Source organism: Lagenorhynchus albirostris, chromosome 11 (assembly GCF_949774975.1).
Source record: "Lagenorhynchus albirostris chromosome 11, mLagAlb1.1, whole genome shotgun sequence".
Lineage (NCBI taxonomy): Eukaryota > Metazoa > Chordata > Mammalia > Artiodactyla > Delphinidae > Lagenorhynchus > Lagenorhynchus albirostris.
Window position 1 is genome coordinate 51,107,175 of NC_083105.1, and position 460,841 is coordinate 51,568,015.

The following is a 460,841-nucleotide window of genomic DNA, read 5'->3' on the forward strand; positions in this document are numbered from 1 at the left end:
CCAAATCATGGAAAACCTTGAAAGCCAGGTTAAAAGATTAACTTTAGGGCTTCCCTGGTGGCGCAGTGGTTGAGAGTCCGCTTGCCGATGCAGGGCACACGGGTTCGTGCCCCGGTCCGGGAAGATCCCACATGCCGCGGAGCGGCTGGGCCCGTGAGCCATGGCCGCTGAGCCTGCGCATCCGGAGCCTGTGCTCCGCAGCAGGAGAGGCCACGGCAGTGAGAGGCCTGCGTACCGCAAAAAAAAAAAAGATAGACTTTAGCCTTTAGGCAGTAGTAACAAAATGTTCCACCATGTCAGTCAAAGGAAAGGCAAGCATCCTCTTCTCCACAGATACTTCACCATTATTAGCCAAGTGCTTACCAGTCATTCATTATAAAGAAAAATCCTGGAAAAGGAAAAACATAGAAAATACCTTCTCTGATTTTCAGCGTCTTGATTTCTGTGTTCCACAGTTTCCGGAAAGTTAGGTGAGTGGTTAACTAAATATGCTGCACTTAATTCCTCCTCTCTCTTTTATTGGAAAAGATTGAGTCTGGTGGTCTCCATGAGATTTCTGAGCAGCTGTGTTCCACCCAAGATTTGGACAGGGCTGAAATGGCTGATGATATTACTCGTGACTGAACTGAAAAAGCAGCTATCCAGAAGCATTTGGAAGAAATTGACAAAAGAATAAAAAATCAAGTATTGCACTTATAGAATCTTACGTTTAATGAGCTCTTCTCTTGATAGGCAAAAATTTCATTAAGAACTTAATTAAAAAGAAATTTTAGCAACTTTGAAAGTAAATGTCTTTGGAAAACTCCTCTTCTACATGGAACAATGCAATAAACCAAGAGTTGCATCTTTGGACTCAGAGAACTTAAATAAGCAAAAACTAAAAGAATGTATTTAGCAAGTATTTTGTTCTTTTCATTCAAACATTTAGACTGAAAGAGCAACGTTTCATTTTTCTGCTGAAATGTAGGATTTCTTTGCCTGGACTAGCTTAATAACTACATCAGGAAGGAGTCAATCCACATTATTCATGGATTTTGTAATTACAGATTTGCCAACTTGCTACAATTTATTTGTAACCCTAAAACCAATATTCAGAGCACTTTTGCAGTTATTCACCAACATTATGGCGAAAAATTTGAGTTGCTCCATATACACATTCCCAGCTGAGGTTAAACAAGATGATACCCTGCACCTTCTGTTTCAGCTCCGATACAATAAAAAAATTGTCCTTTTTGTGGTATAGTTAGTGTCATGTTTTTGCATATTTGTGCTTTTCATTGGAAATTTTGCTTTTTAAAATGCCCCTCCCCCAAATGTAATGCTGTCTAACGTTCCTAAGTACAAGAAGGCTGTGAAGCGTCTTACGGAGAAAACATGTATGTTAGATAAGCTTTGTTCAGGAATAAGTTATAGTGCTTCTAGGCCTGGAGTTCAATGTTAATGAATCAATAACATATAATAAATAAGGTATCTTTAAACAGAAACACATAAAGAAAAAGACTACATATTGATTGGTTGACAGAAAGCTTGTGATCAGAGACTCACAGGAACCTAACCCTAAATTTCCTCTGGAAGCAGTGATTCAGGATTTGCTAATTCAGTGTTTGTGGTAACTTTATAGCACATGACTATGGTGAATAACAAGAATTAACTGCACATGGATTGAAAAGCTCCATAATTCTTGATTCCCCACAATGAGGACTAAGCGTTTGACAAGCCATTAGTCCACACAAGAGGTAATGTAGCAGCTGCTTTGATGTCAGATGGATTTGGGCTTGAAACTCTGTCTACCCATTAACTTGGTGACGATGCAAATCGCTTTACCTTTTTAAGGCTACATTTCAAGGTTGTTAAGAGAATCCAATGGGATGTTTTGCACAGAGCCCAGCAGAGTTAGCATATGGTAAGCCCCTCATACATTGTTACTGTCAATTGTTCCACTTTCTCTCGCAAGTAATTCAATCACCATTTTAATGGCTTATGAAATTATAAAGATGAAAATGACCTTCTGTGGACAGTATTCTTCACCCTGCAGAGGGGCTCATAACCTCCTACTTACATAGAATTGCAAGTTAAGAGCCAGATAGGAGGCTGGAAAACCAAGTTCCAAATGATCTGCTTATGGTTTTGACCTATTTCCGGGCAATTTTCTGTCCAAAATGTGGCCTTATAGTTACCATGTGCCAGGCACTGTCTTAAACTCTACATGCCTTCAGCTCATTTAAATATAGGCAGCAACAAAATGGTCCCGCAGTCAACACACAATCACAAGCTGAGAGTCCTGAAAATTGTTCAATCTGTCCTTCAGTTCAAATTTAAACATTATCTCCCCAATCTATCCAGAGTTCACAGTGTTGGAGACTTAGGAGGGATTCTTCCGGATTATTCAGCTCACCTGTGTGCTCACTCCTTTAAGCGGGGAGCATTAGTCCTCGGCTCTAGGGAAACACCATCTAGCTGTGTCTTTGAATATTAGCAAGGAATCCTCTCTGAGACCTGGTCTCTCAGATGGCCTCAGGCATGACCACGGACAGTCACGCTCAGACAAGTCCAAATCCACTGTTGGGTGGAGAGGTAGAAATGGACTTCAGTTCTGCTGAGGAAGGGGAGAAGGGGCAGAAACACTTATATGTATTGGCCTTACAGGGAAGCATCTACAAATTAATCACACCTTTTTCACTGAGAAAATTAGTCTCCAGTTAGCATTTCTCCTTTCCCTCTTTATTCTAAAAGAGTGGATGAGTCCTTCGCAGCCTTGAGTGATATTTCCGAAGCGCTTCCTCTCTCATCTTACCTTCAGTGTGAGGAGTTGCCAGGAAAGGGTGGGAAAACCCATTCCACCTTACTTGCTTTTCAGAAAGTTGCCATATCTTCATTTTTTAAAACCTTGCTTTCTTCTCCCTTGCCTGGTATTACAATGAAGTCTTGCCTCTTATTTGAAGAGAAAAGAGAGAGATTAAGTAGACCCTGAAAACAAGGAGAAATAGCACTTACAATCCCAGAATCTCTACTGATTGAACACTGCTGGGGCTATTAATCATGAGGGCTTATTTTCCAAAAAAACATCAGAGCACATCTGGAAATTAAATAAAAATAATAAGAGGGTTCAAATCAACTGACATTTTCCAGAGATTTCCTCAAGACAATAAGATGCTGCCCACAGAGGCACACAGAAACTTTGATTCTGCTCTGCCTGAACAAGGCTTTAAAAAAAAAAAGTATCAAAATTCACCCCCAATAGTTTGGTTTTCATTAACTGCCCTCTCTTGAGGGGCTCCACGTAGAGAACTGGAATCTGCCGTCTTTGTATTTGTTTCATTTGATTTGTTTTTGTCCAAACTGAGTGAATGGGTGGCTGTTTCTAAGTGGTCTTTTTGACGCTGCATAATTCGGACAGCACGAGTTACTCTGAGCCCTGAAGGAGGCTATTTGCTGTGGGAGGCAAGGCTGTGGGGAACACATCTCTCCTGAGAAATACTCTGATTGGGTGACTCTCTCCAAAGAGCCAAGGTCAAAATTAACTCTGGATTAGGCTTCCCCATGACAAGAGGGAGGCATTCATTTGGAGAAGATCTTCTTTGTTAGCAAGATGGTCCGTTAGACAGTGCAAAGGAAGAGAAGGGAAGTGACTTCAACCTTTTCCTTATCTATGAAATTCAATGATTACTCCCTGTGGTTTGGTACAGCCAGCTTGTCAGGAATCATGGAGTTGGGCCAATTGGAGACAAGTGTAGGGAAAGAGCCAGATCTGGTCTTTGCAGCCCCCTCCCCTCCCCTCCTCTTCCTGGCTGTCTCTCTCCATTCTCCTGTCCCTTCAGGTACCCCGGAACCTCTCGCAAGTTGCCAAATGCTCTGGGTCCCCCAACTCGCTTTGAGTACTCTAATCTGAGTGTTATGAATTGAATGGTGTCCCCCCCCACCAAATTCATGCGATGAAATCTAACACCCAGTACCTCAGAATATGACCATATTTTGGAGACAGGGTCTTTATAGAGGTAATCAAGTTAAAATGAGGTCATTAGGGTGACCAAATCCAATATGACTAGTGTCCTTATAAAAAGGGGAAATTTGAAGACAGATCTGTATAGAGAGAGAACATCACGTAAACATGAAGACAGTTGTCAACAAGCCAAGGAGAGAAGCCTAGAACACATCTCTGCCTCACATCCCTCAGAAGGAACCAATCCTGCTGACACCTTGGTTCAAACTTCCAGCCTCTGGAACTGTTAGACAATGCATTTCTGTTGTTTAAGCCACTCAATTTGTAGTACTTTGTTATGGCAGCCCTGGCAAGCTAATATACTGGACTGCACAGTTCCACTTGCTGTAGTACATTTGGTTCCCAAAGTGTGAGCCTTGTCAGAAGCTCTAAGATTTATACAGTCATTTTGTTCTTAATTTAAAGCCAAGTAAATATGCTGTGTGAATAACACATGTAGATTGCCCAGTGATTGTCCTTTGCATTCCTTTCTAGATTTAACTCATCACTTTCTCTCTCTCCTCACTCTATTCTAGCTGGACTGATCTGGACTGATCTCCTGGAGAGAAACCTGTTCTCTCACCTCAGAACCTTTGCACATGCTGTTCTCTTTTCCTTAAAGTACCCCACGTATGCCAAGTTCTGGCCACCTGCCACTAATACATTAGTCTTGGCTGAGTTGCCATCTCTTTGGGGAAGTCTTCCCTGACCTTTGCCAAAACTGGGTTCGATACCTTCCTATGTGACCCTGTAGCACCACATGCTCACATCTCTTCTATCAGTAAACAGTCTTTGGTGATCACCTCTTGACTTGGTCACCTAGCCCACGAGACTGTGGGAGAGGCTACTTCATGTTCGATTTCATATTCACAGCCTCAGACTCAGTGGGTATCACAAAACTCATTTTTATATATTATAATCATGCATCAAAATGTTTTGTTTTTGTGAATTTTCTTAATAGATATGAAACTATAATATTGGGAAAACTCACTTTTTTTTTTACATTGAAAAGTGCTCCTCATTCTCAGTTTGGAAACTATTGCTCTAATCCAGACATCCCACAACTGCAGCCCTAGGGCCTAATCCAGCCATCAGACGGGATGGTTTGGCCAGCCCAGTGCTCCAAATGTCTCTGGATGTGGACACCCTTCCTTGGTGCTGTGCTTTCTGCAAGCACCACAAACACCCCGTTTCCACTCTCTGGCATTCACTGCTTTCCTTGTTAATGTTACTTCTCTGCCCCCTGAGGCACTGGTTCCTAGAAAACACTGCCCCCAGATTCTTCATCAAAATTTACTCTTCTGATATCCCCCTTCCTCAAATGTATTATCTAAGCCAAAACAAAGATCTAATAGGTTGTCTCCCTCTGGGAAAACCTATTTATCCAGAACCAGTGAGGGAGATTATTTCGGGCAAATGTGGGCAGGGGATTTTTTTTTTGGAGCAGAGAAAGGTTTATTGCAGGACAAGGCAAGGAGAACAGGCGGCTCATGTTCCAACCCTGAACTCCCCAAAGGGTTTCCGCAAAGTATTTAAAAATTTTTTAAATCTTAAATTGGAGTATAGTTGATTAACAATGTGTTATTTTCAGGTGTACAGCAAAGTGATTCAGTTATACATATACACGTATCTATTCTGTTTCAAATTCTTTTCCCATTTAGGTGATTACAGAATACTGAGCAGAGTTCCCTGTGCTCTACAGTAGGTCCTTGTTGGTTGTCTATTTTAAATAGTAGTGTGTACATGTCAATCCCAAACTCCCAGTCTATCCCCCCACCCCAGCAAAGCATTTCTTTTTTTACATCTTTATTGGAGTATAATTGCTTTACAATGGTGTGTTAGTTTCTGCTTTATAACAAAGTGAATCAGCTATACATATACATATATCCCCTTATCTCCTCCCTCTTGCATCTCCCTCCCACTCTCCCTATCCCACCCCTCTAGGTGGTCACAAAGCACCGAGCTGATCTCCCTGTGCTATGCAGCTGCTTCCCACTAGCTATCTATTTTACATTTGGTAGTGTATATATGTCGGTGCTAATTTCTTACTTCGTCCCAGCTTACCCTTCCACTTCCCTGTGTCCTCAAGTCCATTCTCTACGTGGGCAGGGGATTTTCTTCCCATAATCCTGCAAAACAAAACACTCAAAGGAAGGTTAACGACTATTCCCCGAGAGTTTCACCTTGTCTTGTAGAAAGTATACAAGGCCTAGAAACAAATTAATTTTGATCAACCTTGGTTTTCCTTTCTGGACTCTGCCAAAGACACTAACGAGCAGAGAAACAGCCACATCAGGGGAAAGTTTGGAGGTGGATGGAGTGGAAAGGGCCACATAATCCCTAGTCAGAATTGTGGCTCTGTAGGAAACAGAATATTAAATCACTGAAAGTGAGGTATAAAATGTTGTTTTATGAATTCTCATATCTCTTTAAACAACTTCAGAAAGGGGAAAAGGTAGTTTCATCTTAGAATATATCTAGATTGCTCTGGGTTCATGCTATGGTAGGTTTTAAATCAAAGAGAATTGCTTAGTATATTTGTTTTGGAGACTCTCCAAAAAAAAAAAAAAAAAAGAAGAAGAAGAAAGAAAGAAATGTGCTATGTAGCTCAGGCTGACAACCAGGACATGATAATGCAGAGTCCTTCCAACTGGAGGTAAAGTCCCCACAAAAAAGAGTCTGTCTGCTTGTGGCCCAGTTCTTCCAAGAGTTCCCACCCACCACCCCAACTCCCTTTTATATAAACTTCCCAGAGGGACACCTTTGGTGTCCTGGGAAAGCCCCATTCGTCTGCCAAATGCAGCTTCTCTGATCCCTCTTATGATACTGTGTTCAAGGCTGACACATTTCTGTTCATAGTTACCATTTCTTTCCTCCCCTTTTGCCAGTTTTTAGTCCAATATGCCAATTGTCCTGCATTTGTATGACTTCAGACCTTAAACATTTTCACCAACAGTGGAGAATTCTGTAGAGCACTTTCTGAAAAACTCAGTCTATAATCTCCTCCCTTCCCCCAGCCAGCTCACTGGGGCAGTGATTTCCTCAAAGAATTCCAACAAATTAGTTCAGCACGACTCCCCTTCCTGAAATGATGTTAGCTGTCTTTAATCAAGCTTGCTATTCCAACTGTTCCTGATTTGATACCTTCAAGTAGTTACAGAGTCCTTCCCTCTAACTGAAGTTAAACTGACAGGCTTATCTTCTTATTCCCAGCATACCCACAAATACTGATAATATTTCAGGGAGCGGGTGTGGGTGATGAAGAGGAGAAAGGATTCATTAAATCTTTTAACTTATCCTACTTTTTTCATAGACAGACTTTTTTTTTTTTTTTTTTTTTTTGGTTAAGTCCCAAAATAAGTGTTTAAAATCAGAATCCCAGAGAGAGGCATCTCAAAATCAGTCCTGGTGCTTTAAAAATGCTAGTACTCCCTTTACACGTTCGAACAAATGTTTAAAGTAAGGCCACCTTAATTATCTGGTGCCAATGGAATGAATTTCCTACACTAATCATGGCTGGTATTTACTTGGTGTTTGTAGTGCCAAATCTCAACTTCTGAAGTCAAGAGGTTAAGTTATAAATACCCGCTATTAGATAGCTGTAAAATATTTGCCTGAAGCCTTTGATAGCTTAAAGCTTTCCATTATAGGTATATACAGACATGTATATTCTTGTAGCTATGTATATTTTAAGATACATATGTATCTCCACAACACCTCATGTGTGGTCATGAAATCCATCACATAAACTTCTGCATTTTCCAAACCCTGGGATACAATTTCAAGCCATATATAAACTGACTTTATACTGCCCATATGCACTGCACTGGGCCCTACCACGCAGATGGCATCATCATTTCCACAGTCTGATTCACAGTCCAAACCCAGGAGACGGTCTCAAGGAAAAGACGTTTTAGGACCAGGTTTCTAACTTGAAACTCTCCATGGGAATTTCCAGAATAACTCTGATACATCAAGGGGGAAAAAAAAAAGTGAAGAAGGACTGAAAACCAGAACCAAAACCAAACAAAAGGAGAAGCATTAAAAAGTTATGTGATGAAGTGGGATGCTATAAAGTTTTTATTATGACTTGTTTGGAAAGAGCTTGCTTAACAAAAGCAGTCATCCTCTATTCAAATGCAAAGCAATAAAACATTTTATAGTCCACTATTATACGCCGTAATGCGTATGGAATGGTTAAGCCCAATCAGATCTTAGAAAAGAACATTTTGTTTGCTCTTCTAGGAAAGTTTGCCCTTTAAAAGAGAGGGAAAAAAAAAAAGTGAAGGAAGAAAGAAACTACTACAGTGTTATGGGGATGGAGAATTATCTGGAAATTATACAACTGAGGAATGGATGCAGAAAGGGGAGCTATCTCTTTACCTGGAAAAGAGAAAATTAGTGGGGGAAATGAGAGCTGTCTTCACATATTTTCAGGGCAATTTTGTAGAAGAGTTATTAATTTTAGAGTTATGATGTGAAGTTACACAGGACAAAACTAGATCCAATTGGTAAACATTGGGGTGAAGGGAGGGGGGTAGATTTGACTCAATACAGAATCTTCTGACATGATAGCTTCTCACAAAGGGATGATCTGCCTTGGGAACCATTGAGTTCTCCATGTATAGAAGCAGAGGCTCATTTAGCATCTAATAGGGACGATCAGCTTGGTGCTTTGTGACCGCCTGGAGGGGTGGGATAGGGAAGGTGGGAGGGAGGGAGACGCAGGAGGGAAGAGATATGGGAACATATGTATATGTATAACTGATTCACTTTGTTATAAAGCAGAAACTAACACACCATTGTAAAGCAATTATACCCCAATAAAGATGTTAAAAAAAAACCAGGGATGTTATACAGGTAGGAGGCTGTCCTGCGGCAGGTGGACTCCAGATGAGTTGACTTACATGGTACCTCCCATATCTAGATGTCTATGATTCTAAGATTTGCATAAAATTCCAAATTGGCATTTGGAGACATTTCATATCCCCTGTAAATCTGAGCATGCATCTGAAAGGGGTTTTCATGAGAAAAATTTAGAAAGTATAAATTTGTTCTCATTGTTTAGTGCTCCCTATGAAAAAAGGGGTTTCTTTTTTAAAGTAGGAAATGTCAGAAATAAAGTCTTTTTTGATCTCAGGTTTGGAGCACGGAGTTTTTCCATTGTTCATTCATAACCCTTTTGTCAAATGTCTTCAAGTTGGGAACCACAATATGTTGAAAGGCTGTAGGGAAATTCCAAAAGGTTTAAAGAAATCAGAGCTGTCAAATTCTGAACAGAAATTTGTGGTAAAGTATATTAGTTCTTTTCCTTCCACATTATCACCCGATTCCTGTTTTTTTTTTTTCCAAATCACACATCTGCCAAAGGCCCCCTTTCCTTTTGACTCCCCCTCCCTCATTTTCACCTCCTGTGTCCTCTCAGGTCCTGTTCTTGCCTCTCATAGCATATTTTCTTTCTGAGGTAAAACAAAGGAAACCTATTCCTATAGCTCTCTCCTTAACAGGAGAAACCAGACGGGCTCTCTGAAGGGGTAGGAAATAAGAGAGTTGGAGAACTGCTGAGCTAGTCTCATTACCTCACTCCTTGTTTATCCTCAAACTTGCCAAAAATTGCCCAGGAACAGACTTCCTGCTCCATCATTTAAAATGACTCTCTCTCTCTCTCCTACTTTCTTGCCAAACTTACTTCATGATACAAGAGACTCTGAGACGGAAGAGGGCAAGGTAATAATAAGCCCAGGATGAATTCTATCCTTGTTAAGTACCTTTCATTCCTCAGAATCCCCAAAGGCCTGACAATCTATATTTCATGCCCTTCTACCTCACCACAGAAAGTTGGACTCTATGCTGTGAAGGGAATACACAATAAAAGCAGAGGTAAACTCTCTTCAAGTCCGATCATTACTTCCATTATGCATTAGCATTTCTATGACACCCTATATTGGTCATTGTTATATTACTCAGTCTAGACAAGAGGGTAAGGGGTCTTCCTGTAAATGGTATTTCCACACATTTTCCTTCTCTTTACTTGCCTTCCTTCTCGGGTTCCCTTTCTGGGTACTATATTTTCCCTCTCACATGGAATTCTTCTATTTAAATCCATCAGAATTCATTTCAGGAAGTTTATGAGGAAAGCATCTACCTCGCAAAGCACAAAGCAAGAGGCACAGAGTGAAAGTTTTCTTTTTAAGTTTTTCATTAAATAGAAACATGTTATGAAATAGAATATTAAATGTGAATAGCACATGACACTACCTTAAAGGAAAAGATATCTATGTCATTCACCAAGCAGGGGAAAAAGGGCTGTCTTAACCACACTAGTCTACCACTAGCCATGAAAACATTAAAATAGCTGATCCATAAAGTGTGTGCTTAGTAGGTAACACCTGTTTTATATTTACTATCTCATTTATCTCCCACAACAACCTTATGAGATGACACGATACTATTTTCATCGTGAAAGAGAAAAATGAAGCTTAGAGAGATTAAGCAAGACACGTGCAAGGTCATGCCGACTCTTTAAGGAATTCGGACCCACGTATTTCTGACTTCAACATCTTTCCTCTGAACCACCATTTTCCATCCTGCCTTGGGCGTTTCTTCCTGGACAAACGTGAAGATAGAGACCATTTTCATTTTGACTGGATCTTCCTAACTGCTTCCATCTTGACTTAGGGTTCATGCAGTCTTTATTTCGTTGTGACTTTGGGGTGAACCCTCAAGCACTTGCAGTTCTCCATTATTGAGTAACTCCTGGCCGGCGGAATCTTCATTCAGATGTTCTTCCATTTTCACTGTTCTTTCCCGTTCATCCCTCTCTCACGAATCTATGCTTGAACTTGGGGGGCGGGGTGGGCAGAGTGCAGTGCAAGCCTCTGCTTCTCACTGAAAAGGCAGCTGTCCACTGAGTTCACACAGTAACTTGAGTAGGTGTGTTACTTAATACGCCACAAGAAAATGCCCACCCCGAGAGTCTACAATTGTGGATTTAACAGGCCTCCTGCTGCTGCTCGGCTGCCTTCCAGAGGCCGGCCGAATTGCTTCCTCTGCAAGCAGGACCTTCTGCCAGAGACTCTGGGGGACTGCGGTTGTTGATCTGTGGTGAGAGGTGACAGGTGGTCACTCTGCAATCGTGGGATGTTAAAATTGATATTAAAATATTTTTTCCAAAGGGTGAACGGAGACTGGGTAAAGAAAGAAAGGCTGTTTGATAATGCACCCTAATGTTTCTGTGCCTTTGGAGAAGGTGTGCTGGCTCCCAACCAGCTTTCCACACTCAGAGACCTAAATCCTCAGAAGACTCCTTCCGGGAAGATCTTGGCATGAGGATACAGTGGGTATGCCCGAGCCGGGCCTTCACAGAGGTTTGTTTAACTGAGACCCCTCACCCAAACATACCTCCTCACCAGCGTCAACGAGGGGGCTCCATGTAGAGCATAACTACTACTTTATAGAGGCTGTCGTCCCCCCCTCCTTTTTTTTCTCAAGAATACTGAGGAACTACTACAGATGCTCTAAGAGATGACAATTCCAGAGGCAACAGGCCTTCTTATTTGACCTATGGCATAGCAAACTTCATGGAAGGACCAGGAGCTTTCTACAACTCACCGAATGAATTTGTCACCGTAGTGGAACAGCGGAAGGCAGGAAGTGCTCGTTTCGTGAACTTGAAGAAACCGAATTGCCTTTGGATAAAAGTCATCTCCTTCTGGAGACAGTAGATGGGTCATTTCTAAAACATTGTTTTTTGGAAAAAAAGTGAGAGATGTTTTGATAGTTCAGCTGAAACGTATCATATGTTTTATATCAATGGTTCTGCTTTTGTTCTTTATTCGGGTTTCTGTTGTTTAAACCTTCATGGAAATAGCTGCTTCTTAGGCATGTGCTGTATTGCTTTCTTCCTGTTGTGATATATCAGGGTATTCCTGGGAGACTGCAACTCTTCCTGAGACCAGGAATTCAGTGTGTAGATTCCTTTCTCAAAGAGTTTCTTCGGGAAGGAAGCCAGGCTCGACCCTCTGAATTTGGAGTTGGCAGTTGTTAGCACTACTCTGTCACAGTGGACATTTGTCATTCTTTTTTGGTTGCCCAGAAAGTATCTGAACTCCTTACCCATATTTGCAAACTTCTCTGCCTTGGGATTCTTGGTGGAAGGCCAGGTTATTAAGCAGCAGAGAAGCTGAAAATGCTGTATATTCATTGTTTTCCAAATTTCTCTACAGTGAGGGCCCAAACATGTGACCCAGGCTCCCACAATCAGATGCATCCGTCACAGACTTAGAATCTGGAGTTTGCGATACAAGGAGCTTGGATGGTGAGGAAGACTCTGGCCGTGGTGGTAGCTACAGGGTAATCAAGGTCCTGGGCCAGCGGAGCTGGTAATGCCAGAGGCAGTGTCCAGTTCTCAGAGCTGGCAGCCCAAGACGCATCAGCTGCAGGGCCTCGGGGTCACTGTGACATCCTCCCCAGAGCAGTTCCACAGTTGGATTCTGGGTACTGTTCCTGGTAGTGGAGCTGAGAATCAGGCTAAGTTATCTGACAAATCCGTGAGCTACTCAAAAGCCTTTTAATAAATTCTCCTCCTAGAATGGCTTTCTGTCTGCTGCTTACAACTAAAACTCCTGACTTAAAACAGTAGAAATAAATTTAGAATAGCTAAAAGTTCCAATTTCTTAAAATAACAGAAAAATCATCTCAAAGCATAAAACTGTACACCAGTGCAGTTCAGAACCCATTGAACTCTATAAGGGGTGCGTTATGAATATAAATACACGTGTTTACATATCTGTACAGAGACATAAGCATGTATATGTGTGTATGCACGTGTGCGCGTGCGTGTGTGTGTGCGTCTGTGTGTATACATCCAAGACACACAGTTCAATAAGTCCCATTTAGGACTGGAAGCCAGTGGCATCCAATGCCAAACTTTAAATTCCCTTCTGAAGTTGTAAGACCACCCTCCTGCTCCCCAGTCGATTGCTTGCTTTCTGTTCACTTCCTCTATTGAAAGAATGTATTTTATTTTTATCAAGCAGAACAGCATTCTCCTCCTTTTCCAACCAATTTCAGCTGTGTTAATCACTAACACAAAATGAACTAAGACCAGCCAACACCAGCTGCAGGGTGGCATTCATTTTGAAGCAGAAACGCTGAGCTTAAGTGAAATGCAAAGTTGTTAAAAGGGGAGTGTGTACCGTATACCCTCGGGGACGTATGCTGTGCTTCTTAAGGAAGTCTGGGGCTCCGAAATCCTGGTTCACAAAGCACACACTTTTTTTTTTTTTTTTTTTTGCAACAAGAAATCCAATAATGCAGAGGAAACTGAAGCAAACTTCCCTGGAATCTCCACTGAACTAGCATTTTCCAAAGCTCCTAGCCAGAACATGGAAATGTTTACAAAGCTTGTTCCCCTCTGTAGGTTATATCATTGAATCCTTGCAGTGCCTGTGGGGACTAAACCAAGGCGGGTACATCTCTGTCTTACAGACATGAAACCAAGGGCCAGGGTCACCCAGATTGTTAATGGCGGAGCCAGTACTAGAATCATGAACTTCTGGCCCCTAGTTCATTTTTCTCTATCATGACATTTCTTAACATTTCAGGGTTGGTTTTCTGGTTTCCTGCTTTTGGATAGAGCTACACACATGCACACACACACATACACACGCATGCATGTGTGTATGCACATATATCTCTATTCATCTATATATTTGTATATACATTTATTTTAGTATGTATTTTTATATATTTGTTAAACTATTTAAATATACAAAATATATTAAATACTATATAATAAAATTACTTCCAGTCAAGGGAAAATATCAGGAAATTGCTTACGTGTTCCTCTTCCAAAAATAGTGAGTGACTAACCTTTTTATGAGCCAGCCATGAGCTGGGGGCTCATCTTTGACATCTGCTTTCCTCCATAATGACTGTTCTTGCTCCTTTTCCCCAAGGTAACTCCTATCCACCCTCCACTGTCCAGCATAAATAGCCCTTCTTCTGGGAAGCCTCATCGATTAGGTCGAGGTCCTTTTATTATGTGCGTTCCCAGTCTTGTATTCCTTTCTCACATCATTGTCATTCATTACATATGAGTTAATGTGTCTACTTCTTTAATACCTATTTTTGTGTACTATTCTATCCCCAGGACCTAGCCCAGTGCCTGGCACGGAGTGGACACTCAATCATCTTTCCAGAAGGATGACATGAGAGCAGAGCGCGAGGCATTAATCAACAGCAGGTGGGTCTCCTCATTCCGGACAGTGTGGTAGATAAGACGGGGTCTGCAGTCACAACACTTGTGTTTGAAGCCTGGCTCTGCAACCTCCCAGCTGTGTGACTAAACAAGTTGCTGGGACTCTGCCCTCGAGTGGCCTCACCAACATTTTGTTGACCATACAGTTGCCTATCTCACAGAGCTGCTTGGGAATTAATTGAGTTTATATCAGGAAAGTATTCAAGACACTGCCTGGTACATAATTGCTTAATAAATATTGGCAGTGCTTATTTTTTATAACAAGGTGAGAAGAATGAGTGTGAATAAAAACAGGTTTACAGGTTCAGTGGTGGGAAATTTAAGAAGATCCTGTATGAAGACTTCTATTTTCTGGGCAAGTGAGAAAATGAGAAAAAGAGGAAGTTTGAGTGTCAGAGATCAGAGGAAAGTGCTACAAACTAAACTGCACAGAAACCCTGCCTGCATCCGTCCCATCATGGAGCCTGCCTCTCCCCACTCTCCCAGGTCTTCTATGTGGGCAGGCAAAGCCAGCTTGCCTCCCCACAGGGCGAGCAATCAGAGTCATTTTGCTAATTCTACTTCAGGAATGGAAAACTCAAAAGTCCAACACATCAAGGACCCCAGAGCGCCCACCCAGTCAGCAATACCAAGGCCTGAGAGTTTCATGTGAATGTGGAATGCACCAAATATACAATTAGCAAATAGCTTTTGCGTTCTGGAAGAATCTGGCCCCTTTGCAGTAGTCCTTAATTGCTTGAAGTTCTGAGATTTTATTGTATCCTTAGGGTGATCAACTCTGTTTCCTTAATGTGTGCAATTGCAGACATCCGTTCATTGGGGCAGACGAGCTAACCTGTCACTGCGTGATGGATGTTTTCCTATTGCTCTGCTGAAGAGCATTAAGTTAAGCCTTCACTCCAGCTCCACAGATAGTTGAGACAACAGATGGCCTTTTTTTTGCAATTCTAAGGAACTGCTGCCACAGGAGGTTCAGAAGAGTGGCTTCTATATGTTGATGGCTTAAAATAGACTTGGCAAATAAAGAACTGTTATCAATACGTATGCCAGTGAGTACAGTGGCCGATGAAGGTGGGGTTGGCGGTAAGGAGGGAAAACTTGGTCTAATTGTCTTCCTGACCTTGCAGGATGCAGTAAATTTAGGCTACAGGGTGGATGGAGGGAGCCAGAGGAGTTTTGAAGAAGTCAAGTTCTACCTGTAATACTTGCAGATGTTGAATATCTTTTCTGAGGACACAAATGTCATCTTAAGCACAACTAGAAGACCGACAATGCAAATCCATTTTCAAGAATGATTGGTAATGCTTCAATGAATATTAATTCCATTCATTAAAAATACTTATAATCAAACCCTGGAACTGGTGAATTTTTTTTAAATGACAGTTTGGAGGCATATGAACAAGCTTGATATCATTTCTCCTGTTTTCTGGGATTTCTATGACAAAGGGAGGCATTTAAACTCTCTTGAAGCAAACAAAATTAGTGCCCCTTCAATATATGTGTACTGCATTTCTGACCATTTATGGGACTCCAGCAATTTATCACAGTAAGAAGTATTCTGCTTCACATAAGACTAGACTATTTGATGAGCTCATGGGATTATTAGCAGTGTACTGACTACCTGAAAATCATCATTGTTCAGAGCTATCAACTTCACCAAAAAGGAATCAAAAGCCTGGTTGGCAGGCTGCTATTTATATTCATGGTAGAAAGCTTGTTGCCATCTGAACACTGCACTTTAGGGGCTTCTTGGATGGAATGCCACATTTGGCCTGAAGCAAAATGCACCTACTGATTGAATGGGATTTCATATTTGTAATGGTCTCACAAAAGACAGTGAAACTACATTGTTACATGTATTAGACATTAAAGAGACCACTTCTACTAGAAATGCTCTCTTTCACATACAGGTAGAGCATTTGCTAATTCTAAGGGCAAGAAATGCAGATTCTATAATACCTGCAGAGCGTCCAGACACACCGCCCCTACTCAGGTGGCAGAGGATTATTCTACAGTCTGCTCGCAGATCAAGGATGCAAAGTGTAAATGCTTTCAGCAGATGCTTTGAATCTTGAAGGCATATGTTGTTCATGCTTCTTTAAAAGAAATTGCCAAAACTGCTGTACTAGTTCAAATCATCTGGCATTTGGGAACCTCGGTTATTATTTTCATATGAAAGTAAAACCAAGAGTTGGGTCATAAAACGACAGTCCAGTGCAAGGTCGTTGGCAGTCCATGCAATAGAACTTTAATTTACTTAACAAGAATGCAAGGTAAGGATAATGATTTGTGGGTGATATGGAGGAACAAAACCTCCCTGTAATTGGCAAAATAACTTCCGAGTATTTTCCAATGAAGAATTTAGCCTTCAAATTGTGGCACCCTCACAGCAGTGATGCTGCTGGAAGGATATGGTGAGTGTGCTCTTTGACTTTATGCCTAGAATGTGGTAGGCACACTGATAGGCACTGGGGATACACAAAACCTCATAGTCAGAACCCCCTCCCCCCAAATTATTCCCATTAATACAGCCTGGGTGTACGGAATTGCAGTATATCTCCCCCCCCACCACCTGTTTCCTCTTGAGTTTCATAAGAGGAAACCATGGTCATTTTATCTAGATTTAGTTATTGTATTCATTCAACTGAAATCTAAAGATACACCTTTTGCTCTAACCAGGGAAATGGAAAGATTTGAATATCTAATTTAACAAGACATTATCAGTTAAGGGTTTTTGGTTGCAATCAACAGAAAGAGATTCTGAGCAGAGAAAGGAACTTAATGGAAAGATTTGGGGATGTTCAATGGATTGAAGAAACATGTAAACCAGGACTCAGAAAGGACATGAACCAGGGCAGCTTCAGGGACCCAAACAGCAGGAAGGAATGGAGCACATGGGCAGGACACCTTCCATAGGATGGATTTTTTTTGTCCAACACTTTAATACTTACTTGTAAAGCTAAGTAAACAGCACAAGTCTTTAATGTTGAAGGTTTTGCTGAATCATCACTACCTTTTTTTTCTTTTATAGATCATGTATGTAATGTATCTACCTAAAATATCTTTGTCTATGTTTTTTTTGTTTTTTGTTTTTTGGTGTTTTTTTTTGCGGTATGCGGGCCTCTCACCGTTGTGGCCTCTCCCGCTGCCGAGCACAGCCTCCAGACACGCAGGCCCAGCGGCCATGGCTCACAGGCCCAGCCGCTCCGCGGCACGCAGGATCCTCCCAGACCGGGGCACGAACCCGTGTCCCCTGCATCGGCAGGTGGACTCCAAACCACTGCGCCACCAGGGAAGCCCTGTCTATGTTTTTATACTTTTATAGTTTTAGGTTTACATTTAAATCTATGATCTATTTTGAGTTAATGAATTTAAGTCATGTTTTAATATGGCTTTAGGTGTGGATCCAAGTTTTGTTTTCGTGGGTTTATTTTAATGTTTTCCAGCATCATTTGTTGAAAAGACTATTTTTCCTCCACTGAATTGCCTTTGCACCTATGTTGAATATTACTTGTCCACATGTGTTTTGTCCATAATCCATCAGTTGTTATATGTGGATCTATTTCTGCATTCTCTGATCTGTTTCACTGACCTATTTGTCTATATGTGAACCAATGCCACAGTGCCCTCATTACTTTAACTTTATAGTAAGTCTATATAGACTTTACAGTAAGTCTTTATAATAAGGTCGTATAAGACATCTAACATTCTTTTTCTTTTTCAAAGATGTTTTGGGTTTTCTATGTTCTTTGCATTTCTATATGAATTTTAGCATCATTTTCCCAATTTCTATCAAAAGAAAAGAGCTTGCTAAGATTTTTATTGGTGTTGCATTGAATCTACGATTTAGGGAGAATTATCATCTTAATAATATTGAACCTTAAGTCCCATTAATAAGGTATATCTCTCCAATTATTTAAGTCATAGTTCATTTCCCTTAGACATATTTTATAGGTTTTAGTGTACAAGGCTTACCATATTTTTCAGATTTATCCCTAGGTATTTTATATTTTTAATGCTATTCCAAATAGTATTTTTTAATTTTAGTTTCCAGTTGTTAATATAGAAATTCAGAAATACAAATGATTTTGGTACTGGTCTTTTATCCTTCAAACTTGCTAAACTTACTTGTTAGTTCTAAGAGTGTTTTTGTAGATTTTTATCAGATTTTCTACATGGACAATCATGCATTCTGAATTAAAAACAATTTTCCTTTTTCCCTTCCAAAATAAATGCATTTTTTCTTGCCTTATTGCTCTGACCAGACCTCTAGTACAGTGTTGAATTGGAGTATGAGAAGGCACATCTTTTTATTCTTCCTGAATGTAGTGGGAAAGCATTCAGTCTTTCATCATTAAGTATTGTGCTGGCTGTAGGTTTTCTTTGATGTCTTTTATCAGAGTAAGCAGAAATTCTCTCTATTACTGGTTTGCTTAGAGTTTTCATCAGGAATGGATGCTGGATTTTGTCAAATGCTATTTCTGCATATATTCAGATGATGATATGGTTTTTCTTTTTTTGTGTTAATATGATGAATTACACTGATTGATTTTTAACGTTAAGCCAAATTTGCATTCTTGGAATAAACCTCCCTTGGTCATGATGTACTACGCCTTTCATATATGCTTGGATTTGATTTTCTAAAATTTAGTTCCAAATTTTTTATCTATGTTCATGAGGAATCTTGATCTGTAGTTTTCTTATTCTGTAATGTCTTTGGTTGGTTTTGGTAGTGGGCTCACAGAATAAGATAGGAAGTATTTCCTTCTCTTCAGTTTTCTGGAAGAGTTTATGTAGAATTAGTATTATTTATTCCCTAAATATTTGGTAGTGATGCCACTTAAACTTGGAATTTCTTTATGAGAAGGTTTTTAACTACAAATTCAATTTTTAAAATACATATAATGCTAAGGAGGTTATATATTTCTTCTTTTGTGAACTTTGGTAGTTTGTGTCTTTCAAGGAATTTATCTATTTCATCTACATTGTTGAAGTTATTGACATAGAATTGTTCAACATATTCCCATATTATCCATTTATATAGTATGCTTCCATTTCTCCCTTCCTAGCCTTTATGATATTGCTTTTATCCATTTTACTTATACATATGCCCCATAGCACATAGCTGTAATTTTTGTTTAAATAATCAAATATTTTAAAGGAGTTTAAATAATAATAAAATAATCTATTTCCCCAGAGTTTCCATGTACGGTTCTCCTCATTCTTTTGAGTAAATCCAAATTTTCATCTGGTAACATTTTCCTTCTGCTTGAAGGACTTCCTTTAACATTTCTTATACTGAGATGCTGCTGGTGATAAATTCTTTCAGCTCTTAGGTGACTGAAAAAGTCTTTTTTCCTCTCCTCCTCCCCCACCACCCCCCTTGGCAATTACAAATCTGTTCTCTATATTTGTGAGTCTGTTTTTGTTTTGTAGATACACTCATTTGTGTCATATTTTAGATTCCACATATAAGTGGTATCATATGGTATTTGTCTTTCTCTTCTGACTTACTTTGCTCAGTATGATAATCTCTAGGTCCATCCATGTTCCTGCAAATGGCATTGTTTCATTCTTCTTCATGACTGAGTAGTATTCCACTGTATATATATACCACATCTTCTTTATCCATTCATCTGTTGATGGACATTTAGGTTGTTTCCATGTCTTGACTATTGTAAATAGTGCTGGTATGAACATAGAGGTGCATGTATCTTTTTGAATGATAGCTTTGTCTGGATATATGCCTAGGAGTGGGATTGCTGTATCATATGGCAACTCTATTTTTAGTTTTTTGAGGAACCACCCTACTGTTTTCCATAATGGTTGCACCAATTTACATTCCCATCAACAGTGTAAGAGGGTTCCCTTTGAAAAAGTCTTTATTTCACTGGGTATAAACTTCTAGGTTGATAGTTATTTTTCCTTCAGTATTTTAAAGGTGTTTCTCCACTGTCATCTTGCTGGTATTGTGTCAGATGAGGAGTTTGTGATGTTCCCTATCTTTGTTCTTCTGTATGTGATGTAGTTTTTCTAGAGCTGTTTTTTAAGATTTTCTATTTATCACTACTTTTGAGAAATTTGATTGCCATATGTCTTGGTGTAGTTTTCTTTATGTTTCTTGTGCTGAAGTTCATTAGGAGTCTCAGATATGTAGTTTTTAGATGCCATCAAATTTGGAACTTTCCAGTCATTTCTTCAACTATTTTTTTTTTCTCTCTCACCAACCTCTCATTTGGGGACTCTGATTAGAGGTATTCGGATGTTAAAAGTTGTCTCAAAGCTACTGAAGCTCATCATCTTCATTTTGCATTTCATCTTGGATTGCTTCTATTGCTATGTTTTCAAATTCACTAATTTTTTCTTCTGTAATGTCTAATTTGCTATTAATTCCATCCAGTGTATTTTTTTTAAATCTCAGACATTGTAGTTTTTAGCTCTAGTTGTTCAATTTTTTGTATTTGTTTTTCATATGTTCTGTATCTCTATTTGGGGGGCTTTCAGAATATAGTTATAATAACTTAATGTCTGTGCCTGCTAATTCTAACATCTGTGTCAGTTCTGTGTAGGTTTTAATTGATTGATTATTCTCCTCATTATAGGTCACATTTTTCTGCTTCTTAGAATGCCTATTACTCTTTTGTTGGATACCAGACATTGTGAATTTTACCTTGTTGGCTCCTAAATATTTTTGTATACCCATAAATAGTCTTAAGCTTTGTTGTGGTATGCAGTTAAGTTTCTTGGAAACATTTTGATCATTTTGTGTCTTGCTTTTTAAGACTTGTTAGCCTGGACCAGAGCAGCATTTAATCTTGGTAATGTGTCCCTTAGTACTGAGGCAAGACCCTTCTAACTACTCTACCCAATATCCCATGAATTATGAGGTTTTTCAGTCTGGCTGGTGGGAACAGACACTGTAACTGGTCCTTTATGAGCGTTGAATACATTTTTGTTAATGTTTTCTCCAATCTTGGACAGTTTTCTCATATACATAAGCTGATCAGTACCCTGCTAAATGCTCAAAGTTAGGGTTAGGGTTAGGGTTAGGGTCTCTGCAGATCTCCAGAGTTCGCTATGCAGCTCTCTCCTCTGACCCAGGTACTCTATCTTACAAATTCAAGTTGCCTTGGCAGTTGTTTGAGGCAAGAAGGTAAATTTGATCCCTGTCATTCTATCTCAGCCACAAGAGGAAGCCAATAATTTATTCTGAAATTATTTCAAAAATACAGAAAAATTTTAAGACATGTGCAGAGAACTCCCATATTCTCTTTACCCAGATTTCTCAATTATTAACATTTTACCATATTTGTTCTACCTCTCTCTCTCCATGTATATATATAGATAGATAGATAGATACACATATATATTATCATTATTCTTTTTTAAACCATTTAAGCAGTAACTGCAGGCCCAATGATTCATCACTCTCACTTCCTCCAGTGTCTATCTTTCCAAAACAAAGACAGTCTCCTACACAACCACAGTACAACCAAAATCAGAAAACAATATCAATACAACTCTACCATCCAGTTCACAGAACACTCTCAAGTTTTTCCAACTATCCCAACAATGTCTCTTTTTTTCTGGTCCAGTAGCCAATCCAAGATCATGCATTGCATTTAATTGTAATGGATTTCCAATATCACTCAATCTGGAATCATTTTTTAGTCTTTCCACCTTTTCAGTCTGTAGATATTCCTTTACCTGAGTTTGTCTCATGTCCAGAATCAGGCCATATTTTCTTTGCAGCGAAAGGCTATGATATGCTTTTCTTGGGATATCACATCAAGAGACACACAAGGTTAATCTGTCCCACAACAAGTGAGGTTATTGTTCACTGGCTCAAGTTGATATCCACCAAGTTTCTCCACTATAAAGTCACCATTTTCCCTCTTGTGACTGATAAGCATTTTGTGGGAAGATATTTTGAGACAGCACCAATGTTTAGCTCCTAATCGAACCTCCACCCACCAGCCTGACATCTATGGATGACTCACGCTGAATCCATAGAACGCGGTCTTAACATGTAGTTCATTTTGTTTTCCAAAGGCATCAGCTACCCTGACAGAAGATCAGCTGTTCCAGCAGCAACAGTTCTAACCTCTGTTGAAGACCAATATCAAAAGAGAAACCATACCTTAGAGAAGCAGTTCTTTTCATTTAACAATCCATCTATCAATCCATCTATCATCCATTCACTGAGTAAGTATTGAAAGTACTTTTACATGGTGCCAGGCTGTGGAGATTAAAAAAAAAAAAAAAAAGACATAAGACAGTGCTTATATCTAATACGCTCCTGCTTTTTATAGGGAAAATAATGTCAACAAGTAATTACAATTCAAGGTGATTATAATACAACAATGTATTATAATGCAGGTAAGTATTAAATATGTGGAGTATCAAAGGAACATAAACTTTATTTGCATATAAGAGAAGGTTTCCTAGAGAGGTAATATTGGAGCTGGGTCCTTTAAGGTGAATGGAAGCTTGGGAGATATTTGATGAGAGGATAAGTAGAATGTTCCAGTTAGAAGAAACAGCATGTGATAATGTAGGTATAAAAGCATAAAGTACAAAGGACACAGAAGTAGTTCACTGTCCGCAAGAAGGGAGGGTGCAGGAGGGAAGGGGGATTGGTGGCAAGGCAGGAAAAATTGAGGCGGGACCAGCGTGGTACGGGACCAAACATGCTAAGGAGTCTGGATTTTTTATTCACTAGGGGTTCCTACTAATAGTGCAGTTTCCCGGACCCCATCACAATGTTATTTAAATTAGAATCTCTGAGGAAAATCTGGGAGTCTGTATTTTAACAAACACCTCAAGTTTGGAGATCACTGCTATAAGTCAGAGGGTGCTACTGAATACTTTGAAACAGAGTGAAATAATCAGATTTGTGTTTCAGAAAGATCACTTTGGGATTCGCAGAGGATGTCTTGAAAAGGGGGGCAGGTAGACACAAACACCTGTGGCAGTAGTCATAGCACTCTCCCAGTTCTTTCCAACACACAGATTGCCAAGATCATCTCTTTTCTGGAGATGATCTTAGCTGAAGTTAAGGAATCTGTGGAGGGGACTTGATCCAAGCTGCCAGCATTGCCTCATGCCTCTGAATTGGTCAGGCTAAAAGGGTAATCCAGACACAAAGATGCTCCAGAGTGGATTGTTAGATTACACTGGCCAGCAAGACTTGCCAAGTGTCTCATTATTGAACACATTTATTACATCCATGTTCAACAGTTAGGAGTGTGGTGGTTATGGTTGATTGGCACTTAGCATCTATTCCACTCCCCTTCCAGTGTAGCGGCTTTCAAACTTTTTTTTAAAGAAAAACATATTACATTGCAGTGCAGTACATGCGTATGTGTGTGTTGCACAAAACATAACTTACCCTTACTACGCTGATGCCCTCTGAAATTTTTATTCTATTTTATTTCTTTCAGTGCTTTCATGATTCACTAATGATGACTCCTGATCCCCAGAGTGAAAGCCATTGCCGTAATGTGCTTTCCTGTATAACAGAGGCTAGAAAGCTAAAGACTGCATTTTCCACCCACTTCAGCTAACGTTCCAGGTGTTTTTGGCTCTGCACACCCAATGCCCTTGTATTGCTTTTGCTATTTCTGCTGGCAAGTGTGTCATGGAAGTGTTTGGTCTTTCTTGGCAATGACAACAGAGGTTTAGTCATTAGCATAGGTGCTTTTCACAGGTATCAAGAAGAAAAGTAAGGGGTGTCCATTTTTGCTGGTGAAGTTTGTATCACAGAAAGGTCTGGAATCTGCAGCATTCGTGGCTTTGTAAGCATGGTACCTTCTTACTCATGTAAGCTTCTGATTGCAGTGGCTTCAAGGTCAAGGCGGTGACCAAGTTCTGAGTGGCAGGAGATGTGTGGGTGCCCAGTACTGTGGTGGGACTGGGGAGAGGGGAGGAAGGTTACCAAAAGGTCCCCCTAGAGACTGTCTGCCCTTTCAACGATCTACATGCCACTTAAAAACCTGCAGTAAATCTCTACCTAGAGAGGATTCTGTTCTCTGCAACAGAACCCTGGACACAAGTAACCAGTCCCGCTGAAGTACTAAGTCACGGGGGCTCAGGACTTGCCTAAGCCTTCACCTGTCAAACTTAATCTGAATCCGGCCACAAAAATGAATGAAGGACAACTATATCTAACAGCATGGGCCAATCAGAAACAGAAAACTGAATAAAAATAGCAAAACACACAAGTATTTAGTTCTGCTTATATAAAGTTTAGAAAACAAACAAATTAAACCATATTGCTTAGAGATCCATATTTAAGGAATAGATCTATTAAAAGAAAGAGGGGTTTACCATAAAAGTCAGAATGGTGGGCATGTGATCACTAAGGGTCATGGAGAGACTTTTGAGGTGCTGGCTATGTTCTGTTTTTTACCTAAATGGTGATTTTGCAGGGGTTTGATTTATGTACTTTTCTGTATGTGCATTATATTTTACATTCTCTCCCATACACAAAGGATGAAAAATTGCAACAATAAACAAAAATTTTAATTGGAATTCATACAACTTACGATCATCCAGTCTATCTACTCATCTGATGCTTGAATCTCCCCACAACATTTTCTGTCCTCTGCTTGACCCCTTCTGAAGAGCTGGAGTTGCGTAGCTGTCGCTCATGAGAGCAGTAACACACCCAGGCAAATAACAGTTGAGTCTCCAAGCATTATTGTCATGTACCTGTGACTGTCCACCCTCTTCCCTCAATTCCCAACTGCCAGGTCACTGAAGACCATATTTAAAGCCCTCAAAAGGATCCTCAAACCTAACATCAAAACTTAGCATCCTCAGGACATAACTTCCTTCCCTCTGACCCTTGGGTAACATAGCTTCTTTTATTCAGCAGGGAGATATCTATTTGTTATTTGTTGTTATTATTATAAGAGCCAAGACAGCAGTGATCAGTACCAAAGCAGAAAAAGAGATACATAACATATGGGTTACCTTGGAGTATGAGTTGCTTTCTTTTTCAAATGGTCTGCTGAGTTTGGGAAGGGGAATTGGGAGAGCGGAAATGAGAGGTGAGACGGAAAGAAAACTCCACCTTCCCTGTAGCCTTATTTCATATTTTCTGACTTTACAGGATGACCTGGTGAGTTGAGTAGGTCAGAGACAAGTGTCCTGGATCTAAATGATCATCCAGTGAAGGAAAAGTCACAATATAAAGGTTTCCACTTCTCCAGTCTTCAAGGAGAGACCGTGTATCTGGGGTGTGGGGACTAAAGTCAGGATTAAATGTTAATACCTGAAATCTTTTCAAGCAAAAGGTGCCAAGTCAGCTTCAAAGTATACATGCGCCTTATGAGGTGAATTTTTTGTTTTTAAAAAAACATAGCCTCTGCAGGAAAACTTTTCCAAAATTTTTTCACCTTTTCCTGGTGCTTCATAATCCTTAAGAGATTTTTCAGCTGGTAGGAGATTTCTGAAACAATGGGCATGATACGTAAGGATAGTATGTCTTTTGTTTGTCCAGTAAATATTTGCTGAATGAATCACAATGAACAAATAAAAAAAATTATAAAAGCATAAATCACTATTATAAATTAGGTGGCTCTTTTTGATATATACAAAAGTTACCCATTTTCATGAGAATGACTTCTGAGAATTACAGGTAATAATTCTATTACAACAAAAGACAAAAAAGTAGCGTTGCCTTTCTACTCCATGCAGGCAAAAGAAAGCTGAAAAGTAAAGCCATTATCTGGATAATTCAGACAAAAAACCAACTATTGAGGGAAAGGAGGCCCTTTTTTTCCTGGCCCAAATTCATTTGAGCCATCCAATAACTTGACCCACTAGCGTGGAATTTGGCATTCAAGAGGCTTGTCTTGGCTCATTTCCAGTGGGTTTTAGTTACTGAATTCTTTAAAGGACATTGTTCAAACATGGTCTCCCATGTAACTGGGTTCTAAGGCATGAGCTGCAAGAACCTTGACATCACCACGTGACGCCAGAGTATTCTTCCATTGGATCAAATTAAGCAGAAAATCACTCTCATTCCAGTTTACGTTTCTGGGTTAGACAAAAGCAAAGTGGATTGCCCAAGATTTGCTCCGCAATAATTACATGCGAATACTTGAAAGCTCTGCCTGAAAAGTGTGTTAATAAATACGATCCCCGTTCCTAGATGGTGTAGATAGAAGCAAATGGGCCAAAGGTGACAGTTATTTGGCAGTTCCTCACTCAATACCCCTGCCTGCCACATTCTTGGTTCCTCTGAACGCACCTTTGATTACTGAAAGAATTGTGTTGATTTCATGAATGGTAGAAATCACGACACTTGAACTGCCCGCCATTCCAACCTTCTTTCATGACTCTAATGTGCTCCCTGAACGTTTATTTAACAACTGGGGAAAAAAAAAAAAAAAAAAACCACCACCACAAGGATGTCTTGCAGAGAGTAACCATGTTGCAGAAATAGCAACGGTGGCCTTTTGCTTGCTTTCCTTTGCTGGCCATGCCTGAGCAAGGTTTTTTGTAAGATGACCTGGAGTTGGGCATTCTGCCCACGTGCACACCTGGCAGCTCGAATCTTCCTATCCTTGGGAACTCGGATACATGCTGAGTTCCCATTTTCTTTGACTGCAAAAGAGACAAGGACCAGCTGGTTAGTGCTGACACGGCTCGCACTACTGGCGGGAACACTACTTAAGTGTTCTGCGTTTGCTCATTATTTATCAATGGGGAGATATTTCTCCGGAGAAAAGCATGTCCTTTGTCTCCTGATGGAAAGTCCGTTCTTCCAATGGGGGATTGTCCTAGAAAGCAAAAAAATTGGTAATTCATTTCCCATGTGTGAGTCCCAAGTGTAATTCTCCATGTGTAAGTTTTCATTTTAAAGGTTCGAATTCAAATATAGGAAATGAATTGTGGCCCTAGAAATATCAGATACTTAACTTTTTCCCATAGCAATATGATTTTTAATAGCTGAATATGCCATCTCTCCTTGAACAGGCTGCTTTTATCACCAGTTTGAAGCATAGATTATTGTTGTAAGTACTATTAATTATTTGAAGATAACTTCACACTGGAAATAATTTTTAACATCCCCTGCCTCAAGGCATCAAATAATGCAATGCTGGGTTTAGTGTGTTCATGTAGGCAAAGCGCTTTCCTATGTGGCTATGTGGACCTCACATGAACCTGCAGGCTCTGGGAGATAGAAAAGTGGAAAATCAGACACTAATGAAGTGTAGCAAAGGCTCTTCTGATTTTCCAACCTTATGTGGGATAACATAAAAAATGTAATAAAGGAATTTTTTATCCCTTTACCTGAAGTTAAAAGCTCCCAAGCTCTCCTTCTTTTCCTCCTCTTCTTTTTCTTCTCTCCCTTCCCTTCTCTGTCTCCTTCTCTTTTCTTATTCTTTTTGGTCTTGTTAGATCGAATATCAGGGTCTCTTTGCTCTTTGAATTATTCATGCTACTCCGATTAACGCTGGATTCATATTCATCCAAAGAAACTTATTTTTCCTTAAGTTTTCCAACCATGAAACTAATAGAGCATGATGGAAATGTAACTGATACTTAGCTATTGTCCTGGAAATAGATCCCATTACAATTATATGTAAGAGATATTTTAAAATAACTGTAAAACAGGAGGGATATTTATGCTCTTCTGAAGATGAATAGACTTATTTATAGGTAGAGAGACATTCCAGAAGATAAGCTAAAATTAATCATATTGCTGAAGTTTTCAAAGAGGTCAGAGTCCAAATTAAATATAGAAGGGCAAACCAGTTTCTTCCTCTTGTGTATTTTAATGAAGACTAGAGAGGCTAGAGAAATATTTATATTCTTTTATTCATATTTTCAGGATTGCCTCATGTCTCGATTTTTTTCCCAAATCTCTCATTTAAGTGAGGGTACTTCAAAGTGAATATGGGTATTCTCAACTCCTCATATCTTAAAAAAGAAAAAAAGGAAGAATTAATAGGGACTGGAAATTTAAAAACAACAGATGTACTAAAAGTGTGATTACTGCCATGAGTAAGACATACGGGGGAGTGCCACCACTTTATGTAGCCTTGGTTGAGGGCTGATTGTATAGTAGGGAAACTGGAGCCCCAGAGCCATGCTAAGACCATCTCTAGGAAATGACTGCTGATTTGCCTTGGAGTGAAAGAGATAAGCCGTTTCTCTCTAAACATAGACCTCTGACTGCTTTGTGGTTAACAAGATGCCCTGCTAAGAACTCTGGGTAATTCATTTAAGGCTGAATATTGAACTGTGATGTGTGATGAGGGAGGAAACTGTGCTCCCAAACACTGGCTACATTACTCTGAAGGAACTGAAACGTAGAGAGGGACCAGCTCTTTGCATCCTCCACAAAGGGGTGGACACACGTGAGCTGAACTCCAGAATCCAAGGTCAGAAAGAGACTCCCAACAGTACCACATGGGCTGAAGTGACATCGCTTCCATTCTGGACCCAGAATTTTTTTTTTTTTCCTTCACAGAGCTACACACTTCAATTGTGATGCCTTACGCAAGAAAGCAATGTCTTCAGACAGTGGCTGAGATAAGAAAGACTAGGTGAAGCTGAGTCCCAGGCACAATGGTGTGCATGTTGATATCACTGAGTTATGAACTATTTCCTTTTAATCCAGTTTCAAAAGATGACTTCCTCCATATGCAGTTAATTCCACATATAACTACAAGGAACTGCATATTTTCGAACGGTTGTGTCATCAGTATGAATGTTTAAACAATCTCTGTGGTCTTTTTCCCACAAACTGATTTAACATGTATATAAAAAGGCTTTTGGAATGAGCACTTTACATTTGCTTCTCAAACTTCAGCGTCTGTTTTTAGTAAATATTGAAGATGAAACTTCCCCCATTCATGCCTGGAGCACTGGCCAATTGCAACTGAGGAATGCAGCTCTTGGGCTTTTCATGAATAAAATTCTCTGGTTGTGAACCTAGTCTTTCTCAGGCCATGTCAACAGGACCACAACTGAATGGATGTGAGATAAAGCACTCACGGCAGTTGGTTGAACTGGCTACAGATTATTCTAATTAATATCAAATTAGAATATTATTCTAATTAATATCAAATAACTGTGGACAGTGGGCTCCACACAGACTTGTTCAAATCCTGACTCTGTACAGGGGGCACAATGTATCCCTGTGTGTCCACAGTGGCCCCAGTTCACTCTTAATGCTCCTGTGTAACCATTAATAGTGTCCCTTTGAAAAATGTCCCAGTTTAAGCTAGAATGTATATGATCGCTCTACTAATAGCGAAACCCATTTTAGACCTCTGTGCCCTTGCTTTTTATGGGTGCAGCAATATGTGTTGGGGCTCTGGTCCTAGAGACCCATTTTATAGGCCAAAATCATCAAAATTGATCATGAAAATAACTTAGGGTTAACTAAAACACAACTATACATGTGACATAATAAGTTATTGACAAATTAAAGTATTGTTTTTCTCCCCACATACTTGTTTTGTCTTCTTTTCTCATTTCAAGTAGGAACCAGTCCTTTGTGTGCTTCCTTGCCTCAGGGATTTTTGCAGGACGGAAGGCAGACGCCCCTGAAAAGTCTGTAGTTCTTCTTGTGTTGTTGCAAAGGCCTATGGCCACTGAAGAAATAACAAGTACTCCAGACTCTAAGGAAGAGGGATGAGGCTTTGGAGGACAGAGAGTTAGAGAGAGAAGCTCTTCATCTTAAGGAGGTAGAGGAACAAGACTGCAGGCTCTGCAGAGAAGGTGAGCAGAGGAGGCGGTGACTTAAACCTGGAGCTGGATCAGCTATGCAATTTGGGGGACTCGGTGCAAAATGAAACCATGGTGGCCCTTGTTCAAATTTCAAGATGGCCACAGCAGAGCACTAGAACAAGTTCAGGGCTCTGCTGAGCATGGAGCCCTGTGAAACTACACAGTCGCATGGCCATGCAGCTACCCCTGCCCAGAGGAGATGGCTTCTTGATGCGCCTAGAGGGGGGCACCCTCTGCAACCCCAAATGGCGCCGCCAAAATCCAGGGCCCCACTGTGGGCTCCACAGAGCAACAACAATGGTACCTTAAAAGACTGGAGAGTAGAGGCCCTTCCTCAATTGTCTTCATTCCAAGTAAACCTTCTGGGTTCTGGTGTGAGTCTCGGAAGGAGAGGGGTTCCCAACAAGGAGGACATAGCAATTCTTGCCATCTCAGAGGAAGGATGGTGCCTGAGAGTCAGAAAACTAAGCTGATTTAAAGAAAGAAAGAAATTGATATGTTTTGCACACTTCAGTTTGTGGACTAAAATTTATTCCACATATGCTTTTACAAATATTTAAGTTTATAAAACCAAATGTTTAATATAAGATCCACATTGTAAATATTCCTCTGAGAGTATTTTTCTGCATGGACTGGAATGGCTGAGCTTCTTAAAATGTAAGTCCATAAAGTGGAGGGGAAGATGCCTGCTTTCTTGGTAAACCTCCCTGAAATACCCACAGGCTTTCTTCACCACTGCAAGGATTTTTGGTCTGCATTTAAAATTCAGATTGTTTGTCTCAAACATTTTCCTTATCCATTTCATGTGCAAAAATGCTCTGAGAGTCACTGAACGGTAGGTTCTGTGGGATGAGAAGTTCCATGGTTTGGGTTCACTGATAGTATATGTGAACATCTTATTTATGACAGTAAATGTTTTTAAAAAAAGTTGTTATTCTCTGTAATAGTGTGTGATATTTGAGCAAGTTACTTAACCTGCTCTTCTTATCTGTAAAATGAGTATCATACCTACCTCTTGGGGTGCTATCAGGACTCAATCAGATGACAGAGAGAGTACCCAGCATATATGAAATGCTAAATGGTTGCTGAGTCTTGGACATGACTCTGCCATGTTAATCACACAATGGTGACCCAGTTTTTAGTTCATGGGTTACCTCAAGCTTTTTTTCCCCTGGTTGTAAATGGGGGAACTTCTACCCATCATGAAGTTCCGGGAATTTTTTTGTTTTAACAGTAAGATAATTGTCTTCTCCCCCAAAACACAAGTTAGCACCAAACTCCTCAGATGCCCGTGGACCACAGAACAGATTATTTCATGCTGCTGCCAGCTACTTCTGGCCTTGGGCAGATATTGGATCATTGAGGATTAGAATCAAAAAGGACCAGAGATCATAGTCTTCAGTAGTGACTTAGAAACTCCTGGGGGCGCCCAAGGGGCTCCCCATAACATGTGGTCCCAGACACCACCTCCCCACTTGCCAGAGCAAACTCCAACTGTATCTGTTTTACACATTGTCCATCTAAGTAAAAGGGCACAGCTAAAAAAATAAATAAATAAAAAGACCCTTTGAAAATCATGGATCTGCTCCAACCCCTGCATTTTTAGAGTTGATGAAATTTAGAACTAGAAGATTGTTTTAACCAATATCAGCCAGCTAGTTTGTGGCAGAGCTAGGACTACACTGAGGTCAGCTCCCAGTCCCATGCAGTTTTCATTCTAGCAGGCTGCTTCCTGAAGAACGATGGAGATGACACCGCAAATGTTGTAGGGTCAAGATTTACATCTTACAGATCAGATGTACCAAAACAGTAGCTTATGTATTTGTTTTCTATAACTGATTTAATCTCACTCTGAAGCTCTCATTCCTACAGACGGCAGAAATAAATTTGCTAAACAGCCTCTTTCAGGGTGAAAAAGGCGGGGGGGCCGTATTCATGCAGTGCAACCATTGAAGTTCCCTATCAGAGACAATTCTCTACCTTCTGAGGCTCTCCCTTCTCCCTTCTTCTCAGGGTGGCATCTGGATGATGGAGAAGTTTATGGATCCTCATGGAGCAGGGGGAGGAACGTGTAACTCGCAGGTTGTCTTCCTCTGCAGGCTCCTGCTGTTCTGCAGCTGAGGTATGAGTCCTCTCAGTCTCTGGGCATCAGATTCTCTGGGCATCAGATTCTCTGGGCATGTATCCTCCCTACATGTGCTATGTAAGTGTTTGCAGCTGGTGTAATTTGTGGTCTGCTCTCTCCGCATGGGCAATCTATGGTGATAGCTCTCAGGGAGCTAGGCCATCTCTCCCTGGGAAAATTCTAACCAGGGTACCAGTGCCATGGGAAGGCCATCTTCAGAAAGGAACTGACTGCAGTTCAGGGAAGCTCCTCTTTATCAGCCGCCTAAACAACTGAAAATTAACTGGAGTTTTGAATACCTTCTTCTCGTAACGTTTTTTTGAAGTAAAAAAATTAAAAGCAGACACATAATTACTTTAAAACCTTGGTCTTCTTATTAAAGACAGCAGAGTAAAAACACTTATGCCATTCCTCTTCCTAAAAGTCCAATGAAAACAATACATGGAACAAAAATAGAAGGAAAAAATCTCCGTATCACGAATGAAGCAAGGAAACAGCTACAATCCCAAACCACAAACTATGAAGAACACCTGCTAAATATTGGGGGCATAGGTGGAGGTAAGGGAGGCCCTTAATGCTGACAAATGCCTCCTTGGATCTCAAACAGGATCTATATTTCTCTAAAATTAAGTGAGGCAGCCCTAAAAAGTCAAGCCAATGATCCTTTGCTTAGAGAGGGGAGGTTGAAAGCTATGAATGAGACATGGGAGAAATGGGGACTGTCCTTAAGAGATACTGAGTTTTAGAGGCTACAAATTTTTCACTTATTTGTACTTTTCAGAGTTTTTGGACAAATTTTTATGAGTACTATTTACCAAAACAATAGCCATTCTAACAATAAGTAAAAGCTAAAATCAAAACAACAACAACCCTTTTAACTGGGTTAAAGGATAATTAACAGCTACCTCAGAATTCTTCTTAGGGAGGAATAGTCTTTATTATAATTTCTTAATAGCTTATTGAGTGTAAAAAGATAAATCAGACCCAGAGTCTGGAAGAAGAGGGGAGAATAGAGTGAAGGCTGAATTGTTCTGCGTTCAAATATGGGCACAATTAGTAGGGTGAGATGATTACTCTTGAGAGGTAGGCAGGAAGAGAAGGATCGAGGGACCGAAGAAACAATAGGAGGGGAGGGGGGAAGGTAGTGTTAGAACCTGAGTTAGCAGAAATGGCCAAGTCTCTCTAGCCTTGAGAATTCTGAGGTTTTTAAGTTATTTGCATTACTTTGAAAAAGACCTTGGCTTCCCTCTGCCTTCTGCTACACCCACAAAGATCTTGGTTTTGACTGATTGATCGATTGATTTGATTGATTTGGTTGGTTGGTTGGATGAGTAGGTATTAAGGGAACCAAAGGGATGAGACAGCACTTCTGGGTTGGAGATGATCGGCAGAAGTATGAGCTCTGAATCGGAGCTCATTAGGGAAGCCACAAGCTCCTCTCACCTCCACCTCCAGCCCATCCACTGCCTAATCCAAACTCCTTCCCCACACCTGCAAAGGGGTTTGAGCCACTTTCATTTGCACCTTAACTGTCCTCTGGATTAACTATGCCGTAGATTTGGGTTGAGAAGAAGGATGGGGCCACTTTGATAGAGTCAAAGTAGGAGGGCATGATAAGGAGCAGTGAAGAGGGGCAAACAGAACAGAGAGATCAACATGGTTTCTGTTCACAGGTGACCATTCGCCATCTTGAATGGCCACCTGTATCCTATCTACACACCCACCCTAATTCTCTCTAGACCACTTCCCTTCTCCCAGTTCATCAACCACATGTTCAAAAAGAAAAACATCCAACAGATGAGAAAGAGGATAACACAATGATTCTTACTAGTATCTGGAGCCCCTTTAAGACCTCAGTCCTTGCTAATATAGCTGAATAATATTTTGAGTCCAGAACACGTTTCTTCTCATTCTAGGGTCTTCCTTCTTCAGAATAATCTTCTGTTTTAAATAGTAAGGACTTTAAAAAACACTTAGTTTTTAAACTGTTATTTACTGAAAGCCCAAACCTCAAAGATGAGTCATTTCCGAACACACTCATTATACAGCAGTGGAGAAGAGACAGGATAACCAAGATTTATAAACTTTCAGGTTAAAAAGTAGAAGACTAAGAAACACTCAGCAGTCATTAAGCAATAGCAAATAACAAATCCAGCTGAATAGAGACAGCAATGACTCCCAGTCCACTTACTTGGTTGGTGATTCTAGAAACTGCCCTCTGGGGTAATCTCCTTGTAAATTATCCCATATGAATTCATCCTGGGTAAGTAATAAAGAACGTAGCTTTAGCGGGGGATATACAGATTTCATAGACTTCTTCCTGCTGGTGTGGACCTAGAGGCCTGAGACTTGTTTTCAGGATAAAATCATAGGTGTTTACCAGGCAGACTTGAGGTATCTTTGACAATGTGGTTTCCTAAAAATCTCAGTTGGCTTCTCTTCTCCTTGCTACCTGTCAACGGCAAGTACATGTAGACAATGGCCAAAGATCCTGTGTGAACAGCCTTTAAACCCGAAGATTTCCTCCTGTTCCTTCTGACATTAGTCATCTGTCCTTTCCTAGTCCTTCCTCAATGCCCACTTCGAAACAATTTGAAGTCATAGCTTCTTATAGTGAGACATCCACTGAACTTGAAGTTTTCCAGTGGGTCTGAACAAGATGTCTTACAGAGAGCTGTTAATTAATGGGAGAAAAGCATGGGGTCTCACTAGCTAAGGTGACTACTTTGAAGTCATGGTTTCTAACTACTTCTTTGGGGGACAAAGAAGCAGTTGTCTTTGTCAGCCTTTCAAAGCTCCACACCATGGGGCTTCCCTCTAGCTTAGGTTGTGGCCACAGTTAGAGGGTCCCTACAGAATTGGCTACTTTTAGTACTTGGTGCATAACAAAAGACACCTTGCCTCCTTTGCTGAACTGTGCCCCCCATCCCCAAGCCCAATTCCACATTTTCGAGTCTGATAGATCCTAGATTTACCCTGCTTTCATGGACCAATTTTTAAAATTAGTTTCTTTTCTCTTCCTTTCTTTATTTCCTTCTTTTTTCAGTTGCAAACTAGAGAATCCATCCACACTGGTTTAGGCGGCATTTATTAAGAGTTATTCATAGCTCCGTGACTCAGCGGGAGGTCTGGAGAAAAAGCAGCACAAGGCTAGGCTCCTAGGCACACAGAAATGACCCGATGTGGACGCTGCTGCCACCACTGCTCTTTGCCGCCGCTTTCGCCTGCAACGTGGATGCGCAGTGGTCAGAACCCAGTCTGTTTCCTCGGGTCGCCGACATCCAAACCAGAGTTTCACGTGGATGTGCTTGATTGGTGGACCTTAGGTCACATGCCTGCTCCCTAGCTGCGTGAGATGCTGGGAATTTCCTCCCTGGGAAAGTAAGACTAACAATGTGGGAAACTATGAACATGTAGAGCAGGGGGTTAATAGAATGACAGGTACCTGCTAAAGAAGATTTTTTTCTAATGAGCAATTTGCTCCTAAGAGCCCCTGAAAGATTCAGGCCTTAGAGACACGACATACTATAGAAAGTGAGGGTGGAGCAGGGAGCTGAAACATGATTTGGTTGAAGACCTGTGGAAGGCAGACCTTTAGGTTCCCTCATCCACACCCATGCAGCCAGGCATTTATACTTCCGCTTGTCCCTTCCTCCCTCCTCTCCCCTTAGAGGACTAGAAGTTTCTTCTCTGTTGAAGTTCCAGACTGGGGATACCAGGCCTAGAGGAGCTCAGGGCCAAGGTGCTGGCCTGAAAACAAGAGATTAAGTTAAATTCTCTTTGCTAAGTGTGGGAATAACCTACTTTCAAAACCCCAAGTGATGCTTTCAACCATCTCCAACTATACCCCAGCAGCAGGCATTCTAGGAAACTCCACTCTGGTCCCAGGCATCTTTGTTGGGCTGGGAAAGGAGAATGGAGGGGGTTGTGATGCACATCTGCTTCCAGGCTCAGAACATGTTTGGGAAGGTGTTCTCGTTCTCTTCTTTTCTCTTTTCTTCTCCCCAGAATCTATTGTTTGCTACTCCTGCTATTTCATTCCTCAGCATCTTATCAGGCTCCCAAGAATGTCCTGGACAAGTCAAGGAACAGGGCGAGCCTTATTCATTTCTAGCTTAAGAAATGACTGAGATGGTGTCTGAGTTATATCTGGTTCTGTTTCTACCACGGGTGAACTGGACATCATAGAAAGACACAGCTAGATGATCAAGCACAGTATCTTTTTTTAAATTAATTTTTATTGGAGTATGGTTGCTTTACAATGTTGTGTTAGTTTCTACTGTACAGCAAAATGAATCAGCCATATATGTACACATATCTCCTCCCCTTTGGACTTCCCATTCAGGTCACTGCAGTGCATTGAGTAGAGTTCTCATTCGTTATCTATTTTATACACAGTATCAGTAATGTATATGCAAGCACAATATCTAATAGCTAAAACAATCATATTTTTATTCATAACTAAAATTTAGAATCTTACGGTGGAGAAAAGATGGCTTTCCCAGGTTCAAGTGCCCAGGAGCCTGACGCCACATGCCATCTGCTGGTGTTAAGCTGTATCGCTCGGCAGTGACTCCAGAGGGAACAAAGGGAACTCTGCTCTCCTTGGGAGGGGGAGGCTCCCACAGGCCCTCTGCTACAGGTTGTAGACCTGAACAAGTCCAGACCACGACCTTGAGAGGAATGAGGAAAATAAGGACTATTTTATTTTGGCATGTATCTCAAAATTGTCATCATTCACATAAAGTTCATAACCACAAAGACATTCCTACTTATTTTCTCAGGTGTTATGAAGCTTTGACATGGGAAGAAAATATCACTTCTAGAGGCATAAATTAGGCTGATTCAGAGTGCCCTGATGTATCCAACAATCCTCCTCTCAAAGAATATGGCATCTTCTTAAGGAACCCTGTCTCAGACTCTGTACCAGCCCAAGTGTACGCAATCTTGTGTCCTACCCGATGATTTTCCCTAGGCTCCAATCCTTGTTCACTGCCGGGGCGGGGGAGTTCAACAGCTGCCAGATAGCAGATAACACAACTCACACCCTTTTCCATAGAAAATATCACTAAATAGCCTTAATTAATGGGTGCCAATTTTACTTTCTTCCCTCTTCCTTGTATTAAATTGCCTTTGTTCAAAGTTAGTTTATTTGAGCAACAAGGACTTGGCCATCTCACGGTGTGCATGGTACGGAGGCCCCTGGAATGACCTTGTATGGTGACAGGTTTACTCTCAGGGTTTACTCCCCACCTTTTATGAACCAAAACACACACACACACACACACACACACACACACACACACGTTTCCCTCACAGGGCACACATTCTTTTTTTTTTTTTTTTTCTTTTTTTTTTTTTCGGTACGCGGGCCTCTCGCTGTTGTGGGCTCTCCCGTTGCGGAGCACAGGGTCCGCGGCCACGGCTCACGGGCCCAGCCTCTCCGCGGCATGTGGGATCTTCCCGGACCGGGGCACGAACCTGTGTCCCCTGCATCGGCAGGCGGACTCTCAACCACTGCGCCACCAGGGAAGCCCACACATTCATATCTGAGGCAATAATCCAGTCAAATGAGTGGCAGAAAAATAACACCATTATCCTTATATATTAAAAATATTCTTAAGTCCAACCATGGTTTGCAAGTTGTAGCACCAAATACTCTACAGATGCAAAAAAAAAAAAAAAGTAAATATAGTATTGTCATAGACCCTGTGATTCCAGATGCCAAGCCCATCAGCCTAGAAGTGGAAGAGATTTCTGAGTCGTGCTCAGCCAGGGCACTTTGACAGCACACATTCACCGGCAGGTATCAAACTAAAATATCCAATGGATCCTTTCCCTTACATTTTGCACAGTGAATACAATGAGCTGTTAGTTGGCTTGGCACCTGCCCTGTTTCCTGCAAGGACAGACAGGTCTAGAAAACACGACCAGGAGGATTGGGAGTTAGCGGAGAGGGCGGTGGGGGGCAGGTGGTAGTATAGGGGTCTTTTCTAATCCCCCACAAGTCATTGGGGGAAACTTCGACTGGCCAGCGTCTTTGTTCCGCTCTGAATCTATGGCCACCCTAATGGCCAAGGTGCAGATTCCAAATTCTTGGGTCAGGTTTTACAGTTTGGCCTCCAGGTATAGACAGAAATTGGTAGGTGGGGTGGAGAGGTATTGGAACAAGTCTGGATATCCTGAAAGCTGAGTTCTAGACCCGGGGTTGCCTGCAGTTAGCTGAGACCTTCACAAGTCGATTTATCTTCCCAAGCTTCCATTTTCTCATCTTCCAATTCCGACTCTTACTTTCTTGTCGCTCCCCCCTGCCCACCCGTTTCCCCTTTACGAACTGGGGAAGGGGATGGAGAGCAGTAGCAGTTCTGCAAGCCCCCTCCTCAGGGTGCTAGAGGAGTGAGCTCAAGTTCCATGCGGCAACTTTGAAATACACAAGCCTGGTCCTCCCCACCCCTGCATTCTGGCCAGCCCTTCATTTGTCCTCTCCTTTCTCACTCTTTTCCTTTTTCCCTCCCTTGTTTTCTTGCCTGTCCCTCTCTGTCCTCATTGGTAACCTCCTTTTCCTGGTATCTAATCAATGCTCCAATTCTGTTTCACTTCACTGGCCTAAGAGGCTATGTTCCCCTGGCTATGTGTTATTTCTTTTCTTTTTTTTTGGCTATGCCACACAGCTTGTGGGATCTTAGTTCCCCGACCAGGGATTGAACCTGGGCTCTCGGCAATGAAAGCACAGAGTCTTAACCACTGGACCGCCAAGGAATTCCATATGTGTTATTTCTTTTAAAAAATATTGTATGTATGGGTAGCTGGACTCACTGCAGAAATTTTATAAGATGTAGAAAAGCACGTAATCATAATAACGATGATGATGAGGAGAAGGACAGCTAAGGTTCATGAGAGCTTGCTGATTGCCGGGCACTGTTGAAAGCACTTCACGGGTATTCATTCATTCAACACCCCAAGAACCCTATGAGATAGGTACCGTTATTGTCCCCTTTTGGCAGGAAAGGAAATCGAGGCACAGAGAAGTTAATTAACATAAAAGAGAATGCTAAAAATTACCCATAAGATCGTGCTGAGAATAACTATGGATAACCAATACGGAATCCTTATATCTGAATGAATGGAAGGCCACTTGCCTCATGCATGCATTTATTCTTTCAAAAACCATTTTGCCACAACCGTCCTGGAGCCAGTTGTGGATTGAAGGACCTCTTCTGATAACTGATTTTGAGGCGTGGCCTTTTGTCATGGAGTGCAGAGGGAACTTCTGGCCAGTGGAAAAAGTAGGCTGAAATCCACTGCCATCCTATATCCCTATTCCCAGATCCAGTCGTACCAGAGACAAAAATCCAAGCAAGAACCCAGGGTCTTGCCAAGAGCCAGCTTTGGAATTGAGGGTATTAAAAATTATAACCCCAAAGCAGCCACTACTGCTTGGAAGCAGTCATTTCAATGACTGACATATGTACTAGAGGAACAAGTGTCATCTTACTAACAGGCTCTCATTAGTGATGGCAGCAACTATAAAACACATACACACCATGCACTTTTAATGACATGGGAAAGTGCTCATGATGTGTCAGAGGAGAAAAGAAAACCACAAAACAGAATGTGTGTGTGGTATGATGGCAAACATTCTTCAAAAAAAAGGGGGGGGCCATATGCATTGAAAAAATACTGGAAATTTTTTTGAAAAACAAACAACTTAGTTATCCCGCCTAAAGAAAGGTTATATGGGATTTTCTTTTCTTTTAGTTCCCCAAATTTCCACAAAGAGTGTGTATTATTTATATACTCAGGAAAAAAGTGAAAAATATATTTTTAAGGCTGTACAAGTTGATTAACAGTTGAAAGTCAACATATTATATTCAGAAGAAATTCAGAGTTCCTAATTATCTTTTAAAAGGGAAAAAAACTAATATTTACTTGCTAATCATTTTGTCCTACATTGCCTGACGCAAGCTTCATAAGGCTTTGTAAGGTCAGTAGTCTATTGCTGCAGAGGCATTAAGTGATGTGAGCAATATCACTTGATTGTTATAGGGCGGAACGCCCCATTCCAGCTGACTCCCAAACTCACATTGTTCTCCTGGCCAATGGAGTTCCACCATTTTATTTTCTAACACAAGCCTAATAACCTACTTTCGTCTGTAGCTCTTTGAAGCAATGATGGAGAGTAAGAATGGGAAGGGAGGCAGGGGGTACATCTCAGAATCTGCTGAAGGCTGCCAGGTGATCCAGATCTGCTCTTACTCTATCCTCTGTCCCCCAAGGGTGCAAGGGTGTGGTATTATGGGGGGGGACACTGAGTCAGCAGCATGATTTCCAGGACAGTGAGAAGGCCCATCACATCAGCAGACTACCTCTCTAGAGACATCCTTTGGCTTAAGATTCTTTGTGCCTTTAGCTAAAATGCAAACGTCTCTGAGCGTAAGATTGCCTTAAACGGTATCACTCCTGAGTATAAATAAGTTTGTCAGCTTGACTCCCAAGTCGTCGAGAGGCTGATTATGAACACCCAGAGAAAGACAGATACACAGAAGACAAGAAGGGCATCGAAAAACCACTAGAATCTCCGTGCCCTTCTGCATAGCCCTGCCTGCCAATGGCTGGCCTTGATTATAATATTTAGGTTTCTGTGTTTATATCCTGTCAAGGGAAAGCAGAATATCACATTCTATCAAGTCACTTGAAAAGAACCACTGATTTACAACTCCAAGGCACTAACAGAGTGTTTGATTTAAAGGAGTGTATCTTTGTAACTGTAATAAACACACCACACTCCAGGAAGTCTGCAGATAGCTTCTCTGTGAGTAAATGGCGAAGAAGAACTAGGACTTGTTTATATTTCTTCCCTTTCCTAAGGGTTATCAGGGCCATTTTCATCACCTTGGAGGGAAAACAAATGATCAAAAGATGGATGACCCCTCGTCCCTTCCATATCTCCTTCTTGGTATGTCAAAAAGCTTTCCAGCAAGTCAGGGCAGGCTAATTATTTTCTTCTAATCAATCAGCTATTTTAATGATGTATGACACTCCCGATCTATCAGTACCATTAAGATAACGTCTGCTGTGTTGGTCTGCAGCTAGTTTACAGACACTTCACTAGCCAACGTGGACCCTCCAAAAATCCAAACTCATGTTTGTCTGGGCCTCAAGAAGGAAAAAAACTCAGACCTGGAATCAGTGCCTAGGTGGAACTGATTTGAGGAATTATTGAAATGCAAGGCTGCCCGCCAAAGCCTACCACAGAACCTGAAATTTCCTCTTGTTCCTCTGAGTTTTTTCTTGGTCTTCAGAAGTCACTGTTAAAATTAAAAAACAAAAAAACCTTCCCTGAACATAGCTAGGTGCTGCCATCAGAAATCTTTGTCAGAACAGCTGCCTTTAGCAGAGAGCAAAGACGCAGAAAGAAAGATCCAGAATAGAGTCTAAGTGTCCCAGCTCTACCATCGAAGGGAGGCATGAATAGAAGGGAGAACGTGAGGGTCCTTGGGAAAGGCATGGAAGAGACAGCATTCGGAGTTAGGAAATCCTGACGGGGCATGGACCTGAGTTAATGAGAACAAAATCAGTTTTGCTGCCTAGGTGGCGTCTAGCCGGCCCTTCAGCCCCTCGGGTCCTAAGCAGAGGCTCTCATCCTTCTCAAGGGCCTGAGTTCACAGCTGTGGGCCAAGCAGAAGACTCCTGGTGGCCAGCAGGGAAAGCAAGCGTGGGAAGAAGGAGGTTGGCCTCCGCCTTCCTAACGGCCTCACCCCAGGACTGGCCTCTCCTTCTCCTCACTTGCTCTGCGGTTCAGAGGCACCTCCAACAATCTCAAGAAATCAGATTGGGAAGTCGCTGGGCTCGGTCTCCCCAGCTGACAGCGGCCCTGGCCAGATGTTGCACCGGAAGCCTTCACACACCTCTCCCATTAGGCGGTAATGGCACCCAGGCTGCAGGGGGAGGGGCACCAGGCTGCTGGGCCCCAGCTGGCAAGCAGCTTTTGTTCTGGATGACTTCAGCTTGAAAATCTGCCTTAAGAATGGTCTCCTCTCAAAGGAAGGGAAAACCCTAGTGAGGCATGGACACAGGCTGCTTTCACTCCTGAATGGGGCCTGCAGGGAGGGGAGGGGGCCATCCCATCCTCTCTGTTCATAGACAGCTCTTTGTTCAACAGGAGAAACAGATTTTGGACACCACCACCAGCCCTGCCACTTGGCAGGAGCCACCGGGACTGGCCGGCTTTCCCCGCACTCTGTCTTTTTCTGTGGAATGTATAAAAATCTGTAGGCTCCTCGCAAATGTGTATCATGTGACTATGGCATTCCAGACGCTGGCGCTGGAGATGCAAAGAGGAATAAGTCGTGCTTCCTGTCCTTAGACAGTTCACTATGGGGGGAGAGGGGTCCAGAAATATAAACATGCAATCACAATATGGTGTCGTAAACACTAATAAAGATCTATATGGGTAGTGAGAAGACACAAAAGAGAGACAAGAAACAGCTTCACAGAAGAAGAAAGGGTGGTGTTGGGTCTTGAAGCAGAATGCGCAGTGAGTTTAAAGATCAGGCAAAGGGGAAAAATACAGTCCTGATAGAAGGACCTGCATGTGCAAAGGCAAGGAGGCACTGGGAAATTGTGCCCCATATCATTGCCTGTGTTCTCGGTAAGAATTAAGAGGAAAGACGGGACTTCCCTGGTGGTCCAGTGGTTAAGAATCTGCCTTCCAATGCAAGGGACACGGGTTCGATCCCTGGTCAGGGAACTAAGATCCCACACGCTGCAGGGCAACTAAACCCAGGTGCCGCAACTTCTGAGCCTGTGTGCTCTGGAGCCCGTGGGCCACAACTAGAGAGTCCACGTGCTGCAACTACTGAACCCGTGCACTCTGTTGCCCATGCACTGCAACTAGAGAGCCCATGTGCCACAACTAGAGAGAAGCCCACACACCACAACGAAAGATCCGGCTTGCCGCAATGAAGATCCTGCATGCCGCAACTAAAACCTGATGCAGCCAAATAAATAAATATTTTTTTAAAAAAAGAATTAAGGGGAAAGAAATTCAAACATTTATTTATCCCTTCGATAGATATTTGTCGGATGCCATCATATGTTTCAAGCACTAGGGTATGGTGAGTAAACATAAGTGGATTTGGCTCTCCTGGAGCTTATAGTTTAGTCATGGAGATAGCAAATAAGCACGCACGTAAATTACAAACGAGAGCAGCTCTTTGAAGGAAGCAACCAGAGTTCTATAGTAGAGAAAAAGAAAGGTGGGTAGGTTTGCTTTAAATGGGGTGCCAGGGAGGAGTCTTGGAGTTGTGAGGGAGAATCATCTAGAGAAGAGCCTTCGAGGTTGAGGACACAGCCTATGCAAAGGTCCTGAGGCAGGAAGAAGCTTGAAAATTTGGGGACGTCAACAAGGCCAGTGTGAATGGAAGGTAGGGACAGAAGGGAAGGGTAGGAGATAACTGTTAAGATCTGAGGGGCCAGATCATGCAGGGTCTTTTAGGTCAAAGCAAAGGGTTTGAGGTTTCTTCCAGGTACAAGAAGACACAGAATAGTTTTAAACAGGAAAGAGAGACATAATCTGAATTTAGCTGGAAAAAAAAAACAAAGTCAAAAGTAAAATTTAGGGGGTCAATAAGGGAGCCTTTGTCCATGGCCCCATAAGATGGCAGCTCTGTCAGTGGCGGTAGCAGTGCATATGGAAGGAATGGTGGATTTATGATATTAATTTGTCATTCCAGTTCCCTTTCCTGTCTCACAATACTTTCTCTTTTTTTGGAAGTCATAGTTTAAGCCCTCTGAGAATAGTATACCACTTGCCTTTACCCTTCCACTGTAACAAGTACTTGACACATGTCATCCTTGATCTAGAAAAGAAGCAAGACTCCAGTCCAATGGTCTTTCATCCCACGAGGCTCTGGGAGCTTCTCTGGCCTTCTTTGTTTATCTTCTCTGTCCAACCCTGTCCAGAGCACCCACCTCAGGCTGGTTTTAGAGAACTGGGCATAGAGAAGAGAAGCTGAGGCCAATCTCCCTCCTCCCAAACACAAAGTATCCATTAAAACCTGTTCTTCCATAGTGTTTTCTTGCTTCCTAGGGTCTGGGGAGAAGATGCTCACAAGACCAGCCTGCGGCAAGTATTTCTGCAGGTGGCACCCTTGGCACCTTTCTGACCTGTGTTACATTGCCTTGTCTCCATCCGTGACTTTGAGGTCTGTCAGTTCATCCACCTACTGCCGCTCCAGGAGTCGAAGAGCATGCACACGGAAGAAGATAAAAAATGCTCAGATTGGCTTGTAATTTATAACCTGCCTCCTTCCAAAAACTCTTGAGAGAAGCCTCAGTCATACTCAGGGTCCTAATCAGCTTTAAGAAAGTCTCCGCACAGCCTCCCCTTTTTAGAAATATGAAGATTTATGTCATAATCTCTTTTACCAAACTTCATCGGGCCTTCACTATGCTTTGCAGGGACTGGAAGATGATTGTGCCGTGAGTGTGTGTGTGTGTGTGTGTGTGTGTGTGTGTGTGTGTGTGTAATCTCCAATGTGAAACAGTAGAATTTATAAAGCACTTTCCCATATATTTCTCCTTTAGTACTTACTACAACCCCATTTTACAGGTGAAAAAAATGAGTCTCGGAGAGGTAAAGTTATTTGGTGATGGGCATCCAACTTATAAGCTCCAAGAAAGTAGAGTCTATGTCTGCATTATTCTCCATTAAATCTCCAGAGCCTAGCACAGTGCCTGACACAGACTAGATTTCTGATAAGTATTTTTTGAATTAATTAATAAGTGAGTTAATTGTAACTTAATGAAATTGAGATTAAAATTCTGAATTCCAACCTTTCTATCCACTATGAATTGATTCCCTCTGATAGCACAGTGCATTTATCTACAGAAATCTGAACAAATGAAAGCACTTACTCAACTCAGTCTTGTAGCTTAGAAACATTTTTGTGTAACACATATCAAAGTCGTGCCCCATATGAATGAGTCTATCCATTTGGTGTATTGTGGGCAGAATAAGGCTGTGCAGCAAGGAATTCTCAGATTAGGGTTTCTCACTGTGCTTTGACTCTACGACCCTTTGTGGTGCTACACACCCCTCCCCCACCCCAGCCCCCAAAATATACATAAACATTTTGCACACCATTTCATGGAGTGCACAAACTCCCTACTCAAGTTCAAGACTATCTTCGGGGGCTTCTTTGCCAAAATGGATGTTTAATGTATAGTAAGTTCCTCTGATAAGCTGTATGCCCCCACAGGGTACATGGCTACTGCTGGGCTTCCAAGGGTAAGAAAGGAAGGAAGGAGAAACAGAAGGTCACGAAAAGTGGTGCTCTTTATTGCATCTGCAGCAGAACAGCAAGCAGCTCACTAGAATTTCTAACTGGCTTGGAATGCGAAAGGATAGGAATAGGAAAGGTTGGTCAAATAATTCTTTCAGATGCTTCTACTCAAGAAATCTCAGAGCAGTCTGCTGGTTAGCTGACTAGTTTTTCATTTATTTCTGAGGAATGAGAGAAGGTTGATTGTACATCTGAATCCTTGCTGACCTGTGGCTGGGAGCTGTCTGACACATTGCATCAAGTCTTGGCTATTTGTATATATATGACTGAATAAATGACTGATTTATCCTCAGAGAATTCTGAGTCCCAGGCCATCTTTTTGCTCCTTTCCCCCACTAATATTCTTGGTAAATACAAATAGAGTGGTTTTATAAACACTCTTTTAATAAACCCCAGAAATTGAGCCAAGACTAGCAGCTACAATTCCGCTTTCAGGAACAGGTTCCCTTGCCTCAGATCATTATTCTTTGTGAAAATACCACATTCAGTTAAACAGACTTGCTGGTGTGGTCAAATAAAAAGGTAAAATGCAAGATAAAAGACCTTTTGTAGGGGCTTCCCTGGTGGTACAGTGGTTGAGAGCTCACCTGCCGAGGCAGGGGACATGGGTTCGTGCCCTGGTCCGGGAAGATCCCACATGCTGCTGAGCGGCTGGGCCCATGAGCCATGGCCACTGAGCCTGCGCGTCTGGAGCCTGTGCTCCGCAACGGGAGAGGCTACAACAGTGAGAGGCGCGCGTACCGCAAAAAAACAAAAAACCTTTTGTAGGGAGGAATAAATGAAGTAAAAGAATTCTTCTGCCAGCTCAAATACATCTAAATATCTCTAGAGTTCCATGACCTTCAAAATAAAGATGAATTTGTGAAGATTAGCAGTGACAGCCATGGGAAGTAGAGAAAGATAGCAGAGCCCAGCCGAGCTTTCAATGAGGAAAAAAGAATTCAACCATTGAGAATTCAGGGGCCCCAAATCCTGTATATAGCAACTGAGCATAATGTAAGCTTCCCATATTCTGCTTGCTACCACTGTGCCCTCACTTTAGAAAGGCAAGTTTCTCCAACAGAATGAAAATCATATGCTATCTATGTACAATATATTTTTTTAATTATGAAAGAAAATGTATAAAACAAATACACATGTAACAAACCAAAATATACTTAACAATATATAATAAAAATGTGTTAATATATACCTATATGTATAATGCATTAATAGTTAAGCAAGCTTGAAAGCAAGAAATAATGATGGTAAATGTACATTTAATGCTTACCATGTGCCAGGCACTGTTCTCAGGATTTCATATATATTAACTCATTTGACCTTCACGGCAACTCCATGAGGATACAATTATAATCCCCATTTCACAGTTGAGGAAACTGAGGCACAAAGAAGTTAAGTAACTTGCCCAAAGTTACTTACAAAGTAAATGGCAGAGCTATTTTAATTCTAAGTTGTCAGAATCTAGACTATTCTAAAAAAAAAGAACTCAGTGTAGAAGCTGAAGATGGAATTTCCCATGGGCGTGTTGGAGCTGAAATACACTGGGGCCGGGGTAGTATCAGCTCTGAAGGGCAAGTGTTGAAATCACATACCCCTGTGTGCTGTAAAACTGAACCCCAAATCATGCCTAAAGCCAAACACTGGGACATTCTGTCTTGATGTAGCACTAGGAAAACTCTGCCTGCTGGTTGGGGATGTGGCTCTGAAGAGGGGGAAAGTCACTTGAAAGAAACAGAGATCCCAGGACCACTCTGTCCAGGAGTGGGTTCTGAATTCACACTCCCTTCATGAAATGGGAATGAGAAGTTAACATAAAAACTGGTCTGCAAGCAAACTTTGGGCCTCCCCCAAAAGATGTCTCCCATGAGAAACAACTCTCCCTGAACATGAACTCAGAAGCACATAGGAAACAAACTCCCATGAAAGACTGTGAGCAGATATACAAGAACAGAGACAACTGAGCAATCTGAAAGAGGTTTTCAACTAGAATTTTTTTCTAAAAAATTCAAGAGAACAAGAAAGAAACATGCAAAAAGAAATATTTTGGATAAATAATAAGAGAATTTCTAAAAAGAGGCAAATTTATACTCTAGTTATGAAAAACAAAGTGCTTTAAAAACCTTAATACCCGAGTAAAACAGCAAAGTAAAGCTGAGGAGAAAATTAATAAATTACAGATAGATGTGAGGAAATCACTCAGAACACAGTTCAAAGAGATAAAGAGATGGGGCTCATAAAAGAGAAAATAAAAGATATGGAGATAGAATGAGAAGCCCAACATGTGGAAGAGAGGTATTACTTGAGGAGATGATGGCAATATGTTTTTATACATAAAGAAAATTATGAATCCTCATATTGAAAAAGAACATGGAATCCAAAGATGATAATTAAATAAAAATCCATACTTAAACATATTACTGAAATGACTTCACATAAAAATAGTCTCCTGAGGAAAAGGCATATTACCTTAAAAGAAATGATCATCAGTTTAACTGCTGACTTCTCGTCATCAATGATGGATTCCAGAAGACAATGGATTAATATCTTCTAAGTACTGATGGGACACAACCGTTAGCTTTTTACAACCAGTTAAGGTAACACTCTTAAATGACAGCAAAATAAATACCTTTTTAGACTTCCACGAACTAAGGGTTTACTACTAAGACTTCACTGAAAGAATTACCAAAGGACATACCTCAGTAGGAACAAAATGTAAGAGTAAGATTCAAGAAGCATTGGTGAACAAAGAAACAAACAAAACATATAAGGAAATTTAAATAAGTATTGTCAGTGGGAATACATTTCTCTGGTCAGCAATAATACAGAGAAAGAGGGTCACTTTGGAATTAGGGAGTTCTGAGGTCTAATTCAGGAGAAAAATTGACATTGATAACCTTCACACTTTGAAAAGTACATCATAAATGTAGCAGTATAAAGTATGCTAATTGAGTAAGATGGTATTTTCTAGTCTGTTAACTAGTCATTATTAAAGCCCTTGAGATGTTTTCTAAAAGTACAGATTCTCAAGCCCCGTTGTTTATTTTTGCACAGCACATCTGGAGGGGACCTTTGCTTCTGTATTTTTTCAAAGTCCCAGCTAATTTTGCTGGGAAATCATAGTTGGTACTAACTAGCTCAGTAGGACACATCCTCTAGGTTCTTGCCCCTTGGATCTCCGAGATGGAGTGACAAGCTATGAGCCAGATCCCACTGGAAAAACTGATGCACCATAAGAAGAAGCACTTGAAAAGTGTCCTGGAATTATAATGGGAAAAGTCTCTTTATCCTCCCTGGCATGTAATGTTTTTCCAGGTGATTGGTTTAAGGAGGTAATTTAGTAGATCCTGATAATTGGAAACAAATTATTTTGAAGTGATTTAAATTGTTATATTGGCAGGAATTGACTATTTAGGCATAATGAGTTTAATTGAGTGTCAGGAAGTGTTTTTTACAATGATGTAATAACTGTTCACATTCTGTTTGAAATAGCAGGGAGCTTTAAATGTTTGAAGTGACTGAACAGTGCTGCTTGTGAGAAAGTGCTTTTTAAAAATATGTAAACATTATTAGCACCTTCTTTAGCCTGGTGACTTCTTACCATGACTAAAATAGGATATCACTTACCAAAATCCTTGATTTGAGGTCCCATGATCTATTTCTGAAGAATATTTATCAGTGGGGCCCAATTCCCCAAACTTAGCAATAGATGCTCTACATATGAAAAGCCAAAGTCTAGGGAAGTATAAATTTACTTCTTTTTCTAACACTTGCTACACTGAATTTGGGGGATTAAAAAAAAGTGTGTAGTGTGTTATATTAAAGCCCTCTCCCTTTGTCTGAAGTCCTTGGGGTATGGGAATGGTGGAATTTAGAAATCATGACCTTCACCTATAGAGTTAAGCATATCCAAGGTTGAGTTACGGGAGAATTATCCCTCAGTTTTTCCCATTTACAGCAACCCCAAAAGAGCACGATTCTGTCCCCTCAGTCACAGTGGATTGCTACTACTCCTCCGAGCCTCTTCCCTCTGTTAGCCTGTGAATGCCTCAAGAGCAGGGTCTTGTTAATCAGGCAGTCTCCAGGTCTAGACTTGTGCTTGGCACAAAATGGGTACCCAGTATATTTTTGTTTCTGATTGACTGAGTGAATAAATGAAGTCCCTGAGGTCAATGCACTTATCATCATCTCAGAAAAACATTTCATCCCCTTTACATGAACCTCTGCCCCATGTAACCTGGGCTAGTTCAGGATTTGGTTCACACAGGTCTGTACTTTCCAATATGGTAGCCACATGTGGCTATTTACATTTACACTGATTTAAATTAGATTAGATTTCAGTTCCTCAGTCACACTAGCCACAGATTAAGTGTTCAATAGCTTCATATGGCTAAAGGCTACTGTCTTGGACAGCACAGCTATAGGGCTGTCTGTCACTGTAGAAAGTTCAGTTGGATAGGGTTGCTATAGATAGACCCTTAGCTGGGACTCCTGGAGCTCTATACCCATCTCAGATTTAACCAGTTAACAGTGTGACTGGGCAAATCACTCACGTTCACACGAGCATGCTATTCCCTTTGCCCGAAGCATTTTTCCGTCATGGGGTAGTCTAGTTAATTGCTTCTCATCTTCCAGGTCTAATAGCCCCAGCTAGGTCAAGGCCTCTCATGCAACCTTGTGCAATTTCTTACCAAGGTTAATGTTTTACATATATTTTTTTTCTAATTTTTAATTCTTTTTTTACCATTTTTAAAGTTGAAGACACTTTCTACATTTTTATGATTACTCGATTAATATCTCTCACAACAAACTGTCAGCTCTAGGACAGGAACAAGTCTGGATGTGTTCAGCATTGTACCCCCAGCGACCAGCAAAGTGAGAGACACACAGTAAGCACACAGTGCTCTTTGAACAAATCAATGAATGAACCATCGGTTTCAGTGTCTCTGCCACTGCAAGTGGTCGGTGCTCTGCTGGGCTGATATTCGGCTAAGAAACACAGACATGGCCATATCTGTTGTTCACAGCCATCATCCCTTTGGTCGCTAAGGATGTGCATTCTGCTTCTTTGTTGTCTGGGGTAAATATTTTCAACATCACCCCTGGTGATTGACCAGCACAATTTAGACCTGTGAGGTAAATAGCCTGCCTGTGCCAGTTGAACATCCGCAAGCAGGAGAAGAACATAACATCCATCTAGGATTTGAGGCCGGCACTGTTAACCTTCCTTATAGAGCAGCCGCGCATCCCAACTCTCCATCAAGTCAAAAACCTGACCCTGAACCCCTGGACTGTTCTCTGGACAGTAGCTCTTCTCTAAAACCCACCACCTCCGGGGTTTAACATCCAGCCCAACTCTCAAGATTACATATAGGAAGTTAGAAGACATACAGGTCAATGCTCCAAAATTCTAGCCACATTTCTCCCAAGTGCCCCTGAGGTTTGCAACTGTCCAGGCTCTCCTGAGCATCATCCCAGAACTCTTGTTTCCGTGGAAACTTGAGGCAGTGGGGGCAGTTCCAGCCGAGTCTCCTGAAGTGGTTCAGATCTGCACATATCACAACCATCGAGTACAGGCAGACCAAAACAGCAACAAAAAGAGCTGCCCACTCGGGCTCCTGCGAGCCTTCAAGGCTGAGTTCATGCGGCTCTCACTCAGAAACGGAAGTGGAAAACCAAATAAAGTCAACTCCATGGAGGTCCTGGGGACTTAACACTGAGCAGCCACACAAATACCAGAGTGATGCATCATGATTCATGTTCTTACAATAAATGCCTAAGAAAGTCATAAGGATTTGGCACTTAGTATAAAGAATTGGCAAGACGGCTCAGAGTTTTCTGCCAGTTGTAAAGTGTGGCCTGGGACATTTTCTCCCATTGAGCAATATGCATTAGCAATGTTATCTATAGTAGCAAAGGAGTTACTCATAAAACTTTATTAAGTGACATCAAGACTTTTTTTTTTTTCATGTTCTTTTCTGTTCTGGGAGAGGCTTTAGAAAAGACACTAAGTTGTTGTTTTTCCCAGTAAGTCCATACAAGCCCAATATTAGAAGATGAAACACATACCTAGAGGATTAGCAATCCAGGAATCATTGACTTAATACTGTTTATACTTATAGAATAGACTCTGCAGAAGAAGCAAGTTAAAGCAAAGAGCATTCCTATAGAGAAAATTCCTCTATTATCATTTAGGGAATCATGAAAAGGAAGGAAGGAAGAAAGGAAGAAAAAAAAAAGACCAAATGGTTCTCTGGGCCCTCACAAGTATGGGAAAGGGTATGATGCCTCACCAGGAGAGGGGCTTTTCCATTTAGAAAAACAAAATTAACAAAATTGCATCCCCATGGTGGCTCAGAAGGCTAGTGGCCCAGCCAACACATCCATTCTGGCCAACTTTAAAGTGGACACATCCTTGCTGGCAAACCAATTAAGTGATGATCTGTGTGGCTCCCTGAGGCAGCTAAAATAGATAGGGAAGGTGCAGGCCACTTATCTTGTACACTGAATGGATACCTCGCTGGCCAATGGCCTGATAGTGTGAATTCTTGGTTTAGGATAGAAGAGTTGGAAGAGACCTTGGGAAGAATTACTCTTCTCTGCCCTCCTGTTTGATATGAGGGGTGCCTGGACAGCATCTCCAATAATTTTCTATATCGACAGTCTCAAGCAACATGAGTCAGAGAGGAGATCCAGGGGATGAGGGGCACATTTGCAGGGCATCATCTGTCCACGGCCGTGGAAGGCCTTGCAGCATCTCTCCTCAGGCCCCCCTACTTCCTTGTGGTCTCTCTTGCATCTAGGTCTTTGCACATGTGGTTCCTTCTGCTTGGGACCCTTTCCACTCCCCACTCGTCATCAACCTGCCTGGCTAACTCTCCCTTATCCTTGCAGGCCTTCCTTCTGACAAGAAGCCTTCCCTGACTTGGGAAGTTTAGGTTTGGTGCTGCTTCTCTGGCTTGTCCCACTAGGGTGAACAACCATCCTGGTTTTCCTGGGACTGAGGGACTTCCTGGGATGTGAGGATTTTAGCGCTGAAATCAGGACAGTCACCCTGTCTCCCAGGCTCCTTGTGCTTACCTTCCCCAGACTTGGGGTCTTCTACTGTAACTGCCTGCTTACTTGTAGCCCTAGAACAGCCAGTTCTCTGAAAGCAGGGATAGGGTCATTCATCTCTGGAATCCTGCTGCATGCCTAGCACAGCTGTGGCACACGGCAAATAAGCAAAAACCAAAACTGGAATAGGTACTTAGTGCTGAATGAATGAATGAATGAATGTAAAATTGACATTCTTTTTCATATGGGTCTCTCATTCCTGTCTCCTGCAGCCTCTCCCGCCATTCCTTGAATCCGGGTGTGGATCCTGAGACTTGCTCCCAGCACCCAGAGCAACTAACACATGCCCGGCAGAGGCTCCTGCATACAGATCACTGCACTCTTCCTTCCCACTCTGGGCCACCATTTACCGGCATAAAGAACCTAAGGCCTGGGAAATATATTTTTGTTATTGTTGATTTCTTTGGCTACCATTCATTGAGAGTTTACATGTCAAGCACTACGCTACGCCCTTTCATTCATTTTCAGATTTAATACTCAAAATAGCCCTACAAGTTTGTAGCCCTACAAGCCCTACAGTTGCCACCACTTCCCAAATGAGGACCCTGAGGCTCAGAGGAGTTAAGTAAATTGCCTGAAGTCCCACAGTTGGTTACAGGTGACTTGAAGCTAGAACCCAAGTCAGAAGTTTTTTGCTTTTAACCACTACCCTCTAGTGCCAGAAGCCGTCTGTGGTGTTGGACGGAGGCAAGCTGAGGGACTTTGCTGTCAAGTTCATAGCACAGTAAACTGGGGCCAGAGACACACAGGGCTGTTTTGTCCCTTACCCATCACCCATCCTGAGCCTGGCCACCTCTTGGGGGAAGGAAGCATGGTTCAGAAGCACGTGTCCCTGAATTTCAGGGAAGACTGACCCAGTGGTTTTATGAGAGAGCTGAAAATAGCTGATAAAACAGGAAGGCTCTCAAACCCTTTATGTAATAAATGAGAAGCCAAGATCAAGAGGGGTAGAACTTTTATTCAAGGTAACACGGCCAGACAGTGGCAACACCAGGCCCGAAACTCTAATTTCTGACTTCCTGTCCATGTCAGCTCCCCACTTTCTTCCCCCATTCTATGACTATTAAAAACACACAAAGCTCTCTTTACCACATTCCTTGGGTTTTAAAGCCACTGCTCCTGCTGTCGTCCCTGCCCAATCCTAATATTTTTTTCTTTCTTTTTAACATTTGAGGAAGAAAGTGTTATTTTTTTGAATTCCACAATGTCACTGTAACATGTAATAAATACTTTTTATTATTTATTACCAAATGCTTAGGGGCCATGAAAGACTGAAAGCTCTTCTATTCCTTCTGATGCAGCTCTAACAAGTTTGCTCCAGTCACTGGTTGGGGTGGGGGTGGTGTGGCTAGACTTGGTGATTTAATCTTCTCAATGCCATTTGCTGTATCTGTAAGATTATGCTAGAATTGTAGGTGACTGGAAGATTTATTTGAGCTCAATCATTGTGGCCCTGAGAATGGTACGTTCTCAGAAACATCTATCCAGCCACCCAAGAACACCTGAATGAGCTAATGGGGAAACCAGTCCAAGAGGCTGGGTCACACCAGAGTCCACAGTAGTCAGAAAGTTCTGTCCCAGGGTAAGGGCGGAAGAAAGCACTGCACATTCAAAGCCAGTTGGGCAAACTAACTTTGGGGATATTTTTGGTACTTTTAAAAACAGTGTCCAAAAAACCAAGATGGTGGAGGAGTGGGAGGATGCAGAGTTCATCTCTCTCCACAAATGCCTCAAGAATACATCTACAGGGGCTTCCCTGGTGGCGCAGTGGTTGAGAGTCCGCCTGCTGATGCAGGGAACGCGGGTTCGTGCCCTGGTCTGGGAAGATCCCACATGCCGCGGAGCGGCTGGGCCCGTGAGCCATGTCCGCTGAGCCTGCACGTCCAGAGCCTGTGCTCCACAACGGGAGAGGCCACAACAGTAAGAGGCCCGCGTACCTCAAAAAAAAAAAAAAAAAAAAAAGAATACATCTACTGACGGAACAATTCTCACAGAACACCAGCTGAACACTAGCAGAAGACCTTGGACACCGGAAAGGACAAGAAAGATCCCCACATAACTAGGTAGGACGAAAGAAGGAAGGGAAAAAGAAGCTCCCTGGTGGGGAGCTGAAGGAGAGGAGAGGTTCCTGCATCCGGGGAAGCCCCATCACCAAAGGGGAAATCAGTTCGGACACAAAGGGAGCATCTGAGGCTGTCAGAGGACTGTGAAACGGCTGGTCTGTGGCAGACAGGACAGAGTGAGACCTACACAGATGGTCCGTGCCACAGCCCTGCATGCCCCAGACTGGACGTGTGTCCACCAGTCCACACAGGGGCTGAGAGCTGGAACGTGGGGATTGGAGAGTAAAACCGGGGGGGAGGACTGCTGTGGGCTGTGAGGAGACAGCCTGAGGGGACGAGAGGGAGGAAATCCACAACCAGGAATGCTTGTGGAGGAAACCCAGACTGCCATAGAAGCAAAGTGCCACAGTTGAGTGGCACGCAGGGGGTGGAGCTGCCATTGCAGCCTCTCTCTCCCCACACACTGGCTCCCTGCCCTGCCAGGCACTAGGAAAAGCCCCCTCCAGGGCTGACCTTCTCATACCAGCCACCAGGTGCTAGGAAAGGCTCCCACTGGGGCTGGATCTCTCCGTGCCTGTGGCTGCCAGCTTTCCCGGACACCTGTGGCCATCAGGGCCCCTTCGACCCAGGCAGTCATGCCACCTCCACGCCCTGTCCTCACCGGGGCAGACGCGAGTGCTCCAGGGCATCCTTGGAAGCAGACTCCTGTGGGTGGCTGAATGACAGAGGGGGGGCTAAAACCACAGCTGAGCCCTAGGGGCAGAGAGACTAAGGAAGAGGAACAAAAATCTTTCCATGCAGCTGCACAAACCACAGATTAAATCCGTGCAATCGGCTTGGTAAACCCTGCATCTATGGAATATCTGAATGGACAGCGAGTGTTCCCAACACTGAAAACGGTCTAGCTCTAGCAGCTGTGGACTTTGGGGACTATTATATGTGGGAGTTGGGCTAGGTCAGACTCTGAACTGCCCGCACAGTGCCCACAGAGGGACCAGAGAGCTTCCTAGAGGTTTTACAGGGCCTGCTGGGGAGGCAGGGGTTGGCTATGACTCACTGTGGGGGCAAGGACACTGACAGCTGAGACCCCAGGAAAACATACTTATTACTATTTTTTTAATGTTTTACTTTGTTCTGTTTTTATTATTATTTGTTTTTATTTTTATTTATTTTTTAAATATATTTTTTTATATTTCTATTTCTGTGTTACTGTTTTGTTTTTTCCTTTTTTTCTTTCCTTTGTTCTATTTGTTTTTATCTTTTTTCTTCTTTTTCAATTGTTTTTGTGGGTTTGGTTTGTTTTCTTTGCTTTTTCCTTCAGTTTGCATTCTGCTTTTGTTTTCTTTTTTCCTTTTTGTTTTGTTTTTAATTGTTTGATTTCATTTTCGGATTCTTTTGTTTGGTTGTTCTCTTGCTTTTTGTTTTCTCTGTTTTTGTTTCTTATTTTGCATGTGTGTGGTTTCTTTGGGTTTCTTTTTTTTTGGTTTGTTTTTGTTTCGTTGGTTTTGCTTTTATCATTTCTCTGGGGTTTTGTTTGTTTTTAATTATTGCTGTTGTTGTTTGCTTGTTTTTATCTTTGCTATTTGTCTTGGGTGTTGTATGTCTGTTTGTTTTCATTTGTTTTCTTCCTGCCCTTCTTTTTTCTTTTCTTTTTTTTCCCTTTTTTGCTGAGCCGTGGGGGCGGGGGTTGGTCTTTGTTCCCAGGCCGGGGGTTGGGCCTGAGCCTCTGAGGTGGTAGCATCGAATCCAGGAATGCCAGAGAATTCCCAGCCTCAGGGAATACTAATCAGCAAGAGCTCTCCCAGAGGTCTCCATCTCAACTCCAAGACCCGGCTCCACCCAGCTGCCTGAAGGCTCCAGTGCTGAATGCCACATGCCAAACAACAGGAAAGACAGGAACACAAATCTACCTATAAGCAGACAGGCTGCCTAAAGTCATACTAAGCCCAGAGACACCCCAAAACACACCACCTGACACGGCCCTGTCCATCAGAGGGAAAAGATCCAGATCCACCCACCAGAACGCAGGCACCAGTCCCTCCCACCAAGAAGCCTACACAAGCCACTGGACAAACCTCACCCACTGGGGGCAGATACCAGAAGCAAGAGGAACTACAACCCTGCAGCCTGTGGAAAGGAGACTTCAAACACAGTAGACATTTTACAAAATGAGAGGACAGAGAAATATGTTGCAGATGAAGGAGCAAGGTAAAAACCCACAAGAACAAATAAATGAGGAGGAAATAGGCAATCTACCTGAAAAAGAATTTAGAGTAATGATAGTAAAGATGATCCAAAATCACAGAAATAGAATGGAGAAAATACGAAAAATGTTTAACAAGAACCTAGAAGAACTAAAGAACAAACAAACATTTATTGTGATGAACAACACATAAATGAAATTTTAAATACATTAGAAGTGAATCAATAGCAGAATAACTGAGGCAGAAGATGGATAAGTGAGCTGGAAGATAGAATGGTGGAAATAACTGCCGTTGAGCAGAACACAGAAAAAAGTATGAAAAGAATTGAGGACAGTCTCAGAGACCTCTGGGACAGCATTAAACTCACCAACATTCGAATTATAGGGGTCCCAGAAGAAGAAGAGAAAGAGAAATGGTCTGAGAAAACATCTGAAGAGATTATAGTCGAAAACTTCCCTAACATGGGAAAGGAAATAGTCAAGCCCAGGAAGCACAGAGAGTCCCATACAGGATAAACCCAAGGAGAAACACACCAAAACACATACTAATCCAACTATCAAAAATTAAATACAAAGAAAAAATATTAAAAGCAGCAAGGGAAAAGCAACAAATAACATACAAGGGAATCCCCATAAGGTTATCAGCTGATCTCTCAAGCAGAAACTCTACAAGCCAGAAGGGAGTGGTAGGATATATTTAAAGTGATGAAAGGGAAAAACTGACAACCAAGATTACTCTACCCAGCAAGACTCTCATTCAGAATTGATGGAGAAATCAAAAGCTTTACAGACAAACAAAAGCTAAGAGAATTCAGCACTACCAGACCAGCTTTGCAACAAATGCTAAAAGAACTTCTCCAGGCAGGAAACACAAGAGAATAAAAAGATCTGCAAAAACAAACCCAAAACAATTAAGAAAATGATAATAGGAACATACATATCAATAATTACCTTGAATGTAAATGGATTAAATGCTCCAACCAAAAGACACAGACTGGCTGAATGGATATAAAAACAAGACCCATAATATACTGCCTACAAGAGACCCACTTCAGACCTAGGGACACATACAGACTGAAAGTGAGGGTATAGAAAAAGATATTCCATGCAAGTGGAAATCAAAAGAAAGCTGGAGTAGCAGTACTCATATCAGAAAAAATAGACTTTAAAATAAAGACTGTCCCAATAGACAAGGAAGGACACTATATAATGATCAAGGGATCAATCCAAGAAGAAGATATAACAATTGTAAATATTTATGCACCCAACATAGGAGCACCTCAATATTTAAGGCAAATGGTAACAACCAAAAAAGGGGAAATCGACAGTAACACAATAATAGTGGAGAACTTTTAACGCTTCACTTATACCAATGGATAGATCATCCAGACAGAAAATTAATAAGGAAACACAAGCCTTAAATTACACATTAGACCAGCTAGACTTAATTGATGTTTATAGGACATTCCATCTGAAAGCAGCAGAATACATTTTCTTCTCAAGTGTACACAGAACATTCTCCAGGATACATCACATCTTGGATCACAAATCAAGCCTCAGTAAATTTAAGAAAATTGAAGTCGTATCAAGCACCTTTTCCGACCACAATGCTATAAGATTAGAAGTCAATTACAGGAAAAAAACTGTAAGAAACACAAACACATGGAGGCTAAACAATATGCTACTAAATAACCAAGAGATCACTGAAGAAATCCAAGAAGAAATTTAAAAAAATACATAGAAACAAATGACAACGAAAACACCATGACCCAAAATCTATGGGATGCAGCAAAAGCAGGTCTAAGAAGGAAGTTTATAGCAATACAAGCCTACCTCAAGAAACAAGAAAAACCTCAAATAAACAACTTAAACTTACAGCCAAAGCAATGACAGAAAGAAGAACAAAGAAAACTTAAAGTTAATAGAGGAAAGAAATCATAAATATCAGAGCAGAAGTAAATGAAATAGAAACAAAGAAAACAATAGCAAAGATCAATAAAACTAAAAGCTGGTTCTTTGAGAAGATAAACAAAATTGATAAACCTTTAGCCAAACTCATCAAGAAAAAAGGGAGAGGACTCAAATCAATAAAATTAGAAATGAAAAAGGAGAAGTTATAACTGACACCACAGAAATACAAAGGATCATAAGAGACTGCTACAAGCAACTATATGCCAATAAAATGGACCACCTGGAAGAAATGGACAAATTCTTAGAAAGGTACAAACTTCCAAGAATGAACAAGGAAGAAATAGAAAATATGAACAGACCAATCACAAGTAATGAAATTGAAACCATAACTAAAAATCTTCCAACAAACAAACGTCCAGGACCAGATGGATTCACAGGCGAATTCTATCAAATATTTAGAGAACAGCTAACACCTATCCGTCTCAAACTCTTCTAAAAATTTGCATAGGGAGGAACACCCCCAAACTCATTCTACGAGGCCACCAACACCATGATACCAAAACCAGACAAAAATATCACAAAAAAAGAAAATTACAGGCCAACAACACTGATGAACAGAGACACAAAAATCCTCAACAAAATACCTGCAAACAGAATTCAACAACACATTAAAAGGATCATACACCATGATCAAGTGGGACTTATTCCAGGGATGCAAGGGTTCTTCAATATACACAAATCAATCCATGTGACACACCATATTAACAAATTGAAGAATAAAAACTGTATGATCATCTCCATAGATGCAGAAAAAGCTTTCGACAAAATTCAACACCCATTTATGATAAAAACTCTCCACAGTGGGCATAGAGGGAACCTACCTCAACATAATAAAGGCTGTATATGACAAACCCAGAGCAAACATTATTATCAGTGATGAAAACCTGAAAGCATTTCCTCTAAAATCAGGAAGACAAGGGTGCACACTCTCACCACTATAATTCAACGTAGTTTTGGAAGTCCCAGCCATGGCAATCAGAGAAGAAAAAGAAATAAAAGGAATTCAAATTGGCAAAGAAGAAGTAAAACTGTCACTGTCTGCAGATGCCACCAGAAAACTACTAGAGCTAATCAATGAATTTAGTAAAGTCACAGGATACAAAATTAATACACAGGGCTTCCCTGGTGGCGCAGTGGTTGAGAGTCCGCCTGCTGATGCAAGGGACACGGGTTCATGCCCTGGTCCAGGAAGATCCCACATGCCACAGAGCGGCTGGGCCCGTGAGCCATGGCCGCTGAGCCTGCGTGTCCGGAGGCCACAACAGTGAGGGGCCCGCGTACTGCAAAAAAAAAAAAAAGATGAATACACAGAAATCTCTTGTGTTCCTATACACTAACAATAAAAGATCAGAAAGAGAAATTAAGGAAACAATCTCATTTACCATTGCAACAAAAAAGAATAAAATACCCTGGAATAAATCTACCTAAGGGGGCAAAATACCTGTATGCAGAAAACTATAAGATACTGATGAAAGAAATCAAAGATGACATAAACAGATGGAGAGATATACCATGTTCTTGGATTGGAAGAATCAATATTGTGAAAATGACAATACACCCAAAGCAATCTACAGATTCAGTGCAATCTCTATCAAATTACTAATGGCATTTTTCACAGAACTAGAACAAAAAATTTTACAATTTGTATCAAAACACAAAAGACCTCAAATAGCAAAAGCAATCTTGAGGAAAAAAACCCAGAGCTTCAGGAATCAGGCTCCCTGACTTCAGACTATACTACAGGGCTACAGGAATCAAGACAGTATAGTATTGGCAAAAAACAGAAATATAGATCAATGGAACAGGATAGAAAGCCCAGAGATACACCCACGCACCTATGGTCACCGAATCTATGACAAAGGAGGCCAGAATATACAATGGAGCAAAGACAGCCTATTCAGTAAGTGGTGTGGGGAAAACTGGACAGCTACATGTAAAAGAATGAAATTAAAACACTCCCTCACACCATTAAAAAAAAAAACTCAAAATGAATTAAAGACCTAAATGTAAGGCCAGACACTATAAAACTCTTGGAGGGAAGCATAGGCAGAACACTTGCAGCAAGATCTTTACTGACCCACCTTCTAGAGTAATGAAAATAAAAACAAAAATAAACAAATGGGACCTAATGAAACTTAAAAGCTTTTGCACAGCAAGGGAAACCATAAACAAGACGAAAAGACAACCCTCAGAATGGAAGAAAATATTCGCAAATGAAGCAACTGACAAAGGATTAATCTCCAAAATACACAAACAGCTCATGCAGCTCAGTATCAATAAAACAAACAACCCAATCAAAAAATGGGAGGAAGACCTAAATAGATATTTCTCCAAAGAAGACATACAGATGGCCAATGAACACATGAAAAAATGCTCAACATCACTAATTATTAAAGAAATGCAAATCAAAACTACAATGAGATATCACCTCACACCGGTCAGAATGGCCATCATTACAAAATCTACATACAGGAAATGTTGGAGAGGGTGTGGAGAAAAGGGAACCCTCTTACACTGTTGGTGGGAATGTAAATTGATACAGCCACTATGGAGAACAGTACAGAGGTTCCTTAAAAAACTAAAAATAAAACTACCATGTGACCCAACAATCCCACTACTGGGCATATACCCAGAGAAAACCATAATTCAAAAAGACACATGCACCCCAATGCTCATTGCAGCACTATTTACAATAGCCAGGGCATGGAAACAACCTAAATGTCCATCAACAGAGGAATGGATGGAGAAGATGTGGTACACATATACAATGGAATATTACTGAGCCATAAAAAGGAATGAAATTGGGTCATTTGTGGAGACATGGATGGACCCAGAGACTGTCATACAGGGTGAAGTAAGTTGGAAAGAGGGAAACAAATATTGTATACTAACTCATATATGGGGAATCTGAAAAAATGGATATAGACGATCTTATTTACAAAGCAGAAATACAGACACAGACATAGAGAACAAACGTATGGATACCAAGGGGGAAAGGAGGTGGGGGTGGGATGAACTGGGAGATTGGGATTGACACATATACTCTATTGATACTATGTATAAAATAGATAACTAATGAGAACCTACTGTATAGCACAGGGAACTCTACTCAGTGCTCTGTGGTGACCTAAATGGGAAGGAAATCCAAAAAAGAGAGGATACATGTATACATATAGCTGATTCACTTTGCTGTACAGTAGAAACTAACACAAAATTGTAAAGCAACTATACTCCAATAAAAATTAAAATAAAATAAAATAAACTCATTTCCAATAAATAAATAAATAAAAACCATGTCCAGAGTTTTTAAAAAAAACAGAGACTGTAAGCCCTTCACACACCACCCCCACTGTCTAACATACACGCAACCCAGGAATTTTGCTTGCACTAAAAATGCATCTTCCAAGAGGACCTATGAACTTTAAACAAATGCTGTCTAATTTGCTATTCATTAGAGGTGTATCTGGATTGATTTATTGTGCCCTTCTGACCCCACGTCTTTGGAACAGCATTCCTTCACGATTAAACAGGGAAAGGATTCAGGCAGGACTTTCAGGGATCAGTGTAGAAGGCTACAAGGATACTTCAAATAGCTCCGTATCAGGTAACCCAAAGGAAACACTTTTGATCCAATTCAGCATTGAATGCACATGAGCCAGACAAGAGTTTGCAAGCTTTTTGACCCAGGTTTCCCGAGCCTTTCCTAAGGGATGTGGCCAGCACAGACCACTATTATCCAGATTATGGGCTTTTGAGTACTTCCACATTCAGGATATTCTGAGAATGCCTAACCACATACAATTGATCACAGAAGTAGCAATCCTTTTTGATCCCAAGGAAGTCAGCTCTTCCTGGTAACTACCCAGCAGAAGCAAAAGAAAAAAAAAAAAGAGAGAGAGAGAGAGAGAAAGAAAAGAGAGAAAAAGAAAGAGAGAAAGAAAAAGAAAACATAAAGGGGGGTAAAGGAGGGAGGGTGTCGTGCATCAGGAGAATAAATTTCTACTGGCAGCTCAATAGGCCAGTGGTAATCAGAAAATGAGAAAAACCTTGTAAAGTGCTAAGAAGAGTGAGGCGACAGCAATTGCCCTTTAGAAATGAGATCAACAGCCTCTCTTGTGGGTGGCACAAGTATAATTACAGTAATTAAGAGGAAAGACTACAGTCATTTTTTGCTCTTAATGTGTAAACGAACAATTTAGGAACTTGTAAGCTGGAGAGAGTTGGTACATAGCTTAATTTTACCTACTACTGTGGCTCTCCTTTCTTTCATTGGCTTCCAGGGAAATTTCAAGGGCCGAGGCCTTTGTGGTTGTGGTTTTGGTTAAATGCACTCATTTACCTGGAGCTGGGGTGGAGGAGGGGGAGAGGAGGGCTTTCACTGGCTACTTAACCCCGACCAGCCCGTGAGCCCCCAGGCTACCCAGAGTGTCCAGAATGCATGAGGCCCTGGAGAGAAAGGGATCCAGGCTGAGGGCACCCTGTGCTCAGGACTTCTTGTGAGGCCTTGAATACTGTGTGCTCCTCCTGGAGCCACAGTGGCATGTGTTGGGGCGTCTAGCAAGCATCCTGATTCTGTTTTGTTTTCCTGTTGAAGCCCAATGGCCATAGAAGAAATAAAGAGTCTGGAGCAGGGGGTTGGGCTGGGAAGTTGCTCATTATCTGTGGTTTGGGGGCAACCAAGATGCCTCAGAACCAGCCTCCTCAAGCAGGGGCTGACATCCTACCATCTGCGAGTGGCTGGCTTCCCTAAGGATGGCTTAGGATGGATTAATGCAGCTAAATAAATGAATCCCTGGCTATTGACCGTGGAACTCAGCTACATGGAATCACTGCTGTGAAAAGCAACTTGATTGCAAATCAAGTCCCGACAATTCTCTGGATGATGACTGCCACCTCTCGCTAAAGAATCTGGTGCATGCTTCACAGGCTAGCTGTAAGTCAGACAATCCTAAACAGCCTCTGAACACAGTGACAATCCATCCAGCTATTTTCTCATGATGTAATGACAGGCCAGCAGGCAGAGAGTTAATTTTATTGATAGAGATTTATTTCTTTGGTTTAAGAATTGCTCTTTTGAAATACAAATGGTTTTTCTCCAATATTTAGTATACATGCAAAATGAGAGGATTTTTATCAAGATAAGGCTGATAGGGGAAATGTTGGGAATTAGGAGACCTGAGCCTCTCTGCCAACTCTTATGGCTATGTGGCTGGAGAACCAAGAAGCTGCCGGCCTAGGCTCTCTCACTCTCTTTTACACCTAGCTCAGAGTTCTCTTGCTGTTCCAGGCTGCCTTCCATACTAAATCTCTGCAGGAAGCTCTCACCACTGCTTCATAACCTGACAAAGCCCACCTGAAGCTACTTTTTTTTTTTTTTTTTTTTTTTTTGCAGTACGCAGGCCTCTCACTGCTGTAGCCTCTCCTGTTGCGGAGCACAGGCTCCGGACGCGCAGGTTCAGCGGCCATGGCTCACGGGCCCAGCCGCTCCGCGGCACGTGGTATCTTCCCGGACCGGGGCACGGACCCGCGTCCCCTGCATCGGCAGGCGGACTCTCAACCACTGCGCCACCAGGGAAGCCCCTGAAGCTCCTCTTGATGATTTGAAGGGGGCTAGAGCCAACCAGGAGAGCTGGAAGACAGCTTTCTGGATTGAATTTAGGGCCAAGTCAATACAGCCTACCAGAAGGTTCAGCAGGGTGGGTGTTTGTGAAAGCCTTTGTCTCCACCCTGGGACCATTTTTCAATGATTCTGAAAGTTTGGGCCCAGGGTGAGGGCCAGAAGCTCAGAGGAAAAAGAAACCAGACACCCTACAGGAATTAGGAGTCACCCATAACAAGAGAATTATGTCTGTGGTGGTTTTTCGCTCCATACCATTCATGAATGCTCAGGTGTCACTAGGGCCCATCAGCTCATTATCACACACAGTGGTCCCTCTCCTCCAACAATGACTCAATATGGTTGTGGATGGGGTGGGGGAAGTTGGAGGGTATGGGCTCTGCATGCCCCATCCTAAGTCCCCATCAGTATTCCTTCCTTCTTTCCTGGCTGGCATTACCCTCAAACTCTTCTGCCATTTAAGCCTTCTTGTCTTTATATGTTTTGCCTTATTTGTTCTACATCAATCAACTGAGAAATCTTAACATCTTTGGATGCTCAGTGTCCTATCTCCATCGAAGCTGCCTAGCTCTATGACCTTGGAAATGTCCTTAACTTCTCTCCACATTTGTAAATGGTGCTAATTTACACCATGAGGATGCTAACAACCCTTGTTGGGTTATTGAGAGTTAAACTGAGGGTGTTAAATGAAATAATGTATACAAAACACAAGTAAATACAAGCTTAACACAAGTAAACACTCAATACACGTTAGCTACTAGAACTAATATTAATTCATACACTACTATGCCTTTTTGTTTATTTCCTCTGAAAATAACACATTTGTGGGAAGATGCTGGGATTATGATTGTTCTAAAAAGACACCATCCTTTTCCTTAAAAGTTATTGAGCAGATCTGCCTTTATTTCTGTCAGGCACTTCCTCCAACTGTCCTCTACATTTCTAACTGACTAATGACATTCACCTTGCACAAAGTGTAACAAAGAAACAGAGCAGGCAGAGGGGAGCATATTTGTGAAAGTTCTCCACCAAATGTTAGGAAGAAAAAGAGGTGGAAATAATAGAAGAAAAGCGGCAGAAAATTGCAGACGAGGCTTAGAATATGTGTGGAGCCAAAGGGATCTTGAGTGTAGAGCATGTTTAGGGGTTGGGGATCTTGAAAACTATCTACACAACTATTCTGTAGGATTGACCCTAAAGGTCCCTGTCCAAGGCGTGCTCCTTGCCCAGGAACGGAGAGACCTGTGGAAGGACTCTGTCTGGTGCAAAGCCGAGTTCAGTGACCTCTGGAGCACATGATAAGCTTTTGGCTTTAACTCGACCTGCATTTCATCAAGCAGAGGAATACTTAATACAAAGTGAAGGGACAAAGCTATTTAGTGTCACACTTTTGCCAGATCTTTCCATTCTGAAGCATGGGTTTGAGCCAGGGCCAGAAAGAAAGAAGAGTTGTTGGGCAGGGATCATGGGATGAGGGAGTAGGAGCTGGGGCTGCAATTCTTAGTTCTACCACCAACTCTTTGTGGGATAGTGAACCTCTCAGAGTCTCTATTTCTGGTAGCAAAGCTAGAGCGAAAACTTTTTAGCGCCCATTAAAAGCCTGACCATTCCAAATGTTTTATGATGATTTTTCTGGGAAAATAATGTACAATCGAAATAACACGAGAGAATCAATGGGAAAATGCATAAGTACACAAGACTCTTCACATCCCCAACACTGTATAATGTCACATCACATCACATCACATCACAGAGGAGAAAATAGAAAGAAAAATATGTCTCTAGAGAGTTTAACCACATCTCAAGCCTTTTTGTCCCATGAATACAAATGTTTATATTGTATAGCTGAAGTGCCATATTAGGAAACTGCTTTTCTGCAAGGTTTTCTCAACTGGGTAATTGGCAGATGGGTCCAAAATGACAAGAAAAAAATTATTTTCTTGGTTCTTTGAAGTTTCCTTATGTCTCTGGGTTCCCATCTCCTCAATGTTCAGGCAGAATAGGGTGTCTGAATAATGCTTGTCCTTTATGGGAAAACAGAGGCAGGAATAGCCATGGGACTCTAGCAACATCTATGGCAGGTCTGGGCATCACAGCTTCCAACCCTCTGATGGAATGATCAAGCCCCCCAACTGGGGAACACACAGAAAAAAGAGGCCTCTTGACACAGGCTTAAACAAGTCATCCAGCATTGAATTGGCCAATGCCCTGGGTCCCACTCAGGGAAGGCTCTATCTACACAGCATGCAGACTTTTCCAGTGAACACCTCAGTGACCAGAAATTAAAGAGATGGTTCAGAGTCAATTAAGGGAAACCCTCTGCTGGGTTTGAACTTTCTCCATCATACATCAGCTGCATTATCTCTGGCAAGTTACTAGGCCTTGGTTTCCCTGTATGTAAAATGGAGATAATGGTACCTACCTCATCAAGTCACTTTAAAGATTAAATGAGTTAATAAATGTAAAGCACTGATAACAGTGACTAGCACTTGTAATAGTGACTTGCCCATAATAAGCACTCCATAAATGGTAAGTATTGTTACTATTATTATTTTTACTATTAAGATTAGTATTATTCTTACAAGAGTACACTGGCTTGTCTTCTAAAATGTCTAAAAGTATATGTTTAAGAACCTTGGATTGGGTGGAGTCCAGTGCAAAACTGTGAAATAGGGGAAGGGGTCCCTGGGTCCCCTTCCTTGGGGCCAAGTTCTATTAACCATCAGAGACCCTTGACCAGACTCTCAAATATCTTTAACCCTCTAAGAGCCCAGAGTTCTCCCTTCACCCTAACTGCACACACCACCACCAACCACTACCACACAAACACACACACACTTATTGACAAAGCCCCTGAGGCACTGGGTTTCTTCCCACCTGACCTGATCAACTTTGAGATACAATGAATCAGGGAACTGGTCTTTATGGGACAGCCTTCATCACTGTAACTGAAGGCTTCTGCATGTACAAACATCTCCCACCTTTCTGACCTCAAGGAGACAGAGGGGATGGATCAGCCTGCAGTCTATCTCATGGCTCAGTCTACAGCTGCTTTCCCTGGGACATGCCACGTTCTCCTCTGCTAACAGAGAATGCAACTGGAGGAGGGTCAGGGCCACACTCCTCAACATCACAAGATCCCTACTTAATCTTTCCAGTTCATGCCCCAGAAGTCCTCCCACTGACATGTCTTGCTCCTTCATACTCATGAGGCTTTGTACATGATACTTCTTATACTCAGAATTGCTCTTCCCGAACTCCTCTTTCTGGCAAACTCTACTCAAAAGCCACATTGATTCATGCACTTCCTTAGACTTCCTTGGGTAGAATTAGACATCTGCTTTGCTCCCATAGCACTTATTATTCATCTGTGTGTCTGTTTTCCCAACCAGACCACTTCTCGATGCTGTTTTCAAAACCCCATATACCTACCAAGAATATAGTAGATACTTGCCAGGGGTTAAACCCTTTTTTGTTTTGTTTTGTTTTAAAACAGTTGTTGGGAATTCAGAAGTCAGATCCTCATTTATTGGCAGGATTATGATGTGTTCTAACCAATCTCCCAGCTTCCAGTCCATTCTTGCCACCCAGTTGTGTTACCTCCATGTATAAAAACCAGCAATGGCTCCACATTGTCTATAGATTAAAGTCTGAACTTTGTAATTTAATGTTCAGAGCTTCACTCTGTCTATCCTCCCTCCCACCATTTCCCATGGGGCATCCTAAGCTCATGGCATCTGAAATACTCAGCAGTTCTTTCCCCTCTGTGGATGGGTTTGTTCTACTGACTATAATTCCCTTGTCTCTTTTCTCTAGGCCAGCTCCTATTCAGCCTTCAAAGCCCCAGTGAAATGTCATCTTCTATAAGAAACCTTCTCTGATCCTCCCTCAGCAGCATCAGCTGCTTCCTTCTCTGGGTTTTTATGACACTTTCTACACACCTCAATTATATGTGGTTGTGTCAGTTATTTATGTGCCCCAGCTTCTTCAGGCTGGAGACCATGGAGCCCCATTTGATTAGTTTTCAATTAATCCCTTTTAATTAGTTTTTCAATTTTTGAGAAGCTCCTGGTCTCTACAGATGGTGTGCACTGGAGCTGTGTGGTGCCCAGTCTGTGTGATCATTTGCAGAAGCTCCTGGTGGTGGGGGACCCAAACACATCATGCAGGAGGCATCTCTGCTTTCTGTAAGAGAGATCTTCTCTGCAGACAACATGCAACCTGCACATAATGTCATTCTGACATTCTGACTCTCACATTCAAGCGACATTACATTTTAGTGACTATAGACTGGAAATTAACTCAACCAGATTAAACTTCTTCTCTTCTCTGTTAAATATTTCATTTAAAAATTCTTCTACTAGGGACTTCCCTGGTGGTCCAGTGGTTAAGACTTTGCCTTCGGGCTTCCCTGGTGGCGCAGTGGTTGAGAGTCCGCCTGCCGATGCAGGGGACGTGGGTTCGTGCCCCGGTCCGGGAAGATCCCACATGCCGCGGAGCGGCTGGGCCCGTGAGCCATGGACGCTGAGCCTGCGTGTCCGGAGCCTGTGCTCCGCAATGGGAGAGGCCACAGCAGTGAGAGGCCCGCGTACCGCAAAAAAAAAAAAAAAGACTTTGCCTTCCAATGCAGGGGGCGCAGGTTCAATCCCTGGTGGGGGAGCTAAGATCCCACATGCCTCGGGACCAAAAAACCAAAACATAAAACAGAAGCAATATTGTAACAAATTCAATAAAGACTTTAAAAAATGGTCCATATAAAAAAATCTTAAAAAAATAAAATAAGGACTTCCCTGGTGGCACAGTGGTTAAGAATCTGACTGCCAATGAAGGGGACACAGGTTCGAGCCCTGGTCCGGGAAGATCCCACATGCCGTGGAGCAACTAAGCCCGTACGCCACAACTACTGAGCCTGCACTCTAAAGCCCATGTGCTGCAACTACTGAAGCCTGCGTGCCTAGGGCCCGTGCTCCACAACAAGAGAAGCCATCACAATAAGAAGCCGGCGCATCTCAACAAAGAGTAGCCCCCGCTCACCGCAAATAGAGAAAGCCCAAGCAGCAACGAAGACCCAATACAGACAAAAAAAATTAAACAAAACAAAACAAACACTCTCTGAAGGACAGGGAAACAGAGTGAAGAAGTTCAGGGGAAAAAAAATTTTTTTTAATAAAATAAAATTAAAGTTTTACATAAATAAATAATAAAAATTCTACTATTCACTCACTGTCTTACCCCTAACTCCAAATGACTTTGTTTCCTTCCATCCCACACTTCTTGGGCAGAGAGGATTTTTCCTTTATAAAAGGGTATGTGCATTGATGACTCATTCACAGGCCAGTGAAACCAGTCAGATCAGGTGAACTACTGCTACTTTGAGTTCATTCATTCATTCGGAAAACCCAAATCCATCTAGGCAGACACTGTGCTGGGGGCTGTGGCCAGAGATGCAGACATCTTCTCCCTGCCTTGAAGATGCTCACTGCTTGTGGCTTTCTTTCTGGCTGCCATAAGTCCTCCCATTCCTTCAGGGCAGCTGGCTTACTGGTTCCTAGATCTGGGAGGGAAGCCCTTTCAGCATGACCAAAAGGAGACATCTCATCAGGAGGAACCCTAAGGAGCATGGCGTTTTTACCCTAGACTGAGCTGATTCCCTATTTGCAGAAGCAGCATGGAGCTGGGCTCCAAAGCACACTATTTTCTGATGGAAAAGAAAAAGAAAACATATGAGTCAAAGGACCAGAGATGTTAGGGGCAGTCATGACTTCTGGTCTCAGAGAGTCAACCCAGAAGTTGCCAGCACAGTGCTGAGCATGAGGCCTCTCAGGAGAAACGCAGATGGAGCTCCCCCATGTGAGGTGCTCCACTAGCATCCTAGCCACTGTTGCTGCTCAACAAATCACCTCGAAACTTAGTAGTTTAGAAAGTGTTTTGTTATTATCTCCCAAGGTTCTGGACTCAGCCAGATGGTTCTCACGCAGCCTCTCTAGTGTGGTTGCAGTTCAGTGGCTGCCAGGGCTGGCGTTGTCTTTTCAAAGTCTTTCTCACTCAAGTCTGTGATTCATCCTGGCTGTGGGCTGAGGGCATCAGCTGAGCACTTACGCATGGCCTCTCCATGTGGCTTGGGCTTGTGCACAGCATGGTGGCTGGGTTCCAAGAGGGAGCATCCCATGAGAACCAGGTGGAAGTCGTATCACCTTTTAATATCTAGCCTCGGAAGTCACATAGAGTCACTTCACATAGAGTCACTTCTATCACACACCATGGTCAACCAGACTCAAGAGGAGGGCACATAAACCTCCTTGATGGGAACAAAGAATTTTGCAGACATTTTTTTGAATTTTATTCTATTTTTTTATACAGCAGGTTCTTATTAGTTATCCATTTTATACATATTAGTGTATATATGTCAATACCAATCTCCCAATTCATCACACCACCACCACCCCCGGCACTTTCCCCTCTTGGTGTCCATACGTTTGTTCTCTACATCTGTGTCTCAATTTCTGCCCTTGCAGACATTTTAAAACCACCACAGCTCAGCAGAGGAAATTGTCAAGCCATCATGGGATGACTATGACCAAATGAGGAATTGTTGTGTAATTGGTAAAACAAAACCAAAACACATGCCTGAAACAGGGGTTGCAGACTTTAAAGGGTTGTATCTGTTGCCATAAATTCTAGCAGGTTGGGACCATTAGACACACATTAGACTGGGAATCAGAATGTTTTCCTTTCAACTCCATTATTTACACTGACTATTAGTTGAACCTGGGCAAGTTAATTAACAGTTACAAACCTCAATTTCTTCATCTTTATGAAAAAGATAATGATACTACCTACCTTTCATGGTTCATGGATACTTACAAGAAAGTAATAAGAAAAAGAATGCAAAAGGCCCTTGAAAACTATAATCACTGATTAATATAAAGTACTGTAAATAGTGTAGAAATTTTATTTTTACCCTTCCTAGGCTTTGGTTTTCTTACCTGTAATAGAGAGGTGGTGGAATAGATTAGTTTCTCAAACTTGGTGACCTAAGGACAAATTTTAACGAAAAAAAATTTCTCATAGATTCCTGAAAATATATCTGTGGGCCCTCAAGTCTCCATGGATCCGAGTTTGACAAACATTGATTCGAGGAACTAAAGTTTTACTCCATGAAATTTTCTTCAATTATAAATCATTGTGAACCCAAAAGGACTTTTTCACTAGTAAAATACGTTTTAGATTATAATCAAAATGAAAACCACAAAATTAAAAAACAAATATATAGAGCTCTCTGACCCTGGAGAATACATCTGTGAACCTGGACCAGATGATCTTTAAGATGCTGTCCATTTCTCTGCATGAGTCTGTGGTTTTGTGGAGTGATTCACAGAGCCAGCTCCTCTACTGAGTTGTAAACTCCTGGAGAGAAGGGATGTGTCTCAGACCTCTTTGAAGCTGTCAAGGCATTTTGCATATAGGAGGTACTCAGTAATTTTTGATTGAATGGAAGTATAAATGGACAGTGATGGAGAAAACAATACACAGGATAATAAATTCACATTTGAATTTCATCTTTTTGCCAAGCTATTGCTTTAATATTGACCGTCCCACTCAACTCTTACAGTGGAGGATGCCAGCAACCTTGGCAGTGACAGGCTGACTCCTAATTGGCTATTTCAGGATCTAATTAGCTGAATGCCTGAGAGGTCCTTACTTCCAATCAAGCTGACACTGGTAGAAAGTGGTTTAAACAAAACTGATTGGAGGGTGAATTCAAAACACAAAATCCTGCTCTTGGCCTTCAGGTTCTGCATGACGTGGGCTGTCCCTGTCTCTCAAGCCCCGTCTGAGCCACTTTCCCTCATCCTTGCCATTCCCTCTGTCTGGAACGCTGTTCCCCCAGCTCTCTGCCTAGACATCTCCTCTCTATCCTCCAAGTCTCTGTTTCAGTGTCTCTTCATTGGCACTTACTTGAGCCCTTCATTCTAAGTCAAGCCCCCTGTTATGTCCCCTCTTAGCACCTGTATCTTTCATATACAGCACTTATTCATATTACTTTTTGAGTTTGTTCAATTTCTGTCTTTCCCACTAGACTATAATCTTCATGAGGGCAAGAACCACATTGATTTTGTACCAGATTATCTCTCTAACATCTAGTACAATACCTGGAATAAAGCAGGCCTCTAAATGAATATTTGGTGAACACATAAATGAAACAAGCAAACAGGGATTATTATTATTTTTTAAAGCATTTCATGTGTGTCCAGCATTGTGTTAGCCACAAGAGATTGGTAAGTTTCTCAGGCCATTGAAGGAAAAAAAAATCTTCCTCTGAAACTAGAATTTCTCTTTTAAAACCAGCAGCCAAGCCCCTACTGCCTGTCAAACATGGCTGCATAAGCCAGATTGACTAAAACCAGATGTACTCCAGGGCCCTGTTTCACACCGTTTCCAATAGGATATGAATCAGACAAGATACCATCAACCGAGCATTCAGTCAGGAAACAGGACGCTGGTAAACCTTTCAGGGTGACCCACATTATTCTGCCAGGATCCAGCCCTACTGACAGCATCTATTATAACACTGAGGAATGGAACTCACTAAACCCCACAAAATGTGCTTTGGAGCCAGGCGGCGGGCAGCCACGGGAAGTGTGCTAAGTGTGGAAATTCCCTTCAAGCTTTTCAAGCAGCTCGAAACCATGAGCTAAGGAGGGACTTCAAAATGCCAAAGAGAAATTCCACTTTCCTTTTCCTTGGCCCCGGGTCTTTCCATTCCAAACACAGTCCCGCTGGTTTGAGCCACTTCATGAATGTGGGATTGTTAGGCTCGGTCCAGAGCCTCACCACTATTTTTCTTAGGTTAAAACACACACACACACACACACACACACACACACACACAATTTGGCATACATATTCTCTTTCACTTGCCCTGAAGAAATCAATATCCTGGTCTGGGGTTACCAGCTGTGGTTCACATACACCCTTAGGCATAGCTGCTTTATGTTATAGCTACCCACATTCTTCTCTGGAGCCCCAAACCTCTCTCGTCCAAGCTCGAGGATGGGCTTATGTCTGATGCTTTGATGAGGTCCTTCCTTATCTGCAGTTACAAGGACTTATCATAGGAACCAAGGTTCCACCTCCACTCCCTTTTTCCTGTGTGTCTTGAAGCAATTTCTAAGTAGGCAGAATGCTATCTGTTTGTTTTATAAATTCAAGGAAATAGAATTTTTATTTGTTACTGGCTCCATGACTAGCTATGGGCTCAAGGGGAAGTTACTTCCCCTCAAAGCCTCAATTTCTTTCACTGTGAAATGGAAACAATAACTGTACGTACTGCATAGGACTGTCATAGGATTAAAAAGAAGCTACAAGTAAGGCACTAACACATTGCCTACCTCTAGTATGATAGATTAAAGATGGTCACAATTATTTTTGCTATTCCTTCCATTGAGAGCTGGAGTGTAATTCCTCTCTTTTCGGATATGGGCTGGTTTTAGAAACTTGCTTGATGAATAGAATGTGGTGGAATTGATTTTCTAAGACTTCCAAGGTTGGGTCATAAGAAACCTTCCAGCTTCTGTCTAGCCTCTTGGAAAACTCATTCTGGGGGAAACCATGTAAGAGATCCAACTACCCTAAGACCACCATGCTGTAAGGAAGCCCAAGCTAGCCTCATGAAGAGGCTATGGAGAGAGAAAGAGAAAGATGCCTGGCTTCTTCCCAGCTCTTCCAGCTAGTCCAGACCAAGCACCTGCCTTGTAACTGAAAAACATTTCAGGCCCAGAAGATATAACTTGGAGAAGAACCAAGGAACCCAGGCAACTTCCAGAACAAATTTCCAGACACATGGCCCTAAGCAAGCCAACCATTCTCCAGCCATTCAAGCCACCCAGCTGAGGCCCCAGTCTACATGGAGTAGAAACAAAAGCTGTGCAGCTGCCCCCACAGAGCTCTGCCCAAATTCCTAACTTGCAAAATTGTGGTGTTTCACACCACTAAGTTTTGGGGTGATTTATTATGCAACAGTAGAAAATCAAGAAGAATGTCCCCAAATTGCTCCATAAAATTCTGAATTTTGCAGGACACGTGCTTCTTGAGGGCATACGGTGCTGGAAGGATTACAAAGCAATAGAAGAGAGGATGCACCCCAGAGAGACAGAGACAGCCCCAAGTGCCCTGCAAGTACTTGGCATTTCAAAGGTGCTCAATCAATATCTCCTTCATGAATGAATTACAGACATCATACATCTTTTTAGAACATCTACTTCCCCCCAAGATTTTTTTTCTAACACATTTTGTTATGGAACAGAATACAAAAGTCTCTCAAAATTTTAAGATAATACATGAGACTCTACCCCCAAATTAAACCTTGGGTTGGCGATTCAAGTACTGAAGCCATTCCTGTGGTTATGAATTCCCTCTCCTCTTCCATTGGGGGTAACTAATTAAGTCATTCATTTAACTACTACATGAGTGCTTACTTTGTGCCAGACACAGTTGCAGATGCTGGAAATACCGTAGTGAGCAAACAAAAATTACCTGTCTCTTGGAGATAACATTGTATCTTTTTTTAATTTTTATTTTTATTGGAGTATAGTTGTTTTACAATGTTGTGGTGGTTTAGACTGTAAAGTCAATCAGCTATATGTATACATATATCCCCTCTTTTTTGGATTTCCTTCCCATTTAGGTCACCACAGAACACTGAGTAGAGCTCCCCGTGCTATACAGTAGGTTCTCATTAGTTACCTATTTTATACGTAGCAGTGTATATATGTCAATCCCAATCTGTATGGACACCAAGTGGGGGAATGGGCGTTTGGGGTGAATTGGGAACTAACATTCTAGTTGGGGGAGACAGTGAACAAAAAAGTCATGTGGGGTGTCCCTGGTGGCGCAGGGGTTGAGAATCTGCCTGCCAGTGCAGGGGACACGGGTTCGAGCCCTGGTCTGGGAGGATCCCACATGCCGTGGAGCAACTAGGCCCGTGAGCCACAACTACTGAGCCTGCGCGTCTGGAGCCTGTGCTCCACAACAAGAGAGACCGCGACAGTGAGAGGCCCGCACACCGCAATGAAGAGTGGCCCCCGCTCGCCGCAACTAGAGAAAGTCCACGCACAGAAACGAAGACCCAACACAGCCAAAAATAAATGAATAAATAAATAAATAATGAAAAAAAAAAAGTCATGTGTGTGCTTCTGAGTGCCAGGGAGAAAAATGGGGCAAAGTGAGGAGGATAGGAAGTGCTAAGAAGAGCTAAGAGCTGCTCTTGTTAAAAGAATGGAGATTGAAAACCTCACACAGATAAGGTGACATTTCAGCAGAGACTAAAGGCAGTGAGGGAGTGAGTCATGTGGCTACTTGAGGGGAGAGGGTACCAGGCAGAGGGAAGAGCACGTGTAAAGGCTTGTTTAAGAAATGGTCAGGGGCTTCCCTGGTGGCGCAGTGGTTGAGAGTCCGCCTGCCGATGCAGGGGACACGGGTTCGTGCCCCGGTCCGGGAAGATCCCACATGCCGCGGAGCGGCTAGGCCCGTGAGCCATGGCTGCTGGGCCTGCGCGTCCGGAGCCTGTGCTCCGCAATGGGAGAGGCCACAACAGTGAGAGGCCCAGGTACCACAAAAAAAAAAAAGAAAAAAGAAATGGTCAGGTGAGCAATGTGCCCAAAGTGCTGAGCATCTCAGGGAGAGGGCTAGGGGACGAGGTCAGAGAGGTGGCTGGGAATTGCGGCTGACCCTAAAGCACTTTATGGACCATTACAAAGGCTTGGGCTTTTATTCTGAGATATGGGGAACCACGAGAAGGTTCTGGGCAGAGAAACTTTAATATTTGAGTTTTCATTTTAAGGGAATCCCAATGGCTGCTGGGTGGAGAACAAGCTAGTGGGAGGTGGGCAAGTACAGAAGCAAGACGACCAGCTGGGAAACTACTGCTATGATCTAGGTGAGAGCTGATGGTGACTTGGCGGTGGGAGAATTGAGGGGCAGAGCTCTGGACAGTAAGCACTCTGACTCTGACTCAGCTGAGCTGAAACCAAGGGGAGAATCTCTGTCTCTGAAACATTCGCTTCCTTAGAGTCTTAAAGATGGAGATGGAGAAGAAACAACACTGTAGACACCTCTGCTTCCTTTGCTGAACTGGGCAAAACTACATAACACACTCATACATCTCCCATCTTTGAAGCAGTTACTGATGTGATTGATTTTTTTCTTTAACAGCTCCACAAGCACTGCTCACATGCCAGTGAGGACAGTCCCATTCAAAGTCACCCTAGGAGGCTACACTATTTCCAGTTATGTCACTGTTGCTCAAAACATGTTGGACATGCATACTATTTTGAAATCGCCTTCAGGATTGATATATGAGCCTCAAAAGAAGTCAGTCTCATTACTGTATAAATGACAACTTTATTTTAACTGAAAACAGAATTCCATAGTTTCATCACTCATCTCCCTTTTGAGTCTTAGCTCTTTTTTTTTTTTTCTGGTTTCCATATCTTGCAAAGCTTTCTTCCTCTCCTCTTTTCCCCACTCCAGCATACCCATATTATTTTTTTAAGTTTTGAAAAGTTTTGAAAAATTGAGCTTATTTTCTCCCTAATACCTAGTATAGTACCTGGAATGAAATAAGCATCTAAATGAATACTTTGTGAATGAATAAATGAAACAGCAAATGGATTTTTTTTTTTTTTAGCATTTCATGAATGTGCAGCACTGTGCTAGTTTTTAAAAATTAAGTTGAGGAGCTTCCCTGGTGGTGCAGTGGTTGAGAATCCACCTGCCAATGCAGGGGACATGGGTTCGATCCCTGGTCCGGGAAGATCCCACATGCCATGGAGCAACTAAGCCCGTGTGCCACAACTACTGAGCCCGCGTGCCGCAACTACTGAAGCCCACGCACCTAGAGCCTATGCTCCGCAATGGGAGAAGCCACCACAATGAGAAGCCCGCACACTGCAGTGAAGAGTAGCCCCAACTCGCTGCAACTAGAGAAAGCCCACGTGCAGCAACGAAGACCCAACACAGCCAAAAATAAATAAATAAAATAAATAAATTTATTTTTTAAAAAAGAAGTTAAGTTGAATCATCTGGACAAATTCTAGGGTAAGTGGCTAGCTAGAAGGTGAGGAGAGAAAATAGTGGGAAGTGGGGTATACATGGGTGAAAAAGTTGAGGACTTGAATTTTCTGTCCTCTTAGGCCCAGGGTCTGAAGCAAGGGAATTACCACCTAGATGGCCAAGGTTCTGGCAAAATATAGCCCCACCTCATACCAAAAACAAATTCTTTTACTTCCTCCCACTGGTTAGGTTTTAGCTATAGAATAAGGAAAGAATAGGGAAATGGTCGTTTCTGGCTGGTAGTTGAGATGGACACGCTATTCCAGGGACTCAGCTTCACATGCTCAGCTTCAATGCCTAATAGAGGTTACTTACCAAAGGTACTAATTGTGGGTGGGCTGCTTGGAGGAATGTCATGGACAGCAGTGCCAGTGAGTCAGCCACGTTGGCACAGGGCTGGTATAATAGGGTATGGGACATTCTGCTTCTCTATTGCTTCATAACAAACTATCTCAAAATTCAACTTGCTTAAAACAACAATAGATTATTTCTCATGGTTTTGTGTGCCTGCTAGCCTCATTTGGGCGGTTCTCACTTGGAGTATCTCATGCTGGAGTTATTTGAAGCCTCAATGGACTGGACGTCCAATAAGGTCCACTCACACCACTGCAGTCGACACAGGCTATTTGCTGGATGCTCAGCTGGGGACTGTCAACTAGAGTGCCTACATCTGACCTCCACATGGCTTACACTTTTTTTTTTTTTTTTTCCTGTACGTGGGCCTCTCACTGTTGGGGCCTCTCACTGTTGTGGCCTCTCCCGTTGTGGAGCACAGGCTCCAGACGCGCAGGCTCAGCGGCCATGGCTCACAGGCCCAGCCGCTCCGCGGCATGTGGGATCTTCCCGGACCGGGGCACGAACCCGTGTCCCCTGCATCGGCAGGCGGACTCTCAACCACTGCGCCACCAGGGAAGCCCCTGGCTTACACTTTTCATAGCGTGGTGGCGGGGTTCCTAGGAGAAACATCCCAAGAGCGAGTAATGCAAGATGCAGAAAGTAGAAGTTGCCAATCTTCTCAAAGTCTAGGCACAGAATTAGTACAATGTCACCTTTGCTATATTCTATTGGCCAAAGCAACCACAAGTCAGCCCAGATTTTAGCAGATGGAGGACAGACTTCATTTCTTAACGGTGGGTTGAAAGAGCATATGAGGAGAGAAGGAATTGATAGTATCGATCTTTGAACAAGCTACCACATGGGGTATCTCCAGAAAGTATCTTCTAGATTCAGTGGGACCCACTGGGCTCCCACTGAGTGGATTGGAATTGGTTGCCAGACAATTGATGAGTTATGGAGAAAAAGACAGATGAATAAATTAAAATAAGCCTATTTGTAAAAACTCATCCCCACCCCACCGCGGTGTTGGTCTTCACTTGCCACATGTACACCTAGAGGCAGAATGCAGTGGTTCAGAATTCTAGCAAACCAGCTGGTGGGGCTAGGCTATGGAGTAATGGGCTTATGTCACTGACTTATCATTAAGCTATTCCCCCAGGCTGGTATGGTCTGGAAAACTACCTGTTACACCTAAGTAAAAATTTAGACTCAAAGGACTGGGGTTTACCTGTCATCAGGGCAATTCAAAAGAATATGTTGTAGGTTTGAAGACAATTTCCAGAAAGACATACATTCTCAGAATGTTTTCAGTAATGGCAAAATCACTGGAATAAGCAGTTGACCTCCTCCCTGGGGGACCATGCTCATTAAGTTGTATGCGTCCAGGACTGTTAAAATTCCAACTCATTACCTAATAGTTGCACCTTATGCACTTGGATACCTCTGAAAATGCTTCCAGCCCTTCCACTTCAGTCATAATAACCAACTGACAGTCTCATACCTTTGAGAGGCTTTAAGAGAATGTTGCTGTAGTAAAGTTTAAAATGAAAGGAGAAAACTCAACAAGGAAGAACTATTGATAATCCTCTCTATTCATTTTCTTTGAATTAATCTAAGATGCATGAGGAATGAATTCTCCCCAGCTTTGAGGTCAGTGTTCAAGTCTTCATTCATTCTTTTCTCTGATTTCTACATTCGCCAGGGTAAACAACAATCCAACCTCAAGAACAACTCCAGAGCCCAAGCTAACAGTGCCTTGGAGGCAACGTCAACCAACATTCCTTGACTGCTAACACTTGTCCTTCAGAATCATATTCTAGCGTCCTTTCCATTGAAACCTTCCTCTAATCCTTCTTTCCCTGTGGTAGAGTCAAATCATTCCCACCATCAACCTCTCTTTACTCTTCCATTAGAGGCTTTGCCTCTTTCTTTCCCCTATATTTAACTCTTTGATTTTCCTCTTTTTCTCTTACTAAATTTTGAGCATCTTGATGTCAGGGAGCATCTTGATATTGCATTCATCTTTGATCTTTGGATACCTGGTACCTAGTGCAGTGCCTGACCTATTCAGCAAAGTCGGTCAATGTTTGCTGAATAAATAAATGTGGTGGGTGGTTCTACAATCAATTTGCCAAGGCTGTGCACTGAGAAGCACCTTAAACGGAAAGGTCAGTTTAATTATAACCAGAATAAAAGAGGCCTGACTTTAAGGAGTCAAGAATGAAAAGACAAGATTTGTATGCAAATAATTATCATCCTAGGCAGGATGGAATATGGTATAGAGAAAGCATACTGGCTTATGAGATTTGGGTTCCAGGGCCAGCTCAGGTTCTGAGGAACAATAGGATCTTTTGTTGTCTATTCAGCTCTTCATTGATTGCCTTCTGTAAACCATGTACACCCGTCCCTTCCCTCACTTAAGAACTTTAATTTGTTCCTGAAAACCCTTCCTTCCACTAAATGAAAAACTGTTAAATACCAAAATAGTTCCATTAATATTAAAGGGAAAAATTATGATGTCTTCCACTTCTAAGATACCAAATAATTTTCACAGATATAAAAACATGCATTTGAACAATGAAAAGAAGTATTTGTAAGTAATAAAGGAATAAATAGAGGACATGTGAATTTGAGGTGCCTGTAAGTTATCCAAGTGGAGAAGTCAAGTAAAATGTTGACTAGGCTCATATGGGGCACAGAGGGAATCACACAGAACCTGTTATGAAGAAAAGAAGCCTGGGAGGCATCTTCATGTACGCAAGCAAAGATAAATTTGGCTGTGTGATTTTGGAAGAGGAAGAGCCCATAGCTCACTGCGCATATTATGGCGAATTCATGGAGGAAATGGTGGCATTTGGGCTGCCAATTCAAAGGGACTTCCATCAGTGAGGATAATGGAGGAAGGACAGAGGTAGATTTTGAAGGAAGACAAAAAGATACCTTAGGAGAACGCTGCAGCGATGCATGTGAAGGATGATGATGACGGAAGGGACAGTGGTGCTGAAGGCTGGGTTGGGAAGGAAGGTGCATCTTCCATACGCTTTGTATAGGTAGTCGAAAATAACATGGTAGTTGACTGGACTGGGAGGAAGAGGAAGGAGTCAAAGGAAATTGAAGCTTTGATCCCACAAATGAAGAAGTGTGTTAAGAGCTGCTTTGGGCTTTTGTCTGTTCATGGAGGGGAGGGCAGAAGAGTTGGGGAAGTTGATGAGTATAAAATGCCAACAAGATACCCAAATAGAAATGCCCATTTCTGCCACTCTAGAAAGAGGACTGGAAATACAGAATAGGGCTTCTGCTGCCTAAGCATATTCCTAATGGTGATAGGAAAAGACATGGTTAGGAGAAGGGAGAGAAGAAAAAGAACAGGGCTTCCCCAGACTAGTGCTGGTGCGGCGGGGGGCAGGGGCAGTCAATCAGATCCACGGACCACAATGCACATCTCAAGGTGGACCCCTGTGGCTCTCCATTCCCTGGACCTCATTCTCCTAGTGCCTATTAGGGGCTCAGTAAATGAATGAATTCCCCTGAAAGGCGACTCTCTCTTATGCAGCTGCCGCTGTCACCCAGAGTCCTCTCTCCTCAGCTGTGGTTTCTGCTGTTGTCCCCCCTCTAGATCCCAGGGTTGCCCTCTGCCCTTCTAACGTCGCTGCCCCTCACAGTGGCTGTGGATTCTCTCTGAGCTGCTTCCCTCAGCATGGGTGGGGGTGAGGACACGTATAATTTAGACCCTAATTCTCTGCTGTCTTTCATTGTTGGCTATTTGTTCTACTCCTGTAGGCACTGGGCATACTGGAGTCAGGTGGAGGGGACTCCATAAATTATGTTGGAAGAGAGACAGGCCTAAAGTCATGTTAGGTGCACTGAGCACCTTGGTCTCACCTCCGGGACACTAAAAAGAGGCACATACGTTAAGTGTGTATGTTTGGGTGGGGAGACTTATGCTTAGTAACCCCACACATTTCTGTTGTTTACATAAAGATGAAAAAGAAAATGCTTTAGCAGGAAACTTCCCCCCAGTAGGTCAAAAAACGCCAGGGTGAACAAAGCAATTCCAAGAAATGTTTTACTCCAGGGAGATGGTTTGGGCAGTAAGATATCGCAGGCCCTGCAGTGGCCACTGGTTAGCTCCCAGCAGACATGGTTTGGTATAATGTAGTATCTGTCACAGTCCGACTTGATCTGTCCCCAGGAAAGTGACCGGATTGTCACATCACACCCTGCAAGTTAAAATTACTCATGTTTCTTGGTTCTGACTCAGGGCCAATGAAGCCTTCCTTTCCAGCAATGTCAAGATGTGAGTTTGAGGTATCACTCAGCCTTCTCACGAATTCCCATTTCAGGCTTCTCAGGGGGCAAAAGGAAGGCTTCATGCGAGTTGCTGTTTAGGTTGCAGTCCCTAAGCATGTCCCTCTTTTCACCTCATTTTTCTTCCTTTTTGGACTGCAGTGCAACTGATCTACCCTGATCCTTATCAGGCAGCCTATCTCCAATTTTAGTCCTGCAAAATAACTTGCCTCACTCTCCACTAGCATCTGTGCATTAAAATCAAAGGTGCAAAAGTGTATCTTCCCCAATTTTTGCCTTTGAGGCTCTGGGACCTGTGTTCTTTGGACAATTCTTCCTCATCTTACATGACCATGTTGCATTGTGGTAAGTCCAGCTTTCTGTTTTTCTTCAGGCTACACTTCCCCTGCTCTCTCTCCCGTGGTTAGAGATTAATTCCCAGTTCTGTGGGAAAGAAAAACACCATCTTTCCTGGCTCACCACTCTGTGCTAAGGTTGGGAGCAGAATGGGGCTTGATCCTCTCCCCAAATAAGGAGAAAAGGAGGAGTCATATTATTCTGCTCAGGCTGCCATACGAAGTACCACAGGTTGGGGGCCTCAAACAAGAGAAAGTTATTGTCTCACAGTTCTGAAGGCTAGATGTCCAAGATCAAGGTCAGGGGTGTTTCCTTCTGAGGGTCTTGAAGGAAGGATCTGTTCCAGGCCTCTCTCCTTAGTGTATAGATGGTCATCTTCTCCCCGGGACTCTTCACGTTGTCTTTTCTCTCCCTGTGTCTTTACACCCAATTTCTTCTTCTTATAAGGAAGCCAGTCAAATTGGGTTAGGGCCCACCCAGATGACCTCCCTTTAACCTCATTACTCCTATAAACACCCTCACTCCAAATATTGTCACATTCCGAGGTACTAGGGTTTAGGACTTCAACGTATGAAATTGGGCTGTTGGGGAACACCATTCAGCCCATCACAGATCCCCGTTTGACCATGGAGGCTGGATCTGGGGTCAGGCTGAGCTCTGGGTGTGCAACTGAAGTGTGGGCTGCTGGTCCCCGGTGGTCTCTCAGACTGGCTCACCTGTCTGACAGTTGCCTTCCAATGTGGACAAGCTCAGGACATTTGTGCCTCTTTCAACTTGACAAGGTGGAATATGTCTCAAATCTGTGGATAATTACTGCTACTTTACAGCCACTGTAAGAGGCACTGAAAGAGGAGGGAGAAAGCCCATCGAAGGATGTTTTGTTACACCTCTTATGGGCTCCTCTTCTTCCTTCTTGTTTGCTCCTTGGGTCACACTGCAGATGGGGTGACGGTGTGGAGTGTGCGTCTTTCACCTGAGTTCAAATATCCTTTAACGAAGGCTTCCTTGTTGATCCCTACCTACTTCCACAGCCCTGGCAAAATAAGGACTTCCTCCTGTGGATTCTTGCCTTTTTTTACTTGAATATTAACCATATTACTATGATTATTTGTGTATGTGCGCACTCCAGCTTGTCAGCCCATAGATGAGAGTCTCTTAGTCCATTCATGATTCTGTAACGAAAATTCCATAGACTGGATTGGATGACTACAGAGATTTATTTCTCACAGTTCTGTTCTGGAAATTGGCAAATTCGAGATCAAGGTGCCAGCAGATCCAGTGTCTCGTGAGGACCCGCTTCTTGGTTTGTAGATGGCCTTCTTGTCACTGTGTCCTCACGTGCAAAAGAGGCAAGGGAGCTCCCTGGGGTCTCTTTTACAAGGGCATTAATTCTAGTCATGAGGGCTCCACCTTCATGACCTAATCACCTTCCAAAGGCCCCTCCTCCAAATACCATCACACTGGAGATTAAGTTTCAACAGAGAAATTAGGGGAGATAGAAACATTCGGTCTACAGCACTCTTTGCATATTTATTCAATGCTTTTAAGGTTAAGTGACTAAGTAAAAGAGTGAACAAATATCCATATATCAGAGAAGTTGATTTACTAGCAATTTCTGTACTAGTACTGTGCTGTACTAGTAATGATAGTACTGAAATGATAGAGAGGCTGATTAGTATGTGTCAGTTCAGTCTCCCAAGAAGCAGACACCAAGACAGAGATTTAGACACATAACAGATTACTCTTGTTATTGGAGAAACTGTCTGTGGGAGAAAACAGGTTTGAGGGTGAGCAGAAAATGCAGGGAGAGCCTTCAAACCCAACGTTGGTCTGACCCCTGTGAGGGAGATGGGGTGGAAGCGTCTCAGGGAGCAGCCCAATTCCCAGATTGAGCCAGGCTCAACTTCTGGGGAGTCCTTGAGCTAAAGTTGCTGCCAGAGGAGTCCCAGGTCTCTCAAGAATGAGCCTGTACCGGTATCCCTGCCACGCCCCATCAATGGCTTGGAGCACCTGTGAGAAGTGTGGCCTTGGGGCAATCATGGTGCCAACATGATCTAGAGCTCACCAGCTAGGACCATCCATTGTATATACTTTTTATTTTCTATAGATGTTCTGACATCTTGAAAAACCTTTTCTGGCTGGAGTCTGCTCCTCCAGGGGCTAGCCAATTCTAAGAGACAGTAAAGAACTAGGTGTTCCCCTCCATCTTGTCTTTGGCCACTTGACTGGAAGCTAGCTCTTCCCCTGGGACCCTTCGTGGCATGCAGTGACTCCCTTTCTAGGACCTGTGAATATAATGAACTTTGTTTTCTTGTGCCTCTTCTGTGTCCTGTCTGGGAGCCACACCTGACTGCCCATCACATGAGAGAACACAGGACAGTCCATTAGTCAATCACTGTCGCTGCTGCAGGAGGTCTGAGAGGCACCATTTCATGGCAGCCACAATATAGAAGAATAATAATAAGTAGCATGTATGTGGCATTGTGTTCTGCCTTCTGTGCTCGATCCCGTTGCTGTTCACAACAACACTGTGAGGTAACCTCAGTTCAAAGAGGAGAAGGTAGAGGCATTAGAGTTTACATCTTCCCTCCAGCACTTTCTCCACAGAGCTGGCCAGAACCCAACGGGTATCCATGAGTCACTCAACTCGATGCCAGGAACAAATGGGGGACCCTAAATACCCTGCAGCCAGTTTCAGGGTCCCCCACAGCAGCAGCCCCGCGGTCCTGGTGGGCTCTCAACCTTCAGCGCGGCTCGGCCTAGGCCTGAGGGTGAGCGCATATACCCTTCCGTGTCTGGTGCCATTTGCACTTTCCTGGGGAACGTGCCTTCAGAGGTCCACCAATAGAGTGTGCGCCACTGCCAGGGCTAACAGGATTTAGCTTTATGTGACAGGAAGACTAATAACGGTCCTGTGCCTTGTGCTGCTGGCGACAGAGTGTGGATGCTCTTTGTTAAGCTCCTGGGTTCTGGAAGGAAGCAGCTATGCTCTTGTTTAATTCCATATGAGCAGCTTTTTTATTTTTACAAATAGTTCTCTTGCTGTTAGGGAGTGAGTGAGCGACATAAATCATCAACATATCTTTGGCAGCCAGGATTTCTTGGGCATGGTCCTCATTAAAGTCTTTAGTTGCAGGGTTCCTGGAGACCTTCCTTTGATACCTAAAAACATCAAACTGAAAAAGCCACGGTGAGGCAGAGGAGGAAACGGGGGTGAGGGGAGGATGGGGTGAAGCTCATGAGGACCCCAGAATTACTGGTGGGAAATGGCAAAGCCAAACTAGAATGATTATTATTCACAGCTACAAAAAAAAAAAGGCATGAGCACGAGCAGCAGAAGCAATAAAACTTCCCTGCTGAACAGGACCCAATATGCCCGTACAAAGAAGAGAGACAGCTACACAGGCGGGAAGGGTGGCTTCTCCAAGGTGATTCATGAAAAAAGGAAAGTTCTCTGAGTCTTTTCCTCCCCAGACCTCAGCCCAGCAGGCTGTGGCAATCAATGAACTAACCTTTTCCTAAGGCCTTGTCTCCCTGCTGGGCGAGAATCCAGTCCCTGGGCAAAGGTCACTGGGAATACCATCCTGCTGTTGGCAGTGGCTGCTCATTCACAAAATGAGCTCCTTTGTGGTAAAAGGAGGGAGAGCAGACCCGGGGTTTGTGTGCATTTAGAGCTGGTGGAGGAGAGCTGCCAACACGCCTGGTCAGTGGGAACCCAGCAGCACAAGCATCTCAGTTTACACGACTGATGTGGCCCTGCAGAACCATGTACGTGGAATTCCCATAAATCAAGTCGCATTTTAAATGCGCTAGGGGAGCTGGCCGTTAAAAGGAACCCTGCAGTGAGCCTTTGGGAAAGGTGAAAAATCACTGCTGAATGGATCGATTTTGCCATGAAGTAACAAATACTTACTGAGTGCTTATCATGTGCCAGGCCTAGTGCTAGGTGCTATAAGCATTTCTCAAAATGGGGGTGGGGGCATCCCCTGAGTCTGAGAAAAACCTTTGGGAGGGTGGTTATTGGTTTTGGTTAAACCAGGGTGAGTATAGAAGAAGGGAGACCAGAGATTGCAGCTGGAGCCATATCCTGTCACTGCCAAAGCACATCCACCAGGCAGTTTCCCTCTGAGTGACCAGGCAATATTTCTCATTCACGAAGACAAGCAATGCTCAGTGTCTTCTTAAAGCCTGAAACAGGAGGCTATGGCCAGGGGCTCAAGGAAAAGACCAGGGTCTCCTATCAGAAAATATAACCAGAGTCAAGTTTCCCAATCAATATCTACCCGTAGTAGAGGCAATAATCATCTCTTTCCAGGAAACTTAATGTCAGGCTTATTCATCCTAGGATTTTGTATATAGTTTGGTGTTATACAGGTTTACATACAACTTGAGTCAAATCATGTCTCCAAGACATATATGTAAGTTCTAGACTCTAACATTTGGGCAATTTACTGCACTTGCAAACAGAACCTAAAATAAATGAGGCTGTGGAGAAAAAACAAAAAACAAAACCACATTTGCACAAATGCAGATTTAACCTGGAGGTTAAAAGAGCACAAACTCAGGTGTTAGATAGCTTGCACTGGAATCCTAGTTTTACAATGCTGTTATATGATCTTGGGAAAGTAATTTATCAGCTCTATGTTTTGGTTTGCTTCTCTGTAAAATGGGGATAAACAATAGAATCTACCTCATAGGGACATCCCTGGTGGCGCAGTGGCTAAGAATCCGCCTGCCAATGCAGGGGACACAGGTTCGAGCCCTGGTCCAGGAAGATCCCACATGCCACGGAGCAACTACGCCCGTGAGCCACAACTACTGAGCCTACGCTCTAGAGCCTGCGAGCCACAACTACTGAGCCCACGTGCCACAACTACTGAGCCCACATGCCACAACTACTGAAGCCCGTGCGCCTAGAGCCCATGCCCCTTAACAAGAGAAGCCACCGCAATGAAAAGCCCATCGGCCGCAATGAAAAGCCCACCTGCCACAATGAAAAGCCCACCTGCCACAATGAAAAGCCCACCTGCCACAATGAAAAGCCCACCTGCCGCAATGAAAAGCCCGCCTGCTGCAACGAAGAGTAGCCCCCACTCGCTGCAACTAGAGAAAGCCCGCGCACAGCAATGAAGACCCAACGCAGCCAAAAATAATTAAATAAAATAAATAAATTAAAAAAAAAGAAATGAATCTACCTCATAGGATATCAAAAGTGACTTTACATGTAAAGGCTTGGAAGAATACCCTATATATAGTACATGCTCAATAAAGTTAGTTATTATGATGTCAGAGTTCATTTAAAAAAGAAAACCCTGGACATATATTGCATGGTTTAAAAGGTTCAACTGCCTGGTAGTAGCTGGTTATCAATTGGATGGGGCATCATAAAGAAAGGACAATACATGCTCTAAAGTCTTACCGCTATTAGAAGCACATTGCGTGCCTCCAAAGGGAAAGGGAAAGGGAAAGGAACTCTGAGCAAGCCAGGTATGACCTTTGCAGACATTATTCTGAGAAGCACCCTTGGCATTTAGAATGGAAAAGGGATCTTGTAAAGGGGGTCATCGGGTCTAATCTCTTAATTTCTAATGAGGAAACGTAAAAAACTCAGATGAAGCAAGAGGATATATACATCTTGTTGTTTTTTAAAAAATAAAGGACAAAAATTTGAGTCTCTGACCTTCCAATCTAGGATGCATACTTCCCAGTGTCAGTTTGAAACCTCTTAGAGAGCTTCCCAGGTATAATCTACCAGCTCCTAGACTCACAGAGGGCAGGTAGAAACCAAAGAAAGAGGCAGACCACTCCAGATTGGTATGTGGCAGGTTTAATAAGAAAAGGAACTTCCTTATGAGGCTTGTCTCATGTGGCTGCAAAATGAGTAGATTTCTGCATCCGCCCACCATAATCTTAAAAGTTTATATAGAGGCCTTAACTGGGTTCAGTCACGTATACCATCCAGATGGTCTCAACACCACATTTCTATGTCAAGGCTGTATCCTTGGGGCAGCTTCTGGGAACAGGGAAGGTAAAAAGTACATATATTCCAAGGACAGATGAGGGGGTGGGGAGCCTCCAGTTGCCCATGTCCAGCTCGTGGGTCAATCAATGGTCATGTCTTCTCAATATCCTCCACCAATACCCAGTAAGAAAGGAATATTCTCCACAGCTAGAATGAGATACAATGTGCTTCATTAAACAAAGAAGATGGTTATCCCCTTTCTTGTGGTACGTAGCATGGGGGAGGTGGGAAGAGAATCATAATATACCTTATCCAAGTAGAAAAAAAGGTAGATAGTCAACAAAGAGGATTAGTGATAGAGTTCTTGTTTTTAGGGGGTAAAAGGCTGTTTCAAAGTTCTGAGGAGACGACTGGCAGTTACCATGTCCTCATCTGACAACAGCTGTAAAGAGTACAGTGAGAAGTGTAGGTGCTGCTGACACGGTGTTGGAACCTCTCACGTCTGGAGGAAACCTGTCACTGGACAACTCTAGATGACACTCGTGGCACTGCCACACGGGGATGGCGATCAGCATGGATAAGAAATCCTCTGTGGGACATGCCTGCTACAACACACCAGTTCTGCCCGTGTGAACCATTACAGAAGTGGGATTGTTACAACTCAGCTTGAGCCTCTTACCATGAGCAGGGAAGATTTAGTGGCAATAAATCCACATTGGCCAAGCAGTTGTGGATTTACCACAAGCAAAAAGAATTCTTTTTACCTATAGTAGCTCTGTAGGCTACACATGCTCCCCAGATGCCATCTCCTTAAATGTTTTTTATTAAAACGGAATGTACTGAGATAATGTCTCTTGGAAACCTCTCAGGCAGAGCACAGATCCCAGGGAATTCCCGGAGACCTCCCCTTCCATCTGGGTAGAATCCACGCTGCCTTGAGGAATCTCCCTTCCCCTCAGGTCTTCTAAAACATGTCTTCCTCAGCTCTGAAGCAGGAACTTGAACTCATTCATAACCAATGACAAGGTCATCTCTGTCCCCCAGCATTTCTTCCGGAGCATGCCCTCCCTTAATGTCTTCCCCAACCAATGGTCTGGGAGAACCACTAGCAAAGGACCCCAGCTACATTTAGCCATGTTTGAAAGTGAAAGCCACAGCATTCAAGGTACACACTGACTTGAACAATAACCAAAAAGCTGTCTCAAATCAAAACAGAAAAAAATAAGGCTTGGGAAACCTGGGTAAAGAGTAAGTTGAAATCAGAGTCCAGATGACAACATCAAGCACTGGACAGACGAAAGGACAGTGCAATTCAAAATTATAAGGGAGGGCTTCCCTGGTGGCGCAGTGGTTGAGAGTCCGCCTGCCAATGCAGGGGACACGGGTTCGTGCCCCGGTCTGGGAAGATCCCACATGCCGTGGAGCGGCTGGGCCCGTGAGCCATGGCCGCTGAGCCTGCGCGTCCGGAGCCTGTGCTCCGCAACGGGAGAGGCCACGACAGTGAGAGGCCCGTGTACCGCAAAAAAAAAAAAAAAAAAAACTATAAGGGATAAAACTTCAAAGACAGCTAAAAATGTCACAGAAGGCAAGCAAGAAAGCAGTGAGCCTCCCCTCGGGGGGCTGCTAGGAGATGGCCAGCATGACAGTTGAGACAGAGAGATGGCAAACCACGTCGATTTCCCTCCCTCTGCAGAATGATCCATGCAGGGAAGCTTAAAAGGTGGAGAAGTACAGCTACATATCAGAAAGATGCACCGTGTCAGGGAAGGAGTTTGGCAGTGAAATGTGGCTTTGAAATTCTTCGGGTTGATATGCAAAGAATGAAAGTCAAAGGCCAAGCCGCAGGGGGATGTCAGTCCTGACCTCGGTGTTGGCCGGATACAGGAGGGCAAAACTTGCCAAAGTGCCCAGAGGGACCCTAACCTTCTGCAGAAGCATGGACATCCATGGATTGAATTCAAGGCTCTAAATTCCCAGAAAACCAGACCGAGTCCTGCACTGGAAGGTACACGGCCGTTCTCTGGATTCTTGCCTTTCTCTTCACTCTGCCTTCAGGAAAGGCAATGTGCCCACTGGCCAGGTGACCAGGGACTCAGTGCCTGCTTGGAGAAGAAATCCTAAGAAGGGGTTAGGGTGTCAAATGGGGTGGACTCAATGCAAGGAAGAAATACAAGTGAGGTCTGGAAATATCACTGGACTGCAAACTTTTGAAAAATAAGGGTGATGTCATTCTCATTTTTTATGCCCCTGCTGTGCTGGGCTTACAGTCCATAGTCTGTGGGGAGCTACTGAATTGAATGCAGCAGTAGGAAACATTGTGCATGGGTCTTAGAGGTAGTCCCTCTAAGGCTGGAATTTCTCTTGCATTTACTAGGTCCTGGCTTAGGCAAGCTTGTTTGTATCTCTGAGCCTCAACTTTCTCCTCTTCAGAGTAGTAGTAGTGCCCGCTGCACAGAGCTGCGATGAGGGTGATATAGAAAGACTTTTCTTTATAGGGCTGCTACTTTGCCTGGCACACAGAAAGCTCAGCAAAAGGCAGCCTTCATCATCTTTATCTTCATCATTGTCATCCCCTCCTAGATCCCACTCAAGTCTGTCATGGATACGTCTGTAGGCGGTGCCAGGTATTTTTCTCCACCTATCCCTCATGTAGTAACAGCAATCATCATCAAGCCCCCACCCCATCACCCCTGCTGAGTTCCAGAAAGGATTTCCTCCTCTCCCAGGTTGCTGATGTCTGAAATTTCCAAGCCTTGTCCCTGCTCTTGCCTTGCCTTCTCTCTCCACTGTGGACTGTGCAGCTGCCTGGGAGTCCTGCCCCTTCAGCCCACACCCACTAGGGGGCAGGACAGGCCGCAAAGGGGAAGGGAGAGAGGAAAAGTGCCGGGAAGGGTAACCCCTAACACCAGTCCAAGTCTCTCTTCCAGAGTCTCCCAAGCCTCTGTGCTGGCTTCTCTCCCCTTGGCTCCCACATGCCCATCCACTCCATTGAGGAAAGGCCCAGAAGACAAGCAGGTCTGGGTTTTCTCTTCCCCAGCTCTGCATGCCACTGCAAGACTTCACGTCTCCAGAACCCACTATTATTCCCCAGATAGTTGTTCTCCTTCCGGAGGGAATCTAAGTGAAAAAAAAAAAGTGAATGGGGTTGAGGAGGAAGGCTTCTTAAGCCTTGTCTGCTTCCTGTTTTTGTTAGAGGTACAAACCCTTACAACAGCTCATCAGTGAGTAGAATCGGCCTCGTCAGGGAGGAGAGAGTGAGAGAAAATATGACGCGGGCTTCTGTTTCTCTTCATGGCAGAGTGGGGTGAGCGATGTCAAGGACATCTGTCTGGAGCAACAGATGGGGACAAAACTAAGAGGAGCAGGAGGTTCATTCCTTGTGAATTTGAGGAGAAAGGAAAGCAGAAGACAAGGGCTGAGTAGAGTGTTCACTCCGGCAGAATCCTCACCCCTCCCTGCCACTGTCTTTGTCCCACTGGAGTTCCGCCAACTGAAGCCCTTAGATTCACCGCTTGTGGCCTCTGAACTGACAGTGCCCAGTCTCACTGTCCAGAGAGATGCATCAAGAAAGGAGAGAGAGGAAGCTGCCCACCTCACTGCCTGGGCCAAGGTTGGGAGGCCGTTAAGGGCAAAATATACGCTCCTATTGCCCAGTTTGAACTCAAGAACACATCTGCCAAGGAGATACTGGGAGTCATGGTAATTAGGCTCAATGGTCAGGATCCCAAGAGCCTAGAAACCCAAGCATGCTTGAAACAGTGTGTACTCTTGAAAACAAAGAAAGCCCAGAAATCTGTGAGATACCATATTTTCTATCTGTTGATTATAGTAACAATCACATGGAGAATAGGACCAATCTACCAAGTTTTGGGAAAACAAAGACTGGAAGGAGGAATGCCTTTTATGAAAGAACCTAGCACCGCCGCAATTATGCTTCTAGGAATCTGTACCAAGCAAATAATCAGAAATGCCCAAAGGTTGCTATAAAAGAAGACTTAACAGAGCATGATTTGCAGAGGAGAAAACCTGGATGCAAACTAAAAATTTATCAGTGAGGGCATGATCAAGCAAGTCTTGGTATATCCAAACAGTGGGATATTAATCAGTACGTGGAAAAATGTTTAATAGCACGAAGAAATGCTCAGAAAGTATTGATAAAGTATACAAAGCTACAAAATTAGCATGATCCCAATTATGTAAATATATACACATAAAGATTGGAAAGAAATACAGAAAAATGTTAATAGTGATTATCTCTAGGGTATGAGATCTATTTTTTCATCTTTATATTCTTTTGCATTTTAAAACTTTCCTATGATTAGCACATTTATTTTTTCCAATTATAAATGTGTTTTCATCTTTAATAAAATAAATGATTAGAAGATAAAGATTTCTCAAAAGAGAGAAAAAAGTCTCCTTATTGATGACCAAACAGGGCTTGATCGCTTGTTTCCCTCAACCACTAACCTAGCCAAGAAAATAGGGGCAAGTCATTTAGCCCCCTCTGTAAAAAATAAACAGCTTTGGCTTTACAATTTTTGTACCTTAATTATTTTTAAGGTCTGTATTTGAATTCTGCTACCATGAAGAAAACTCATGATTTCCTCCACAGAGGGAGGGTTAGCACCCAGGTCATTTCTAAACACCCTTCATCCCACCCATTCTTAGATGGAAAACCCCACAGCCATGCCACTGAGCAGATCGCTGTAGCATCTCTGCCCTTCTCCATGTGTTGCCCTTAGGGAAGATGAAAGGAACTCTCCATCTTCACCTGCCCTCTGTGGATCTGAATCCATTTGCAGATTCTGAACCTCACAAGGCTGAAATCCAGAGACTGGACCTTGACAAGTAATCAAGATCAGGCAACTCAGGAGAGCCCATGTAGACATCTCCTGGGACCCCTCCACATCTCCTCTGCTGAGGGTCTGCCTTTCTTCCATCCTCCCAACTCCCTTACATGGTCAGAACTATGGTTCCCATCTTACCAATGAGGAAACTGAGGCTCAAAGATTTTTAAGGTCACCCAGCTAGAAATTACAGAGCTCTCTTTAATCACAGGTCTGTCAGATGCCAAGGACTGGAGGTTTACCCAAGGCCTCAGCCCAGCTCTCTCTGACAGGAAGGCGAAACCTACTACCCTGTGGATTATGGGAAGATTTTGCCATGGGATAAAAAACAAGGAAGAAACCAAAGATCCAAAGATTCCCAGCTTGACTACTTTTTTTTTTTTTTGCAGTACGCAGGCCTCTCACTGTTGTGGCCTCTCCCGTTGCAGAGCACAGGCTCCGGGCGCAAAGGCTCAGCAGCCATGGCTCACGGGCCTAGCCGCTCCACAGCATGTGGTATCCTCCCAGACCAGGGCACAAACCCGTGTCCCCTGCATTGGCAGGCGGACTCTCAACCACTGCGCCACCAGGGAAGCCCTTTGACTACTTCTTTAATTTGCTCTCACACTCTATTTCTTTATCAGTTATCAAATTAGGCTGAATCAATTACAATAATTTTCAAATAGCCACACACTGAGCTAAACACTTATTTAATTTTCACAACCATCCTAGGTAGTAGGTATTATCATCGTGTCCATTTTGCAGATGAGGAAAATGTATACAGTAGTCTTTTGCAAAATGCATAGGGGTGCAATGATGGTAAAGAATGCGCTGGGAGGGTTTGTCCTCCAGGGTGGGAGGCGACGTGTGTACTGAGAATGTCAGAGAGAGAGAGAGAGCCCTATGTACGTGCAGGTGCTAAACAAGCCGGGGATAGACCTGAGACCTGGCCCAGCTCCAGGCTCTTCTCACCATGGACTCAGCAGGAGGGTTGCCAAAGGCCAAATCCAATTCAGTAAACACAGACTTCTGGTAAGCAAGTGCTCTTGCTTTCGTTCAGTGTCAGCCGGAGGTTGCATTTGCCTTGAGTACTAAAACGTTTTGCAGAGACGCCAAGTGCAGAAATCTGTGCCTGAGATTTTCTCCTTTTACAAGAAGAATGACCATGTGGAGCACTCAGCCAAGGTCAACCTGGAATTGGAAGGCTGAGCCCAGGCTCAGCAGACCCAGAGCCAAGGTGGAAAGCTCCAGGCGCTGGGAGGGCAGGGACGGGGCGGCTAGAGTAAAGGGCCAAGTGTGGGAATGTTTATTGAAAAGAACGTGCTGGGGAGAACCCAGCCCTCACACCTCGGGGATCTGGGAACTGGCCGTCTGCAGTGGAGAGCCCTGCCAGATGAGTTCAGCCATTTCCACTTCATAAAGTTCGTGGTACAAAAATGAATGGCAAACCCAGCCGCGAATGTGATTTCTGAAAGGAGATTATTGAAAAGATGGTTCCACTTTTTCAAATTTCTCTTCTGGTGGTCAGGAGCAGGGAAGCAGGGAGAAAAGTTCCAGGACACTTGCAAACATCCCCGTCCCATTCCAGAAACCACTATCCCCTCACTGCAGGACAAGGGGGCGCCACATCTTCCAAGGTTTCTCGAGAAGGAGAGGGCTAAAGCCTGGGCCAAAATGAACCCAAGAGTCTGGATCTGGCTGCCAGAAGACAGTGGGAGAATGGCAGGGGTGACCCTGAAATTACATGACCGCAGATTGCCCTCTGAGTGACGGAACTGCAAGGCATACATGAGACAGGCAGCTCAAGGAAGAGACACACTGATTACATATCTAATTTGCTGTCACTATCTTCATGACATCACATATGTCACTGTGGTTTTCTGGATTACTCTCGACTCTGAATACCCGAATCTATTTTCCCTGATGAGTTGGTCTGAATTCTTTTCTTGGCACTTGTTTCATTTTCTCACTTCTGTCGGCCTCACTTCTTAGACTGTTGCTGGTGTTTTTGTTGTCTCCCAAACTCCCAAATGTACAGGAGCTTTTTCTAGACTGCAGAGTCTCTGGCCTTTCTCTCTCCCGATCACTCAAATGATACCAAATTGTCTGGCATTGCTGCTTCTGGATATACATAGCCCAGCCTTTCCCCCCTTGATCTTTTTCACTGTGTTCAGGGCTAGGGCAACGTGAAGTCATCACAATTGTTCTTTCAAGCTTAAGGAATTTGATAAATGAAGTTGTGTGGGGTCCTGGCAGGCAATATGCTTAAACAAACTACAATGACCATCTGTGGACCAGTCTCCTTATCCCTTTATTATAGGCACATACTGAAGCTCAGATTGCTTTGTTAAACTTTTTTGGTGTCTCACTCTTTTTATATTTCAGCTTTATACAATTATTCCCAAATCTTCCAAACTGACAATGAGGGAGAGTAATTTGTAAGGACGGCTCAACTTAAGTCTTTTGAAGATCTGCACCATAGCTGCATTTTTCTAATTTCCTGACATCTACTCTATTCTCCTGGACTTTTCAGAAACAACTGTAAGAGGATGAATAAATATTATAACTGATTCCATCAATACTCTTGAACCATCCTTTGGATTTTCTATTTTTTAACATTTTAGATTTTAAAAATTCATATAGCATCTATCAATATTTCCAAAAGAAAGACACATAGTGCATGCTCTCAAAGATCTCATGATCTAATTAAGAACAAAGAACAGGTACAGATTCATATGTTGTTTCTAAATATACAGGCTAATGTCTGGAGGAAAAAAGGAATTTAGTAAATTAATTAATTATCCTTATGTTTATAATTACACGATTGATTTTTTCCACTTTATCAGCTTGGGAAACAAAATAAAGTCATATATTTAAATTTTTTTCAAATAAAATGTCCTGTCTTGCTATCTAGAGAGCACCTTCTTTTTTTTTCCTCCTCGAGATCCTTTTCCCTCTTGTGATAAATATAAGAACTGAGGGTTGGTCCTGACCCTAACTGCTCCAATGAAATTTGGTTTAATCAGCAGAGGAGATTTGGGCTCTAGAGCTGCTGAAGGTATCTTACTGCCTCGTGGCATAACTGGTTGCCAGCGGAGTTTGCTGCAGTGAATGACTAAGACATGCATTGTCATCCCTGTGGAACTACAGCTGAAGTGTGCTCCTTTGAAGTGGCAGTTCTGCCACTACCCACAAAAGCTTTGTGGGCTCAAGTGCTGCTTTTATAAGCCAAAGCGTTTTTCCCTCTGCCAGGGAAAGCCAGAACTGCTCTTTGTTTTGACTGGAATTTCACTGAATTAAAAAGTTAATCTGGGGAAAATTAACATCTTTTAATATTGAATCTTCCCATTGAAGAATATAATATGGCTCTCAAGTTATTTCAGGTTTCTAGTATGTCCTTTAGTAAAGTATTATAAGTTTCTTCACGTAGGTTTTACCCATTTATTGTTAGATTTGTTCCTATGTACTTTGCAATTTTTGTTGCTTTTGTGAATAGGGTCTTTCTTTCCTTCACATTTTCTAATCGAGCATCACTATACACCAGATCATTTATATTTGACTACCTTGCTGGACTACCTTGCTGTTACTCCTAATGGTTTTCACTTGAGCTTCTCAGATATTCTAGATAGTGTTCTCTTTATTTCCAATCTTTAGACATTTCTTTTTCTTATCTTATTGCAATTGCTAGGACCTTCACCCCTGTGTTGCATACTTGCAGTGATAGCTGGCATCACTGCCTTACCTTTGCATTTAGGGATCTGCTTTAGTATTTCACCAGCAAACATACTATTTGTTGTAGTTTTATAGTAGAAATTCTATACGGGGTTTTTAAAAAGAGGGAGAGAGATTTTCTATCCTAAGTTTGTTAAGATTTCTTACCAGGAAAGATGTTGAGTTTTAGTAAATACAAAATCTCATGAAACACACGGTTTTCATAATAATTGTTGATAATTCAGAATAAAGCTTATCTTACCACAGCTTTTATGCTTTTACAACCTTTCCAAATCAATCAGTATTGAAGCAAAATATAAATTAATGTCTTTCTTGGGGAAAGTGGTCCTTTTTATTTGTTATCCTGGTGGGATACCATTTTTAATAGAGCTGTTAGCAGAGCATAATGTATAATGTGAATCATTGTTCTATATGAAGTCCAATATAACAGAATACTATTTTTAAAATAGTTTAAATTGTGAGTACTAAAATCCAAATTATAGGTGTCATTTCATGTTCTGATGAAGAGAAAACAATCTCAAATCCTACATTTATAAATCTAACCAGTTTCTTCATTCTGAGTCTTAAAATACTTCCTCCTTTCACAATATATCTTGTCTCTCTCAAACTCCTAGCTCCCCAGTCCCAAAAAAGGACCAACCAGAAAGAAAATTATAGTTCTCCTTCATACCTAAGAATCATACTTCACTTAAAACAAACAACTGGTAAAAATCCAGACCCAACAGGGATGGAACATTCAACAGCTTTGCCTTTCATGTGGAGAAGAGGGAAATAGGCTGTTACAGAATAGGGACCAATATTAGCCAACGTCTGGAAATGTCAAAATTATTAATATGAAATACTAAACTCATGTGAAATCAGTGCTCTAATGGTGTAACTCCTGAATGCTCTCTGTACCATACTGCACACCAGGTTAAGAAAACAGTCCCTCAAGTGTTTCACAATAGTGCCCTCTTCACAGCTGACCCCACGTGCTTTCCAAAGTCCTTAATTCTGCCACTTTCAGTATCCTTGTCTCTGAGGATTTATGATGTGTTGCCAATATTATTACTTTCCCTGCTTCCGTCCCTTCCACCCTAAATATTTTAAGCATTGTGAGTAACACATTTCCACATAAGGGCGCTGAAAAGTCAAGAAGCAGAATTTTTCAGCAAGAGGAGCTATAGGTAAAGGGGCTCCCCCTTTGCATTCTAAGCTGGCAGGCAGGAGGCTCTGTAAACCATTGAGAAAGACGGAAGAGAGGAAACAAATATATCCCAAGGGAAGATAAGGATGCTTAAGGGAGGAAACTGGCTCTCGTTTCCCAATATGGTGAGCACCAGACCTGCTCTGGGAGCAAGAGAGCTCCTCTACCTTTGCAGGGCACACTTGATTCCCTTAGAAAGAACTGAATGCCCACACCTCTAGGCCTGTGGGATACTTGGTACCATGAAAGTTTTACTCACAGACATCATCACTGTGAGAACCTGTACATTGGAGACCAGCCAGTCCTAGTCTCCCATCATTTTGTAAGAAGTGAAACACTGACATTACGACATGGCTTTTCTTGACAAATTCCCTCTGACTCTACTGGAATAGAATTGCTATTGTCACTCTTGTTTCTCTCTGAATATATATATATATATATATATATATGTGCTTATATGTATATATATTTCTTTCTCTCTATACACACACACACACACACACGCACACACACACACACACACACACACACACACACATTGGGCCTTTTGTACCCTCTCTGTATTAAATAAATGCTTATTGGCTGACTGACTTGTTGATAATGCAAAGCAAAAGTAGATCAAATAATGACTTCTGGGTAATACTCTGCACTCACCTGTTAGATAATTTTAGCCAGAAACCATCCCAATCCCTGCATCAGACTGTGGCCTTTGTAGTGGATACTATGCTGCCCTACCCGGACTACCACCCATCCCCTTTAGGACCAAGTCTCTCAATCCCCCAGCTGCCAGGAGTGTTGGCTACTGAGAGCTCATAGCTGAGTCTCTCTCCAGGACTTGCATTCATCTAAAGGGAGCTGCCTCACCCAAGGTTACAGTGTATCTCTGAGGCCAGCACATATCTAATGCTTGGTCAATGGGGTGGATACAAAGGTCTGGCTCCCTTGCCTCCACGGGACAAGTCTGAGGGGCCAGCCCAGCTCCAGGCCTTCCCATGGAACCCGCTGAGGTCTTTGTTGCAAGATGCATTGCAATTCAACTTCTTCCTTTGCCCTATTCTGCTTCTCTTACTTCCTCACAGGTTTTGGTCCTACAAACACTCCTCTGCACATAAATCTCCATTCCAGAATCTGTGTCCCAAGGAACTAACTATAAGCCCCTCCTCCTCCTGTTGTTTGGTTTCTAATTTTTTATCTGCTTTTTGCTACTTTATATAAATAGATATCTCTATAATATGTGTATATATTGTGTGTATTTGTATTGTAAGGGCATATAGGTCCTCTTAACATTTAGTCTATACCTAGTCCAATCAGGACCCTATTCCAATGACAAAAGTCTGATCTGAGATGGCTTAAGCTAAATGGGTTCTATTGGCTCACAGAATGGGAAAGTTAAAGAAGTCATCTGAATCTAGGAACAGCTTGATCAGGGGTTCAAATGATGTCACCAGGACCCATTGTCTTTCTCTCACTCTATCTCTTAGCCCTGTCACTGCCATGTTGGCCTCTCTCTGAAAATGCTGTATTGGTTAGCTGTTATCACAGTGAAGCTGCTGAACCAGCAACAAAATATCAGAAGCGTTCAACAATGAGCACTTCCATCTCGCACATCTGTGGGTCACCCCTCTGCATGTCCATTGAATTAGATTCTGGTGGCTCTGCTTCACATGGGGTCCAGCTAAGCTTGGCTCCTCAATGCAGGCTGGGGTTCATCATGAGGCTGGGCTGAGGGGGCAGCAGCTACCCTGGGAGATTCTTCTCATGGTCACGGTAGACGTACAAAGAGCCAGCACAACTGCACAAGCACATTTCAAGCCTCTGCTTGTGTTACATCTACTAACATCTCATTGGCCAAAGCAAGCCACGTGGCTGAGCCCAAATTTAAGGGCTGCCCACCATAAGGCAAGTCATCTGGCCAAGCCTGACATCACTGCTCTGAAGGCATATACTCCTCTCATGGAAGCGGGTGGGGGAGGAGGGTAAATGTTAGAACCAGAATCAAACTTAAACAGTCTTTCCTCCACCACAGTCCTAATATAAATGCAAGCTATTCAGTATCTACTTCCTAACTTCAAATCCAATGAGAAGAATGCCTTCCTCAAGTTCCAACAAAAGTCTCACTTTCTCACTGGTCCTGGTGCATCCTCATCCATCCCTGCACAGTTACTGCGACAAACCTGCCTTGACTAGAGCTAGAAAGTGAATCACCTTGTTCAAACAGCATGGGGTAAATTCTACAGAAAGAAACCAGGACACAGTTACAAGAATGAGCATCAAAGGATCCTGGTCTGCAAGAAACCATATGTCCACTGTGGGGACCCCACTCCTCCCAACCCCCCAACCCCCCAATTCTCTCTTCTCCTGCTCTTACTCTTAATGCTGGAGCTATTTCTCATGAGCTTGTATCCATGACACTTCCTGTTCCTCTCTCAAGTTTGCTTTGTCTCTGGAGTGCTGAGCTCAGTCTCCCTCAAGCTTGCCTCTCGGGCTGCCCTCTATAAATGCATTCAAAATTACCCTTTCTCCTAGGCTTCCTCCCCCAGAGGATCAGTCTCAGAACACCTATTTCTCTATGGGTGCCCGCTCTGGCTGCTGGCCCCTGGGGTCAAAGACTTCACTAGCATCACCCTTCTCTTCCCTGGGTCATGTTGACAACCCCCCCACCCTCCCGCCTTGGCCAGGGGCTGCAACCTGCCAGGTCACACACTGACCACCCTGACCGCCAAGTCACTGGACCTGATGGATCTCATGTGCTGCCCTGGGGCCTCTCTCAGGTCTGTTCTACAGGGGAGAGATTTATTTCCATGAAGTTTCAGGGCAGGAAAATACTCACTTCCTGGAGGCATGCCAAGAAGGAGGCAATCCACCCAGGAAACCAACAAGACCCTTTTCTCTATAGTCTTTCCCGCTTCCCCATGTCAAACCCTCCCTGCTCCCCCTGAGTGAAAGGAGAGCTGTCAGGATCAAAGCCCTGTCTTTGTGATGAACTGCTGCTGGCTAGACCCGCACAGGAAGGACTGTCAGCGCTTTAACTCCTTCTTGCCCACTGTGTGCTGGCTGCAATCATAAGACTTCTGGAGTCACATTTCAGTCTATGAAACATCTTCTTATGAGCAGACAGCCATGCCAACGGAAAGTATGAAAGAATAATTAAGGACTCAAAAGGCAACAAAATCTGCCTTGGAGTATTTCTCCATCTCTTCAATTGCTTGGTGAGAGATGATCTAATGTATTTGCCCCAGGAGAGCGTAAAGACTAAGCACATGGGTTCTGGAGGCAGGCTAGTTGTGTTCATTCTCTCTTCCATCTCTCTCTAGCTGGAAGATCTTGAACAAGCTATTGAGCCTTTCTGCACCTCAGTGTCCTCATCTGTAAAATGGAGATAAGAATTACATGGATCTCACGAGGTGGCTGGAAGGAATAAATAAGGTAATGCATGTGATGCACTTAACCCAGTGTCTAGTATATAGACACAAGCATCATTAACTTTCATTGTGGTCATCAGTATTACTATTATTATTATTCCAAAGGAGGAGAGGGGGCCATACCCAGACTTGCAGAGAATCAAGTGTCTTAAGTTACAAGACATACTCTGCAAAATTAAAACTCACACAGCCTCAGAATCTCTGGGCCTCGGGTTCTGTTAAATAAGTATGTGACAGAATCTTTGCCACTCCTCCCAAGACAACAAAATGTGATCATTTTCCAAAGGAAAACGAGTTACAGACTACAATTACTAAGGGATCTTAAGGGCAGAACTGGGAGGAAGATTACATCGTGGGCCAGCCCCAGACCTTTTATTCTCTAAATATCTTCTAAGGACTCTGGCTTCATAATACAACAGTGAACAATAGAGATTTGCAAACCCATGAGAGAAACATTATCTATATGTCTAACTACATGTCTGTGGAAAGTGCTAAAAAATGTAACTAAAACACTCTGGAGGATTTTGCAACCCTGACCTTGCTAGACTCCACACTTCCTTAGGGGCACTTTAAAGTCTTCATTATGGAACCCATCATAGGTTACTTCTAATGCATGGTGGAGTTAAGTTGTTGAGAAAGCACCCAGTACTTTTGAAATTCTAGATTATTCCAATGAATTATAAATAAGAACGGGCCTGATGGATGTCATGCAGCTGCCCTGGGAACTCTGGTAGTTTGGTCCTGGCAATTTCTAAGACATTTCACTTCTGGTCAAATAAATTTTTATTATCCTCAACTGGGGTTATGGCCATGAAAACTTTCTGATACCTACCACTATCACACAACCTGGACCTGGAGCCATTGTAAACCCTAACACCCCAACTGAGGATGGTCACAGTGTCTAAGGAACCCACAATGAAAAATGTGTCACTTGTGGTTTATTTTTTCTAGAGCCATAATAAGGAGAAACAGGATGGCTTCAAGAAATAAACTGTTAAATTTATAGAGTGAAGAAAGATCTTAGTTTTAATTATAGTCTAGACTGCCTATCTTGGCAACCAACTTGCCCAACACAGAGTAATCTGTGGAACTGTGGGGTCAGTAAGACGGCAACAAATGAGAGGTAGCTTGTCTTAGTGCTGTGTAGGAAACCCAGTTCCTCTCCATCTGCTGTGCAAGCCAAGTACACAGAAAATTAATTAAGAGTAAAATACTGAGATAAGAGTCTTATCTAAAAATCCAGTAGAAATGGCAATAATAGTACTTCCATATTCTTTATTTATCCCTATGATATTTATATGAAAGGGAGAACTTCCATCGTTACTGGACTTAAAATGTTATCAACTGGAATAACAATCTTTGTTGGTTGTGAGGAACCACCAGACAACTATACTCTAAGTCCTTCTAATTCTCTTTTGTGCAAATGAGTTTTAAGATGTTAGAGAATGAAGGGGGTTGATCTGTTTAAAGAATTCTGGCAGAAAGTTGGATTCAAAAAAATTTGTGACACTTCAGGTTTGAGCAAAATCAGCATTGACGAAGAGGGAGGTGAGAAAAGTGAATGACACAGTATTACGGATACCAAGAGAAGTCTTTCCTCACTAAAATGAAGGAGGAGGGGGAGGGAAAGGGGGAGGGGAGGAAGAAATGGAGTACAAGAAGAAGAAAAAGAGAAGGGAGGGGGGCAGAGGAGATGAGTAGTTTTCTTTCTCTGTCTAACATCTCATTTGGCATAACTTCTTAAGGAACATCCATGTTGCCACAATGGCAGGATTTTCTTCTTTCTTGTGGCTGAATTATACATCTATATCTATCTATGTCTATCAATCTTTCCCTATCTCTTTCTATATATCAAAGCACTTCCAAGAGATCAAAGGGCATAGTTATTTGTGACATGTGAGGGATTTTCTAAATCCCAAAGCAGAACCGTCTCACCTGGGTATAAGAAAAGTTCAGTTCAAAAAGATACATGCACCCCAGTGTTCATAGCAGCATTATTCACAATAGCCAAGGCACGGAAGCAACCTAAATGTCCACTGACAGATGAATGGATAAAGAAGATGTGGTACATATATACAAGGTATACATAAACACAATACTCAGCCATAAAAAAGAATGAAATAATGCCATTTGCGGCAACATGGGCAGACCTGGAGATTATCATACTAAGTGAAGTAAGCCAGAGAGCGACAAATATCATATGACATCATTTATATGTGGAATCTAAAAAAAAAAATGATACAAGTGAACTTATATACAAAACGCAAATAGACCCACATAGAAAACAAACTTATTGTTACCAAAAGGGAAAGGGGGGAGGGATAAATTAGGAGTTTAGGATTAACATATATGCATTACTATATATAAAACAGACAACCAACAAGGACCTATTGTATAGCACAGGGATCTATACTCAATATTTTGTAATAACCTCTAAGGGAAAAGAATCTGAAAAAGAATATATATATATAAACTGAATCACTTTGCTGTACATCTGATACTAACACAACACTGTAAATCAACTATATTTAAATAAAAATTAAATTAAAATTTTAAAAAAGCTTAGTTGTGGTTCATCCTCAAGGCTAAACAGAAGAAATTTGGGTTAGATTGTAAAATTGTAATGAGTAGTACCAAAGCAACATGCTGGGTCTATTCTTCTGCAGTTCTTTAAACTTTGTTCTTACTTGTGTATTTTTTTCCTTAATGTTTCCTACAGTGAATAGTTAATATATGAAATGGTGGCCACCAGCATGGGACCTTGGACCAGTCATTTCCCCTCTGTTTTCTCATCTGTAAACAGAGGCAGATGGGCTATATAATTTCTCCCTTAATGTGATGTGTCAATAGTTCTCAAGTTGCTATCTTTTTGCTTAAGGAGAAAGAGGCTTTAGTATAGAGGAAAGAGCAAGGGGTCTGGAATCAGTGAGACCTGGTTAGCTCTGTGACTTGGGGCAAGCTACATAATCTCTCTGGACCTCAGTTTCTTCATCTGTGAAGTGGAGACAATTATGACAGCCTTATAGGATAGGGTTTAAGTCCCCAGCAGAGTGCCTTATGCACCAGAAATGTATATTACATAGACCTAAACTCACATTTGGAAGAGAAAGCAAAAGGGAAGGTGTGTCCATGCACATGTGCAAATGTATGTGCCTTTACGCTCACACTTGCCGGAAAAATCTAGGATGTATAGCACGGGATCTGGGGTGGGAATGATGAAGAGTGGATTGGAACTCATGGAGCCAGAAAAGAAATTGCTGATTTCTGAATTGCATTTGGTAACTGGAGAAAATTAATTTCTCTAGATTTTAAAAAAATGGGGGGAGGGGCACCTATATTTGAGAGTAAACTTTTTATTGACGTGTAACACACACATATAGAAAAGCTAACGATTCACAAGTGCCTGGTTCAAAGAATTTTCACAGACTGGGCACAACCATGCATGCAGCATGTAATCGAGAAACAGAACATTATCTGCACCCACACAAGCCCCCTTGTGACCCCTCCCATCTGCTCACTAACCATCGCCACGCCCCCCTGCCAAAGGGAACCTCTTATGTGATTTCTAGCACAGAGATTACTTGGCCCGTTTCTGAACTTTATATAAATGGAATTGTGTAGTATGAACGCTGGTGTCTGGTTTGTTACTCTGAATACTGTATTTGTAAGGTTCATGTGTGCGTCCGTGTGCAGTTACGGTTTCTTCACGATCAGTACTGTCTAATGTTTCAGTGGATGAATATGCTCCAGTTTCTCTTTTTTTTAATCATTCCACTCCTGCTGCTAGGAACATGCTAGGCTTTTGGTGAACACTTCTGCTGGGGGTACAACTAAGAGTACAATAGCTGGGCCACAGGGTATGCCTGTGTTCAGTTCTTGTAGATACTGCTAAACAGTTTCCCAAGGTGGCCGTACTGACTCACACTGCCACCCGCAACACAGGAAAGTTCTGGCATCTAATTTTTTCTTTCAACACCTTTATTGGAGTATAATTGCTCCACAACGGTGTGTTAGTTTCTGCTGTATAACAAAGTGAATCAGCAATACGTATACATATATCCCCATATCTCCTCCCTCTTGCGTCTCCCTCCCACCCTCCCTATCCCACGACTCTAGGTGGTCACAAAGCACCAAGCTGATCTCCCTGTGCTACTGGCATCTAATTTTTAAGATAGCGACTGAGAAAGGACCTGATACCTTGGCTTCTTGTGGTGGTGGGTTTTGGTGAGGAATTACAAACAACTTCTCTTCCCGTTCTCCACTTTGGCTCGTTATGCAATGTGACAACACACAAAGACCTTCACTACAGATCTCCCCACACCCTCTGGTGCACTGTCTGCCTTTGGGTGTTTTTGGTGAGTCCCTCTCCACTTTCCTAAAATTGAAAGCCCTTTTAGGCAACTGATGCAAGCTGATGGTCCACACTGACGATTAGGATTAAAACATGTTATACACACACAGAGTGGAAATGACCTTGCACCAAGGAAATATTTAAGAAATATTTGTGGAATAAAGGCTTTTAAAGGACAATTTCATACCAAGTACAATGGAGAGTGAAGTTCTGGCTCAAAGTATCCCCTCCCTCAGCCACAAATTCTCTGTTAACATACAGAATCAGGGACTTTACCATTACTGTAGCTCCCACTGGGCTCAAGCATGACCCCAAATCTGCTCCTTGTTGCTGTGTGGGAAATGCTGAAACAACCATCCATTCCTCCCCCATCAGGTTCTAGCTCCTGGAGAAATGGTGACGCCAAAGGGTGAAGCTGACACTGTCGAATTGTCTCTGAGCAGGAAAGTCTGAATGGCCCCATTTGACTCTTTCACTTTCATGTGGCAATGGGAAAAGCTGGCCGTTTGCACATGACGAATAGAGTGCAAGACTTGCTGTAAATGTTGTTTATACTGCCTGGGGCAGATCAAATGACTTGAAGGATTAACATATCAGAATAAAAAGACTCAGATGCATGAGGAAAAGCCAGAAAACCCCACTCTCCTCAACATTGAGTCATTTTTCGACAGATTCAACTTGGCAAAAAAATTATGTTGGGATATAGTCCCTGTTCTGTTATAGGAGACTTTGTTTGAAAGCAAAATGTAAAAAGGTCTGTTGCATGAAACCAGTAGACCCCAGATCCGATTCTCTTCCTATGTCCACTCTTTCAGGGATCTCCAAGCCAGAGAGACTTTGCAGACAGAGCTGTGCCCACAGGCATGACCTTCTCCCAGCCTGGTTCTTTTCTTCTTACGCTTTCAAGGAGGTAGACAGCCAGAGCTAATACTAAGTGCTTCTAATAATCAGCAGCACATGCAGTGATGAGTTCATTACTGAGCCACTTATACATTCCTGCCATTTAAACATCTACAGATAACTACTGGGAGAACTGGAGGATCACCTGGGTGGATCATTTCCGGAAAGCCAGGCTTGCTTTATATACTACACTTGTCTGCCACACCCCAGCGGTCAGACCCAAGCCTAGTATTTGTGTTCCCTTTCACATCCCTGTGTCATATTACAAGTAGCACTAAATTCCTATTGCTGCCTTTTGGGGTGGGAGTTATAGTATTTTTCCAGCACTGTTTATTTTAAGTTTCAAGTTATTATTGTTATTTCTTCTTGGTGGTTGAAAGTCCAGTTGTAAAGCTTTTCCACAAGCCTGAGAATTCCTGAGAAACCCTGACAATATTCAGCATTCATGATTACCTAGACAGACATATTTTATGAAAACTGCATTGCCTTCGAATGCCTTCCTATGAATGAGCTCGAACATTGGGATTCTGTTAGATTGGATTTCAGAACATATTTAACATATTTCCATCTGGCAACCCTGGGATGTCTCTCAATAACAGTGATTATGGAAGGATTGTTATTTGGTATAAAAACATTTGCTCAGGATGGACTAGGTTTCCTAAAAATGTTGTACATCTTTATGGCTGACATTTTTGTTGTTTTGAATTAGGTGGATTTTTTTTTCACCACCACTTTGAAGTATTTCACTATAAAACTCCTCCTAACCTACCTCAAATAAAGCTGGCAATTTCCCCTCAGAATTGTAAGAACTCAAATTAAGTCACATCTACAAAAATATTTTTATTAGTGGGAAGCCCAAGTTTCCCATACTTATATAAATATAACAATGCTTGTATAGTTTATCATTTCTTAGGCTGGTAATCTGAGGAGCCAAAACAGGGAATACTCCTTAAAATTTAATTTTTTAATGATGGACATCGTGTTTAAAGGAAATTAAGATTATTTTCTTTCAAGTTCCCGAAACATTTCTTAAATAACTGTTGAGAGTAGCAGCACTTAGGAATAGGCAAATGAAAAAACACTAAGGATCCAATCTTTTGGGCATGGGGAGAAGCATTAACATGAAGAAGCAAAGTCAAATTCAAGGACGAGACAAGGATAAATGGCACAAATCCTGGAAAGATAGGAACTTATAGAAGGCATCAATCTTCATTCAAGGCAAATGTGAAAAGTCTTTATCCACAGGTCTCTTTAGAGATTAAAACAAAAAACAAAACAAAACAAAAACCCCCAAAGGTTGAGATGACAGTAATTATAGAATAATTCCATGAAGGACAGATGTTTACTCTGGCTTCCTTTCTGAAGGTGCTGTCTCCATGGGTCATTTAGAGGTGTCTGGTTTTGACTGCCAATCCAAATGTCTAAAATCTCATCTATGAAACCCAAAGCGTCTCTTCTTATTTGACCAGCTATCCACCTCTTATTGGAAAGGATCCCAAAGTTGAAGATACTACTCTTTGGAAATATGAACTATGTGGAAGCTACAATAATTCTTCCAAGCTATGTGAGCAATCAATTTTGAGGGACTTCTAAGTTAAAGCAGAGTCTTGAAGATGGCAGAATAATGAACTTTCCATCTCTTATTCATCTTAAAAACTACCCTAAAAGGAAAAGGAGAACAAGAAACAGGAAAACAGAGATTCCATCTTTGATTAAACTAGAAGACATATGCAACCACAAACTACAATATATGAAGACTGAAAGTAGATGGAGAAAAGTTAAATGACAGAGCAGAGTGAAGGTAAATCAAACCTAAAGATCCTCAGAAGGAGATATTGATTAAAGTTGTCCTAAAAGAAAAGACACAGGAATTGAAAGCTCCAGGTACTCCAGATGGGATTATTCTTACTCACAGAGGAGAATGGAGTGACAGGGAAATTGGTTAAAAGGCTAAGTAGGAGGAGACTTCTGCTTCTAGCGGTATGGCAGATTTGATTATACAATAAAGTTCCCTCCTGCCAAAATGCAATTAGAGCCTGGATAAACTACAGCAAAGATCATTTTAATGCATTTTGGGATTACTAAAAAGTAAGACAAATCTCCAGCTTCCTTCACTACACCTTTCTCTGAGGGGGAAATATAAAAGCTAGCTGAAATCTGAGTACAGAACCATGATAGTAAGTAAATTCCAGTAAGTTCCTGAGTTGCCTGCCTGGGATCATGGGAGCAAAAGTGTCAACACCTGAGTTGGGGCTGGGAGACTCATCATGGTCCCATGTGAGGGAGATGAAGGTGAAGCTCTCAGCTGATCCAGGACTGGGGAAAGTACATACATGGCTCCAACTGAGTACATGTAAATTCTCTCTGGAGGAAAGCATCCTACAACTCCCAAAGGTTAAGTTCTATAAAGTATGAATGCACAATCCAAAATTAACCAAACAAAAATGGAAAGAAGCCACTTATAAGAGATTACTGAAGCGATAAACTCAGACCCTAAAAATCTCAGATTTTGGAATTATCAGATATAGAATATGAAATAACCAAGTAGACAAAATTTAAAAGACTGAATTTTTTTGAAAGAAGCTAAGAACAGGAGACTACCAAATACTGCTAACCATGTTTGAAGAGTGAGCAAAAGAACTCCTAGAATTGAAATATATAATCATTGACATTTTAAGCTAAGTGAATGAGTTTACCAACAGATGAGACTCAACTAAGGAAAGAATTAGAGAAAGATAAAGCTGAAGATATTACCTATAATGCAGCATAAAGTGGCAAGGAATTAGAAAATATAAAAAGGTAATTAAGAAATATAGAGAGTCAGAAATACTTATATAGGTACAATTGGAATCTGAGGTTAAAAAGGAACAGAGAAAATGAGAAGAGAGGGAACATCTGAAGAGATAAAGGCTGAGAATGTTCCAGAATTGATGGAAGAGATAAATCCACAAATATAAGAAAAATAGTGTATAAGCAGGATTTGAAAACAAAATGTAGTGGAATTGAAGAATTCTGAGGAAAAAAGAGACAATATTAAAAGCACCCATAAGACTTAGAGATCATCATACTAAGTGAAGTAAGTCAGCAAGAGAAAGACAAATACCATAGGATATCACTTATATGTGGAATCTAAAATATGACACAAATGAACATATGTAGAAAACAGAAATAGACTCACAGACATAGAGAACAGACTTGTGGTTGCCAAGGGGGAGGGGGTGGGGGAGGGATGGATTGGGAGTTTGGGGTTAGCAGATGCAAACTATTACATGTAGAATGGATAAACAACAAAATCCTACTGTATAGCACAGGGAACTATATTCAATATCCTGTGATAAAATGGAAAAGAATATATACATATGTATAACTGAATCACTTTGCTGTATAACAGAAACTAACACAACACTATAAATCAACTATACTTCAATTTAAAATAAAAGAAAAAGGAAAAAAAAAGCACTCAGAGAGAAGAGAGTCCATCTACAAGAGATTAAGAATTAGGACTAGAAAAGGGTAAATAATATGTTCAAAGTGCTGAGAGAAAATAACTGTTAAATTTAAAAATTGTGTATCAAGAGAAAAAACTTTTGAGAATGAGAACAAAAGTTTTTGTCCAGATAAACAAAAAAAAAGATATAGGATTTACCTTCAAAAGAGGCTGACCAAAGACACTTCTAAAGGATGAACTTCAGGAATAAGAAAAATAACCTTGGAAGAAGGGTTGAGGAAGCAAGAGAGAGCTGTGAACAAAGAAATCAGTAAACATGTAGGCAAGCCATCATTATCTCCAGGTACAATCAGTGAGTCAGTATAAATAATAATAATATTTACTTTGTGAGATGAACGAAGTGACAGAACTAAAATTATGTATCAATAATATCTAACTTGGGAGGTGAATGATCAATGTCAAAGTTAACTAAATTTGAGTTATTCAGATACTGAAAAACTTAGATGCTGTTAAGTTAACCATGCATGGTAAATGTCAAGGGTAACGTTTTAAAAAGAGAGGCTATGACTTCCAAACGAATAGAAAAAGGAGGTGAAAAAAACAAAAATCAATTTAAAGAGAAAAATAAAAGCATAGAATAAGCAGGAAAAATAGAAAGCATAAAGAAAGATGGCATATCATCAAAAAATCCACAAACAATAAATGCTGGAGAGGGTGTGGAGAAAAGGGAACCCTCTTGCACTGTTGGTGGGAATGTAAATTGATACAGCCACTATGGAGAACAGTATGGAGGTTCCTTAAAAAACTAAAAATAGAACTACCATACAACCCAGCAATCCCACTACTGGGCATATATCCTGAGAAAACCATAATTCAAAAAAAGTCATGTACTACAATGTTCACTGCAGCTCTATTTACAATAGCCAGGACATGGAAGCAACCTAAGTGTCCACTGACAGATGAATGGATAAAGAAGATGTGGCACATATATACAATGGAATAGTACTCAGCCATAGAAAGAAATGAAACTGAGTTACTTGTAGTAAGGTGGATGGACCTACAGTCTGTCATCCAGAGTGAAGTAAGTCAGAAAAACAAATACCATATGCTAACACATATATATGGAATCTAAAAAAAAAAAAAATGGTTCTTAAGAACCTTGGGGCAGGACAGGAATAAAGATGCAGATGTAGAGAATGGACTTGAGGACCCGGGGAGGGGGAAGGGTAAGCTGGGACGAAGTGAGAGAGTGGCATGGACATATATACACTACCAAATGTAAAATAGATAGCTAGTGGGAAGCAGCTGCATAGCACAGGGAGATCAGCTCAGTGCTTTGTGACCACCTTAGAGGGCTGGGATAGGGAGGGTGGGAGGGAAACACAAGAGGGAGGAGATATGGGGATATATGCATATGTATAGCTGATTCACCTTGTTATAAAGCAGAAAGTAACACACCATTGTAAAGCAATTATACTTCAATAAAGATGTTAAAGAAAAAAGAAAGATGGCATAAACAAATCCAAATATAGCAATAATTTTAATCTTTGTGTGCATATATATATATAACCTCACCAGTTCAAAGAGATTATGAGTGTTATTTTAAAAAAGAAAAATTCCATTATATATTATCTGAAAAATAACCACTGAAATATAAGGTAACGACAAGGTTGAATGTAAAAAGGCACATTCAAAAATATATATACCAACAATAAAAGCTCAAGATGCTATTTTTTTACCAAACAAAATAGATGTTAATCAAAACCATTGTTTGGGACAAAGAGGATCACTACATATTGATAACATTTAATTCACCTGGCAGAAATAATTATTCTAAACTTGCATCACCAAAAATTACCAAAATATACAAAATTCAAAAAGATAGAAGTAGAGGGAATACTGTCAAATCTGCAATTGTACTGGGAGATTTCAAACTATCTTTGTCAATTACTGTAGGTCAAGCAGACAAAAAAAATTAGTGAAAATATAGAAGAATTGAACGATGCAATTAATAACTATCACACAACAGAACTAACAATCAGAAAGCACATCCTTTTCTCAAGCACACAGGGAACATTTATAAAAATTGGCCACATTGTAGGCTATAAGACACACCTCAGCAAATTTTAAAGAATAGCTATCATACAGGCTTTGTTTTCTGACCACAATATAATTAAAATAAAAATCAATAATAAAAATATAAATGAAAAATTACACTCCTAAATAATTCATAAATCAAGAGGCAAACGTAATAGACATTTTTAAAAATAGAAGTGAATGATAATGAACTTATTACATATTAAAAAAAACTTGTAGGATTCAAATAAAATACTATTTTGAGGGAAAGTTATAGTGTTAAACTCTTATAGTAAAAAAGAAGAAAGAAAATTAATAAGTTAAGCATCCAACTGAAGAAGTTAGGAAAAAGCACCCATATAAAGTAGAATGAAAGAGATAATACAAAATAAGAGTAGGAATGTAGTAAATAGAAAAAAAAAGATACAATACAGAGGATCACCAAAACCAAAATTTGGTTGTTTCAAAAAATAAAATAAAATAGACAAATCTTTGGTTACCTTAGTCAAGAAAAAAAGAAGGCACAATTAAAATGTAATAGGAGTTAAAAGGAGTACTCAAATACAGACATGGCAGACACTAAAAAGTGTTAGTGAATATTATGAACAACTTGATATCTATACATTTTAAAACACAGTCACAATGAACAAATTCTTAGAAAAATTAAGCTTAATAAATATGAAATCAAGAAGAAGCAGAAAGTCTGAAGAGTGTTGTAACCACTGAAGAAATAACATCAGTAGTGAAAATAATTCTACAAAGAAAACATTAGGCCCAAATGTTATTACAGGTGAACTCTACCAAACTATCAAAGAACAAATCATTCCAATCTAACACACACTCTTCTGGAAAATTGAAAAGAAGGGAAAATACCCTAACTAACTATATAAGATCCGTATATTGTAATGCCCAAACCAGCTACGAACAGAATAAAAAGGAAAAATTACAGGGTACTCTCACTCATGAACCCAGAGGCCAAAATCTTACCCAAAATACTGAGGAACCAATTCTGCGAAGTTGAGTTTATCTTAGAAACAAAAGAATAGTTTAACACTGGAAAACCTATACATGTAAATTGCCAAAATAGTATATTTAAAACTAAAAACGACACCATAATTTTAATAGATGCAGACAAAGCATTGAATAAATTTCAACACCAATTCATGATAAAAACTGGTAACAAACAGAATAGAAAGGGATATGCTTAACTTGATAAAGATAATTACCAAAAATACAACAACAGCATTTTTAGAGGTGAGAAGTAAGAATCATTTTCTTTTAAATCAGGACCAAGACAAAGATTTCTCTGACACTATGAAGTTCAAGTATATACTGGGCATTCTTACCAATACAGTAAAGTAAGAAAAAAACAAAAGTGGTAACCATGAAGTGAGATAGGCTAGGACCTTGGACCCTTTACTGCAGTGCTCACACCTGAACGATGTCTCCTCCCAGCCTCAGAATACATCAGAATACAAAGAAACTATAAGGAACTAAATATAACTGCCTGCACTGCAGTTGGGGCAAATTATGAACAACAAGATACAAAAAGTCCAAAACCCAACTGCCACTTCTGAGGAGCCAGGAGCAAAAGCAGGGTACTGCGCATGACCCCTGCAGTACCAGAAACGGGGTGGGCAGAGCACCTAAGCTACCCCTCCTCTGGCCCAACCCACAATGCATCCCTACCCTCACCCCATTTAAGGGACCAGCCTGCCCCCCTCGCAGAGGGAGCAAGGGAACCTGTTACTTGTTTTCACTCCCTCATGCCTTGCCTGAATTTCTCATCTGGACTCTTATCAATTTCTGCTAATTAAAGAGTCCAAGAACCTGGGTGGGTAACTGAGGAAACGACTGATAAATCTGACTACATTCAAATTTATAATAATTGTCCACCAGAGACAAATTATAAAAAAACACCATGAAGAAAGTGGAAAGATCAGCCACAAACTGGGAGAAAGACTGCCACACATATAAGAGAAAGAAGACTAATATTCAAACTGCGGAAAAATAACTACAAGTAAATTTTTTAAAAAGATAGCCAAGGGAAAAATGGCCAAAACTCATGGATAACATTTTTCCCAGCAAAAGGAACCCATGGCCACCACATAGGAAACAATGCTCTGCATCATCAGTAATGAGGAAACTTCAAATTAAACCTGTGATGATTTACACACACTAGATTGGCAAAAAGGAAGAAGTTCAGTCACACAAAGCATTGACAAGGGTACGGAAATTTCTATATATTGCCAGTGGAAGTATAAATTGGCACAACTACTTTGGAAAAGTATTTTGTCATTTTCTTGTAAAACTGAAAATGCACGTACACTATGACCCAGCAATTTCATTCCTAAGGATATGCCCTAGAGAAATTCTTGCACATTGTGGTAGACAAAATAATGGTCCCTCCCCAAATATGTCCACGTGCTAATTTCCAGGACCTGTGAATATACTACCTTACATGGCAAAAAGGATTTTGAAGATGTGATTAGGGTTAAGGACCTTGAGATGGAGAGATTATCCTGGATTATCTGGATGAACCTGGTGTAATCACACGAGTCCTTAGGAGCTGAGAACCTTTCCCAGAATCTGTGGTCAGAGAAATGGCAGTGTAAGAAATACATACAGAGTGGAGAAGTAAAATATTTTAAAATTATCATTGATTTTCTTAGAGAAATGAGAATATATTGCTTTTTTAACAAGAAGAGTATGCTATAAAAACAGAGCAACCAGAGAATAAGAGCTCTTGGAAATGAAATATATAGATACAGATATAGATATATATGAAAAGTAAAAAAACTTTAGTAAAGTGGTTGTAAAGAAATGTAAGAAAATTTCCTAGAAAGGAGAACAAAAGTGATGGAAAGTAGAAGAAAAATAAATTAAATCAATCCAAGAAGTGCAACATCTAATAGAAGTTACAAAAAAAAAAAATAGAACAGACAAAACAAAGGATACAAGCAAAGGAATGATGAGGAAATCTCTTAGAGTGGAAGGGCCCACACTTCTAGACAGAAAAGACCCCCCAAGTGCCCAGCAAGACAGATGGGAGAAGACCCTCCCTGGGGCGTTTCATCTTTTTCAAACTCTAGTGGCAAAGCTCGCAACCAAAGTATTAGAATCTCCATGGGATATCTCAACAGCAACCTTAGAAAATAGAAGTCAATAGAGCAATGCCTCCAAATTTGAAGGGTAAGTGATTTTCACCCTGGAAGTCTAGACTCTGCCAAAATAATAATAAAGTGTGAGAGCAGAAGAGAGTTATTTTCAAAACATACCATGTCTCAAAAGTTTAACCTTGAGGGCACCTTTTCATAGGAAACCAGAGAAGATCTGCTCTACCGAAATGAGGACATAAATGAAGGGATCCAGAGACAAAGGAAGAGGCACAAGAAAAGGGTGACAGGAATCCTCAGGATTATGACAGAGTAAGGATCCAGGGCATCAGCAGTGCAGAAGATCTGGAGAGCGAGCAGTCCAAACTGGAACAGGGAATTGTAGAGGCGTGTGTTCATGCGTGCGTGTGTATGAGTGCTCGCGCGTATGACATACTCTGGTATGGGTATTTCTAGTAATAAAATGTAACACATATTATCTGACATACTTGAGAAAGAGAAACATTATTTTACAAAACAGTTGGAAGATGTAGGAAGGCTTAACTGGAGACTCAATGAAAAAAGTAAATAAATGAACAGGTGAACACATGAGACAATGATTAACTCCAAGGAAAACCAGAAGTCATACAGAAAAAGAAATGTGATAATATTATACACTACTTGGCTCAACACTAAAAATTTCTTTTTATTATTATAATAATGAAGACCCTAAACGGAGCTATAACCAAAAATCATGATGAAACTATGTTGGATGGATGGGGTGAGAGAAAAGAGGGAGGTAAGAGAGTTAAAATAATAAATCAATAGATGATGCCTATAATTAATTAACAGAGGGCAACATGGAATATTTCAAAACATTGATACAATGTCAGACAAAACAGCAAACTGGGAAGAGGAAAAGGACGTTTGTGGGCATAGATGTTTTTGCTGTGATAGTTTGGGAGAGAGAAAAAACTAAGGCAAAAAAAAGAAACAGCGAGCAGGATTAAAAGTGACTGTGTCTGGGCAACAGGATTGAATGCGAGGAAGGGCCAAGGGCTCCTTTAGCTGTGTCTTTTAGCACTGTTTCACTTTTTAAATTTGTGCGTATTATTTCTTTAATTTAAAAAATATTTTAGGGCTTCCCTGGTGGCGCAGTGGTTAAGAACCTGCCTGCCAATGCAGGGGACACAGGTTCAAGCCCTGGTCTGGGAAGATCCCACATGCCGCAGAGCAACTAAGCCTGTGAGCCACAACTACTGAGCCTGTGCTCTAGAGCCTGAGAGCCACAACTACTGAGTCTGCGTGCCACAACTACTGAAGCCCACGCGCCTAGAGCCCGTGCTCCGCAACAAGAGCAGCCACTGCAATGAGAAGCCCATGCACTGAAAGGAAGAGCAGCCCCTGCTCGACGCAACTAAAGAAAGCCGCGTGCAGCAACGAAGACCCAACACAGCCAAAAATAAATAAATTTTTAAAAAATATATATATATATTTTAAAAAATATATCATATATAGGCTAAATCACAATACAGTACAGACATACCTTGGAGATATTGTGAGTTTGGTTCCAGACTATCACAATAAAATGAATATGACAATAAAGCAAATCTCATGAATTTTTTGGTTTCCCAGTGCATATAAAACTTATGTTTATACTACACTGTAGTCTATTAAGTGTGCAATAGCATTATGTCTAAAAAACCAATGTACATATCTTAATTTAAAAATACCTCATCGCTAAAAAACACGAACCAGCATCTGAGCCTTCAGTGAGTCATGATATTTCTTCTGGTGGAGGGTTTGAAATGCTGTGAGAACTACCAAAATGTGACACATTCACACAAAATGAGCAAATGGTGCCCACAGACTTGCTGGACGCAGCGTTGCCACAACCTTCAGTTTGTAAAAAACGCAGTATCTGCACAGTGTGATAAAGCAAAGCAAGGTAGAATGAAGTATGCCTGTAATTGAGGTTCAGGGGTGTTAAGGAACTTTCTTAAGATGATGGCCAGGAAACAGCATGGCCAAGACCTACTGTATCTTCTACTGGACCTGACTGACTCCATTATGGCTGCAGTTTTTCATGTTTTCTTATACCCATCCCTTTTGGTAAGGCCTGCCCACACTGGTTTTAGCTATAATGTGCTAATATATAATTAGCTGTAATGTGCTTTTGCCAAAGGGACAGTAACAAATGACACAAGCAGAAGTCTGAAAATCCACTTGCACATTTCTACTTTCTGTCTTAAAGCCCTGTCATTGCCATGAGAACATGCCCCGGCCAGCCAACTGGAGGGACATGAGAGATGCATGCAGGACAGCCAAGCTGCCCCAGGAGTGGCCATGTTAGAACAGCCAGCCCTTAGCCAGCACTCCAGCTGACCATGGATGCATGGCATAAGACATGTCACCACGGTACAGAAAGGATGCTCTCTGAGTCTTAAGTTAAACAATGAGAAGGCAAGTGCTAACCGAACTACTCAATTTTTTTACAAAGAAATAAAACACTTTCATTCCCAATATTTGTAATGTGTTAAATTACAGCATACTAAATAAGTATTTGTTCTACTTTTTTCCCTTTCCCTCTACACTTACAACAGACTGTAAAAGAGCTTTCAACACTTTAACCAAATTTTTTGAGTCGTGGAAAAGTTGGAATTTTCCAATTGATTATTAAGATCGATTTGCATGGTTTCAGCTTGCATGGTAATTTTTGTGGTCTCACATTACCACGAAAAGTAAGGACAACCTGTGTCTTATGTAGGGATGCTTGTGCCCTCACTAGGTTCACAGGAACAGTGATCACATGTCACACACAGTGTCAGGGAAACGTGGGGGGTCTTCACCTCCAGTGTTACTAGAGGCACATGCATGTGTTACTGAAAGATTTGTGGATAATCTATAGTTAAAGACATGAACCCTCAGAGTATTGACAAGTGCCTTCAGATAATTTCCACAACTAAAGTGCAGACTGAAAATAATAAAAATGAAAGCCCAAACGAGCACAAGTAAATGACAGAGAATGCCGCTTCTGATTAGAGCTCTGTGTCAGCCACATTCTGAGGTATAAGCAACGATCAGATCCATCAAGAAGACAGCAAAAAATGTGAGGTGATTAGGCTGAGTATACGAAATATCAATTTACACCCACTGTGATTAACAGTGAACTTGCTCTAAAGTACATATGGTGCCTTCAGTTACTAGCAGCTGATAATATGAGACCATAACTGTGAGCTCAACATTTAGTTACCAAATGCTCAGAACAGGAAAACAAACTTTACAATTATTTTCAGCGATGTTTAGCAGCACATAATACTCAATACACTATCAACTTTCCATAAATGTAATGATTCATGTTTAGTAAACTATGAAAGGCCACACACCAATTGTTTTCCCTGCCCTGATCAAAGTATACAAAGTAATATGAAAAGAAGATGGTAACAAACCAAAATATGTTTACAGAAAGGAAAGTGCCATTGGAAGGTGCAGAGAAAACATGCTGAAGATGTGAAGAAATGAGTCATTGGACAAACTACCTAGTTTTTGCAGAAGTTTGCTTTGCAGTGCTTTAAATATAGATGTCTCTGTCACATCTCAGCTTATGGTATTTGCTAGATTTTGTTTCAGTAATGAAGAACTACTTTTTTTGTGAGCCAGTAAAGGAAAAATGGAAATAACTGATTTAATTAACATAATGTGTAATGGCAAACTCTGTAAATGTGACCACCAGTGCCATGCCTGCTTTGACTAGAGTACTGGGGAAAAGAATGGATTCCACAAGAAGGCTCCAGAAAGAGCACTGCACCTGAACATCTTCCCCTTCACTATTTATGTACCAACAAGACTTCTCACTAAGGGACTGAAGCCAGAAGTGCTACAGTATGTCATTGCTGTGGTTAATTTTATAAAAATAAATCCTGGGAATACGGGCAACCTTTAAAATACCTTGCAGTGAGATAGGTAACAGCTATGAATATATTTTACACTTGCTGGCCATTTCATGGAAGGGTTATCAATCTTAAAGATGAGTTTGGTTTTTTTTTTAAGTTCCAAATTTTCCAACATTTTCTGTGATGACAAGTGCCTGTTAGTACTATGCTATCTAACAATAATCTTTGAAAAATACACTCAATCCATTCCTTTCAGGTGAAAGTGACACCTCAACAATGAATAACTGCTTTTCAAAAGAAATTCAGGTTCTGGAGGGACCATTATGAAAATGGGTATCTGGAGCTGTTTCCACTTCTGTGTGATTTTTATTGCCAAAAAAGATGTATGTGTCTTACCTTAAATAATCTTTCACATCTGAATGCCTATAAAACTCAGGATCAGAATTTTAAAATCTGCTTTTCAATACTGTACAATGGATTTTCACATTTGCTGAATGTTTTTTTTAAATATATGAATAATTTACAATAATACCTTATTGATATCTGGGAATATGAAGATCCAATAACCAAAAGACCAGAGACACCTTTGTACACTAGTGGTTGGGATTAAAAAATGAGTGTCATGATCCATAAGTGAGCCCACGATGTAACTTTCTGTTGGGATGTCATGGAATGTAGTTTTCAGTTATATCAACCACTTAAGCAAGTATTAAAATAAATTGAATTTAGATCCAGACCTTCAAACATTGTTTCAAAAACTGTTAAATCCAGATTTTGAAAAATAATGGCTTATTCAAATCACACTGCTTTCACTAAAAATTTTACCCAAAATTTTAGTATTTTAGTAAAGGCAAAAATATTTTTGGTACCCTTAAAATAACATTTAAATTACTTTTAAACTTGAGTTTAACATTTTTTAACTCATCTTTTAAATTTTTCCACCTTTGTATATATTTCAGAATGTGCATACTATACTACTAGAGTGATGGATGTACATAATTTAAAAGTAAATGTAGGGCTTCCCTCGTGGCACAGTGGTTGAGTGTCCACGGGTTCGTGCCCCGGTCCGGGAAGATCCCACATGCCGCGGAGCGGCTAGGCCCGTGAGCCATGGCCGCTGAGCCTGCGCGTCCAGAGCCTGCGCATCCGGAGCCTGTGCTCCGCAATGGGAGAGGCCACAACAGTGAGAGGCCCGCGTACCGCAAAAAAATAAAAAAAGTGTCAGCAAAGAAAACACACTTTCAGCCTCTAGTCTGTGACTTCTATCTTACCCAGAAGATCAGATGAGATAGTGAATTTTAACACTGAGTCCACCTCTAATAAACTCAGGGGGTAGGCAGTAGCTGTTATCTATCAGATTAAGCTCCTAAAAGGATCATGATGAAAGAGGCTTGGGGACATGTGCAGTGCCAAGAGGACAGAGCTAGGTGGAGTGTTAGAAGAAAAGATGGGGGAAGGCAAAGAAACTGAGAGAGAAGGGAAATGGAAAAGGAACTCCACCATCTGTTTCACTTAGAGTGAGTCTAACTCTAAGTGAAACAAAAATTCTTAAGTCTTTGTTCCAGGCATCCGTACTACTAAGATGATTTATTCAAAGTGTCTGTCCTCAAGTAGAGCTCCAAATCTAGTGAGGGAGACAATTATTCAATGTGTTGAACTCGAGAATCAAGGCACAGACAAATGATAATGGGAATCCATTTGTGCTAGGGGAGGAGAGGAAATTGGGAATGTACTTCATAAAAGAGATGCTATGCTTGGAGTTGAAGGATGACTCAAGTCTACCACTCAGAAAAGGTAAGAAGGATATTTCAGGCGAAACTATTTGCCCCGGTGGCAAGAAGTCTTATCTACAGAGGCTGCGGGTAGGGGTGAGGGAGGGGAGGGGAGAGATGAGTCTGGAAGGGGCAGGTTGTAGCCAGATTGTGAAGGGCCTTTGTAGGCTCTGTTACAGTGTGTTCGTGCTACAGCCTAGAGTGGATGCAGCCAGATGACCAGATTTATACTTTCAAAAGATCACTGGCTGCACTGTGGCATCTGGAAGGAAGGAGGGAGCCTGGAGACAGGAAGCCAATTTGGCAACTGCTACAGTGGTCCAGATGAGCTCATGATGGCCCGCCCTTGAGCACAGGGAGTAGAACAGAGGTGGAAGCAGATATGAAAGACTTGCAGAGGCTCTTTCTCTTTGGAAGCACTGGGCATGGAGAAGGCAGAAATGAGGAGTGAGTCCTCTTTCTAAGATCCTCCTCTTCTTCTACCTTATGGTTCTCTCTCTCTCTCTCTCTCTCTCTCTCTATATATATATATATATGTATGTATGTATATACATATGTATATATGTATGTATAAGTATATATGATACATGATATATGATATATACATATATAACAAATGTATCACATATCATATATATTATATATCATATAATAGTATTTGTATATATGAATTTTTACTGAGGCTAAATGTTTTTAAAAGGAGAGGGGAGGCAAATGAAAAAGTATCGTATCACAGGACGATCTTGGAAAACCACTACTTAACAAAGGAAACAGAAGCATATATGAAAAAGTCACAGCGCCCCTAAGTTCCTTACTCACTACTCCATTCCCTCTTGTTTCTCTGGATGACCTTGTTTTATTCTCGTCTATGTGAAATGCCACATATTTTTCAACACTCAGCTTATGTTTCATCTCTAAATGAAGCCTTCCTTGACTGCCACCCACTCTGCTACATCCCTTTCCTTCGGCACAATTCACTCTTCTCTCAACTGAGTTCTCACAATGTTTTGTTCACACTTCCATGCAACCTTATGCAACATTCCAGTATGACGTGTAATTAGCTGCGTGTCTGTTTTTCCAACTAACCGCAAGCATTGAGTCTTACTCAGTTTTAGGTTTCCTGTGCCCGGCACAGGGCTTGGTACCCAGGCAAGTGCTCAGCCAACGTGTGTTGAGTGGATAAATCCTGTACAAGGGGAACAAGCAGTAAACGGTAAAATAGAAAGTTTTTTTGGGATGCTGTTACTTGGTAAGATAGTTTGTGACAGGACCTAGTGGGGAAAAGACTTGACATTCGTAAAATTTTGACATGACCTGCAGTGCATATTAGAATTCTGGGATTTGGTACTAAGAAAAAAAGTCAGTGGGAGATTTGAGGAGATCTCTAAGTTTTTTCCCTAAAATTTCCTTGCCTTTTCCCTAAGGGCATAAATAGAAGCCTTGGGTGTAGAGCACCAGGAAACCCACTGGCCATGTGTGAGGAAAGGCTCCTCCTATGTAATTAGATGTTAAAAAAAAGAAAACTTCTTTTCGACAGGCACAGGATTTCGGCTGAAGTTCAGCCACAAACCTATTTTAAGCTGAATTTGGGTATAGCCCTAATAATTACAGTTACTCTTTAGAAAAAGAGCCCAAGAGGTTTACCTGGAGATTTTTTCCAGATGTAAGCAGGTATGTGAGAAGCGCAGTAATGAAGATATAAACCGGATGAGGCCATTTTGTGCCCCATAGTCTTCTCTCCAATCGTACCAATGCTGGGAGATGTTCCCCAGCAATCAAAGGATGATGCAACGCAGCCATCTAACAAACACCAGATGCCTGACTCGCCTTACAAGCTGTAGTGTTAAAGAGAAGGGGGGCGAAACACCAAGTTTGAATGCCTTTGCAGTTATCAATCTGTCATGAATTGCAATCAAACAAACAAACCTCTTGATTCCGTCACTTCTTGGGATAGGTCCATCATATGCCCTGCAGACCTGCTCTGGGTGTGGTTAGAGCCCTCTGGAATCTGTCCCCCTCCTTCAGTCTCCAACTGCAGAGTCTCACTGACTTAGTGACATCGGTAAGGACATCCCATCTCCATCCCCCCTGCTCCAGGCTCTACACCTTTCTAGATGAGGAGAGATTAACTAGATCAGCAATGTCAGAAATGAAATAGTTTGATCAAATGCATCTTTAGTGTCACCTCTATTCTTCCTTTTTTCCATATGGATCCAGAAAGTGGCTTATTTTTTTCTGTGGTAGTTAGACATTACTTGGAGTATTAAGAGAAAAAAAAGAAATTCTCCATCAGTGAAGTGTAAAAAAATTAAGGTGTACAATGCTATTTAGCCCTCTCTGAGATAAAGCAGTCACGCAGCAGAATATATTTTGGAAGGGCAAATTACAATTAATTTGAAATAAATAAGAAATGATATAACCACATTTTCCCCCTCATGTAACTAACACCTGCCTTATTGCACTGAACACTACCCGCACGGCCAGGGTCTACAGCAGAGGCAGTTCAGTGCTGAGTAGGGAGCACGGCCTTAGAAGCCTTGAACAAACTTGGATTTCAATTTGAACTTGACTATGTACTAGCTCTGTAACTTACCTTAACTGCTCTGAGCATCAGCTCCACCATCTGTAAAATGGGGATAAGACTACCTACCTCATACTAGAGATAACGGATCAAGTGCCTAACTTACAGAGGTTGCTCAATATACAGTATCATTAAGGTAAAAAGAAGTCCCATGGTGAGATCAAAGGCCTTGGGAATAAAGCTTCAGGCAACCTCATCTTAACTCTTAGGACTCTCTCCTGTGCTAACGTATACAACCTCTCTGTAGTTTATACCCTGACAATTGGCTCTTCTTTTTCTAATGCAAGTGCTTGACATAAGCTTCAATTGCCAAGGCATCCACTGCACTGGAAGGAAGTCTATCTCGAACAAACACAGTGCAGCCAAAAGACAAGATAAGGAGTCAGGCACATGCACCTCCTCGACCCCCATCAGGAAGATGCTTTGTTTTAGGGATCTTGGTTGATTTAGATAACTGGCCACTTGGGCCACTTTTTCTTTTTCTCTTTTCCCACGCTTTAAATTCCAGCTCTTATGTTTTAAACTCACCAATAAAGAGTGAGCCCATGAAGCCCCAGGGTTCCACCCTCAACCCCAATAAAAGCAGAACCCCAGGCCCATGCTCACTCTCTCTCTCTCTATCTGAAACCCCCCTGTGTGTCCTGGGGTGTGCCTGGTACGCTCCAGGGCTTGTCAGTAATACACTGTTTTTCTTCCAAGCGTCTGGGTGGTTATTGCTGAGGGCGTCTTGCAACCATAATAAGAACCACAAGGGTCTGGCCAGCGGTAACGTTGGTTCGGAAAAGGGAGATGTCTGTGGGAAGCTCACTGGGGCCCGGGTGAGTGGCTCCAGGCGTTTCCAGCCAATAGCATTACTCTCTTACTGTCAACAGTCTGAGACTGGCACACAACAACTGTCACAGTGGGCAGGACTGCAAGACTGCCCTTGTTAATTAACCAAGGGAAATGCCCTTTACCTGCAACTTGCTTACTAACCACCTAGCCCAGGTGAGTAACACCATCTGGGAAAGGACCACCACTCGGTGGGGGTCTGTCGTGCTGCCATGTGCTTTTGCATATTACCTCTGTCAAGCGTTGCCTGTGGTATCCAACCCCAAAGATCACGGCTGCCATAATAATCCAACAACCTGCCCAGACTAGCGTGATCAAGGCCATAAGGTCCGACAAGATGATTAGACTAGTAATTATAAAGGCCTTAATTGACTATTAATGTCCATAAGTGTTCTCCATGCCTCAAGGCCAAGAGGGCTAAGGAGGGTGGATCACAAGACTATTGTCACGGACCAAGGAGACACTCTGGGCTAAAGGCTTGAGGAAAGGATTTCATTAAGTAAGGAGGACAGGAGATCTCTACCTGCAACCACTGAGTCAGTTGGTTGTTCCCAGACTGTTCTAACCCAGAAGACAAATAGTCTTGCAAGTGGAAACTAGTGGCACCACCAGAGGGAAAACACAAGAGGCCTGTGGTCTCTGTGCCACTGCTTTATTCACTGCTGTAATTCTCCGTCTCCTGGCCCAGTGGGATATCACGGTCCTTGGCACCATGTTGCTAAAAAATTAATGGACAAATGCAAATGTTCTGAATATCTAGAGCCAGTGCCTCCTGAGAACCCTGAGGAGGTACACCAGCTCCTTGATAAATGCAAAAACCCCATGGAAGCCTCCTGAGTGTTGCCTGGTGCGGGGGCACACAAACGTGCCAAGGCTCTGGTATTACACTCCAGAGGTCTAGAAGCTTTTCCCACAGACCCTGTGCATATTGCACTAGTGGATACAGATCCCCATCCTGGAGACATCCATTGGAACACCCTGGAGGAGAGCAGCCACCGACTAGAGGGCTAGCAGGAATGTCATCCATCAATATTTCCAGTAACACGTAAGATTAAGGTGGTGGGAGAAAATCAAAGTGGAAGCTGGGATCAGAAACTCTACCTGACTGAAATTCAAACCTTTCTTTATGCAGCTAATTGGCTATTGCGGGTTTCTTATTTGTTTGCCATGGGCTCTGAATTGTTTGTTACTCATAGCTGTCAAAATGCATCAGCTGGCCAGTATCTCTAAAGACCCTAAAATCCATAACTATATTAAAGATCCATCCAGGCTACGTGCTCGTTTCCTCCAAAATACCACATATCCTGAGCCCCCTGTGCCCTGACCTCCAGCCCCCTGCACCCTGACCTCTTAGCTCCCTCCGGCTCTTCTGCGCTTTCGTGATTTTCAAGGTGGGCTTGTCTTTCCCCTGTGCACTCCCCCACTCCCTTCCCCAACAGTGCAAGGTCAAAAGGCTCTTCTATCTGCAGCACCTCTTAGGAAAAGTATGCAAGGCCCAGCCAACCTGCGTGAGGTGCTGCCTGCTTGCTCAAACAAAGCCAAACAGCGCTGGGGCGTGGCACAGCCCTGTCACCTCCCGTCCCCTCAACCCTAGTAGGAGGGAGGATAGAAGCTGACTGTGGGATCCAGAGCCGGCGAGGGCCGCTCGGGCATAAACAGACATCGAAGCTGTGTTTGTCCCCCTGGGGCTCTGGGGAACCCTGACTTCCACCCGGAGAGGGGTTCGGCTCGGCAAGGTGTCTTTCGAGCAACGATTTCTTTATGCGAGTGAAGGCACCTGAGTTCCAGTACTGGGTTAAAAGTGTCCTCCAGACCCGGCCAGAAGCCATGTCACAAAGGTCTGCCTTCTGCCAGTCCAGAGGGGCTCTCGGCATTCGAACGTTCTCTAAGGAGACCAGCGGTGCAACTGCCTGGGACTCTGGTTCTGACCCAGTTCACAGGCGGCTCGGTTATCCTCGCAACTAGCGTTTCTGGTGGGTCTGCGCCTCAGTTCCCCCACCAGCCAGCTGCTTATGGACAGGGACACGCACTCACCCCCGATGCCCCCTAGCTTCACTCACAGCAAGGGCTGCCTGCTGTGCTTCCTGCTCTGTGACCAGCTTCTGGCTGTGGCCACCGTCGGACGTCACCGTGAAGAGCAGGCCAGGGGCATGTCCTCACCTTTCAACGTGTCCCAGTTCCCACGAGGATGAGTGGACACTCTTCAACGCGGCACTTTCGGGGACAGACTGAGAAGAGTGGAAAACCGTTATCACCTCACACCATTCAGAATGGCCATCATCAAAAAGTCTACAAACAATAAATGCTGGAGAGGGTGTGGAGGAAAGGGAACCTTCCTGCGCTGTTGGGGGGAATGTCAACTGATACAGCCACCATGGAGAACAGTATGGAGGTTCCTTAAAAAACTAAAAATAGGGCTTCCCTAGTGGCGCAGTGGTTGAGAGTCCGCCTGCCGATGCAGGGGACACGGGTTCGTGCCCCGGTCTGGGAGGATCCCACATGCCGCGGAGCGGCTGGTCCCGTGAGCCATGGCCCCTGAGCCTGCGCGTCCGGAGCCTGTGCTCCGCAACGGGAGATGCCACAACAGTGAGAGACCCGCGTACAGCAAAAAAAAAAAAAAAAAAATAGAACTACCTTACGACCCAGCAATCCCACTACTGGGCATATACCCTGAGAAAACCATAATTCAAAAAGAGTCATGTGCCACAGTGTTTCACTGCAGCTCTATTTACAATAGCCAGGACATGGAAGCAACCTAAGTGTCCACGGACAGATGAATGGATAAAGAAGGTGTGGCACATATATACAATGGAATATTACTCAGCCATAAAAAGAAACAAATCTGAACTATTTGTAGTGAGGTGGATGGACCTAGAGTCTGTAATCCACAGTGAAGTAAGTCAGAAAGAGAAAAACAAATACCATATGCTAACACATATATATGGAATCTAAAAAAAAAAAAATGGTTCTTAAGAACCTTGGGGCAGGACAGGAATAAAGACGCAGGTGTACAGAATGGACTTGAGGACCCGGCGAGGGGGAAGGGTAAGCTGGGACGAAGTGAGAGAGTGGCATGGATATATATACACTACCAAATGTAAAACAGATAGCTAGTGGGAAGCAGCTGCATAGCACAGGGAGATCAGCTCGGTGCTTTGTGACCACCTAGAGGGGTGGGAGGGAGATGCAAGAGGGAGGAGAGGGCTTCCCTGGTGGTGCAGTGGTTGAGAGTCTGCCTGTCGATGCAGGGGACACGGGTTCGTGCCCCAGTCCGGGAAGATCCCACATGCCGCGGAGCGGCTGGGCCCGTGAGCCATGGCCGCTGAGCCTGCGCGTCCGGAGCCTGTGCTCCGCAACGGGAGAGGCCACAACAGTGAGAGGCCCACGTACCGCAAAAAAAAAAAAAAAGAGGGAGGAGATATGGGGATATATGTATACGTATAGCTGATTCACTTTGTTATACAGCATAAGCTAACCCACCATTGCAGAGCAATTATACTCCAATAAAGATGTTGAAAAAAAAAAAAAGAGGTACCCAAAGCACCTGTGCTACAGCAGCAGAACGGGCTGTGGAGCCGCTGGGCCGGGGCAGCCGAGGTCGGAAGAAGGGCGTCCTGGAAATCTCCGCGGAAAGCAGGGAAGCCTTCACTCTAGCTCATCATACGCGGCGGCCACCACACCGTGTCACAGTGAAACTGGAGACGCGCGCGCTGCCACCTTGTAGCGTGTGACTTTTCTAAGGAGGCCGGAACTAGACAGGCACCCGCTGATGGCGTCAGCTCCCGGCTCCTTCTCAGATAAACATACCTGCAGGAGCTATCGCGAGGCTCCAGAGCTCAGTCAGGCGCGCACTCGCAAAGGCCACGCGAGTTTGCAAAGGGCTCTGGAGCTCCCGCGCTCCTTCCCAGGGCGCCTTGCGAGACCGGGGGAGGAGGTCCAGCTAGAAGCCACGCCGCACGAGGGGTCTGTGCTGCCTGCGGAAAAGCTGACAGGTCTAGCGAGGCCTCTAGGGAGGAGAAAGAGAGAAATGGGAAGGCAAAGGCCCTAGAGCCGATGATGTCTGTATCAAGGTCTGTCCTCTCCTCACTTGGATATTTATTGCCTGGTGCTGGGCCCATCCTCCCATAAGTGATCATTGCTGAGGCTCACGGTTAATAAAAACGTTAAGATGCTGTGCAAAACTGGCATGGGCCGATGTGTTTATCATTTTCATGACCATAGTGACCTAAATGAGCCCCTCTTTGCTTCCAACCCTGAGGAGGTCCCACTTGACCTTGAGTCCAGAGAATTATATTCACAGAGGACTCTCCCTCATTACAGGACAGCTTTACTACATTTTATTGGAACTGCCATAACCATCCAAAAGGCACTAAAACTCCTAGGATAAAATTTACATTCTTTGTCTCTTGAAGATCTTACCATGTCTTTGAAATGTAAACACCTCAGGAGGTGACTAAAACTCTTGCCCACAAACTCCTGAGACTGAAGCAAAGTGGACAAGCTTTGGGACAAGTAGAAGGAGGCCTTTTAAAATACAAAATGCTATAAAAACTCTCTTGCCCAAAGTCTAGTCCACAGCCTCCTTAAGCTTACTTGTCAAGGACAAATATAAATCTTAAAGGTCTTCGCCACAAATGTTAGTATAAAGCTTTAGCCACTGCAGCAGGTAACCTTAAATTGTTCCATCTGCCAATTTGTATTCAACTATTATTTATAAACTAGTGAGTTTTATATCGTGCCTGATTCATGGCTAAAATCTTGGAACAGAAGTTATAGTGTCTCGTATCTGCCTGCATGTTTATGTATGTCTATGGATGTATATTTATGTGATTTTTTTTCTTTCTACCTGCAGATGACGTTGCTAAAATTACTTTGTAAAAGAGCTCTGCTTAATTGGCTTAAAAACAAGCACTATGAATTGAGTATTCCTAAAACTCAGAAATATAGAGACTAACCCAAATGTTTTTCAAGTTCACATGATCTGGAATAATCTTTGATAAATCTAATTTATGTTTGGTTTAATTAAAATAGGTATTTCTTTAGAGTTGTCAGCATTAAATATAATTCAGATAAACAACTTTTATTCTACCTGGGTTTACTTGTCAAACAAATTTATGTTGACACAAAATTTGTCAGCAAGAAAAGTAGCTTGGCATGATGGCTGACTTTGGCTGCTGTCTAATGAAAGTTCCTTGATAGTCTAAACATCATTGTTGGGAGAAAATAATTTAGATATATGTAATTGGAATACGAGTGTCGGTCAACTTTTTAGCAATAATTATGTGTTATGGGATTTCTACTTAAAAATAGTTTCCCAGAGGAACTTCTCTGGTGGCACGGTGGTTAAGAATCCACCTGCCAATACAGGGGACATGGGTTCGAGCCCCGGTCTGGGATGATCCCACGTACCGTGGAGCAACTACTAAGCCCGCATGCCACAACTACTGAAGCCCGCGCACCTAGGGCCCATGCTCAGCAGCAAGAGAAGCCACGGCAATGAGAAGCCCGCGCACCACAACGAAGAGTAGCACCCGCTCGCTGCAACTAGAGAAACCCCGTGTGGCAACAAAGACCCAACGCCGCCAAAAATTAATTAATTAATTAATTTTTAAAAAATACTTTAAAAAGAAAATAGTTTCCCAAATCTCTTTGATAACTTGAAACTGCAGAATTTTGCTAAGTTTAATGATGGGAATTCACTGAATGTCTAGATCATTTCCAAATAAGAGAAAATACTGAAACATTAATTGCTAACCAAGTCTAAGTTTATTTACTCTTGACCTCTTATTACAGAGGAACCAAAGATATTTGGGTCTGTTAGTAAACTTGGCTTCTGCCACATTGAAAAATGTGCTATGAGGTAATGTGTGTTACTAGAAATTATGAAATGCATTCATAAGTTTACCAATGTAAAGAACGCTGGTGTAACAGTCAGTTCACAATTGCTTCCTTCTTAGTTTTAGCTAGAAATTAAAGTTTCCAAGGGTTAAGAATTCTAATTAACATATGTAATTAAAGCTGCTAGAAATAATGAGAGATACAACCCTGTATGCAAGGAAAGTAGGATGTGTTTTTGGCAAGAAAAGGTATGAAGTATGGAGATATATTTTTTTAAGGAAAAAGAAAGTAAATTTGTCTTAAAAGTAAAACTGTTTATTTTAGAATGAGAAAGAGGAAAACAAAGGAAAAAATGGTATAGAAAGTTGGGAAAAAAGAAAGAGAGAGAATTTTACTTTGTGTAGTCAGGATGGCTAAAATGGAACGAATTTATTTTAAGGGTTTTAAAAAATAAGCTTTGGTATCAATAGTGCACTTATGTAAAACTAAAACATTTTTCTTTCATCTGCTAAAAGCAGAAAGCTTTCTTGAACTATTGCACTTAATAAGATATTGTGAAATGTTTTTCTTTACCTTTTAAGTAATCTGGCTAGAAAGCAAAGATTTTGTGTTTTATGAAAAATTTCCTGTCTTCATGTTATCTTAATCAGGTCTTCGATTACTTAAGAAAACTGAATCTTCTCAATATTAAAAGAACTTAGTTTTGCTCACAACTATGTAACCTGCTGTAACTGTAATATTGTCTTTAATATTTTTTGTCCTTTTGGTTAAGTAGATAATTAAGTATTGTTTCATAATGACTGTGATCCTGTTTAGTCAAGTGTCCACAACCTTTTGATATTTTTGACAAACTTCCCAAAATCAAATTTTAAGTGACTTTTTTTGACCTGGAAGTAACTTCGGGATTTTACAGAGGACCCCTGGAACATCTCAAAAGATTTATTCTCTCTCCTTATCAAAAGTGAGACATTATAATGATTGGGCTTATTTGATATGTTAAATTACATGGGAAACATTGTCAAATAGGAGACAAAGCTAAACCATCTTTATGGATATCCTTGTATAGATATATGTTATTAATATAAGTGTTCCAGAAATTATATGAAATTCCTAAAAATGTGATAGGTAATGGTATCAGTAATAATTCCAATTATCATCTTAAAATGTTGTTTGTTACAGAAATAATCAGATTTCCTTGACAACTGTATTATAATGAACTCTCAGATCTTTAACGAAGGGCTTGTCAATAAGAATCTGTTTTCCTTGTAACAGGACACAATTGGAACCATTGATTATATTACCAAGGCTTTGACTAGAATGTCATATTTGAAAGAGAAATGCATAGACTCACATATGACCAGACAGCTTTAAGGAATGAAGGTTGACTTTATGGAGCCAATAAAGCCCCTTGGAAAAATTGGCCTGGTACCTTGTTTACATGGCTCCCAGTAGGGGCTACCAGGTGAGTAAGGAAGGTTACTTCCTGGCAGGTACAGGAACTTCAAAATATTTGGGGGAAACTCAAGAGGAGAGGAATTCATCCAAATCTCTAGATACTGCAGGCAAAGTTGATGGCAAGTTTTGGACTTTGTTTCCTAGCCTAGAGAGGATTTTAAAAGTTCAGTCTCAGATTTCTTATATATGATTCTAACAAAACAAACTTAAAAGAGCCTATATGGTCAATCACTATTCTTGCTGTACTTATGTAAATAATCAGGCCAAGTTTATTGAAACTAGACTGAATTTGCAAACAAATTAGTCTTACTATGGTTATCTTTGATAGAAATGGAGATGATTGTAGAGAGAAAAATTATGTTTCAATAGAAACATAATACACACTTGTGGATATTAGATTCTAGTTCTGTTAATTGTCTTTCAGGTTTTTTCTTTCTACCTATAAACTGGACTGGATAATGAATTCTTCTTGTTTCTTCAAATATCTGGCTGTAACTCTCCAAACTAATGTTTCCAATTTTTCTCCGCCCTACTGACTTGGAATCATTGAGAACTAAAATTGGCTGTTTAGCTTGCATGGCTCCTTTACCCAGAGCCATACAAGCTAAAGTGGGACAACTTTATATCAACTTCAGAGAAGTCACCTCACTCATGTGTGGACAGTCTTCATGTCTATTGTTATGTGGGACACTCAAAAAACCACCAGAGACATTCAAACTGCAAGACAGGAAGATCTATCAGATTGCCACTGTCTCCCCTCACATCCTCTGAAGATGCTTCGAGCTCACCATCTGGAAGTCTTCTTGACCAGCTGCTTTCAGAACTCAGTAACTGGGATTATAATCTGCTCCAATCATTAACTTTTGTGTTTTTTGTTTGTTTGTTTGTTTCCATAGAAATGCCTCTTATTAAATACCTGATCCAAATACCTGCACCACATGGGCCTCACTTGGGGAACCCACCTGCCTCACTGCTTTCTGAAATAAGACACAGCCCTTTAACTGAGCTGACCTATTCTCAGGACTCAGAGACTGGTTCAATGAGATATGGAGCAATCTACCAACTCAGGACAGGTTCAAACCTATTTACACCAGATGGCCCAAGTTGTTTAAATATTCCACATTCTTACTAAATCTTTGAACAGATTCCCAGGGTCCCTGAAATCACTGACCTATTTTCATGGCTGGGCCTTTCAAGTTTAGGACAATGTGTGCCTACAGGATTTCAGACTGCTGCCTGTATAATTGTTATATTTTTTGCTACTATAATCCTATTTACACGTGCAATTTCTGTTTACAACATGCCCTATACCTGACTTTTAGCATATCAGCTATCTAGGCCATTAGTGTCCTCATCACTGACTATGATGCCTTGGCATCACAGGGTGGATTGTAATATAAGCCCTGACAGTTGGCTTTTATTTTGTGATGCAAATGCCTAATTTAAGCTTCCATTGCCAAGGCATCCACTTCAAAGAGGGCTGTCTTGAATAAACACATTGCCAGTCACTCACGTGACTGAAAAGCCAGGACACATGCACTCTCCCTCCCCACCCCTACCCCCATGAGGCTCCTTTGCTTTAGAGATCCTGGTTGATTTAGATAACTGGCCGGCCACTTGGGCCACTTGTTTTTTCTTTCTTCTTCCAGCTTTGAATTCCAGCTCTTATGTTTTAAAGGTGCCAATAAAGAGTGAGCCCATGAAGCCCTCGGGTTCTACCCTCAACCCCAATAAAGGCAGAACCCCAGGCCCATGCTCGCTCTCTCTCTACCTACAGCCCCACTGTGTGTCCTGGGGTGTGCCTGATATGCTCCAGGGCTTGTAAGTAATACACTTTTTAAAGTTTCCAGGTGATTATTGCTGACGGCGTCTTGCAACCATAATAATAACCACAAGGGTCTGGCCAGTGGTAACGTTGGTTTGGAAAAGGGAGATGTCTGTGGGAAGCACACCAGGGCCCAGGTAAGTGGCTCCAGGCATTTCCAGCCAATAACATTACCACTGATAGGCTGAGACCTGCACAAAACACTCTTACTTTGCTTTCTAGTTGTTTCTATACCTTTCTACTCCCTTAACTTGTCAATACAGTGCTGCGGTTAAGTACTTAGAAGTTACTAATTGGCTTGTCCTGCTCTTTATTCCTGAAAATCTGTTGGGGTCCTGCCCAGTCCAGATGATAAGGGTGAGTGTATGTTTGCTGGGAGACACTGCAGGGAGGGGAATTGAAAACCTTGAAATAAGAATGAGGTTCTCCGGCATCCATAATCTGACAATATAGTGTGATTCTGTAACCAACCTAAAAGTTGGCAAAAATCTCAGGTAGGCCTGAGGATCTGATTTGGTTCCTAAATCTCCAGTCACTATGGCCTTATCCTATCATGGTTCCATAAAAGCCCCTTACTGGCGTGACAGATTTATAGAGCTGCTTGGTTTAGAACCTATAATCATCTTTGGCCAATCCCTTTCCAGGTTGGTCCAGGACAAGGCTAGCCTCTGGGAGATATTGGATGGGAAGAGTTCTTTCTAGACTATTCTTTTATGGCATGTGGCATTTTTTTCAGGTCCTGCATCAAAATGGTTAAATTTCTATCAGTTATGTAATACACAATAAACACTGGTAAGAAGTCAGTACAGGATGGTTGTAAGCCTGTCCCAAGGCTTTTTTTGATACTAGCATCTTCAAGAAGTCATTTCATTGTTACGATCTGGGTAACGATGGCAGTTTTCTGACAAAAAAGAGTCATGATTTGGATACATGGCACCTTTGTAAAAATCTCCTAATAGGTTAAAAAAATTGATGATGATGCATAAGGAAATGAAAGAAATGGGGAAGGTCATTATGTAAATGTATGCAGTGAGATGTTCTCTAGTTCTTGGAATTGCTGGGATGAACTCTGCCTTGGACATCCTGCAGTTCTAGAAAGGTATGGCGAGCACCACGGGGCAGCCCAAGGTCAACCCATAAATGCAAACAGGAGCTAAGGTGGTACTGCTTGATGAGAACCAGTTAGTCTTCTAGAACAAGGCAAATGGGCAATGAAAGACAGGAATAGCTGAAAGGCATGAAGCTTTGGGAAAACGGACCCACTTCTACAGAAGGACAACCAGTGATGACAAAATAAACCATTTTGGAGGGTCAGATAGAAATGCTTTTAGAATTAATGCTAACTGAAATTTTCTCACAGAAAGTTCCAAGACAGTGGTTCTCAAAGTTGAACAAACACCAGAATCACAAAGAGGGCTGCTAAAACATAAATCGATAAGGCCCTACCCCAGAATTTCTGATGCATTAAGTTTAAGAAAACTTATATTTGTAGCAAGTTTGCAGGTGATGCTGATGCCGCCGTCTGGGGACCACACTTTGAGAAGCACTGTTCTAAGGTACACTACATGAAATTGCTGGCCTGTGAATTTTAGGATCCCAGGAATATGACTTAAAGAAGTGGCTGAAAAACAAAAGTCCTCATCACCTCATTTCTCCTCCCAAAGTAAACAAATCAACAAAATGAACCAAAAAATTAAACTAAAAAATTTCAATAACAAATAATACTATACCGAAACTCTTCTGTTAGAGATATTTAAAGGTGAATCATCTGTGAGCAATGGCGAACCCATACCGTGTTTCCCTAGAGACGAGTCCTTGACAACAGTATGTCTCCTGTCAAATTATTTAACAGAAGCCTAGGCATCAGCATGGTATCATTCCTGCATTTTCACCTATAGCGTTATCATGATGCAACTTGCCAAAGTCCATGTCTTAAGCACAAAAACATACACAAGCTGCTGAAGATTCTGCTGAGATGAGGTGAAAGTGGAGTAATTCTGTAAATGTTTCCCTTCCCTCCAACCTTTCATATCCCAGGAGGCCTCTCCTGGGGCCTGGGGTATGGGGAGTCGGACTAGACCCACTGTCAGAGCTCCAGCTTATAAAGTCCACACCAGATAAAAGGCCCTCTGTACAAACTACAGACACGTCAGCTGGGTAAGGAGGTAAACAGAGCAGCCTATGGCCAACTCCAGTGGATGGGCTCTGCATCTGTGCTAAAAATAAGAGAAGTCTTTAGGAGTCAGAGAGGAAAACATTTTTATAAAGAGATTTTATTACATAATTTCTGTATACAATAGACATAGGAAAAGGGTTTATAGTGAAAATTCCATGTCATTTTTCAAAAGTTTTGAATTGCTTGGAGAAAAATTCTTACAAAGCTATCTAAGGCAAAAGTAGTATTTGACCTTTAGAACAAATGCTAATCCCTTTCATCATATTCCATATTTAAAGCAAGGCATTTTCAATTCAATTAACATGGAGAGACTTTCAAATCGCTATGTCATTTACATTAAGAGTTTAAATTCATCTATAAAGTGAAAAGTTTAAACACATAGAAATGTTCTCTAATACAATACGTACTGTTGCTTTCTTCAGATCCATTCCACGTGAGTGTACGGACGTACTTTTTTACACACCAGCAAAGAAACCTGCGTCTCCTAACGGCACAGTGAGGGCTGGAGTGCAGAGAGGGAAAATCCCATGCGTTTCCCATGTTAAATGGCATAACTCCCACAGATCACATACACCTCGCCATATTGACTCAGTTCATTGCACTCCATATCCTGCAAAAATAAATCTAGTGCTCGACAGCTGACATTATTGCTCACTTACGTTTTAGTAATATATTTCTTTAACATAAGACAGAAATATACTGAAATTCGATACCACTTAAACTCAAAAGCAATCTGAAATTCAACCACATGATGCATACACCCACTTGCTTTCTGCCATGGATGTTGCATTTTTCTTAAAGTTGATGCTGGAAAATGTGGTAGAAGAAAAACTGGCTTTCCTTGAACGAAGACTAAGCATTAGAAGAGGAGCTTTTTGAGGGGAATGTTAAGCCCCACAATAAAACTGGAGGAACAGTGAGAATCCAGAGTCTCTGGGGAGAGGGAGAAGCCCCCGCTTATCTTCCTTGTCTACCCCAACACGGCAGCTCGTGTCCAGCAGGCCCCGCAGCAGGCCACCGCCCAGAGCAGGAGCCACGTGAGCCCCCAGAGGGTGGACCGCACACTGGGACAGGAATGTCCTGGGAGACCACTTCTTTAGGGGTCCTTGGGCCGCTGGGAAATGTTGGGACTCCTTTGGTGAGGTCGGGAAAGACTTCTAGGATAGTCTGGACACCGAGGCTGCAAGGGTCTTAAATTCAACGTCTCACCTCTAGAGGGGAGTGAAACTTGCGAATTCCAGAGTGACCCCAGGGCCTGAGGTGACACATCTGGGAGCCGAGGGAAGAAGCGCATAGTGCATCTGGAATCTCAAAGTTGTGGCCCACATGACAATGACGAGCCTCACCAGGAGGTGTTTTGAGAGACACAGAAGGATGTGGACGTGACCGCGCTGACATCGATTGATCACAACTTTTCATTTTAGTTTCTCATTATTTCTTTAAGATTGTCAGGTGTTCCTCTTTCTTATTTTGGTCTTGGTGCTTATAAGGAAAGATGTCAGTATTCATAAGCTATCGAAGATTTACAAAAAAATTATTTTTTAAAAATTACACTTCAGGATTAGCATTCAAGGCTACAAACACAATATATATCAGTCGTAAACCATACTCTCACGCCTGGTGGCCGCAGTACCCATATATATCACTACTGCTCAGAGCTGTAGAAACCTTATGGTGCACGATCCCACCGTATGGATGGTGGGACATCCATCCCACCAGACTAAATGTTATACGGCAACTGAGCGGAGCTTCTTAGAGTAAAACCAGCCATACTGCTACAGAGAAAAATTTCTGGCTCTTGGCCCAACTGTTTCCATACCAATCAGCTAAGTCACCCTCCTCTCTGCTTCTTTCCATTTCAAATGCCTGGGCTTCGGCCTTTGAGGCAATTAGAACCAGATCAGTTTAATTTTACAACACTGATCTTCATTGTATAGCAATATAGTAATTTTCCCCTGAGAGTGTCAATTATTTTGCAAATATTCTAAGTCGTGTTTATACATAAAGAATAGGCATGGAGAGGCTAGACAGCTTGTCCCTCGATTAGTGTCAAGGGTGGGATGTGAGCTCCTGGCTGTTTCTATTTTAAGCCCCAATGTCCTTCCAGAGGTCACCTTGCCCTGTGCACAGGTCCCCCGCCCTCCCCTCTGGGCTCCGTTCCTTACTTGCTCTTCAGAGCACTGGACATCTAGTACCCAGGCTTCCTCCTCAACCTTCTCTGCTCTCTCTTACTTCTGCTGCCTTGATGAAGTGTGCTGTCCCCAGTATTTTACTTTACACAGGGAATTCACCAAAATGCCCTTCCAGCCACAGCTGGTATGAGGTGTGGAGGGACAGACTTACAGAAGGCAATGGCAGGTGCTCTTCTTTGTGAATTTTGGACAAAACAGGGATCAACATTTTACGGTTATCTTACATTCCAATGTTTTCAACAAAAAATAAAAATAAAATAAAGGCCTAACCATGAGGTAACGTTTGCTTCTCTGCCACAACACTCAGTGTGCCCCTCAGATCTGGCAACAATTTAACATAAGGAAAGACTTTAGACATTCACACCCTTTTCGGGAGAATAAAGGACCTTAGCCCAAACTTGCCACAAAGCTGAGAAGTCTCACAAGACATCGCTCCACCCTTATCTTAGGTGGATCTGCACACATGCCTCCAGGCCGTGTGTCTCGCAGGTCTCAACACCCTGCCCCACCGAGCCCTGGTCTCCGCACTGCAGAGGAGATCTTGATTTTCATGTCTGAAGACCAAGCACCTTCTGCCTATTAAGCAAGGAGAAAAAAAAATCGAAAGAAGCTATGTAGGCGAAGAAAGTAATGCCGAAAGCTATGTAAGTGGCTCGTGAAGAAGTCTCACAAAGCTACCTCCGAGGTTCACTAAAGTTACAAACAGTTCCCGATCTAGTCAATAGCAAAATGCATTGATGGCCAGGGCCTCTGTTTAAGCAAAGGAAGAAAAATATCAATAGCATAAAATTGCTCTTCTATTTTTGAAAAAATATATCTGAGATAGACGCTCTCGAATTAGTTTTAATAAGCTGTGCATGAAGTACACTTGTTTCCATCAACTCCTCTACAGCTCTGTCTTGTCGCCCTGGGCCGGGCTGCCCCCTGCGCTGTCCCCACTGGCGTCGCTGATCTCTGCAGGTGTGAAAGACAAGGACGCAGAGTTTATGCAGTATCTTTTGCCAGTTGGACGAGGTCCGTCGTCAAAAATGTGCCCGAGGTGAGCACCGCACTGCAAGAGAAGGGCAAAATGTTAAGTCAACAGCATCTACAAAGCCGGCTTTGAGGGGAACAGCAGTTTAAATGGATGACCGGCCTAGAGAGAAATGATGGAAGCCATCATGGATGATTTCTGACCTGCCTGTCAATAGCTGCAAAGATGGTTTCTGGCAGCTTTTGCACCACATGCTGAGAATAAAAAGCACTGGAATTGTGCGTATCAGAAACCATTTAGGAGCCACTGTATATTCTGATCTGTGAAGCCACTCAGCCCGCTGAAAAATGACTGCTGTAGTTTTATGAATTGAGTTGACCCTTGATCTGGACCTCTGGCACTGCTTTTGGCTTTGGATGGGTGGCTTTCAGATATGCAGAAGTCCACTGTAAAAGATACTGTTTAACTGGCCATGACGGAGGTGACGTTTGCTTTCATGGGCAGTAAAACTTAACATCAGACGAGCATTGGATGTGCTTGGAACCCAGCAAAGCAATAGCAAGACTCAACAGATTTATGTCACGGTCACCAAGACTGCAGTGGGGCAAATTGGAAACGTCACTAGTCCACGCAATCGGTTTTTCTGGCCTCCAACAGGTGGAGTGCCATGCGGTCTGCCTTACCTGCACAAACTGGGTCACGTGGAGAAGGAATAAGCTGTCGAGCTCATTCCATGCTACTGACTATCCAAAAAGCTGGGGAAGGAGGAGAGGCAGAGAGTCCAGACAGAGGCAGAAGGAGGGATGGTTGGTTATGACGGTGTTAAGAGAAATCCAGCCCAGAGAAAGTGTCTCCAAAAAGCCTGGCTCACTGAACAGAGCCTGCACTAACTAGTCTGCTGCTGGATTCGGCTCCAGGAGATAAGAGCACAGGCCACACTTACCTGTCCCCCACCCTCCTCAGCAGGGACAGGGCTGAAGGGTATGGGGACGTTAGTGCTCCACATTCAAACAGGCTGCAAAAACACATCGTTCGTCGTGTAACAAAGAAACCAAAGCCTGGGGCAAATGACCCCCGTTCATTCATTTCACAAATATTTAGGGAGCGCCTGCTACATGCCAGGCACTGTCCCAGACTCTGGAGGTACAGGCAGTAGCCTCATGGAGCTTACATTCCAGTGGGGGAGACGGAAAATACAAAGGAAATTAGGGACCATAAAGCACAGTAGGTGGAAGTAAATGCTAAGGAGCAAAACAAAAACGAAAATGAAAACCAGAAAGTGCCACAGGTTGGGGGCTGACATTTTAGGTAAGGTGGCCAGGGGTGGTTTTTCTGGGCTGGCTTTGGGATAAGAACCTGGAGGAAGTGAAGGAGCGGATATCCAGGGGAGAGCATCTCAAGCAGATGGAGGAGTCAAGACTTAGGCAAGAACGTGAGAGAAGAGACATACAGATGGTTCATTAATTCTTCTCATCGAGCTCGTTTGGTGTATAAAACACTCATACATTGCAAGGAAGGAAAATAGGAGAGGATGAGAGAGAAGTGAGGGATGGTGCTCATTACAGTGGAAAGAACCAGAATCTCAGTTTCCCCATAGAAAGTACTAAATTCAATTTTCGAGGGTCCTCTAGTTATTAACGAATAGCACAAATAGCAGCTTCAACTAGAGGGCACTTCCACGGGAAAAGTGCATTCTTATTTTACTGCCAACATACTGTGTCAGCTTATTAAAGAACTAAAAATGAACCCTGAACTGATTTGATCTGTTGCCTGGAAAATATGAAACAGGCCTAAAAAACAAACCTTGCATTATTTTACCACATTTTATGCAGGTTTAGGTAATATCAAGGCTGACAGCTCAGATTGCTTTCCCTTTCTATAAACAATGGAGACCAAATTTTCAGGCATCAGCAGCTAAGATGCACCAGTAAAAATACACATGCTTACCCAGTGGACACAGGAAAGCACCTACTTCTGCCTGCCAAAAGAGTCAGCGTGCAGGCCAACAGGAACTGGTGCTCTCGGTGACCAGCACGTGTGCACATTTATTGATCTCATGTGCAGCTCCGGCTCTTCAATCACCTGGCATCTGAGAGGTGGCGTTTTCACATAAAAGCCTCAGATAGTTTTTTTGGTTTTTCTTTTTTTTTAATGAGAGAATACAGCTATCTGGGCAAAAATAAATGATATTGCCTTTATTAATCATCTTGAGCATATTTAGAGAACAGTTCTCTTTACCTTACTACAAAGATAAAGCATAGCAATGGTATACTTGAAGCCATTTTGTAGTATGTATTTTCCAAATCATTCGTTTCCCAAATCATTCAAAAAAAAAATCCAAATTAGAGTAATTTAATCTGTTGGACTGAGTTGGTTATCGGCCTGCAGTTTCATTTGAATCAATGAAACAAGTCATTTCAATAAGAAAAACACAGATTCTAGACCCAGGCAACAGAAAAAGGGAGCGGGATGAGGAAGAAGAATTATAGTGGGGAAAAGGCAACAAAGATCATTGGTAAATAAGTATCTGCGTTGGTGATGGGGTAGGGAAACCCTCAGAAATGGTAATGGTCCCCTAAAAACAATAGTGATAGCTTCATCATGCTTGCACAAGGTGATCTGGAAGATTCACTCCAGGCTCACATAACTGAGGGAGGAGCAAGGTGTTCATTTAGATCTGTGCCACCACATACATGCCCATCCGGTTGCCTGCAAAGTTGTAAGGCCGTTTGTCTGAAGGAAGCCTAACCACACAGTACCATTTCTGCTTCCTCCCAGGAGCACCTAGCCTCCCATAAAAGAACAGTACCTGGTTTCTTTTAAAAGTGCACAAGCCCTGAAGGCTCCTCCCTGAGGGGAACACCCATGGAGCCCATTCTTTCCAGCTTCTAACCCTGGTGGAAGGCTACGGTGATGAACGAAAGTTGTCACAGATGCACTGTTTCTTTAGCCACCTGGGAGCTCCGCGTCCCGGCCCCAGCCAGCTGGCAGTGTGCTGGGATCCCTCAGCACACCTGGTTGTAACTGAAACAAACTGGCTGCCCAATGAAGAAATCTCTGAAACCTGCTGTTAATGATTTATTTCAGGGTACGATCTTTGGTGTGCATTTTGAAAGTTGTTTTAAAATGGTTATGTATTTCTTTCTTTTACAGGTAAAATACAAACTATGACTGAATCTTCCAGCTCTTATTCTGAGGAAGCATGAGATAAGCATTGTTCAAAAGAAATAATTTAAATTCCCACGGGAATCCTTTATCACCTAAGCCTTTCACTCAGAAAAACTGGCAACTAAAGAACCTGTAGAGAACCAAGGGAAAGGACCCCCCTCAAAAAAAAGAAAAGTGATTGAGCATCAAATTTAACATAATTCCTTAAAATCTGACTGCAATTCTTAATTGTGTGCATGAGAAACACAAATAGTGCATTCAACACAGTTACATATTTCTGCACTGATATATTTCCAACTGTCCTGGAAGGTTTTCTCCCAGCTACTCCTAGGATGTTTGGGGTTTTATTATTATCATTTTCTCTTAAGTGTTTGATCTACAAAATGAAGCAGTTTCAAAGCAGGGCTTTTACACTTGGGCACATGGGGCAGGATGGGAAGGAGAAAAGAGTTTTAAGAAGGAAAGCAATTTACTTTGCCAGTAGTATCCTGTTTTCTCCCATCGTTATCAAAGACACTTGTGTGTAAGTAGGGCTCTTTTCCTCTGTGCTTGTGATATTAATCTTTTGCCAAGGAAATGATTGTGAAGTCACCAGTTTAGCATTATGATTTTACTGAAAGATCAAGAAAAAGAGGGGCTGTGAGTCTGAAATCCTATTGTAACACATGGGTGTCTTTAATCATCAGCAATATATGAGTTGTCATCTGCAAAAGATTAATAAGGTTTGGGGTTTTACCAAAAACTGCTTAACTCTTTTTTAAATTTTATTTACTTATTATTTATTTTGGGCTGCATTGGGTCTTTGTTGCTGCGCGCGGCTTTCTCTAGTTGTGGTGAGCAGGGGCTACTCTTCGTTGCAGTGAGCAGGCTTCTTATTCAGTGGCTTCTCTTGTTGTGGAGCACGGGTTCTAGGCATGCAAGCTTCAGTAGTTGTGGCACACGGGCTCAGTAGTTGTGGCACACGGGCTCTCGTGGGCTCTAGAGCGCAGGCTCAGTAGTTGTGGCACACGGGCTTAGTTGCTCCGCGGCATGTAGGATCTTCCTGGACCAGGGCTCAAACCAGTGTCCGCTGAACTGGCAGGCGGATTCTTAACCACTCCGCCACCAGGGAAGCCCAAAAACTGCTTAACTCTTGAAAAATACTTTGTATTGGTGGATATTTACCTTTCTGTTGATTTGGCTGACTTAGAACAAATTAATAAGGATCTAAAACAAACTTAAGGGACTCTACCATAGATTCAAGCAGTAATAGCTGCAGTCATAAATAGAGTCCAACTTGGGTAAACTCAGGGTTCTTCCTCAAAGATTATTACAAAAAGTTAAGTGATTTATTGGTCTCCCATTTGCTGCAGATGTAGAATTTTGATCTAAAGAAGGAAGAATCCCCCAATTATTTCCAGGAGAGACTTACTTCACTGAACTACAGCTTAAACCATGCAAATCTTACCTCTTTGCACTGAATTTAAATTCCTGACAGTGTTGCCTAACAGGCTGGGGTTGGAGGCTTAGGAAGAAGCTGTCAAGCAATTACTCATAGTAGTCAGTGAAAGTGGAATAGAAGCAATATATTTTATCGCTAACTAAAAATGTGAATTAAACGAAATTAAGAAAAATTCTTTATAACTGGAAATTGTTAGGAAATTGCTACAGCCAGGGGGAAGATACATACGCCCACCAAAGTGGAGAGCCACTGCAATGAGAAGCCTGCGCACCACAACGAAGAGTAGCCCCCATTCCCGCAACTAGAGAGAGCCCGTGCGCAGCAACGAAGACCCAACTCAGCCAAAGATAAATTTAAAAAATTAAAAAAAAAAAAAAAGGAAGAAGAAGTCACTGGACACATGGAAAAACTACAGTGTAGTATAATGAGGTGGTAGGTACGGCTCCCAATGTGTTTATAATTCTTACCCAAACATGAGGCCTAATTCACTGCATGGTGTGATCCATATCACAATGAAGAAGAAGGGGCAGGGGAGGAGGAGAAGGGAGGATGGGGGAGGGGAGAAGGAGAAGGAGAGGAATCCTAAGTACTAAGGCAAGAATTAGAGACCCATACACCAAAAAAAAAAAATCGCCATATTGCCAGGCAAGCAGGTTGAGTCTACTGGTTCCATCCACAGAAGCTCAGTTTATTTGTGTAAGTTGGCAGTAAAAGGGTCTACGTGTTTAGATGCTCCATCTTTACCATAAGAAAGAAGCATTCCACATACCATGTCCAACTGAGAATGTCTCTAAGATACTGAAAACATCTAATGGATTCTTTATAACACAAACCCCTTTCATGCAATGTAGTCCAGAAACAGGACAAACCATGTGAATTCAAAATACAACAAGAATTTTAGAAAGAGGAGAAGCAAACCAGACAATTTTGCCATAGCATGTCACCATCCAAAAGTTTAAAAGAAAAAAAAAAAAAAGATGGGAGAAGTTGCATGTAGGAGAAGAGACTTCCTAAACTGAAAGAATAGAAGGTAAAAGAAGATAAACTGATAATGAAAAATAGTGTTAAGGGTGAGAAACTAGGAAATAAGATACAATTGGTTACTCTAGTATGGAAACCATTAAATCAGTTTTTTCCCTCGAGTCAAGATAAAAAGGATGAATGAGAAAATGGACAAGAGAAAACTAAAGAAAAATGTAATACAAGAGGAAAATAAATGTCTGTGTCAAACACAAATTAGAAGACAAAGAAACTGAAAGGAAAGACACCCAGAACACTTTAGCTTAGTGAGCTCTTAGTGCACTGTGGGGCAGACATGTCCACTCTGTCCACACAGGAAAGAGTCCAGCAAACATATTCTTTGGGGCTGGAACCCAATTATTTTCTACGTGGTACTTACTTCTCAAAGCATGCCTGTTTACACATGCGTTCATGGAACAAATTTCCCTCTCTCTTCTCTTTAAATTTAAGAAAGAAGTGGAACAAATATCCCTCCCTCTTCTCTTTAAATTTAAGAGTTTTATTTAAGAAAGGGTCACTTTCTAATGTGAGAAATAAAAGTGGTGGAAAAAGAAGCTGAAATGGAGTAGGTCAGTCGGTGTTAGTTCTTCACGCAACTGTCAGGAAAGGACCAAAGAATAGTTAACAGTCACCTAGGCCTATAACCAAAGGGCTGAGAGCTATGCTTGGGTTAGCTTGGTATCTGCTATGAGTGTTGCCTAATTTGGGCACAGTCTGTGGGTTTCATTCCTCTGGTCACTGTAGGACATCTTCCTAATGGTCTTGTCTTGACTCCTACTGGTGTTACCTCAGTGGCTGGCACAGAGAAAGGAGGAAGTATATTCTAACTGTGAATTATAACAATTAGTCACAAAGACATCAGAGTAGGGCCTGAATGAAAGGTATTATCTTATGCCCCACCTTTTCTGTCCCTTTTTTATCTGATTTTCATAGAACTCAATGTTTGAAAGTGGGTTCTGAGTGAAGAGGAAAGTAGCAGTCATATAACAGCCCTTAAGGCAGGTTAAACAAAGAAAGAAAAAAACAACCATTAGCCTTAAGAGAGGTTTACTAAGTACTATGTACCTAAGTTACAAATTACTGTGTACCATCCAACCTCACTTTTTTGTCAAGTATTTTAGATTCCCGGGTAGATATTCACAATTTGCTTCTGTGGCAGTTATAACAAAAATCAATAAAAATTCAGTTGAATGCAAAACTGAATTGAATTTAACTGCTGAGGGATCAGAGGATTTGGGTTTGTTTTTTTTTTTTCTTATTTCAATATGACTCTTTGTGGTACATGTATCTATCTATCTACCTACCTACCTCCCCTCTATCTACTTATTTATCCACCTGAGCACCGTAAAGAGCTCTGGAGCTAACTGCCCAAATTCAAGTCTCAGATCAATCTATGAATATCTACACAAGTGTAATTGCACTCCTTGTGCCTCCGTTTTCTCAAGTGTAAAATGAGAGAGAATAACATTATCTAGTCATAAGGTTATTGTGAACATTTACCAGGGGAGTTTTTAAGAATGTTGACGTTCAGGCCTCACCCAAACCAATTAAATTAGAATCTCTGGGGGTGAGACCCAGGATCAAAAAGTACCACCATCTTGCTCAGACTCAGATCTGAGAAGCAAGAGTGAACTGAAAATGTGACTTGGATAAAATATAAAGCCTGCTTTTCAAGGGAGAGAGCGGTCCTCATACTCAGAAGACAGTTAACTTGTCAACCTTATTTTAAAAAAATAAAACAGGAATTCATCAGGTGGTTAGGTTCAAACCAATCTCCTTCCCTACTTGGTAGTAAATATGCTACCTACTCCCTAAAACTCATGTGCCTGATGAAGGGGGTTAATGGTCAGGTGGAAGAATGCTGAGGGAGGCCCACGTGGCAATCCCTTTGCTATCACAGCTGCCTGATTGTGCCCCCTCTGCCTCTGATAGGTACTGTACAAGAGACAGCCCCCAACAAAACACTCTGTAGTATCAATGAGTTCCAGTGCCACAATACTCAGACTTTATATTTCACTTATTTAAAGCAAGTTAGGGCAGGACTACCTACTCTAGAATAAAATGTGCAGTTGCCCTAGTTCTAGAGAACTAGAAGAGACTATCTAATGTGCAGTTGCTCTAGAACTAGAAGGTTCTGGCTATGTCTCTGGGCTTAAGCACAAAACCCCCAAAAGTTCAAATTTCTTGATTGGGATGACAGATTAACTATATTTTTGCCTTCTGCTCAACACACGTTCATTTTCCCCCTTAGATCCAGCACTAATTCAGTCAGAGCAGGGTGGAAGGAACTAACTAGAACATCCTTGTAAATGAGGATAGGCCTATTCCTAGGAGAAGGAGAGAAGGAATTACCTTATCACACATTCCCTCTCTGCTCCCATACAGCCCACCACTGAACTTCCTCTTCCTTCTGCCGCTCTCCAACCTCCCTCCTCACATCCACCCAAGGAGAGCTGTTTCTGGGGTCTTTGTTGACCATGTTGGGATCATTACCATTAGAGGTATTATAACTGAACAGTGAGTGCACAGAACTGCAGGGAGAGGGGGATTATGTGAACAGATTATGTGAGGCCATGTGATGAAATCTTCACATGCCCTAAGAATGACCCATTCCCCACTGTATTAAGTCAATTGAAGATGATTTTTCCTACCAATGATTTTGTTTAATAGTGTTGAAGCCAATGACTGACATTTAAGTTGACTTGCTAAACTCCTCAAGACTAAGATGTCATTAGGACTTGATAGAGACTTCATTGTGTTTGTCCCTTTTGTGATGGGTCACTTGACCTTAGTTGCTATATTTAGTACAACCAGGAGTCTTGAAAGTGCTTGCAATGCAGAGTGAGCAACATTTTGGATTTTCAGGTGGGATTAACTCACCTGAGAGCAGCTGGTTTCCACCCTGTGCATCCCATAGGAAAAGTCATCTGTGAATGTGACTGCATCAGAACTGATCACATCGTGGAATGAAGGCCAACCTGGGACAGAGCAAGCACAAGAACCAAAACAGAGGAGAGAGAGACACATCCTTGGGTTAGAAGGCAATTTTAAAAGAAATACTAAGCATAGAATGGAAATCTTTAGTATATGAATCATGCTTAACTTTTTCAACCTGAAAAAAAAAGGTCGAAGACTCAATGTTAATATATTTTGCAAGAATGCAACTATTTTTTTTAAGAATAACCTTTTCCTCACATTCAGATTACAGTTGTATTGGGATTTTATGTTTCATGAGACTCTCTTAGACCTTCCAATAGTTTTTTTAGCGCATCCCTGAACTTATAAAGCTCTCTATCACCATTTCTTCTTCTCTCTCTTATCTTCAGAGTCACTGGGCACGGTCCTGAAGCACTGTGAGTTTTACAGTGTGATGTTTTCCAAAACACAATCCAACTGGTCTGGCTGTTAATTTTTCAACTATTCCATGCTTCTTTAGGAACCATGTTTTTTTAGTACTCAGTTTGGATAGTTAAAATATATTTTTTTAATTCTGTTTTTTCCATCTTAATCTAATTTCTCAGGATAGGGGTTATCTGGAAAGCATAGGTTCTATCTATTGATGGGCAAGAGGCTTGCTTACTTCATAGGAGAGTCACAGAGCAGTGTTCCTCAGGCATCTCTGGGTAGCGCCTTCTCTCAAATAGCATCTTGTTCCAATTTTCATTTAGTCTAGTGATTTTTTAAATATGCACATGGCTTTAAGAAACCCAGTGGTAAGTAGACCATAAGACTGTACACATGTTTATGGGTATACAGTCAGGTTTTATGTTCAGTACTTATGGGCATGTTTTTACATGTTTCCAGAAAATATGTCTGGAGTAACTGAGTTGAAGCCTGTATCCTCAAAATGATGAAAGAGGTGCAATGTTGCTGAATTGCTTGTGCAATTTTTTTCCTTTTTCAGAAGCCAAATTTTTCCTATAGAAAGGAGGAAGCCCTTTAAAAACTGAATGCCTTGTGTTAATACACCTTTTGAAAGAAAACGGAATGCAAATTTCCACAATACGATTTCCAGTTTCAAACAAAACAAATTAGCTCAGGCCAAGTTTTTACACTAAACTCCCCCAAGCTCCCCTTCCCCCCCTTATGCAACAACATAGCTTTGGTAGTGCTAGATTTAACACCCAGAGTTTAAACACTTTCCAATTCTTTGATTTGACTTCGAGATTGCTACAAATCACCAGGAAAACCTTAACTCTGTCTATATAAGATAATATTCCACAAAACTTAATTATGCTAAGAAACATCAGTATCCTTAAGAAAACCTGTTTCTCCCCATTTTCTAAATTCCAAAGAGAATCTGAATATAGTCTGGCTTATAGTATTTGGTTTTTAATGATTACTTGACACATTGAGGTGCTCTTCTTTGTTCAATGACAGAAGTACCCATTGATAAAGAGAAATTTAGTGGTGATGCTTCAAGACGTTGAAAAATAATTTATCCATGAAAAGAAAGAGAACATTCTGTTTCTGTTTTTGTTTTTTAAAGCTCCCATGTCTTAACTCATTTGACTACAGTTTATAGCAACTAATATTATGACGGGACATATTTGATTCAGTAGTAAACAGGTAAAGAGTTAGGAGTTTTTGTTTTTATTTTAAGTTTACCCTAAAGCTACCTCCCTCCCTCCACCACATCCACATTTTCCTATTTCTAGAATTTAAAATAGGTACGGAGAAATATATATGTATTTCCCATGCTACCTCTACATCTTAGGTATACTTATCTTGTTCTATTCATCACAGTAGATTTGTGATTTGTTTTCATGCTTTCTCCCTGCTTAGCTGGTGAACATTTTGAAACCGCTGACCTGAGTATACTCACAGCCTACCATGGTGTACAGCACAAAGGCACAGCTGAAATGTTTATTAAACGGATTTTCCACTAACCTTAAATAAGAAAGTGGGATGAATAATTACAGTACACCACAGAGTCCCATAGAAGAAGGAAAGAATATAATCATACTCCTTCTTTACAAGACCAGATTAAGGAATATCAATGCTACTTTCTCACTGGACTTTCCATTTTGGCTCATTTACTATAATTAAGCCTCTCTATGTAGGTGAAATAACCTTATTATTTATTTGAGGTAGTAAAAACACATTGACGATCATCTAGGTCACTCACTTTACCGGGTTTTTGGGGGAGAGGGATGGGGGAGCAGAAGGACAAGTTACTTGCCAATGTTACTCAGGCAGGAAGTGGCAGAGCCAAAAATAGAATCTGAGTATTCTGACTTAGTCTAGGGCTCTCTTCTTATGTTCCACTTTTTTCCTCAGTGAAAGGCTGAGAGGTCAATCATTTGAACACTCTGGCAGGAAGGAAGCTGAAGGTTTTAAGAAATATGTTTACAGGCCAGTCTGGATTAGTTGATAGATACACTGTTGCACTTAAGAGCTTCTAGGTGGAAACCGATAATGAATGTACCGGACAATACCTATTCTCTCACTTTCTAAAGACCAAACTGTTCAAAGGAAAGTCCAAGAGTAATGATATAAATCATGTAATGTAGCTTGGGATATAGATAAGTTTTTTATTCATTTATCTAAAACAGCCAGGAAGACTTAGAAGCACACCCTTAGGCAATAATATTGAGAAAACTGTCAATTCTATTTGGGGTTTCTTAATTCTAATTCTTTCCTAATAATTGTGAATCACTGCCTACTAAAGATTTTGGGGAGGGAAAGGAACTGCTTTCAAATGAGCTATGAAGCCATACAGCTATACATTTTGCATCCATGAATTAAATATTTATAAAATTTTCCAGAAGACCACATTCAAGAGTTGAGCAGGGTGATGTGGGGTGACATGGAGTAAAGGTTCTCAAAAGATTTCAATGATTCTGAGAAAACTGTTTTGACACTTGAATAGTTTACTTGTTGTTTACCCTGGTGCTATTTAAACACTAGAAGAGGGCTTCCTTGGTGGCGCAGTGGTTGAGAGTCCGCCTGCCGATGCTAGGGGACACGGGTTCGTGCCCCTGTCCAGGAAGATCCCACATGTCGCGGAGCGGCTGGGCCCGTAAGCCATGGCCGCTGAGCCTGCGCGTCCTGAGCCTGTGCTCCGCAACGGGAGAGGCCACAACAGTGAGAGGCCCGCGTATCGCAAAAAAAAAAAAAAAAAAAAAAAAAAGCACTGGAAGAGACACCAAACATCCCAAAATTCATAGCATCCCTTTGCACTGTAGAAGGAATACAGTTTTCAAGATGGAATATTGGATATGTCACCCACGTCTTAATTGGTGGGAAATTGACAAGGAGAGCCATGTTGAAGTCTATAACCTCCTGTATGGAACACATTTCAAAAGAGAATCACGGTCAACTTCATCAATAAGGTTAACAAAGGAGAATGTTGAGTTCTTTTGCTACATCTCTCAGAAAAAGAGAAGCTCTATAGAAAGAGAATCCAACGGAAAGGTAAGTCCTATTGACAAACTAAGAAGGACCTTTACCCAAGAATAAATTGTCTTATGACAGAGAAGCCATAGTGATGACAGCACTTTGAGAGCGGAATTCCCTCATCATGTGAAAGTATTTAAAGGAGGAACTCTTCACTGCTGTAAAAATCCTCAAAGGAAACCCTGCCCCCACTCCTAATAATAAGGAAAGTGCTTCAAAGGGTGATAGGCAAAGACTTGAAGCAATCTGGGTCTTGTTGAGAAAATTATCTTGAGCAAAGTGCGGGGGAGGGGATGTGTTTTTGTCAGTTTTGACATTAAAGAAAGATCATCCATCCTCCTTTCTCTAGGATTTCCCTTTTGGTCTTCTCATCTAACAAAACAGTATTTGTTTTGGATGTATTCCATACACTTTTTAAAAGAAAAGTCATGTGAAAACCTGTATAAACAGCGTTGACTCACCCTACCCCCAGTACATCCCTTTGCTTCTATTTGAAAAGGCTGGATATGGGCTGATTATCATTTTATTTCCAAGAACATAAACTGTACCTTTTAGATTTTAGTCTATTATTATCAAGAATATCTTATATTCTATGTTTTTGTTATTTCACATGCAGAACTATAACAACACAAACTAGAGAAGATGACACAACGTACAAGAAAGCAAGTAAATTACTATCTAATTAAAACATTTAATTCTAATATTAGCAGAGTTCTCTAGAAAATGTTATCTTTCTCAATGCTTTTTTGAGAAAAAAAGCATCCTTTTTCCAAAAACTCCCCTCAACTCTGGAGGGTGGTTGTTAAAGAATATTTCTGATTTTAAGAGCTTAGTTTAAGAGCTTAGCTTAGTTTAAAAACAAATAAAATATTATCTTTTTTCCAACCAGAACTTGCAATCTGAATCTAATACTTCTTGATACTATTACGATCCCCTTGGCACCACTGGACAATATTCTGTTTAGGGACCTTGGCTACAACTACTACATAAACATAGTGATATATAATTTATCTATTTTAATACTAAGTTTCTCTTTTTCTATTAATTTAAAGGCACACAATTGAAGAACCATTTTTACGGGTTAATACATCTTGTCTCTGCTTTAAATTTTAAATTCATTTTTTCACCTTATAAAGATGGAAGGAATAGATGAGTTATTGTGTAGATAGACTGTAATATTGGCTTGTTATACATAGTTTTCTTTGCCACATTTCCTTGACTTTCAGGTAAGCAATGAATGAGTTTATTTGTTTATTGCACACCTGATTTCGATAAGAGTTTTGTATTTTTAGCTCTTAGGCTGGGATTAGTCATCGCATATATATATATGCAGAAATATGATCTGAACTAAACTTTTAACAACTCTTAAATTTGAAAAAAATATAATTGTGTGAGATTTTATTTACTCAGACCAGTTTTTGTATACATTGTATTAAACCACCAAATGTATTTGAATGCTTGACAATGGAGAAATAGGCTTCCAGTATCGTCTGGAAGTGTTATAATGATTATACCTCTTACTGAGCTCATGAACCTAAAATTAGAGAACCTTAAGAATCCTAGGAGTTGGAAGGGAAGGTAGAAATCATCTGGCCTGATGTAAAGCCCCCTTCAACATCTCTGGCACAAAATCATCTGTGATCTGCTTGAATATGTCCAAACAGAAGCAAACTCACTAATTCACAAGAAGGCTATTCCATTTTTGAAGAGTTCAAATTGTTAGAAATCTGTCTCCCTCTAATTTTTGCCCTTTGGACTTACCCTCTAAAAATGATATGGAATAAATTTAAAGTATCTTTCAAAAAACAACTTATATTCAATAAACACGTTCTCCTCTCTAAGAATTCTCATCTTTAAATAGCAAATAACCATAGGTACTACACCTAATGCCGACAAGTTGGAATACGACAGTTCTGCTTCAATTTTATCCAACCATCAGGCCAAATTAATCTGCAGACATAACTTGGTATATGTGGTATATGCTGGTATAATGTGAAGCAAATCTGAACATAAGAGTAAGAGAGTAATAGTAGATGCTTGGTGCTTGCTACCACCTACACTAGAATGGATTTTTTTAGATTGCAGTAGAAGGAATTATTCCTTCTCACTCATAATGTAGCTTAATAAAGCTGCTCTGAGTCTACTTGAACCCAGAATTTTATAGTGACACAGCTCTCCAAAAGTAGCGTTGTGTTCATAAATTTAAAATGTTCCACTCCAACTGCCTCTTGAGAAAAACTTTCTCAGCTCTCTATACCAGGCTTTTCCTCCTTCCTCTCAAAAATCTTCAAAACAAGTTGTTAAAACTAACAACAGATTATAAACAAGTTGAAGCCAATTCCATCTGTACCACGTCTAGAAAAAGTGGCCCTCATTCCCTTACTCTTAATTTAACAAGGACTGCTATACAGCTTCCCCTTCCCCTATACCCTCCCTCAACCCCCAGATAAAAATACCCCCAGTAAATTGGCTACATGACCCATCAGTAAAACATAGCAGAAACTACGCATGACCAAGAATTCATTTAATTGAAATGTAATTACAAATATTTTGTTGTCTTCAAATGCAAAATAAGTTTGAGCACAACAAATGCCACCTGGGCTTGAGTGATGGTTTAATAATGATGATATATGTTTGAGCACCGTTTTGGTGAGACAAGCTGGAGACTTACACATCTATAATTTTGTGTGGATAGCAATTCTCACAGCTCTATAATTCTAGGACCATACATCAAAATTTGTAGCTTTTAGTTTCTCTGAAGCCAGAATATGTTAACCTCACCGACCGATATTTACTTTATTAGCTATCTCAAGCCAAATAATAAAACTCTCTGTGAAGACCCCCTGCTAACAAGAATTGTTTGAAGCTTAGAGCTCTGATTCTTGCCCAGTTATTCACTTCAGTTGACACTTCAAGTATAACTTTTATCTCATTTTTAAAAGGATGATTCTGTATTCCCCCTCAAAGACCCAAAAGTTTAAGTAATAACCAAATACATGCATGTAGTAGAAAATCAAACAGTGCAAGATGACTCAGTGAAATGTTCCCTTTCAATTCTCCCCACCTTGTAGACAACCATTTTTAATAGTTTTCCATTTATTTCTAAAAAATATGCATATGCTGCTATCTCTTGATTCCTTCATTTAAATCTGTGCTGTCCAATACAGTAGCTACCAGCCACATGTCACAATTTAAATTTAAATTAATTAAAATTAAATAAAATTTAAATTTCAGTGTCTTAGTCACACTCACCACAGTCCAAGTTCTCAACAGTTACATGTAGTTAATAGGGACGATATTGGACAACACAGATAACAGATGTAGAATATTTCCACCATTATTTTCCCCAGATATAAAACATTTCCACCATTGGATAGTGCTGTTTATAAACTATAAAATGATTCTTTCTTGTGAATGATGAAGATTTATACTTATACTGTCTCCCCTCCCTTCCCCTTTCCAATTTCTGAATAGTAATATTCTTTTAAAACCTTGCTTGGTAACATCTGCCTCTTGAACTAGAATGTAAATTCAGTAAGAGCAGGGAGTTTGTTTTGTTCATCACTGTATTGCCAATCATTTAAAATAGTGCCTTCGGGGGGCTAACGACAGACTCTGGGAGGGCTCACGCCAAGGAGCACTTCCCAGAACTTCTGCTGCCAGTGTCCTTGTCCCCACCGTGAGTCACAGCCACCCCCCGTCTCTGCAGGAGACCCCCCAACACCAGCAGGAGGAGCCATTAATGAATTAATGTACCAAGTGAATCTCAGATATGTGGAGTGAAAAATATCTGTTCTCACACCCTCCGGTGACCTACACACAAAGGCGGGGCCAAATCCAAAGCTGGGCCCTGGGAGCTGTGCGAACAAAGAAGAGAAAGGGAAATCTCTCCCAGGAGCCTCAGAAGCAGCAGATTAAAGCTCCACAATCAACTTGATGTACCCTGCATCTGTGGAATACCTGAAAAGACAACGAATCATCCCAAATTGAGGAGGTGGACTTTGAGAGCAAGATTTATTATTTTTTGCCCTTTTCCTCTTTTTGTGAGTGTGCATGTGTACGCTTCTGTGTGAGATTTTGTCTGTATAGCTTTGCTTCCACCATTTGTCCTAGGGTTCTATCCGTCCGTTTTCTTTGTTTTGTTTTCTTTCTTTAAAACAATTTTTTTTCTTAATAATTATTTTTTATTTTAATAACTTTATTTTATTTTATCTTACTTTATTTTATTTTATTTTATCTTCTCTTTCTTTCTTTCCTTCCTTCCTTCCCTCCTTCCTTCCTTCCTTCCTCTCTCCCTCCCTCCCCTCCCTCCCTCCTTCCCTCCATTCTTTCTTTCTCTCTCTCTCTCTCTCTCTCTCTCTTTCTTTCTTTCTTTCTTTTCACTTTTTCTCCCTTTTATTCTGAGCCGTGTGGATGAAAGCCTCCTGGTGCTGCAGCCAGGAGTCAGTGCTGTACCTCTGAGGTGGGAGAGCCAACTTCAGGACACTGGACCTCCCAGCTCCACATAATATCAAACGGCGAAAATCTCCCAGAGATCTCCATCTCACCACCAGCACCCAGCTTCACTCAACGACCAGCAAGCTACAGTGCTGGACACCCTATGCCAAACAACTAGCAAGAAAGGAACACAACCCCACCCATTAGCAGAGAGGCTGCCCAAAATCATAATAAGTCCACAGACACACCAAAACACACCACCAGACGTGGACCTGCCCACCAGAAAGACAAGATTCAGCCTCATACACCGGAACACAGGAACTAGTCCCCTCCACCAGGAAGCCTACACAACCCACTGAGCCAACCTTAGCTACTGGGGACAGACACCAAAAACAACGGGAACTACGAACCTGCAGCCTGTGAAAAGAAGACCACAAACACAGTAAGATAAGCAAAATGAGAAGACAGAAAAACACACAGCAGAGGAAGGAGCAAGATAAAAACCCACCAGACCTAACAAATGAAGAGGAAATAGGCAGTCTACCTGAAAAAGAATTCAGAAAAATGATAGTAAAGATGATCCAAAATCTTGGAAATAGAATAGACAAAATGCAAGAAACATTTAACAAGGATCTAGAAAAACTAAAGATGAAACAAACAATGATGAACAACACAATAAATGAAATTAAAAATACTCTAGATGGGATCAATAGCAGCATAACTGAGGCAGAAGAACGGATAAGTGACCTGGAAGATAAAATAGTGGAAATAACTATTGCAGAGCAGAATAAAGAAAAAAGAATGAAAAGAACTGAGGACAGTCTCAGAGACCTCTGGGACAACATTAAATGCACCAACATTCGAATTATAGGGGTTCCAGAAGAAGAAGAGAAAAAGAAAGGGACTGAGAAAATATTTGAAGAGATTATAGTTGAAAACTTCCCTAATATGGGAAAGGAAATAGTTAATCAAGTCCAGGAAGCACAGAGAGTCCCATACAGGATAAATTCAAGGAGAAACACGCCAAGACACATATTAATCAAACTGTCAAAAATTAAATACAAAGAAAACATATTAAAAGCAGCAAGGGAAAAACAACAAATAACACACAAGGGAATCCCCGTAAGGTTAACAGCTGATCTTTCAGCAGAAACTCTGCAAGCCAGAAGGGACTGGCAGGACATATTTAAAGTGATGAAGGAGAAAAACCTGCAACCAAGATTACTCTACCCAGCAAGGATCTCATTCAGATTTGATGGAGAAATTAAAACCTTTACAGACAAGCAAAAGCTGAGAGAGTTCAGCACCACCAAACCAGCTTTACAGCAAATGCTAAAGGAACTTGTCCAGGCAAGAAACACAAGAGAAGGAAAAGACCTACAATAACAAACCCAAAACAATTAAGAAAATGGGAATAGGAACATACGTATCGATAATTACCTTAAATGTAAATGGACTAAATGCTCCCACCAAAAGACACAGATTGCCTGAATGGATACAAAAACAAGACCCATATATATGCTTTCTACAAGAGACCCACTTCAGACCTAGAGACACGTACAGACTGAAAGTGAGAGGATGGAAAAAGATATTCCATGCAAATGCAAATCAAAAGAAAGCTGGAGTAGCAATTCTCATATCAGACAAAATAGACTTTGAAATAAAGACTATTAGAAGAGACAAAGAAGGACACTACATAATGATCAAGGGATCGATCCAAGAAGAAGATATAACAATTGTAAATATTTATGCACCCAACATAGGAGCACCTCAATACATAAGGCAAATACTAACAGCCATAAAAGGGGAAATCGACAGTAACACATTCATAGTAGGGGACTTTAACACCCCACTTTCACCAATGGACAGATCATCCAAAATGAAAATAAATAAGGAAACACAAGCTTTAAATGATACATTAAACAAGATGGACTTAATTGATATTTATAGGACATTCCATCCAAAAACAACAGAATACACATTTTTCTCAAGTGCTCATGGAACATTCTCCAGGATAGATCATATCTTGGGTCACAAGTCAAGCCTTGGTAAATTTAAGAAAATTGAAATTGCATCAAGTATCTTTTCCGACCACAATGCTATGAGCCTAGATATCAATTACAGGAAAAGATCTGTAAAAAATACAAACACATGGAGGCTAAACAATACACTACTGAATAACGAAGTGATCACTGAAGAAATCAAAGAGGAAATAACAAAATTCCTAGAAACAAATGACAATGGAGACACGATGACCCAAAACCTATGGGATGCAGCAAAAGCAGTTCTAAGAGGGAAGTTTATAGCAATACAATCCTATGTTAAGAAACAGGAAACATCTCGAATAAACAACCTTACCTTGCACCTAAAGCAATTAGAGAAAGAAGAACAAAAAACCCCCAAAGTTAGCAGAAGAAAAGAAATCATAAAAATCACATCAGAAATAAATGAAAAAGAAATGAAGGAAACGATAGCAAAGATCAATAAAACTAAAAGCTGGTTCTTTGAGAAGATGAACAAAATTGATAAACCATTAGCCAGACTCATCAAGAAAAAAAGGGGGAAGACTCAAATCAATAGAATTAGAAATGAAAAAGGAGAAGTAACAACTGACACTGCAGAAATACAAAAGATCATGAGAGATTACTACAAGCATCTCTATGCCAATAAAATGGACAACCTGGAAGAAATGGACAAATTCTTAGAAATGCACAACCTGCCAAGACTGAATCAGGAACAAATAGAAAATATGAACAGACCAATCACAAGCACTGATATTGAAACTGTGATTAAAAATCTTCCAACAAACAAAAGCCCAGGACCAGATGGCTTCACAGGCGAATTCTATCAAACACTTAGAGAAAAGCTAACACCTATCCTTCTCAAACTCTTCCAAAATATAGCAGAGGGAGGAACACTCCCAAACTCATTCTACATGGCCACCATCACCTTGATACCAAAACCAGACAAGGATGTCACAAAGAAAGAAAACTACAGGCCAATATCACTGATGAATATAGATGCAAAAATCCTCAACAAAATACTAGCAAACAGAATCCAACAGCACATTAAAAGGATCACACACCATGATCAAGTGGGGTTCATTCCAGGAATGCAAGGATTCTTCAATATACGCAAATCAATCAACGTGATACACCATATTAACAAACTGAAGGAGAAAAACCATATGATCATCTCAATAGATGCAGAGAAAGCTTTTGACAAAATTCAACACCCATTTATGATAAAAACCCTGCAGAAAGTAGACATAGAGGGACCTTTCCTCAACATATTAGAGGCCATAAATGACAAACCCACAGCCAACATCATCGTCAATGGTGAAAAACTGAAAGCATTTCCACTAAGATCAGGAACAAGACAAGGTTGCCAACTCTCACCACTACTATTCAACATAGTTTTGGAAGTTTTAGCCAGAGCAATCAGAGAAGAAAAGGAAATAAAAGGAATCCAAATCATAAAAGAAGAAGTAAAGCTGTCACTGTTTGCAGATGACATGATACTATACATAGAGAATCCTAAAGATGCTACCAGAAAACTACTAGAGCTAATCAATGAATTTGGTAAAGTAGCAGGATACTAAATTGATGCACAGAAATCTCTGGCATTCCTATACACTAATGATAAAAAATCTGAAAGTGAAATCAAGAAAACACTCCCATTTACCATTGCAACAAAAAGAATAAAATATCTAAGTATAAACCTACCTAAGGAGACAAAAGACCTATATGCAGAAAATTATAAGACACTGATGAAAGAAATTAAAGATGATACAAATAGAAGGAGAGATATACCATGTTCTTGGATTGGAAGAATCAACATTGTGAAAATGACTCTACTACCCAAAGCAATCTACAGATTCAATGCAATCCCTATCAAACTGCCAGTGGCATTTTTCACAGACCTAGAACAAAAAATTGCACAATTTGTATGGAAACACAAAAGACCCCGAATAGCCAAAGCAATCTTGAGAACGAAAAACGGAGCTGGAGGAATCAGGCTCCCTGACTTCAGACTATACTACAAAGCTACAGTAATCAAGACAGTATGGTACTGGCACAATAACAGAAAGACAGATCAATGGAACAGGATAGAAAGCCGAGAGATAAACCCATGCACATATGGTCACCTTATCTTTGATAAAGGAGGCAGGAATGTACAGTGGAGAAAGGACAGCCTCTTCAATAAGTGGTGCTGGGAAAATTGGACAAGTACATTTAAAAGTATGAGATTAGACCACTCCCTAACACCATACACAAAAATAAGCTCAAACTGGATTGAAGACCTAAATGTAAGGCCAGACACTATCAAACTCTTAGAGGAAAACATAGGCAGAACACTCTATGACATAAATCACAGCGAGATCCTTTTTGACCCACCTCCTAGAGAAATGGAAATAAAAACAAAAATAAACAAATGGGACCTAATAAAACTTCAAAGCTTTTGCACAGCAAAGGAAACCATAAACAAGACCAAAAGACAACCCTCAGAATGGGAGAAAATATTTGCAAATGAAGCAACGGACAAAGGATTAATCTCCAAAATTTACAAGCAGCTCATGCAGCTCAATAACAAAAAAACAAACCACCCAATCCAAAAATGGGCAGAAGACCTAAATAGACATTTCTGCAAAAAAGATATACAGACTGCCAACAAACACATGAAAGAATGCTCAACATCATTAAATCATTAGAGAAATGCAAATCAAAACTACAATGAGATATCATCTCACACCAGTCAGAATGGCCATCAACAAAAAATCTAGAAACAATAAATGCTGGAGAGGGTGTGGAGAAAAGGGAACACTCTTGCACTGCTGGTGGGAATGTGAATTGGTACAGCCTCTATGGAGAACAGTATGGAGGTTCCTTAAACTACAAATAGAACTACCATATGACTCAGTAATCCCACTACTGGGCATATACCCTGAGAAAACCATAATTCAAAAAGAGTCATGTACCAAAATGTTCATTGCAGCTCTATTTACAATAGCCAGGAGATGGAGACAACCTAAGTGGCCATCATCAGATGAATGGATAAAGAAGACGTGGCACATATATACAATGGAATATTACTCAGCCATAAAAAGAAACGAAATTGAGCTATTTGTAATGAGGTGGATGGACCTGTATGAAGTCTGTCATACAGAGTGAAGTAAGTCAGAAAGAGAAAGACAAATACCGTATGCTAACACATATATATGGAATTTAAGAAAAAGAATGTCATAAAGAACCTGGGGGTAAGACAGGAATAAAGACACAGACCTACTAGAGCATGGACTTGAGGATATGGGGAGGGGGAAGGGTAAGCTGTGACAAAGCGAGAGAGTGGCATGGACATATATACAGTACCAAATGTAAAATAGATAGCTAGTGGGAAGTGGCCACATAGCACAGGGAGATCAGCTCGGTGCTTTGTGACCACCTTAGAGGGCTGGGATAGGGCGGGTGGGAGGGAGACGGAAGAGGGAAGAGATATAGGAACATATGTATATGTATAACTGATTCACTTTGTTATAAAGCAGAAACTAACACACCATCGTAAAGCAACTATACTCCAATAAAGATGTAAAAAAATAAAATAAATAAAATAAAATAGTGCCTTTGACATAAGAGATGTCGTAAAGAACTGTCTAATGATTGAACGAATGCATGACTATCCTATAACTTAATATCGTTTGACTCTCCTTAGTGCCCTGATCCTCCCTCCACCTACTCTTTCCCACCATTCCAATGCCTAATCTTAATTAAGTCTTCTATGCTTTCCTAGAGATTGATTCTCAGAGTTGAAAACTAGTGAACAGCCTTTATATTATTACGGCTATATATATGTTGTTTACTGCAGAGCTAAAGAGTGCTGGGATTATATCTCCTTCTCCAACGGTCCAATTATTAGAATCTCAGGCTGCCTAAAATCAAACATTTTCCTATTTATGACAAATATAAAACCATTGGTTTTGTCAAACATTCTCCCTGTGCTTCATTCAGCTTTCATAAGCAGTACCTCAAATAAAAATGATAGTTAAGGCAAGGAGTTTAGAATATATATAAAAATTAGCATAAATCTATAGACCCTAAAAATCCATGAAGATAATAAATGCTGGGCTTCCCTGGTGGCGCAGTGGTTGAGAGTCCGCCTGCCGATGCAGGGGACACGGGTTCGTGCCCTGGTCCGGGAAGATCCCACGTGCCGCGGAGCGGCTGGGCCCGTGAGCCATGACCGCTGAGCCTGCGCGTCCCGAGCCTGTGCTCCGCAACGGGAGAGGGCCCAACAGTGAGAGGCCCGCGTACCGCAAAAAAAAAAAAAAAAAAAAGATAATAAATGCTAATAAAATTTAAGCACAATGTACTAGTCAAGCATTGATTTTATTTTGGTTACTAGTCACCTTGCTTTTGTATCTTGTTGTCAAGTAACCCAGTAGCTCTAAATGGCAGTGGCACTGTTGCCAGGGATATTTTGAATGGCATGATGATGGGGGAATCACCTAAAGGCTTTTAAGCAGACTAGTAACATGATCAGATTTGTGTTTTAGGAAGATGGCTCTGGAAGCAGGCTGGAGGGTGAGGGATAAGAGGGCGGATGAAAGCAGGTCTATCAGATGAAGCCTATGTACAGGAACAGAAGTTTCAAAGCTGTAAATGAAGACGATTGCAGTGGGATTGGGGAGCAGGGGAAAGACTGTAGAGAGATTAAGAGAGCATCATTCAGGTTGTGGTGACTGTGGTACCTGTGGGGGAGCAAAGGGGAAGGGCAGGGTGAGACTATGACTAGGTGTCCAGCTTGTATGACCAGCTGGATCATGCTCGTCATACGTGTTTTCAGGGAAAATAACAAAATCAGTCTAGTGTGGAACGATCTAGGAGGCAGAGAGCTATGTGGGCTCAGAAGTGAGACCCTGGCTAGAGATACAGATGTGAAAGTCAGCAGGACACAGAAGGCAGTAAGGTTATGGACGAGCATCGGTAGAAGGCAGTGGAGAATCAGACGGGCATTTAAAAGGTGAGCTGAAGAATGAGGCGCCAAAGGAAAATAGAAGAGGGCGTTCCAAGAAGTAGGAAGAGGACAAGGGAACCAGGACAGGGTCAGATAATAGAGAGAAAACTCTTTAAGTTTGGCAGGCAGACAGCAGTGACATAATCTACGGAAAGAACAAGTCAAGTAAAATCTGAGAAGAGATTGCTGAATTCAACAATTAGGAGGTCTGAGGAACTTTATAGGAAGAGCCTTTTCAATGTGATGATGACAGAAGCGGAACTCTGTTGGGTTGAAGAGCATATGTGAAGTGGAGAGAGTGAACAAAGAGTTGCTCTTTACAAAGCCTGGCAGGGAAGGAAGGTAAACCAGGTTGATGGCTAGTGGACAGCATAATGATGTTTATGTTAAAATATTTGGGTTCTGCGGGGGATCCCTCCTACCGATCCCACCTTTCTGTTTTCTAAAGTGTTTAAAATGTTACACTATTACTTTTCTAATGGAGTTTTTGCAATAAAATGAGTGATATGAAAAATACTTAGACATGCTAAAAAATCTTAAGCATTACTCAAATGCTCCTTAGCTTACCGTATAGAAGCTATATTTGAAGAAAGACCAGAAGACTAAAATAAGATTCCATCCCTAGAATCTTTTTTATCTTTAGTTTACTTTTAAGTTGTTTGTTGTTGTTTTGTTCCTAATATCTTTTGGTCTACCAAACGGAAAGTGATGAGTTTAAGTTTTGAATGACCATGGCCATCTGGCCTGCTTTTTGGCACAAAGTAGGTGCTCACTAAACATGGATGAATAAATGGATCCAGAGCTTTAATTCTAGGTCAGGTTCTACTGTCAAACATGTTCACAGCACCCAGTACTTTTTCTTCAAAGCATGTATCATGGTTTGTGATTATTTATTTATGTGGGTAGTTTTTGATTAATGTCTGCTTCTTTTACTAAGTTCCATGTGACCATGATTGCTTTCTTTACTATTACATCCTCAACACCTAGCTCATGGAAATATTTGTTGAATGAATTAATAAAAGAAAATATCATAACATAATTCATTATTTAACAACAAAATTGGACTGAATTAAAAGATGATCACTTAGTTTGGACCTGCCTATCACTAGGCTGATCAAAAAAAAAAAAAAAAGTAGATGAAGAATTTCTACTATTTTGCTTTAGGCAATTTTTTACAAATATCAAATTTAATATGATTATTTTCCTGCCTATCAAAAATAGCACAGTTATTCAAACTGATTGTTAATAATTTCATAAGTAGAAGCCACATAGCCTTGTCACCCATAAGGATTTCAGGCATTTGCATTTGTGAAAGGACAACATGACTAAAAACTGTCAAGAACACTGAGGTGTCCTTTGGGCAGTGTGAACATCTGGTATCTATTCTCTTTGGAGATTAATAATGTAGCTGCACTGCAGCAGGCTTTACTAATTCCTTTGAGCCCTGCACAGCATTTTTAAATGGTTCCAAACACACAAGATCTCTAATTGGTGTGGATTTCATCCGCAGTTTTCTTACAGTCTCAAAATATCTCATAAACTCCTAAGCAGGAATTGACAGAGGAAAGCTTCCCTGTTTCCCTTTGTGGAGGCAGCTGTTAATTTTTTTCAGGTTCAATAAAATTACTGAACTCAAACTGCTTCAACCAAAAAACCGGGGAGAGGGACTTTATTTTCCCTGGCCTGAACAGTCTCTTGCTACTTTAAATCACAGTTAATATTTTAAAAAATATATCTTACACATAAGTCAGTTGTAGACCTTTAGCATCAAAGGATCTGAACAATATCACATGTAGCAGCCTGACCTTTAGCCATAATTTCTAAGTGCCATTAAAGAATGTCTCTCAAACTGGTTTTAAACTTAGTGTTGACCTGGTAACCTTGATCCAAAAACATTCAACTTTAGATAATTATTTTATTTTGCTTCCAATAGCTCTTCAGTCCAGTGAGGCATCCATTAGGAAGCCTCACAAAGAGTTTAGAGTTTGCTTAGAATTTACTGGCTGCATCGAACAGGAAGATAGTGATTTGGGTTGCTTGCTGAGTGAAGATTATTTACTGTGCTTAACTGACCTTAAGAATTCCAGGAGGGATACAGAATGGGGAAATTCAAAGAAATACAGATTTTATTCTCAGTGACATGCAATCCAGACTAAAAGTGACATAATGTTCCATTCAACTACAGTCCTGAATTGGGTCTATTCACTACATAGCATCTTTTGGGACTGTCAACCTATCACTCACAGTCTTTAGTTGGGCACCTATCAAAAATTTCAGAATATTTCCTCTCAAATATATATGTGCCTGATAAAAATGGAAGATTATTTCTAAGAGGGAGTTAAGTCTTGAAATTCTTTTTTTTTTTCTAAATTTTCTCCTGATATTTTTCTCTAACTAAACTCTCTCTAAACTTCTGAATAGGCTGTAGATCTTTATTCTATTATAAACTTTTAGTAACCACAATATGAAATAAAATATTTCCTTGTTTTCATAAATCTATGATCCTTTACTGCATCACCTTTTTATGACATGTCAAAACTTAGTTCACCTACTACAATTTAAATTTCTGACAACCCATCTTGAAAAAGTATTTTGAAACAGATTGCTCGAGAAAGCTATTAAGCACAAATTATCTAGAACAAAATGATTACTTAGAGTTGTTTACATGACAAAAGATGTTTTTCCCTTTGTAGCAGACACATGGCAAAATTGAAGCAACTTATCAAACACTGTACATTCCCTAATATATTAAAATTTTAAAATAAACTACATCAGAAAGACATGAAGCAAACTACATCAAATCAAGGCATACTCTGATAACTATTCATTCTTTTAAAAATCCTTTAAGGAACCGGCTTGCAGGGCAGAAATAGAGACACAGATGTAGAGAACAAACATATGGACACCAAGGAGGGAAAGCGGCGAGGGATGGGGGTGGTGGTAGTGTGATGAATTGGGAGATTGGGATTGACATATATACACTAATATGTATAAAACAGATAACTAATAAGAACCTGCTGTATAAAATAATAAAATACAATTCAAAACTTCAAAAAAAATCCTTTAAGGAAATATTTTGCCAACACCCAATCCCCATTACTTAGCTCTTCCTTTTCATATATTTAATTATGCTCCAATATGCTATAACTGACTGTTTATAATGTTTTTTGGGTTTGTTTGTTTCTTGTCTGTATTCCGCCAACTAAAATGTAAGCTCCCTGTGGGTGGAGATAACTGTTTTGTTCCCAGTGCATTCAAAGCTCCTAGAAGGATGCCTGGCATGCTTTGAATGAACCTTCTATATATATTCTTGTTACTCTGGAAATCTGGAATTTAAAAATATTGCTTTGGTTTTAAAATACACAGTTACAAAAATCTTTATTATAGATTTAGTTATAGAATCTCTAGGTCACTTACTAATGTTTACTGAAGATTTTGGCACCTGGCTGACAGTTTTCTCCCCATTCCAAACTGCTACCTACATTCTAGGGACCTCTATGAAGGTGACCCACCTAACATCCCTCATATCAACAGCACTTTGAGTACCTCAGAAAGCTGAAACTCATACAGTCCATGGAGCCAAGGTCCTGTATCAAGCAAGAGCTATGGGTACAAGTGGCCTTGCAACTCGAAAGCTTCAGTGGCTTTGATTCTGACCACTGACAGGCTTAAGGCATTAAAAAGTTAGATGTCATCACATGAAGAAAGCTGAACTTCAGACAAATGAATTCGACTGAAGAGGATATGGTACCGCACACGTATTTTAATTTGGAACTGGACCATCATAACCAAAAAACAAATGAGTAAAATTCCATAAAGATCCAAGCACATCCATAGTATATATTGCATGAGCTATAGGGTGATGTATCATTCTGCCAGTTGTGCAGTGATATTTAAGTCCTACCTCACTAAACCAGTCGTAAATGATGCAAGGTGCAGGTGCAAGAGTTGGCTACTTAGTACGGAGCAGGCATTACGTAAATATTTGTTGAATAAGTGAACCAAATTGAAGATGAAGAAAGTATTAACAGAAATTGTGAAAACGATATCACAATAAATCAATGTATATATTTCAGACATTTTTGACAAAGATCACCTCTCAAGCGTTTATTATTTCTTATGTCACTGTACCAGAGTACCTACATAATTTCTTTGATTTTTTGCCCATTTGGGTAACATAAAATATTTTAGAAGGTGTAGTAAGCATCCTTACACATAAAGCACTCAACCATGTACTATTAAAGTCTAAACCATGTATTATTAAATAACCGCCAAAATCATGGTCTTAAAGGCTAGGTAAAAATAAATTTGAACTACACTTCCCGTATTAGAAAACTCCCTTGGGAAATTTCACCAAGGTCTGGTGCTACACAAAAGATTTTAAAAATTCATCTACTTTGACTTGAGGTGTAAATCAAGAGCCAGTATAATAGCTCTCTGATAATTAATAGTTCTTATTTTTGTGCATTTTTATTTGTAATGGCTCTCGACACAAATAATTTTTACCTCTCAATCTCAACTCTTTGCTCAGTTCCAGGTATTGCTCTGGGTTTCTGGCCTCCAAGATACCTTAATGTTATTACTCTTTTAATGCCTTGTTGCTTAGCTCCTATTACTTTTAAATATATCATACACATATTTATTAACCATATACAAATGCATAAATGTGAATATACCCTACATACTTTGAGTGCAACCTTTTTTCCCCTATTTTCTTGGCCCCCTTCCTCATCCTACAAGGAAACCTACATTAACAATCTAATAAGGGTTCTTCTACATTTTTGTCCATGTTCTTATAGCCTTACAAAATTATAAGTATCTACATACACATAAACATAAGTGTTCTAGCAGCTGCATAATATTCCACTTTGCAACCATCTGCCAAATGACAAGAATGACTTTGTTTCCAATTGTTTTTCCTCTATGAAATATACCACAATAACAACCTTGCACATATGCTACTACATCTGGTAGACTTTTTCTTCTAATGGGATAGATTCTTAGGGATAAGACTGCTAGGTCAAAGGGTAAATGTATTTTTGTGTTTAGAAGGTAGTTCTAGATGGCTTTCCATAATAAAGACAGTTGAATACTCTTTTCTCCTAAACCTCCATCAACAACAGGTGTTGCAGCTTTTAAAAATTTCCAATAAATTATTGCCAGTAGCTCATTTAAGCAAAATTTGTACTTCACTGACTATCTGCAAGATAGACAGCTCTTAATGTTTGTTGGCTATCTGCTTTTCTGGGACTTGTATCTTCATATTTTTTGCCCTTTTTTTCTATAGGGTTATTTGTTGCTGTTGTTTTTCTTCACAATTGGTAACAGTTCTTTGTATATTGCAGATATTAATTCAGGCCTTTGCATCGTAATTATTCTTCCATATCTATTGCTTCTGTATTGACTTTGTTTATGATTTTGTCAGTCAAATATGTCTAATCCTTTCTTTTGCACTTTCTGGGATCCTGGCCTTGGTTAACAAGAGCTCTCTGCCTCTAGACTATACACATGGCATCCTATACTTCCTGTAGGATTATTTTTTTGTTTTGTATTTAGATCTTAATCAGTCTGTAATTTCTTTCAGAATATGGGATAATATTTCAATTTTATTTTCTTCCAAATAGAAGAGCAACTGGGCCATCAACAATTTTTAAATTGTCCATTCTTGACTAAGTTGAAATACCATGTTTAACTGATATCTATTTATAGATTCTCAAGTCTGTTCCACTGATGTACTTGTCTATTTATATGCAAATATAATTTTATTATGGTGGCTTTAGAGCATGTTCTTATATCAGGAAAGGCAAGTATCACTTAAGGTTTTCTTTTTCATAAACATTACTGCTTGGGCTTTTTTTCCTTAAACAGGTTCATTATAGATTATAAACTAATCTTATTTTTTTGTCTTTCAAAAAAATGAACTTTGAATTTGTTTATTTTTTCTATAATTGTTTAATTTTTTCTATTGCATTAATTTCAGCTTTTATCTTTGTTCTGTCTTCCTAGGATTTTTATTGTTCCTTTTATAAACTTCCTTTATTTTTCATCCTTTTTTCCTTTAATAGTGAAGGCATTCAAGGTTATAAATTTTCCCCTAAGTATAATGTTCATGGTATCACATAGAGTTAGATATTTATTTCTAATTTCACTGGATTATCTTAAACATATGGCCGTAAAAGTCACTGCTTTCTAAAATTTATTAATATTTTCTTTATGGTCAAGTAAATGATCTATTTAATGTTCCATGAAAATACAAAATTATATTTTTTATTTGAGGGATTTTTAAAATTTAAAAGATACTTTACATATCTACTAAATAGTTTATTGATTGCATTATTTGGTTAATCTATCTCCTTACTTAGCTTTGACTACTCACATGTCTCAATCTGAAAGAGACATAGTGAAGTTATCCACTATAGCTCTGTATTTTTAAATTGTTTTCTTTCATTTCTAAGATTCTTGTTTATATATTTAGCTACGTTATTTTATACCTACAGGTTTACGATTGCCCTATACTCTTTTATTATCATATAATTTGCCTCTTTATCCTTTTGTGATTTTTAGTTTAAATTCTTACTTTGATAGTAATATGGCCATCTCTACTTTCCTTTTTGTTTGCTTTGATCTAGTATCTTCTTGACAATCTTTTTATGGTCAAGCTTTTCTTTTTTTGGCCGCCCCATGCGGCTTGAAGGATCTTAGTTCCCAGGCCAGGAACTGAACCCAAGCCCAGCAACGAAAGCGCCAAGTCCTAACCACTGGACCGCCAGGGAATTCCCTGTCAAGCTTTCTTTACACTTTGTTTTTCTAAGTAGCAAGTAGCTAGATTTTAACTCAGACTCTGATAATCTCTGTCTTTTAATGGGGGGAATTCAGTCTATGCATATTTGATTTAACAAGTAACATAACTATCTAGTTTCATCTTTCTTTGCATTTACTATTTATTTTTTGTTGTGTTTTCCCCCTTGTTTCTGCTGTTTAGATCAAATTCCTATTTAGCCATTTTTTCCCCTTATTAAGTCACTCTCTCTGTGTTCACAGACAGAATTATCTACTATCAACAATATACTATATACAAGATACAATTTCCTCCACAAAGACCCATTATTTTCCTTATCAAGATGCTATAGCCTCCCTTTCCTGCTTCCCCTTCCTCCCACTCACGTGACATAAAGCCTTTAGAAAACTTTCACTTTCCTTCTCTCCGCCTTCCCTGCTCTTCTAAACAGGTTATCCTACCATCTTCTAGGTTCCAGGGTTGAGGAATCTAAGGCTAATCTGACACTTCTATTGTAAATTGGGAAGCTTATAAAATTTTCCCTTTATCCCTGAAGCATCAAGCAAGGCTTTCGGTGCCTATGCTTTCTCATTAGTCCTACGTGCAATTTGGTAAGCCTGTCTAATCTGCAGGTGATGGAGTACAGGGTGTGCTGCGTCAAAATGTGGCACCTTGGCGTATTGAATATTTTAAGCTGAAGGAATTTGAGAAATGCTATGACCTTCTCCTGAAGCAGGTCACAACGTTGCAGGGAAAAGTGGGGTGCAAGAGGATGGTCACGTCCCAGGCCTCAGGCAAGTCCCTGGGACAGGCTGACAAGTGTGGGTTCTTGGCTTCGTGCAGGAAGGAATTCAAGAGTGAGCCACAGTAAAGTGACAGCAGGTTTATTTAGAGAGATACACATTCCATAGACAGAATGAGGTCTGTCTCAGAAAGAGAGAGCGGCTTTGGGAGAAAGGCACTCCACAGAGTGTGGGCCATCTCAGAAGGTGAAAGACCCCGAAATATGGGATGGTTGGTTTTTATGGGCTGGGTAATTTCATAGGCTAATGAGTGAGAGGATTATTCCAACTATTTTGTTGAAGGGGTGGGGATTTCCAGGAATTGGGTCAACACCCACTTTTTGGCCTTTTATGGTTGGCCTCGGAACGGTCATGGTGCCTGTGGGTGTGTCATTTAGATGCTGATGTATTACAATGAGAGTATAAGAGGCTCAAGGTCTACTGGAAGTCAACTTGTCCACCATCTTGGACGTAGTTGGTTCTAACCAGTTTATGTTGTGTCCTCAAAGGCTATGTCATTCTTTTAAAGGTTGTGCCCTGCCCCCTTCCTGTCTGAATAAAACCTTCACATGAGAAGTGCCCACCCTAAACCTAGAAAAAAAGGAATATCCTTATCTCCAAGACCCGGAAAAGAATGAAAGGAATCAAAATGAACAGGCCTTGCTGTTTCCCCCAATTTACTACACTGGACTCATATCCTTTTTTTGTCCTATCACATTTTTCCAAGACTCTCCACTCTTCATCAAACCTGGCGTGAAAACATTCAAGTTGAACTGCTTTTCTGGGTCTTTGTCTCCTTATGAATGATGCCGAGCAGGGCACCTGTGACCTCCTGGGCACAAAGGCCTTTTTTTTTTTTGCTGTACGTGGGCCTTTCACTGCTGCGGCCTCTCCCGTTGCGGAGCACAGGCTCTGGACGCGCAGGCTCAGCGGCCATGGCTCACGGGCCCAGCTGCTCCACGGCATATGGGATCTTCCCGGACCGGGGCACGAACCCGTGTCCCCTGCATCGGCAGGCGGACTCCCAACCACTGCGCCACCAGGGAAGCCCACGGAGACCTTCTTGTTCCCCCATTTCTGCAGGCAAGACTGCAGCCTCCGTGACCTTCCCTGAGTTCCAAAGGGCAGATTCAAACAGTTGCTAATCAAGGGAGGAGCAGCCTTGAAACCACCTGAGGCAAGATTAAAGGGACAAGAGAATCTTATCAAGATTAGAAGAGCCTGCAAGATTAAAGGGACAGAGAAGCTCATCAAGATTAGGAGACCCAGACCACCTGAGAACCTGCACACACCCTAATCTTGTCAGCAACACCCTTTTGAAACTGTGCAGAAGAAAGAAGGATGCAAGACTGTTGCTGCCCTGATCCTTATCTCATACCTCTGACCACTACCCCTGACTATATAACCTCTCCCTATTCCCCTGTGCAGGGGGGAGGGGGGCAGTTCTTGAGGCACCAGCCTACTGTGTTCCCTCTTTGCCTGGCAAAGAAATAAAGCCACTCTTTCTTTTTCCTCCATAACTCTGTCTCCATATTTCTATTTGGCATTGGTGCACAGACAGCCAAGATTTTGGCAACGTGAAGCCTTCTGTGTCACGTAAAACACATTAAATAAATTTGTTTTTCTCTTGTTAATCTGTCTTTTGTTATAGGAGTCTCAGCTGAGAACTTAGAAGAATAGAGGAAAAAGACATTTTCCTTCCCCTCACAGAATTGAATCTTTCTTTAAATGAGAAAAAAAAAAATTTTTTTAAACATTATTTACATGTTAAGCCTCCTGGAGCTATCATCCAAGTCTCTTAATTTTTCCTTCATGATAGAGACCTCTTTATGTTTTTACTATGTGCTTTTAGATATTTCTTCCAGTTTGGGTCTCAGCAGTGGCTTCCTTCAATTCACTTTTTACTGAACTGTTTAGTTGGTACATCATGATATATTCAAATCTCCACTTTTTGAGGGGCCGGACATGAACTTCTTCAATTGTATCAAATAGGATATTTCAACTGCAAGAAAGAAATGACACAAATAAAAGTGGCTTTAAAAATAAGGGAATTATTAATTCTCATGGCAAGAGTTTATATTTAGGTGGTTCCTTGTTGGTCAAATAAGTGGCACAACTACCTCATAAAGGCCAAGGTGTTTTCCTCTCTACCCTCCTTTACGATGTCAGTGATGTTTCCCCTCACGGTCACACAATGGCTGCAGCAATTCCAGACACCACAGGCAGATATGATAGCATTAGTGAAAATGGGAGCACTTCAACCAGTGTCTCTCTTTTTATCAGTGAGGAAAACTTTTACCAGGAGCCTCCAATCAGATTTCCCCTGAGATGCAAGAGATCAGGAACGGTACCTGTCCAAGCTGAAATCAATCACTGACAAGGGGAATTCAATTTTATGATTAGCTTAGATCAATTACTATTCACCTGGGGAGGGAGTCACTCTGTCCTAAATAAAAAGTATGAAGATATTAGGCAACAAATGTCATCACAGTTGTTTTTTATTGTTGTTTGGTTTAGTTGTCATCTGTTTCCTCCAGAAGTTCTATTTCATCAGATATGTGTCTATTTGTTTTGATTGATCCTGTCTGGGTGCTGAATTCCCTTTCATGTGTTGTTATTATTCTTTGTTGGCTCACTTGGGCTCTGGACTTGTTATTAAAGTAACCCAGAAGCTGGCAGTCCTGCAGATGGTGTAAGTACAGACGCAGATGAGTTGCCAGATGTTGCTAAGGGAATAAGAGGATAAGAATAAGAGAAATCCTCCATGTACCCAAGATTCCCATCACTATTTAGCTCAGGAGATTCAGACAGGCTAGAATGGAGAGTATAAGGGTAGCAAGCCATATTCAGGACCATCTTCAATGAATTTAATTGCTATTACTTGTCAGATGCTGTGTTAAGTGATTTACATTTCTTGTCTTATATATACCCCACAGCAACCCTATTTATTCCCATTTTACAGGTAGAGAGACTGAGGTTTAAAAATTATTATGTATCTTCCACAAGGTCACTTTACCATGCACTATTACATGGTGAAGCTGGCATGTGAATCTAAGTTTGTCTCCAAGTCCTTGCTCTTAAATACTACACCAAACTGTTAGGGGAACCACTGACTGAAACCGCCCACCCTGGCCCAGAACCATAGTAACCATTTGCACGAGTTATCTTGCAACAGGAGGTCCTGGTAAGGAACACGGAACTAACAAGGCACCACCAACCAGAATAATTTGGGAAAGGTCAAAAGGAGAGAGGAGAAGCCAGTCCATATGTCCTACCAACCCCCCAGAATCCTTCTCACTGGAATGCATCTTGGCTGAGCAATGCGTGTGCCACCAGGAAGGACCCTGAGTCAGAACGACTGGCCAGGGACAACCCAGAAACTAATCCCATCACCATAAAACCTGAGACTGCGAGCCACATGGCAGAGCAGTCCTCCTGGGTTCCCTTACCCTGCTGCTCTCTGCCTGTGTGCACCTTCCCGATAAAGTCTCTTGCTTTGTCAGCACGTGTGTGCCTCAGACAATTCACTTCCAAGTGTTAGACAAGAGCCAACTCTCAGGTCCTGGAAGATGTTCCCCTTCCTGCAACAAAACTCTCTGAGGCAGCCCAGAGAGTTGTCAAGTTGAGAGTCTACGACAGAATATAACTAGTGATGAAAAGAAAGAAAATAGTAAGAAGTTACAAACATTTCCTGAAAGCCAAAAGTCCACATTCACCAGATGATTTATGATTTTTGTAAATGTTCTTTTCAATAACTAATATTATATGTATGAAATCCTGAGCTTCATGTCCCATGCTCAGTGCACTAAAAAAAGAAAACCTTTGGAAATGATGAAATGATGATATAATACCCAAAGCAAGAGTTCTTAAACTTTTTTTGTTCCATGGGCTTTTTGGAGGTCTGGTGAAGCCTACGGACCACTCAGGATAATGTTTTTAAATGCATGAGAGGAAATACATGGAAAGAAGAAATAAATAGTGTTATCCAAACACTGAAAAAAAAAGCCCCAAATTTATGATATAGTAATAAATGTCTCTTTTTATTAACACATTAAATAACAAGCTCTAATCGTGGCTCTAGTAATTGCCATAATTTTAAAGAATTTATGAGTATAAATGTTATTTTGAGGTATCTGTTGACAACTTAATATGATATGAAAATATCTATGATTTCTATTGGTGATAAAGTCACAAATACTACTGTGGGTTGTTACCTACATTTATAATTGATAGAAATTGTGGTTAGTGAAAATAAATATGGAATTTTTTTCCCATCCAAATTCATGGACCCTCTAAATTCAATCCAACGACCCCAAGCTAAGAACTCCTTATCTAAAACCTATGCCTGAGTATTCCATGGACACTGTTTTGAAAATTCTCAATCCTCTCTGGGTTGACTGTCATGACTTTTCCTAGAACAGAATCTTTTTATTTCACTTGAACTATAGTTGATTTACAATATGGTATTAGTTTCAGGTGTACAGCAAAGTGATAGAATAGAATCATTTTGACTAAGTAGGATGTATTAAGTGGGAAAAGCATGGAATTTGAAGTTTAGTTTACACACACACACACACAAAACTAGGTTCAAATCCCAGCTCTGCAATTTGCTATCTCTGAAATCTCTGACAAGTAATATAACTTCACTGAGCCTCATTTTCTTATTCTGTAATTTGAAATAAAAAAAAAATCTACTTCCTGAGGTTATTGGGAATTATTGAAAAATGGATGAAATATCTGGACCCCCTCCAGAAAACTATTAATCCAAATGCATATACTAAAACTTCAGGACTTCACAGACTTTGGGTTACTAACCCTGCCTTATCTTTTACTGCCACCTTGATAAACTGCTTTCTTATCAGAAACCTTTGCCTTTCAGAGGAGGAGGAATGTTGCCTGGAAGTCCATCAACACTTTCCTAGAAACTTTCACAAAATGTTACCAAAATCTTTCAAAGTGCTTTCCAGGAAACATGACGACCTGAACCTGGCTCATCAGTGTAGTGTAACACTATACCGCTATGAATAAACAGGTATACACACTTTAGGAAACTTGGTGTACTATTCTTTACTCAAAATCAATATTGCTCAGCCTGTAACTATAATGAAGTATTATGACCAAATCTGAATTTAACATCCAGAGAGATATGTGGATAAATGAAAAAGATTCAGAAGATAATCACAGATACAATAAAAAGGTTTTTTTAAAATGGCCTATACAAATGGTTAAAGAAATGAGTACCTAGGATTATGTAGTCTGGCAAAGAGAAAGCGAAGGAGTAAACTCAAAATAGTCCCGAAATATATAAAAAACAGTTTAAAATATAGATTTGGTCTTGGCCAAAAGATGAAGAAGAAACAACTAAAATTTTAAACAGGAAACTGCAAAGAGTCAGAAAGAGTTATCTTATAACTCTTATAAAACAAAAGTAACTGGATTGAAATAACAAATCAGAATGTTGACTTACATACATTTTCCTGCCTCTGATGATGGCATCACCATTGTTTTATTTACCGATTTTCAAAACTCATCTGTTGTACTCCCCACATCTACTTGGTCATTAAGTACTATGACTACTACTATCTCTAATTTCCATCCCTTCTTCATTCCTCAGCCACCATCAAAATTTGGTGGTGAAATTTTGACAGAAACTAGTGAGTTTTCTATTTTCTATCTAGAAATTTTTCTATCTAGATAATATTTAATTGGTCTCCCAGAGAGAAGGCTCTCCCTGCCCAAATCACTTCCCAGTTCTCTTTGTTGTCCCATAGCCCCCTGTTTGCAATCTCATTTATCAAAAAGATGGAGTATGCTAAGGAGTATTTTTATGGTTGCATCAATATGCCCAGGCTCATTACCACATTCTTCCTTCCTTCATGCTCTTTCACCTGACTGGAATTTTGCCATCTCCAAATCTCAACCATTTGTTAATACCTTGTTGAAGCCCTGTATGTTCCGTGAAGCGTTCTATAATTATTCTCCACTATTTCTGAATGTTTATGGCACTTAACAACTCTATTATACAACCTGAAACCTACTCAATGACACTTTAAATTACTGTCTGTTGTTTTATTATGTTAGGCTTATCTTCCCAACCAGACATTAAACTATTTTTATAGTGGGCTAGATTTTAAGCTATCTGCATACTGGGCAGAGATCGTTCTAAAGAATATACCAGAACAGAGTGAGAAGAGCAGATCAAGGCCAAATCCTAGAGATGGTACCAGAGTCAGGATAGAAAGATCACAGTAGGAATGCCAATTCCAAAGAAGCAGGACCAAAGTCAGAGGATGGAGCCAAGAGCTTGAAGTCAGATGTTGACATGGATGTGTAGGTACAGCTCACAGGTGTGGGTACACAGTAGACAGTAAGAATCCATTTGCCTAATTTTCAAAAAAGGAGAAAGAGTGGACTCCACACACTGTAAATAAGTAGACTTTAAATCAAAGAAGATTCCATGTATGACTGCTACAAGGTTAATTTGACCATACTTAGAAAAAGTAAGCACCTCAAAGAGCAAAGATTCTTCACTACTGAAGATTTTCAAAAGAATATGCCAGTCTCTGAAAAGAATCTAGGGAAATGATCAAGTTTCTCCCTGCAGATAAGGTAACCCAAAAAGCCTGAGATGCTGCATCTAGCTAGGCACCAGGGCGATACAAGCGGAGTGTATCTGTTGTTAGGCTGCGGTGTATGGATCCAAGAGAATATCTTTTCGAGAAACAAAAGCAAAGGCCAAAAAGCAGACTCTGGTCAAGGAAGCAGCATAGATGCAGAGAAAGATTTCCTTCAGCAGAAATCAAATGAAATAAAATAAGCTTTTGAAAAAAGCAAAGAATATTTTTTCAGTGAGGAAAACTATCAACCTCATACAACAACCTTTGAGAAGTGTTATCAGTAAAGCAGAAGTGTGACGACATTTAGAAATGCCCCAAAACACCCCAGTGACAGTGCCCAGGTCTGCAGGCTGTGTGAGGGCACGGCAGTGTGCAGCCAAGGTCTTGTTCGGCATGTGATGGGTAAAGAGAAGACCGACTTCAGAACTACTGAAATTTGACCTTCAAGGTTTCTGGTGAGGGTAACTGGGACTTGGAGGACACTTCTATTACAAGGCCAGCAATCCAGTCCACTGAGAGAAACAGGAGGGAGCAGGTGTTACCAGTTGTCCTCATTGGGGACATTTGTCCCTGTATACCTTTCACTGTGTTTGGCAAATCTTTTAGGCCAAGGAACATTTCTTCCACATGTAATTTACTCTTTGGTCTGACCTCCTTTCCATGTACACGATGGGACTACGTATGTCTGGTGTCCATCTGGTTGCTAGCTACTGTCTGGCCCTGAAAGGACAGGACTAAATCCTTACCTATGTTGTGTGATAATTGCCTTTAGACCTCTGCACTCAATTGCTTCTCAATATAGTTGTTCCACGGTGGTGAAAGGATTTCCAAAATGGAAAGCTCCCCACCTGTCCCCAGCACTAACCTGGCCTCTAAGCTCTCAACTCTCCAACTTCAGAAGTATTATTCGGGTTCTGACAGGATCACCCTAACTTACAACTATACCACTTTCTCATGGTGGTATATAAATCTTCCCTTAATATCATCCATTAATTTCATCCTAATCTTCCTTATCTGGCAGTAATTCTCAAAGTTAAAAAAATTATTTTACGTTGCTTTGGTTATTTTAATTGGAATTTGGTAGAGTATGGGAGGCACAGATGTCTTTTCATCTTGCCATTGTACCTCAAAGTCTTTCTCCTCTTTAATCTCTAGTTAATGATGGTTTGAAGAAATTCTTGTATAGGACTTTTAAAAATAACTACTATTAAATAAAAGTGATGGTAAATAGCATTAGATAATGTATATTTATATATTGTGGTACTGTGATTTATAATAAGAAATATGTCTTCATTCCTGTTCCTGACAAGATCTCCAATGGAAGTATGCCAACCTATGTGGCCTCTCCCTGGAACACATTTACCTATGCTATAGTGATGGACTGGATAATTTTTAATGACACAATGGGATTCTAGTAATATGTCAGTACCTTTTGACTTTTAAAATTGTTTTGCTGTAAGGGATCAATGTTTGAAGACCAGGAGGTAGACTGTGATATCGTGATTTATAATAAGAAATATAATATTTGGTCTTTGTCCCCCTCCTGGCAGACTCCTAAAACCCTTGGAATTTCCTAAGTGATCAGAGCAAGGAAGGTGTCTTGTTATTCACAACAAGCCCCTTTCAACCAACCACACCTGAGTTTATGTTAATACGGTGACTTTTTAAGGATGTGGGCTGGTTGCCAGGGGAATCAACCACTTGATTAGAGGATTAGACCTCCTCAACCTCCTGGGTGAAAAGAGGCGCTGGACATTGAGTTCCATAAAAACTCAAAGGATGGGTTCGGAGAGCTTCCCGTTGATTAACATGTGGAAGTGCTGGGAGAATGGTGCTTGAGGGGAGGGCACTGGAAACTCTTCACCAACTTCCCACGTAAATGCCCTATGCAACTCTTCCATCTGGCTGGGCCTGAGTTAGATACTTTTATAACAAACCGGTAATCTAGTAAGTAAACTGTTTTCCTGAATTCAGTGAGCCGCTCCAGCAAATTAATCGAACCTGAGGACGGGGTCTTGGAAACCTTCAATTTATATCCATAGGTCGGTCAGAAGTACAAGTGACAACCTGGCCTTGCAACTAGTGTCTGAAGTAGGGAGCAGAGGCCGTCTTGTGGGACTGAGCCCTTAACCAGCCTCTGACACTTAGAATTAAGTTGCAGGACACCCAGCTGGTGTTTCAGAATTGCTTGATGTATGGAAAACCCACATGCCTGGTATCAGAATTGAAGTAGTGGTAAGAGTATTAAGAGGACACACACAAGAGTGTGTTTTTTCCTCTATATTTATACACACACAATTATTGTGGTAAAATATATATAACATAAAATCTACCATTTTAATCATTTTTAGGTGTACACGTCAGTGCCACTAAGTATCTTCACATTTTGGGACAGCCATCACCACCATCCATCTCCCAGAACTTTTTCCTCTTCTCAAGCTGAGACTCTGTACCCATTAAGCAACCCCCCCCCCGACACACACACCCTAGTCCCTGTTAACCACCATTCGACTTCTGTCTCTATGACTCGAGGTCTTTATGAATTTGACTATTCTAGGTACCTCACGTAGCATAACCATATAGTATTTGTCCTTTTGTGTCTGCTTATTTCACTCAGTATAATGTACTCAAGATTCATCCATATTGTGGCATGTATCAGAATTTCATTCCTGAAAGGCTGAATGAGATTCCATATTAGGTATACACCACATTTTGTTTATCTATTCATCCTTCGATGGACATTTGAGTTGTTTCCACCTTTTGGCTATTGTGAATAGTGCTGCTATGAACGTTGGTATACAAACATCTGTTCGATTCTCTGCTTTCAGTTCTTTTGAGTATATACCGAGAAGTGGAATTGCTATGTTCAATTTTTTTGAAGAACTTCCATACAGTTTTCTACACTGGCTGCACCATTTTACATTCTCACCAATGATGTACAAGGACTCTAACTTCTGCACATCCTCTCCAACACTCATTATTTTCTGTTTTGTTTTAATAATGGCCATCTTAATGGCTCAGAATATATTTTTACTGAGTCATTCTCATATTCACAAATCTCCTTATCTCAAACTTACATAAGAAGAGGTGAGGGGAGCAATATATGTTTGGACAAAGGCCTTTTTCACTGCATGAAAATACTCACATTGGCAATCAAACATGTAGCCCTGACATCATTAGCAAAATACAGCAACTAAGCTAACAAGCTCCAACCAAGGCATCACTGACTGGTACAGATCTGCCCCTAACTGTTAGGGAAAACAACTATTAAAGAAAAGCCACACAAGGGGATGGGGGAAGAAGCTGGGGAGAGGTTACAGTGCCAGACATCTTTGTTCCTATCTTTACCTGCTAAGAAGGTATGAGTCAATTCACTTACCTAAGTCAGGATCAGAAGAGCTGAAGGAGAATACAGATGAAGAAAGGAATTAAATGTTTTAAATGTCAGTGTGTGCTAACATACATCTCTAAACCCCCATTTCAGCGCTCTTATTTTATTGTGGAACCATCAAGCTTCTAACAATTTTTTTTTTTGGAATCCATTCATCTTTCCTTACCACAAAACTGTCCTGTGCCAGAATCTGGATCTTTTCTCATGGGTCTAACATTTCAGCTTGTTATAAACAGCATATGGACACAGATTATGCAATGATAATGTGTGCTACATTCCAAGGACTTACATTTTCTGTATATATGTGAACAGCAAGTAATCACTGCATTGATTTTTCTCTACTCTAAAAATAAATAATATATTAATCAACCAAGTAAAACATTAATCTGGTACATATATTCTTTTATCTTCTTTTATTGATTAAAATTTTTTTTAAGTCCTATGCTAAAAAATGAGAAAGTAGCCATAAAACAAATATAAGGACCTAGCTTTGGGGATAAAATTCTAGATTTGTCCTTAAAGACACCAATCATACTGAAGTCTAGTAAAAGATTTCCTAGTAATCAACTTCTGAATAATGTATTTGTTAGTGTCGATGTACTACTAGCCTTCCATTTTTCGTTTGTTCCATGCTAGATGAATCTTGCCAAATAGCATATCCAGACAGACCTCAGTCTCCTCTGTGCTTGTTCAGCTGCCATTTATTATCAGAACACAGTTAGGCATTATCTTTTAAAACACACAAAGACATGCACAAGCAGATGAAGCTCTTCACATAAGCGAAGTGTGTATTAACAATAATCACTAAGAATTTCTGAAACTCACATGTCAAAAAGTATCATCTTCGCTTCCCTGGACCTTTCAAACAGGAACATACACAGGTTCTGGCTTTCCACTATAACCTGACTTTCACCTTCTTCAAAAAGAGCTAAGAAAAAAACAAAAAGAGGAGGAAAAAGGATATCCAAAGGCATTTCTATTCAATTGCTAAATGGTCCAATATATTTGTAACTCTATCTCCTTTTCCTTTACACCAAGTGAGTGATGAAAACCTGATGGGACAGGCAAGCAACACACTAACATCCAGTCACTGGAGGATATTCACAGAAAGAGACAAAAACAGGCCTAAGTGGGCAAAAAATGTTAATGCTGGGAACTGCATAAGCAGCAAGTGAAAATATCTCCATCATGAGAGGAAGAGGTTAAAAAGTTTAAGGGAATTTCTGAATAAAATCACTAGGAGTAAGTCAGTGAAAGGGATTCATTTTTCAATTTTCTGGAAAAACAGGACTCAGTCTGTGACCCGGCCTCCCAGGTATTACATACAGACCTCAAGAATACAGTCATTTAGAAAGTAACTGCTTCAAGGAGTCCTGCTAAAACTACAAAGACGTGAAATTCCAGGCAGACACAGGAAATTCTTTGGGGAATAAAAGAATTTTATGACTCATAAGATTAAAATCTCCTGAATACTCACTGAAGTAATCTAATGATGTACTGTCACCAGGAAAGGAGTTTGATAAATTTCTGTGCTGTGCACAGAAATCTTAAGCAAAATAGGAAAGTGAACAAATTTGAAACTATATCCATTTACAATTTTTCCTTTCAGGATAAAACTAACTTCAAGGACACCAGAATTTCTTATAGGGTCTAATATTAACATTTTATAGAATGCCACATTTTTAACTACTGAGATTTTAAGCAAAATTTCATATCCCTTTTTTTTTTTTTAAATCCGTATCTTACTCAAGTCAGCCCAGGAGTAGGCCCAGGATTCAAATGTGGGTCATTTGGAAGGTTCTTAGTTTTCAGATTTAATACAACTTGAAAAAAGTTGTGAGTTGAAGGTAAAGGCCTGGGCCAGATGCCAACGGGAAGAGAAAGAAGGAGGTCGAGTTTTTCCTAGGGAGATCAACAACAACAAAAACCAGACATGGCATTACTTTCTTGATTCTAGACAATGCTCAAGCATAGAAGGGAGTCCACATCAAGGAGTCTACCCTTACCTTAAAACATTTTCCATTTTTTTCTAACTTTATTCTACTTGAAAATTTTGCCTGTTCTATATGAAATTCCCTTCTAGTAACAGGTTGTAAAAATAAAGCAAGCAATGAAAGCTCTCTGTTTAATCTTTCCCAGGGACAAACACAGTGTAATGTACGATATGTAACTATGAGTTAGATTGCAAATTACTTTTATTTAATTTAGTCTAGTGTTTAGCTTCACCTCTGAAATATCAGTCTGTATCCTTCTATTTTGGTTTGATTCTATAGTCCACTTTAAACAGTAAATGTTTACATTAAAAGGACAAGAGAATGTGTGATATATTTTAACTGTCAAGAGTGTTGTGAACAGTGGCAGCTGGAAGAATGTGTAGTCCACTTCACTGCTATCCTGAAGCCTTTTAGAGTCTTCAGATCAGCAGTTACTTCCTTCATTGCTCATATTAGAAACAAAAACAATTCAGTTGCTTTCTCTGAGAAACGTAGTAAGATTTCTAGAATTCATTCGTGGTCTTTGCCCTGGGTTCTACATTAACTTTCTGCTGGGCTGGGCAGTGAAATGGTTATGGAATTTTTCTTTCATTTTTCAGGTTGCTGGTTCAGATGAAGACAAAAGGCAGGAGCAGATGAAAGGATTCCCATCTCAGTATTACTTAGAAGTCTCTGAACTGTGCTTGGTCCTGTTCCTCTGCAGTCATTGTTCACATCATCCTGAATTCATTGTGATATGGCTCCTGTCAAAGACCTGCTCAGAAGACCAAACACTGAAGCCAAGTTGATTCCTTTAATGTTTCCAGATCTGGTGAAATTCCACAAATAAAACCGAAGAGAGAAATGTTTAACACTCTTACTCTTATTGCAGTGATTTCAGGCCCCGTGGGAACAGCACTGGGGAGAAGTGGATCCTAAGGCTATGTTGGAGGGTGAAGACAGCCAATACAGTGTACATGCATACTTAGACCAGACCTGACACATCCAATTAAAGAAATATTTGAAGGTGGACAAAAGTGTACATTATCCAACTCCTACCTACCTCTCCAAACACATCCCTTTTTTTTGGGGGGGCTGTGCCGCGCGGCTTGCGGGATGGCATCGGAAGCCCGGATTCCTAACCACTAGGCCACTAGGGAACTCCAAACACATCTTGAACCTGTCTCCACATTGTGCTCTACCCACACTGGTCTCCTTTCAGTTCCCCTAACATATCAAATTCATCGCTTATCAGGGTCTGTTATATTTGTTTTTTCCTCTGCTTAGAACATTCCCCCAAACTGTTTGGATTCTCATACTTCAGACCTTAGCTCAAATACCTCCTCCTCAGTGAGGTTTTCCTAGAAATCCTGTCTAAATTAGGATTGCCCCCCCCACCCCCGCCATCACCATTCCCTATCTGATCCTTTCTATTTCCTCTCCACCTCTTATCAGATGTCATCATGTTTATTGGTTTACTGGTTTAGTGCCAGACACACACACACTATAATGTAAACTCCTTACCATCAGGAGCCCTGCCTGCTTGTTTGCCACTCTTTCTACTGTTCCTAAAGCAGTAAATATTTAATGAATGGATGTGTTTACCACTCTCCTAGAGGCTGAGGGTAAAACAACACGAAAAGATGCAGATTCATCCTCAAAAACCTTATAAAGAGAATGGAGACTGGCACATAATCATAATATAATAATTGTTTTACAGGAGCACAGAAGCCTAGTAGAAAGAACTTTATATGCCTATTTTACTGGTAAAAGTAAGTCTGTTCCAAGGGAATGGACTGGGTGTGCAAAGGCACAGAAACAGCCATAACAGCATGCAATTCCATTCTGTGGGAATCAGTTCAGGTTTTATAAAATATAAATTGCTAGGGGTGAGGGGGTTGCGGGGGAGAGGAGGCCTTAAACTTTGACAGAGAGGGATCCAGTTCATGAAAGACCTCCCCTGTTATGCAAAAGGAAAGAGATTTCTTTCCATAGCCAGTGGGAAGCCATTGAAACACTCTGGGCAGAGGGCTGACATGACATTTACATTTTAGAAAAAAAACCTCTGATAACAGATTTAGGTGATTTAGAAAATCAAATTATGGACAGGTAACAGAGGGACAGCCAACAGTGTTTCACAATAAATAGGTATTGTAGAGAGGAAGAGGGATTCAATGGCAGGAAAATTTTGCTGAATATTTATCTTGTCTCTGAGTGGTTTTATTTGGCCATATGCTGTGGCAATCACCCACGGAGCAGCCCTAACCAGAGGTTCTAGATACTAATGTCTATTTTAAGAAGGGCTATAGGGACTGAGCTAGACATTGGATAGGAAGCGCTTCTTTCACTTGTAGGTATTTAATGGTCCCAGACATTCTCTCTCCTGAATACAAGCAGAATTTAGAGGTAATAGAATGCCGCCACTAAGCAAGGGCTTCTGCTTCATGGGTGTGTAGACATTTCTCATCCTTTAGACCCAAATTCTCTAGCTCCAGCGCCAGTGGGGATAGTGTGGCCTACACAATGTATTCAGGTAAACTGCAAGACATCATGATGCAGGGCCAAAATGTAGAGGCAAGAGGACTGGAAGTACTACTAGGCCAAGCACAGGAAAACCAGTAAAGCACGGGGTAGGGCAGTAGCTTCAGGCACTTGAGTTTGCAAAAATATAATAGGTTAAAAGAACCAGGCACCTGTCACTAAATTTCTAAGACTGCCAAGCAGACTGGAGATAAAATGAGATGATTTAATCTCCAACTCAGAGGAGAGTCTTAAGGATTTGTGACCTGTCAGTGGTGATCTTCCATACTCATAGCCTCTCTCAACCAGAGTTCCCAGAGAGAATTAAGCTTGAAAACCCTGATGTAGGGCCTAACCCGAGGCATCCACTGCATGTAATTAACCTCTCTCCTAAGCATCTAACGTGGTTCTCATTATGTATCATCCTTGGGAAAACTGAAAAAATAGTTACTCAAATCTTTTTCTGTAGCCTATGGTTCAGATCAGCAATCCATGGTAAGGAAGGCAACAGGGGAGTTGCTACGTTCCGTCTTACCTCAAGACCTTCACTTAGTCTCATTCCATTGCTTGGGAACATTCCCATTCAACCCTCCCCACTTCCTTGCCTACCTCTCTCCTACTCATCCTCCAGGTTTCAGTTTAAAGCCAGAGACCTTCCTTGACCTCTTACACTAAGTGAGTATGCCTTAAACTTAGATAGAGAGGAGGCCAGGTCTTGAAAGCCTTTCCATTTTACGCAAAGGGAAAGTGATTTCACCCTGTAGCCAAAGGGAAGTAAGCCACTGAAAACCTCTGGGCAAAAGGGTGATGTGATCAGATTTGCTAGTTCCAAAAATCTCGTACCTCGTCTCTGTAATCATATTTTAAAAACCCATCAAATTAGGGCAGGGCCTGAGTCTATGCTGCACCATACATACTCAGGGCCCAGAACATTAGAACATTTATTGTATTGGTGTTTAAAAGAATGAAAGAATGCATAAATAAAGCATGATCTGATATTTGAATAAATGTGCCTTGATTGGAAGGTAGGAAAGAGGGCATTTTAGCAATTTAAAGAAACATTATTAATATATGGGAAACTGTCAAGTACTACTTAGCAAAAGCAGCACTAAATACCTCACAAGGAGTGGGTACCACAACCAACAGAATTCAACAAAGCTAGCTGTACTTTTAATAATGTTGTTTAATGAAAAGGCACAGCTACTGAAACATCATTTTCAGTCCTATTAAACCTATCCAGTTAATTATGGTGGTCTTGGGCTACTTAGAAACCTTTGAACATGGCATACAATTTCAAAGCCCACAGTAAGCAGAATGAAGGGCACAGGTGAAGGCAAAATAAGGTAACCACTTATTCTTCTACTGCAGCTGCAAGATGGGAATATACATAACATGTTGCAGGTACTGGGGTGTCTATTCTTGAACACTTTCAGTGAGAGCAACCTTGTTAATTTTTTTTTTCTTGATAGCTTTAGTGGTATCTCATAAGCCTGCTGCCTAAATTGATGACTCTTACTGGACAGGAATAACTAGAAAGGGCTTAGCCAAACACACACACACACATGAACACGAACACACACACACAAATAATAATAGTAACTGTGATATTAAAATTAAAAGGCTTTGGAATTGAGTGAAAATATGACTGTAGTAGTGATATGATGAACACAGCCCGGAATTCTTGACTAGGTTCTCCCACATGAGACCTTGGGGAATCCATGTGCTGCCTTTCTAAGCTTGTATCATTTTTAAATGAGAGTGTTGGATTACATCATCTTTAATGTTCTTTTTTCAAATGCTAACATTCTGTTCCTATAAAATCAAATCATGACAGATTACATCCTCTGTTTATATATATGTATATACATACATGTATTATATATTACATATATATTTAGTATATATTAAATATAAATAATCTAGTTTACAATGACATAATCAACAGATTATGGTATAGCAATACAACAATAATTCTTTCTTCCCTTTCATCAATAACCATATATATATACTTTGTCTTTCTAAAAGGCATGTAGGATTGAATATTTGAAAACTAAAACCAGCTAAACATCTTTTAAGGGCAATTTTGTGAGAATTTAAGCACTTGCCAATCTAATGATCAAAAAGATATGACGATCATTACAAATTTTTCAAAGGTAAAAGAGTACAAAGTTTGCATTCATTTGCACATGTGGGGTTTTAAGAAGGAGATCCGAGTATAACGGATAGCATGTGTACAAAGGTTACACTGGTGACCATAGAGAGGACATATTTTATTCAACCACAGAATAGACAGATACATAAAACTTACATAAAAAGAAACAACACACGTAAGACTTCCCCACGGAAAGCTCACATTCCCATTGCTCCACGCGTTTGGGAGAGAAAAAAATGTCACTAATCAAAAAAGGAATTAAAGTCTCCATGGCATATTCAGAGCTAGGAACACCCTTTTGTTCACTGGATACATCTTTTATTTGTACAAATGCCATTATTAGGTAAGTGGGAAAAACAGACTTAATGCAGTATATACTGTATCTGAAAACAGTACTCTACCCTGTTGCTGAACTTTATTTATTTGAAAAGCAAACTTAATTGAAAACCTACACAATGAGTACCTAACAAATTCCCAAGTTGTTGAAACAAAATAAGAATGAGATTGAATATCAAATATGCTACCCCACAAAAGGGAGGGGAGTTTTCACTGGCAGTAGTTCTAATAAACAGGACCCAAATGCTGCAGTGTAAAAAGGTCTCCAGCAAGTTCACCTGTGGGAAAGGTTAATGGGAAGAAACCAGACAGGGCAGCAAATACAACTCCTACACTCATTCATTCCACATCATTCTCTTTATCTCTACTTAGCTCATCTGTTAAAAAGAACACAAATAGTAACAGCAAGAAATGATCAATTGTTTGCTAAATTATGACAAGTATTATGCTAAGCTCTAATTTAGGTCATTTAATCCTCTCAACAATCCCATGAAGTTGACACTATTGTTTTACATCAGTTTTAGCAGGAGTTAAGAAACATTAAGACTTTCCCAAGATTACACAATGAACAAGAACCTGAGCTAGGATGTGATGCTCTTAACCATCTTCCTAATGAAATGCCAACAACTTTGGATCTGGTCCCAACCATAAAACAGCATAAATATACTAAATAAAATATCAACTGTGTGAATGATTTGTAACATACATATATGGTGATATCCTTAATATACAAAGAGAACTTACAGAGCAATAAAAATATAAAATACCCCAATAAAAAATAGGCAAATGACAAAACCCAGCAATACATAAAAGAAAAAAATAAATAAATGTTCAGTAATTATATTTAAAAATCTAAACACAAAATCTAAACGCAAATTAAAACATTAATGAGATACTAGGTCTCAAATATGACATACATTATCAGGTATTAATTAAATAGGATGAAAACATTCAGTACTGAAGAAAGAGAGCATAGAGAAATGGCAACACCCACAGAATCCACATGGAAGTTAAATCAGCACAAGTTTTCTGGAAAGCAATTTGGCAATAACTACCAAGATCCTTCAAAGTGCTCATAACAATACAAGGAAACACTCAGAAAGTATAACACTCCTGTTGTGGTTCTAAACAAACTGTTCTTCAAAAATTAGAAAATAAAGTTCAAGACAGGGGAAGACTTACTACATAAGAAATAGTTATGATAAACAAAACTTACAAAACTTATTTTAATGCTGAACCAATATACATTGATAATATGATTTAAAGTATAATGTAACATACAAAAAGGATCTTATAAATGGATGAGGCATTTTGTAAGAAAAAAAATTACTAACAATCTGAAACCCAAATCCCCAATTATTTCAATGAACCTATAAAGGTGTAAGAGGAAAAAGGAAAAATTATACACACACACACACACACACACACACACACACACACACACACGTACACACACATACTTGTACCCATTAGCAGTCACTCTATTTCCTCCTAGATCCTCTAGCCCTAGGCAACCACTAATCTATAGTCTGCCTCTATAGATTTGACTATTCTGGACATTTCATATCAATGTAATCATACAATATGTCCTCTTGCATTGCTGACTTTTTTTCACATAATGTTTCCAACGTTCATCATGTTATAGCATGCATCAGTACTTCATTTGTTTTTATGGCTGAGCAATATTCCATTATATGGATTTACCACATTTTATTTATCCATTCATTAGTTGATGGACATTTGAATTGTTTCCATATTTTGGCTGTTATGAAAAATGCTGCTATGAATATTTGTGTACAAGTTTTTATGTGGACGTATGTTTTCAATTCTCTTAGCTATATTCTAGGAGTGGTATATGCCAGAAGGTTCATATGCTAACTCTGTTTAACATTTGAAGAACTGCCAAACTCTTTTCCAAAGAGGTTATACCATTTACATTCCCTCCAGCAATGCAAGAGGGTTTCAATTTTTCTACATCCTTGCCAACATTTGTTATTGTATGTCTTTTTTATTATAACCATCCTATTGGGTGAGAAGTGGTGTCTCATTGTGGTTTTCACTTGCATTTTCTAAATGGCTTATGTTTTGCATTTTTTCAAAAGTGCATATGGGCCATTTGTATATCTCCCTTGGAGAAATGTTTATTCAGATTCCTTCACCTTATTTTTTCTTCTGGTCAATGAATGAAGTTTATTTTTCTAAACTCATGAAAATCAAGCTAAGTTTGTACAGTTCTTGAAGTTTTGTTTAAGTCTAAATTATTTTGTAAAGCAGAATGATATGCAAAGCAAAGAGCTAAAAGAAATTCTTTTTGATACATTTTCTGTATCATCCTTTTTAAAAAGTAATAATGATTTAATAAACCAGTAAGTTCAGTAACACCGTAAATGAGTACTAACAAGCAATTTCTGAGCTATCACTATTTACAGTAATAGACACAAATCTGTTTTTTTGGCAAATAAAATAGTATTTACTTAAAGTATACAGTCTAATGATTTGACACACATATACTTTGTGAAATGATTACCATGATCAGGTTAATTAACACATTCATCACCTTTCACAGTTAACCTTTTTTTTCCTGGTGAGAACACTTAAGGTCTACACTCTTAGCACATTTCAAGTACAAATGCAGTGTTATTACATATAGCGCCACCACATTGTACATGAGATCCCCAGAGCTTATTCATCTTATAACTGAAGGCTTGTACCCTTTGACCAGCACCTTCCCATATCTGCCACCTCCTAGCCCCTGATAACCACCATTCTACTTTCTGTGCCTAAGAGTTAGACTTTTCTTTTTTTTTTTTTTTTTTGATTACACATATAAGTGAGATCATATAGTTTTTGTTTTCCTCTGTCTGGCTAATTTCACTTAGGATAATGTTTGCCCATGTTGTTGCAAATGGCACGATTTCCTGCTTTCTCATGGATGAATAATATTCCATTCCATATATACACCACATCTTCCTTATCCATTCATCCATCAACAGGTTGTTTCCATATCCTGGCTCTTGTGGATGATGCCGCAATGAACATGGAAGTGCAGATATCTCATTTCCTTCAGATATATATGCCAGAAGTGTGACTGCTGGGTCATATGGTAGTTCTATATTGAAATTTTTGAGAAACCTCCATACTGTTTTCCATAGTGGCTATACTAATTCACATTCCCACCAATAGTGCACCAGCATTCCCTTTTCTTCACATCCTCATCAACAGTTGTTGTCTCTTGTCTTTTTTTTAAATTAATTAATTAATTTTTATTTTTGGCTGCACTGGGTCTTCATTGCTGCGTGCAGGCTTTCTCTAGCTGCGGCGAGCGGGGGCTACTCTTCGTTGTGGTGTGTGGGCTTCTCACTGTGGTGGCTTCTCTTGTTGTGGAGCATGGGATCTAGGTGTGCAGGCTTCAGTAGTTGTGGCACGTGGGCTCAGTAGCTGTGGCTCACAGGCTCTAGAGTGCAGGCTCAGTAGCTGTGGTGCACAGGCTTAGTTACTCTGCAGCATGTGGGATCTTCCTGGACGGGGGCTCGAACCCGTGTCCACTGCATTGGCAGGCAGATTCTTAACCACTGTGCCACCAGGGAAGTCCCTGTTGCCTTTTTGATAAAAGCCATTTTAACAGATGTGAGTCAATATCTCATTGTGGTTTTGATATGCATTTCCTTAATGATTAGTGATGATGAGCATCTTTTCATGTACCTGTTGGCCACTTGTATGTCTTCTTTTGAAAAATATCTATTCAAGTCCTTTGCCCATTTATAATCAGATTGTTTGGTTTTTTGGCTATTGAGTTGTTTGAGTTCCTTATATATTTTGGATATTAACCCCTTATCAGACATATGGTTTGCAAATATTTTCTCTCATTCTGCAGGTTGGCTTTTAATTTTCCTGATTGTTTCTTTTGCTGTGCAGAAGCTTTTTAGTTTGGTGTAGCCCCACTTGTTTAGTTTTGTTTTTGTTGCTTGTGCTTTTGGTGTCATTTCCAAAATATCATTGCCGAGAATCACGCCAAGGAGCTTTTTCCCAATATTTTCTTACAGTAGTTTTACAGTTTCAGGTCTTGCATTTTAATCTTTAATTCATTTTAAGTTAATTTTTGTGAATGGTATAAGATAGGAGTCCAAGTTCATTATTTTTCATGTGAATATCTGAATATCCAGTTTTCCCAATACTGTTTATTGAAGGGACCATCTTGTTGCCATTGTCTGTTCTTGGCACCCTTATCAAATATTAGTTGACCGTATATGTGTGGGTTTATATATGGGCTTGCCATTCTGTTCCATTAGTCTGTATGTCTATTTTTAATGCCAGTACCACACTGTTTTGATTACTACAGCTTTGTAATACAGTTTGAGATCAGAAAGTGTGATGCCTCAGCTTTGCTCTTCTCTCTCAGGATTGCTTTCACTATTTGGGGTCTTCTGTGGTTCCATACAATTTTTAGAATTGTTTTTTCTACGTCTGTGAAAAATGCCATTGGAATTTTGACAAGGATTGCATTGAATCAGCAGATAACTGTGGGCAGTACGAACATTTTAACGATATTAATTCTTCCAATCCATGAACACAGAATATCTTTCCATTCATTTGTGTCTTCTTCAACATCTTTTTATCAATGTCTTATAGTTTTCAGTATACAGATCTTTCACCTCCTGGGTTAAATTTACTCCTAAGTATTTTATTATTTTAATCCTATTGTAAATGGGATTGTTTTATTTTTTTTTTAGATAGTTCATTGCTAGTGTATAGAAATACAACTGATTTTTGTATGTTGATTGTGTATCCTGCAACTTTACTGAATTTATTAGTTTTAACAGTTATTTTAGTGGAGTCTTTAGAGTTTTCTCTATATATGATCGTGTCATCTGCAAACTCAGACACAAGTTTACCTCTTCCTTTCTGACTTGGATACCTTTTATTTCTTTTTCTTGCCTAATTGCTCTATGACTTCCAGCATATGTTGAATAAGAGTGATGCGAGTGGGCACCCCTGTCTTGTTCCTTATATTAGCAGGAAAGCTTTCAACCTTTTACCATTGAGTCTGATGTTAGTTGTCAGTTTGTCATATACGGCCTTCCTTATGTTGAGGTATATTCCTTCAATACCCAATTTAGAGAGTTTTTATCATGAAGGGATGTTGAATTTTGTCAAATGATTTTTATGTATCTATTGAGATGATCATATGATTTTTATCCTTCATTCTGTTAATGTGCTATATCATTTATTGATTTTCCTATCTTGAAACGTTCTAGCACCCCAGGGATAAATGGAAATGTATCATTGTATATGATGCTTTTAATGTGCTGTTGAATTCAGTTTGATAGTATTGAAACTGTGGGTTAAATACATTTCACCTGGCTTCAAAAATCAAGGTCATTTAAAGACCTGTACACGCAGCATGCAGCCTAAACAATAAGATACTTGACCGAATTGTTTTCTAGGAACTTGGAGTCAGCTATGTCTAGTGTGATCTAAGCTGGTTAAGACTGGATAGACCAACCCTTCAACTGGGCATGCATGAGGGTCCACTTGGTGACCTTTTGAATGTGCTGAGATCTGTACCTTATTTATGCTCTGAGCAGAACAACACTTTTTTCCAATTACTTTTTCCCATGCTCCCGATGCCTCGGACCACCTGTTTCTTTATTTGTTATCCCATGAAATTAAACTAGAACCCAATACCAGAAAGTGAGCTGGAAATCCCCAAAATACTTGTTGATTAAACAACATACTATTAAGTAACACATGGGTCAAGTAAGAAGTGTCAAGAGAAATTTTAAAATATTTTTAAATAAATGAGAGTGCAAATACAACTTATCAAAGTTTGTGGGATACAGTAAAAGCAGTGCTTAGAAGGAATTTATAGCATTGAATGCTATTACTAGCACTGGAAATGAAAGTTCACTACTGAAACTGTGGACATTAACAGGATAATAAAAGAATATTACAAACAACTCCATGTCCACAAATTTGATAAACTAGATGAAACAGACCAATTCCTTGAAAGACACAATCTACCAAAACTCACATAAGGAGAAATCGATAATCTGAATAGGCCTATATCTTTTGAAGAAATTGAATCAATAATTAACAATCTTCCAAAACAGAAAACACCAGGCCTAGATGTGTTTGCTGGTTAGTTCTACCAAACACTTAAGGAAGAAATGATAACTAAGCTTTACAATCTCTTTCAGAAATACAGTTGATTTTGTACATTGGTGTTACACCCTGCAACCTTGATGAACTTGTTTATTAGTTCTAAAAGATTTTTACTGGATTCCTTAGTATTTTCCATATACAAGATCATATCCTTTGCAAACAGAGAAAGTTTTACTTATTCCTTTTCAATCTGGATGCCTGTCCTCCTTCCCTTTCTCCCTCCCTCCTTTCTTCCTATGCTGGATGCAGAGGTATAATGGGGAATAAAACAGACACCCACTGTTTCTACCCTGTGTAACTTACTTCTGACTCTAACCAGCAGTTCTCCACCTTAGATCCACATTAGAATCACCTGTGAAGCTTTTACAACAATGCCAGCGTCTGGGCCCCAACTGCAGAGACTTTGAATTAATTGGTCTAGGATGGGTCCAGGCACATATATTTTTTAAAAGTTCTTCAGATAACTCATGAGTGGCTAGGATTGAGAAAAACTCCTCTAACTGAAATTGAATCTGGTATCCAAAGCTAGGGTTGGGCTTAAAGTCAGTGTAAATAATTCCAGGTGTAGGTAACTGGATTACTTTGGCTGGAAAATCAGACAGGCTCTTTACAGCTTCATCGCTCAAGAAATTCTACCTTTTTTTTTTTTTCTAATTGAGGTTACTTTAAAAAAAAATTTAGGTAAAATTGGTATATAATGTTATGTTAGTTTCAGGTGTACAACACAACAATTCAATATTTGTATAGACTACAAAGTAATCATCACAATAAGTCTAGTTACCATCCACCACCATACAACTGACCCCCTTCACCCATTTTTCCCAACCCCCAACCCCTCCCCTCTGGTAACTACTAATCTGTTCTCAGTATCTATGAGTTTTACTTTGTTTTGTTTGTTTTTCAGATTCCACACATAAGTGAAATCATAGAGTATTCATCTTTGTCTGACTTATTTCACTTAGCATAATACCCTCTAGATCCACCCACGTTGCAAATGGCAAGATTTCCTACTTTTTTATGGTGGGGTAATATTCCATGGTATATCTATACCACATCTTCTTTATTCATTTATCCATAGATGGACACTTAAATTGTTTCCATATAATTGGCTATTGTAAATAATGCTGCAGTGAACACGGTGGTGCATAAATGCTTTTGAATTATTGTTTTCATATTCTTCAGATAAATACCCAGAAGTGGAATTGCTGGATTATATTGAGGTTCTATTTTTAATTTTTTGAGGAACCTCCATATTGTTTTCCATAGTGACTGCACCAATTTACTTTCCTACCAACAGTGGAGGAGGGTTCCCTTTTCTCCACACCCTCTCCAACACTTGTTATTTCTTGGCTTTTTGAAAACAGCCATTCTAACAGGTTTGAGGTGATTATCTCGTTGTGGTTTTGATTTGCATTTCCCTGATAATTAGTGATGTTAAACATCTTTTCGTGTATCTGTTGGCCATCTGTATGTCTTCTTTGAAAAAATGTCTATTTAGATCCTCTGCGCATTTTTAATCAGATTATTTTTTTTCTATTGAACTGAGTTATTTATATATTTTAGATATTAACCCCTTACTAGATAGAATGATTTGCAAACGTTTTCTCCCATTCAGTAGGTTGCATTTTCAACCTACTGTGCAGAACCTTTTTTGATGTAGTCCTACTTGTTTACTTTTGCTTTGTTGCCTTTGCTTTTGGAATCAGATCCAAAAATTCAATGCCAAGATCAATGTCAAGGAGATTACCGCCTATGTTTTCTTCTAGGAGTTTTATGGTTTCAGGCCTAAGAAACTCTACTTTTGCAGTCTTCAATTAGCCTCTTCTTCCCTCCATCTATAGATTCCTGGGATAGCCTCCCATTTCCTTTTAGCACCTGGTTCAAATTTTCTCTCTCCAATCCAAGTTTTCATGATCCTATATAACTTCCACAATCATGTTGACAACTATTCCAGCACCCTGGCTTCATGCTTCCTCAATCTCCACAACTCCAAAAGCATTCATTTTAATTCCTCTGTTGTTACTCACTAGCTTAGGCTAACCTTGTACTGAATCATCTATAAAAACTGCTGGAAACTCCTGTAGGAGCTTAATGCTGAATCATTTTTTTTTTTAATGCCATAAAATAGAGGAATGGGAAGTTGATTCTTGGCATCCCAACCTAAAATTGTGAATAAATTTTTTACTGAAACTGTTATGTATTCTCAAGTACATTACAGGTTAAACATGTTTGGTGAACTGGCCTTTAAATCTAATTTTTCTATTAGGTTCTTTCTATAGTAAAAGGCATTCTATGCTCAAAACAACCAACCTGCAAATGAACTTTTAACACACAACCTATCCATCTCTTTGAGAACGTTCTCTGTATCATATTCTGACCAGTGTTTGATACGATAGTATCACTTATATGAATATGAATTATGAGCAAAGGACAGAGCCAGGGGACCCACACAGTAAGTTTAACCTATATATGTAAAGTCACAAATTAAAAGGCTCTAGCTAGAAGCATATATCCTAGACATTTCTACTTAACTAACAGTTGCTTCTACCCCCTGAAGAGGAACACACTACCATTACTAATCACATTTTCTGGGAAAGAAGCCAACCCATTCTTATTTTCAGCTAAACAATATTTTGGCTGTCAGTATTAATATTCAGTAAAATTATTATGGGACAACCTACTGAACACTGATGTGCACCTACCACCTATGAGCTTGAGATCAGTTGGTTCCTTTGTTTCTAGTTGGCTCTCTTTCTTCTCCTTTAATGTTCCCACACATCTTGCATTGGTGAGTTCCTCTCTTTCCTCATCTAACATTCTAACTCAAGCTTTGTAGCCTCAAATTTCTCTATGAAATAGGAAGCAAGATTATTGCTGAGACCAAAAAAATGGGTGTAGAAAAGGGGATTTGAGAAAAGTGATAAAGATGTAGAAGGACTGCAGAATAGTGTCAAGAGGTGATCTGAAATTAAAGACCATAAATCTCTAGTGGCAACTATCCAATAATTATACTCTTTCCTTTAGCAGGGCCATGCATCCTGGTGAAGGAACTATTCAATATAAGGGAAACAAATCCAGAACCCAGAGGGTACTGGCAAAAATGACAGCATGGTCACTATAGAGTCTAGGATGGATGGAGAAGAAAGTAAAACAATGAGGGGCATAATAGACTGGGACGAAAAGGAAGGGGCCAGAACACTGAGGTTGAAGAAGCCCGACTCTTGGTTGGACTGTCCACATGGTCACTGAAATGGCCCATGAGGATGGCAAGAATTAGAGTGGAAAGCCAAAATCCTCAATAAATGAAGGGTATTACCAACGCTGATAGATCACAGCAATGATGAAAGGCAGTAAGTGGTTGAATAAGATGACAAACCTCAAAAGGGGAGTTCTTCACACGAGAAAGGAAAACTGAGGCTTTGAAGGAGGTAAGGAGGAGCTATTACCGACACTGCCTCTAGGGGTGGGGGGAAATTGCAGTTGCAGGAAGGACCTTGTGACAGAGACAAATCTCAAAGCAAGAAAATGAAGAAAACATTGTGTGAAGAGATTTGAGGATAAAAAAGAATGTATTTACAATGGAATGAGAGTGCCAAAGAACAAAGCAGAAATGGCTGCAAGGCTAGCAAGAAAGAATCATGAATAACGGGTTACAGAAGAATACAGGGTTAAGAGAAAGGAGCACCATGGGATGGTTAAGCAGTGTTAGAGGGTGAGACTTCTGCAAAGCACATTTTGCTGGAGACACAACATAATACCTATCGATTTTCCCATAACAAGAAAAACATTCAAAAAGACATGGCCTCAGATGGGTCATTAACATCATTATTTATTGGGAGGAAGAAATCAACCCTTAAGAACACATGAATTAATACCCAGGGTAGAAGAATAGAGGGCTGTATGCTTTGTGTCAGCGTTCTCTTATTTTTTGCCCACAATATTCAAACAAAAAGGCTTTTCTTTTCTTTTTTTTTTTAATAAAACTACTGGTATAAAAGGTTACTCAATTCAGTTGAATTATGCAGGTGGCTCTAGATAAATCAGTCATTAATTCCTCAAAATTAATCTGACTTCAGGAGCCATTTTATGATAACACTGAAACATGGGGCCATCTGGGCAGTACAAAAGGAACCTGGTGGAAGAGTCATGTGGAAGCTAAACTCTAGCTCATGCTCCCCTCACTCCCAAGCCTGTGTACTCACCTTGACTCAGAGAAGTCATTCATCTGCAGTAGGGTGGCAGGGCGGAGAAGGGGACTTTTTCTAATTCAGTGACCTAAGCACAGCACTATTTTCTAACGGACACAAAGGTATTGTATAAAATAGCTTAGGCCCTTCTTAAATATACAAATAATCTAGGGGAATGTATTGTCAAAATCTTTTAGAAAATAAAAATTAATAATAACTTGTTAAATATGTGAATTAATGTTTTCTGAATTTTTTCGACAAGAGTAAAAGCTAATATTTTCCCAAAGAAATAAAAAATCATATAATCAGTCTACTTTCTTAGTCTGAGTCACTAAAATTAATGATTCCATTTACAACTCAGTCACATTCAAAAATATTTCCATCATATTTTTATAATATTGGGTGTGAAGAACAATTTTCTTAACGTAATCCCAAAGCAAATATTACAAAAGAAAGAACTGACATATGCTACTAATAAAAATTTTTTAATTTGTGTAGAGAAAAAAGATCTTAAAGTTAAACATCAAGCAATCTATTCAGAAAAATATTTAATGCACTATCCTTTTTTTAATCAGCAGCAGCAGAATCACTAATGTGTATCAAACAATTGATACGGGCTTTAACTATATATTATTTTATTTAGTCCTCATAACATTGACGTAGGTATTATAAGTATTCTTGTTTTACAAATGAAGAAAGTAGGCTCAGAGAGATTACATTACTTGCCCCAAAATACACAATGCTTAAAAGAAAGAGCCAGGAATTAAATGATGGTCTGTCTGACTCAAGCCCGGCTCTTACACCCAGCCACAAACACACACACACACACACACACACACACACACACACACACACACACACAAAGTTAACAAACAATTCACAAGAGAAGAATTACAAATGATAAATAATACATAAGAAGAATGTTCACTCTCTAGTTATTAAAAATGCAAGTTAAAACAATGAGATCCTACTTTTCAACTATAGATGGGTAAAGAAAATAGGAAGGTAGTAATAATACTCAGAGTTGGTCAGTGTAAGAAAAAATAATACTTTATACAACTGGTGAGAGTATAAATTGGTACATTTTTTTCTGGAGGGCTATTTCACAGTAAAACTAAAAGCATGCAGACTATTTACTCTTCATTTTCATTTATTTTATTTTTTATTTATTCACATTTCCAAATTTCCCCCTAATTTCCCTTTGTTCATTGCCCTTCATTTTCAAACTATATCCTTAGTTGTGTCAAACTAACTCACTGAATGCTTTTAAAATGAGATACTAATGTTGTACTATAATCCTGTCATCCATTAGCTCTACAATAGCCTTACATAAATAAACCCAAAAGTTCAAATAATGAGATAAGACTGAAAAATATCAGAAAATATAGTCTATATTAAAGGCACATATATCTGCATAACAGATAATTCTATTCCTTCTCTTACAACAAAAGTGACATGAAAGGTCTTTGCCACATTAATCTTTGTGAACTAAAAAAAACAAAGTGAAATCCTCTCATCCCTTGAATTGCTCTAACATGTTAATTTAGCTAAGTATCCAAAAATAGATAATGGTATTTAAAAAGTGGTGCAACTTGTCCTCCAATTTGATCAAAGATGATAATAATATATCTTTCAATTTTACTTTACATATATTTAATTTTAAAATATTCTTAAAACAAAACACAAGAATTATAAAGGCCAAATTTAAGCTATAACATGAAAAATGCATATTTTAATACATTTTACCAAGTCTTGTATTTAATATGTTCCTCCTCAATACTCCGTATTTGTTACATTGAAAGGATGCTTATTAAGCATTTGATACATAACAAATTCCTTTTTTTCTCTAAGAAGAAATTTTTAGCAAATGAGTTGTAAACTAAATTTAAATCACACCTGTAAAAACATTTACCATATAAAAGAAAAATAAAAAGTCCACCCTTAATGGAAGCACACGCAAAGATCTTACAACCACATACGTTCTCTTCACCAGCTTCCACACTTGAAAAAATGCTCAACATGTCCTCTGCCTTGAATCCTTTTTGATATCAGGAGATGTGAGATTAAATAATCTACATATAAAGTAACTCGCATAATTTGCTATCTAGAACCATTTCTGAAAGTATACCTAAAGAAGTACTACAGCAAAATGAAAAATAGATCTAAGGAAGATCAGGACACAAGAAACAGTGATGAGTAAATATATAGGTAAAATTAAATAGTTAATTCTAAATAGCAGTTACCAACAAGGCTGTAACACTTAATAACATGCTTAAGAAATGATTTTTAAGAAAGTAGAGGCATAATGAAAACTATTACAAAAATTCCAGATTGGAGGCAGCCTAAGGGCATGGGGATCAGAGACAAATTAAAAGTACTAAAGTTCTTGACTTCCCTGGTGGAGCAGTGGTTAAGAATCCGTCTGCCAATTCAGAGGACACAAGTTTGATTCCTGGTCCAGGAAGATTCCACATGCCACGGAGCAACTAAGCCCGTGCGCCACAACTACTGAAGCCCAGGCACTGAAACTACTGAGCCCACGTGCCACAACTACTGAAGCCCACGTGCTCTACGGCCCGTGCTCCACAACAAGAGAAGCCACCACAATGAGAAGCCCACGCACCGCAACAAAGAGTAGCCCCTGCTAGCCACAACTAGAGAAAGCCCGTGCACAGCAATGAAGACCCAAAACAGACAGACAAAAAAAAAATACTAAAGTTCTTATATTGGGAGAAACGGAAGGAGGTTATAGATTTTAATTAATTCCCAACATTAACAAAAATACATTCTTAAAATTAACAGACAAATAGAAACCTATGTTTAACTTATAACTAGAAGTTTTTTAAAAAGAGTAAAAATTTCATTGATGCAACCAATGGAAAAAAAGGAAAGAAAAGGACAAAGACAGCAAGCATAATAAAAAAGAAGACAAGATACGTCAGGAACAATACCAAATATACTGGTTTTCAAAATAAGTGTAATTAACCGAATATAAGCAATTAAAGATTAATTCATCTGGCATTAGCTTAGTAAACATTTATTCAGTCATCACTTGTGACCTAATTGTGCCTAGTGCTGGGGATAAATATAACAGAGGAATTAAAAAGAGCCTCTGACCCCAAAGAGTTTATAGGAATGGAAGTTAAATAAAGCTATTTTATTCCATTTTGTGGAGTTCCAAATTAGAAATAATTAAAATAAAGTAACATATTCCTTTCCTTATATGGAAGTATAAATTCATATACATGGTTTTCCAGAAAATTGTGCTATATCTGATTAAAAGTTAGCTTCAGATTTTTATCAGAAATCAATGCATGTTTTAAAAAAAAATGGTACACCAGTGGTGATAGAAATTAAGAAGCACAGGAACAGTGTAGGGATGCGGGTGAGATGATTCCCTTAATTAGACACAATCAGAAAAATTTATCCAATTTTTAAGGGGATTTAATAACACTTCATATAATTTGCAACATATTTTTGCTTTGGTCTTATCCATCCTCCTCCTTCTCCCACCAAAAAAACTCGTATCACTATGCTTTCAAAAGACAGACTGATGTGTTTATTTAAGATGAATGGTATCTTTAGACAAAACAGACTTTTTTCCATTTGCCATTTTATGTAGTATTTACACATAACCTCACTGAAGGAGCAAAATGAGGGATTAAAAAGACTTCCTCTAGGTAAATATTACAGAGGCTGAATACACATCATTATCTCTGGATAAAAAAGACAGAACAATTAGAATCAATTGGCAAAACTCCAAAATTAATAGTTATATTTGCCACCTATTTATACATATAGAAAACATTTGTAGTTAAACTCTCTAAAATGACTTACTTCCAAATGATGAGGATCTGCCTAGTTGTAAAGGTAAATTTTAAAATTACATATTGACTGAAATGCTACCTTGCCTAACTGAAAACAATAATTTTAGCTCTTTTATGCTGAACCTAACCTAATAAATATTAATGGATATATTCAAGAATATAATGGATATATTCAAGAATAGCACAAAATCTATATTTTAGTTAAAATTTGTTTTTAATTTATGCTCTTTTGGTTAAAAAGCAGGCACAATTTGATAAGGTAAAACAACTTACAGTGGATTATGAAGGATATATTTTTTTCTGTAATATTTTAGTAGTTATAAATTTTAGAGTAGAAACTTAAGATAGTGGTCATCAAAAACAGAATGTGAAAATATTTTAATCTTCTTCAGTCATTAATCATGTCATTTTTACCAGATTGCCCTGCTGTTATTTGAAACAGATTAAAACATTTTCTAAACCATAGCTTTCCTGTTTCTGATCATCTCATATACAACCATTCTGTTGACTCCTAGTGAGAAATGCAGGTAACAGATAAATATAGATGCTTTCATCTTTCTGTTATGTAGACCCATGACTTGTGTGGTGACATATCATATATATCAAAATTCATATGAATTGGAAAAACACCTTCTTGAAAAATCATGCCAACAAAGAAAGATTATTAAATCTAGCAGTAAGAAGAATAAAGTAGAAAAGTAAGTTCCTACCAACCATTTTATAAAAGTAAGACATGGTGTCTTTTAGATTTCTAATGGATAAATTTGAAGTATTTTGAAAGAATATAAAAAATTACTTTTTTATAAACTGGTTACAAGACAGAGATGAGAATTAGTCTAATTACTTTTCAAACTGGGGAATTTCTAAAAGGCAGTTAAAAAAATAATTGCTAAGACATGATATACTTTGGATTTCTACAAAACAGTCTTTTGAAAAACCATAAAAATATATTTTTTAAATTGGTTATAAGAAAGATTAGAATTAACCATGTGTAAAAATATAATTTAACTGTCTTTAAACATTTTCCTCAAATCTATAGTCATGTCTATTAAGTAATAAAGTTGGTTATTATTAAGCTGCATATCTTTACATTTAAAATAATCCCACTAACAAAGCATCATTGTTCACTTACATAATTTCCTACTTTAGGAAAACATATTCATTTATCATTACTCTATTGTCACCCATGCCACCAAGTTTACAAATACTAAAATATTATGAACAGTAACTAGCTGTTGAATCAACAGTTAAATCAACTGCATAATTAAACTGATACTGGGATCTGTGATTATTTTTTCCTTAGGTATGTGTAGGCACACAAGCACAAAATCATCAAAAGCTTCCCTCCCTTGGCCTCGTTAACTACAAAACAAACAAGTAGCAGAGAGAGGTGACTCTTCCCTGCTTATCACAGTCATGTAAGAATACCCTAACGGTAGTTTATTCCTACGCTGCAAGTTATTTCTGTTAGATACTAAATTATTTTAAAATAATTAACAAAGAGCTTGCTTAGGGCAACATGCAAAGCTTTACCTGAGTGTATAATCAACAAACAACTGTGGAATTGAGCATGGTTACATTAAACTTCCAAATTGATGAAATGGTATTCATTTGGCACTAAAATTTCCCTTTTTATTAATTTATTCATTTATAAAAATTTATGTCATTTTAACAAAACATCATGATGTGTAGTTCTACAAAGCTGTTTCTACATCTGACATGACTGTATTTTCATAAAATTTTATAAAATTCTCAGGTTACATAAAATGCATACTAATTTTACACAGAAAACTTTTGGGGAAAAATTGTATTTCATCATGAATGAATTTAAAATGATTTTAAAACTAGATTTTGGGGGGAAATTTTAGTTCTCTTATATATTAACACATATACTTGAAACCAAAGGCAATTTTAAGTTGTAGATATGCAGTATTCTTCTACAATCCCCCCCAAAATAAAATCATACAGCTAGAAAAATAAATATGTTATTAGTACATTGCTTAGAATTTAAAAACCAACAAATGTCTCAATAAATAAATCAGCAAAAGTCACATATCTAAACAATTATGGAGTATACTAGCTAAGAAACAAGTCACGATAAAAAATAAATCGAATAAATTTCCATACAGTATAATTTAAAAGGCAAATATGTAGATCAAAATTAATATAAAGCAAGCCACAAAATGCAATAAATTTGAATAAATGCCTAAAAAGATAACGCTAATGTATTGATATTACATTTGAATGAGTTTCAATGCAATTTTCATTCGTACAATAAAAGTATATTTTACTTTAGTATATAACCACACGGGAATAAATGAATTTGCTTTAATAGAATATTATAGCATAGAAATGAATTTAAATCTAATACGTTAGAATAGTACCTCAAACTATTTTTGATTGGCTGGGCAGCCTGAGACTTACTAATTTGATAGGCTACAAAACTTACATCTTTGCATTGGTGTTTTGTGTTGCCATGTTCTGCTGTAAAACGTATTCATTGTTATCTAATTTTCTTTTTGTCATTTACATATCTCACCTTCTATACAATGGTGTTCCATCAATAGCGTGAATGATTTGGATGCAAGGTAATTTATAGGTACATTTTTGGAAGAAAAATATTTTCTTAAGCGATAAATATGCTGTATTATTTTGGAAATGGCAAAATACTTTTCTTTGCAAAACTCAGCATCATTCCATTTATCACGCATTCACTCATCACTTATTCAACAAACATTACCACATGCTACTGTGTGAAAATATAATGTTAACTAAATATGTCTTTAATAGGGACTTCCCTGGTGGTCCAGTGGTTGGGACTCCACGCTCCCAAGGCAGAGGGGACTAGTCCGATCCCTGGTCAGGGAACTAGAGCCCGCATGCCACAACTAAGAGCCTGCATGCTGCAACTAAGTGCCCGCACTTCGCAACTAAGACCTGGCACAGCCAAATGAATGAATGAATGAATAAATAAATATTTTTTACAAAATTTAAAAAAAGGGAGAAAGAGAAAATGAAGACTGAGCAAAAGAAGCAAACATGATAACTAGGAAGGAAGGCAGATTACAAAAAAAGAAAAAAATATGTCTTTAATATATATCAGTTAAATGTCTTTAATTTCAACAAAAACAAAAAAAACAGTAGAGCTATGATGGAAGATTATTAATTTGCAACATTTGATCACCACATAGGCCAGATATCTGACCATTTAAGTTCCTAATTAAGGAACAGGGTTTGACTCTCCAAAACACATGTATTGAAAATTCACTAAAAGACTAGTGGTCATCAAGCAAAAATTTACTTTTAATTTGTTCATCTTTGATTCCTATCCAGGAAAAATTAATTTAAAAATCAAAAGAGGGACTTCCCCGGTGGCGCAGTGGTAAAGAATCCGCCTGCCAATGCATGGGACATGGGTTCGAGCCCTGGTCAGGGAAGATCCCACATGCCGCAGAGCAACTAAGCCCATGTGCCACAACTACTGAGCCTGCACTCTAGAGCCCGCGAGCCACAACTACTGAAGCCCATGTGCCTAGAGCCTGTGGTCCACAGCAGGAGAAGCCACCACAATGAGAAGCCCACGCACCACAACAAAGAGTAGTCCCCACTCGCCGCAGCTAGAGAAAGCCTGTGAGCAGCAACGAAGACCCAACACAGCCAAAAATAAATAAATAAAAATTTATAAAAAGAAAAATCAAAAGAAACTCTTGTAAAATGTTCTTTCCTATAAAATAGTTCTACAATACAAAAGACAGTACTAAAAAAATTTTTAAGACATAAAAATAACTAAAAAGTCATTGTCGTTTTATTTTTTTATAAAGTATAGATATCTTTTTTAAAATTAATTAATTTATTTATTATTTATTTTTGGCTGAGTTGGGGCTTTGTTGCCGTGCACGGGCTTTCTTTAGTTGCGGCGAGCGGGGGCTACTCTTCGTTGCGGTACGCGGGCTTCTCATTGCAGTGGCTTCTCTTGTTGCGGAGCACAGGCTCTAGGCGAGCGGGCTCAGTAGTCGTGGCTCACAGGCTCTAAAGTGCAGGCTCAGTAGTTGTGGTGCACGGGCTTAGCCGCTCTGCAGCATATGGGATCTTCCCAGACCAGGGCTCGAACCCGTGTCCCCTGCACTGGCAGGCGGATTCTTAATCTCTGTGCCACCAGGGAAGTCCAGCATTGTCATTTTAGATTACAGTATTTTAATATCAATTTTGATATAATAAGTAAATGATTGCTAGCGTGCTTACTACTTCGTTTATACTTATTCCTTAAAATAGTTCATACTGCTGCAAAATGTTAAAAACTTTATGCCTGTAACCAAGTAATGTGTTTATACCAAAATTTTCTACACTTTGTAGTTGAATGTATCTTATTTCTGCCCAGGAATGAGGAAGATATGTCAATCAACGTGAATTGACAAATAATCCGTTACTGCCTCAAAGAAGGTGATGAAGGCCACCAGTTCTTCCACTTGATGGATATCTATCAATATAAAGCAAGCACTTTCACTTCCTATTGAAACTATAGTAAGCTGTATGAATTGAATTATATTAATTTTGAACTATATTAAAAATAAGGGGTTGGTCCACCAACAAAACAATGACCAATTCTCTAGAGCCAGTTAATTCTTCATCTATCATGTTTTTACAACAAATTCCACGTAAATATCTTTTTCAGCAGGTGATTTAGTGCTGGTGGGGGGATGACCTGCATTTAGAAATCAAAACTATACATCACTAGCAAAATCCATTTCTCAACAGACTACGGAATCTACTTTCCGGGGGAGAAAATTTCTACAAACATGTGGCTGTGTGGATGTGTGTGTCATGTGTATGAGAAAAAGGATGTATGAGTAAAAATTCATAATTTTTGCATCATATCAACTTATATTCTAGGTTTTTAAAAATTGCATAATGGTTCAGACTATGGGTTCTAGAATCAGGCTACTTAGAATCATATCCCAGTTCTGTCACTTACTAGCTACCTGAATCTCAGCAAAATATCCAACTTTTCTGTGCCTTAGTCTACTCATTTATAAAATGGAAATAATTATGTATAGGTCTTATAGATTAAATAAGTTAGTAAATATAAAGCACTTAGTACAATGCCTGTCACATAGTAATATACAATCAATGTTAGCAATTGTTACTATTATTATTGTCCACAGAATTAGGTCCAAATTCTCTAACCTGTGGTCTGTAATAGATTCCCAACTATACCATTAGTCCCAAGCAAAAATCCTCCAGTTCTGGCAAGTTGGTTTACTTACTGTTCTTCAAATATATTTTGCACCTTTGCCTCTGTGTCTGCCTTCAACTGACTCTTTATTTAAAATGATCTCCGTCTTTATATCTACCTAAACTCTACCCTTGAAGATCCAAGTTCTACCTCCAACAAGGAATCAATCACCCTCATCAATCACCGGAGCCTAAAGTAATCCCCCTTCTTCTAAATTCTACTAGGACTCTGTTACTGGAACCACTCATATTGTCCTGCACCCAAAGATATCTTACTGTGTGTGTATATATCTCACCTCTCCAATTAGATTATAAGCTCCATGAGGGCAGGAACTGTGTCATACTCATATATCCTTCACCGTGTCTTAAGCAGAGTAAGTGCTCTACATGCACAGGCAATTGACTGACCACGCAGAATCAAAGTATTAAAAACGTCTACATACTGGCTCAGTGCATTAACAACAGTATTCTGGGCCTTAGAATGTTAGAAACAGAGACTACTCACAGTAAACACAACTGCATGAATGGTAGCCGGAACTGGACCAAAATATGCATCCCAACTTATACTACTCAGCAATAACTCCAGGTACTTACAAATAACATAGCTAAGTCTCAGAAACATTACAGAGAGCAAAAGATATCACGTGCAAAAGAGTACATCCTGTATGATTTTATTTTATTTATTTACTTTAAAAAATAAGTTGTACTATACATCCATACCCTGGATATTAAACAACTAGTTTTTATTTTTTATTTACTTAACTTTTTTAACTTTCTTTCTTTTTTTTTAAAATTATTTTTGGCCGTGTTGGGTCTTCGTTGCTGTGCACGGGCTTTCTCTAGTTGCGGCGAGCGGGGGGCTTCTCTTGTTGAGAAGCACAGGCTCTAGGTGCACGGGCTTCAGTAGTTGCAGCACGTAGGCTCAGTAGTTGTAGCACATGGGCTTAGTTGCTCTGTGGCATGTGGGATCTTCCCGGACCAGGGGTCAAACCCATGTCCCCTGCATTGGCAGGCGGATTCTTAACCACTGAGCCACCAGGGAAGTCCCAGTATGATTCTATTTAATCTGATCAATGGTGATTGAAGTCAGAATAGTGGTTGCCTCTGGGGAGTGGGGAGTGACTGAAGGAAAATATGAGGGAACATTCTAGGGTAATGGAAATGTCCTCTACCTTGATCTATATATTGACCTTGGTCTACATCTTAATTTTAGTATGCTGAAGTGGTGTGTTAAACCATTAAAATTTTAATATACGCTTCAATAGCTAAGAAACATTTAAATTATAAATTTTAAGTTCTAAAGTTACTACACATGATCTCCTGCTCCAAGAACTTGGAAACAAAGTCTTAAGTAATGGACTTGTACTATGTTTTCCAGGTCCAGTGGCAAAACTATCTTTTATACGGATGGATGAAGCTGAAGCCAATGAATATCAAGTTAAATAGGGTCTCAATGGCCAGGACCGTCCCTATTTTGAGATAGACAATTCATGTTAACTTTAACTCATAAAGCTAAACATTCAACCTGTCTGTTTCCCTTTGTTCTTTTTCTGTGCTCAACAGGGCCACTTTCTGGATATGATCTGACTCCCTACGTAGGTCTGCCTTTAGGATGATAATATACAATAGTAAGGAAATTTCAGCCCCAACACAAATGATTTATTTTGACAAATTGATAAAATGAGTTCTTATGGTGATTTTGTGAGTCATATAGCTTGACCGGAGAAAGAAGACACTGATCACGCAGATGTAAGTATTCTGAGCCATGTGAAAATTATATTTCTCATTGTAAACAAATACATTGGCATTTTAGCTTCATCCATCCGTCTTTTGGGTTTGTCAACATGAGTCCACCCCTGAGAGATATTGAAACATCTAGGTTTCTGAGCCTGAAAGTTTGACTAGATACTAGAACATGGAAAGTTCACCAAGGCAATTGATACTATCTTTTCAGGCCTCTTGGGAAACTGTCAGCAACATTTTCAACGGCCTACAAACTGGCCACATTGTAATCATTTATAAATCTGTACTACACTTTGTATTATTAAGGTGTGTTTATAATCACATTGTTATATTTGATAAAAGATTAAATTTTATAATTTATAATGCATAATAGTTACTAAACATAGTAATTATCCAAAATAAAAAGCTAATAATAGAAAAGTTAAAAACAAAAGTTGCTCATTAAAATAACTATCTCATGATCTAATAAAAAGGACACAGTCCTTGAAACTTGGAGACCTGAAGTCCAATCCTAGATTGGCCATTTACTATTTATGTGGCAAATCACTTAACCTTTCCGTATCTCAAGTCCTTCGCTGGTAAAAATGTCCCTGTGTATCTTACAAAGATTTTTGTGAGTCTCAAATTTGATTAATTAAAATACTTTTTAAATGGTAAAGCATTATACAAATATTTTCATCATATATCCATTAATATCACATCTGAACTTAGGTTACCAAAAAATGCAATTATATAGAAAGAATCGGATCCACTTAAAAATATAATCATTCTAACTTTATACATATTTTTACTAAATAACTGATCTGAGGACATAATGTTCTAATGCGGTAGATTCAAGTTTTGGCTCCTATTCCTCTCCCCTCCCTATCTCCACACCCATTACCATGTGACTCGGCAGTTCTGCCCACTAGAGGGAAGACAGGATACTTACACCTGCCTGACAAGTGGGAAGGAAATAGCTCTTTCTACTCCTTTACTTCTGGCTTGGACATGCAACTTGCTTGGCCAATGGGATGCTAGCAGATCTAGCTATGGTGCAGATCTGCTAGCAGAGGATGATGCAGAGGCTTGAAATATGCTTGCATAGTTGGGCTTGCCTTGTTAACTTTTATCATCAATGACAAGACTTGTGGCGCAGACCTGAAGCCCACCTATGACTAGCTTATGTCAACCAACTCCCACCCAAGCCCACTCCCACTCATGGACATGTGAGCACAAATACTGTTGTTTTAAGTCACTGCTTTTTAAGGTGTCCTTTTACACCTTGTTATTGTGACAATCACTAACTGATAGGCCCAGTGATTATACAGAACATAATATACTATATTATGAACCTACTATATTTGTATGATCATTAGTTTAGAGGATCGTCTTTAGGTTAGATAATGTAATCCCTAGCCATTAATTTTATCATTTGTCCAACAGTAATCAATGAGTACCAACTATTGCCAGGGAGTATTCTAGGCACTGAGCTAGTCAGGCTATGTAACATTAGCTGCCCTCGTAAACAATGGCAAAATCTCAGTGGCCTATTAAATAAAAGTTTATTTCCCTCTACATAAAGGCCAATGAAGATGTTCTTGGATGAAGAGCTCTCCTGAGTGCATCTCTTCCAAGTATGACTCAGGAACCAAGACCCCTTCCGTATTGTGATGCCATCATGTTCAACATGTACCTCTGATGTAACCTCAAAAGGGGAAGTGAGATGTGGGAAGGCATACTGGATACTTAACCCGCTTAGCCCAGAAATGACACATACTCCACTGGGAGAATTAGTCATATGTCCCCACACAGATGTAAAGGGGCTGGAAATTGTAATCTCTGGCCGAGTAGCCACTTCCCAGCAACAACTCTACACTAAGGGAGGGGAGAATAATTCTTTGGTCATTAGTTAAGCATTTCAATCACAATTGGAGAACAGAACAAAGACTCCCAACCTCACTGAATTTTTGTTTATTGACTATTTCGCACTGGATACAAAAGTTATAAAGGTGAATAAGACATGATTCTTGCCTTCAAGAAACTCACAGACTTGAAGAGGAAGAGGGATCCACACAAATAATTATAGCAGATAATAAATGTTATAGTAAATGTAAATACAAGATCCAATGTTTGCACAGAGGAAGGGATGATTAACTCTTGGGAGAGTGTTAAGGAAGACTATATTTAATTGAGGGGGCAATGCTTGATCTGAGCCTTAAGACATAAACAGAATCTTGCCAGACAGATGAAGGAGTAGGGGAGGATGCTAAGTGGAGAAAACAAAGGTTTGCATCATATGATGGCTCAGGGCTTTTTTCCTTATAAACCTATGGAGTGGTGTTGAGGGCAAGAGGGAAGGGGCAAGCACGTGTGTTTACAAGTGGTAAAACAACCTCTTGCTTCACATATAAATTTGGAATAACATAAGTTTTCTAATTAGAGCAGCCTTCATTTCCATGGGCACTGCTTTGGAATAATGTTCTCTACAAGAGAACAAGTACAATTCATGACCTAAGCAAGATGGCTAGCACCAGAATACATAGAGCACGTGGAGCTGACAACTCAGGGATGGTGATATCTAAAGAGGCAGAATTCAGGTAAAAAAACACTGAATGACAAATTGTCTCTCCTCTCAAAGTCCTTGTCAGATAAAACAGAAACCAAATAAATAATGATAAAAATAATGAATCAGGTTGATCCAATAACTACGCATCAAACCCTTTATGTTGCAGAGAATATAGTTTTCAAATCACCCACAGAAGAGTAACAAGAATTAAATACCCACTAGGCCCCCAAATAAAATTCTAATAAGTAATGAACAACAGACTTACTAAAAAGTGGTAAAGTCACATTCTTTGACCACCAAGCAATGAAACTGAAAATTACTAACAAAAGTAGCAAGCAGAAAGTTTGGAAATTTAAAAACTTTCCTAATCAATATGTGCAAAAGAAAATCAAAACTGCAATTATTCAAAATACAATATTTAAAAATCTCTGGGGTTCAGTTAAAGCTTTAGTAAAGGAAAATTATAGTTATAAATGCTTTAATGCTAAATAAGAAAGAAAGAAAATACAGTTTTAAGTCTATGACATAATGGTATACATGAAAACCAATTGAAAATTATTGGAAGTAAACAGAAACTTCATTCAGATTTATCTGCTCCAGCACCTCAGTGCTTAGCCAACATGCCTTGCTGCTTCCTGGTCTTTAATTTAGTTTATAAAAGGAGATGAAGGGCTATGTCCCCTCCACTTGCTTCTACACAATCCCATAAGATTGTTATAGAGGAGAGACTGCCTGATTTTCCAGGCCAAGCTTGAATAGGATCCAGTAAAAGAATGAATTAAAAAATAAATAAAAGTGAAGAGAATAGTATCCACAAACATTTGTCATTGTTCTCTTCTAAGTTAATCTCTCTTAATGATAATCAAATGTGAAATGTCACTCCTTATTAAAAGCTATAGAAAAACTAAACACCAGCCATTAGCATTATTAGGCTGTTCTCTTAAAAGTGTTCTCTTTAAAGTAGAAAACAGTGATGTGGTTTGAATAAAGAAAGGAAAGGTGAATTTGTCAAAACTTAAAATATATTAGCTTATATTTAAATATCAAGAGTTCTTTAACTCACCATCTGGATACAAATTTAACCTTGTTAGCCCTTCTCAGCTAAATATGCAAAGAAATCCATGTGAATTTGTATAACAGACCAACCAGCTGTAAGATTCTATGAGAGAAGGAATTGTATCCCCCCCAGTTCATAGCTATAGCCTCAGCATCTGGCATAGAGTACGCCTGATAAATGTATGCTGAATGAATGAATAGATGAATAGTCAATATTTTCTTTTTTTAAAAATTTATTTATTTAATTAATTTATTTTTGGCTGCATTGGGTCTTCGTTGCTGGGCTCAGGCTTTAGTTGTGGTGAGCGGGGGCTACTCCTGGTTGCGGTGCGCGGGCCTCTCATTGCAGTGGCTCCTCTTGTTGTGGAGCACGGGCTCTAGGCACGTGGGCTTCAGTATTTGTGGCACACGGGCTCAGTAGTTGTGGCGCACAGGCTTAGCTGCTCTGCGGCATGTGGGATCTTCTCAGAGCAGGGCTTGAACCCGTTTCCCCTGCACTGGCAGGCGGATTCTTAACTACTGCGCCACCAGGGGAGCCCAGTATTTTCTTATTAATGAAGGATGCCCAAAGACAGATTTCAATACACTTATAGAGATTTATATTTTATTTCCTGGTTCTTCATTGTTATGAGAACTTTAAAAATAAGAAATTTTAAAATAACAAAATTGATTTGTAGGAGCTAAAAAGTATTGTCAACATATTCTCACATTTCTAATATCTGAAAATGTTTTCCTTATTAATATTTCTTGAGAAAGGCTTACTATGTTAGGCAGATGGTCTCATTTGCTAATAAGCTTTCGAAACTCTAGTTCTACTATGTTCAAATTCCCCATTTCCCTTCAACTTAGTGACCACCATTAACAGCCCACTCTGTTTTTCACCACCCATATGTTTTTGCCTCAAGCTTTAACTGATTATATTCTTTTAGTTCCTTACCCTGGTGTAGATTCCTTTTTAACTACAGATCTTAAAAGCGACACTAGCTGCTTTTTGTTCCTTGGAGTTTTTGAGTTTTTTTTTTTTTTTTTTTCCTTTCAGGATAATTATATTCTGTTGTGCCTTTTATTATCGTGTCTTTTAGGATCTCCTAACCTTGTACACTCTTGGGCTTTATTTAATAGTGAGCTCTCTCCTCCACTCTCCACACTAAACCATGCTCATTAGGTTTCTTAATCCTCCATAATTTGCTTTCATGAAATCTTATACCTTTGAGTTGCTGTGTTCTATGAGCCCATTTCCTTAGTACTGCTATTCCAAGCAGCCCAGAATCAACAAGCACTAAACATAAGCTTATTCACTTTCTCAGCCAACATGACTCTACAGAAAAAAAAAAAAAAAAAAATCTTTGTTTTGAATGTTTATGGACCATGAAACTATACCATTTAACTTGGTATTTCATGTTCTCACCCAAACATTGCCTGAGAAGGTTAGGACCACAGAATTAGACTCTGGGCAGTCCTTAACATACAGTTTTTAACTTATAGGCTTCATGTTCTTCTTGGTCAGAAAACTATTCTATTTTAATAGAACAGAAATAACAATATCCTGATGTTATATAGTGACTAGTAAATTCCAACTATATCTTTTCCTTATACCCAGAATTCAGGATATGAGAAAAACATCTTTTTTCAGTTATTCTGCGAGAGCTCTGTTTTTCCAAATGGGTTGTTTTTAAAAGACATGTACACTTCCTTGAAATTTGACTACACAGCGAACTCTGGTCTTTTCAGCAATTCATTCTTTGCTTTGTCTTCCATTCTACTCTTCACTAGCACCTTTGCTGACAGGTATGTACAGAAGGGCCAAGAGAGCATATATTCTGGGTTTTGTTTTAACTTTCGAAGGAAAACCAACAACAACACACAAAACAAAACCCAACCAACCTCAGTAGTGAGTTGAAAGAGTTAATGAAGTTTCCAAAGGTGCCCAGCTTATTCAAGCAAAGTTTACACTTCAACCGTATGCATGTTAACTTGTGATCCTCCCCATCCAGATGATAGAAAGCAAAGCCAGTAAGTTCTTTATTTAATTGGTTTGCATCCACACACTGACCTCCAGGGCTCTGTTTACATAGCCTATCATGCAATATGTTCCACAGTTCTCTCCCTCTTTCAAAAGCATGTTTCTCCTGAGATTTGATATATGGCTTTCATGTTTAATCACTACATTAAACTCAATGCTCTGCTTCCTCCAGCATCAACTAACTTCCCTTCTTGGGAGGTGGGGAGAAGAGCACAGCTTCTTGCTACTTCTGAACATAAAAGGAAGTCTGTTTTACTCTATTAGTAAAATCACCAACTACACAGGCTCATAGGCAAGCAACATTAGTACATCAGCTAGGAAACAGTATTAAAGTGGAACCCTTAAAACTCCTTTGGAAAGAAGGTAGGCTGATTGCTCTCAATTGACAAAGCTGAAACCTTTGGGTGATTAAGTTATAAACCAACAGAAACGGAACTTAATCAGGCTACGACTCAGTACATAGAGGACACAGCTAGAAGGCAGCTAAAATTTTTCATCAAATTAATCTTGAGGATAGGACGATTCTGGGGTTCTCAGATTGGCATTAATTCAGCACCTTCTGATTAAAGTTTTTCTTAACCTTCATCACATGAATAGAACATTCAACATCTCTAACTGAATGTGGACATGGTAATGTCAAGATCCTTTCCATAAGAATTTGTATGTGACTCAAATTTCTGAGAGAAATAAAAACCTCAAAAAAAATGATCTGTTTCAATAAATCAACACAATCTATAATTTTCAGGTTTTAAAAATCACATGAAATGTATGTATTTCACTTTAAGATAATTAAAGCAGAAAAAGAAAACTGAAACAAATGGCAAATTATCAAGAACGGTAAAATCTAGATAATGAATGTGTGGGTGCTCATTTACTACACACTGTACTTTTATGTATAGTTGAAATTTTTCATTATAAATTTTTTTGAAACTTTAAAAAAATGCAAAGAAGTTGTTTGTGAATTTGCTTTTGTAGAAAAAAATCAATACAATTTTGATAAGAAAAAAATTAAATCACTATCTAGGTTGATCATTTTGGTATATATTCAATAGCTGACATTTTTTTACCATGTGCTGACAATGAAAACTTTCCTTCCTTCCTCCTGAATCTCACTCCACAGCCTGAAACTCATTTACACAAACTGTGAATTGCAAATATGCAGTAAGCTCTGCATAAGTTGGGTTCTTTACTTGAAAAAAATATATATATATACACATATATATTTACTTTGAAATTCTTTCCTTTATGGCTAGTCATTGACCATAGTATTTATTTTTTTAAGGCTTTTTTTTTTCTTTCTTAGTAAGATCAGCATCTTCCTTCATTTAAAAATTTTACTTTGTCAGGAACAATGTTACAGTTGTATACAACATTAAACAGAGCTAGTTTACTTTCTGTATTTGATGAACAATAGAGAACCTGAACCTATTAAAGTCATACATTTAATTGTTCCAATATGCTACCTCATTTCTAACCAAAATTTGCATGATATAGAATGCCAAAGAATACATTTCTAACTTCCTTTGTCATGATTCCCTCATTTGATATTAAGCTAAAAGAATTTATAAGAAAAAAGAATTACCTGATTCTTGATTTGAAACCATCTGAATTATTTCCACAACATATTTAGATTCAAAATTAAAAGAATAAATAAACTTTTAGTCAGTATTCCCCATAAGATTTTTCAGAGCACAAAACTTTGTAGTTTTCAAAGACATGCAGATGTTGTCCATGAAAGACGTTTTAAAAAATTAGGACTTGGAAAAAATAAGAATCATGAACAAAACCTTTGGTCACAAGAGTGAAAGATGTGTGCCTATACAGATGTTATAACTATTTTCATGATAAATACTAACTCTCACTACGGGAATTTAGCAGCACACTTTAATTTGCTTTTGAAAATTTAACATAAATTTTCTAACTTTGACAACAGCTGCCTAATATTTCAGTTTCATACACTATTTCCAGGTTTTACCTCCGAAATGAACCTGGTAGACTTTTTCATTTTTAAAAGCTATATTCCAGATCCTGTAGGCTAAAACCAGTTTTTGACTTGATGCTTAAGGAATTTGATCATAACAAAGTGGATTTTTAAATAAATATTTGATGACTGACTGGCAATGGTAAAAAGATATGCAATTTTATATAAAAATTCATTCTCAATTTTTTCATTTATCTCTTATTATATTTAAATATTTTAACTATTAAAAAATGACAAAGACTTTTTACACCATTTTGAGTCGCCTCCTATGAGTCAATAAAAAAGTCAAATAGTGGATACAATGCCATTATGCCTTTAGTCTCCATATCGTCAACATTGTAAACCAAATGTTTATCTTATGCTACCACTGTCACATGTGATTCAGAAGCCCAAGAGCACACAGAATGGAAAGATTTCTGGAATCACAGTTCTCAAATTAGGTAAAATTGTTAACTCAAATGTACAGACTTCATATTTAAAGGGTCTCATCAAGTTGGAGAAATTCAAAAGAAAGATACAGGTTTTGAAGAAGAAAAGCATGTTGGCTCCTTAACACCACTATCAAAAAGAATACATAGTCTTTGGTCCCTTTGTGAAATAATAAACGAAAACTTTTAAGTTAAAACATAGTGGAACTCAAACCAGAGTAAGAATGTTACTTTTAAATTCAATAAGTTGTATATTTTCTGCAAACTATTTTCTCCTGAAATTGAAAATTAATGTTTATTTATCTATAACAGTTCACTAAAGGGCGTAATTCCTTCGTACTGAACATGAGGTAGTTTTTGTGCTTTAATTGCAAACACCGTCAGAAACTATGAAGCACGTACATCTCAGCGAGTGACACAAAGACACAGTCAAATGTAAGGATTATATAGCTATATTCATGCTTAATGAGAAGAAAACATCTAATGAGGCTGATACGCCACTGTTTGTGAGACTGTCTTGATAGATACAAAATAATGGCTTAAGGTGACCTTCATTTTCCATCACCCACCTCCCCAACAAAACAAATTTTTAAAAATTAGCAAGTCATAGACAAATATCTATTTCTATTGGCTAAAACCGTCTGCAGTTTGCTGGATTAAATGTATCTGTTACCCATATGTGATGACAAGTCACTTGCAGAGAATTTTTAAATTACCCAGGATGCTTTGTCCAGTGAGAGCATAATATTCTATTTTTAGCAATGAGTAGGTACAACCCCCTCCTTTACTTTTAAAATGAAGCTCTGCAGATACAGAGCATTTAATACTTATTTCAGAGCTATCGAGAATCCCAACGTGAACACCACCTCAAGTTATGATTCCAAGCAGCCACAAGCAGCCAACAGCCCTGCTTTGAGGTGGGGTTCATGTTTTGAAAAGAGACTGCCTAGTCTGTTTAAAATCAAAATGGTTCTTGATCTGATGCATTACTCCTCAGAGAATAATGTAAATAAAATATACTCAAAATAACATTATTAATGTAAACATACCTGAACCAGAGTCAAATTTCGTTTCTGACCTGCAAAGAGAAAGAAATTTTTTATGATATAAAAATTGCTTGTTAGACAATAACTGATTTTATGAGGGGGAAAAAAGATGCAATAGTTTTAAATTTCAGTACATGCATCAACAAGTAAGACAGCTTTTTAAGATGTAAATACGTATTTATTTTAACCATTTTAAATGCATGCATAACCCTTGGTCCTCTAAACATGTACATGTCCACAGAGATAGCGCAGTATGGAAAAGATATTAACTTTTTAGCTTGTTTTTGAAAGAGAATAAATTATGTTAAAAAAAAGCACCCAATCTTTACTGATTAACTTGTTTCAGTAATATAATAAAGCAATAAAAACTCAAATTTAAAATTATCTTCTTATTATTCAAGATTTTCAATTATTCAACAGCAAGTAATTTTTCACTAAGTTCTTCACAGAGTAAATGAACCTAGTAACCCCATACATTTAATAAGAAGGAGAAAAAAATGTGAGCCCTTGTGGGAACATTATGTTTCAGATATAGGTTAATACTGGTTGTAAATTCAGAAGCCTTTGAAGCTCTCAGTCCGGCTGTGGGAAAACTGCTGTTGGGTAATTACTCTCAAGATGCTGCTGATGTGCTGTCAAGCAGAATTAACCCTATGACTAGGCCTATCTACACAAGCTACTATAAGACAGCATTGTCTATACCTAGCTCTCAAACCAATTAGTGGGCATGCTCCAGTCGGATTTATATCACACATTAACAATCAATAGTATATATGTTCACAGCTGCCACAGCAAGAGACAAGAACCAACCAGCAGGAGTCCTGTTAAAGGATGTTACATTGACAGAGAAGATTTTTTTTTTTTCCCTGGGGAAATGTAGTTAAATGGGAAATGTAGTTAAATGTAGTTGAGTGGGAAAGGAGATTTCTTTGAAATTATGCCAGGGTACCAAAGCACCTTTGGAAGCGGTGGCTTTCTTTACCTAAATTAGCTTCAAGAGAAGTCATCAAAGGAGGAAGAGGCAAAGGATAAGCAAGAGACAGCTTCCTTTGACATAAAATTTTATTTTCTCAAGTATTCCCAAATAAAGTTTCAGCTGATGCTCAAACCAAGTCAATAATCATAAAAACAGAAAACTTACTATTACAACCACGGTTATCAACAACCACCACTGTAATCCAGGTTCATATTTGTCTCAGACCCTGGTCCCACCATATTCCTCATCTCAGTCCTTAGGTGTCCCTGACTCCTATTTCAGGTGTAAACCCATTTTCGCTTTTTGTCCTCTCCTGTTCTGGAAAGCCTGGCCTCATGCCCTCTTCTTTGTTTCCAGCATCCCTGAGCATAACTCTAAACGACACTTACCACGCGTTGTCCTGCTGGTTTCCTAGCCTATCTTCCCCACTGGACTCTGCCTTACTAACGTCTGTAGCCAGGGCGCCTACACAGTGCCTGGTGCTTGTACTCAACACATGTCTATAAAGGGAAACCCCTGCCTCCACAGACATCCTTATCTCCCTTTCAGCTGTATAAGAGGTGCTCTTCCTTCTGCCTGAGGTTCCCTGCATTTACATCCTAAAGTGCACTCTCTCATCTCCCCTGAAACCAGGTTGGATTAGTTACCCCTTCCTCCGGTTGTATCTTCAATATCTGCGTCTCCCCAAGTTCCTCCTCCCTTCTGCACAGAAGTGCTCCAGAATTAATTAAAACCCTCCTTCAAATCTGTGTCCTACTCTTTTCATCCCTCTTTCTTCCTGGCTTTACAAGCAAGTTTATTGAAAGGAAAGACTATATTCTATATTGCACGTCTTCCTTTCCTGACCTCCCAACATATTCACTCTTTGAACCACTAAGATCTGTGCTAAGTGTTCTCAGTGGCTTCCTAATGCTCAAGCCAACGGCCCTGTTACAGTCCCTAATTTACTAACCCTTTCTCCAACTAAAATCCTACCTGAATGTCACACTGTGACCTCAAATGCCACAAGTACTGAACTGCATTCATTTTCCTTTCCCTCAAATATAATTCTCCTGCTATAGACTCCCTATTGTCAGAAATTATGATGTTATTCTAGTTTTCTTTTGCACCCTCGATATCTAAGCTGTCACCCAGACCTGCTGACTCTACCACCTTCCCCTCCTCTCTATCCTCAGTCTTACCATCTTAGGCCTATCTTTGGCTCAATAATCTCATAACCCGTATCCCCCACTCCCTTCCGACCCCCCCTCTAATCAGCTGCCAGACATTTCCAAAACACTAATACGATCACATTGTCACCACCCCAACAACTAGAGCAGAGTTTTTCCAAACTTGGGTCACAAGTTGACCCATCAGAGGATTATAAAATTAATTTAGTGGATTGCAACTAGTATTTTTTTCAAAAAATGAAACAGAACAGAAAGGAAGACCGATGCATCCCATATTGAGAGTACATGCAGTTTAGAGGTGGATTAGAGGCAGGATTGGGGGGGGGCAGAGAGCCAGATCACCGTAGGCCCCTCATATGCCACGCAGAGGACTGTGAACTTGGTGTCCCTAGGTCAGTGGCTTTTAAACGTTTTTGTCTGTGACCCATAGTAAGACATACCTTTTTACATGGTGACTTATTACCAGGCTTGGCCCTAATATTTGCAGGGCCTTGGCAAGAGGACAAATAGGGATACAATACAGCTAATTATTTAAAAGTTACAAGCCAAGGCAATAAACTGTTAGAAAAGTATACTAACCTACCTTGACAGATACACCTGATAACAAAAACAATGAAAACTGTGTGTGAAACTATTGATACCAAGTAACTGAGAATAGTGCAAATTTTAAATTAATTTCGTCTTCCACTGAAAGACTTATTCAGCCTGGGGAAATTCAGGGGCAATGGCAACTAGGCCAAGTGTGAGAAGAGGAGAAGCCTCCCTCAGCCTTCTCTTCCAGTGGCTATGGAGTCTGTAAGAGAAACACCTCCTTTCTTTTCTTCTTTATTGGGGGAGGGGCTCTTTCATTTCTGTCAGAGGCTCTGTACTCCTACCCAACCCCCATTGCCTGTCCCCACCAGCCAGGCCCCTGAGCTCCAAGTCCATCTAGACTATAACAGTCGGGCCCAAGGGCCAACCTCTGGCTTCTAGGTGCTCCCAGCTCCCCACTCTCATAGGAAGGTTTGAATTAAGAATTCTCTGACCAGGAATGTGGAAGAATAGGAAAAGCATTTTGCCCTTCCCTCTTTGTTTCCGCTTCTTTCTGCACTCTAAACTGTAGCCTTCACTCTCACCAAATCAAACTACTGCCATGTTATTTTGTAACCAAGCAGGACCCTATGGGGCCTTCCCAGGACAGGCCTTCCCCCATATCCTCTGCTTTAGCTCCACTCTGAAGTACCTAGATAATAGTATATGAGGCAAATTTCCACCAAATGGAAGAACTACTTGATGACCATGAGCACACAGCCCCAGGCCTCCTGGAGCCTAAGGACTGATAATGTTAACCCCTGTGACACCACGCTGCTGCCTCACCATCAGCTAATCAGAGAACTGTGTACAAGCTGATCACATACTCCTCCTCTCCTGGCCTTTAAAACCTAGAGGGGTGGGATAGGGAGGGTGGGAGGGAGATGTAAGAGGGAAGGGATATGGGGATATATGCATATGTATAGCTGATTCACTTTGTTATACAGCAGAAACTAACACAACATTGTAAAGCAATAATATTCCAATAAAGATGTTAAAAAAAAAAGAATGCTTTGCCAAAACCCTTTGGGGAGCTGGAGGCTTTTCAGGGCATGAGCCACCTTGTCTCTTTGCATGGCCTTGCAATAAACCTTTCTCTGCTCCAAGCTCTGACGTTTCAGTTCGTTTGGCCTCACTGTGTGTCCGGCACATGAACTTGTGTTAACAATTTCACAGCCTTCATCCAGTATCCTCAGCTTAGACACTTAGACACCCAGCTCATCACTGACAAACTTTGACTCCACAGACTTGCCTCAATCCTGGCAGCAACTTGCCTGGCCCCCTCACCTCCTAGAGCTCCTTGCTCGCCTTCAGTTACTCCACAGTGTGGGCCTGGCACGGCAATCCCCACACCATGTGGCACTGACACTAAGCCCAGCAGGGTGCATGCAAGGTCTCGCCCATCTTCATGTTCCCAGCACTAGGCACAGCACCTGGTATTTAAGAGTTATTAAAGATGTGTAGCAGAAGTTAACACATGAACAAATGGATCTGTAAATTAACAGAGGGCCAAAAACCAGATATAATGACCAAAAGCTCTATAAAATGCCTCTTTTGAGAGATGAAAAATCATATCAGAAAACTGTTAATCCCCAGACCATCTTATCTCCTCCAGAGATAGCTGGTCAGTATGTAAAATATACACATAATGTGCAGAGAAAACATCTTCACAAACTAATTAATGACATTAGGTACCAGTTTTCAAAAAAGAATATTTTCAGAATTCTTAGACACAGTACTGAATTTTCAAAAGCCACAACTAGTCTAATAATAATTAAAACGTAATAAGAGAAGTTAATACTGTCAGTTTTAGGGGTTGAGAAAACTGGTCCTATGGTATAAGTTAATTTAGATTTCTATTAAATTTTACATACACGCATACATACACAGAGACACAAAGTACTCCTCTATTATACTATGGACTCTGATCATCTCTACTCATAAATCCTCTGTAAGAAAGTAAGTAAATTATAGATAGGACAAAGAAATGGCAAGTATGAAAAAAGAATTCACACAATACATATTATACAAGGAAGACAAAGAGGGATGGTTCATTCATTCATTCCAAACACATTTCTTATGTGCTTATTTTTATTCATATACCATGCTGGATGGTAGGAATACAAAGATGCATAAAGTAAGGTTGTACGGGGTATAAGGTTGATAAATATATTTGTGTCTCCACAGACACCCATTTTACTCCTTATTATATACTTAACATCTAAGCTTAAAGCTATTCAACCAGTTCTTTTGGCAATCGCCAAAAGATGGTGAATATAGCCCAGACTGTTACTATTTTCCAATATCCATTCTCCCCTTTTTTATTTTGGAAATAGAATCTCTGAGTTTTAGATGGGCACATGCCTGCTGAGGTAAGACAATTTTTTCACAATATTTCCCACTTCTCTTGTTTTGACCATGTGACTAAGTTCTTGCCAAAAGGATGCAAGGAGAAGCATTATGAGTTATGCCCTTGAAGCAAATGTCTGCACCCCTCCCCTTCTTCCCACTGGCTGGAATGCAGATGTGATTCCAGGAGCTGAAGCAGCCATTCTTAGATCATGAGAGAGAAGCTGATAGTAGAGCACCAGCCTTTGGCTGATGGTACACACACACAAGTAGCACCATATCAATCCCAAACTGCTACTATGTTTAAGCCATTATTATTTTGGAGTCTTGTGAGAACAGTTGTAACAGTAATGCCACATTAAAAAAAGGCTTAAACTAAAACTTAAAAATTTTTAAACCTGAAAAGTTTTTATGAATTTTAAAACCATAAAGCGTAGATGCTAGGAAAATTTAAGTATCATTATTATTTTTTAAATAATTAAAATATATAACATATGTATTCTTTTGATAATAAAGTTTCAGATTTTCAAAAGAGGGCAGTGTTAGTCATTGGTTAGAGCTCTATAGTCCTGAACAAGCTTATAAAACTGCTGTTCTCTATTTATAGGAAATAACCTAGTGTTTATGAAAGTTCTATGTATATTGAAGTCAAGTTTTTAAAAATTTTATTATTTTTAAAATTTTATTATTTTTAAAATTTTCTCTTGTGAGGAATCCACAAAGTCTCAGAGAACATTGCTTTTTTGCTTACTTTCAACTGTATTGAAAAAATTCAAATGGGACCCATGTAAGTATGAACTACAGGTTAATGAAGTCAATGTTCCAAAAGGTTTCAGACAACATGTGGCACAGTGAGGATGCTGTTCTTATTATTTTTAATTGATGTCAACTAAAGATTGTAGCTGCAAAAAATTATTAGAGGGAAGGAGTAGGAGGGGCAGACTGATTTTTGCCTATTAGTGTATTATATATGGCAACTCCATACCAAGGATTTTCTAGGACAATCCAAGTCAAATAACCTGTCCTGTTGTCGCCCCTAAAGTATGGAAATTTTTCAGAAATTCCAATATTTCAGGATCCTACTTATAAGTCTAAGAATTTCTTCTTACCCCTACAAGTAATTCAAAGGCTTTCATCAGACCAAAGGCTAGTAATAATGGCAGTGAATATTTATGCACCTTCTTTCAGTTACATAAACATAATACACTTCCTCTCCTCGGAATGCTCTCTTCCTCCCCCTCACCCACTCCAGTATCCCTTAACCCCTTTGCCTACTTAACTTCTAAAACTTTCTCCATTATTAGCTTAATTATCAGTTCTTTGAAGAAGAGTAGCCAGACTAGATTAAATCCCTTGAGTTTATACTTTTATAGCACCAGTCACTCCTTTGCACTCATCAGAGTTGTAACTCTACGTTTGTTCACGTAGTTATTTGATCATACTAAAAGAGTTCACTAATTGTGGCAGACACTATCTGTTGTGTATGTAATGGCCAGTCTCCGTTTTCTCTGATAACAGAATTGCAATTTTTGAAGGGTGCGGAAAAATGTTTCCACCCTAGGAATGAATCATTATTAGGCTAAGCCGTCTGTGGCAATCCTAATCTCCTTTGTCAGTGACTGGTTTAAGGACAGGGATGGAACCCCTCTCTGAGCAGTGAGAGGTACAGGGAAGTCTGCTGGGGGTACTTTTTGGGAAGGTTTTTCCTCATGAAAAGGACAGGGGTGATTTAGGGAGAAGGCCCTTTTCCTACACTCTCCCTGTTTCCTGCCTTTAAAGTTATTACGTAAGAATACTTAGAACTGTTGTAGCAATCTTGTAACCATGAGGAGAAGGCCGAGAAAATAGCAGAAATGCCAACCCGGAACCCTAATTTCATTCCAATTCCAGAACAGCCTTTCTCTAGAATTCCCGCTGAGTTAGAAAGTCAAGTCTAGCATTGTTAGGCCACACTCAACTTGGGTATTTCTGTTACTTTTAAACCAACATATTCTAACTGATATTGTTACCATAGCAGTACTAGGTTATGAACTATCTACTTATTGTGTTTAAAACTTAGGCCTCTATGTTATATTTTGATAATAATGATGCTATAAATACAAAAGACAGAAAAATATGCAGAAAGAAAACAAAATGAATTTAAATGTTTAAAGACATGTTAGCTACCACAACTAAAAATGAAGAAAAGATACAAATAAAAGATACCCATTAACTGCATGCTTAATTTTTTTAACTGAAAAATATAAATTAAAAAACCAGAAATTTAGAAGTCAAGATGATAATCATTAGCAGAACAGCAGCAAAGTCCCTCCTAAGTTGCTTGAAGATCTCTTACGTGAGCCTGTCAATGAGAACCTTCAAGTTCAGTTACCAGGACACAGCTACAATTCTTCTTCATTTATCGACAGTGTCTGTCACTGAGCACCGTAATGTACTGCAGATAACATGCCTGTATAAATTCCTGCTCCCCGTGACACAGTTCTGCTTCCACTGGTACTGTTTTTATTTCTCCTTTTAACCAGGCCCTAGCACTTTCACTGGGATCACTGCCACCCTGATAAGTTAGAGACTTTATGCAGCAGTGATGTAGTCTATGAAGCACTTAAGACTGAGGTTGCAATCGTGGAAAAGGCAGCCGATAGAGACGGACAGACTAGAGCCCAGTCCCAGGTCTTCCACTTTCTACCCTGTGTGATTTTACAGAAGTTCATTACACTCTACATCTTAGTTTCACTATCTACAGAATGGGAGTAATGTTTACCTTTTAAAAGTTTTGTGTAGGTTAAGTGAGATGATACTGTAAAATGTGTAGGTCAGGTCCTGGCATATATTAGAAGCTGAATAAAAGGTAGGTTTTATCTAAGCAATAATATTAAATAAAGTTTACGGCTACAAGTACACGTAGCAATATTTTAGCAAGTAAAAAAAATACTACTATATTATAAAAAGAAAGAATGTATTACTCTGATACCTTACTTGGGGTGCAATTTTAATATGAGTATCAAAAACCATGCAGGAAAAAAATGAGGGAACAGCAATAAAAATAACTGAAGAAACTGGAAATATTTAAGAGGGAATGCTAATGGAAAATAATATAAATGACCCAATTACACAATACAGAAAAGCAGTCTTATTTGTCCTTAAAACACAAAACAGTCTCTAACTAAAATAGTTGCACAGTGCACTTGAGAGCTTACTGGAATAAGAATCAGGAGACCTGGATTCTAGTTCAGCAACCAGGACAAGTCATTTAACTTGTGAGCTGCATTTTTCTCATGAGTAAAATTAGACATTAGAAATAAATCAGTGCTGCTCCATACAGCCTACCCCACGGAGAGGTAAGCTATCTAAATTTTTCTACAGTTCCCAAGAGTAAAGAAAAGGAAAAGGGGAAAGGAGAGAGCAGAGGAAAAGTGAATATGAGATGATAAAAATTGGCATCTGTAGAACTTGAACCTACAGATAAATAAGACTGAAAAAATAGGTCATTGTTAAGACCACTTTTGGCTCTCCAGGTTCTACAGTTTTCTCTAGGCCATATTGATAACTGCCTTCTTTGAATTTCAATATCATTTCCTGTCTGTATGATTTATAGTACTTAATCTTATGTTTCCTTTAAAATAATTTAATTGTTTCTTATGTATATAACTCTTACAGAGAATAAAGCTTTTAAAGTAAAGATTCTTTAGCTATTGAGAATAAATTCAAAACACTAAAGAAAACGGGGTTAAGGAGAATAGAGTATACTTTCATGTTAGGAGTTGAACTGTGTCCTCCCAAACTTCATATGCTGAAGTTGTAACCCCTAGTAACTCAGAATGTGACTGTATTTGGGAATAAGGTTTTTAAAGAAGTAATTAAGTTAAAATGAAGTCATTCAAGTGGGCCCTAATCCAATATGACTGGCGCTCTTTTGAGAAAAGGAAATTAGGACACAGACATACACAGAGGGAAGACCGTGTGAGGACACAGAGAGAGGACAGCCATCCACAAGTCAAGGAGAGAGGCCTCAGAAGAACCCAACCCTCTGACACCTTGATCTCAGACTTCCAGCCTCCAGAACTGTGAGACAATAAATTTCTGTTGTTTAAGACACTGTCTATGGTACTTTGTTATGGCAGCCCTAGCAAACTACTACATATCATTTCTTCTTCAGTCAGATATTTAGCAACCTCAGACCTCCAATAAAAGCCAAAAACCTAGAAATTAGCTGGAAATAAAAATGTCTACAGCTTTCATACACTTTAACCCATTTTAGGTACAAAATATGTTTGATTTCTCTATCCTCCCTTAATATTTTCAACCATATTCTGCCAAAGTGCTTTACCTGCATTTTGACCATTGGGCAGCTGCTTCTGCAAATTAGTAGAGACCACCAGCTGGCACAGCATAAGACTGTGATCAATGGGCTCTTTGTATCTTCATACTGCTGTGGGAAAATGTTTTGAATGGTTTTGCTTGGTCCTTTAACACTGATGTTATATACATACTTGTCACGTGCTCTCTGGGGGATGAGGCAGACTTGGGAGGTAGTAACATTTACTGCTCTACATCAGTTTGACATATAATATTTCTTTACTTATTTTGCCTGGAAATTTTCATTTCTACTCTAGGTTGTAATCAGAAAAAGAATGAGGAATGCAAGGATTCTTCAATATACTCAAATCAATCAATGTGAAAAAACATATTAACAAATTGAAGGAGAAAAACCATATGATCATCTCAATAGATGCAGAAAAAGCTTTCGACAAAATTCAACACCCATTTGTGGTAAAAACCCTCCAGGAAGTAGGCATTGAGGGAACTTACTCAACATAATAAAGGCCATATAGGACAAACTCACAGCCCACATCATTCTCAATGGTGAAAAACTGAAAGCATTTCCTCTAAGATCAGGAACAAGACAAGGTTGTCCACTCTCACCACTATTATTCAACATAGTTTTGGAAGTTTTAGCCACAGGAATCAGAGAAGAAAAAGAAATAAAAGGAATCCAAATCGGAAAAGAAGAAGTAAAGCTGTCACTGTTTGCAGATGACATGATACTATACATAGAGAATCCTAAAGATGCTACCAGAAAACTACTAGAGCTAATCAATGAATTTGGTAAAGTAGCAGGATACATAATTAATGCACAGAAATCTCTGGCATTCCTATACACTTATGATGAAAAATCTGAAAGAGAAATTAAGGAAACACTCCCGTTTATCACTGCAACAAAAAGAATAAAATACCTAGGAATAAACCGACCCAAGGAGACAAAAGACCTGTATACAGAAAACTATAAGACACTGATGAAAGAAATTAAAGATGATACAAACAGATGGAGAGATATACCATGTTTTTGGATTGGAAGAATCAACATTGTGAAAATGACTCTACTACCCAAAGCAATCTACAGATTCAATGCAATCCTTATCAAACTACCACTGGCATTTTTCACAGAACTAGAACAAAAAATTTCACAATTTTTATGGAAACACAAAAGACCCCGAATAGCCAAAGCAATCTTGAGAAAGAAAACCGGAGCTGGAGGAATCAGGCTCCCTGACTTCAGGCTATACTACAAAGCTACAGTAACCAAGACAGTATGGTACTGGCACAGAAACAGAAATATAGGTCAATGGAACAGGATAGAAAGCCCAGAGATAAACCCACGCACAAATGGCTACCTTATTTTTGATAAAGGAGGTAAGAATATACAATGGAGCAAAGACAGCCTTCTTCAATAAGTGGTGCTGGAAAGCTGGACAGCTACATTTAAAAGAATGAAATTAGAACACTCCCTAACACCATACACAAAAATAAACTCAAAGTGGATTAAAGACCTAAATGTAAGGCCAGACACTATCAAACTCTTAGAGGAAAACAGGCAGAACACTCTATGACAAAAATCACAGCAAGATCCTTTTTGACCCACCTCCTAGAGAAATGGAAATAAAAACAAAAATAAACAAATGGGACCTAATGAAACTTAAAAGCTTTTGCACAGCGAAGGAAACCATAAACAAGATGAAAAGACAACCCTCAGAATGGGAGAAAATATTTGCAAATGAAGCAACTGACAAAGGATTAATCTCCAAAATATACAAGCAGTTCATGCAGCTCAATATAAAAAAAACAAACAACCCAATCCAAAAATGGGCAGAAGACCTAAATAGACATTTCTCCAAAGAAGATATACAGATTGCCAACAAACACGTGAAAGAATGCTACTCTTCACTGCAGCACGTGGGCTTCTCATTGCGGTGGCTTCTCTTGTTGCGGAGCACGGGCTCTAGGCACACGGGCTTCAGCAGTCGTGGTATGCGGGCTCAGTAGTTGTGGCGCACTGGTTTAGTTGCTCTGCGGCATGTGGGATCTTCCCGGACCAGGGCTCAAAACCCGTGTTCCCTGCACTGGCAGGCAGATTCTTAACCACTGTGCCACCAGGGAAGCCCCGGGGGAGCTATTTTAAATAATGTGGTCAGGGATATGCTTTAGAAGGAGATGACATTTCAGCTGACACCTAAAGAATGACAAGGAGCCCACATACAATGGGGGTGCAAAATGGAATTTTTGGTGGAGATTCCAAAGGAAAGGACCAATGCAAAAACCCAAGCTTGAGGGCTTCCCTGGTGGTGCAGTGGTTGAGAGTCCGACTGCCGATGCAGGGGACGTGGGTTCGTGCTCCGGACTGGGAAGATCCCACATGCCGCGGAGCGGCTGGGCCCGTGAGCCATGGCCGCTGAGCCTGCGCGTCCGGAGCCTGTGCTCCGCAACGGGAGAGGCCACAACAATGAGAGGCCCGCGTACCACAAAAAGAAAAAAAAAAACAATTAAGCTTGGCATGACGAAGAAGAAGGAGAAGGAGGGGGAGAGAAAGAGGAAGGGGAGAAGAAGACTGGATCTAGAAAGAAGTGAATAAAAGAGAGAACAGTAAGACAGAAAGAGAAGTAGACAAGGGCCAGATCACAACTTTAAAAGCCATTGTAGGGCTTCCCTGGTGGTGCAGTGGTTAAGAATCTGCCTGCCAGTGCAGGGGACATGGGTTTGATCCCTGGTCCGGGAAGATCCCACGTAGCATGGAGCAACTAAGCCTGTGCGCCACAACTACTGAGCCTGCACTCTAGAGCCCACGAGCCACAACTACTGAAGCCCGAGTGCCACAACTAATGAAGCCTGTGCGCCTAGAGCCCGTGCTCTGCAACAAGAGAAGCCACTGCTATGAGAAGCCCGCGCACCACAAAGAAGAGTAGCCACTGCTCGCCGCAACTAGAGAAAGTCTGCGCACAGCAACAAAGACCCAATGCAGCCAAAAAATTAATTAATTAATTTTTTAAAAATAGTACCTTTACTAAGTATATGGGGGGAAATGAGAGAAGGTAGATTTTGCTGCTTCTGAGTCATTCTGCTACCACTATTTCTTGCTAATTCCTGATTTATTCTTGTGAGCTGCTAGGATCAATAAGAAAGTTTCAAGCTGTATGGTCCCACACAGGATCTCAGATTAGTATAATTTTATTGTATTTTTTTAATCTTGAAGATACTAAAAGCATGATTTATAATAGAAAAGTATATAACTGCCATAAAAAGAGATGACACAAAATGTCTCTTGACCTAATTTGGGGACAAAAATTCATATTAAATCACTGGTTCCGTAGGCCCAAATCAATGAGTCTGGAAGATGTATGATTATATCAAGCTTTTCAAAAGCACAGATTAGTCTGTAAATCTGTACTCTTAAATTCTCCAGATGATCTTGAGAACTACTGACCTGGATGGCATCCCTTAAAACAAAGAATATTTCTCCTATTTAAAATAACAAGGCATCCCACCTTTCTAATGATTTAAATTTGTATCTATTCGTTATTTCCAAAATAAGTTTCTGCCCAATAAAGAAGTAAAAAAATTCCCGTCACAGATTGTTGTGCAACACTACTATAAAGTTGTTTGTGGGAAGCACTGAACTAAGTACAAAACAAGTGAAAAATTTGTCAGAAAGGATCCAGTCCCAGAGCAAAAAATGATACATTTGCCACTTTCTTGGTGAACTTATTAAAAACATTCGATTACACAGCTATTGTTTCTGGCCACATGAATCAAATGATAAAACCATAGATTTCATGGTTTACTCAGACTAGGCTAGCAAATTAAAAAGATTCATCACTAAAAAGATGTGTCTTGTGTGGTCAGTAAATTTACACTCCACTAAACCTCCAAGCAAAAATAATATGAAAGACAAAGATTCAATATCAAGACGCTTTCCTTCAAATCTGGAAACCATGAACAGTGCACTAGAAGATCTGAACTTGCATTAAGTCATAGTCAAGAGCATTTATGGAGAGCTCACTACCTGCAAAGCACTCTATTTTAAGGAAGAGGTCTTGTTTAAAGTAGCCATAATTCGGCCCATAAAGCCCTTTATAGTTAAAGATCAACAGTTTGAACCTCAATCAGGAGCAAATGGGTAGCTGGTTCATACTGAGGGATGCGGGTGTAATTTGGTCAGTGCCGCTCAGTTTAAGTTGAATGGGCCTTTGCAGTTTGTGTAAATTCTACCTTCTGGGTGGTCTTCCAGAGCAATCTCAAAAAGGGCACATCACAGAGGTACTGGAGTTAACTTATGCTTATGTAGACTATGAGTCATGCAACAGCCATTAACACTAGATACTTAAGTGAGCACATAGAAGTAAAACGTGCAATCTCCATCAGCATAGGGCCAACTTTCCTTACAGTAAAAAAATTGCAACTAGAATGAAGGCTAAAAAACAAATCAAGGGCTTCCCTGGTGGCGCAGTGGTTGGGAGTCCGCCTGCCGATGCAGGGGACGCGGGTTCGTGCCCTGGTCTGGGAGGATCCCACATGCCGCAGAGCGGCTGGGCCCATGGGCCATGGCCACTGAGCCTGCGCGTCTGGAGTCTGTGCTCCGCAGTGGGAGAGGCCACGGCAGTGAGAGGCCCGCATACAGCAAAAAAAAAAAAAAAAAAAAAAAAAAAAAATCAAGACACAAATGAACAAAAGTATAGTTTGTTCCAAGTACAATGCAAGATAATAAAGACAAAATATAAAGAGCAGGGACTTCCTTGGTGGTCCAGAGGTTAAGAATCTGCCTTCCAACGCAGGGGACGCAGGTTTGATCCCCGGTCAGGGAACTAAGATCCCACATGCTGCAGAGCAACTAAGGCTGCAAGCTGCAACTATGGAGCCCACACACCACAACTAGAGAAGCCAATGCACTGCAACGAAGATCCCACGTACAGCAACTAAGACCCGAGGCAGCCAAATTAATTAATTAATTAATTTATATATATATATATATATATATAAATAGCAGAAGGAATCATAGGTTACAGCCAGTTAATCCATGATCATGAAATATAGGAATGATAAGTCAAATATAGTTACCTGTTTTGACTTAGACTCTCCTTTCCTTTGTCTACTCACTGGTAGTGGCACAATGCATTAAGTGTTCAAAGAGTGGAAACAACAGCAACAAATAAGAGCTGCCATGTATGGAACTCCTACTTCACAGCAAGCATCCTTAACACTTACACACAAGCAAAGAGCCTAGCTGATCAAAAAACTGCACATTAAAAACATATCTCGTAGATGGACAATTATTAATCTGAAGAAATTTATTTTACCTATCGCCCAGAAAGGTAAGGAGAAAAGTTAATCTTCTTTTCTACAGTTTATTCTACCTGTTCTTTAAATCTCTTTCCCTCATTTCTAATACCTTAAATATATCCCACTTTACAACTTTCTTCAATTTGTCAAAAAAAAAAAATTTTCCTTGAGTTTGTTTTCCGTCCAGTCATAAGGGGTTAGCCTCAAATTCCTGTTTTAACTATAATGACACAACTATGATGACTGTGTTTTCTGGGATTATTCCAACTTCAAATATTTTATCACATTATCTCCACTTCAGCTTGTGGTTTGAAAACATGAGATTGTATCCTAAAATCTCCACAATCTTGTTTTCACTACTACTTCCACCAAACTTATTCTCTAACATTGCCAAACCCAATGACTGGTTCTTATTCTTCTGAGTCTCGGCATCACTTCATAGCCCAGTTCATCCTATCCATGATATCTATACATCCAACCTTGGCCTTCATACTAAATTTAAATATCTTCTTGCCTACTTTGGCATTTCCCGATGTGTGTTATCAGTAACGTTAGCCTCACAGTATGTTCCTCAGTTAAGAAAAGATATTGTGGTCAAAAACTTTCGGAAATGCTACCTACAACATTCTACTCCTGAAGCTCTCCAATGAACATTAGTGAATTGTGCACTCCTTGATTTTTATGATGAAGCAACCATTTGACTCATTTTTACTCAGTGTTTCCCAATAAGCAATCTTGTTTCATTCATCAATAGAACTCTTATTTTATTTTTTCATGGAAGACATATTAACACGTTGTGGAGCTACTATAATGTAGGAGTAGTATTCTGATGAAACAAATACTCCATAGCACATACTTTGGGGAATACTGATGTACCTGAAATTTTAGGTTAAAACCTGAAATCTATCAGGCTTCCAAAACTGAATTCATCACCTTTCCTCCCAAGCCAGGTGTTAAACATCAAATTAATCTCTAGTAACAGCTTTTTCACCAATCTCGTATTCTGACAGTTGATAAATCTTTTCAGCTCTTACTGTCTGTTGTCTGTAGTTTTTTTTCCCCTCCCTTACATCATCCTATTGACATCACCCTAAGGCAAATCTTCCTTAAGCCTCATCTAGACTCATGGTAACCAATCATAAGAATTAGAGGAGAGCTTTTTTAAAAAAAAAAAAAAATTCTGGGCTCCACCACAGCCTTGCTATATCAGAATTCTGAGGGGGAGAGGCTTGGGGTCTGTGATTCTAACAGACAGCCAGATTTGCAAACTGCTAAAGTAGACCATGAAGGTTCCATGACTCCTTTCTGCCTAAACTAAGCATTTTCAGTTCTCTTCCCTCATCTCTTCAAGTGACATCATTTTGAGTCTCCTAACCATCAGCTGCTCTTTGTTGAATGTGGTCCGTTTTGTCTGTAAACCTTTTAAAGCAAGAGTTTTATACTGAACCGCAGAGCACTCAGGATATAGTCGAGCCAACTTGTCAGAGAGTAGGACTGTCAATTATCTATTGTCTCCTGGGTTTCTCTAGATCTGCCTTTATGCTGGACAAGCAAAATCATCTCCTCCCTCTTCCATCCCCTGCAGCAAATTGCTACTTGTTATGATCAACACCAATCTGCAATAACCGCTAGAATGTGAATCACCCAGCAAACAGATATAACTTCCAGAATTTCAAAGTGTTACTTACCTAAAAGACCTCTGGTCTCTGTTCTAAGTAAGTGGCATGCCTCCCTTTCTCTACTGAACTTTAGCTCTGAAAACTGCAATTTATGCCAATCCTTACACTGTTTTAGAATCAATGTTCCACATTTACAGAGTGTTTTTTCCACTTACAAAACATTTCGACATTATCTGGTTAATCCCCTCAAAAGTTCTTGTGACATGGGTATTATCCTCATCTTACAAATGAGGAAATTAAAGCTCATAGAGGTTAAGTAGCTTATTCAAAATCACACACAGTAAGTGGGGAAAGTGGTGACTTTAACCTCATGTCCTGCACCTTAATCATAGCTTTCTCCACTTTAAAATCCAAGTATAGTCACTTGGCCATCATCAGAAAATTAGCACCAATTAACACCAGCGTGTGATGGCTACCAGATGGTGAATTACTAAGCAAAAAGAACAATCAACTAGAATCGGGGAGGAATTATAACATAATACAGGAGCTAAGGAGGGGTGCCTTTGGGGTCAGGCAGCCCTGAATTTGGGTCCTAGTCCATCTCTGACTGCCATTGTTACCTTGACTAAATTACATGTCCTTTGTGAACTTTGATTTTCTATTTAGGTTACAAAGAATAAAGGAGATAATTTTCTTTAAAGTGCTTAGCATAATGCTTGGTACATGGTAAGTCTTCATTCAATGCTTTTTTTTAAATCCCTAATTCAAACATGATAAACAGTTTATTAAAATAAGTCTGTTTGGAAATAAATAAAAACCTTCTGGCTTTGGGGTCCCATCCTTCATCAATTACCTCCAGATGTCTGGGAATAGGGCTATGTGAGGACTATAGGAAGACAGAAGACAGTCACGAGGAGGAATATAATTTGAAATGATGCTTGAACTGGAGGCCAAGAGAAGGTAGGTGAATAGAAGGTTAGAGCTAAGTCTAAGCTCTCAGTGGCTGCCTTCCCTGGGTTATCATCACCATTACCGGTCACTTAGGGATAAAATAGAAAAAAAAAAAAAAAAAGAAGCAACAACTTAGAAGGCAGTGGGTAAAGTAGCTACTTGAGGTGTGAATAGATTATTAAATGGACAGAATTACATAATGTGGAATTACATTCCATTTCATTCTTTCAAATTATCACTGGGAAAAGGTAAATTTGGTGGTAAAAAGATAATTAATAGGGCCCTACTGTATAGCACAGGGAACTCTACTCAATACTCAGTAATGACTTATATGGGAAAAGAATCTAAAAAGAGCGGATATATATGCATAACTGATTCTCTTTGCTGTACAGCAGAAATGAACACAACATTGTAAATCAACTATACTCCAATAAAAATTTTAAAAAAGAAAAAGAAAGATTAAAAAAAAGAACAAAAATCACCAAACCCATGTTCAAGAGATAGAAATAAATAAATAAATAGTTTAGTGTTTGTAACATTGAGTAAAGGTAATTCTAATATTAAATATTTTTCTTATTACCCCCCAAAATATATGTTCATCTTTTAAAAAAAAATTAGAAGGATAGATAAGAAAAAAAAATCACCTACAATCCAACCACCCAGAGATAACTACTGTTAACATATGGTACATAACCTTCTAAACTGTTTTCATATATGTAGAAATACATGTATTTTACAAATACAGGGTCATATATAATTATTGTTTTGTAAACTTTTAAATTTGTTTTAAATTTCTTTCCAGATCACTAAATATTCTTTTGCAATATTATTTGAAATGCCATGTATATTTTCACTAGTTTATTTAACTAGACCTCTATTTTGGATATTTAAATTATTTTTTTGCTATCATAAAAAGAGTGATTAAAAGCATTCTTGTGGCTTTATCCTTATGCATAAACATGACTTTTTAGCATAAATTCCTAGAAGTGTATTTGCTAGATTAATGGCATACAGATTTCTAAGACTTTTGACATAGCTTATTAAACTGTCCAGAAGGTTACTACCAATTCACCCTCTACCCAGCAGTGCTAATTTCCCAGACCTTGACCAACACTGGATTTGATGATATTGGAAATGTTCGCTAATTTGATACATAAAGAACTATTCCTCCTTTTACTTCAGTTTTTTATTACTAACTGGTGGATAATTTTCCCCTATGCTTATTATCTACATTTCTTATTTTGAAAAGTATCTGTTTATATCTTCTGCCCATTTTTCCAATGTTTGTCTTTCTCAGTTGATTTGAATATTGTCTGTCTGTCACATGAATTGCATATATATTTTGCCAGTTCGTTTGTTTACCAGTTTTTAAAATAGTGTTTTGTTCTATAGAAATGTAAAATATTTAGGTGGTCCAACCTAATATATCTTTTTTTTTTGATTTCTTCCTTGGGAATCTTGTTTAGAAAGGCTTACCTCACCCCAATGTTATACAAAGTTCCCACTTATAGTTTCCTCTAGGACTTGTATGATCTTAATGTTAATATTTAAATTTTTTATTTAACCTAGACTTTACTGGAGTATAAGGCACTGGGTTGTAAGATATTGAGGGTGGGATCTAAATTTAGTTTTTAAATACTTTGCTGGTTCCCCCACACTATTTATAGTATGTATTTCATTGATTCTATTGGGCACTTTTTATTTCAAACATGTTAACATCTCTGAAACCTGGATGCATCTGTGATAAACATTTTGCAATTTACTTCGCAGGTTTTTTTCTTTTCTTAGTGTTACTTGAAGTAATAAATCCTTTGATTAAGGGCTTCTTAGATTTGATAAAACATAGTATTTCCTTCTAATCGTATTTCACTACGAGTTTTCTTTTTTTAATTAAAGAATGTACTTTGAATTTTTATAAAATCTCTTCTGGGAATATACTAAAATGATCATATTTTTCCAAAGATGTCCCAGTACTGAACTATTTGTACATTCCTGAAATAAACCCTACTTTACCATGGCATATTACTTATTCAACACAGTGTCACGTTACTTTTTTTTAATTTTAGAATTTTATTTATTTTTTTATACAGCAGGTTCTTATTAGTTATCCATTTTATACATATCAGTGTATATATGTCAATGTTATATTACTTTTGCTAATACTTTATTTATGATCCTTACATCTACTTTCATAAATCAGATTGGTCTATAGTTTTCCTTCATTTGTAATGTCTTTGTCACATCTTGGTTTTAGAGGTATGTTACATTTGTCAAAAAAGTTGGTAAACTTTCTTCTATTTTCTGTGATTGATACAGTTTGTAATAGCACAGGAATAATGATTTTTTTTTTCTGTAAAAGTCTAAGCCGGTTTGTGATAACTCTCAATTTCTTCTAGAGTTACTGATCAATTCAATTATAATTCTTCTTTAGTCAGATTTTGTATTTTATTTTTAGAAAATTATGCTGAGATTTTAAATTTGTGAGAATAGGGTTATACACGATATTCTCTTACATTAAAATATTTTTTTCCATATCTTTGGTTTTATCCCATTTTCATTCCTAGTTTTGAACCTATGTTCTTTTTTTCTCCCTTTCTTTCTTGACTAGACTTGATAGAAATGGTCCACTTTATTGATAGAAATGGCCTTTTCTAAGATCAACATTTTGGATTTACTTAATTCTAATTTTTTATTTTTCAAGTTAATTTATTCAAGTGCTTTTAATATTTTCTCTTTGCCTTTGATTTTCATCAGATTGCCTGTGATGTGCCTAGATGTGGTTTTATTTGTATTCATCCTGTTTCAGATTTGTAGCACTTTTTGAATCTGTGACTTGAGTTTTTTCCTCAGTTTGGGAAAATTCTATCTTCAAATGTTGCTTCTTTCCTATTCTTTTTCTTCCTTTTTGTGACTCTAATATGTTAAACCTGAAACTGTGTATCTTGTATTATCTTTTCAATAACCTTACATTTTTTTGGCTCTCTTAACTTCAGCCTGAATCTATTCTTCTGACCTGTTTTCTGTTCATTAATCCTGCATTCTTCTATGTCTAATATGCTATTAAATTCATCTCATGTGTTTATATTTCAGTTATTGCATTTTCAGCCCTAGAACTATTTTATTCTTTACAATAGATTCCTGTTCTGTGGTGAAATTCTCCATCTTGCCATCTATTTTCTTGAATATATTAATCACTGTTTTTGGGGTTTTTAAAAATAAATTTATTTATTTATTTTATTTTTGGCTGCGTTGAGTCTTTGTTGTTGCATGCGGGCTCTCTCTAGTTGTGGTGAGCAGGCGCTACTCTTCATTGCGGTGCACAGGCTTCTCTTGTTGCAGAGCACGGGCTCTAGGCAAGTGGGCTTCAGTAGTTGTGGCACTCGGGCTCAGCAGTTGTGGCTCCCAGGCTTGAGAGCGCAGGCTCAGTAGTTGAGGCGCACGGGCTTAGTTGCTCTACAGCATGTGGGATCTTCCCAGACCAGCGCTTGAACCCATGTCCCCTGCATTGGCAGGCGGATTCTCAAACACTGCACCACCAGGGAAGCCCTCATGGTTATTTTTAAAGTCTGTGCCTGATGACTTAAATATCTGGATATCTGGGCCATCTATAGACCTGTTTCTTTTGTCAATTTATTTCCCTTGGTCCTTTACTTTGGTACGCCTGGTAATTTTTAATGAATGCCAGACATTGTCTATGAAAAATTGGACTCTGAATGATGATGATGTAATCTTTTTCTACAGAGGGTTTATCCTATCCTCTGATAGGCAGCTGGAGTGGGGAGGGGAACGAGGGAAAGATTACCTTAATCTAATCAGGGACTGAGCTCACTTGGGGTTGGGTTGCAGTTTTTGATAAATTTGGTCTACCCTTGATTTGTCTCCATTATGTTGGTGTGCAAAGCTCAAGAGAGCCTACTGTTAAAATTTTGGGAACTTTGGGATCCAGTTGCTAAACACAGACATTATTAAAAACAAATTATGTAAACTTATAATTAAATAAGTTATATTAAAAACAAAGGTAATAAATACTCAAAATTCACGTCTAAATTTTTAACTGTTGTTATTTATATCTGCTGTATTTGAATTACAGAAATGCTATATAATGGTGTCACTACACGTCTCTTCCCAATTCCATGTTAAGTAATGTCACAGTTGTATCTTGAAATAGGCTATGGTGGAAGTATTTGTACCATAGAAATCAGTAAACCCTACAAATCAGAGCTTGATTATTGTTTTGTAGACTGTCTAGATCAATTGTGATTTTGGCCCCCCTCTACCCCCTCCCTGGGGTATTTGATAATACCTGGAAATATTTCTGTTTGTCACAATGGTGGGGGACAGGGCAGGGGAGATCTATCTAGTGGACAGAGCTATCTAATGGACAGAGGTTAGGGATGCTACTAAACATCCTACAATGTATAGGGCAGCCCCTTACAACCAAGTATTATCCAGCCCAAATGTCAATAGTGCTGGAGCTGAGAAATCCTAGTCTGCTGGCACTTCTGCTTCTGATCGACTGGAATCTTTACCTTTCTTCCCTTGCCTAGAATTGGCAAATGCCTTGAGAAAAAAGGAGGCCATTTTATCCCAGTTTATTTTGTTGTTCTTGCTGTAATTTTTCTAGCATTTTGAGTCACTATTTAGTTCAGTTATTTTTAATCTTTCTTATATTTAATAAACATGTTTGACTATGAACTTTTCTTCTGATACACCTTTCGGTAGCTGACACTGTTTATTTTCACTTTTTTGCTCTTTTCAATGTTTCCTTGTAAAAGATCCCAGCCATAGACATTTCCATCTCTCCCTTAGTTGAAATCAGTGTATCTTTGCAGTTGCAAGCAGTGCTATTGCTGAAATAAGCATCCACTAAAATTAAATTCCATGGGTGGTCTATAGAAGCTACTTTGGAAAGTGTGGTAGGGGATAATAATTTAGAGACTCCATAACCAAGTATTTATTTATACTTCCACCATTCCAGTATCAACTTGAATCATTCAACTCTGCGGTTACTCTTGATTTACTGGAATTAAACCATTTATTTAACAAATAATTCAGTAGCCTGGATATGCAAAGGTTTACTCCCCTGCACGGGGTGCAGATGTGGGTTACAAAAATTCTGCCATGATGTGTTCTCTCAAGAAGTTTCTAGCTTCTAATATATTAAAACTATCAGTTACTCATCTAAGTTCCATTATTTGGGGAATTTAGAATCCAGACTAAACTTTTTAAAAAATTATTGGACAGAAACTAACTTAATTTTAGATTTGCGGCTGCTTATACTTTACCATGTAAATTTATTTAAAGCTGCACAGTTTTCACAAACCTTACTTTATACTTATATCTTTTTAAACTATTTTTTAATTGAAGTAGAGTTAATTTACAATGTTGTGTTAGTTTCAGGTGTACGGCAAAGTGATTCAGTTATACATATATATATATTATATATATACATCTGTTCTTTTTCAGAGTCTTTTCCATTGTAGGTTATTAATACAAGATATTGACAATAATTTTTAATGTGCTATATTGTAGGTCCTTGTTGTTTATCTATTTTATATATAGTAGTGTGAATATGTTAATCCCAAACTCCTAATTTATCTCCCCCCACCACTATCCCCTTTGGTTAAGCATGAGTTTGTTTTCTATGTCTGTGAATCTGTTTCTGTTTTGTAAATAAGTTCATTTGTATCATTTGTTTAGATTCCACATATAAGTGATATCATATCATACTCATCTTTGTCTGACTTATTTCACTTAATATAATAATCTCTAGGTCCATCCATGTTGCTGCAAATGGCATTATTTCATTCTTTTTTATGGTTGACTAATATTCCATTGTATATATGTGCCACATCTTCTTTATCCATTCATCTCTCAGTGGACATTTAGGTTGCTTCCATGTCTTGGCTATCATAAATAGTGTTTCTGTGAACATTGGGGTGCATGTATCTTTTCTAATTATAGTTCTGTCCAGATATATGCCCAGGAGTGGGATAGCAGGATTATGCGGTAACTCTATTATTAGTTTTTTGAGGAACCTCCATACTGTTTTCCATAGTGGTTGCGCCAATTTACATTCCCACCAGCAGTGTAGGAGGGTTCCCTTTTCTCCACACCCTCTCCAGCATTTATTGTTCGTAGATTTTATGACGATGGCCATTCTGACAGGTGTGAGGTGATACCTCATTGAAGTTTTGATTTGCGTTTCTCTAATAATTAATGATATTGAGCATCTTTTCATGTGCCTGTTGGACGTCTGTATGTCTTCTTTGGAGAAATGTCTAGATCTTATGCCCATTTTTTTATTGGGTTGTTTGTTTTCTTTTTGTATTAAGCTGTATGAGCTGTTTGTTCTTTATATCTTTAATAGCATCTTAGTGTGATTATTTCATTTGGTACAGTAATGCTATGAGCTAGAAAAGGTTGATGTTATTCTCACCATTTTACAGATGAGAAAAATGAGATGGAATGTTTAAGTAACTTGCTTATGGTTATACAGCAAGTCCATGCTGGAACTTTACAAAACTTTATTTCCACTTGGTACTCTGGATGGCTTCTGCACTTTTCTTTGATAATGTAATGTGTTAGGTCACTTATCCATGTATAAAACCCATTGAAGACATGTCTCTGAGTGAAAATTTATGCAATTCTTATTGCATTGATGACCATGTTTCGAAAAAAGTATTATTCATTTATAAGAAGAGCAGCTTTGTGGACTGCCTCAGAAGTACAGGATAAAACTTGTACATTATTTTTTATAAGCTGTCTTTAAATAATTTCAAAGTCTGTGAACTTGAATAACATGTTCATTGATTTTCTGATGCATGTTTATACAAACAAGATAAATTTACATGAATTATATTTTAAAAAAATTTGCCTATTTTGTTTCCTAATTTATTCTATCCATTCTAATTCACTAAGAAAAATCTAAGTTATTTCTTTCTACATCTGAAAAATTAACTAAAGAACTAGGATTGTAGTTTAGGAAATACAAGGCAAGATTGCTCTGTCCCCACTTTTCTTCCCCCAAAACACACACATATATATATACAAATACTCATATACCCAGTTTCAACTATCCAGGGATTTTATGTGTAGTTATTGCTTCAATTTTTCTATATGTGGGTATATAGTTTTTATTTAGGGAAATGCAGTTATAATTATCTTTGCATACTGTTAAACTTTGAATCATGCCTTACTATAGTTTTCCAGTTTCTCAAAATGGAGTTGTAGCTTCCTTTATTTTATGCCATGTTTTTATACTATTTATGTTTTTCTTTTTTTTCTTTTCTCTGATGGTTTAATGAGTCAGGCACTAACAATGTTTTTCGCTCCCTATCTTTGCCAGTAGCTCCAGGAAGTACTTTTCTTTCAATCTAGCTGTTGTCTCGCCCTGAGCTTTCAGATGAAATGAAGACAGAAATGTACCTCCCTACGTTACAGATTCTTTTCCTATAAATCACTGTATGTGGGGACAAGACAGGAAGGTCAATAGAATGAGAGAAGTCAATTTTGTACACTCTTCAAAATAATATATGAGTTATTTAGATACAACAAAAGCTTAAGTCACTATTCAGAAATCTAGTTCATTTCATAATGGTTTCATTATACTGGAAAGCTTACTTTTTTATGGATTTAAAATGAGGTGAAGGGCAATTCAGCTCTTTTAAATTCAAGTTAAATGTACTTTGTTAAAGGTTAAGAAACATTTGCTAGAATTATGAGCAATTTCCAGCTAGTGTTCCATAAAAAGAAAACTTGAAGTTAAGTTCATGTTACTCTCCCTAGTAGAATTCCATAGTGACTGGAATGGTTTATGAGTAACTATCATATGGATAGGGAAAGGGTTGGAAAAATAGGATTTGAATAGAAAGTAAGGATGGAAAACTCCATCTCTCCCTCCCCCTTCTCCTCACCCTCCCTGCTTTCACATCTGCCCACCTCCAACACACACACACACACACACACACACACACAAACAAAACAAAACAAAACAAAACCCACTATACCAGAAGGGGAAAAGCTTATGTTGAAAGTCTCCTTTAGTGGTAAATGGAACAGTATAGTTGAGTAAATTGTGTGTGGCATTGAACTGGAATTTCTTCAGTGAAAGGGCTTATGTTCTTAAAGAGCTGAAAAAGGGCTTAAATTTTCTAGTAGCCTGGAATAAAACTGCACAGGAGGCGCATGTGAAATGCAGCATGTGTTAATAGTTTTGCAGCAGAGTCCCATTTGAAATGTAGCAACACAGCTGGAGCAGTGACTCATCACACTAACATCTACTGTTAACAGTCAGACTCTCTCTAGTAAAGGCTGCACTTTCTCACATTATAAGGAGCTTCTTAGGCTGTTGTGATAGTATGATACGTTCCCCAAACTTGGTCAGGCCCACTTGAACTTAACATTGTTGAATACCTGCCATATACTAGGCATTTTTCTGCATTTAGTTCTTACACCTGTTTGGTTTTATTTTCCCCATTTTATAGGTGATGAATTTGAGGTCACACATCTGGGCTAATATTCAACTGGTTCCACCAGTTGCTTTTAGCCTGTGCTTGTTTTGATTGTTTGATAAAAATGAAGATACAAAGAAATTTCAAGGTAGAAGGAAAGACATTTAAGATAGCTCATGTCAGGTGGCCTCAATTTTCTCAGAAAAGTAGGGAGAGAATTCAAAAAAAAAGTGGTAAAAATTTGGAACACAGCTACTTGAGAAAATGTAATGGGGGGTTAATAGTGAAAATAAAGTGACATTCCAATTTTAATAACCAGAATCCAGCCCATGAATCCAGCTGCTGCCCTACTTTGCAGATGGCCTGATGGTTTCCTGAATACTGGCTACATCTTCCTGTCAGGATTCCAAGGGACTTCCCCAAGGATAACAACCAGCCTGGAGCTGAGTTCTTCTTAATGATCTACCATGATGGATCTATTTACTTTTGGTTCAGCCCTCCCTAGACTGGAATGGTCTTCAATTGTCAACTTAAATATTTACTATGACAAAGGCAAATTTTTTAAGGAATTGAGGTGTGTGTGTCTGTGTGTCTGTGTGTTCCATTTGTTCCAATTATGCTGAGTAAAATAACCAGATTCGAGTGACCAAAACAAAATATTAAAATTTTATTTTCTTATAATTATTTAACTTTATTCTTTCCTAAAAGTTTGACTATTGCCATTTTAAATCCATCTGTATACTGTCTGTTTTTCACAAGGCAATTATCCTCTCAGTTTCTTCATCTATAAAATGTGTTGTTGTGAAGATTAAAGGAGTTCATATATATAAAGCACTTAGAACCATGCCTGGCAAGAGGTAAGTGCTATGTAAGTATTAGCTCTTGATTATTATTATTATTACCATTATTATTATCATCACCCTCATTAGTGAACCTGTGTAAAATGAGCTATTAATTCAGTGCAAGGCCTTATTAGTAAATGTATAGAAAATAAAAACGATCCTATGTGGTTCTTGAAAGTCTTAAAATTATCAGGAGCTGATCACACATGGATAACATTGAGGTTTATCAGCTAACAAGGAAAAAAGTTCCCACTGAAGCTGTAAAAGCCCTATTTCCTTCTCTTTTCAGCTCCAGAAATCTATCTTGTGAACTGTTACAGCTTAATTCCCATTTTCATCATGCTTTTGTCTTATTCAAAGTCTCTCCACAACCTGTCTCACAAAGTTCAGACATGCATCTGATCAACAAACAAATATTTAGTGATTATTACATGCCAGGGACTAGAGGTATAAATACGACTAAGGCATGGCCTTGCAATTGTGGAGTTTACTTGCTAGTGGACAAACAGGCACATAAACAGATAATTATAGAACACAGCAGAAAATGCAATGATGGAAGTGCATACAAGGTGCTACGGGAACAGAGATGAAGGACACTAGAGTTCAACCCGGAAGTTTCAGATAGGGCTTCCTGGAGGAAAGGATGCCAAGGCTTAAAGAATTTCAAGCAGAAACTTAAGTGTCTTCTCTGGGATCCCAGGGCTTCCTTATTTGGTCCTTTTTAACCCTCCAGCCATTTCTCCATTCCTCCCAACATACCTTACCTCCCCACTCCTATTGGACCAGTCTCATAATTATGTCCTTGAAAAATCCAGTTTTGATCCTATCTCTAATTCCTCGTCTCATATGGCATTCTCTATCAGATATTCTCTGCCTGGTAAAGTGTGTTCTCCTCTCCTCCATGAAAACAGGCCCTACTTTGATGCAGTCATATACATTCCTATTACTTATGAAAGCATATCAAACAGTCATATTCAGATAGACTTTAATGTTATTTTTCCACACTTTGTAACTGTTTATTGTGTTTTTCTTATCACCCCAACAAAACTATAAGCACCTTAAGGAAAAAAATAGTTCATAAGTTTATTTTGTTTCACAACACCTGGCAAAGGGTCAGCCAGAGCAAAGTACAAGATGTCAAAAATACTTACTGAATTAAATTGTTTCACCAATGACTTTTCTGGTTTATCTGATGTTCAACAAATTCATTTCATGAAAGTTTAGAAGTTCAAATAACCAGAGGAGAGAACATTCTTACTTCTGTCAGTTAATTTACTAACTGAAAGTCAGTAGTATTACATGAGAAATAAACTAGCTTGGTAGAATTTGTGAATGTAAAGAAAATGTGAACCATGGAATAAATTACACATTTGGTTTATAAAGCAGCCTGTGAATAAGGTTCTTGTACTTGGTAAGCAGTAAAAAAGCAGTATATTGTTGAGAGGGAGTGTATTTAGGGTAGAGTACAAGTTTGAATGGTCTTTTTTGTAAGGAAGTATTATATATACATATATATATCAGTCAAGTAAATGATGAGAATTATACATATATGTGAATGCTGCACGCATGCACACACACACACAGAGTGTCAATAAGATAACAGAAATAGCAGTTGGGAAAACCTTTTCATAGCGCTAATGATGGGCATTTTTAAACTCAGCACTTCCTTCTTATTTCTTTTTATTTCTTATCTGTTTCCCTCCCACTGTTATTTCTCACATTGTTCCTCTATGTAGTCTTTTCCACCTCACTCCCTCCTCTCTAACAAAGAAACACTCCACACACTTTCTCATTCACACTCACACACACACACACACACACACACACGCACCTCAATTGTTTCCTACACTTTGTGTTCAAAGTACAAAACCAGCTATCTCCAGAGGGTGTCTGATAGTGCCGCCATTAATACACTAGACTACTGAGTGGTTTTCAAACTTTTGCTCACGAACCCATAAAAGAATTTTGAAAACAAAACAGAGAGACTCTGTGCCAGTTACCAATTTATTTATTGCCTCTCACCTCTAAATCCATCTTCCTTGCCTGCTCTGCTAAAATGGATCTGGGACCATTAAATATTTTTTTCTTTGTCAGCTAACATGATATTAAACCTTGTCAGTAGAGGGCACAGGAGAAGGATTGCAGGAGAAAGAGGTTCTTCCTTCCTGGTTTCAGTATGCTTTCTCAACAGGCTCCTGCAGAGCCCGTGGCTTTTCTAGCATCTGGCTCACGCAGTGCATACAGATTCTCTATTTGCAGGCCCTTGCAACGTGGGCGGCTTCCCCAGCACCCAACTCCTTAGCCTGCGCAGCCTCTCCAGCCCCCAGCCCTTTTCACTGCTTCTCAGGTGACAGGCTCCTGGCTTCTCTGGAGCGAGGTGCAGCCTTCAGGGCACAGGAGTGAGCAGCACCTGGTGGCCAGCAGCCTCCCCTAGCACTTCCCTCAGGTAGTTTTGTAGTGGAGCACTCCCAGGGAGACACTTCCCAGCAAAGAGCTTTCCCCAGCACCCCAGAGGGGAGGTTTCTAGCAAAGTCCAGAAGGCAGATTTCCAGAAATTTACAACATCATGGCCCCAGTGACTCCTGTGCCATCAGCCCCAGAAAGGCTGGGCGGGGGGCGGGTTGCAGGGAAAGCTCTTCCTTGGGCTCTATCTCAGCCCTAGGGTCCACGATAGCTTCCTATATTTGCTATCTTTGTATTCTTTAGAATTTCTATTTACTTCTTACTAGCCAATCCCTCATCACCATAATCCTCTGTCACACACAGTAATTCTCTACATTAAACTTTCCTGTTCAAATTACTGTGTGGCTTCTGTATCCATACTGGGTGCTGACTGATACACCCTTCCTCATACATTTTAAAGTGACAGCTAAAATTTCTTATCAAAAATTTAAATAATTGAAAAAAGATAAATTACCTGGTGTTCTGTATATAGACATGCTTAAAATATATTTCTGTCAAAATCTTAGAGTGACATATCTAGATCAGTTAATGAACGGGAGAAGTCCACCATATAACCTAATTTGCAAAGGCAGTCCTCACCGTCCTGTCTATCAAGTAAATCAGACTTATTTCCTGTACACACACACACAAAGACTTTCATTTAAAAATTTTGAATAAATATGTTGATACATGTTTTCATGACACACATCTCACTTAAGACTGGTAGAAAATGGATAGACGGACAACAGATGGAGAGACAGATAAGCAGACAGCTGGCAGGCAGACTGAGCCTTTCCAAGATGAAATACTGTTTCAAATACTTTTTTACCAGTTCAATATTTCTCAGTTTTTTTTTTTTTTTTTGGCCTTGCTTTCATGGGTCTCTCCTTCAGAAGTAATGCCTTCCTGAACTGTCCTTTTGCTTGATGCCTTCAAGATTTTATCCTGTGACAACAAGTCATAGTAATATTTGGGATGGGTGGAAGGTATGATATCTTTTGTGAAGTGGGAGAAGGGTGACTATGACAGAGGAGATTGGAAGGAAGAGGTGGCCGACTACAGACTCTCTCAGACACAGACAGCAGTTTCAGGAAAGTATATTGTATAGCGGTTGAGGACCAGAAAATTGCTTCCCTCAAAACTGTCCATGCCCTGTGGCCCCATGCCCTGTGGCCACCCAGGGTACAAGTTCTCCAGTACGAAGAAAGTGGCACCAGGACAAAGAATACTGTATTCTACAATTAAGGCCAAAGCAGGGATACTGTTCCCCCTAGAAATGACAAGAAACCAAGTATGGAGAAGCACACTTTTTTTTTTTAAATATAGAATAAAAAATATTAAACTATATTCCTTAAAAACTTAGAAAACAAAAGCTTTCCTTACAAGAATGCTAAAGTTTCCTTTAGAGTCAATATCACATCAAATATGAAATCCTGAACCCCAGCAGCACCTATGTTTGCATAAGGGTCTTGCTTTTACTATTTGTGACTCAAGATGTCACATGGGTTAAATCCTTCATTTACAGTGGTTCTGTTTCTTATTTAAAACAGTAAGTTTTCCTTAGATCCACTACTTTACTGAATCACATAATAGGGAAAGAAATGAAGAATCTTAAACAAAAAGCAAAGGAGATGTGGCCAATTTTTACCATTTGGGATATTAACAAGTTTAACATGGCTCAGCAACTATCTTAAGTGTTATATCAACTATTATGACACAAACTAAAGGTGTTGAAATATAAAGACGTGTGTTTTCTGAGAGGAAATGGGTGACAATTTGAAGGGCTGGTTTTTTTAACAGAAAGAATAAATACGTAAGAATTCAGAACAGATTCTCAACCAACACTAATGTGCAATAAGGTTTATGCAAGTTAAGAAAGGTTTTAAACTTAAAAAATTTTTTTTTCAAGGAAACTACTGTTTCCTGTTATTTCTGGGAAATCTGTAAATGCTAGTGTTTTCAAAAGGAAACATTTGTGGAGAGATGTTAAGTATGTTTTACTTGCTACATATATCAGATTCTTGTTTGTTCATTTCCCCTAAGAAGTCTGTAATTCTGTTTTAAATAAATGACATTTACTCTCAATTAAGGTTTCTTTCTTTTTATTCCCCCAAATCAGCATCCCTATGGGAAGTACAGGGCTTCTAGGATTTTCTCCACCTACATAAATAAATTTTTAGTAAAGAGCTTTCTTTCTTGATTAAGATCCATAAGCTCCAGAATACACTGTCTGAATTAACTATTCTGTTGAAAAAGTCTATGTACTGGCCTGTTTTATAGTAAACTATTGGGATCTTTCAAACAAAGATTCTGGATTAATGCAAAACTCAGAGTATGTAATTTACTTATATATGCACAAATATCTATTATATTTCCCACTTTATTTTCAATACAGCTATTGCCCTTCATTCCTCAAGTATGAATAATCAACTTGGTGGATACTATTCAATCTGAAAGACGCACACAGAGAACTTCCATCATGGTCAAATAAATAAATTTAGGGCCATCACTCGATGACAGAAAAATCAATAAATACATAGACATTTCTACGTTCACCAAAATCTCTTTTATAGCTCTGCTAAGCACCATGGTTACTAAGATGAACAAGTTAACGTTAGGTATTTTAAAGATCCAAACAATGAGAAATCAGCCAGTCTATCAAACTGGTAGTTTATCGTCAAAGTCAATAATTACTTTTGTTTTGGTGGGGGGGGGGGAAATAGAAAAATTAGAAAAAAGAAAATTTAGTAATGGAAAGATTGTAATGTGAACAGACAATACCAAGTTTGTTGCCATCTGTGATTTGTCCATATCCATAGGTTTTTAACATACTTACTTGAACAATGGAGTTCCACAAACAACACATTTATATATTCCAGGATCTTTGTGATGTGTATATTCTCCTTCGAAGGCACTGATACACAATAAACAGAGCATAAAAAAATTTAATTAAACAAGTTAGCATTATTTCTTATAGAACTTATTTGCTTAGAATACATTTTTCTAAGAAAACTTTCAAGGGCTTTTTGTCCTAAAATGAGAACAGACCAAACATATGGAAATCTGAACATTACTAATACATTTCAAATCTGTATAATAAAATGTGCATATAACAACTCCAAACTAGTGTGGGTTAAATTTTTTAAAAAATCAGGCCATCTAGTTATGTAATGCTTAGAAAACTTTTTTTCCTATTAAAAAAAAAAAGAAGCCTGTAGTACAGATTCACAGAAAAAAAACATTATTACATAAGATTTCTGCTACTCTACAGTGTCCAAGAGTATATACCAGAAAATGCAGAAGGGTCCAACACTTCCAGTGGAAGGAGTCTTATTTTTTGGTTTGAAAAGGAATATTGCAGCTTTAAGGGAATATTTTTCTAAGTTAACAATCTTAAAGGCTAGGAGGTCATTCAGCTAATACAAATCAGCTGTGCTAGCCCAACAAAAAGTCTGTGCTCTGCAGCTTGTTTTTATTATCCTTTCACCCTCTTTATGAGGTCCAATTTTTTTATAAACAGAATTTTTAAGAATGACCTAATCTCTAGTTGTTTGTGTGCATTAAATCATTTTGCTAGTCATGTACACAACAGGACGGGTAGATGACTTGGACCAAGACCGAAGTCCATCGCTAACTCATTGTGCAGTAAAGGTGTACGTTGTCAGAGATTCAGCATTTGGTGAATTCAGTAAACAGTATATACTGTGACAGGAAGACAGTGTTGCCTATTAACAAAGACCCCACGTGTGGTAAAGAGCTCTTTCAGTTCATGAATGAAAACAAGAAGTTACATCATTAATAAATTTGGATCAGAGGTAAGTTACAGCCTTATGCCAAGCTCCATGGTATAAATTAGACAACAAAATGGTTGGACTTTGGCAAGTTACCTTTGAGCTGGAATCAGCTGAGAGAGACTTTATTCACTACAAACAGTCTTGGAAGTGAACAAACTCTTTTTTCGGGACTTAGGGCAAACTTCCAAGGACCCAAGCCATGTGAGGGCAGTTATTGAAAATTTTTGACATTCCAACCACAAATGAGCCAATAAATACTTTCTCCACATGTGCTTCAAAAAGAAATTGGAGTGGGGTAGAAAGAAACTAAATTATGCTACCTTCTTTTTGCAGCCAAAACGTCTATACTTACAATGGCCACCTTCAAATTTTCAGTATCCTGGCAAAGTGCCATGTCCCTCATGGTTTTGCTTACTCTGATGTCTTCCCAAAAAATGTACCTAAATCGCTATTACTTCCACACATTTTGTAGTAAACTAGAAACAGGCCCTTAACAAAAGCCTTGTGACTTTACAAAAGATAGAGTGTTCATTAAATGGGGGAAAGAATAAATAAAACTTAGTCTTAATCTAAGCAATACCATTTTCAACCTTTTCAAGGATACTAATTTGTAGACTTTAGCAAATAAGTATAGAATCCTTTAAATTAAGTGGCAAGGAAGAGGATTCAAAGGTGGGGCGGGGGGATAAGGAGGATGAAGAAAACTAGCTCTTGCTTAATGGCGTTTTCGTAAGCTCGCCTTACCTTTCGGTCCCTTTCTCCTGAGTGACATGGTACTGCTGGGGTGTCAGCCGCTTCCTCAGTTCCTGCTGGGAAAAGACCACCTTACAGCTCTTTTTATCCCTACATGACCCTGGAAAGAGAGAGGATGTGGGAGAAGGAGGACTTTTAGCTTGAATCCTAAATAACTGCTTTGGCTGGCCATCACAGCACAGCTTCTGCAGTCACTTGTCAATGACCAGGTCAGTCCCTAACACACTAGACAAACTTACCTGAACTGCAGCTGGCTATTTCTCTCAGTTTAAAAAGAATGGTACTCAAGATTCAGGTGATTCCACTGGAGCACTGACAATGTGCTATAGCCAAAGCTGCTGGCAGGCAACAGTAAAAACCCATTGAACATTCACGAGGTGGGAATACATCCTTTACGTCTCCCAGTACCTTGAATTTCTTTTTTTCCAAATGAATTCAAAAAGCATAACTCTATTTATAAGCATTTATGCTGTATATATAAGAGGATGGGCATATTATATTAAACAATAACTCTCCATTCGTTTTAGTAGAATAGCCCAAAACCTTCCTCATTCAATTTCCAACCTGGGTGATTTAAATACTATCCTATTTGTTTACTGAACCCTAAAGATGTATCTTTCCACAGCTAGGAATTCTCTGTGATTCTGTCAGAGGCTTCACTAGGTTCTGAAGAGTCCTTAAAAACAAATATCTCTTGCAAGACTGTATCTTACCGCGCTTAAACGGGCAGCAAGAAACATTTAATAGACTGCAGGAGAAGGCATTTACACTAATGCAGATTCAAGAAGTTCCAAAGAAAGAGTGAGAAAAATAGGGAGGGAGGAAAGACAAAGAAAAGCAAAAGTGAATGTGATTTTATTTAGAGACCTACATTTTTCTTTTTATAAAGTATACTTAGAAAGACTTCACTGGCTAAATATATTTGAATGGTAAAATAATTTTAATTAGATTCTAATAACAATGTTAGCTTTTACTTCAACTTATACAGACCGCAATAAAATGTCCAGACAATACCCGCTTATATGGGGTATTTTGTCTTACCTGAACAAATGACTGAAAAGAAATACAGTCGGCCCTCTGTATCCACAGATTCCACATCTATGGATTCAACCAAACACGATGGAAAATATTCCCCCCCCCAAATTCCAGAAAGTTCCAAAAAGCAAACCTTGAATTTGCCATGCTAAGGCAACTATTTACATAGCATTTACATTGTGTTAGGTATTATAAGTAATCTAGAGATGATTTAAAGTATAAGGGAGGATGTGCATAGGTTATATGTAAATACTACGCCATTTTATATAAGGGCCCTGAGCATCCTCAGATTTTGGTATCTGCAGGGGGTCAGGAACCAATCCCCCATGAGTACCACGGGATGATCAATAACTCCAGACACGGCAACCCTTACTCACTGCAGTACAATTGCTTTTCTTTGCTTTTCCATCACAGTGCGAAAGAGGCACGCAGATGTCACCACATGCAAAAATTTCCTACCATGTTACGAAATTACTGAAAGAAAGCTTGCTTAGTTCCCCAAATATTAAACTCAATTTGTTTTGAAACATAAAAGAAATATGATTTAGGAATAGAAATGCTTTCTACTTCTTTTACTTTTAAGGCACCTAATGTCATAGTATACGAGATCACTGAAATTAAAACAGGAGAAACTTAGCTAACCACTGACTCTGATTGTGGGATTGAAGAAGGATATCAGCTTCCAGAATCAGGGCCACCAAGATAGAGTGGTTGATTCTCTATGAGAAAATATGGAGGCAGCAAAAGAGCAAACCAGAGCCGAACAGCAAAACACACCTTTGAGTAGGCCTGTGGGTTGTCAAATAGCGCCTCTTCTGACCTTCCACAAAGGATGTTGGCCCTGCTCTGGCCTGAAAAGATCCACAGGAACAGCTGGCAAATCACACTAATGGCATGTTGGTCTCTCATCTCACTGAACCCCATATTACACTAGGCTTTATGCAAATACCTACTACTTACACTTTTAATATTTTCTAAGAGATAGAAATGATTCCCTGAGAAATGTTTGTCCTGTCAGAACAAGCCTCTCCACAACTTGAATGAAGAACTGGCTGTGATAGGTGAGTCTCTGCTCAATTTGCTATAGACGTCTTAAAAAGTAACTTTTTGTTTTTATTGCTTTGTATGTTGAAAGGGTTGTATCTTTGTGGATTTTATCCCCCAAAATTCATTAATTGTAAATCTAACATGACAAAATAACTTGGTTAAAATTATTCTTTCCAATGGCATAGATAATTAAAATCTATACAATTAGAATTAAACAATTCTGTCTAAAATATTTTTGTTAATATACGTTCATTCATACAAAAAGGCCAATTGTGTTCCCAAAGTTGAGAGAACTAAGCTACCCATCTGTATGTCATTTAGTACAAGAGAAGCAACTGCAGGTTTAAATTACATGGTATTGGATTGCAATTTCCTAACATTGGATGCTTTTCTGCTTTTTTACCTTGAGTCATTTACTAAGGAGTGTTCATAAAAAGTAGCTTAAAGCACAGATGCTTGCAAATCGTTTAGGCAAAGATGTTTCTCTCTTTTTCATTCTCCCTCTCTCAAAAATCTCTCTTTTCTGAAGAAAAAGAATAAAACTGTTGGTCAGTATTGACGAACCATGTCAAGGATTTGTACAAGGAAAAAAGGTAAAATTGAAAACATCTGATTGAAGTAAATAAGACAAACATAAAAGCTTCACTGGTGAATGAAGGGTATTGAAAAAACTTTATTTCATAGATTAGAAATTACTTTTGATCTAAACATTCTTAAAAACAGATTGTTTTCTACTATGAACCATCTCATTAGCTGTGCTACAGAGACCTCGTTTTAATGGCAAGCTTTGAAAGAGTGCTGCTGTACTCTTTTGTTAGTCTCCGTCTTATTTGTAAGGGGGATAAAGATTTCATTCCAGCTTTCTTTGTTTGTCTTTCAAGAACCACTAAAGCAGTATTCACACAAATTTTGTAGGAATGTGCCCTATGTCATAGCCTACAAATTATTTGGGTTTGGTGCACTTAAAGGTCATCTTCCAAATTAGCAAAATTTTCCTACATCCTGGCTTTTCAACCTTAAATATAAATATTGTTTCCTAACTGTAAGTGAGGTTTGTTCTTTGAGAAATGCTAGTGTTTATTTAAAGTTGTCAAACTTTGTACATTTTTATTCTTTGGTCATACTATGTTCTCAAAATAATTAGGCTTTTAAAGTGTACCTAATAGCAAAAGGAAGTATATGTGGACTAGAAACAACCATTGTGATTTAATACTAAACAATGAAAAGTTAGTCAGATTTTAATAAATTTCTTGCCACATAGTTTAATAATAATACACTTCCTGGACAATTGAAAGCTGTACTATTACATTAGCTCTCCTAGCATCATAACCAAAAGCTGGCATATATAAACACAGAAAGGCTTCACTTTTGTCTCTAATTTCCCTTTTCCCTATCAGACTCACTTTTCTAAAGTCATGTGGTGCCACTGTTAATTTCAAAGAAATCATTTCATTTTGAAATTCTAGAATAATTCATTGGATGGTTTCCCTTTACTATCTTCACTTAGGTACTGTAATTTTCTTATTATACAGGGTAATTTAACATTAGTATTATATGACATCTGTTCAATGACCCCTAAATTGGCTTAGAAGTATGTTAGGGAAAGATTTTTTCCTTTATTTAAATGGTTAATAGAGTACTTCGAAGCCACAAGTGAGCATATGTGTATACACATGCAACACAAAGCATATTTGAGAGGGTAATATTGCCACTTTGGTATCTAATCATAACACCATTCCATACAGAGTAACTTTGGTATATATCAGACCCACCTTGAACCCTATCCAAGGGCATTTATTTGCTAAAATATGCCCAAAGTCTCTTTTTATATCAAAGCTTGTTCCATATTGTTGCCTCAAAGCCAGTATTGTCTTGAATTAGAGTTCACTTTCTGCCTTGCCTCCTTCCTAGTCACGTGACCTTAGACAAATGGGTCTCTCTATGTGCTACCACCCTCAGAGGTCTGCTATAAGGATCATAGCAATTAGCACTTAACAAACACTGTCTAAACAAATGCAGTATTATATTATCATTTTGATTACAGTGAATTCTGAAGTTAAAACTGTATTTTAAAAGGTAACCAGATCAGGTATTTCAGTGTGCTGCAGTATTTTATTGGTAATTATTTTTCCATAATAATTCTCTTAGAACAGTATTTTCCTCACAAGTTATCTTTAAAAATGATTAAAATGAGAATTGAAAGAAGAGAAGAAAATTAAAATTTGAGTGCCTACTACGTGCCAGGCACATTTCTAGGCACTTTCACGTAACTACATTTAATCCTCTCAATAATTCTAGGAGGTAAATGTCACACCCATTTTACAGATACAGAAACTGAGGCTCAGAGAGGTTATAACATAACTTACTAAGGACAAACAGCAAATAGATATACTGACTCAAATCCCAGGCTATCTGACTGCAATGCCCATGGAAAAATTATGCTACAAATTTCTTCTTTCTTCTTAAATTATGCAATAACTTTCAGCTTGAAAACTATCACTAACAACTTAAGATAATAAGAGAGAAAAGTAATAATCACTACAGTACATCCAGAAAAGTAAAAACATTTGTCTATTAGCCAATGTCTGTATTCTCTGTGTTCATTCCTTCAGCATAGGGTCAGTGACAAGGTTCAAACGGGATTCTCACAAAGTCTATAAAACGTTGAAAGGCTTTTTAAAGTCCTGTTTAGAAGTAAATCAAATCTGTTAACTAAATCTTAGAGCACTTTTAAGTCATAAATCTTATATTTCAGTGCGAAAAAGCAAAACAAAACAAAATCCAAAGATCCCATAACTTTAATTTTGGTCCTAGGATCAGAAAAAATGAAACTATTAAATATCTTCCCAAAATAATAAGTGAATAAGAGATAAGACTATCTTGTTTTGCTTTGAATTAACTAGGTTAAAACAGTAAAGTTCATGTTGAAATATCTTGCTACTATATTTAAAAATGGTGTATTTTAATTTTCACTATAAATTATAATTTTCAGTTGGTTATTAGTCTGTCATACTGGGAAATTAAAGAAACTTTTATCCCAGATGTAGCAGTGTTAGGAATTTCTAAATAAGTGGGCATTTATAAAAACCAAATCTAGTCCATTTTTATAATAGAATATAAAATTATATGCCATGAACCATTTTTCTCTTGTGTTTTGTTTTGCACTCTAGTAATTTAATAAAGGCTTTAAGAAAAAAATGCAAAGCACAAGAAAGAAAAGCTCCATGCTTGTAGAAGCATGCTCAATTTTTCTGATTTTTTCTTTCAACGTAGACCTATACAGGAAAAACATTCCTGAGATTAACATACAATCTAAGATGCCATGCCACTCTGGCTTCAGTCCTCTGGTTTCCATGCAACTAGGGCTGTAGGACTTTCTTTGAGGACCACTGATCTGACATTTTTCTTACTGGTTTTTTAAGTCATCAAAAATGTTGAGTGTTTACAGAGTGCCAGGCACTGTACTAAAAAATACTCATTCGTTCATTCAATATTACTTACTGAGCACCTACTATACGCTGGCATTATTCTAAGTACTTAAGATATATCTGTGAACGAAATAAAGATCCTACATTCATGGAGCTCCCATTCCAGCAGGGGTAGGGGAAGACAGATAAAACACAGTGAAAATAAGTAAGAAAACTATATAGCCTCTTAGAAGGTGTTAAGTATACAGGATGGAAAAAAAGCAAAACTGAGCAGGGCAAAGAAGACTGGGATTGCTAGAAGTAAGGGCTGTAACCTTAAATAGAGTGGTCAAGGTAAGACTCAGGGAGGTGACTTTTGAGCACCGCCCTGCCTTAAGGAGGAGAGGAAGTTGACTATGCTGCTATCAGAAAGGAGAGCTTTCTGAACACCCAGTGGAAATGGCCAATGCAAGAGATGAATACACGGAAAAGTTCATACTCCAGTGGTAGAGATGGAGACAAGTAATTGCAACGCAAATACTAAAACCTGAATATGAATGGAGTAGGTAAACAACAAAAAAAGAATATGCTTTTACATCTGGAAATTTACAATTGCATATCTTGGTACAGACATTGTCTGGCATTACCTTCCTTCCTTCCAAGTGAAATCCTTTAAGCCAAGTGGTGTACTCAAAATAGCTCTCAGAGAGTGCTTGGCTGGACGTTGAACACAGAATTAGACATGCGGTCTCTGCTAATTTGCTCTATGTATTTAATGTCATCCCTTTCAGACTATAGATCATCATTCCCAACCTGGAGCCATGTGTAAGATACTCAACAGACATTCTTTGGTGATGAATTTTTGATAGGCCTAGAGAGCAAAATCCTTTGGCCAAACAATGTTTTTACCCTTCGGAGATAGTTCAGTAACTCTCCGCTTCAGGTGGTAGCAGGGAACATCCATAACTAAAGAAAGTATAAAATTAGTACCTCAACTTAGTTTCCATTTTTTAAAAACATTCTTGATTTTTACATTTAGGTTCAGTTTAATTTCATCTGTCCTCTAAGTCCTAAATATAACACAAAAGAAAAACAAAAACTCTAGATCTTAGGAATCAGAAAGCAGACAATTGTTTCTTTTTAAGGTAAGGATTTGTTTTCCTTTCTATATGTGAGAAAAATCGTATCTTTATTTCTCATAGTAATAATCACATTTAATGCCTTCTTGCTGTTTTTCTATTACTTCATATAAGACAGTTCTACAGAGCAGTTTCAGTTATATTCTATTGATGCATGCACAGAGTTCTAATTAACATTAATGGACGTATAAGCATGCCACGGCAACACACCATTTTAAACTTCTAGAATTAAACAAGACCATATGGTTTAGTGGTGCATAGTTGAATGATAAAATTGGCCTTCTGGTTTCCATACTGAAGGTTTGAATAGATAAACTAAGAAAATATTTTCAAGGAAATTTTCCTTCCAAGTCTACATATCCTGATAAATTCACCCCTACTCTGATCTTCCATCTGAATATCCTTAGTACTAGTGTATTTACCCTGCAGGGTACTATTTACATGAGCTAATATAATATATTGCAATTATTCTCAAATGTCGTCAGTTGTTTCTGCTTTATTTTCCCAGATTATAAATTCTTTGAAGACATAAACTGTTGAGCCTAATATTAATTCATACCTTCTACAACTATTTATTAAACATCTACAGTGAATTAAGAACTGTGATGTGTACTGGAAAGTTAAAAATGAATAAGTCAAGGTTTCTGCCTTAGGGGAGCACATACCGTAGCAGAAAAGATAAGAAAAACAATCAATACAATGTGCAGTCTTATACTAAAAATATATGCAAAGTTTTGTGTAAAGAGAGTTAACAAAGAAGACATTAACACTCTTAAACTTTGCCCACCTACATTGACTAGGTCCAATTATAATTGGGATACGGAAAACTCACATTATTTGCAGAAACAGCATCTACAGGGTCACAGGGCCAGAGAAGATTCAAATAGGGGAGAGAACTCCATCCAGACAAGCTGATAGATGTAGTGTGGTCAAATATGAACAATGTCAAGGTGGTAATCAAAGAGTCTTTCGTGTAAGTGGGATTAGCTAATTTAACAAAGCAAAATAGCCAAGGTAAAATGTAGATTCTGATTTGGAAGAGGGAAAATTGGGCAGCTGAGAAATAAGGGAGTTTTAAAATTAAAGGGGAAATATGCCAATGTTTTCTCACTGTAAGTCAATGGGAGTAAATGTATTTGCCACAGTATCTAAAGTCTATTAATATGATTTTAAATTCTAGCCTTTGATATTAAGTAATCTGTAAGGCTGCATGATTTTCTTGAGAGGTGACAACAGAGAGCTTTACCACTACATTCATCCGATGATACACTCATCTGAATGAACTCTGTAAGACAGAAACCACATTTTACATTTCTTTTACTTGTGGGTTACAAATTTTTTAATTGTTGAATACAGGCGTGATAGTCATTTTATCAGCATTCTCTAAGGGTAGCAAATAAAACTAAAGAGTACTCATCAGTACTTCAAAATGTAATGCAAATACAAGAGCAACGACTTTTGTATTAATGTGGACCATAAAGACTAGAGTTTAGGGAAATATTTAAAACATGTCTTGATCCAAAAAAGCATTTTCTTACTTGCAAAGCATATGAGTAAAAAGAGAAGTTTTAAAGGCACTGCCATCATCAAGTGACAACAGTGGAAGAGAAAGTTACTTAACTTCAAGTCTATCTGATTGCATGTGAAATGTCTGATGAAGTTAGAGTTCCCTGTTTTTAATTTTTTTTCCAGTATGGGTCTTCACTAGAACATCATAGCCAGTACAGAAAAAAAAAATTTAAAAACAGACAGGCTCATTTCCATTCTACATTTCACATGCAATCAAAAAGACTTGCAAAAAATAGTTCTCTCTCCCATCCTCCCTCACCGCCTTGGGAGCACAGACTGAGGAGATGAGAGGTAACCACCCACAAAAAGGAAGGAAAGGAGCCCCCTCTTAGATTACCATGCAGAATTTTATTTCCATGTAACATCAAGTATGCTTTTGTTAGAAAGAAAATAAAACTTATGTTGTCTAAGAGCTCAGCTTTGTAAATTTCTAAAATTACATTATCACCCAAATCCAATTTAAAATCTAAATTAACTAAGCTCGATGGGCAGAAAATACGTCTGCAATTGCCACTCAGTGGACAGCTAAATCTGAGTCTAGCTATACATTCCAGAAAATCTAAGAGATTCTGGAGAAAAAAAAATTCAAAAAATGTACAGCTTTCTTTATCAGCCAGATAACTAAAGAAAAGGCATAAGACTTCTGAATTATTCAATATATCCTTGAGGGACTGGGGGATAATTTCGGTCATCTTTGCATCCCCAGCACCTCACACTGTGCCCTAAGAAGAGTAAGCCCTAAATAAGCGTATGTTGTATTTAAATATTTATTCAACTCTCCATTTTAATTATTACTATTTAAATTTTCTTCCTAAAAGATGTTTTCTAAATGATGGCTCTGGCTATGTTTCTTAGAATTTAGTTTAAAAACTGCAACAGTAATATTTGCTTAATAAACCAGTGAAATTTAAAAAAATAAATGATGGATTAAATTTTTTTCTTTATTACTACTCTGAATCCTTTATTACCTCTCTAGAGTTCCACTTTCAAATATTTTATTATGACTAATTTTCCATTAATTCTCTGGATTTAAGACTATGAGATTACCTAATCCAGCATTCCCCAAAACATATCCTGTGAAACACTGGCTCTGAAAACAATGTTCACAAGTAGTTCCTCTTGAGGGTTGAGGAGAAGTTTCTATAGTCAAACCAGATCAGGAAAATCTAGGTTACATGGGTTCCCTAATAAAGACTTCTTACAGACTTTCTTATGCTGATGTGCATTATTGAACATGTGGTATTTTGACGCACCATTATTTTATGCTCCACCAGAAAAGTAAAAAAGAGTTGTCAATCAAACCATGACACAATACTTTCTTATCAAAATAATTTTTAAGCTGCATCCTCATTACCAAGATGATGAAATGTAAAAACAGCTCATCTTAGAATTTATAAAACATGGTAGTATGCAAAGTTTCTCCATTTGATGACGGGATCAGTTTTACAGGGTATTAGTAGAATGAGTGTTCATACTTTGGGAACTGATGATCTTCTAGTCCAAAGCCCTCATGAGGAAACCAAGCCTCAAAGAAGTTATGTGACCTGGTCACACACCTGGTTAATGAGAGCAAGCTCCTCGTTTGCAGCTTTCCTCATTTAATTCTCTCATTCAATATATTTCTCTCTTGAACCAATGCTTTGTTGTACATTAACATGCCCATCTTTCACTAACCCATGTGCCCACAGCCTGTTCTCACCCCTACACCACCATCCTCCCCTCCTGCTACCTCCTGCTAATTATAATTACATCTACGCGTTCCTTCAATATCCTCCAGGAGGACTGTCATTACTTCAAATCCTAATCCAAGAAGCTAGTCAGCCATTCTGGGCAGAAAGAAGCACGATGCTTCTTACTTCTTCTACTCCTTCCTCCAATAGTAAAGCAAGGGAGGAAATGTGTAAATAGAATCATAAAAACACGAAGTATGTAACTCCCTCCATTCTATAGATAACAAAATTTGGACCCAGAGTGGCCATCTTTCTCAGAATGTGCATTCCTTAAGAACAGAGATCACATTACTTACTACGTGGCATTATTCTGATACATAAGATGCTGCTACTTGTTCATCACCATTCATTCATTCAACGAATACTTATTGAACACCTATTATGTGATAGACATAATTCTAGTTGCTAAGACGGAGTAGTCAACTAAACAGACAAAAAAATCTCTACCTTTCTGTAGCTCACTTTGCAGGAACCAAGGGTTTTCCTGTAATAGAAATAGATTTTGATGATCAAACCTATCAGCATTCCCAGACTTATTTGATGTTCCACCCCTGACTTTTTATATTTTTCCAGTTTATTCTCCCTTACAGACAGGGATTAAAGTTGCACAGAATAAATTTCTGGGAAATGTCAGATAATGTTAACACTTGAGGGTAATATCTATCTGTGAACGATTTGACAAGAGTGTATTTCATTCTAAGTTTACAGATGAGGAATAGGAATAAAAGGTACAAAACAGATTCTGGGGCCAGAAAGCAAGTTGGTGGTAAAAACAAACTAGTAAATGCAGATTATGCTTCCAGTCTCTTTCTTCATCAATACCAGTAACAGGACAGCAAGCTCTGAAACTTGCTGTGATGTTATTTAAAATTTGCACAAGAAATATTAAACTATTAATCAAAACGGAATATGCCACGAAGAGCATATTCTGTAAGCGAACATGCATTTCTGTAACAAAACAAAATCTTAAAAACTATAGCTATAGAATTTTAGATTATCTTTGCTTGCTTAAAATTTAAGTAATCTAGCGAGTTAGATTACCAGTCCATTCTTCACTTGCAATTACGTGGTTGAATACAATAAATATATCTAGTGTTGAAGGAAATGCTTACCATAGTAGTAACTGAGTAAATTTAAATTCTATAAATGTGTAGCTCTTAAAAATCACCTAAATAACGGATATCTTTGTCATCACATGGTATGTGTGTGTGTGTGTGTGTGTATATATATATATACATATATATATATGTATATATACATACACACACACACATGTATTTTGGCTGTGCACACAGCATACAGGATCTTAGTTTTCCGACCAGGGATTGAACCTGCACCCCCTACAGTGGAAGCATGGAGTCTTAACCACTGGACCCCCAGGGAAGTCCCCATGTTATATTTTTATAACATGCATTTTTAAGTGACTAATACAAGAGCAAATATACTAAATGTAAAAAAGAGAGAAAAACGAGGTAATTAAAATAAATAAAATGGGGATTTTAAATTTTCAGATGGTTGATTTCAAATGCAAAGACACAAAAATAATTAGAGATAATTTGCCACTGCATCTCGGTAAAATCTATTCAAAGCATTTTAAATTAAAATGTATCTAGCAAAAGCGGCCATAAGAAATTCAGTCTCTAAATAAAATGTTTGGGATGAAGCTATAAGCTAGAAAAGACTGACAATGAATATTCATCAAGTATTTAGCCTCAATATTAGCGACTCTTTGTGAACTCTCATTCACGTTCCACTCCTTCATTAAACACGTGTTTGTTAAGAGCAAAAGATGGCTCGTTTTAATAAATCCTTCTATGATCTGTCAGGTAAATTACTGTGAACATGTTTAGATAAATAAACTTCTAATAATTCTACCTATATGATTCCCCAAAAGTGCATATTGTCTAGATAAACTAACTCTGTAGAATTATCATTTGTTTTCAGAACTGATAATATTTTATATTCTTTAGTCGTTAATTAGAGAATTTCTCAAACAAAATTAAAATTTACTTTTTGTTCATGCCCATTTTATCTCTGTTGCTACTAGATTTTGCTATGTATTTTATAATTATTAATGTATGTGAAGAATTTATTCTATATTTAAGAAAAAATTAACAAAATCCACATTTAACAAACCATATGCCCAACACCTTATTCATACAGATGTATTTATCATTCTATAGCAATTTAGCCTTGTGCACAAACGACTTTTAAAACTCATCTAATAATCATATGCTGTACAGCAACTTTTCAGCGTTAACTAATACTTTGTTATATCACGGAGCTACTAAAACATTTTGTTTTAGAAAAGAATATAGCTGCATTAGAGTACTCATTAATCAACATTTTAAATATAATTTTTCTTAGCTTCCAAAAATATTTTTATTCATGCAGAAAAGGATTCATGCTTAACAGTCAACACGTTAAACTCATAACATTTTCAAGATTCTATAAAAATTCAAAACATAGCAAAACAAAATGTGAAATTTTCTTTAATTCTTGGGTGGTCTGCTGAAGAAAATTTAGCTACATATAAAACTATAAATTACTGTTAAATCAGCTATTTGGATACAAGATAAGTTAATTTATGAAAACGTGTTTTAGTTTATAGAAAGTCTACACATGATAGACAATTTCGATGAGACGTCCAAGCACAAGGGAGTTGGAAGCCTGTTGAAAATGGAAAAAGGTTTTGCACTCTACAAATACTGTTTGAACATCATATAAGCAGAAAAATTTGTGGTTGTAAATCCATGTGTTCTTAACTGAATATTCTTTACATACTTTTAAGTTTTCACAATGCACCTATGTGCTAATGATATCAATAACCTTTCATGCGGTGAAAGAATGTAAATCTAGTGCCATCTACTGGGAAAAGTAGATACCGTTCAATCAATTAATTGCAAATTATTTTGTGAATTAGGGGAGTTGAAATTTGAATGTCTATTGTCTTAAAAAAACATTTGTTTCTTAAAAAAAAACTCCCCCAAAGCACTTTCAATACAAATAAATAAGTTAGGTAAGATGAACATGTAAGAATGGTGAAGTTGGAGAATAGAAGGCATTAAACTGAACTCATGGGAGAGAATTTCATTGGTGATATCAATACAGAAATAGGAAATTATACATTCTGACTAGAGTTTTTATATTGTTTTGTGTTTAGAAGGCAGGCTCTGAATCTGTGGTCAAAGAGACCTCTCTTATGAGTATCAGAATATCTAATAAAAAATCTTGAAATTGTATGAAAAATTGTATAGGTGCACATATGTATTTTCTGGAGGAGAAAAGCCATAACTTTTATCAAAAAAACCCACAAAAAAACATGGAAATGGTTCGTGTTTTCAGGACGCAAAATGGTTAAAAATTAAAACTAATATAGAAAACCAATCTATTCAGTAAGTGAACAACACACCAATGACTTCAATTTTTTTAAGGTAAATACAATGTCAGATGCTATTAATGAAATATTGCCAGCTCAAACTTGAATAGTAGTATTCCTTGTTTATGGATATTGCTCTGGTGCTTATCTGTATTTCCTCTTTACAAATGCAGAACTTAAAGCACAGCAAACAATATTAATTTGCTCCAGAGAAAAGCAATCAAAAGAACCAGAGTTCTTAGTTCTCATGGTAAGTGTAATATGTACTTATTCCCTTCCTCAAACAGTTTATCACCAAAACTCAAATTGTTTGAGAGAAGAAGTAAAAGCAAGTTTGGATAATATACTTTGAATCTGTGTTACCATTTTTTTTGTGTGTGCTGTTGTTGTTTTTTGTTTAGCTACAATGTGATTTATACCTGAGAAATCTACCATATTGTATTAATGCAATAAAGTGAGAAAAGAGAAAGTTTTTTTACAATATATTCAAAAGGCAACCAAACGCTGAACTTTAATTTAACGTCCTCATTAGATTTATTTGAGACCCAAAAAAGCCTCAAATAAATTTGTACTGTCTGTTATAGCTATCACTTCACCTACATGTAAACTTTCCAAATGTTTATTCATTCATTTAACAAATATTTATTAAGTGCCAGGCACTGTGCTAAGCTCTGGAGCCACAAGCCCCTGATTCTTAGAGAGCTGTACTTACACAGATGATAGTCCATGACTTGCAAACACCATTTGCAAAATTTCTGTCTTTAAGACTTCTAATTTCTGCATTGGAATATTATGACATAATATCTTTACAAGCTGCATAAACTGCCAAGTGGCTCTTCAATTCATGGAGACTGTTAAATATGCCACTAAAGTCAAGAGTAACAACCACATATTATGTGTATGATGTTAGAGAAAAGCACAATTTATCACTGTAATTAGTACTATTTAGACAAATACTCTCACTTGGCTGAAAGCTACCATGATATCTAGTCTAACCTACAATTAGACTTCATTTCTATCAAGCAGTGAAACTATGTATAAAATTGTGCTTCCTAATCCCTCCTAAGATAATGCTTCAGTCTTGATTTAGATGCAAGGAATTCTAATGTTCAAACATGGAAAATATTTCTGTCCTCCCACCACAACCAAGCAGATTTTTCTATAAATTCCCAGCCATTAATTAGTACTGAGTTTTAAGATTTGACTAACCCAAAGCCAAAGTAAAAACAATGACAGTTCATAAAATCACAGAATTTCAGAACTGAATAGATTATCTAATTTAAATTCCTCATTTGAAAAATAAAGAGACTGAGATCTGGAGAGGTTTACTGATACGTTCAAGGTCTCACAAGTTAATGACAAAGCTGTGGTTAGTTTTCTGACTCCTATTCCAGTGCTCTTTTTAATACATAAAAGAAACTGCTATAGGAAATTAAGAAGAGCTCTGAGAGAAAAAAAAATTACCTTTAATTACAAACATGAGCAAACCATAACTCAGATGCACTTAATAAGCTCTAAATTGAAATTATGCCTTATTTAAAAATAAGAAGAAAAGGAAGTCGAAGCTGAAAAATGATAGGTCAGCCTTCTGGAATATGGCCTTCATATAGGTCAATCCAGTTATAATCAACTTTAAGAGCCTGTTCCAATTATTTTTCAGTTCTGGAATTATTTCATATTGAATAAAAACTAAAATTAGTAGGGTACTGGCTAGGGAGCAGAAATCTTTTTGATTTACAGAGATTTTTGTTGCGATGGGTTTTGACCAGGGAACAGTAAATTAAAGCAAGACGTCAAACTTTTACCTTAATTTCCTATATCTCCAATTTTGACCTCTTCCCTTTCTACTTGTATAAAGTGATAAAGACCAGAATTTCCATTTCAATTTCATTTTTATTTTTCAAAATTTAAATAGTTTGTTTCACATTATTGTTAAACTTAGCAATTTCTTCAACATATTTATGTTTCTAAGAGTAAAATTCTGTCAGAGAAATGGATGGTAACAAAGATTTTGCTAACATCAAAGTTATAAAATACGTGGACACTGGAAGACTGAGTCTCATAACACTTTAAAAAATACCGGGTGCTTGAATGGCTAAGAAATTATGGAATACTATTTTAGTCAAATCATTTATCAAAATAAAATGGGTTTACAAGCCCTAAGTAAGAAAGACCGAGTCTCTCTGAGCTTCCATCAGTACTGGATAGTAAGAATAAAAGAAATGTGTTGTATGTTTATAGGACTTGAATCTGGTTCAGCAGGATGTATAAGTAAAATAAAGAGATCAAAACAACAGATTGAGATGGTTATTTCTCAAACATAAAGTGCATTTGTGGTTCCGATTAAAGTAAAAATAGTTAAATGAAAGATGGGACATATTTAAATGTTTTTAAAAGTCTATTGTACTAGAAAAATACAAAATATATATGTATGTATATTGATACAGATGTCTACAGTGAACTAGTGAACATTTATATATAGTGCTTACTACATGCCAGCCACTGTTCTAAGCACTTTCCACATCCTAACCTATTTCATTTTCACAGCAGCCCTTTCAGGTAAGTACTATTATTATCCCCATTTTACGAACAAGGAAGCCAAGGCACACAGCCAGTTAAGTGGCAAAGCCGGAATTCAGATCCAGTCAGATTCCAGAATTTGTGTGCTCAAGCATTGTACTATAATGGTTACTTCTTAAACATTACCAGCTTTGTTGAATTTATCTTTGAATCATTTGATATCAAAATTTAAAGACACATATTTTGATTAAACAATTTCATTATGAAACACTTTAATCCCACAGTTGTCATATATCGAGGGATACCATGTTAATTAATAAGCTTCTGTAAATACTTAGCCTCCTTGGTGTATGACAAACTCATGTTACAAGAACTATGCTAGTGCTCTCATATCTTGGGTTGTTTTTTTTTTTCCAGTGGAAAACATGGTTATGTATCAGTTAAATAACTTTCATACTACAATTATTATATGTAGTATATCATTATGGAAAAGTTCCACATGGCACAGGAACTACATTGGTTGATGCTCTCCCTCAAGCTTACATACAATTCAACAAATAAACCTTGTCAGTCCTACAACTTGAATTTCCCTCTTATCTATCCCCTTCTTCCCAAACCTACTGTAATGATCATTGTTAAGGCTCTCAGTACCTCATGAGTCCCTCCAGCCTCAAGCTCCTCCAACATACTCAATGGTGGCATGCAGGGGCATGGCGGGGTAGGGGAAGCGAAAGTGTCAGGAAGAGTGGTTGTGGACCCCATTCATTAAGCTTCATTGGCCTCTCAAGTCACCACAACTAGACATAAAATCTATTTTTTTTTAAAAAATAGTGCATTTACTATTCAAGTACAGCTTCAAGACAAAAGCCTTATCCTTCTAATTAAGCCTTTTAATTAAGTTGCCATCTCCACCTTCTCATAGAAATATCTGGAACTAGCACTGAACCTTCCATCATACTAAATCAATAATCCTTATAAAATGCAAATCAAGTCATTTTACTCCCCCTTCCTCCCTTCCCCAAGATTTAAATTTTTTAAAACATCATATAAGGCACTACATGATTTGGCTACCTTCCTTACCTCTTCTACTTGCCCTCACCTACCCAAGCTAGCCATATTAAGTAACCTGCATTTCTCTGAACATACCTTGCTCTTTCAGGTCTTCATGTTTTTCCCACACTACTTCATATATTAGAAATGTCCTTCCCTCTCCTTGGACATCTGGCTAACTCTTGCTCATAGTTTGAAATTCAACTCAAGCACTATATCCTCCATGAAGCCCTCCTTAAACTTCAGAGACCTTCCCTCCCTTCCAAAATCTCTTCCCCTAAGCAAAGAGCTAGAAGCATCTTCTGGATTCCCCTAACATCCCAGGCATAAATACTTTTAGTCTAGTCTTATCACCATATGGTTCAATGGTCTTCACACAGTTCCAGCTCCATCTTGTGCTTGTTAAAGAAATTGGCTTGATCTTGTTTATCATTGTATCCTCACTGCTTCACACAATGTCTGGCACTCATAGTTAATATTCAATGAATATTTAATGAGTTGGAATTAAATTCTTTATACAGTATAGTAATAGAGATATGTATACTAAAAGAAAATATAAATAATATTGACAATAATGTTCACAGACTATATCTGGCCATAGTGATTTTCATAATAAAATTAAAATATTAAACATGAAATAAGCACATAATAAAATTTTGGACTTTTATGTCTCAGTTGTTTAAATGCTTAAACTCCCATTTTTAAAAAGGGTGGTGGCTCTAATTTAAGAACCAGTGAACACATGCTATATTAGTTCTCTTTATTTGGTCATTGTTAAATAGAACATGTTTTCTTTATAATAACTAACTTTATTACACTAAAGTTGCTCGTTTTAATTTTTTCTTTCTAAAGGAATGACCACATGTGGAATGAAAAGCATTTTCATTATCCTTTAACGAGATGAATGTCCTATTTTGTGTGATTTGGAGCAGTTTCTTATCAAGGCTGCCAGCCTCTTATGAACATTACGATTTTCAGATTGTAGTGTGCGTTAAAGAACAAGAAGATATCATGAAATATTAGTGACAATTATATACTGAGCGAGGAAACTGGACAATGTTTCCAGGGGTTGTAAGGACTGTGGAAATGAATGGTACTCAAAGTAGAGTGGTGATTTATAACCAATTTCCGTCTTCAAATTAGGGCCCAAGTAAAAGAAAACGAAATTCAGCAAAGGATTATGGTGTATCATTTCCTGCAGCAGAAACACTCCCCCACCCGGACCAGTGCCCTTACTAAGTATAGTACAAGAAGCAGCAACCTGAGGGAAGCCCACAGGCTCGCAGGGCTACTGGCTGGTTCTTTGTCACCAAATGCAGCAGGTTGAATGCAGACATCACTGTGATATCTTCACCAACAAAACGAGAGGCAAAGAACAGGGGCAAGAGCTGAGTAAGACAAAAAAAGAAAACAAAAACAAATTAAAACATCACAAATGTTAAACACATTCACTGCACGATTGATGGTTACGGTTTTATCTGGAACTGAACACACACACAGTGCTAATAAATTTCAAATGCCTATTTTTCATATGGTGGGCTTACTTTCAACCCAGGCTTATTTATATCTTATGAATAAAATACACACTATATAATAGCAGTGTAATCTGTGAACACATTTTGCAAGAGGTTGAGAAAAGAGACGAAGTTTAAAACAGTTGAAAGGAATTAACATTTACTGAGTTCCTAACAAGTGACAGGAACTGTCTAGGGCCAAATATAAATATATTACGTCATTTAATTCTTACAATAAAGCTAGAAGGTAGGTTTTATCACCCAATACACATGTGAGGAAGCCAAGGCTCAAAGGTCCAAGGGCACAAAGCAAATAGCCAGTGGAAAAAAAATTAGAAAACCTTGTTCTACACAACTACAAAGTCCCGCTCTCTCCTCATACCACGCTGCCTTCTTCCAGCAATTATTTGCAAATCTCCCTCCCTGGAGAAGACTGCAAAATACTGTAAGATTAAGAGATTTCTTTTGTTAGAGTTTCATATTTTTAAAAAAATAGAGTCAAATAACCTAAGGACAACTAGGAGGCTTCACTTTATAAATAGTGTTAAGTTTGAAGAAGGCATATCAACCATGAATTTTCATTTGATTTTATGATTTATAATTTCTAGATCAATTCTGTAAATAATGTTCAAAATCTAGCCTTAAAAAGGGTAAAAATATTTTTTAAAGCTTTTGAAAATGAATCATGTGGAAGGATCTCAAAACTGGGTGAATGTTAAACTTTAAAGAAAAGTTCAGCTAGGATTTTCCTTAAAGTTTTGTACAATCTTTCAGTTGGTAAAGATTAACTTCTAATGAAGGTGGAAGATACTAAATTAACAGTAACTTCTAATATTTTATTTTAAATTAGCATTATAAGTGACCTTAACTACTAAATGTCCAAAAATGGATATAAATTTAACGTCTCGTTCATTTCCTGACCCTCATCCCTCACCCCACCCCCCCAAAATAAAAGTCTGCTCCTGGTCTCTTCTGACCTCCTCGAAGAACAAACACATAATAAACAGTAATATATTTTACCAAATCATTCTGGAGTATATCTGACACAAATCTGCTTGTATTAACATGCCTGAACTCTGATTTCTCCAAACTAAACTCACTACAAAACTAAAACATTTTTGTGTTACTAACTGGAGACAAAAGGGAGGAAGAGGGAAGGTAAGTATCACAATGCACAGCCTGAAAGAACCATTAAACATAAATAAACATGTCATTTTTCACGAGTGACTGCAGAGCAGGGAAAAGAGAGCATTCCTTTGGAGCAGACTACTGACTAATAAAAGATCAAAGGTCTATACCTCACAACACTATAAATAAAAATGTATTTTTTTCCTGTGACCTTCTCTGTGAGGAATAAAGTACGCACGGTAAATGTAATTACTTAGCAAAGCTGCAGCCTCATTGTGCTCCTGCAGCTGACTATAAAACGTCTTCCTATCCTGTTTCATCAACTGCTGTACCAGGCGGCCTGCGCGCCTACCGATGGCCACGGCCATCTGGCTTGTGTCAAAGCCAGCGCACAGGAAGAAAGGGAGTGATGTCACTCTGCAGGTCAGGCAAAGAACAAAGATGCATTCTACAATGAAAAGCTGAGGGCCTCAAATACCAGGGGGCCCTCCAGCATGATATGACGGAGTGATTTAATGTTCTGCCGGTTGCATTTATTTCTACCCAAATAGCCAGGGCTCCATCTAGTGGCAAATTAGTTTTGCCCAGTTTTCTTTAAAAGTGAACCCAGCTACATTAGCACCAACAAAGTAGAGCAACAATGTGATTACTTTTAGAACTATCTAACCTTTTTTACACTGAAGAATGCAAAAGTACAATTTATCACAGTGCTCTCCATTGTCAAATCCTACAAAGCATGCATTTCATAGGTTAGGATTTGATATAACCCTAATTATTTTAATGTTTGCAAGGATAACTGAAAAAGTAGCTAATTTTGCAAAAATGCATATAAAGTGACATTACGTACACACTACCCTGAAAAAATGTAGCTGAGGTGGAAAGTGAAAAACAGTTCTAAAGAATGGATACATGCATCTGGATGCCTTGGTGAAATCAAACTCATAGTTATATTCCACAAAAGAATCATAGTTAATATGGCTCTAACATGTGACACCAGGAGCAACTGTTCTTTAGAACAGAAAAATGAATATTTTTATGCTGAAATGATTTAACAAATTTAATTTTTTTAACAAATTTAATTTTTAACTAATGTTCTTCCACTTAGTTTTTCTTTCTTTTTTTTTTTTTTAAATATTTATTTTTTTTTTATTTTATTTTTGGCTGCATAGGGTCTTAGTTGCGGCTCACAGGATCTTTGTTGAGGCATGCGGGATCCTTTGTTGTGGTGCACCAGCTTCAGGGCACATGGGCTCTGTAGCTATGGCACGCAGGCTTTCTAGTTGAGGCACACGAGCTCAACAGCTGTGGCACACGGGCTCAGTTGCCCCACGGCATTGTGGGATCTTAGTTCCCTGACCAGGGATCGAACCTGCATCCCCTGCGTTGCAAGGCGGATTCTTTACCACTGGCCACCAGGGAAGTCCCCACTTAGTTTTTCTTAGTTTATGTTTGCAATAAATGAAATCAAACACTGACAAACCAATCTAAAATGCAGAATACATTTAGATGAAAGATATATCACAATGGATGGGTGTGATCTATGAGATCAGACTACCTGAGTTTGAATCCTTGTCCGGCTCCTAAGGAATTGTGTTACCTTGGAAAAGTTGCTTACCCTCTCAGTGCCTTAGCTTCCTCAACTCAAAAATAACAATTAAATAAGTTAATTGGTAAAAAGTGCTTGAAATAACTCCTGGCACATAGTATATGCTCACAAACATTAGCTCTTATTATTATTTAAATATACAAATATTTGCTTTATTTCAGAATTATATGAATTGGAAATTTCTAACAGTCCATTTATACCCAATCCTACTTAGGGTTAGCAGGCCATTCTGCAAACATAGAATCCTATTTAGGCCAGAAGATGTACTACTCTTGGATTGATTTCCATGGTAGGATAAAGATCTCCTCAGGATAATAGTCGATGAAACCCTTGCCATATGGCAGGCACCGTTCTAAGCACTTTATATTTATTAGCTCTTTTAATCATCAGGAACTTATAAGGTACATATTATCATTTTCCCATTTTTAGATGTAGAGATTGAGGCGTAGGGAGGTTAAGTAATCTACATAAGATTTTAACGGCTGGTAAGAAGCACAGCCCTTAAGTAACTGGACGGAAAGATTTAACAGATTTGAACCCAAGCCATCTGTTATAGTTCCAGGGCCAGTGCTCTTGACCACTGCACAACTGGCAATGAAAAGCCTGAGGTTGTTACCAATCCACTCTAGACACTCTGATTCTATGTTCTCCTAATAGACAATGTGGCTGATAGATTTAATCTTTCTGTCCCACCACATGCAGCTCCTCTTTCCCTTTCACCTTCAAATCGTTTCTCTAAATGCCTTGGATACATCTTTAGGATATATAACCTAAAGATGCCTAGAATTGAGTCCACTTGCACCTACCAAAGCTTCAATATGTTGATAATACGGTACTTTTGAGAGTCAAACAAACCAACAGCTACTCCTCCCACTCCCCCCGCAAAAATATCTGAGTTTCAATTAGGCAGCTTTTTTCCCATTGTGCTCCCTGAGCTGCTTGGATGAGGACCCTAGCCAGAAACAATCCTAAGTCCAAAAAGAGGCAAAAGAAGCACATTCTTCTAAGTGGTGACAATCTTTGGGAAAAGAATTAGCATTAAACACCCCCTAGAAATCAGCACTGAGCAAAAACCACCCAGAAAATCTATAATTCCTCAAGCTTATCCTCAACTTCTTCACTTTTGTATTGCTTTTGACTCAAATAATTGCACCGATGAATAACATTTATAGATAACCAATATTTTTTTTAATGCCAGTCACAATTTACACATCTTTCTAATCTCCCAGAATATCTAGCACATCACTTTGAAATTATTTGGTGTTAAAAAATATGGGTTGAACAATACCTAATGAGCAGTATCACACTATGTGTTGAGAACAGAATTAGATTACATAATTGTCTATAATTTTCTGCTTAAATTTTTTAATGATTCCCCATTGCATATTGCAGGGTTTCCCAAACCATGTTCTGTGAAACAGGCAATACCCCTTCAAACAAATTTAGTAATGGAAATGCTACTCAATATAAAGGGTCTGAGAGGCTTTACAATAAAATGCACCTGCTTAACTTTCTCTCAACTGGTGCCTCTCAAATGGTTTTGACCTTACAAAACCCCTTCCTTTCCTATCGCCATCCCACAGAACACATTCTGGTAAATCCTTTGGATAACATCCAAATTCCTGAACAAAGCAACTAAAGTTCTACATCTAGCTGCTGCCTAACTCTTCACCCCTTTCTCTTGCCATACCTCCACATTCCAACCCACCCCATGCTCCTGCTATACCAATATACTCATAACTTCCCCCAAATAGGTCTGCTGTTTCCTATTTCCACCTCCACACCTTTCTTCATTCCATATCCTTACTGTCCTTTCACCACTCCCAACTCCCACCACTCCTAACTTCTCCCATTTGGGTCCCCAGTGAGGCACAAAGCATGATGTCATATCCCCTACAACAATTTTCAAGGCACTGATTTGCCTACATCTCTGTCTCCCTCTTCTAGATTATAAACCTCTTAAGCATAGGGACAGTGTCTTTCTCATCTTTGTATCCCAATACCTGGCACCTAACAGCCATTCATTTGTTGAGTGAAAGAATGACTATATAAATAACTGATTCTATGGAAATGAGTTTTCTGGATCATCATTTCCCACCCTGCTATCTCTGCCATCTCAACTGTTAATGGTGCTTAAATGTAAGAATCTAAATTAAAACCACTTGGTTCCTTCATAGGAATCAGCAGTTTCTGTGAAGAGGTGGGAAGTTGAAAGTGCAATCTGACTTGAGATCTAGATAATTCAAATGCCCTATTTTGGTCAAAAACTTTTACTTCTCCATCTTTTTTAACCCCTAGAACTCTGACATCCAAAATTTGACTAACGTTAGTTTGTTAGCTTTTGGGTTTGGGTTTATTTTTATTTCCTTTCACTTCTTTCCTTGCAGTTGAACAATCAACTGCCAAAGAGATGATATAAACAGGGAAGCGGGGAACTTACAAAGTTGGTAATTAGCTCAAGAATAAATGAGCTGATTGTGCTAGTGGATTTAAAGCGTCAAACCACCTAAAGGTCAAATCCCTTTCCAATAAATGCCAAAAGAATGTCTACATCAGTGGTTTTCCACAAGCTAGTAAAATGTCCCCCCCAAACTGCAAGGGCCAGCCAACAGTTGACAAATTTGAATTTTGTCAGGTAAGGACAAAATAAAAACAAAAAGCGCCAAACCCTAATCTCACCATAATATCAGAAAAGAAAATTATATTAACACCAAGAACTCAGAAAGCAATCTCAAGATAAAGAACATACTTTTGAATAATATATTTAAGTTTTGTGGGAAAACATTTCATTGTTGCTATTTTTCTCATTTCTTTACGAAAAGAAGGCACTTCATCATGGACTAGCATTTGGAAACCACTAATTTAAATGTCTACAATAAAGTTCTATACCTGGCACCCAGTTTATGCTCAACTAATGTTTGCTGAATGAATGATCAATCAGTCATTTACTTCTCAAAATCAATTGGCCAAATTGCAGAATCGGGCATCTCTTTTATTAAGCAGAGATCTTTCTGTATTTGTTATAAGAAACAATAGAACCCTGGCTACTCAGAATCCTCAATCTTCCAAACCATTTAGAGATAACACTTTTTTTTAAATAGACACATTTTATTTTATTTATTCTTTGATGTGGACAATTTTTAAAGTCTTTATTGAATTTGTTACAATATTGTTTCTGTTTTATGTTTTGGTTTTTTGGCCTCAAGGCATGGGATCTTAGCTCCCCAACCAGGGATCGAACCTGCACCCCCTGCACTGGAAGGCAAAGTCTTAACCACTCCACTGCCAGGGAAGTCCCTAGAGATAACAATTTTAAGATACCAAATTTTACTCAGCTCACCTGTATAAATTCTTACTACATGGAAAACAATGTTTTAGGAGCTGATAAATATGCAAAGATGTAAGATATAGTCTGTGCTGTCAAAAAGCATATTAGCTTAGATGGAAACATAAAATATGTACTCAATGCCTTTACAGAGGTAGAAGTAAAGTACATGGAATTTCAGGGGAAGGAGAATTGCCTCCAGCTTTGGGAGAGGGAGTGGCAGGGATATGGGGGGTTGGGAACTGAAGAAAAGTTGCATAAAGAAGAACATTTTCTTCAATATCTCCAGGGTTAGCCATTTTTTAAACTTTTTGATCTTAGGATCTCTTTACACTCCTAAAAAAGTTATCAAGGACCCCAAATGCTTTTCGTTTATGTGGTTATACCCATCAATATTTACTATATTAGAATTAAAGCTGAGTAATTTTTAAAACATTTGCTTATTCCATTAAGAATAACAAAAATAAAAATAACAATACATATTACAAAAATGACATTTTCAGTGAAAAATAACTATTATTCAAAACAAACAAAATATATATTTAATGAGAAGAGTTTTATACTTTTTTTGCAAATCAAGTCTCTTTAATATCTGGCTTAACAGAAAACAGCTGGATTCTCATCTCTGCTTCTGCATTCAATCTGTTGTGATATGTTGTTTTGGTTGAAGTATATTCATGAATGAAATCTCGCCTCACTCAGATAAGTAGTTGGAAAAGGGACGAATATTTTAATAGCTTTTTCAGATAACTGTAGACATTCTTCTTTGATATTACACCAAAATTCAACAATGATAATCTAAAACTATGTATTGTCAATGAACTTTTCATACTATTACATTAAATTTCATTGGTCTATCTTACATTTTGACTGGATCTTTTAACTTTGCATGATTTTGTAACATCACGCACTGTTCATTTGGAAAACATTGGTTCAATGGGTTATGCAGATCTTTCACATGCTGACACATTACATTATCAATATCAAAAATATTCATTAATGTCACCACTGATTTCATCAGATAAATCTTTAAATGTTGAGAAGCTGTCAAGCTCACAGTGGCAGATACAAGCCTTCCAAAATTTTATTTTTTAACTTGAAATCTCGAATTTTATCATTGCCGACAATACAGTCAGTTGTTTTCCTTAAAGTGACAGAATCACTTCATTCATTTTTGAGAAAATACTTGCCAAATACCCAAGTTTAAATAACCATCATTTGTCTGTCGGTCATTCTGTCAAGTGAAATGGTGTTTCAAACAAGCGCACCAGTGCTTTTTCCTGGAGACGGCCACTGTACTTCGCAATGTGGAAGCTCTTTATAAAAGTGTATTTCTTGGGCTTCCCTGGTGGCGCAGTGGTTGAGAGTCTGCCTGCCGATGTAGGGGACACGGGTTCGTGCCCTGGTCCAGGAAGATCTCACATGCCGCGGAGCGGCTGGGCCCGTGAGCCATGGCCTCTGAGCCTGTGCGTCCGGAGCCTGTGCTCCACAATGGGAGAGGCCACAACAGTGAGAGGCCCGCGTACCACAAAAAAAAAAAAAAAAAAGTGTATTTCTTGTTTCTTCACACAGAATAATAAAAGATATGCACTTAAGATCTAGAGTTAATAAAATTAATATAAATCTTACTTCATCAAGGACATTCTTAAGTAAAAATGGCCTTTTCTCCTGTTTGGATGTTAGTGAAGAATGGAATGACTGCTAAAAAGGTTTGCTACACCTGCCTAGCTTCACACTAAGACAACAGCAGTTTCACCTGCTTTGGCTTTTGCAACATCAACGCAAATGTCAACACAGTGAAAAAGGAAAATAAGGTCGTAGCATTAGTCTGAAAATAGTTTTGCCTTTGTGAATCCCTTGCAAAGCTCTCAGATGCCAGGGGTCCTTAGTCCACGCTTTGCAAACTGCTGGTCTGGCCCTCCGGTTGGTCCGTAACAAGCACAGTAAATGTTTCATAAGCACTCATTGAGTAAGTGAACGGTGGACAGAGGAATACATTTATAACTTACCCCATGCTGTCTAGCAAAAAACAAATGGTTAGAAAATAATACCAGTAGTATGTAGACCTCTTACTACTTCTAGAGCTAATTAGTACATTTCTTACTTCATCTAGTCTGTGGACAAATGCAAATGCAAAATTTTGAGCTATTTTATCAAAGTGAGTAGAATAGTTATGGCAGATTTCTGAAAGTAACAGTCAGAGTGCTACAACCCAATTTTCTCAGCACCACTCCTTGAAATTCACAAAAGTATATGTCTGCTAGGGGATAAGAAAACAAATTGTGAATTAGTGCTATCTCCAGAAAAGGAAAATTAATTTGTTGATAAATTCTCACATTTATTGAACCCATATCATGTACATGGTATATTAATTCATATACTGCTAGTAGAATAATCAAGGAATACAAACTTTTGGAAATGATTGAGAATAATAGAAGTTGTATCATTAAATAAGTTTAGAACCAGAAAAAAATCTTGATTAACACCTAATACATAGATTTTTGAACATGAAGTGACCACCCAGCAAAGATAAAATAATTAGTTGAAAGGTGTTTCACAAGTAATTTGTTTAAAATTGTCTTTAGATGCTGAAGTTTGAGGATAAAGTTTTTAACGAAACAACTAGGATGAAATTAGAGTTATCTCTTTAATAATGTCACATTTCCTTCTGAAACGTCTTCTTGAGTGGGAGAAAGCCTGCGCGCAGCAACAAAGACCCAACGCAGCCAAAAATTAAAATGGTGGAGGTAGAAGTAGCACCAGGAATGCACAGCTTGGACCATCTGTTCCTCAGTCTATGATCATCATCTGTGTATGACTATGTGAGGATGTTGCTCATGAAATATCATCCATCATGTGTATTTCAGTGGAAAAAAAGTGGGAGAAACGATGAACTGATCCAAACCACTTGTTTTGTCAATAGCAAAACTGAGATAAAGAGACCTATTGAAGGTCATACAGCCATTTGGAGAAAACATTAGGCTAAAACTCCTTTTTATATACATGTTGTGGCATCTGTGTTTTCTTTATTATTCAGTTCACATAAAAAGTAAGAAAAGGACATAAAGAATTGTACCTAATATTGACAATGCTAGGGTTACAGTGTGTCCATTAAGAAGGTACACCAATGGTATAATTAAAATAGAATTATGGGGCTTCCCTGGTGGCGCAGTGGTTGAGAATCTGCCTGCCAATGCAGGGGACACAGGTTCAAACCCCAGTCCAGGAAGATCCCACATGACGCGAAGCAGCTAAGCCCGTGTGCCACAACTACTGAGCCTGCGCTCTAGAGCCTGCAAGCCACAGCTACCGAAGCCTGCAAGCCACAATTACTGAAGCCGGCGCGCCTAGAGCCCGCGCACCACAACAAGAGAAGCCACCGCAATGAGAGCCCGCGCACCACAACGAAGAGTAGACCCTGCTCACCGCAACTAGAGAAAGCCCGCATGCAGCAACAAAGACCCAACGCAGCCATAAATAAATAAATAAATAAATTTAAATAAAATAGAATTATGGACATTAAGTCCATCTTCTGATGTTAATTATAACTCTATTAAACGCTATCTTTTTTTCAGGATTCCTGTTTTGTAAAGCATCTAGTCAAATTCAGGGATTTATTCATTCTCACATTAATGTTTTAAAACTTCTATCACCAATATAGAATACAAATCTTTTTCTTTTAAAATATATATATTGGGCTTCCCTGGTGGTGCAGTGGTTGAGAGTCCGCCTGCTGATGCAGGGTGCCCCGGTCTGGGAGGATCCCACGTGCCGCTGAGCGGCTGGGCCCGTGAGCCATGGCCGCTGAGCCTGTGCGTCTGGAGCCTGTGCTCCGCAGCGGCAGAGGCCACAACAGTGAGAGGCCCGCGTAACGCAAAAAAAAAAAAAATATATATATATATATATATATATAGATTTCACAGTCCATTGATTACACAATGTAGTTTCAGTGTCTACATTACATGTGTTTCATCTAAAAAGTTTTTCTTAATATTTAAAAAGTGCCAACAGGAAAGCAAAACCCACACAAATCACTTTTGATTACTATTAAAAAATGCCTTCAGAATTTTTCAGTCTTTTTAACTGTTTCGTTTTGTTGTGTTTGTACAATACAGTTTTGCTTTTCTAGTACTTGAGTTCAAATTTAAACCTTCTCACTGACTAGTTATGTTTCATTTGACAAGGTTTACTCTGAGCTTTGAAAGTCTCATCTGGATGTCTGGAGCTTGTAATAGTTTCCTTGCAAGATTGTTACTAGAGGAGCACCTGGCACACACATACCTCTAAATTAATACTACGATTCCTTCCTTAAGTAACATTCCCTGTTGATAATTTGTTCCCCGTGGAACTCACAGAACTGAAGCTCAATGCCTTTTAGTGACATTTTATATGGTTGATTTTTCTTACTGAAAACATTCTTCACTTGACTTCTCTATTCTACACAGTATTGTTTTCTTCCTCCCTTTCTGGAAATTCCTTCTCTATCTCTTGGGATATTTCCTTCTGATTTCCAAACTGTGACTAAACTCCAGAGATATCCCTTTAGTACCCTCTGTATTTCTCACTATTTAATCTCTTTCTTACAGATCTCACCTATTCTAACAACTTCAACCATCGTTTATTGACAGATAACTATACAGATCTAGCTCTAATGCTCTATCTTCTAATATCTACTGGATAATAATAACATCAACTTGCACTTGCATGGTATAGTCTTATATGGCTTATAAGAATCTTTAGTCCCACCTTATATTGTTATTCAAATATCTTGCATGTGTGCATCTTATTATTGATATTGTTACTAATAATCATTTTTGAGTACCTGCACGAGGTGATCATGTATATGTGTATCTAATATCATTTAATCCTCATGTCAACCCTGAGGTAGGAACTGCTATATGTGGTAGTCATTAGTGCTATTTGCCCCACATTTCTGGCTCTCCATTTTCCAGGCACATGGTAGAAATGCACTTTCTGGCCCCCTGTGGTTCTTGAGACTGTGTCACTAGTTCTGGGCAATAAGTTGTGAACAGTGATACTGTGTGCCACTTCTAAGACAGATCACTTAATTGTTGGCGTGAGACTCTCCAGAACTCTCTTTCTCTCTCCAACAGTGATCAGCAATGTTCTATAATTAGATGATGACTGCTCCATTAACCATGATCCTGGAATAGGAGACATGGAGCAGAGTTCCCATCTGACAGACAATGAACATGCAATACAAGCAAGAAATAAAACTTCAGTGGTTTAAGTCACTGGAATTTGGGGATTATGTGTTCCAGCAGAAACTAAGGTTCAGAGAATAACTTGCGTGAGGTCATACGGCCAGTACTGGAGCCAGAATTTGAACTTAAGTCTATTTTAATCTCCTGTAGTACATTAAAAAATTTCTCAATGGGCTTCCCTGGTGGTGCAGTGGTTGAGAGTCCGCCTGCTGATGCAGGGGAAACGGATTCGTGCCCCGGTCCGGGAGGATCCCACATGCCGCGGAGCGGCTGGGCCCGTGAGCCATGGCCGCTGAGCCTGCGCGTCCGGAGCCTGCGCTCCACAACGGGAGAGGCCACAACAGCGAGAGGCCCGCGTACCGCAAAAAAAAAAAAATTCTTCAATGGCAGGGACTCTTATGCCCCAGATTGCGGTCCTTGTTTAGGAAAACAACAGGGTCTGGAAGGTTGAGAAGTCCAATGTTAAAAACAATGAGACCACTTTGAAAAGCCCAGGGTCTTTCTCTCATTAGTCATCCCTTCTATTCCTAAGTATCCCAAAGAGATTCTTACCATGGTCAGAAGATACGGCTCTCCTCTCATATCCAGACATAAAGGTTAGGAGAGAGTTACTTCATCTTGGATCGTCTGTAGCTAACAAATTAGTCCCAACCCTTCAAGAACTAAATGTTTCACTCAGCTGCAAAACTGATTGAGTAGCTCCTGGTGACAATAAAATGACTGATTACGAAGATTTCATTTCCTGAAGTGACTGAAAGCTCCCTGGGCACTAACCAGATCCTCTGTACCTTCTTACTGATCTAATAAGTCAGTGCCCAGGTGCAGACCTTAGAAACAGAGTGCCCTGATTTTAATCAATCTATAAATGTAAGAAAAAAAATTCGTTGCCATGATGCTAAAAAAAAAAAGTTTGTCCTTCCCAGTGGCTCAGGGATCATGACCCTGGCCCTAAGGAAAAGGAACTGTAACGGTTCATTTTTTGACCTGTAAGTAAACAATATATAAAACAATAAGATTTTGGAGACAACCTATAGACAAAGATTTGGCTGTGGTTGCAGAACAGAACGTAAACATTAGTAACTTCACATTTTAAAACAAAAGGTACTCCCCTGGTGGCTCAGTGGTTAAGAATCCACCTGCCAATGCAGGGGACACGGGTTTGGGCCCTGGTCCAGGAAGAACGCACACGCCGCGGAGCAACTGAGCCCGTGCGTCACAACTACTGAACCCGTGCTCTAGAGCCTATGCTCTGCAACAAGAGAAGCCACTGCAATGAGAAGCCCATGCACCACAACGAAGAGTAATCCCCACTCGCTGCAACTAGAGAAAGCCCACGCAGCAATGAAGACCCAACGCAGCCAATAAATAAAACAAAAAGAAAATGTACATAGCTAACAAAATGTAAAGAATGCCTGGAAAGAAAGGCAGAATAAAGGGTGAGAGTATCAGGACCCCCATCTTATAAACTAGAGAATTAGGAGTTATTAACTAGACTGCAAAATGCTAACTGGACCCTTAGAATCCATTCTTCCTTCTCCATATTAGTAATACAACGCTCTGAAATTTTAGCTGAACATAGAGCTACATTTCTCTGCCTCCTTTGCAGCTAATTGTGAATATGATACTACGTTCTAGCCAGTGGAATGATGTGTGATCTTTCAAGTCACCTCCTTTAAAGACAAAGTTATTTGCTTTAGACTTCCTCTTTCCCCTGGGAAATGGCAAAAACTTGGACACTGGGATGGAAACTACTTCAGAAAGGCAGACTTAACAGATCATGAAGCAAAGCTACTTACTCACCAACTCAACCTTAGGCTATTACCTACCTTAGGCTATCATGGAGGAGAAAAATAAACTTCTACTTATGTCAGTCACTCTACTTGGAATCTTTTTGTCACAACAGCTTGTCATGTAGCCTATCAAAAGTTCATGAGCAAATATATTATTTAATGTTACAAAAGTGAACAATAAGGGAATTTAAAAAATCAACAAAACAATAAACAAGGGTAGACAAAATGGAGAAGAAAGAGCAGATAAATCCTTATTTTTCGTAACTGGATATTATCTGAAATTGATGAATCAAGAAATACTACCAGAAGAATGATTTTCACAGGAGTGAGGTGAAGATAAGAAGGGATAGAGTTGGAGGCTGTTGCTTTTCACCTTAAGTTCCCTTGTATCAAGAACCATGTGCCAAAAAAAAAAAAAGCTTAGACGTGCTAAAAAAGATGCAGTGCCTCAATGGACCATTTCATCTAAAGAAAAACTTGCTAATGCAGGCTGAACAAATCCTGCCCTATGCCTGCGACTATAAACTACAGTTATCTATATCGATCACTAAAAAACTGTTTTTAATGAGTTGAATATAAGCCCTAAAAATAGGTATCTGTAAGTCATGCTTCAAATATTTTAAGTTAGAACTCTGCCACCATTCCAGGAATAGAAAGCTTTAGCACTGGAAACTGCAAATAAATATTTGCTTTTGTATCAGAATTTCAGCATCCTTCCCCTCCAAGTTTACTTTCTATTGCAGAAAGTAAGAATTTTCTCATGAAAATTGAGAAATGCCTCGTAGCTTGTATCTGATAAAGCAGATAAAGGAGAAGTTTTATGAAAATGTAGTCCTTCTATTCCACTGAAAAGTAAATCTTAATGGCCTCTATCAACTATCTTTTAACACCATGTTGAACTTGGGAGAAAGGAGAAGCCCTGAATGAGATCATAAAGTGAAAGAAATAAATTACTTTGCCTAATGTTGTTTCTACTTTGTCCTCAATGGTTTTCTTCATTAATTTTAGATGATTAAATCATGTTTTAAAAAGAATTTAGGTACTTCATGTGCACCTCAAACTATTTATCACATCCAAAACTCAATTTTTTTCTTTCTTCACCAATTTATTATTCTTTCTGTATTCCTGATCCTGTTAGAAAGTACTTCCATTCTACACAACCACTAAACCCCGAATCTGGGAGTCATCCTCAATTATTTTCTATTTTAATCTTTCATACTTAATTAACACCAAGTGCTGTCAATCTTATTTCCAAGATATTGCTCAAATACATTCTTTTCTTTTCATCTCTCATCTAGAATATAGTAATGGCCTCTTACTGGTCTTCCTGCCTCTACTCTGACTCCCCTCACAGCCAGTCTCCATACTGCTACAGAAGTGATGTATACTCGCTCTGACCATGTCAGAACACTGCTTCATGTACTTCCATGGCTCATTAACACCTATGGGGAAAGAACCTATCAGATTCATTTCTTTTCCTATCTTAACTTCAGTCCCCAACACTCCCTGGTACACAGTGGTACAATCCATTAACTCTCTTGTCCTTTACTTTATCTCTAGTACCTCACCAGGTGCCTAACCTCTAATAAGTATTCAATATGTGTTTGTTGAATGAATGAATGAAGATTCTCTTCTGATAACAGTCAACTATTGTTTCCCACACACCTTTTCCACCCTTACCATATCACCCATATTTTTCATACCACATAAAGAATGAAATCTTCATTTTTAAACTTCAAGACCCAGTTTAGATATCATCTCCTCTGGGAAAATTTTTTTCACAGCTATTCTTCTCACCCTTCTCCCCAACCCTTCCATTAGAAAATGAATCAATTCTACCTCTATACTACTTCCTACTTCAGTACCTCTATTATTTATCTATTACTGCACGTTAGAATTTTAGATATAGATAGATAGATAGATAGATAGATAGATATGCTTCTCCTAAAAACTCCTTGAGAGCAGCCAGAGGTATTCACTTCTGTAAAATAAAGCCTCAATAAATGCTTTCATAGAACTGAACTCAAATGTCACTTCCGGGCTTCCCTGGTAGCGCAGTGGTTGGGAGTCCGCCTGCCAATGCAGGGGACACGGGTTCGTGCCCTGGTCCAGGAGGATCCCACGTGCCGCGGAGCGGCTGGGCCCGTGAGCCATGGCCGTTGGGCCTGCGCGTCCAGAGCCTGTGCTCTGCAGCAGGAGAGGCCACAACGGTGAGAGGCCCGCGTACCAAACATGTCACTTCCTCTGTTTTCCCCCATCTCTGTTCATAATGTCCTAGTTTGCCCAGGACTAGAGTCCTATCCTATACCCAGGAAGTGCAGTATACAGGAAAGAGTCAGAACTGGGTTTAACTTCTGACTCTATCACTTAACCAGCTGATAAATCCTGAGCAAATTAGTTTCTTGTCTCTGATTCCTAACCTGCATAATGTAGACCATAGCACTTATTTCAGTAAGTTTTGGAAGGATTAAGTGAGATAACTAGCAGGCTGCTCAGTGAATTTTACTTCCCTTACTGAGAAGGAAAAGCAGAGGAGGTCTGAGATACCATGTAGAGATACAGATAGAGAATGAGAGTGTATGCATGTGTGCATGTTTGCATGAGTGTGCATGCGTTCGTGTGTGTGCATGTGTGTGTGTCTGGGTTGGAGGGTTTAATTAGTTCCATTTGGGGCAGGGTAAGAATGAGGTGATTGTACAACAGACAACTCAGGTAAGATTAATTTAAGATTGATTTTTCTATTTCAGTAATTATGTTTTAGTGATTGTCAAAAAATCATTATCTTTGGCAAAAAGGAACAATTTCAAGTTTTGCAACCAACTGTTTCAGTCAATTATATAGAGTGATATAAATTTATGCATGCATGAGGCAAATGTACTAATAAAACAGGAATCTGACAAAGTAAACTTTGGTCAACTCTAATTTGAACATATCAATAGCAGTTATAAAATACTGTTGTAATTCAATTAAAACTGCCAATATCATTCACTCTTACTCAAAGATAAAACTATTCTAGGACTTATAACTAATTTTGCATCATGATCCTGAGAATTATCTAGAACTTTAGAGGTACCGAATTCCCAGTAGTAACCTTGTAACTGATATTGATTTGTCATCTGGGAGGCAAGAATTCTACCACTGAACCACCAATGCCTTTGATTTGTCATCTGAGTGTCGGTAACTTCCATTGTTCCCAGGTACTTCTTCCATAGGGAATGCTAGCAACATTTTATATTCTATAATTACAGTACTATTTACATTCAGATTATTCTATAAACATTTTCTAGCCTCCTAATTATGCTTTTTTGGATTCAATTAAATATTTTTTTGCAAGGGAAAGGTAACATGTTATACAACATTCTGTATTTCCCTCAGGTAACAGGAGAGCTCAAGAACGACATCAACTCTTGGATAGACTCTAGCCAAATGGCACATGAATCAAAATATCCTTAAGAATGATGAAGTTAAGGTATCAAAGGTATGGTCATAATCGCTGAATGCAGTAGATGTTATTACATAATTAAATGAAAAAGATAAAAACAGTCCTTAAAAGAGTGAACATATAATATAAAAATAACAATTCAGCAACAGTCATGTAGATCTACAGGTCCCACTTTAGTTAACAAAAGCAGAGTGGGAAAAAAATAAAATAAAAGAATCCAAAATTCTTCCTGCAGAGAAGGGCAAAACGCTGTTGAATCTTACTTTTTTTAATTTGATGACTAGATTAGTTCAGGTTTAATGATATTTTTAAACACTTGTTCAAGGCCGTGGAACCTAAAATATGATGTCACTGTTTCAATCCCTATGAAAGATAAAAGTAAATAAAACATGGAAACCATATGCCAAAGATTGAAAACCAAGGGGAAAAGATCATAAAAAAGGGATAAAACAGCAGGACAAAGAGTGTCATCAAATATGTCCATGATCGGGACTTCCCTGGTAGCGCAGTGGTTAAGAATCTGCCTGCCAATGCTGGGGACATGGGTTCGATTCCTGTTCTGGGACGATCCCACATGCCGCGGAGCAACTAATAAGCCCGTGCACCACAACTACTGAGCCCGCGTGCCACAACTACTGAAGCCCGCGCACCTAGAGCCCGTGCTCTGCAACAAGAGAAGCCACTGCAATGAGAAGCCCTTGCACCTCAATGAAGAGCAGCCCCCACTCGCCACAACTAGAGAAAGCCCGTGCGCAGCAACAAAGACCCAACACGGCCAAAAATTTAAAAATAAATTAAAAAATATATATGTCCCTGGTAACATAAAATATAAATGATTTAAATGCACCTACTGAAAAATGACTCTCATATAGTTACAAAACAAATAAATGGTATAGTGGGATCAAAAAGAAAAGAAGCAGAAAGAAAAAGAGAGACTGCATACATGCATACATACATGTGCATGCGCAAGTGCACACACACACACACACAGACAAAAGTGGCAACACGAATAAATATCTTTTAAGAGAGAACACACTCATGTTCTCCCTTAATCAGATTCCTACCAGTTCCCACTGAAATGGTAAATAGAATATAAAAATAGAGGAAATCTATATATATATATATATCAGCCCTGGGAACTAAAATAGGATAAACTTGTGCAAGATAAAGTACAGAGGATGTGTTGAAGAAAAGGCCGACTCCCAACTCGTCCATGTGCAAACACTGTTCCTGCAAGTTAGTGAAAGAGAATCCAGGATTCTAAATAGGAGGAGCCAAGTCAAGAGAACAGGTAGGTCAAAGGTATGGAGAGCTTGGTAACGGGCACAGGGTATGTATGTCTAGATCCCATAGGTCACTGCAGCAAGCACTTCTGACACTGAAAGCGACACTAAGCAGGGGTACTGTGGCGAGGCTCAAGCCTAGCGCACCAAGGATTTGGGAAGCACTGTCAAGGTTGACTTTTGAAAAAGACAGTCAAAACTGGGCAATACTCGGGGCACTGCCTGGAATTTCTGATGTCACCCTAATTAGAGAAAAGAAACTTCAACCCTAAGGCAATACTTCTTGCTAGAGCCACCTCCAGTTCTGATGCTGCTTCCCTCCTCTCTACCTGAGGCCCCTGAAGTCTGAAAGTTAAACTATGGTAAACCAAAACTTTTCTCTTCTCCCCTTTTATCACCTTGAAAGATTAAGAAAAACACAACAAACTCAGCTAGAAGCCTCTCACTCCCGAAACTGGGCAAGCCCACGCTGTATCCATCTCTTACTCTACTTAACAAACAGATGCTGGGAACAAAGTGAGAAATAAGATGCCATGGTCCCTGCCACCATGAAGCTGACATTTTTGTAAGAATGATAGTATTAGCTAGTACGGAGAAGCAGAAAGGGAATAAAGATCCTATATAACAGAGGGAAGTAGTCTAGTTTGGGAGGCATAAGAAAGCCTTCCTGCAGGTAGTAATATTTAAACTAAGAATAAAGGATAAGAATGTGTTGCTCAGATTAAGAATGAGGAAAGAAGTGTACCAGACAAAGAAAAAGATGAGCAGTAGCCCTGAGATAAGAGTGTGTGTAACCCACTGAAGGTTATGAAAGAAGAGCAGTGTGGCTGGAAGGTGTAAGTGAGGAACAGATGGGGGAGATGACGAGGCTGACGAGGTAGGCAGAAGCAAATCTTGAAGCTATTATAAGAATTTGGAACTTCATCCTAAAAAGAAAGAGAAGTAATCGAAGGAGAGTAACATGATCAGATCTTTGAATTTAAAAGACTGCCATGACTAAAAGGTGGAAAATGGATGGGGGTGGCATCAGAACAGAGGTAGTGAGACTAACTGGGAAGCTACTGTAGAAATCTAGGCAAACGATTCATACAGGGCATGAGACAGGGAAAAAAAATTAAGAGGACTCCAGTTCTGGCTCAAGGAACTGGGCACTTAGCAATACCATTTACTAAGCTAGGGAACAAGGTGGGAGACTTAAGCGTGGGCAAAAAAAATAATAATAAGTTTTGAACATGCTGAAGGTACACACAAGCAACCAAATGGAGATGCTATAGAAGAAAGTGGATATATAGGACTGTAGCTTAGGTACAGAACTAGGTTGCCGGTAAATTTGGGGGGAGTTAATTTATCAAATGGAACTGAAGCCATGGAGTAAATAAGATTGCCTAAGAAAATGTGTAAAATGAGAAAAGAAAATGTCAGAGCCCTGAGGAACCTCCACATTTGGAGGTGAGCTAGAAGAGAAAGAACTAGTAAAGAAGATGAAGGAGCAGTGGCCAAAGAAGGCAGAGGTCAAGGAGAGTGTTGTTCCAGAACGACAATGATAATGATGAGACTAGGATGGTGATGATGAAGTTGCTAGCTAACGTTTACTGTGAATTAACTCTGTGGAAGACTCTGTGCTAAGTGACTCACATATGCTATCTCATCTAACGATTACAACAGTCCATGTGGTAGGAACACTACTATCCCCATTCTGCAAGTGAAGAAACTGAGGCACAGATGACTTAATTAATTTGCCTAAGATCATATATCTAACTCAATACATATTTTTGGATGGATGACAGAAAAAGAGTGACAGCAAGGATGTGAACAACTTGTAAAACAACTTTATCACAGAGGATGACAGGCTGAGTAGGCTTTTTGTTTGTTTTTTAAGATGAGAGAAATTTGAGCATATTTAAATGAGGGATATTAGGAGATTATCCAAGAGTTTAGGAAAACCTTAAAAAATTGTGAAGTAACTGAATGTAAGAGAAAATTTAATTAATTAGGAAATTAATCAATTTAGGAAAAGATTACAGCTATACCAAGAAAGTAAGGATACAAAGGGATTTTCTCTCTCTATGCCAAAGTTTTTTGCTCTGTAATTTAAGGAGTTGGGGAAAATCAGCAATTTCTAATCACTGTCAAGAACTTCCCTTTAATTATTTTCCTACATGATCTCTCTTGGTTATTTCACATTTGGTTATATCACACACACAGGAAGTCACATATGTCTGATTACTAAAATAATCATACCTAACAAAACAGCTTAGTTGGGAAATCCAAGGCTCAGGAAGATTAAGTGATTCATATAAGGTCACTCACGTATTTTTTAAAAGAGGATGTCATTGTCTAAATATGAAGAAACTGGCCTAAATTAGCATAGGGAATCAATGGAATCAATACCAAACCACACACCAAAAGTAAAAAACTGAAAGATTTTAGAAGGATAATGAAGAAGGCATACTTTGTTTCTTCTAATTAGAAAAAAGAAAAAAAAAAGCAATAATAAATCCCAGAAAATGGGGGGAAAAAACCACACCTGTATAAAAATGTCATGGTCTAACCATGACACAAATTAAACTGGCATGACTTTAAACAACTGGTATTGTACAGGAGAACCAATCTGAACATCACACTATGGTCACTCTTTTTGAAATGTCACAGAAACATTTTAACACCTTAAAAAGTTAAATGGGAAAAAATGTAATCAAAAGAAACGGCTATATAAGGAGTGAGTCAGAAGAGTGTAATGATGAAGAGCACGGACTCTGGAGCCAGACTGCCTGGATTCAAATGATGGAATGCCTCAGGTACTAATCTTTATATATGAACTATCATAATAATATTGTACATCCTTGATAAAGCTACCACGAGCATTAAATGAGTTAATATATGTAAACAGTAAATACTTAAACTAGTGCCTGGCACATAGTAACATTTGTTTGTATTTATTATCGTTATTATTATTATTTGATATATGGATAATGAAGCATAAAACCAATGGGAGAAAATACAAAGATTTGATCCACTGGAAAATACAAGAACCCTAACAGATAAATGTGCAAGGAACAGAAATAAATAAAAAGTAGAAAAACATACAGATAACAAAAGAAATGCTAATCTCTAAAAAAAATTGAGTTATATACACCAATATGGATAATACAAATGTAATGTCACGGGGGGAAAAAGCAAGAGCTTATCAGCAAGAGCTTATGGAAGTTATACAGCAGATAATACCATTTATGTAGTGTTCCAAAACATGCAAAACTAAACAATAAAATATGTAGGGCTACATCTATGGTAAACCTATAAAGAAAGCAAGAGCTTATCAGTTATCATTTGTGTTAAGTGATAATCACAAAATGCATGACTGTGAGTACTTCTAAGTAAAGGGAAGATAGGACTGGTGAAGGTCACAGCTTCAACATGCCATTCCTGAAGCTGAGTGGGGGTACCCAGACTTTTGGAAATTATTCTTCATACCTTGCATAGGCGTTATGTATTCTTTTTGTGTGGGTGAAATATTTTATAATAAAAAGGGAAAAACTTACTAATACATTTTAAAGGCAAGAGAAAACTTTTTTTAACCTCTCAAATTAGTAAAGTTTTTTTTCTTTAAAGCTAAAGGGAAGAGATTTTCTTCTTTAATGATAAGACCAAATTAACTAGTTTTAAGAGTTAAATATATTTCTAGGATGGTCAAAGGCAAATTCCACTGGCAGTGTACCCTGATAAAAGAGGACTTTTCCCATCTGAGATATATCACCACGCCTAATTAAGCAATTCTTAGCTGTACATTTAGAACAACCAACATAATTTCCCCTGCTTAATGCCATTACTTTAGATGGGATAGCTAATATGATGCTTCTAATACATTGTAACCTATCCTCTAAATCAATACTAAATCTTTAAAAGGGTTATGTAACTTTGCTTATGGATCAAATTACACTAGGCTACAAGGTTCAAATATAGGATCTTAGTCTCAGAATAACCTTTATATTTAGTTCCACAAAATAAACAGCTTGAACCAAACATAACAAGAGAACACAATTTTGCATAATTTATTAATCATGTCACTTCCATTAAAAATTATGAAAGGTACTTGAAGACTTTTAGACAACCCAGAGATTATAGAATCATTCTATAGAATTATAGAATCATTCTATAGAATTATAGAATGCAAAAGGAACATCAGGTATTGCCCATCTGAATTCGTTCAATTTGCAGATGTGAGAACTGAGGCACAGAGTTAAAATACCTTAGGCAAGAGCAGGACTAGGAAACCCAGTCTTCCAAGTCGCTATCCAGTGACTATGCTGACTCCCCTGTGACATGAACATATACACAAGAATGCAGATATGCTAATGAGTCTGCAATTTTTCAACTGATTCTGCACATAGGTAAACACCCTCTGCCTCCACCCCCCCCATCCTCTTCCCGGCCCTTTAGGGTGATCTGACTAGAAGGCATATTCACACACAAGAAATCAGGAACAAGGACAACGATGCATGCACTTTTTCTTTTTCACGCTTAACAACTGTCAGCCTAGAGCTCCAAGACCACTTGTGGCCCCTCACCCACTGTCCTATCTATTCTCTTGTACTGTGTACTGGGAGACATGGCCCTACCTTTCCTAACTTCACACTAGTAATCTAAGATAAAAGAAGTATCTACCTACAATAGTCACTATAGATGTCTCCCAACAGCAACCAAGCCCAGATTCTCTCTCTGACAACTAAACACAATAGAAGCAAGAGAAATGAAAGAATAATGTAAAATTCAGGGCTCTAGGATTTATACAAGGGCTGTCCTGATACTTTTTAAGGACTCTAACATGCAGCATGGGCTTATTTTCAATGTTGCCTTAACATATGTTCTGAAGGACTGGCTGGTTTTGTTTTGTTTGGATTTTTGTTTTTGCCTTTAAATAAAATAACTGACCCAACAAACCATAAAAATTCACTGTGTAATTTATAGTAATAGAAGATAGTTATTCCATGGTCATAACAGAGACTGCAGAAGATATGTACTTGCATGCAAATCATCTACTAATTTTCACCTTTATAATAGCACGATAGCCCTAAAAATGATGCTTATATACCTGAAAATATAATTTTTGAAAAGTGTTCATGTACTAATCCCTGAGACTACATAATAGCCAGGCCTTAGCATAAAGTACATTGCCTGGCATAAAACAGGCAATTGCTGTTGAAAGAAGATGTTGAGAAGTTTTCCTGTCATTGCAAAAGTTCAGCTACAGCTCAAATTTTCAAACAAAAGTCTCCCCCACGCTCTAAAGGGAGACGACAAGGAGTTGCAGAAGGTTGAGACCAGAACCTCCCTGAGAGGATCCACAAAGCAAGAAATCAATTGTTGTCTATAGACTCTGTGAGTCATAATTTCCACATGTGTACTTTCCAAACATATGATAATGCTTTTATATTAAAAAAAAAACTCAAATTTTTACAATGGATTTTTGCTAGTATTTTCTCAGTCAACAGCTACTAAAAGCACAACTACTAGCACATGGGAGGGTCCCCTTTTTTGAAATGAGTTAGAAATTACTCTTAATCCTGTATATTGAACATAAACATGTCACTTTAGACGAGCATTAGGAACAATGTACTATTTTTAGAAACTTAGAACCAGGATAGACCGTTGGTCAGGAAGCTAGGCCCTGAGAACACATTTCCTCTACCAGAAGTGTTTCTCTATTTCACCTGCAGTCATCTCCATAATTTACAAACCTTTATTTACAGTCGGTGCAAATAAGTCCTCTCAATGAAGTATTGGGTTGACCAAAAAGTGCCTTCGGTTTTTAAGTAAAAATAAGAGCCTCATTTTTCATTTTCACCAAGAACTTTATTGAACAATGTATTCATCCTTTTGTTCCACTACCTTCTGCCATTTTTCAGGCAACTTCGTAATCCATCTTCCTAAAACTTTTTATCTTTTTGAGCAAAGAACTGTTCCAGGTGCCTTTTACAGTACTCCAGGGAATTGAAATTTTTTCCATTAAGAGAATTTTGTAAAGACCGAAATAAATGGAAATCCGAAGGTGCAATGTCTGGTGAATAGGCGGATGAGTCAGAACTTCCCAGCTAAGCTGTAACAGTTTTTGCTTAGTCATCAAAGAAACATGTGGTCTTGTGTTATCCTGATGGAAGATTATGCATTTTCTGTTGACTAATTCTGGCCACTTTTCACTGAGTGCTGCTTTCAGTTGGTCTAACTGGGAGCAGTTGGAATTAATCGTTTGGTTTTCTGGAAGGAGCTCATGATAGAGGACTCCCTTCCAATCCCACCATATACACAATATCATATTCTTTGGATGAAGACTGGCCTTTGGTGTGGTTGGTGGTGGTTCATTTCGCCTGCCCCACGATCTCTTCCATTCCACATTATTGTACAGTATCCACTTTTCATTGCCCGTCACAATTTGTTTTAAAAAGGGAACATTTTCATTATGTTTAAGTGGAGACTCATGTGAAAATATGGTCAAGAAGGGTTTTTTTCACTTAACTTATGTGGAACACAAACATCAAAGCGATTAACATAACCAAGCTGGTGCAAATGATTTTCAGTGCTTGATTTGGGTATTTTGAGTATGTCAACTATCTCTTGCATGGTATAACATTGATTGTTCTCACTTATTGTTTCGATCTGCTCGCTATCAATTTCAGCTGGCCTACCTGACGGTGGAGTATCGTCCAGAGAGAAATCTCCAGCACAAAACTTTGCAAACCACTTTTGATGTGTTCCATCAGTCACAGCACCTTCTCCATACACTGCACAAATCTTTTCCTGCATTTCAGTTGCGTTTTTACCTTTCTTGAAATAATAAACCATAATATGCCAAAAATGTTGTTTTTCCATTTTCAATATTAAAATGGCTACACAAAAAATTCACCAATTTTGATGTCTTTTTTAAAATGCACGCTGATATGACAGCTGTCACATACACTCTAACAAAATTGTTTCGAATGAAGTTGAAGACAACTAAGTGCTACTAGAGCCATCTTACAGAAAAAAACGAATGAACCTTTTGGCCAACCCAATAAATTCCCTCCACTTTCCTTCAGAAAGTCAGGTACAAGAAATCGTCTCGCTGCTTCCAAATCAGCACACAGCTGGGCAACCCGATTATACAAATGCCAGGTCACAATGCTGCTCCAGGCTACCACAGCCAAGCATCAGAGTCAGGGTACTGTGGCCAGGGTGGCCAATCAAGTGCAAGAACCTTGCAGGTGACACTTGAAGAGATAAGAGAAGCAAAGCATTCTGTAAGAAAGGGGGAGGGATGTGATTTATTATAAATTATTTTATTATAGATTAGGAAATGGTCAATAATTATTGTATGGATAAGAACCTGACCATGGCAATAAAAACTGCCCATAAAGGACAAAAAAAGCCAAAGAGTCCTCCTCCTGGTGGGAATCCTATCTGCTTCACATTCTTGGGGAACGTAAAGGGAGGAACGGGGAGGAGACTGAGCAGAATGTGTGTTCAAGGCCAACTGAACAACTTGTAGGAGGCCCAGAGCACAGAGGAGCTTGGTGATGATGAAGACTTTTAAGGAGTTAGTCCCTTACCTTAAGAAGCCACGGGAGGGGGTTAAACAAAGAAGTAGTAGCAACAATTCTGCAGGTTAGGAAGGTCATTCTGGCTGCAGCACCCTTTGTCCAGTGTTTCCCAGGCACTAACTGTGGAGGGAGTAAATGCGGTGTCCCCTAAACAAGGAAAGATCATGGACAGAACGCCATGTACTACCTGGGCATCTTTCAAAGCCAGACCAAACTGTATCTTCTTTATGATACTTTTCCTGTGCCCTTGCTCTTACTCCAGTTGACAAATTCTTCTCCTCCCCTTTATTTTTAACCTCCCTTACTCACACACGTTTTATCTCCAGCTCCAATCTCTCCAGTTACAGCCTCACATTTCTAATTCCACCACACATCTCCACATGCATATTCTTCCAGTGCCTCAAATGCAGTAGATCTAAAACACAACTTACTTTTTACCCCCACCTATAAACCTGCTCTGAGTTCACTTCTCCTAATCACCCAGGCTTAACATCTTACCATCACCTTTTATTCATCCCTCTCTTTCCCCACATCCAATTAACTGTTTCTCTCTGCCTAATTTGCTTCAGCAATACTTCTCCAATCCTATTGTCACTACCCTAGTTTACGTCTTCATTCTCTAACAAAAACCCTTATAACTTTTCTTTATTAGTCCAATTGTTTCTTTCCCAATTCAATTCATCCTCTGAATTATTAGATAATATATCCCATAATTCAACTCTGATTATGACATTTCCAGCATCAAGAAAACTTCAATCTCATAGCTTACTAACCCAGTCCAAATTTCCTAGCCCAGCATTAAAAGCCTTCCATGTTCTAGGCCAAACCTAATTTTCCATCTTTATACTTTATTTTCCCACTATTCCCCCTCATATACGCTCCAATTATTTTCTACACCTGCCCAATCTGATCTGGTAAATATTGGGTACTCGACAAAAGTTGATTTCCTTCCACATGAGTTTGCTATATTCTCCTTCCCCACGCCATCTCAATTTATAGGAAAACATCCTATCATTCTATATAGTTGATTCTCACACAGGAGATTAGCATATTCATGGAAAAGCCTGTAAAATCTAGAAAACAGACAAGAACCCCAACAAAGAAGAGCCGTGTGACTGAGCTCCAGTGTCAAAAGAAAAAGGTAGTGACAAGCAGGACACCATAAACGCTTCAGAACATTTGAAAGGTTGAAAGCATTTTACCTGGGACAATGGATGCTAACAGTCTACCAGAGTTCTTCGAGATGATTCATCGGTCTCATAGAACTTACAGTCCAGTGAAGAATATGAACACATATGGACTTTATAATGCAAGATGGTAAAACCGTGCTCCAATAGAGGTAAAAATGTCTTAGAAGCATAAGGAAATGAGAAATTCTAAGAGATGCAGAAAGCTTCACAAAATACCAAGCAACAGAGACCATAAGGACTTCAACAGGTTATGACAGAAAGGTATTCCAGGCAGCAGATAAAGGAAAGGCAGAGGTGGAAAATGCTAGAAGTGTGAGAAATAGGGGAAAAAAAAAAACCTGATGAACTCTGGGTGCCTAAACTATTACTATTTTGAAAGTCTCTAATGATCACTTACATAGTTTTAATGAATTAAAACTATGTTTTGGGCTTCCCTGGTGGCGCAGTGGTTGAGAGTCCGCCTGCCGATGCAGGGAAGATCCCAGCAGTGAAAGGCCCGTGTACCGCAAAAAAAAAAAAAACCCTATGTTTTACTTCAATTAATTCCTGAAAATATGCAGATGATTATCTGCAGGATGGATCAGTTGTTATTAAACAGGATATTCACAACTCAGTTGGATCCTGAGATGCGTTGAATCCTGAATGTGGTGCTACACTCAATTTACTCCCCAGAGCCTGGCTCTTCAGCATTCCTGCAGCAGTATGAATGAACAGCTCTACATCTTAGGATCCACTGAAGGTGACACACTCTTCTATGCACACATTGCAACCAAGAGAAAATTATACACACATTTTAAGAACTAATAACCCCATAACATAAAATTGAAAAATGCAAAGTCAAACCATGTAAATGTTTGCACTTTGTACTACGCACCTTGCGTAGTCTCTAGACAAAGAAGTCTAGAATTAGACGAGACCATAGAGAAAATCTAGATCATCCATGTGACCCAAGCTATGTCTATCAGGTTCTTTCTCTCAGGAATTCAGGGTCAAGGCTTATTGATTTAGTCTCTCCCTGTGCTTGGAACTGAGGGACACCTAAATACCCAGCAGCTGCTGAGCAGCCACATACAACAGTGAACACAGGAAAAAAAGGAAAAAAAAAAAAAGGTCAGCAAAGAGAGAACAATGAGGCAAAGAAATGCAAAGACTAGAGACAGAGAAAATTCCAGGTTTTCCAGTCCCTGGTCCCTAATAAGGTCTGCGTGCATTTGGCTTCCATCAAATCCCTGTCTTTCTTTCTTTTTCCTAAAACTAGTTCAAGTTCATTTGTGTTACTTGGAACAGAAGCTTAAATGCGGCAATAACCAAAATCCTTCATAAGGTCAACTGGTTGATTTATTACTGATCTACCTTTCCTATACTTTCTTTTCATTTGTATTTCCTTAAAAGCCATAAATATGACTTTGGTATGCTATACAGACAAATATGTGAACAGAGATACAGGATTATGCTGAGCACTTTTTTGTGTGTGTGTGCTGTACGCGGGCCTCTCACTGCTGCGTCCTCTCCCATTGCGGAGCACAGGCTCCGGACGCGCAGGCTCAGCGGCCATGGCTCACGGGCCCAGCCGCTCCGCGGCATGTGGGATCTTCGCCGACCGGGGCACGAACCTGTGTCCCCTGCATCGGCAGGCGGACTCTCAACCACAGCGCCACCAGGGAAGCCCTATGCTGAGCATTTTTAAAGGGAAAACCCATCATCCCCAGGAAGGAGAAAATATAGGAATATTCAAGGTAAGGCCTTGAGATAATTGTACAGCAACCAGAGATGCTTAACAACTAGTAAATTAAATAGCTATCTGATTACCCTCCTACCCAAAGCCGATTTAATTCTGAATAAACCCGATGGGTAGGTCCAATTCAGTCTCCTCTAAGGCATGAGAAAAAGGTCATAACTGAATATAGGGCATTTCGTCTGGAATGCCCCAAGTAATTAGCACCCAACCACACAAAGTTTGGGTGCTCTCCAGTGGTATCCCTAGCCCAGACCCAAATCCAAAACTGAATATCAAACCATCTTAGGGCTTGGCTTAACTATTTACCCTATGACATAACCAGCCCTTCCTGCTATTAGATAAGGGGAAAAAAGTTAACAGAAGCTTAATATCATGGAACTCTGTCCAGGTGTGTGCATCTGTGTGATATGCCAGGTATCAAGACTTTCCTGAGACAGATCCAGTCTCTCCAAAGCTGGATCCGCACCCATCAGATCTGACTACAAGTAAAGCAGTTAAACAAGTATAGCAAGTCAGAGTTGACAATCAGAAGTTTGAACCAATGTAGTGGGTGGCTCTGCAGGATTATATAAACAAAAACAATATTACAGGATCCTAGAGGTGGAAGGGACATGGAGACTCTGTCCAACTTCATCATTTTACAGAGAAGGAAGCTAAATATCAAAACCAAATTTATCAACCAAATCCCTAACTATAGTAACACAGGTGAGATAAAAATCAAAGGGACAAAAAAAAAAATCAAAGGGACTGTGACCAGATTATGACAGAATCAAAAAGCATTATTTCCTAAAGCTGCTCTAATGGTTGAAAATTTATTTTTAATTATAAAAGAAAAATTGTATTAGAAAAATCTATGAAAACTACTGTTGAGATATTTTTTGGATATTCTTGTTACTTAAGTTTAGCAAAAGGGTAAAGATTTCTGACCAAATGGGTTAACATTTCAGTTAAGATATTAGACCAAGCACCTTGAAAAGCCAAAATACTGTGTGTTGATTCAGAACCTACATGGTTGTATGCTTGCAACCTTGGCAGACAGGCAGTTTAGGCACTGTGACAAAATTCTCAATGGCAGAGAGATGCTTATTTTAATATAAAAAAATCCAGACATTTACATAGGGCCCTAATAAAAGTCACCAGAAATTAGACTAATATGTCAGTTGGGACCAAAATTAAAAGAATAAATCTTTAAATGGTCCAAATATAAACTTGGTTTTCAAAACTTCTGGCAAGGGGCCATAGTACTATGGATTTGGGTCTTCAAGGGCTGCTTGACCACAAGTATTAGGTAAGTCAACACATCACTGAGGGAGGGCAAAAAGAAAAAACAACAGATAATCTCTGGCAGTTACAATCTACCCTTCATCGTTCAGCACAGAATATTTTAGAAGACTGCTGAAAAAATGTTAAGACAGAACCTGTTGTGTTCCCCAAGAAGTGCTACTAAAGTAACTCCTAAAATATAAATCCATTAAAAAGTAGGTCTTCTTGAAAAACAATATTAATTAGAAGCAAACATGAAATTGGTATTATTACTTAAATTAACATCGATAAATACTAAATATTTTAAAAATCTCCCATCAATCTGAATTGACAATTTTATAAATTACATGAATCCTGAAGATTATTTTACAGACAAAACTATTTTTTAAAAATCTATTTGCCACCAGCAATGCAAATGGAAACGTGAAGCGATAGACCAGAGGGTGTTGAATATAATCTATGCTTAGTAGAGTCAGCTTTCAACTAATTTAAAGTCCTAGTTGTTAGCCATATCATATTTTGACAGTTTACTCTATTGGTGGCAAAAGCAAACTAAAATTTCCTAAGAAATCTCAACTCTGAGGAATTATATTTTCTGTTCTTCCATTCCAGATAAAATTAAGAAGTGAGATGACTAGATACTCATCACAAATATAGAAGTTCGTGCAATTTCACATTTACCTTAAACTCTACATTTGTACTTTGAAATAATTACTTTTTATAGTAATCTTATGTTAAAAAAAATTCCACACTGATATTTTCCACATGATTTAAAGAAAACTATCTTTAAAAATCATCCTGTTAAGACTGCAAAATTACCCCCATTTGACAGCTTATATCAAACGAGCATATAAACCAAATAAGGCAGGAATGGCACCTTTCGATCATATACTTGTAAATAGTCCAGGGTGAAACTTAACAAACCAGACTCGGATGCATTTTTTTCCGCTCAAAAACAAAACAAAACTGGTACCTGTAAAATTCGGGGTTTTGCTCGGTTTTGGCCTATTAGACACCTACCGGGCCCGCGGGAGCCTGACCCCGCGGCGCGGGCTGCGGTGCGCCTCTGGGTGCACCCCCAGTCTCCGCGCGCCCGCCGCTGCCCCCCCAGCCGCCGGACGCCCCACTCCCCTCCCGGACGCGCGGCGGGAGGCGCGGGCCTGGCTGGCCGTTCCCACGCGTCCAGGCCCGTTATGTGAGCGGCCGCGGCGGCGGGGCCGCCCCGCGCGGGGAAGGGGACTCCGGGATGGCCCCTGCCGCGGGCCCCGCGCCCTCTCCAGGTGGGGGCGGCGTCCCTGCCCCGGCCGCCCCTCCCTCGGGCGCCCGCGTCGCTCGAGAGCCTCCCTCGGGCTCAGGTTCGCTCCCGGGACGGGATAAGGTGTCAGCCACGCTGCCAGACGCCTCCCGTCGGCGGGGGCGAAGCCAGCCCTGCCCTCCTTCCATCCGCCCCTCACCGCCCGCGCCCCTCCTCGGCTCAGGAGACGAGGTGGTGGGGGGGGGGGTTCCCCGCAGGAGGCTGAAAGGGGCGCTGCCTGCGCTCTCAGGGGAGCGGAGGTCGGGGTCACACCTCAACTTGGCAGGGTCCGGGCGTTGAGGGCAGAGGCGGGGCGGGGAGGGAGCCCCAAACTCACCCGACTGAGCGGCTTCCCGGGCCGCGACCGCGGCCAGGCAGAGGCTGAGGCAAACACAGAGCGAGAGGGGGCGCGGGAGGGTCCGCCGCGGGCTCATGAAAGTGCCAGGGAGCCGCCGCCGCCGCCGCCGCTGTCCGAGCCTCCCTCCCTTCCTCTCCGGCTCCGGGCGACGGACGGGGCGGCGGGAGGCATGACGGGAAATTCCTGGGCACTGGCAGCCGAGTCCAAATATGAGCATAGGAGACGAGCGAGGGAGGATCGCGGATCGCGCCCGCCGCGGACGCGGCCCGCTGCCCGGGCCTCGGCGGCCGCCAACTCCCTCCTCCTCCAAATCCTCCTCCTCCTCAGCTGCCAACCCTAAGGCCGCCGGCTGCCGAGTGCAACCGGGAGGTGGAATCCCTCTGACAGAGGGCATCCCTTTCCAGTGTTGGGGCCCAAGAGCAGAGCGGCGCATCCCACCCACGGGTCCCGCCTAAGACCCCTGAAGGGGTAGAAAAGAGAGGAACCACCACGAGGAGAACCGACAGCGAGCCAGGGACCCGCGGGAAGGCATTTAAGGAGTTTGAGAAGACTCTTGCGATGCCCCTAATCAACTGGGAGCTTTGTGAGTAAGTGGATAAAAATATCTGGCAAGTGCTTCTCTTGAGTGTGGTCAGGTGAGGCTGGAGCGGCACTGCCAGTTATGCACACACTCAGGTGAGCCATCCTATACAAAACGAACAGGCATTATAATATATAAAACACCCCCCTGCATTCCAGGTGAGTGGGCCCTTTACACCAGGTGTGTGTGTAGGGTGAGTGTGTGTGTGTGTTTAGCCAGAGTTACAAACGGGCTCTCCCCAAACTTATATCTGAACACCATATATGGAGTTGAGGCAGACTGGCTGATAATAGTTTTTCATACTAGCTAAATGCTGATATTTATTTAGATTAGTCATTCTTTTCACCTCCAGCCTCTCTTCATCTCCCTTACATTAGTTTTGTATTTCTTGTAGCTTATCTGAAGGGCAGTGGTGAAATTTATTCAAAAGGTACTACCTCTGACGACAAGAAATGTCAGTCCCCGATGTTTAATTACAGGCCTAAACCAATAGTTGCCTGACTTTTCTTTGGCACTGATAACCCCTCCAGTAATCAAGGCCAAATGACCCTTAGCTTTTCAAGAGGACATAATTATGTCTAATTACTACTTTTTCTTTTTTACTGGCACTAATGGAACAGGCCCTGGAGATGTAGGATGTTATATAATTACTTATGACCATTTTAAGATGCTACAGAAATGATTCACTGATGCAAAATACTTATGGGGTAAAAGTCAAACAGATTTAGAGTGTGGATTATTCTAACATGACCTAAAGTACGGCAATTTGTACATCACACTATTTGTTTGAAAATGCTATATTTGAAAATTAGAAACTTTGTTTCAAAACGAATTCAATTCTGGCAAAGTATTAAGGCCCATATGCCAAAAACCAGTCCTTTTGCAAGTGGTTCCCCTTAAATCATCTGGTACTGAGAAACACCACATCCCATGAATTATTCCTGGCAAATGGGCAGATTTCACCCTCAATGTACTAGCAGTGATAATGAGACAAAGGGCAGATGACCTAAGTAAACTAACAGTAAATAAAATGTAATACAGTAAATTAGGGATTTAAAAGACACAGGCGTTATTACTCAACTTAAGTATCTAGAAGCTGGTTATCTTAAAGGGGATATTCAGGAAACTCTTTATGCATTCTCTCCCTTTCCTCTTTTTTGTATATTTTGTATTACATAAGCACTTTTCTTATTCATTTCCCCCACAACGTGTAGTATAATTCTTTGCCCATAGTATTTTTTTTCTTTTTTTTTACTTTTATTTTCGGCTGCCGTGGGTGGGAGGAACGCAGGATCTTTTGTTGCAGGGTGCTTCATTGCCCCGCGCCGGCTTCTCTCCAGTTGTGGCGCGCGCGGGCTTAGTTGCCCCGTGGCATGTGGGATCTTAGTTCCCCAACCAGGGATCGAACCCGTGTCCCTTGTACTGGAGGGTGGATTCTTAACCAATGGACCACCAAGGAAGTCCCGCCCATAGCTCAAATGTTTGTTTAAAAACAAAAGTAAAATGAGCACAGTCATTTGTAGACTGACGTATAGGAGCTCCCTAAGTGTAGAGAAAAGCTTGTTTCAAAGGGCTGTAATAATTTTGGCTATATTTAAAATATTTTAGTTGACCTTAAGTACAAAAACATAAAATTACAAAGAACGCAGTATACCACTGCATGTTAATATACGTGGAGGGTTAATTAATTCTATCAACTGCTTACTTGACAGCAATACCAGCAGCTGTTCTAAAGGCTTGAATAAATATGCTACAGAAGGGAGAAAAGAACAAAAGTTACTGAGTACACAGTAAGTGCCAGACACTGTGCTAGTTGTTTTACACATGGTATTTCATTTAATTCTTCCAAATATCTTTGAGCTTTTTATTTTGTATCCCTATTTTACAGCTAAGGAGAGGCATAGGTAAGTAAATTATGCTACTAAGAAGGGGTAAAGTAGTATTGGAATTCAAATCTCATTTCAAAGTCCACATATATTTTTACTGTACTAATCTGCCCCATTTTCTTTACATTAAAAACAAAACAAAAACCAGGGTATTCAAAAACTGTATTCATTGGGCTCTTGTGGTTTTAAGTAACTGGTGTGCACTTAGGTTACCTCAAGTAATAGGGGTAAAGAGTAAATGTGGAAATAAGACCAGAGACTTAACCGGCTTGTCAGGTCATCCTTGGTGGGCCTGGGGGTGGGGGCCTGTGCCTTTGATGGGTACCAGAAACAGGAAAGCTACTACCCTCTGACCACATTCCTATGAGTTTTGTAGTTTAAATCATATATTTCACGTTTTCTCTTTGTTATTATAATCTTAATGACAATCATGTTAACATATTATCTTAAACAATGTTTGTTTTTAAGACAAAGGACCCAGAGGAGGTAACTGTTTCCTTTGCTTCCTATATACCATCCCTCCCCAACCCAGTGGTGTGCTAGTAAATATTTAACAACCAGATCTGGAGGAAGGAGGCCTGAAGTGTAACAAAACCCAATTTATGTGGGTGTAACGCTCCCACCAGCCCAAGTCTCTGGAGGCAAAGCTGGGGAGAGATGCCCTCAACCAGCTCTTGGGCCCCTGTGAGCCAGTCCCATCACACCACTGCCCCAACCCCTCAGAAATGTCCTCAGAACGCAGCAAAATTCAAGTTGCACAACCACAGCTTTTCTACTCTGGCTCCCACTACCAGCTGCCAGTTCTCCTCTATAGCTCATAATCAAATGCCTCAGCGGAGAGAGTTTGATTCTATCACCACAGTCCCTCTTGGAGAAAGTTCTGGTATGAGGTTATCTCATAAGCCACTGAGCAGCCTGTGGATTGGCTACCTCTGAGCCAGGTGTCCTCTCCTACTTCTGCAGCTGTAGCTAGGGTGGAAGGCTCACGTGCTAGACAACATGGTCACCTGTACTAAAGAAACAGACTGTGCTGCTGCCTTTCTAGGGCATTGCAGTTGGGGCAGCCTCTTTCAAAGGGAGTCTGTAAGCATGGCAGGCATTCAAGCTACAGTCTCTCTGACATACTATTCTCAGCTCTTTCAGTAAATCCCCTCAGCCGTTATGCAAAGCTTTGAGACAGTCCCCATTCCGCATACCCAAAGGAACATCTTGGGTGGATGCCAGCGATTGCAAACAGGAGAAAGGACACGTTTGGACTAGATATTATTCAAAAGCCCTCAGGCAGGGTGAGAAACCCTAAGTTAGTACTTCAAATAAATGAACAGTTATCAAGTGCCATTGTTCTAAACCAGTAATGATCAATTGGAAAGTAAGGGAATTAATTACCTCCTAGGAGGATGTAACAGATTCTCCAGAAGGAAGTTTTTCTAACTACACTCAATCCAAACTCCCAAAATTCTGCTTTCCTATCCTGCGAGGTAGAATGTTGTCACTCTCACCCCTGCTGAGAACACTGTTTTATACTGACAGAAGCATGCCCCCTGTGCCTCAAGGAGCTAGAGTGGGAAGAGAGTTAAGGATAACTCTTCTCAGCATGAGGGACACAGAGTCAATGCTGACTGGCTAAGAGAGACACAGAACATCTTCTCTCATTCTGAAAAAGGATTTCCTCTTCCATGACAACCCTCCAGCCCCTAGTCACCAAACACACTAAAATGACAAGGACTCTCAAAGGCGGAAGACTGAATTAAAGTGAGCATTTTCCTTGTCTTGGTAAAATGGTTTGCCTGCATCTCAAACGGTATTTTTTAATTTTACAGTTGAGGCCATCCCTTTTGTTGATTAATTCTGAAGAGATTTGAAGAAAGTATTCCCATGACTGACGTGCTGCCTGATCCTACCAGCTTTGGCTGTGGATATGCTACAAGAAGTAATAAATATTTAACAAGATGACTTTCAATATTGTAGAGAATTAAATAATCCTCTAGACCAGCAAAGCTGCTTGGCTTTTGGCACGACTGTATCACATGAAGTGGCATACCCAAAATCAACTACACACACAGAATAAGGGGGCTGGGAGAGAGGGACAAGAATGAACTTTTAAGTTGGTACAGGAAGATACTTTTTTTTTTTGAATTTTATTTATTTTTTAATACAGCAGGTTCTTATTAGTCATGTATTTTATACATGTTAGTGTATTAGTATCAATCCCAATCTCCCAACATCCCTCCACCACCCCCCGCCAACCCTGCCACTTCCCCCCCTTGGTGTCCGTAGGTACAGGAAGATTCTGATGGGAGACTTGATTCTACTCTTTCACTCAGTCTGTTCCTGAATGCTTCTTATATTGAGAGCATCTCACACCATGGTGTGCGTGTCCAGTGTTTAAAGGTGTGTTTTTTTCACACAACTTATCCCTAACTGCAAACCAGCTCCTTCATGTGTTGTTCATCCAAAGAGGCTCCAATAGGAGGTAGAGGAAACCCTGGCTGTGTTGCGCTTCCTGGGAAATGGTATGTTGCCCTCCAAAATGGTGCTTCATTACAGGATTTTTTGCAGTAGTTTTACCGTTGCCATTAAAGCTTCTGGGACAATGGGTAAGTTACTTAATTACGCTAAGCCTTGATATTCTTTTTTCTCTGTATAATGGGAAAATAAAGGTACCTACCACTCATGATGCTTAACCCTAGCCCCATGCCAGCAAATGGTAAATCCTTAATAAATATCAATATAGTACTAATGTGATTAACTTTTATCACAACTTACTTTCAATCACCACAAAGCCACTCTTAGCCTTTAAGCCTTATCTGATAGGAGTTCCTCTGTCTGAAATGACTCATAATTTCTCTTCACAGCTCAGAGTCCTACACTTGTATTCATAATCCCCTCTTAAGGAAGTCTGTCCAGATTTAGTAATCCTGTCAACACATATTTTCTTCAAATTTACTTTTTATATTTATACCCAAGGTTACTAATAGTAACTATGTTTTCAAATATATTTTTAACTTCCTCAAAGTAATCAGAAGGCTACACACTTATATGATTATTCAAATTATTTTTGTGAAAACCAGTTTTAGAATTGCAATCAAAATAAATGATACATTTTGAAAAATATCTTCAGCACAGGAAAATCATCTTTGCATTCTTTCATTCATTCAACAAATATTTACTGAATGCTTTCTATATGCTGGATAGACAATGAACAAGATAAACCAGTAAAATATTTAGTGATAGAGAAATAAGGCAGGGAAGGTTGCGAAAGTGTTGGGGAAGTAACATTAAAGACATGGAAGAAAGAAGGAAGCCATGCAGTATCTAGGAAAGGAGGAACAGCAAGTGAAAAGGCCATGCCCAAGGCAGAGGCAGGCCTGCCCTGTAGGAGGACCATCCAGGAGGTCGGATGAGAAGAGGGTGGAAAGGGGCCATGGTGGGGAGCACTAGAAGACGTGGCCTGAGTAATTATAAGGACTTTGGCTTTTATTGTGAGTGAGATGGGAAGCTACTGCAGGGTTTTGAGCAGAAGAGCGACATGATCCTACATTGGCTGTTCTGTTAGGCATGCAGAGACAGAAAGGGAGACCAATTAGAGGGTCTTGAAGTAATCCAGGTGAGAGGTAATGGTGATTTTGGAGTAGGAAGGAGGAAGTGGAGGTGGTGAAAAGTGATCAAATTGCAGAGAAATTTGGAAGAAGCGGCCCAGAAGATTTGTAGATTTGTAGGGTGTGAAAGAAAGGTTAAAATGTCTCTATACTTTTTTTTCCTCTTTTTTTTTCTGAGCATTACAGAATTGCCATTTCCTGAGCTCTGGATGACTTAGAAGTAGGTGGTGGGGTAGTATATTAGAAGCTCAGTTTTGGACATGTTAAGTTTGATTCAGACTTTTAAACATACAAGATAATGTTCATCTAGACCATTAAATATGAAAATTGCACATATAGGGGAATGTCTGGGCTGCAGATAGTATATATGATATCTAAATCCTGAGAAGTCCCTGGATTGATTAAAAAGAAAGAAAAAAAAAATGCCAGCAGGGCCACTGAGAAGGTGAGGCTAAAAAGGTAGTAGGAAAATCAGTCAAGTATGGAGGCCTAGTAAGCAAATGAAGCTTTTTTTTCTTTCTTTCTTCAACTTATATACTTAGAATATATTCTTTGTGGATAACGACAGAAATTATTTAGAATCAAAATAGGATAGATGAATAACCAAATAAAGTTATATCCTTTTTATGCTTTAAATGAGTAAACATAAAATATTAAAAATGATTTTATTTTGTGACTTATAAATCGTCTCTGAAACTTACCCTAAAAGATAGTCTCTAGGTATCTGAGGAATAGCAGCACTGGAATACAGGTATATTCTACCATTGTAACCACAGTGAAAAGCTATCCCTATAGGTCAAATGACCAAATACCAAATATCTGTGGTGTGTAAATGACAAGGTCTATCAGACAGGTGGGAATAAAGACATCTCTTCAGAGAGGAACTTTTGTGAGGCTCAAATATATACAAAGTGGTTTTAAAACTGTTGTTTAAAGTATTGTACAGATGTTGCTTTTATAGTTTTTAAAGCTGGTGGTCATAAAAGCAGAGAGAGAAATAATCTTGCAGTTGACAGATTTCTCTTCAAATTCTGGCTATGCCATGTGATTGTTGTGCATGATTTTACAGTTCACATCTCTGGGATTTAGTTACCTTATCTTTAAAATGAAATAATACCTGCTCTGCCTGTTCTGCAAGATGTTGGTGGAAGTCGAATGATATAATGAGGGAGCTTTCAAACTACTGATATCGAAAGCAAAAGTCATGATTGAGGCGAGGTACATTTTTCTAAATTCACCTACTTTTGTTTCTTTGTATAAGCCACAGTTCTCTATGTATCTTGAAGATACCTCCTTGAGATCCCAATTAAAAAAAAAAAAAGTTCCTCTAAGGAAAATGCATACATACACACAAGCCCACAAAATTTGGTATACAATTGCACACTGATCGAAAATCACTTTGGAAAGCAATAGGAGTCGTAATTTCTTATGTGGAAAAGAAACCTAATGAAAGTATCACCAAAAAAACAATTAGTGTGTAGTAGGCTATGGGGCAGATCAGAAGAGGATAGCAGTGTTGGGAAGGCAACCCAGGCAGATACAGAAACACAAGCTTGAGGTAATGAGAGCCCCTAGTCTAAGATGGTAGCCATGAGACTAGAGATGAACAAGGAGATGTGATAAGAATAGTTGCCAGATAAAATACAGTATGCCCAGATAAATCTGAATTCTAGATAAACACCAAATAATTGTTTAGTATATCCTAAATATTGCATGGGGCATACTTACACTAAAACATTATTCATGGTTTATCTGAAATTCCATTTTAACTGGGCATCCTGTATTTTTATTTGCTAAGTCTGGCAACCCTAGAGAGAAACCGGTGAACTTATTCCTACCCTCATCCCCATGTTTCTGAGGCAGATTCTGAAACAACAAACAAAACAATGTGTACAACGTGACCACTGTGAAAAGGACAGAGTCATTAAGAGCTAGTCCAGCTCTTTTGTGGATCCTGAAGAGATCAATAAAGATGTCAAACAGTTCTTCACAGACCTATTTATTTCCCAGACAGGGCATGAGAGCTACTAATATTGTGGTTATATTCTATTCTCCATATATGAGTTTCGTACTGTCCAGTACAATCTACCTGAATGTGTGTGTGCACATGTGTGTTTAATGTATGGGCTAATTAGCAAAAGAACCACTGGCTCACGGTTGCCCTGGAAACATGAATTGGAGGACCCACAGTCTGTCCATCATCCGCCACCTACACACACACACACACACACACACACACACACACACACACGTGCACATGAGACTGGGCAGGGAAGTTTCTTCCCTATGCAGCCCAAGCCTGTGGTCTTACTTGATTGGACAGTGTATGGTATGAGTGGGGAGGAAGAAGTTTAAACAACGAGGTCCCTTTCAGTGGAGAAGTAGGAACAGTTGAAATATTCAAAGAAGGAAATCCATTTGAGGTGATATTACAAACCCGAAGGCAGGACAGGCAGGAGTATTCAGGTGACTTTCTCCATCTAAAAGCTTAAGGCCTTTAAGGTCTTCTCATCTCCTGGGTAATACAGGTGAAAATCCAAACTAGAACTGCAAAATTTAACCCTTATCTCTTCTACTTTGTAATTCTGTTCTGAAATTACCTTCACCGTGTCCTAGTGTCTCACTCTGTGGAGGCGGAAAAGTCATGAGAGCAAGGAGAAAGGGGTCTGGTTTCACTTCTCTTGTAGGTATAGCGGCAGACTAGGATTCACAACCGATGATCAGCAGTACCCAAGAACAGCCCACAGTGAAGCTGGAGACCACAAAAGGCCCACAGCCCACACCTCTGCAGAGCATTTTGGAGAAGACAGGTGGAAGATAAAGTAAGGCCAAACCTCATGACTGGCCGGTGACTTGGTGAAGGCTGTCCCTGAGCAAAAGTGAGTTTTGCAAATTTGGGGGTAGTAGAGATATGGAGCAAGACGTTGCAGGACTTGGATACTGACTGAACTCTCAACAGTAATAGAGAACTTTGAGAAGGAGCCTATATTCTTCTTTTGTGACTCCCCATAGTGTGATGAGTGCTCAATAAATGCTGTTGGCCGACTCTTTTAAACTGGGGATGGGGGAGAGGGGCACAAGGTTTGAAGGGGAAGGTGGGAGATGGTTAAGGAAGAATTTATGTATGTTCAACGGTCATAGAGAAAACAAATACACCAAATGAAACTATTAGGGTTTTAACTTTCCACAGTTGTGTAAAATGAAATAAAAATAGTTAGTTCCTTCTAAAAACCATTATATTCTGTTCCCAGTGGTAACAATTATGACTAGAACTGAAATGAAAACATATAACTATATCACAACCAAAGCTCTGAAAACTCAAGATATTTAGTGGAAAGAAATCCTGAAGAAACACTTAGTAGAGTGTTTGAAGTAAAAGCAAAACATTAAAACAATAAAAACATTTTCCAAAGGAAACAAATGAGGCTCAGCTAATTTCATGTCACTTCACAGCAATAAGGAAAAAAACGTTGGAAAATCTATACATTATGTAAGCAATGATGTTATAAACATGAAGGAAATAGCTCTGAACTGTTTCCAGCTTTGCCTCTAAAATTCCTTTGGTGAGATGGCTGGACATATTATTTCCTGTTCTTGTACTCTGTGGGAAGTAACACACCCATTTTAATCTTTGTCACTTTTTCCTATATCAACATTCATGGGAGGAACTAGCACTGATAATTCTCCCAAGGTTGATATCTCATATTCAGAAGTCTTGTGGCAGTGGGTCTCAAACTTAAATATCAGAATACCTGGAGAACTTATTACTATCCTGGGATCTCTCCCAGATACAGTGATTCAGCAGGTCTGGTGAGGGATTCAGGAATCTGCGTTTCTAACAAGTACCCCAAATGATTCTAAGACAGGTGTTCCACAGACCTTTCTCTGGTTTAGAATAACAAGGGTAATTTTCATGTCTACCTTCCAACTGAGGAGGATAAGTTTCGAGCTCTTTTTTCTATAACGCCCATAAGAATGGTGGAAAGGATTACAGGAAAATACATGAGAGTATACATAACACAGCTTTCATGACCTTCACAGGAAACTCAAATAACTACAATTTTTGATTTATAATAAGCCTTGAAATGAGGCACTGAAAGATTCTGAGTTGCATCCTGAGCCATCAGTCATTAATCTCCCCATAGTTTTAATGCTGTGAATATTTTATTGTATTCCTTGAAAACTGGTTAGTTTTAAATCAGGTTATAACTCCTAGGTAAGTGGAATATTAATTTTTTTAAAAATTACTCCAGGTAAATGGGAATTTTCTGTACCAATCTAATACTAGAATATGATACACTTTATGAAATACAGTTGATCCTTGAATAATACAGGAGTTATGGGTGGCGATCCTCTGCGCAGTCAAAAATTCAAGTATAACTTATAGTCAGCCCTACCTATACTCGGTTCCTCAGTATCTGCGGTTCTGCATCCGCCAGTTCAACCAATCTCGAATTGTGTAGTATTTACTGTTGAAAAAAATCCGAATATAAGTGGACCCATGCAATTCAAACCCATATTAAAGGTCAACTGTACTTTATTATAGTACATATTTTTTTCTGAACATAATGAAAATAGCATTCTTCTCCAGACATTTAAATTACATAAGGCAATATTTATTCCACCAATGTCCATATATAAGGTTCTGTTCGATAACTAAGTAGTGTTTTAAGTATATTCAGCTGTTCTTGGGGAAAACCAAGAAAAGTGATTTTGATTTTTCCATGTTATTTAAGCATAGTGGAAAATGAAAATTTATATAATTAGGCAGTTTTACTTAGATATGATACATTGTAACTTTTGAAAATGTGGTTTTATTTAAATGGGATATATTGAAATGTGGTTTATTTAAATGTGAAACAATGTATAATTCATAACGATGAATAGCAGAATGAGTGGCCAATCAACAAGGCTCATGGCTAGCTCTCCGAATGTGCGAACAGGATTCAACAACCCACATTACTGTTCATAACCAGTCTCTCTTCTTTACTGTCTGCTTCTTTCTCATCCCTATTGCTCCTGTTATCTTCCAGGGATCTACACCACACAACAGAGCCTCAATGATACCAGATATATACCACAAAAAATTAATTTGTAAGACTCCTACTGTTAAAAGATTATACCAGCCTATATATTTAGAGTCACATTAAGGAACATTGCAATAACACAGGACTGATTTTGGACTATCATTTTCAAGATTTAATGTCTTCTGTTGGTGAATCACAGCTGGTCCTTTCCAGTCAGGCTGACATCACTCTAATCACTGACACTACCCTAGTTCCACGGATGATAATTCTTGAATGCTGTCATAATCAGGATCTTAATCTCAATGTTACTCACATTGAGAAAAAGAAATTTACATTTAGATTTTCTGCCTCTTTGAAGTAGAAGTACTGAGCATAAAAATAATTTTTGGACACAATAGTTGGGCAAAACTAATAATAAAATGAGTAATTTAGGAGAGATGAAAAACTAACAAGGTATACTGTTTCAAAGTCAAATAAAAAGGGAGAATACATTAGTTTCAAAAGAACAAAAGTAGTTAATGGTGAAGAAGAACAACCAGTTATAGAAATAAAGATGTCAAAACTTCTGGACTTTCAAAACTGCACCCAGTCAGGATATACCAGAGCATTCACCATTAATATGATGTTTACTTTAGATTTTTGGTAAATATCTTTTATCAGATTTAGGAAGTTCCCTTCTCCTATTTTTCTAAGAATTACTTTTCTATGAAAGGATATATGCATTTGGAATTTTATCAGATGGTTTTACTGCATCTATCTGAGATGATCATATTAAATTCACTTATTTTGTTAGTGGGACAAGTTACATTGGTTTTCTAATGTCAAACTAATCTTGCATTCCTGGAATAAATCCAACTTGGTCATGATATGTAATTCTTACTCAGATGCTGCAGTTTGGCTTGCTGACCATTTTGGTTTGTTTGGGATTTTTGCATTTATTCAGGGGGCTTGCCCTATAAATTTTCCCTTTCTGTTTGGTTTCTGCATCAAAGTTATGTTAATCAGTCCACTCCCTTTCTCTATTTGCTGGAATGGGAAATATATCATTTCAAAAAGGAGGCACTGAAGAGATTATAGATTTTCCAAGGTCTCTCTTATGCGTGAGCATTGTTAAGGGTAACTACAATGAAAAACAAAGGGATGTTAAAAATAAATCACATTATCAAGTAGTTGGTTTCATACAGCCTGATTTAGAGATGGTGACAGGGATATATGACAGCATTTTACATTATTTCACTTAATTCTCTCAACTGCATCATAATCAGTTTTAAAAATGAGGAAATTGAGTCTTAGACTACATGACTTGCCTAAGGTCACACAACCAGGATGTGTTAAAGTCGAAATGTGAACATGGTTCTCTCACTCCAGAGACTGTGCTCTTAAACCACGCCTCCTTTTTTCCCCCTCTCTCAATACAGGAATCCAGTGTTTGTAAGACCTTTCATATACCTGCTAACTGTAACAACCCACAGATCTGCCACCAAAATAAACATAGCCTTTTCCAAAGTGCTGTAAAAAGTCTAAAATGTCTGAGCTTCATTACTAAAGGTTGGTAGTGATTCAAAATATACTAGCAGGGCTTCCCTGGTGGCGCAGTGGTTGAGAGTCCGCCTGCCGATGCAGGGGACACGCGTTCGTGCCCCGGTCCAGGAGGATCCCACATGCCGCGGAACGGCTGGGCCCGTGAGCCATGGCCGCTGAGCCTGCGCGTCCGGAGCCTGTGCTCCGCAACGGGAGAGGCCCGCGTACCAAAAATAAAAAAAGAAAGAAAAAATATATATACTAGCAGAGGAGATCAAATTAAGAAGATGAAGTAAAGACAATTATGGAAATTCTAATTAAGGTAAGCATTCAAATATATGTAATAAATGTTTGTGGAGAAATTTTGTAAAATACATATACAATATAACAGATTGGAATTCACTGCTAAATCTTGGAGTATTTCCCTCCAATAGTACGTATATGATATATTCCTTTCACTCTAGATACATAATTTTTCACTTTTAACAACTCTGGTATAGAAATTCATTTTAGAATAAATGGTGTCTTAAAAAAATCACTGTCAAAGTTAGAAAAAAAATTGCGGTCTAACCTGCATTACTTCCCATTTCTTCCAGGGAATTGATGTTTGCTTTTATCTGGGGGAACTACTAACTGTAAACACTTTAACTTCTCTCTTTGCTTGCAGATTTTTGCACCATGCTGGTGGAAGGAACCGAAACCAGTCTGAATGAAGATCAGCTGGTCTTTTGCGGTCCCGTTCCAGATGGGACATTTACCCTGACTCTGAGGTTGTTCTAGCTTTATGGTAGGGTCTCCTATCAGAATCCACATCTTCGGTGTTACTTTTATTGTTGTTTTCCTTTCTTACTTAGTGCCAGAGAAAATGCTGCCTCTTCCGACTAACAGTATCTTAGATGAAATACAGTATATTTGAAATAATGATTATGCAACTTAAGAAACACATAGACAATATTTTCCACACCTTAAGTATTCCTCAAAGACATTATTTTAATGATTGCCCATGATTCATATAATCCATAATTCATTATTTATTCTCATTTTTGTAGATTTCTATTGCTTCTAATTTTTATTACAGAATAAAGCTGTAATGAACATCATTTTCATATCTTCATGTCATCCTGATAATTTCTTCAGAATAAATTCCTAAAAATTTATTGGACTTCAAAATTTATTGGCAAAACTATGTATAGCAAAATTGACCTATAGAAATGAGCATCACTTTACATAACTACCACCATTAATATAAGGGGCCTACTTTCCCTAAACTTAAGAAAAATTGTGAAGTTTCATATGTAAAAAAACTTTCTCAATTGTTGATTAATTTGCATTTATATCTGTGGCTGACTGTTTCATGTTTTTGTTGGCCATTTGCAGCTCTTCACTTGTGGGTCATTTCCTGATGTCATTTGACTATTTTTCTATTGGGATGTTAGTCTTTTTATGTTAGAATAATTTTTACTTGTAGAATATTACTGCAAATCATATATAGTGCTAACATCTTTCAATTTCCTTGTCTTTTCATTTGTTCTTAGACGTTTTGGATGTACTGATCATTTTAATATAACCAAACATGTTTCTTTATGGTTTCTTTCTTTGTTTCTGTGCTTAACCCTCTATCAAATGTTTTCCTCTGATTTTTTTATTAGTTATTTTGTGACTATTTTTCAATTCTTTATTCCTCCTGGAATTTATCTGGGTATGTGTAGAAGACTCTTTACAAGTGAAAACACAGAAGACTGAAACTACTGTAGATACCACATTGATGATATAAAATCTAACGTGAAAACAGAACTGAAGGGGCTTTCCTGGTGGCGCAGTGGTTGAGAGTCCGCCTGCCGATGCAGGGGACACGAGTTCGTGCCCTGGTCCGGGAGGATCCCATATGCTGCGGAGCGGCTGGGCCCGTGAGCCATGGCCGCTGGGCCTGCGCGTCCGGAGCCTGTGCTCTGCAATGGGAGAGGCCACAACAGTGAGAGGCCCGCATACCACAAAAAAAAAAAAAAGAACTGAAGTGAATTCAAAAAGAAAATGTCTACTCTGCCCCCTTATCCATTCTCTCCCCTAAACCAAATGACTCTATGTTTGCATATTATTCTCGTTCTCATTGTTTCCAGCTAATTGCTTAGAACAGTGTTCTCCAAACTTTTTTTACTTCATGGCGCTGAAAGAAAAGGATAATCATTGTACAGCGCCCTGGTTAAATGGAGGAAGCTACTTAACAGCCTGCCAGAGGTCACTAGGCCTTGAGCTCCACCACTCCAAGTCCTAGTGCTACTCTAAAGGCTACATCTAAATGATACATCTGTAACCATTTGTGGCACATCAGTTGGGAAGTCCATAATATTTCTGTCAGTTACCATGTTCCTCTGAAAGGAACCCTTCCCCAAAATGTTACTAGGGTCTATAAATCAGATGCTGGTAGTAAGGTAGAGAAGCCCGACTGTGACTGTCAAATAAAAAGAGAGCACTGAACAAAGTAAACTGAACATTTGTTGTGTTATTGGGACATACGAAATTTTTGTGAAAGAATCCTCTCAGTCAAGTTAGTATGAGGAAATTGAGTGACTTCCACGGTGTGGAAGTATCTGGTCATTAAAATATTCTAAGTTACTACAAGCCAAAGGGTCTGTGCCTCTTCTAAGGAAACACAAGTTGCAGGAAACATAGGCTTCTGGCCCTGGTATATTAGGGCTCTAACTTTTGTGCTTAATTTTTTAAAACTTTCATTGAATGATCCACTTTTTCAACTAATTTTTAAAGCCAATCTTTATCATATACTAAATTCTTACATATCAGAGTATCTTCGGAATTCAAGTATCCATTACCCACATACTGTTATGATAATGGATCATAAAATACTCTTACAAAAAGTGCTCTTTAAAAAGTCAATCCCAGGAATTCTCTGGTGGTCCAGTGGTTAAGACTCCATGCTTTCACTGCTGAGGGCGTGGGTTCAATCCCTGGTCGGGGAACTAAGATCCCACAAGCCGCATGGTGCAGCCAAAAAAGAAAAAGAAAAATCAATCCCTCCTCAAACATTCTTCCCCACTTCACAACACCTCCTACATTAATGTCTGTCTTTGACAGTGTCTTGCAGATTGTCATTCAAAACACAATGCAAGTGCAATGAAAATTCACTACAAAGTGAACTTGCAAGTCTCACAAATATGTAGTATTTCATGAAATTGATAAAGATGATGGAAGACTATTCAAATCATGAGTATAGCCATAGAATGTGTCAATAAGTCCAGTGAGCAATTAAAGGAAAGTTGCCAAGAACAAAAAAACAATGATACATGAAGCACATAAGGGAATGATTTGACTAGAAGATACCCTTACAAAAATGGATGAAGTCTGGGATCTTTTGTAAAATGATTTGATTATGGAACAGCCAACATGAAGTAAAAATTATCATTCCATGTTTCAAATAATTTTGTCAAAAAATATTTCTAAGAGTTAAAATATTTATAAGTTAACTATGTTATACAGAAAGTTTTTTTTGTAATCTTAGCAAAAAATTTTAAGTTAAAGTTCTAGTGAAACTATTTATGAAAATTTGGTCCCAAATTTAAATAGATTTAAGTGACCTTCTGGTATCAGTTATGCTCAGGTAAGAATCTGTTTCAAGGTATTAGTTATCTGACTATATATTTGTGCAACAGTGTTGACACAGATTTAATTTGCTTTAACATCTGATAGGGCCAGTCTCTCTTTATTAATCATAATTTATTAAGAATTTAATATCTTTCTTGTTTATCCTACCAGCTGATATTCTATAAATTAATTTAAAATACCAAGACATTAATTTTAATCTATGGAAAACTTTACTGGAATTGCATTAAACTTCTTTACTAATTTAGGAAGAATTAGGGAGCCTATTTGCTATATTCAGTCTTTTTATCAAGGAAAAATTATTGTCTCCATTTATTTGTTTTCTTTGATCTCTTTTAGAAAAGTTTTCCTCACATACATCTTATATATTACTTGTTGAATTTATTCATAGGTGATAACAGTGTACCTATCTATCAAATCACCATCTAAAACAGAATATCCCTATTCAACATGCAGGCACCAATCCCAAGCCAGGAATTGTTTTTGGTAAAGAGCATGAATGATTTTCAAAGACGGGGACAATAATGAATAGCATAACAGAACTTATTTCCAGCAATATGATGGAATAAGACATCCTGAATAAACCTCCCAAAATAAAACATCTTTTTTACTGGATTAAACATGAAAAACATCTTTCAAAGTGAATTACTGATCTGGCAGTAAAGTAAGAGGAATCCTTAGAGGCCAAAAATGAAACAAAAGCAGAAAATCAAAGATATAATCAGATGTGGGAGCCAGTGGTGACCCAAAGAGCACCAGCTGAACCCCCGTGACTTAGAGGTTTTAACAGCAGAATATATATTCTTCTCAAGTTCACATGGAACATTCTTCAGGATAGACCATATGCTAGGCCATAAAACAAGCTTCAAAGGTTAAAAAAAATTGAAATCAAACAAGTATGTTATCCAACCACATGGAATGAAATTAGAAATTAATAACAGAGAGAAATACGGGAAATTCACAAATATGTGGAAATGAAACAAACTTCTAAATAACCAATGGGTCAAAAAAGAAACTACAGGGAAATTAGAATACTTTAAGATGAATGAAAATGAGGACACAATATATATATCAAAATGTATGGGACACAGCTAAGGCAGTGCTTAGAAGGAAATGTATAGCTGTAAATGCCCATATTAAAGAAAGAAAGGTCTCAAATCAATAACTTAAACTTCCACCTAAAGACACTGGAAAAAGAAGAGCAAAATAAACCCAAAGCAAGTAGAAGTAAGGAAATAATAGACTAGAGTGGAAATTCATGACATGGAGCATAGAAAAACAATAGGCAACATCAACAAAGCAAAAGATGATTCTTTGAAAATATCAAAATTGGTAAACTTGTAACTAGACTGACCAAGAAAAAAAGAAAACTCAAATTATTAAAATCAGTAACAAAAGAAGGGACATTACTACTGACATTACAGAAATAAAGAGGATTATAAGGGAATACTATGACTAACTATATACCAACAAATTACACAACAAATGAAATGTAAAAATTCCTAGGACACAAACTACTGAAATTGACTCAAGAAGAAATGGAAAATCTGAATAGACCTATCACAAGTGAAAGGACTGATTTAGTAATCAAAAAACTGCCTATAAGGCCTAGGCCTGATGACTTCAATGGTGAATTCTACCAAATATTTAAAAAATAATTAATACAAGTTCTTCACTAACTCTCCCCAAAAACAGGAGGGACCACTTCCCAATTTATTCTGAGACCAGTATTACCATGATGCCAAAATCAGACAAAGACCTCACAAAAAAAGAAAACTACAGACCAAATGTCTCTTTTGAATATAGATACAAAAATCCTCAACAAAATACCAGCAAACTAAATTCACCAACATATTAAAAGGTTTATACACCATGATTATGGCTTGAGTGTTATCCCAGGAATGGAAGGTTGGTTTAGCATTTGAAAATTAATCCCTGTTATCAGTAGAATAAAGGACAAAAATCATATGATCATCTCAACAGAGACAGCATTTGACAAAATCCAACACCCTTTCATGATAAAAACAATCAACAAACTAGAAATAGAAGGGAACTTCCTCAACTTGAAAAAAGAAAATGAGTAAATACTTTGAGGTCAGTGAAATGAAGACACAACACACCAAAAGCTAACGACATACCTAATGGTGAAAGACTGAATGCTTTCCCTCTAATTTCAGGAACACGGCAGGGATATCTGCTCTCCCCACATCTGTTCAACACCATATGGGAAGTTCTGGCCAGGGCAAGTAAGTCAAAAACAAAAGAAAAAGCATCTAGAAAAATTAAAACTACCTTTTATGCAGATGACATGATCTTATATATAGAAAGTTCTAAAGAATTCACTAAAACCTATTAGAACTAATAAATAAGTTCAACAAGGTGGCAGGACCCAAGATCAATAAGCAAAAACCAACTGTATTCTATATACTTGCAATGAACAATCTAAAAAAGCAATTTTTTAAAAATTCCATTTATAATAGCATCAAAAAGAATAAAACACCTAAGAATAAATTTAACAAAAGAAGTATAAAACTTATACCCTGAAAACTATAAAACACTGCTGAAAGAAATTAAAGAAGACTGTTTTTGAATTTTATTTTTTATACAGAAGTTTCTTATTAACTAATTTTATACATATTAGTATATATATGTCAATCCCAATCTCCCAATTCATCCCACCATGCCCCCACCACCCCCACTTTCCTGCCTTGGTGTCCATACGTTAGTTCTCTACATCTGTGTCTCTATTTCTGCCTTGCAAACCGGTTCAACTGTACCATTTTTCTAGATTCCACATATATGCATTAATACATGATATTTGTTTTTCACTTTCTGACTTAATTCACTTTGTATGACAGTCTCTAGGTCCATCCACGTTTCTAAATATGACCCAATTTCATTCCTTCATATGGCTGAGTAATATTCCATTGTATATATGTACCGCATCTTCTTTATCCATTTGTCTGTTGATGGACACTTAGGTTGTTTCCATGACCTGGCTATTGTAAATAGTGCTGCAACGAACATTGGGGTGCATGTGTCTTTTTGAATTATGGTTTTCTCTGGGCATATGCCCAGTAGTGGGATTGCTGGGTCATACAGGAATTCTATTTTTACTTTTTAAAGGAACCTCCATACTGCTCTCCATACTGGCTGTACCAATTTACCTTCCCACCAACAGTGCAAGAGGGTTCTCTTTTCTCCACACCCTCCCCAGCACTTGTTGTCTGTGGATTTTCTGATGATGCCCATTCTAACCGGTGTGAGGTGATACCTCATTGTAGTTTTGATTTGCATTTCTCTAATAATTAGTGATGTTGATAAGCTTTTCATGTGCCTATTGGCCATCTGTATGTCTTCTTTGGAGAAATGTCTATTTAGGTCTTCCACCCACTTTTTGATTGGGTTCTTTGTTTTTTTGATATTGAGCTGCATGAGCCATTTGTATATTTTGGAGATTATTCCTTTGTCCACTGATTTGTTTGCAAATATTTTCTCCCATTCTGAGGATTGTCTTTTCGTCTTGTTTATAGTTTCCTTTGCTGTGCAAAAGCTTTGAAGTTTCATTATGTCAAATTTGTTTATTTTTATTTCCATTACTCTAGGAGGTGTGTCAAAAAAGATCTTGCTGTGATTTATGTCAAAGAGTGTTCTGCCTATGTTTTCCTCTAAGAGTTTTATAGTGTCTGGCCTTACATCTAGGTCTTTAATGCATTTTGAGTTTATTTTTGTGTACGGTGTTCGTGAGTGTTCTAATTTCATTCTTTTATATGTAGCTGTCCAGTTTTCCCAGCACCACTTATTGAAGACACTGTCTTTTCTCCCTTGTATATCCTTGCCTCCTTTGTCATAGATTAGTTGACCATAGGTGCCTGGGTTTATCTCTGGGCTTTCTATCCAGTTCCATTGATCTATATTTCTGTTTTCGTGCCAGTACCATATTGTCTTGATTACTGTAGCTTTGTAGTATAGTCTGAAGTCAGGGAGTCTGATTCCTCCAGCTCCGTTATTTTCCCTCAAGATTGCTTTGGCTATCCAGGGTCTTTTGTGTCTCCATACAAATTTTAAGATTTTTTGTCCTACTTCTGTAAAAATGCCCTTGGTAATGTGATAGGGATTGCACTAAATCTGTAGATTGCTTTCGGTAGTATAGTCGTTTTCACAACGTTGATTCTTCCAATCCAAGAACATGGTATATCTCTCCAACTGTTTGTGTCATCTTTGATTTCTTTCATCAGTGTCTTATAGTTTTCTGAGTACAGGTCTTTTACCTCCTTAGGTAGGTTTATTCCTAGGTATTTAATTTTTTTTTCTTTAATAAATTTATTTATTTTTATTTATTTATTTTTGGCTGTGTTGGGTCTTCATTGCTGCACGTGGGCTTTCTCCAGTTGTGGCGAGCAGGGGTGACTCTTCGTTGTGGTGCATGGGCTTCTCCTTGCAGTGGCTTATGTTTTGCAGAGCACAGGCTCTAGGCACGTGGGTTTCAGCAGTTGTGGCACATGGGCTCAGTAGCTGTGGCTCGTGGGCTCCAGAGCGCAGGCTCAGTAGTTGTGGCACACGGGCTTAGTTGCTCTGCGGCATGTGGGATCTTCCTGAACCAGGGCTCGAACCGATGTCCCCTGCATTGGCAGGCAGATTCTTAACTACTGCACCACCAGGGAAGTCCTATATTTTATTCTTTTTGTTGCAATGGTGAATGGGATTGTTTCTTTAATTTCTCTTTCTGACCTTTTGTTGTTAGTGTATAGGAATGCAAGAGATTTCTATGCTTTAATTTTGTATCCTGCAACTTCACCAAGTTCATTGAAGAGCTCTAGTCGTTTTCTGGTGGCATCTTTAGGATTATCTATGTATACTATCATGTCATCTGCAAACAGTTAGTTTTACTTCTTTTCCAGTTTGTATTCTTTTATTTCTTTTTCTTCTCTGATTGCCGAGGCTAGGACTTCCAAAACTATGTTGCATAATAGTGGTGAGAGTGGACATCCTTGTCTTGTTCCTGATCTTAGAGGAAATGCTTTCAGTTTTTCACCATTGAGAATGATGTTGGCTGTGGGTTTGTCATATATGGCCTTTATTATATTGAGGTAGGTTTCCTCTATCCCCACTTTCTGGAGTTTTCGTCATAAACGGGTGTTGAGTTTTGTCAAAAGCTTTTTCTGCATCTATTGAGATGATCATATGGTTTTTATTCTTCAATTTGTTAATATGGTACATCACATTGATTGATTTGTGTATACTGAAGAATCCTTGCATCCCTCGGATAAATCTCACTTGATCATGGTGTATGATCCTTTTAACGTGTTGCTGGATTCTGTTTGCTAGTATTTTGTTGAGGATTTTTGCATCTATATTCATCTGTGATATTGGTCTGTAATTTTCTTTTTTTGTAGTATCTCTGTCTGGTTTTGGTATCAGGGTGATGGTGGCCTTGTAGAATGAGTTTGGAAGTGTTCCCTCCTGTGCAATTTTTTGGAGGAGTTTGAGAAGGTTTGCTGTTAGCTCTTCTCTCAATGTTTGACAGAATTCACCTGTGAAGCCATCTGGTCCTGGCTTTTTGTTTGTTGGAAGATTTTTAATCACAGTTTCAATTTTATCATTTGTGATTAGTCTGTTCATATTTTCTATTTCTTCCTGGTTCAGTCTTGGAAGTTTATACCTAAGAATTTGTCCATTTCTTCCACGTTGTCCATTTTATTGGCATCGAGTTGCTTGTAGTATTCTCTTATGATGCTTTGTATTTCTGCAGTGTCTGTTGTAACTTTTCCTTTTTCATTTCTAATTTTGAGTCCTCTCCCTTTTTTTCTTTTGCAGTACGCAGGCCTCTCACTGTTGTGGCCTCTCCCGTTGCAGAGCACAGGCTCCGGACGCACAGGCTCAGCGGCCATGGCTCATAGGCCCAGCCACTCCGCGGCATGTGGGATCTTCCCAGACCGGGGCACGAATCCGTGGCCCCTGCATCAGCAGGCGGACTCTCAACCTCTGAGCCACCAGGGAAGCCCTCTCCCTCTTTTTTGTGATGAGTCTGGCTAAAGGTTTATCCATTTTGTTTATCTTCTCAAAGAACCAACTTTTAGTTTTATTGATCTTTGCTATTGTTTTGTTTCTATTTCATTTATTTCTGCTCTGATTTTATGATTTCTTTCCTTCTATTAACTTTGGGTTTTGTTTGTTCTTCTTTCTCTAGTTACTTTAGGTGTAAGGCTAGATTGTTTGAGATTTTTCTTGTTTCTAGAGGTAGGATTCTATTGCTACAAAATTCCCTCTTAGAACTGCTTTTGCTGCATCCCATAGGTTTGGATCAGCATGTTTTCATTTTCATTTGTCTCTAGGTATTTTTTGATTTCCTCTTTGATTTCTTCTGTGATATATCTCCTGGTTATTTAGTAACGTATTGTTTAGCCTCCACGTGCTTGTTTTTTACATTTTTTTCCCTGTAATTTATTTCTAATCTCATAGCGTTGTGATCAGAAAAGATGCTTGATATGATTTCAATTTTCTTAAATTTACTGAGGCTTGATTTGTGACTCAAGATGTGATCTGTCCTGGAGAATGTTCCGTGTACACAGAAGAAAATGTAGTCTGCTGTTTTTGGATGGAATGCCCTATAAATATCAATTAAATCTGTCTGGTGTTTTGTGTCATTTAAAGATTGTGTTTCGTTATTAATTTTCTGTCTGGATTATCTGTCCATTGGTGTAAATGAGGTGTTAAAGTTCCCCACTATTATTGTGTTACTGTCCATTTCCTCTTTTATAGTTGTCAGCATTCGCCTTATGTGCTGAGGTGCTCCTATGTTGGGTGCATATATAATTGTTGTATCTTCTTCTTGGATTAATACCTTGATCATTATGTAGTGTCCTTCCTTGTCTCTTGTAACATTCTTTAAAGTCTGTTATCTTATATGAGTATCGCTACTCCAGCTTTCTTTTGATTTCCATTTGCATGGAATATCTTTTTCCATCCCTTCACTTTCAGTGTGTATGTGTCCCTAGGTTTGAAGTGGGTCTCTTGTAGACAGCATATATATGGGTCTTGTTTTTGTATACATTCAGTGAGCCTGTGTCTTTTGGTCGGAGCATTTAGTCCATTCACATTTGCTGGAGTGGGGCCCAAAATCTGCTTGGACTAACACGTTCCCAGGTGATGTTCATACTGCTGATTTAAGAACCATACTTTTTGAGTATCACTGACCTAGAGAAATTTGAATATGTGCAGCTGGAATCACATTCAAGAAGGAATGTTCATAACTACCTTGTTTATAATAGTAAAAAAGTGAAAATAATCTAAATGTCCGTAGTTGAATGGATAAATACCAACATTAATATGTGGTAAAACTATAATGAAAAATAAAGAATTATTAATACAAAATTCAGGATAGTGGTCATCTGGGAGTTAGGAAAGAGAGACAAGTATCAAGGACACACAGAGGTGCCTCAAAGTTAATGTTCTATATTTTAAACGATGTCGTACTTCAAAATGTAAGTAAAATACATACTTCATATATATTCTAATATGTGTGAATCATTTCATAATAAAAATTTTTAAGTAAAGTGGGAGATAATGATCAGCTATGTCAGATGGTGCTGAGAGTTCAAAGAAAGGTGAGGACACATAAAAGAGTATTGAATTTGGCAAAAGGAAATTTGTGGTGATCTCTAGAAGTGATTTCAGAGGAGCAATGAGGACAGAAGCCAAACTAGAATGGATTGAGAACACCATAATACAAGATAGAAACTGCCAAAATCATGAGAAGTGAAAATTAATATCAATATTTCAGTAGTGTACATGATAGGAATTACTTCCAACCAGGGTTCATCAATACCACTTCCTGGAAGAGGCATTTGTATAGGATTCTAGAGGATGGGCAACATTTGGGTATACAGAAGCAGGACATGAAGGATGTTTCAGGCAAAAAGAACAATAGGAACAATGCCAGTAAAGGCAGAATCAAGCAAAAGTTAGATATGAAGGGGAAGGGCAAGCAGTGCAGTCTAGCTGGAGCACAGTGGCTGCGTGAAGACTAGGACTTAGCTAGAAAGGTACAGGTTGTTCAAGACTGGCACTGTCAACATGGTAGTCACTGGCTACATGTGGCTACTGAGCACTTAAAATGTGGCTAGTACAACTGAAGAACTGAAGGTTTAATTTGAATTAATGTAAATTTAACTGATACCTGATTCAGTTATAGGAACACTTTTAAGTATATTTGGAAGAACATGCATATATGAATAAACTTTTTCAAACAGTAGATTTTATGTAACCTAAATATAGACCAAGTATTTTCAATAAAAATGCAGCATCTGAATTAAGATGGGCTGTAAATAAGGTGACCATCTGTACAAGTTTTAGCACTGTAAGTCACACAACACAGGGTCACCCTAGCTGTAAGAGTAATCTATATTCTAGATGTCAAAGCATGTAAAATAGCTCATTAATAAAAGCTTTTATTATATGTTGAGATAATAATATCCTGTATATATAAGGCTAAATTAAATGTACTAAGGTTAATCTCACCTGTTTTTTACTTTTTTTAATGTGGCCATCAGAAATTTTAAAATTATACATGCCTGGACTTCCCTGGTGGTGCAATGGTTAAGAATCCGCCTGCCAATGCAGGGGACACGGGTTCAAGCCCTGGTCCAGGAAGATCCCACATGCCACGCCATAACTACTGAGCCCGCGTGCCACAACTACTGAAGCCTGGGCGCCTAGAGCCCGCGCTCCGCAATAAGAGAAGCCACCACAATGAGAAGCCGGTGCACCACAACGAAGAGTAGCCCCCACTCGCCGCAACGAAGACCCAACGCAGCCAAAAATAAATAAATAAATTTATTATAAATAAATAAATAAAATTACACATGCCTGACATTATATTAAGTATTGGACAGCACTGGTCTAGATAAAGGCAAGCCTTTAAGACCAACTTGAGTTTTGGCTATTACTCAGTAGGATTTAAAGTGCCACTGAAATCTCAAAATGTCCACATAAATTTTTTTTAAGTAAAAGGAAGTATTGTAGCATTTGGAACTATAAAAATAAAACTGCCCTCTGGAGTTAAATTTTTTAATTCACTCAATAAATCAAAGGAGAAATGAAGTCACCAAGAAAAAAAATGGTTTCCAGGCCTCTAAGACTTGACTAGTTTACAAAGGCTTTATAAATGTATAACACACATCAACCAAGTTCCTAGCTTTGGGTGCATGGCAAACCGTTTATAAACAGTCCTAATTAACAATCAACTTTTGTATTTATTCCTTCTTTTGACAGTCACAGGTTTACAGATCTACACAACATCTCATTTTCTACAAATCAGGAAAGTTTCTAACGAATACCAGAGAATCATAGACAATGCTAGAACATTATGTAAGTTAACAGTTCTGTTTTTTTGGAGAGAGATTCTCAAAGACTGTCCCCTATCACTCATCCTCCAACAATGTCCTACAACAGAAAAATAAAAGTCAGAAGGATTATTTTGCCTAACATTTGCAATTCTGGGAAGTCTTATCTAGCACTCTGACTAGCATCTGGCTCCCGCCAACCGCCCATCCATAATTTAGGGAATGTCACCACCATCTAACCAGTTGCCCAAGCCAGAAATGTGATAGTCATATTAAATTTCTACTTCAACTTCACCCCATTCAAAGACCTTTTCAAATTCCACCTTCTTAATTTGTTTTGAAATTTTCTTAATACTTCACCCCAACCCAAACCTCCACCTAAGGCCCACATAGCTAAATATGGCAGAATTAGGATTAAACTAAATTTCTGTCTCTATATGGACTCTCTCTCTCTGGGTCATCTGATTCACCTCTGTGGTTTTAACTCCCAAATTGTATCTCCAGCTCAGATTTTTCTCAAAATACCTCAGAACTGGAAATCCAATCACCTATTAGAAACATCCACCTGAATACTGGGATGGATGAATATTCCATCCCAATCTCAAAGTATCCAAAAATTCAGTTTATCATTTTTCCCATCCAATTTGTTACTTATCACCTATTCTCCAAATGTTGGGATGGTTAGAGTTCCTATATTAGAAAACTGGACATCAATTTCTCTATCAATATCCAATTAATCAAGTCCTTCCCATTTTATCTCTATTTTTCAAATCCTTTCTCCATTTTTCATCCCAACAAATCCTCACCTGATCTCCCTTTAACAACCCACATCCAAACTTCAGAATGTGACCTACAAAGCTTTCCATGAACTGATCATTACCTACCTTTCCTGTCTCTATTGTCTTGTACTGAGTAATTCAACCATAAGAAATTGCTTGTAGTTTATACATGCACTAGGTTGTTTCTCATCGATCTTTTTTCATGTGCTCTCTATGCCCAGACAGACTTCTTTCCAATTTTAAGGAGCATGTGCAGGTCTCCAATGTCTACCCATGGAAGAAACAGTAAATCTAAGTACTCAGGTTCTACTGGCATTAAAGTCCAAGAATCAACAAAATCAGTCTATCCTGCTGCCCCTGGTAGAGGTTCTTGGGTACAGAAATCTACCATCAGGATGTATTCCTAGTCATAAAGTTTCTCCAGTGGGGCTTAAAGGCAGTAGCTAGTTATGCTCACTAGACCAGTAGAATGAGCATTATGGACATTCAGTTTCTTTAAAGCACAACTTCTGGTTTCTAATTTTCAGTTAAGTACCTGTTCTTGAGCATCCTTTCCAAATGAGTGGCTGCCAAAATTCTGCTTGATTTAGCATCTTTTGTTGAGTCATCTGGAAGAAGTGACTTGCCGAGATAAGTCTAGGAAAAAAGGGCAAAGAAGCCATGTAGATGACCTGCAGTAATGTAATGTCACTAGGAGCAGGGAATGAGAATTGCAAGGTCAATCTTATTAAAGGAAATGTTCTGGGCACATGATATATCAAGACACTGTTCACTTGGAAATCACAACTTGTCATCCACACAAGGAAAATATAACAAAGTGCAATATCAGGCTTCTATATTCACAAGATATTCAGGTTTCTACTGACCAATGAGCATGAAAATGGATTTTATAATAACTCAGGTTTCAACACATTAATTTTTATGAGCTCATCACAAGAACAGAAGCTTCCCTGAGAGCTCACAGGAAAAGAGACTTACCATTGTACCTATAGTAATTAAGAAGTGTCTGATAAATTTTACCTCATCTGCCCTGATGTCTTCTCAATCTATTAAGATGCATAAGCAACCTCTCTAATCTCCCAGAATTTTTTTAAATTAATTAATTAATTAATTTTTGGGTCTTTGTTGCTGCCCGCGGGCTTTCTCTAATTGCAGCGAGTGAAGACTACTCTTTGTTGCAGTGCGCAGGCTTCTCATTGCGGTGGCTTCTCTTGTTGCGGAGCAGGGCTCTAGGCATGCGTGCTTCAGTAGTTGTGGCACACGGGCTCTAGAGAGCAGGCTCAGGAGTTGTGGCGCATGGGCTTAGTTGCTCCGCGGCATGTGGGATCTTCCCGGACCAGGGCTTGAACCCATGTCTTCTGCATTAGCAGGCGGATTCTTAACCACTGCGCCATCAGGGAAGCCCTAATCTCCCAGAATTTATTCTGCTTTCTTCTCTCACTATATTTTCCACACTGTCTTTTAACTTAGCTGCCCTAGGTTCTCTAAATTGTGACCATCTTGAAGACTGTGCCATGTCTTTTTCATCTTTGGATCCCTAATGTGTAACAGTGTCTGACATTTGTTAGCAACCAATAAAAGTCTACCAACTAAGTCAAGTCTTCTTTTTAGTTGATTAAACCATCGAAAAATCGAAACCCATGCTACTCAAAGTAGCTAGCCCATAAACTATTTTTTTATGATAAGGAGTTTGAGCTAGAATGTGTAAAAGAATGGCTTCCTTTGAGAAAGTCTTGCTATGAAAAAATGTCTAGCTGGGATTTCCCTGGTGGCACAGTGGTTAAGAAGCCACCTGCCAATGCAGGGGACATAGGTTCAATCCCTGGCCCGGAAAGATCCCACATGCCATGGGGCAACAAAGCCCATGCGCCACAACTACTGAGCTTGTGCTCTAGGGCCCAGGAGCCACAAATACTGAAGCCCACGTGCCCTAGAGCCTGCACGCTGCAACTACTGAGCCCATGCACCACAACTACTGAAGCATGCACACTCTAGGGCCCATGTGCCGCAACTACTGAGCCCACGTGCTGCAATTACTGAAGCCCACCTGCCTAGAGCCCATGCTCCGCAACAAGAGAAGCCACTGCAATGAGAAGCCCGTGCACCGCTACAAAGAGTAGCCCCCGCTTGCCACAACTAGAAAAAGCCTACGTGCGGCAACAAAGACCCAACGCAGCCCAAAAAAAAAGTCTAGCTAAACTAAGTAGTGCTTTAGTGATACATCTGATTTACATTCTTGCCCCACTTTAAGCCAAACACTTGAAAGTTAGACAAAGACATTTTCATAAAGAAAAGATGCTGAGGAATGGATGGTTAAAATTAACTTCAGGGTCTTCATCCATTTTTATAATCATACATATATTTACAGATACCAAAAAAGATTAAAAATAAAGGCATCTATTTTCACTGGTAAAAAATATAAAATAAAATAAAGACACAGGGCACTTAAAAAATTTTTTTTAAAGCCAAGACACATTTAAAAAAAAAAACCTAATAAATTTTTAATTAGAATTTTTTCCTTTTTTTAAACAGGACAAGTAACAGATTACATCAAACTTCAGAACTTCTCAAATATCTAGTTATTATACACATTCCCATCTGTCTTGCAGGGAGGGATCTTGGTCGGCTTAACAGTTTCAGGTAAAATAAGCTGCATAAAAGTATATATTACAATAATAAATGTACAATGTTTACATGGAATATGTTTTAGAAGCAAGAAAAAGATGCATCTGCATCAAAAGGCGACCTCTTAAAATGCCACAACTATTTTTTACATTCACTCTTATAACAGGTCACAAGATGGGGTCACTAAGCACAGATAAATCACTGTGATGCACATAAAATACAGAAAGATTAGTTATTTTATATATTATATATATTTTTCACACTTTAGCATCTGAGACATAAACTGAGAATTTAAAATTTATTCTCTTCAGATAACAAATCATTTTTTATTCTTCATAAACATGGTGCCCACAAAAGCACATAGGTAAGGCACAATAGGGTTTTCTGTTACAGAACAGTGTGCATCATGTTTACTTAACCAGAAAACGTGCATTAACTGTGCAAGTTCATGCTGCAAACCCAACACATATACAATTAAAAAAAAAAGAAAACTGAGCTTTAAACAAAATCAAAATTGGTACAATTCCAGCTGTTTCACATATTCATTTGGACTGACAATGACATATCAACATGTTATTTTTAAAAAGCCAATTGTTACATTACAAGTAAACTTTGCTCCGTAACTATTTTAATCTGAAATCATAAACAGTAATAAGGTAACTTCACTGAAACAAAGTAAATACTGAGGCACAAAGCAACCATCACTCCTGCATTTACTATACTGCAAACTTTCATGACCCAAAATTGCAAATATAATTTCTCAAATACACATTTTGCTGCAACAATGTGCCCTGCTTTAAACCTGACATACAACAGGGAAGCTAACATCTCATTAAATTATAAATAGATTGGGAAAATGACTTAATCCCAATGGTACTATGTCATAGCCCTAGTATTTATAATAAATACAGCTTTTCACAAAATACTTTTCCAATGTCTGCCAATTGCTTTTTTATTGCTCACATAAATTTGAATCCCTTACAACTGGTATCAGAACTTTCACACAATATCATACTCAGACATTTTTATATAAAACCTATAAAAGATATTTTAAACTTTTATCTAATACTTCCAGGTGTTTGGCTGTTTGATCTATATGATAGTACAGCCATATGTATATATGTGTGTGTATATATACACATATACACATACATATATATATACATACACACATATATACACATACATATATATATACATTAGATTATGAATAAAATAGGAAGCTTATTTTACTGCTTTAATGCAGATATCCTCACAAAACAAGACTACTTTCGCCATCACCAGCATTTATACATATATACAAAAGCCAGTTTAAGTACATGTACATCCACTTATACTTATATGTAACCACTAAACCCAGATTGATTTTCCCATATTCCAGCTATAGCAAATGAATCTCTTACAAGCAATAGAAACCTAAGATTAAATTGGGAAATTAACAGTTTTACCACATTAGCCTGTAAGGAACTATGTAGGTGACTGTATACAAAAATTCACAACATTAGTTTACAGGAAATTACGGAAATACAAGAAGCCTTTTCACCATGCTTTTGTGTGGTTATCCAAACACTTCTTGGTGCAAAATTAACAACCACCACATCTGAAAATGCTTAATAAGGTCAATGTTCCTCATGCAAAACTTTAAGTGCATTGGCTTAACTGAGCTCCAAAAACTGAATGAAACAATTATTCTATCTACTCAGCATTGCTGCTTCACTGCTAAGTCCCTTTGGAACCTTAAGATTTCTGGAACGTTCAAACAGATCTGTACTCAATAAAAATATTACATACAAAAAGCATTTAAAAAGGGAGACGAAGCCAAACAGGAACTTTCCTATTGTAAAGAACAGTCCTAGGAGTGGAAGAAAGTCTTTTCAGGAACCTCCTTGAGAATTGGCTAGGCCAGTCCGAAGACGAAGATGAGACATAGAGTTCATATGTTTATTTGATGGCTTCAAGGGAGTGTTGCAAGTAAGAGCTTGGGGAAAGCGATGGTGATATCTATCTAGTCGTAAATATTTTACTGTAACCAATTTCCCTGTTGTAAGATAAAAATAATATTTTAGATCTGTATGAATGTGCTTAATAGAAAACAAACTGTGGTAAAAGATATATGAACACAAAATAATCTAAAATTATTACTCTAAAAATGCTAACCTAAGATTCTTTAATTTAAAATCTGGTATAGTTTAACAGTAAACCATAATTTATCTTTTCAAAATGTTTGTCATACTCAAATTTCTTACCATCAAACCAAGAGCCATGCAATGCCTTAAAAGCTTTCCCAGCATATTCTGGAGACAGACATTTAACATACACACAACCCTGTGATATTTTTTAAAAAAATAAAAAGGGAAGAAAGAAAATAAATAGTCTTAGTTTAGTAGCAACAAATCCAAAACGTAGAATTCAATAGTAAAAGTTACTTTACCTCACGTGAATTTTTGTCTACTGCAATGTGAACAATGCCATCATTATCACTGCATTTTTCTAAAATTGCTTCTTGAATTGCCAAATGCCACTGATCCCCTATTTCCCTAAAAAATTAATGAAAACAAAAATCAACAGCCATCATCAAAAAGTCTACAAATAATAAATGCTGAAGAGGGTGTGGAGGAAAAGGAACTCTGCTACACTGTTGGTGAGAATGTAAATTGGTACAGTCACTATAGAGAACAGTATGGAGGTTCCTTAAAAACTAAAAATAGAGTTACCACATAAAACTGTAATCCCATTCCTGGGCATATATCAGGAGAAAACCATAATTCAAAAAGATACATGCATCCCAATATTCATCCAATATTCATAGCAGCACTATTAATAGCCAAGACATGGAAGCAACCTATGTCCATCGACAGATGAATGGATAAAGATGTTGTATAGATACATAAATGGAATATTACTCAGCCATAAAAAAGAATGAAATAATGCCATTTGCAGCAACATGGATGGACCTAGAGATTATCATACTAAGTGAAGTAAACCAAACAGAGAAAGACAAATATCATATCATATGGCTTATATGTGGAATCTAAAAAAATGATACAAATGAACTTATTTACAAACAGAAAGAGACTCACAGACAAAGAAAACAGTTATGGTTGCCAAAGGGGAAAAGGGGGGAGGGATAAATTAGGATTTGGGGATTAATTTACACACACTATATACTTATACACATTATTCTATATATATAATGTATACATAAAATAAACATAAAATAGATGTAAAATAGATAAACAACAAGGATCTACTGCATAGCACAGGGAACTACACTCAATATTTTGTAATGACCTATAAGGGAAAACAATCTGAAAAGGAATATATATATACACACACATATATATGTATAACTGGATCACAGTGCTGTATACCTGAAACTAACATGGTATTGTAAATCAACTATACTTCAATAAAAAGAAATTTTTTTAAAGAATGAGCAAAAAAAAAAAAAACACAAAAGGTCTGTTGTATAACCTAAATATATAAAACTTTTACTTTTCAGTCATACCTCAAAACAGCTGGGGGAAAAAAGAAAAAAAATTAACAGCTATATTCCTACTCAGAAGAAGTCTTCTGTTTTTTACAATATATATACCCAACTAGAATGGGAATAGTTTAAAAACCATATAGTTAAAATTAACAGTATATAAATGCTTGTTACTAACAGTAGGTAGATTAAAAAATAATTAGCATTCAGAAGTCCCAGCCCTGCTCACTTTCCAGTCTAAGAATGCACATGCTGAGGCACTGAAGGATCTCTACTATAGCAGAATAAATGTGCTATCATTTTTACGTTTAAAATCCTACATACTTAAAGTCATTTCTCTTTTCTAGCTAGACAAATGTTAATAAGCACTTTAATGAGTTACAGTAAACTTGTAAAAGTAAAGTATTATTTTTTAATGACATTTTCAAATTCCTAAACTTAAGGAAAATTCTTAGTATATAGTGTATTCTGAGCTTCTTTTTTTCCAAAATAATAGAAGCGTGAATATAGGACAAACATTTTGTACCTAAGTCACCTTGTACCTAAGTCACCTAAGTAAGGTGACATAAATCACCTTACTATTACGAAACAGCTCCCGCTACAGTAACGCACATTTGTTTTTCTTGTGAGATATAGACGGTGGGTCCAAGGAAAAGGCTGTTACACTTCAAATTGTAAATCTTCATCTCAGGTAATAAAATACTGGACTGGCAGAGACTTCCTAAACCCTAAGGTATGAGGTAAGATTCCAAATAGAGGGATCACCACACCGTTAATTGTTTCTACCTCTGCAAAATGGAGGGAATGCGTGCGTGTGTGCGTGTGTGTGTGTGTGTACTGACAGTGCTTTGTCACATTTACAATTTTGCTGTCACTCATTTGGAATCTTACCATATCAACTATTTCTTGAAATAAATGAGCTATCAGATGGGACTTACGGGTATTTTATATGTAATACAATTTCTACTGTCAGCTTTTTTTAAAAAACAGAATTTGACTTGTCCTATCATTGGACAGATAAGTAGTCACCTCTAGGAAGCAAGTTCTAAAGATTATTACAGCTTATATGTGAAGTATTACGGATTCTAAGGCAATAACTTTTGACTGTGCTATTTTCTGGATGCATGTGCTGTTGTAATTACATAGACAGAAAAGTTTCTCAAACGGTAAATGGACAAGTCTTGTAGAGGGGAAGGTATGTACATTTTTGTAGAAAACTTTTTAAGAGTAGGATTTGGAAATTTTTAAATAGCAGATATTCTATCTATATTGCCTACTGAGGCAAAGAATGGTGGCAGACACGACTTATACATCTAATAAAGGGTACTGTTGTCTGTCATCATATCTGTCATTAATCTGACTCAAGCATTTATCTGCTGTGGGGATTCCCAGTGAATGCAGATTTATAAAAGTTTTACAAATCATTATACATCTGTGTCTTTTGGTGAAACCTTTGCTTGAAATTTAACAAAAAAGAAGAAATGAGAAAAACAGAACATCTCGGTAGTTAGAGATTCAGAAGTAGAAGATTCTTCTATTACAGACAGCATTATAAGAATATCATGCATTTTTCAGCCAAATATTCCAAATAAAAATTACATGTACCTTTCGTCATAATACTTACATAACTGGATCAAACATATTTCGAATCTTTAGACATGGCGTCAAACTATTTGGTGGTGAATTTCTTCTATCTAAATGAAATGCTATAAAAAACAAATGAGTTTTACTATTTTCCATTGTTCCATTTTGTTGAAAAGTATTCAGCCATTCAGGTTATTCAAAAAATATTCACTGCGTACTTTTATTATGAGCCAGACCCCTGGATCAAGGTGAATAAGACAGACACAGTCATTGTTCTCAAAGACTTTAGTTTAGTGGGGGAGACACACAGTCATTGTTCTCAAAGACTTTAGTTTAGTGGGGGAGACACACAGTCATTGTTCTCAAAGACTTTAGTTTAGTGGGGGAGACAGATGAAAAACAGTGTCACCCAAGAAATCATAATTGTGGTAAATCCTAAGAAAGAAGAGTACAGAAAGCTCTCAGTGTAACTGAAGCTAATCTGTGAATATCAGGTAACACTTCAAGGATAAAGTATAATTTATGCTGGGACCTAAAGAATAAATACAATATAAATAGGCAGAGTAAAGAGAGGTGTAAAGGACATCTCAAGCAAAGGTGACAGCTTGTACAAAGCCCAAGGCAAGAAGGAACTTGGTATATTTGAGTAACTAAAAGATAGTCACTGTGACTAGAGTGGGGACAATAGAAAGGTAAACCTGAAGAAGGGGATGTTGGATTATGGAGGACCATGTAGGCCACATTAAAGCACTTAGACATTACCATAAAAGTGATGGGAAGCCACTCAAATGTTTTAAGGAGAGGAATAGTATGATAAGATCTCTTAAAATTATAAAATTTTTAAATAGAGTGTTATGTGGAGAATCAATTAGACAGAAGCAAAAGTGAATGCAAGGACACCAGTTAGGAGGTTATTATAGTTGTCTAAGAGGGAGATGATAGTAATGTGGATAAGACAGGCCAGCAATGCAGATGGAAATAACTGGACAGAATCAGGACATATTATGGAATAGATCTGACATGACTTGTTTAAAGACTGCACATGTGGGGGCTAAGGGAGAGATTAAGGATGACTCCCAGGTTTATGACAGAACCAACTGAGGAGGGGCAGGTATCATTAATTAGACAGGAACACTGGAGGAAAGGTCAGTTTGGAGAGAGAAGACATTAGGTTCATGCACATGTTGAATTTCCAGTGCTTCTTAGTAAAGAAGACAAGTATACAGCTGGGTATAAAAATCTGAAAACAAGAACAGAAGACTTAGTGCGAGATATAAATTTGAAAGTTATCAACATATATATAAAAAATGAAGTTGCAGTATAAGATCATCTGGGAAGACAGGGAGAATGATGAAAGATGGCCTGGAAAAGCCCCAACACCTAGAGGTCCAGGTAAATCTAGAAAAGAAGATTTAAGAAAGGGTAAGAGGTAGGATGAAAACCAGAAGAAAGTGGCAACCACAAAGCCAAAACAAGAAATTTCCAAGGCAGGCTCAATTGTTAATACTGTTCAGTAAAATAAGGACAGGAAAGAAAAATGTCCGCTGACTTTAGCAATATTGAAATCTGAGAGCTGTTTCCTTGAAATGATGGGGATGGAAAACAGATTGGAGTCAGCTGAAGAATAAATGGGAGGTGAAAAAGTAAAGACAGTGAGTAAATTGTTTAATGCTATTTGGCTATAAATAGGTAGACAGCTATAGGACAATGTATAGTGCACCAGTGTGTTTTAAAGATGAGACTATAGTATGTTTAAGTGCTGATGAAAAGATCCAAGAGAGGCAGGGATTTAAAACACAGTAAGGGAAGACACTTGAGAAGACCAGAGGGAATGGGATCCAGAGGGATCCTCTGAAGAGAAGGGCTCGGATCTTTGTTAAGTGAAACAGCTCCTCAATTGCAAGAGGAGGTGAGGATGAGTGTAGATTTTGGTAATTCTATGAATTTGGTGGTGGAAATTTGAGGCAGGTACAATCTGACTGTTTCTATTTGAGTCATCAGCTGAGAATTAGAAGACAGAGAAGAAGGGCAAAAGGTGTGAAAAGAGGGGAAGAAATATAAAATTGTTATTGAGTAGAGTAGGTAAGTGAAGTGACTAGTAAAAAATGGTAAGAATAAGAAAGGCAGGTAGCACTGAAGACCTAATTGAGGTTGATTAGTTATAAAGGTACCAGTCTAACAAGTTGCAGGATTTTCTCCTGCTATGCTCATCCATTTGCATATAGACAGGCACAGATAAACAGTTTCATCCTTGGTTGGAATATACCAGGGTAAGATGAAGGACAAGTGATGACATATGGGTACTAGCAAGAGAGTGATTGAAAAGATGGATCATGAAAACTAAGATGCACAGGAAAAGAAGTAAAGATAGGAGAAATGCTGAAGAACTAGAGAAAGTAGGTGCATTGAAGGATCAGATTCTGGAGTTCCCAAATACATAAAGCAGGAAAGTTGAAAGGATGAGTTTATGATAAAGACCAGAGCGTATCAATTAAAGATTTCAGAACTGTCAGTGATAAGAAACATCTGGAGTATAAATGTCTGAACAGTGCCTGATATGGGGTGGAGGAAGGGTCACTAGACATGAAAATCTTTGCCAAATCTCAGATCAAGAAGGTTTGTGAACATCTAGTACCTTCCGAACTTCTCTACCAGTGTACAGATTCTGTTCTTAGATGACCTTTTAGCTGCAAACAATCTGACTTCCTTGAAATTCCAATAACGGCCTGGGCCAGCAGGGGATGCACCAGAGAAAACAGAAGTATTCATACCACCTTATCCTAGCCTAGACCCAAGTTTCCACAAAATAACAGACCTGGGAGAAACTATCCCTGGCCAACTCTAGTCAGAAAGTAGTCCAAAAGATCAAATTGATTTTTAAGATATAAGCTTTATCTCCCTAACTAAACCCTAATTACCATGGCCATGTAAAGATACAGTAGTTATTGAATGATACATTTCAAGTACCTCAGGGACTACCTTTGGGTCCTTCAAATGAATGTTGTTTATACCAAACACTACATTTGTCAGAAGCATAAATAATTCTCTGGCTCCCCAGCAACCTGGTACTTTAAAATAACTTTAGGGGCTTCCCTGGTGGCGCACTGGTTAAGAATCCACCTGCCAGTGCAGGGTACACGGGTTAGAGCCCTGATCCGGGAAGATCCCACATGCCGCGGAGCAACTAAGCCCGTGCGCCACAACTACTGAGCCTGCGCTCTAGAGCCTGCGAGCCACAACTACTGAGCCCGTGTGCCACAACTACTAAAGCCTGCACACCTAAAGCCTGTGCTCCACAGCAAGAGAAGCCACCACAATGAGAAGCCTGCGCACCGCAACAAGGAGTAGCCCCCCGCTCGCCACAACTAGAGAAAGCCTGTGCACAGCAACGAAGACCCAACGCAGCCAAAAATAAAATTAAATTTAAAAATTTTTAAATAAAAATAAATTAATTAAATAAAATACCTTTCGAGATACTAATGTTATCACTGAATTTATATTTAACTACTTTTTAGAAATTGAACTAAAAATTCAATAAGGCTGATTATTTAACAGTTACTTGGGAAAAGTATCATTAAATGACAACAGCTTGTAGTGGTAGTGAACTCAAAAGACTACCGTAATTACCAACCCTCCAGATATGTACCATTTATTTATTTGGCCATGCTGCATGGCTATGGGATCTCAGTTCCCTGACCAGGGACTGAAATCCAGTGAAAGCTCAGAATCCTAACCACTAGGCTACCAGGAACTCCCCAGACATGTACCTTTTAAACCACTGCATTTATAAGGGGAGAAACATTAAGCTTGTTAGTAAGTTAAACTATCTGTTCACATAAAAAACCATCAGAACCCTCTAGTATACGCCCATTTTTATACAGTACAACATTTGTGCTCAGATATATTTAAATGAAAGCAAACTTATTTTATGTATTAATCATTTTAAAAAGCTAGGTCAGAGTCATTTAGTTACATTTAAATAGACTATATATTTAATAGCATAAAAATGTAAGTAATATTAACACTAAATTCTCTCTGTATTAGAGCTACACGTTCTTAAATGAGGCAAAAAGATGTATAACTATCATTAAGAAAATTCCAACAACTTCTCATTATCAGCTTTTTGTAACAATTCTTCTTATGATGAAATTCTTAAAAGAGCTCAAGTCTTTCTTGCTATAAATCTAAAGACTTCCATTTTATCACTACAACCATCCAAAAATTGAATTGGTATACTTCAAGTAAATAGTTACCAAGTGTTATGTCAGAATTTTCTGCCTTCAGGCTAAAATTATCTCAGCCATTACACCTTTTTTTCTATTTGCTAAGTAGCAGGTGTCTTACTTTACTCTCAATTCCTTTCTAGGTCCAGGAACAGGGCCCTAATCACTGTAACTGTTTATCAAAGACTGTCAAGAAAAGAGAGATTAAATTTACAATTCTTTACATGGCCCATTTAGAAATATGCAAATTAAGGTAGCTCAGTACTTGGCATATAGTTTCCAAACATTTAATACACTGAAACTTGGATAAAACACTTAATACGTAAAAAGTAGCTGGAGGGCTTCCCTGATGGCGCAGTGGTTGAGAATCCGCCTGCCAATGCAGGGGACATGGATTCGAGCCCTGATCCGGGAAGATCCCACATGCCACGGAGCAACTAAGTCCATGCACCACAGCTACTGGGCCTGCTATCTAGAGCCTGTGAGCCACAACTATTGAGCCCGCGTGCTACAACTACTGAAACCCGCACATCTAGAGCCTATGCTCCGCAACAAGAGAAGCCACTGCAATGAGAAGCCCGTGCACCACACGAAGAGTAGCCCCCGCTTGACACAACTAGAGAAAGCCCGCACGCAGCAACAAAGACCCAACACAGCCAAAAATAAATGAATGAATGAATTAATTAAAAATATAAAACTTCTAAAAATATATTAAAAAAAAGTAGCTGGAGATTTTAAAAATATTGTATTAATTCAGGTTGAGTTTTAACTACTATAACTGACCTTAAGTTTTATTTTATCATTTTTGCACAGTCTTTTCCTAGCTAAAGATAATGATAAAGTGAAAATAATAGTCTGAGGTTTTAAATCCTAGAGATTATAAAGTGTCCAATTTAACACACTTAAATAAATCATACCACTACTAATTTTTAAGAACAACATGGATTATCTAGTTGAAACTTGCCTTTGGATTCATCTTGAAAATCTCACTTATTTTAAACATCTTATTTTAAAATAAGACAACTATAATGATAAAAAAAAATTCATATGAACAAAAACAATGGCCTAGAACTTCAGATGCATACATGAGCACCAACTGTTAGCTCTATGATGAAATTAGGCTGAGACTCCACATGCATCATTATAAGGCACTAAGGTAATCAGATCTGACTGACAGCCTATGGTTTCAGAGGACCATTCTGCATGTACCCTAAAGCAAATAGTTTATGGTTTAGTGTCATTTTGGAAACATAAAAACTTTATTTTTATGCCACAATTATATAAACTATTATTCACGCTCTTTGAAAGTGAAAATCAATTACAGAAAATCAGGAAGAGATTGGATTTTATTTTATTTCAATTTCAAAACAATTAACCTACCTTTCCCATATAGTCTATGTTTAGCAAGCATTGATAAATATGCTTTTTATCCAATAAGATTAAAAGAAACTCAACTCATTACTAGTTCTGAAATACAAATTAAACTAGCCATGAGATTTCTTTTTGCAAATAACCATTAAGATACAAAAAATTCAAATGAGGTAACAGTTATCACTTTGGATACGTACGGCAACCAAACACCAAACCCTCTTATAAACTTACAAATACCTGTTTTTGCAACTATGCAAGCATTAAGAAAAATATGGAATGATACCCACAAAAGCTACTTGGCATGGGATATGCAGGTGGAAGACTCTTAATGAAAAAGAGAAAGGCAAGCAAAAATTGAAAAAAGAGCAGTTAAAAGTTATAATTCCACTTACACATGTTTTAAATACAAAACAAATTATGTGTCTTATTTGCATAAAAAATCAGGGAAAAAGAATGCAGTTAGATCTTTAATATACTAAGTTGCTTTGGTAAGTGAAAGAGGGAAAAAAATCAAAGTAATGTCTCTAGAATTCTATCACAGTGAAGACAAACCATGTTGTTTATATTAGCAAGGAGAAAAGTGGGAGGACATGTAAGAAGCTAACACTGATTCCTTCTATGGGATGGAACTGGAAGGGAACTCTGCCTTCATACATCTTTCAGTTATACTATTTTACTTTAAACACGTAAGACTTTTGCATTTGAAAAAATTACATTTATATTTTTTTGTTGTTTAAAAATACATACCTTGACCTTGCCACACTTTAGAAGGTATTACTAATATTTTGTCACAGGATGCAGAAGGCTGGATCCACCGCCAAACTAGAAAATCTGCACCACCTATTCTTCGTGTTTCCGTGCGAACTCTAGACTCATTAGCAGCAAGGAAGTCAACAGCTCTATCCCAGACTTTCTTCATTTTTCTCCTATCATTTGAAGGAAAATGACAACTTTACTATCATCTTGGCTTGTCATCTTTTTCAAATATTAGTCATTGAAGGTAGTGGTTACTCTTAATGCGGGCTGTTCTTATCACTGCATATGGAGGAGTTTTTTCCAAAAAGATTTAGATGACTGAACCTCACCTCAGATTGACTATATTTGGAACAATGCACTGGTATTCCCCCTGCCCTGGCCGCCTCCCGCACAAAAGCTCCACTGGTGATTCTGATGTGTTGCTAGGGTAAGAATATTGCTTTAGAATGTGACATCATCTTTTATTTTCAAGAAGTTATTGCTTAATTCTTTTATTTAAAAAGCTTCATTAACAACAAAAGGAAGTATTTTAAAACATTATTAATAAAACATCTCTGGCTGTTCTCTGTCTCTGTTTCCTTATCAAGACAGAATTAAAGGAAATAAGGTAGAGACTGACAACAAAGAATCAAAAGTGTATATTTTGAAATCCAGTTGTCTATTATGCCACTCAAAATCAGGAAGATAATAGATGAAAATTTAGAAAAGAGTTTAAAGTACAAAAATAAAGCCTGTACAATAAAACAGGTCTAGTTGAGAAGGGTCACAACTCTCAGTGTAATTTTCATGACTGCAGAAGATACCAACATTCTGATTTACTTCAACTCATAATGTGTTGAACACACCTGTCGTGAGGCTGTATTAAGGAATTTCGCACATGGGGAATAGGCATGTAAGGCTGTAAATCTTTATTTTCCTGGCAAGCTTCATTATGACTTCGTAAAACATCTGAAAGTAAATCAAACAAATTTACAAATGAAGCAATCACTGGACATCATGTAGTTTATCACATAATGACTATTCTAGAAGTAGTTTAGATTTTTACAAATACTATACCTATAATCTTTACCACCATATCATACATCTGCCTTGTTTCTTCTTCCTCTTTTGTCCAGCGATATTTCATGTAACGCAGAACAACGCAAACCATCACTACACCTGCAATATTTATATATTGTTTTTAAAACTGTGGTCAATGGCATTCAATAATATTCACTGCAACTTGAAGTTATTTTGTCAGTTGTTAAATGTGGTATTAACAAAATAAAGCAAAAAAAAGCCATTTTGACAGTTTCTACAGTGACTATTTTAACTGCCATAATGGGATAATGGAATAAGCCTTCAAGACAGTGGTCTGAATTAGCTACATGATCAAATTACATAGAAAAATTTAATATTAAACATTTCCCAGAGTGTCACTTAATATCTCCAGAAAAACCATTTCTTCATTACGTTGACAACTGAACATTTAAATTCTATTATTTTTTTGAAAACAAAGTAACATAACTATGTTTCACAAACTTTTTTCTTTCAGCATTAAGCTATGAGAAAAGTGAGTCTTATGAGACTGTAAACAAACTACCTCTAACTTTAAGTAACCTGAATTATTTTTACAGGAATTGGGCAGAAAAAAGAAAAAAATATGAGTATCTCCTAAATTCCTGTTATGAATCAAAACAGTCACATAAAATCTAGGAATCTGAATGAAAATTTTAAGTCATTTAATGGTATTTTTTAAATTAAAAATAATTTTAATTAAGTTAATTTCTAATATAGTATTTTAAAAATAAGCTTAATTTTTGTATCTTCCTGTTCTACTTCCTAAAGTAGATTTCTATCTATGCACTAAATTTGCTTTTTCTGTGACATTCACATGACAAAGTTTGATTCCCACCTCTCCTCACAGCACTGTTTTCTAAGCCCTTAGATTGATACGGACATTATAGAAACCCTCAATATTCTTATACCTTACTGAAGACTTCTGGATGCGATTTATAATGACAACTATCACAGAAGTATATTCTCAATCCTGGCATTTGGTGAAATACAGACACAAAAATTCTAGATTACACTGTATCTGCTTTCTCATCCTCACAACTTACCTAAGCATAACAACAATAACCTGTGGGTGACAGTAATAAAAGCACGTCGAAAACGACACCAGAAGGACATCTGTGGTCTTGTGGATTGCAAAAACTGTACATCAACTATATCTGTCAATTCTTCCTCAGGGCCATAACCAACACACCTATTTAAAAATAATTAAGGGAGAGTTTAGAGTCAAAATCACTTCTTAGACTACAAAATGGACAAAGTGGAAACCAAATCCTTTACCTTATTCCAACATCTTTTCCATTTTCCAAAATCCACTGCAATGAGATGTTAAATGTATCTTCATATTCAGGACCTAAATCCTAATAAGAAAAATAGAGAAAATAACTAACTATTCTTTATAATTCATATCCACTTGTTATGTGTAAGTTGTCCTATAAATAACGTACTTTATATAACACTTTAAACTATATAACATAATAAAAATATATTATTCATTACAGAAAAATGAAAGGAGAAAGAAGAAAAAAGTCACCATTTCCCCACCACCCTAAGATAACCACTGAACATTTTGCTATGTTTTCTTTTCATTTTTTTATTTACAGATTTAAAAAAATAGTAATTTTCTTTTCAAGTATCATTGTGATTAAGAGTAAATTAGTCCCCCCCCCTTTTTAATGGAACACTATCTGCAGATGAACAAATGACAATTATTCAGACTTGGATGTTTAACAGCTGTTTTCTCAACAAGTGAATGAAGTTAAGCCCATCAACTCCAGGAAAAGCAACTGATTGTGTTATCAATGACAAAATTCAAGTTTTCAAGTGAAAAGCAGAATTTCAAAAAATGCTCATCCATTACTATGAGCCTAACAACTTCACAATACTTGAAAACCTTTGCAATAAGACTATGCTGTGATATTAACAAATGTGACTTTTGAGCATGGCATAATAAAATGTGTCAACATTTGGAAGATCTGCATAACCAGTGAACCAATATTTTCCAAATGAACAATCATCAGCTATAAAATCTTGCATGGGTAAAAGATCTATTCTAAGTGCAAAACAGACCAAAGGGCTTTAGTATGAAAAGTATGAGTACGAAAAGTTCGCTGACATAGCTTTAAATTCTACATTGCCGCTAATCTTTAAGAAACTACTACTTGTAGAGTTTTGATATTGAAGAATATCTACAATTATCAGAATAGAGAATTAAAATACTTTTCCCCGTTTTGACTACGTATCTGTGTGAGGCTAGATTTTCTTGAGGTACTTCAACCAAAACAGCATCACAATGGATTAAATGAAGAAGCAGATATGAGAAGTTGGTTATTTTTAATTAAGATAGACATTAAAGAGATTTGCAAAAATATAAAACAATGCCACTTCTCACTAAATGTTTTTATTTTGGAAAATATAGTTATTTTCATAAAAATACAGTATTTATGTTAACGTAATAAATTCATTATTCTTATTTTAAATGAATAAGTAAATTTTTAAATGTTGTCTTAACTTTAACATGGCAAATGTATATCTAAATATAAATAAATACATATCTAGCCCACAAACAGATGTCATTTAGAATCATCAGTAATTTTAGGAGTGCAAAAAGTTTAAGAATTGCTGAGCATAAATGGATTATGAATTTTTTAAATCAAAATATTAAAAACAAAAGTGGTATTATATTACACATAGTTTTTCTACTTGCTTTATTCACAGAATGAGGTGGCATGAATGTCAATGTCAGTACACATGGAACAACCTCAATTTTTTCCAGCAATATTCCATTGTGTGGTTATTTTACACTAATCACCCCCTTATTAATGAACATGAAGTGTTTCCAATTTCAGTATACCAAATAATACTGTAAATAAACATCCTTGAAAATTGCTTCATTCAAAATATTTATTGAGGGCTCACTATGTGCCAGGTACTATTCTAGGACCTAGAGATGTAGCACTAGACAAAAAGCTGAAATTCCCTGTGCTCATGGAGCTTGCATTCTATTCAAAAATTATGTCTTTATGTACTTTTGGAAGTGCAAAAAATGAATTTCTAAAAGTAGAAATAAGAAATCACTTTTTAAAATCCCTTAAAAATGTTTATAAGGAATAGCTATTGAATTTTAACAACATATTCTTCAACAGCTTTGGAAATTACAAGGTTCTCATTTGATCAGTTTCCTTCCTAATATGAAACTGGCAGTTATTTTAATATATCAAATTTGAAAGTATAGTAAAGAATTTTATGAAGCAGAACTAATACTGCTAGGCATCATTACTTATGTGTAACTACTACCAGGATTTTCAGATGCTGAAGATAACTACAGGCTATCTGTTATTTTTTTAAGTGTGATAATTTTGGCAATATTTATAAATATCAAAAAATTGTAGCCAATGTAAGTATTTAATTATTGAGAAATGGTTTATATGTGAGATCACTTCAGTGGGATATTATGAATTTAGAAATGATCATGATGACAGCTAAATAGCTATATGCTTTAAAAAGTAAAATACAACATTCAACTTATTTATAACTATAAAAGATATATACTCATTTGAGTAAGAACTAGAAAATAACGAAGAAAAAGTGAATTTTGTTTAATATTGCCCTAAGATGTTATGCGATTATACAAAACAATTTCAGGCAATTACTGTTTTAATTGTTATAAAATTAGAAATCACTTTGTATATAACTAAAAATCAAACAGAATGCACATTCACATACTCTAAAATTAGAGCAGATTCAAGCTTTGATAAAGGAACACCAACAGAACATACTTCTGGTTACACTGCATGGATCAGGATTAGATAAAGCACAAGTTATACAGGATTTTGAAAATCCATAAAGCGATATTAATATGGGTTATTAATATGGGAGCTGAAGACCTTGCGTTGATTCCTCTTTGTAATGTATTGGTTTTTAAAAATGATTTTGTACTCATTTAGTTTCTTTCAAAGACTTCATCCTTCAAAGACAAAGACATGATAGCACCCTTGAAAGATGTGGATATTTTTTAAAAAATCAATGAAATACATACATTGTATTTAACCTGTATTTACATATATGCTCTTCAGTTTGTATTAATACAGTATGCAGAATATTATGACATGTTTTCATTATTACACAGAACTTAGAAGGCTAGACTATAAACATATGTCAAAGAATGTAAAAACAAAGAAATTTCCAAGTTTACTAGTTATATAATTTAAATGTAAAAATTTTAGGAAGCTAAAAACTTTATAAACAAAATTACTACCTTCATTAATTATCCTTAAAAATGTACATAATGGTTCAAATTAACAAGGACACCTACTCTAATAAGTTATGTGGAGAACAAAGAGCTTAACACTTCTGGTTATAAAATACTAAGGACAGAAAAAGGCATCCGTTGTTATTTTTCCCATTTTCTGTTTTCCTTTCCTATGTTAATACCCCTGGATATCCAATGACTACCTGGAATACAATAGAACCATGGAATGTTCCTTTATGAATACAGATTTTCAAAAAACAAATGATAATTTATTTAAAACTTCATTAAAGATTAAAAGGGTGTTGAGTTCTTAAATAAGTTATTACTTCCACAAGTATTCTACATAGTACTTAGAGTTCTACAGTATCATAAAATGGAATTTTTATAGACATAGAAGTTGAATTTTTTTCTGGCTTATGCTAATTAATAGCTCATGTTAACACTGTAGCATACACAGCATCTACCTGATTATAAGAGTCTGAAGTGTTTTACTGTTCACTTTTTGGAGCTACCTGGAAAGCTGTAAGGCAGGGGTAGGCCAACTTTTTTGTAAAGGGCCAGAGAGTAAATATTTTAAGCTTTGCAGCAGTATACACTTCTGGTCTCTGTCACTTTTTTTTTTAAGCAACCTTTAAAAATGTTGTAAAAACACAGCTAGCAGGCCATACCAAAAAATGGCTCACAGGCTGCAGTTTGCCAGCCCTCGAGGTAAGGCATTCCTGTATCATAAAACGCCCATTTTCTAATAACTGATGACAAAACTCAGGAGGAAACTAAGTTTTTAATTTTAAAATCAGGGCTACTATTAACATAATTGCTTATTACTAGTTACTTATAGGCAATAGTTCTGCTAACACACTGCTGATTGCTTCATAGAAATCTTTCTAAATTCAAAGCATGTTTTCCCAAATCTTTAACAAATCTATTTTAATATACTATATGTGTACACATACACACACACCCATGATTCCCAATTACAAATTTACTTATTTTCAAAATAACTAGCCAAAAATGTGTATTTAAAAACCTGTATCAGATGCTTCGAACTTGGATTACAAAGGACAAAAATAATACTGTTTCATGTAAAAGATTCCGTTCATTAAATAAAGTAACAAAACATTTGTAAGGAGGGAAAATGATACTGGTATAGGGAGAAGTCAAGCAAAGATTAAAAATCTATTGGATATAGTTCACAAATGGATAATTTACATGGTAATAATAGCTACGTGGCTTTCTAGTTAGTGAATATTCTGCTTAATTGTGAGATGATATATGCCATACATTAGATGTTACCTTTAAGTAAAATACGACACACAGAAATCAATAGTGAGTATGATTTAATTCTTGATGATTCAGTGGAAACTTGATCTTTCACCTCCAAGAATAACGGAAAGAACATGGTCCTTAGAATCAAAGAGGCCTGGAATCAGATCATGACTCCACTACTGAATAGCTATGTGTATAACCTTAAGCGGAAATAAGAGAAAATAAGTCATTTATGCAGATGAATATACTTTGATCAATTCTTCAGATTCTAAACCCTATTCAGGGTCAGTCCCTTGACCACTTAATAGATGAGGGTAGGGGCTATAAACCCAGGCCTTCCATCTAAGAGGTAGAACAATACAGTGAAAACAGCAAATACTTTGATTCTATTCACAGTTCCATCACTTACTAGCTGGAAGACCTAGTTATTAAACCTCTCTGAGCTTTAGTTTCTTAATAAAGTGGGTCTGATACCACCTACCTTTCCGGATCATTGTGAAATCAAAGGTAACATACAGAAAGTACTAAGATAAATTATACTTGAAATATTATAATTATTATGAAATGTATTCCTCACCCCATTTCTTAGAATACTTATTTTTCCACAAAGACACAATTTTATTAACAGTGATTAGCATTCCAAGCTAGTTCATAAAAAATCTATCCAGCCCATAATTTGGCACATTTGCAGCTATCTTCTTTCCTATTATATTCTTCACAAACCTTAAACATATTGGGTTAAAAATTAAACAGGTTTTGAAAGTGACCTAGGAAATGAACCACCATCCATTACATCATTCTATTGTTAAGTTATCATACAAAGCTCCCACCATTTAACTTAAAAGCAATCTATGTCTTTTCATGAAAATATAGTGCCATGTATTTCCTAAATGTTCCACCAGAGGGACCTCTTAACTTTACAAATCAAAACAAACAAGCTTTCAATCTCAAAAATGATGAATAAAAAGTTCAAGAAAAACACTGGAGAAGTAAGAAAAAGTGTTTAAGTTATTTAAATTAATTGTCACATTTATTTAAATTTCCTTTGAAGGAGAAAGTGGGAGCAATAAAATAAAAATAGAATGTAAAGAATCAAATTGAAGAAAAATTTTAAACATTTTTACTGAGGCTTATTCACTCATTTTACTCCATCAAACATTTACTAATACTGTGCTTAAAATGCACTAGAAGTTGGGGAAAAAATTAGCTTATACCGTAGGAGTGCTACATATTCCCTGGCTCATTTACTCCTGAATGCAAAAGCTTAATTGTGTTGCAGGTGAAACCATAGTACAAATACATAAAAGGTACAATAGATCCCTCTCCACAAGCAGAAAGCCTACAATATATATATGGTCATCATTATTTGATACCAGCTTCGTAGTGGGGTTCTTCCATACTTATTCTAGAACTTGGGTAAAATAAAATATCAATTTTGGATAGACTGTGCTAAAATTATCATTAAAAATTAGAAAGTAATTTGGCAACATATATCAAAAGCATTAACAAAAGTTCTTTGAACAAGTAATTTCATTTCCAGGACTATTTCCTAAGGAAATGATCACAAAATCAAGTACTATAATGCAAAAATTAAGGTACTTTCATAAAACCACAAACCAGTACAATACAATCATGTAAAGAAATATTATCTAGTGATAAAAAGAAATAATTTTTAAAAACCTGAACAATGACATGGGAAAACACTAACAACTTAAAGGAAAAAATACGTAAATATTTACAATATGACATTTATAATATTTATAGTGATACTAATATTGGGGAAAAAATATAAGACTAGAGAAACATGGACCAAAATGAGTGGCTAACCTTAGGTGGTAAATTTGAAATGCAATTTTCCTTTTATTTTCTGTATGAGTTAAATCATAAGCACGGGTTAATGTTATACTGAAAAAATAAGCATTATTAAAAACAGCACCTAAAAGCTTTTATCTAAACCTTAAAACTTTATTTTTTTGGAAAAAACCCTGTTTAATGCTTTTTTTCCTTTTAGTAGCAGTCCAAACTGCATCTTTGGTGGTAACAAGCCATACCAGATTTCACAGCATTTGAAAAGCTAAAAATGGGACTCCAAAAAGAAAAGGTTAACACACACACACACACACACACACACACACACACACACACACACACACACACACACACACACACACACACACACACACACACACACACCTAAATGTATAAGAAGGATATTACCTACATAAAGTAACTTCACTTAACTAATTAAGAAATTAATCCAAAATCTCTTGTAAAAATATACATTAGAAATTCTACTGAATTAAAAAAAAAGGGCAAAACCCAATCTGAAACATAAAATAGTCCCAGAGAAAAGATATTAAAATCTTTTAAGACCAGAATTCTTTAGCATCACTTTTTTTTTTTAAACTCAATACAGGCAGTTCCCAACTAACTCATGCATGGGTGTATCCATTAACTCCTTTGCTGCCAGTCTTCAATCAAACTAATGTCTTGTACCCTACTGCTGCCTGGCTTAGACTCCAACTTGTCCCAACCCTGGTTCTGTGTCCTTCTTTTTACCTTATCCAATCAAATGGCTGGGGACGGGAAAGAGAGGCAGTTAATCATCCTTCCACACCAACCCGACTCTTCTTCAGCTCCAGCTTAACTACTGATCAAGCCCTATCCTGTTCCCAAGCCTTATCCCATCCAACCCTTTAGTCCTTCCTTCAAATACAATTCAGTAGATTTTAAGAGTCTTGAGGTTTGTCTGAAATGTAAATTAATCCTGCTCCAGGAATTTATGACCAATGATAACAGATATCTGTGCCATTACCTCTCTGAGAGATTCAACTGGGAAAAAAAAGAAGAGAAAGCAGGAGGGCATCACTGGTTGGGATCAGTTTTTCCCACTGCCAGAAGTAAAAACATGTTCAAATCATAACGAATGGCTTGCTGGCTTTGGATTCCCACATGCTATGCCCTTTTCCTGGAATATTTGATTCTATGTACCCTTTAGCCTACTCAATCCAATCCCTTCTTTGCCCCCACCCCCATAATATATCTAGCAATTTTTCCATTCCTTAAGACAAAGTCCCATAATCGTAAGCCCTTCTTATTTAGACCTTTTTGGATCCTAATCCTTTAGGTATCCAATCTATTAACTATTACGCTATCCACGAATTTGCCTGTCATCAATGTTCTCATCTAGGTCAAAACTGAAAATGAAGAACAAGGTTGAGAGACAAATCCTGCAGCATGTTATTAGAAAACTCTCTTCAGAGGGACACGGGTTTAATTAGTTAGGAAACACACAAAAAAAGAAGTAAAATTTATTGGAAGTTATTATAATCATCAGGCACTGACCTAGGTACTTTGTATTCTCACAAGTCTCCCAACAACTCTGACAGGCATTATTAAGAACAGTCCCACTTTCACAGTGAGATACAGGTACAGAAACGTAAAGGGACTTTACCAAGACACACGGTTTCTATGTGCCAGTGCTAGAATTGGAATCAACATCAAATCTCCATCATATTATACTGTCTCAACATCTTTTAAGTATCTACATATAAGTTATGAATTAAGTTAAGAACTGAGTCCATATTTCTCTTTTTTGACAAGCATATCATGGCAGATTGTCACTAAAACCTCGCTGAAAGCCTTAGAACTATACTACATTCTAAATTTAAAAAAAAAAAAAAAAGAGGGGGTGGCGTCAGGAAGATGACAGAATAGGAAGCTCCAGACCCTCCTTCCCCCACAGAGACACAAATTCAATAATACCCCTTTGTAAGAAATCTAGAAACCGGTTAAGAGCCTCCTACACCCCAAGCATGTGCAAAACTAGCTGCATGAAGGTAGGAAAATTCATAACACTCACTCCACCGGAGCTCCTTCCCCTGGCATACCATAATGTGATCTGGAGAAAATTCCCAACTCCTGGATTATCCTTGAGGAGGGAAAGAGAAGACTGGAACATATGCCCAATGTTCAGACTTTTCAGGGGCCGCCAGAGGGACTGGCTTCTGTCTTGCTTGAATCTTAGCACTAATAAGTAAGGGCACCAGGTTGGGGGTTGCCAAGAACAAAGGCAATGAACTAATACATACTCACTTGCCACTGCCCCTCCCTGCAGCTCAGTGCAGAAAAGTGGCAGAAAACCCCTAACTCCTGGTTTCTCCCCAAGGAGGGAAAGAGTTGGAACATGTGTCCAATGTTTCAGTTTCTCAGGGAGCTGCCCAAGGGACCGGTTTCTGTATCACTTGTTTCAGAGCACTGAGATCTGACATAGTCTAGATGCCTGGGAGTTGCTGAAAATAAAAAAGAGCTGGACAGCTTCCTGCGGTTCCAGAGAACCCGCAGTATAGCAAACAGACACCAGAGGGAGCAAGAGATTACACACTCCTATAAAAAGAAACCTGCAAAATCTCTCTGGTTGGGAATAACACCCACAGGTCCAGAAAAGATGCATCCACAAAAAAGGTTTGAGGGGACCCCAGAATCTCTATCTGAGCTCAGTGGTAAAGGTCTTCCCCTGCATGAAGGCAGTCTGTAAAGGCTAGCAGATGTGGCTGTGTTTTCAAATGGTAGATCCCAACACAAGGTAACAAGGCACACAAAGGAAACAAGGAAAACATGGCCCAACTAAGAGAACAAAATAAATCTCCAGGAACTGACCCTAAAGAAACTGAGCTATATGAATTACCTGATAAAAATCTAAAAATAACTGTCATAAAGATGTTCAACAAGCTCAGGAAAACAATGCATAAATAAAATGAGAATATCAATAAAGAGAAAACACTAAAAAGAACCAAACAGGAATTTTGAAGCTGAAGAATACAATACCTGAATTGAAAAATTCAAAAGATGGGTTCAAAAGCAGTCTTAAATCAAGCAGAACAAAGAATCAAGGAACTCAAAGATAAGTCATTTGAAATTATCCAGAGGAACAAAAAGAAAAGAGAATGAAGAAGAATGAAGAAAGGCTTAAGGGACTTACTGAACATTATCAGTTAGATCAATACATGCATTATGGAAGTCCCAGAAGGAGAGGAGTGAAAGGAGCAGAAAGCTTATTTGAAGAAATAATGACCCAAAACTCCCAAATCTGGGGAAAGAAATGGACGTTCAGATTCAAGAAGTCCAACAGCTTCTTATGGGATACACAGCAAGGGCAGTTCTAAGAGGGAATTTCATAGTGGTAAATGCCTACATTAAAAAAGAAGAGACTCTCAAATAAACCACCCATCTTTACACCTCAAAGAACCAGAAAAAGAAGAATTAAACCCAAAGTTAACAGAAGGAAATGATAAGGATTAGGGCAGAAATAAAATTTTAAAAAATCAACAAAACAAAGAGGTGGTTTTTTAGAAAAAATCAGCAAAATTGACAAACCCTTAGTTAATAAAAAGAGAGAGAAGCCTCAAACATAATCAGAAATGAAAGAGGAGGTATTAAAATTGATGTCAGAGAAATACAAAGGATCGTAACAGACTACCATGGACAATTACTCATCAACAAACTGGATAACCTAGAAAAAAAAGGATAAATTCCTAGAAACATATAACCTATCAAGACTAAATAATGAAGAAATAGAAAATCTGAAAAGACCTATAACTAGTACAGAAACTGAATCAGTAATCAAAAACCTCCCAACAAAGAAAAGTCTAGGATTCAGTGGTTTCACTGGAGGATGCTACTAAACATTTAAAAAAGAATTAACACTTATGCTTCTCAAATTCTTCCAAAAAATTTTAAGAGGAGGGAACACTTCCAAACCATTTTATGAGGCCAGCATTACTCTGACACGAAAGCTGAACGAAAACACTACAAGAAAGGAAATACAGACCAATATCCCTGATGAATACAGATGCAAATCCTCAACAAAATATTAGCAAACTGAGTTCAACAGTTTTAACAACACATTAAAAGGATCAGACACCATGATCAAGTGGGATTTATTCCAAGAATGCAAGGATGGTCCAACATACAAAAGCCAATCAATGTGATACACACATTAAAAGAACAAAAAATTAAAACTCACATGATCATTTCAATAAATACAGAAAAAGCATTTGACAAAATTCAACACCTTAAATTATTAAAAACACTTGACAGATCAGGAACAGAAGCAAATACCTCAAAATAATAAAAGCCACATATGAAAAGCCAATGTCTAGTATATATTTAACTGTGAAAAACTCCAAGTTTTTCCTTGGAGACTAGGAATAAGGCAAAGATGTCCATTGTTACCATTTCTATTCAATATAGTACTAGAAATCCTAGCTACAGCAATTAGGTGAGAAAAGAAAATGCATACAAATTGGAAAGGAGGAAGTAAAATTATCTGTTTGCAGAAACACGATCTTATACATAGAAGACTCTACAGACTCCACAAATAAAAACCATTACAATTTAAGCAATTCAGCAAAGTTGCAGGATAAAAAAATTAATATAAAAAAGAAGTTGCATTTCTATACACAAAAATGAAAAATCAGAAAAGAAAATTAAGAAAATGTCATTTATAATAGCATCAAAAGAACAAAATACTTTGGAATAAACATTACCAAGAATGTGACAGACTTATACACTGAAAACTACAAGCACTGCTTAAAGAAATTCAAGACACAAATAAATGAAAAGGCATCCTGTGTTCATGATTGGAAGACTTAATATTGTTAAAATGTCCATACTACCCAAAGCAATCTACAGATTCAATGCAATTCCCATCAAAATCTCAGTAGCACTTTTTTGAGAAAGAGAAAGATCAATTCTAAAATTCATATGGAACCACAAAGGATCCTGAATAGCCAAAACAATTTTAAGCAAGAAGAACAAAGCTAGAGGCCCCATACTTCCTGACTTCAAAACATATCACAAAGGTACAGTAATCAAAACAGTATGGTACTGATGTAAAGAGAGACACATAGAACAATAGAAGAAAACAGAGAAGGTCTCATATATGGTCAACTGATCTTCAACAAGTGTGCTAAGAATACACAACGGGAAAAGGATACTTTCTTCAACAAATGGTGTTGAGAAAACTGGATTTCCACATGCAAATGAATGAAACTGAAGCTTTATCTTACACTACACAAAAATCAACTCAAAATGGATTGAAGACTTAAACAGGACATGAAACTATAAAACTCTTAGAAGATGGGGCTTCCCTGGTGGTGCAGTGGTTGAGAATCTGCCTGCTAATGCAGGGGACACAGGTTCAAGCCCTGGTCTGGGAGGATCCCACATGCCGTGGAGCAACTAGGCCCATGAGCCACAACTACTGAGCCTGCGCGTCTGGAGCCTGTGCTCCGCAACAAGAGAGGCCGCGATAGTGAGAGGCCCACGCTTGCCTCAACTAGAGAAAGCCCTCGCACAGAAATGAAGACCCAACACAGCAAAAATAAATTAATTAACAAAAAATAAGGAATGATATTAAAAAAACAACTCTTAGAAGAAAATACAGGGGAAAAGCTTCATGATATTGGTCTTAGCAATAATTTTTTTTTTTTTTTTTTTTTTTGCGTTACGCGGGCCTCTCTCTGTTGTGGCCTCTCCTGTTGCAGAGCACAGGCTCCGAACACGCAGGCTCAGCGGCCATGGCTCACGGGCCCAGCCGCTCCGCGGCATGTGGGATCTTCCCAGACCAGTGCACGAACCTGTGTCCCCTGCATCGGCAGGCAGACTCTCAACCACTGCACCACCAGGGAAGCCCTTAGCAATGATTTTTTAAATATGACCTGGCAATGATTTTCTGGATATGACACGAAAAGCACAGGCAACATAAGCAAAAAGAGACAAGTGAGACTACATCAAACTAAAAAGCTTCTGCATAGCAAAGGAAACAATCAACAGAGTAAAAAGAGGATATGTGAAATGGGAGAAAATATTTGCAAACCAAATATCTGATAAGGGTTAACATCCAAAAGTAAATAAGGAACTCCTACAAGTCAATAACAAAAAATCAGATAACCTGATTTAAAAAATGGGTTAAGAGACCTGAATAAACATTTCTCCAAAGAAAACATAAAAATGTCCAATATGTATATGAAAAGATGCTTGACATCACTAATCATCAAAGAAATGCAAATCAAAACCACTGTGAGATATCACCTTACACCTGTTAGCATGGCCATTATTAAAAAACAAACCAGAACCAAAAGAAAACAAAATAAGAGTTTTCAAGGATATGGAGAAAAGGGAACCCTTGTAAATGTTGGTGGGAATGTAAAATGGTGCGGCCATTATGGAGACCAGTATGGAAGTTCATCAAATTACTAAAACTAGAACTATTATATGTTCCAGCAATCTCACTTCTGGGTATTTATCTAAAGAATTGAAAACAGGATCTAAGAGATATTTGCACTCCTATGTTCACTGCAGTATTATTCACAATAGCCAAGAAGTGGAAAGACCTAAATATTCACCAGCCTATCAATGGATAAATAAAATGTGGGGTATATACAGTGGAATATTATTCAGCCTTAAAAAAGGAAATCCTGTCATATAGTACAACATGGGTGAAACTTGAGGGCACTGTGCTAAGAGATATTAACCAGTCACAGAAGGACAAATACTGCATGATTCCATTTTTACGAGGTATCTACTGTAGTCAAACTCACAGAAGCAGAAAGTGACATGGTGGTGGTCAGGGGCTGGGAGGAGGAGGAAAGGGGGAGTTGCTGTGCAATGGGTACAGAGATTCAGTAATGCAAGATGAAAAAGTTTGAGAGATCTGCTGCACAATGATGCATATATAGTTAATAATACTGTACACTTTAGGGCAGATATCATGTTACGTGTTTTTTTACCACAAAAAGGGGGGAAATGAAGTTTGTATGACATGACTTGTTCACGATGAATGGATGCCAACTTCTAGGGATCAGCATTTCCATCTGCAAGTACTCACATCTTTATGGAATTATCTTTATGGAACTGGATTAACATCAAGCTCCCCAGTAGGGTTTTCAAAATCCACTATCCCCTTTTTGGAAATCAGAGTGACACCTGTCCATCTTAACCTTCTAGTACCTATCCTTTTATCTAGGATTTCCTAGATTACTTACAGTGGTATAGAAAATACATCTGCAAATTCTCTTAGAACCCTGAAATAAAATTATCCCGGGGCAGAAGAATTGAAATAAATGACAATGGTTAGATGCTCACTTGCTTTCTTATATGCTACTTACTTATCTCAATTTCTCTCTCACCAATGGTGTCTGCACCCTTTCCAAACTAATGTGCATTCTCTCACAGAGAATGTTCTAAAACAAACTAAAACAAAAAATGTTGAGTAATTTTGCTTTCTCTATCTGCTCACATTACACCAAACAGCAGGCCCAAGTTTGTAACAGTACAATTAAAGTAATCAAATGCATGGTACTGTAGATATAAGTTGTGAACTTTAAGAATAGAGCTATTAAAATTCTAATTTCACTGCTTACTTTCAAATATGCAGCTGCCTCTTGGACAGAAAGTGTTCTCTGACTAGAACTGCCACATTCATGATCTCCTGGAAAGATTAGCATATTATTAATTTTGAATCAGTACTATGTTAAACAGAAGAAAACAAATATGATTAATCAAACTAGTTTTACAAATTACACAATTATAGATTATATTATTATAATCAGTAAAGAAAGAAGATAAACACTCATTTATATTTTCTAGAAATAAATTTCAATAGGCAATATAAACAAATATTTTTATATCAACCACAACCTTTAAATGTATTTCAGTCTAGATAGAAACATACATTCCTCTTACATTCCCAATGAAATTGTTAGCCAGGGGTAGGAACCATGTCATGCTGATGCCTATCCATAGATCTTGGCACAAAGAAAGCCCTCTATAGATGTATTATTTTTCAAGGGGGAAAATTCATTGTGCTAACTCATACATCTATTAACTAAAACTAATAATTCAAGAGTTCAAGTTTGAATTAAAATGTGCATTTTCGGAGTATTACTAAGCCTATCTTTAGCAAGGAGTATGCATAACTTAAAAAATTATTATAACACAAATCAATAGGGAAATTAGAAGCTTCTACCTATAATCTGGTTTCTACAAATACGTGTACTACATACAAAAGTTTGGAAAACTACATTGTCCTTTTCTTGTAACTATTTATAAAAGAATCCAAAGCCTTTTTTTTTCTTTTTCAGGCTATCTGTGGTTATTAGAGATCAATTATCCTTACAATGAACTTCAATTTTAAGTTTCTCCCACTTGTTTCTTTCAAGTTCTTTTTAAAAAAAAAATTTAACATAAAAGTACAATAATTAAAGTAAAATCCTTGGCAAATTTTTCTATCATAAAAGCAACCATGCTCCTATTTATCATTTTGTTCAAGTAGCCAGATTTTAATGGTCATGGTTGTAAAACAGGTAGAAATACCTATAAGATGAACATGTAAGTCTTCAAACTTTATAATCCATCCTCAGAGATTCCAATTCCACAGATCTGCAGCAGAGGTTGGCAAACCCACAGACCAAATCTGGCCTACCACCGGTTTTTATAAATGAAGTTTTATTGCAACACAGCCACGCTCATTCATGTATTATCTATGGCTGCTTTCAGGCTCTAACAGCAGAAATGAGTAGTTGTGACAGAGACAGTCTATCCCACAAAACCTAAAAAATCTACTCTCTGGCTCCTTCACAGAAAAAAGTTTGCAGACCCCTGCTGTAGAGGAAGGAATCTATATCTTTAAAAGCACCCCAGACTATGCCAATCTAACACACTTCATAAAACACTGCTATAGAGACAGCTCTAGAAGCTTGTAGCAGCAACATGAGGAATTCCATGTAGATTATATACTTCATTTCTGGGTGCTACAGCATACCAAATAAATGTCATCAGTTTGCAGCATATGTATATAACAGTCTGTCAGTCAATGCAAAGAAGACTTTTAGTGATATACACACAATTATTAGCCAAAAAAAAACTGACCAGAATTAAGGACCCCGAAAAAAAACAAAGATTGGTGAGAGGATGGGGAACTGTAAGGATTCTCAATGCTTCCATTCGACCAGAGAAGTTCCACATTCACCTACTAGGTTTCTACCAATGATCTAGTTTCTACAAAAAGATCTGCTACAAACAAAAGTTTGGAATACTACATTTTTCTTTTCTTGTAACTGTTTATATGAAGAGAATCCAAAGTCTCTTCTTTCAGATTATATGTGAAATAACTGAAAGAAGTTAAAAGGTAATAAACAGATAAGGTGCTACTACAGCTTTTATAAATGCTAAACTTCATGCCAATTCACCTATATTATTCTAATTGCAGGTATGTTGCATACCTGAGAACTCTCAAAGTCTTACTAAGACCAGAATATGAGGAAAATGCGATGTTTCAGGAGAAAAAAATTCTGTAATATATTTACTTTATCCAAGGAAATGACACCTATACAATCACCAAAGGAAAATCTGCACTTTTATATTTGAGGATTTTAGTTAATCCACTGCTTACCCAATTTAACTAATATATAAGCTTTCAGAATTTTATTATCAATGCAATAAAAAAAGTGATGACTTTTACCATAGAGTATATATCTATATTTCATTGTATACATATGGCAGGCAGGAAAAAGGCCTTGATTAAACATATCTATACAGATAAAAACCCACTCCATATAAGGACTAAAAACTTCTAAAGAGAAAACACCCCACAATGTAATATAACAACACTGAACTTGGGAAAAACCATTTCTACTGATACTGCATGCTATATATGCAAATTAATTTTCAAAACAGTTTTAGAGACTATGAATGTTAAAACAATTACCTGCAAGCTGTGCCAATCGATCATGAAGCTTGTATAAAGTGTTCATCATATGATTTTTCTCACTTTCCTAAATTTAAAAGAAATTATTATAAAATATCCGATTCCGGGGAGAAAAATGCACCAATTAATAATTTTTATTCGAAAAGAAAAACAGTGAATGAACTTAAAAACCATAGAAGCTACATAATCTGAAAGACAAATTCATATTTAACCAACGGCTACCATATTTTAAAGAAACCTTAATCTAAGAATCTAAACTATCACTCTAAATATTTTACCTTCTTGAGGATGATTGGGAAACTGGCACTAAGGTTAGTGCTAGAAAATGTCTTATATACAACAAACTCCCCCAGCCACCAAAACAATGCTCCCAATCCCCCTCTATACAATGCACGCTCATGTGTATTCTTATGAGACTGTTTTCTTCATGTTTTGTTTTAACCTGCCTCAACCACATAATAAGGGAATGAGTAGTGACACTTCAATTAAATTAACCCTCAACCCCTCCTAGGTCCCAAAGTGGCCCTGTATAAATTTATGAACCATTAAAGTGAAACAAACATTTAATGAGCATCTACTACGAGTTAAGAACTGTTCTCAACAAAGCAAGAAACCCAGGGAACAAGATGGTTCCTGTTCTCAAGGGCAAAAAACAGACTAAACGTTATATTATAGTTGCAAACAAGGTACAATGTAAATACAGAAGATGGAGGGGAGGGAAGATCCATTTATGGAAGAGGGAATATCTGAATCGGGCTTCACAGAAAGAATAGAATTGACCAGCATTCCAGGCAGAAGGAACAGCATGGGCCTGAAGGAATAAAACCTTTGGTTATATTTCTTACATAACCAGAGCCTACTTTGACTCAGCAAACTACTAGAAAAGCGGTTTGGATTCAATGGCTAGAGAGCTCTAGATACCAAGACAAAGCGTTTGACTTCATTCTGAACATTTAGGACAAGAAAAGTAAAACAGAACTGTGCATCAGGAATATTATTCTGACCATATGAAAGGAAACCAGAGCGCAGACTACTGCAATGTCTAAGCACCCTGACAAGTAGTCTAAAGCAATGAGACCTCAATTTAAGAGCAATCACAATTAAGAGAAACTGATACAAGCAACGGGGGAGGGTAGGTTAGGAGAGGGGGTAAGAATAGCTTATCACACTATTTGAAATAAACTCATGATTTATGAGGGGCTACGTCTTTATTATTTCCTTTCTCCTTAAGTTTCTAACAAAATAGGATTACTGTATGAACATGACCAGGAACAAATTCAGACAGGATAGTAAAAAAGCTGGGAAAGTAAAATTCATATGCCCAATGATACGTAATCTCATCCATTTGTTTTCACGCTATATGTTCAAGGACAGAAGAGACAAGTCTGCACACTATGGATGGCACACTATGGATCAATGCAGCTTTAATGAGTGGTACTAGGAAGAGAAAAACTCATCAAAGGCTCCATAATCCTACCACCAGAGTCCCTGGCTCTATGTGAGATGGTTGCTAGAGATAAGTGACATTCCTTCAGCTGACTACTTGCCTTCCAACCCATTTGCTTTTTACCCCCTCAATTCTATCTCAACCTGATTCAGAATCAAGCCAGTCCTTATCACATAAGCTTAAAAATCCAAACTGCAAAAATTAGACATCAAAAAGTAACTGTAGCTGAAATTCAAGATTCTGAAAGCTATGCATCTGTGATAGATTAAACCACAAAATCGTTTTTTAATAAATATGTTCAACATAACAAGATGAGGAGTTCCAATGATACTGTAGGTTGTGGACTTGACATATAAAACCAAGGTAAATCTGATTAAGCTTCAGGACTAAAGTGGTTGAGAGTTTTGAAGTTTGTTTCCTTCCTTAACTGGAAAAGAGACCGATTCCCTTTTCGTTTTGCATGTCCTGATCGTGCCTATCCCCACACCCCTTTCAAAACCAAAACTAAATCCAAAAATTTGACACTGTCCTCTGTGATTACATCTTTAATGAACATCAGAGGCCTGGGAATAAACTTCATCTATTGATTCACATATATTAACCCTGGACTAGGACTTCCCTGGTGGTGCAGTGGTTAAGAATCTCCCTGCCAATGCAGGGGACATGGGTTCGATCTCTGGTCCGGGAAGATCTGACATGACATGGAGCAACTAAGCCCGTGCACCACAATTACTGAGCCTATGCTCTAGAGCCCATGAGCCACAACTACTGAGCCCACACGCCACAACTACTGAGCCCACGCGCTCTAGGGATTGTGTGCTGCTACTGAGCCACATGCTGCAACTACTGAAGCCCATGCGACTAGAACCCATGCTCCACAACAAGAGAAGCTGCCACACAGCAACAAAGAGTAGCCCCTGCTCACCACAACTAGAGAAAGCCTGTGTGCAGCAACGAAGACCCAATGCACCCAAAAAACAAATATATAAATACGTTAAAAACAACAACAACAAAAAACACTGGACTAGACAAGTAGAAGAAATAACAAAACCTAATCATATGTAACTGGATCTCATACTGGATAACATACATGCTATTCCATTCGCATACAATGCATTTAAACGCCCAAAAAGCTCAGCTATAATTTTTTCAAGAATTATTTTTCCAACAGCAACTCATTCAAAATGACCATCTATATATTACAAGGGTGTCAAGTGCCATCCAAATGATCAACTAAATTACGACCTAAATAGTTTTTATGGAACATTTTATTAAGGGGAACAAATCAATTTTGAGAAATAGAAAGGTTCAATAATCTTTAGCACCAATATGCTAAACTAGAAGTAAATCCGAAAAGCGTGTAAATCAAATGTTAAAGTTACTTTCTTACAGAAACTTATATTGGCTTATAGTTTCATTACAAACTTCTTCCATTCTGTCTGCTTTTCAGATTGCCTCCTAATATTCAGCTTGAAATGTGTCTACTGATCACCCTGAAAACAAGTTAAAGATCTACAAATAAATCCATATTTAAAGTAAGCTTTCAAGTAACCTTCCATTAAACAAAAATAATTTTTTAATTTGAAATAGCTACCTTCTAATTGCGTGTTTTGATAAGCTCCAGATTTTCTTTTACTAACACAAATCATTCTCTGAAGCAAAGTTCTCATGCTTGAGGGAAAAACCAAACTGTAGGGTGACTCTACCAAATTTTCTCACATATTATCACCTTTAAATATTTCCCTCTTGTATCTCAGCCAATTTTCTCAAGGATATTTTCAATTTTTGTATCAAGTCCCTGATTAAATGATATTAATGGATTTTAAACACTTAGCATAGTGCCTGGCACAGAATAAACACTTAATGTAAGTTAATTGCCATTATCTTCATTACAATTATTATTATTATTTAGAGATTAGGAACTTCAGGTTCCCCCAAGGGGAAAATTATACAGAAGAAAATAAAGTCTTGTCTTTTCAATGCTCAGTGAGTATATTGTGCAAATTTAAATTATGATGCCAGCAGCAATGTTATACTAAATATGATAAAGTCAACTTTTTTAAAAAAACAATATCACAACAATAGAATACTACAGAAAATAATCATTACTAACAATCTAAAGTAACATTCTATGGATCTGATTACACATTATTACATATCATTTAGTACAACAAATAATGTTTTCTGTACAGGTCTGTATTACTGTCAGTTCCTATAATAAAAAAAAATTAACAACTAATTGTGTATTATAATATAAACTCAAATATCATAATCTTTGGAGTGCCTATAATGATGAATGGTAAGTGAAAACTATTTTCATGTGAGTAAAACTTAGGTTAAAATTAACATTATAAATCCTTTAAAAATAAAAGGAATCATAAATAAGTTGCATAAGACTCTAAATCCTTTGCCTTCCTGACAGTTGAAAAGGCATGCCAATGAGCAAAAAATCGAAAGAGAACAAAAGGAGGGCAAAAAAGACAAAAACTGCTAGGGTACCCAACAATTAAGAAAAGAGGCATACTTTTAAGGGTAAGACCAGATCCCCAGAAGACATGCCACTGCCATTTTACTTGGCAGTGGCTTTTACCTCAAAGTGATAAACAGGTCAGCTCTTAGGTGGAAATCGGTGTCAGATTTAATTATACTGTGGTCAAGGAATACTCAAAAATAAGAAAATTTATTCCCTTTAAAATTACTACTTTTTAGGTGATAGTCATCCTACTACCTTTATCATATAAAACGTAAGACAAAGTATCAGTATTAAGATTTTTTACTTACTTTTATGTTTCCAAATGTTTCATCAAAGGGGTTTTTTACTATCAAGGAAAGAAAAAGAGAGAACTATTAGCATGATTTAAGAATGAGAATTAGAATCCCCCTAAACAAGCCCTCGGAAATGCCAACGTGTACTATGCTAAAACTGAATGTAAACATGCAAACAATATATAAACAAACTGATGATAATAAAGGTTGGGGAACTAATTTTTCAGACTTACTATATTTACCATTCTATGATTTTGTGGTTTGCTCTATAATACTTAGAGTGACTTGGTTCAAGTCCTAGCTCCACTACTTTCTAGCAACGTGGCCTTGAACTACCATCTATTTAGCCACTCTAAGTTGTAGTTTCCTCTTCTGTAATGGAAGGATGTAATGATGATACCTACCTTATACAGTTGTGAGGATTAAATGAGATAAACCATATAAAATGCTTGGCATAGTGTCAAACACTTAATATATGTTACCTATTATCGTTACTATTAATGACTATCATTTCTTCACCTTAACTTGGTTTCTCTTCAAAATATAGACTAAAGGCAGTTACTACTTGAGGAAATCTACAAGATGCTTTAAAACTGAATAATTCATTTAGAATTCTTACTTCCAATGATTAAAAAACAAAACTTCCTAGTCCTTGCTAACATCTGGAAAAGTGGCATGAAACAAATATACACATCAAAGTGGCTAAGAATAAAGTCTCAGTATTAAACAACTTCTTACTTCTAATAAATATTATAAAGAAAGGATTTACCACTTTCCATCCAACCTCCATACATCCACCCTCCCCCAAAAGATACAAACAAGTTCATGGCTGATTATGTAGCATCTCTCTGGTTATTATTTAGAATCTCCTCCTTTTCCTCTATTTTAAAATTGCATGCAAAAATATTCAAAGCTTTCAGATACCTGGATCTCTATAAGCCAGGTCACAACTAGGACTAACTGAGCCTACAAAGTAGTTCACACTGACCAGGTTTCCTTTCTGAGGTGCTTTTCTATTTTTATTTGAGAAAACAGGAAGGCCCATAGGAACCAGGAACTGCCTGATTCTAAGAAAGTTCATGTGTGAGACCAGTTTAAGTTAAAAGGTACAATAAAAAACAAGGCAAAAATGTATTCTTCTATCATCTAAAGGGATTTGGTAATGCATTTTCAGACATCATTTTTCTATAAAGCAATAGGGTTTTCATGCTGAGAAAGAAAAAATTTTGAAAAACAGAAGATCAGAAGTACTCAGTAGGGGACTAGGAAGAGGAATATAGCTTAAAGATTAAATAAAATGTTAAGAATCAGAACATGCTTAGACTAAAAAGATACTTTTTAATAACACTAATTTTAATTAATGTAAAATTTGAACAATTTAAAATAAAGCCATATTTAGTTCAATATACTACCAAAAATGCTTTTGTCAATCTACTTAAAATAAGTTGGTCAAACAATACTAAACAATGAGTATTTCATTTGCCCTCTATAAGAGTAATTCTAAAAAATATTAAAGCATGCAATTCTAAAAACAGGTTTTAATATCTATGAAGAAAGGCCATGAGAGGACCATTTTTTGACTGCTTACAAATTTGTTTCTATTAAAATTATTAAATGGAAAACTAGCTCTTCAAGTATCTCTATGAAAGTATTACTGTAGATTGTGGATGCTCTGCCACTAGACTGCTCTACTATGAGTTTCTCATGACAAGGGATCACATGTATTCAGGTTTGTATGCTTGGAGCCAAGCATAGTACTGAACATACAGTCAGTGTTTGAAAAGTACTATTTGAGCTGTCTAGGCTAAATCTGTCCTTCTTTATTCTACTCTATGTGTTAACACTGAAGCAAAAGTGTTAAACTCTGCAGGAAGCTGGAGAAGGGTACGTTCTGAGCAACTGGAAAGGGAGAGGAATAGGATAACAAAGGGAAAGCCAAAGAGCAGAATAGTAATTCTGTTGAAAAACGTTGCTCTGCCATTTGTATCTTTCTAAGTTTCTGTCTCTTGTCTAATAGGCTTAGATACCCGAGAGCATAACGTATCTGAAAGCCAACAATATACATACCTACTGATAAAAAAATGTTCCCCAACTTCCTGTGACAACTGTCACCTATTAAATTAACAGATGGACCTATTAAATTAACAAAAGTAAATGTAGTCTTGAGGTTAAGTTTAAAAAGGAAACTCCATCTAAAAACAGCAATTTTAGCAAACAAAAGCATTTTTATGCATCTAACTTTTATTCCCCTAAATCATTTCAGTATTTCTAAAACTACATCAGTACTTTTTATCTCATCCACATTACCTACAATTTCTAATGGATACAACAAATATTGTTACCCCTAGTGAAAACATTCCTCCCTCCCCCTGCTAACTAGGCAATTGTAGAGAAGAAAACATATTCCAAAAACATCTACAGCAAATGCCACCTGATTTTTTAGCCTCTAAAAAATGGAAACTGAGAGTAAATTATAGTTCTTATCTCTTATCCTAAAGCAATGATAATGCCAAGTTGGTATTTCAAACTTATTGTCCTTCTATAACCCCTACACCCCGAATAGCTTCTCATTACTGCTTTTTCTCAAATTCTCCTGGTGTGGCCATTTCTCCTTCATTTTTCTTGTTCAGATTATTTCAAACCTCAAATATACCAAACTTTTTTTTATAAATATCCTTAAATTTTGACTTCTCTTCTTCGGACTATCCTAATAATTGTAAAAATCAAAGTCCTAAAAATATTTCTTTAATTATACTACTAGACCCCTCAAAATCGTCCAATGATTTCTCATCACATTTTGCTTCAAGCAACTAATTCTAATCTTGTGATCGTTTCCTACTTACTTTCAAGACACATTGTTTCCTCTCCTTCTCTAAGCCTCTTTCTCTCACATAAATTGCAAAAAAAAGTTACTAGTTTTACTGATCCTTTCTATCAAGTGTAAACTCTTTTCCATTCTCTTAGGCTGAGATCAAATTGTCAACCATTATGAATTCCCAGATAAAAAGGAAAAAATGAAGTATATTATAAATGTAGGTACATTGTTTTTTTAGACATAATGCTATTGCACGCTTAATGGACAGTATAGTGTAAGCATAACTTTTACAGGCACTGGGAAACCAAAAAACTCTTGTGACTCCCTTTATTGCAATATTCGTTTTAGCACAGTGTCAGGAACCAAACCTGTAATATCTCCGAGGTATGCCTGTATTCGCAAAGTATGTTTAATGTTGACCAAATGAACTGATGTCCTCCTCAGGAAGGCCCCATTTTGGTCACTCAGTGGCAATAAAGGGAAGAAAAGTCTGTGATGACCACAGTTCTTTTACAACTCAAAAAGAAAGATGAAGTTTATTCATTTAATAAGTATTTATTGAATAGTTTGTGCTAGGCACTGGAAACGTGGCTGTGAATAAAATAAATAATATCTCTGCCCTCAAGGAGCTTATATTTTAGAGGCGTTAGAAGAGACAATGAGCAAATACACTTTTAAAATATATAGTACGTCAAATGGTTCTAAGTGCTTTGGAAATAAAACAGCAGGAATGGTGCTTGACATGTGAGGGAACTTCTATACTGTTTTCCATAGTGGCTGTACCAATTTACATTCCCACCAACAGTGTACAAGGGTTCCCTTTTCTCCCCTTTTCTCAGATTGCGTTTGAATAGAAACCTGAGAGAGCTGAGGGAACAAGCCGTGGACTGTGAAGGAAGAGATTTATAGACAGAAAGAACAGGAAGTGTACGGGCTGTGAAGTGGCAGCATGCCTGCCATACTACTCCTGGAAATAGAGCGGTGTGGATGAGAGGGCAAGTAGCAAGAAATGAAGTCAAACTGGTAAAATTAAGGGAGTTGGTAGGTAAGATAATGTAGAACCTTGAAGACTTTTTATATATTACTCTGAGCAAGAAACCTCAGAGAATTGGAAACATGTCATCCGGCTTATGCTTTAAAAGAAAGACACATGTAATAAGTGACAGGCCCCTCTCTGGATTAAGTTTAAGAGTCCTAAACATTTAGATAAGAATGATCTGCTTGAAAACTGAGGAAATAGTACATTCAGGGTACTTTCGTCCTGCTTTCTCTACATCAGCACAGCCAACTACAGACAGCCTCAACATTTTTCTGTTCTGAATACTTGAAACTATTACCAGTCATATAAAAATATTCTGTCAGAAAGAACTGAATAGACATTTTTCTAAAGAAGACATACCTGGCCAACAGGTACGTGAAAAGGTGCTCAACATCACTAATCATTAGGGAATTGGAAATCAAAACCACAGTGAATTATCACCTCATACTTGTTAAAATGGCTATCCTCAAAAAGACGAGATAACAAGTTTGGTGAGGGTGGGGAGAAAAGGGAACCCTTGTACACTGTTGGTGGGAATGTAAATTGGTACAGTCACTATGGAAAACAGTATAGAAGTTCCTCAAAAAATTAAAAATAGAACTACCATATGATCCAGTAAAATCCCACTTCTGGGTACACATCCAAAGGAAATGAAAACAGGATCTCAAAGAGAGATCTGTATCCCCATATTCATCGCAGCGTTATTTACAACAGCCAAGATATGGGAACAACCTAACTGTCGATGGGTGAATGGATAAAGATGATGCAGTACATATATACAATTCAGCCACGAGACAGAAGGAAATCCTGCCATTGGCAATAACATGGATGGACCTTAAGGGCATTGTGCTAAGTGAAATAATTCAGACAGAGAAAGACAAATACGGTATGATATCACTTATATGTGGAATCTAAAAGCAAACTCAGAGAAACAGAGAGTAGAGTGGTGGTTACCAGGGGCTGGGCAGTGGAGGTAATGGGGAAATACTGGTCAAAGGGTACAAACTTCCAGTTGTAAGATTAACAAATTCTGGGGATTTAATGTACAGCATGGTGATTATAGCTAATAATATTGTATTATAAACTTGCAAGTTGCTTAAAGAGTATTTCTTAGATGTTCTCACCACAAAAAAGAAATGATAATTATATGACAGGATGGAGGTGGTAGCTAATGCTATGGTGGTAATCATTTTGCAGGATATAAATTTACCAAATCAACATGCTGTACATCTTAAACTTACACAATGTTATATGTCAATTATATCTCAATAAAGCTGGAAAAAAACTTCTGCCAGAAAGGCTGAGCTTTTGATCTTTCTGATCTTGTTCAAGCCTGAATGTTTTTCCTTCTCCTTCATTCTGTCTTTAAGGTCCAGTTTGCAGCTCTCCTGCAGTCATGAAGGATGCCTAACCACTGCAGCTTATCAGGACCTTCTTCTCAGAAACTCCATGTATTTACTCTCAGTATCCCACTACCTTAACTATTTGTTGCTGTTTCCTCCGCCAACAAGACTGCAAAATCTCTACCTGCTTTGCAGATACTGGGTGCTAAATATATGCCGAAAGAATAGACGCTTGAAGGCACCATGCAGTCTCCTAGAATAACAGCTTCACCAATACCAAAGGGGTACTATAATCCTGCTTACTCTACAAGATTCTCCTTTGAATAAAAAGGAAATAATATTTCTTGAGCTCTTGATATGTTCCAGGAATACTGATGCCACACTTTTAGGAGGTAGCTCATTTCATCCTTACACCACTATTTTACAGCAGGTATTACCCCTATTTTTATGGACAGAGAAGCTGATGCATGATCCTTCAGGTAAATGCAGTTTAAAGAGCTGGGATTCAAAAAGATGGGATTCAAACCTATGTCTGACTCCAAAGCCTACATTCTTTTCATTATAGAAAAAACTACAGAAAAGAAAATATTTATTCTATTAGGTTTACGGAAAACATTCTTCTCCAGAACTTTCAGATTTGGAATCATTAAACTTTAATCTCCTTATGATGTAATGCATGAAAAATGCGCAAAATCGGGATAAGGAGGAAAAGACACTGCTTTTGGGAAAATACACTGATGTCTCTTAGATGAGGAAAACTCTTCAAAACCAAGTTCTCTAATTGTAGTCTAGAAAAGATTTTCCATGACCTATCAAAACATAAAGTGTCTGATGACCACCACGGGCAGCATTAATCACTGCCCTTCTCTCTGCTGCCATGGCACTTTGTTCTCAAGACTGCTATAAAACTTACCACAAGGCATCGGCTTAAAGAAAAAATCATAATTTTCTAATTTAGTACCATACCACATCTAAACAATATTTTGGCTTCATCTGCTAATGTAAGATACAAACATATATCAAGTTGCCTACTAGGTGTCAGGCGTTATGCTGGTTGCAGGATATTAAAAAATGAAAATATATAAGCCCTGAACTCAAGAGGTTCAGTCTGGAGGGCAGTAACTCTGCAGACATGTTCTTTCAAAGGCAATCTCTTATAATTCTAAAAGTCTATGGCCTTAAGGCTAGGTTTTAGTCTTTGGAAACTTCAAGTCATTTAGGCAATTAAATTCAGCTGCCTAAATGACCAATTATCTCTCTTAGTTGTACCTTTTTGTAAACAGACATTCAAATTCTCAAATCCCATCTTCTAGCATTAATGGTTTAAACAGAGCATAATTATATGTGAAGAAGTGGGGGGTGAGGGGGAGGGCAAATGTTTCCAACAGCTGCAGAACACTGCACCTGTATGGCCAACACTTCTGCATTTCACTGCCAGCCAGACTGATCTAAATATGGACAGGGTGAACAAGGCAGTACATTCTTTTGCAACACAGCACACTGCCCATTTGTTCTTTGAAAGTTCACCTATTGTTTCACGGCTCTGCCAAATATGTGGTCATGCTAAAGCACAGGAACAGTTCACTTGAAGTGTACTTATTAGTAAACTACTGTGAATATTGAGGTTAAATCAGCAATCAAAATAGACAAAATTATATGGACAAGAACTGTCTACTATAAAGCTTGCCTAAGGTAAACTCTTATACCACCTTGTTCTACTCATAAATAACCTTTCCATGTTTACCTCACTTATCTATCTGGATTTACAGAGGTACAGACCTAGATGGGGATAATCAGTTGAAAGAGAAGGAAAGGAGGGCAAAAATACAAATACTTCTTTACTTCTCATCCTATAGGACTCCCAACTTTTCACTGGCGCTCTTTTGAGAGGCAACAATCCTGTGTTGCTTCCAAATAAGTTTTCTTAAAGAATAACAGAATATACAGAGTGATTTTATAAAATAAAAATAAAAAGGGCTTTAAATGTGGTTATCAAAGTACTAAGAATATAGTGAAAACTGAAAGAATGTATCCAAGGAAATAAAAGGTCAAAACTCATAATTAAATTGGCAATAGCCTTATTATTTGATTGGTTCTTATTCTTCATCCCTATATGATAAGGAACATTATGGTCTCTTTCAACCTTGTGGTCATTTGAAAATCTCATATTTGTTCACCATAGAAATGAAGACTTCCTTGGAAAAAACTGATAACAGATGTAACTGAAATTTTTATTTAATCTTCATTCAAGCACTAATTTCACATTATAATTGTACCCCAAGTTTGGGATCTCTGTAACAAAAGCTGTAAGAAAGACTTATAACCATAGAATGTTCAACAAGTACTAATGGAGCATATTCTATACACCATGTTCTGAGAACATGCTGCATACAGAGTAGTGGAGATAAATGAGTAGCTATAACAGCTATATATACATGGTTATAATATATATAATAAAAATAGCTATAATATAATCAATACCTTAGAGTTTAGAATAGAGTGCTTTAAGAATTCAGAAGGGGATAAATAATTTCTGTGTAAAATAGATCTGAGCCTTAAAAATAAACCAAGAGTAATAAAATGGAATGTACTAGAAAATGCAACATTAATATATCTCAAAAATGTCATGCTGAGAGAAAAAAGCCTCACAAAAGAGTATCCTATGAATCCATTTATATGAAGTTTTAAAACAGGGAAAGCAAATCTATGGTGAAAAAATCAAAACAGTGATGGAGTATTGACTGGGCAGGAGGAAACTTACAGAGGTGATGGTAATGTTCTATATCTGTAGGGATTTAAGTTACACAGCTGGAAGCGTTTGTCAAAATCATCTGATGGTACATTAAAGATTTGTGCATTTGACTACATGCAAATCTTACCTAAAAAGAAAAAAACACCTCACTCTAGTTAATAATATACACGAAGTATGTAAGGGTGGAATATCCTAATATCTTCAATTTACTCAAATATATTTTTTAAAAAAACAGAACGGTGGATGGAGTGATAAGACATATAATAAAGTAAATATAGGAAGTGTGTAAACTGTAGACTAGGTGTGGGTATGAGTGTTCACAGCACAATTCTTTCTATTTTCTGTTTGAAATGTTTCATAATAAAATGGTAGGGGAGGAAAAGTATAAAAAAACGAAACGATAAATATTCATTGATGGTGCTAAAATCCTATCAGAGAACTGGTAAAAGGTCACTTCAATTCCTAGATACAGTAGGTTAAACCCCAATTTTAAAAGCTGCAGCTTACTGTACAAGAAAAAAATTTTTCTTCCTTACAAATCAGTCTAAATTCTTAACAAATTGAAAACTGAAAAAGAAAATTTCCTCTTCTTTTGCAAAGAACTAGAAGAGTTACTGTAACATAACGGTTTTTTGTTTTGTTTTAGAAAGACCTGGCTATTATAGTCTTAGTTTTAAAAATTCATATAATTTACATTTACAAATATGAATTTATCTTTTTTACTAAAATAGTGTCATAAAGTTGGCAGATAGGGAAGTAGCCAAAATGTAGGAGCCTGTGTCTAGTAATTTTTAAAAAGTAAATGTTTGACAAACATTCACGATTATTTTCTAACACACTTAACCTACTGAGTTGGAGATAATTCATCTACCAATGATTTTACAAGACTGGCTTCATTTACCTAAAATAAAATTAATACTATCAGGTTGGCCAAAAGGTTCATTCAGTTTTCCCATACGATGGCTCTAGCGGCGCTTAGTTGTCTTTAACTTCATTCAAAACAATTCTGTCAGATTGCATTGTGACAGCTGTCATATCAGCGTGCATTTAAAAAGAAACTTATCAAAATTGGTGAATTTTTGTGTAGCCATTTTTTTAATATTGAAGATGGAAGAAAAAAGCAACATTTCCTACATATTATGCTTTATTATTTCAAGAAAGGTAAAAACGCAACTGAAACGCAAAAAAAAAGATTTGTGCAGTATATGGAGAAGGTGCTGTGTCTGATCGAACGTGGCAAAAGTAGTTTGCAAAGTTCTGAGCTGGAGGTTTCTCGCTGGACGATGCTCCACGGTCGGATAGACCAGTTGAAGTTGACAGTGATCAAATCGAGACATTAACTGAAAACAATCAATGTTACACCATGCGGGAGATAGCCCACGTACTCAAAATATCCAAATCAAGCACTGAAAATCATTTGCACCAGCTTGGTTACGTTAATCTCTTTGATGTTTGGGTTCCACATAAGTTAAATGAAAAAAACCTTCTTGACCGAATTTCCACATGCAATTCTCTACTGAGTAATGAAAACATTCATTCTATTTTTAAAACAAATTGTGGTGGGCGATGAAACGTGGATACTGTACAATAATGTGGAACGTTAGACATCGTGGGGAGGTGAAATGAACCACCACCAACCACACCAAAGGCCGGTCTTCATCCAAAGAAGGTGATGTTGTGTATATGGTGGGATTGGAAGGGAGTCCTCTATTATGAGCTCCTTCCAGAAAAACCAAACGATTAATTCTAACAAGTACTGCTCCCAGTTGGACCAACTCGATGAAAAGCAGCAAGAATTAGTCAACAGAAAATGCATAATCTTCCATCAGGATAATGCAAGACCACATGTTTCTTTGATGACCAGACAAAACTGTTACAGCTTGGCTGGGAAGTTCTGATTCATCCGCCTATTCACCAGACATTGCACCTTCGGATTTCCATTTATTTCAGTCTTTACAAAATTCTCTTAATGGAAAATATTTCAATTCCCCAGAAGACTGTAAAAGGCACCTGGAACAGTTCTTTGCTCAAAAAGATAAAAAGTTTTGGGAAGATGGAACTATGAAGGTGCCTGAAAAATGGCAGAAGGTAGCGGAACAAAAGGGTGAATACATTGTTCAATAAAGTTCTTAGTGAAAATGAAAAATGTGTCTCTTATTTCCACTTAAAAACTGGAGGAACAAACTCAAAATGGATTAAAGATCTAAATGTAAGGCCAGACACTATAAAACTCTCAGAGGAAAACACAGGCAGAACACTCTATGACATAAATCACAGCAAGATTCTTTTGGACCCACCTCCTAAAGTAATGGAAATAAAATCAAAAATAAACAAATGGGACCTAATGAAACTTCAAAGCTTTTGCACAGCAAAGGAACCCCTAAACAAGACGAAAAGACAACCCTCAGAATGGGAGAAAATATTTGCAAATGAAGCAACTGACAAAGGATTAATCTCCAAAATATACAAGCAGCTCATGCAGCTCAATATCAAAAGAACAAACAACCTAATCCAAAAATGGGCAGAAGACCTAAATAGACACTTCTCCAAAGAAGACATACAGATTGCCCACAAACACATGAAAAGATGCTCAATATCACTAATCATTAGAGAAATGCAAATCAAAACTACAATGAGGTGTCACCTCACACCAGTCAGAATGGCCATCATCGAAAAACCTAGAAACAATAGATGTTGGAGAGGGTGTGAAGAAAAGGGAGCCCTCCTGCACTGTTGGTGGGAATGTCAATTGATACAGCCACTATGGAGAACAGTATGGAGGTTCCTTAAGAAACTAAAAATAGATCTACCATATGACCCAGCAATCCCACTACTGGGCATATACCCTTAGAAAACCATAATTCAAAAAGGATACATGTGCCACAATGTTCATTGCAGCACTATTTACAATAACCAGGACATGGAAGCAACCTAAATGTCCACTGACAGATAAATGGATAAAGAAGATGTGGCACATATATACAAAGGAATACTACTCAGCCATAAAAAGAAACGAAATTGAGTTATTTGTAATGAGGAGGATGGACCTAGGGTCTGTCATACAGAGTGAAGTAGGTCAGAAAGAAAAACAAATACCGTATGCTAACGCACATATATGGAATCTAAAAAAAAACGGTACTGATTAACCTAGTGTCAGGGCAGGAATAAAGACTCAGATGTAGACAATGGACTTGAGGACACAGGTGGGGAAGGGGAAGCTGGGATGAAGTGAAAGAGTAGCACTGACACTACCAAACGTAAAATAGATAGCCAGTGGGAAGTTGCTGCATAGCACAGGGAGATCAGCCCCATGCTTTGTGACGACCTAGAGAAGTGGGATAGGGAGGGTAGGAGGGAGGCTCATGAGGGAGGTGATATGGGGATATATGTCTACATATAGCTGATTCACTTTCCTGTACAGCAGAAACTAACACAACATTGTAAAACAATTATACTCCAATAAAGATATTTAAAAAAAAAAACCTGAAGGAACTTTTTGGCCTATCCAATAAATTAGCAAATTAGATCACTAGCAAATCAAAATATCACATTTAAAAGACTTTAATGAGTCAGTCTATTCCTTCTAAAAATTAATTCTGATATCTTAATAGAGCATACATAACTCAAAGAATATCTGATAGAGTTACTGATTCCTGAATCTGACTAGCAAATAAAAGTGAAGTTCCCGTTCAAAAAATGTTTAATCCAAAAGAAGACTTAGACTTTAAGAAAATATCAACAGCTTACTCTAAAATAAACTATAAAGATAATAATTTCTCCCCACGTCAACAAACATACATACACACACACCCTTAGTCTCATCGGCTCAAAACCAGAGGGAAATGATTAGGCTGCTGCCTTCATCTAATTTCATCAGCTAAAGACACTCCTGCAGTTTACCCAATATTAGGAGGAAAGGCAGTATAAGAACACATTCAAATAAAGACAAAGCAATATGTCTACTTAAATTATGGGAGCTTTATACTGCCCAAGGTCCAAAAGTTTGAGTAATCTGCTTTTTCAGTACTTTCATAGTTTCTTCTTGAAAACTATTTTGCATATATGTCAGTTAAAGAATTATGCTACTGCATGGTGACAAATGAATATAAAAATAAGTCAACCCACAAAGGTTAGAAACAAACCTATAAATAATAGCAAGCATCTGTGCAACAGATATCTTGGCACCCAAAGGAATTTATGCTAATGCAATACTGCAATTTATTAAACATGGTGACAGCTCACTGCATTAAGAGATTTTAAACATTAACTGTTATACACTAGAGACTGGCTATAACACTTCCTCAAGGTTTACATTGCCAAGAATACAAAAGAAACTGTTACAAAGAGAGCTGTTCTGAAAGAATATTGCTAAAAGAGAATTTAGAGATCCAAAAGGGATCTGTGATACACCACGCAACCCATCTCCAGCACAATAAAATAAACATGCATTTCCCATAGAATTAAATTCATGAGGTCTTCTACTTAGTAACATTCTCAATTACAATGTGTGTGTCTACCATTTTAAATGACTAGAGATAAACACTACCACCACTTTAGTTTTGTGTAGCAGAGACATTATGCAAATAAGAAAACTGGAGAGAGAAAAGCTACAGTGCAATGAAAAGGTGAACAGAAATGAAAAAAAAAAAAAGACAGTAGTTCTTATTCCATTCATCAAACAGGGATAAGAAGCATAGCTCTGATAAAAGGGAAAAAGGCATTATATGCATAGACAAAGAACAGAGATTAAAGTATGACCAAAACTAACATATAAACTGAATATGGAGCTAAAAGAAAAAATACATATATATCCCTAACATTGACTTTATGAGCAACAAGCTTAAAAGTTACATCTTGACTTTTAGCTATGGAAGAAACTAGACAGAAATGAAAAGTCATTTGGGGAATACAGGAATTTATCATCATTAGGTTAAAAAAAACAAAAACAACATATTAGGTAAAACAAATATAAGCAGTTACAACACATGGTAAACTAGGCTAAATGAAACGTTTTCGTTGGTTAAAATATATTATATGAAACCTTAAGAGTAAAACCCATGCTTCCACATGAACACAATGAACAGAAAGTACAACATATGCTGGAATCATCAGATTTTCACCTAATGTCTACTTCTAACTTCTACTTGTAGCAGAAAGAGACAATAGGAATAAATGTGTGTGAACAAATATTTAAGGGGGAAAAAAAAATGCATGCACTTCCCCACAACTGTAACTCTGTTACAGTCAATAGGCATGTGCCCTAGACAAAGCCTGAGATGGGAGATGCGATATTGCCATTCCCTCAGCTGCTCTCAATTTCCATGTGGCTCTCATAACTAAGAATATTTCAAACACTGAGTATGATTCTAATGTTTAAAGATGTACTATGCTCCTTAGTGCTCCTTCAGGTACTAAAATGGTCTATTCTTACATTGATGGGGGGGAAAAAAACTGGCCTTCTTGAGAGATCACATGGCAGCCTCTAAATCTAGGGGACTTTTCAACAGCAGTTTTGAACACACAAATTTTCCTTTATGCTCTGATTTCAAAAACCTAACTTCATAGGACTACTATATACTAGAGCTGGAAATTTGAACCTGTCAGTAACAAAACAATTTTCTGAACCAAGTAAATAAAACTGATGCTCTCATACCCACCTAGTAAACATTCAAGATATCTTAAGACTCCCATATTATGACTAATTTTAAGCTTATTTCCCCACATACCATCTCTTATTTGTTAAATTCTCTTCAACAAATATTTTTGAACAATCAAAAACCAGATGCTAAGGAATACAAAGATGAAAACTCATACTACCTTCCCCAGAGCAGCTGACAGTGCAGTGATTCTCACTATTTTGGAGGGTCAGAGACCCTTGAGAAATGGATAAATCTATGGCCCCTATCCCCAGAAAAGTGAATACACTTTCAAAAATTTGCGTAAAATTTCAAGGAGTTACTGTTCACCTGGAGGCCATTTATGGCTTCTTTAAGATTCAGGGACCACTGAGGTTAAGAACTCCTGGTCTAGTAGAATGTAAGACTTTTTTGGGGGGTGGTGAAGATAATTCCAAAGGAAATCAAAAAACAAAGACAGGAGATGATACAGAATCATGTAAAGAGTATAGCACAGGGACAAAGATCCCATACCGGAAGTCAGATTATCGGTATTCAAACCTTGGTTCTACTACTTACTGACTTTAGACAAGTTTCTCCTAAACCTCAGTTTCCTCATCTAAAGGGAATGCTAATAATACCTGGCTCTTAAGATTGTTTTAAGAATTAAGTGAAATAATTGCAGGCAAAATTTAGGACAGTGCCAAGACAGAGGCACACACACAAGTACAGACCCAGAGCCCCTTGAGTTGAATTGATTTCCTGAAGTCTTTACAGTCCTAGCCCACATATATCCTCAGAGTAAACCCTTAGTTTCTTAAGACTGTCTTTATGACCAAAAGAGCCCAACTAAAACATCATCTTTTCTCAAATGCCACTGCACAAAGTAGCTAGTGACTTCTAAAAGTGACTTCTAAAAGTCCTTTAAACTCTAAGGTGATCGTGTAAGGCAAAAACGTTGACTTTATCTACTTTTATTTATTCAGTGTAACCTTCCTTCTTCCTTCCCCCAGAATAGAATTTATTAACAAAAATAGCCAAAAAAAAAAAAAAAAAGTATGGCAACAACCCTGTAGTAAACTGGTAAAAAAAAGTCTTGTAAATTAAAGCACAAGATAACATATTTATTTACATTCATATTATGTCTGCTCTAGTTAGCAAACTGACTTGCCAGAATTTTGATTTACTACTTTAAGCTGCTTTTTTTCCAAATTGTACACCCTACTATAGGCTATTTAATCTTGCTTTTTAAACATCAAAATCCATACACCATGGATTTACAAAATCCATTACAAAATTTATTACCAAAAAAGAATTTTAAAGAAGATAGGAAGTGTTTGCTTAAAAAAATAAAATAAGCAATCTAAATCAACCCAACAGAATGTTGTATTCCTATTTTTTTTTAATGTATTTGGACTGCTATTCTACCTACAACAAAATCCAGGCAAGGACACTAAATCACTCTAGTTTCTCTAATTTTCTAACTCAAATATACAGAATTTTTTTTAAAAGGTACTAAATATTTTCAAAGTAATTGGGTGATTATCCTTTTTCCTTCTTGAATGACACAGTATTAATATAATTTACAACTTTAATATATTAATTTCAACCTAGTATAATTTTTAAACTTTAAAACATAAATTAAATTTTTAAAATTTAAATAAAAATTTCCACTAAGTAATGCTTACTTCTGAAGTTAAGTCATTTAGATGAATGAAAAATATCTTTTCACACTGAAAGGCAGTGGGGTAAAATGGAAAAAAAAAACTCTCTGGAGCAAGGAATACTTGTTCCAAAATTTATGACTTGTGACCTTAGGCAAGTCACCCTCTGTGAGACTCTATCTAGTAAACTAACATAAAATGGGATGTTTTGTGACTGTGCATACCAATATGGGGAGAAAAGAGATTAATAAATCTTAGCTATTTTTTTCTTTTCCAAATCTTTGCATGAAATTAAAAAATAGACGGCACTCAGTTTACAAAATAACACAATATACCACTACTCCATTCCTCATTTGTCTCTGCCATGGAGCTACTGGGAAGAAATGACAGAGTTCTCAGAAAATCTGTGAGTTAGAAAGAGATGAAATGGAAGACCCCAAGGCAAGGCTCCCTGCCAAAACCCTTGTAATACCTGAATTTTACACTAAATGCCAAAAATTTCACTAATCAGAGAGAGAAGTTGGGTTAACAAAGATCTTGTATTTAAAGTGCAATCACCTCTGAGAAGATTAAAGGGCTTTTACCAGTTGATAGGTTGGTCAGTCAGTCATTTAAACATTACAACTTATTTCCCAACATTCACTATGATTGTCTTGAAAACAAATTCTAAAATATAACCAGTATATACAATTTCCTTATAGCATGCTTTAAGCAGCGTTTCTTCACTTTTTAAGTAAAAGGACTTCTTCATTTATATCAAGATGTTCAGATCCCCAAAGTAGTATTTTTACTATTCACATACTAAGAAAATACGACAAAATTCTACCATAAATATATAATTTTTTTGTATTCTAATCATAGCAGTATTGATACGTAGTTGAAAAATAATAGAACAATATGAGAAGGGCAAATCATTTGTTAGGTCCTCAGACAATACCTTGTAATGGGTGGTGTTCCCAAATTGTTTTCAGCGCATAAGTTGAGCACTATGGACCTAATTTCTAACTGAAAAATGTAGGCAACTCAACTAACTATACATATAAGGATGAAGGATGACTTAGGGAAGCTGGTTTAAGTTCTGATTCCATATTGGCTCAATCCTCACTAAAGATAATCACATTATCAAATTTTGTCATAAAATCACATCATTTTTATTATCAGAATTCTATAATATTGTGAATTAATTCAATCAAATGGATTTCTCTATCATTTAGCTAAAAGTATCTGAACTGAGAAAATAAAGAGTTCCAATTTGGTAAAAGGGGAAGAGGGAATGCGAGAGAGAAATGCAGTATAGTACAATGGTTAGGGGATGAGCTTTCAAATCATACTGCCACAGTTCAACCAACAGCATAACGCCACAATTCCCCTCTCTGATCTATAACCTTGGACAGAGTGATTAGCCTAATCTTCCATTACAGATTCTCCATTTATCAAATCATGTAAAAAATGCTTAAGACTTAAATGCTTAAGTGTAAACATTTATGTTTATACTTGCCAAGCACCCAGTAAGTGGACCTACTATTTATTATAGAGCATTATACTACATGAAATAAGTCAGACAGAGAAAGACAAATTCTGTACGATCCCACTTGTATGTGGAATCTAAAAAAAAAAACAAACTTGTAGAAACAGAGCAGACTGGTGGCAGCCAGAGGTTGGGGGTAGGGAGGTGGGTGAAATGGGTGAAGGTGGTCAAAAGGTACAAATTTCCAGTTATAAGATGAATAAGTCCTGGGGATGTAATGTAAAGTGTGGTGACTATTTAACAATACTGTATTGTATAAATGAAAGCTGCTAAGAGAGTAGGTCTTAAAAGTTCTCATTACAAGAATATAACTATATATAGTGACGAATGTTAACTAAACTTATTGTGGTAATCATTTCACAAAACATACATATATCAAATCATTACGTAGTATACCTTAAACTAACACAATGTTATATGTCAATTATATCTCAATTTTTTTTAAAAAAGAAAAAATTTGAAGTACTGAGCACTTAGATGTTTAACCAAGATCACAGTAGAACGCCAAGAAGCTTAGGCCAGCGTAAGAACAGGAATTAAGAGACAGAAAAGTATAAGAAAACATAAAAAGCCAAAAATAAACTTGCTTCCTCCTAATCCAACTCCCACAGAACATGACCCACACTCTGAGGACCTAAAGCTTACACCAATACTATACTAGTACTAAGACAGGATATGTTTTTTTTAATTGAAGTATGGTTGCTATACAATATAAGCTACAGGTGTACAATACAGTGATTCACAATTTTTAAAGGCTATACTCCAGTTACAGTTATAAAACACTGGCTATGTTCCCTGTGTTGTACAATATATTTTTGTAGCTTATTTTATACATAATAGTTTGTACCTCTTAATCCTCCACCTCTACATTGCCCCTCTTCCCTTTCCTCTCTCCATGGTAACCATTAGTTTGTTCACTATAACTGTGAGTCTGCTTTTTTCTTATATTCACTAGTTTGTTGTGTTTTTTAGAATCCACATATAAGTAATATCATAGAGTATTTGTCTTTCTCTGACTTATTTCACTTAGCATAATACCCTCCAAGTCCATTCATGTTGTTGCAAATGTCAAAATTTCATTACTGTTTATGGCTGAGTAGTATTCCATTGTATATATACATATATGCCACATCCTCTTTATCCATTTATCTGTTGATGGACACTTAGGTTGCTTATCTTGGCAATTGTAAATAATGCTGCTGTGAACATTAGAGTGCATGTATCTTTTTGAATTAGTGTTTTTAAAATAGGATATGGTTTTAAATAGGCTTCTATGGGCTAGCCTGGGAACTTAGAAACAGTGTAGTTAGATATGTTCCAAGTTCAAACAACTATTTTACACATGATCTGGAAGACAACCATTCAAAAATTAAGGACTGTCCATTTTTTTTCTTTTAGAAGTAAACAGCTTGTCTTTGTAAGCAAACATTGTCTATGAATCTAAACGTAATTCAAAGAAATTACTCAAATTCATTAATGTTGCTAAGTATAAATCTATCATAAAATAACACCATGCAAAAGAACTGAGATAATTTTTATAATTCAAAGAGCATGATGAATAAGATCATCCCAAAATCTTTCTCAAAGTGAGGTACTGAAACCTTTAAAAATTTTTTTACTACAACAAAAGTTTTATTAGTCATCCTGTTTTCATTTTTCTCAATAGTAGCTGACTTTTCCCTTATCTCCCAAAAGAGTCATGTGCCAGAATCAAAAGGTCATCCCTCCCTCCTACATTTCTACTTTGAAGAGCTATACAAAGCAGTTTACAACAGGACATGATGAAAAGAATATAAAGGAATATTCCCAATTAGAAATATAAGTAAGAATTTAGGGGATACCTCTTCCACTTTAACCTAAAAATGCTCTGTATTTATATTTTAAAATAAGGACTAATTAAATCAAAAGTCACTGCAGTGAATCAAAAATAACTGAGCAGTGGAAGAACTAAATCTCATTCACCAACCTGCTTTAGGTAAGTGGCCATGCTTTAAAACAGTGCAACACAATGAAAAGGACAAGAATTTTGGGGTCAGACTTGGTTTTAAATCCCTGCTCTCCTACAGACTACCTGTTTGACCTTAGACCTTAAACAAATTAACATCTCTTATACATCACTGTATTTATAACATGAGAAGAGTAAAATCTGCATCATGGAGTTATTATAAAGATTAACTGAAAATATTATAGAGAACACAATGCAAGGCACATTGTAAGATTCAAAAATTAGCAGCTGTTAGATCTCATTAAACCAACAATATAACTCCATAACTCAGGGCAGTCTAGAGCTGCGCTATCCTATATAGTAGCCACTAGCCACATGTGGCCATTGAGCACTTGAAATTTAGCTAGTCTGATTTGAGACAGGCTGTAGGTATAAAATAGAATGTTAATACAAAAAAAGAATGTAAAATATCTCAATAATTTTTAAACTGATTATGTTGAAATGATAATATTCTAGATTACCAGATTAAGTAAAATCTATTATTAAAGTTAACTTCACCTGTTTCTTTTTACATTTTAATATGGCTACTGGAAAAACTAAAATTACACATGTGGTTTATATTTCTATTAGACAGCTCTGGTCTGAAACCACATCTTTTATCTAGGAGACTGAAGACCCTAATGTACTTTAAATTCCTTATAATTTAATTAGCATGACTTTAATGTTTATCAACTTCATTTTATTATTTCATCCCCCCAATTTCTTGATTACCCCCATTCAATCTATTGCCTATTCATGGGGACACACCTCACCTTCCCACTTTACCAATAACAGTACTCATGGTATCTTACAAACTGGATGAAGAACAGCAACGTGACAGGCCATTCTTCTCTACCAGCTGCAAGTACTGTCTGTCCTTCAGATAATGTTAACAGAAGACTCATCCATATTCCTAAGAAATGTTTTTCTGTCTCAAATTCACTACTATATTTTGGATTAAAGCAATGTATCCCATCTCTGTCTTTCCTATCAGCAAGTCTACCTTCTAGCAGTCCAGGAGGCTAAAATCTAGTTTCGAATTGTGCTTCATAATCTATTACATTAATATAACTGCAAAGACAGAAAATTCTTTTTCAGCACCTAGAGATAAGGCACTAACTAGGTAATGTAAAAAGATGATTCCTTTTATCTGCTCAGACAACCTGAGAGAAAGTTTAAAAAAATACTGATAAGAACTATAAATTTAACCAATTCTTCCATTACTTATTAACATTACCGACAGGACATGTCATAGTGCTGAACACGTGCTGCTTAAATTAAACTACTATAGCTGGGAAATTCTAACTTACAGCATTAAAAATATACATTTATACATCACTTCTAATTTCTCCAAAGCATTTCTGTAGACATTATCACATCAGTTCCCTACAAAAGTCACTGGCTGGAAGAGCTGATTTTACTATTCCCTCATTTGACAGATGCAAAAACCAAAGCCCAGAGGTCACAAGCGATTTACCTGCCCAAATAAAGTTAGTAGGTGAGAAAAGATACATAAGAAAACCTACGGCTTCCCAGTGGCTAAGACTGTGGACCCTTAGTCAGATCATGGGTTCAAATGCTGGCTTTAAAACTTAGTAGCTGTGGGATCTTAAGACAAGTCACACCTAACCCTATTCCCTCTATATTTCAGTTTTCTCATGGAGATAATATTAATAGTTTCCCTCATGGAAATTAATATAAAGGTGCTCACACATAGAAAGTTCTCAATAAATGTTTTTATCATTTAAGGCTTTAGAATCTAAAAGAAGGGACATTTAAAGGTGACTTTCTTATATTAAAAAAACAAAGTAAGTCTTTTGTCATAAGCATAAGAACATTTCTAGAACATCTTAAACCACAATCATAAACATTTCAAATTGATAATATTTTCATTTTTGACAAATTCATTCTTCATGTCTCTTCCTTTTTTACTCTTAAATTACTTCTAAAATCCTGTAAGAAATGAAACTATTTCTTTTGTAGTAAAGTTTATCATAGGGCATACCCAAATTTGCAGAAACTAATTTTTAAAGTCATGTTTCTGGAGTCACAATGTACAAGTCTGAAACAATGTTGCACAGTAAGCAAATCTCAGTTCTGAAGGCTAGCTAGTGCATTTTAGGAAAAAGAAGAGAATGGGGGGGTTGGGAGGGGGAGGGAGGCAGTGTGCTGGGGAAAGAGTATCCCTCCTACAATTCTAAAAAGTATATACTCGTCTTCCGGTATCACATAGTAGGCACTCAATAAATAATTTATGAGTGAGTAAATGGATGAATGAACAGGAGAACTAAATCAAGCAAGAAAGCATTTGTGTTACTGTAGTAGGTGTCCTTCTAAACCCAGAAGTCATTACCAAAGTTAACCAAGGTTCTAAGCCATAGCCCAGGGACTGGAAGAAACAAATATTCTAAGATTTCCTCTTGCTAATTGATTTCAATGACCCTCTTTATATGTGTTTAAAAAATTATACCTAGGTTGACATGTATACACTGATGTGTATGAAATGGATGACTAATAAGAAAAAATAAATAAAAAAATAAATGAACATTAAAAAAAAATTATACCTAGGTGAATTCCTACAGAGCAAAAGCTTCCTTTATAAGTATAAAGTGCTTTCAGGAATTAGCCACAATCAGCAAATACCTTTTGTACATATATACACAAATAAAAGGGGTCTCTAACTGCAAAACAAAATTGATGTACTATGTGTTAAAATGCCCACTGCTCCTAAAGGATTTTCTTCCATTCATGTATATTCAGGACAGGAGACCAACTGTTGGTATATACTTAATCACTTATCACTCAACTTGCAGTTTTGCACCCAGCCTTATTTTAACTTTTTTTTTGCGGTATGCGGGCCTCTCACTGTTGTGGCCTCTCCTGTTGCGGAGCACAGGCTCCAGACGTGCAGGCCCAGCGGCCATGGGTCACGGGCCCAGCCGCTCCGCAGCATGTGGGATCTTCCCAGACCAGGGCACGAACCCGTGTCCCCTGCATCAGCAGGCGGGCTCTCAACCACTGTGCCACCAGGGAAGCCCCTGCATGTTCAACTCTTTTTTAAAAATTATTTTTGACAGTGATGCTAATAAAGAATATTAATTAGATCAAATTTTACGTATTTTTTTTAACTATCACTTGTGATTCAGGTTAAAACATGCATTATTAAAACAGCAAAATCCAAATATACTGCTACTGGTTCACTTTAAAATCTGTTAAAAATAAATTCTGAGTATGAAAGCCAAAATATAAAGTTATGAGAAAATAAAAAAAATAAAGTTATGAGACAATACATGTTATAATTTCTACAATTAGTATTGTGCTGGATTCCCAAATTAAATAGTAGCAATTTTTAGTGTATAATAAATTAATACAGGATTAGAATAAAGATATACCATTAGTAATATGCTTTTCGTAAGGAAGTTACTACTACTTGCTTACCATATATTTTACAGATTTCCAAAAGTTTAAGGTATACTTCATTATTTATTTACTTATTTAATTTTTGGCTGCGTCGGATCTTCGTTGCTGCACACAGGCTTTCTCTGGTTGCGGCGAGCAGGGGCTACTCTTTATTGCAGTGCGCACACTTCTCACTGTGGTGGCTTCTCTTGTTGCAGCACATGGGCTCTAGGCTCACGGGCTTCAGTAGTTGCGGCACGTGGGCTCAGTAGTTGTGGCTCGTGGGCTCTAGAGCACAGGCTCAGTAGTTGTGGCGCACGGGCTTAGTTGCTCCGCAGCATGTGGGATCTTCCCAGACCAGGGCTCAAACCCATGTCCCCTGCATTGGCAGGAGGATTCTTAACCACTGCGCCACCAGGGAAGTCCAAGGTATACTTCATTTTTATACTCTTATAATCTAAATATCTCTTTGCACTGATGTTATAACCTCTTTGCTCTGAGGTTCCTTTTATTTAAATAAAATATTTTTCAGATAGGTAAATATACAGAATGATTAGTGAGCGAGGAGAAGCTATTTTAAAACTTCATAACTCTACTGAGGAATCATAAAAATATCTAATTTTTTAAAACATCCCTGAAATTAAAGAATGCTTCATTCCCGTTGAAACAAATATACGCATAGGGAAAATACATTCAAAGCTTTTTTAAAAGGTGCAAAAAAAGGGAGAATAAATGTACTAAAAGATTTTTACATCTTGAAAATGAACAATGGAAAACCTAAGTTTTAAAGTGGTAATGCAGGGGACTCCCCTGGTGGTCCAGTGGTTAAGACTCTGTGCTTCCAACGCAGGGGGTGTGGGTTCGATCCCTGGTCAGGGAACACCACGTGGCCAAAAAAAATAAAAATAAAATAATTTAAAAAAATTTTTTTAAAAAGTGGTAATGCAAATCAGAGGACCACTATCCCCACCAGTTTTGAGACTATGCAAATCTTTTAAAAATTAGAAATAGTATCATATGCCTTATAGTTTTACATATTATATAATTTGTATTATATTATAGCAGACTGCCCTCCTCATATATCAATGAATTAATTATTCTAAAACCTTATAGAAGGATAAACAGTTCCACATGATTCCTAATCGTCAAGTGAGTACAAATTTGTACTTTCTTGTACTAATGTTGTTAGGTTTCAAAGATTATCCTTGGCACTTCTAGGATTTCATGCATTAAGCAGCTTCACCCATCCATATCTTTCATAATTTCCTAGATAATAATAATAGTGGAGAACATACACAGAGCCCTTATGTACTTGCACATATTAAAAGGCAACCTAGCAGGGTGGTTAAGTGCCACTATCTGAGTCCAAATACTGCCTCTGCACTCATGACCCTAGGCAAGTTATGTAACTTCTCTGTGTCTCAGTTTCTTTACCTATAAAATGGGATAAATACCTGCCTCATGAAGATTACTTGACAATTATAATTGTTTAGGCTCAGTGCCTGGCACAAAGTGCTACGTAAGGGTTAGCTGCTGTTATTATTATTCCTATGTGTCATGTGCTGAGTCGAGTTCTTTACATGCATTATTTCATTTAATTCTCACTTAACTCTATTTTACAGATGAGAATATTGAGGTTTACAGGGGTTCAGCAACTTGCCTTTAATAAAAAAGCTAACAAGAGGAAGGGCCCAAATTCAAACCCAGGTTGCCTCTTTAATGATCCAAGCCCTGATATCTATGCCAATGTTTCAAACTAGGCTCCATGAATACACTCATAGGGAACTTACAAGTTTTCACTCTGATGATTTTTATTTTAAATTACGCTAGAGATGTTTCAGATGAAAGACATTTTTACATAGTAGATTTTAATTTCTCGAATCATCAGACTGGGATATGCAATCCCCTGGTATTCCCAGGAATATTCTCAGAGGTCTAAGAATTTTTTTGTTCTTACAAAGTAGTCAACTTCTCACTCAGCTTTCATTCTTCAAGAATGAGGGCAACAACTACTTTTCAAAATCCTTATGCCCATTTCATTACAATTCAAAGTTTTGACCTTTTGGCTAGTCTAACTACTTGAAAAAGTAAAACTGTAATTTTTAAAAAACTATGGTATCTTTTGCAGCACTCAGTCTTGTCTTTAAGAACAAAACACCCACACAAAAAGAAGAAACAAATATTAAAAAGGTACCTATTCCTTTAGTAAACAGTACTTTACTTTCACATTAAGCATCAGTCTCTCATCTTTAATCCAATTATATAATTACCATAGCCTACAGAATATTGCTACTTGAATAACTCAAAAAATAAGCCCCAAATAAACTCATTTTCTCTATGCCGTCTTCCCCGCAAAAAGATCCCTTTTCAACATCTCTAATTCCTGTCAATGGTATTACCGTTCTCTCAGTCATCCAGGCTCATGACCCTGTGGTCAAGAGAGAGAAATGAAAGAGCCTGTGCTCTTTTTCAGTGTACTCAATTCCTCCTGTAGAAACATTACCTCAAGGAGCTGTAATCTATCTGGCACAGTGGACATACACAATTATAAACATGAAATAAATGCTATGAAGGATGCATAAGATCTTCTTTGAGTAGAGAATCATGGGCCAAACTCTAGGGTAAAGAGGATAGGGAGACAGAGAAGACATCCAGAGGTGAGACTTTTTTTTTTTTTAAGATGTTGGGGGTAATTAATTTTTGCTGTGTTGGGTCTTCGCTTCTGTGCGAGGGCTTTCTCTAGTTGTGGCAAGCAGGGGCCACTCTTCATCGCATTGCGCGGACCTCTCACTATTGCAGCCTCTCTTCCTGCGGAGCACAGGCTCCAGACGCGCAGGCTCAGTAGTTGTGGCTCATGGGCCTAGTTGCTCCACGGCATGTGGGATCCTCCCAGACCAGGGCTCGAACCCGTGTCCCCTGCATTAGCAGGCAGATTCTCAACCACTGCGCCACCAGGGAAGCCCCAGAGGTGAGACTTTTAAGAATGAATAGCAGTTAATAGAGAGAAAGAAACAACCTGCACATGCACAAAGGCACAAAAATCTCAGTGACATATTCAGTGAACACCAGGAAGTGTTCCAGAAAGTTCCAGTTTTCTAGAAAGTAAAGTGTGATAACAGGGACTGCTAAGAAATGAAGCTAGAAAGAGCAGGCATACTTAGATCATGAACAGTTTAGCCAAGGAGTTTACATTCTATCCAATGAGTAAGGGAAAGCCACTGAGTAATTTTAAGCATGAAGGAATTACTGCATTCTTATTTTAGAAATATTGCTCTGACACTAAAAAACAGACAGGAAGAGCTACAGCCGAGAAGCACGGACAACTGTTAGAAGACTGCTAAATCAGTTCAGGCAAAAGACTAGCCTAGAGCAGTGGGGAATGGAGAGAAATAGATTGAGTCAAAAGATAGGTAGCAGGTAAAACTACAGGATTTGGTAACAAGATAGACTGTGGTTTGAGGTTTGGTAGGAAGATGGAGGAAAGGAAGGAATCAAGGCAAATTCAAGGTTTTTAGCTTGAGCTCTGGGTGGATGGAACTGCCATTAACTAAAACAGGGAACAAAACAGGAGAAACAAGGTAAAAGTAAGTAAAGCTGATGAGTACAGATGGTGTTAGTACTTCTGGTACATCCAGAAGAAATTGTCTAATAAATGGTTAAGTCTAGAACCCAAGAGAGAAAAATTTAAGATGAAAATATAAAATTGGGAGGTATTAGCCAGTAGAGTGGATGAAACTGCCTAGGAAAACTGTACGAAAGGATAAGAGTTCCAGAGACCACCAATATTTAAAACACAGGCAGACAAATAAATGAAAAGTAGAAGAGAGTGGTGATACAGAAGTTTGGAAAGGAGAGAGTTTCACGAAGAAGGGAATTGTCAATGTATTGAATGTATAAAAGAGGTGAAGAGAAGAACTTTAAAGCTTCTCTCGGTTGGCAATTGAGTAACTGGTGACAGAGAGGTTACAGAGGAATGGATGGTTAAAAAAAAAAGCTAAACTAGACAGGGGTTGAGTGAATGGCAGGGGAGGAAAGAGTAATCTTGACTGAGATGAGACTAAGAGCTAGAGAACAGAGGGTTAAAGAACATTTTCAAGATGGCAGAGATTTTAGCATTTTTATAGGGCTAGAAAGGGACCAGTGAAATGTGAGATTTAAATTATGCCTTTGTACTTAAACTTACTATAAGAAAAGTTACCCATTATACAATACTAAGTGAAAAAAGAAATTGAAGAATATGTATAGTAGACTGTTACTTAAAATAAAATTCAGACTCTGTTTTATGCCTTTCAAGTTACTATCATTACCTTGTGTTAGCAACTATCTGAAATTCTTATTTGTTTAGTTGCCTATCTTCCCCCCTAGAATGTAAGCTCCATGAGAAGAGAGATTTCATCTGCCTTGTTCTCCACATATTCCTGCTGCTTAAAATAGTGCTTGGCACATAGCAGGCACTCTACTGTTGAATGAAAATGTGTATGTGCACACACACATACATATATATGAATGCATGTATTTACATGAAAAGCATAAAGAAAGTTCTAATTTATTATCTGAACTTATTTATGCCAGGGGTGAGTGTGAGACTAGGAGGAGAGGTAAACAATACTGATTCATTTTTTGCTTCATAGATCTCTATTCAAATTTTCTACAAAAATCATGTCTTTTGTAACTGAAAAACAACTTTTAATAATGATCAGATGAGCCTAAGAAAGTTAATCTATTCTGCCTCTCTATTTTCTTTTGGTGGGTTGTCTTGATCTAATCTGACTGCAGGCTGATCCTTGAGCTGTTTTGGTAGGGCAGTTCAAAGTCAGAATTTTAAACCTTAGAGCTGGAAAGAACGTAGACATCATCTAAGCCAACTCCCTAGTTTTACAGATGAGAAAGCAGACACTCATAGTAATTTAATAAAAGGTAACTTAATTAATAAAATTAGGGTACTGATGAGAAGTTTTTAAAGAACAAATGATTAGGAACTATTTAAAAGGCTAATCTATTATATGCTATACATAATTTAAATGATAACTAATGAAAGCTTACTAAAGCTTATTCTCACATATAACCTACAATCTTCTGGTGAAATTATTACTCAAAGTAAAACTATTTCCTTAAGCACACTATTTGACCAATGAACCCTACAGTTAAGCACTGGGGCTAACCATTATAACATGACAAAGGATTCAGAATACACAAATATAGGGAGTGAAGTTATTCACCGTTAGGTGTGCAAACTAACTGAACTAACAGGCACTTCTTTCTACCAGGATACACAATAGGTCAAGTATATATTACATTTAAGGATTGATCACACTTTGACTCAAATGTCTGTATCAATGTCTACAATGTGTATTTAATAGAATTTAATAAAAATTAAATTTTGAATAGGTAAGTAATACACTACTAAGTATTTAGGGAAATGACTTAACTATTTCTCTTTACATATATACTGTAGTTTCAGGAATACAACAAATTTTATCTAAACTTCTGAATATCACTTTGAACTTGTTTACAAACGATCTCATTTGATCCTCACAACAACCCCCTAGACAGCAGAAATTATTAGTCCCATTTAATTATAAGAATGAGGCTCAGAAGTTAACTTGACTAAGGTCATTTTGACAAGTCCTAGGACCCAGATCCTCTACCTCTTAGCCACTGTTCTTTCCATCACCCAAGCTACCTCATATTTACCATTTATTAAAGGGCAAACCACTTTATAATTTCCTTCCTTCCACAATGGTGGAGGTGCGGAGGGCAGGTACCTAAGCCCTAGCAATCCTATCCCTTTCTATTCCATTTGAAAGTTTGGTACATAAGAAAATATTAGCCATTCACCTTAATAGTGACAAGAAAGATGTGACAAGTCACCTTAGTTGAGAATTGTGCACATCAGTAATTCCTACCAAGTATTCAATTATTTCCTTAATTCTAATAAAAGTATCCTCTTATTTAGAAAGCTCTCTAGGGCTTCCCTGGTGGCGCAGTGGTTGAGAGTCCGCCTGCCGATGCAGGGGACACGGGTTCGTGCCCCGGTCCAGGAAGATCCCACATGCCGCGGGACGGCTGGGCCCGTGAGCCATGGCCACTGGGCCTGCGCGTCCGGAGCCTGTGCTCCACAACGGGAGAGGCCACAACAGTGAGAGGCCCGCGTACCGCAAAAAAAAAAAAAAAAAAAAGCTTCCTATTAGAAAGCTCTCTATAAACAATACCCAAAGTAGTATGGGCTTAATAGTTGAAAAAAATCTGAAACCAAATCTCAGTCCTATCACTCACTAGCTGCTCAACTGTGGGTACATTTCTTAACTTCGAGTCTCACTGTCCTCATCTCTAGAGTGACGATGACACCATCTACCTCTGTGAGTTGTTGAGCAGATTGAGTGATAATATGTGCAAAGCCTTTAGTTCTTAGAAAAGGGCCAGAACACACCAAGTTCTGTTGGAGAAACAAACATGCAGGAAGGCACTGCTCATGGGTAATGTCATTTATGTGAACTTTACTAGTATAACTTCTAGTGTGACCTTACTTCTTGTCTCTCTCCAATATCTGGGGCAGGATACAATATATCACTCTTGCTCCCAGGGTACCAATTTACAGTGCGTGCTGGATTTCAGCCCTTTTCTAAATCCTCTAGTTAAGGAATATCATAATCTATTATTTGACTATCTTAGAATTGGCCATACCAAACCAAAGCTTACACTATTTTCACTCCACTCTTTAAGTCTGCTAACTGCATCATTCACTATTTTGAAATAAAATAAGAGTAAGCCAATTTTATAAATACAAATCATGATACAGCGAATTCATGTTGGGTGAAAAGGGCAGGAATTTTCAGGGGGCAGGGGGAGGGGAGAGGGACCTAACATTGAGAAATTATGTATTCAGCAGTCCATCATGCACTAAATTTACTTTCTCTCTTTTAATCTTCCCAGGCATTATTCTAATCAAGATTAGCATCGTTTTACAGATTTTGCAAGGGAAGCTTAAACCCTGGCTCACTCCCCCTCGCTCAAGGTACTATAACCTACAGGAAGGCTCTTGCTCAACTCAAGGCCTTTCCTCCTCCTCTTGTAATCTCTGCCCAGAATGCTCTCCTGTCTCCTACAAGGCCGTCGCCTTCTCCTGCTTCAGGGCTCACTTCAAATAGTTCCTACTCTCTCTATCTCTAAAGTAGAATACACCAATTACTCCATCCTTCTTTCCTTCATAGAACACAAAGCCATCAGTATTCATCTTCTTCCTGTGTTGAAGGACAGCACAGATGATGCTGGCTTAATGAATGAGTGAACACACCTGCCTACAGACATTTAGCAAGTAAAAGGCAGGGCCTGGAGACCAATCCAGATTAACCTGACTGCAAACCCCTGCAGTTCCCTACCTCTATTTTTTTCCACTGGTGGAAGGGGAGGTGCTTCGGGCTGGGAAATCAATGTAGAGGTATGCCTTCCTACTTTTTTTCTGTATTCATTCACTTTAAAGAAATTACAGAACTACCTACACATATACTTAATACTACAAACCATTTAACCAGAATTTCAAGAGATCTTACATTGCCTTTTAGAACCACAACTCAATTTGGGAAAACAAAAACAAACAAAAAACCCACTGCATTTATGATGCCCCTGAACAATCAAAATACCTCCAAACTGTTGAGTAATTGGATTGGCAACTCCACATATGGTTATTTAAGGCCAAAAGAAAATTTAAGTCACACGTATAAATAAATGCATTTTACTAACAGACTTGCTTGTAATATTTTGTTCTTTTATAAGATGTTCTGAATTTCCCAATACTTCATACAGAAAAATCTTAAAACCAGCCATGGGATTATCATTCTTATCGTGGTAATCATGTTCTTTCTTAAAGAAAGATGATACGAATGCACTCCATCTGTTGTGTTTCACTATTAAACCATGTTCTTGCAGACAGAAGCCACCTCGGGTAAAACGCCCAGTGCGGTGAGAGCCGACCACTAACAACATTCCCTTTGTTGCCTTCCCCACGGGGTTTAATACTTACTGCTGAGTCCTCCATCCTCGGAGACTCCTGTCCCTCTCATTCCTAGGTAAGTCAGTCCCAATATGAGGAAAAATAGGCAGGCAGCAGTTAAGAGAAACATCGACAAGTAGTGGGCACTGAAACCCCCAGTTGGGGACACCTCCTCCCGTTTAAATTGCTGGAGAAGTTCCTCCTCAGGTTCGGAAAGCTTCGGTTTGTTATATGTGTTCTTCAGGTAGGTATGATTGGAGCCCGTATGATTGGAGTGATTGATCCTGAGTGAACCAGAGGCGGCCACCGCCGCACTGGGAGGGAGGCTGTTGGAAAAAATCCTGGGGGAGTCCACGCCGAAGGCCACACCGCCGATATGATTATTGGTTTTAAGAAGGGAGCCTGTGGACGAATCCAAGGTTGAGTCCACGTCCGCGAGCGGTGGCTGCAGGAGAGGGGCCAGTTTCTTAGCGTTAACGCGGTATCTAGGAATGGGGCTGGAGTCCGGGGGATCAAACCCTCCTCCCTGCTCCGCCGCCGCCGCCGCCGACGACGACGACTCTTCGACGTTTCGGCTCCTGTCTAGACTCCCAGCGGCCGCCGCCCTGTCATTCATCGCGATTCCTCCCCCTCCCTGAACTGAGGTCTCCAGTCGGCCGCCGGCCGATTTCGCAGGCAGGGGAGAGAGAGGCTTACTATGGCCCCGCCTGGGCCGATGCCGGGAAAGGGAGTCGTCCTTCAATACCTGTCTGCTGGAGGCCACGTCGTCGTCCTCCTCTTCTTCCGAGTCCGAATAGTTCTCCCGGCAGCTGTAGGGGAGAAGCCGGCTGCCATTCACGGTCCGGCCGGACCACAGCGGCTCCTCGGCCTCCGGGTCCCTATCCTCGCCGTCCTCTCCCTCCTGCTCCCCGTCATCCGCCGCCCCATCTCTCCCCGACGGGCTCTGCAGCTCGGCAGCCGCCGGCCTCCTGGCCCCCCACCACGAGTGGGGCTTCCTCCGCTCGGCCGAGTTGCTGTTAGTCACCTCGCTGGAGGCCAGGGGCGCCGACGTCGGTTTGAGCCCGCGATACTGGAGCGGAGCCCGGTCTTTCCTCCCGCCGCCGCAGCCGCCGCCGCCGCCGCCGCCGCCGGCCTGGTCCCGGGGACTGGCCTCCACGTCCGACTCGTCCGAGCTGAAGCCCAGCAGTACTTTGCTGCCAGCCGTGGGGGCGGCCGAGGCGCCCCCGGGCCCTCCCAAGGGGCTCTCCGGGCCAGAAGCCGAGATCCGGCCCAAGCCTCCAGGAGTCCGTAAGTAGGAGAGGTCGCCTGAGACCTGCCGGACCCCCATCCCCACGGCCGCCGCCGCTGCTGCCGCGGCGGCGACCGTGGCGGTTGCCGTGTTATTGTTATTACTGTTCCGCGTCTTGGTGCTGCGGCCCCCGGACCGGTGCTGCTGCTGCTCTTCCTCTCGAAGCTTCTTCAGCTTCTTGAGGTAGACCGGGCGGGTGCTCTCCGTCACTGGGCCAGGAGACAGGCCGTAACGGCGGAGCTGAGAGAAAAGCTCCTCATCCGAGAGCTGTTGAGGCGCCGAAGCCGTTGCTGCCGCCATTTTCTCTCCAGGGTGTTTTACAAGCTCCGCGCTACCGGAAGTGACGCGCCGCCCTAGACCCTGAACTAGACCGGACTGCGTCGCCCTCCCAGCGCCACTGGCGCCTTGGCCAATGGGAGGCACGGGAGGAGCTCACCTGAGCGGGAAAGGGCCACCTGAGTCGCGCGCGGCAGAGAGTTCTGCGCTTTCACCTCGGGGTGCCAGCGCCTTCTTCCCCTTCCTTTCTGTCACCTTCTCCGGCTGTTCTCCGCCCTGCCCTTCCCAGCGCCTCTCCCGGGAACTGCTTCTTGCCAAACCACACCTTGACCTCTTCTTCCCAGGTTCCTGCCACCGGGCAGTAATATTGAAGGGAAAACTGAAGTTTATGGCAGTGGTTTTCTTTCATCTTGATTACCGCTGCCAAGGGGAGCTTAGAGACTTAAAGAAATCTTGATGGCCAGACGATTGGTAATTTCCCTGACTCCTGGTTCCCTCTTTTCGCTTTGTCTTTCCGACTGACTTACCAAAAAAAAATAAAGTGAGTTACTCTCGCTGCTCATTTGAGAAGCCTCTCCTCTAACATTCCAAGGAAAAGATAGAGTAAACCAGCCCCGATACAGTTTACTTCAAGAGTAATGGCTATTCGTTCCCTAGTTAGTTGTAAGGTATTATCGTTTTTCCTCTTTTAAAATCTGATAACCTTGATAGGTCGTCGTTTTTGGAATTGAAAGAGCCAATCACATTATATGACTGAAAAAAAAGAGAACGTGCCATCCTGCTTATTTCCTTCTTAAGACCTTTTCAACCTATAGTTATTTATTTATTGTTAATATTTTTATGCATTTGTTTTCCTAATTTTTAATTTATTTATTTTCTTATCCCTTTGAACTGTAAGCTTTATGAGCAGAGGAACCTTGCTTCACCCCTTTAGTGCCTGACACTTCAGGCACGTTCAGTAAACGTTTGTTGAACTAATTAATGAATTGCAAATGTAGGATAGTGTGAGATGAATATTTTGACATGGGAGTAGTGACAGATGAAGAGGAGGAACCTTCACACACAGTCAAAAAACAGAAACGATTAAGACCTGGATATCCAACCCCCTCATTTATAGACTAGGAAATGAATCTCAGATGAAATTTTCCCAGTTTGGTAAAGATCGCTTCCCTTTTCCTCCAACACTGGCAGAGCTGACACTTCTTGAATACTTAAACCCTAGCAGCTACATGGCAGCACCTAGCACAATATCTGGCACGCTGTGATAATTTTTGTCAAATAAATTATTTTTCCCTATTACATTATACACATCTGAACGGAAAAATATGTTAGTCAAAAGCATAGATGCTAGCTTTTCAACATCCTGAATCCAACAGCAGAATAATGCTCAGTAACCTGAACTTTTGACTTTTCTTAGCAAAAGCTTGCTGTCTCTTCAAAAATACTCTTACGGAAGTGCCGTCCGGGCACTTCCTTGTCCTTTATCAGAGGACTTTAAAATCTACAAATATTCCTGAATTCTAGGACTGTTAAGTACTTTAAAAAGTGCTTGACATAGAAAATTTTAGCCACTACGATGATAATGACCCCAAATTTATTACCATAATTTTCTGGGTCGGGAATCAAATGATTATAAACGTATTAGACCTGTGTCTCAGGATAGCAGAGGAGTTAAGCTGTGAGTCTGAAGTTAAGCAAAACTGCATGGGGACCCAGCCCTGTCGCTTACTTTCAACATTTGTTCCACACCCTACTGGCTCTCCAGGTAGGAATCATAGAAGTCAGCCTCTGATTTTCAGGAATCTTTTGATATCCTATAAGGATTTGAAGACCATTTATATTTCTGCCTGTGACTTAGGGCAAGTTATTTAATCTTTCTGCGCCTTAGTTTCTGTATAAACAAAAGAGAGATGATGAACCTTCCTCAGAAGGCTTTTTTTTTTTTGCGGTACGCGGGCCTCTCACTGCTGTGGCCTCTCCTGTTGCGGAGACAGCCTCTGGACGCGCAGACTCAGCGGCCATGGCTCACAGGCCTAGCTGCTCGGCGGCACGTGGGATCTTCCCAGACCAGGGCACGAACCCATGTCCCCTGCATCGGCAGGCGGACTCTCAACCACTGCACCACCAGGGAAGCCCCAGAAAGCTATTTTAAGGATTAAATGAGAATATGTCCGCATAATTCTTAGCACCACACCTAACACACAATGTACATTCAAATGTTAGCCAGTAATGTACAGCCAAGCATTGTGTGTGTGTTTGGTAGCATGGCTTGTGAGAGAGAACTCCATGTAACAGCAGTTAAGGAAAATACCACTGCACAGACAGAAGTAGAAATGGTAAACCTTTGCCCAAGGCATCAAATAATCCCATTTAGTAATTAATGAAGACAAAGGGGTTTGGCAACCATAGTCGGTTTAGCCCTTGGGGGCAGAAAGATTTGGAATGAACTAGGAACCAAAGGTCTGGAGTCTCCAAGTTATGGGACTTAGGGAAAATCTTAGGTTCTCAGAACCTCAATTTATTCTTTTCTAAAATGATGATAATATTGTCTATCCTTCTTGGGCACACAATTAATATTCAATAAGTATCTGTTAAGAATAATGAATGAATGTATGTGAAAATTCTGTTCAAATACATTGTTTACATGCTAGGTATTATAGCCAGATAGTCACAACAATGAAAACTACAATTGGTATAAACTTTATACTTTACAAAGAGATTTTACATACAAGGTCTCATGGAGTCTACAAGAAACCTTTTCTCCTTAAAGATACTGAGGGCATGACTTATTGCATGGAACTATGCGGGGTTATAATTACCCTTTGAGTGTTTGAGCAGATCTTATACTTTCTCAGGAGAACCTTCACTGACCCAGCACTGTCACTACCTGCTTCCAAAGTTCTCCTCATTTACCAATGGATCTTACTCCTGCTTCCAGATTGGCTAACTTTTAAAGCACAAGCCTCTAAATTAGCAACCTGCACCCATGGTCTACAGGGAATGCAATCTCAAACTCACTCCTGCTCTACAGCTTTCAAAATTTTGACTAAGGGAAACATTTCTGAAGGATTATAGAAGGATAGGCAGTCTATCTCTTCCTCTATATGTTTTTAATATTATCTCTGCCTTAAGCCTGCCGGTCAGAGACCAGTGAAGCTTGGGCCACATTGCTAACACCATACTCCCCCTGGTTCCCAGTTAAAATACCTATTTCCATATTTCCCTTCATAGTCAGGACATCAGCCTTTATTGAAGGACCTTCTAAAGAATGATATGACACTCAGCATTACGTTCACAGATATTGTTAAGTGTTTATTTCCTTAGAGAATGTCCTTTCAGGCCTCAGTATTAGAAATAGTTGTACTTTTCCAGACAACTCGTTTGTTTGGGTTTTGGATTGGTTTTGCTTTGTTTAATCTATTTATCATTATTTTTTATTGAGGTAAAATTCACATAGCATAAAATTAACCATTTAAAAGTGCACGATTGGTGGCATTTTGTACATTTACAAAGTTGTGCAACCATCACCTCTATCTAGTTCCAAAACATTTTCAACATTCCCAAAGGAGACCCCATACCTATTATGCAGGTATGCATACCTATTATGCATATAGGTATGCATATATTATGCATATAGGTATGCATACCTATATGCATACCTATTATGCAGACCCCATACCTATTTCTCCCCCCCTTCAGCCCCTGGCAACCTAATCTGCTTCCTGTCTCTATGGATTTAACTATTCTGGATATTTCATATAAATGGACTCATACAATAATGTGACCTTTTGTGTCTGACTCCTTTCACTTAGCATTTTGAAATTCATCAGGATGTAGCATGTGTCAGTACTTCATTTCTTTTTTATGGCTGCGTAGTATTTCCTAGTACGGATATACTACATTTTGTAGATAATTCATCCATTGATGGGAATTTTGGTGATTTCTACCTTTTGCTATTGTGAATAATGCTGCTATGATGTACAAGATGTACACTGATGCACACGTATCTGTTTGAATACCTGTTTTCAATCATTTTGGGTGTGTACCTAGGAATTTCAGTTCATATGGTAATTGTATATTTCACTTTTTGAGGAACCACAAAACTACTAATTTGTTTTTAACCTTATGGATGGATGCTGTTGGTTTGCTGACTTGCCATGTTTCCCTGTTTGAGATGACAGCTAGGAAGTTCATACTCAATTTTGTGTCCCAACTATAGCAAGTGTTTAGGGCTCCATAGCATATATTTAAAACATTAATCCCATTTCTAATGCCATCTAAATTTTCTGACTTTATATTCATGTGCCTCATTTTAAAAAGTGATTTCAATTTATTTTCTCTTCCAAAGATGATATGCATCTTTTTAGCTGTCTTTTAATTATTTGGGGAATACCATATAATTCCTTTGACAATCCAAAGGGTAGGTTTTATTAGTTTTCATCTTTTACAAATAAGGAAACTGAGGTTAGAAAAGTTACTTGATTCAAGTCTCAAGAACCAGATGGAAAACTGAAACCTATGACCTCAGAGTCCAAATTTCATGTTCTCTCCACTATAGCACGCCACTTCTTGAATACCTTTCTTAATTCATACAGTAATATGTGTAAAAATAAACTTAGCTCCCTCTTTTCTCACTCATCCTAAAGAGGGAGTAGTCTGTAATGAGGTGAGGAAGAGGACAAAAGATTTTACAATTGACCTATTTCTTAGTTTTATTTCTACATGCAACAACTAGAAAGAAAGCTCAGAAATATAAACTGATTATTTCACTTAACTTTCTAGCAGATCAAAGAAGTAACACAATATCATAATGATGGTATCACTTAACTTCTCTTAAAGTGCCTCAAGGATGTCTTCACTAGTTCGATCTACAAAGTTCCTGATGTTTATTTTCCTTTTTAATTGCCTAACTTTTATTCAACACTAACAGTGATTCTAAGGAAGAAGCCAGAATAAACAGGCTGAAAATACAACATGGTATTGAGAAATGTTAGATAAAATTCTTATCCTATGTTGTTGTGAGAATTAGCCAAGAAAGTTTCATAGCAAGAGCATCTGTTTTATTTTTCTGTATATAACTCAAACAGGTAAGGAAGGGTCATACAACTCCAGTAAACAACATACATATGATTGATAATTATAATCTACTCTGTGCAAGAAGGTGAATTGCTAAATCATGTACTGGGAGTCGTAGAGAGTATTTCACAGTAATATGTGAGGAACAAGTGTCTAAAAGTTGCGAGATTTGAGTTCTATTTCCAGTTCTGCAGTTAATTGTAGTAATATTTTACATTTTTTAAATTGCCTCATAATCAATAGCACCTTTTCATGATCTCATTTGATCTTTCCACCAACCCTAATAGGCAAGCAATTATAATCCTTGTTCTGTAGAGGAGAAAACTAAGGCTTAAGAAAGTTTGATCATTTGTTCTTTATGAGAGCTTACTAGATGAGGTCCAAAATCATTCCTAGATTGTCTCACTCTAAGTTCACTGTTCTTTCCAGCCCACCACAATACCTCATATGAGTTGATTGTACTTCACAGAATGAGTCACTTAACCTTTTCTCTTTTAGTTTCTTCATCTGTAAAATGAAGAAGTAAGAATACTTGACCATTAAGGTCTCTTACAAATTCAAAACTTTCTGAAAGTACTTTCGTATAATACTTCTTATTGTACATTTTTATTAGACTTATTTATATACTTGCCTTATTTCTCATGTTCTTTGAGATAAGGATCTGTGTCTGATTGAAATTTGCATCTCTCCAAGCTCCTGGCTTATTAAGTGATACCACATGTCACAAAATAGTATTAGAAAGACTTGCAGGTGACACACAAAGAAGAAATACATTAGGGATAAGACTCGTATAGGGTTATCTAGAAATAGAGAAATGTGAGTCTACAAATTCAGCATGAAGTTTAAGGAATACACCTGTAAAGAGGCTTATGACCCAGACTGCTCTAGAGATTTGGTTTCCTTAAGCAGCAAAAGGCATCTTAACACCGAAGTTTTCTGTCCCACATCATATAAGCAATGGTAAAGAGATCTGAACGCCTCAGTTTATGATTATCTATTCTTTTCAATGCAATCCTTTAGTGTTGTTTTATTTGTTATACAGGAACTTCATAGGAGATAGGCATAGAGAATCATCAGGTTTGTGTTTTATAATACTTTCAAACTTTGGGTTATGTATCCTTTGATGTTTCTTATCCATCCTTCCCAGAAGCTTAAGCATGGAGAGAAGGGATAACGGGGAGAGGACCACTTTTAGTTTTTGTTGATGGGATGGAAAGCTTTGTCTTCCATCACTCATGACTGAAACTTGTTCCTGACCCCTGCTTGCCTCTAAATAAGATCATTTCTGGCCACCCATACATGAGGAACATTTCTTCTTCTTTTTTTATTTGGCTGCATTGGGCCTTCGTTGCTGCGCACGGGCTTTCTCTAGTTGTGGTGAGCGGGGGCTACTCTTCATTGCGGTAGGCAGCCTTCTCATTGTGGTGGCTTCTCTTGTTGCGGAGCATGGGCTCCAGGTGCATGGGCTTCAGTAGTTGTGGCACGTGGGCTCAGTATTTGTGGTGCACTGACTTAGTTGCTCCGCAGCACGTGGGATCTTCCCAGACCAGGGCTTGAACCCGTGTCCCCTGAATTGGCAGACGGATTCTTTACCACTGCGCCACCAGGGAAGCCCTGCAACTTACATTTTTGATCAGTACTTTAGTTGTGCAATTCAGATGTATGTAACTCCAATTCAGGCATTTTCCCTATATCAAATCAATGAATGTCATGCCGACTTTTCAGTTGCTCATGTGTATTTTGTCAAGTCTCTAATTAAGACTACTGGATTTGTTCATTCACTTGTTCAACAAATATTTATTGAGTGCTTATTGTGGGCCAAACATTGTTCTAGGTGATGGAGATACTACAGTGAACAAAATAACATCATAGACTTTACATTTTAGCTCAAGAATATAGACATTAACAAATAACATGTAACGGGTCAGCTAATGATAGGTGCTAAGAAGAAAAACAAAACAAGGTAAATGGGATAGGGCGTAAAGGTGACAGGTGGATGATGCTATCTCATGTGGGTGGTTAGGAAGACCTTTCTGATAAAGGGCCATTTGTGTAGGCATCTGAAGGGAATGGTAAGGACAAAAACCCAGAGTGAGAATGTGCAAGGTGGGATCCTGCTTTCACAGAAAGGAGACCAACATGGCTGGTGAAGAGGGGTGGGGGTGGGGCATGAGCCATGGAAGACGAGGTCAGAACAGCGGTGGAGAAAGAATGGAGATCTTGTAAGGCCTTTTAGGCGATGGTAAGTACTTTGGATTTCACTCTGGGTGAGATGAGAAACCAAAGTAGGGTTTTGAGGAACAGAGCAACGTGATCTAATTTACTTGTAAGACCTGTTGTGTTGAGAATAGACTTTAGGAGAGGAAAAGGAAAGAAAAGAGATAAGTTAGGAGGCTATTGCAAAAATCCAGGTGAACAAGATTATGGGTTGGAACGTAGTAGTAGGGGGTGGAAGTAAGAAGCATTGGGATTCTGAATATATTTTAAAGGTAGAACTAAGCAGGATTTACAGATTGGATGTTAGATATGAGAGAAAGGAGTCAAGAATGACTCCAAGTTTTGGGGGCTGAGTATCCAGAAGAAAGGAGTTGTTATTTACTGAGATGTGGCAGCCTGGAGATACAATATTTTTCGGGGGGAGTCAAGAGATTCATTTGGATGTATTATGTTTGGGATTTCCAAGTAAAAGAGTCTGATAAACAGATGTATTATGAGTCTGGGCTAAAGTTATAAATATGAGTATCAGCAGCATATGGATGGAATTTAAAGCCATGGAAAATAACTAGATAGAAAAGAGAAAATGTAAGGGAACTGAGCCCTGAAGTACTGCAACATTTAGGGGATGAGAAGAAAACACGAAACCTGCAGAGGAGACTAAAAACAAGCTGGTGGTGTGTGAGATAGAGAAAAACTAAGAAAGTGATGTCTTGGAAGGTGCTAAGCCAAATTTCCGAAGATTCTCCTCATCTACCCTCCCTGTGGATAATGGACTCTTCCCATGAAGCCCTAAAGTTGATTATTGCCCCAAAGTTAAGGGACTCAAATATAAATCTGAGTAAATTTATAACTAATTAAACTAAATTAAGTAAAACTAAATTAAAAACTAATAAATGTTTATAAAGTTTCATACAGTAGTGGGATTATGAATAATATAATATGAATTTTGCTTTAATCGTTTTAAATGTTTAATCACGTTTTTAATAAAAATTAGCTTTGTAAAAGAATCTGAGGTAAGGTCCCAACTCATCTTTCTCTTCTTCGTTCGTATTAACTTATGTTCCCTTCTTAGCATTTTGACATTTTTGTGTAAAAATCCAAGTGGTGCATTTTTTCTAAAGGAAAGAAGTAATTGATGGCTAATGTCTGAATCATTTAAACTTCTTATGAAAAGATTAACTATATTTAAACAAGATGCATTATTGTTATTAAAGTCTTTAGTACCCATGGTTTTTGGGTGGGGTCTGAGCTACAAAACTTATATTCAGTAAGTGGAAAATTCTTTCTAGTTGAGCCCAAGTGGTTCTTTAATTACTTACCTAAACTTCTTGGTTTCAATTTGGTGTTTTAGGACTCTTAAAAGGCTTTAGCTCTTATAGGCCCTGCACCTCTGCTCCTATTTGAAATGCAGCATGAGTATCTTGGTCATTATAAAAGCCACCAGACACGTACCTTAATGAAGACAAATGTGCAAGTAAGATTTGTGTTATTCTTGAGTGTGGGCCAGCATGACAGCTTTTCAAAAATTCAAAAGCTGAGAGGGATCTTAGAAAGTATGTAGGCAAATCCTATTGTTTTTAGGTTAAAAAAATAAAGCCTAGGGCTTCCCTGGTGGCACGGTGGTTGAGAGTCTGCCTGCCGATGCAGGGGACGCAGGTTCGTGCCCCCCGTCTACATGACGTGGAGCAGCTGGGCCCATTAGCCATGGCCGCTGAGCCTGCGCGTCCGGAGCCTGTGCTCCGCAACGGGAGAGGCCACAACAGTGAGAGGCCCGCGTACCGCAAAAAATAAATAAATTAATTAATTAATTAAAAAAAATAAAGCCTAGCAGGTTATATTATTTGTCCAAGGTGCCTCAACTAGTTAGTGAGGAAATGAAGGTTAGAACGCAGGCATCCTCAGACCAGCTCTCTATACTATGGAGCTATATTTTAAGGGGGAAAAAAGTAACAGGATAAGAGAAGAAGCTTAGGAGTTCCCTGGTGGTGCGGTGGTTAAGAATCCACCTGCCAGTGCAGGGGACACGGGTTCGAGCCCTAGTCCGGGAAGATCCCACATGCTGCGGATTAACTAAGCCCGTGTGCCACAACTAATGAGCCTGTGCTCTACAGCCCGCGAGCCACAACTACTGAGCCCGTGTGCCACAATGACTGAAACCCATGTGCCTAGAGCCCGTGCTCTGCAGTAAGAGAAGCCACCACAATGAGAAGCCCACACACCTCAACGAAGAGTAGCCCCCACTCACCGCAACTAGAGAAAGCCCATGAGCAGCAATGAAGACCCAACGCAGCCAAAACTAAAATATAAATAAATAAATAAATTTATATTAAATAAAAAAGAGAAGACACTTGTCTGATTGTAACTTGGTTAAGGGTCTCTGGCCATTTTTCTTATTTTATATCAATACTCCTTTGTCACTGCCATGATCTCACTGAACAACCCTATTGAATGGCAGAAGCAAGTTATTATATTCTCACTTTATATAGGCAATGAAATTGAAGCATAGAGTTTCATTCACTTCTCCAAGATCACAAAGCTAGTACATGTGATAGTACCTAGGTCTTCTGAATTCTATTTAATTTTTCTTTCTATAATTAATCATATCAGGAGAAATATTTAAATATCTAGCAAAATAATCTCAGCAAAAGTACAAAACAAAACAACAACAACACTTTTGAGGTGCATACCAGTTGGAAGACAAGGGGGACAGGCTGATGATGGAACATGTAATGGCTGAAAAAATAGTAACAACTAACAGTGTTGCCATAGTAGCAAAACTGAGCAATTAGAAGCATTGATGCAAATGTCTTTGAACAAAAAGAATCAAATTCTATGAAAGAAGTAATTTTTGGTCAATCCTTACATTGTTTCAAGATACCAACTGCACAAATGCAAAGATGAGTAGATTTGAATTAACATCGATTTCTGGGTGAAGACATGGGAATTTTCGTTCATTAAAAACAGAATGGCTTCAATGTTATGACACGGCTGCCAGAAAAGCTACTGTAACCCTACGTGACAGTGATAAAAGGATGTATGTAGTAAAATTCGCTGGTCATGCTAAAATTGTATCACCATGTTAATCTTGGTGCCACACTTTTGTTTTTCGATACGCGGGCCTCTCAACCACTGCGCCGCCAGGGAAGCCCCTTGGTGCCACATTTTAAGAAGGACACTAAAAACCTGAAGTTCGTATAAGAGGCTGACCAGAATGGAAGTCTGGAAGCCATTTGAGCCATTGAGGAACTTTTTAGGAACTAGGGCATTAATTTGAAAATAAGGAGAATTAAGTGTTCTCTAAATTTATTCATTCACTCAACTAAAATTTATTGAGTGCTTACTACATGTCAGATTAGGTAGGGCCTTTTAGGTGACTGCAAAGACCTTGTCCAGTTTCTGCGTGAGTTGGGGAGCCATGTGGAGGATTTTAGATAGAGGAGTGACTGTATCTCACATGTTTTTGAGGCATCATTCTGGGAGTTATGTTGCAAAATAGGCTGTTGGGGGTGGGGCTAGGGTGGAAGCATGGAGACAAATCAGGTTACTGAAATAATCAGGCAAGAGCTGATGTTGTTTGGACCAGAGTGGTGGCAGTGGAGGAAAAGAGAAGTGATAGGATTTAGGATATATTTTGAATTTGGGATATATTTCATATATGTGAAGGGTTTTTTTAGGTTAAACTTAATTTAAATCTCTGTGTCTCCAGAAGATAGCACCAGGATCCGTGGATGGTGTTGGGAGGGGAAATGGGAGCAGGAGGATGGGATTTGCCAATTGACAGACTTTTCAATGGCAGAGAGAAGAAGTGGGGGGTGGGGGCAGAGCTGGAACATGAGTCTCTCCCTCTAATGTCATAGCATTTTGACTCAGTGTCACAGAGGAAGACAACATTCATAGCTGCGAGAAATATTATAGAATTTCAAAAAGTTCATGAAATTAGCAATATAAATTGCAAAGCATAAAACTGCTATTATATTTGTTCCATAATAGTGTAAAAACAATAAATTTTTTACAAAATATAAAAGGAGAAGAAAGACCATGACCCACCACTTTCTTAAAGAGTCACTTGGAATTACCAATAACAAGTTATCTGCATGACCGTCACCACCTCACACGCCCATTCATCCCACAATCATTTTTTGCACTCTACAACTATGAAACATAAGAAGTAACTAATAGGGGAATTCCCTGGCTGTCCAATGGTTAAGATTCAGTGCTTTCACTGCTGTGGCCCAGGTTCAATCCCTGGTAGGGGAACTAAAATCCCGGCCAAAAAAAAAAGTGACTAATAGAAAAATGAACAGCAAGGCTAAATATAGACGAATATTTCTACTTCAAAATGGTCTGATGTAAAAGTAATTGAAATTGGACTCATAGGACATGAACACCATACCTATGCCATTTGAGGAAGAAGAATTGAAATGTGGGCTGAAAGCAAGTCTAACATAAATGCAAAGGAGGACTCTTAACTAGTAAAGTATCACAATAATGGACTGATTTTTTTTTATTGAAGTGTAGTTGATTTACAATGTTGTGTTAGTTTCTGGTGTACAGCAAAGTGATTGCTATATATATATTTTTCCCCCTGTGCTATACAGTAGGACCTTGTTGTCTTGTTGTTTATCTATTTTATATACAGTAGTTTGTATCTGATAATCCCCTTTTGGCCATCTGCATGTCTTCTTTGGAGAAACGTCTAGGTCTTCTGCCCGTTTTTTTGACTGGGTTGTTTGCTTTTAGTCTACGAGCTGTTTGTATATTTTGGAAATTAACCCCTTGTCGGTCATATCGTTTGCAAATATTTTTCTCCTAGTCCGTAGGTTGTCTTATTGTTTTGCTTATGGTTTCCTTTGCTGTGCAAAAGCTTGTAAGTTTGATTAGGCCCCATTCATTTATTTTTGCTTTTATTTCTATCGCCTTAGGAGACTGACCTAAGAAAACATTGCTATGGTTTATGTCAGAGAATGTTTTGCATGTGTTCTCTCCTAGGAGTTTTATGGTGTCGTGTCTTATATTTAAGTCTTTAAGCCACTTTGAGTTTATTTTTGTGTATGCTGCAAAGGAGTGTTCTAACTTCATTGATTTACACGTGGCTGTCCAGCTTTTCCAACACCATTGCTGAATAGACTGTCTTTCCTCCGTTGTATATTCTTGCCCACTTTGTAAAACATTAATTGACAATAGGTGTGTGGGTTTATTTCTGGGCTAAAAAATCTAAAAAATAGTGGATATATGTATATGTATAACTGATTCACTTTGATGTACAGCAGAAACTAACACAACATTGTAAGTCAACTATACTCCAATAAAAATTAATTTTAAAAAATAAGAGGGATTGCTTTTTTTACTGTCCCTTTCTGATATTTCATCATTAGTGTAAAGAAATGCAACCGATTTCTGTATGCTAAATTGGTATCCTGCTACATTGCTGAAATAGTTTATCAGTTCTAGCACTTTTTGTGTGGAGTCTTTAGGGTTTTCTATGTATAGTATCGTGTCATCTGCATAGAATGGCAATTTTACCTCTTCCCTTTCAATTTGGATATCTTTTATTTCTGTTTCTCGTCTGATTGTTGTGGCTAGGACTTCCAATACAATATTGAATTGAAGTGGTGAGAGTGGGTATTCTTGTCTTGTTCTAGGTTTTAGTGGGAAGGCTTACAGCTTTTCACTGTTGAGTATTATATTGGCTGTGGATTTGTCACAAATGACTTTTATTATGTTGAGATATGTTCTCTCTATATCCACTTTGGTAAGAGTTCTTTTTTGTTGTTTTTTTTTTAACATCTTTATTAGAGTATAATTGCTTTACAATGGCGTGTTAGTTTCTGCTTTATAAGAAAGTGATTCAGGTATACATGTACATATATCCCCATAACTCCTCCCTCTTGCGTCTCCCTCCCACCCTCCCTATCACACCTCTCTAGGTGGTCACAAAGCACCAAGCTGATCTCCCTGTGCTATGCGGCTGCTTCCCACTAGCTATCTATTTTACATTTGGTAGTGTATATATGTCCATGCCACTCTATCACTTTGCCCCAGCTTACCCTTCCCCCACGCTGTGTCAAGTCCATTCTCTAGTAGGTCTGCGTCTTTATTCCCGTCCGGCCCCTAGGTTTTACATGACTTTTTTTTTTTTTTTAGCTTCCATATATATGTGTTAGCATACGGTATTTGTTTTTCTTTGACATCACTCTGTGTGACAGACTCTAGGTCCATCCACCTCACTACAAATAACTCAATTTCATTTCTTTTTATAGCTGAGTAATATTCCATTGTATATATGTGCCACATCTTCTTTATCCATTCATCTGTCGATGGACAATTAGGTTGCTTCCATGTCCTGGCTATTGTAAATAGAGCTGCAACAAACGTTGTGGTACATGACTCTTTTTGAATTATAGTTTTCTCAGGGTATATGTCCAGTAGTGGGATTAATGGGTTGTATGGTACTTCTATTTTTGTTTTTTAAGGAACCTCCATACTGTTCTCCATAGTGGCTGTATCAATTTACATTCCCACCAACAGTGCAAGAGAGTTCCCATTTCTCCACACCCAATCCAGCATTTATTGTTTCTAGCTTTTTTGATGATGGCCATTCTGACTGGTGTGAGGTGAGATCTCATTGTAGTTTTGATTTGCTTTTCTCTAATGATTAATGATGTTGAGCATTCTTTCACGTGTTTGTTGGCAATCTGTATATCTTCTTTGGAGAAATGTCTATTTAGGTCTTCTGCCCATTTTTGGATTGGGTTGTTTGTTTTTTTGATATTGAGCTGCATGCGCTGCTTGTAAATATTGGAAATTAATCCTTCGTCAGTTGCTTCATTTGCAAATATTTTCTCCCATTCTGAGGGTTGTCTTTTCATCTTGTTTATGGTTTCCTGTGCTGTGCAAAAGCTTTTGAGTTTCATTAGGTCCCATTTGTTTGTTTTTGTTTTTATTTCCATTTCTCTAGGAGGTGGGGCAAAAAGGATCTTCCTCTGATTTATGTGGTAGAGTGTTCTGCCTATGTTTTCCTCTAAGAGTTTTATAGTGTCTGGCCTTACATTTAGGTCTTTAATCCATTTTGAGTTTATTTTTATGTATGGTTAGGGAATGCTCTAATTTCATTCTTCTACATGTAGCTGTCCAGTTTTCCCAGCACCAATTATTGGAGAGGCTGTCTTTTCTCCAATGTATATTCTTGCCTCCTTTATCAAAAATAAGATGACCATATGTGTGTGGGTTTATCTCTGGGCTTTCTATCCTGTTCCATTGATCTATCTTTATGTTTTTGTGCCAGTACCATACTGTCTTAATTACTGTAGCTTTGTAGTATAGTCTGAAGTCAGGGAGCCTGATTTTTCCAGGTCCGTTTTTCTTTCGCAAGATTGCTTTGGCTCTTCGGGGTCTTCTGTGTTTCCATAAGAATTGTGAAATATTTTGTTCTAGTTCTGTGAAATATGCCAGTGGTAGTTTGATAGGGATTGCATTGAATCTGTAGATTGCTTTGGGTAGTAGAGTCATTTTCACAATGTTGATTCTTCCAATCCAAGAACATGGTATATCTCTTCATCTGTTTGTATCATCTTTAATTTCTATCATCAGTGTCTTATAGTTTTCTGCATACAGGTCTTTTGTCTCCTTAGGTAGGTTTATTCCTAGGTATTTTATTCTTTTTGTTGCAATGGTAAATGGGAATGTTTCCTTAATTTCTCTTTCAGATTTTTCATCATCAGTGTATAGGAATGCCAGAGATTTCTGTGCATTAATTTTGTATCCTGCTACTTTACCAAATTCATTGATTAGCTCTAGTAGTTTTCTGGTAGCATCTTTAGGATTCTCTATGTATAGTATCATGTCATCTGCAAACAGTGACAGTTTTACTTCTTCTTTTCTGATTTGGATTCCTTTTCTTTCTTTTCCATTTCTGATTGCTGTGGCTAAAACTTCCAAAACTACGTTGAATAATAGTGGTGAGAGTGGACATTCTTGTCTTGTTCCTGATCTTAGTGGAAATGGTTTCAGTTTTTCACCATTGAGGATGATGTTGGCTGTGGGTTTGTCACATATGGGCTTTATTATGTTGAGGTAAGTTCCCTCTATGCCTACTTTCTGGAGGATTTTTATCATCAATGGGTGTTGAATTTTGTCAAAAGCTTTTTCTGCATCTATTGAGATGATCATATGGGTTTTATTCCTCAGTTTGTTAATATGGTGTATCACACTGATTGATTTGCATATACTGATGAATCCTTGCATCCCTTGGATAAACCCCACTTGATCATGGTGTATGATCCTTTTAATGTGCTGTTGGATTCTGCTTGCTAGTATTTTGTTGAGGATTTTTGCATCTATGTTCATCAGTGATATTGGCCTGTAGTTATTTTGCTTTCTGACATCTTTGTCTGGTGTTGGTATCAGGGTGACGGTGGCCTCATAGAATGAGTTTGGGAGTGTTCCTCCCTCTGCTATATTTTGGAAGAGTTTGAGAAGGATAGGTGTTACCTCTTCTCTAAATGTTTGATAGAATTCTCCTGTGAAGCTATCTGGTTCTGGGCTTTTGTTTGTTGGAAGATTTTTAATCACAGTCTCAATTTCAGTGCTTGTGATTGGTCTGTTTATATTTTCTATTTCTTTCTGGTTCAGTCTCAAAAGATTGTGCTTTTCTAAGAATTTGTTCATTTCTCCCAGGTTGTCCATTTTATTGGCATATAGTTGCTTGTAGTAATCTCTCATGGTCCTTTGTATTTCTGTAGTATCAGTTGTTACTTTTCCTGTTTCATTTCTAATTCTATTGATTTGAGTCTTCTCCCTTTTTTTCTTGGAGAGTCTGGCCAGTGGTTTATCAATTTTGTTTATCTTCTCAAAGAACCAGCTTTTAGTGTTATTGATCTTTGCTATTGTTGTCTTCATTTCTTTTTCATTTATTTCTGATCTGATCTTTATGATTTCTTTCCTTCTGCTAACTTTGGGGGATTTTTTGTTGTTCTTCTTCTTCTTTCTCTAATTGCTTTAGGTGTAGTGTTAGGTTGTTTATTTGAGATGTTTCTTGTTTCTTGAGGTAGGATTGTATTGCTATAAACTTCCCTCTTAGAACTGCTTTTGCTGCATCCCATAGGTTTTGGGTCGTCATGTTTTCATTGTCAATTGTTTCTAGGTATTTTTTGATTTCCTCTTTGATTTCTTCAGTGATCTCTTGGTTATTAAGTAGTGTATTTTTTGCCTCCATGTGTTTGTATTTTTTACATATTTTTTTCCTGTATTGATATCTAGTCTTATAGCATTGTGGTCGGAAAAGATACCTGATGCGATTTCAATTTTCTTAAATTTACCAAGGGTTGATTTGTGACCCAAGATATTATCTATGCTGGAGAATGTTCCATGAGCACTTGAGAAGAAAGTGTATTCTATTGTTTTTGGATGGAATGTCCTATAAATATCAATTAATAAGTCCATCTTGTTTAATGTATCATTTAAAGCTTGTGTTTCCTTATTTATTTTCATTTTGGATGATCTGTTCATGGGTGAAAGTGGGGTGTTAAAATCCCCTAATATGATTGTGTTACTGTCAATTTCCCTTTTATGGCTGTTATCATTTGCCTTATGTATTGAGGTGCTCCTATGTTCGGTGCATAAGTATTTACAATTGTTATACCTTCTTCTTGGATTGATCCCTTGATCATTATGTAGTGTCCTTCTCTGTCTCTTGTAACAGTCTTTTTTTTAAGGTCTATTTTGTCTGATATGAGAATTGCTACTCCAGCTTTCTTTTGATTTCCATTTGCATGGAATATCTTTTTCCATCCCCTCACTTTCAGTCTGTGTGTGTCCCTAGGTCTGAAGTGGGTCTCTTGTAGACAGCATATATATGGGTCTTGTTTTTGTATCCATTCAGCCAGTCTATGTCTTTTGGTTGGAGCATTTAACCCATTTACATTTAAGGTAATTATTGATATGCATGTTCCTATTATCATTTTCTTAATTGTTTTGGGTTATTATAGGTCTTTTCCTTCTCTTGTGTTTCCTGCCTAGAGAAGTTCCTTTAGCATTTGTTGTAAAGCTGGTTTGGTGGTGCTGAATTCTCTTAGCTTTTGCTTGTGTTTAAAGGTTTTAATTTCTCCTGCGAATCTGAATGAGATCCTTGCTGGGTAGAGTAATATTGGTTGTAGGTTTTTCCCTTTCATCACTTTAAATATGTCCTGCCACTCCCTTCTGGCTTGCAAAGTTTCTGCTGAAAGATCAGCTGTTAAACTTATGGGGCTTCCCTTGTGTGTTATTTGTTGTTTTTCCCTTGCTGCTTTCAATATTTTTTCTTTGTATTTATAATTTTTGATAGTTTGATTAATATGTGTCTTGGCATGTTTCTCCTTGGATTTATTCTGTATGGGACTCTCTGTGCTTCCTGGACTTGATTAACTGTTTCCTTTCCCATATTAGGAAAGTTTTCAAATATAATCTCTTCAAATATATTCTCAGTCCCTTTCTTTTTCTCTTCTTCTTCTGGGACCCCTATAATTCGAAAATTGGTGCATTTAATGTTGTCCCAGAGGTCTCTGAGACTGTCCTCAGTTCTTTTCATTCTTTTTTCTTTATTCTGCTCTGCAGTAGTTATTTCCACTATTTTATCTTCCAGGTCACTTATCAATTCTTCTGCCTCAGTTATTCTGCTATTGATTCCTTCTAGAGAATTTTAATTTCATTTATTGTGTTGTTCATCATTGTTTGTTTGCTCTTTATTTCTTCTAGGTCCTTTTTAAACGTTTCTTGTATTTTCTCCATTCTATTTCCAAGATTTTGGATCATCTTTACTATCATTACTCTGAATTCTTTTTCAAGTAGACTGCCTATTTCCTCTTCATTTGTTTGGTCTGGTGGGTTTTTACCTTCCTCCTTCATCTGCTGTGTGTTTCTCTGTCTTCTCATTTTACTTGACTTACTGTGTTTGGGGTCTCATATTCACAGGGTGCAGGTTCGTAGTTTCCGTTGTTTTTGGTGTCTGCCCCCAGTGGCTAAGGTTGGTTCAGTGGGTCGTGTAGGCTTCCTGGTGGAGGGGACTAGTTTCTGTGTTTTGTTGGATGAGGTTAGATCTTATCTTTCCGGTGGGCAGGTCTGCGTCCAGTGGTGTGTTTTGGGGTGTCTGTGACCTTATTATGATTTTAGGCCGCCTTTCTTCTAGTCGGTGGGGTTGTGTTCCTGTCTTGCTAGTTGTTTGGCATAGGGTGTCCAGCACTGTAGCTTGCTGGTCGTTGAGTGGAGCTGGGTCTTGGCGTTGAGATGGAGATCTCTGGGAGATTTTCACCGTTTGATATTACATGGAGCTGGGAGGTCTCTGGTGAGCCAATGTCCTGAACTCGGTTCTCCCACCTCAGAGGCACAGGCCTGACAGCTGGCCGGAGCACCAAGACCCTGTCATCCACATGGCTCAGAATAAAAAGGAGAAAAAAAGAAAGACAGAAAGAAAAATAAATAAAATAAAATAAAGTTATTAAAATAAAAAATAATTTTAAAAAATTAAAAAGTAAGAAAAAGAAAGAAAGAAGAGAGCAACCAAACCAAAAACAAATCCACCAATGATAAGAAGCACTAAAAACTATACCAAAAAAAAAAAAGAAAAGGACAGACAGAACTGTAGGACAAATGGTAAAAACAATGCTATACAGACAAAATCACACCCAGAAGCATATACAAACACACTCACAAAAAGAGAAAAAGGAAAAAAATATATATATTTATCATTGCTCCCAAAGTCCACCTCCTCAATTTGGGATGATTCGTTGTCTAGTCAGGTATTCCACAGATGCAGGGTACATCAAGTTGATTGTGGAGCTTGAATCCACTACTCCTGAGGCTGCTGGGAGGGATTTCGCTTTCACTTCTTTGTCCACACAGCTCCTGAGGTTCAGCTTTGGATTTGGCCCCACCTGTGTGTGTAGGGCACCTGCGGGTGTCTGTTCTCCGCTCAAACAGGACGGGGTTAAAGGGGGAGCTGATTAGGGGGCTCTGGCTCACTCAGGCCGGGCGGAGGGAGGGGTATGGAGTGCGGGGCGAGCCTGCAGCCCCAGAGGCCGGCGTGACTTTGCAACAGCCTGAGGCGCGGCGTGTGTTCTCCCAGGAAAATTGTCCCTGGATCACTGGACCCTGGTAGTGACGGGCTGCACAGGCTCCCGGGAGGGGAGTTGTGGACAGTGACCTGTGCTAGCACACAGGCTTCTTGGTGCCTGCAGCAGTAGCCTTAGCATCTCATGCCTGTATCTGGGGTCCGCGCTGACAGCCGCGGCTCGCACCCGTCTCTGGAGCTCATTTAGGCGGTGCTCTGAATCCCCTCTCCTCGTGCACCGGGAAACAAAGAGGCAAGAAAAAGTCTCTTGCCTCTTCCGCAGCTCCAGACCTTTTCCCGCACTCCCTCCCGGCTAGCTGTGGCACTAGCCCCCTTCAGGCTGTGTGCACGCCGCCAACCCCAGTCCTCTCCCTGGGATCCGACCTCGGAAGCCCGAGCCTCAGCTCCCAGCCCCACCCGCCGTAGCGGGTGAACAGACAAGCCTCTTGGGCTGGTGAGTGCTGGTCAGCACCGATCCTCTGTGCGGGAATCTCTCCCCGCTTTGGCCTCGCACCCCTGTTGCTGAGCTCTCCTCCGTGGCTCCGGAGCTTCCCCCTGCCACCCCACCCCGCCACCGTCTCTACCCGCGAAGGGGCTTCCTAGTGTGTGGAAACTTTTCCTCCTTCACAGCTCCCTCCCAGTGGTGAAGGTCCAGTCCCTATTCTTTTGTCTCTTTTTTTTCTTCTGTCCTATGCCCTACCCAGGTACGTGAGGAGTTTCTTGCCTTTTGGGAGGTCTGAGGTCTTCTGCCAGCATTCAGTAGGTGTTCTGTAGGAGTTGTTCCACATGTAGATGTATTTCTGATGTATTTGTGGGGAGGAAGGTGATCTCCGCATCTTACTCTTCCATTATCTTGAAGGTTTCCTGGTAAGAGTTTTTTTTATCACGAATGAATATTGAATTTTATCAAATGCTTTTTCTGCATCTATTGAGATGATCATGTGGTTTTTATCTTTTCTTTTGTTGATGTGGTGTATCACATTGATTGATTTACATACATTGAACCATTCTTGTGATGCTGGGATGAATCCTACTTGATCATGGTGTATGACCTTATTTATGTGTTGTTGGATTTGGTTTGCTAATATTTTGTTGAGAATTTTTGCATCTACAGTCATCAAAGATATTGGCCTGTAATTTTCTTTTTGGTCGTGTCTTTGTGTAGTTTGGTATCAGGGTCATGGCAGCTTCATAGAATGACTTTGGGAGTGTTCCCTCCTCTCAAGTCTTTTGGAAGAGTTTGAGAAGGTTTGGTATAAGTTCTTCTTTGTATGTTTGGTAGAATTCCCCAGTAAAGCCATCTGGTCCTGGACTTTTGTTTGCAGGGAGTTTTGTTTTGTTTTGTTTTTTTCAATAATTGGCTGATTTTTGACACCTTACAAGTTCTTAGTATTTGATAGAAATATTTTGGTATTGTAATATAATCAAGAGTTTATGATTCAATCAGTAATTTTAAGTTAAGCCTTATCACTGTTATTATACATTTGTATATAATAAGAATTATGTTGTAGACGTAAGAGATAGTTTATTGAATCTGTATGTGTCTTTTATGTGCCAGGCAATGTGTAAGGGATTTAATCCTGAACAGGATGCACTAACTGTGCCGTGTCCTCAAGTAATTTATATTCTGGCTCAGTGGTTCTTAAACATTAATATACTTGAAAATCACCTAGAGAATTTGTTTAAAATGCAGATGGCCAGCTCCTTCCACTCCTACCCCTGCAGAAATGCTGATTTGGTAGATCTAGAGAGAATCCCAAGAATCTATCTCCATTTTAAACAAACTTCCCAGTAGATTCTACTGCAGGCGGTCCATGGACATCACTATGAGAAATCCTGGAATATGACAGAGAATGAGGAGAAACTATGGGTCTCTGTCAGCCTCTCGGGGGCAACAACTGGTGACTAGAATCAGTATGACTACTTACAAACAAACAAGCAGGTATCCTTTGGTGGAAAGATTATTCTTAGTGAGTAGGAAATCTTGGATGATTCTTAGGAAAGGATAACTTCCAATTCCCAGGCTACAGTTTTTCAAAATATCTGACCTTGTGGGGGGCATTTACCCATCAAACACACACCAGACCAATCATTCCATTTACCAGGTACTCGCAACAGTACCTTCTACCTTGACCTGCCACATCCACCGCCTCTAGAGGGATATACAGTTAACCTGCCCCTACCTCTTCCCTAGCTGATTTGACTAAAGGTGAGTAACTCAAAGCCAGCCAATGTACTGGCAGCCAGAGAGCACATTTTTCTCCCTTGGATAATCTGAACTAAGAGACATAGGGTTGTAGTCACTGATTGTATGTTAAGCTAAAAGATCATGAGCAGTCGATATGAGATGATTAAACAGAAACCCAGCAAGAATAGAGATCAGAATACATGTGTAGAAAATAGCAGTGAAGCCACAAGAGAGACACAAATATGAAGGAGAACGCTTGACTCCTGAGAGATGTAAAGAATAACCACAGTTCCTGACTTCCCATTTCCCTGCTTCAGTTCCCTTGGACACAACTCTAATTCCTGTCCTTAGTGCCTTGAGGCTTCTTTGTGCTCTTTCAATAAAACTCATTTTTTGAGTCAGCTGGAGTGGGTTCTGTCTATTGCAACCAAATTATCCCTAACTAAGTTAAGCAGCGACTAGACGCTTCAGGGAAAAAAAACTACCCACTCATTCATATATAGTGTTTTGGTTAGAGATTTGAATTGCAAGCAACAGAAACTCTAAAAGATAATAAAACCTTTGGGAGGCTATTGGCAGTGCTTAGACTTGAGATTAGAGAGCCAGATTCTGAGATGAACAATAACCAAGGTAACACAACCTGATCCGGAAGCTGAAAGTGCAGCCACTGTCTCATAACTGCACATGTAGTTGGCATACTACCTCTGTGCTGAATGATGTCTAACTTTTTTTTTTTAACTCATGCCACATTCTCTTAAGATTAAAAAACTGAAGGGAAAGTTGACCAAACCTAGGACACATACTTATGCTGGTTTTATGAGGGCGAGGAAAGGAAAGATTTGCCCTTTGTTTCCAAAGTGGGAGGCAGGCACACGGGTTTTTTTCTTCCGAAAACCATACACCACGGAAGAGATATGATTTCCTAAAAGGAAATTGAGGACTTTTCTGAGTGGGAATGGATATCTCTGGAGATACTTTGAAACAGAGATAAGTAGCAAAAGACCATGTGCTTACCCCGAGACAGAAAAAATTACAGAGAAATGATTTGGTATTCAACATTAAAAATAAAGTTCTGATGATTAGAAAAATGGAATAGCCAGGTTTGTGAAATAGTGAACTCTCTGTCACTCTAACTATTCAAGCAAGAGCTGGATAACTATTAGTCAGTAACATGGAGGAGATTTCTAAATTAGATGACAAATGGGCTCAATGACTTGTCTGACTACTTACAATTCTTAATGGTATTTGAGGAAAAATACATATAAATATATATATCTATTTCACATCTTGGGGGTAATGAGTACCATACATATACTAAATACTTTATGAAATACCTTTGCCTTTTATTCACCTTGAAATTATTCTTTTAATCTTTAAACTGCTCTGCTTATGGCCCTGTCCCTGCATCTCTTTAATTGTTATCACTGAGATAGCTTCACCTTGAGCTAAAGGTATAATCTTGCCCAGCAATTTGGGATCAAACTTGTTCCTAGGCATAGGGAATGGCAGGAGCCACAAGAGCCCCAGGGCAGAGGTTTACCAACTCAACACACACGCTGTATTGCAACACAGCCTGTCCTGAAGTTGACTCTGGTTCCCTGAAAACTAGTGTAGTGCATTGTTTTCTTTGATAGAGACTGTGTCTGGCACACCTGTCTCTCCAGGGTCTTAATTTCTGTCCCTGAACTGGCTGTTTATTTCCACATCTGCCAATTACTGTTTGTTTAAACCTTTGCTGAATGTCTCTCCTGACTGTGTGTATCACAGTGCTGGAAAGAGATGCCACCTGAAGTATTTTAAACAGAAAGGGATTTATTACAAAGAATTAGATCATTTAAAAAAATCACTTGAAGGGCTGGAAGACTGAGTTATAAGCTGAGATCCAGGAATGACTCCTTAAGCATCACAAAACTGATCTCCCAGTGACGTTACCTCCTCTGCCATAAGCAGGAAGGTGGGGAAGCAGGAGTTTGCCACTAGGACTATTAAAGTTAAAAACAAAATAAAACCAACCAACCAACCAACAAAACACTGTAGCTGCAATCCAGAGGTCAGGAAGCTGATTCTACTGCCTCTTGAGAGCCATGAAACTGGAGACTGGACACTGCCGAAAACCCCACAGTTCCATGACTGCGTTTGTCAACAGTAAACAGCCAAAAGCGGCAGTAAGAGGACCTCCACTTTAGCTTCACGTTTTCTCATGTGTGTAGGTGTATCTAATTGGTGGAATCTAGCCAACTGTAGAACTCTGATGCCAAGGGAGTCTGGGAAACTTAGTATTTAGCTTTCCATCTACTCAGCACAGAAGGTCACACTAGAAGGAAGTGGGAATAAATGCCAAGTGCTGTATCCACCACATCATGCCCATGTTGTGGCATGTCCATGGAAGCCCATGGAAGTCCTAGCCAGTGTGTTAAAGCAAGAAAAATAAATGAAGGGCACACAGTCAGAAAGAAGGGAGTAAAACTAGTCTTATTCACAGATGACATGATTTAATACAAGGAAAATCATCAAGAACCTAACAAAAATTAAAAAAAACCTACTAGAAGTATTATTAAGTATATATATATCAAGATCCAGAATATATGGTCAGTATTTTAAACATTCAATTTTATTTCGCCATGTAAGCAGTTAACAACTGGAAATTTAAAATTTTTAAATAACAATAAATAATAAAAATAATAAATTTATAGAAGCATTATAAAACATGAAATACTCAAAGATGGATTTTATAAGATATGTGTAACATTTGTACATTGAAAACTATAAAATATTGCTGAGTGAATTGAAAAAAGACCTAATTAAATGGAGAGTTGTATTATGTTCACAAATTAGAAGACTTAATATTAAGATGTACACACTCCTCAAATTTACCTTTAAATTCAATGCAAGTTCAACCAAAATCTCAGCACGTTTTTAAAAAAATTTATTTTATTGAAGTAAAGTTGATTTACAATGTTGTGTTAATTTCTGCTGTACAGCAAAGTGATTCAGTTATATATTTATATACATTCTTTTCCATATTCTTTTCCATTATGATTTATCACAGGATATTGAATATAGTTGCCTGTGCTATACAGTAGGACCTTGCTGTTTATCCATTGTATATATAATAGTTTGCATCTGCTAATCCCAGACTCCCAATCGTTTCCTCCCCCAACCCCTTTGGCAACCACAAATCTGTTTTCTATGTCTGTGAGTCTGTTTCTGTTTTGTAGATAGGTTCATTTGTGTCATATTTTAGATTCCACATATAAGTAATATCATATGGTATTTGTCTTTCTCTTTTTTTTTTTTTTTTTTTTTTTTTTTTGCCGGTACGCGGGCCTCTCACTGTTGTGGCCTCTCCTGTTGCGGAGCACAGACTCCGGACGCGCAGGCTCAGCGGCCATGGCTCACGGGCCCAGCCGCTCCGCGGCATGTGGGATCTTCCCAGACCGGGGCACGAACCCATGTCCCCTGCATCGGCAGGCGGACTCTCAACCACTGCGCCACCAGGGAAGCTCTGTCTTTCTCTTTTTGACTTACTTCACTTAGTATGATAATCTCTAGGTTCATCCATGTTGCTGCAAATGGCGTTATTTCATTCTTTTTTATGGCTGAGTAGTATTTCACTGTATATATGTACCATTCATCTGTTGATGAACATTTAGGTTGCTTCCATGTCATTTTTTTTTTATAAAAGCTTTATTGAGATAAAATTAACATACCTAAAATTCCCCCTTTAAAAATGTACAATTCGATGTTTTTTAGTATATTCACAAGGGTATGCAGCCATCACCACTATCTAATTCCAGAACATCTTCATTACCCCAAAAAGAGACTCCATACCTAGTGGCAGCCAATCCCAATTTCCCTCTCTCCCTAGCCCCTGGAAACCACCAATCTATTGATACTTTCTGTCTGTAAAGATTTGCCTGTTCTGAACATTTCATATAAGTGGAATCATATAATATGTGGTCTTTTGTGACTGACTTCTTTCACTTAGCATAATGTTTTCAAGATTCATCCATGTTGTATCACTACTGAATTTCCTTTTTATAGCCAAATAATAGTTAATTGTATGGATATATGACATTTTGTTTACCCATTTGTCAGTTGACAGAAATTTGGGTTGTTTCCACTTTTTTTTTTAACATCTTTATTGGAGTATAATTGCTTTACAATGTTGTGTTAGTTTCTGCTGTATAACAAAGTGAATCAGCTATATGAATACATATATCCCCATATCCCCTCCCTCTTGCGTCTCCCTCCCACCCTCCTTATCCCACCCCACTAGGTGGTCACAAAGCACTGAGCTGATCTCCCTGTGCTATGCAGCTGCTTCCTGCTAGCTATCTATTTTACATTTGGTAGTAGTGTACATATGTCAATGCTACTCTCTCACTTTGTCCCAGCTTACCCTCCCCCTCTCTGTGTCCTCAAGTCCATTCTCTACATCTGTGTCTTTATTCCTGTCCTGCCCCTAGGTTCATCAGAACCTTTTTTTTTTTTAGATTCCATATATATGTGTTAGCATACAGTATTTGTTTTTCTCTTTCTGACTTACTTCACTCTGTATGACAGACTCTAGGTCCATCCACCTCACTACAAATAACTCATTTTTGTTTCTCTTTATGGCTGAGTAATATTCCATTGTATATATGTGCCACATCTTCTTTATCCATTCATCTGTCAATGGACACTTAGGTTGCTTCCATGTCTTGGCTATTGGAAATAGTGCTGCTATGAACGTAGGGGTGCATGTATCTCTTTGAATTATAGTTTTGTCTGGATATATGCCCAGGAGTGGGATTGCTGGATGATATGGCAACTCTACTTTTAGTTTTCTGAGGAACCTCCATACTGTTTTCCATAGTGGCTGCACCAATGTACATTCCCACCAACAATGTAGGAGGGTTCCTTTTTCTCCACACCCTCTCCAACATTTGTTATTTGTAGTCTTTTTAATGATGGCCATTCTGACTGGTGTGAGGTGGTACCTCACTGTAGTTCTGATTTACATTTCTCTAATAATTAGCGATGGTGAGCATCTTTTCATGTGCCTGTTGGCCATCTGTATGTCTTCTTTGGAGAAATGTCTATTTAGGTCTTCTGCCCATTTTTCAATTGGGTTGTTTGTTTGTTTTGTTATTGAGTTTTATGAGTTGTTTGTATATTTTGGAAATTAAGCCCTTATTGGCCATATCATTTGCAAACATTTTCTCCCAGTCCATAGGTTGTCTTTTCGTTTTGTTTATGGTTTCCTTTGCTGTACAAAAGCTTGTAATATGATTAGGTCCCATTTATTTATTTTTGCTTTTATTTCTATTGCCTTGGGAGACTGACCTAAGAAAACATTGCTACAATTTATGTCAGAGAATGTTTTGCCTATGCTCTCTTCCAGGAGTTTTATGGTGTCATATCTTATATTAAGATATCTTATAAGATATAAGATATAAGATATCTTATATCTTAAGTTTTTAAGCCATTTTTAGTTTATTTTTGTGTATGTTGTGAGGGTATGTTCTAACTTCATTGACTTATATGGGACTGCCCAAATTTTCCAACACCACTTAAAAATCTCAGCTGGTTTTTAAAATAGACATTAATAAACTGATTCTAAACTCTATACAGAAATACAGAGGACCTAGTATAGCCAAAACAATGTTGACAAAAACCCCACAAAGGTGGATATCTTACATTACCTGACTTCAAGATTCTTTTGGGTTCCTGGACCCAATTCCAAAGTATGACGTATGTGTGCATGCTCACTGGATAGGAGGAGTTTCTCACACAATGCCAAGCAATTCTCTGGCATCAACAAGGTGTCCAGGAATTCAACTCAATTCTGACACTACTTACCCAGAGATAGCATCAGATTCCACAGGTAAAGGGCTCAGTCACAGATGACTAACACCCCCCAGGCCCCCTCATCCCCTGCAATTCAGATGCCCATTGCAAGCCCAGATTGTCACTTGTGCTTCTGACCAACTGGCTATAGATTGGGGGTTCCAATGACTTCCCCCCACCTTGGACTTTAGACACCAGTCACGAGTTCAGGTTGCTACCAAACGTCTGACCAACTGGCTATAGATCAGAGGTTTCTAGGCCCCCTTCCCTGTGTTTGATTAATTTACCAGAGCAGCTCATGGAACTCAAAGAAACATTTTACTTACCAGATTGCTGGTTTAGTATAGTAAGATATAACTCGGGAACATCCAGATGGAAGAAATGCATTGGGCAAAGTATGGGGAAAGGGCATGGAGCTTCCATGTTCTCTCCAGGTGCACGATTCTCCCAGCACCTCCATGTGTTCACCAACCCAGAAGCTCCCAAACCATGTCCTTTTGGGTTTTTATGGAGGCTTCATTACATAGGCATGATTGATTAAATCATTGATGATTGATTCAAGCTCCAGTCCCTCTCTCCTTCTTGAGGTCAGACTGAAAGTTCCAACCCTGTAATCACATCATTTGTTGGTTCCTCTGGTGACCAGCCCCCACCTTTATGTAATTTAGGGGTATTCCAAAGATCATCTCATCAACATAACAAAAGACACCTTTGTCACTCTCAACACTTAAGTAATTCCAAGGGTTTTAGGAGCTCCCTGCCAGAAATATATATTTCTTATTAAAAATTGCAATATCACAAAGATACATTGTCAAGTTACAGTAATCAATACAGTGTGGTATCCATATAGGAGTAGAGATACAGATCAATGGAACAGAACAGTGGTTCCAGAAATAGACCCACACAAACTGTCAGTTGATTCTCTAGAAAGGTGTCAAGGTAATTCAATGGGAGAAAAGATAGTCTTTTAAACAAATGACGACAGAGCAACTAGATTTCCATTGGGGGAAATGAATTTCAATCCTTCCTCACACCATATACAAAAATGAACCCAAATGGATCACAAACACAAAAATAAAAGCTAAAATGTAATACTTCTAGAAGAAAACATAGGAAAATATTTTGACTTTTACATATACAAAGATTTCCTGGACAGGATACTGTATAGTATTTAAGATTCAAAGGGATTTGGAGTCAGGTAGACTCTAGTTCTGCTACTGATAATATTTAAGCATTTAGTCTACTTATTTTATTACTCAAAATCCAAGTTTCCTCTTCACTAAGGCTTTTTGTAAGGATTAAATGAAACATATGTGAAGTGTTTAGTACACTGCCTATTGAATATCATACACCCACAAAATGATACCTATTAATATAAACAAAAGTGTTTATAATATAAACAGAAGTCATATTCATGGACTTTTGTAAGATTTACCTAGATTCTAACCTAATTCTGCAATTTTCAACCATCCCAGGTGAATAACAGAAAGGTAGCAAATTGAAGCTGAGGCTTACATTTTCTTAAGCTGGAGTTCCTAAAGTTCTAGTCATATTTTTAAAAAGCGATTAATTAGATGTCATTAAAACTAAAAACTTCTGCTCTTTGAAGACCACATTTAGTAAAATCAAAAAGCAAACCACAGACTGGGAGAAAATATTCACAAATACATATATCTGATAAAGAACTTGTATCTCAAATACTTAAAATTCAATAAGAAGACAAACAACCCAATTTAAACATGGGCAAAGTATTTGAGCAGACACTTCTCAGAAGAAGATACATGAGTGGCCAATAAATACATGGCAGTATGCACAACATCACTAGTTATTAGAGTAATGCAAATTAAAACACAGTGAAATACAACCACACACCTACTAGAATGGCTAAAATTCAAAGGAATGATAACATCAAGTGTTGACAAGGATGTGGAGCAGCCAGTGCTTTCACACATTGCTGGTGGGAATGTAAAATGGTACACCCACTTTGGATGACAACTTGGCAGTTTCTCATAAGGTTAAACATATACTCACCATATAATCTAGCAATTCCACTTCTATATATTTGCCCAATAAAAATGAAACATATCCACACAAAGATTTAAATATGAATGTTAATGACCTAAAGGGACAGGAGAAATCCCCATGTGATTAGGTAGGTTGTGAGGGGGAAGGAGGGGAGGAGGAAAAGTGGAGGTGGGATGAGACTGGCACCCCTGAGGGGTGGCTGGGGAAGGGGAGGGGTTCCCACTATCAGAGGGGACCACCCACAGTGCCGGGATCAGTGGGGACAGGGAGGGACCTTCGGGGGATTGGGGAATTGGAGGGGAACTCAGCCAGTATTTCCCCTGCCCACTTGGGCCCTGGCGAGTCTGCTGGGGTCCGGGGCCTGAACCTCTGCCTTCCAGAGCCCCCTCCATCTGCAGTAAGCCTAAGCACTGCCCCTGCACTTCCCCCAGGGCCTTTTCCAGCCACGTAGGTCCTGAGCCTAGGCCCTGTCCCCACCTAAGTCCGTGCCCCACCCCCACCCTGCGCCAAGGCCTTTTCCGGCTTTTCTTTTTTTTCGTTGTTTTTGTCCTGCTCTTTTTTTTCTTTTTCCTTTCTTTCCTTCTTTTTTTTTTTTTTTTTTTGCCACACCACGCAGCTTGTGGAATCCTGGTTCACAGGCCGAGAGTTGGACCTGAGCTCCTGTGGTGGGATGCTGAGTCCAAACCACTGGACTAGCAGAGAACCTCAGACTGCAGGGAATATTAATCAGTGTGAGGTCTCCCGGAAGTCTTCATCTAGGCACCAAGACCCAACCCTACCCAGCTGCCTGCAGACTCCAGTGCTGGACGCCTCAGGCCAAACAACCAGTCAGACAGGAACACAGCCCCACCCATCAAAACAATGAGATGACAAAAAAATATGTTACAGACGAAGAAGCAAGGTAAAAGCCTACAAGACCAAATAAATGAAGAGGAAATAGGCAACCTACCTGAAAAAGAATTCAGAGTAATGAGAGTAAAGACGATCCAAAATCTCGGAAATAGAATGGAGGCAGGGATCGAGGAGAAATGTTTAACAAGGACCTAGAAGAACTAAAGAACAAAGGAATAGTAATGAACAGCACAATAACTGAAATGAAAAATACACTAGAAGGAGTCAATATCAGAATAACTGAAGCAGAAGAATGAATAAGTGAGCTGGAAGATAGAATGGTGGACATAACAGCCAAGGAGCAGAATAAAGAAAAAACAATGAAAAATTTTGAAGACAATCTCAGAGACCTCTGGGACAACACTAAATGCACCAACATTCGAATTATAGGAGTACCAGAAGAAGAAGAGAATGAGAAAGGGTCTGAGAAAATATTTGAAGAGATTATGGTTGAAAACTTCCCTAACATGGGAAAGGAAATAGCTACCCAAATCCAAGAAGCTCACAGAGTCCCATATAGGATGATCCCAAGAAGAAACACACCAAGACACATATTAATCAAACTAACAAAAATTAAATTCAAAGAAAAAATATTAAAAGCAGCAAGGGAAAAACAACAAATAACATACAAGGGATCCCCATAGGGTTATCAGCTGATTTTTCAGCAGAAACTCTATAGACCAGAAGGGAGAGGCAGGTTATATTTAAAGTGATGAAAGGGAAAAACTTTACTCTACCCAGAGTACCAAGATTACTCTACCCAGTAAGGATCTCATTCAGATTCAATGCAAAAATCCAAAGCTTTACTGACAAGCAAAAGCTAAGAGAATTCAGCACCACCAAACCAGCTTTACAGCAAATGCTAAAGGAACTTCTCTAGGCAGGAAACACAAAAGAAGAAAAAGACCCACAAAAGGAAACCCTGGGGCTTCCCTGGTGGCTCAGTGGTTGAGAGTCCGCCTGCTGATGCAGGAGACACGGGTTCATGCCCCGGTCCAGGAAGATCCCACATGCCGCGGAGCGGCTGGGCCCGTGAGCCATGGCCGCTGAGCCTGCGCGTCTGGAGTCTGTGCTCGGCAACGGGAGAGGCCACAACAGTGAGAGACCCGCGTATAGAAAATGGTAATAGAAACATACATATCAATAATTACATTGAATTTAAATGGATTAAATGCTCCAACCAAAAGACACAGACTGTCTGAATGGATACAAAAACAAGACCCATATATATGCTGTCTACAAGAGACCCACTTCAGACCTAGAGACACATACAGACTGAAAGTGAGGGGATGGAAAAAGATATTCCATGAAAATGGAAATCAAAAGAAAGCTGGAGTAGCAATACTCATATCAGATAAAATAGACTTTTAAAATAAAGAATGTTACAAGAGACAAAGAAGGACACTACATAATGATCGAGGGATCAATCCGAGAAGAAGATATAATGATTATAAATATTTATGCACCCAACATAGGAGAACTTCAATACGTAAGGCAAATGCTAACAGCCATAAGAGGGGAAATTGACAGTAACACAATAATAGTGGGGAACTTTAACACCCCACTTACACCAATGGACAGATCATCCAGACAGAAAATAAATAAGGAAACACAAGCTTTAAATGACATGTTAGACCAGATAGCTTTAATTGATATTTACAGGACATTTCACCCAAAAGTGGTAGAATACACTTTCTTCTCAAGTGCACATGGAACATTCTTCAGGATAGATCACATCTTGGGTCACAAATCAAACCTTAGTAAATTTAAGAAAATTGAAATCATATCAAGCAAATTTTCCAAGCACAACACTATGAGATTAGAAATCAATTACAGGAAAAAAAAAAAACTAAAAAACACAAACACATGGAGGCTAAACAATACGCTACTAATAACCAAGACATCACTGAAGAAATCAAAGAGGAAATTAAAAAATACATAGAAACAAATGACAATGAAAACACGACAACCCAAAACCTATGGGATGCAGTAAAAGCAGTTCTAAGAGGGAAGTTTATAGCAATTCAATCTCACCTCAAGCAACAAGAAAAATCTCAAATAAACAATCTAACCTTACACCTAAAGCAACCAGAGAAAGAAGAAGAACAACAACAGAAATTCAAAGTTAGTAGAGGGAAAAAATTCATAAAGAGCAGAGCAGTAATATATGAAATAGAAGCAAAGGAAACAATGGTAAAAATCAATAAAACTAAAAGTTGGTTCTTTGAGATGATAAACAAAATTGATAAACCATTAGCCAGACTGATCAAGAAAAAAAGGGAGAGGATTCAAATCAATAAAATTGGAAATGAAAAAGGAGAAATTACAACTGACACTGCAGAAACACAAAGGATCATAAGAGACTACTGCAAGCAATTATACACCAATGAAATGGAAAACCTAGAAGAAATGGGCAAATTCTTAGAGAGGTACAACTTTCCAAGACTGAATCAGGAAGAATTAGAAAATATAAACAGACCGATCACAAGTAGTGAAATTGAAACTGTAATTAAAAATCTTCCAACAAATAAAAGTCCAGGACCAGACGGCTTCACAGGCTAATTCTATCAAACATTTAGAGAAGAGATAACACCTATCCTTCTCAAACTCTTTCAGAAAATTACAGAGAGAGGAACACTCCCAAACTCATTTTACAAGGCCACTACCACTCTGAGACCAAAAACGTATAAAGATTTCACAAAAAAAGAAAATTACAGACCAATATCACTGATGAACATTGATGCAAAATCCTCAACAAAATTCTAGCAAACAGAATCCAACAACACATTAAAAGGATCATACACCATTATCAAGTGAGATTTATTCCAGGCATGCAAGGATTCTTCAATATACACAAATCAATCAGTGTGATACACCATATTAACAAACTGAAGAATAAAAACCATATGATCATCTCGGAAGATGCAGAAAAAGCTTTTGATAAAATTCAACACCCATTTATGATAAAAACTCTCCAGAAAAAAAAAAAAAACTCTCCAGAATGTGGGCACAGAGGGAAACTACCTCAACATAATATAAAGGCCACATACGACAAACCCACAGCAAACATCATTCTCAATGGGGATAAACTGAAAACATCTCCTCTAAGATCAGGAACAAGACAAGAATGTCCACTCTCACCACTATTATTCAACAAAGTTTTGGAAGTCCTAGCCACAGCAATCAGAGAAGAAAAAGAAATAACAGGAATACAAATTGGAAAAGAAGAAGTAAAACTGTCACTGTTTGCAGATGACATGATACTGTACATAGATAATCCTAAAGATGCCACCAGAAAACTACTAGAGGTAATCAATGAATTTGTAGAGTTGCAGGATACAAAATTAATGCACAGAAATCTCTTGCATTCCTATACACTAACAATGAAAGATCAGAAAGAGAAATTAAGGAAGCAATCCCATTCACCATTGCAACAAAAAGAATAAAATACCTAGGAATAAACCTACCTAAGGAGGTAAAAGATCTGTATTCAGAAAACTATAAGATACTGATGAAAGAAATCAAAGATGATACAAACAGATGGAGAGATATACCATGTTCTTGGATTGGAAGAATCAGTACTGTGAAAATGACTGTACTACCCAAAGCAATCTACAGATTCAATGCAATCCCTATCAAATTACCAATGGTATTTTTCACAGAATTAGAATAAAAAATTTTACAATTTGCGTGGAAACACAAAAGACCCCGAATAGCCAAAGTAATCTTGAGAAAGAAAAACGTAGCTGGAGGAATGAGGTTCCCCAACTTCAGACAATATTACAAAGCTACAGTAATCAAGACAGTATGGTACTGGCACAAAAACAGAAATATAGATCAATGGTACAGGATAGAAAGCCCAGAGATAAACCTATGCACCTATGTTCACCTAATCTATGACAAAGGAGACAAGAATATACAATGGAGAAAAGACAGTCTCTTCAATAGGTGGTGCTAGGAAAACAGGACAGCTACATGTAAAAGAATGAAATTAGAACACTCCCTAACACCATACACAAAAATAAACTCAAAATGGATTAAAGACCTAAATGTAAGACCGGACACTATAAAACTCTTAGAGGAAAGCATAGGAAACACTCTTTGACATAAATCACAGCAAGATCTTTTTTGACCCACCTCCTAGAGTAATGAAAATAAAAACAAAAATAAACAAATGATACCTAATGAAACAAAAGCTTTTGCACAGCAAAGGAACCCCTAAACAAGACGAAAAGACAGCCCTCAGAATGGGAAAAAATATTTGCAAATGAAGCAGCTCACAAAGGATTAATCTCAAAAGCAGCTCAATATCAAAAAAACAAACAACGCAATAAAAAAAAATGGGCAGAAGACCTAAATAGACATTTCTCCAAAGAAGACATACAGATAGCCAAGAGGCACATGAAAAGCTGCTCAACATCACTGATTATTAGAGAAATGCAAATCAAAACTGCAATGAGGTATCAGCTCACACTGGTTAGAATGGGCATCATCAGAAAATCTACAAACAATAAATGCTGGAGAGTGTGTGAAGGAAAGGGAACCCTCTTGCACTGTTGGTGGGAATGCAAATTGATACAGCCAGTATGGAGAACAGTATGGAGGTTCCTTAAAAATCTAAAAATAGAACTACCAAATGACCCAGCAATCCACTACTGGGCATATACCTTGAGAAAACCATAATTCAAAAAGACATACGGGGGACTTCCCTGGTGGCGCAGTGGTTAAGTATCCGCCTGCCAGTGCAGGTGACATGTGTTCGAGCCCTGGTCTGGGAAGATCCCACATGCCGTGGAGCAGCTAAGCCCGTGCGCCACAACTACTGAGCCTGCTCCCTAGAGCCTGTGAGCCACAACTACTGAGCCCGCGTGCCTAGAGCCTGTGCTCTGCAAGAGAAGCCACCGCAATGAGAAGCCTGTGCACTGCAACAAGGAGTAGCCCCTGCTCGCCTCAACTGGAGAAATCCGGCGCAGCAACGAAAACCCAACACAGACAAAAATTAATTTAAAAAAAAGAGGAGTACACCAGTGTTCATTGCAGTACTATTTACAATAGCAAGGACATGGAAACAACCTCAATGTCCATCGACAGATGAATGGATAAAGAAAATGTGTTACCTGTATACAATTAAATATTACTGAGTCATAAAAAGGAACGAAATTGGGTCATTTATAGAGATGTGGATGGACCTAGAGTCTGTCATACAGAGTGAAGCGAGTCAGAAAAACTAAAAACAAATATCGTATATTAACGCATATATGTGGAATCTAGAAAAATGATACAAATGAATCTCTTTGCAGGGCAGGAATAGAGACACAGCTGTAGAGAATGGACATGTGGACAGTGTGGGGGAAGGGGAGGGTGGGACGAATTGGGAGATTATGATTGACATATACACACTACCAGGTGTAAAATAGATAGCTAGTGAGAACCTGCTGCACAGCACAGGGAGCTCAGCTCTGTGCTCTGTGATGACCTAGATGGGTGGGACGGGGGTGGGGGTTGGGGGGGGAAGTACAAGAGGGAGGGATTATATATATAAACATAGCTTATTCACTTCATTGAAACTAACACAACATTGTAAACAACTATGTTCCGATTTTTTAAAAAGTTAAGAGAGAAAATGAATGTTAATAACAATTTTATTCACAATGAGCAAAAACTGGAAACAGAATCTATCAACAGGTGACTATATAAACAAATTTTAGTGGAACTAATGAAATTGGAACTGTATTGGAACTACTCAGTAATAAAGAATGAACTATTAATGTACATCAATCTGGAGACATTTGAAAACTTTTCTTTAGTTACAAATGACACAAAAATTACATACCATATGATTCCATTTATTTGAAATTTTGGAACAGGAAAAATAATCCGTGGTGACAGAAAGCAGAATCATGTTTATGTTTGGGGAGGGCGTTAGAGAGAAAATGACAACAAAGGGATATGAGTGAATTTGGGGGGTAATAAAGTTTTTTTTTAAAGAATCTAGATGAGCTTACTGTCCTTCAAATATTTTATAGAAAAAGGAATGCAGCAATCCGGTTAGGGTAGCATGAAAAAAAAAAATGCAGGTTTGTACGCGGTGCTGTTTACATCCGGGAGTGGGATCTGCCTGGCATCAGGGGCAGTGGTTGCACTTGTCCAGTGCTGCTGTGCAGACACAGCCATGGGTACGCTTGGCACAGCCCATGGGGCAGCAGGAGTGGCAGCCCTTCCTTCAGGAGGTGAGTTTGCAGGAGTTAGCACAGGTGCAGGATCCACCAGTGGAACAGGAGTAGCTGGGGTCCACTTCAAGCCAAGGTGACGCCAGAGGTCCAAAGCAGTGGCAGAGAGGCATTTGGGCTGGTGCAAGGTTTGTACAGAGTTTCCTTTATTTTAATTGGAGTAGTAGTTACGTGGGTACGCTTTCATCAAAATGTACCTAACAATACACTTAAATGAATGTATTTTATCATATGTACATATCAATAAAGTTGACTTAAACTGTAAAACCCCGAAGTATATAGTATATGTACCTCTAAGTGTAAAATCTAATTCCCAATTTATACTCCCCTCCCTCAGGAGCACATAACCATATCTTTCTTTTTTAAACATACCTGTTATCTACACTGATAACAATACTGCAGGTGATAAATTCTTTAAAATTTTATTCCATTTGCTACACAGAAAGAGGTATCTAACTGGCTTGCATTGCCCAGATATCAGTGACTTGTCTGAAATGCTAACTTTTAAAGGACAAACAAAGGAAGAGAAACCAACATATAGGACTAAGAAGGAACAATGAGGGAAGTAAGAAGAAAACCTGTTTTCACAGGAGTAAAGGAAATAAAATTAGCATTTCCAGCTCCTCTAGGATGTTCTCTCTCTCTCTCTCTCTCTCTCTCTCTCTCTCTCTCTCTCTCCCCCCCCCCACATTATTACTGTCTGTCTGTACTCTCCGAGTCAAAACTTGAGGAGCTATTTTTGGTCTCCTTACCCTGATCATCGTAATCATTTTCAGGTCACTTGCTAAGTCCTTTGTAATAGTTCCTGCATCAGCATCCTTTCCCTCCTGTCCATTACTTCTGCCACTTTAGTGCATTTGACCTTTTTCTACTCTAAGTAGACCAGCTAGGTCCTTACCTCTAGGCTCTCTTTCCAATCCAAACTACCCTCTGCTCTGCAGTTAATTTTCCTGAAGCACATTTCTATGATGGTGCTTACAGGATCAAGCACAAACAATAAGAAACAACAACAAAAAATTTCCATGAGTTGCTTACTAAATAAAATCCCGATACCAGCATTCCAGGTCCTCCAGAATTCGGCTGCAATCTGCATTCCTAGCCCTATATTCCATTATTTTCTCCCCTCTACTCAGGCTGTACAGTGTAGTGTTTGAAAGCTGTTGTTATCTCTGTATTAACAAAAGTAACATGGAGAGCCAAATATCTCTAAATAAGCTGTGTGCAAAGAGCACCTCTGGCACGTCATCAAATATTCAGAAAGACCTTTATTCACAGGCCACAGGTGTTTCTGTGGCCTGGTGTCTCTGCAAAGTACGTGTTTCTTTCAGGTCTACTGCCATAAAAATTGTGTGTGCCTTGTCTTGTGTTGTTCAGAGACATATTTAGCTAGTTCATTCTCTCAGCAAAGATTTACATATAGTAAATAGACTTTTGTACTTGAACAAGCCTTTATTTTACATAGTCTGCTTAAGAAACCTTGGTCATGCTTTCAGAATAACTTTTTCTGTCTTAAATTGTACAATCTTTATTAAATTTAACAAATATTTATTGAGTACCAACTCTGTGAAATATGCTATACAAACAAGGGCCTACAGAAAATTAAAAGATAAGTGGGACAAAACCCTTTAAACAATTTACGATCTGGTAAAACATCAAGATAACAAATCCTGAGAATCTTTAATTTAAAGAAAAACATTTTCATCACTATTAGAGGCATACAGAATTCTACAGTGGCTTGAAGAACAGGTCATAGCTGGTGCGTGAATCAAGGCTTTTTGACAAGGGTGGTTTCTGACAAAGTCCTGGAAGGTTAGATAGGGTTTGACAGGCAGAGATGGTTCAAGAACACTTTCCAGGCAGAAGAAATATCAAGGATAAAACTAGAGAGTTCCAAAAATGTTTGGGGTTATTAGGGAGGGGTCCATGTGCCAGGTCAACTGAGCCATAGTGTCCATAAAGGCGGCAGTTGGTGATGTAGGTTAGACCCATGTCAGTAGAAAGCCTGGCATGATGGGCTGACAGGTTTAGACTTATGTTCAAAACAAGGAACCTGTTAGTTAACATATAACAGATGCATGATTGGCACGATGTTTGAGGAGGATTAATCTGTAAGGATAAAAGAAGGGAGAAGAAATTGGAAAATAAGGAGGAAAACTAGGAGTCTAACTCAATACTAGTGAAAAGTAATACATTGGAAGGAGGGAGTCATAAAAAGGAAGGTAAACACAGCGGCATTTTTTTTTTTTTTTTTTTTATGCGGTACGCGGGCCTCTCACTGCTGTGGCCCCTCCCGTTGCCGAGCACAGGCTCCGGACGCGCAGGCTCAGCGGCCATGGCTCACGGGCCCAGCCGCTCCGCGGCATGTGGGACCCTCCCGGACAGAGGCACGAACCCGTGTCCCTTACATCGGCAGGCAGACTCTCAGCCACTGCGCCACCAGGGAAGCCCCACAGCGGCATTTTTACAAATTTTTTTTTTACAGGGCTTAACGATGTATTAAAGTTAAAAGAGGATAGGGAAGTAGACCGGCATGGACTGTGCAGCTGCATGATCCAGGCACTGGGCTCAATTATCTTGCTGAGGGATGCGGGCAACGTAAGAGGCGCAGCAAAGGTTTCCAGATTAGGGAATGGGGAGAATGCTTGTTCCATTAACAGGAATTAGGAAATTAGGAGATAGTTTAATTTGGATGCGTTGAGCTCCATGTGCTGGTGGAATATTTAAGCGGTGATTTGTACGAGAAATTGAAAGTAAAACAAGGAAGCCCAGGAGTGGTGTCCACGTAGGTGACATAGGTTTGGAAATCATCCAGGTAGTTGTGATAGTGAAAGCTGAGGATAAGACCACGAAAAGAGAGCTTGCAGAGAGAGAAGGGCTCTGTGTGGAGTGATAATAATATTGATAATCCTCCTCACCATTGCAAACACTGTTGAAGGATTAGTATGTGCGAAGCATCATGCCAAATACTTTTCATGCATTAGCTCATTTAATTATCACAATAAAGGAATCTGTAAATTTTATCACTATGACTAATTTGTTATTAATACACAATGTAAAAGTTAATTTTCCAGAAGTAGAATTCCAGGTGATTTCAAGATGTTAAGTAGTGAGGAGGGGGCCTTAGAACTGGATTTATTTTCCATTGGAATCTGAGTCTTTGACTTTTTACTAAAAATATTAAACTCATTTACATTTATAGTCATAAATCTTACATGTATGTATTTAGTTTTAAGATGTAGAAATTCATCTTGAATTAACTTAGGCAAAATGGAAATTCATTGGCTCCTGTAACCAGAAAGGGCAAGAGTGCAGCTAGAGACCCCCTGAGCCAGAGACTTGAGACTACCACGATTTTCTAGCTCCACCTCCCTTCTTTGCTTCTCTCTGACTACTCTTTTTTTTGGCGGTGCCGACCAGGGATCAAACCCGCGCCCCCTGTAGTAGAAGCGCAGCGTCTTAACCACTGGACCGCCAGGGAAGTCCCTCTCTGACTACTCTTGTCCACACATACTTCTCCACCCATCTTCCCAGCTTTATCTTCAAAGTTAAAAAAACCCATTTGCACAAATCCTGTTGAACAAACCCTGGAGAAGTAATATGATGTTCATAGTTTGTGCCAAATGTCTATTTGCCTATGAACTCAACCAGTATACAAGACTGGGTGGTGAGTGGGTGGGGATGATGAGGTTCTAGAAATGACCCAGCTTAAGTCAGATACTCGCTTCTGCATAATCTAGACCAGGTACATAAGATCATGTAAAACGATGTTATCTCCATTTGGAGTCTATGGTTAGAGTGGGGATGGGGGAATGGGGTTCTTTTCTCAGAAAAATGCAGATACTGGGCAGAAAAAGAGGTAAATGACCATTTTAATTGTTACAAAAATTAAAAGCTCTTATTTTATACTTCCTGGGTTTTAATCCCTTTCCTCTTTTAGACATGGATTGTTAGTTTGTTCTTATTCTCTGCAATAATTAAGAAGGAAAGCATCCTGTTTCAGTTAAACCATTCTTAGACTTTTGCCATCTAATTAAAATCAAGAGCAACATAAGAACTTTACTCCCCATTATGAAGGATGTGAAACCCAGGGCTTTTGTTTCCTTTGGTGAAGCTTCTCCTTTCTCTCCAGTGTTTTCTTTGGTGGTAGGGGGAGGGGTGGTTTCATTTAGACTGAGGTCATAAACTGCATCACTGACTTCGTGTTAAATAGTATAAATCATCTGTTTCAAGTAACTTTATTTCAAATTTATACACTAGTTGTAAAAATTCAACTTCTCTCTAGATATTTAACTTACCTTATTGATTACCCCAATTCCTTTAGCCACCACTTTTGTTTTCTTGAATCTAAATTTTTATTAATATGTTGGGGTTCTGAAGCAGACCTTCAGGGCATTTATTTGGGAAGACAATCTGGCTTCTGTGTTCTTAGACACCTAAAAATGTCATTCTATGGCTTTCTCACCTGATAATAAATGGCCTAGGTAGCTCAGAATGAATGGAACACCAGTTCCTTTAGTTACTGAGTCATGGTCACTGTGGCAACAAGTAATGAGCAAGAACAAGGTTCTTCTATTTCAATCCTACTTCACAGAAAGTTAGGCAGGATTATTTTGTCTCTTAACAGAATCTGACTATATCTTTTATTTTACCACGTTCATAGATGAGTTTTCTCATTTAAGGTACTCTCCTGGTTAATCAGGAGGGAATTTGGAAGACATTTTTCATTGTGTCCTTTATCACCATTGTAGGCAGAAGACGAGATTAGTTCTGTGATTCTACAGCTGGGTTTGGCAGCTTCAGAGTATGAGCAAAGAAAACAGACATTAGAGATTCCTAAGCTCGAGGTCTGGCCAAACAGACTATGGCACAAGTGTACGTATCGATGAGAGAGTCCAGTCTAGTGATCAAACAATCACCACTGGCATAGCGTCACATTGGGTAGGGAGATAAATGAAGCTGCAGCCTGTAGATATGCTGAAAGAACAGGCAAATGTAAAACTTGAATTTATTATTTGGACAAATAGGACATTCAGTAGGAGTGAAAGAATGGGATGATTAGGATGCTGTGATCAGAGAAGGAAATGTCAGAATTGGAAATCTGATCGCATCTTAGTTGCTCATATCCCTTTTAATTCAGCATTTCAGGTTTATCCTACATTCATATTTTATTCGAATCCCTCAGTCATTATCAGTTTGATGCCATTCGTCCATTATTGGGTTGTCTTTCTTCCCATTATATAATTAAAAAATAATTTTATCTCTGGCTCATACAAATGTGGGATTGCTTATTTTCTGTAAGCTAGATTCCTAAACAGCCTTTCCAGTTTTCTTTATGGAAACATACTGTAATTAAGAGTCAGGGACAAGATACCCATTTTCCTGTCTAAGAATAATGCTACCTCTGTTTTAACCATCAGCTCTGGCTTTTGAATGCTCATTCTCACTGTGACTAATATGCCAAAACTTTCATAATTATGCATATGCAGGGAGAACAATATGCACGTTTGTTCTGAAGTAGAGAAGGATTAGAAGGATAGACTAATGTTAGCTCCAGCTTAGTAAACACATACTTGCTATGCATGTCACAGAGCATTCAGACTCTGATGAAGAAGCTTTTTGTGATTCCCTGATTACATAATTGAGCTTTATAATTTATGTTCTACTATATATTTTGCAGCAGATTTCATGGACTGCTTGATTGTGGTTGTGACAAAGCCTAAAATCAAATTCTAGTGTTTTAATCCCAAGTTGCGTTCTTTCCACTATCCCACATTGGTCTTTGTGTCTTTTTAAAAAAACTTTATTGAAGTATAGTTGATTTACAGTGTTAATTTCTGTTGTACAGCAAAGTGATTCAGCTATACATATATATTCTTTTTCATATTTTTCATATTCTTTCCCATTATGGGTTATCCCAGGACACTGAATATATCCTATGCTATACAGTAGGCCCTTGTTGTTTATCCATTCTACCTAATAGTTTGCATCTGCTAATCCCAAACTCCCAATCCTTCCCTCCTCCACACCCCTTGGCAACCACAAGTCTGTTCTTTATGTCTGTGAGTCTGTTTCTGTTTCTGAGATATGTTCATTTGTGTCATATTTTAGGTTCCACATATAAGTGATATCACATGAGAGATATCACATGAGTGATATCTCTTCCTGACTTACTTCACTTAGTATGATAATCTTTAGGTTCATCCATGTTGCTGCAAATGGCATTATTTCATTCTTTTTTGTGGATGAGTAGTATTCCATTGTATATATGTACCACATCTTCTTTATCCATTCATCTGTTGATGGACATTTACGTTGTTTCCATGTCTTGGCTATTGTGAATAGTGCTGCTGTAAACACAGGGGTGCATGTATCTTTCTGAATTACAGTTTTGTCTGGATATGCTCAGGAGTGGGATTGCTGGATCATATGGCAACTTTATTTTTAGTCTTTTAAGGAACCTCCATACTGTTCTCCATAGTGGCTGCACCAATTTACATTCCCATCAACTGTGTAGAAGGGTTCCCTTTCCTCCACACCCTTTCCAGCATTTATTATTTGTAGACTTTTTGACGATGGCCATTCTGGCCAGTGTGAGGTGATATCTCACTGTAGTTTTGATTTGCATTTCTCTGATAATTAGAGATGTGGAACATCTTTTCATGTGCCTGTTGGCCATCTGTGTGTCTTCTTTGGAGAAATGTCTATTTAGGTCTTCTGCCCATTTTTAAAAATATATTTATTTGGCTGTGCTTGGTCTTAATTGCAGCAGGCGGCTTCCTTAGTTGTGGTATGCGAACTCTCAGTTGTGGCATGCATGTGGGATCTAGTTCCCTGACCAGGGATCAAACCTGGGCCCCCTATTAATTGGATTTACACCTGTGGTTCAAAACATTCAATCAGAAAAATACAAATATACTGGCAAATCAAATCCTCATTCAATAAACTACTCTCTCCAATTTCATCTCAGTTCAAACCTTATACAAGCACATCCACACAAAATTATAAAAATTGTGGACATTCACTAAGTATGGTTTTACAGTTCATTCTCACTTAAACGTTGCTTTATGAACATTCCCTAGGTTAGTCAGTACAATTATGCAGTTCGCCATTCACAGCTGCCTCATATTCCATCTTTTCCCTTGTGTTGGCCATGCACCTTGTTTCTAATGTTTTTGCTGTTGTAAATTATGCTGCAAACAACATTCTTGCCCCTAAGTCTGTGTCTGCACCTTTGATTATTTCTCAAGGATAAATCCCTATATCAGCCAGGGTTTTAGCAGGGAACTGATGGCATATTCCAAATGTTTAATTCAAGAGACTTTCATGAAGGGACTGATGACAAGAGGCGTGGACAGGGTTGAAGAATCAACGAGGAATGGTGAAGTACTCAGAGACTGGCAAACACACCCTTCCCATGCCTAACCAGAGAGAGAAAAGGGCTACAGTGTCAATGTCTCACAAAGAAAGTCTCAGCTGAGCAACTAGGGCTCCGCTGAGCAACTAGGGCAACAAGGAACCGTGGCCTTAAAGCTGTACTTCTCAAAGCGTGATCCCCGGACCAGTAGCATCAGCAACACCAGGAAACCTATCAGAAATGCAAATTCTCAGGCCTTAGCCTGTCCTACCAATTTGGAAACGAGGCTCCCAGATGATTCTGATGTGTTGAAGTTTGAGAACCACTGGCTTTAAGGAACAAAATTGCTCACAAAACCATGGCAGCAGTGGGGAAACAGGTGGTGGGAAGTAGATGTCCCCAGATCTCTCATTTTCTGACCTCTCTTCTCCTTTCACTGCTTTCACTGGCTAAAGCCAACTAGAAGCTAGAAAGCAAGGGAGCTCAGGGATCTTCCCCTAGACAACATAGAGTAGGACCAAAAAGGGTGGAGTGGTGACATGGAGGGACAGAAGGAGAAAAACCAGCCAATCCCTATACGTAGAACCACTGGAGCAAAAAGGTAAACATTTTTATTCCTTTTAATACATATTAGCAATTTTTTTTCATAAAGTACTCATAAATAAACATTTTTACCAGCAGTGGCTATGACTGCCAGTCTGGTGGAATTCTTGCTAACTCTGAATATGAGTTTAAAAAAAAGTCTGTTCCAGTTTTGTCAATTTGAAATGGTATCTTGGTTGTGTTTTAATTTGCATTTCTTCATTTAAAATGAGATAATTTTTTATTTTTATTTATTTTTATTTTTTTTAACATCTTTATTGGGGTATAATTGCTTTATAATGGTGTGTTAGTTTCTGCTTTATAACAAAGTAAATCAGTTATACATATACATATGTTCCCATATCTCTTCCCTCTTGGGTCTCCCTCCCTCCCACCCTCCCTATCCCACCCCTCCAGGCGGTCACAAAGCACCGAGCTGATCTCCCTGTGCTATGCGGCTGCTTCCCACTAGCTACCTATTTTACGTTTGGTAGTGTATATATGTCCATGCCTCTCTCTCGCTTTGTCACTTCCCCCTCCCCATATCCTCAAGTCCATTCTCTAGTAGGTCTGTGTCTTTATTCCTGCCTTACCCCCAGGTTCTTCATGACATTTTTTTTCTTAAATTCCATATATATGTGTTAGCATACGGTATTTGTCTTTCTCTTTCTGACTTACTTCACTCTGTATGACAGACTCTAGGTCTATCCACCACATTACAAATAGCTCAATTTCGTTTCTTTTTATGGCTGAGTAATATTCCGTTGTATATATGTGCCACATCTTCTTTATCCATTCATCCGATGATGGGCACTTAGGTTGTTTCCATCTCCGGGCTATTATAAATAGAGCTGCAATGAACACTTTGGTACATGACTCTTTTTGAATTACGGTTTTCTCAGGGTATATGCCCAGTAGTGGGATTGCTGGGTCATATGGTAGTTCTATTTTTAGTTTTTTAAGGAACCTCCATACTGTTCTCTATAGTGGCTGTACCAATTTACATTCCCACCAGCAGTGCAAGAGTGTTCCCTTTTCTCCACACCCTCTCCAGCATTTATTGTTTGTAGATCTTTTGATGATTGCCATTCTGACCAGTGTGAGGTGATCCCTCATTGTAGTTTTGAGTTGCATTTCTCTAATGATTAATGATGTTGAGCATCTTTCCATGTGTTTGTTGGCAATCTGTATATCTTCCTTGGAGAAATGTCTATTTAGGTCTTCTGCCCATTTTTGGATTGGGTTGTTTGTTTTTTTGATATTGAGCTGCCTGTGTATTTTGGAGATTAATCCTTTGTCAGTTGTTTCATTTGCAAATATTTTCTCCCATTCTGAGGGTTGTCTTTTGGTCTTGTTTATGGTTTCCTTTGCTGTGTGAAAGCTTTGAAGTTTCATTAGGTATCATTTGTTTATTTTTGTTTTTATTTCCATTTCTCTAGGAGGTGGGTCAAAAAGGATCTTGCTGTGATTTATGTCATAGAGTGTTCTGCCTACGTTTTCCTCTAAGAGTTTGATAGTTTCTGGCCTTACATTTAGGTCTTTAATCCATTTTGAGTTTATTTTTGTGTATCATGTTAGAGAGTGTTCTAACTTCATTCTTTTACATGTAGCTGTCCAGTTTTCCCAGCACCACTTATTGAAGAGTCTGTCTTTTCTCCATTGTATACTCTTGCCTCCTTTATCAAAGATTAGGTGACCATATGTGCATGGGTTTATCTCTGGGCTTTCTATCCTGTTCCATTGATCTATATTTCTGTTCTTCTGCCAGTACCATACTGTCTTGATTACTGTAGCTTTGTAGTATGCTAATCAATGGATTTGGTAGCGTATCAGGATACAAAATTAATGCACAGAAATCTCTTGCATTCTTATACACTAATGATGAAAAATCTGAAAGAGAAATTAAGGAAACGCTCCCATTTACCATTGCAAGATAAAGAATAAAATACCTAGGAACAAACCTACCCCAGGAGACAAAGACCTGTATGCAGAAAACTATAAGACACTGATGAAAGAAAGTAAAGATTATACAAACAGATGGAGATATATACTATGTTCTTGGATTGGAAGAATCAACATTGTGAAAACGACTCTACTACCCAAAGCAATCTATAGATTCAATGCAATCCCTATCAAACTACCACTGGCATTTTTCACAGAACTAGAACAAAAAATTTCACAATTTGTATGGAAACACAAAAGACCCTGAATAGCCAAAACAATCTTGAGAAAGAAAAATGAAGCTGAAAGAATCAGGCTCCCAGACTTCAGACTATACTACAAAGCTTCAATGTATCTTTTAAACCACATAAAAATCTCTCTTGAAACAGTCGGGTATAAATTAAAACGAATAAAACCACGTTTGTGTTCATGAAAGTATTTGACACAAATAAGTGTTAGTGTATTACCCTGTGTAAGTATGGTTTCATAAAAATATAAGATATAAACATTATAACAAAAAATGCTTTATGTTTAAGGTGTTATATATGGGTAAAATTCTGTTAAGTATTATCCTTCAGTTTCTGTTGGAAATTTATTGAATGTTACCCAGTGAATTAGGGAAGAATATGCATAGACTTGTGAATATGAGAAAAATAGCTTAATGCTTATCTACAAAATCTTGTCTGAGAATGGAAATTATGTATACCTGTGATAAACTGTCTGAAGCTCCTGTAAGGATGATAAATAATAATGGAGAAGATGGAAGTTAAATGACAAATCTTTTCTATACTGGGCTAAATGCCATTTATAGCAGTTCTCTGTGAAATGTTTTATTGTCATGTAAATTATATGCCATTTTCAATCTGGCAGTTTTCAAATTGCTTCTCTTTTTTGCAAAAAAAAAAAAAAGAAAAAGAAAAGTATTCTGTTAATAATGGAAAACATTCTTTTCTGTTCTGGAGGGTTTGAAGATAATAGCTCTAAAATGTGAAATGCAATACAGTGTTCCAAATATGTAGTAACTCTGGGAACTCTATAAAAGTGAAATCCATCTACAGCTTTCCAGAACCTAATATCCACATCCACCAGGGGAATTATTAACCTTCTCTAATATCCCTAAGTAACTTTATTTCAAAAATATGTATTATAATCATTTTAGGAGAAATTAAAGTAATAGAAAAAGGAAAAAGTATGTCTCTATAGTACTGAAGCTGGTAATGCAAACCCACAGCATAAGCTATTTTTGTTTCAAAATGGGTAAGTGAAATAAGGGATGGGTATATTGTCTACACAGAAAAAAAAAACAACCTTGTTTTAACACATATTTCTCTTCTTTCAATTTTTAATGTTATATTTGAAAACTGTCAAGCATATTCAAAAGTAAATAGAATAGTATAACCAACTGGCATATATCCATCACCCAGCTTCAACAATTATCACTAATATTCACTATCTTGAAGTCAATTTTCTCTGATACTAATAATGCCTCTATTTCTTATGAATAGTTTTTCCTTGGTATACATTTTTTCGATCCTTTTCTTTTAACTTACCTGAATCTTTATATTTAAAATACTATTTTTGTAAGCAGCATTGTTGAGTCTTCCTTTTTAAAATCCAATCTAACAATCTCTGCTATTTAAATGGGGTATTTAGACATTTATAGTTAATGTAATTAAAGATATAGTTAGCTTTAAGTCTACAATTTTGCTATTTGTTTTCTACTTGTTATATTTGTTCTATATTATTTTCCCCCTCTTTTAGATTGAGTATTTTTAGTATTCTATTCTATCTCCAGTATTGTTTTGTTAACTATACCTCTTTGTTTTATTTTTTAGTGTTTTTTCTAGCATTTACAACATTCATCTATAACTAAGCACAGTCTACCTTCAAATAATATTGTACCACTTCACATATACTGAAGAACCTTATAAGACTACACCTCTGTTTCCTCCCTCTCAATCTTTGTACTATTGCTGTCATATGTTTTACTTTTACATATTATAAACTTCACAATACTATTTTTGCTTCAAAGAGTTAACTGCTTTTAAGGAAAATTTTTTAAAAGAATATATTATTTTATATTTATCCACATATTTAGCTTTTCTGAGTTCCATCTTGTATAATCTTCCTTTCTTATTTCTTGTAATGCAAATTTTCTAATGACAAATTTTTTTCAACTATTGTTTTAAACATTTTCATTTCATTTTTAATTTACTGAAGGACACTTAAATGAATATAGCTTTCTAGGTTGCCTTTTTTTCTTTCAGCATTGTAAAATCCATTTTTTTCTACCTTGAATTGTTTCTAAAGAGGTCTTAAGCTTATTCCTCTATAAGTAATGTGTCTTTTATTCTCTGCCTGCTTTAAAGATTCTTTTATCACTTGTTTTCAGCAATTTTATCTTTATTATAGCTGCCATCTCTCTCCTCATTATACTCATGTTTTTCTTTAAACTCTTGAGCATATTTAAAGTAGTGCTTGAAAGTACTTACCTGTGAATTCCATTATTTCTATCATTTCTTGATCTTTTTCTATTGATTCATTTGTCTTCTGGTTTATGTATTACCTTTTCCTGCTTCTCTGCATGCCTAGTAATTTTTTATTGGATTCTGAACATTATGAATTTTAGGCTTCAAATGTCTGGATTTAAACATTTTTCTTTAAAGAGTGTTGAGTCTTGTTCTGAAGGAAGTTAACTTACTTGCAGGTTAGGTTGATCCTTTTGAATCTTGTTAAGCTTCATTAGAGTCGATCTAGGGTAATTTTTATTCTAGAGCTAGTTTAACCCTACCATTAAAGAATTATCCTTCTGGGGTCTCCACCAAGTACCTCAATGTTCACCGAAGTCTCTACAGTTTGCTTGGTTGGAAATCAAATGTCTCCCTGCTTTGCATGAGCTCTGGGAACTTTTCAGCTTATTGCTTTTGAGTAGTTTCTTAACCAGCCTTGTGAAGTTTCCCCCTATGGATTTTCATCTTAGTATTCAGAAACAGACTCAAGGAGACTTCTATGAAGAATTCTTGAGCTTTTTTCCCCCCATAATCTTTCTTCTAAGTTCTTTGCTTCACAAATTCCAGCTGCCTCGGCCTCCTCCGTCTCTGTCTCCTCAGAGACTACCTTGCTCTGCTTGGATTCCCTCTCCCTACTCCATAGTCAGGAAAGTGCCTTCAGAAAAACAGCCAGAGTGATCATTGAGCTTAAATAACTTGTCTTCTTTCTTTTAGGATTTACAAACTTTAACACTTCCTATCATTCAATGTCTTCAAACAGATTTCTTATATTTTGGCCACTTTTCTAGTTGTTTGCAATAGGAGGACAAGTTCAGCACCATTTACTCCATCATAGCGTCAGAGGACGTTTCAGTTCCAATAATTATCTACTCATGGCCAACCTTATTTTGTGTATACCTCCACCTCCACTCCCACCCCTCCAATTTTAAGTTGATGGTGGATGGGACAATTCCAACCACAATTATGAGTAACTAAAATAGGATTACCACTTGAAGGTTGATGGTGTGCCACAGATGCTAGAATGTACAGTGTGAACATTGGAACCTTCATCTTGACTTCAAATCCATGGTTCAGCTTATAGTCAATAGAGGTATATTTTGGGTTTTGTTTTTAAGTCATTTGAATTCACAATTCCAATGTCAGTTATTGTGAAGCAAATTTATTAAAGTGACATTTATTTAGTTCTTCTTTTAGAAAGCCAGCATACTGGATATGAATTACAGATTCTTAGCACAAGTATCAATTAATGATTATCTAAATGTTATATTCTTGTTACTTATTCATATAGCTTAATTGGGTAAATAGTTGTTAGGCAAGAAAATTTAAAAAGCTAGTAATTCATCATTTTGACATCTGTTCTTTGGATATTACCCAAATTAAGGCATTTATTAGGTAATGTTCCTTCCTTAACCATTTTAATCACCTACAATAAGTGAACTAAACATTTCTACATGTTAAAATTTCCCAGTTTCAGAAGGCTGCAGAATAAATACTGTTAAATGGCAAAAAGTCTTTAACACCCCAGCCAAAATGCTGACCAATTGTAAACACCTTATAAAAATACAAGAGACTTGTATTTTCTCTCAGTAGAAGTGACATTTTAGTACACTTTTCTTCTAGGAAACAAAAGCAATTTTTTTTTAAATTCTTAGTAAACTCAGGAGGTAGTATAATGTGAGTCCTGGTATTTTTTTTTATTTTACTTTATTTTATTTTATTTTAGAGTTGTAATATAGCAATGAATGGAAAAGCTTAAGAATTCACAGCATTCTTCCATTTAAGCACAAAACTAGTGAGGCAGTATGGTGTAGTAAATGTTCACTAGAATTAGTGGCTAGGTTTTAATCCTAACTGCCATTAACTTGCTGGCTTTGATTGAGCTGTAGTTCATTCATTGTCATGAATCCTATTAAAAAATAACTTATATCTCTCCATATATCTGACACTATTCACAGGAGAGTGATGAGAATGAGTAGTTCAATCACTAGAGATGTGAACTGTGGGAGCATAAATGTCATCAGTGTCTATGGCCTAGTTCAGTGGTTCTCAACACTAAGACCCAACACTACCATTTAAGTTGCTTTATTTTCTGTGTTTCGTTTGTGGGTTTTTCCCCCAAGTTTTTAAACATTTAAAAAATTATATACAGTAAAATTCAATTTTTTTGGTATACATGTCTATAATGTTTGACAAATTCATGCAGTCATATAGTAATCACTACCATAGTCAAGATTCAGAACAGCTAACATTGCCCCCCAAGAAATTCCCTCATGATGCCTTGTTATAATTAAACCATCCTGGAAACCCACGGCATTTGGTAACCATTGATGTATTCCCTGATTTTCTACAATGTCACATAAATGGAATCACATAGTATATAGACTTTACAGACTGACCCAAAGCTGCCTTCTGTTTTCCCCCCTTTATGATCCTTAAATAGAATCCAAATGGATGCTTGCATCTACTTTAATGAAAAGTTTGGTTTCAAGGGAAGTAAGATCAGAAGCTATTATATATAAAAGTACAGGAAAATGAGAAAAGCAGAGGTGTGATGTGATTTTTCCAAAACGTGGATAATTCTTGGTAAAGATCCAAGCAAAACCAAGTACAATCTTACTCTTCGCAGAATCTTACTATTGCCAGTAGTTGCATTTCTGGAAAATTCAGTGTATATTAAAAACTGTATGTTTATATGTAAAATGGAGCTAGGTTTCTAGGTTCATATAATTATAAACAGGTTTTCATCTACATGAATCTCCAATGGGGTCATCAAAAGATGTGTAGACTGTGGGACAATTCATGTGTGGTCCTGTCTCGTGCATAGCAGGACATCTACTATCCCTGCCCACACCCTGTAAGAGCCCAAAGTGCCCTCTAGTCGTTGTAACAACGAAAAATATCCCCACAAGGCATTTCTAAAATGCTTCCTAATGGGTGGCAGTTGAAACTCACTGGCCAAGATGAAGTAACTCTCATGCCATCCCATACTGTCAGCTGGGATCAATGTTCACCAATCTTGTGATTACCAAGTGAATTCTGCAGATACCTTCATACCTTCATAGGAAAGGGAAGTCTTGGAATGCTGACTTTTGTATTCTAATTTCCAAAATTAGATTCCGCCTGTTAGAGATTAACAAATTATCATTTTGGTTTATCCCGCTTCTGTTTTGAGTTTATCCTGAAACAGTCTCTGAGAACCTGATCAACTTGAAAGTGACAAAATTGAGATTTGTCTGCCCCAAATTAATTTCCTATTTTGTGTTAACTCTGCCAAGGAATTTTTCCCTCATTAGGTCTTACTTTCACAATTAGCTGATGTCCCTTGAAATTTTGAATGTGTCCTTTCAAAAATTCACAAGTGCATATTTTTAAAGGTTACTACAGGCCAAATGTTATTCAGTATTTTACCTAAATGAAGCCAGTCACATAAACTGGCATTGTTTGATTGTGATTATTCCCATGAACGGAAAGAATATGTATCATGTTCAGATGGTCCAGAGAAAAATGCCTCAGGAAACTTGAGTATTCTCAAGAAGGAGTGCAAGATAGAAGAATTCAACCCTCATTGTGATTATCAGTTATTAGTAAGGCAACTTCCACAATATATTTTATAAAAAGCCTTGGGAAAAGTTTTTTAATTATAAAGATAATTTTTTCACATGTGAGAAGAGTTTTTAGAGTCACAGTGCTTTCTAAGATGCTAGTTGATGCTGCTAGGGTTGCACAGATGATGAAGCTAGACCTATGCCCCCCATTGTCTATTAATGGTAGTTTTTATTGCCATAACCAAAGGGCAGAGCAAAATTTCCTCTTGGGCACAAGTTATATGGCTTCATGTAAATTAATGATAAATATTCAAGGCATTTGTGCCATTAGAATAAACTGTTAAGAGTAAATTTTTGCAGACAGCCTGTAGTAACTTGGAAGAAGCTAGTAATTTACAAGAGGGAACCAACCATAGCCATGTGGATCCAAATATTGCATTAAGTCTTTCAGTGTATATTTTGCAGACGTTCATGAAGTACCTATTGTATTTCAGACGCGTTAAAGTGCCAGAAGCATTCCTTAAACTAAATCTGAGTTGAAGTAGCTAATCAAAGTGTCCTCAAATATTCAATTGGTGGGGTGTGGAGAAGTGAGGAGGCTGTCTTGTTTCCACAATCCACATTTTTTCCATAACTCTACATTGCCTCCCAAGTGGCATTAAAAGCCCAAAGGAAAGGTGAAATTTTGTGGGAACTATAAATATATGATAAACAAGGCTCCAAACAGCATGTAATCCCTTGGTATTCTTGCATAAATGAGAGCGGTCTTTGTAAAACCTGATTTTAATCAAGATTGTTGATAGCTAACCTCACATAACGCTATGGCAGACTCCAAAACAGTCATCATTCATGGAGGTACATGACATTTAGATTCAATCTCTTTGCTTGAAAAAAAAAGCCATTAAATATTTTTCAAACACAGTGAACTAGCTTTACTACTTTTTCTTATTAATACAGCTTTATTGTAAAAGATTTAGATAATACAACTAAACAAGATAAAGTGAAAATCTGTAGTAACATAATCATTTAGAGTTAATCACTGTTAACGTAAGTAGTGTCCAGATGTACACAAATATGTTAACATGCATAGACATATTTTAAACCATTCTGTAATTATACTATTGATTATACCACGATCATTCATGCTTTTTTCAGTTAAAATAATGAGGATTTCTTTTAATGTCAACAAATTCCATTAGAACCCATTTTAACTTACATCGTGGCATTCTACTGTGTACTTGTTTGTTCAGTTTCGATGGGAATTATTTCTAATTCTTTAATATAGTAAAGTTTGTCAAGAACATTCTTGTTCATATACATTTTATGCATATCTAATTATTTCATAAATTCTCAGAAGTAAACATTTCTGTTAAAGAGTATGCATATTGGGACTTCCCTGGTGGTGCAGTGGTTAAGAATCCACCTGCCAATGCAGGGGACATGGGTTCGTGCCCCGGTCCGGGAAGATCCCACATGCCGCGGAGCGGCTAGGCCCGTGAGCCATGGCCGCTGAGCCTGCGCGTCCGGAGCCTGTGCTCCGCAACGGGAGAGGCCACAGCAGTGAGAGGCCCGCGTACTGCAAAAAAAAAAAAAAAAAAAAAAAAGCTCTATGTCAAAACTGTCCTGCTGCTTTTTTGAGGCTCATTCTGAATGTAGCTCCTTCACATAGTATTTCTGTTACCCATGGAATTTTCCATTGCTTTAGGAGTCTGTGTTCTATGATGTCTGTGTCTGTGATGACTTTCTGGCTGTAGGAATGGGTCAAGGACTGGAACTCAGATTAGCAAATAAGCTGGAGAGAAGAATCAAGGGAGGAAGGTTCATAGTGTTCTGGAGACTTCAGAGATCAGTGATCACAACAAGAAAAGCCTCCCACTCCTCTGTCCTGAGGACAGCCTCAGACACAGAGGTGAGCGAGCAGCTCCGCACCCAGGCCTTGAGTCTTGGCTATTCAGACCACTGCTGCTGGAACTCATAAAATACCAGCTACGAGTGGGGCTTTGCAGGTTAAAAAGTGCTTTCACGTGAACTATCCAGTTATTGTTGAAACAACATATTTGTATTCTGAGTTCCTTTTCAGCAATTCTGTCTCTTGCCTGAGAAAATTACATTCCTGGATGGGTCCAACCTTTCTGTCCATCTCTCAGTCAACTCCCAGCTCCTACTTCATATCTCAATGCCTTCGTTCCTGACACAATTTCTCATACAGGGAATGTTTTCCTAGACTATCTGGGAGGAATTTTAATTAGGAATTTCATTGGGACCTGACTCTTTAATAATTTAAAAGGCCTTTTCAGCAATTCTGTCTCTTGCCTGAGAAAATTACATTCCTGGATGGGTCCAACCTTTCTGTCCATCTCTCAGTCAACTCCCAGCTCCTACTTCATATCTCAATGCCTTCGTTCCTGACACAATTTCTCATACAGGGAATGTTTTCCTAGACTATCTGGGAGGAATTTTAATTAGGAATTTCATTGGGACCTGACTCTTTAATAATTTAAAAGGCCACAGTCATAAGCTGTATGTGTCATGGACACAGACTTGGAGTTAAACTTGCCTGAGGTATTTCCTTAGCTCTGCGGAGTTTTAGCTGTGTGACCTTATACACAGTACCTAACCTCATTGAGCCTCTTATATGAATATGCATAGTGACCCCCTGACAGAACTTTTGTGAGGAGTAAATTTATAAAACCAATGCTTCTTATATAGAAGTGACTAATGTGACTGTCAGTGTCCTTCATTCCTTTCACAAGAGTCCATAGCTACTATTTTAGCAATAATTTTCGATATATAAGTAACTTTTTTGTAATAGAAATGTTAGAAAATAATGACGAGCAAAAACAAAGTAAAAATAAGAGGAGAAAATAAAAACGAGATAGCTACTATTAATATTTTAAGGTTACATTAAATATTGAAATATTCACATTGTTATGCAACCATCACTATCCACGTCCAGAACTTTTCATCACCCCAAACTGAAACTCTGTACCCATTAAACAATAATCCCTCATTCTCCCTCCCTTCCTGGTATCCACTGTTCTACTTTCTGCCTCTATGGATTTGCCTACTCCAGGAATATCATATTAGTGGAATCATACAATATTTGTCCTTTTGTGTCTGTCTTATTTCACTAAACATAATGTCTTCATGTTTCATCTATGTTGTAACATGCATCAGAATTGAATTCCTTTTAAGAAATTTGTTAATATTCCATTGTATGTTAATACCACTTTGTTTATCCATCGAAGGACATTTGGGATATTTCTACCATTTGACTATTGTGAATAATGTTATAAACACTGGTGTTACTGTTAACATTTTGAAGTATTATCCCTGCAGTCATGTATTTTCACACACACACACACACACACACACACACACACACACACATTTTAAGTAGGTTCCTACAGTACATAATATTTTTAGTGTGATGATTTTTCATTCAACAATATATCATAGATGTTGTTAAATGTGATTATGTAACTTTCCAATACTCCTAACTGTGCATAGTTTTTTTTAAATTTGTATTTAAACTAAAACTGATGATTGGACATTTAGGTGGTTTCTAGTTTTTTACTACTATATGTAAAATAGCAGTGAACATTGTAGTTAAGTTTAAACATTTTTCTCTATGCTTTCTGCCTTCAATTCCTCCTTTTCTCAGGTAAATACTAACTCATATTTTTTTCTAGTATTTTGTTTCCTCTTTTATATTTAAATATATATAAATATTTACATTTATACATAAATATATGTATAACCTATCTGACACTTATTTTGGAATGTGGTATGAAATAGAGATCTTTTATTTCCCAGCAGAAACCAGTTACCTCAATATCATTTATTCAATATTCCATGGTTTTCCTGCTGATATTCTGAGTGTCTGTCTCTAGTCTGCTTCTCCCTACTATATAAGTACAGGATGGTTCTGGTTATTCCATCGGGGCAAGTTTCTCATTTCTCAGTAACATTTCAGAGCATTTTTATATTATTTTTGTGTGTTTATGTTACACATAATATATTACACAGAAACATTCTTTTCTTGGGGTTTTCTCATTCAAAATTATATTATGAGCTATCAGAAAGTATTTGGAAATGTCATTTAAAAAAACATTTCTTAGACTTTTATTTTTGAAAACAGAAAAGCAAAGAGAAGAAAATTTAAATGGCTCATAGCATGTTACATAAGTAATTTCTATTAACATTTCAAAAAGTAGAAATCAACTGTATGTCTAAAAAATTTCAAATAATAGAGAAAAATAGAATTAAAAAATCCTCTCTCCCCAAACTCTTCCTAAACCATAGTTCTTTTCACCAAAGGAAACTAGCATCAAGTTTCCTATGTATTTTTCCGCAGATAAATTTATGTGTGTGTGTGGCTGACTACGTGTGCACGTGATGATGATGTCTGTGTTTTTGTATGTACATGTACATCTGTGCTTAAGTGTTTGTGTGTGTATTAATTTTTTATGTACACTAAGGAACACATACTACAAACACTGCTTTGCATCTTGCTTGCATCTTCTTCACTTCATAATGAATCTTGGAGAACTTTCATAATCAGCACAGAGTTTCTTTTTTCTGGATAATGGCTGCCTGATATTCCACTGAATACTGTGCCATAATTTGTTTGACTACTTTCCTATTAATGGATCTTTAGATAGTCTCAAGTTTCTTGTTTCTTTGTCTTTTACCATTACAAAGAGAATATCTTTGTAAATGTATTTTGGTGGTGTTTTTCCATGTATAGTCATGGAATAAATTCCTAACAGTGGAATTATTGAGTCAGAGAATATATGCATTTTGAATTTTTGATGGATATTGGAAAATTAGAAATTATTCTCCCAAACGGATAAGTTGATTAACACATTCATTAATAATATATGACAGTTTCTGTTTGCCTATTTCCTTGACTATACTTTATATTCAGTTATTTAAAAATTTATCTAATTTTTAATTTATCTATTTTATATTTGTCAAGTTTTATATTTTTGACATCAGTAAAATAAAACAATATCTCATTGTTTTGGTTTGCACCTCTTCCATTATGAATGAAGTTAAGCACCTTTTAGCCTTTTGTATCTCTATTTCTGTGAAACAGAAATCTATATTGTCCATTTTTCTTCTAGCTGATATGGTAGGCATAAGCATTATTGGTAAGGATAAGCATTTTGGAAATTTGAAAATTATCCGTCTGTCTGTCATATGTTTGCAGATATTTTCCCCAGTAATCTGTTTATGGTGTAGCTATTTTTATATTAATTGCTACATAGCTATTTAAAACATTTTTTCTGGCCAAATTTATTTATCTTTTCTTTTATAGCTTTCAAGTGTCTTGCTTAGAAAGGTCATTCCCACTCTAAGCTTATACATACATTCACCTATGTGTTCTATCTTTTATAATTTTTTTTATATGATATAATAATTTTTAGTAAATGTTTTATTGAAATATACACATAGAAGAGTGAACAAATCATAAATTCGTTCAATGTAACGAATTTTCACAAAATAAACATTCCCATGTAGCAAACATCCAGATCAAGAAACAAAACATGTGGCGCAGTGGTTGAGAGTCCGCCTGCCGATGCAGGGGACACGGGTTCGTGCCCCGGTCCGGGAGGATCCCACATGCCACGAGCGGCTGGGCCCGTGAGCCATGGCCGCTGAGCCTGCGCGTCCGGAGCCTGTGCTCCGCAACGGGAGGGGCCACAGCAGAGAGGCCCGCACACCGCAAAAAAAAAAGAAACAAAACATTACCAGCACCCTGAGGCACCTTTTACATCCCCTTCCAGTCATTACTGGGCTCCAAAGGTAGTCCCTTCATTATCTTAACTTCTAATATTAGTTTTTCCTGTTTGGGGAATTTTAGTAATGGAATCATGCAGTATGTACCCTTTCGGTTTATTTAGCTCATCCTGATGTCTGTGAGAGTCATCTGTGTTGTGTGTAATTGTACTTTGCATATTCTCATTGCTGTGTAGTATTCCATCATACCAATAATAATAATTTATTAATTCATTCCACTGTTGATACTTGAGTTGTTTCCATTTGGGGGCCAAGATAAATAGTGCATGTCTTTGGATGGATAGGTGCACATTTTTTTTTTCTTGGGCTTATCCATAGGAGTGCAATCACTGAGCTTTACTAGCTATTTCCAAGCAGTTTGCCACAATGATTGTACTAATTTACACTTTCATCAGCAGTATAGGTTTCACTTCTTCACCAACTTCATATAGTCTTTCTTTTTTAATTTTAAGCATTCTGAATGCAGTGAACCGGTTTCACTGTAGTTTTAGTTCTGATTGCTAATGAAGTTCAGCAGCTTTTCATGTGTTAATTGGCCATTTAGATATGCTCTTTTGTGAAGTGCTTATTCAAGCCTTCTGCCCATTTTTCTACCAGATTGTTTGACCTTTTTCTTATGAACTTATAGAAATTCTTTATATATTCTGGATAAGAGTCCTATATGCCCAAGTATCTTCCCCTACTTTATAGCTTGTCTTTTCATTCTCAATGCTATCTATTGATTTAAAAAAGTCTTAATTTTAATATCACCTAATTTACCAATTTTTTCTTTTATGGTTAGTGTTTTTTGTGTCCTGATGAAACATCAATATTTGTTATTTCTTGAAAATTTTTTAAACAGATATAATTAAATGCAGTTGCCATATAATAAATTGCACATATCTAAAGTATATGATTTGTTCAACTTTTGGGAGTGATGGATAATGGATTTTATCTTGACTGTGATGATAGTTTCATGGTTGAATACGTAGGTCAGAACATTAATTTTAATAGTTCAATAATAATTCATCTTATGAAAGTATTCTAATTCGTTTTCCATTTCTCTAATATTGGGCAGTACAATTGTTTTCCTTTTATTCCCAATTATAAAAAAATAGTGCTGTTAAATGTCATAGGGATGAAACAGCATGGATGAACAGAAAATAATGGGTATGGTTTGTGGAAGACAAGATATGCTAGGTTGCTTGGCAATGCCATCATGTGAGGAAAGAAGAGCAGAAGTGTTACATGCGCTGATGAGGAACCCTCAAGCTGTGCTGTGCTTCAGTAATGAGCTGTCATGTGTTGTGATGTACAGTTCTTAAGTGATAAAGTATGCAAGCAGCATAGCAAGAAGTGCTGGACTAGGGTGGTGACAGCTGCCTACTTTGAGAGAAACTGACTGAGCAGGAGAGAAACAACCTTTCTTCTTCGAAGTGGTTTTTAATTACAAGAGCATCTGCCCATTAAAAAAAAAATCAGAAAATATTTGTGCATAAAGTGAAAAATAATTCCCTCATCCCAGTCTCACTCCTCATAGGTTACCCTTGGAAATATTTTGGTATGTAACCTTTTAGACATTTTCTCGGCATGGTTTTATATACATATTAACTAGATAGATAGATAGGCAGATAGATATTGTGTTTGGTTTTTAAAAACAGGGCTGCATTAAAACAATGCTTGGCAACTTGCTCTCTTTACTTGCTATCTTGTGTCTTGTGGCTCCCTTTCCATACCAGTGTGCTACAGGGCTGCCTGCTCCCCTCTTTCTCCAAACGCAGCTCAGGGTGCAGCTGATATAACCTAGTCTCCGTCCCAACACCTGTCATCACCAAAATAGCTCTGGCGGAGACCACAAGGCAGAGTGGTCAGCAGGATGTTAGTTTGCTGGGGTGAACGGGTGGCTGGGCAGTGACAAGATCCTCCTCTACAGCAGGCTTTGTCCTTGTTCCCACACAACTGCACTTCCAGGCTAAGGGATGGCTCAGCCCCCTCAGGCACCTTCCCACTCCCTGTCCCATGGCCTCTCCTCCAGGCCATGAGTAGCGAGTAGCAAACTTCTGGGCCTCCAGAAGCCCAGCAAGTCAAGTAAATGAGTGGAGCAGGCTGGAAAGAGGAGTATTGTAACTGTACTTACAGCACTACTCACACACATCCTCTTGGGAGGGAATACTGCCAGATGTCTCAGTTTTACTTGAGTAAGCCACAAGAAGCCAAAAAAAAGCCTCAAGAACCTGAAAAATCCAAATTTTTATGAAAAATCCTTTGATTTTCAAATGTCAGCACTTTAGTATTTTTGTTATTGGAATATAGTTGATATTTATTTTCCAATGTTGTGTTAGTTTCAGGTGTACAGCAAAGTGAATCAGTTATACATGTATATATATCCACTTTTTTTTTAAGATTCTTTTCCCATATAGGCCATTACAGAGTATTGAGTAGAGTTCCCTGTGCTATACAGGGGATCCTTATTAGTTATCTATTTTTTGTATAGTAGTGTATATATGTCAATCCCAATCTCCCAATTTATCCCCCTTTGCCCCCCGGGAACCATAAGTTTATTTCTACATCTTTGACTCTATTTCTGTTTTGTAAATAAGTTCATTTGCGGTACGCGGGCCTCTCACTGTTGTGGCCTCTCCCGTTGCGGAGCACAGGCTCCAGACGCACAGGCTCAGCTGCCATGGCTCACGGGCCTAGCCGCTCCGCGGCATGTGGGATCTTCCCGGACTGGGACACGAACCCGTGTCCCCTGCATTGGCAGGCGGACTCTCAACCACTGCGCCACCAGGGAAGCCCACATGTATCTTTTTGAAATATGTTTTTTTCCAGATATATGGCCAGGAGAAGGATTGCTGGATCACATGGTAATTCTATATTTAGTTTTATAAAGAACCTCCATACTGTTCTCCGTAATGGCTGTACGAATTTACATTCCCACTAGCATCGTGAGAGGGTTCCCTTTTCTCCATGCCCTCTCCAGCATTTATTGTTTGTAGATTTTTTGATGATAGACATTCTGACCAGTGTGAGGTCATACCTCGTTGTAGTTTTGTTGCATTTCTCTAATAATGAGTGATGTTGAGCATCTTTTCGTAGTATTTTAGTATTTTTGAATGTATCTAGGTCTACCATTTATTTTTAAAATAAACTTTACTTTTTAATTTTTTTAAATAAACTTTATTTTTTAGAACAGTTTTACATTTACAGAAAAATGGCAACGATAGCACAGAGTTCCATAAATCCCGCACCCAGTTTTCCTTCAATTAACATTTTACATTAATATGGTATATTTGTCACAGTTAATGAGCCAATATTGATACATTATTATTAATAGTTTATTCAGATTTCCTTAGTTTTTATCCAATGTCCTTTTTCTGTTCCAGAATCCCATCCAGGATACCTCATTACATTTACTTGTCGTGTGTCCTTGGGCTCCTCCTGGCTGTGACCATTTCTCAGACTTTCCTTGTTTGTGATGACCTTGACAGTTTTAAGGATTACTGGTTAGGTATTTTGTAGAATGTCCTTCAGTTGTGTTTTTCTGATATCCTTCTCATGATTAGACAGAAGTTATGGGTTTTTAAGAGAAGACCACAGAGGTGAAGTTACCATTCTCATCACATCTTATCCAGGGTACATACTATCAACATGACTTATCACTGTTGATGTTGACCTTGATCACCTGGACAAGATCACCCATGTCTGTTAGGTCTCTCTGCTGTAAAGTTACTCCTTTTACCTCTTTCCATATGGAACTCTATGAAAGGAAGTCACTATGCATAGCCTACGCTTAAGAGTGGGGACAGCCATAAAAAGAAACGAAATTGAGCTATTTGTAATGAGGTGGATAGACCTAGAGTCTGTCATACAGAGTGAAATAAGTCAGAAAGAGAGAGACAAATAGCATATGCTAACACATATATATATAGAATTTAAGGGAAAAAAATGTCATGAAGAACCTAGGGGTAAGACAGGAATAAAGACACAGACCTACTAGAGAATGGACTTGAGGATATGGGGAGGGGGAAGGGTAAGCTGTGACAAAGCGAGAGAGAGGCATGGACATATATACACTACCAAATGTAAGGTAGATAGCTAGTGGGAAGCAGCCGCATAGCACAGGGAGATCAGCTCGGTGCTTTGTGATTGCCTGGAGGGGTAGGATAGGGAGGGTGGGAGGGAGGGAGACGCAAGAGGGAAGAGATATGGGAACATATGTATATATATAACTGATTCATTTTGTTGTAAAGCAGAAACTAACACACCGTTGTAAAGCAATTATACTCCAATAAAGATGTTAAAAAAAAAAAGAGTGGGGAGTTATGCTCCACCTCCTTGAGGACAGTGTCTCTCCATAAATTATTGAGAATTCTTCTCAGCACAATTTCCATAACCAACTCCTACTTCCCTTTTTGGCTTCATCCATCCCTCTCTCCCCCACTCCAGGCTCATCACATTGCAGATCAGTACATTCAGGTTCTGGATGGTACCATTCCTTCTCTCATCTCTGTTCTCACTATTGCTGGACATCCCTTGTCTCTCTCCCTTACATGTTCAATTCCCCTTTAACCTTCAGAACTGCTTACTCAAGTACCCTGGCCCCTAGGAAGTCTTACCAGAACCCAGTCTGCATTAGGGGACTTTTCTCCCAGTCCCAAAATACCCTGTGCACATCCCCATCCTGGCATTCATTCTTCTTTATTGTTCATTCTTAACACTCTCCCCTGTTAGACCGAGAGTTCAAGAGCAGGGGCTGTCTTTTTACTTGCCTTCCTATCCCCTGTACCTGTACAGTGCATACATCAGACACACAGTCAGTGTTTTTTTTAATGAATGAATGAATGAACTATAAAACTTTCAGAATCCCAGATATGAGATTTCTCCTTTGAATTTCCAGTCCTTTTGTCTTATCAACAATCACTGTATTCTGCCTTGAATTACGGTTACTTGGGTACTTATCTTATTCATTTAAATAGCTCCAGTGGTCTTCAAGGGCTGGGATCGTGTTTTGTTTCTCATGTAGTTTCGTGATATTTTTCACTGGCTTTGTCTCTCCTGTTGTTTCTAGGACAGTGTCTTGCACAAAATGGGTGTTTAATAAATATTTGTTGAATGAGTGAATGAGTTAATGAACAAATACATGAAGTTGCCTGCAAATGTAATTCACAAGAATTAATTACACAAGGAAAGGAAGGATAATGGACTGGAAAAATAAATGGTCGGATTTTCAACTAAATGAAGTTAACTCGCAACACCTCCTAGCATATTATTTCCAACATTTTATCATGTGCAAATATTGTTGCATTTCTATTTGAGCAGAGAAATGTTAAAACATGACTTTTTTCTGAATGAAAAAGCCTCTTTGCTCTTTAACAATAGAAGGGAGAGTCCAGCCTGATTCAACTCTTAGATGGACCTTCCCCCCAAAGAGACACCATATTACTCTTGAAAATAGCTGACTGGTTCCTTCCTTCCCTTTAAAACCCAAAAGAGCCCAAATCCAATATTTTTAAATGACACTTTTCTCTATCATAAAATGTAATTTTTGTAAGTGTCCACTGCTGGGGAGAAGCGAACAGAGACCCGTTGTTCTGGAAAAAAAAATTCCTTACAGCACGATATACTACCAGTATCACCAACACCAAATTCAACTGTTGCAGAAAGACCTCACTCAGGGGAAGGTGAATTAGGGAGAATTTAGTCCCTCTTTTTCTCTACATAAAAAGTAAATTTTATGAAGGCTATTTCTCAGTTAGTATTTGATTAGAACAACCTGTAGAGGGCGTCCTTGCATCAAGAGCCGTAGGGGTTTGAACACTACTGAGGGAAAAATATATTTTCAATTAAAACGACAACTTTCTGGAGTAAAGGAAAATGTCCATTGTGTTGCAAAAGTATTATCTTTAACTGGGGGACAACTGGCATTACAATGCTAAAGTGCTTTAAAGGTTTCGGAATGTATATGAATACATTACATAAATGAATATTCACTGAAATAAAAACTCATGAAATCTTTGAAAAGAGGTAAATGTTATTGTAAAGAAGAATGGCTGTGAAGCTTTGGATGCAAGCAGACTTAATTATGATTTACTTATCAGTGGAGGTACAGTGGTTAAGAGAATAGGCTTTGAAACCAGAGTGCCTGGAAATTTGAACCCTGACTCTGCCTCTGACCCGGTAAATAACCATAGTTACCACTGGGTAACCACAGTCAACTAACTTACTGGATCTTTTTGAGCCTTGTTTCCCCGTCAATAAAATGGGAATAATAATAGTACCTATTTAAAAGACTTGTGAGGTTTAAGTAAGCACTTTAAAGTACTTTTACAATTAAAACACAAAGTTCAAATCCATTGTAGATTTCGTCTAGTTCTTTTCAAAGATCAACAGTTGCACGGTTGAAAATATTTCATAATTGGAAATACACATATTCTGTTCTTTTTAGTAACTTCTCATGACCCAACGCTTAGCTGAATTCATGCACGTGTTCCGCTTCTCTTCCGTTGTTGCCGGTTTGCTCTCCCCTCTTGAGGTATCCACTTCTGCAAGGGACTGGGTGAAACAACACGCCCAGCCCCAGATGCTCAATCCTTGGGACATTTGTCCAGCATTCGGATGCCAAAAAATACAGAAGTAAACAACTCTTTTCTGAGTCTGAAATCTAAGTTAAAAAAATTTTTTTAAACCTTTGCTTCCGTTTTCATTGCTCATCCAAGGGATTAGGCAGGGGGCAAAACAAATCCTCTCTGCTGGGGTCGAGTCGGTGTGGCTGGGCTGGAGCCCACTGCCAGCCACCTACTCTTCCCACAGGCAAGGCCAGATCCTTGGTGTTGCTCTAAAGCGCCTGCGATTTCAGTACCAGCGCGGCACGCCTCCAAATTTCTTAAAATACCGGCAACTATGAAGATATTCACAACTTTTGGGAGCCCTACCCCAGCAGGTCAGGTAAGCCTGTCATCCAGAGCTCAGGGAACTCTTCCAAGTGCTTCCGGTGATCAGGGAGAAGAGCCTCCACAGCTGTTAAAAAGCATCCTCCATGGTGTCAGGCAAGTGGCAATGAAACCCCACGCCCCCGCCAACCTGAGCGCCAGCCATCAGGGAACCACTGGACGGTCGAGTCTTGGGTTTTAAATGGATGGGAATGCGCCGTGTCAGCTTAGCGCGGATGGATGAGGATAGGGTTTGCAGAGGGAAGAATGGCAGTAGCGGAAAGGGAGAAGTGGAGGAATATGCGCCTTCATTTAGCCCCGGAGTACAACTGGGAGTTATCATCATCATCACCTGCGCTCAGTTAAGCCCTGTGAAGTCAGTTCACCCCACTTCCCTCCATTCATGCCTCGTCTGGCCAGAGGCAGAAGCGAGGGACTTCCCAGAGGCGCCTTTGAGCGCCCTTCTCCGCATCTCCCTCCACCACGTGCGCCTTTCGTGCGTGCTCCCACGCGGCGCACAGCGGCGTGGACGCGGCCTCCGGGGTCCCCTGCCGCCCCACCC

General features: G+C 38.6%; 2 protein-coding genes and 1 long non-coding RNA gene across 9 annotated transcripts; 1 reads left to right on the plus strand and 2 right to left on the minus strand.

Annotated features, from left to right (window-relative positions):
* Nucleotides 1–135,959: 135,959 nt before the first annotated feature.
* Nucleotides 135,960–300,663, minus strand: MSRB3 (methionine sulfoxide reductase B3). The gene is made up of 6 exons (XM_060165534.1): nt 300,426–300,663; nt 250,835–250,943; nt 249,133–249,210; nt 217,320–217,348; nt 147,568–147,665; nt 135,960–139,136 (listed from the first exon to the last, which is right to left on the minus strand). The coding sequence occupies exons 1-6, from the start codon at nt 300,661–300,663 to the stop codon at nt 138,972–138,974; spliced, it is 717 nt and encodes a 238-aa protein (XP_060021517.1). The 3' UTR covers nt 135,960–138,971.
* Nucleotides 300,664–300,693: 30 nt separating this feature from the next.
* Nucleotides 300,694–314,072, plus strand: LOC132529246 (uncharacterized). Its single transcript, XR_009543392.1, has 3 exons — nt 300,694–301,033; nt 309,199–309,390; nt 313,727–314,072. It is a non-coding gene; the product is annotated as an uncharacterized LOC132529246 (long non-coding RNA).
* LEMD3 (LEM domain containing 3) lies at nt 309,848–395,132 on the minus strand. 7 transcript variants are annotated; one of them, XR_009543391.1, is made up of 14 exons: nt 393,557–395,132; nt 363,413–363,450; nt 359,185–359,251; nt 356,840–356,907; nt 343,178–343,257; nt 342,946–343,091; nt 341,900–342,001; nt 341,689–341,791; nt 340,835–341,013; nt 334,534–334,615; nt 331,854–331,959; nt 327,333–327,433; nt 326,903–327,064; nt 309,848–310,980 (listed from the first exon to the last, which is right to left on the minus strand). XR_009543391.1 is itself a non-coding variant. In XM_060165544.1 (13 exons), exons 1-13 carry the CDS (start codon nt 395,112–395,114, stop codon nt 310,923–310,925), a joined length of 2,688 nt encoding a protein of 895 aa, XP_060021527.1. In that variant the 5' UTR covers nt 395,115–395,132; the 3' UTR covers nt 309,848–310,922. The 7 variants fall into 7 exon arrangements, 5 of the variants coding, with proteins under 5 accessions (XP_060021527.1, XP_060021529.1, XP_060021528.1 ...); XR_009543390.1 differs by lacking the exon at nt 309,848–310,980 and adding an exon at nt 325,496–326,118; XM_060165544.1 differs by lacking the exon at nt 326,903–327,064.
* Nucleotides 395,133–460,841: the final 65,709 nt, after the last annotated feature.

Coding starts and splice junctions, on each gene's coding strand:
- MSRB3 (XM_060165534.1), bottom strand. CDS start 300,663: ATGCTCATATTTGGACTCGGCTGCCAGTGCCCAGGAATTTCCCGTCAT. Junction 250,944..300,425: donor CCGGGAAGCCGCTCAGTCGG/GTGAGTTTGGGG, acceptor CTCTCTTTCCAG/GGTCATGTAGGGATAAAAAG. Junction 217,349..249,132: donor TGTGGAACTCCATTGTTCAA/GTAAGTATGTTA, acceptor TTCTCTTTGCAG/GTCAGAAACGAAATTTGACT.
- LEMD3 (XM_060165543.1), bottom strand. CDS start 395,114: ATGGCGGCAGCAACGGCTTCGGCGCCTCAACAGCTCTCGGATGAGGAG. Junction 356,908..359,184: donor TCGATTGGCACAGCTTGCAG/GTAATTGTTTTA, acceptor TAATCTTTCCAG/GAGATCATGAATGTGGCAGT. Junction 334,616..340,834: donor TAAAGTGTGGCAAGGTCAAG/GTATGTATTTTT, acceptor TGTTTTTTATAG/CATTTCATTTAGATAGAAGA.